This window comes from Lissotriton helveticus, chromosome 3_1 (genome assembly GCF_964261635.1).
Source record: "Lissotriton helveticus chromosome 3_1, aLisHel1.1, whole genome shotgun sequence".
Lineage (NCBI taxonomy): Eukaryota > Metazoa > Chordata > Amphibia > Caudata > Salamandridae > Lissotriton > Lissotriton helveticus.
Window position 1 is genome coordinate 1176268742 of NC_136061.1, and position 576716 is coordinate 1176845457.

At 44.5% G+C, this 576716-nt stretch overlaps 1 protein-coding gene across 1 annotated transcript; it reads right to left on the bottom strand.

Moving 5' to 3' along the window:
* Positions 1–25410: 25410 nt before the first annotated feature.
* B3GAT1 (beta-1,3-glucuronyltransferase 1) lies at positions 25411–365563 on the bottom strand. Its single transcript, XM_078683872.1, has 8 exons — positions 365464–365563; positions 270657–270742; positions 149178–149307; positions 148898–149044; positions 107354–107862; positions 42102–42398; positions 29602–29716; positions 25411–26340 (listed from the first exon to the last, which is right to left on the bottom strand). The coding sequence occupies exons 3-7, from the start codon at positions 149179–149181 to the stop codon at positions 29630–29632; spliced, it is 1044 nt and encodes a 347-aa protein (XP_078539998.1). The 5' UTR covers positions 149182–149307; positions 270657–270742; positions 365464–365563; the 3' UTR covers positions 25411–26340; positions 29602–29629.
* Positions 365564–576716: the final 211153 nt, after the last annotated feature.

The window sequence follows — 576716 nt, forward strand, 5'->3', positions numbered from 1 at the left end:
GGCATCTTGTTCGGGCCATGCTGGATTCTGGTGCCACCGGTTGTTTTATGGACCAAGAGCAGGCATGCTCATTGGGAATTGACCTACAAGAAAAAGAAAGTCTGGAGGCGGTGTTTACCGTAGATGGAAGACATTTGGATTCCGGACCCATCCGTTTCCAAACGGGGGCCTTAGATGTTTTACAGGGAACCGACCATAGGGAGAGCTTGGCTTTTAACATCATCCTTTATAGAAGAACATTGATATGGAGGAATTCATATATTGCTTTTATTTTAGTGTGGGGAACATTTAATTACCCTGACTTTAGTCTTTGAATCCTACAGAAATATATTACCTGAAATAACGTAAGGCACACATACACAATGGGACCAATCTTCAAGCAAACATGACAATCAATTGCACAAAGACATACAATTGTACATAGAAAATATATATACAACACAAACAACGATACAATCAACTCTATGTTGCCTATACCCTAAAATATTTTTCTATAGCTAGTGTCTGCCCATTTATTTTGGGCGGTCCACTCAGAGGTAGTCGAAAGATGTGCACAGAGGCAAAAGTACCCTTTAGATAGCTCTCTTGTGTCACAAAATGTTTTTTATAAATCACTCATTATAAATTTAGTGCAGACTCCTCCAAAGTGAATGTCGTCCAAGCACCCCAATACGGTGAGATACTAGGATTACCTTGGCTGAGACTACCCAACCCCCAGGTTGGATTGGGAGGAAAAAACCCTTCTGTTTACTTCAGAATACTGCCAAAATCATTGTATCCAACCTCGTATCAACCCAGCCATGATCTTGGCATTATATCATCACGTCGCTACCGCAGTAGAACATTATGTAAGCTTACCAGAGGATTACCAGGCATACACGGAGGTGTTCAATGAAATGAAGGCAGAAGTACTACCGCCTCACAGACCCAACGACTGCCAGATAGACTTAGTACCGGGTGCTATCATACCAGCAGGGAGAGTGTACGCTCTCACGGAACCGGAGAACGTTCATCTCTGTGCTTACCTGGATAAGTACTTGGAGTTGGGGTTCATACAAGACTCCAAGTCCCCTACAGATTCTCTGTTGTTTTTTATACCCTAGGTGAATGGGGAGCTTCGCGCGTGTATGGACTTTAGATCATTGAACGCCACCACAGTTAAGAACAGGTGTCCGCTACCACTGATCAACGTATTGTTGGAGCAAGTCAAAAAGGCCATAATATACACCCGTCTAGATCTCAAGGGAGCATACTACTTAGTTTGTATGCCCAGTGGAGATGAGTGGAAAACGGCATTCAAAACACGCTTTGGACTGTATAAATACCTTGTGATGCCATTCAGCTTATGCAGTGCCCCTGCACCATTTCAATTCTTTTTGAACGATGTCCTGCGAGAGTACCTGGACCGGTTTGTTGCGGTGTACATAGATGACATTCTGATCTATTCGTCGAGTGTGGAGAGTCACACACAATACATATGTACCATCTTGCAGACCACCATCTGTACTATAAATTCAGCAAATGTGAGTTCAGTGTGACCTCAGTCGAACTCCCAGAGGTGATGCTGACCCCTTAGGGACAGGAAATGTCCGAAAGGAAAATAGTCGCTTGAAGAATTGACCTAAACCATTGAACGTCCGCGATATCCAATGTTTCCTGGGTTTTGCCAATTTCTCCCACCGGTTCATCGATCACTTCTTGGACTTGGCCGCTCTCCTCACACATTTGTTGAGGAAGACTATCTTCCAGTGGACTGAGGAGGTCCAAAAGCGGGTTGAGGCCTTAAAACATGAGTTTGTATCATGTTAGTGTTAGTGCATGAGGATCTTGATTGACCGTACATCATTGAGGCATATGCCTCAGACTCGGCTGTGGGAGCGGTGCTCTCTAAACGCCATACGACAACTGGGTACCTGCACCCTGTGCCTTATATGTCTTGAAAGCTCAATCCTGCGGAACGTAATTATACAATAGCAGAAAAGGAACTACTGGCTATAAAGGAGGCGTTTTTGGATTGGAGACATTTCCTGATGGGGACCAAGCATGTGGTGACTGTGTTCACCGACCACTGCAACCTCCAATTTATGACAGCAGCAAAACATCTGACGCCAAGGCAATTGCGGCGGATGCTATTCTTCGTGGAATACAACTTCCTGGTGGCTTATAGACCAGGAAGCGAGAACAAGAAAGCAGATGACTTAACCCGACAAACGACTCCTGTGTGCCTTGAGTAAAGCCCAAAAAACGCTATTATCAATCCACAGATTCTGATATGTGCTACCTGTACAGACACCTTCCTTAGGAGCATAGCACACAACATCCTCAATGAGAAGTGGAAGGACTGGTTGGGTAAGAACAAGGACTGGAAGGTGACAAAGGGTCTTCCAGTGCGAGGAAACCAGCTTTTGCTACCTATCTGTTCCCTGCGTAAACAAGCCTTCAAATGGTGTCACACCTTGCCCAGTGCAGGGCACAATGGTCAGGAAAAGACTCTGGAAAGGTTGCTATGTCAGTTCTGGTGGCCCACCATAAAAAAGATATATCCACTTGGGTTAACAAATGCATGACTTGCAGCCAAATGATAACCACGAATGCTCGACAGGCAGGTCTCCTGCAACCGCTTCCCACTCCAGAACAACCCTGGGAAAACATTTTTGTGGACTTTGTGGTAGGGATGCCAGCTGACAAAGGACACAAGGTCCTTCTAGTTGTCGTGGACTACCTAACAAAGATGGCCCATTTCATTGCCTGCAGACAGATTCCCACAGCAAGTACGTTAACCCATTTGTTGTTGACGCACATAGTCCAGTTACACAGGTTACCGAGAAACATAGTTTCCGACCGCAGTCCACAGTTTACGGCTAACTTCTGGAAGGTGTGGTGTTCAGCGTTAGGCATAGCTCCCAACACATCCACCATCTTTCACCCTCAAACTGAAGGCCAGACTGAAAGGGTAAACCAAACCCTAAAACAGTACCATAGGTGCTACGAGGGTGACTCTATTGAAGCCTGGGTTGACAGGTTATGGTTAGCCGAAGTAGCATATAACAGCGTTACCCACAGTTCAACGAAGCTTGCACCCTTTTACTGAACGTATGGGTTTCACCCCCTTTTTGCACCCTTTGCATTCTACACAGGTGCCCGAGGAACACGAGAGAATAACACATATACAGAAGTCTTGAGGGAAGCGCAGAAAAGCCTGGGAGCGGCTAAGATTCAGTACAAAGCCTACGCCGACAAACACAGACGCCCAGGGCCGGTGTATAAAAGAGGGGATTATGTGTGGTTATCTACCAAAAACATCAGGTTTAAAAGATACAGCGTGTTCGATCCCAAGTACATAGGCCCCTACAAAGTTACCAAGCTCATCAATCCTGCAGTAGTAAAACTAGCCTTGCCCTCCACCTTAAGGATACACCCTGCTTTCCATGTGTCCCTTATAAAACCATCCCATACAGGGGTAGGAAGTGCCCCAATGCCAGTTCTAGTGAACAATGAGGTGGAACATGAGGTGAGGGGTATCGTAGACTATAAGATCTACTGCACTAGTCTGTGGTATCTGGTAGCCTGGAAGGGCTATGGGAACGAGGAGAACTCCTGGAAGCCCGCCACAGGGGTTCATACCCCTCGTTACATGCCCTCTTTCATAAATGCTTCCCTAGGAAGCCTTGTCTCTGTCACTGGTCTTCAGGAGAGGGATGTACTGTTGCAGCACATCGCGGTGGCCTTTGTGGAACACTGCAGAGGCAAACCGGCACTGCCTTTGCTAGGCGTAGCTGAAGGAACCGCAAGTCTCATGAGGCATTGGGGAAGTGACACATGTGATGTCACCACGTTCGAGGAAGCCGGGAATATCAAGACTTCCGGGGCACCAGTCAGGTGCCATTGATTCCTGGTTTGAGTAGAGCTGAAGAAGGACGTGAAGAGGACCGGTAGGGGTGCAATCAGCACCACTTTCCCCTTATTCCTTCAATCTGTTCCTTGTGTTGGCTCCACTGTTACTTTAATATGCGAAAGTTGGACTGTTGCTGTTTAGCCCTGTTGTAACGAGCCAAGTAGAGGCTTTTGCGGGGCTGATCGAGTAGCTTTCAGTTAGCCCCCAGAAGAGGGCTGGAACTTAGTTATACAGTACCCTGTCTACCAAACGCCGCATTCTTTTGACTGTGAACTCTGGCAACACGTATTGGTACTCGGTTGCCGACACTGTACCAGGCATTAAAACCCCTTGGTTTTTTCTTTGTATTGGATTCTCAGCAGTGGCCGAGGTAGTACGCTTGGCATAAAAACGCTACGAACAGGATTACTAACCTGCAGGCTAAAAGCCTAAACCTTACTTTGTTCTTCCAAGGAGGCATTACGTTTTTGGTCATATTTCTACATGACATTATGCACCGTGGGAATTGTTTGCTTCACGATGAGGTTCCAAGAAGGATTGGAGTCTTCACAAGCATTTCATGTGTATGGCATTTACAAGGGTTAGCCAAACCCCAGGCGCTATCACTAACCCTACCGTTGTCTTCACTTGTTTGTTATATATCCCACAGCAGGGGCTTGTTGAGCACATCCAGAAGGCAGCTCCGCACCCCCTTTTAAATGCCACTTGTGATACCATTGGTATGTTGCACTTATTTCGTATCCCACTGTAACTGAGGGGCATTACTGAGAATGGATAGTGATTCTATTGTTCTAATCATAGATTACTAGTGGCTTCACTTCATGAGGAACACCAGTCTAATAATCCGAACAGTTATTTTCCTTTACAGGTATTAGTGCCAGAGACAATATGTGGTAAAGAGTTATTCTTGTGCTTCATGGTGTATGTGCTATGACCTCATAGTTGTTTGCTCTTGTTACAGATCACCCTCCCAGCTGACCCCATCCTCTCCTCCCTTGAGTCTGTTGTATTACTCAGACCTTGGGACTATCAGGAGGTGGACCCCCATTGAGTATTGTACGACTCCGAGGATTCAAAGCATTGACAATTTATGCGGTTCACTCTGTCAAGTGTTCCATTAATTAATCGTCCTTTAGATATATATCATCAAAGTAGGACAATGCCTCCTCATCAAAATGTAATTTTAACTCAGTTACCCTGCCTGAGAACAGCCCAGGGCTATTCATATACCCCTGGGGTAATCAACAGAATTGTCACCGTGAGCCTAGTGCTGAAAATGCTGTCAAATATCTGCTTCCAGGCACTATATTTTGGCAGAAAAAGCCATTTGAGATATGTAGTGTTGTTTTGCATTTTTTCCCCACAATGTTGTTCATTAGTGCGCCACTGTGTGCATGTTTTACTGTGAATGCACCAGTAGATGTGTCCACATGTCTGTAATCCAATGCTAGCCAGTATGAATTGTACGGTTTTATTATGGGAACCAAGGGATTATTCATTGATGAGGTGTAAATTTCTATTGCACCTTGGTATTCACGTTGTTCTAGAATTTCCCTAACTTATTTTTTAGCTACATGTTTAATTGGATATTGTCTGTCGGGTTAAGGAATTGATTTCAACAGGATCTTGTGAAGAGGTGACATATCATCCCAACCCACATGATTGTGTTATAACGCTGAAGCTTGTACTAAAGCCCATTCCTTGGCGTAAGAATGTTTCACTGATTCAGGAACGAGGTCGGAAAAGACAGGTAATATTACTGTTTCCCCGTTTGGGTACTCCATTACAAAATCAGGTGCCCAGTCTTTTTCAGCCAAGAGAATATCGTAACCATAAGTCAAGATCTCCCAAAAGAGAGCCTTGATGTTTTTGGGTATGTCCCCCTCCAACTGGAGTGTATTTCATCTAAACGATGGGTCACACTTACCATACTATCCGGTGTTTCCACCATGATAAGCTCGCTCAGCACTGCTGCTGCCAGATAATCCTTCAGGTTCTGGCAAGCTATTGTGACTTCTGCCACGCTTTCCAGAATCGTCACTGCCCACTCACTGTTCAGAAGCAGAGTCCTCAGTATTATGGGAATGCCTGAGTTTAATTCTGGCTACCTTTTACTTTTTGAATTGAGGTTTAGGAGTATTTGATTTTTCTTCTTTATTAATAATGTAATCAGATGAGCATTGTGATTCCCTCTTTGGTTTAACATGCTCTTCCGATCTGCGCTCTGACCGGCAACTTCTCTCTGAATGTGTATTGGATGGTGCACAGACATAATATTGAGTTTTTTATTTCGACCTACACAAATATCGAGTTTTAAATATCGTAGGGACAGAATATCAACATCAAGAATATTGGTGACCAGAATATCTACCTGAAGGTAAGAAATATTGTTTTTGTTAATACTGAAGTTAGTAATATCATTAGCAAAAATATCGATGTTACTAATATCGATGTTTATGGTAGTGTTATGTATTTTAGTATGTATTTTATATGTATGTGTTTCACATGTTTTGTTATGCTTTGTATTTTCTTTTTAAATAAATGTATTAAATGTTTAGAAGTTAGAATTTTTTTTAAAGATAATTTTGAGTTTTAGTACTGTAGTGGGTTGTGGGTTTATAAGGGAATAGGGTGGAAAGTAATTTAATTATAGTAAATTAAATCATCATTTTTAGAAATGATTATTTTGTATTAAATTTAGCTTTTTAGTTTCATAGCGGGTTGTGGATTTACAGGGGACTAGGGTGGGAAGTAATGTAATTGTAATTAAGTAATGATTAATTTTTATTTATTGGGATTAATAATTAATTTATTGTTAATTAATTAATTGGTAATACATTTTTATTTAATTGATTTATTGATAATTATATTGTGTTCATTTTTTATTGCAGCTCGTTGTGGGTTTATAGGGGAATAGGGTAGGAAGTAAATTAATTAAAATAAATAAATTAATACTTTTTTTGGTAGTGCTAAATAATTTATTGTTTATTAATTGTTAATTGGTAAATATGTTTTATTGATTGATTAATTGATAAATATATTAATTATGCTCATTTAGTTTAGGAGTGGGTTGTGATTTTATAGGGGAATAGGGTGGGAAGTAATTTATTATAATTAAGTAATTAATATTTATTGGTATTGATAATTAATGTATTGTTAATTAAATAGTAATTGGTAATTAATGTTTATGAATTTATTAATTGATAATTATGTTAATTGTGTTAATTGTTATGCAAAGCGGGGTGGGGGTTTACTAGGGAATAGGGTGGGAAGTAATTTAATGTTATTAAAGTAATTAGTATTTATATATTATGTATATATTATTAATTCATTATTTAATACAAAAATGAATTAATTTATAAGTATGCTATTTTTAACCTCTACGCTATCCAACACTTTCCCTACTGTTGCACTCACTGGAGTGGGAATAGTAATTTTTACCCCTATGCTATCCAACACTTTCCCTACTATTGCACCCTCTGGAGTTGGAATAGTAATGTTTACCCCTACGCTATCCAACACTTTCCCTACTGTTGCACTCACTGGAGTGGGAATAGTACTTTTTACCCTTTCACTATCCAACACTATCCCTACTGTTGCACTCTCTGGAGTAGGAATAGTAATATTTACCCCCAAGCTATCCAGCACTTTCCCTACTGTTGCACCCTCTGGAGTTGGAATAGTAATGTTAAACCCTACGCTATCCAACACTTTGCCTACTGTTGCACTCACTGGAGTTGGAATAGTACTTTTTACCCCTACGCTATCCAACACTTTCCATACTGTTGCACTCTCTGGAGTTGGAATAGTTATTTTTACCACTACGCTATCGAACACTTTCCCTACTGTTGCATTCTCTGGAGTTGGAATAGTAATTTTGGTACCTCCGCTACTTTCCATACTGTTGCACTCACTGGAGTGGAAATAGTAATTTTAACTCTTTCGCTATCCAACACTTCCCTACTGTTGCACTCTCTGGAGTGGGAATAGTAATGTTTTCCCCTATGCTATGCAACACTTTCCCTACTGTTGCACTCACTGGAGTGGGAATACTAATTTTTACCCCAACTCTTTCCAACACTTTCCCTACTGTTGCACTCTCTGGAGTTGAAATAGTAATGTTTACCCCTACGCTATCCAACATTTTCCCTACTGTTGCACTCTCAAAAGTGGGAATAGTAGGTTTTACCTCTACGCTATTGAACCCTTTCCCTACTGTTGCACTCACTGCAGTGGGAATAGTAATTGTATTCCCTCCGCTACTTTTCATACCGTTGCACCCTCTGGAGTTGGAATAGCAATTTGTACCCCTACGCTATCCAACACTTTCCCTACTGTTGCACTCACTGGAGTGGGAATAGTAATTTTTACCCCAACGCTTTCCAACACTTTCCCTACTGTTGCACTCTCTGGAGTTGAAATAGTAATGTTTACCCCTACGCTATCCAACATTTTCCCTACTGTTGCACTCTCAAAAGTGGGAATAGTAGGTTTTACTTCTACGCTATTGAACCCTTTCCCTACTGTTGCACACACTGCAGTGGGAATAGTAATTGTATTCCCTCCGCTACTTTCCATACCGTTGCACCCTCTGGAGTTGGAATAGCAATTTGTACCCCTACGCTATCCAACACTTTCCCTACTGTTGCACTCACTGGAGTGGGAATAGTAATTTTTACCCCAACGCTTTCCAACACTTTCCCTACTGTTGCACTCTCTGGAGTTGAAATAGTAATGTTTACCCCTACGCTATCCAACGTTTTCCCTACTGTTGCACTCTCAAAAGTGGGAATAGTAGGTTTTACCTCTACGCTATTGAACCCTTTCCCTACTGTTGCATTCACTGCAGTGGGAATAGTAATTGTATTCCCTCCGCTACTTTCCATACCGTTGCACTCACTGGAGTGGGAATAGTAATTTTAACTCTTTCGCTATCCAACACTTCCCTACTGTTGCACTCTCTGGAGTGGGAATAGTCATTTTTACCCCTACGCTATCCAACACTTTCCCTACTGTTGCACTCTCTGGAGTTGGAATAGTTATTTTTACCCCTTAGCTATCAAACACTTTCCCTACTGTTGCATTCTCTGGAGTTGGAATAGTAATTTTATTCCCTCCGCTATCCAATATTTTTCTGTATTATTTTAGTTAATGTTGTGTATAATTTATTTTAAAAAGTTTAAAAATATTGTAGTTTAATTTGTTATATATATTTTTTAAATTTTTATTTACATTATTTTTGTATGTGTATATATGTATTTATAATTTACAAAGTGTTTTAAAAATGTATGGTATTAAAATAATTATTTACGAATATTATTAATTATATTTTATATGTATGCTTAATTTATTTTAACATTATACGTATTAGTTATTATTTTTTAACATTTTTCATTATTTTTAAGTGTTTCTTTTAATTATATGTATTAATTACTTTATTTTACATAATTTGTTTTACATTTAAAAAACCCGATATTTCTAGCAACGATATTTTATAGATCGATATTTTTTCCCGATCTTTTTGTACTTACCATGATGTAGATAGGATGTCGATATTTTTGACTTTGATATTTTTGTTACAATATTTTTGTACCTCGATATTGTGGCACTCAATATTTTGTCCGTGATTCATATCGGATGACTCCTGAAAGAAACAAGAGGAACGTGTATCGGCATCCTGATACCTGTCAGGTTTTTTAATGGTTTCTGAGATTGTCTTTTTTCAGTGGCTTCCTGCTTAGGAGACCCAGTCCTGTCTTTATTTTTTTGTTTATTATCCCTTTCTTCTTTGTTGAAGAACCGGGTGCTTGCCTAGAGTTATCCTTTTCAGCATTACTCTTTACTTGTGGTTTCCTGAGTCTAGCTCGCAAAGTATCTCTACCTAGTGTAGCATAGGTTTCTTCAATCATTTTTGGTAATTACCTCAGGCATTGTCGTATAGCCAATGCAGTTACCTCCCCCTTTATGTTGCCTAACATAATGGTGGACACTGTGGCAAAATTACCTTTTGGTTGCATCCCATACTCATTCTGAAGCTGTTTCGGTATCTATGGTAAAACAGCCAGAGAAAGGGTACCATATGTTCTGGTGTAAACGGCAGCGAAGACTGTACCTCAAGTTGCAAAGTCTTCCACAGGGGAATCCATCCCCATCGGCAAGCAAGCAGTCAGTATTCTGTGGTTTTCCTGCAGGCCCATATGGGTAAACACTGCTTCAAGCTGGCTTGTTTTTTGTGCTATCCAGAACATAATATGTTCCTGACTTGTAAGAATCTCATCCATAAAGGCATTCAGTGTTTTTGGGCTGACACCTGAAGTGTAGCCAATTGTGGTTGTGCAGGGTGAGAAGTCTGTGCAGGATGTTAGTGTTAGCATTATTAACTGTGTGAGATTTCTGTATATTTTTACAAAATCTCTGTATAGTGTACACATTTCTGCTGCAGTTAGATTACTGTTAGGATGCGGTGTATATGCAGCTAAGACCGTGCATCATCCTCAATGTAAGTATGAAATAATTCTGTACAAGCATTTGCAGCTGAGAATTTAGCGCAGTAATGGAACACCTCTGTCTTAAATGCGCCATGTGCCTAAATCACCATGGTTATGTCTCTACCCGTAGCTGGGAGACCAACATTTAATCATTTTAGAGTAACAGCGTGTCTGCAGCTCTCTGACATATTCGGTGCCTGGGGCACTTTGTCTCCAGACATAATAGAACAAACAAATTACAGAGAGGGTTAACACAATGTGGGAAATTATATCCTTCAAGCTTGAACAATGTACAGCCAATACATAGGCTCTACCTACTTAGCAGAGGCAGATTTCCCTACCACCACTGACATCTCCAGTTTGGAGGTGAATAGGAGTCTCTGAGAAGGGATGATTGAACTACTCAAGCGAACCATGAAATAAGAACCCAAACAACATTGGCAGCACCATGTCATGTAGTTCCCAATAATTTGTAAAATCTGCACGTTTATGGCCAACATAATCTTTGTGTGAGGTGCCTAGACTTATTCCATGCACCCTGTAGTATATGTTGGCCTAGAGACCAGCTAGCTCCTAGGGCCACCACAATCCCCCTAACCCACACAGGGAGCAAGTGGTGTTGGCAACTACTGAACATGACAACGCTGATCCCCTCTGGGATCGTGAAAGCAGATCTAGAACCTTTTCGCTCAATCACTTGTGTCTAGTGTGTGTGAATGTATAGTCAAGAATCCACCCAAGGGATAATGAACCCCATTTCCTGGGGGGAGAGAATTTACCCCGTCTTGATCACAAACTGGACACCCCTCATGGAGATGTTAAGTAGCTGCTTGGTGAGGCTTCAGTATGCAGGCACCTCTTGATGTCAGCAGGAGTGTCTCCTATGGCTAACCCCCGGAAATGCTTTTTATTTATAATAAAAAGCACCCTTGCAATATGTATACAGATTAGCATTGTTATGGGTTTGCAGATAGCCCTGTTGCTCCGTGGATGAAGATAGAACGACATTGTGCAGCACTTGCAAAGCCTTGTCCTCTGTGTTCAAGGCATCATGATAATGTTGCCCAAAGCGAAATGTGTAAGACAAGCAGTTTCAGAGAAAGTAATCCAACATTGTCACACATGCAAATATGTGCAAAAGTTTATCGTGAAATGTTATTGTGCAAACCAGGGCAATGTAAGAAAATGTGCAGCATTGCTACATGAGCCTACCTCAGGCATATAACAGGCAGGGGTTACCAATCATCCCTAGGCCTAGAGGTGAGTGGCTGTAGTTGTGCAAAGTCTTCACTAATTTTGTTGCAATATGACATGGATTTGAGCCAGGTAGAGTCTGTGGGGACATGCTTAAAACCCCAGTAAACGGCCAGTTCCCGCTTAGCGAGAAGTAATGCCACGGATGTAAATCTGTACGTAGCTTTGGGAATGCCAATTTTGTACCCTAGTAATGCCATTGCTGGGTCAGGAAGATTTGCGAGAGATAATAGAGGTCCATGACCTATAAATATGCATGACCAGGTTAAACTTGCAAAATCAACATCAGGTGCATGACACTTAGGACACTGATGAACGGGTGGAGTCAAAGCATGAAATATTTGTAGGGGAGATGTACGCATGGTGTAGAAATTTAAAATATATGAGTTGGTTTGTGATTGAGAAATATGAGCTTTGGCAGCAGCAATAGGACTAGACTTTGTTGAAGAGCAGATAACCTAAATGAGCACCCCAGGCCTCACTGACACGGATAGTAGAATCTGATTTCATGGCCAGGCACGTGCTATAAAGCCTGGAGATCAAGCGACTGCCATCGGTGTCAGAGATGACCAATGTTAACAATGGGATGTCATCCGGGGTGAGAAGATATGTGGATATGCAGGAGCATAGGGTATTATGGAGTCATCTTAATATAAAATTATCCATATTGGAGGCATTCTGGAAGCGGACATCATCGGCATGTGTGAGGACATGACTGTCTGGGAACACATCGCCTATGGTATGCAGTGCATGACGCCGTAGGGTACGCTGAACTTACTTCTCATGTGTGAGGGGGAGCCATGGATTGTCTGTCAGCGGGAAAGCAGAAGAGTAAAGAATACCCTCGCCCAGTATGCGACAAAGTTTCTGCCAGGCTCAACAGGTGGTGGACAGGGATTGAATGTTGGAGGGATCCATACGGATGCCTTTCAGCAGTATAGATGAAAGAGGCAGCTGGCCGAGCTGATCTCTCCAGTTTGGGGTAAGGGATGCGAGCGTCCAGATGGTGCCAGCGGTGTGCATACTGGCAGTGCACAGCAAGCTAATAGAGTTGGACGTCAGGGACCTCATAACCCCCATGATCATAAGGGAGTGTCAAGGTGTCTCAGCGGATCCGGGTTTGCGTCCGCCCATATGAGCTGCAGGAGGAGTTTGCAGACCGTGGTAAAGAAGTGTTCCATAAGCGGTATTGGGATGATAAAAAAGAAAAATTTTAAAAGAGGAAGGACCACCATTTTAATTATAGCCACTCAACCAGCCAAGAAAAGTGGAAGCTGTACCCAGCGTTCCACATGTTTCGATAACTTGTCGACAGCAGGTCCATAATTGAGGAAAATAATCTCATCTTTGTCTTAGTATAGATGTATGTTTAGGCATTTGGTGGAATCTGTGGTCCATGACAGAGTATATCTAACATCTACAGTGTGAGTACCCTCGGTTAATGGGAAAAGTTCAGACTTGGTCCAGTCTATAAAGAGGCTCGAAAGATTACCACAACATAATTTTACCAATCAAAGGGGGGAGATTATCAGAGGGATGACAGGCAAACAACATTATGCCATCTGCATATAAGGAGAGCATAAGAGGACAATGGGTGAGTTGAAGGCCACAGTGGATGTGTCACTCCTGAAGATGGCTCACCAAGGGTTCCATAGCAATGATAAACAGGAGACGGGCAGCTTTGTCTGGAACCTCTGGTGACAGAGAACCAGTCGGTAAGGGATCCACTTACCCTAAGGCATGCCATTGGGTTAGTATAAAGAAGCATAACTGAGGAAATAAAGGTACAGGGGAGAGCCTGTTTTGCCTGCATTCCTCAGAGGAATGCCCATCCAAGGGAATCGAATGCCTTCTCGACGTTTAACAGGGCCACTACAGTGGTGGTGGTCCGTAACGTCCTATCTAATACTACAAGTATTGATTTGAGAGTGAGGGAGGTGGACCTGTGGGGGCAAAACTGGACTGAACGGGGTAGATAATGTGTTCCTTTAACAGAGGGAGATGGGTGGCAAGGTCTTTGGCAAAGATTTTATCATCTAAATAGGTAAGAGTAGGGAAAGTGGCCTATAGGATTAGCAGAGGTGTGTGTCCTTGCCAGGTTTGAGGAGTAGCGTAAGTACCGCCTCATGCAGTGTGGAGGTAGTAAGCCAGCATCCAGGGCGTCTGTATACATGGTAAGTAAGTGGGGAACAAGTTGATGCTTATACGCCTTGTAAAAGGCATCAGTAAGCTCATCAAGACCTGAGGCTTTGGAGCTGTCCAGGGTCTCGATTGCCTTTAGGAATTTGTCAGATATTATAGGCTCACTCAGAAAACATTGTTGGCCATCAGTTACCCATACTATGGCAAGCTCGGCAAGATATGTCAAGATCTCGGACTCGGCAGTCGATGAGTGGGAAGTGTACAAGTGTTCATATTTTCAATCAAATTCAGATCGTAAGCTTTCCTTGTCAATAACTCAGGTCCCACCTGTGATATGAAGCTCTGTAATGTACCCACTGAGATGATTAGAGTTAAGCAGGCATGCAAGCGTGCGGCCTAGTTGCTTCCCTTCCCCGTAGCATCTGTCAGTGGCATGGCTACCCATGTACAGTTCTTCCCTGTCCGCGAAATCGTGGAACTCAGTCAGTAGGACCAATAGCGCGTGTAATTGGGGGGTGCAACCTGGGCGGGAGTCAGCCCGATCAATATTGTGCAGATTCAATCCAGGTCAGTTGGGCACAAATGTCTCAGAGAATGCCCTCATGTTTAGACATACAGATGCCTCGGATGTAGGCCTTAAAGACCTCCCAAAATGTGGCCTAAGTCAACACAGTGGCAGCGTTCAGGACAAAATATTTGATAACGACCTCGTGCAATCCCGTGCATACCGCATCCCACTCCCGCCGGGGATGTCCAGTGTCAGACGCACCGGGCAGTGGTCTGAAAGAGTGCATGGCAAATGCCTGACATCAGTAACCCAAAGTGCAACATTTGCAGAAAAAAGTTAATAGTTGAGTTTTGTCCACACACCGTGGGGGGGAAGATAAGAAGATGTAGTCAAGGGAGTTGGAGTGATGTGAACGCCAGAAGTCTCTGAGAACATGTGTGCCAACAATGTGATGAAGGACCACCCTGGCGTTTTGTTACCGCTTGGCTGTGTACTGGCGGAATCAACTATGGGTTTTAGAACTAGATTGAATTCACCCTCTAGTATTACTAAATCCACTTCTGCCCGACCCTTATGGGCAAATATGTCCTGAAAAAAGGTGAGTCAATGTTTGGGGCATAAACATTTGCTGGTAACACACACTTACCTGCCAAAATGCCTGTCAATATAATATAGTGTACTTCTGGGTCTGTGTAGATGATGAGGAGAGAGAAGAGCATGCTCTTATGTATGAGGATGCACACCCAACTGGAATAGGTGCTATTGCTGAAGAAATAACGATGTGCACCCCAAGTGGAGCTTAAAGCCTGGGAGTCTCTAGGTGGAAGTTGTGTCTCCTGTAGGAAAGCTATTTTAATGCCATGGCAAGCGAGGTAGGAGAGGACTTGCTTGCCTTTCCGTGAGTTGTTGATTCCACAAATATTCCTAGTAATGAAAAGGATATCGACAACCCTCTCCCGAGTGCAACAGGCATTTAACACAGTAAAACATAATAGTACATACCATGTCGATAAGTAGACTATCAAATATCCGAAATGCTATGAAAAACAAACATAACTAAAACATTCTTCAAGAACTTGTTCCATGCCCCACACCCACACCAGACAATGACACATCCAGTGACAACCTAAAACAAGAAACAGAAAACTAAACAATCCCACAAGTAAAAAATTGGTATACACCATTGGGGGGAGACAACTCCTCAGATGGCGTGGACCTCATGATAAGGGATAAGTGCAAATGTAAGTTTCGATCACAGGCTGGAAAGCACCGCCAAGAGAAAGCAGAAGTCCAAGGATGGTGAAGAGGCCTCTTGCTGCCAAGGCCAAGCAGGATGTCGGCAGGAGCATGACCATGAATGAGAGAGAAGTCACAGTAAGGATTGAGGCAGAACATTCAAAGTCAAACAGGTGGAGTGTGTGCCAAGGAGAATGTGGGGCTCGTACATGCTGGAGTTGTCCACCGGGAAGTAGACCCATCCGCAGCATGATGTTTGCAGAAGTCCATCACCTCTGCCGGAGTGTTGAAAAAGTGAGCTTTCCATTAACCTCGATGTGCAACGTGCCGGGGAAAGCCTTGCGTATTTGAGGTCCAACTTGCTTAAGGAATGTTTGGCATCGGTGTATTTACGTCTCGCCTCTTGCACAGTGATGGTAAAGTCCAGAAAGAACAAGATGATGGTCCCCTGGTATTGCAAGGGGCCATTTTCATGGGCCAGATGGAGCACAGTGTCTCTATCGTTCAGGAGGTACGCCACCTGTGGACGTGGGGTTGCCCACACCGAAGGGCGTGGACCAAGGAAGCAATGATCACTCTCCACAGCAAACGTGGATAAAGAGCTGGCACTGTTGAAGAGTTTGGCGAGCAACTGCTCCACAAACAAATCAGGCCGCTCCATGTTTGTTGTCTCCGCAATGCCCAGAATGCGGACATTATCCCTAAGTGAGGGTGCCTCCAGGTCCTCGTTCTTGATGGCAAATGTCTTGATGATATGTTCCAGTTTTTCCGAGCGCTTCAGCGTGGATGTAGTACCGTCCTCCAGTCCGGCAATGTGCTCCTCAGCACCGTCAAACCTGGTGCTCTGACGATCCAGGCGTTCGCCCATATACTAAATGCAGCTTATGAGGTCCCCAAAAAGGGCGTCTTTGGAGCAAAACTCAGCCTGGAGCTCTGTCATTATGGCTACGGTGCCTGCTCCCTTATCCAGTGGCTCATTGGTGTGGGATTGAGAGCTTTGTCGGCACGCAGGTTTACATTGTTTAAAAGCAATTTACATTGCTTTATGTCTCTTCTGCCATCATGTGGTGTGGTTATAGCGAGCAACAGGGCGGTCCGAGGTGGTGGGTGGCAACAGGGCTGGTCCCAGGGTTATGAAAATGAGAAGCAGGTACATGGCACTCTCGGCAGGTCACGTGGACCCCAAAGCACCTGGCAGGCACCACCAGAAGGAAAGAGAATGGACGCCCCAGCGAGCTGCGAATGTAATTTGCCCATATGAGCTGAATAGCCAGAGAGCGGCCGACCATGACCGCAAAATGGTTGTCAGACAAGGGGACAGTGGCGTGGTCGATGGGGCCGGGCTTCAGCTGGTACGCTCCAGCTGTAGGACCGCAGGCCCATCCAGATCTCTGCAGGATGGCAAAGAGGACCTGCAACCCTGGCGCATCTTGACAGTCTCAGGCTTGCCTGCTGCCCCTGTCGCTGTGGGGCCTACTAGGCGGTGCTGGACCACACAAGCCCAGGCAGATAAGTCAGGTGGCTGAATTTCAAAACTTGAAACCAGGTAACCTAGAATCAAGACCGGCTTCACTACTTATCCAAAGTGTGTGAACCTAGTCATACATGTTATTTCACAGAACCTTTTTCTTTATTGTTACATATGAGACAACATTTAAATACTTGGGTAGAGGAAGTGCGTTGTACAAGCACCTTTTATGTTTGGTTTAATAGATTACAAATTTGCTTCATCTATTATACAAATTGAGAGAGTTGATTTCCCTACACGTCGAAGCGCATCACCAATGGAGGCTTATGCTAACTAATGTTGTGTTTAAAACATCCTCCATCTTGTATTAACATCCCTAAAATAACGTGGTGGTTAATGTTGTTCTTCGAGTTCCAAAAAAAGAACTGCAAAATTAATAATAATAAACTGAGAGATGATCCCAGAGGCCTTTTCACTCTTTACCTAACCAAGGTCGTTTCAACTGTCCCCGGCTATTTTCAGACCATGAATCAATTTGAATTGCTGAACTAACTGTGACAATATATGCCAATTCATTCCACTATGGATAATCTTTGGATGTATTTTGTAGTAAATTGTTTCTTATTGTTCGTTCAATATTGGTGCATTTCCTGAGAATCATGTACCAAATGTAGAATATATGAATGTCTTTGTCTAAAGTCCTAAAAAAAAGACTTGTAGATTTCTATGTGGGAGAGACGCCTTTTCCCCACATTAGAGGTGAATCTATGACGGATTTCACTTAGAACTGTACCAAGTTCTTTGTATTGACGAGTTGTATGCTTTGACACTTAAGGTTTCCTATGGCATACTCTATGTAATATGCCTGTTAATTCTTGTATAAAGCATCGAAACGACAACCCTTGTCTGTCGCCCTTATGAGAACGTTTATTACCTGCTATTCTAATTGAAATGACTTATTAAAACTGACGACTCCAGTCAGGGTGCTCCAAAATCCGTATCAAGACTAAACCACTCCCAGCCCTAGTCGCATACATGCCCCATTAGTTGTGTTTAACCACTTGGCTGCTATGCGTTTTCCCCCCCCCGGTGCTGGGATCCTCCATTTTCCATTATTCATGACGAGCTGGGCTCGTCATGAGCGTGCGAGGAGGCTACACCATGACGAGCCCAGCTCGTCATGAGCGTGGAAGGGGTTAAGCTAGTATATTCCGGGCTTGAAGAATCTAGGCCACGTTTAGGGCTCATATGACTACTGACTTACCTCTTAATTCATTAATGGCATTGTCATTGTGGGGCGAACCATTAATGTTTCTAAGTTCATGTTTAAAAACTACCAATTTTAATAAATGTCTGTTTCTGCAGTAATATAGTCTGATATAGTCTGATGTACTAAGGTGAAACTTCTGCATATTATAGAAAAACACTTTTGAATGTTGAAGGGAGTGTATCATATTTTTACATGATGTCTGTTGCATGATATACATGGTAAATGTTTTCATGGCTTGGCTTGTGCATTGACTCTCAGAGCCAAGCCAGACCCTTGTCTCTTCTCTGTCCCAGCTAGTCCTAATAATTTGCCGGCATGCCCACCTCTATTTGTAACTAGGGCTTAGTACTTGTGACCTTCTATCAATTGGTAAAATGATTTGTAAAAGGCGAGGACTGGAAACATGGAGTGCTGCCAACAGGCATTGATTTGACGGCTCTACCATCAAGGCTGCTCGTAGAAGAGATAAAGAAGGGTGTGTGTAGTGATTTACATTTAAAATAAGTGATTTGAGGGCAGGGAAACCAAGCTGCGAAGTTGTACGTGACCATTGTCATGAATTCCAAGGAAGAACTTCGATGCCAATAGCAGGGGTGTAGCTTCAGGCAAGTGTTTGGAGTGTAACACTTCCCAAAAGCATTCTTGGCTAGATATTTGTGTCTGGTGGTCCAGAGTGAGGTTTGCTATGTCTGTGGCCGTTCTCATTCTCATTTGTTCTAAGAGCTTTTAACTTGTATATTTTTAGGAGCGAAAACTTACATTTATATAGTGACTGCTTTACAATAAAAATAGTAAATCTGCACCCACAGATATACTCCTTGAACGGGTGCAAATGTACTACCTTTTTAGGAATTCACAAACATTAACAGTAGTGGGCAAGGGAAGCAGTGCTAGTGTCCAGTTTCCAGACATACTAATGGTAATCAAACACCCGCAAGGTGATGGGAACATGCCTGGACTCGGAACCCAAAGCAGCCCTGGCACATTGTGAGTGAGCCCGACCACTACAATGGGGGCTTTCGGGGGTTCTCCCCCAAGAAAATGTAGGACAACATTGTGAATTATACAACAGATTTATCATTATTTATTCAATTGCATTAGCATTTAAAGCATAGTAAATGATGACATTAATGTGCACAAGGATACGAGAATATTTGTTGGGGCTCTTCAATAATTCCCTCACTATCACCCTCCAACAGTGTCTCTCATCTCTCCATAGTCCCTTACTCACATGCCTTTTATTTGTTTTATAGCATCTCTCATACCAGTGTAGAGTGTTGGCGCACTTTACATCACACACACATACAGAAGAAATAACGGATCATACATGTGTAAATCAGTGTATACAAAATGTTACATAAGGCAAAGGGGACTTCCAGTAATAGGATTCACATGCCATTCATACTGGTAGGCACTTTTTAAGAGTGCTAGGTCTGGGGAAGCACAAACTCAGGGTTTAGAACATACCACAGTGGTTAAGGTATCTTTAATAATAAGAATGTATTTCTACCCATACAAATCTTTTTTTAGCAACATCAGCGTCACCCAGTGCCTCTCTAGGCAGTGGTCCATCTCATGCAAACCAGTACTTATCCTGAGTCCATCCTGATGCTTGGTCATCTCACCCCTCCACTCTGCAGCCTACTGCTTTTTCAGTTGGGAAATGTGAGATTCGACCCCCTGAATTTTACTGACTAAGCTACACCCATGTTCAAAGAGAACCTTATTGTGAGTCAGGAGAGTTCCCAATATGGGCTTAGACCCAGCATGGTTACTCTGTCCCAGTGAACACTAATGATCCAATCAACAGTTGACTAAGGCTATTGGGCCACTGGGGTGATTTCAAGGTAGAAAATCCCATTGAAGGATCCCGAAGGAAGTCAATTGTCATATGAATGGGTTTATTCAAATCAAACCAAGACACATGATTTTCTATTAGGTAAAAACCGACTCTAGGAGAACTTCTGGCCAATGATAAGGTGAGCCACCTGATTTTATACTCTGCAGTATGTCCGTCGTCTAGTCTATGAGGTTTGCATACATTCAGGGACTAGGTTTATTTTTTTTTATCATAATTTTTTATTAGTTTACAAACAACATAATACACGTGACTTTGTCAACCTTTTTCTTATCATAATGTTTGGACGGCTATGCTCTGGCATAGTAAAGTAGTTATTCGGTAATCATGTTATGTATTTAACCCGTTCCATGCTAGTGACGGAACCACTCCGTCATGAGCCATGGGCGCGCTGTGCTCATGACGGAGTGGTTCCGTCATGCCGGGGCCGCCCCGCCCACGCTGCATCAATTGCGCGCCTGCGCAGCTGAATTAATGAGCGGAACTACTCCATCATGAGCACAGCGCGCCCGTGGCTCGTGATGGAGTGGTTCCGTCACAAGCATGGCGGCCCCGCGCAACCCCACCTCCCCCCCAGCACCGCGGCAGAATTACCGCCACGGCCAAGGGGTTAACAAGCAATTTTTAAATTTGTCTGGTCCAGGCCTGGTTTAGAGTTTGCCCCACGGATTAGTCTGTCAGAAATGTGACAGAACTCCTGTCTGCCCTAGGATATAATCGAATTGTAATACGACGGACAGGATATCATTCACGTTTGTGAAGTAGTAACCCCGTCCGCTAAAGTCTAAATCAGGGCCTGAGGTAGTACTCTATAGAGAACAAAGAAAGTATGTCTTCTTTGGGATATTGTTACTCCTGCCGGGTCAGAGACTCGTTTGAGTGAAGGATGACTCTCATGTTGTTCACGTCAGAAGCAGTGCTCAGTAGCAGAATCTGTTCTGTGAAAGGTGTCTTAGCCAAACAGGGAAAAACAACAATCATGGTGGTTCCAGTACTCTTAGTCCTAGCTCTCGTGCCTTTAGAACCCCTTCCTGACAACCCACACTCACATTTGTTGTGGGCATACGGTACGGTAGCATACATTTTGTGGTAGGTTGGATCATCTTGCTTGACAATGCTCAAGGGAATGGTGCCGTCTCAAGGGCAGTGGTGCATATGTGGGTAATCGCTTTTAAAACCTATAAAGCAACAACATCCTGTTAAGAGGACTTCATGGCACCTGCCTACTGCTGCAAAATCTCTTACAAATTGTGAAAAGAATCTACATAACAGCTCACATGTGAGATGTAGGGTTTGGGGCTTATTGTGTATATTTCTTCTCAAAACGAAGGGCAGTTCAGTCTGCTATTTTTCCCGCCGTAATACAAGTACTGCAGTACCTTTCAGTCTTTGCGTAAACTTGGAAGCAGTTGCTTGAACCGAGATCAACTTAATTATAATTTTGCAAGAAGGGCCACATCAAGAAACTAGTTACTTGGCGATCAAAATATATATTCTTTTAGGTGGCTAAAAAACATAAGTTATCGAACTCTCTTTTTAAGTTACACATGATATTCTGTTTATCCTTATTTAATAGCGTTCAAGCTTAAAAAAAAAAATTAAACAGCACCCAAGTGGTGATGAAGAAACTCAAACTTGCAGGTATTAACATCTCCTACTCCATGTTGGTGTTGCACATAATACCTTTGACCTCATTTACAAGGTATTTGCTCTAGGCACCGCCGCAAGGAATCTTGCTGCACTGCCCAGCATCAAAAGAAAAGGGCAGGAATGCGCTGTATCTATGAGGTATGTCGCATTCTTGTCCTTTTCCCCTGTGATGGCGCACAATGGCTGCCATGTGCCAACGCCGGCACCATGGTGCAAGGGTGCCTGCGTTACAGGGATGATTGTTTTCTTGCAGGAAGGGACACTTACCTGCACAAACACAATCACAAGAGGTGTTTTCCTTTTTCTATGTGTGCTGCAGAATGCAGCACACATAGAAAAAGGAAAAACAAGGAGAAAGAAAGGTATTTCTCCTCTTCGAGCCCCCCTGATGCCTCCCTTATGGAGGTTTAGGCTTTTGACGCATTCCCAGGTTTACAAAATCACGTAAATCTGCGGATGTATCAAGTGCTATGGGTGTTACATTGGAACATCCACCGTAACACCCATGACACGCCTCCCTATCACAGGGTGGGGCAATGCAGTGACTTGTGCTGGGTTGCCTTAGTCCATATCTACAAGGCCATGGAAAGCCACAAAGTGGCTTTACGTGGCCTTGTCGATATGGCCCTGCCGTGTGCACTGTCAGTTAGTCACTAAAAATGATGCTCCGGCAGCGCATAGGGGCTTGTAAATAAACCACCTTGTGTGCACATCGCCGGTTGCCCCGTTCACTTTCGGTGCTACACTGAATACCACGATTCGTATATCAACCTGTCGCTTACCATGCTTGATAAATGATCAACAGCCTATTCTGCATCTTGCAAGTGCAGGTAACTCGACTTTGCTCTGCAAGCCATTGGCTTCTGTGCTTTAAACCTTCACTGATTGAGTCTGTTACACCTTCATTGAGTACTACTATTACACTCTCAGAGACCTCAAAGGATTCTGCTTCCCATTTGTCCACATGCACGTCACTCTACACCCGGGCCTCATTTACTATATTTTGACGCACTTCAGTGCAGCAAGCCTTCCTGCTGCGCTGCCATGTACCAAAATAACAGGGCAAGAATGCGTACATTCCTGTCCTTCTCCCCTGTACCGGCGCACAAACAGCAGATGTGCACCAATGCAGACACCCTTGTGCCATGGTGGAAGGATGCCTGCGTCGCAGGGATGATTGTTGTACAGGAAGGGACACCTTCCAGCACAAAAAAAATCTTTAATGCTGCAGAAGCCAGCACACATAGCAAAGAACGGGTACAAATAAAAGTATTTCTCAGTAGCGCCACTCCTACGCCACCCCAGGGGAGGCGTAGGATTCTGAAGCATTCCCATCTTTACGACACTTTGTAAATCTCGGAATGTGTCAGGTTCCATAGATGTTGCATAGGAACACCCACAGCAACACCTATGGAATGCCCCTTTCATGCAGAGTAATGCGTGAAATAGGCCCATATTTATAAAGCAATAATAATAATATGTAGTTTATAGAGCGCACGGCTACCCCCAACGGGGGTGTCCCGGCGCTGAACGGAGATAGAGAAGGAGGTCAGTACCATGGAGCCCTCTAGAATCTACTATTGACTGAAGAGCCATGTCTTTAATAACTTGCGGAAACTGGGTTCCGAGGGGGCCTTTTTGATTTGCAGGGGTAGGGCATTCAAGAGAACCGATGACGTTACTGCGAATGAGCGTCCGCCCAATCTCGTTTTGGCAAAACGTGGAGTGACAAGAAGTTCAAGGTGATTGGACCTTAAATTTATAGTATGGTGTGATTTATAAATTCTTTTTTGTAGGTAGTAGGGGCCTTTACCATTTATTGCTCTGAACGCCAGGGTAAGTGCTTTGAATTCAATCCGTTTTCTCACCGGCAGCCAATGTAAGCTCTTTAGGTGAGGTGAGATATGATGTCTTAAAGGGACATTTCTTATGAGCCTTGCAGCTGCATTCTGTATTCTCTGCAGCTTTTTGATCAGATAAGCTGGGAGGTAAAGACTGTTGGCATAGTCCACTTGTGATGTCACCAAGGCATGAACAATGGTTTTCCTACACTCCATAGGTAGAAGATGGAGACATTTCCTTAATGCTTTTAATTTCCAGAAACAAATGGAGGAAACATGTCCTATCTGGGCTTTGTGTGATAGCATGTTGTCGAACTTAAATCCCAGATTTCTAGCTGACACGACCGAGCTTGGGGGGGGGTTGAGCACAGGGGGCCACCAGCCTTCAGGTCGAGGAGGTGAGGGTTGATTAAAAAACAGAACTTCCATTTTATCGGCATTAAGTCGTAGGCAGTTAGCGGTCATCCAAGTAGAGATATCAATCAGGCATTGTTTATATGTAATAAAAGCTACATCTGAATGATCTTTGAAAGAAAAAATCAGCTGTGTCATATCAGCATATGAGATGACACTGACCTCATGTTGCTCTATAAGGGGGACAAGATAAATATTAAAAAGGGTGGGGCTGAGGGCCGAACTCTGTTGGGTTCGGCCCTGAAAAGTCACACAGAGTGACTTTATGTGGCCTTGTAAATATGGGCAGGCACACTTTCTGCTGGCACTGGCGGCGGATGTATGACGGTACAACGCAGGCTATTACAACGCTTGCCTTTACAACGCGGTTTTTACATCGCAAACCTTTACAACGCATAGCGCTTAGAGGTGCTGGATAGTGGTAAGTCTAATTTTCTATTCCAACTCCAGTCCCCGTGGACACTAGGGAAGGTGTTGGATAGAAAATTAAACTTATACCCTATCCTAGAGCGCCCCCCAGCGCAATGCGTTGTAACGGTTTGCGTTGTAATGACCGCGTTGTAATGGTAGTGCGTTGTAAAAGTTTCGTTGTAAAGGTTGTTCACCACTGACGGCACAATGGGCTTGTAAATATATAACCCATATTTAAGATGTCGCTGGACTTTCCTTTTATTATTTATTCATGTACCTTACTTATTTTGTATCTTCATTGCAATGCTTTCAGTTTCAATCCTGTGTATGTTTAGCACACTTGTCGACCCTGTGTGTTAAAATCTAGGAGACGTTGTGGGTATCTACTTCCCCAGCCACCATCTGTGCTTTTTTGTTAATAATTCTCATTTTATTATACTTTTGCTAGAATCTACTTAAATGTTAATGCTGCATTAGGTGACCTTGGATCATGCTTTTATGACATTTTATCTGTATGTTCTACTTGTCTCGCATTCGCAGTCATCAAACTATTCCCCCTCTTCTAAAAAGATATAAATCACTCTCCTGTTTGGGTATGTTACCTACCTACTGGCCGCCGTCAGATGGGATTTTACTATTGAATATCGACGCCGACAATTATGTGGAATATTGCTATCTAGGGACAAAATATCGAAAGGTAAGTGCACATAGAGAAGTGTAAATTTACTATTCCTTACTTCACATCTATGTACCTTGAAGATGTATCTACCACATAGGTACATATATATAGAGTTAGGTACAGAATATCTAGACCAACCTGCTGATATTCTATATTCTATATTCAGTCATTGATTTTCTGTTCCATCAATATTGTTGATTCGGTATTCAGGGGGCAAACCGAAAGATGTTTTTTCTTTATATTGCCATTATTCACTCCTTTTACCCCTAGTATCGAAAAAGAATGAGACATTTTGATTTTTTAATAAGTGCTTCTTTATTTCTTTCAAAATAAGGTTTTCTTCTGCAAACCACATAACAGAAGGGGGAGACGAAATGCTTGCCTGGTTCTTCCCATAGTCAAGGTTGCCTGGCAGGCCTTCACATTGTCTCTCCCAGCCAGATAGCTTGTAAACACGAATCGTATATAGTCTATGGGAACAGGACGAGGTCCTGAATCGGTCTTGCGCTGTGTTTTCTCTTGGACATCGTTAAAAACTATCCGGAGAAGGCGAGGCCCATATTTTCATTGTCTTGCGCTCCTTTCTTGTGTATTGTAATAAATATTGAATACCAGGTGCTGTCCCTGAAGTCACTTCAACACACCAAAGGAGAGCTGAACGTGTTTGGCAATGTTTCCTGCTCTCACTGTGGCTGGTAGAGGGCCATTATCTTATTGTAATCTCTGCTGCAAGCCCTGCTCCTCATACTCAGATGAGGGGGTCTTTGTCAGTGCTTTAAATTGACAGATATTATCTACTTTATCAAAGGACAAACCCGGCACTTCCCAGCAGTTCTGATATTATTTTATTGGGACAGTACCTGCACTTCTTAGAATAAAAGCTGGTACTGTGTGACAGGGTACCTGCATGTCATTCCATTGTTTTCACTGGTTTTTGTAGAAGGTTTCTCCACATCTTCCGGGATCATCCTCTCCCGGGCTTCATGCCATGCACACGCTCCTCTGAGCCAGAACCGCCTCCGGGCCCCTCCGCGCTCGTGCTGCAGTGAAGCCTGGGCCATGCCTGCATTGTATGTGCTTTAAGAGTGTTCGCAAACAGTCCGGTCCAATCTGCAGGGGACAGTACGCGAGGTGTTGCCCTCATTTCGTTGGCTCAGACAATGCATCGTCTCCTGCTGGTGCGTGGAGTTGCCTGCAGACTGGACTTGTTCTGCAAGAGGCATATGCTGCTGAGAAGAAAAAAGATAAGATCATGTTATGTGGCATCCAACTTCATGTTCTTAGTGGGATCCTTATAAGAATTAGAACCTAACCTAGGCACACTTTAAAGTAAATCAACAGCATGTATAATCACTACAAAGTTCACAATTTTTCAGAAAAAATACGTAAATATATAAGTTAGATGTTGCGTCGTCTTTAATTCGGGTTTCATTAAGCCAAAACTGAAACCTGCTGACACGTGTTTAGTCGCATGTGGTCCTTATTCGGTACACAACGATCAGCCGTGAGGCATTCTGAGCACACACGCTACGTAGTTTGGCCTCACAGCGCCCATCAACCCTACGTGAACCTATACCCTGGTTTCCCGTATCCTTCGAGTCCTTCACTACAGGACCTTTCTGGAGCCGGAACGCCTCGGTTACCGGCAGCGCGGTTACACTTGTCCTTCGTTTCCTTTACTACATGACCTGTTAGGAGCTGGAACAATTTAAAGTACCGGCAGCGCGATTTTCATTAAAGTTCATTACTTCTGAACCACATGGAGGCTAGTCGGAATACTACCTATACCGGCTACGTGACGTTAGAAGTAACTTGGTGTTGTAATCTGTCCCCATTGATAAGCCCAGCCGGGTTGGAATTATCACCGGCAGCACGATTATGAAGATCATTTTGTTCTGCATTCAGCCCTGAAGAAGTCGCGGAACTATTTCCACATGCGACGAAACACGTGTCGGCTGGTTTCAGTTTTGGCTTAATGAAACACAAATTAAAGGCGACACAACATCTAACCTATATGTTTATGCATTTTTTCTGAAAAATTGTGAACTTTGTAGGGATTATACATACTATTGATTTACTTTGAAGTGTGCCTAGGTTAGGTTCCAATTTAGTAAGTGTGAGGGCCTGTCGCCACACAACATTGAGGGGTTATAGGGCTCATCCCCTCCCCTGGCAGCACCTTCTGAAATTGAGGTACACTCGTATAGACGTCACACAGCAGTGCGCCTAGCATCCCCTTTACTAAAAACCCTTCTATAGAGAGACATCCTTATAAGATTGTTTTGCTTAGTGGATCCTGGAAATCTGCAACTCTCTATAGGCTATAAGAGGTGACTTGCAGGTGTTTCCAGAATAATTGAAGCACTCAATTCTCCCTGAAAGAGTCAGGAAGATGTGAAAACATTCCCTACTCATTACGGGTCCCTGAATCTCTGGTGGAAGTTCAATATCTGAGTAAGCATTTCTAAAACAAAATGGGAAAACAATGGCTTCAAATGCAAAGGCAAGCGGAGAGAGGAAATGGAATTCAGGAAGAGATACGAGGGCCAATCAGGCAAATAGAAAGGAGCTGAGAGGGATCTGATAGTTTATCCATGTCTGGCCTATACACAGCTACTGCCTCTGAATGGACAGTATGTTGTGGGTGTTATACTCACATGTTAATTGTTTCTGCCCTAAGACTTACTCTGCCTCAGTGTTTTATAGCACAATAACTCATTTTTAACATGCTATTGTTACTCTGAATTACTCAGGCGAGGTCTTGTGTATATATTACATTTCACATGGTTGAATACCAGTGAGATAGCTCGCTGGGTTGCAGATGTTTGGCTACTTTTTGCTGAGGGGATGCTTCTGTACCTTACAGGATTAATGTTCCAATCATGGTAACAAATCTAGTTGGAATCATACTTCCTCTATGAATTCTCTATATGACTTGCAAAGTCTGGCGAGATGAGCAACCTCATTTGTAAATGTCACTATTCAGGATTACGAGGTTGGCACCGGGATATGTAGTGTACAGTAAGCTATACATTTGTGATTTACTTTGCAAATATATCAAGAGAAAATACAAATAGCTAGCCTGGTCCACACCTTCTATGTCTGATACATGCTCACTGATGTCACTGCAATAGTCACTTCAAAAAATTGTTCACTGTAGTTGCCGTGGACCATCATCTACAGGTAGAAGCCTTTGTGTCTAAAGGTTCATTACAAGACAGAAGCACCCATAGGAAACAATAAACAGCCCATTTCTTGATAGTGGTATTTATAGGAACTGACAGGAAATTACCAATACAAGAAGGTGTTACCCATATACTGGCTCACTGCACACTTAGGATTTTTCAGCATTTCCTTCTAAAGAAGCCCTCTTGGGAAGATAGGTAGAATTTTGCAATCCTTCTGACTTTTGTGAAAGATTGTTCTGTGCCTACCACTTAGAAAAATTCTGTTTTTGGATACCAGTGATTAAAAAAACTTGATTTCCTAGGCTTAATCTTTGTGGATTACAACTGGTTATTTCTTCTTCTGCTGCTGACCCTTTAGTAATTCTACTTGGGATGGGTATTCTTCACAATGCTTAACCATACGTCACAGGTCACAAGATAGGTTTCTTCAGAGAATGTAGTAAACACAATAGTCAAAATTTGACATTTCCCTCTGTTTATAAAATTTCAGCTCTTTATTCTTCTATGGTACCTCTGTTACACCAAGGGGGTATACTTTTTAGGTCTAGGTTTTGACAGCACAACTGTTAGACATAGTTCTAATAATTTAGGTACATTGGGCTTTGGGTCTACCAATTTCAACCATTGGTTTTCTTTTACCAGCCTCTTTCAGCTATTGACTTATGGATTTGCCAATCATGTCTAGGCTCTGCCCAGTTGAGTATTGCTTTGCTATTTTGGCGTATCCTTCTGCCTCCACTAAAGTGATTTCATTGAACTGGAAGAAGGCTCTGCAGAACAATAGCCCTCTCTACCCGCTTTTCCTCACTCCCTACCAAGTGCTCTAATGTGCTAATACTGTATGTGTTAGTAAATTAAATCCTGACCTATTAGCTTTGCCAATACTATTGTTCTGAATCGCCCTACACATGGCTGCTCTCATTCCTCCCTATCCCCTAGATTCAAAGCTGGGTGGGGCTAGACTGGGTCTGAGCGGGCATGGTTGAACTCGGTCATTTGTTACTGTCCCTTGCATCAAACTCACTTTTACTTTCTCTGGTAGGGTAAATCATAAACGCAATAACCTCTGCTACACTGAGAACTAGCCGTATGTGTTGTCATAACCAATAGTCAATCTATTACTGTCAATGGATGACCTTGTACACCACATGATTCGCTCGTAGTGAGTAAATGACCACAAACCACTGTGCTACCCAAGAGAAAAGATATTCAGAAATTTTAAGGCTGGGCAAATTTACAACAATTTTTGTCAGAGGCTATAAACCTTACTGCTTTGTTTTTGTGGGGTTTAGTGCTCACCTGTTCATTTCCGTACAATGCCTTGGAATCAGATTTCCACGTTGGGATCTGTGAATCCTTTCTTCCCCTCATTTACAAGTACAGGTTTCTCAGTCCTGGTGTGCCATACCAGAATCTGAAATTCCAAAAACAGCAGATCCCATCAGTGACAAGCTTCTTTCTACATTGATTCCAGCAACAAAGGTTTTCTATTACGCTTGTCAGACAACAGAGAGTAGAATGATGTCTTTGGAAGGTATTTAGTCAAGTATCCACATAATCTTTTCAAGTGATTAAGCAACATCCTGGCCTGGAAGTACTAAGAGAAAGGTCTCAAATAGTGGTTCAAATTGCTCACCACCCTTTTGTGACGTGCCTCTGATTTTGAGATGTGACCAATGTATAGGCTGTCTTGTTCTCAGTGTATATTTCTTGTGGATTTCAGTGATATTTCCTCGGTGTTTTCCAAATATTTCGAAATCAGTGCTTAGCAGTGCTTATTCGGCTGCCCAACCCCCACAAAAGACAAAAACTGTTTTTCCAGTGTTTACAAAACATATTGTTTTTGCAGTGATTTTCATAAAGTACATATAACTTAAAGGAGAAGTAATGCAGGGTTTATAGTATCATTGGCAGTGTGCCCCATGAGCATATGTTAAACTGTTGTAAGGCGACAGTCTTTATATTGCATTCTCACTTACAGTTACATCACATTACTCTCCGTCACATCTCATTACCTCTCACTCTGTTAGGACTTTGTCTGGTTACCAGGATTGTAATAGAATAAAAAATGAAGAATGTAATTTTTACATATTTTATTAAACACATTTCTGGACATAGTTGGGGTTATTAACCTACTCCTTACTGAATATTAGGACATTGGAGGGGTTGTCAACTGTGCCAATATAATAGCACCTTGTAAAACCTTTAAAATAGTGAATTACACTAGATTAATTTGTATCTCTACTTTCTAAATCACCCTAAACCTGATGCTTTAAGCATGCTCGTTCGGTTGTTTAGGCATTCATACCAGCCAAGCGTCCACATGGCAAATGCCTCATTTTGAGTCAGTCCTTGCCCTTTAACAGAAATCACATTGTACTCAGGGGCTTTGAATTTTGCTCCTAACATTGTAACTGTGGCCTCAAAAACCAAAGCAATAAAGTGCAATAGGGTAAAAAGGCAGGTTTAGCTGAAGGCACACATAACAATGGGAAACCGTGCAGATATGAATTTTGTTGTTATGTGGAAAGACTACTTACTATCATGTTTTAACCATTATCCCGTGAGCACTCTTTTCACAGGTACTCGTCACTACACCTTGCACTGAATGTTCAAATGCTGGGGTATTTGACAGCTGACCTGCTTTTAAATACTGACTTATTAGAGAAGGGTTCTGATGTATCACAATTATTTACCCACTCTATTGTTCAAGATTTGTATGAGCCAGCCACTTCATTAATCAGTCAAATAATTAAATACTTCCAAAAAGATCAAATATGATCCTATTATTCAAAGATTTTCTAAAGTTAATTAAATAATTAAAACAGACTTAAAACATGCTTCTAAAACCTACACTTTTAATACAGAAGCACAAAATGAGAGGCAAGAAAAGGAAGAGGAAACAATAATTTAGTGACATCCCTAAACAACAAAACTCAAGTGAAATAATCTTAGACCAGTCTTTTTTGCTGTTTATTTGTGTAACAACGTTACATTGTATGGCCCTTTAAGGAGAGTTGGCTCATTCTCTTTTACTTTCCTTTATTTGAATGGCGTTTAAGTTTCTAGTTGTGCCGATGTTTATCATTGTTTATATGTTTACACAGACGCTGGCTGTTTCTGTTTTGGTGGGGTTTTATCTGTTATTATAGGTTTAAACCTAAAGCAGGATATATTACCTATGCATTAATAGGAAATGCCACAAAATATCCAGTCACAGGGGATCACAGAACAAGTTGCCCACTGAACAGTAATTAGGCAGGTCACTATTTGCAAAGAACCGTAATTGGCTACAAAGTCAGAGATGGCGGTCTGCAAGAAACATTAATTTTATGTTTTAAATCAGACTGTGAGCCTTAAAGCAACAGGTGCTGCTTTATCAAATTGTTTATTGTTTTTGTGAATTAGGTGCCACCTCCTTTGAAGTGTGGGTAACTGATCAATGGTTTGTGACCACATTTGCAGTTGCAAACTATTGATGCATGCCATTGCCCTTAATAGATAAGTTGGGTGTCCCTTTTCAGGAACCCTCCTACCTGTGATTTTGAATGGATTGCAAACTCAATTTGTGAGTTAGAAAGGCATTTATGGATACCAAGTGGGTTAGTACAATGTACATAACATGTTTGCATTCACACATTGTGGCTTGGAATATCAAATCCTGATTATGGATGTGACAGAATATCCTTACAACAATATCAAGAGACAAAATATTGAAAGGTAAGCGCACAGAGAGAGATAAGGATTTACTATTCTTAACTCCACAGCTACGTACCTTAAAGACCTATGTATATCACCAAGATACGTATACGTGGAATTAGGTATAGATTATGCATAAAACTTTTCAGTTGATATTTTGTCCCCCAATATTGTCGTAACAATATTCTGTACTGTCGATATTTAGGATTTAATATTCCCAGCCTACACCGCCTTGACAAACCCTGTGATTTTATGAAACCCTGGGTTGGGAATGCAAAAGTGTTAAATACATCGGGTCATATGTTATCTAACACAACCTACAGGCCTTCCACCAAAAGACACATTGGCACATGTAGTTTACATCGAGAAAGAAGACTAGCATTCCTTATAGGTAAAATTTCGGTTCCCCCCGCAATTATACACTAAATTAAAACGTTTTAGTTTTAACCCTGTTATTCCTCTTCACAACCCTGTTTTTTCTCTTTTACTAATTAATTGTTTGTTTATGTTTTATATTTTATGGTTTTTTTTCTAGGCCCTCTGCATGACATTATGTAGGTATAAAACCTGCTTTGAGAGACTATCGTCGTTATTTCTGTTCTCTTGCTATTTCCACCTACTACAACTTACGTGAATGACGTGATTCCCTGCTCGGCAAATTCAGCTGGTTCTCTACAGTGGGTGACAGTAACACCTTGTCGTGTCCAGGACAAGGGCACTAGGACCCTGGGACAATACAGAGGTAAGGGGACACCGGACACCACATCCGGTCAAGGGGCGGGGAGAGGGGACATTCTGCTGCTGGACCTCGAGGTAAGAGATCATGATCTGTGTATGCTGGAACCAACAAGAATAAAGACATACCTATAAGCCATCATCGTGTCCTGTGTGGTTTCCTGGGTTCGAAGACACGACAACTGGCGACGAAGGTTTGACGAACTGGACGCTGTGCCCATCGGAAGATCATCGCGATTTAAACCAGGAGCCCACCCTGGATCGCATTGTGCGGAAAAGAACGGAAGAAGTGCCCCCAGACGAAGAGCAACGAAGCGGGAGTCCACCCCGATCGCTGGAAAAAGAAGACTGCGAGCTCCGGTAAGCGCCGTGTAATGAGCGCAAACTTAAAAGAAAGTTAAAAGAAACGGGCGCGAGCTCTCGCGAGAGTCTCGGCGGCCATTTTAGGATCAGGCGCGAGAACCAATCACAGAGCAGGAAAAGCAGGCGGCCATTTTTCAGTCAGGCAGCACCCGGATTGGACAAGAAGTCTCGCGAGAATCTCGGCAGCCATTTTGAGGTCAGGCGAAATGAACCAATAGGAGCGGAGAACAGCGCAGTGGTCATTTTGGAGTCAGGCAAAGGGCGAAAAACATCAGAAAGTGCCGATCGGAGAGAAAAAGGCACAAATAAGAATGAATAACAGCAAATAAGTGGGGCATAAGAAGAACACTAAAAGAAAAAGGGGCAAATAAAAGGAAAAAGAAAGGAGAAAGAAAAGACACCAGGAAATTAAGAAGAAGGCATAAACAAGCAGAAGTAAAGGCAAAAGGGGCAAAAGTAAGAAAATAAGGATTGAACAAGCAGAAATAGAGAAAAGACAAGAAAAAAAGGTGACAGCACAATGAATAAGTGCAACTAAAGGAATAAAAGACTAAAAGAGAACTTAAAGAAGATACAAAAGAACAAAGCACAGACAAAGAGCAGCAAACAAGAGAAAAGGCAAGAAATAAAAGGAAGGAAAGGCGCTAATAAAGCACAAGCAATAAAGAACAAAAGACAAAGGACAGACAACAGAAGAAATAACAAAAGAGGGTCGAGGAGAACGCAGGAAGATAAAGATGACAGACCCTAAGCCAGAAAGACAAAGTGCACAATACAGAAGACCACTACCATTCAACTTGTCGGAGCCACAAGTGGGAATTAGGTGGGAGAAGTGGATCAGACTTCTAGAAAGATACATGGACGCAACCGATGTGACAGAAGCAAAGAAATTGGGTTTATTGCTAAATTTTGCAGGCGATGACATTGAAGACCTTCTAGTGACGCTACCAACTGAGGAAACAACCAACTATGAGAAACTAAAGAAATGTTTAACGACCAAATTTGACCCGCAAAGAAATGTTGATTTCGAACGATACACTTTCGCAATTGCGTCTCAACGAATAGATGAAACATTAGATGACTTTGCAACCAGACTGAGAAAACTTGTGACGCATTGTGAATTTGACAAATTTGACAATGAACAAGCAATAAGATTGCGGATAATAGAAGGCTGCCGTGACACAGGGTTCCGCGCAAGAATCTTAAAAGAACCGACGTCACTAGAGAACATCCTGGCAATAGCAAGAGCGGAGGCGAGAGCAACAACACACGCAAAGGAAATGGAATGAGGAAAAGACGTAGGAGTGGAACAAGCACATCACATGACAAACAATTATCGCACAGGTGTCTGGAAAAAAGACAGGAATGAACAGACAGTGAGGAAACAACCTGAAGGAACTTGCTGCAGGTGTGGAATGGAATTTCCACATCGAGGACCATGTCCAGCGTTTGGGCAAACATGCAGAAGATGCAACGGGAGGAATCACTACGCCAGCGTATGCCAAGGAACACAATTTAGGAACGACAGGGGAAGAACAGGGAGACCACAAGTATCGACAACAAGGCATGTCAGACATATCGAAACAGAAAGGAGAAGCTCATCAATAGAATCAGGTGAAGAGGAAGAAGAAGAAAAAACAGAACGACTATATCACATGTCGGACGTCCACATAGAATCATCTGAACGCGTCCACACAGAACTAACTGAAGAAAATAAAAATGAAAAGGAAACATGCCTGGCAGACAGAAGCAAAATGAAAAAGACAGATTCCGTGACCATAGGAGTTGGATCACACAAAACAAAATTCGTCCTGGACAGCGGCACAACACGCAACATTATGTGCATATTGGAATACGGAAAGATGAAGACAAAGCCGGCACTGAGGCCGTCCCGATTAGAAGTGTTCACTTGGGGGTCAAAGAAACCAGTGATTAACATGGGAAAATTCACAGAAGAGATAGCATATAAGGACAAAAAGATCAAAGAAGACATTCATGTGCTGCAGGGTGACGTCCCAGCGCCGTGCCTGCTGAGCAACATCACAACGAAAATGATGGGTCTCATGACCATGACATACAACATGTCAGAGGAAGGGAACACATTGAAGACAGATCACAGCGTAACTAAAGAACTGGAAAAAGATGATGCTGCCACAGACAACCCGCTGAGGGAGTTGACAAACAAAGGTAAACAATTCACATGGACCGAAGAAGACTACAAAGCATCAAAGGAGATAAGACTTGCTAGGACGGCCGAAGACGACCCAGCACATGCTGACCAAAGGCCGCACAGAGGACTAAATGAAGATGGAAACGAAGTGGAACTGAAAGCGATTGTGACACAACACCAACAAGGAAAAGATCACCGAAGACAAGTGGTGACACAAGAAAGCGAAAATGGAACGGTGATGAGGGAATCAAGAAGAATGAGACTACCACACACAAAAAGGATAGAGAGAATAGAACAAGGAGACATTGCTGCAAGAGATCAAATAGCGAACGCAACAACAAAGGCTCATGAAAATAAAGGAAGACATGCGACAAAACAGAAAAGAAACAAAGGAGGCACCGAGCTGGTCAAGCAAGGACAAGTGAAGAAAAAAGGCAATGAGTTCCCCGGGAGCAAGTTGACGATGACAAAAGCAAAAGAACGGATGGCAAAAGCGGCAGTCTGGCCAGTGTCACGTCACCGAGCACCTTTCGCATTTCAGAAAGGCAGAAGCAAGAAAAACGGAAAGGTCAAAGCAAGAACTGCAGGAAGATACAGAAAAGGAAAGGCTCAAGCGGATATCAAAAAACAGCGATCAAAAAAGAAAAACATGGAAAAAAGAGACTAATTGAGGAGGTGTAAAAAGAAGTGGCCTATGGCCCATCGTGTATCATCAGTCTCTCTTTCTTTCTTTCTTTCTTTCTTTCTCTCTCTCTCTCTCTCTCTCTCTCTCTCTCTCTCTCTCTCTCTCTCTTTTCTCTCTCTCTGTTCAAAAAGAAAAATGTTTGTTTGTGACAAGGGGGGAGATGTTGTGTCCAGGACAAGAGCACTAGGACCCTGGGACAATACAGAGGTGAGGGGACACCGGACACCACATCGGGTCAAGGGGCGGGGAGAGGGGATATTCTGCTGCTGGACCTCGAGGTAAGAGATCATGATCTGTGTATGCTGGAACCAACAAGAATAAAGACATACCTATAAGCCATCATCGTGTCCTGTGTGGTTTCCTGGGTTCGAAGACACAACACACCTGTCATTTGCAGCGCTTAGAAATGGAAGAACAGTAACATCAAGCACGATGTAAGGCCATTTATTATTGCTTTCGTAAATGCTGCTGTTACTATTAATGTTTTGTTGTTGGCATTATTGTTTTGCCTCTATATTTTGCCATCATTGCAGGAAATTGTTACAATAAAATCTGTTTAGATTACAAAGTAAGATGCCATACTTTGGTATGGTTAGGACAAAGAAGGGGCTTATACACCCAAGTGAATGCCAGAAAACGTATTTTTGCCATTGAACACTCCTCCACCTTTATCATTTATTTGCAGGCTGGACCACCCTTTGGTGTTGCACAAAGGTCCAAGACGGCTGCATAATATTTTTTTATGAAGTGCTAGAGAAGGACAGGGGTGACAAAGAATGATCTTGAAAGAATGACAGAGAGCAAGTGTTATTTGAGGTAAATTAGAAAGGACCCTTCAATGAACAGAATGCAGACGGCAACAAGTACTGTAGAAATCAGTGACATGACATCACGTACATGCCAAAATCAGCCTCGCATTTAGTGGTTTAGCAGAATCCCTCTGTGACCTTTCAAAGCCTGATTAGGTACAATAGGGCACTTTATTTCATACGTAGGCTATTGAACTGCAGATTGGGCCCAGTTAGAAGCTCTTGCAATCACTCAAGATTTGAGAGCAAATTGTTGCAGCGCTGCGATGTCCAATTTTGGTTTAGATCTGAGTACCTTATTCAGTGAAATTCAGTGTCTGTCCTCCTCTCTCCCTTTGTCGTTTACATTTTCCTCTTCTCTGTTAAACACTACTCTAGTAGAGGTGGTGTTTCTCTAAGGTACACTATCCATTGGTATATTATTTTACTTCCCATGTGAATCCATGCACTTCTCAGGCATTTTAATAGGCTGTTGCAGAGGCCCTTTCTAAGAAGTGCTTTTAGTGTGTAAATGAAGTCAAATAGTAATATATTCATAAAGATTTTGTTGTTGATAGATGTGGCTTATTCCTTCATGACTTTCACCTGCATTCCCCGATCACGGAATCCTCAGAAAGAAACCTTAGCGAATCACTAATTTTAAGAGGTAAGGGGCAGATGTATCATCCGTTTTTTTTGTCGCAAACGCTGCGATTCGCAAAAATGCAGCGTTTGCGACAAAAAAATCGGCAAATGCGATGTATGAAGAAAATCGCATCGCAAAATTAAGTAATCGCAAAATTTGCGATTCTTTAATTTTGCGCAAGCATTTAAGGAATCGCAAAATGCGATTCCTTAAATGCTATGTAAGAAGCAATCAAGTTTTGCGATTTCACATTAAGAAATCGCAAATTACCACCAACTTGTTGTTGGTGGTAATTTGCGATTCCTTTTACAAATGCACTTTTTTGGCATTTGTAAAGGTGCCATGTGGCGCTCATACATGCCCTTGGGGCATTTATGTGCGCCATATGTGCACACATGTAAATTTCAGGGGTGCAGCAGGGTGTCCTTAAGACACCCTTGCACCCTTGAAATTATTCTCAATTCGCGATCAGCAAATTGCGAATCACAAATTGAGAATAACTTCCCATTCCTTCCTATGGGCCTCCTGGCCCATAGAAATGAATGGAAAAATATTCCTAAATTGCGATTCGCAATTTGCTAATCGCAATTAAGGAATTTTAAGAAATCGCAAAAAAATGTGAATTTCTACATACATCCCTATTTGCTAATCTCAAATAGCGATATCTAAAAAATCGCTATTTGGGATTCGCAAATCAGGATGTTGATACATCTGCCCCTAAATGTTAATTTACCTCCTCTTATTTCTGTTTGTACCTCAGGTCCAGGGGTTTGCTTGTGCATTTTGGTGATTTAATTTTGTTGTACAAAGTTTTCAGTTGCACTACATGGAAGCTTAGTTATGCGGTCTTTTTAAGCTGTATGACGTGCAAGCTAGTAAAGTGATGCGTGAGCTTGTTTTGAGAATGGATAGACAGCAGCAGTGGCATGGGCAAGTGGGTGTGCCAAACAAATGAGATTTGCAAGAGTGGCTGGAGTGTTGGATGAGAAGGGAGGTGGCAATAATGGTTTGATGTGATATGTTTATGTGGTTTGAAAGCAGTGCATATGCAATTTGTATGTACATGTGCTTTTGGTGGGGGAGGGGGAGTGGGCGTTTAAGTGGCGTCCCCTTCACCTGTGTGATTTAGTGGTATTTGTGTTTGGAGTTTTTAGCTGCATAGCTTGCTGAGTGCCCCACGTCATGTTTGAAACCTTTAATCAAAACACTAAGAATACTGGGACTTATGCCTGAAATGGAAAAGTCGAGTGTCCTACTCCCAACGTGCAAATTGCTGATGGTTAATATTAGACATTGGGCCATTTGTATCAAAAAGTAATTTTGCGATTCTCAACTAGCGATTTTTTATGAATCGCTATTTGAGAACCGCAAAATGCTATGTATGTAGAAAATGCAATAAATTTTGCGAATCCTACATATTCCTTAATTTTGAATCTCAAATTGCGATTCGCTATTAAGGAATACCTCTCCATTCATTCCTATGGGTCTAGAGGCCCATAGGAATGAATGGGAAGACATTCCAATTTGCGATTAGCAATTAGCGAATCGCAAATTGAAAATGCAATTTCAAGGGTGCAAGGGTGTCAAAAGGACACCCTGTTGCACCCCTGAAATAAGCATGGGTGCACATGTGGCACACAAACATGCCCTAAGGGCATGTATGTACGTCACATGGCACTTTGAAAAATGCAAAAAAGTGCATTTTTCAAAGAAATCGCAAATTACCACCAACTGGTAATTTGCAATTCCTTAAGGCGAAATTGCACTTTTTTGGTGCTTCTTACATTGCATTTAAGGAATCGCAAAATTTGTGATTCCTTAAATGCAATTGCAAAATAAGGAATCGCAAATTTTGCGATTCCTTATTTTGCATGCAGATTTGCTTCATACATACCATTTAGCAAAAATGCGATCGTAAACGCCGAAATTCTGCGAATTATGACGTTTGTGAACGCATTTGTGCTTGATACATATGGCCCATTACTTCTGAGGTGCTATGGTGCGTCTTGCTGTCCATGCAGCAGGCGGGTTAGTGTTGTATGTTCCGTAAGCGCTGAGGTGATATGCTAATATGTATGAATGTGGAGCCGCTGAATTTCAATCACGGAACACATGTGGTAATGTGATAAGTCATGTGCATAAACGGGATCTAAGAGCAGGTTGATGTGTTTCTATGTTTGGCTCAAGCCACAGTGCTTTTATAACTGGTCCTGAGTCAAAGTCTCCAAAAGTTTTCAGTCCTGAGCTGTTTGCGTGTTTAATGGAGGGGGTTATTGAAGCGTGTTGGGGAACTTTGGATAAAAGCAGGAGCAGAAAGATGCACATGACTATGTGGGAGGGGAAGTGTTCTGGGTTGCTTAATGACTCCAACGAGCTGGTTATAGAAGCAACAATAGAATCATAATCACTAATGATGCATTTGAAGTCCAGGAAATATGTGCTTTTGCTTTACATTAAATGTGGAAAATTACACATTTTCTTTTTTTTTTGGGTGAGTGACTGGTTTGAGCAGAAAATGTTTTGCAGGAGATATTTTGTACTCGAACAAGTGCCTTTGTCTTTTATCTCATGTCACTTTTGAATGCAAGGTTTGCATTAGTGCTCAATTGTCACGTCAAATACTGCTAAGTGAATTTCACGGAATGCTGTGCAATTTTGTATAGTTAATATTCATTATATTTGTGAAATTTTGCTAAATTTTGAAATAGAATTTCACAATTTTCACAGGCCTACGGAACACCTCTGCATGTTTTATCCCTTTAGGAGAGGAGTTGTACACTGTGAGGTGGTAGTTGTTGCGTGTTCTGTTAGTGTGGGGAGTAAACATCATGAGGAGATGTACTCATTTGTGAGATCGCTGCTTCTATTACTACGTTGCGGAATCCACTATGCACTATTTTATCATTTTTTACTCTTTGCCTTGAACAGGAATGGAAAAGATACAGTCTTACATCTTTTCCTTAGTGCTTACTTTTATAATTTGGGATTTCTGATAACTTGTAATACCACATGATAACAGCTTAGTTAATCTAAGGCCCAGATTAACTAACCCTCACATTGCTGTTGCATCACGCAAGGCAACATAAGGGTTTAAGTGATATTTACTAAGCGATGCAAAGCCACCTTGAGTGACTCTGCTTGGCTTACTAAATCCAGAGTAATGCAAGGCAGCGCGAATCACCTACTTGCATTACTCTGCAGTGGGAAAGCATTCCGAGGATGGGGTGTGGTCGTTCCCACACATCCACCCATGGATTTTGGCTCATTCCCTGATTTACTAAGGGTAGTAAACCTGGGAATTTGTCAAAATGCTAGCCATCCCAACAGAGGCGTAACAAGGAGAACTATGTTGATTTGTCCTTGTTATTTCCTCCTTCTTCAAGCTGCAGCACACATAGAAAGAGGAAAATGCCTGAAAGGATTGTTTTTGTGCAGGAAGGTGTCCTTTCTGCAACGCGGCCACCTTTACACCATAGTGCAGCACCATGGCGCAAGGATGCCCGTGTTGGTGATAGGCTGCACACAGTGCACCAGCACAAAGAGAGAGCAGTAATCTGTTATATATTAGTAAATATGGCACATTCATTACACTCTCCATTTGATGCAGCGCTGCAAGTTGTCTTACTGCGTAGTGTTGAGTGTTCGTACATCTGGCCCGATGTCATTGGTTCATTTTTTACTTTAGATTGCTATACTACGGTGTAAGTAGAATTTCTCATCAAGGCTTGCTAATGTAAGAAAACACAGTTGATTTACTACTTGGAGCATCTAGAAGGAATCAACAGCAATGGGAACAAGGGATGAGATTTGCAATAGAACAGGAATGACTGAGAGAGATCTGGCACAAACGTTTTTAGTGCAGAAAGTCTCATTATAGGAGGGTTTTCAGCAGCCAGATTTCTATGTTCTCTTGGTTACCTCACCTCCAGAGGTAACATGCAAGTCAGAAGCTGGTGTTTGGACTGGGATAACATATCTCACTTTGCAACCTCATGCTTTTGATGCCACAGACTCATTATTGGCTTTTTAACATTGGATGTAATATGTCCCGACTAGTTCAAATGACACCTGATATAACACAGAATGGAGCAAGCAGATTCCGTCATTGATGCCAGCACGTTCTCAGTTCTTTGTGAGCAGCATTCAACCAGTCCACATGCCCAATAGTAGATTCATCATAATTGCCAATCAACCAATCCCTCTTTACAATATTTGACCAATCATTCTGACCAGTAGATATTTGTTGGTACTAGTCAATTCATCCTCAATTGCTTCCCTCCTAGCACCAATTATTAGAAGTTTCTTCTGTCCATATCTTTTTCAGATGTTTTAATTCCCTTTAAGGATATCCTAGAGCAATTGCATACAGTCTCTCAAGGCAATCGGTTGATTACTAAATATGCAGTAATTTACCTTTATATCTCAAATTTTTTCTGCCACTTTTTTATTTCACATGTTTTTGTATACTGCTGCCATGCCTAGGTTACTAACTTAATACGAATCAATTTTCTCAATCATTATACAGTATCTGGGTTAGAGGCAATCATTTCTCACCTGCTACTTTGGGCAATTTGAGATCAAATTGATCCTGCCTACGTTTATTGTTAATTGCATGTTTGCACCCGTTGCATCGCCTAACATTGAAATTCTGGCAGCAAAAAGTACTTTGGCGATCTCGGAATTGATGGCACAGGACACTGCCCAATAAATTACCTTTGTGCAATTGGCAGCTTTGGGCTCCAGGTCATTCAGCGTCACCAGCTCTCGGAGGAGGCTACTCTCCTGGTAACCTCCCTTCACCCCACGCAGTTTGAAATACGCTTGAGGCCTCTGAAGGATCAGCCGGAGATTCACTGCAAAGCCGGCCATGTCTATCGCAAATGGGCGGTGAGGGTCGAACACAGTCTTCCATCCGAATACCTTGCCTGCTGCGTTCACTTTGGGAGACTCGTAGCGTAAACCTCCAACAAATGCCACAGGCCACACCGATACTTTTCTTGTTGTGCGTATCTGGGTACAACAATAAACAACATATTAAAGACATGAATACATGAGTTGCGTTTAAGATGAGAGCAATGCTTCAGTGCCACCAAGATTATTGACTAGCCTTATTGAGCAACCCTTATTGAGCACGACCATGCTTACTTTTTACTTTATTTATTTGCCTCTTTCGGCTGAAATATACAGCAGAAGCAACGAAATAGGGAATCAATCCTATTACCAAAAGAAGCACAATCGCAATGAGTTCTGGGTCGTTCTGTCGAAGCAAAGGGGAAGATTATTGCCTATTTTGTAGCCAGAAAGAAAAAGAGCGTTTCAGTCTCGTTCTCTTATAATGTGATGTTAGCATAATCAGCATCACTTTTCTGAATACAAAGAACGACGGGCCTCATATACAAGGTTTTGGCACACGGCAGCACCACAAGGAAACTTGCTGCACTGCCCTGCATCAATAGAAAATGGCCGGAATGAACCGTATCTATGAGATATGGCACAATCCTGTCCTTTTCTCCTGCGCTGGTGCACAATGGGCTGAAAAGCGCCAACACAGGCACCCATTGCGCCATGGTGCAAAGGTGTCTGTGTTGTAGGGGTGATTGTTTTTGTGCAGGAAGGGACAACTTTCAGCACAAAAACAACCATGAGAGGTGTTTTCCTCTTTCTATTTGTGCCACATTTTGCAACACACATAGTAAGAGGAAACAAGCATTAGAAATGCAATCGGGCTCGGATTTATTTGAGTTTGAGCTAATGGCATTGTAAATGCCAATGTCTTTTTGCCATGTGTTATGGAGTGTGTGCATGTGGTGTGTAGTGGAAGTATGTTGGTTGAATTGTAATTTTACCAATGGTGGCATGCTGTGCTTTATATGAATATGTTTAAAAGTAAAGTGTACCATACTGCGATTGCTTGGTGGAAAAGTGCACTGCCGGCTGGAGGTGTGTGTGCCTGGTGGAAGGGTGCACTGACGGCTGGTGGGTGTGTGCTTGGTAAAAGCGTGCACAGATGGATGATGGTTGTTGGTGTTTGTGCATGGTGAAAGCATTCATTGACGGCTGGGGGTGTGTTGTTGTGTGTGTTGTTTTCTGTCTGCTGGTGAGTGTGTGGTGGTGAGTCTGTGGGGGTGAGCCTGGGGAGCGAGTGTGGTGGTGAGTGTGTTGTGTTGAGTGGTGACAAGTGTGTGGTGTTGAGAGACTGAGGTGTGTGGTTTGTGTGTGCGTTATGTGTGTGTGGTGTATGTGTGTGTGGTGTTTTCTGCACACTCACACACTGCCCCTACACATTCACACACTGCTCACCCGCACACTCCCAATGTCACCCTGCATAGTCACACACTGTTTACCCTGCACACTCATTCTGCACACTCACACAATGTGCACCCTGACACACTGTCTCTGCAGTCACTCTGCACTCACTGTCACTCTGCACTCACTGTCACTCTGCACTCACTGTCACTCTGCACTCACTGTCACTCTGCTGTCACTCTGCACTCACTGTCACTCTGCACTCACTGTCACTCTGCTGTCACTCTGCACTCACTGTCACTCTGCACTTACTGTCACTCTGCACTCACTGTCACTCTGCACTCACTGTCACTCTGCACTCACTGTCACTCTGCACTCACTCTGCACTCACTCTACAGTCACTCTGCACTCACTGTCACTCTGCACTCACTGTCACTCTGCACTCTACAGTCACTCTGCACTCACTGTCACTCTGCACTCACTGTCACTCTGCACTCACTGTCACTCTGCACTCACTGTCACTCTGCACTCACTCTGCACTCACTGTCACTCTGCACTCACTCTGCACTCACTCTACAGTCACTCTGCACTCACTGTCACTCTGCACTCACTGTCACTCTGCACTCACTGTCACTCTGCACTCACTGTCACTCTGCTGTCACTCTGCGCTCACTGTCACTCTGCACTCACTGTCACTCTGCACTCACTGTCACTCTGCTGTCACTCTGCACTCACTGTCACTCTGCACTCACTGTCACTCTGCTGTCACTCTGCACTCACTGTCACTCTGCAATCACTGTCACTCTGCACTCACTGTCACTCTGCACTCACTGTCACTCTGCACTCACTGTCACTCTGAACTCACTGTCACTCTGCACTCAGTCTGCACTCACTGTCACTCCGCACTCAGTCTGCACTCACTGTCACTCTGCACTCACTGTTACTCTGCACTCACTGTCACTCTGCACTCACTCTGCACTCACTCTACAGTCACTCTGCACTCACTGTCACTCTGCACTCACTCTACAGTCACTCTGCACTCACTGTCACTCACTGTCACTCTGCACTCACTCTGCACTCACTCTACAGTCACTCTGCACTCACTGTCACTCTGCACTCTACAGTCACTCTGCACTCTACAGTCACTCTGCACTCACTGTCACTCTGCACTCACTGTCACTCTGCACTCACTGTCACTCTGCTGTCACTCTGCACTCACTGTCACTCTACACTCACTCTGCACTCACTCCACAGTCACTCTGCACTCACTGTCACTCTGCACTCACTGTCACTCTGCACTCACTGTCACTCTGCACTCACTCTGCACTCACTGTCACTCTGCACTCACTGTCACTCTGCACTCACTGTCACTCTGCACTCACTGTCACTCTGCACTCAGTCTGCACTCACTGTCAGTCTGCACTCACTGTCACTCTGCACACAGTCTGCACTAACTGCCACTCTGCACTCTCAAACTGCACTCTCAATCTGCACTCTCAATCTGCACTCTCCACTCTCAATCTGCACTCTGCACTCTCAATCTGCACTCTCAAACTGCACTCTCAAACTGCAATCTGCACTCTGCACTCTGATTCTGCACTCTCAATCTGCACTCTCAACTCTCATACTGCACTCTCAAACTGCACTCTCAAACTGCACTCTCAATCTGCACTCTCAATCTGCACTCTCCACTCTCAATCTGCACTCTGCACTCTCAATCTGCACTCTCAAACTGCACTCTCAAACTGCAATCTGCACTCTGCACTCTGATTCTGCACTCTCAATCTGCACTCTCAATCTGCACTCTCAATCTGCACTCTCAACTCTCATACTGCACTCTCAAACTGCACAACTGATCAACTGGATGGGGTAAATGAATTCTAAAACTATGCTCCGCAAACACAATGGTTCCCTTGGATTACCGAGGTTACCCATTTTGTTATTTTCTTTGTGGTGTTGTTTTTGCACTTTAGTTCTTTGCCCCCCCCCCATCAAGTGTGAGAATGTGGGTTCTGTGTTCCACGAGCAAGAGTATGAAACCTGCCTCGGCACCATGTCAACACCCCAACACCCCTGCCATCTCCTCCCTCCCCAACCCCATAATAACCTCTTCCCTTTCTAGCCTTCCAATCACACCTCGCGCGCGCGAATCTGTAAAGAGGAGCCGCGTGGGTCATGTCTGTGTGCTGCGTGTGAATGCTGATGTGCGAATGGTATGCAAATACATGCGTGATTGGGGCTCTTCGGGAAATCACTGACGGATACTGACGGAATCACTTCGAGACCTTTTTAAAAAGAACACCGAGCACATTTTTAGCAAATCAGTCGCGCGATTTCCCCTGTAAATAATGCATTTTATTAAACGTGCAGCCCGGAGTGTTTTCTCGCCCCTCCATGTGTGTCTAGACTCCACCAAGTGCCGGGGCAGGACGTTCCGAGCTTCGCCGATACAGATGAGGGAGGCGCGATTTCCCCTGTAAATAATGCATTTTATTAAACGTGCAGCCCGGAGTGTTTTCTCGCCCCTCCATGTGTGTCTAGACTCCACCAAGTGCCGGGGCAGGACGTTCCGAGCTTCGCCGATACAGATGAGGGAGGGGGCCGTGGGCCCCCGTGTCTTGCTGTCTCAGCGCCGGATGAGTGAGGCTAATGAAGCCCTTTCCCGGCCTGGCATGCAGCAGCTGCGCGCTGAGCGCTGCTGAATGGTGAACGCGCCCGGCCATCTGGATTCACTTACGGAGGCACCCTGACAGCTCCTAATTATAATTAATGTACTTCTTTGCGCGCACACGCACAAAAAATGCCAAACATGGCGGACGAAAACTACATTTAGCCTATCACTTCAAGGCTATTAAAAAGACACCACAGCGAAGACGAATCACTGGCCAGATGACATAACACACTAAGGAATGTGTCTGGCAAAAGCCCTAGACATACTTTTTTTTCTCTTTAACATTAGGAGCTCGAAACTCCACCCACTTCGTGGGCGTAGGCCGAGCCCTAAAAACTAGAAGAAATAAGGCTATTTGTCCTCTTTAGGTCTCCCTAACGCCACTCCTGGGAAGGCATTAGAATCTGACGCCTTCCCAGGTTTATGATTCCTCGTAAATCTGGGAATGCTTCAGATTCCATGGAGCTGCGCGGGAACAACCAAAGCAACACCCATGTGTCCTGGGTAAAAGGGCCACATATTTACAAAGCCATGAAAAGCCATGCAAAGTGTCTTTGCGTGGCCTTGTAAATATGCTGTGGCACATTGCGCCACTGGAGCGTCAAAAAAGTAACGCAACAGCGGCTCAAAAGCCCCGTTAAGAGCCTCGTAAATGAAGCCCGACGAGTTTAATATGGCTGCAGCAACTTTGCTAGCTCTGATTTCGTGTGTGTATAGTAGCATTTCTGAGTCACAAACTTCTAATTATATGAGTTTTATGTTTGGAGGTGCGTTGATTTCTCTGGTGCAAGTATCAGGGTATACTTCCAGTGTACCAGGCACAGGAGCAGGTACAGAGACTTTGATAGCCCTGAGTCTTATACAACAGGAGGCAAGTTCTTGGAGCTCACTTTGGTTGCAAGGCAGAGTCCAGCTCTCCATTAGCAGGGTCAGAGAGTAGCAGGCAGCAAGGAAGGACAGCAGAAAAGCAGGACTTACAGATCATAAATCCAGCAGAGTGTCAGTCCTTGATGCAGCACAGCAATTCTTCTGACAGAGCTCAGTTATAGTTCTAGAAGTGAATGATTCAGTGAGGTCAGAGCCCCAGTACTTACACCCAGTTGGTCCTTTAAAATGGGGTGTTTTTCAAGAAGGGTCTTTGAAGTGCGCAAAAGCCATTTCTTACCGGCCCTGGCTCCAGACTATCAGTAAGGGGTAATCAGCCCTTAGTGTGGGGACAGGGCACTGCATATTGAGGTGTAAGTGTTAGCTCCTCCTGACCAGGAAGTGCCATCAGAAGGCAGATGAGTACTCAGACACACCTAACCTTCCGGTGTTTGTGGCTGTCTAGAGGGAATGCACGAAGTGTAGCTGTCACCCACCTAAGACGTGTATTGGAGACAGGCTGCAGGCACATAGAGCTCTAAGAGCAGAGAAATGTTCACTTTCTAAAAGTGGCATTTTTAAAACAGTAATGTTAAATCCAACTTTACCAGTAAAGAGGATTTATCAATACCATTCCAAAGAGATAAAACATGACATACTTGCTTCTTTCTAATCAGGATTTACAGCCCAAAAGTGTATTAATGAATTCCAATGTTAAACTATGAGAGGAGCAGCCTCACAGTAGTGAAAAATAAATGTAGGGTTTTTTCACTACCAGGACATACAAAACTTAAAAGCACATGTCCTACCTTTTACTTACACAGGACTCTGCCCTATGGGCTACTTAGGGGCCTAACTTTGGTGTGACGTATGTGTATTAAATGGGGAGGTTAAGGCTTGGTAAAGGGTTTTAGATGCCAAAAAGAAGTGGCAGAAAAACTGCATTCGCAGGCTTTGCAGTGGCAGGCCTGAGACAGGCTTAAAGGTTGCTTGTGTGGGAGGCACAATCAGTGCGGCAGGCCCACTAGAAGAATTTAATTTACAGGCCCTCGGTATATGGTATACTATTTACAATGGACTTACAAGTAAACTAAATATGACAATTGTGTATACATCAATGTTGCCATGTTTAGGGGAGCAGCACATGCACATCTGAAAGAGATCATTAGTTATAGATTCCATGCCTCAGAATTACCCCTAGGCGACAGACTGGATCTGAAGAATATTTCTGTAGCATTACCCCTGCGCGTCGGTAGGTGGTGACAGTCGACTGCGCGTCTGTCGTTGTGGTCGCCGGGATGATGTCGCAGTGTCTACTTAGACGCCGCCCCTGCACGCTGACGTCAGTTTTTCTTTTTCCGCGCCAGCCAGGGCAGATCCCAAGAGAAGCTTGTCCCTTAGTTATTTTTTTACTAAACCTTTTTTTACTTACTAAACTTTTTTTGAACTTTTTTCGATGTCTTTTATGGGTCATTCAACTCCTGGTAGTACAAGAGATATCCCATCGTTGGACCGGCTTCAAGCCTTGTGATTTCTGTCATGGAGCTGCACCTCGTGTGTCTCTGGAGCACGACCCGAAGCCGTGCTCCAACTGCCGGGCCATGAATACTGAAAGCTTTTTTAGGCAAGGCAGTTCGCTCCGCGTTGTTTGAGGTCCAGCTCGAGAGGAAGGTCTCAGGACCCTCCGCGAAGCCACCACCACTCGGCATTGAAGGTTTTGCACTCCTCGGTTAAGTCGAAGCACAAGAAGAAGGCGAAGAAGCATCGTCTCTCTCCGCCTTCTCCCCGTCCGTCAGCCGACGCGACGCGGACCCAGAGCGTCGTCACACTCCTACTCCACCTTCGGAGCCCGCTTCTGGGACGGCTCCACGCTTACCTCCCTTTCACGGAGCTGGAGCGTCCTCTGCCCAGCTTTGAGCTTTTTACAAGGTGCTCCATAGCATTTTTGGGCAGCCCGCCTCCGCCGGCACACCTTCAGACCCCACGGACTCAGCTGGTGGCCCTGGGCCTACAATGCCGGCAGCTCTAGCGCCAGTAAGCTCCTGAGGATCCAGACCTGGATCCAGATCAGGCCGGTCGACCTCACGGTACCTTCCCCAGTGCCGATTCCAGTGAGGACGCTCGGTGCCGGTTGTGCCCCTAATAGGAGTCGACCCCAGCCTCACCCCCAACTTGGACATGGTGTCAGAGCCAGAGGGAACTTTTGTACCGCTGTTCATTCCTGGCGTTCCCTGTCGCCCTGAGTGGCAGCCAGAGGAGGGTGAGGAGGACTAGGAGGGGTCTGTAGACCCTTTTGCTGAGCAGGTTGACGATCCGGAATGGGGAGAGGAACTGGATGATGCCAGTGGTTTGGACACCTCCCCAGACCTTGGCATGCTTTCCCCCCCTCCTGTGGCTACGGAGGAGGGTGCTTTGTATGCCACACCACGCAGCCCCTCTGGACAGACCACCACTGCGTACACTTCACCTTCAATACCGCCACCGCACAAAAACTTACCTCCACGCCCGCCACGAAGGAACTGGAGCAAGACCACAGAGGAACACCTCAACACCACCACACCAACACCACCACTTTCATGACCCCCCTCTGTCACTATCGACGCCAACTCCACACCCAAAGAACTACACCGCTGGATTGCCCGCTGCGCTGACAAGCTTGCACCCCTCCGCCACCCTGTCAAAACAACGCCGACTGGTTCATTACCGACCTCCAAGAAGACAGGCGCTCCTGCTGGCGCCTCGAGAAACTCTGGGGGAACAGGAAAACCACTGAAGGCCAGAACAACTACAGTAACGCCATGAATGAATACCACCAGCGCATAAGAGCCACCAAATGGACCTTTATCAAGAACTAAATCCACACCAACGCAAAAGAACGTCATACAGCGGTTCACCAAACCCCCCAGTGAAGCCACGGACATCACACCTTCTCGGGACTTCAGCAACAAGCTCAGCTCCTACTTCCACCTGAAAATCAAGGCCCTCTATGGCAACTTCAGCGGACAGACTCCGGGCACCACGCCGCTCTCCACCACAGACAACAGACAACCAGCCGACTTTCACCACCTGGAAACCTGCCACCACTAAAGACACCACCACGACCATGAAGAACACCCACTCAGAAGCCCCCATGGACCCCTGCTCACCGCACATCTACCACAGAGCCGCCGAAGCCATAGCACCATAGCACCTGAACTAGGACGGACCATCAACACCTCTCTCAAATCCGGCATCTTCTCTGGCAACTGCAAATGGGCATAGGTCAAGCCCCTCCTCAAGAAACCTTCGGCTGACTCGACGGACCTGAAAAACTACCGCCCCATCTCTTTCTTTCCCTCCGGAGCCAAAGTCACAGAGAGGTTCATCAACGCCCAAATGACCACATTCATCGAAGAGAACGCCATCCTCGACCCCTCCACGTCTGGATTTCGGAGCAACCACAGCACCGTGACCGCCCTCCTCGCCGCCACCGATGTCATCCGCATGCTACTCCACCAGAGCCACACTGTGGCCCTCATCCTACTAGACCTCTCCGCAGCCTTCGACACCGTCTACCATTGAACTCTTGCGGCCAGACTCCACAACGGCAGTATATGGGGAACCGCCCTCAACTGGATCAGCTCCTATCTCTCCAGCAGAACCCAAAGGATACGACTCCCTCCCTTCCTCTCCAAACCTACTAAGATCAACTGCTGAGTACCCCAAGGATGCTCGCTCGGCCCCTCGCTCTTCAACATCTACTTGGCCGCCCTTGCCGTCATCGTCAGACAGCATGGGCTCAGCATAGTATCTTACTCCAACGGCACCCAGCTCATCCTCTCTCTCACGACGAACCCCGAAGACACCAGACTCAGCTTCCAAGAAGGAATGAAAGACGTCGCAGCCTGGATGAGCAACAGCTGCCTAAAACTGAACTGGAAGAAGACAGAGGTCCTTGTCCTTGGACCCACCCCCTCTGCGTGGGACAGCTCCTGGTGGGCCCCTGCCCTCGGAAACCCACCCACCCCGTTGGACTACGCCTGGAACCTTGGCATTATTCTAGACTCCTCCCTCACCTTGACCCGCCAGATCAATGCCGTCGCCTCCACCTGCTTCAACTCCCTTCGCATACTCCACAAGACCTTCAAGTGGATCTCCCTGAATGCAGAAAGACCGTCACCCACGTTTTCATAACCAGCAGATTGGACTATAGCAATGCCCTCTACACCGGAATCAGCAAAACCCTGCTACACAAGCTCTAGACCATCGAGAACATCGTCCTCGGAACCTCAAGACACAAGCACATGACCCAGCACCTACGAGACCTCCACTAGCCCCCCATCAGGAAGAGAGTAACCTTCAAGCTACTCACCCACACCTACAAATCCATCTTCTACGTCTGACCCAAATACCTCAACAAAAGAGTCTCCTTCCACGTACCCAATAGGAACCTCCACTCCGCCAACCCCACTCATCCGCAGAACCAGAACAGGTGGACGAGCCCTCTCCTACGTCACAGCAAAGAACTGGAACAAGCTTCCAGTCAGCATCAGATGCTCCCCCACACTGCACACCTTCTCAAGACCTGGCTCTTTGACTGATCCGGAGTGACAACCCCCCCTAGCGCCTTGAGACCCTCACGGGTGAGTAGCGTGCTTTATAAACCCCTGATTGATTGTACGCAGTGATGTTGTGTAGGGCGGCGGAGGCCTTGGGCCTGGAACTTTCTATGGCGGAGGTACTTCAACAGGCAGCGGCCTCTACGGAGCCCCTGCGGCCTTTTAATGAACCCCTCACTGACGTCCTTCTGGGCACTTGGTCCAAGCCCAGCACAGGGGCTTCTGTGGACAGGATGATTGCCTGACAAAATCGGCCACCCCTCATTTCATCTCCCAACACCCTATCCCTGAGAAATTGGTGGTCCAAGCCTCGTCTTCTAAAGGTGCATTCCCTACTGCTCCCCCAGATAGGAAATCCAAGAAGCTGGACCACCTTGCGAAAAAGATGTTTTTTCCCGCCAGCTTAGCACTGCGGTTGGTAAACACTGCATGCCTCTTGAGCCGTTATACCCATACAGTGTGGGATACGGTTGCGCAAGTGCTGCCACAGTGCCCGGAGGAGGCCCGGGTCATTCTCACCCACGCAGTGGCAGAGGGTCAAGACACAGCTAAGTTCACCATTCAGCGTGGGCTTGACACCGCCGACTCTCTGGGCAGAATGGTTTCCATGTCAGTAACCCTGCGGCACAAGGCCTGGTTGAGGATGTCTGGTTTCTCTGGGGATGTCCAATCCACCCTTCTAGACATGCCCATGATGGCCATCACCTGTTCAGTGACAAGGCGGACTCAGTGCTGGAGCGCTTCAAGGATTCTAGGACTATGGCCAAATCCCTGGGCCTCGTGGACACCTCTCGCCCCATGCAGTCTGCTTTTCGCCCCTTTCGTAGCTACGGAAGGGGTGCCCCACCACGGTCCACCTAATCTAACCACAGGGCCGCGCTAACTACCCAGCCTCTGTTGGCCATGGATATGGGACCCAGGAACGTAGGTCTGGTGGCAAACGGGCGGGCCAGTCCACCCATGCCCCTCTGCAGGAGCCTCCAAACCCTCCTTGTCTGACCTTTCAGGGCCACCGAAGGCCAGTGGGAGGCAGGATTCGCCATCACCTCCCCCACTGGCAAAACATCTTGTCGGGCAAGTGATTTTTGCAGATAGTCCGAAGGGGCTACTCCCTCCCCTTTGAGACTACCTCTCCCTCCATGCCACCAACACTCCATTGCATGTCGAAGGATCACTTAGCACTTCTCTGCCAGGAAGTTGCAGCTCTCTTGGCCAGGGGAGCTATCAAAAGGGTCCCTGTGCCAGAGGTAGGTCGTGGTTGTAACTCCCACTACTTTCTGGTACCCAAGAAGGAAAAAGGCCTGCATCCTATCTTAGACCACAGGCATTTTTTCTTCTGTCAAAGGAGGTGTAGTGCAGGTGTTCACAGACAAAATCACTGCCATGTGGTATTGCAACAAACAGGGCGGGGTGGGGTCATGGACCCTATGTCAAGAGGCTCATCGCCTTTGGACTTGGCTGGAACATCAGGGCATATACCTGGTGGTTCAACACCTGGCAGGTTCTCTGAACGCCAGGGCAGACAAACTTAGTCTCCGTTGCATGATGGATCACGAATGGCTTCTTCACTCGGAAGTGGTGCAAGGTCTCTTTCGGCAGTGGGGAGATCCTTGGTTAGATCTGTTCACCACAGAAGAGAACGCGCAATGTCAGCAGTTCTGCATGTTGGAGTTTCCAAGGCGGCACTCGCTCGGCGACGCTTTTCGCTGCAAGTTGAATTGTGGCCTCCTATACGCCTTTCCGCCTGTACCACTTCTGCCCAGAGTGCTGAAGAAGATCAAGTGTGACCGGGCCAAAGTCATTCTTGTAGCTTCAGACTGGGCACAAAGAATCTGGTACCCCGAGCTCTTGGGCATGGCCATCTATCCTCCAATCGGATTGCTTCTTCTGGAGCATCTTCTGTAACAGCAGCAAGGGACGGTCCTCCACCTGAACCTTTCCAGCCTCTACCTCCTTGTGTGGAGATTGAACGGCGACATTTGACAGCTTTCGACATTCCTTCCGAAGTCTGTAATGTTATCTTGGCAGCCAGGCGTCCCTCCACTAAAAAGGTATATGCCTGTAGATGGAACAAATTTGTGGCATGGTGCACAGCAAAGGTAGTGGATCCCCTTTCAGAGGTTCTCCTCTTCATTCTATCTTTGGCCCAGCAGGGCTCTGCTCTGGGCACTCTTAAAGGCTACCTTTCGGCCATCTCTACCTTTCTGCGCCTTCCTGATCAGCCTTCTCTTTTCAAGTTCCCAATTGTAAATAGGTTTCTAAAGGGCATTACTCATCTCTCCTTTCGTAATGCCCCAGTGGGACTTGAATCTTGTTCTTACTTTTCTTATGTGTGCTCCCTTACAGCTGCTACATTTTTGTCCTCTTCGTCTTCTTACCTTGAAGACCACTTTCCTGCTGCCAGAGCAGTACTCCGAATATTAATATCAGCCGCCTGGAAAGATATAGAGGCTCCAACATTTCAAATGTGGCTATGTAGGTTTCTCGGTATCCATAACATTGAGGGTGCCCTATATGAACTCAAGGGCTTAAAAACAAGAGAGATGGGGCTACGGCTTTGGGCACCAGTGGCTAGTTGGAGAGCGACAAGAATGAGGGGTCAGCTGAGCGGGAACTCAAGTGTTCTGTCTTAGGCCTCTTCTTTGTATAGTCTGTTCTATTCTAGAATGTAGATTGTGGAGATATGAAAATGCAAGAATGGCTAAGATTTAATGTAATTTAACTAGGAAGAATCCTTCCTTTTTTCGTTCCCCGTTTTCCCTCTATATTCATACGTGACCATTATTTGTTTATGTATGTCGGCTTGGTTCATTGCATTCTTGCATCTGGAATGAATTGTATTTTGTTATGTGATATGTGTACACGAACTCTCAAAAAAAAAAAAAAAAGGACTACTTTCCTGCTTGCCATCACATCTGCTCGCAGGGTGAGTGAGCATCAGGCTCTTTCCTCTAAGCCTACTTTTCTTGCAGTTCATCCGGACAAAGTGGTCCTTCGCACTAGGCCCTCTTTTCTGCCAAAAGTGGTTACCTCTTTTCACATACATTACATTGCCCACCTTCTTCCAGCCTCCATACCCTTTCAAAGAGGAGGGGAGACTCCACCAACTAGAGCCAAAATGTGTGCTGTCCTTCTACCATGACCGCACTAAAGATTTCCAGGAGCACAATCAACTCTTCGTGGGTTGTGTAGGTGCCAAGATAGGCCGGGCCTAGCACAAACGTACCATCTCTCGATGCTATTCATTTGTGAAAAAGGAACCTCTAGTAGGACTGCGCACCAACTCTACCAGGACGACGGCAGCCTCTACTGATTTGGGACGTGGAGTTCAGTTGATTGACACCTAGATAGCCAAGTCCGGCGAGACTGAGTTTTGGGCCATTTTGTTCTCCAGGTCTTTCTGGTGTGAACTTAGTTCGCAGACCAACCTCCAGGGTTGGAATTGTTGGGGTATCTAGTGTATGGTAAGGAATCTGTAACTAATGATCTATCTCTTTCAGCTGAACAAGTTACTTACCTTCAGTAATGATATAGCTGTAAGAGACATACATTAGTTTTAGATTCCTTACTGCCCCACCCATCCTCCCCGTTCTGCACACTGATTTCTAGGGATAGGGACTCCCTTCCAGGGCCCTAGTTTTGTGCACCAGTGGTCAGTCTCTTGCATGGCTCTGCGCTTCTGGCATGGAAAATTGTTTCAGAACTGATGTCAGCACGCAGGGGCAGCGTAAGTAGACAACGCAACGTTATCCTGGCGACCATGACGCCGATGGAGGAGTCGAACGATGCTAGGGGTACTGCTACAGAAAAATTCTCCAGATCCAGTCTGACGCCCAGGGATAATTACAAGGTAAGGAATCGATAACTAATGTGAATACACAGATATGAGTATCTGGGACTATTGCTCGATAGTAAACTATTGTGGCTGCCTCACATTGAGAAGAGAAAGGCAATGATCCAGCACCATGCCTCAGTGATCTACAGGAGGTTCCAGGGGACAGCCTTGAGAGCTGTCTTCTTTGCTGTAGAGCTATATAAGCTAAAGGCCCAATCTGTTGCTCTATATGGAGCTAAAATATGGGGAACGCAAAGTCAGTACCTCTTACTATAAACAGAAAAAGGTTTGTTCACTCGCTTCTCCACCTCCCCACTAGTACTCCCTTAATTCCCATGTTCTTAGATATTGCTCTAAAAAGAGTGGGGGTTCTAGCTAGACTTAGGCCCCTACTATATTTGGTACAGCTCTGGACTGCTGAGGAGCTGTGGCCGTATTGGAGGGTCGTAGAGGATTGCTAGCCTTCGATACAGGCCTCACCTTTCCGTGGTTCAAACATGTCTGCTATTGGTTTGATAGACTGTACCTTGGTTATTTCTGAACGGAATCTGGCTCGTTGGTGGCCAAGTCCAAACAGTAATTGAAGGTCCCTTACTGCGAGTTTACTCAGCCCAATTTTCTTTGTTCCTCTACTCATGGTAAGTTGACAGCGCAATTTTCTTCCATTTAGGACACAGCCTGCTATGAAAATGTCCTCGATCTACTACTTAAGCAACTGGCAAAATCGCTCTATATATATGGCACACTAGAACTAGAATGGCTTAGGGCATCATGGGACAATAGCGGGTGTGCCAGTCACTTGTCTACATGTACTGTGTGCTCCCAGGCAGTGATAGAAACAGTTCATCACACAATGTTCTTTTGCCACGCATATAAAAAGCCTAGAGGGAAGTGGATATGTGCAGTGTGTAACTATATGATAGAGACTTCTAGCTGCAGATTTCTTACCTTTGAATTTCCCAGGCATCAGGCTAGATCCAGAAACTTTTGCTGATCAATACCCCTTGCGCGTGCCATTGGGTGGCTCCATTCAGCTCCGCCTGACTTAGTCTATGTCGTTAGCATCAGTTATGACGTAGGTAGACCTATATAGGCGCTACCCAGGTGCGCAGAGGTCTGTTCTTTTCTTTCCACACCAGTTAAGCGCCGATCCGGGAAGAGCGACCCCGCTGTTTCTTTTTGACAAGCTTTTTGTCAACTTCCAGATTTGTTTCCATTGTGTGCAAGGATGTTTGCAAGTAAGACCGGATTTAAGCTGTGCAAGTCCTGTCCCTGCACGATGTCGGTCACCAATCCCCACCTCGTCTGTCTCTGGTGTCTCGAGTGCGACCATAATCCTAAGTCGTGCTTGGACTGTTAGGCCATGGCTCCTAAGACCTTACGGGAGCGGGCTTTGAAGCTTCTTGCGGCCCAACAGCTGACACCGTCAAACAAGTCTCCGCCCAGGTCCCGATCGAGAAAGGGGAGGTTGCACAACCACTTTCAGAGCCCAAAGTCCTCTTCATCCAACTCAAGGTCATCGAGACACTCGGGGAAGAGTCACAAGACAACAGGACTTCATCTTCACCTCGACTGTCATCCGTCGACGAAGCAGGTAAGGAGCACTGAAGCTCTAGGCACTGTTCTACGGAGCCAAAGCCAGGGCCAACTACACGCCTCCCTCCTTTTCCAGGAGCCGGAGCAACTCCCACTCAGATCAAAGAGTTCTATGAGGCCATGTGCCGCATATTTGAGTGGGCCGACCCCTCTGGTGAGCCTTTGGGCCTCGCGGATCGGAGGGGCCCCCGTCAGATTCTACGCTGTCAGCTCCAGCCACGGTACCAGTGGGGCCTCAGAGATCAGATTTCAGATCTGGGTCGACACCAGTCTTGCCACCACAACCTCCCCCAGCATCGGACCTGAAGTCGGTGCCTGAGGCCCTGTTGGTGCCCATCGGTGCCAGCCCCATCCTTATCCCCGACGACACGGAGTCGAGATAATATTGCCTAACGCCAATTTCAACATTGAACCCAGGGGTTCAGAAGTGTGGCTCACTGGTTAGAAGCGGCAGACCCTGAAGCAGAGGTCAGGCCCGGGACCAGGGTTCAATTCCCGACGCGGCAGGGTCTTGGGCTCAATGTCCGCGGACTCGATAATTCTCGCCTCAGTGCCTACTTTAATCATGGGTCCCACTCTGCAACCCTGGGCAATAGCTTTCTTAATCTCCACAACCGCCCCAACAGCGCTAGGATGCCTGGCTTCACCTTGGGGGTGCCCTGGAGGGGGCATCTCACGGGGAAAGCCAGGATGGGTTCCATAGCGGTATACAGCGCCAGGATGCCCCGAGATGGGGCGGCAGTGCGCTTTACAAGTATACACACATTTACATTTACATTTATGTTGTCGCATGAACACTTTGTGGACATGTAAGGCTTGGGAGAGGAGTGGGAAGGGTCTATGGACCCTCTGGAACACCAGGATAACACTGCAGAGCACTTGGACTGGTATGGGGAACTTGGGGAAGCCAGTGGACTGGATACTGCTCCAGATATTGACATGCTCTCTCTACCAACTGTGGCTATGGAGGAGGAGGCATCTTATGCCATGGTGATTAAGAGGGCAGCTGATGTCCTTGGACTGGAGCTGCCCTCAGTGGAGGTCAGAACTAATCTCCTGACTGAAGTGCTTCAGCCTGGGGCTTCCACCTCCGCATCCCTTTTGCCCTTTAATGAAGCACTTACTGATGCAAGTGATCCAAGCCTAGCACAGGGGCTCCTGTGAATTGGACAATCACAATCCGCCATCGCCCAGATCTAGGCAAACCAAAGTTCCTCAGCCAACACCCCACCCCAGTAAGTTTGGTGGTGCAGGCCTCTGCGTCACAGGGCGCATTCCCTTCTGCTTCTCTGGATAGGGAATCCAAGAGGTTGGATTCATTTGGGAAGAAGATGTTTTCTTCCTCCGGCCTGGCATTGCGGTCAGTAAATACTGCATGCTTATTGGGCCGTTTCTCCCACACCCTTTGGGAGATGGTTGGCAAGTGCTGCCACAAGTACCGGTGGAGGCCCAGGCTGTGCTCTCTCAGGCAGTTAAGGATGGGAGCGATGTAGCAAAATTCACCATAAGGTGTGGCCTTGATACTACGGATTCGCTGGGCCGATCGATTTCCACAATGGTGGCTTTGAGACACCACACCTGGCTTCTCGGGTGATGTCCAAGCAAATCTGATGGACATGCCCTTTGATGGAACCCGCCTTTTTGGGGAAAAGACAGATTCCACCCTATTAAGATTCAAGGACTCTTGAGCTATGGCCAGATCCATGGGCATCTCATCTACTCCTCGTGGCCAGTCTGCCTTTGCCCCTTCCGTGGCAAAGGAAGGGGTTTCCAGCTGCGTCAGCCCCTATCCCAAAAACCATCCGGCGAAGGCTTTCCAAGCCAGGCGGGACGTGGACACGGCTCATTCCAGGCTAGGAATGGAAGCCAAATGTCGTCGGCTATCCTGCCCTCGGCAGCCACAGCCTTAAAGCACTCTTGAGTTGGAATCCTGGCAAGGCCATTTCAGTCTTCCAACCTTAAAAGCTCCATAAATTGAGTACCACTAAATTAGCTTATCGGAGATACTGTTATTAACTCTGCTTGGAATTGGCAGAGAGTAGTATAAAGCACTATGTAAAAAAAAACATTATTAATGAGCACACTTTCCGTATCCTGGGTTCTTAACTGTAATTCATAATATTTGAAACAATGCTCACAAAACAAGTTGATCTGCATACTAAATTAGAATAGGAATTGGGAAAGTGAATAGGTCTCGCCTGTGACACCAGGTGCACTGCGATTACATTTACCAGTGCTGGTCTGCTTTTGACATTGTGTATTGCAAATAACAACCCAACACATAGCTGTCTGTGCCTATGTGCGCATGAGTGCCAACGCAGTAGCAGCCATCTTTGTGGGCTTTTTGTTATGAGGTATAACAAAAATCACTTCAAGATGGCTGTCTTGCCATTTTGGAATGATTTTTATGATAAGCACAACAAAAACCACTGAAAGATGGCCATAGTGTGTGTGTGTGTGTGTGTGTGTGTGCCTGTGCCTGTGTGCGTGTGCGCGTATGCTGCCATCTTGAATTGTTAATACTCTGCTCTGTCACCATTTAAAGAAGGCTTACCGCCTTACTACTAGAAGACAGCAGGCAGAGTACTGAGGAAGAGCATGCATAGGGATCACATAAATGAAGAGCGGTATGCAAGAAGGTGGGAGGCAGTCAGAACATCAGTGACAAGGAGAATGGAAAAAAGGGAGATAAAATAGTTCCTTATGCTATGCGATACACTCCTTGGTAGTTGGGAGGACATAGAAACAGCCACTCAAAAGACATGAGAGAGAATATTTCCTGTGGGCTGATCTAAGATATGACTGACCTGTTGTAGGCCAATGGCTGAAAGAGGAAGAACACAAAAGCCAATGGCTGACCCAAAGTATATGTTAAGGTTTTACATAAAATGAATAGCTAAAGCTGCTTCTAGGCAAGAACAACCTAAAAATTAATGGTGGAAAAAGAAGTTGAAGCAAATACAAAGAGCAGAAAAGGAAAGCAAGAGAATGTAGGATGGAAAAAACCAAGAAATATGTTGCGAAAGACAAAGAAGAACAGATGAATCAAGGGTAAAAGAGGGATGAAAAAATGGGAAAGAAGGAAGGGCAACAAGGAAGGAACATTTTTGAAAGGAAACAATAGCATGAAAAAAGCTACAAGGAAATTAGGTATGGTAAATGCCTAGAAGAGTGAAGGTCAGATGGAAGAACGAAATGGTCGATTCATAGAGGGTAGGAAGAAGGATTGGTGAAATATTATTGGGAAGAGGGTGGGAGGAAGGATTGGTCAAAGATTAATGGAATGAAAAGTGAACGGTTGGGTGAAAGAACGCTTTATAGATGAGTGAAAGAATGGATGAAGGGTGAATGGATGAGTGTGTGAAAAAATGTATGAATGCAAGGGTGAAACAGACAAGTTAAAAGATGGATGGATGGACGGATGGATTTCATTACAAGAACGGAGGCTACATTATGCAATGACTTTTATTTGCAGATCCAAGCCAGCCGCATCACAATACAAAGGTTCCAATAAGAACACTGAGATAAAGTAATACACAAAACATAGCAACCATCAGCCTCTTTTAAATGCGGCTCCAAGCAGATAAGTAGCTCATGTTTTCTCTCTCTCTTTTTAATACTATTGGTATTTAATATTGTTATAGATCTTATATCCTGGGGAGGTTTAATTTAAGGATGAGTAAAATCTCACATTACAGCGCTGGTGAATTCCCTTTTATCTATCTTATGTAGGTTTACCCTCCTACCCTCTCTCCTACCCTCCCACCTCCCCGGATCTGCAATTTACGGAGATCCTACCTTCCCCCTTCACTGTTTAGGCTTTAAATGTCGTCTTATATCCCCTTCGACGAGTCACTCCACGTCGTGAGCATACATTCACGTTTCCACAGGATCGGCTGTTTAAGCACGTTTTGGCTCAGGGTTTAGTTTCTTTGTTCGAACTGTGGGCACGTATAAGGTCTGCTTCCTTTCTAACTTCATCTATTCGTTTATTTGTCCTCACTACCCGCAGTTAGCCGCGCGTCGGCTCAATCACACGCGCAGCCGGGGGAAGTGCGGAGACAACCCCCACTCCGCAACAGAAGCGAACGCGTAATGCGAGCTTCAGCGAACGCTGCCCTTAAGCAGCGACCGCATTTTATAAACGATGCACTAGCTTTTCAGTAAACGCTTACCGTCATTTCTTCAAGCTTCACTCTCCGGCCGGACCCGTGTTTCAGGCAACGCGCGATACGTGTACTAGAGGAAAGTACCCTGGCGAGCCTCACGTTTCGTGAGTGTCTCGCCCAGGAACTTTCCTCAGCCCCATGACAGTTGAAAACTCAGCTGTTCAAGACGTCAAAGCTTCGTGTTTTGATCGCAGTGCTAGTGTTTAGAGCTAGGAAAGCTCATAAAAAAAAAAGAAGTTTAAAGAGGTCTAGGCATTCGAATACTTGTGCCTATATATACTTGACACCTTTTCCAATCTTTTCTGCTTCACCCATATTATTAGTGAAAACACAAATAGTAGTAAGGGTGAATAGTTGCATAAAAAAAAAAAAAGAAGAAAGACAATATGGAAAACCTTTCTGATTCAGATTCAGAAGGAAACAGTGCTACAATCCCTAACTTTAATAGGGAGGATTTCCGGAGTATTATCCAGAAGGAAATGAAATCCTGTTTTAAGAAGACCTTCGCACAATTCGCACCTTATAATAGACCAATACCTTTACGAGAGGATATCTCTGATGCCTTTAATGGTGAGAAAGTGGGTGCAAAACGCGCCAAAAAAAGTAACACCACCACTACCGAGACCCATGTGAGCACAGGAGGTCCTAGCACCTCAGATATTGTTGGTGGTCCTGGCACCACAAAAATTTCGGATGGTCTTTGCACCTCAAACATTAGAGATGTCTTTTATGACACAAATCAATCGGGTGCCCCTTACGGCCCAAATACCTTGGATGCCCTTAGCGGCTCATTATCAGTAACTGCTCAAGACTTCCTAGAGGGCTCGTATAATGATGGTGACTTAGATCCAGACGAATATGTTCTGGACTTGGATGATGAGGATGCTGGAATTTTTGATGAGAAGGATGAGGCCCCCTCTACTTCCAAGGATAGTATTCTAAATCCTTTGGGAGAGGAAATGATTTCCCCCCTAAATCTAAAGCACCCACGTTCCACAGGTTGGAGTCAAAGAGCCCTCATTCTCTTAGGTAATGCTAATACTAGCATTAACGCTGAAAGGCGTAGACTCATCCTTTTTAAACTAGACCCTAAACTGACAGACATGGCTGAGAAGGAACCTTCCTCAAATCCAAAAGGCCTGCTCTTTGGTGAGGAGCTCATTAGATCCTTGGGAAAGTACGTCTCAACTTTTACTGCTCTTGATAAGGCCCAAAAGAATATGAAGAGAGTGTTCACCAATAATGTTTTTGGAAGGGCCGGAAGAAGGGGCCTTCCTTCCGGCCGGTATAACCAAAGGCCCAACCAGAGATCACGCCCCTTCGGAAGAGGCTCATACCAAAATAATTACTACAACACCTCCAACCGTGGAAGATGAAATCGAACAAGAGGTGGAAGATCTCGATCATCTTTCTCATCAAATCCTCCAAGTAAGTTCCCTTCATCTTCTTTCTCCTTCTACCCCTCCGAAAGTGGGAGGCAGATTGAAACTGTTTTAAAAAAAAAATGGGAGAAAATAACTCAAGATCCGTGGGTACTGTCCACAGTAACAGACTTTATGATAGATTTTGTTCAAACTCCGTTTCAAACCTCATTCCCGAGGGATATTCCCATCTCAATAGAGAAAGAAAAAATAGTAGAGGAAGAGATATCCTCTATGCTCCAAAAAGGAGCAATATTAGAAGTGTCTATGGACTCCCTAACCTTTGTAAGCTCTTTGTTTCTTGTCGAGAAAAAAGGAAAAGGTTGGAGACCGGTTATAAATTTGAAGAGCCTGAACAAATTTCTCGTTTACAGGCATTTCAAAATGGAAGGAATACATCTTCTAAGAGATCTTCTTCAAAAAGAAGACTGGTTAGTCAAACTAGATTTGAAGGACGCCTACTTCTCTATCCTGATGGCGGAAATACATCAACCTTACCTACAATTTCTTTGGAAAAATCGTCTCTATCAGTTCAAGGCTCTCCCTTTCGGACTTTCGTCCGCCCCTTGGTGTTTTACCAAGGTAATGAGAGCAGTAGCTTCCTTCCTAAGAGAACGGGGTGTTCGTCTTATTGTTTACCTCGACGACATCTTAATAATCTCCCAGGACCTGCCTCAGATTCACATCGACCTGAAAACGGTTATGAATCTCCTGGAAAGTCTAGGTTTTATTGTCAACAAAGAGAAGTCTATTCTAACTACCTCCAAATCTCTGGAGTTTCTGGGTTTCACTCTAGACACTACCAAGTGCCTTCTTCTTTTACCTCCTTCAAAAATCTCGAAGATCAAGAAAGAGATTTGTCATGTTCTAAGACAGGTAGACATCCCTTTAAGGGAACTGGCAAGACTTTTAGGTCTCTTATCTTCTTCCATTCAGGCGATCTTCCCAGGTCCTCTGAATTACCGGGCCTTGCAAAGGATAAAAGGAAGAGCGTTGAGGTCCGGTCTTTGGTACGAAGACCGAATCACCCTAGATTTGGAGGCCAAAGCAGAACTGAACTGGTGGTTAAAAAACCTAGAAGCTTGGAATGGAAAAGCAATCTTCGGGTCAGAACCGGATTTTGTGCTGGAATCAGACGCTTCCCTTCATGGTTGGGGTGCTTGTTTCCTAGACCAGAATACGGGTGGTGTCTGGTCTCAGGAGGAGTCATCTCACCACATCAATTTTCTAGAACTTACTGCTGGTCTTTACGCCCTTATGAGTTTCAAGCACTCAATTCAAGGGAGATCGGTAGTTCTGAAGATGGACAATGTTTCGGCAGTGGCCTACATCAATCGGTTGAGAGGTACGAAGTCTGCCGACCTTTCGAACCTAGCAAGGAAACTCTGGATGTTCTGTTTAGAACACAAAATTGCCCTGAGAGCGGAATACTACCCAGGGAAGTCGAACGTTTTGGCCGTTTGGAATTCCAGATTCCTGTCGGACTACAGCGATTGGAAACTAAATGTCGCTGTCTTCGACTCATTAAATTTTTATTGGGGTCCATTAGAGATAGATCTATTTGCGAGCTGTCTATCCTTTCAACTAGAGTGTTATTTCAGCTGGATGCCGGTTCCCGGCGCACTGGAGGTGAACGCATTTCTCCAATCCTGGTCAGGGATCAATGCTTATGCATTTCCCCCATTCGCAATGATACAGAGAGTCCTGCAGAAAGTGAGGCAGGAACGATGCTCTCTAGTCTTAATAACTCCCTTCTGGCCATCACAGGCGTGGTTCCCCACTGTCCTGGAACTGACCTTCGAAATTCCATTTCTGATACCTTCCCTGAAAGATCTCCTTACGGACGTAAACGGAGATCCTCACCTAATGACCCTATCAGGGAGTTTGAACCTTCTTGCCTGGAGAGTGTCAGGCGATCTAATGAAGTCTCAGGACTTTCGTCATCAGCTTCTACTCTCCTAAGAGAGTCATGGGCACCGGGAACTCACTACAGATACAACAATATCTGGAAATGCTGGCTTCGTTGGTGCATGGAGAGGGATTTGGATCCCACTCATGCACCTATTGTTGATATAGTGAATTTCCTCGCTGAACTCTTTGACAAGGGATTGAGTTATAGATCAATCAACTGTTATAGATCGGCGATTTCTGCTAGTCATATCCTCCTTAATGGCAAGTCAATCGGTAAAAACGTGATTGTTTGCAGGGTAATGAAGAGCATTCGCCTAAAAAGACCCCCGAAACCGAAATATAATACACTCTAGGATGTGAATTTGATTCTAGATCTCTTCACTTCCTGGCCAGATAATTCCTTTTTGAGCAGAAAGTTTCTTTCTTTTAAACTCGCAACTCTTCTTTGCCTTATCTCATGTCGTAGAGTTTCTGATGTTAAAGCTCTGGAAATCTCTAATAGGTCCTATAATTTGTTTGGAGTAAAATTTGAGGTCTATAGTAGAACCAAAACAATGTCCAACTCAATCTTCTATCCTCGTTTCGACCCTTGTCCGAAACTTTGTGTAGTTGAATGTATGAGAGCTTATGATCTGACAATGTCTAACCTTCGTCCGCTTTAAGAGAATCAGCTTCTCATTTCCTTTGTTAAACCTCATAAGGCTATTTCCTCCACCTCGATTGCCAGATGGGTTAAATCTGCTATGTCTCTAGCTGGCATTGATATATCCAAATTTCAAGCACATTCTGTTAGAGGTGCAATGGCAAGTAAGCCTCTTTGGTCCGGAGGTAAGTTGGATGATATCCTTAAGGCTGCTGACTGGTCTAATGCTAATACCATTGCAAGACATTATTGTAAACCTATTGAACACATGTCTGATGTAGTTTTACAGGGCTACCAACATGCATAATGTAGCCTCCGTTCTTGTAATGAAATTGCGATTCTCCTATTAACATGCCTAGAGAATCTAGATTTCATTAAAGACACGGAGGCTCACATTATCCCGCCCATCCCGTTCCCTGTTTGTTTTGGGATATAATATTTATATTCTGAGTGTCACTTGAATATAATGTATTTTATATTTATTTGGAAATGTTATTTATGGTTATTCAATTCTTTTTCAGGATGTGTTTGTTGATGATTACCCTTTTATTTAGGATGCAATTTTCATTGTCTCCTTTCTTTCAGGTAATCCTTCTACTTAAGCAACTTTGGATGTTCTTCGCGAGAAGCCGTCTGGTGGTCTTCTTCATTCTCGTTTATCTTTTACTTCGAATCTTCTGGAATCTACTACATCTACCCTTTTCGCCTGATTTAAAAGAGGCTGATGGTTGCTATGTTTTGAGTATTACTTTATCTCAGTGTTCTTATTGGAACCTTTGTATTGTGATGCGGCTGGCTTGGATCTGCAATTAAAAGTCATTGCATAATGTGAGCCTCCGTGTCTTTAATGAAATCTAGATTCTCTAGGCATGTTAATAGGAGAATCGCAATTGATGGATGGAGAGAAGGACAGTTAGGTGAAAGAATGGTTAGCTATTGGAACGGTGAATAAAAGGATGGTAAATGAAAGGGTGATTGGATAGAAGGGTTAAAGAAACTTTTTCAGACAGCCTTGGTCTTCGCTACGCACATCCTCAGAACTATGGGTCAAATGTGGGTCTCTTTTAAATTTCTGGCTACTCTCTTGCTCCTGGTCAACTCAGTGCTAACGATTTTCATTTACCTTTTTAAGGTCTCACGCCTAGCATTGCACTGCGCAGCAGTGTCACGCAGCGTGAGACATTTAGTGGGTGAAAAACGGGGTTCGGGAGAGTGACCTAGGAAAAGCACACGCTTGTGCGTGTGCTTTTCCTGTTGTGTCCCGCTATTGGCCTTTGCATGCGTGTTTGTCAGTAATACGGCACGCAATAGGCCAAAGGCGGGCGTGTTGCTCCGCCCACGGTCTATTGGTGTCTATTACGCCCTTGGTGAGCGTAATAGACACCAATAGGCCATGTGGTTTCAATTATCATGCCCAGACACGGGTGCGATAATTGAAACCGAAAGGAGGGTTCACTGTGGCGCGCACACACCACCATGTTCATTTCCCTTCAATGCAGAAGTTTGAGTGAGTTGTCTTGCTGGAAAGAAACCATATTTAAAGAGGAAAGGCTAGCTTCAATCACCCCTTCAGACACTTCTCTGGAATCGCTCTCTCTGCATGCCAGAGATTACTTAGCGCGCTTTGCCCAAAGTCATATCGCGTGGGCGGTCTCCATCCGAAATCAGTCTGTTCAAATATGTGACCATTTAGGAAGACTCCATTCAAGCGGGTGCAAAAATATTCCAGTAAGCCCTAAAAACACACGAGCAACGCCTTCCCTTCTGCACATTTGTGTGAAATCTGTGACAGCTCTAGGGTTAACACTCACTGCCTTCGTTTTCTCAGAGAATAGCAGAGACAGATGTAAGTGTGTTGTGTTGCCATAGGGATTTGAGCTAGGCTGAGGTAGTTCTGAAGTTGGAGGCAGAGTGAATGGTGAAAACGCCATGCGTCCCCCTTGCCTGCCTCGTGTGCAGAAATGCTGGCTCACGCGCGGTTTCTGGCGAGCTCATTGGCTCGCATCCGCGTCCTCTCGCTCACTCCATCTCGCTTACACTCTGTCCCTACAGAATGGCAACACCGCCTTAGCGATCGCTTGGCACCTGGGCTACATCTCCGCGGTCGACAACCTGAAGGTCGTGACGGAGGAGGTGACCAGCACCACCACCACGGTAAGTGCTGCTGCTGCGAGTGCCTCACCTTTTGTGAACCCATGCCGTGCCTCGGCAGAGATGTGTGTGACAGTTTGTATGCTTCCCCTGTCACCTTCCCCTTCTAATGCGAATTCCTGCACTCTGATTTTACACAAAGCAGTGGGTGCGTCTGTGAGATGCTGTCAGGTGTCATGAAAGGCTCTCTTTGTCCGCCTGTCTCTGTGCGCACGTGATTTGATAAAACCACGTGACCAGCTGAAGCTACAAGTTTGCTGAAAACAGAGGGGGAGCATCGTACATAACATATTGTGCTCATCTACACCGTAGTAATGGTGCCAGTACAACGCCAATCTGAACTGCCGAAAATGTGTTGGCATTTGTTGGAAAGTATGTTGTGTAACAGTTTTCCGTTTGGAAACCATGTGTTCTCTGGCACTGTGTTGGATTAAGCGAGATGGATTATCTGCAAGAGCAGGATGTCACAATATCGCATGCCAGTTCCTATGAGTTAACACTCTACGCCAGCTTAAGTTCACGTATCAACAAAATGTTGCGGAATAGTTTTTCAAAATGTTGCTGAATCGTTTTTGGCTAATAACTGTGTTTTATTTTGTGAAAAGTGGCCCTGTTTGCAGTTTCTATCTGTGGAAGCGTGACCATGTCAGGCAGAATTTTTAATTATTCCTGTAATTTGTTGGTGATCGATATATTAAAAAGTGTCTGTATTTTTTATCGGTTGTGAGTGCACACAAGAGTTATTGGTAAATCTGTGTTTTTCTATGCGTTCCTCCCTCAGTTGGTCTCTTTCACAGCTTACAGGTTGGGCGACATTCTGCTTCAGTTATTTTAGCAGTTCCGCTGTGCTTGTCTGAATTTGCATTGCATTTGCATGTTGCTCTGAATCTCTTCCTGTGCAGAGTTTACCTCTTCCTGTGCTCAGTTGCTTGCAGTGAGCATTTCTTTATCGGAGGAACAACCTCTTACTTTTCCCATTCCTGGTCGCCAGCTTTGATGGACATCTGTGCTACAAATTGGTGTTTGGCCACAGATACGCAGCTCACAATACAGTGGCACCGGGGCCCAGAGACCTGAAAGGCCTACTTGACTCTGATTATTGCTGTATTTTACTAGCTAAGTAGAAGTAAGGACCCATGACACGCTTGCTCCACCACTTGGTGGCTGTTTAGAGGGTATAGGGCATCACAACTGACTAGGTTAATTTCTGCTTCTTCATAATCTGACAAGGCAATACTATATTTTTTATCAGATTACTTGTGTCTCTTCAGCTGTAGTTGAAGGTCTGCACATTTCTGCTGCTCTGTGCTTCGTCTACTGTGTTATTAATTCATACAAATAAATAATGACGCTGTTGCAGAAGGTCCTCAGACATTTCCTGGAACTCTTGGCAGTTCATCTTCAGTTTCTATGCCTTAAATGTTTCATTAAGTACAGAATTGTGTGTTTCCACATGAAGCAGTAGGAACGTTTGGCTGAATGGCTGGTCTCCCCAAAGAGGCCATTGGCACTCGTTCAAAGATTGAAGAAAACGTCAGCTCCCAATGCTGAGAGGAACAAAACATGCACCTCAGGTGCCCCAACAAACCCTCCAGAAGAGAGGAAGACATATTGTGTTACTGTGGTTTGGAAGAAAAGAGAGTGGTAGAGCCTAATGCACCTAGCCAGGAGATAGTAATATAGAGGAGCATGATTTATTCATGAACTCTGAGGAGGATTCTTAGTCAAGCTTTTAGAAATTCATAATGAAGGTTGAACAAACCTGGCCTGGTTAGGAAAATGACTTTGAATATAAATTTAGTTTTTTCGATTTAGTATCCAACATTTTCTCAGTATTCCAGATTTTGAATGCTTCCTGGTGGATTAACTTGGCACTTCTCACCTACGCAGAGACCATATGGTGCTACACCCCACAAGGAACATTGGAGAAATGCGGCTCAGCATGGAATATTATACTGATGCCTGTTGAGTATGTCCACGTCTACAGGGACCCGTGGAAATAGTGCTCTCCATTCATACACTTGTAGATAAGGAATGTAACACAGACTACGGAGACCCCTCTTCCCAGCCAGAAGTCTTTGTGGTTTGCATGCTAGGTGGGCTTTCCTCTCATCAAAGTGAAGCCGTTTCTCATTTTAGAAGCCAGAGGTTAAACCTAGAGCCTACCAAGAAGCCCAGAACAGCTCTTACTTCTACCTAAGATCGCCTTGAAATTGTAGGGTATGAGGGCAGGAGTTGTAGTGAGAGCCACAGTCTCGAAGCAGGTGGAGGATATTAATCAGTGGCTCATGAGGAAAAATACCTTTGTCTATCATCGAATAAAGACTGCTTCACCTCTAGAACCGCATCAGCAACAAATTTACAAAGCAAGTGTTCAGACAATTGCCCGGTAGTTATTTGTTTAGGCACCTTAGACTGTGCCTAAGGATCTTCTGTCCACAGTCAATAGGTGCTTCGAGTGGCTCCTCCTTTGACCAACACCGGTTTAGTAATTTGCTTCCATAAGCAGACTCAGGGCCACTCAATCACTATGTATCTGGTTTCTTGTTTCATGATTCATCAATATTCCCTGTTGTGAATTCAATAATGTTTTCCCTCCAACTTAGATTTCAAAACCAATTCTTCCATTTGCTTGAAATAATTCTGTAACTTCCACCACCTCACTCTATTGCTCTGTTTTACTCATTGTGTTTGTATTGTAGTTTCTTTTATGTTTTGCTTCATATCTCTGACGAGGCGTTTGCTGGCGTGTAGCATATTGCACCAGGGGCATGTGTATATGCAAGAGCTTGTGTCACTGATTTGGCCTATATGGATAATATTTCAGGGGCTGATTCACAGAGGGCCTCTGTACTCATGACGGAGGTCCCGCAGTGGTGGCGGGCGAGCCCGCACTTGTGGTGGGACTTACGCAATGGGTAACTGCAGTACGGAGGTCCTGCCACGACTGTGGACCTCCGCCACGAGTGCGGAGGACCTTTGTGAATCGGGCCCTCAGTGTCCTACAAAGGACCAGAGTTTGCTCTGGTTTTGGTGTGTAGTGAAATGATAGGAGTGTAAATCCTCTGCTTTCCACGTGCAATGTGCTGGGATGGATGGCTAGAAATTGTGTGAATGTTGTAGCCAGTGTGGAAAGTGCTTAGGTGTGATGTGTGGACTCTAGCAGTGCACGTTTTGCGTTCATAGGGATATGGAACGCAGCCTGTAAAGGGTTAAGGTGTCACCCTGCGTCTTCAGGATGCGCGTGGCCTTAATAAGAGCTGTCGCGTGTGGCTGCAGCTCATGCGCAGCTCTCTCTTCCACTTCTCTCTCTTCCACTTCTGCTGTCTCTACCCCCTCTGCACTATCTTCCACTACAGCCCACCTTCCTTCTGCTTGCTCGTCAGCGCCAGACTATCTTTGACAGTCGAATCTGGCTGAGGCACATATTTAGCAATAGGCACGTCCCCAAAAACAAATGGGTTTCATTGCATTATTTAATATTTGCATTAAATCCCTGCTTCAAAGAAGCCAGGAGAGTCTGCTGTGTACTATATTTTTCTCCCGAGCTCTTCTCTAATTGCTTTGCCTCTGCCCACTGTTGACTGGCCCCTCTAAAAGAGGAAATCCCCTGGCACAGGCTGGAAGTGCTCTGAAAAACAAAAAACATAATTTTCTCATTTAGAGGAAATCAGGTTTCGTGCTGTATAAAAAAGTGAATATTGGCAAACACTAAATTTGTGCCAAACGACATGCCGATGTGTGTTATTTCAAACTAAATCCATAATATGTTTATTGTTTTCTAATTTGCCTTTTCCCTTCCTTTCGGTGCTGGAAGTGATTTAAAATTGGTTTAATTAGCAGTACCTTTTGTTCTGTGACCCGGGTCACTCTCTTCTATCATGACCTCACCTGGCTTTGGCTAGCTTTATCTACCTTGAGGAAAACAAGCAGGTCACAGTTGGACTAGATAAATGCTTGAAGTATTCCCAGCCACTGGTAATTACTCAGGCCACATCACATTTGTGTGCCTACTGTGGTACTCCAAAGACCAACCACATATAATTCGGCATTGTTCCTTCTTCAATAGGAACAGCCCATCCCAAATTGTCAGGCAATATCCTCTTAAATGGGAACACAAACAACCCCACACACATTTCTGTCTCATCAGCAAAAAGTAGCTTGATTCATATGGCACAGCAAGCATGGGACCCAACGCCTGATATACCCATCTGTAATAAAGAATTGCACTGAGGAAAACAAAAAGGTGATATGTGGAATACCTGAATTAATCTCAGCTGCTGCTAATTACACACAGGTGCATTCTAGTCCATCTTTTTTGCCATCTTTGACACGGTAGGCAGAGACCCAGCCAAATGCAAACCAGCCTTCATCTTCTTCCAGTAGTAAGGGTCCAGCCCTATGTTTGAGATCAGGCTGCCTCCAGATGGGAACACAAGCAACCCCAGACTGGTTTTGGCCTATTTTGGCCTCATCAATGAAGTACAACTTGATTACGATTATTGTGAGCATGGGACCCAGCACACCAGCTGCACTTAGGACAGTGGGAACTTTACCCCCAGGATCCCCACCCAGGTGGGTGGGGAGGGGGGTAAAGTTCACTAGATGCCATGCAACATGTATATATATATATTTTTTAATTATTTGTAGGGGGCTGGCCTGTCCGCTGGGCTTCAGACAATTTGTTACCTGTGATGCCAAAACAGGCCAATTCCTCCCCATTCCTTTTTTGGACATTAATCCCTGGTGTCTCATGGATTTTCTGACCCCTAGGGGAAGATTGGTGAGTCACCCACAATCTAACCAGCCAAGGATGACTGAAAGCCTACTGAACACCCTGGATTGGAGACCATAAATAACAAGCATTTGCAATGCAATAGGTCTCGCATTTTTAAAGTTTGAGCTATTGGCATTGCTACAGAATGCAACACCAATAGCTCAAACTTTAATAATGCGAGAACTATTGCATTGCAAATGCTTGTTGTGACTTAGGCAGCCGCCTTCTTAGTTACACAAGCTTCTTCATTGAGACTAAAGATTGGCTCCTGGCTAAAAGGCCTCGCAAGCAGCTTCTAGAGCACGGGGAAGCGTGATTCTGTTGCGCTTCTCTTCTCTTGCTAGTGTCTCGAAATTATTCAAACTAAGCTCTGACACGAGACACAAGAGTTATGCAGTGTCACTCCTGGGCTGACTGCCGAACACGACCGAAAAACACTGTTTCAGCCACACTGAGCTTGCTATAAATATTAACGGTGCAAGAGAGTAAACATCCATTAATTGTGCTCCAAGTTGAGCAGCTCAGAATGCAAACACTAGCTGCTGTCTCAGCCTGTGATGTTCAGCATCTGATACGATCCAATAAAATATTATTGCCTTTTGTAAAATAAAGTCCCTTGATCCTAAAAGTTATGACTGAGTATAAAATGTTGTTATTCCGTTACTGACATTTGTATCTGTGCTAAAGAACAGAATATGTCCGTCAGTCAGTCACATATCTTTATTCGGCTGACTTGCAGCTGTAAAAGAATACAGCATAAAAATATTTAAAACACACATTAAAAATGTGATACAGACAATGTATGGTTCACTTCAAGACACTTCCAGACAGTGGTAATTCATAAGTGTAATAGAGGTAATTAATTAAGTTAATATTTCTACGAAATAGCAGAATGATCTAGAAACAGTGTATAATGAACTTTGTGATAAACCCCTGTCCCAAGGACCATAAAATCCAAAAGTAACTAATTAAAAACCAAGCAAAATAAATCATTTCCCAACAATATTACATAAACGGACAGCTGTAGAGATATATCTGTCGACCATTAAACAAGTGAATTCATCATTTAAAAGCTGGAGATGATATCAAGCTGGCCGACACTTCCTGATATTTAAAAATGTTTAATAGGGGAATAATAAAATTGCGCTTTGGCTTGATATAAAGTTGACAGAAGAATAGGAAGTGAAGAATGCTCTGGGTGGATTTGGAGTCACAAGGGCAAAGATCTAGTTTAGCATCACAAGAGGCTTTACTGGAATAAGAAACCAACAGGTGCGTGCAGGATGCCAAACCTGAATCTAATAAGATAAAACTATTTAGTTTGATAGAAATAAAAAGAGAGATAAAGCTCAAAACCTGGGGAACGTACTAGAAGCAAGTGTTCCGAGACTCTCTTCTTTACCATCTCTAGGCGCTCACTCGACAACTTTAGTCGTGTCAAGAACTCCTTTTTCAATTTGGTTTTTGGGATCTTAACAATAGTAAACGATAGTCGCTGGATTATAAAACAATCCGCCAGCCCCATTGACTCCAACAGTTTTTTTATGTAGTTAAACCAGGGTAGCTTCAACATGCAATCAAGTTTAAAACAGTTTAAGATAATTGTGCTATTAAGGGCTGGCTCCTCCTTTACCCAAATTGAGTGCCACAGTAAAATTGGCGCAGTTTGTATATGAAAGGACAAAGGGGTCAAACCAAGTTCACTATGACAGATGGTAGCGGGAAATCTACTGGAGACTGTCAACTAAAGTCTCATAAAGTTGTTCTCAGCTGCTTGGAGACAAGCCGGATTACAGAAGCCCCATACTTCAGCCCCATACAAGGTGACAGAACACGAGCAGGCCTTATAAATATTGATTAATGAATTGAGTGGTCTTGAGCCTAGCTTCTTCTTGAACATGAATAATGCCTCCAGGTTTTGAATAAACTACTGACCCTTGTGTCAACTAGTTGGTGCCAAGTGCTTTTCTGATCAAACGGGATTCCCAAGTACAAAAAAGTTGGGACATAGGACATCCTTTCATAGTCAATAAAATATGATTTTAAAATAGGGGGAGATTTACCTGCCACCATAGTGTAGGACTTTGCTGTGTTAGTCCTTAAGCCCAATTCGGTCATAAAATTGTTAAACCTAGTCACAAGCTTCTGTAGGTCCACACTGGTTCTGGACATTAAAACACAGTCATCGGCATAAAGTAATGCTGGAGATTTCTGGTACCTATTTTAGGGACATCCACATTCCCTTGATCAATGTAACTTTCTAGGTCATTAATATACAAGCAAAATAAAAAAGGGGCAAGGACACAGCCTTGCCGAACCTCATGCTTCATTACGATGGTAGCTGTAAGTTTCCCAGCCGCTCCGTACCTGACCCTCCCAGTCACATCCTGATGCATCTGGGCAAAAAAATGGACTAAAGATGGATCAATGCCCAAATCCTGCATTTTTTCCCATAATCAGCACCCAGTCTAAAGCTGATGTAAGATCCATGAACCCAAGATAAAGGGACCCGGTCTTGGCTACTGTGTACTTGCTTATGACCAGGTGCAGATTAACCCTTTCCGTGCTCAAGACGAGTACAGCTCGTCATGCTGCACAGTGGTCGTGTTCTCGTGACGAGCTGGACTCGTCATGCTGCCGCGGCGCCTCCCATGCACGTCGAATTCCCCGCCTGTGCGGGTGTTCTAAAGGAGTGGGCGGAGTCATGACGAGCTGGACTCGTCATGAGTACCGCGGTGCCGCGCGTGACCCCTACCCCCCCGCACCGCGGAGGAATTAGCCCCACGTGGAAGGGTTAAGATACTGTTCGACAGTTTCCAGGCCCCTCCTGTTGTTATTCCGTTACTAACATTTGTATCTGTGCCAAAGAACAGAATATAGATTTTAAACAAATAGCACTCCGCACTCATGAGTATTTAAGGCTACAAAATGATCCGAGGAGTGCAGCACCATCAGTGGGACTCAAATCTATGAACTGCCAGTGCAGTCAGTGCTTAATTTGAGCCGGTGCCTGTCGGTGCGGGCCACCGGCACTCGTGGATGGGGAACGCACTTGTTTTTCCTCATCAGATACTGAACAGAAGGAAGAGAGGAAAAAACACACAAAGTGAATAGATGGAGGAAGAGAAAGGCGGGGAAAAACGTCATGATGGTTGATGGCCACGACCCAGGGAAGGGTGACACTAGAGGGGACAGCCCCTTAGTGTTTCCTCACTGCCCATGGGGTAGTATTTTTTCTGTGGCCACCTGGCCGGGAAGTTGGCCACGGCGAGATCTCTCCTCCCAGGTAGGACGTCACTTCCGGTAGGTCAGTGGGGGTATTTAGGGGGGCACCACACCTACATATTCCTCTTACGGTGGCCAGTGGTGGAGGAACTTGCCACCCACCCAACAGGAACCGGTGAGCTAAGAACAGAATATCGCTGTACAGCATCGCAAGCGGAGATACAGGGTGATCTTAATGCAAAAAGCGATGACTACCCCATCGGGTGAAGATGGGGCCGCTAAAGCCTGGGGCAGACTCCACAGTCCTAAGGAATTACGGCCCTATCTCCCTCCATCCTTACTTGGCTAAGGTCCTTGAGCGGCACATCACCAAAATCTTGAGTGCCTTCGTTGAGACTAGTAAGTTCTTAGCCCCTTCTCAAGCTGGCTTCCGTTATGGACACACTTAGAGAGGGACTGGACTCCAATCTCCCACAGGCGCTGATTCTCCTTGATCTTTCTGCCGCCTTCGACACGGTTGATCATACCATCCTTCTTTCCCGTGTCCAGGCGGCAGGCGTTGGGGGTTCCGCCCTGTCTTGGGTCAGATCGTTCCTCAACGACCGTACCCAGGCCGTTCACTTGGCGGATTTCTCTTCCACAGCTCACACGGTACAATGTGGTGTCCCTCAGGGCTCTTCTCTTTCCCCTCTTCTTTTTAATCTTTATATCTTTCCTCTTATTTTTGCGTTACAGCAGTTGGAGGTCACAGTGTTTAATTACGCTGATGACCTCCAGCTCATTTTTAATTTATCTGATTCCTCCCTTTCTATTCTTAACTTCCAGTCAGTGATGGTATTCATCAGGGATTGGATGAATACCAATCATCTAAAACTTAACCCTGATAAGACCGAGCTTGTCCTGACTGGTGGTAAACTCAACCCTTGGTCTTCTGCTTTTTGGCCTTCTTTGCTTGGTTCCCCCCCTCTCCCTTCTTTTTCTGTTAAAACTTTGGGGATTACTCTGAATCAACACCTCACTCTCCATTCACACGTGAGCACGGTGGTTTCGGCCTTTTTTTTGTTTTACGCACCATTCGTAAAATCTCACGTTTCTTTTCATTATCAGCCCTCAAACTTATCCTTATGGCGATGGTCCTTTCACGCTTAGATTACGGCAATGCACTATACAATGGCATCCCCAATTATGCTCTGCGCCGACTCCAGCTGGTGCAAAACCAAGCGGCCCGCTTGGTTTTTAGTTTACCCAGATCTCAGCACATCACCCCCGTTCTTCGCTCTCTCCACTGGCTCCCAATCAAAGAGAGAGCTCTGTTTAAACTTGGCTGCCTCGCCTTTCAGGCTCTGGCTGGGACAGCCCCGGCCTTTATGATGGATCACTGAAAGAATATCGACTGAAAGAATATCGACTACCCAAAATATCGTTGAGAAAATATCGAGTACAAAATATCGAGTTTCTATCTACAAACAGGTAAGTACAAAAATATTGAGTACAAAATATCGTTTACAAAAATATCGTTGTTAAAAATATCGACTTTACTAAAAACAATGTTTAATTACATTAATATAAAAAATTAATTACTAAAATATAATTAACAATACTTAAAATAACTTTTAATAATTAAATAATTAATGAAAGTAAAAAAATATTTTTTTTCATCATATTTCTTAAAACATATATATATAGTAACAAAATTTAATTAAATAATAGGCAATATTGTATATGTACCCCAAAAACCCCAAACTGACCCTGAACCCTAAAAATACTCCTTTACCCAAAAACTGAAAACTGACCCTGAACCCTAAAAATACCCCTTTACCCAAAAACTGAAAACTGACCCTGAACCCTAAAAATACCCCTTTGCCCAAAAACTGAAAACTGACCCTGAACCCTAAAAATACCCCTTTGCCCAAAAACTGAAAACTGACCCTGAACCCTAAAAATACCCCTTTACCCAAAAACTGAAAACTGACCCTGAACCCTAAAAATACCCCTTTACCCAAAAACTGAAAACTGACCCTGAACCCTAAAAATACCCCTTTACCCAAAAACTGAAAACTGACCCTGAACCCTAAAAATACCCCTTTGCCCAAAAACTGAAAACTGACCCTGAACTCTAAAAATACCCCTTTACCCGAAAACTGAAAACTGACCCTGAACCCTAAAAATACCCCTTTGCCCAAAAACTGAAAACTGACCCTGAACCCTAAAAATACCCCTTTACCCAAAAACTGAAAACTGACCCTGAACCCTAAAAATACCCCTTTGCCCAAAAACTGAAAACTGACCCTGAACCCTAAAAATACCCCTTTGCCCAAAAACTGAAAACTGACCCTGAACCCTAAAAATACCCCTTTACCCAAAAACCGAAAACTGACCCTGAACCCTAAAAATACCCCTTTGCCCAAAAACTGAAAACTGACCCTGAACCCTAAAAATACCCCTTTAATTTAACATAATTAGCAATTAATCAATTAAATTAAATTAATTACCAATTAAATTGTAAATAATTAACATATATTATTTAATTACCAATTAATTAATTATTACTACCAATTAATAAATTTACATATTTAATTTATTATAATTAAATTACTTCCCACCCTATTCCCCTATAAACCCACAACCCGCTACAGAAAATACATTATTGTAATTTACATAATTAGCAATTAATCAATTAAATTAAATTAATTACCAATTAAATTGTAAATAATTAACATATATTATTTAATTACCAATTAATTAATTATTACTACCAATTAATAAATTTACATATTTAATTTATTATAATTAAATTACTTCCCACCCTATTCCCCTATAAACCCACAACCCGCTACAGAATAAAATTACACAATAATTAAAAAAATTATTAATTAAAAATAATTATTTAAAAAAATGACACTTTTCACATATTTTATAACATAAAAACACTATAAATAATTAAATATTATTGAAAAAACTATATTTTTTACTATCTAGATTATATACTTGGATATTTTCACTGTCTATATTATTTACAGTCGATATTACTTCACTTACCTTAAAAACGATATTTTGACTGTCGATATTCTGTCTAGTCGATATTTTCTCCAAACGATATTTAAAACTCGATATTCTTTCCAGTCGATATTTTGGAGTCGATATTATGTCTGTGCACCCTTTATGATATCTCATATTCACCCTTACATTCCCAGCAGACAATTGCGATCCTCCGCCCTCTCTCTTCTGGTGGTTCCTCGTTTTAGGAGGAAGAGGTCGGGAGGATACAAGTTTGCTGTCCTCGCCCCGTCCTTTTGGAACTCCCTACCCCTTCCTATTCGCACTTCAGTATCCTACATGGAGTTCCGAGGGAGACTGAAAACCTTGCTTTTCTCACGGGCATTTTCAACCTGAGCTAGCCCGGAGTCTGTAATTTTAATTGAGCTTCCCCACAGCCCCATGAAACCGCTCGGTATACGTGCGCTATATAAATACCTTTGAATTCAAAATTCAATTCAATTAAAATATGAGATCCTTAGGCCATAGGGGGCCATGAGAAGAACGCAACGTCGACCCCTTCATCCAGTAAGGGACAGTTGGTTCCTGAGAGCTGGGGGTTGGCCTTACCTCGCTCCGTTGTGGCACGGATGAAGCAACCACCTAGAAACATTGGGCCGCAGCCCCAATGCGAAATATACAGCACCGAATAAATAATGAGATGAGAACGTAATGCCTGTTGGCTGGAGATTGTTTCAGGATGGATGTCAGCGGTTAGTCCTAAACGGCGCTGCACTCGTATGATCACCCATAAATTAACCTTACCTGTGTACTGCGTAACAGAATATGAATACACTTGCGACAGTTTTACCACAAAAAGCATGTGGTCTGTTTTGTTCATGATGCAACTGTATTTTCTCACAAAGATATGTGCATAGACATGTAAGATAATGGAAAGGCTAAGGGTGGAAATGCTAGGGAGAAAGCAGGGACGAACAAGAGTGAGAGTGATGGGCAGAGAGTGTCTGGGAGTGGATTAACGATGCCTAGGCAAATTCAAGACGGCGCAGTCATGGTATTAGTCTGCTTCTTTTTAATAGCACCGCTGGAGCAGATATTTGGGCACCAGCACTCATTCTTTTGCAAATTGAGCACTGTAAGTGCCGAGCCAGTCAGCAGCATTACAAGATTAAACTTTGTGCTGTTGGTATGAAGGTACGGTCATGTAATGGAAGAGTATGCTTGGTTCTTTATAGGTAATGGAAGTTGTTAGAATTGGGGGTCTCTGGTTGGCGCAAGTATTCACTTGTGACAAGCAGGGACCCTCTCCTCTAAGTCAGGGCGAAGGATGACCCCTTAGAATTACCCTTGCTCACCCTCTAGGTGCGTGGCGTGAGCAGCCAAGGCTATTCTTCAGGCGTTATTCAGTTAAGCATTTATAATCACACACACAGTAAAATATACCAATCCCCCCACAAATGGACACCAGGCTGTGAATATATACAAAATACGCTTCTTTATGTAAAAATATATATATATATGCAGTTCAGACTTTTTACAAGACCAATAACGTTTTTGTGGGGCCACAGGTTGTAAATAGGCAAGCTTCTTAGGTTACAGTTCAAATGTATCTTCTGTCTTGTTCAACTCACTTGTAAACAGTTCTCTCAGTTCCAGTTATGCAATAATGAGGGCCTCTTGCCCTGTTCCTGGAAGGTATGGCGCTCCCAAGCGCCTCTGTGGCCTTCGCAGCGCTCCTCTGTGCTCCACACAGAAGAAAACCCCGGGCACTACCAATGCTCACGCATCTCGCGGTATGCTTGGAATGGAGACCAGAGAGGGCCTCGGGGAAACCCTGGGCCTTTTCCAGAGGTGGGGGCTGAGCTGCGGAGCAGAGCAGCAAGCAGGCGATGTGAGGAACCCCGGGCCTTTTCCACAGGTGGGGGCTCTCAGCTGCAGTGAGGAGCAGGGAGGGATGAGAGGAGCCTCTGGGGCCAAGGCACAGGGAAGGCTGATGCCGTCTTCAGGAATGCTTCTTTCTTTCAGGAATTATCAGTGCAGAGGGGTCCCTTCTCAAAGCGGAGGATCTCCGGGAGGCAAGGCACAGCACAGGAGCCCTCGGTACTGACGGTACAGTGGGGGGGGTCCCTTCACAGTGCGGTGCGGCCTCTCCTGGGGGGGGCAGAGCAAGGCAGGCTACAGGCTGCTCGAGTCCCCGGGATTCCGGCGGGAGGGGCTGAAGTCTCACTCAAGGGCTCCGTGAAGCAGGCAGAGGTAGAGGAGCGGCCGGCCTTAGCCCTGGGGCAGAGAGCGACTCCGAGTGGATCGAGGCTCTCAAGGGCAAGAGGGCAGGCTGGCTCCTGGGTACCACGGCCCTAGGAGGGGGCGAGAGGGGGCAGACTTCACCTCCGGCGGGAGGAAATACTCGGCCTCAGGCAGGGGACGAGCCAAAGCACAGGAGAACTCACTGGTCCTGGGGTTCAGTTCAGGGGGCAAGCTCAACTCAAGCCCTTGGAGAAAAGTTTCAAGCACAAGTCAGCAAAGTCTTTTCAAAAGTCTTCTCCTCTCCTTCCTCAGCAAGGCAAGCAGCAGGCCAGTCCTTCCAGCGTCTTCTTCTCCTTCTATTCGGGCAGAGGTTCTTTGTGGTAAAACAGGATTCTAATTTACAAGGAGCAGGGCTCCTACTTTTATACAGAGTTTCTTTTGTTCTTACAGGCCAAGGGGGCCTTTGCATAACTGCTCTCAGCCTCTGAGCACTTGTTGGGGGTACTTCTGGCTTCTGCTTTCAGTGTGAGGGCAGGCACATCAGCCGCTCCCCAGGGGGGCGGAGCCAGCATTGTGTGGACAGGGGCAGCCAGGAGTACTTTGTTGACAGGCTTCGCCCTTCCTGAGCCAGGTGCAGGCTGAGTCATCAGTCGCTCCCCAGGGGGGCGGAGCCAGCATTGTGGTGGCAGAGCACAGCCTGATGCATAGTCCAGGGAAACTCCCACCTCCCACTAAGGTGTAATCCTGGCATTCACCACCTGTCATCCCCCAGCCCTGTCACTCACACAACCCAGACAGTCAGATACACATCCAAGCAGAGGCGGGCTGAAATGGTTAGGCAAGCAAAGGCTAACTTTCTAAAAGTAGCATTTGCAAACACAGGATATTAAAATAAACTTTACTAAAAGAAGTATTTTATTATTCTGAGTTCAGGCATACTAAACATTAATTTCTACCATGTTCCCTGAGCCTGCTGGGATTATAGAGTGTAATAATTCCAGCAGCCCATCTGGTCTAAAGGGAACAGGTAGCCTTACAATAGTGAAAAACGAATTTGGCAGTAATTCATTATTAGGACATGCCACACACATCAGGGCATGTCCTACCTTACACTTACAATGCACCCTGCCCTTGGGCCTACCATAGGGGTGACTAATATGAAGTTAAGGGAAGGTTTAGGGGCTGGCAAGTGTGTGCACTTGCCCAGCCAGCATAACAGTACCAGACTGCACGCAGGTTCTGCAATGGCAGACCCTAGACACATTTTAAGGGTGCTTCTGTGGGTGGCGCAACCAGCGCTGCAGGCCCACTAGCAGTATTGGCATTTACAAGCCCTGGCACTCCTGGTGCACTTTACTGGGGACTGACAGTAAATCCAATGAACCAATCATGGACATCAATCACAGTTACACTTTATACAGGGAGAGCATATGCACTTTAGCACTGGTCAGCAGTGGTAAAGTGCCCAGAGTCATTAAACCAACAAAAACAGGTCAGAGAGAGTATTGGAGGAAGGCAAAAAGTTTAGGGATGACCCTGCCAAGAGGGCCAGGTCCAACAGAAGTGAATGCTCGGTTCTTTTGGACTACGGAGAGTGACCTATTACAGCCTGCTTGGAATGTCTGTGCGTAGCTGTTTGGCGTGACTTTTTACTTCAACTAAGCCTAAGCTGGAACAGACATTAATGGGCCGGGGCCACGCTGAAAATTGGTCCTCGCCCCCAGTCCGTAAACAATTATCAGTAACAAACTGGGAAATTTGGGAATCTGAAGAGCCGTTACAGTTTTATTTTCCTTTTGTTTGCAACAACACAGTTAACATTTTCCTCAGGGCCAGAGGTTGTGCCACATCTGGGCAAACACAAAAATGGTCAGTTGAGTGCGCACTAGAACTGCAATGTCCACTTCATGCTTTGCATCCACTTTGGTATGTGCTGAAATATTGGCCAACCACACTTGGTGCATGTTTTTTTTTTTTTACATTTTTGCCTTTTTATTATTACTTGCTATTGCACTATCCTGGAAGGAACACGTAAATTCCTTCCTTGGCACAAGAACATACTGCAATGTTGTGGGCGATTTGTTCGGAGTGCACGTTAACAATTTAGCAGCCTCGTTTTCAAATGTAATTTTTGAATTATAACATGACAAGGAAAATGTTGCTTCACACGTAGCTAATTTAGTTATATTAAAATGAAAGGATGCCTGTTTTTGGTCCAGGGAAGAAATTGGTTGGCAATTCGGGCTGGACTGTTCCCATGAGGGACAGAGTCAAGACTGATTTGCATATAGCTGTGTCTGAACTGGGGTGGTGAAGTGAGCTAAACTATGATAATGGATTCAACCCAGATCTGTGACTGGGGGTGAGTGTCTGAAGCGTTTCAGCGCTCCGTCCATCATCTCCTTGTGTTTGCTTTGTTCGCTCTAAGTTGGCAGGGTATGCCCAGATGTGGGTCCCTTGCTCACTTTGCCACTGGATTCAAGCTAGCCTGGCTGATGAAGGGTGTTACCCAGAAACCGGTCCCAGGATGCTTGTTTCGGGTTCAGGGCGGACCTAGTAATGCGTGACTATGCATTTTAATGCAGTGATGCGGACCACCACATTAAAATGCGTTAGTCTAATGCCTGATGTGTAATATTTGGCAGGGCTAATAACATATTTACTCATTTTATAGCTCTGGGCGACTCTAAACACTCTACCCCCCAATCACTCTCATACAAGTAATCCAACTACATGCATATCAGTCATACTAAATACAGACTTCCTCCAAAACACACTCCACTTCTAAAAACAAACACAATAATGATTCAAAGCAAAAATAGGACCAGAGTTGAAACGCTTCCACTCTAATTATTCAAAATAATTTTCGAACAATAATTAGGTTAAACATAAAAAAGTTTGTATTCCACTTAAGGTAATATTAGACAAATATCTGGGCCTCGCGTTTCAGGTCTGGATATGCACCAACGCGCGTTTCAGTGAAGACCACAATCTTGGTCGCACCTTTCTCCGGGCATTACAATATTTAAAAACAAACTGTTCAAAATAGGAGCACACCCAGAGCTGTATTCAATTCCGAAAAAAGTAAAAAAAAACCAGAAAAATAAAGAACACGAACATCAAGATTAATAGGGTTCTGCAGCCCAGGGAACACTCTCCTTTACAGTTATCCACTGTGTCCTAATGGAGACATCAGGCTTCCGATGTTAGAGAATCACAGACACCAGCTCAGATTCCAAATTTTAAGTAGATGATGAAATATCACCGCAGATGACTTGAAAGTGGTCTGTATAGAGCCCACAAGCAGTCTAAAAACTGCACCAATGAGTTAGATGAAAATCGTCAGGTGGCACAAAGCTCTCGCTCCGCATTGTCAAGGCATCCTGTCCTCTCTCCTCGGGGAAGGAAACATTTGTTGACTCATAAACCATGAAATCACCATTCCAATCCGGCAAATATTATGGAAATGTTTAATTTCAAATACTTTTTATTGAAGATTTTATAAGAGTAGAAACACAGACATAGTACAGAGCGGAGAGGAACACATTGTATAATGGGGTCTGTGGGTTGACATGGAAACACCATAAAATATTCGGAAATTGTAAACATCTTGCTAGGGGTGTGATGTGATCAGGGCCGGACTGGGAACCAAAACGGGCCCTGGCAAAGTGCTCGCCGGCCCCCCTTCCCCAGGGTGGGGGGGGGAGGGGCTGGGGGCATTGTGGGTGCCGCCGAGCTCTTTGCCCGGGTCGGTTTTCGGCCGATTTTGGTACAGGGATGATTTTGCAGCTATGATGCTAAAACGGCCCTGTAACAAAAACGGCCCCCAGGGACCCCAAACTGGCCACCCACCTGTGCGGCGCACCGGGGGATTGCCGGGTGCCCGCTACGGCCAGTCCGGCCCTGGATGTGATATGTGATATGATGCAGCAGAAGAGAACATTAGTTTTAATGTAAGTAGAGTGTCAGCTATGTTGGAGAGGAGAAAGAGATTATATGAAGGTAGATTATATCGCTGGTCTTTTTAATGCCCCAGAGTAGTATCAGGGTGTAGATTGGAGACGAATAAGTGAAGAGAAGAATAAGTGGGGAAAGAGAGAGAACAGTGAGAGGAAAGGGCACGGTAGATGAAACAAGCATTTGCAATCGGTCTCGCCTTTGGGACCTTATTTGTATTTAGCTTGGGTGCTGAAACATCTACTGTTCTTTAACATGGAGGTAAAATAGGTACCAAACTGCAAGACACACCAGGTATGGGAACACATGGAGAGGAATATTTCCTCTCAGCGGGAAATGATATAGTCCAAAGCTCTGTTTTTAATATAAAATCAGGGCCTTCAGTGGTCATATCACTGAAAATACAAGATTTGAAAAAAATATTATTGTTTATGGGTGATCATGGAGGACAATTTCTATGGACTAGAATCTAGAGAATACTAAAGTTATTCTGGTATTTTACTGACTTATGCTGATCGTTTTAAAGCAAAAAAGTTAAATAGAGGCAGTTGCCAGAAAAATTAAAAAAAGAAAGTCCCTAAGCAGTAAGAAATTCTGGTATTTTACTGACCTCTGCTGGTTCTTTTCTATCAAGACAGTTAAATAGAGGCAATTGAATAGAAAAAAAGTCCCTAAGCGGTAGCAGACAAGTCCTAGGGCTGATCTCCAGAGCCCACAAAGTACATACACAGTGTTGGACTTGGCCCTTTTTCCCCAAATGTTTCGCTTTTCACCCCCCTATTTTAGGATGTCTCCCCCATGGTAGAAAAATGTATAGGTCATGTGTGGTGTGAGATGCCATGTTAAATGTAATGCAATGGTGTGCGCACTTGTAATTCCCCCATTGCAAGAATGCACCCTGGTGAAATGTCGCTTTTAAAATGGATGCCATGGATGTGTGTGGTGCCACCTGACTGTGGTAGGTTAGCAGTCTAGATGTTCAGTTCCCAGCCATTCCAGCTTTTGGAGGGAAAGCCTGGCACCCAGGGTGATCTACTCCTCCCCCTGAGCCAGTTAGAACCAGTTCCCCAGACGCTTCTAGAAGCTTCTGGCCCTGTCTGGTAGGGTGAGGGGCATGTAAGTAGGGGGCTGTGCCACCATGTGCTCAGACAGAGCAGGGACATGAACGTGAGGGGACCTGCTGCCAGGGTGTACCGCCACTTGGGCCTGTGTGCTAGACCCTGCACCCAACTGAAACTCCTCTGCTGTCCACAAGGCTAGTGAAAGCCCCCCCACAGGAGTAAAGGCTGCTGTACAGGAGAAGTGCCACGCTACAGAGGAGGATGGTTTCTAAACAGTGGCGGCTGGAGACATTTGAAGGTGGTAGGGCGTAAAAGTTTTGTATGAGTGCCCCGGAGGCGAGAGCGTGTAGCAAGTGAGTCCAGCCACCATTTGGTGGGGTTCGAGGAGATTCTCCTCAAACCCCTTCCCTCACCCCCGAAAAAAGAGCAGGCAAATGGTGCATTTAAGTAAATTTGAGGAAGCAAGAGAGTTGATAAAGCAATTGTGAAAGTGTAGTTATGGCATAAATAAAGAGACCCTGAGCCATAATCCCTATTAACAAGCCCTAATCCTTAGCCATAAACACCAACCATGAGCCCTAAACCATAAAATGAAGCCTTAAACCCCATCGCCCAGCCTTAAGTCCTAATACCTAGCCATAAACCCCAACTCTAAGCCACAAAAACTAGCCCAAAACCCTTATGCCTAGACCTAAACCCGAGCCCAGCTCTAAAGCCTATCCTCCAACCATAAACCCCATTCCTCACACCTAAAACCCTCTCCTGTGGCTCTCGTATTCAACATACCTCCCGACCCGCCAAACCGTGTTAGAACTAGCTGGAACACCCCCAAATTCGACACCCAAATCACGTAAAAACGCATAACCGCGACTAGGCCTCAAAATCGCGTCCAACTCACAATCACAAAATAAGCACTTCCACTGCTTCAATCTTCATCACACTTGCAGGGAACATAGTTCCAGCGATTCCCAACAACCTCACAAAGCCACAACTTCCTCGATCTACCGGAACGGGTACGACTTTTCTCCCGAACTTACCCCACCCCCCACATTCAAAAACATCAAAAATTCAACCAAACTTGCCTCAAACCTTGCCAACTCCATATTACTCAGCAAAAAGGCACCCGGCGTCCTTACCTGAGTTTCTGGGCTTCCTGTTCTTCATGACCGATATGATGACCAGGAGGCTACCACTCCCGTGCCACTGCAGCCAGCTTGACTCCCGCCGGGCGCCGTTTTCAAATTCATTTCTTGCAGGCAGGACTGCACGCACACAGGACTACAGTAGCCAATCCTGACGCTGCCCTCTTTAGAGGAGAGCGTCAGGATTGGACTGAGCACAAAAAAAACGCCGCCCTTTTTTCCAAGCACTGGGGTATGTGGCATAGGCATACCCTGTACTCTGCAGTGCTCGCTTTCTAAAAATCCATTTAGTTTGCTTGCTGCATAAAGGCAGTCGGGCAAACACCACATGCGCAGTGCACACTGTGCCGGCACTCCAGCGCCACCCAGTGTCAGACAGTGCATACTGTGACACATAAGTGAAGCGCTTGACACCGCGGCCACAGCAGGGCAATAATTATCGGGTAATTTATTCGAGCGGCGCGTTAATTTATAAAACTTTTATTAACGCGCCGCTCGAATAAATTGCCTGATAATTATTAGTGGGGCAATGCCCCACCGCCCAAATGGAAAAACCGCCACTGTTTCTAAAGCCTACCGCCCTGTCCTGATGAGTGCCCACTGACTGCTGAACTTGCCCAGTAGTGCCTGCTGCTCGGCTACCTGGCCCCTGAAGAAGGATGGCGCGCTACATTCAAAAGTGCCAGGAGAAGAGGAGTGTCTGTCCTCTGCAGCGCTGGGCTGAGAAAGCGCTATACCCCCATGGACTGCGCCCAGAAGGTGAGGAGCGCTACCGTGGGTCCCTGAGGCTGCTGGTGGGAGCTTACACCTCGAGAGCGCTATGTGTGGAGTGGCAGGGGAAGTGAAGCGCTAGGGTTGAATTGCCTGTGCCCTCCCCGCCTGCTGACTAGCGCTTGGCGAGCACTGTATTGCAACCCTCTCCCAAAAAAAGTGGTAGGAGCCAGTGACTGCAGCGCCACATTGTGAGTTTGCTCAGCCTGTGGCGCTCCCTAGAGCCTAATTTTAACCAACACCAGAAGAGGGAGTGGGGATTCACCAGCGCCGGGTGACCAGGAAGAACTGTTTGCTTAAAAGCTACGCGGGAGCCTACCCCGTGTTTTGGCGCGCTTTTCACTAATTAACTCAGGCGGGTGCCTACCCCGTGTTATTGCCGCCATTGCGGGTGCCCACCCCGCGTGTGTGCTGCCTCTCAACATTACCATCGCGGGTGCCTACCCCGCATCTTAGTGCTCCTTTCGCGGGTGCCTCCCACGCTTAATGAATAATTATTAAGCGGGTGCCCACCCTGCATAATTGCCGCCATGGAATAAATCACTGCTGCGACCCGAGGTCTTGTAATGGCCACCGTGCTACCTACGGCGGCCCGAAAAAGGAAGGAGTGACCCGGAGGCCTTGCCTGGAGGTTGACGGGGCTTCGCCGTCATCCGGAGCCGGAAGCAAGAGGTGGCGTGCGGGGCTCCCATGGTGACGAGCGAGCCCCGTGTTGGAAGAGGAGCCAGGCGGGAGCATACCCCGCGCTGGCCCAGCTGCACCAGAAGACTCCTGCAGCCTCGCGGTGGCTGCATCCAAGTCTCGGATCCCAGGAGGGGACCCGGGGGAAGAAGCGCGAGGAAGGTGGACCGGAGGGCGGGAGCCTACCCCGCCTCCACCAGTGAAGGAGTGCTGAGGAGAGTCTGCAGGGCTCCCTTGAGGAGGGGAGAACCCCGCAGAGCCTGCGGCTGCCTGGAGGGTTCGAAGGGGGGCCTAGAGGCACATTGTCAGTGCCTGCCCCCCTCCGCTGTGAAGCACTGAAGAACCCAAGGAGTGGGGACTACAAGAGGAGCCCGGTGAGTGGGCTCAGCTTTTACCTGGTAGAGGGGGTCAGGAGTCGAGGCACATTGCCAGTGCCAGCATCCCGCTGTGAGCTGCTGCCCCGTGCCTGCATAATCCCTCGAGGGCAGGGAATTGGTTTGGGCTTTGGTTCCTGGCCCCTGAGCCCCAGAGTAGGGAGGGGCTCCCACGGGCCAGTGTGGTTTAGGGGGCCCAGCGGACCCAGGACTGACTCTACTGCATTCAACTTCCCCGCAGGACAGTGAGCAGTGGTCACGTGGGGGGCACTGTTCATCTGAGGAACCCAGGGGAGGGACCCCCTAGGCACTGTTGCCCCGGGAACTGACCTAGACTGACAGGGGTGATTGTGTGATCATTCCCATGGGGGCACGGCTGAAGTTGGATGGGTGGCCGTGTTGTTAGTATCCTTACAGCCTATTTGAGTGCCTAATGCTAATGTTATGCTTTATATCCTGTGCCCACTGTTCCTAGGCCTAATGTTTACCTTCCAGGATTATGGCCCTGAGGATTTACGCCTATATGGAGGCTGCATTTATACTGATGGTTTTGTGCAGGATAGGCCTCTCGTAGAGATGTCATGATGTCGGTAGAATGTCTCGAGGCATAATTTTTCCCCACCTGGATATGGTTGTGCCTACAGTGAATGTCATGCCTAATGTGATTTATGCCTATTGGGATGAGGCCCTACACTAATGTACCTAATGTTTTTTCCATAAGGTTGATGCCCCATGACATGCCCTAGGTGTTGCTCAGGCTTTATGCACCGGTGATTCATGCTACCTGATGTCTGTGCTAATGTGGTTATGCTAACGCCTCCCCCTCATACTGATACTGATTGCTAATGTTATGCCCATTGTTAATGGAGTTTCTGCTTAATGTTGATGCCTATTTGAATTCAAGCGTAAGGGACTTCCGCCGGATCTAAGGTGACCTAAACCTACTCTTATGCATTTGATGCCATTGGCCCCCTGATTACACATCTTGTATTTCTAGGCCCACTGTGCATGCCGAAGATCCTGGTATACGTTTGCAGGTGTTCCGACCTGAAGTCCTATGTTGATGATAAGGTGTTTTTTTCCCTAGGTCTAAAGCTGATGGACTTACCTTTTCTTTCATTTATCCCTTGTCCCTTCGCAATGGTTCTGGCAGCGGCCGATTGGCTCGGCCATGTAAATAATCCTCTTGTATATATTGCCCTGGCGCCAGTTGGCGCAGTCTAGAGACTACTGTGGTTACTATTGCATGTTTGACCCAATACTAGAGTTATTCTTTTCACCTAATCTGGCGTGGTCTCTTTTTGGGGGGTGCCTTGTGTGTCGCCTGTGTGTACTGCGTGGATGATTTGCACATGTCCTCTGGAGTTTGGCCGCCCACTCTGCACCATGCTACCCCATTTCTAACACACAGATATATACTAAAGTATATACAAGAGGTTTCGAATGCTCAACTTAAAAAGGGGAAGAAATAGCCTAAGGGATGTGGCAAGTGGTGATGTGTTGTGGGGGAGGCGTCTGAATGGGGAGAAATAATATGGGAATTTGATGTCAAATTCAAACATGTTGGTACTGCACATCTAATAACCAAGGAATTTAGAGCAGTTCTAATGAGGGAGAAGGGCAGATGTATGGAGGAATAATTTCCTGGTGAAGGTGGAAATCTGGAAGAACCTTTTTAAAAAAATATGGGCAGGTTTGCAACACAAGGCTTTCAGGAAAAAAAGCGAAGGAATTGATCCGTAGCACGAAAAGCGCAAAATTGATTTCTACTAGGAACACATTCTTAGACGACAGAGGGGCTTGTTTACAAGCTCCTTGTGCCGCCGGTACGTCACCTTTTCCCAGATTAAAAGTGATGCACCATAAATAAGCCCCAAAATCTTTAAGGATATCTCTTCCAAGCCTTCAAGAGGAGATGATTGATATCCTTAAGCAAAAGAAGTAGGTGAGAAAAAGGAACACTTGAATATCCCCTAGGGCTAATCTGCTCAAAAACTGTGCAAGAGGCGAGCAGAAGGACCAAGCAGGGTCTCTGGGATACCTTGTGGACAATGAAAAGCAGGCAGTTAGCAGACATCATAGAGAAGTATTGCAAATACCACTTTGAACCGTTCTTGTAATAAGTCAGGGAAGAACAATGGGTCACCAGAAACTAGAACTACATTTTTTAAAGAATACCATATGACAAAGAAACACTAATGTTGGTTATGCAAGGTAGACAGCCGGCAACACTGTTCTATTGCTAAAGCAACCTCAGGAGAAACTCCCAGACAACATAGGCAAAGCCTTTCAGAAGCCAAACGGTTGGGTGTAGAAGCAAGAAGTGGTGAGAGAGATAGGGCCAGTGAAGAGAGAACAAGAAGAGGTTGTGGCCATGCCTTGCAAATTGCCATGTTCCTGAATAAGGAGGGCCAGGAGCCGAAGCCCACCGTTGTAAGTGCAATGTATCCTGCTTGCATATGGTTTACTGTAATGACGAGTCGCGTGTCATCACAAGACTCATGAAGGTTATGTTTTCCTTTGCTTGTTCTCCACATTCTCGATCATTGCTACTCCATTGCAGAGAATCCTAGCAACGCCACAGTTGGTGTTGCATCCTCTGCAGCTGGACGACTCCGGTCATGGGTGTACAAATCTCCTTGAATAGATCTTGGAAAGTACCTCACGCTTCCTGATTCTCATTACTTAACAAATTTGCGACGAGCGGGAACCTTCTCCACACCCACCGCCAACATCCAGCCTCTGGCTTCTACAATCCTGGACCTCAGGTGTTGGATTCCTATGCCTTCACTTCATTTCAACAGGAGCAGCTTGCAGCTGATCAGATACTAAATCTTCACCAGTTTTCGGCGACTTTCTACTCCTTTGAATTACGGTTGTACGAATTTTATTACTTTTGTGCTTACCTTGTTTATGCGTGACAGTTGGTCATCTTCGAATGCTTGCTCCCCACTGAGCGTCTCTTATATTTTCACGCATGTGCCTTCTGATTAGAATGCGCTGACGATTCAAGTATCCAGCTAAACAAGCCCATCATCCATAGAAAATTACGCACAACCATCTCCATGACAACAGAATAATGCCATCATCTTGAAAATTCACGATATTCAAGTATTTTACTCGTCTATTGCTTTCACAACAGCGATAGACACGCTTTCTAAAAAATAATAATACTTATTTTCGCATCGATAGGCACGCTTTGCCTGTCATCTACACATGATTGCTTATTTTCACAGCGATCTGCATGCTTTACTGTTTCTTTTCACAGCAAAAGGTACGCTTTCCTTGTCATTGATCCATCTTTGTCTATCAGAAATTGTAAGAATTAATTGTTACTCATCTCAGTGGTTGACTGTGATCCTATTTCTGCATATTTTATAATTAATATATAATTTCTCTAATCCTATAAAATATTATTGTTAAGTGCCATAACTTGTTTTAGTATTCAAGCTCAGGCAACATAACTACTTTCCATGGCATCAGCTCAGCAATTCCAGACACCAGCTCCTTTTCTACAAACTCCAGGTAAACCAGTACTTAAATGACGACACTGGTTGAAAGGATTTGAGAACTATCTTGTAGGGATTGATGCTGTGAAGTATTCACCACCTCGCAAAGTTGCTATTTTATATGGTTGTCTTGGTCTTAACAAGTTCTTGAAAACCTTCCCATATTCCCTGCACCCACTGGTAGTTCTGGTGACAATTGGGACACATTTCAGGAGGCTCTTGCACGCCTTAATAAACAATATTCTGATGAACCCATCATTGTATTAGAATGCCATAACTTCTTCAAAAGAAAACAGAATTACGAAGAGAGTGTAGAAGATTACATCACACAACTTAGAATTTTTGCATTTACATGCAAATATGGTTCAAGCACAGATACTTGCATTAGAGATCAATTCATTTTTCATGCTCTTCAATAGAAATTCTAGAAAGACTATTAAGTTGTAAATCCCATCCATAGCAGAAACTATAGATATTGCCATGGGCATCGAAAGAGCAACTATTTCTTCGAAAATGTTACAAGACACTTCTCACAATTCAACGTTCATTCAGTGGATGAGCCTTCCACGTCTTGTTCTGTTCATCCCATCAACAAATCTACTAGACAAACTTTTTTTAAAAACACTATTTGTTATAGATGTGGGTCAAAGGATCAAATTAGCAACTCTCCTAACTGTCCCGCTTCTGGCAAAAGATGCTCTTCCTGCAAAAAGTTAGGACATTTTCAAGCTGTATGCAGAAATGGCAGAAAATTCACTAGAGTCAACAACATTGAATTCAAAGAAAGTATTGGATCCTGCTCTAATCCTCTTAATGATGTCTTATTATCTATTGAATGTGATTCAACTGATGTTTCTAAAGTTAAGGGACCGTGATGTGAATTACTAGTTGTCACAGTTCCTCTTATAGTCAAAGCCGATTCAGGTTCCCCAATCACCATTCCCTCAGATACGGAGTTTCACGCACACTGGCATGGACACATTTCTCTTATCAAATCAGACATCTATCCCAAGGAGTATGGAAAAAAAGATATTGAGATGTCAGGATACTTTAATTCCAGAATTAAATGCTTGACTAGACGCACTTACACAAAAGTTTACGTGGCTATCAAGGTGAGAAATATTGTGGGTTGGTTAGATTTAGCCAAAATGGGCTTACTTCACAAACCTGGTTCTGATCAACTAGTCACTTTAGGAGACATTATTCATGATTATTACAGCTACCAGGAACACAAGCACATTGGTGTTGACCATCTTTCTGTCTCTAATTATAATATTGACAACTTCCTTGGTTTCCCAGTGTTTTTTAGAACAAGGTTGGCAACTTTTTAGGTTTTAAACATGAAATACGTCTCAAATCAAATGCCCAAACCATTGTTCACAAGGTACGATCTTTACCCTTGAGTGCAAGAGATGAGTTAAAGAAGGTTCTTAAAAACCAATGTGATGAGGGAAGTATTAGACCTTGCAACGCCTCTGAATGGCTTTCTCCCATAGTTTTGATACGCAAAAAAAGTGGTGAGGTTAGGCTATGTGCAGACTTGCGCTCCCTTAATAACAACATCATTGTAGATTGTCATCCCTTACCTAAAATTCATTATCTCTTAGCCAACATAGGTGGAACAAAGTATTTCTCCTTGTTACACCTTAAATCTGCTTATCACTAGATTCCCCTCTCTCTCAAATCCCAAGCGTTAACCACTTTTGTAACACAGTTTGATGCTTACAAATATTTGAGACTGCCAATTGGACTACCCTCTGCGGCTAGCGTTTTTCAGAAACTCATGGATACCCTGCTCAAAGATATTCCTGGCGTACAAGCTTACCAGGTCGACATTCTAGTGTTTGCAAGCAATGTTACAAAACATGATGACGTTCTTTTCAAAGTGTTAGGAGTACTAGAAAAGGCTGGCATGGCCCTCAGACACGATAAGTGTAAATTTGCAGTACAAGAATTAGATTACTTAGGACACACATTATTACTTGATGGCATAAAACCAAAATGTTCCCTCATTAAAGCCATTAGGGATGCCACACCCCCCAAAGACAGAGATTCCTTACGTTCATTTCTAGGGTTGGCAGAATATTATGCCAGGTCTGTAAAAGGATATGCATAAATTGTGGAACCCTTGCGGGCTCTTTTAAGAAAGGGTACAAAATGGACTTGGTCAGATAATCGTCAGACAAAGTCAAAAAAACTAATCGAAAACTCACCTGCCTTACACCCATAGTGGGATAGTATCAAGTGCTTCATTAGTGTTGACGCCAGTCTTTCTGGCTTAGGTGCCGTTTTTAGTCAATGGGTAGCAGGTAAAGAACACACCGTTGCTTTTGCAGCAAGAGCACTTCAGCCTGCTGACACTAAATACAGTACCATTGAACGCGAAGCCTTATCTTGCGTCTGGGCCATTCACAAGTTCAAAATCTACATTTGGGGTCGAGAATTTGAGATATATACAGATCACAAGCCACTCATGCACATGCTTTCTAAAAGCACTTCAAATAAAGCATCCGCCAGATTAGTCCGTTTATTGTCAAAACTCAATGAGTTTCATTCTGTTATAAAGCACATTCACGGTGACAAAAACTTCAGGGCGGACTGTTTATCAAGGATGTCGTTAAATGAAACACCGGAAATGGATGATGATGTTGAGTGTGTTGTTGCTGTTGTTGATGCCATTGCTGAATGTTCTCTCATTTCTGAACATGAATGGAGTACAGCTTATCTTAATGATGCAGCTCTTTCAAAGGTTAAGAATTTTATTGTAAACAAATGGCCAGAACGTAGAGTTTTATCTCAAGATTTAAGAGCTTTTGCCAATGTTTCTGATGAACTTTCCTTAGTCAATGACATGATTTTACAAAATAATTTGTTTGTTCCACCTGAGTCTTTACTCAATTCAATTATTCATTCAGTACAAGTGTGGCTTACTGGTTAGAAGCGGCAGACCCTGAAGCAGAGGTCAGCCCGGGACCAGGGTTCAATTCCCGTTGTGGCAGGGTCTTGGGTTAATGTCCGCGGACTCGATAATTCTCGCCTAGGTGCCTAAGCTAACCATGGGTCCCACTCTGCAACTCTGGGCAATAGCTTGCTTAATCTCCACAATGGCCCCATCAGCGCCGGGGATGCCTGGCTTCACCTTGGGGGTGCCCAAGAGGGACCATCTCACAGGGAAAGCCAGGACGGGTTCCCCAGCGGTATACAGCGCCAGGACACTCCGAGATGGAGTAACAGTGCGCTTTACAAGTATACATTTACATTTACAAGACCTGCCAGCACATCAAACAATTTTATTGGTGGCCATCTTTAGACTTACAAGTCAGAAAAATGATTGAAAATTGTACAGAATGTCTATTATCTGACAAACACTGGAAAACTCTTTCCTCTCCTCTACATCCTGTTCCTCTTCCAGAGAACCCATGGGATAAAGTGGGAGTAGATTTTTTTAGGCCCCCACGATGTCTTGCCAAGTGAAAATAGGTATTTGATCTTACTAGTTGACTACTGACTCCTACACTCTTAAAAACTACAGACCAATTTCCCAGCTCCCCTTCCTGGTGAAAGTCTTAGAGCAGCACACCCTAAAAACACTTGCGGTCTTCCTGGAGGACCACCAGCTACTCCAAGGGTGGCAGGCGGGAATCAGGCCCCACCACAGCACAGAGCTGGTAATGCTATTGGTACTTGACAAGCTCAGAGTCATGGCTGACAATAAGAAACCGTGTGCCCTGGTGCTGTTAGACCTGTCAGCAGCATTCGACACAATCATGCGCAGCTTCTAACCCGCATTTCTGAGCTGGGCATCTGCGGGGTGGCCTACCAGTGGCTTTAATCCTTTCTTTCCAGGCGGTCGCAGAGGTTCCAGCTTGGGGAGCAGGTGTCTGACAGGGGCGCCCTCAGGTGTAGCGTCCCCCAGGGCTCAGCACTGTCCCCGCTCCTCTTCAACATTTACCTCCAGCCGCTAATAGCTGCCTTGGCCCGCATGGACTGCCATGTCTTTAACTATGCGGACAAAGCGCAGCTCATTCTCCAGATCGACAACTCCCAGCAGGCCCCCTCATTGGTTCAAAATATTCTTAGATACTTTATGAACTGGATGACGAGCAACTCCCTGAAGATCAACCCAGACAAAAGTGAGGTCCTAGTCATCCCTGGGAAGACAAAACCCTGGCATGACCGTTTCTGGCCCCAAGAGCTGGGCACAACCCCTCCGCCGGTCCATGCACTGGCCTGCTGAGACAGATGCGGAGACTTGCCACCCTCCTTTCGATGGCAGCCCTACAGATGATAGTATCAGCCACCATCCTGTCCAGATTAAATTACGGGAACGCCCTATATATTGGCCTACCGGAAAAACTAACCAACAAATTACAGGTGACCATGAATGATGCAGCTAGACTGATCTTCAGGCTCCCCAGAAGGGCACATGCGACCCCTCTCTTGCGCAAGCTTCACTGGCTCCCTATCAGGCAGAGGGCCAAGTTCAAGGGCCTTTGTATTGCGCACAAAGCAATCTACGGCCAGGCCCCGACCTACATTTTTCTTTTTTTTTGCAGAGTTTTATATAGCGCGAACTAGACCCGAACCGAATCAGGTATCAGAGCGCTTTACATATTTTTCCAGTTACGTTACATTTTACGTTTCCAGTTACTTTAATTTTTTAGGCACGGGGAGATTAAGTGATTTGCCCAGAATCACAGGAGGTTTTTGGCGTCGTTACCGAGACTCGAACCCAGATCCCCAGGTCCGAGGTCGAGCGCCCTAGCCGTTAGGCCAACTCCTCTCCCCAATTAAAGAGCGTCTTTAAAACTATGTGCCAGGCTTTAAACTCCGATCCGCCGAGAGCTGCCTGGTGGCAGTTCCCCGGTTTAATACAATATCCAAGGGAGGCAGAGCCCTCTCTGTCCTGCTCCTGCAACTCTGGCATAAACTACACGATGGCCTCCGTAAGGAATGCGCTCTCCTCCCTTTCAGAAAACGCCTCAAAACGCTCCTGTTCAGGAAGGCGTTAGACTCCATCTACTCATCTGTTATGCATGCCCCTGGGGACTGCAGTGGGTATTGGGTATTGGACCCCTCTCTCAAAGTGCTAAGAGACCTGATGGTGATTATGCCCTATAGAAGCAGCAGATAACATAACATACTACACTAAGTGGCTTTGCTATGGGTTCTGTAACGGAGCAACAACAGACAATGCCATGAATTTTTTTGAAAAGCATATTTGATATTGAAGGTTTTCCCAAAGTTATTGTGACAGATAACAGAACGCATTTTGTTTCACAGAGAATGTGCTCCTTCCTTAAAATAAATGACATTTCCCATAATAAGGTTGCATTGTATTCACCTTCCTCCAATGGTTTGGTGGAGAGGAGCAATCAAATCATTAAGGAGGGAATACAAGCCACAATCTCCCCCAGACAAGATCCTTTGCCTTTTGTACATGACAAGGTATGAGCATACAATACTACCCCACACTCAACCACCGGCATTGTACCTTTTACTCTTCTCAGAAATAGAAGAGCTCACTCACATTTCAGTCCAACCTGGTTACTTGAGAAGAACAAGCTAAAATCTGATTACACACCTGATTCCAAGTTACTACAAGAACAGGTTAAGGCCAAACAATTGTCTATGAAAACACGATTTGATACTGGGAAACATTCCATTGATCAACCTTTGCAAAAAGGAGACTGGGTTCTCATTAAGAACCCAGAAAAGTTGCCAAAGGAATGTCAATGTTTTCTGCACCAACTTGGGTAATACAAGTGAGCAAGTGTTCTGCTCTCCTGGACAACAAAGGATGGTGTAACAGGAGAGCTCTCGTAAAGTATCTTCTCCTCAGGCTGTTGTTTTGTCTAAACAGATTGATATGGAAAATGATCATTGTGATTGGTTTGACTTACCTCATGTAAAATAATCTAGCTGCAACTTTATTCCAACACCAATTACAACACAATCAAATTATTTACAAGCTGTGGACAACAGTGTCTTATCTGAAGCATGCACACGTCTTAAACAAATTTCTTGTAGGTTACGAGGCTTTGCTTTAATGTAATAACTTCATTGTATTTTCCAATTTATTCTTGCAATTCATTGTAACTTTATTTTATTTCTTCCTAAGGGGAAAGATTTTGTAAGTGCAATGCATCCTCCTTGAATATAGTTTACTGTAATCACGAGTCAGGTGTCATTACAAGACTCGTGAAGGTTATGTTTTCCTTTGTTTGTTCTCCACATTCTCGATCGCGGCTGCTCCGTTGCACAAAATCCTAGCAACGCCACAGTTGGTGTTGCATCCTCTGCAGCTGGACGGCTCCAGTCGTGAGTGTACAAATCTCCTTGAATAAATCTTGGCAATCACCTCACGCTTTCTGATTCTCATTATTTAACACCCACCAAAGCCATCTTTAAAAGGAGACAAACAAGAGGACTTCATTTTCCATGATCCATCTGCTTAGGAAATGACAACACTAGATTGCCCATCATCCATCTGCACAGGAAATGACACCACTTCCTACCTCTTCCTACTTCAGTCAACTCTTCAGGGCGTACCATCGCCCGGGTGTCCCCAGTTAAGTGTGGACGCAGACAAGAGTATTGCCTATTTGGGCCTTTTAGGTCCAGATTGGGCCTTGGGGCAGAACTCCTGTTCCGCCGAAACGTACATGGTAAGATATATCCTGTGCATCACCCAGCACCTCATACTGCCAATCCCCCCATTCACACCCACATATAGATGACCCAGGCATTCACACAATACATTAACTACCACAGACCCCCAAACTACAGAACACTCATTCCAACCCATTCTCAATGCTCACTCTTCAGTACTCCATGCATCAAACATCAACTTTCATTACCAATCACAAGCGTGATGCACTCTTCATCACAGAAACTTGGTTAAGGCCCACATCTTCTCAGATCCTAGATGTCCTTCTACCCACATTTCACAGTATCCATTGTGTGGACTGCGCACAAAAGAAGGGAGGAATCTGCTGATACCCATAAGACCTATTGGTTCTACACCCTATGCAAGCAAGTAAGACTCAAATACTTGGAGCTTCTGACATGCCATTTCCCATAATCTGAAACTCTGACAGCCACCTTCAATCTCATTTACAAGCCTGCCAGACAGAACAATGTCTTCCTTGATGAATTCTCAGACCTCCTGATCACATCCTCCATCCCACATGTCCACACCACCCTCTTTACTGACTTCAATGTCCCAGAAAATATAAACTTGAAAAAACACAAGAGACGCCTTCTTCAACCTTATTGATACACTCAACGTGGCACAGCACGTCACACAACCACCACACTTCAAAGGCCACATCCTCTAATCTTGTCTTCTTACCATCATCAACAATCCAATGCAAACCACCCATAACCCTGGATTGGACTACCACTTTGCCACCCCTATCTACATCCTAAGCATCCTACCAACAAACAAAGGTCAACACAGAAGGCTAAACCATTAGATTCTTCAAAGATGTCTGCATTGACAGCCTAATGCTTGAACTCATCTCTCACCCTATAAACTCCACGTCCGACGTCAACACCCTTATAAACAGCTTCAACAATTTTTGGGAAAATTATGTGAACATCCACACCCTAATTACAACACTCAAGTAGAAATTAAAGCCTTCAGCACCCTGGCCTAATTATCTATATCGCCCCCTCCCAACTTTTCCAAGGGACTGCAACCATCATCATCTATAATAATGGAACAATCCTCATGCAATCCACGGATCGTAATCTAAACCTCCTAGATAACATCTTCCAAATTATCAAAGAGCAAGTGTCTAACCCCCAAACGGCCACTCAGGCAATTCCCTCCGCTAATACTCAACATATCCCACGGTTTACCCCTGCCAACAACAACAACACCCCATTCCGACCATTACCAGCATATGACCCATATGCTACTCCCCCCGGATTCCCCCCTGCACTAACACACTTCAAACCACCTCACCAAACCCACCCGACAACCCTGTTTCTCCATTACACAGACCAATAGTCACAATTGAGACACATTCCACCACCACGACGCCCGACATCCACATAACTCACCTATCCAACATAGCTGCAGCTACCTATGCAACCTCAGTAAATATTGAACACCCCTTTACTACAATAACAGATGCCCCCTTGGTTAACACCCTCCCTTCCATTACTAACACTCACGCCACCTCAACCTTGCTGAACACCGACACTCATAGTAAGCACTCCCCCCACACTAGACCATCATCCGTACTTCAGATTTTAAGACATAATAATACACCCCACTACCACATAGAAGATATGCAGCTCTCCGATAACACCTTGGCCCCAAGTACACTTCCTAAACCCATATCCCAGCCATCCACCCCCACAGCCCACCTTCTCACATCCACAACTCTTCCCACACACATATCCCAGCCATCCACCCCCACAGCCCACTCAACTCACACATTCACACCCGCAGCACCCCTCCCAACCCCACCTGCCACAAACCTCACACCAGGCCAGACCTCACTGCATGCATCTACATCTACACCCATAACACAGCCACATACCCCACTCGTACCTGCACAAAGCACCAGATTTGATGAGTTCATGATCTCATTAAATGAAATTAAAGAAGAACTCCAAGCACTCAATGATCGTTTCTTGAGACAATCATGGGGAGCTAGAGCTACAAGGCACCTCAAATCTAGCTGGCCTAGGAACCAACTAACAATCAACTCGAATCTCCATCATCCCACCTGGTCCTCAATCCCCTCTTATAATAACTGATCCCGACCAATCAGGAGCTCCAATCCGCTCTCGGAGTGTGATTTACTCTCTCTGGTGCGTTCATATGATCCCACCCCCATAAAACCACTCACTCCCGCCTCATCGCTGATCCCTACTATCCCCCCAACCCGCATAGGACCTCTAAAGCAAACACTAGAGGAGTAATAGACAACATTAGAAGAGTCCCAATCACTCAGGAACCTTCCTCAACCATCATTTCGCCCAAACTTGAATGTACACTCCTAAACTGCAGATCGGCCTCTAGACATGCAGTGGACATAGCCGACCTCATCCTCACACAAGAACCAGACCTGATAATGCTAACTAAAACCTGGCTAAAGGAATCCTCCACACCAATCATTGACATTTTAGTACCACCCAACTACAACATCATCAGACTAGACAGAACTGATAAGTCGGGGGAGCTATCGCCTGCATACACCGTAGTAATATTTCATTAAACAGAGCCATTTCCCCAACATTCCCGTCTTGTGAATACATATGCCTTGACATCACCAGTAATGGCAAAACTATCTGCTCTCTGCACATCATCTATCACCCACCAGGCAAGAACTTCGCCTTCACTGAACACTTCATGAACATGGTATCTTCGAACACGGGGTGAAAAAATACCCAAATATTCCTTGGAGACTTCAATCTCCACTGGTATTCCTTGGAGACTTCAATCTCCACAGGGATGACCACAATGATACAGTGGTGAACAGTCTCAAGAACTTCCTAGTTGACCTAGATCTAACCCAATTCTGCAACATCCCCACAAATGATAAAGGTTCGATCCTGGACTTAATAATCTCTATAAGAGACTCCATTCAGCTTGAGTCGATCCAACCTTGCGATTGGTCAGACCATCACATTATTACCTTCGTCATTAAGGAAACTGTGAAACTGAACTCAGCTCAATCCACAAGACCAAAAGTGTGCAAAAGAGACCTGAAAAAATCAACCCCAACACTTTGCCATCCTCCTGTTACAACCTACTGTTGCCCCCTGCCGGGTCTTCCGAAGTACATGATCTAACCAATCATTACCTTTCTGCCGTTACCTCGATAATAAATGAGGTTGCACCTCTTCAACTAAAAAGACACTCTATAAAAGATTCTAAACCTTGGTACAACGGAATACTCAATGAGGACAGACGTTCGCTCAGAACTTCTGAACGTGCTTGGAGATCGATGCCATCCGCCAATCACCTCAAGATTCTCATGACAAAGAAAAATAAATATTTCCGAAAGATCAAGCGCACCAAAGCCGATTTTTTCAGCCTACAACTTGACCAGGCAAGAAATCGTCCCCAAAAACGTTTTGAACTAATCAATACCCAGTCCTAAGGAGGCACCTCATTGTCCACAAGACATAGCGTGCCCGCAGCCAAACTACGAAGAATTCTCCACCATCTTCACTCTGAAGACCGACACCATCAAGAACGACCTCCTAAATGATCTAATCTTACATGCGAGACCACATACTCAAACTGCCCCAGCACTCCCAACTGCACCATGCCAACTCACATCAAAGCCCAACCTAAAAAACGATGCAGCCTGGTCTTCATTTACCACCTCCTCCGAAGAAAACATTGGCAAAATACTCAGTGCCCTGAACCCTGCCAATCACTTCACTGACTCGCATCCTGCAAATGCAGTCAAAGACCTAAGTCCTCTGCTTCTACCACTCGGGTCCAAGATCATAAACAGTTCACTTCAACAAGGTTGCATCCCAGATACCCTCAAAGTAGGTCAGGTATCACCCATACTAAAGAAGCCCTCGGCTGACCCTACGGACCTAAACAACTATCGCCCTATTTCCAATATTCCTACCTTGGCCAAGTTTCTGGAAAAATATGTACATCTACAACTAACAAAGCATATTGATCACTTTGACCTCCTTAACAAACACCAATCAGGCTTCCGTGCAGTCCATAGCACTGAATCAGCCATGCCACACATAACTGACGAGGCGCTGCAAGTCCTTGATCAAAATGGATCCTGTTTACTCATCCTGCTAGACCTCTTTTCAGCCTTTGATACAGTCAAACATGAGAACCTGTTAAACCTTCTGGAACACAGATTGGGTCTATCAGGAGCAGTACTACGTTGGTTTACTTAATTTATCCAAAATCAGACACAACAATTCAAAGTCAATAACTCCCTGTCCAAGCCCGTCCCAGTAACTTTGGGAGTCCCGCAAGGGTCCTCACTATCCCCTACTTTGTTTAATCTTTTCATGGAACCAATCACCGAAATTCTACAAGCTTCTAACATGCAATATCACATGTATGCAGACGACACACAACTATACCTTAAGATCCACACCCTCGACGATATCAAATTGCTTAATACAACGCTTAGAAATACCCAAACCTGGCTGGCAGAAAATCATCTCAAACTGAATGCCCTAAAGACTGAATTCCTTCTAATAGTTCCACCTGCACAAATCCCCAAAATGCAAGATTGGATCAAACAGATTACGGCACTCATCGTTCAACCTACCATTGTGGACTCAGCGAAGTCACTAGGAATAACTTGGGATAGCAACCTTAACATGCAAAAACATATCAGCAGTGCTACAAAGGGAGCAAACTTCCAGATAAACAGACTGCGGAAACTGAAACCCTTCCTACCACACAATGACTTCAAACAAGCAGTACAAGCTCTAGTTATACCTAGAGTAGAATACGGATGTGTCTCTCTATGCGGCCTAACCAAAGCATCAACGGCTCCATTAAGAGCCTCAATCAATGCAGCAGTAAGACTCATAACTGGTTCTAAAAGAAGTTCCCACATCTCCCCGGACCTACAATTATTGAACTGGCTACCTCTGGAAGCCAGAATTCATCTGAAAATAGCATGCATGACTCACAAAGCCAGGCATCACAATGCACCCAGCTACCTAGCACAGAAACTGACGATTTTGGGTGGGATTAGACCTTCAAGAAATGCAGAAAAACTACTACTGAAACCACAAAAATTCAATAAGAAAAAAACATATAACCAAACCTTCTCTGGGATGACACCTAGAATTTGGAATGCCTTTCCCCCAGAACCCAGACTTAACCCTTCCACTGCTTCATTTAAAAAGGAAGTAAAATCCATCCTTATGGCCAAATTCACATGAGTATGGTCTATAGAAATCTTTAGACGAAATACACACATGCTCCTAACTTGACTGGGATAAAGACCCTTTTAAGCAACCTTTTCATTAGATCGTCCTTCGGTCTCACGCTACGAGACAGACTATATGTTGCATCTTACTATGTTGCTTTTTACAATACGTTTTTGTACAAATGTTTTGATTCGCTCTTATTTTGCTGTATAAGTAACATTTACTGATTGTATAGCTCTCTGATATCTGCCAGGATCTTGTTCGCGCTCTATAAAACTTTCAAAGTAAATAAATAAATAAATAAACCCATCAGCAGACAGGATAGAAAATAGAAGAAAATCTAAATTCAAAAAGATCTCTTGATACGAAGTCCCCCTACTCAACTCGCTGACAGCCTATCACATCAACTAAAGCAAAGTACAATCCAAACACTATTAAAGAAGCCACCAATAAAAGTAGAATGCTGTTCAAGACAATCTAGCAATGCATAAAGCCCCTGCTACACCCACCTATTCCTTAATCCACTGAAAAGTGCAATTCCATAAAGCACTTCTTCAGTGAAAAAATGCAGATCTGACCGCACATTGATGACACCAAGCCTCAATCAATTATTACACCCACCCGTTCTGTAGACTCTTGCAATGGTCAGCCTACAAAGCCCTATTTCTCCCAGACCTCACTGACATACTCAACTCCCTAAACGTCACTTCTTATGACCATGTACAGCTCTCCACTGCCTCTTGGCTAGATTTGCACTATAAAAATGGTATACATACATATAGATACAAAGATCTTGCTGACTGTGCATAGCATAATTATTTAAGATATACTCTCTGGTACGGGGACTAAAATCAGCCTTAGTTATATTGGGCATTATCTATTGTAGCACTACAGAAAACAATTACAATGAAGTTCCTGCCATTTATGAAATTCGATTAAGTTGGAGCACTTTTAGGGGAAGCTCAGGTGAATGTAGACTGGCTTAAAATGTGTATTGGTTGTGTCTACAACCATTTTTGACTCACGAGAGAAGGCTATTTTACACTCCATATTTTTATTCAACTCCTTTAGAATTTCCAATGAAGTAGTTTCCCTCTGCTTGAATTTAGAATCAACTTTTGTAATGTGAAGCAGTATTTATTCTCTAGACTATTTTACTGATTTGTAAGTTTTGTTATCTAATAAATATTTGTATAAATCAATAATAATATAGGGGCATATTAGCAAGGTCCTGCGATAATTACCGCTCAGCGCTTTTAGGGCGAGGATAATTATCGCGGGCTAACGCTGGATTACATCGCGGAGATAGCATGCTATCAGCAAGGCTTATCTCCCAAGATATAGGAATCCATGCGTTAGCTGGAAAACACTGTGATTATCGCTGGAAATCCAGCGATAATCACATTGCAGCAAGCGAAACCTTGCTGATAGGGCAGGGTGATCTTAGCCATATTATCCACCTCCCATTGGATTACAAGGCTAAGTCTGAAAATTAGCAGACGTAAAAAAGCAGCGTTAACCGTGGTTAGCGCTGCTTTTTTTTTGTCTCTAACAGGGTTAGCGTGAAGCTTGATAATAGGAGAAATGTCGCTTAGCGACATTTCTCTGATTATTTTGCTCTGGAACGCCCACTTTGCATCTCATTAGAGATGCAAAGGGAAGCGTAGTGGAAAAGGGTGCTAACATGCGATTTTGCATGTTAGCACCCTGTTGTTGATAGGGCGATATTTTTATCTCCGCTTCTTTGGCTTTTAAAGCCAAAAAAGCAGAGATAAAGCCCTTGATAATATGCCGCAATATAGTGTCGCTGGTTCATGCATCCGTTGCAGAGGTCTATGCAGTCGGTCACTGGCTTGATTTCCATATTTTGACTGAGACAGTCTTGCTATTCTACTTTAAGAAACTATCTTTGTGGCAACTGTGCTACACCTTAAGGCAGTGGTTCCCAAACTGTGCACCGTGGCTCCCTGGGGAGCCGTCAAACTTAGCCAGGGGAGCCACGCACCAAGCACTTTCAGTTAAACTAATTAGACTTAAACACATGATGTCGATGATTTGGAAGTGACATGCCTAAAGCTGTAAAGGTAGTGCTTAATTGATGGCATGTTGAGGGAGATTACCTCCATATTTCACTGCATCTCCACGTTCCAATACTCTAAAATTAAGTGGAAGATGCCTGATTTATTTTGTTAGTTTAGTTTTTTTCAAATGCATTTTAAATCAATGCAAGTTATCAGGAAAGTACAGTTGTCCTGTCTATTAAACACACTAAGTATTATTAAGTATTGCCATTTGTACTTGAATCATAGGTACTTCCAGTACACATTTCTTTCAGTACACACACATAAACAAAAATAAAATCTGAGGAATTTATTTTTCTTGCATTGATTTGGAGGCAATTTTAGGGAGTAAACAGCAAAAAAAATGTATTTGGTTAAAAAAAATTGTGAGTCACCCTACTGGGACAGGTGTGTTGGCACGTATGACATGGGTAGAAATGGAAGTGCATGCAAATATTGTTCAAGCACAGAAACACTTTGGCAATGGGGCCTACATGCATAGGGGTGCTATCTAGCACTGTTAGGGGGATAAAAAAAGTTTGAGGGCGTACTCTAAAAAATGGCATGGGCAAAGAAGTGTAACTAGGAATATTTTATTAGAGGCGCCGCCTTAGTAATATGAAACACCCTGCGTATGATTATAATGCCTTCATCTGCTTCATCCCAATTATTTTCAGTGGAAAAAAATGCAAGTACTCCCGAAGCTGGGCTTACATCCACCCCATCCTCCCAAAAAAAACAGTGGGGAGCCATGGGCAATGGCCAATGGGTCAAAGGAGACACGGTTCGAAAAAGTTTGGGAACCACTGCCTTAAGGAATGAAACAGTAAACATAATTTAAACATATAGACTATCAAAGTGCAATATTCTAAACTCTCTCGTCAACAGCAAGCTCTGAACATTCACAGCCAAACAGCCTCTTTCATCAAAAACTCTGAGAATATCGACTCCTAAACTCCGCATATAAAAAAAGTCAAGCTCTACCCGAGCGAACCCACCCGGTCTCCAAGGGCCCACACTGGACACCTTCAATCCAATCGCTGATACAGTTCACCTCTGTCAAGTCTATTTTTGTTTCTTTTACATTTTTACATGATTGAATGAATGATTGAGTTTTGGACACACAATGAGCACTTTAGAACACCCAACCCTTGTTGCCCTGCTCACCTCTTCAAACAGCTCCAGGCTGTAAGTGTTGTCGTCGTCTGCAAAGTAAACTATGCCAGGCTGGCTATTGTTCTTGTTAAAGGTCTCTCTAAGCCAGCGGAGAGCCAGATTCCTCTGCATGGTGCCACGGGGAATTCGGGGGTCCCTCATGTCCCCCCGCAATTTGTAGTTGCGTGGGGTCTCCACATTGAGGTGCGTGTAGTTCAGACCCGACTCGTGCAGCATCCTTGTCACGAGCGGGGTCCGTCGTTGAGAATCTTCCACGAGGATCCAGTGCAGGTTGGGCACGTGCAGCATCGTATTGGAAAGGCGCGTGAGCTCCGCCTTTTGCACTGGTCGGCTGTACGTAGGCGTGATGACGTGAATGGTGGGCAAGTTGTCCGTCCAAGGAGGTGGGCGCGTGTAAACGTACTCTGTCCTGACAACCTCCACGATGTCTCTATCAGACTGGCAGTATTCCTTCGAGTCCAGGCCCTGGCCAAGATCCCTTCTGGTTTCGCTTCCGTCATCTGCCCAAAGTGAAAAAGAAGTGGTTAGTCTACCAGTATACGTGTTCCTTCATGCCCACCCTTCTGCCAGGCCCTCCAAACGTATCTCACTTAATAAAACAACGATATGTTTCAAGGATGAATTGCCTACAGTTGCTCTGAACTCGGAGGATGATGAATGCCTCTGTCTTGTACACAGAAAAACACACAAGCACATCACACCTGACGCCTGCACAAACTCCTAGGAACAAGTTAATGACAGTTCGAACTTGACAGCAGTGACAGATTCATTATAAGCAGCAGGGTTACTTATGCAGACAAATATACCCCAGTGTGGAATTACTAATTTCCATTATTCACACAATAGATTCAGTACTGGCAGGAGCACTACAAGCTTCTCTTACACACACATACACAGCACAAGTACAGCCCAGGGTACAGGGCATGCATCTTTAGTGCAAGCTACACACATACACCTACACGCACGCACGCTCACACACACACACACCCCACCCACCCCACCCCCAGGTGAAAATTGTGTTACGCCTGTGTAATTTGTTTCATTTCAGTAATTTCACATCACTTTTGTTACTCAAAATTCCCGCAATTACACTTTTACGCCACATGGCAGAGTTACACACCATTCACTGTAAAAAATGCACTGTAAATGCAACATGAAGGTCAATCCACAAAGGCGCAATCTAATCTAATTCTACCCATCATGAACATAAAGGTAAAGGCTGCTAAAAGCGAAGGGGCCTATTTAGTCACCTTGCTGTGCTGCACTGCATGACAGGGAAAGGCCCGGAATGCCTTGTACTTAAGGGAATACAGTGTATTCCTGCCTTTTCCACTGCGTTGGCACCCTTTTGGCGGCCTAGCACCAATGCAGGCACCTTTAGCACCATGGTGCACTAAGGTGACTTGCTGCGCGACATTCTTGTGAAAAGGCCCCTAGGTATATAGAAGGCTAGGATTTGAGCAACAATTCATACCCTTTTGGCTTTTGTAGACCCCCCCACTGAACCATTACTGGAGACTAGGAACCCTGCAGAAGCACATTTTTTGATTTGAACCTCAAAATAATACATTAAAGTACAAAAATTCAAAAACAAGTCAACATCAAACATTACAAAATATTATATTTAATTTACAAACAAAAAGGTTGGAATTTTAATGGGAAGGTGGGAGCTTTTCAAAATGTAGTTTAATTTCTAAACGATGGTGCGATTGACTAGACTCTAGCATATCAGTTTGTCTTTTTTTGCCCCTAACCCATGCAATCTTTTTGTCAGCGCCTAGCAGTGCTGCTTCAATTGAGGCCACCAATTGTCCATACTAAATTCCATTGGCTGCACTTGCATTGCACCCATGAAACACGGTAACAACTTAGATTTAAGTTTTCAATTTCAAATTTCTAAACATTTACTTAGTGTTTCAAAACTTTGTTTTCCATTTGATTTTTATGCATATGTACTTTATTATTCTGCTAATATTATTTATTTTTCTAAAACGGCCGCCGACCCCCCCCCCCGTGTAGGCATGTCAATATTAAGAACCACTGAGTTAGAGAATACATTCTGTTTGTCTTGTTGAACATACAAAACCAGACAACATAAGTTTGAGGCTGCAAAAGTGAAAACGCCACCAGTTACATATACGTCCATCGCCTGTCTAGCTTCCATATCTACAATATGCTGGAGAAATACAAGGGGGGGCCAATAGGCCCCCACGCAAGCATGGCGGGGCCCGGTCCCTCCCACACCCCGTCCCTTTCGGGGCCGCTTGCCCCGCCCCCTCGCCCCGGAAGTACTGGTGTGCTTCCGGGGCGAGGGGGCGGGGTCGCGGCGGCGAAAGGGTTAAAAGCCTGGGGAGCGCGGGAAGCGGCCTCTTTGTGCCCGCGCTCCCAGGCTCGCTCCTCGCCCCACCGTGGGGCCGTTTAATTTTCTCTGTTTTATCTTTTCAGGTGTCGTCGTGAGTGCAGCCGGAAGCGACACAAGTCCAGAGGAGCGGTTGGCGGGGGTTGCGGAGAACAAAGGAAACACGCCGTACTAGGAGCAAGCCGAGCGGAAGCCTCTGCGTGGTCGGGTGGTCCGTGGAAGCGGCGGTGGCCAGGTTGCACGGAGAGGATATCGGAAGGGCAGAGGTAGCGGTGGAACGTCGAGTCGCCCATCGGAGTGCGAGAGCCAGCCAGCGGGACACGAGGTATTGTGCGGGGCGGGCGAAGGGCTCTGCGGCGGCTCAGGATCGGCCGCATGAAGCGGGGACTGCTGCGGTTTACCGGCAGGGTGCTCATTTAAAGATAAGCTGTCCGGTTTGGGGCATTTAACGTCGTGCAAGTAAAAAAGAGGTTACAATTCGTGTTACTCGGTTAGGAACTTGCAAATAGTTACGCGGGCGCTTCAGTGCGTTGTATTTTGGTTGTTCGACAACAAAAGCGAAGCAGGGGCAGCTAGGGCAGAAGCCGGATGGGAGACCAAACTCCCTTATTAATGGAAAAGAGCGCAGCGAAGTGCTAAAGTGGACTATTTTATGTGAATTAATACGCTAAAGGGGCCCTGCACGTTTTTATGTTGGGTTTTCTTGCTGCATATTGCTGTTTTGTAAATTAACTAGGTTTACACGCAAAAGGGTACCCTGCTGGTTTATGTGGTGAATTATTATAACTGAATTGGCACGCTGAAGGTGCCCTACCTGTTTAGGTTAAACTTTTATTGCCACTGACTACTGCCTTTTAATTTTATCTGAAGTGGCATGCTAAAGGTGTTCTGCCTGTTTGCTAGGTTGTGATTTCTCGCCTCATATCACGCCTGTTGTTCATGAAAAGTATTACTGCAAAGCGTTATAGTGGATTGTTTTACAAATTAATTGATTTGACACTATAGGGGGGGGGCTGCCTGTTCTTGGTTGTGATTTCTCGCCTCATATCACTGCTGTGTCAGGAAAAGTATTGCTACGTGCTCAGATAACTGATAGGGCTGAATTATCACAGTAAAGGGGCATTTCGTATGTATTTGCTGTTTACTTTTCCCTGATCGGACTGCTTGTATTGCTTGCTGGACCAGGAGATAACATACTTTCTAATTTCAGGGAAGCAAGCCTTGGACCTAGGTCCGCGTGATCCGGTTCGGGCAACTTCAACTGGGTCAGGTACGGAGCACGGTGTGCTCATCAATATGTCTCAAAGAAGGGGCCGTGGAAATGCGAATGTGGGGTTAATGTTCCAGAAAATGATGCGCAGAATGTCTGCAATGGATAAGCGATGGGGGAAGTTTGATAAATTGAATAAGACTGTAGCAGAGTTGGGGGCTAAGGTGGATGCCCAGGCCGGCCCATCTGGAAGGCCCAAGCGGACGATAGTACCGCCCAAGCCAAGGGGCGTTTTTGTGTCACCGCCCAGGCGGGCAAGAAATAAGAGGGTGGGGGGCCAGCCACATAGTAATAGTATTACCCCCAGTTTACCTCCTGCTGCACCAATTCCGCCGCCCCAGGTACCCCCTGCGGCTCCAATCCCGCCGCCCCAGGTCCCGGTGCCCGTCTCAGTCCCGGTGCCCCAGTTGCCAGTGGCAGTGCCAACTGTGCCAGTAATACCAGTGGCGGCGCCGGTGCCACTCGTCGCGCCACCTACTCCCATCCCCGCGTCAGGCACAATGCCGATAGATATGGCAGCTCAGGTGGCGGCTATTCTCCCTTGGTTAGGGGGGGTGCGTTGCCGGTCAATACTGCCCTTACAACGGAGCAACAAACATTAGTGACTCAGATATTGTTGGCTAGTGGTAGGGGCGCAACGCCGCCTGCACCGGTTTCTCCCCAAACAGGTCCAGCGAATGATGGAGGCAGTGCCAAGACCGCGGAGGCAACGATACCCAACGACAATGGTAATGGTAAGGAGATCGCCCTGCCTTTGCTGGGCGAAGGAACATTGCCCTCTAGGGGTGAGTGCTTAGCACAGCACGTGTCACAGAGTGTAAAGGAAATGATATGGGCTGACAAGTATGTGAACATGTTTTCATTGCTGATAGATAACAGGGAATGGGAATATGCAAAATCACAGAAGGAGATGTTGTTGCCCAGTGAATGGAGAGCGAAGTTGTACAAGTTTAGGGTAGAAGAAAACCTCATCAACTGGCTGAGGGCTTTTGCAGTGTTCGGCGCAGTAATGGGCGAACGTTTTAAGGGAATGCAACCAGCCATGAACTGCTATCAAAGTAGGATAACAATGTTCCATGAGAATCATGCAGGGGATGTATGGAAGGAATATGATGTCGCTTTCAGAAAGTCCAAAGAATTTGATAAAACTTTGTCATGGGACAAGGTGGATTCTATCTCATGGCACAATCAATTCGAGAAGGGTCAGGGGGCAAGCACTAGCACAAATGCGAGTAGAGGTTATTCCCCCAGGCCGCAGCAGCCGTTCCAACAGCCCTTTCGATCAGCACCGGGAGGGGAGACGGCCCAAAAGCAGAGAGCAAATGGAGGGGCGAAGGGGGTATGTTGGGACTTCAATAGGCGGACATGCTACAGGGCACCAGGTACCTGTAAGTTCAGGCACGCATGCAGCGTATGTGGGCACCCTTCCCACCCTGAAACAACATGCCGAAATAAACATAGTGGTGCAGGAAACAGGGGTAGGAGGAAACCTGAATAGTAAGATCCACCCTCTAATAGCACATTCACCCATTCAGTTGTCAGCTTTGATCCCCTGGTTGAACAGGTACCCTAATCACACGTCTGCTAGGTTATTGCAAGAGGGTTTCACACATGGTTTTCGAATTCCTGCTGGGGGGTATGTCGGGAGACCACAGTGTAGAAATCAGCTATCAGTCCTTGCCAATCCAACCGTGGTGTCAACAAAAATAGCTAAAGAAGTGCGTTTGGGTAGGGTAGCGGGACCATTTCACGTCATTCCCACGCAGAATTTTGTGTGCTCTCCTCTGGGGGTGGTGCCTAAGAAAGAACAAGGGGAATTTAGGCTCATCCACAACTTGTCCGCACCGAGGGGGACATCATTGAATGATGCTATTGATGATACAATTTGCTCTGTGAAGTATGCGTCCTTCGATCAGGCAGCGGACATGCTGAGGAGTTTGGGCGCGGGAACACTGATGGCTAAGTCAGACATTGAGTCAGCCTTTAGACTACTCCCGGTTCACCCAGAGGACCAGCACCTGCTGGGTTTCTCCTTTAAGGGGAAGTACTACATGGATAAGTGTATGCCCATGGGTTGTTCAATTTCATGTGCTTATTTTGAACAGTTTAGCTCCTTTTTGGAATGGGCATTAAGACAACGTACGGGTCACCAGTGGGTTATGCACTACCTGGATGACTTTCTTTTTCTGGGCCCGGCGGGTTCACGGGAGTGTGCGTCAGCATTGCAGGAATTTTGCGTGCTCATGCGCTCTTTCGGGGTCCCGTTGGCACAGGGGAAGACAGTTGGACCAGTAACATGCCTGGAATTTTTAGGCATTGAACTGGATTCTGTTGAGGGTTGTTTTAGATTACCAGCAGAAAAGATCCAAAAATTCAAACAGACTCTAGGTCTGTGCTTACAAGCGAAGAAGGTGAATTTAGGACTGTTGCAGCAGACAGTGGGGCAGTTGAATTTTGCGTTGAGAGTAATTCCTATGGCTCGCCCATTTTCACGCTCAATTGCACAGGCCATGAGGGGTCTTCGTGAAAAACATCACCGGACACGGCTGTCTGCTGAAGTGCGCCAGGACATGCGGATATGGATGGCATTCCTGGCGGATTTCAATGGAAGAGTGCTGTGGGGTGCACCCACGGTGTCTTCGGAGGACATTGGTTTATGGACCGATGCGGCGGGCAGTGTTGGGTTTGGTGCCATCCTTGGCAAGAAATGGGTGGCGCAGAAGTGGCCCGCCTGGTGGGAGGAGAGCGGGCTGACGGTGAACATTGGTTTCCTCGAGCTCTTCCCAATCTGGGTGGCACTGAAAGTCTGGCCCAAGGAGTTGGCCAACAGATCGGTAATATTCTGGTCAGACAATATGTCAGTGGTTGAATGCATCAACCAACAAGCTGCAAGGTGTCCACTCATTTTACGCTTGATCAAAGAGATTGTGCTGTGTTGCATGACGAGGAATGAACTTTTCAGAGCAAAACATGTCCCAGGGGTGTTAAACAATGCAGCTGATGCCCTTTCTCGCTTTAAGATGCAGGTGTTCAGGGATCACTTGCCGGAGGCAGAGACAACGCCAGCTCAATTCCCGGCGATTCTTTGGCAAATTGGTGCCCCCAACTACATGACCTCGTGGCAGCCAGCCTAGCACCCAAGACAAGGACGGCATACGAAGGGGCGTTCAGGTCTTACTGTCACTTTCTGGGACAGGGCTGGGAGAGTAGTTGGACTATGGAGGCTAGCTTCAATGGGTATTTAGGCAGCCTACACAGGGAAGGGCGCACGGTGGCGACAGCCAACAGGCACAAGGCCGCTATCTCCTTTTTCGCACGGGCACGAGGGGGCAGGGACCCTACGCACGGCTTCCAGGCCCAGAGGGCATTAAAGGGATGGCGGCGCATGCAGCCCCCCTCCATAGATTCTAGGAAACCCATAGGTTTTGAACGTCTATCAGCTGTTCTCCTCGCGCTACCGAACACATGTAGCTCTACATCTGAGGTGGGCCTCTTTAAAGCTGCTTTCTCTTTAGCCTTCTATGGGGCATTCAGGGTAGGTGAACTCGTGGCGGCCAACAAAGGTGATAGGATGGGCGGCCTTCAGCTGCGGGATATCAGCATAAGGGGCGACACTATGTGGATCAGCATCAGGAAATCTAAAACTGATCAAGACGCTAGGGGCCAAAGTTTGGCGTTACATCGGGCAAGGAACAATCCCTGCTGCCCGGTGACACATGTGGAGGAACTGATAAGACAGCGGGCACAGGAGTGTGTGGGGTCACTGCTAATGCATGGGGATGGGACTCCTCTTACCAGATTTCAGTTCCAGAGGGTACTAGCCATGAGCATGGCGAAAGCTGGTTATAACCACAAAGAGTTTGGGACACACTCCTTCCGGATAGGGGCAGCCACAGAAGCAACAGCCAGGGGTTTGACCACAACTAGTGTGCAAAGAATTGGGAGATGGTCCTCAAGCGCTTATAAACGCTACGTGCGGTTGCACATGTTGTGAGAGCTGCCGCCATGTTGAGTATTGCTAATACCTGCTGTTTTTTCTGGTTATTTACAGTTTCACGGGCCTGTGACGCAGGACGGAAACTACCCATGGATCATCAAGGCAACTTTACTACAGCATGGAGGAACCAGGAGGACAGACAGAAGACAGTAGTCATTTGGGTAGTGGGGCATTCATATGTCAAACGTGCTAACGAAATTTTTCTTGCAGGTTCAGACAAACAAAGGGTGGAAAGTAGGGGGTGCAGGGTCTCCTTCCATGGCAGGGGGGGGCTCCGCCTCAATCAGTTCAGGGACTATATGTCGGACTTACTAGCGCGACATACTACACCACCCTCGGCGGTAATACTTCATTTAGGGGGGAATGATCTGGCAGGTCTGGGCAGAAGGGTCCTCCTTGAAGAAATTATATCTGCAGCGGGTTGGCTAGCAAAGCGGTTACCAGGTAGTGTTGTAGTATGGTCACAACTGATACCAAGGATGCAATGGAGGGGGGGAAACTCAGTCAGCGCGTTGAATAGCTCGTTAAAGAGGGTCAACAACAAGCTGGACAGGTTATTTAGGACTCCGGTCTTACAGACCATCCCTCATGGTTGCATTTGGGGGGAACATTTCTACCTGCGGGACGGGGTTCACTTAACAGAGGAGGGGAATGCCCTTTTTATAAGAAACATCCTGGCATGGGTGGAAGTTTTTGCAGGAAGAGTATGACCTTTCTAGAAGGGGGGTGTTCTGGGGGGGGGCCAGATAGTCGGTTAACTACCTGGCCTGTGGCGGTAAGGTCATTAATCGGTGAGCAGCATTTTAAGGTCCTTACGGGGGGGCGGACCCATTCACGAAAGGGGCCGCCCGCGGGAGGGGCCATTGGTCTCTCTCAGAACTTCAGGGGCAGGATATGATCTCCAGTAATTTAAAGGGTGCGGGGGAGGGAGTCTACGCTTTCCTCAGGCTGGTAGCCACCCCTCACAACACTATGACGTCACTAAGGTGCGCGAGTGTCTGGGCCCTCCTGTTATGGTTAAATGGAGTTCGGGGAGCGCACGTGGGTGTAACGTGCCCTGGGTTGCGCATGCGCATCTTCAACGTGAGAGCGCAGCTGTAAAAGGATCTGACACCGGTTGGCGACCTTGCCGTAGGACTTTATTAAAAATATTAGAATGCAGTTTAATTTTCAGGATGATTAGATTACGTTAGGAAACACGCTGTACTAGCTATTTGTTAAGGTTAGCCCATCATACCATGTCGAAACGGATGTCAATCTAATATTCTGAAAAGTGTGCATTTTAATAATTGTCAGAAATGTTTATTTGATTAAAATTTTTGATTTGTTTTTATATTTTAATAAATACGGCCAGGGGGGGGGCCCCGTACCCCCCCTTGACTTCCAAAGACCCCCATGTGTTGACTGGTTGAATTGGGTAATTCAGTCGGTGTTCAAGGGGGGAGGTGGCCGGCAGTCCAAGACCATGATACAAGGGGGGGCCAATAGGCCCCCACGCAAGCATGGCGGGGCCCGGTCCCTCCCACACCCCGTCCCTTTCGGGGCCGCTTGCCCCGCCCCCTCGCCCCGGAAGTACTGGTGTGCTTCCGGGGCGAGGGGGCGGGGTCGCGGCGGCGAAAGGGTTAAAAGCCTGGGGAGCCCGGGAAGCGGACTCTTTGTGCCCGCGCTCCCAGGCTCGCTCCTCGCCCCACCGTGGGGCCGTTTAATTTTCCCCACCCTCCATCCCTTATTAGCAGACCTTGGGGCTTGGCAAATGGTAAGTATCAGGTTTGTCAATGTGCCGGAACATAGGTGTAAGGGGGGCTTATTCCAGTAGGCCTTGAATTTCCTGTTTACTGGAAGGTAGAACAGAATTTAAACTTTTGGTGCAGTGCCGTGATATTTAACTAATTCTTTCCTTAGGCCCTTTTTTCCCGCTTACAGGAGTAACTGTATATGTAGATGTTTGTGCTTTGCTGTGTGTTAACAATTTTATCCTTAGGCCTTTTTTCCCTTTAGAATAGCAATGTCGTATTTATTATGTGTGTCTGGCGGTAAGGTCATTAATCGGTGAGCAGCATTTTAAGGTCCTTACGGGGGGGCGGACCCATTCACGAAAGGGGCCGCCCGCGGGAGGGGCCATTGGTCTCTCTCAGAACTTCAGGGGCAGGATATGATCTCCAGTAATTTAAAGGGTGCGGGGGAGGGAGTCTACGCTTTCCTCAGGCTGGTAGCCACCCCTCACAACACTATGACGTCACTAAGGTGCGCAAGTGTCTGGGCCCTCCTGTTATGGTTAAATGGAGTTCGGGGAGCGCACGTGGGTGTAACGTGCCCTGGGTTGCGCATGCGCATCTTCAACGTGAGAGCGCAGCTGTAAAAGGATCTGACACCGGTTGGCGACCTTGCCGTAGGACTTTATTAAAAATATTAGAATGCAGTTTAATTTTCAGGATGATTAGATTACGTTAGGAAACACGCTGTACTAGCTATTTGTTAAGGTTAGCCCATCATACCATGTCGAAACGGATGTCAATCTAATATTCTGAAAAGTGTGCATTTTAATAATTGTCAGAAATGTTTATTTGATTAAAATTTTTGATTTGTTTTTATATTTTAATAAATACGGCCAGGGGGGGGGGCCCGTACCCCCCCTTGACTTCCAAAGACCCCCATGTGTTGACTGGTTGAATTGGGTAATTCAGTCGGTGTTCAAGGGGGGAGGTGGCCGGCAGTCCAAGACCATGCTGGAGACTGCTCAATAGCCTAGACTGGTACCATGTCATGTCAGTTTGCCGTAGGGAACCTTCGTTCTCAGTTAAGAGCAGGGCACAAGTCCTAAAAAAATAAGTGGGGGGACGCTTCAAGTTAGGTGGTGTCCCCGGAAGTGACGTCACAACAGGAAGTGACGTCACGAAATATGCCGGTCTCCGTCTGAAATGCGTGAATACATACAATAAACAAGTAGAGGTATAATACTGCAATAAGTGGCAGTCACTCAAAACACAAGAACACACCCATTCTTCGGATTACAGGGTTCTTTACAGACTCGGGCGTAGGCACTACGGGCATATGTCGGTGTCCGTGAAAGTGACATGCTCGGCGTGTTGACAGCGCAGCTCTTGAAGCCTTGGCGCCACTGCGCCTCGGCTGTGCTCTGAGAAAGGCTGGCAAGGGGAGGGCGCGAGGTGGAAGGGGAGATTAGTCTGAGGCTCGGGTGCATTTGAAAGGCTATAATTCACGCGCAGGTGCAGTCTCGGGTACCGCTCCATCATTTGGGCAGGGGGGACGGCATCCACCCGGTAAAAGCCCCGTAAAATAAGTGGGGGGACGCCGTCCACCCGCGTAGTACCCCGACTCGAGCCCTGGTTAAGAGCAAACCTGCTACTGAATTGTTTGAACACAGCCCTTCAGAAGAACACTCGTGACAGTGTAACATGATCTTGTGCAGTGTAAGGCTGGCCTATCGAGCAATCAGGTATTGCTTGATGGGCTGGTCTGTAAGGTCAGTATGTGGGCCAGTTTTTTGTCTTATTGTGGGTCTGTTCTATTGTCTGTTGGGCCTGTTTTTACCGTTGGTTTCCCTGATAATAAATCAAACATTGGCTGCAGCAAGCTCAAATCCATGCAGTCTTCCATAGCTTGTGAAACACTTACACGGCGTGTCTGTACAAGTTCAAACCTGCCCATTTAGCAAACAAAGGCTACTTTTGTGAGCTATTTGATTCACTAATGTGGGCCACTTTTATTCTGTCTTGTTTTCTGTCCCAGTCCAACCTTGATCTTGTGATATAATCTTATATTTGATATGGCAACACATCAGTGGTCGCAGCTCCCGGCTGAAGACCTGTTTGCTTTTCACACAACTCTGCTTGCAAATTGTACATTTTTCAGATAAGTCTAAGAGATGGGACAGCCTTCGGACTGAAAATAACAGAATACAATGACAAAGGCAACTTTAAAGAAACACCAACGAAGTGGGGTCAGTGATAGCGTGGGTCCTTGAAGCACACTGCATGCTATATTCGCTGGTTGAGATGTATATGGACCCAGTATTATTATTTGTGATCTGCCGTTCAGGAAGGTGTTGAATCTGTTTAGCACCGTGTCTCTGAAACCCATTGTCCCTGCTAGGATCTTTAATAGTAAATCAAGGTTCGCCATATCAAAGGCAGCAACAAATGTAAATGTAAATGTCCAGTATTTGTAAAGCGCAAACAATTACCCGAAGGTGTCAAGGCACTGGGGGCCGTTGGGAAGATTAAGTGAGCGATTGCCCAGAGTCACATGGTGCTGGGCAGACCCCTGCTGCTGGAGCCGGGGATCAAACCGTGATCCCCAGCATCAGTCGCCCTGGCCGCTGCGCCACACCTCTTCCACAACAGGTCTAGTAATAGTAGAAGGCATGCTTCTCTATCATCCAGGATGTGGTTAATGTCTTCTGTTACTCTTAGTGTTGCCATTGTTATGCCATTCTGATGCTATGATCTTCTCTGAAGCCTGATTGAGAAGTCGGTAGTAGAGCCTTCAAACAAATATAGTTGTTCAGTTGGATGCATACGTATTTCTCGGTAGTTTTTCCCTGCCAAGGGAGGTTGGTTGGAAATTCTCCATTACCTTAGGATCAGCATTGGGTTATTTCAGAATGGGAGATATTTGGCCTACTTTCAGCTTGAGGGAGAGGGACCCTTGTGATAATAAGAGATTTATTAAAACAAGCTAATACAGAGCAAATAGCTGGAAGTTTCCTTTGATTATTGTTGAAAGGATGGTGTCTCGGAAACATTAACTACATTAAATATGAAATAACTAGGATTTGGCTGATTATCTTTTGGTGGTCATAGGGCCTAATGTCCTGGGCGGTGCCCTAGGTTTTTGAGGTTACCAAAGATGGCCTTACATTGTAGAACATACACCTAGACAATTAGGCTGATAAAATAATTGAGAAACCTATAAATCTCAGGTTATGATTGCCTCTTCCAGATTCAAAAGCTCAAGAACTTTCAAAGAAGTACATTTACAAAGTAGGGCGATCATTGCTGCAACTCTTCATTGATTGATGCATATGTGCCAAGCGTTGTCGCTGATATCTGTAGCAGGAAGAATCAGACTGACGTTCCACAAGAAGGGCCATCCATTTAATAGGAAGTGCATCCAGAGCGGAACATTAAAAAGTGTTTTGTATGACCTGCATGGGCCCATCATTGGTCATGTGTAGGTCATGTTATTAAATTGAATCTATTTAAATGACCAAACAATGTTTTAATGTGTTAGTTTAATACCATTAAACTAGTTTAGTTTCTACTCTATTACACACATTGATTTTAAGAACATCATTGTTTTCATTTAATTTATAAAAATATCCAGCAATTTATGACTCAAATTTGCTTTGTTCAGCTGTTGTATACTCTGTACTATTTATCGCTAGAGATCAGAGTCAGCTGACGTTTGGAGGATCTTCCAGAGATACCCTGGCTGTGGGTACCATGCTTTCCTTTCCCACGCTTTCTGTGAGGTGGCGAAGAACTGCACTCCGTTGGGTGTGAACACTCTGAGTCGGGTAGGAAAAAGCATTGCATATGTCACTCCCATCTTACTAATTCTCTAAGATGGTTTTTTACTGCTAGGAAGTTGGCTCTCTGAACATCTCCAGGGAAGTCCAGAAATATCATTATCTTGCTATTGTCAACTGACAATTCAGGTGTTTTTCCGAGCTTGTGCTAGTATACAGTCTTGGTCTCTGTACTAGAGCATTTTCGCCCCTGCAGGATATCGTGGAGCACCTGGACGAGGTGAGCAGGTCGGTATCCTGTGTGCTTGCTCAAAGGCATAGAAAGGCGACAGATTCTCCGGAGCTGAAACTTCTGTAATCTAGTTCTCGAGAAAGGCCACTGTATCCCTGCCTTCAATTCGTTTCAGTAGACCAATCACTCATATGTTATACCTCCTAGGTCGATTTTCTGAGTCTTTTGCTCCTAGGTCAAGTATGTCGGCTTTCCCTTCCATGACTGTCAATTTCTCATGCAAATTTGCCATGCAGGGGAGATGTCTGATATAGTTCTTTCAGTCGTGGTGACTCATTCAGTGAGCTGCCTGTGATCGTCTTTCAGTATTCCAAATTCAGCACCCAATGCATCCATTTTCATTTCTGGAGTTTCTCTTGAAGAGTTTCTTCCTGGAGTATATCCTGCAGTGTAGGACTGTCTGAGTCTCCTCAGCTGTCATCACAGTCTTCGGGTTGTGCCTCCGAATATGCAGGCTTGGGCAGCGTGGAGGGCCCTACATCCAGATCCTTTCTTCAGGTTATTTTACCCTTGGTAGTAGTGTCTATAGTCACCTATAACGCTCTGTGCCAAATTGCAGACCTCAGCGATAACTCTGAAGTAGGGTCCCTCTAGGAACCCAGATGTCTCCCAAGGTGGGAGTAGATGTAGGCTCACTGTTATCCAGGGGGCTCTCGTCGGTAGGCAAGTACAGTTTTGCTAGCTCGCACCTCTGCTCACTGCACCAGCAGAAGGGCTGGTGCTTAGTTCCTCTCCGGGCAATAGAGACAACGACTTCTCTCAGGGGATTCTTGTGCGTGTGGATATTCAGTTGCTGGTGTTGGGGTCCTCACTTATGCCACACCTCCCCAGAGCTGCTCGACAGTCAGGTCCCCTATTGTTGTGCCTGGAGCGCGTCAGGGGGAGCATCAAGAGCACCTAAAATAGAGCCCTTTGTAGACCAACGCTCCCTCATCCAATGGTCGGCCTTGTTGTGGCAGTGTTTTCTGTCTTGAAGTTACAATGGATCTAGGTGAGAACCATGAGGAGACCCGCAGTGGTGCTAAGTCGTTCGTGGAGCAAGTGTCTTTCATGGGCCTGTGGTAGCACAAGTGGGTCTGAGATAACGACAGAAGGGCCTTGTGCTTACGCTTCACTTCACCATGCAATCGTAGGCAATTCAGGAGGGAGTCATTGAGGGTATGCAAGCCCCAGCAAGCTCTTATAAGCTATGGTGTAGCCGGCTACTGGAGAGACACCGGGGGCTGTTGACAATGTCCAAGACTCATCAAAGATGCGGCGACCGCGACCTTTCAGTTGTGCCTGTAGTGAGCCACTTAGTGTTGGTTATGATGCAGGTTATGCGCTTGTTGCCAGCAACAAGCGGGCAAGTCGATCAGATTGGTTTCACCCAATGAAGGAAACAGTGAGGAGGGGGTGCACTGATCTCATGCCTCACTCCTACCTCTCTGTGGCCCTCTGCATGTGTCCACATCGGCAAGCCTCCAGGAGGGTCCTAGTGTTTGCCGAGAGGGGCACGGTCAATGCCCAGTAGGCCCGATTCTCCAGAGGCCTTCCTCAGTGGTACATCTTGTTACGGACGCACCGTTTCCTGCCCCGCCACTGCCAGTCTGCAGCACCGAAGGCAGTCCGGTTCTCTCGCTCATGGGGGATCGCCGTCCCAGCACATGGGCAAGCCCGGGTGGAGTCCCCCTCGACACCCAGGGCCTTGGGGAACCCTGCTGCCGCCGTCAGTCCTGCTCACCTCTGGGTATGCCTAGGAGGGTTGACGGCTGGGCTGGTAATGCTGAGATAGGCCCAAAGCAGGATCTCCACCGTCGGAACACCGTCGGTACAGTGCTGAAACTCCACTCCTTCTCTGCTCCAGCGAAGCCCATGGGGCAGAATTAGTCTCCCTCGCTGGGCCCCATGGTCATCTTACAGTGCGCTATCTTCTCGACCAGAGCTTGTAAGGCCACTTCAAATAGCCGAATTTCACGCCAGTCCAAGACATATGAGGCCAGATCACACTGGGAGGAACTCAGTAAAGATATTGGGGCTTCGTAGTCAGAGGATGCACAGGATTTGCAGCCGGATTCCAGTGGACCGTGGCAGAGCGCAGAATTACACAACTCCTCATGCTACCATCTTGGCCAAGCCACTCTCAGGTGGAGCACCAGCACAAAACCTAAGTCAATCTGGGCCAAAGTTTGCTTCCTGACTTGCAAAAATTGTTTCCCTGCTGACAGACCATGCATAATTTCTGAGCTTCACCCATCAAACAGACTTCTCATTAAAGCAACACATTGCAAGTAAGACCACAACAGCTTTATTCCAACTCACTCTCTTGAAGAAAGTGAAGATGTTTTTCCTGGAAGATGACTTCAGAACAACTCTACAAGTCTTAGTCCTCTTCCATCTGGACAGAGTTAACATCCTGTTCAGCGGTCTCCCAAATACCATACTAGCACCCTGAAAGGTGTTCTACAATGCAGTGTCACCGTTTATCAAGGGCTTGAAGAAATTTGAACACATCACCCCCACATGCAAATACCTACACCAGCCCCCCCTTCCAGGCTGAATCATCTGCAAGTCTTTTAAAGCCCTCAAAAACAAAACCACAGCTATCCTGTCAAACAAACTAGGGAGGTCTGAGGGACAACATCAAACCAGGAGCTGGGATATCGCCAGACTGGTGACAAAATATTACAGGAAGGAAAAATCAGAAGGCAAGCCTTCTCCGTTTATGCTTTCATGGTACGAAACAGCATCTGTGTCGACATCACATTAGCATTACCTCTCTTTTGCAGTTCAGAATAAAAGCTGAAGACACACATCTTCAAGGAACTCTCCCTCTGACCTGACAGTCTGCTCTTGGCCGTCCCCAATAATTGTATCTTCGTGGGAGCAAAGCCTTTGTTCAGTGCTCTGTTTTTCTCAAGATAGGTTCCTGTTCTACATATATCAGCACATACATACGCACATATGTAGACCTGAAAATATCATCAGACCCAGTACGGCACGTATTCCTTGAATCAAACAGATCAGCTCATGCCCAAAATGTTTCCGTCACACTGAGACAAGAGTAAATTTTGCCCTGCCCAAAGGATTTTCTAAAGACATTGTTAGGTTTAAGTTGAAAATACATTTTCCTTGTTCAACACAAAAGCCTTGCTGGGATACAGTGTTTTGTGGTAACCTTAGGAAATAGAAGCCTGTTTTTTCTATGACCCATCCACCATGAAACACCTTGCTTGACTGTTTCATATAATTTAATTCCATCTGGTCACTGTGTCACTGTGTCATGCCTGCCAAAACCCCTCCATTGAAAAATGTGTTTCTTGTGCCAACTAAACACAATTACGGGTGCCAGGCTGTTAACTTGCCATCTGCTTCCCCCAGTGCATATCTCAATTTGCCTAACATTAAAATATCTGCAATATCCTCCCTGTTGTTTTTGCTGATTAGTTTTTGCCAAGTTACCGGATTTGTTGACTTTTTTGGAGGTCATGATGAGAATGTCTTAAAGCTGATCGGATCATTCGGATCACTTAATCACAGAAACGTAACACGGGTTAAGTGTGATTTTGTCTTGTTGCAAAGTTGTTGCCCTTTTAACAAGGAGACCCAGTCAGTAATCCCAGTATTCCCAGTGTTGGCACTTAACAATTGTGTTACTGCAGGGAAATCATTTTATCTCTATGTTGTTCAAATTGAACATCTCAACACCTAAACAGTAGCGAATGATCTCAAAATCCATGCCCACTTCTGGTTTCTGTAATCCAATTTTAAACAAGCCCCATATACCAGGTTGTCCCGATTGTCCTTCCCATCACTTACACTGTGGCCTCTTGCTAGCTTGACTGGGCCATCATCCTTCTGTGGAGTGCTTTGTGAGAGAAAGATGTCCCCAGTTAAATTTCTCCCCTGGCGCCTGCAAGGGGATCTGAACACATGGCTTTATATTGTATAAATTGCAACTGCTTCAGAATGTTATTTTATCATGGGTTGCTTGAAAATTTGTTTAAAAATTTGCTGTAAAAACCATGGATTTTAAAGTAGTAAGGCTATTTTTAAACTTGTTGGCAAAGCAATTGTACCACTGAGTTTAGATTATTTATACTTGCCCCTTTTGTTGTTCCTGCTTTGACTATGAGTGTGTTTTATGTTTCTCTTCAGTGCTGCCCAACCCATTCCCACCTCTGACATCCCTGGGCTGACCCTACTTAGCTTGGTGATCATATGGCTAAGACTTACCAACTGTCCTTCCCACTTCTTTCCAGTGACCGACCCCCACTATCTTATAAACCTCTCATCACAGGAGTCCAACTAAGATGTCCAAGTAAAGAGCAGACAGGGAAAGAGGGTCTTCCTTTGGGCTCTTCCCTTCTTGTTCCTATTAGGGCCGCAAAGGACGTTGGGCTTTGATTCCTGCTCATGATCTCCCTTCCAACCTGATCCTCGCCCACACTTTTTTCCTTCTATTCATATACACCAACACTATTATTCAGGGGATCCAGATAACTGCTATATGAATTCTACGGGGTCACTCCTGGTTGGTCTCTCTAAAGCATGCTTACCCCGGCTTTCTATAACATGTGCATGCCTGTGGGTGATTCACCGGTCGTTTATGGGCGGCTTGATATAGCATGTTTAGTCAGGGTGCCTGCAACAGTGCAAGTATGTACGTCACTTCCTGTTTATGCCCGTGTAGTCTCTTAATAACATTTCCTATGGTGGCATTTCTTCTCTACATGCCTGTTGATTGCCACCCTATTAATCTGGATTAATTCTTTTTGCCTGTCTGTATCCTGCTCGTGCCTCTGGTTCACCCACCTGTCACTCATGGGTAGACCCTGTAGAACATTTTACTCCCAGCCTGTAACCATGCATTTCCGAGGGTTGCTTCCCTTTTGCAACTGGGTAAACTTTATATAATTTCCAGGACTGCACATTTCCTGTGCATGTTTATGGATTAATCACTTGTACCTCCTGCGGGGGACATTATAGATCATCTTCCAGGGATCAACCTCTTTACAGGGATTGGACGTTACAGTGGAACACATGGCAAAGCAGATGGGCTTTCATTATGGTTTTCCTTATTGGATAAGTGGGCTTCTCTAATGCTGTAGTAAGTGTTGGGGCATTAATGTCTGGGGCTTCTTTTTGAACAGGGAGTGATCCCCTGAAGAGCATGCGCTCCTGCTTCGAAATCATGGAGCAATTTTTTTACCCCTTACTTCAACATACACAACATTCACATGTGTGCACCCGAGGCACTTTTTTTTACTTGACTTGAGACACTGAGCAGGGTTTTGTGGTTCCGTGGGGCACACCAGGTGCATCCTCTTTTCTAAGCATTGTACTGTCAGCTCACTGAGCTGTATAGGACTGCCAGTGGTGGCGGTAATACCATTTCTAGGGGTAAAGCAAGCCACCTGTTCATGTATGGGAAAAGCCACCTACTGGCATTTCCTATATAATTCATGAGGAGCACAGATGTCTGTAGTATTCCTGCGCTATGATTCTTTCTCTATGTTACCATGTCCTAGCTGCTCAGCCTGTGAGTCGGTGTTCTGTATGGAATGTTGGTGAATGGGCCATGAGTGGAATGCCTGTGGGACTGGATGAGTGATGACAGTTGGTGGATGGGGCTGAACAGCTAGCAGGCTTCTCCTGGTGAGGCTGTTGATGAGGACTTACTGAGGATTTAAACTACCTGTTTATCTACCTAAATAAACCTACTTGGATTACATTCTACCAGCGTGTCATCACTTACTACATTAATTTTGGCTACGAGTTGAAGATGTCCCCATTTGTTGTGCAGGGTTTGGACCTTGTTTGCCTCTTTGTATGGAGAGCATTACTTAACAATGTTGTCCCTTGTAAAAGGGGGGCAGGACATTGGGTCTTTAGTCCCTTTAGTCCCCACTACATGTCTCCTTACATGGAGAACATATATGTAACATTGTTGTCCCTTGTTTAAGTTGGGGGCAGGATATTGAGTTTCAGTCCCTTTAGTCCGCACTACACGTCTCCTTACATGGAGAACATATATGTAACATTGTTGTCCCTTGTTTCAGTTGGGGGCAGGATATTGCATGGAGAACTTACATCTTGATGTTTATTTTTCCTTATTAGAGGAGGGGATAGGTATTCTGTATCCTTCTTTCCTTCTTGTCTTTAGTTCCTTACCCTCTCTTGATGCAGTATTCCCGTCATCCCTGGATCTGGGCTTTTGACTCTTATTTTAATGGTTCATTTTCTCTTTATGATGCGGGCAGTGTTTCCTTCATCTTTGGGTTGTGGACTGTTAACGTTTGTTGTACTTTCTTGTTTCTAGTTTTCCTTTCATGCTCATGTTTTAATGTTTTGTTTTTATTATTCTTTTGTTTATTAGGGAAGAGATATGTAGTATTCCTGCGCTATGATTCTTTCTCTATGTTACCATGTCCTAGCTGCTCAGCCTGTGTGTCTGTGTTCTGTATGGAATGTTGGTGAATGGGCCATGAGTGGAATGCCTGTGTGACTGGATGAGTGATGACAGTTGGTGGATGGGGCTGAGCAGCTAGCAGGCTGCTCCTGGTGGAGCTGTTGATGAGGACTTACTGAGGATTTATACTACTTGTTTATCTACCTAAATAAACCTACTTGGATTACATTCTACCAGTGTGTCATCATTTACTACAATGTCATGTTTGCATGTGTTACCCATGGGTAGCATGTAGACCAAGTGTCACCACATGTTGCTATAACAACACTGTAGTGCAATTCGTGTTAGGAAAAATTTAGAGATACCTATGATAGAGGGCTGGAGGCAAATTCAGGCAGTACATGTGTATTGCAGGGCTTACCCCAGAAATTCCAGGACTCCTTTGTAGTGGGTCAGACTGAAGAGTGTTAAGGAGAGGACAAAGAGTGTCTCTATGAAGCAAGGGGGTTTCCCCCCGCTGTACTCTGGCCTGATGACCCTCGAAAAAGAGCTATCACTTGAACGTTATGTGAATTTTGGCCTGTGTTAATTACGCCAACAGTCATTCTGCCTCCTGCACTGCAGCACTTAATTAAACAGCAGTGCATTTGTAGGTGGCAAAATGCCTGTCAGCAGGCAGAGTGGGGAGGGGGGCAGTGGCACGTAAAAAACAGCAATCACTGCGGGGCAAACACCGCCTCCCAGAATGTATCACTCGAACGTTATGTGAATTTTGGCCTGTGTTAATTACGCCAACAGTCATTTGCCTCCTGCACTTCAGCACTTAATTAAACAGCAGTGCATTTGTAGGTGGCAAAATGCCTGTCAGCCGAGTGGGGAGGGTGGCAGTGGCACGTAAAAAACAGCAATCACGGCGGGGCAAACACCGCCTCCCAGAATGTGTCCTGTGGCAAAATACCTGCCAATCCCCTCCAGCATCCAGTTAACAGGTAGTTAAGTAGGAAAGCCTCCCTTGTTTTTGTTTTGGGTTTCCCCTAACTGAAGACTCTCAGTTCCACCCTAACTTTCTGCTCACACTCTCTGACAAAGACCTTGGCTGAGTCAGCCTGGGTGGAATAAGCAAAAGCACAGGACATCAGGGAGCCAGTGTCAGAACTGCCTTTTGGAATCCACTACCACTCACTGCAACTGCTTTATAAATATGGGGTAACAACTTATAGAGAGTGTGACGATCCATTTCTTAAATCCAGGGCTCTCCACAACAGTAGTGATCACAAATTAACATTTGAGCTCCAGGGTTTGAGTAATTCCTGCCAACTCCCATTACTAGATTTGAGACCTGTAACCTGGGGATATTCAGCCTTCCCTGGGGGGCTATCTGAACCCTTCTATGAGGGACAGAGCTGACTGGTGGCTCAGGTGGGGCATTGGGGGTAACACTGCACGAAGAAGATGCTACTCTGAAGGATAAGGGGCTGTGAAGGAGGCTAGGCAAGATGAATCAATACAACCATTGTGACAGAAGCCTTGTGCCAAGAGTGTGGTCTGTGGGCCCCTAGGTGTCCCCACAGTATCAGCAGTCATATCAACACTTGAGCCTGAAGGTTTTATAAAATACAACAGGGTGTGAGTACCTCTGTGGACATTGGTGCCCAAAAAGGATTTAAGCTCTAAAGAAGTTTTGAATGCATTCAGTGTTTGTGCAACAAAGCAAACTGCTGTTGAGAGCGAAAATGACTATGAGAAATTGGGTTACTGGTTGAGGGTGGTGAAACCCTACTCAAGCAGGAACTACAGTCCTTGCCAGGGGGAGGCACAACAAACCCCACATTAACCTGTACTCAACCCTCTGGTAGCTTGGCACAGAGCAGTCAGGTATTTATGTAGTACTTCAAACAGTATTAAAGTGAAAACATAACCCAACAAAAACCCCACACCAATTTAGACAAATACAGTCAAATGTAATAAATAAATCAAGGCCAAAATAACAAAAATCCAATCAGCAGAAGTGAAAAATAGCACCAAAAAGCCTGAAGCACCACGCATGGCTCATCGATCGTGGGTAACCAGGAGAAAGTCACAAGTTCAGCCCAACTGCGATGGAGTGCTGATCGGATTTACAGACCAGTTTAATCCTGCTGAAAAGTTACCTTCTCAGTCCATTGCAAAGCAGCCAGTTCTCTGTGGAGAGGGCCACGAAGAGCAGGAAAGTGTTGTGGATGGTTGGTGATGTAGAGCAGACCAAGCATCGTAGATGTCGCCACTGTGGCACGAAGATCCTGGTGTCGTCGCAAATGGAGTTTTGCGGTGATGCTCCCAGCGAGTGGTTGAGGCTACAGTGAGAAGGGCAGTGCCAGCGACAAGGTTTTGGCACCATCAGGATCATTTGTGGTTGCAAAGAACCCAAAAACTTTAATTCAGCTCCAGTGAGGACACACAAAGGGTCCAGACCTGAGGGGCACTATTGGGTGCCAGGGTCTTGCTCCAGCTGAATCTGGGTGCTGGTGCAGGTGGTTGGGAGCCTGTTATGTCCATTTGTCTCCCTAACAGGAGGTCATCAGACTAGCCCTTGGAGTCACTCTGGGATTCCTGGATTCAGGTGCAGGTCTAATCCCTCTGTCTTAGGCAGGAGGTCAATCTGGCATCTGGGCAGAAGTCCAGCAGAGAGGCAATCCTTTCAGCAGCCCAGCAGTCTTTTTTTCCTGACAGAGTCTCAACAGGTCCAGAAGTGTACTGAAGAATTGGTATCTGAGGTCCAACATTTATACCAGGTACTTCCTTTGAAGTGGGAGAAGCTTCTCCAGGTTTCCCTTTGAAATGCACAGCGTTCTTGCCTCCACTGCTCTGGCTCCCGACTAACTACAGAGGGAATGCAGCTCTTTGTGTGGAGGCAAGTGTAACTAGGGCCATGCCCAGCTCCCATCCTGCAAGTGACGACCCTTCCAGGCACACCTAAGCTTTCTATTGTGTGTGGCTGTCTAGGTACAATACACAAAGCCCAACTGTCAGCTATAGCTAGTCATGTGACCCAGAGACAGGCTGCAAGCACTAAATGGCTAAGTCAGACAAATGACCACTTACCAAAAGTGGCATTTTCAAAATTGTAATTTAAAATCTGACTTTACCATATGAGAGTATTTTTCATTGAGAAACCAAAGACACCAAACACAAACTGGTCGCCTGTTCCCATTTGGAAGTTACAACTTATTAAATGTTATACGGTAACTCTAATGTTATCCTACGGGAGGGGTAAGCCTTGCATTAGTGGAAAAAAGAATTGAAGAGTTTTTCACTACCAGGACATGTAAAACTTAAAAGTGAATGTCCAATTTTTCAGATACACTGCACCTGGCACTCTGGGTAGTCCAGGGCCTGCAGAAGGCATGACTTATGTGTATTAAAAAGGTAGGTTTGAGGAGACTGGGTGCTTCTTGCTGCCAGGACTCCAGACAGGAAGAGGACAGAGGAGAGGACCAAGGACAAGCGGCAGCTGACTGTACCCACATAAGTGTTTTTTTGCCTTTTCATTCCCTCCATTCCCACCCGGTTTCCAAAGCAGAGGCAGTGAAGGCTGTACTGCTGAAACCTAGTAGTTTCCAACCTTAAAAGGAGACGAGGGAACTAGTGGTTCCCAACCTTGAAAGGAGACGAGAGAACCATATGTTTAGTGGAGCAGGACACTCACTCATTTATAGCAGATGTCCTGCATCTGCCAAACACTAAATGACCCAGATGTACTTAAGCTGGTTTGGTCAGCCATACTCAGATTCTAATGACATGATTGGCATGTGATTTTCTGAATTAAGATGTGGTCAAATCTTTATTTTACATCTTAAAATATCCATTATAGCTATGAAATGTGACCACTAAATACACTTTTTGTGTCCACCTTTTTCAACAAAAACTCAGCGATCTTCAAGAGGTGTTTTGTCTGCCATGTCCGTTATGCAAATGATCAACAATGATAACCCTCCACCAGAAATAATGTGTTAATAGTTACACTTGCAAAGTGGAGAAAGACCTCAAAAAGCTCAAATAAGTTTCTTCATGCAGACAAGGCGATTTCTATGATTAGAGTTAAAAAGAGATAGAAATCTGCAAGATTGAAAAGATGGAATGACAAATATTAAAGGGTGGGTAGGTGGCCTGAAACTCATGGTAATGTGATCGAGTATCATAACCAGATGCAAATGTTGGTGTCTGTAGTGGGAAACAGCCTTTACAATGAGGTTTTTACCACGTTGTACCTTTACCACGCATGTATTTACCACATATATGCCTTTACAATGCATGCCTTTACCACGCATTTAAGGTAAGTTGAAAGGTGTGGGGGTTTCGCCCCACAAATACACTTTTTTAATATATATAAATATATATTACAATGAGTGGTAATGGCATTCGTTGTAAACGCATATGCGTTCTAAAAAATGCAGGGTAAAAGATGTGTTGTAAAGGCATGCAATGTATTTCCCTGCTTTGTTTCATCATACAACCTGCTGTACTGTATGATGGTTTAATTGTTATGATTGCCTGCATGTTGGGTGAATGGACTGAGAGCTTATTGTGGTTGAGGTAATGAAGGACTGGTTTGGGACGAAGTATAAGTCAATACTCTGCATTTTGGAAGTCTGACTAATCCTTATCACGTAACTATGACACAACTTGTTGAAAAAAAGTGGCAGGATAGTTATATTTTGGTGTGGATTAATCCAGAATTTCTGCATCTGTGCAGTTTGTAATCCATACATGGAGGACTAATGATGTTTACGGTCAAACCTTGACAGTAGTAATAAGAAATGTCCATTCTTCCCTGTGGTGTTGTTGAAGGGGATGGACTAAGCTGGGTTAATGGAATGCTTACCTTTTAATGGTGTTGTAATGAATGGTCATTTAATTAAATGTCTTTGATGGTCGTTGATGGACAATGGTGGAGGCTGTATTTGGTTGCAATTTGGTGGAGTACTTTTTAGTGACTCTTGGTGGGAAATGGTTGTGCTCTGGGCTGGTCATTCAATAGGAAGTTTATGATTTCTGTTCATGGGAAATGCTAGTGGTTGTACAGGATGATGGATCATAATTTAATGGAGAAGTAATTGATGGAAAATTCATGTGGTTTACTGAGTGGTAATTCAGTGTTTTATTCCTAATGGCTGTTGATGGTACACAGTGGTGACTATTTAGGATGATCATGTACTGGAGTATTTTTATTGCTCTAGATGGGAAATTATGATGGCTGTATGGGAGGATCATTTAGTGAAGTATTTCATGTGGTTGCCGATGTAAAATGTTTGTGGTCACCTTTTATGGGCTATTTGTGATAGCTGATTTTGTTTGTTACACTTGATGGCCTTGATGTGGAACATTCATGCTTACTATAATAATAGATGATAATTTGACTTACTGATTTAGCATTTTGTTGGTTGATTGAGAATAGGAGCTGGGAGAATAATAATCATGGAGAATGTCGGCTGTCGTACAGATTGACAGGCAGTCAGGACATGCTTTAGCGCTGGTGGTGCCTGGTGCAACATTATTTTTTGGCGACCCCCCCATCACCTTAACCTTAGAATCCCTCACTACCAAACAGCAAAGGCGCCCCTCATCTCTCCATGGCCCCTCTCTAACATACATTTCATTTTTTTAAAGCTCTGGTAAAAGCTGGCTGTATTAATCCACTCAGCTATCCACATAAAACACAGATCTGTTCTTTGTAGCTGACATTAACCCTTTGTGCTACTTTATGGCGAGTCAAAACTGCCACTAGACAAAACTCTGATCTCTCCTTCCAGCAGGAACATTAATCACAAGAGTTATCTTGACAAAAAGTAATTGCTGCCTGAAAGCTGAAACTACAAAGAACTCTGTAGCAGGTGCTTTTAAATCGTAATTTATTGCTAAACATTGCGGCCTCCCCTGAGGGCAGTACCCCCCCCCCTTCCAGGTCAACGCGTAGTGTGGCTGCACCAGTTGCATGCACTGCCCTGAAGCTTGCGCTGCAGTCAGTGGTAGGCCATAGTAGCAAAAAATAATTAATTGCTGGGTGTTAACTAGACCTGAAACATTGACAGAAGGTTTGGATCCGGGAGCACCGTCTTTGGTTAGATTTTACATTTGTGCTAGTGTTTTTACGGTAATAAAATAGGCTAGCCTCAGTTAAACACATTTGTAGCCTATATTTGAGCGGTGACTGAGACGTGAGGATGGATGTGATGGATGTAAAAGTGTTATATATTTTAAGCTAATTTGAGTGAGCGGCGACAGTGGCAAGAGATGAGCAACTACTAGTTGTTTTGATCCCAAAACACAATAAACAAAGAAGGAGTGCTCCAAATTCCAAAAAGATTTTTCAGTCCAATGCTGTAGTCCCAAAGTTCTTTATTTCCTGATTAATCCATTTTTTTCTGTTTTTTTCTTTTTGATCAACAGAACAAAATATCCAATTCTTGAGATGACAATCATATACGATAACAGCCTACGCGTTTCGTCCTAGATGGACATCATCAAGGCTCCAATTTCATCGAGATCCTGTCATCCAAGTTCTGCACATCAGTTTTCTATCACATCTATTGTTCTCTCTCTTCTCTATTGTCTTTATTGTTCAATCACTTTGGCCATTCATTGGCTATATTCAAATCTCAGCGAAGTATATCCAGTTCCAGGTACTTCTGGATGACAGTTGGGTTCCCAACTGACCCAAATTCGCTATCCTCTCTTTCCAGTCTTGTTTCCCAGTTCTCAGTAATTCTCTATTTATTCCAAACCGCAACGAGATCAGGTGCTTTCAGGGTGGTATGGACTGTAAAGAGAGAATAGCGAATTTGGGTAAGTTGGGTCACTTTTGCCAGAAGCTGTTGTGGTTTTTGCCTCGGCTTTTGAGGCACATTTTTATGCATGAAAATGTATTTTTTATTTAGAGGTCGCTTATTTCGAGGTCGTGCTTTACAAGCTACCATAGTATGTTTTCCCCAGGGATGCCAGGAGCGATTATTTTGTTTTTATAACTGTTAAGATTTGCTAGGTCATTTAACCTGTGAGCAGAGCATGGTGCTATCTTTATAGCATGCCAACAATGATCCCTGGCCCATTTGCTGCTTGTCCAGTGGCCTGAACAGACAATAACATATATATATTGTCCAATTCTTTTTCTGTTTCTACTTCTGTCGGCTTTTAAAGCTCTTAATGCTGGCTAGAAAATGTGTTCCTCTAACACGAAAGAAAGCACCTCAGCACACGTTCTTATTTCTTTGGGAAATCTACCGATATTTCGCAGTGCTTTAACAGTTTAATTTAGTTTTCCATTGGGATGCCTTTCTGTTGGATGCTGGCGTACTTTGGACCAATCAGTCCTTTGCTCTATTGGAACATGCTTTGCACTATGAACAACACTTTAACCTAAATGGGAGAACTCAGTTACTTTAATTTATTTTTTGACAATTGCCTATGATCCGTGTTGCCCTTCTGCATTTAATACAATAATTGTATAAATGCATAATGTTTTGTTTTCTTCATAATGCTAGTTTCTTTCCCAATGCACACAGTTTCACGTGTGCTATTTTGTAAGAAAAACAGAAGCAATATTTTTCCTAGTTAGCTTTGGACCTTACTGTTTTTTCGAACGGCCATGTTCTTCTTAATGAACCCATAATTATTGGATTATTATGAACCCTATATAAAATTGTATGTTATAACCCGCTGAGGATGGAGCCTGTAGTAAACAGCGGCTCAAAGGTCACATTTGTCTCTTGTCCCTATGCATGCTTATACATTGACTTTTGCTGTCATTTTTCTGGAAACCGATTTGCACCCCTAAACATATTATGTAGACATAGTCACAGCAGACTACAAGCTAAAAATAATATTTTTGAGGGATTTATGTGGCCAATAAATGCATACTCTTGTAATATCCTTGGTTAAAAAACAGGAGGACTTTATTTCATAATTGTTATATTGCTTATACCAGCACTGAAGCAAGTGCTTTATTGGTATATATATATATTTCATCTTAATTAATTTCTTCTTAATTGTTTCGTAAATTGAACTATATATATATTTTTATGTATATACATAAAGTAAATGTTATATATAAATTATAATGTGTGTGTGTGCCTGAAACCTGTTTGAGAATGTTTCGAAATATATTGATTACTTCCAGCATCCTTTAGTAATGACGCTGCCATCTTACGTGAAAAGACACATCAGAGTTTTTGAAAAGGGTATTATGATCTCAAATCAAAATTATCTTTATTCGACTGTCAACAAGTGCAGTCATAAAAGCACATAAAATACGTTTATAAACAATTCATTAATAAAAATTAATACAAATTGCAACAGACATGTAGAAAAGGGCAATCACAAAAAGATTAAAAGATGCTGTAGTCCAATGTGAGTATACTTATTTAGGACATAGTTGCTTGTATAATACAGTTCATCTTGGGATCAACCTTCCATGCTTAGTCTGAACTTCAGGGCTGTTTTTAAAAACTTACAAGTAAAAAAAGTGCTATCGCCGTGCAACATTTGGAGATATAAAAGTGCTGGCTTAATTTGCACAAAGTTCAACTTTTTAAGCAAAGGTTTTAAAAACATACTTCGTGGTCTCGAATAAAAAGTGCACAGGAATAAAAAGTGAGCCAAATCTTGCGGAGACTTATTGTCGCAGCCGCAAGGTGGCAACACTTGACCTCTATGGGCTCCACTCGGTACAGCTAACAACAGATGATAAATACCAAAGCGGAATCTGCTCAGCAGGAAGCGCTCATGTCTAGATATATTCCAGGATAAATATGGTTCAGAGCGCACACAAGTCTTAGTTAAAATATGGCTCCTTACGCTGGCCTTCTTCAACTCAGTTACTTCCCTATCAAGATGTCGGTTTAGTAGAAAGATATCCTTTACAGAGTTAACATCTTTCTTAGTAATATGCTGAGGTGTTAGGTAAAGGTCCAACCTGCCCAGATCTTTACAACAGTTTCTAATGTATTTCAGCCAGGGTATCTTGAGTTGCCCTTCCCAAGTAAGGGCTTCGGCGAGAATATTATGGGTCAGTGGTATTGAGACATTGAGCCAACAGTTCAACCAACAGAGCAGAGGACGTACAGCAATTTTATCTCCTAGGTACGATGTGCCTAATTCCTCATGAACGGAAAAATTAGAGGTGCTTTTTGGTAGACTCAGGACCTGTTTCAGGAAGTTATTTTCAAGAGTTACAAGGGCGTCTGCTGGTAAAAAGCCCCATAGTTCACTTCCGTAACAGGCAACCGCAACGCTTTTTGCTTGGTAAAGCTTCAATACGGCGGACACTGGAGTGTTACCCATTTTGCGTGCCAAATCCATTATTCCAGTGTTGGTCCTTAGGATTTCACCTTTCTTTTTAATTATGGCAGGGCCCCAAGTAAGTTTGTGATCAAACAGAACTCCTAGGTAAGAGAAGGTTTTTGTTGATGGTATGTTCTCCCCGTTAACTGAGAAGGGGTAGCGTTTTTTTGGAGCTGAGCCTACCGTCATAACAAAAGATTTGGAGTTGTTGATATTCAGGTCACGTGAAGTCATAAATTGAAGAAAGGAATCCAATAGCTTTTGCAGTCCGAGTGCAGTTCTGGATATAGGAACGGCATCGTCCGCATATAGCAGAACCGGCACGCCCTTTTTCCCAATACGAGGATAATCCGTGTCAGTTTTTAAAAGGTGTTCTTCGAGTCCATTTATATATAAGTTAAAAAGAAAAGGTGCTAAAATACAGCCCTGCCTAACCCCCCGGTTGATTTTAAAGTCTCTCGTTACTTTCAGATCTTTTGTGTAACGGACATTGGCACGAGTGTCGTTATGGAGGTCAGCCAAAAAGTTGATCAAATTATTTTCAACACCCATGTTTTGCAATACTTCCCAGAGTTTACTCCTATCGACACAATCAAAGGCCGAGGAAAGGTCCATGAAGGCCATGTATAATGTTCCTTCTCTGGCTTGAGTGTATTTGCCACTGATTAAATATAAATTCAGACATTGAGTAGTTGTAGCATGTCCTGGTCTGAATCCATACTGGACGGGGGTCATTATATTGTTATGTTTGGCCCACGCGTTCAACCGGTTTAAAAGGATCCCCCCCACTACCTTTGCAACTGAATTTATCAGAGAAATTGGTCTATAACAGGCCGCTTTTGTTCTGTCACCCTTTTTATATACAGGGATGATAGTAGATGCTCCCCAGGACTTAGGAGCACCCACTACGGCCCCAGCGTTAATGACAGCTGTGAGAATTGGGGCCCAAAAAATGTTGTTATATTTGAATAAGTCCGGTGGAAGACCGTCTGGGCCCGGAGCTTTATTGCTAGAAAGACCATGAATCCCTAATTCAACTTCTTGGGTGGTAAATTGTAGTGGAGTACTTTCGGGAAGATGAAGTGATTGCAAAGTCTGTGGAGCGTCACTCTTAAAAATGGAGCTGAAATGGGAAATCCAGTCATTCTCGGGTATGACTGTTCCAAGGCACTCTGCATTCGGGTCATCAAAGAGTGGTTTATTGATTATACTCCAGAACTTCGAGCTATTGCCCAAGGTTGAAGGATCAAGCAGAGACTCCCAAGTTTTAGATTTTATAGACTTTTTACAAGATGCAAGGGCGTTTTTGTATTCTGCACGGAGGGCCTTGATGAGTGCAGAGTCTCTTGGCTTGTTCTTGAGGGCAGCTTTTAGTTTTCGATTAGCTAAGGAACAGGCATGATCAAACCATCGAGGGTATTGGACAGTTGTTCCCTTAACAGGTACTGTCAGCAATTGATCAATCCTTTTCGACACCACTGCAAAGGCAGATAAGATGGATTCTGGGGGAGCGGAATTTGAGGCACAAAGCTTGAGTTCGGTTTCACAGTGCTTAACAACAGTCTCATACAATTTGTCACTGTTTATCAGATTCCATTTCAGGCGGCGGTTATTGTTGACCGGCTTAAGTACCCCTGGATCCTTGATGTTTTTTCGGAGTACAAAGGGGCCGCGTTGTAACTCAAGATATAAAGGGTTGTGGTCACTGTGAATACTTTCAAGGATGTCAAAATTTAGAACCTGTTGGGCCACACCAGCTGAAAGAAGGATGTGATCTATGAAAGAACCTGACTCAGATCCTTTATAGGTAGGATTTTTGAAGGTAAAAGAGTCGTCTTTCAAGGATAGTGCCATGGTCAGATTCATGGTGTCCATTAAGGTATTCAGTTTTGTTCCGCGATGGCAGTGAGTAAAGTGAGGACCTATTTCAAGTCCACAGCCCAAGGAACCCAGAGATGTTTTAAAAGGGCTTCCGCAAATGTGCGTGTTAAAGTCACCAAGGAGTATTTTATCCTGGGGCAATTTTTTCCGATTATCACTTAGGTGATTTAGAAGAGAGTCGATGTTACATTCACTCGGAATAGAAACAGAATTGTAGAAGTTGACCAAGGTTATTCCTTTCTTCCCCTTTCTGAGGACCAGGATCTGGATGTTCCTGCTATCCAGCTGCACACAGTTAATCTCTGCTATAAGAGACAGACTAATAAATATTGCTAAGCCCCCCTTTGCCCTACCACTAGGCGATGGTGATGCATGAACAAAGAAGCTATGAAATCCCTCGATAAAGATATTACTGTCTACTAGCCAGGTTTCCTGAAAACATAGGATGGTGTACTTCTTGACAAAGGATACCCACATCGGGTCATTAATTTTAGAGGCCAGTCCTGCAATGTTCCATGACAGTATTTTGATTAGGTTGGAATCATTATGACCTGAAGTTAATGCAGGGATTACGTTAGTAGAATGATGCGATTGTGAGTTAACATTTGTTACTGAGTTCATCCTATGATATGTGAAGGTAGATGAGTATTGAGGGGCTGTAGAGATAGAGAGACTACATACTTCAGATAACGGAGGGGCAGGATTATGAACTACTGGGGGGCTAGCTAAATAACTAGATCTCGTCATATTAGGAATATTAGCTAAGCTGACCTCAGGGGTATTATGATCTATTAATGATGTGTTTAGATGTAACTTCACTTTACAACAGCATTTACCACAAAGATGGTATAAACGCAGTGACGCTTTTTTTAACCCCTTCTACGCTCATGACGAGTTCCGCTCGTCATGGGCGTAACCTGCGCTACGCGGATGACGAGCTGACCTTGTCACGTAATGCGGGATTTTTAAAATCTTAGCGCGCAGCGGGAAAACCGCTAGCGCGCATGCGGTTAAGATCTAGACTAAAAAGAGTTTATTTACATAACAAAATGTTGGTGAAAATGATTGATTGGTGCCTGACATGTAATATATTTCTATTCAACAACTAATTATTCCAACAGCTGTGCAGCACTGCAATAGGCACTTGCTTCGACCCCAGCTATGCTATTTGCATTTGGGCTGGTAGGAGGAACAGCTGATCAATGGTAATAAAGTGCAAACATGGACTTCCAACATTACATTGTGAGTGAAATATACAGATGACCTGTTCATCCTATTAAAAGGTGATACAAACTCTGCCAGCAAATTTTGTAAAAGAAATCAGTGCCAACAATCTCAACCTAACTTTCATGAGTCGCATCAGTAAAACAACCATAGACTTTTCAATTAAAATTGGAGGTGATAAACTCTAAAACAGGGGTCTCCAACCTTTTGTGTAGTCAGAGCTACTTCTGGCCAGTGAAAATCGCCGTGAGCTACTGAACCCAAAGCAACTCGCGCATTTTTCAGAGAGACTCCCCATGCCTAGTTTCATTGACTTAAAGCCTAATTTCATCAGAGCCCATACTGTGGTTTGAACAAAATACCCAAGACAGGCCTGACTTAAGAGTTCCCTAGAACACCAAAAGGAATGACTTTGGATTTGTGACACTTCAAGACATTTCAATTAATAGGTCCAAAATGAAGGGCCAACATTTCAGAGACACTGCTAACGAGTAAAAATTACAAAACGATAAAGTAGTACTATCACAAAATTTGCTGCAATACACCATATAATTTGTCTTTTTTTGCTGCATGATTTTGTCAAACTTGCTGCATAATTTGGTCCCCCAGTGCCACATAAAACCAGTGGCCCTGAACCATGACTTAACAGTCATGCCCCCTCAATCCAATGCCCCCCATACCCCTCTACTCCCCCCCTGCCTCATCATGAGCTTGGCCTTGACTACTGGACACAGATAACTGCAGAGTTGTAAGAGGCAGTGGTACCCAAGGGCTTGTGGAAAGTGAGCAATCAGACAGCAGCACGAAAATCCTACTGCTGATCCTGGCTGTATCTATTTCTACCTGCCTGCCATGTAAAGGTAACCTATACACGTGCCTTTCAACGTTTTATTGCTTTTATTGTATTGCCTGTATTATCATTGTTGTGTCTGTGACTACTGTTGTCTGTCTTCCCCCGCTGCCTGTACTTGGTCCGTGCCCCTTTTTCTTCCCTCTGTTCCCCTTGCTGTCCCCGTGCTCTCTCTGCCCGGTCTTTCCTTCTGTACCCCTCGCTGCCCCGAGTCTCTGCCGGGTTTTCCCTTCTGTTCCCCTCGCTGCCCCCGTGCCTCTCTGTCCGTTCTGGCTTCTGTTCTTAGCTGCCCCTATATTTTTGTATTCTGTATTTTGCCTCTGTGCCTTTCGTTTTTTGTGCCCGTCTGCCCTCTGTGCCACTCGTTTTCCCTGTTTTTTGTGCCCTTCTGCCCTCTGTTCCACTCGTTTTCCCCTTGTTTTTTCTGCCCTTCTGCCCTCTGTTCCACTCGTTTTTTGTGCCTTTCTGCCCTCTGTTCCACTCGTTTTTTGCGCCTTTCTGCCCTCTGTTCCACTCGTTTTCCCCTTGTTTTTTGTGCCCGTCTGCCCTCTGTTCCCTTCGTTTTTTCTGCCTTTCTGCCCTCTGTTCCACTCGTTTTTTGTGCTTGTCTGCCCTCTGTTCCACTAGTTTTTCTTTCGTTTTTTGTGCCCTTCTGCCCTCTGTTCCACTCATTTTTCCTTCGTTTTTTGTGCCCTTCTGCCCTCTGTTCCACTCGTTTATTGTGCCTTTCTGCCCTCTGTTCCACTCGTTTTTGCTTCATTTTTTGTGCCCTTCTGCCCTCTTTTCCACTCGTTTTCCCCTTGTTTTTTGTGCCTTTCTGCCCTCCATTCCTCTCGTTTTTTGTGCCTTTCTGCCCTCTGTTCCACTCGTTTTTTGTGCCTTTCTGCCCTCTGTTCCTCTCGTTTTCCCCTTGTTTTTTGTGCCCTTCTGCCCTCTGTTCCACTCGTTTTTTTGTGCCCGTCTGCCCTCTGTTCGACTCGTTTTTTGTGCCTTTCTGCCCTCTGTTCCACTCGTTTTTCCTTCGTTTTTTGTGCCCTTCTGCCCTCTGTTCCACTCGTTTTTTGTGCCTTTCTGCCCTCTGTTCCACTCGTTTTTGCTTCGTTTTTTGTGCCCTTCTGCCCTCTGTTCCACTTGTTTTCCCCTTGTTTTTTGTGCCCCTTCTGCCCTCTGTTCCACTCGTTTTTCCTTCCTAACCGGCGCTCTCTGACGCCTTGTCAGCCATCCCTCCCACGGGAACCCTAATTCCACCATTGAGCTTACCTGCGGTGGAAGGCACGTCTCCTACTGCTCCGCGCTGGCACCCGACGATGATGCCACAAGAGTCAGACTCTCACGAGAGGAGTCTGCAGCTCCACAAGAGGAGCGTCATCCTCTTCGCCCGCCCCCACCCCAGCTTAGCTCCAATCCGAGCAGGTGGTTTGGGTGAGGGCGGGCAAATGGAGCCGGAAAGGCTGAAGGGCTACACGAGCTACTCCCGGGGTCTCCGCGAGCTACCGGTAGCTCGCGATTGACCGGTTGGAGACCCCGGCTCTAAAAGTACCACTACAGTTTATAGGAAAAGTACAGCAAGGAACACTACACTCCATGCTAGCAGCTCACATCCAACCCCTTTAAAACAGAGTATACCATATGGGGAATTGATGAGAGCAAAGCCAATCTGTAGTAGAGAGGAATCTTTTAACAACACACAGGCTGAGAGGATAAAAAGGTTGAGAACAAGGGGACATTTAGAAAACACTTTGATGACAGCCAAGAGAAAGATATCTAAGTGCAAAAGGGATGAAGTATTGTTCAAACAAAAGACCCCTAAGATAGGGGAGAGGAAACGCAGATGCATCACAACGTACAACATCAAACATGCACAAATTTGGAAGGCACCGTATAAAAATTGGCACTACATCAGGGATGACCCGGTCATAGGACTGTTAGTGGATAAGAAACCAGCAGTAACAGGAAAGCACAATCTATTAAAGATAAGTTAGTCTGTAACAATGTAACTAATGACAAACAGCATTGGTTGCAAACAAAAAGAGGATTCACAAAACGCAGTCAGTGCAAGGCCTGTGTACAGGGAAAGAACATCACAGACCTTATTACTCGTTTGAATGAGAAAATACAAATTAGCCATGCACTCAATTGAAAGACTGAGTACACTGTATAAATTTTGCAGTGCCCATGTCCTAAAATGTACATAGCCAGCACCATGTTACAGGTGCATAATTGCATATTACAACATCTGAGAGCCATAAAAAAAGTGTAATGCAAATTACTCCGTGGCAAGACATTTCATGAATGTCCCTATTGGTGACTCTAAAGGGCTGACTTACAGTGTTATAGATTGTGTTCCCAAAACCCTGAGGGGATAAGGAGAAGGTTCTGACACGGTTAGAGTCAAAATGCATTCTCAGAATGGTTACCATGGAACAGAATGGGTTTAACATCGATGAGGAAATGTACACTCTTTTGTGACTGCAGTAAATATGGAACTTTGCAATGTTTTAAATGTATTTGTAGGCTAGGTCACTCTTATAAACACTCTGCTTAAATTTTCTTATGTGTTATACCATGGGTACACAGTTGATAGGCAGGAGGCAGCTAAAAAAATGGAAATGATGTAATACTACATTGAGAAATGGTAATTTGAAAGAGATACACAGTGAAGTTAATGAGAGTCTATCAAAGCTAAGATTTGTTTTTCTTTTAAAACCCATTGGGGGCATCGTGATGATTCTATAACTGGTATGCAGGAAGAAATAAGTGGTTTTTTTCAGTATGACATGATAAGGAAAATTGCAGTTTTTTAAAAATTTAGTTTAAGTGTACATGCTTGTTGTTCGTTCGGCCATTTGGGCTGCAATGTTTGAAAAATCTTGATTTTGACATAACCCCAATACTTGATTTACATTCCACTAAAAGCCCACTTGGGGTAAACCCGACAACTGGGGAGCTGTATTTCACTTACATCATTTCTTTCAGAAGATGAGTGACGTGAGACACCTGTTTAATACGGCTGACATGTAACGCCTGTTTTCAATGTTTGTCCCAAGAACTAGAAACAAGTGTAGTTATTTGCTATTAATAGCACCACATCAAGTTGTAACATGTAAGGTTTGCTGTCTAATAGGTTAAGTATTCCTGCACTTGTAACCTTGTTAAAACATGCAATTTTCTTTCTGACAACGTTTGCTAACATTTCACTGGCAGTTCGAAATTGGGCCTGTCTATACAGATAACAATGCAGCCTTTCTTTATGTCAATAATGGGTGTGGGGTGTTTAAAAATATGGAGTGTTCACTTAGTTTGTGTCGTGACAAAGGCAGCGAGTGCATAAACGCGTCTGATGGCTTTTATCACTTCCATTCAGAAATAAAGTTTATTGAACAAATTCTGCTGCTTGGAGTGCTGTTTGGGGGGAAACCCTATGTCTGGATTTTTGTTTGATCTATCTATCAACCTAGCTACCTATCTATCTATCTATATTCACTGAAAGAAACAAAGGTTACAGGGACATCGCGATTTTACTTGTACACAACCAGTGAAATTCAGCTGTTATAGTTACCCGAGCTAACTGTAACTTACGCCCCTGCAATGCCTTGCTTATGACCTCACATATTATATTACTCATGACATGGTCAGTGACATCACTGATGACATCTCAAATGACATCACTGATTGAATTTAAAATAAATTGAAAGGGGACATGCGGCCCCACTCCTGGGCCAATTTCTGCCCAGGGACCCCATCCACAGGGGCCTGGCAGCAATTCCAAAAGGAAGCCCCCCACTCCTGGAGCCATTAATGGCCCAGGGGACCCCATCACCCAGGGCTGGCTCCAGCTATGTCCTGGGGTGCCCACTCCTGAAGCAGAGTGATCTCTCTGCCTGTACTGGCTTCAAAAAGGAAACTTGTATTTGCTGTCACTTGGCGGGAGCAATTTCAAATCTGCCACTAAGTGAGAGCAAACATGAAGTCCGCTCCCTGCTGGTGGAAGCTTTAAAAATGCTCTTGCCAGCTGAAAGTGGACCTCAGATTTGTTTCCTTGCATGTAGTGATGTGGGCAGGGAAACAAATCTGAATATTGCCCCCACCTGCAGGGAGCAGCATTTGTAGCTGTTCCGTGCTTGAGGGAGAAATGCATGTACAAAGACTCAACTTTCGTTAGCTGCAGCTTCCTTCTAAATAACTTACATTTGCCTTGGGCTTTATTGTTTATTTTAATGCATGATCTAGGAATACCAAAGGAATTATGTGTAAGCGAACACGCACAATGAATTGTTGCATGTGTCGTCGCTCTTTGACAATAAGTCATAGTAGTTTAATGTTGGAGGTTTTCCTCTTTCAGCAAAAAAAATAAATTATTATTTTCAATATGTGGGAATTTCTGGGGAATAGCATGACCGTCATGTATATATATTCACTGATTTACTGGAAAAAAAACAAAGGTTAAAGTAAAGTTATAGTTGTGTGAAATGTTCAATAACAACAAGTTTTAAACTCTGAAAACCACAGCAATTCACCAGTTATAGTTATCCCAAGTAACTGTAACTCATGCCCTAAGGTAACTATAACTCCCTCAGGGAGGGGGTTGCTTGTTCATTCCCTTTATTTCTGCCCCAGGGGATGGGGTCCCCTGGGCCTCTGAGAAGCTCAGAGAGGAGGAAGGCTGAGAAAAAGGAAGAGTCCAAAATGCTTTTTCCCCATTACTTTTACCATAGGAACTTTAGACACAACTGATCACAAACGCCTGAAAGGATTTAAACCAAATTTGGTGGAAAACTAGATCTAGGTCCAAAAAGAGCTCTTTTTGGGATTTGGTGTAAATAATTTCAGACGTTTTTGAGCAATTAAGGCTCACAAAAAGTGTATATGTCATGCCGTGGAGGATCTGTGGAGCTGACAGATCTCATGCTAAGATCTGACTGGCTGCCGCCACATCAGCAAGGATGTAGTGGCAGCCATCTTACAACTTAGGACTCAGTTCTGAGGCCTACAAAAAAGGTTAAAAAAGACATAAGGTGGCAAGGTATAGATACCATGACCCACTAAGCTGGGGCCATAAACTTTTTATTTTTAATTTGTCACAAATTCTTTGAGAAACCGCACTACTATGAAACCCCCACCAGGGATGTGCATGGCCTGGGGAGCAAAGCAAACATTATTTAAGGGAGGAAGGCTCATGGACATGGAGACCCCATCCCCTGGGCTGATGTAACATTAAAGGGGAGGAGGTGCATTGCCTCCCTTCCAGCGTCTCTAATGGCCACAGGGACCCCATTCCCTTGGCCGAATTCCAAAAGGAGAGAAGGCATGTTGCCCTTCTCCACGAGCCTCAAAAGGCCTAGGGGACCCCTTCCCCAAGGCCAATCTTAAATTGAAGGAGGGGGGAGCACATAACCCTTCCGGTGCCTGCAAAGCCTCCCCCATCCCAGGGGCCAGCTCAATAAATGTATACCAGGAAGCCCACCAATATCACATAGTAGTTTCCCGGCCCACAAGAGCGCTGGCACGAATACTTATGTATGCTGCCACTTGGCAAGAGCATTTTTAAAGCTACTGTGGGAGCAGGTATGCCTTCCCTGCTTGCAGTAATGCAGGCATGGAAGGCGTATCTGCTCCCTCTCAGCTGAAGATTAAAAAAATATTCTTGCTGGATGGGAGTAGACCTGTTTATGCTCTTGTGGCTAGGGAAACTGACTTTTGCTTCTGCTCGGTGGGGGCAAACAAAGACAGCTGCTTCCTCCAGGTGGGAGCAATGCCAGCTCCTGCAGCATCCAGGATGAACACATGCAGGGAGTCGGCTGGGGAAGTGGGGGCCTGTGGCTCCCCCACATCCCCCAATGTACTGTTTCGCACGTGGCCTGGGTGGGCACCGCAACACCCACTCAGAAGCACCTACAGCCCCTGGCGGTGGGGTACCCAAAGCCCCTATAGGCTCAGGGAGGTGGGCCATGTGCCCCCATCTCATTTATAAAAAAGAAGGTCCCAGGGGTTGGGGTCCCCAGGCCCAGTATTTGCTCTGGGAAGGGACCACACTACCCCTCCCCTTAAAGCCTGCAGGGGATGGGATCCCCAGTACCCTTGTGGTAATGCGGCCCCTCTCCCATTTTCAAATATGTTTTGGCTCTGGGGGAGTGGTTCCCAGGGCCATTATTTAGGCCTCAGCAATGGGGTCCCTGAGATCCCTAGTGGCTCGGGCAGTGGACCACGCACCCCCTTCCCTTAATTAAAAATTAAATGCCCCAGGGGATGGGTTCTGCAGGGCCCAAAGTTCTCCAAGTGCCCTTCTCCACTTAAAAAAAAAGGAGCGGCTCGAAGTGTCTCAGGAGAAGGGCTAAGCCAATGGGTTGGACAGAGGACCTGAAGTTAACTATAACTCATGCCCTCCCTATGCACTGCTAATTACCACACATATTATATCACTCATGACGTCTTCCATGAAATCATTGATAATATCACTAAAACATTTGCGATGATATTATTGATGAGAAAACGATGCACAGTGGGGGAGTTATAGTTTCCTTAGGGCACGAGTTACAGTTACTTGAGATAACTATAATGTTGAATTTTAGCCCATAGAGGCAATTCCTTTAGCAGTGATCTTCTATGTGTTTGTCTAATGCATCTGGTTTTATATGCTTTTATCCGCACTTTTCATGAGTGCTGTTGTGTATGGAAGTGGACGAATAAAATGGATAGAGATCCTATCTTAAAGTGCAAATCTGCTAAATTCTTAGACATCCTTTATTTATTTGTGACCTATTGTATACTGCCAGATGGAGACAAAATAGAAAAATATTGGGATAATCTACTAATGAAAAATAAACTGGATGTGGTGGTGTGAGTTTGGCCAGTAGGGCTGCAATAGCTTCATTCCTGTAGACATTAAGATAGTACAATATTGTAATCTTCCAGAACCACAGTGAGTGACTGTTTTATGCTGGTCAACACTAAAATTAACTTGACTAGAGATGTCTTTTAGTTTCTACTTTTACATGACCTAAGCTTCTAATTTTTGCCCTTTTTGATCTCAAAGATCTGCTCTTTCTGTACATTTTCTTGCCCACCTAAAATGGGTATTTGTTTTGCTCGGGCCTTTTAGAAAGCACATGTCTAGTTGCAAAAGACTTACTGTGGCTTAGTAAGAACATAAAGGGGCTTGCAGCCCATCCATTGTTTACCATTAGCTAACTTTCATTTGCCTGTTTATTATTAGATTTGTTTTCGTCAGTCTTGCATTTGTTCCTTCCGTGGAGCATAGCCTCTTTAATCATCTCTTTTATTGGCTGGCTTCTGTGCTTCCTCTGCTTATTTTTAGGGAACTACTTTTTTCTTTTTGTTTGAGCACTCCATGAGGGTGCGTGTTTTCCACCTGTCTCCCTCGTGTGCTTTTACCCCCTCTTTGCTCTCTATGCTCATGTGCTTCTCCTACTATGTGCACTTGTGTTGCTCTCTCACCCTTGTGTTTCTACCCACGCAGTCCATGTTGCTTTCATTGACAGTGTACTCCTGCACCCCACACTCCAAGTTGCTCTTCTTTGACCATGTTCTCTCCCAGTTGTTGTTTCTCCCCACCTGCTGTGTTGCTTTACCCCTACATTCGCTCATCCATTTAAAAAAAATTATTGCTTCAAGCTACATTTTAAAAGAGCACTTTCATGCTACTTTTTAAACATTTACTGAGCCATCTCAGATCGGTAAATGAAAAAAACATATCAGTGCCCTTTGTGAGTGTCTGCATGTGTGTTGAATGAATGTGTGTGGCTACAAAGTGATCTGCCAGTCGTGTTCTTAGGTCTTTATTCCTGGTACACAGCAGCCACGATGGTGTCCAATGTGGCTAAAAACATTAACAAGGCCAATAGGTTATAGGTGAGACCTATTAGCTTTACCAATACTTGTTTTGAGTGGTGATATGTCACTGTAGGTAGACAGGAGTAGAACCATTTGACTTCTCCTGACAGTGGGAGATGCAGACTGATGTGTCTGAGGCCTGCTCTCACAACATTATGGCTGTAATTTGGGTGCGCATCTGGAATCAGAAGGCCATGTGTGAAATAGGTGCTTTTAATTCTCGCTTTTATTTGTATTTGTATTTGTATTTTGTATTTGTGGTATATTTGTAGAGCGCAGACCTGTCACCCCAAGGGCATCCTGGCGCTTCGAACCATGAACCAACAAATTTGCAGCAACTTAGCCTGTCCTGGGGAAGAGGTAGGTTTTTAACGCCTTTATTTGTACACGTGTTTCTGAGGCATGGCCTTCACTGAGAGGAGGTGGATCAATCTACAACTAACGTCACATAACAATAAAGGACATTCACCAGAATGTGGCTGCCTTTTTGTCCCTGTTGTTGGGCGGGAGCTTATGAATGAGGAGATGGCTGAAATGGAGGATGCCTGGTTTGGATTATTGATGGTCGTTGAATGGGTTGAAGATGGATGCCTTGGGGCTGGTCGGTTTCTCACCCTTGTGCATTGCGAGTAGAGGGGCAATCGTGCTCTGGTGCCAGACTGTGATGAGCAGTGTCCAGGGAAGCACGATCAGCACGATAGCGAGGATGTCTCTTCTCTTCGGCATCTCCAGGGCAGGCTGGACCCAGCGCTCCTCATTACCTGACCAGCAAACCCCAACATAGAATAGCAAAGCACACGGAGAAGAGAGATCAGTGAGCAGAAAGGCACCAGGCAAGAGAGAGAAGCACAACAGGACGCACACACGTACATCTTACCAGCGGCTACAACCCACCCATTGTAGAAGCAGGTTTATGAGTGCACCCACTGCACAAGGATACTCAGGATTTGGGGGACGTCCCTGGCAGTCACAAGCAGGCCCAACTCCTGGAAAAGCACTTCATGGCACCATGTGGTTGAGAACTCTGAAAGAAAAAGAACAAAACAAATGGAGAGCACTGCCAGCTAGAAGGGGGATCTTTGTCAACAGAGTGCAGAACAAAATGGGGGGGGGAGGAGTCACTCATACGCTTGGCTTGAAGGAGGTCATGTTTGCAACGTGGAGAAATATACCGGGTCTGTCATTTCAATAAACATGGTGACCAGCAGCACTTAAGACAATGTGGGACTTATTTATGAGAAAGTAACTCAGCGTGGTGCCGCAAGCCATTTTGCTGTGCCGCACTGAGTCCCTTTCAAAGCACAGAGATGCGTAATTTCTACAACGATATAACGGATCCCTGTGCTGCTGCACAATTGGTTGCCATACGCCGACGCAGGCACCCTTGGATGATGGTGCAAGGGTGCCTACATAGCGGGGATGATTGTTTTTGTGCAGGAAGGGACACCTTCTTGCACAAAAACAATCACAAGAGTCGTTTTCCTCATTCTACATTGAAACAAATTGAAAGAGGAAATAACGGAGAGAAATGAAAACATTTCTCCTCGTTGCGCCTCCCTATGCCTCCCCTGGGGAGGCGTAGCATTCTGACACACTGCCAAGTTTACGATTTCTCGTAAATCTGGGAATGTGGCAGAATCCATGAGTGTTGCGTGGGAACACCCACAGCAACACCCATGGAATGCACCTTTCATGCAAAGTGCTGCATGAAAAGGGGCCGTATTTACAAGGACGCGAAAAGTCACACAGGGTGGCTTTAATTGTCCTTGTAAATATGGGCCAACAAAATGCGCCGCAGGTGCGTCCCAAAAAGTGATGTGTTTGAGAAGAAGAAAGACCCTCATGTCCGGGACTAGTACAGACATATGCCCCTGTACAAGCAGGGCCCAAGATGCATCGATAACAACCCCTCTACTCCCCTCCCATCCTCTCTACTCCCCTCCCCTCCTCTCCTTTGCCTCTATTTACACCATTACTCCCTCCTCATAGTGTCCCATACTTTATTGCTTTTTTCATTGCACCAATTGACGAGGCCACTATTCGCTGTTCTCCTATTAACAACCTGCACTCTCCTCTTATTGCATCCTAATGACTTCACCCCACCCCCACATAGCGCCTACTCTCCCCCGGCGTCCTAAAGATCTCTTTGGTGGTTATTACACCGGTCCAAACCCTTTTAAAACAAACAGATAAGCTTTTAAAACAAACAGATGAATAACTGACAATTTTGCTTATTACATATGGCTAAATATTACATTCACAAAATATTATTACACAGAGGACTTAGAAGGTGATCATTAATTCCCCCATAGACATCTGTTACCTAACACTGACCAATAGAATGAAAACATGTACAGAGGCCTAAATGGGATGCTCACTTTAATACAGAGGTTACAGAAAAACTATCTCCTTAACACCGAGGGCTAGAGGCGAACCCTCACCATGAATGGTAGCCACGCTCTAAGGCTAGTAAAGAGCGAGGCAGTGGAAGTGGCCCTCAACGCGAAGAAATGTGATCCTCAAAGCAGCCGTCAAAGAATTCCACTGGACCCCAGCAGAATCCAGGATTTAAATTCACAATCCTGATCACCATACATATGGCATTCTAGTGAAAGGGTAATGGTTACTGGTAGAATGTGCCTCTCTTTTCCCGATATACCGCTTCGAAGCACCTCAGGTCAATCAGAACATTCTAACTAAAAGGAGGTAGGGAAGAGCCCAAAGTACAGAGTCCCCGAATCTGGAAACCCCTTAGTTCAGCTATTTGAACATAGATAATTTATCAAGATTTCAGGAAACTTCTGAAAATTAAACTTTTCAAACAGGCAGATGGCCAAGACCACATACGTAGCACTGAGGAATCGTGAATGGCTGAACTCCAAGCACTCACTGTCAGCACTGTACTTGTCCAACTTCTACCTGGAACATTGCCCACACAAGTCTTTGACCTACACTTGAAAGATACTATCATCATTTTCTACAATAGCCATTTCAGTGCCAGATTACGAGTTTACCTCACTAAAAACTATAACACCGCCAGATTGTATATTTCAACACCTATTTGTATCACAAAGCACTCAGTATGCAAAGTGTGTAAGCAAAATAGAACACAACAAAATCATGTATTTCATTCTTTTGGTATTTAATTGTCTTCTTTCGGTTTTTGTACATTGAACAGCTGACAATTGTTTTGTATTTGAGGATTTTCAAGTTTGTAGTTAACACATAGATTTCAATATCATCAATTTTCCAATTTATCTAGCCATATGTATATTACTTCAAACACACATTCTTTGATGTGCAAGATTTTCCCTCGAATTATCAGAACCAGAAAAGAGTCTGTGATGTTAGCTTTTAGTGCCCTTCAATAACCAAATTTAGATGAGTGATTCAATCTATCGTTTATCAGCAAAGTACTCTATTTTTTTATCTTATGTAAAAGAGAAGTGTGGAAACAGGAACAGAGGAAGGGAAAAAGGTTTCAGTAGTGAGTCCCAGGCTGAGTTTATCATGCAGAATTGAAATCAAGTCTGCAATACAGGGAGTGGTTGCACCTTTTGGTGAGAAAATTGTTTGCACGGTCCGTTTGTACTTGGTCTGTACAGAGAAGAAATTAATTGTAAAAGCTTCTATATGGGTTTTAACCCCATCCACTTTCTTAAACTATTTTAAAAGCTTTTATTCAATGCAATTACATCACAACAGTGAAAAAATGAAACTTTTTTCAACTGACGTGACGTAACCACGGCCTCTGTCTATTCACAGCCATTGTATTCATATATTACTATGAAATTGGTATTAGACCCAAATAGAACATACATGGATATGGGCCTGATTCACAAAGGTAACCTGCACGTTTGAGTAAGTTTATACTTTGGAGTAAGTTTACTGCTTTTGGTACTCACGAACAGAGGGCCTGATTCACAAAGTTAACAAGCTTTTGAGTAATTTTACACTTTGATTCTTTGGGTATTCACAAACTCCAAAGTTAAACTTACTACAAAAGTGTACATTTCATGTCGCCACACCCAGAGTTATGCAGTTGGCTTACTGATGTGTGGGTGAGAGATATCCCTCTCTAAACGCCTCCTTAAACTCCTCCTGTTCCTCCCTAATTCCATCTCCCTTTGTAGTAAGTCTGTCCCTTTCCCCATCCAGTCCCACCAGTGTCACCCACATTTACTACTAAAACATATACTTACGTGTGGGGAGATTCCACAGTCAGGGTGGAGGAGAACCCCACACACATAAGTATAGGTAATGCAGAGGTGTAAAACTCAGCATTTAATTTGTGAATTGCAATTCGAGGTACGTTTTGTAGTACTGCAAAACATACTGCAAAGTGCAGTTTGTAACTCAGGTCCTATATGTGTAACTGTGAATATAAGGAATGTTTTTCACCTCAGGGTTCTCAATGACACCGACAACTTGATCTTTGGATGTGTTTATTGGCACAGCTTAGAACATTCTGTGAAAAACACCTCCTCGTTATTCACATAACCTTCTATAGTTCGATATATTTCTGAGAGAAAGGGGACTTGTAAGTGATGGGCCATTACGATTAATACTAACTATTTAGTAGTTAGATTATGAACTTAGGGTGGGAATAGTGAACCATCTAGGTAATAAGACAGTAACTTTAAGAGTAACCCACGGGCGTGGCCAAGCTTGCCAAGATGGCGGACGTGCTTCCCTAGAGCTCCACACAGCAGCCGGACTATAGACACAAATCAACACCGGTGGGGCCTCAAATACCACCGGAGAACAACCGGATAAGCAGCGAATAAGGACAGTTCGGCCAAAACAGCCGAGATTACCATGCATGGACTCCGCAAGGCATCACAGCATCCCGGACTGGAACTCAACCGCATCCAACATGGTGGCACCCTGAGAGCGACGGCGGCCCCAGCGCTGGAGAGGCGAGCGGCGAGGACCCGCCGCATGGACATGCTGCAAACTGCAGAAGGGAGACCATTGTTATAGCTGAGCGGCAACAGGGGGAAACTGACCAGAGTTAGTAGGCGACGCCGCAAACTGGAGAAGGTGAAGATGCGTAGCCGGGCACTGACGCAGCGGCATGGAGTAGGGCGGATGAGGGACACGCCAAAAGATGGTGAGAGCTGCGAAACAAAGCAGGCGCCCCTCCCATTGGCCTGAGGCACAGCGAGAACTCCCCAGATACGCCCCAGATTGCCCCCAAGATTAAGGCCCAACCCGCCACGCAAGAATAACAGAAAACAAGATATCCAAGGCCTACAGGCCCGCTCACCAGGAGTCGCCCAAAACTGAGCCCATACCGCGAAGAGCATACCTAAACTGCAGGGAAGGTCCGCAAGCAGTAGGAGACAAACACAGAGGAGAGACAAAACAAGAGACTAGAAGACGCCGCTCGGCCCCAGGCCTCGAGGTGCTGGGGCAAAGCAGTTGGAGAAATTATGAAAAACAGCCGTAGTGACCCGCACAGAGCCCAAGTGGACCCCCAACCTTAGGACTATAAAAGACAAACATCTCCCACCCCAGGGGAGCAACATACAATTCCACGCCAGAAACAGACCCACCAACCCCCAGCTTCAAGAACTAAGTCACGAAGGGTACACAACCCCCCACTCCCAGCCCCCCCCCCCACCAGAGCACGAAGAATAATCGTGTCTCGGCAACGACGCTCAACATCCTGTGATTCTGGGAAAATCACTTATTCTCCCCGTTCTTAACAAAAATGAATGTGTCTTTGTGTAACGAAACTGGTGCTATGTAAAGCACTCTGATACCCGATATCTTTGGGTCTAGTTTGCATTATATAAAACTCTAAAATATATATATATATATATATATATATATATATATATATATATATATATATATATATATATATATATATATATATATATATACGGGGGAAACATCCTTTATGACGAAACTTTTACAACGCGGTACCGTTATCACGCAGGTTTCACAACGCAAGTCGTAACAACGACTTGCGCTGGAGGGCGCTGTAGGATAGGTAATAGTTTAATTTACTATCCAACACCTTCCCTATTATCCACGGGGACTGGAGTTGGAATAGTAAATTAAACTATTCACTATCCAGCGCCCCCAATGCAAGTCGTTGTAACGACTTGCGTCGTAAAACCTGCGTGTTAACGGTATGCGTTGTAAAAGCACGCGTTGTACCGTCATACATCCTATATACGGATAAGACACAAGCAACCCACACAAGACAACTGTAAAGGAGAGCAGGTGGAAGACCCGCTATTTCCTCAGTATAATATAGGACGGCTGTGCTCAAACGCGGGGCCACTGACGTTGCCTGTAAAACGAAATCCCTCCCTGTCCAGCAGATACCAACATATAGATGAGGGGTCGCCATCCACTGTCTCAATGTCGGACAAACTAGATATTGAGCACTACCGGATCACCATGGAGGACAAATTTGGGGCCCTAGCCACAGATCTAAATCTGCTGCAGTGCGACCACCGTAAGCTAGCAGACAAGGTTGCAGATGGGGAGCAAACTCTCACCGCCCTGCAACCATTAGCCAAGGCGCAACAGGAGATCCTTAGAGAGCTTCAAAGGTGGGTCTCGCTCCTATGTGGAGACGTGGCTCAAGTCGTTCACCCCAGTTGCATAGCTAACCAACTTCTTTTTGGAGGAAAGAGCGCATTTAGTGCCGGCGCGGCGAACACCCATGGGATCACCCCCACAGCTGTTGTTGCCAATGACTCGCCACTTTTGTGACAGGGATGCAGTGCTACGGGCCGCTAGACAGGGCGGGCCCCTCCAAGTGAAAGATAAACACGTAATGCTCTTCCCAGTTTATTATTATACTAGAGTAGTGCAACGGCAAAGAACATCCTTCCTTGAAGTAAAACATCTCTTTACCCCAAGAAGGAATACAGTACTCCCTGCTCTTTCCAGCACAACTCAAGATAATCTATGAAGGCGTCACCACATTCTTCACGGACCCAAAAGATGCATATGACTGGCTGGAACTTCAAAAGCTAAGAGAAACACCAAGGGAAGCCACACAAAATGAACAGGGACAACGGAACAGATGACTACGTGGGCAGAAAGCCTGCCAACACTCCAAATCGCAATCATGGAGAGTGGCCACAAGTCTCTCCAATCTAGAACAAATTATGGTGGAATGCAAGAAGGCCTTGCAGGTGGCCGCAGACCTCTGTCCCACATCAGAAGTCTCAGACAGCGAGAGAGGTCCTCACATCTTCACCACAGAAGATGAATCCAGCGACACTGGTGCATCCAGGGCGTAATCAGCACCCCATCGCAAGTAACCCCCCAGACGGCAGATACACTCATCTAAAGGACACCAGCAAGATTGTTTCTATCTATACAATGTAACACTCGCCAGTTCTCTACTAGATACATAAGCAAAAGTCTGAGCACCCCAAAACTCTACACAACCTAATACCTAGGTTATAAGAGGCCTCACTGGGCACATAGATTCTCTAAAGGGCCAACACATATTGCGATCTCCTCGAGTATGATAGCATAACCCCCCAAAATACACTAATGCGATTGCACCATGTCCACTTTGGATGTACCACCGGTTGTGGTAGGTCCACAGCATTGGGATTATCGCCCACCACAGTTACTACCCTTCCCTAAGTTCCCACCCCACTCCAAGACCAGATACCCCCAATGGGCAGACACAACCATACTTAATGATCGACAAAGAGCTGGGCAAGGGCACCAACTACAAGATGGCCCCATCAGGTTTTCCCCACTACTAATCCTAAGCACCCCACAATGATGCCGATAACATACATTAGTCTCATCAACCTGAATATTCAAGGGATGCATATAGCACGTAAACGTGATGCCGTCTACTCCTACACCAAATGGAAACAAGCACAGATCGCCCTACTGCAAGAAACACACCTCACACGGGCATAACTAAAGCGGCTACACAGACGATGGCGAGGCACATTCTGTGCTACTACATAATTCGCTTATGCGTGAGGGGCGATGGTATGACTCTGACCAGGGGTTACATTTCAGGAAATTAGCAGGGTGGAAGATGCAGAGGGATGATATGCACTCATAGAGGGGTTCTTAGATGGCCAACCGGTACTTATAGGCAGCATCTATGCACCAAACACTGAGCAGGGAAAATTCTGGGACTCCCTGTCAGGAGTCCTGGCACAGTTCTCAACAACACCCTGGATCTTAGGGGGAGTCTATAACTGCACTTTAGACATATCCCTAGAGAGGTTCCATCCACCCACCCCGTACACACTGGCGCACGCACAGGCAAGACGGTTCAAGACCTGAGTGAAGCACTGGTCCCTTTGAGACACGTGGAGGAATTGTCATCCATTGACTAAATTATACTCCTTCCACTCAATCCCACACAATTTACACATGCGCCTTGACCGCTTCCTATACTCTCCGGCAATCATCCCTATGACACAGCATAAGGATTAAAAAAAGGCAGGGTCGTATCTGAGCAAGACGCGCATCTATTAACGCTTAGATGGCGACCCCCACCCTGCCTCCAGTTTCCACATGAAGGCTGCCAAACGATTGTCTCAAGGACCAGGTGTTCTGCCACAAACATGAAGACAGCCTCCAAGGCTATTTCTCAACAAATGCCCGCACAGCATCATCCAGGACGCTAGAGTGGAACACCTTCAAGGTGGTTATTAGGGGGGCATGTATCAGACAGACAGTAGGGGTCCCTCGGATGCTGGATCGCCAACTACACAAGACGGAAGGCAGATTGGTAACCCTAACCAAAGACATGGGCGCTGGGAGGGCATCTCCTACCCAATTCGCAGAAGCAAATACGTCATATACCAAAGCATTGGCAGATCTTCGTAGATATAACTTTAAGGCATACGTGGAAGAATGCACCGCGAAGGGAATCGGGCGGAAGCACTACTGGCCTGGTTGGTCCAACAGGACAGAGACATCCGGCCCATCCAAGATTACACAGCCCAACAGGGGGTGTGGCCCACTCGCTGGAGGGCATTCTGCAGTTCTTTCATGACTAATATACTAAGATATCTGGAAGCCCAGAGCAGGACTGCTAGGAGTAGGTAGACAGTTTTCTATCCCCCTTCACCAACCCCAAAATCCAAGCAGTGGAAATGTTATCTCTAGATACGGTAATCACAATAGCGAATGTGAAACATGCAATTCAAATTATGGCACGTAACAAGGCCCCAGGCCTAGTCTGCCTGCCCCTAGAATATTACGGCACATTCTCTGCACAACTAGCACCTCGGTTGGAAGAAATGTACAAAGCTGCGCTAGAAGGGAGGAACTTCCAGGCTCGCTGTGAGAATCCCTCTTGGTGTAATTCCTGAAGCCTGACAGGGACCCGACACTACTAGCCTCATATCGGCCCTTTACACTGCTATCAGCAGACTGTAAGATTCTAGGCAATATCCTTGCTGGTAGCTTCGCTCAAGTCCTCCCAATGCTAGTACTTCCAAACCAGTGTGCCTCGTACCGGGCAGGAATACCTTCCAAAATATCTACAGGCTGTTCCATGTTCAGGATCAGGTAGGGGTCGCTATCCCCGTGCGGTGTCCCTGGTCCTGGACCTGGAAAACCCCTTTGACACCCTGATGTGGCCATATCTCTTCTAAGTCCTGCTGCGCGTGGGAGTGGGCCCCAGACTATTAGCGTACACAAGACTACTATTGACCAACCTTACGTCCTGAATACGCCTAGGCCGCTACATCTCAGACCCCTTCCAAGTGAAGCGTGGCACAAGGCAGGGGTGCCCACTCTCACCCCTCCTCTTTGCTTTAGCAATGGAGCCCCTGGCAATCCACCTATAACAGGGGAGAGAGAACTGGGAAATCCCACAAGGAGGTATCACTCACAGTGTGTCCCTCTACGCAGACGACCTGCTATTATAAATGTGGGATGTGACGATGGACCTAGACTCCCATTAAGCTCACCTGGATTGCCAAGCTCCACGCTACTTGGGTGTTCAACTCTATCACACCCCAGTTGACCTATATGAAGGCAACCATCGAAAGTAATGACAGGCATACAGGGCTCAATAGGATTTTGGAAGACCCTACCCTTGGCCCCAATTGGTAGAATAGCCATAGCAAAGATGTTAATAGTGCCTTGACTACTATACCACTTTGCCAACACACCAGTCATCCCTCCCAGATCTTTGTTCCGGGAACTGGACTGGACTTGCTTAGCTCCCTCATATGGGGTAACGGCCGACTTAGAGTAGCCCTTAGAAAGATGCAACTACCCATAGACCAAGGATGATTAGAGCTCCATCCTTCGAGGCATATTTTCTGGCACCGCAACTCCAGTGGCTATCTCAGTGGATGGTGGGACGTCACCTGGAGGAAATCAGCTCGGAAACCGCCCCCTGTCGGTACCGGCGATATGTCGCTTACTACTACCAGGGATCTGACCCAGCTCAACGTATCCCATACAAGTAGAAATAGTCCGTAGGTGTATGATAATGATCCACCAAATATCCTGAGAGACTCCACTCTACACCCCCCTGTTATCCCCTAGCCGGTCTACCCAGAGGTTAAGAATACTACACAACCCAAACCTTACAGACATGGACGTACCACTCGCTCCTCGAGGTGTAGGCCCGGTTTGCAGACGGGCAACTCCTCCCATCCGATCGTTTGGCAGAGGAAAGCCGCCTCCCAAGAGAACAGTTCCTTCTCCACAGACAGCTCATTTAAGACTGCCGCAAGCTATGGGATTTTTCCAAGGGAGAACCGATGACATACCCAGTACTCCACACGATACTGCACATAGGCCCAGGGCGACACTTAATTACTTGGCTATATAAGACCATATGCTAACTTACAGCTACATCACTAAATACACCGAGGCATAAATCGGCAGAGGAATTGGAATGCCCACTACATGACAAAGAATGAGAGCAGGCCCTAGAGTACCCAAAGAGAGTCTCTCGTAAATAACAGTTAAAAAACATCCAATTTTTTATTCTACACAGAGCCTACCAAACGCCGACACACCTGCAAAGATTCTATCCCACCACGCAATTTTCATGCCGGTGCTGTAACATACCCAGCGCAACTTTCCAGCACATGTTCTGCAGCTGCCCCACCCTAGCATCATACTGGAACACAGTACACAATAGGATACGAGAGGTCACGGAGCTCACAACCATCAATACACGGAAGACCTGCACACTGGAGGTGTTCTGCTGCTGAAAACAACTTAAAACTCAAACGAGATTTGCGTTGCAGGCTGTATTACTAGCAAAGCAAGGCCTATCTATCCATTGGCGGGCCCCTGCAGGACCCCCAATAGCATCCTGGATAGGAGCGGTCAGTAAATGGGGTTCGCAGAGGAAGATGCCATCGGACAGGAGGAGGTGTTGGGGATACGCAAGCGCCACATCTCCACAGAATGGGCCGCACTCTTTCAACGCTTCTGACACAATGGGACAGACACTCCTCCGCGCCGAGGCTCGCCAACACCCACAGAGTAACCAAGCCAGGCCCCACCCATCGCGGCCCCCATGGAATCCCAAACACAACAGAAGCACCTAGCACACAACAAACAAACAGAACCCCGCCCAACAGCCCTAACAAGGACAGAACCATTACAAATGGAAATGAACCCCTTAAAGCCCTAAGTCAAAGATATCAGAGACAAAAGTCGGTCACCCAAACACACCCTCCCATTCCAACCACTTCTACCCAGTTTGAACCCAACGTTAGTAACCAATAGAATTTCCTGGTAGTTCCACACACCAGACAGGAAGAACGATCCCGCATGGGGGACGAAAATGCTCATCACTACACTAATTACCATTTCCCAATAAACAAACAGCACCCAGACAAGCACAACTATCAAACATAAAAGTGTAATCTATGTTGAAAGATGATATGTGATGACATTGTAACAAATAACATGAATCAGAACAATCTAATAAAATTATTTAATTAAAAAAAATAATTTAACAGTTACCCACGAGTACCACATGTTGGTAGTCACTGTTCAAGAGGAGTTAATAGGGGATGCTCCAGCAATTCTCTGTATTACCCACAGTATATCATATGTATCCCTAGACATAGTAACATACCTAAACACGATTATCCCTACAACAAGGTACTCTTAAATAGCTACCGTGGGTAATGTCACTCTATACGAGGCAGCTAAAATAAATGTAAATGTAAAAAAAATAAACACAACGGGCTTAATTATAGGCATGTTTCTTTTCTGCCCTTATATTGTGGAGTCAATGAAGCACTAATTCCTTGTACTTGGAACTAACTAGGCAGACATTTTTATTTTTCCTGGATGTTTAATATAAAGACACATTTTGTACCACGGAGCAGAAGAAGATGATGTAACTATTAAATTATCAGATAGCTGGAAAAATGTCCCTTTAAAACAGAAAGCACGGCATAGTGGCATGCCTCTTGTAGACTGTACTGTGAAGAAAACCCTTTCTGATCTTTTTCGCTATACGGGATAACCTCCACAACATGAGAAGAATGCACAAACTGACTTATAGAGTAGGCTGTTCATTAATTGCTCCAGGGAACACTACTGCCTAAGGACTCTGATTTTAATTGAAGTGATTATAGTGGTTACAGAAAAGTCCTTCCAATAATTAGATGCAAACATAATAAAGGTACGAACCACCTTGTACACAAACTGGCAGGCTTAGCTAAATTAATAGATAATTTCCAGATTAGTGTGGCCAGCTGTCCCCCATTTTGAGATATGGCAACCCTGTTTGTTGCAGAGAACCAGACAATAATGATTGTGTGGAAAACAGGATGCACTACTTATGAATTTATCACGTCTTTTTTAATTCCCAGTTATACAAAACAGGCATTTGCAATCTTAATCAAGATAGTTTGTACATTTTATTATCGATTTCAACAATTTTGTAGAAATATTTTGTCAAACAAATTGCGAATTGACATAAATGATGTCTCCATTTACAAAATGATATCACAATCCAAAGCAATTTTCTTTATATGATACACGCCCAATGCATTTCGGTTTCTGACGATGCCTTCTTCAGGGCCAACTAAAAACAAAGTAAGGAGACAGTGGAAACACATTAAAATATTTTGCGCATTCTTTGCAAAAAACAATATAATTAAAAGATGGCAATGAGATGGCAAAACAAAAATACAGAACGTGAGAACCCAAAGCAGGACCCATCAACCAAATAAGTGTTCAGTTGTGAGAGCTAACTCTGAAAGAAACGTGCACCCGTCAATAAGACATGTGTAGAACCTTTAATAATATTGGTGAACTTCAGATGCGAAAACTCTAGAACCAACGTGTCATGCGGAATGCTATAAAGAATAGTGTGATGATATAATCTGCCTATGTACTGTGAACCGAATGCTTAATGTGAATAGTAACACTCCCATCAAAAAAGTAACTGTATTTCCAAACGGAAGGATATAGTTATAGGCGATGTTTTGATTGAATAAATAATATTCTTCATTTGCTATCATTGCTATCCTACAAAATGAATAAACAAAAATGTTTATCATTATATAGATGGTTGAAATGTATTTAGTTAGTATACTATGCATAAGTCATACCTTAAGATTATCGGGGAAACAGCATTTCAAAATCTGCTCTAGCTAACACGTCGCTTATTGCCTCGATCCTGCAACGTTATAAGTGTGCGTTCAGAATTGATAGAAAGTTTGGCTGTAACATGCTATTTCTAAAGCAATAGTAATTAATCAAAAGTGGAGGGATAAGGGATTGAGACGTCTGTTTCACTCCCCGGGGTGAGCTTATGGTTTATCAAAAGAGAAACAGACACTTGTTACACCTTTTGACCGTTGGGAAAAAGGGGGTGGATCTATTAGAGTATCCTCAAAAAACCCAATGCTTTTGTGTTCGTGCGGTATATCTGTTTCATCCGCCCCACATTGATGTTTTAGGCAGTTATCATTGGGTACTCCAAAGTAGTGGTTTGCCAGCCTCAACCCGAGGCACCTCTGGTCCTGGGTGCAGTGTCCAGAGAAGTTAAGTGAGTAAGTGTGAAAAAATAAATTTTCAAAAGAAGGAAAAAATATTAAAAACTGGTAAATCACCCTTGGGAAACTTTAATGTTGGCGTGATTTCCAATAGTTGTCTAAAAACAAAGGGTACTACTAAATAGATCGAGTTACTTGATCTGGCAGTATTTTGTATAAAGCGTCGACATGTTTCAGCTCTCTGGGCCCAAAGGGTCTATAGAGCTTTCGTCAGGACTCACAAACAAAGAGTTTTATACTTACACCATTTGTGTAGTATTATTTTGGTTATTTTTTGATAATGTATCTGGAAAATCAAATCCTCCGTATTCTGTACTGGAGGTTCCCTTTCTTTCCTCGGGGTCCTGCTACTAGTAAGCTCAGAGCTTGAGTTTAATGCCTCGGAATTGCTGCTTCTCTTTCCTCGAAGGCCTTGCCTTGGCTTTTATTCCACTGATCTTCAAGTCCACTGCTCCCTCGTGTCCCAGCAAACCTTCAACAAGTCCCTGAATGCTTAACCCTTCCCTCACCTTATTCTCCGTGTAAGTATGCTCAGTCGAAAATTCCAACAGCAGGACCTGATAAATCTGCTGTGTAAAGCAATCAAGTTTCTTACTAAATGTTTTGAAAATCCTGACCATAATCGTATTACGTATAAACAGCTATCAATCTGCCGGCAAAAAAAACACACCTGGATTTCTCCTTTTCACGCTATACATAACGCTGACACATGACTAGAGACTCAGGATGCTTATCACAAAAACAGGACTACGCGAGAATGAGGAACTGCTGTTATGCTCAATAGATTCCAGCATTTTTAAAGGTGCCAAAGTAAATTAAAAGGATAATAAAGACCAAATTAAGTTGGATAGTATATCCAACATCGGGCTAAGAGAAGCTGAAGCCCTTATTAATTATCTATGTTTCTGTGTGTGACATAAAAGGGAGAAACTTATCCATAAATATAAATGTACAGAAAATCGAAGTAAAGACCAAAAGATGTAGAAAAAAGGAATGCAAGAAAAAAGCGAAGTCTGAAAAAGAAATTAAATAAAGAATATGTTAACCTAACTTTTGTATTCACAATAAAACCATGTAATATATCAATGTTCACTATCTCAATTTTGCCAACATAACAGACTATGACATGGAAAGATACTATTTGTATGACCATGTGGTGTGACATTGTTGGCAGTCTCCCTTATAGCATGATAACAGACTATATTGTTTATATAGAAAAAAACTGTTTATGTAGGTTTTAAGTGGTAAACATCCTATGTGTTTTATTGCTATTGTTTATGGATGGTTGTATAGAGCAACTACTTTTAGTGAACCCCTTTTGTGTTGTCATGTTGGTGAGAGTTATATATCCTGTTAAGTGTACAAATGATCATAAGAAACAACTGAATTCTATTTTGTCATTCAGACCTTTAGGTGTGAGAGTATTGAACCGTTTTATCCAATATGTATCTCACTGATTTATCTCAGGAGTGCATCGTACACTTATCTTTTAGGTTAACAACCCTCTTTGTTGCCAGAAATGTTTGCACTAAAGCACGTGTCTCTGGAATTTAAAGCACTTTGAAAATTGTTGTTAGAACTCTCACAAACTTTAATCTCAAACAGGAAATCTCCACTGACTCCGATTATGGCGCCTATAATTCACTAAGATACTCCAACCACAAGCTCAAACAGGAAAGTCATCTCCAAGTCACAATTCTGCTGCCATATTAGAGGGTGATTTTTTAGCTTCTCTAGATACTCGGGGCCCTTTCACCCATTCTTTAATTATGTTAGTCTAATGATTAATGCAACAAAGGATTAATACAACATATTTTTCTACATACTCAAATACTCACAGTACCTTTCACTCCTTCCTATTGCTACTCTAAATGATTAATGAACATATTTTCCTAAATCTGTACATTCTCTCTGAGTATTACAATAGCCGTCCAGTTTGTCCTCTGTCTTATTTTAATATTGGACAAATCCAAATCATCTTCTAATCTACAAAAAAATATTTTTATCTATGCTATGAATTTTTATCTCTGCTTTGCACCCCCTCATAGCTCAACTGAGGGATCACTTGATAAAACCTCACATCTGCTCTGAAGACTGTTAAAATAATTTAAATCAAACCAAAGCTCTATGAATTCTCCTTTAGACCCACACTCACAAATAAACATACTATCTTCTCAAAGCTACCCTCAAAATTAAAACCAAAGATGCTTCGCTGTTAATTAGCAGATTCCTCACCTGTATCTCAATACGCCAAGATGTGCATCTCCAAGCTCCATCAAGGCACATTCTGATACCAAAACATAATTCTAAACATACACATAGGCAAAGGAAATTCCTGGCCTAGAGTTCACACTAAAAACGTAATATGAACTAACCCTAACCAGACTTCCACTCAGCAACTCACCACTCTGGCATACCTGAAATGTATCATCATCAAAGACAGATCAGCACCAGCACAAGACTATGAAATCTCTGACCTCTTCGCAAACTGCCACCGAGATTTGCTCTTCATCACGAGACCTGGTTTACACCAACATCACAGATCTCTTTTGAAAGTCAAGTTCCAAATGACTAATACATTATGAAAAAGGGCATACTCGATAACAATGGTGGAGGTACTGCAGTCATCTAAAATAATATCTGGCATGCCACCCCGATTGAATCTTCCCATTTTTCTTCCTTCAAATCCTTTCGGTCGCACTGTTTTCATGGCCTAAATTAACCACCTGCCCACTATAAACTAGTCTCTGAATACATAGAATTATTCAGCACATTAAGCTCAGTAGTCCAACATATTCGGTTTAGGAAACATTAACGTTCCATCTAACAATACCAAAAACCAACTTATTTTGAAATTAAGGGAAAGCTACACTCAACATAAACTAACACAATTCATCTACTAACCCACACACAAGAAAGGAAAAAACGCTTGACCTAATAATCTCTCACCAGAATACCATATTACCTAATCACCCATTTGAACTAGACTGGACTAGCCACCTTTCTCTTACTTTTCATTCCACAAGTTGAAACGTAAAGGAAGGAGCAGAGAAAACCTAGAATAATATGGTTAAGACCACTTAAGCCCTTTCCAATTAAATCGCTTTTAGAACAATTCAGGAATATCTTCTACTTGAATAGTATCCCCAACTCTGCTGACTCAGTCACCATTTTCTTTATGAACTCAGCTCAAAGTACTACACCAACCGAACATCCCAAAGAACACTTGTAGCTCCAAAGCCACTGTCAATAAAATAGCCAACTTCTTCTCACAGAAAGCATTTTCTGTTTATGAAGAACTTTATGAAATCTAAAATAAAAGCCTCCTAAACTACGATATAGCTCCAAAAGACACAACCAAATAGTCACTTCTAAAAAAAGATTTTTAAGGAAATCATTTCTTTAAATACCCTACTATAAAAGCTTCTTGCAAGACTTTCACTGTCTTGTGCTCAAACATGTTAGTACCTCACTCAAAGAAGGAATTTTCCCCTGTTCACTTCACTTATGAAGACGTCGAACCTTGATCCCAACAACCTTCAGAACTTTGGACTAATATCTAAAGTTCCATTCTTAGGCAAAATTATACAGCGCAGCTGACTCACTGCTAACTTGCCAAATCTCCATCAACAACCTTCTTAATAGCTTCTAGATTGAATTCAGTTCCAGAAAAAGCACTGAGACCCCACAATATGAGTACTGGATGGTGCCCTAAAAATCCTGGACGAAGTGATTCAAGTGCCTTAGTCCTACTGGATCTCTCTTCACTAGTCAACCTCCTAGACAAGTAGAACCTTCTATACTCATCCCGTAGAATGGGAAACTATGGAATGGTTCTGAACTGGCTTTAATAGCTTTTCTCCTCATAAATAAGGCCCTTAATATGGCCATCCAGGGAGGATATTAATTAACATTAATATGTGTATTTGTTGATTTTACGTGGAAGCTCTCTTCCTTTCTAAGTTTTCCTTGCTTGGCATGTGTGGCTGCTAGATCTGTGAAAGTAAGGAAGCTTGTCTGCTGTTATATGCCCTTCCTGGGTGCCATATTATGGATGGTTTTACAGCACCTAAGATGCAACTATGTACAAGTACTATTGAAACAATAACTTCTAATGCATGTGTGTTCCTATAGATTCTTTATGTGAACCGTTCCATGCAACACAGCTTATCTGAAAACAAACTTTACTGCCTATGCAGATTGCTGGATTAAGGTGCACTAGATGGTGTCACAGAGATAGTCACACTGACCCCGCATGTGACATCGACACATCATATGAAGGTTCTCTGTGGAGGTGCCTCCAGTTCCTATATTTCTGCCCCTTCATCGACGCAACATCATGGTGACTGCAATCTTAGGGCCTGATTCACAAAGAGCCTACGCACGCGACAATTCTCATTGCCGAGATTCCGCCCCGAGTGTGGTGACTCCCCCACTACAGCAGGGCCTTCGCCGCGAGTAGGCGGTCCTTTGTGAATCAGGCCTTCTGTTTTTTTACTTGTTTACTTGATACTTTCTCTTTGGGAAACTGTTTTCAAGAGCATTTGTCTGTCCCAACTGTTGGGTTGCAAGCCCTGCTCTTCTGCCATAAAGGGGATGGAGGTCAATGACCGGCAAACTGATGGCCACATGAAAAGTGAGTTATGTTACCTACCTTTTTCCTAGGGATTAGGTGGTGAGCTGGTCATTGTGGTAGCGGTCCTTTATACTCTCTTGGTCAGCGCCGGGACACCCCCTTGCTGGGGTAGCTGTAGCGCTATATAAATTGTTTAACATAACATAACATAACATGCACTCAAAGTCCAGAAAGGAAAGAGAAGATAAGCTCCAAGGGTCTTCCTACAAAGAAACCTCAAAGGTGAAGTCACCTTCCAGGTCCCAGGGACATGAACGCTCACACAACCGACCCAGTAGCTGCTCTCCTATGCACTATAAGAAGCAAGGGAGAAGCCAGAAGAATAAAATACACCTCACTTTGACCCATTTAGTAGTGAGTGAATGAAATCGAGCATTTTAAGATGGCCTGTATAAATTGTTCTCGTGAACGAATTTTATTCTTTCCGAATTCCATTCTTTCTTTTGATTTCTCCTTTCCAGCCTTCCAGTTTTCCTTTCTCGCATTCCTCTTTCCTTCCTTCAAGCCTTCTTTCCATCCTTCTTCCTTCCCATTAGTCTTTCCTTTGTTCTTTCGGACTCTTCATTGTCTTTGTCTCTCAATTTTCTTTCTTTGCACTGTTTATCCTTTCTATTTATCTCACCACGTTTGGTTCCACTGCCACTCTTGCTCCCACATCCATTCCATGGTATCCTCTTTCTTGCATGGTAATTTATTCACTGCTACTTCTGTCCTGCGGACTGCGCGTCTCGGGTCAAAGTTATAAAAACTCATTAAGAACTACTTAATTTGTTCTGCCGTGCCCCCGCTGAAGCTGGTACTGGGGGGGCACCCCATATCATGCCTCTTGATATGTACTATAAGAAAGGCCACTCTTCCTCATAAAAGTACTTGCACAAGAAGCTTAAGAGGTCGAAGCAGCCTTTTGTTATGTTATGTTATGTTATATTGTGTCTTTTATAGCGCTCGGCTACTCAAAAGAGTGTCCCGGCGCTTTATTGACAACCTAGGAAGACAAACACAACACAACAGATTAAAAAAAGGCAGTGTCAGCAAAACATGGAAAAGACTAGGGAGCAAAAAGCCAGGTTTTCAGGCCCTTCTTGAAAGCCAGCAGATTTGAGGTACTGCGTAAGGTCAGGGGCAGAGTGTTCCAAAGCTGAGGGGCCCGGAGCATGAATGAGCGACCTCCCATGCGGGCCCTCCTCACACGTGGAACAATGGCAAGAAATTTCGACTCTGACCTCAAAGAACGAGCAGGACGATAAGAGGCAAGCCTCTTCTGAAGATATTTAGCCCCCGTAGCGTAAAAGGCCTTGTGGGCAAGGGTTAGGGCTTTAAAAGCTATCCGCTGTCGGATAGGCAGCCAATGAAGCGACTGCAATAGGCCGGAAACTTTAACTCGCCTATGCAGGCCAAAAATGGCCCGTGCTGCAGCGTTCTGGACCACCTGCATCCGTTGCAGGAGATATTTGGGCAGGCCAAGATATAGGACATTGGAATAATCCAATCTTGACCCTATCAGGGCCTGTACCGTAATCCTCCTATGATCCTCGGAGAGCAACGGAAAAAACTTACGGAGCATGCGGAGAAGCCCAAAGCAGGTGCCAGTGAGGGTAAGGATCTGAGATCTAAGAGTCAGACCATTGTCGATTTTAACCCCCAAATTCTTAGCTACCTGCGACGAACGCCCCGGGGGAGACATGTCGGCAGGTCACCATACCCGCCAGTCCGGATCGGATTGACAGCCGAAGAAGAGCACCTCCGATTTATCTGAGTTGCACTTGAGGCTGTTCAGTTGGAGCCATTTGAACACAGCCCCAAGGCACTCACGGACACTCTCTCCGTCAAAATCCTCTCCTTTCCGGCAGGTAAAGAGCAGCTGGGTGTCATCAGCATAGGATACGATCTGGGCCCCGAGAGACTCGGCCAGAGTCGCCAAAGGGGTCATAAAGATATTATAGAGAGTCGGGCTCAGTGCCGAGCCCTGTGGGACTCCGACTCCCAATGGCGGCATCGCGGCAGAGCTAAAGGAGGCCCAGACCGTCTGTCGGCGGTCAGCCAGAAAAGATGTAAACCAGCTGAGCACCGTCCCCCTCAGACCGATGTCCTGGAGTCTGACGAGGAGATCCTCGTGGGGGACGGTGTCGAAGGCCGCCGACAGGTCTAGCATGATCAGCATGGCTCTACCACCCAGGTCTAACGTCTCCTTGATGGCCTCCGACACCTCCAGCAGCACGGTCTCCGTGCTAAGATTAGGACGAAAGCCCGATTGGGTGGGATGAAGCAGGTCGTGAGTTTCCAGGAAATTAGAAAGCACGTTATGCACGTGCTTCTCCACGATCTTGGCCAGAGCGGGGAGAAGGGAAATAGGCCTATAATTGGCCAGAACCTCGGGGGCCAAACCGGGCTTCTTAATAAGGGGGATAACAATCGCTTGCTTCCAAGCCAAAGGAACCACACCCTGGCTCAGAGAAAGATTCAAAAGAGGATTGACCAGCGGGTTTACGACTGCCGCCAACTTCGCCAGAACTTTGGCCGGACAAGGGTCGTGTGGCGATCCAGATTTAAGGTTGGCCAGAAGAGTCAAAGACGAAGCCATTGCAATAGGCGGGAAGTTAGATAAGACTGGCCCTAAAGGAACCGATGGTGTTAAACCAGCCTTAAGACAAGGAAAGGCACCAGTCGGCCTCGGTGGAAAGGAGTCTTGTATCAGCCTGATCTTTGTCGTGAAAAAGCAAGCAAGATCCGATGCCCACGACTCTGTAGGAACGGTCTGAGCCGCATTCGACCGTGGGGCTGTAAATTCCCTAACGATCCTGAAGATCTCTTTGCACGAGTTTGAGGCATCCTCAATTCTCCTGGCAAAGTAGCTCTTTTTCTCCAGGAAAATATCTCGATGGTATGCTTTAACCATATTTCGGTATTCGAGTCTAGCGGCTGAACTATACTGCGCTCGCCAGGCCTTTTCTGCCACCTTGCACTGCCTGCGAGACGCAAGCAGCGCGCCCGTAAACCACGGAGCAGAAACCCGCTTGGGCAATGGATGGGCTGTCCTCAGAGGGGCCAGGTCATTCAGCCTGTCCACAAACCAGGTCTGCAAAGACTCCAGGTCCCTTTCCAAAACCCCTGTAAGAAGGCAAGGATGATCACAGAGTGCCTGTGACAATATTTCAGGAGTCACCCGGTGAAATGCCCTAGATGCGGATCCTAGCTGTCTAGTAGCACTGCTCGGGGATTTCTTCCTGGCTGGTATATGAAAGCAAACCAGATGATGGTCAGTTCATAGAACCGGCAGAAGTGCCGTCACCTCTATAGGGGAGGAAGAAAAGACCTGGTCTAAAGTATGGCCTTTGTCATGCGTCGATCCAAAGAGGAAAGGGACTAAGCCCAGAGGAGCCGTGATATCAGATAGTTTAATCACGTCTGGATCCAGAGCATCGTCCATGTGAAAGTTAAAGTCACCAGCCACGATGCAGTGGTCGGCTCTCAGGGCCAACGCTGCCATAGCAGACTGGAGCTCTTCGAAGAAGGTGCCTGCTGGCCCGGGGGGTCTGTATACTAGTGATGAAGCAAAGCTTCGCATATTTTGCGGCTTGCCGAAATCAAGAACCTCATTTATGTGTAATAAGGTAACCCGTGTATGTTTTACTAACGTTTATATTAAGTTTGAGTAAAGTTTGAGACGCTTGCCTATGTGTATTTCTAATGAAATTAATCCATGTCCTCTAAAAATGGCCGCCGCTTGCATTTTAGTTACTGCGCATGCGTCAGCCACACTCACGTGTCCTGACGCGTCTGCAGAAGTGGAGGGAAAGTTATGCGCATGCGTAATTCATAGCTGTGCTTATCATGTGGTACTGCTCGTGCCACTGCTCTTGTATTTCGTCTAAATGTAGCTAACATTTAAATTGCATAAGTTTATTTCTTGATGATGAGTTAAAAGTACAAACCCTGCGATGTGTTTTCATAATGACATTATTATGTATTAATTTGTTTTCGCTTACTTTTCATGTACCGCGGGCAATGGGGGTCTGAGTGAGAGGAGAGCCATATTGGAGGTCCCTTCTGCGCCTGTGCGACATTCGGCAGCACGAGGGACCTTGGCTGATGGAACATAGCCAGCTGGCAGTGATGGGCGAGATGCTCCTGAGAAAGTCACCTCTGCCCTGCGAGAACAGCGAATGTGGCTTCTTATATGTTACAATGTATTGATGTGCTACTGTTAGCTCATGGGAACCCAAACATGCTAGGCGGTCCCAAAATATGTAAATGAAGGCTTCAAATCGTATATTGTGATTGGTGTGTTACCCAAATCCTACCTTAGGACCAATCGAAATTGAGGGATTCTGACACTTTGCAACATTGGGGGGTGGTACACTGTCCCAAAACTGTATATCTACCCTGGGTTCACCTAGTGAACCGTCCGACTTGTCTGGTTTAGCTGACCTGTCACTGACCCAACGCACTCAATAGGTGACTGAAAATACAGAGAGCTGCGGAGCACTCTGTCCGAATTTGACCATAGACTAAGGTTTTACTGAACCTTAAAGTGCTGGCAAGGCACTTAGCTGGGAGTTCGCTGACCCAATCGGGGTCTTGATCGATATCTGCAGAGCGGGTGGAGCGCAGGCGTTGCTTCCTAACTGTGGGTTCCGGTCCTGTCCTGAAGAGGGTCCTGTCCTGAGGGTTTGCTGTCCTGTCCTGAGGTCCTGTCCTGACTCTTATTCCGAGGGTATCCTGTCCTGTCCTGGGTGTCCATTCTGCACCTGCTGTCCTTTGAGGGGTATCCTTCCTTGAGGGTTTCCTGACTTTAACTGACCCGTGGCCAGGGTTTGGTTTCCACACCTTTCTAGGTAAATACTGCTCCGAAATCTCTTGAAATTCTTGCACCTTCTGAATTTCTAACTTTTGCTTCAATAAAGTTCAACATTGCACATGTGATATTTTCCATGCCTTTCCGCAACTATTGAAAGTCATTTAAAATTTTGCAAAGTTATTTCTATGTCTTCTCATTTGTTAGAAATTATATTTTACATAGCAGTGTGTCATTTCCTGATATGGTCTAGAACTTCGTTGCCTAGGTTGTTCAAAGGCCCTTTCACCTTAAGTGAAGCGTGTTATTCATTATAAGTTCTTCTATAATCACACACACTTAGTCTATCACTGGTTTAGATAACACTGACTTGCATAAGTATCTTTTCTCGTTACATTTTATTAGTACTTTGATGATTACTCTGCCATTATTTCTTTATGCATATGTGATTTACATTATCTTGGTTATTGATTGCCTTATTTTACTGTATCTCATGCAAGAAAATACTGAACTTTAGATAAACATTTTAAAACTTCCAGTTGTCCGTGGTCATTTACACAGTATTTGAATATTATTGGTTGGGTTTGTATTTTGTTGCCTTTCCTTTACAGCTAGCTCCCTGATTCATTGTGGTCATTAGGCACCTGCATCGGTGGATGGTAAGTCGGGTGCACTGAGAATTGGTAGCAGGGAACACACACACCACACAATTGGTAGAGCTCGTGAAGTCACCTGATCGATGTATATGGTGATTTGAAAAGTATATGGGCCCTGAAGCCGGAAACGGCGAAAACTATTGGTCGGGTGGCCTCGCGCGCTCTATCAGTTTTTCTGGTAGATCAGAGGATGGTTAGGGACTAGTTGAGAGTAAGGCAGGGACTAGTTAGGCTAGTTAAGTCGGAAGCTGCTATTATATTAATGCTGCTATAAGAGCGGCTGTTCTGAGGGAACTGATCACTCTCTTGTGAATACGCTGCTGAAATTCATGAATTGTTATATTGTCATTATTCTTGTTCTTATATTGTTATATGTACTAATCAATGCATTTGTAAATCGACTCGTTAAGTGTTGTCCGAACTCCCCGGGGAATTGAAAGGGCAAGTGGTGAATAGAATCCATTGTCCTGAGGTCACAGGTTCGAGGAAAGTTAGGTGCAGGTTAGGATAACCGGGAAGCACTAACTAGGGTTTTCTGAATACATGTGTGAATAAATGACAGTAACGGGGTTCATTGGCAAAATTCCCATAGTGGCGTAACCTAGTAAGGGTCACATCGGAAGAGTAGCAGGTTCCTCGGAGCTAGCGTGAAAGCAGAGGGGTCCGCTGAGAAACCTTAAACTCGGAACATATCCCGGAAAGAAGTGGATGAGTTTAGGGGAATAACAGGTTCACCGATGCTAGAGTGAAGGGTAGGCGGAAGAGATCTGCCCGCAGCAAGTGAAAAGTAAATGGAAGTAGTTTACTTGCAGTAATAGAATTCTATCTCTGTCTAGACACTTGAGCACTGTGGCGAATGTGTATTTGTTGTAAAATAACCAAGCACTGAGCACTTTAAAAGTAAGAAAGTTTCCGTTACCTTGTGAAGGGAGGGAGTCAGTCGAGAAGCGCCTCTGACGTCACTCTGTGCCGCGCTGGGATTGGTAGAAACAGCGGGCGGGTAGCGGAGCTGAAATTGTAAAGGAGGGGTGAGCGCCGGAGCGTGGGAACTGTCTCACGAAGGGGCCGCGCACCCATTGGCAGAGCTTATTTTGTGTCGCGCACCCATTGGTTGCACGAATTTTCTGAAGCGCATTCTGATTGGAGGTAGTTTGTAAACAAAGTTAGCGCAGAAGTCGTATGTGGCACTCGCGGACTACAGAGACGCGACCTGATCCAAGGCATCTAGGGTTTGAAAGGGATCAGTGGAAGGCTAACAGATACGATATTATGTACGGAACCAAGAGAAAAATGTCCCTTGTAAATAAGGTGAAAAATTATTTTAAAACGGACAAACCCATTAAATCTAGGGAAGGTGTTCTTGTCCCAGCACCCAATACTCCTGCCTCATTCATGATGTTTGACCGAGGGTACAATACCTGTGTGTGGCTGGAGAATTGGGTGAAGTACACAAAAGATGACGGAGTATTGGCTTTTCCGTTAGATGGTACTTTCAATGGTAGGATCTTATTTAATTTAAGAACCCGAATGAATGAACTGCATCCCAGACCGAGACTAACGCAGTATGAAGCATTAGAGGAATGGGAGATTGAGGCTTTTGAAAGAGAAAGACCCCGAATGGACAAGGGTTTGACCAAGTGGTACCCCAGGCTGAAACAGGAGTCCAGGGATAAAAGGATGAAACAGTGGAGGCAGAGCATGATTGTTGAGGGTCTGTTTCCCATGATGCCGGCATGTCATAACATTGGAGCGGGTGAGAAAAGTACTGAAAAATGTAAGCATTGGGGGGCCCTAGGGGATTCAGATGATGAACTAATAGATGACATCTGTACCAGAAGTCCGCCACCTTACAATGAGGGAACCCGACCTTCCAGTGTAGGAGATGTTCCCCGACGCCCCTTCCAAAAGGAAGAAGACAGGTCCCTGGGACTGGGAGGGGGTGGTCAAGTATTACCCTATCCTGAGAAACCCGAACTGGCGGAAACAAGGGATATATATCCCAAAGTGCCCGCAAGTCAGGAAGAAAAATATTCACGTACAAAAACTTTTTTCCCCAGACCCTTGTATGAAAGCGAAGAGAAACCATCGAATTCAGGACTGCCTTTTGTTCAACCTCCATATGGGGAAGAGCGCAGGTCCTTTAATACTGGAACTTTATTCCCGAAACCAAATTATGGTGGAGGACCAAGTGAAACGCATCCTACTGCCCCGAGTTTTACTCCTCCGCCTACTGCCCCGAGTTTTACTCCTCCATTGACCCCACAGATATTACATGACACAACTCTAAGAAGGGTACTAGTGGAAAAGGAGCAAGAGGCTCTAGCTAGACAAAGAACAGAAATAATTCAGAAAATTTCTCAGATAAATACCAGTCCTGAGGCATTGACTATTCCAGTAACTATTGGACCGGTGGTCCCGTTATACGGAAATGGTCAGGGAAATCCGATTACTCCAGTCATGACCCCAGTCATAGCAACCCCGAGACAGGAACCAATCATCATAGATGATCAGTCCAGTGAGTGCGAGTCTGAAGTTGCATTCTTGGAATTGCCAAACAAACAGACTGCAAAGGGAACACAGCTGAGGTATAACCCTTTTAATGCAAAGGAAATTAAATTAGAGACAGCAACAGGTACTAGGAATGTCTCTCTGGTAACTCCGGATGAAATTGAGAGTTGGAGTCGTGAATTAGAAAAGCAGACTCCGCAAACAAAGCCTTTAGACCTCTACAAGCTGAGGGTTGAAATAGAAGAATTAATGGCAGGAAATGTGGGGTTGAATCGATTGAATACCTACTCTGAGGAAGAATTGTCGTTCATATGTAAAAGCTTTACAAGGAACACCAGAGTGCTCCATGAAAAACTGACCGAAACAGCAATTAGTATGGGGGTAGATATCTCAAAATCCAAGCCCTTACAGAAACCGTACAGAGCAGACTTCTCAGACAAGGATATAGAACACCTGAATGTGGCAGGAAAGAAGCTACAGATTAAAGAATTAATGGGGGTACTGCAGAAATGGGGAGATGTGGAAAAATGGAGAAGTAGGTGGGCGAAAAAGAGGGAAGAGGTTCGCTCCCGACAAGTGACTCCCGAGTTTGCTTTAAGAGAGGTAGAAAAACCTGAGCAGTTATGCCCCATGCGCGAAGTTCCAGGAGGGAAATATGTGCATGTCCCCTGGTCTAGACAGGATATTGTGTCCTTCACGAACGATTTTCCAAAATTAAGAGAGAAACCAGTTGACTGGTACCGGCAGGTGGAGAGGTTCGTGAAGGTACAGAAATGTCTGTGGAAAGACCTGGATGGGTTTTTCGACATTGTGGTTCCAGTAGATTTATGGACCCAGTGTAAAATAAACATAAATTGGCCCAGTGAAGAGTATCCCAGAGACAAGGACACAGGGGAGCCATCAAAGGAAGTCATGCGAAAATATGAGCAGGTAATTCAGCACTTGAAAGAAAAGGTGCCCGCCAAGGAAACTGATTGGACAAAAATAGATAGAACAACACAGGAAAGGGACGAGACAGTGCATTCCTTCTATGAAAGGTTATTGCAGGTATTTAAAACATACAGTGGTATTGACAACATCGACCTGAAGGATATGACACACTTTATTTACAGGTTTGTAAATGGTTTAAGACCTGAAATTTGTCAGTGGATAAAAGACAATAAAATCTGTTGGCATACTAAGAAAATGGATGAGGTCCTGCGGTACGCTAAGTACTGCGAGGACGAGATGGCAGAAAAGAAAAAGGCCCTTAAGGAGAAGGTTATGTGGGCTCAGGTGAAGCTCGCAGAACAGCAGGAAAAACAATTGAGTAACATGGTTAAAAATGCTGAGAACAAAAGTCCTGGGGGAGGGGGTGGAGGAAAGCCCCGGCCCAAATTTAGCAGGGAAGAGGCTATGAAAAAATTTCCCTGCCATCAGTGCGGCGAAATTGGACACTGGCGAAACGAGTGTCCCCAATTAGTCGATGTTAATGAGACAACTCCTGATTTAATTCCACAGACGCAGAAAGAAAGACCAAGAAAGACTCAAACCCAGGTAAAAACAGTTCAGGTGCCTCGAGCACCCAAACAGGTATACAGGGGAAAACAGGCAGAAAATGAGGAGATAGAGGTTTGGGAAAGCGGGGAGAACAGAAATACAGCAACTTCGCAGTATCTGCTAAATGATACCTTCCTTTGTAATGATCAGGACTGACGGGGCCTGAGAGGGGAGGACGAGGAGTGCGTACTTGGCGCTTCCTTGCCGGTAGACCAGTCTGGACCATATATTGAAGGAAAGGTTGACGGAAATGATGTCACCTTTCTGTTGGACACTGGCGCTACCCGTTCTACTGTAAGAACAGTGGACGTTCCAAACCTACCCCTCTCGGGAGAAAACATCCAAGTAGTAGGTGTATCTAATCAATTGATTAGTACTCCTGTTACCGAACCAATGGAGATTTCAATTGGAAATTTTAAACAAATGCATAGATTTGTAGTCTGTGACACCAGTCCAGTAAATTTACTGGGACGTGATTTGCTGTGCAAAATGAACTGTACCATCTTTTGCACACCAAAGGGTGTCGAAATACAGACCCCAGATGAAGACGGCATTTATAAATTATTGTTGCTTAGACCTGACTCAGAACTTAAAAGATTGACCCTGCAGGACTTGCCCCAAGAACTACAGGAAGCCGTAAAGCCAGAAGTGTGGGATTTCACTGGAAAAGATGTGGGTTTGATGAAAGATGTGGACCCCATACAAATAGCCATCAAAGACAATGCAGTATATCCTAACACTAGGCCCTACCGAATGAATGCTGAAGTGAAAGCAGGTGTCACTCTGGAGATACAAAAATTATTGGAAGGAAACATCATACAAGAAGTGATGAGCAGCCCATGCAACTCACCGATTATGGGCATCAAAAAGCCTAGTGGCAAGTATAGGGTAGTGCAGGACCTGAGAAAGGTTAACAAGATTGTAGTTCCTTGCTGCCCTATTGTCCCAAACCCTGCAGTAATTCTGTACCAGATTCCTTGGGATGCTGAGTGGTTCACTGTGATTGATTTGTGTCATGCATTCTTTTCGATACCCCTGCACCCCGACAGCAAATTTCTTTTCTCATTTGCCTTCGAGGGTCACGTGTATTGTTGGAACCGGGTCCCTCAAGGGTATACAGAGAGCCCCTCTATCTTTAATCAGATCTTGAAGAAATGTCTAGAGACTTTGACATTACCTGGAAACTCTGTATTAGTGCAGTACATAGACGACCTTCTATTGGCGTCTAAAAGTCACAGGGACTGTGTAGTTGACACCATTGCCCTCCTAAATCACCTGTGTGAGAAAGGGCATAAAGTGTCCCCTGACAAACTACAGTTCTGTGCGAAATCAGTGAAATATCTGGGACACCAGATAGAAAAGGGTGTCAGAAAAGTCACTTCAGAAAGAGTGAGAATAATTCAAAAGATGCAGTTGCCCCGTACTCAAAAGGAAGTCATAATGTTCCTGGGTGTATTAGGGTACTGCAGGCAGTGGATTCTGGGATTTGCAGCCTTAGCCAGGCCCTTGATAAAAATGACCACGAGAGGAATGCCAGATGTTGTGCAGTGGGACGACGAAAGTCTAATGGCTTTCACAAGACTGAAAAACTGTCTGTGTACAGCCCCTGCGTTGGGAATGCCAGATTATTCCAAAGAGTTTGCCCTATTCTGTGACACTCGCGATAATTGCGCATTGTCAGTCCTGACTCAAGAACATGGCACAACCAGGAGGCCTGTGGCCTATTTCTCTGCCACACTGGACCCAGTAGCTGCTGGGTTACCAGGTTGTCTAAAAGCAGTAGCTGCTACCTGTGCAAGTTTAGAACAGAGTGAGTCCATTGTCATGGGACATCCTGTGACTGTTTATGTTTCACATGGAGTGGTAATTCTATTGACCAGAACTAAAACACAGTATCTCACCCCTAGTCGGCTGACTAAATACGAGAGGATTCTTGTGGGTGCAGCAAATGTGAGCATTGTTAGGTGCGGTATTCTGAACCCTGCCACCTTACTTCCTGACCCCTCAGAAATGGAAGGTAGGGATGATGATGAACATGATTGTATTGATCTGACAGAGTTCAGTACCAAGCCACGCCCAGACATAAAAGAAGTGCCATTGCCGGAGCATGATAAAGAACTATTTGTGGATGGTTCCTGTCTAAGACATGAATTAGGAGGCTTGAGTGCTGCTTATGCAGTAGTGTCTTTCGAAAAGATTGAACAAGCAGGTTATCTATATAACATCAAGTCTGCACAAGTAGCCGAATTGATAGCCATGATAATGGCTTGCAAAATTGGGAAGGACTTACGCATAACAGTGTATACTGACAGTCAGTACTGTTATGGCGTTGTGCATGACTTTGGCCAATTATGGATGCAGAGGGAATTCATGACTTCCTCAGGTACTCCCATTCGGAATGCAAAGGTTGTTCATGACCTTTTAGAGGCCATCCAGTTGCCCAAAGAACTGGCAGTGGTAAAATGTGCTGCTCATCAAAGGAGCATGGACAGAGTATCACTGGGAAACGATTATGCTGATCGAGTGGCTCAATGGTGTGCCAAAGATCGATATATTATAAATCCAAAACGAGGGGGGCCAGGAACCAGCTGCCAGCTTCAGGTGTTTGAGGAAGTGCCTACATGGGATGAGGTGAGAGAGTGGCAGGAGTCGGCTCCTTGGCAAGAAAGAGAGAAATGGAAAGAGGATGGATGTAGACCGAGACGTGTGGATGGTGTCATCATAGGTCCAACTGGTATGCCTGTGTTACCCCGACACTTGCTTGGCACAATGGCAAGATTAATACATGAAGGATCACACATTGGTAGGGATGCCATGATTCTGGTATTTCAACAGACTTGGTACAGCAAGAAATTCAGGAAGGTAGCAGAGTCCCTCTGCCAGAGGTGCCTGTCATGTCAACAGATGAACCCAGGCAAGAGGACCATGGTTGAACTGAGCAAGATTGGGAGGTCAGGGGGTCCCTTTATAAAAATACAGGTTGATTTCATCACCATGCCCCGTTGTGAAGGGAAACGATATGTCCTTGTCATTGTTTGTGTATTTTCAAAATGGGTAGAAGCTTACCCTACTCCCAAGAGTGACGCACTGACAGTAGCAAAGTGTTTACTAAAAGAGCTGATACCTAGGTTCGGAATACCATACATTATTGAATCAGACCAAGGTGGACATTTCCACAATGAAATAATGGCTGAACTGTGTAAGGCCTTTGGGATAAGGCAGAAACTTCATTGTGCATACCATCCAGAGGCTTCTGGAATAGTGGAACAAGTAAATGGAACTATCAAAAACAGACTAGCAAAGCTGACAGATGCTACTGGCATGAACTGGGTGAAGGCCCTGCCCCTGGTCCTGATGGGACTAAGAAGTGTTCCAGACCGCAAGACAGGCCTAAGTCCCCATGAAATCATTATGGGAAGAGTGATGAGACAAGCATGGGTGCCAGGAAGCAAACTGTTGAGTATTACTGATGATTTGGTGCTTGAATACTGCAGAAGATTGGGTGACCAAGTGCGTTCTATCTCTCGCCAGATTGGAGACGACGGCATCCTTAATCCAACGACTCCTCTCCACAACTTGGTTCCAGGGGACTGGGTCAAAATAAAGAAGCACACTCGATCAAGCTGTCTGGCACCCAGGTGGGGAAAGAAGCGCCAAGTAATCCTGGTGACAACCACTGCAGTGAAAGTCGCAGGTGTTCCCCAGTGGATCCACGCCGGACACACCCAGAAGGTATTGCCAGACAAAGGATTTGAAGAACCAGGGCAACCAGCAGAGGACCCTGAAGAAGCCAGACCAGTAGCAACTGACAACGAGCAGCCCAGCACCAGTCAGGTTGCAGGAACAGCAGACGTTGGCCCAGGAGTAGTTGACTGCGAACTGCCAAGAAACCAGCCTGCTGAAGAAGTCCAGGAAACTGAGCCAGGAGTAGCTGAAGACGAGCTGCCAAGCATATGGCCAGAAGAATGGATACCGATGATTGATCTGACCGAAGATCCTATCAGAACAAGAGAACGACTTAGTGAAGGTAGAGAGTGGACTAGTCAGGAAAAGCAAGGCACAGGCGAAGAACCTCAGCCACTTGAGATCCAAATCAAAACTGAGGAAGGAGAAGGTCAGACAGGGACAGAGCACGTGATTGATACAGATCCAGTGAATAAGACTGAACAAGTACCCGATACTGAACAGGTACCTGAGACTGAACAAGTACCTGATATTGAACAAGTGCAGGATACAGAGCAAGTGTTCGATACTCCTCCATTAACTCCTGATGTGGATAAGGGACAGACGAGACATAGAGTAATAGTTCGAGCAGAAGAAAATCAAGAGATCGAAGTGCTTGAACAGGATCAGATAGAGTTAGAGAAACGGGTTCAGGAAACAGAAACAGAAACAGAGACAATTGAAAGCCAAAAACAAAATATTCCTGAACAAGGCCAGATTAGCAACCAGGCAGAAGAATTTGATGCTAGCCCTGGAACTAGTCAGATAAGGGAAGTAGGAGAAGAAAGTGGAGAAGAATTACCACAAGATAAAGAGAACAAGAGAAGAAGAAAAGAAAGTGAAGTCCAAGTACCAACTAAGAGACTAAAGAAAAGAAACAACCTTGAGCCTAGGTTTGTAAAAAGACTAAGACTAAGAATAAAGACAGTGGAAGAAAAACGTGCAGAAGCAAGAAGAAGTGCTCGAATAGCAGAGCAGGAAGAAGACTCTTCCAAAAGAAGGAGTGAGCGAATAAAAAGACAAAACAAAAAGTACAAGTCTCCTGAATGGACACTGGTTTTGGAGGAGCTTGAAGATCTTGATATAACTGACGTGAGTGACGGAGAGCCTGTCCCAGAGTACTCAGCTGAAGAGGAAGACGAGCCACCGTGAATTTGCACAAAGTAAGCTAATTGTGTAAAGCAACAAAGAGGGGTTCAAGAGACTCCTTCTGAGCTAAAATGTCTGATTCAACAGTGAATGGTAGACCTAGTTGCAGCCGTTTTAAGACGTGTTGCAAGGTGTGTATATGTAGTATAGTAGTACTGATAGTTATCTGGATAGGATTAACAATTTTCATTCCCTTTGCTGTAAGTAAAGATACTAACATTGTCCCTACTGAAGTTGTAAATACTGACAGTGAGGAGCTGACAACACAGAGTGTAGAAAGACATGAGAGAGCATTGAGACAAACTAAACGAGACTTAGAAGCATCAGATGAGAAAGGACTACATTATCATGGCATGAAGAACAGGACACATTTAAATGTTTTCGCAAACTTGTTAATACACTATGTAGAGACTATGGAAATTGAGGATTGCTATGTCTGCATGAAGCTACCTACTTCGGTGGCTGAAGGCGTGACATACCATCATCTGCCATTAACTTATGGAATTTCCTGTAGCATTTTAGCTAGTTTATTTTACAAAAGGGGACCGTTACAGTATTATTACTCTAACAATGACGTGATCTTTTCTGAACTACCTATACGTGGGAACTTGAATCCTGTACATACCAAAACTGACACCATAAGATATATGGGAGACTACTTTCTGACTATAGGGAACATTGACATAGCAGACGCACACAGAGATAACTTGACTTGTTCTTTGCGTGAGCAGGAAAAGATGTTCCTGAACATGGCAGAGAAAAGAAGAATTAAAATTCAGAAGAAGGCTAATGACGAAAGTCAGAAAAAGCCAAAATGGGCAGAAAACATGGAAGGCACCTCATCTGGTGGAGCGGGTCCTGCTCTGTTGCTGGATTTTGAAAAGAAAGGCAAGCTATGTCTTCACCGCGAGAAGACTAGCTATTATAATAATGTTTTCATTGGTTCCAGTGAATGCGAACATAATTACAAGGTAATTGGAGGTTGGGGTTTCAAAAATGGGTCAGAGCCTGTGTTTCCTGGAATTTATTATATTTGTGGGGACAAGGCTTATTTCAAATTGCCGGATCACTGGTATGGAAGCTGCTACTTTGGCATTGTCTTCCCGAAAATATACCATGTGAATGGGAAAGCTGGAAGCAATGAAGATACTAATGGCTTAGTGCGTAGTAAAAGAGAAAGTATAGGTGAAATTATGGGTAGTATTTTCAGTGCACTGATACCTGGAGTGGGAGTGGTTCTGAACACTCATAGAATTTGCAAATTGTCTACTATAGTAGATGTGCTGTCTACTGAAACAGCTCATGGATTTCTGCTGGTCAATACTGAAATGGTTGCGATCAGATCAATGGTTTTACAAAATCGACTTGCTCTTGACACCTTATTAGCGAAAGAGGGCGGAGTCTGCCGGATGTTGAAGGCGCAACATTGTTGCACTTATATTCCGGACAAAAGTGTACAGATCAAAAGATATGTGAGAAACATTACTAATTTGGCAAAGGAACTCAAACCACTCGAGGTTGATAGTGCCTGGAAGAGACTGGTAGATGGTCTCTCAAATGTAGGTCATTGGCTTGCTGGCATAGGTAAAAGCTTATTATTCAAAATTCTGATGCCAATTGGTATCATAGGTCTTATTATACTTTCCATTTTCTTATGCTGTAAATACCGCAAGCGCACCAGAAAGCACGAGGTTAATGCAAGAGGGGTGAAACGAAGTGTGGATGAGATTGAATTAGAGGAAGTGAATGATCAGATATACAAAAAGGTGAAGACTTCTCACCCTGCTAAAACTGAAAGAGAAAAGCTAGAACGGTTGCTGGAAGAAATAGAACTTTATAAAGTGTGAAAGAAAGTTGGCATCTGGTTCCATTATAATTTGTGATGATAGTAGATATCATCAAAGAGGGGATTGATGAAGCAAAGCTTCGCATATTTTGCGGCTTGCCGAAATCAAGAACCTCATTTATGTGTAATAAGGTAACCCGTGTATGTTTTACTAACGTTTATATTAAGTTTGAGTAAAGTTTGAGACGCTTGCCTATGTGTATTTCTAATGAAATTAATCCATGTCCTCTAAAAATGGCCGCCGCTTGCATTTTAGTTACTGCGCATGCGTCAGCCACACTCACGTGTCCTGACGCGTCTGCAGAAGTGGAGGGAAAGTTATGCGCATGCGTAATTCATAGCTGTGCTTATCATGTGGTACTGCTCGTGCCACTGCTCTTGTATTTCGTCTAAATGTAGCTAACATTTAAATTGCATAAGTTTATTTCTTGATGATGAGTTAAAAGTACAAACCCTGCGATGTGTTTTCATAATGACATTATTATGTATTAATTTGTTTTCGCTTACTTTTCATGTACCGCGGGCAATGGGGGTCTGAGTGAGAGGAGAGCCATATTGGAGGTCCCTTCTGCGCCTGTGCGACATTCGGCAGCACGAGGGACCTTGGCTGATGGAACATAGCCAGCTGGCAGTGATGGGCGAGATGCTCCTGAGAAAGTCACCTCTGCCCTGCGAGAACAGCGAATGTGGCTTCTTATATGTTACAATGTATTGATGTGCTACTGTTAGCTCATGGGAACCCAAACATGCTAGGCGGTCCCAAAATATGTAAATGAAGGCTTCAAATCGTATATTGTGATTGGTGTGTTACCCAAATCCTACCTTAGGACCAATCGAAATTGAGGGATTCTGACACTTTGCAACATTGGGGGGTGGTACACTGTCCCAAAACTGTATATCTACCCTGGGTTCACCTAGTGAACCGTCCGACTTGTCTGGTTTAGCTGACCTGTCACTGACCCAACGCACTCAATAGGTGACTGAAAATACAGAGAGCTGCGGAGCACTCTGTCCGAATTTGACCATAGACTAAGGTTTTACTGAACCTTAAAGTGCTGGCAAGGCACTTAGCTGGGAGTTCGCTGACCCAATCGGGGTCTTGATCGATATCTGCAGAGCGGGTGGAGCGCAGGCGTTGCTTCCTAACTGTGGGTTCCGGTCCTGTCCTGAAGAGGGTCCTGTCCTGAGGGTTTGCTGTCCTGTCCTGAGGTCCTGTCCTGACTCTTATTCCGAGGGTATCCTGTCCTGTCCTGGGTGTCCATTCTGCACCTGCTGTCCTTTGAGGGGTATCCTTCCTTGAGGGTTTCCTGACTTTAACTGACCCGTGGCCAGGGTTTGGTTTCCACACCTTTCTAGGTAAATACTGCTCCGAAATCTCTTGAAATTCTTGCACCTTCTGAATTTCTAACTTTTGCTTCAATAAAGTTCAACATTGCACATGTGATATTTTCCATGCCTTTCCGCAACTATTGAAAGTCATTTAAAATTTTGCAAAGTTATTTCTATGTCTTCTCATTTGTTAGAAATTATATTTTACATAGCAGTGTGTCATTTCCTGATATGGTCTAGAACTTCGTTGCCTAGGTTGTTCAAAGGCCCTTTCACCTTAAGTGAAGCGTGTTATTCATTATAAGTTCTTCTATAATCACACACACTTAGTCTATCACTGGTTTAGATAACACTGACTTGCATAAGTATCTTTTCTCGTTACATTTTATTAGTACTTTGATGATTACTCTGCCATTATTTCTTTATGCATATGTGATTTACATTATCTTGGTTATTGATTGCCTTATTTTACTGTATCTCATGCAAGAAAATACTGAACTTTAGATAAACATTTTAAAACTTCCAGTTGTCCGTGGTCATTTACACAGTATTTGAATATTATTGGTTGGGTTTGTATTTTGTTGCCTTTCCTTTACAGCTAGCTCCCTGATTCATTGTGGTCATTAGGCACCTGCATCGGTGGATGGTAAGTCGGGTGCACTGAGAATTGGTAGCAGGGAACACACACACCACACAATTGGTAGAGCTCGTGAAGTCACCTGATCGATGTATATGGTGATTTGAAAAGTATATGGGCCCTGAAGCCGGAAACGGCGAAAACTATTGGTCGGGTGGCCTCGCGCGCTCTATCACTAGCAGTCCTTTTACTGACTGATAAGGCGACAACGATAGAGAGAAGGCAAGGGATTCGGACCCATTGATAGCCTCAGTAGGAATGATAGAACACCCAACGGAGTTCCTCACCACGAGTGCTACACCGCCGCCCCTTCCTTCCAGTCTGTCCTGCCTAAAAATGCTATATTCTGGCAGGATCGCAGAGGCGATATCCGGGTTGGAAGAAGCTCCAAGCCAGGTCTCAGTGAGCATCAGGCATACTGGTTTATCCTTGGTCAAGAGGTCAAAGAGCTCCTGCGCGTGGCTACGCACTGACCTAGTGTTAAGAAGCATACAAAGATGCTTCACCGCCGTCACCTCCCGATGGGGAGGGGTCCGAGGAAAGATGCCTGGCGCCCAGCCACAGCCCGGGCATCTACTCTTACCTCTATAGCGACCTGGGAAAACCTTAAAGCAACTACACGATACCTTTTGCAGGGACCGTAGTTGCAAGGATGTATAGTGGGCCATAGTGGCTCCCGAGGATATTGATCAGCCGGTGCAAGGCCCCCCGCAGCTCCGTCCGCCTCCGGGACGCTGACGGGCGCAGACGGGCAGGACTCAGGCACGACTCCGGCACAGCGAAGGCACGCCCGCTGCGCTGGTCCGCTGCGCGGGATAGAGAGCTTTAAATAGGAGTCCCTGTGGACATCCAAAGCACTACACTGCTCACTAATGCAGTTGCTGACATTCACCCCACTCCAAGATGGCGCCCGTTCCTAGCCCACCACCCAGAACCGGGAACCGGACCCGCGAGATGCGGTGATAAACAATTATCGTGCAGGTAAGGGCCCTAGAAGCTGTCCGCTAAAAACAGGGTAGAAGAAAACCTAAAATAAATAAAATAGGCAAACGGGAGCGTTTAAAAAGAGGAGCGCGATCAAAAAGCGCCCAGCGTTATTGCAGTCTTCCGATGTCTTTAGTATGGTATCAAGGGCTTTTCTCTCTCTTCTTGAGAACCAATACTGTAAGAAATACCAGATTTAAGTTTCCCACCTAAAGGGGCATCTGGACAACATATCAGACTTTCAGAAGGCAATGATTCCAATCTTCATGCTTTTCCACCCTCACACGGATTGATGCACATACGTGGGAAGCGTACAAGTTTATAGCTTCTCCTCATCAAGCAGCTAGAGAAGTTCTGTGTCCAGTAGGCCTCATGGTGTCATGCATCTTTCTAGTGACTGTTTTGTACTGTGTATCTGGGAAGATAGTGGAATCAACAGTAGGCAGGTTGTGTGATGTCATAATGATTTCCTCCATCCTGTAGCAAGGACCTCTTATGCCACATGACCTCCTTCAGCGTGTCCAGCATAGAGGACCTCATCTCCTTCTGTAGGAAAACTTTAAAGGAATCATTAGTATGGTTAGGGGAGCTAGCAACAGCGTCATCTGACTCCATGTCAGACATGACGGGTAGGTATGTTAAGATAATTTTATCAATTAAAAATAACTTACTTATCTATATATATAAACTTATATATATATTTTTATTTTATTTATTTATATATATATATATATATATATATATATATATATATATATATATATATATATATATATATATATATATATATTATAAATTGGGTATAAAATAATCTACCCCCTTTCTTTCTTTTTTTCTTTTTTCTGGTAATTGGATATTAAAAAGGATAAGAATATTGCGGGTGCGGGTTATATCAGACAGAGTGGAGTTCAGGGCAAGAAAATACAAGTGAGGAGGTAGGAGAGCCTTAAAACTGATCGCTAGGACAAAAAACAGATGATAGGCAGGCAGGAGCTGAACGGGAGCGTCTGAAGAGCGCAACCGACGCTCTCGAGATAGCCGTTCCTGGAGGGCTAGAGGAATGGATCCTAGGAGGCATGGGGCGTAATGCCGTCGCTGCCAAGGTCCATTCCTCTAGACCCGAAGAGAGGGAGAAGCACCCGTAATAAATAACAAAAAAATGCAGACAAGTGGCGTTGGGAAGCAATTGAAGCAGCGCACCAGACGGCATGCCGCTAGACACCCGCAGGCTCATCCGGGATCCTAATGATGCGAAAAATCACCCCGAGGGCCAAGGGCACGAAGACAGAAAAGCCCACGCATCGGTGAGGAAGTGGGGGGTGCGGACGACCATAAATTGGAAGTCGAGGGAGGGAAAAGGGTTACAGGGAAGGTAACCAAGCCAAGGAAGGGGGTTGAGAAAGTAACGATGAACAGCTAATAATTATAGAACAGTTGATAAGCACAGTGGCAGAAAGTAAAACACTAGCAATACAGTGGTAGAAAGTAAAACACTAGCAATTAAGAGATAATAACAATCTTAATAATATCTTGTGCCTAAACAATGTTAAAGGGAGAAGAGAAAGGAAGGTAACCTCATCTGTCTGCCAGCCGCTTTTAAAAGAGGCAGCTCTGCTCTTGCACATGCCTTATATTGTTGCTATGTTGTCATCACATTCTTATTCTTTCCTTTGTGATGTAAGCGGCTGTTTGTGAGTTGCATTAAAGGATTAATGCATAATGTAGCCTCCGTGTCTTTAATGAAATACAGATTCTCTGGTCATGTTAATAGGAGAATCGCAATTGTTGTACAGCTAACAGCCTCACACATGGCCACAGCACTTAGTTGTTTGAAGATTCGTAGCAATAGCTGTGAAAGGAGGCTGTAGCCAGCCCCTGGTTCTCCCTGGGCTCAGCTAAACTGCTTTTTATTGATCAGCCGGGCCAGGGAGACTCAGACGCTGAGCAGCGCCCCTCTCCCTCCTTCCGAGGATCAAGTGACTCTGAGCTACAGGAGGAGAAAGGAGGAAGGCTCCAGTGTGCCCTGCAGCACAGCCTCTGCCTGTCTGAGAAAGACCTAGGCTGTGCATTAAAACATTGAAATGTTGAGAGTAGCGAGTTAATACCAGTTCATATAGGCTGCTGCTGCTCCATTGTCTTCAATGAACTCTCAACATTCAATGTTCTAAATGCCCTTACATTGGAAAAGTAAAGGGTTATTAGCAGCATTTTCTGCTGGCAGTTTTTCACTTGATCAGTGGTCTGTTTAGAATGTGTGTTCTTGCTAGATTTTTAAAGGATTGTAAATTACGTTTTTTTCCACACCCTTTATTGATCCGGCAAGGGTTCTGATTCTGTTTATCACTTCCACTCCATTTGAGCCTCTTCATTCCTGTCAGCTTAAGTTAATATCTTGAAATATGGTGTTTTATTGGCTGTAACTTTGGTTAGGGGACTGCGTTGCAGGCCGTATCTCCTTCTACGCCTTTCACGGTTTTCACAAAGAATAGTGCTGCCTTAAGGGTTAACCCTTCATTTCTTACTAAGGTTGAATCAGAATGTCAAGCCATTCAGATTATAACTCTTTGTTCCATTTCTTCACCACCTCATATTTGAAAAGAAGATAAAGGTGTGCACAGATTGGACCCATGATTAGTCACTAAATTAATAGAACCAGCTTATTTTATACTAGCTGTACCCGGCCACGCGTTGCTGTGGCTCAGTCTGGTTAAATGGAAGAGAAAGAAAAGAGTAAGCGCATGTTTCTAATATGTTTAATTTCACGATGCTTGTGGGTACACAATATGTTTTTGTGACTATTGTCTCTATGCGTCCTTTCTTAATGTCACAAAGTGAACCAACTCCTCCCCCCTCCCTCCACCCACTTCCCGGTCTGCCATCCTGACACCAACTGTCCATCCTAATATATATAGACTATTGTCTCTATGCGTCCCTTGTAGTTGTTGCACAGCAACCAAATCGATAGGGTCTGTTTGGCCTTTTGATTAAAAACACGAATCCAACGTATAAACAGGCGCTTAATCAAATCCAACGTTGTGTCAAAATTTCAAATTACTCGGTGAAGAACTTTTGGAGATTTAAGATTTTGAACAAACGAACATTGACATTTTTATGTGTCTGTTCAGGCTTTCAATTAAAAACACACGCATATTGGAATCCGACGTTGTGTATATAAAAACACGCGTGTATTCGAATCCAACATTGTGTCAACATTTCAAAGCAATCGGTGAAGAACGTTCGGAGATTTGCAATTTTTAACAAACAAACATTTTAATTTTTATTTATATAGATTGATGATAAACTTTACATTGGCTGTGAAGGCGCTAATTTGGGAAACGTTTGTATTAAATAGGATAATTCTAGGTGGATACCTTTGACCGATTGTACTACTGAATATCAACACCAAAAATATCATGGTAAAATATTGAGGACAGAATATCGAAAGCTAAGTTCATATTGGAAAGTATAGATTTAGAGGCATATTTATAAAGAAGTGACCGAGAGCGGTGTTAACCTTCTTGGCTTAACCCTGTGGTCCGCCACTTCTGAAAATGCAGGGCTGCATCGTATTAACAGCAATATGATGCAGCCCTGCATTTCCCCCTGCTCAGGCGCTAATTTCATCTGCCTAGCGCCAATGCAGGCACACTTGCACCGTAGGGCAAGGGTGCCTGCGTTCGGGGGATTGATTGTGCATGTGCAGGAAGGTGCCCCTTCCTGCACATAAACAATCTTAAATGGCGATTTGTAACTTTTATGTCTGCTGTTTTGTGCAGCACACTTAGAAGATGAAAATTGTCCTTTTTATAATGATTGTTTTTGTGTAGGAAGGGACACCTTCCTGTACATAAACAATCATGCATAGCGTGTTCCCGTTTCTATGTGTATTGCATTGTGCAGCACACATAGAAACAGCAACACACCATGCATGATTGTTTATGTAGAAACAACAAAAACAAGGAGAAATAAAGCATTTCTCCTTGTTTCACCATGTTAAGGCCAGATTTTTTTTGGTCTTAATTTTGGCGCTGCCTTCTATTTACGCCACCCTTGTAAATAGGGGGCAGTCTCAAAATCAATGAGTGTTAATGCGGAATGCAAAATGCAACAACCATTGCCCACCACTTCCACGCTAAGTTTAGCGTGAAAGGGTGCCTTATTTACAAGACAGCTTTAAGCCACAGGAACATCTTTAAAAGTGAAGTTCCTGAGGTGATAGGGGCTTGTAAATAAGCCCCTTAGCATTCCTAACTCCACATCTATGTACCTTGAAGATACATGCACTGCACACGAACATATATGTGACATTAGTTATAGAAAATCTAGACTTACTTAACTGTTGATATTTTATTTTTAATATTCTGTCTTTGGTTTTGTGTACCCTTGATATTGTGGTCTTGATATTTGGGGGGCACGCTCTATTATGATGAATGCTGTGTCCCAGGGCAGCTGCGAAATTGCGCTGCCCCAGGGCGGCCGCGAACTCACGCTGCCCTGGAGCAGTGCATTCATGTGAAAACACTGAGCGGCTTCTTGCAGCTTCTCCGTATTTTCACAGTGCAGGCAGCAACTCGTCTGCACTTTTGAAGGGGATTAGAGATCCCCTTGCAGGTGGGCGCAGCCAGTTACTGCACCAACTGCAACTCGCAGTACCTCTGTAGGACCAGGAGACTAGGGTGGGGAGGGTTTGCACCTACTTATCCTGCATTTTAGTACACTGCAGTTTTAGCGAGCAGCAGGTCCTATTGCAGACCGGGCTCGTACTTTGTAACTGACTTGAAAATGGCCGACCCAGCATCCTATTCTAGAATGTTCTTCTGGTCTTACTGAGACCTCGCTGACAGAACTAGCCTGATGGATTCTTAGTTGAGAGAGACATCAGCAGAAACGGGGATATGCCATCACGGGAAAGACAGGCCTCCATTAAACATGTAAATGAAAATGTCAATATTGCTTTAATTTACTGTCAACCACTACAGCTGGCTGAAGAACGGAATCGACCAGCCAAGAAAGAAATCAGGAAGGAATTAATTTAACATTAGCACCGGCTCATGCATGCCAGGCGAGCAACACCCATTGGGCTCAAAGGGCTTCAACCCCCCCGCCCACCCCCTTTGTGTGTGTCAGCCCGGCTGAGACAGCTTCCCGGGCACACACACAGACGCACCTGAGCACTTCACAGGTCTTTAAAAGACCATTTAACTGCTAACGAGGCTTTCTTGTGTTTTCACCCCTTCTTAGAGCCCCTGCATCTCCACTCTGCATATTGCTGGAAGAATCAGCTCCCCACCCCCGAAATTTTTTGTAGCTCCCCCCCGAAACTTGGCTCTGGTTGCGCCTCTCGTGTATGCCTTATATTGCCTTTTTGAGTAAAGAAGGATGCGCAGGCCTGGGTCTATGTGCCTGTTTCAGCAAGATGTAGTCCCTGCATGCGTAGAATTACTGGCTCCAGTGGTGTGCGTGAGAAGCACTGTCTTACCCCCCGTATGGGGCTATACCTCCCCGCATATACGTCTGCACTGTGAGAGGTTCAACAGGGTTTCTACGGCGCTCTTAAAGATTCCATTTGTTTTCAGAGACCTGTTTCCATCCCCATATCCTGCTACATGAGAAAGTAGTTTTTCAAGCGTCTGGTTTCTGGGGCTGAATTTACGCGCTGCCCAAGCCAGACGGTCCCAGTGCAGGCCAGTTTGTGGCCACAGGCTCAAAATGAGTCAAGAAATCTAATTTTACACCTAATTGGCTTCTAGCTTGAATTTCTAGGGTAATTCCACAACTCATTGGAACATGGATTTCTCATTAACCTTCAGAAATCAAATAGAAAGTGGAACCTTTGGCAAAGTACATGGTGAATTTAATGACCTCTTCCGGACCTGCTGAACGTTTTGTGCTAGAGCCCCTGAGAATGCATTCTGCTCTCTCCGTCGAGACCGTATTACAGTAAGGGCCCGGGGGCACAACGGGCATTTGCATCCACTTTGCATGCTCCAGGCACTTTGGTATTACAAAAGGGGGGCGCAGAGGCTTGTGCATCCCCTTCAGTAATAAAGATAGCGTTGGTGCACTTAAAGCACCATCGCTACCTTCAGGGGGTGTTCCCTCGTTTGCATATGGGTGTGCCCTATACAAATGAGGGAATTCATTTGCCTCTGCGCCCGCCCCATATTACAGACGCGGGCGCAAAGGCAAAGAAGCTCTCAGGAGGCCGTATTATATAAAGTGCCCCCCTCAGGCGCAACAGGCATTTGCGCCCACTTTGCGTGTCTCTGGGACACTTTAGTATTACATAAGGGGGCGCAGACGCTTGTGCAGCCCCTTCTGTAATACTAATAGCGCTGATGCACGTAAAGCGCCAGCGCAATATTCAATGGGCGTTCCCTCATTTACATGGGGTTGTGCCCCATACAAATGAGGGAATCCCTTTGCCTCTGTGCCCAGACCGTATTACCGACATGGACACTGAGGCAAAGAGAGTGCGCCATCTAAAAGGTGCGCACTGTCAGTGCGCCCCTTGATGGCAGCCCTCTGGAGGTGGGGAAAGTGGGTCCCATAGACCCCCAGACATCCCCTTGCAGGCGGGTGCAGTCACTGACTGCACCCGCTTGCAAGGGGATCCCTAATCCCCTTCAAAAGTGCCGGCAGGCTGCTTCCTGCCATGTGAAAACAGGGAGCGGCTGTGTTTCACAGGAATATGCTGCCCCAAGGCCATAACAGGGGTGCGGCTGCCCGGGGGGCAGCACATTCATGGTAATAGGGGGCATTTTCACTGTTTGTGCCCTACACACCTTTTTATAAATGCGCCCGGCGCAAACAATGAAAATGTGCAATTAACATAACACGGCGCACCTACTAGGTGAGTGAGCCCCCTGAGAGCAGCCCTCTAGAGGAGGAAAAGGGGGTCCTATGGACACCCAGACAGGGGAGCTGCTCCGTGTTTTCACATCAATGTGCTACCCAGAAGTCAGCGCGAGTTTGTGGCTGCCCTGGGGAAGCGCATTCTCCGTAATAGGGCACATTTTCATTGTTTGCGCCCGGTGCACCTTTTAAAAGGTGCCCCTGGTGCAAACATTGAAAATGCGTAGTACGGCGTCAGGTATTGAAAATGTATCTTGAATTTTGTTTCTTGGAAGAAGTGTCTAGTTCCCCACAAAAGTCACAAGTGTAAACGTGTGTGTGATCTTAGCCATGACACTGATGTGCTTATCACATAAGTGTATCTTATCACAAGGGCAAAGTTCACTGATTTTGTGTTATCAGTGATTCCCAGACTACAGCAGGAGCTGTAGGAGCGATCCGGTTGTGCACGCTATGCTGGAAAGTGTGTGAAAAACTAGAAGAAACTCAATTTTAGAGCACTGAGCTTCAGATGGTGTTTTTTTTTTAATTCAAAGTATTTTTATTGAAAATATAATTTGCATATACAATATAATGTAGTTTGACCCATTTACTTGGCTTTAGTGACAGTGGAGACAAAAGAAAGAAAGAAGAAGAGAGGGGGAAGAGGGGGGAAAGAGGGGGAGAAGATGGTGGTTTGACATTCATTCTTGAACAGTCTGTAGGTGCGGGAGAGAGATGAAAAGTAGACGAGATCTTGAGATGCAGCTGTGTATCATCATCATCGGCATACAAGGGGTATGGAATCCCTGGCCTCTTTGCAGTGACTCGGTGAGTGATAGGTCATGATTAAAGAGGGCTGGAGCAAGAATAAAACCTTGTGATCACATTGGGGCATCTTAACAGAACTGAAAAGGGGGTGCTGATTTCGATCTGGTGAGACTGATTAAGTAGGGAAGGAACCAATTATAAACTAACCCATCAATGCCCATACAACATTTGACGATATTGATGAGGATGGAATGGTTAACCTTGTCAATGGCTATTGACATATTAAAGAGGCAAGTGGACGTGCATTTCCCGTGTCAAGAAGATCAACTGAGTCAATAACCTGGAGTAAGGCTTTCTGTGTACTACAACCAGGGCCACTCGAATTATGTCATTCTGTGGCGTTTTCTGCACAATTATAGATTGCTGCATTTGCCTCATATTTAATCTGCTGCATAATCTTCGGATTTTAACAAAAAAACTTTTTTCTAGCTTAAACTGGTCAAAAGTTATTAAAAACAAAATGATGTGATCCTTTACAGGGGAAGACCTTTCACAAAGCTGACTGGTCATCTTTCAATTGCTTATTGCTCGATTTGGTTGTTAAAGTGAAACTGATGAGGTGAAACCTTTACCCGGACAATGTTATGATGAGTAAAAATGCCAAAATAATGAAATTATACTATCACAAAATGCGCTGCATTTCGCTTCATAATTTGTCTTTTTTATGTATAATTTAGTCAAACCCACCGGATTTGGTCCTCCTGGCTGCGTAGTTCCAGTCGCCTTGACTACATCCCAGTACTAAGTCAAATTCATATATGTTTAGAAGTTCATTATCACACATATGTTATTTAAGTTGTGAGGCAAGACAGCTTCCAGTAACCTTACAGAGCAATGGAAGTTCTTAGACAGGCCAGGAGGTATTGAGTTCCCCCACGCAACAGAGTATTTCCTCTGATAGGCCCATATGGGATTTTATTATATCCTTGCTTTTTCAAGTAGTTTTCACATGTGGAAGACGGGTTTCAGTCATCAATGCCTTGTGGGAAGTGCCAAACTACCTGTGGTGGCCAGTAACTCGAGCAGCTCCTGCGCACACATATACATGCACACGCACACACACACACACGAACACACACACACACCCATCTGCATTCCCACTCACTCACAGGGGCGTAGCTTCGGGGGTGAAATAATTGGATACTGATGCTTTCAGTCAGTTGTGGTGAGGTGTCTTAGATTTCACAAGGAATTTTTAGACACACAGACTAAAAGCGCACACACATTCTCCCACTCTGTTTGAAAAGAGAATTAAAAAAATGTTGGTTATGTCACAAAATAGTGTTTTTTCTCTCACTTAGTAACCCTACCAATCTGCATTACTCTCCCTTTCCACTGCCCCTTAATCCCTTCTCTTGTCACCTTCTTGTTGTATGATGTATTTTAACATTATGGGGTATATTTGCTAAGATTGTGTGCCATGTTTGTGTCACAGAATTGATGCAAATTGACGCATAATCATTTTTTCCCCAATTTACTTATTTACAAAACAAGTTTTGCCCTGGAAATCCACTTGAAAATAATGCAATAAAAAGCATAGTGCTGCTTTGCGTTACTTAGCGCTAAAGGGGCGTTCCAAAGGTGGTGCATGGGCATTCCCATGCAACCACCCATATTATTGACACAAAACCCAATTTACAAAAAAAAAAGTAGACATAATTTTGTGTCAAAATATAATGCCCATTTCAAATTGGCATGATCAAGGAGAAATGCTTTTGTTTCCACTTTCGTTTTCGACTTTGCATGTGAGCTGCACTGCACTGTATAGCATACATTCAAAGTGTGAAAAGTTTTAAAGTTGGTCTGAGCATTGTATTTTGTACTGGAAGGAAACCTTCCAGTACAATACCTATGCTAGACTCACGCATCCACCCTTGCGCTTGGTACAAAGGTGTGTGTTGGCACACTTCTACCTGATTGTGCACCGGAGCTATGGAGATAGGAGAAGAGTGCCACATGTCTGTAAATATGGTGCTCTCCTGCTTTCTCCTTCTCACGCAGCGCAGCATAGCACAGCATTATTGGATGCTGCACTGTGTGAGAATTTGGCAAATAAACCACTATGTGTCAGTGTGATTGTTGGGAAATCTGAAGCTCACCCTACCAACTAGCCAAGCTGCACCTCTGCTCACTCACACCCACTGACCCTTCAAAGGCACATGCACACACCCATTCAAACATACTACAAACATATATGCATGCACAAAACATTAACACAAAAACATACCGGGCTGCACCTGTGATCTTGGGTGAAATGAGGGAAGTCTTGTGGATCTTGGAGGTTTGGGACTGCTACCTCTCATTGGCTTACCTTGCTATGAGTCAGTCAATGAGAGGAGGTGGCAGACCCTCACTAGTCACATGGTGTGATAGGGTCAGTGAGACTGCTGACCCAACTCCACTCTGTGACGAGTGTCACTGATGGACACTCGGCCTCTGGCACTTCAGGGCTTAAAACTGAAGTTCCCAGGTCTGAGCCTATCGGTGACACGTAGCCTTGACATGAGGAGGAGGACCACCAAGTGATTTGCTGGGCAGAAGAGGTCACGTTCACAGTGCTATGAAATCTTCAAACCAAGAAAGAGGGACCCAACAACCAAAGGGGTAGGGTCTGTGAAATCTTCAGCCCGGCAAAGTTCAGCTCAGGCAGCCAAGGGCCTGACCTGAATATGAAGAATATCTATCAGGCTGACCTTTGCTCAGCCTGACAGATGCTCTTCATGTTTGCAAAAAGGTGGAATGGGTGGTGTCCTTTTCCCTTTAAAGAAGGGTCGCTACTGCAAACTGAATGTGCATAGGGCAGTATGAGCAACGTAAGTCGTGTTATGTTCGAAACTGTAAGGAAAATACTTTGATAAGGTATCCTGCGTGTCTCTGGTAGCAAGTCTATATCATGAATAGTTTTCGTACAGGTACCTGTTCTTGTATATTTCATGTAATATGCAGAATTTTTGTGAAAATTACACGTTTCATGAGGGCAACAAAAACCCACTTTTGCTCAAGATCATCTCCATTAAGGGAGACGTGGAGCCAAACTTGAGGCAGTCTGGGCAAACACCTGAAGAAGAGATGAATTCACTAGATTGATCTAATAGCGCGAGGCACGACTTTAGGCGATATTAGCCTGACCTGGATCTGAGAAATGTTCGATGATTTCACCTTGTCTTCAGATCTGGGGGAGTCACACCCTCAACTACATGTGAAGGGCTAACATGCTGTTAAAAAGATCCTTGCCATGTGTGACTTGAGTCCCGGCTATTCAGCACTTTAAATTTTGGTGTCTTAGAATCTATACAAATATAGATACAATTGAAACTATAATAGCAAAGTTCTGCTGCTAAACAACAAGACTGGAGGATGGTGGAACACATAACAGGCTGGCATGATGCCATGCTAAAGGGCATCTTTCTTAGCCACATCAGGAGTTGGGGTAGATGTTACATACTGTGGCAGTTTCGAAAAATATGCTGTTTGAAATACTAAGGAAATACGAGGTCTATCTAGCCTGTTTAAGATTAATAATGTTCTTCGACCCGTTCCCAGCAAAAGCGGGATGAAAACATGCAGTATTGTCGGCAGCCACAAGAGGGTAGTGTTTCCTAAGGTTTTAAATGTTAGGCGCCGAGGGAAGATGATAAGAATGGGCGGTCGATACAGGCTGAGCGTAATTTTTTCTGCACGTTCTCTAACCTGTCTGTCACAACTACGTCTCCCTCGGATTTATTCAGTCCTCGGGGAAACAAAACTGCTGGCACTAGAAGATGGTCGTGGGAGGAAAAATGCTATGATAATCTTGCACTTTCCTAAAGAAAAACATAACGCTTCTTTTGCACATTTTTCTGACACACGAATATATAGGTGACAATGGCACGCAGGTCACCGATAACACAACACAAAAGACATATAAAGATGCAGCTAACATAAATAGCAGGCATCTCAACGAAATACAAAACATATGAGACTCAAAAAGCGGGAACTGACGCACAGAAACACCGTGGCGCATAGACATGTTTGGCACTGAGACGTCAGACTATCAGAGACACAGATATGTATATGACACCCCCATTAGGGACTGATAATTCCAACGAAACAAACACATGTACCACTGCACTGGACTCAAAGGGCCTCATTTATGAAAAGTGTTGCATCGCTGCGTGAAGAAAGCGATGCAACAGTTTTTCTGCGCCCTCCTTACGACACCTTGGATGTGCCGTATTTACTGAGCGACGCTCCATGTCGCAAGGATTTACAGACACGTCAGTATTTCTGACGTATCGGTAGGCGCATTAATGACGCATTGCCGTAGTGTGTCGCAAAAGTGACGCTACTCCAGCAATGGGTTATTACACATGGGCTAGTCCCATGTTAAAGGTGCCTGCGCCAGTCTTATGCCTACTGTGAGGCAGGTGTAAGATTTTGACGTAATGTCGTCCTAGAATTGGTGAAGTTAAATTTCATAGATTTCAATGCACCACTTTAACAACCCTTTTTACAGGGGAATGCCCACCCTGCATACATTATACCTGATGAAGGTATAATGTAGCGCAGTGCTTTACAAAGTGATGCATCTGCTTAGCTGCGCCACTTTGTAAATATGGTGCAACATGGCACATTTTTTACGCCGCCGCACCGTCACAAAAAGTGATGCAACGGCGGCGCAAAGGGCTCATAATTAAGCTCCAGGGTGTATACTTAGAAACCATCTCTACCGGCTCGGCCAGTAAGGGAGTAAGAACAAGGTATCAGGCTGCAACTAATGAGGTGATATATAACTGTCTGACATTTGTTGTCCTGTTTACTCCAATGACCCATCAGATCTAGTGAAAGTAGTGTTCGGTCCTGAGTCAAGATAATTGGGTCCATTCCAAATTTTACGGATAACTTCTGGCCCTGTAAATGATTTGATTTACATTTGCTGCTTGTATCTCATTTGGCTAGCCTAAAGATCTGGCATGGATTTGTCCTTCAGGGGCTAATGTTGGATTCTTCAGATCTTCCGCAAAGGCCTCAAAGGATACAAACTTAGGGGCATATTACCAACAACTAGAGATAATTATCGCTATGTTGGTTTAGCGGCGATATTTCTATCGCCGAGCTGCGGCGATTTTTATCGCTTAGGAACCTTGCTATTATCAAGGTATATCTCCTAAGCGATAAAAATCGGCCGAAATGCATGAATATCGCTGAAAAGTCAGCGATATTCATGCATTACCGAGCTAATGCTCTTAGCCATGTTATCCACCTACCATTGGATAACATGGCTAAGAACTGCTCAGGGGCAGGTGTTAGCTTTTGGAGATATTCGCGCTTAGCGTGAATATCTCCAAAAGTTGGTAAAAGGAGATAGCAATGTTAGCGACTGTTTCCAGTCGCTAACATCTTGGCACGCCCACTTTGCATGTCATTAGTGATAAATATCACTGACATGCAAAGCGGGGCCCAAGATGGTCGCTATCTCCTACTAGCTGTCGCTAACTGGTGTTAGCGACAGCTAGGTAATAGGGAGATAATTTTATCTCCGCTTTCTTGGCTTTTAAAGCCAAAAAAGCGGAGATAAACCCCCTTGATAATATGCCCCTAAGAGCCTGGTTTATATCTTGGTGACATTGGTATATATGTCCATATCTCCAAGACTGTGGTCCGTCTGCTCTATTTAAATGAGGGCAGAGATGGAATAGTCTCCGTTGTGATTAACCCTATCCATGCTGATGACGGAACCGCTCCGTCATCAGCCGCGGTGGCGCTGTGCTGATGACGGAGTGGTTCCATCATGGCCCGGCCACCGCGCCTGCGCGGCGCTGAGTTCACGCCTGCGCGGCGCTGAGTTCGCGCCTGCGCGGCACGCTCTAATAAGCACGCGGGGCCATGACGGAACCGCTCCATCATGAGCACAGCTCAACCGCGGCTGGTGACGGAGCGGTTCCGTCACCAGCATGCGCCAACCACACGGCCCCCCGCCCCCTTAGCGCTGCGGCGGAATAGCTGCCGCAGCGATGTGGTTAAACTGCTCTGACAGCCTGTAGGGAGAAACAAAGGGCCCTCAGAGGTTGACCTGTAATTCAGACCACCTAATATAGATGTCCTGAATTTGGGGTCAGTTTTCATTGCCTGTCACCACAAGGAATACTCTGGACAATGAAAACTACCAAATCCTCCCCTCGCCATGGGTCATGCTTGATGGAGACGTGCCTCAAACTGCAACAAGCATTGACGGCAACCGCCCTGACAGCAGTTTCTGGCAATGATTTGAGGAACAACTGCCAGCTTGGTGGTAATTTCCCAATTTGGCGGGTGAAGGCGCAGTCGAAAAGATGGAGTACATATCTCCGTCCCCCTGACTGCCAAACCTCCCTCTGCCAAATTGTAATTCGGCCCCTTAATCTGCTAGCATTGTGTATGGTGTGGCTGGTGCATCAGTCATCAGCAGCTCTGTGTCTCATGCCTTTTCAGCTGTTAGCATCAGCTGTTTGTACTAAACACACCAGCCACTCATTGACATTGTGTTCTCAAAGCCTGATGTGTTTCTTTCAGACACCCGTGTGTCTTGTGACACCCGTGTGTCGTGTGGATACTGTGGTGTCAGTGCCACATATTTATATGTCCCACTTATATTGTGTCATCAGTGCCACGTGCTGCAGTGTCACAGATATATTTGCATCTCGCTCGTATTGTGTTGCCACTGCTTGTTGTTTCAGTGTCACACACATCTCATCTGTGCGTCTCGCTCACATTGTGTTGTCAGTGTCACCAGGAATGACTGAAGCTCGTGTTCCAGGCGAGGACACACCAAGGGAAAGAAAGTGGACTAAACCTAGCAATAAACTCTCTTACAATGAAACAACAGTTTGAGACCCCTATTCTAGTTCTGAAAAATATGTTGTGTTTATTATTCAATGTGGGTATCCAATGTATTGTTGCTATTACATACCTAGCATATGTTACAATTTTAGCAAACTTGTGCCTTTAGTTGTCAAACCCTGACAAGGTACCTACTTTTCCACTCTCAGATTTGATCTGGTGGAAATGCGTAAGGCAAAATCTAGACAAATGAGATATTAGAGGTCACTCCAGGCTTAGCAGTCACTCTAATGCTTCTAAGAGTGTTCTTAGCTACTTGATTGAGTCACATAAGATATTAGAGGTCACTCCAGGCTTAGCAGTCACTCTAATGCTTCTAAGAGTGGTCTTAGCTACTTGATTGAGTCACATAAGATATTAGAGGACACTCCAGGCTTAGCAGTCACTCTAATGCTTCTAAGAGTGGTCTTAGCTACTTGATTGAGTCACATGAGATATTAGAGGACACTCCAGGCTTAGCAGTCACTCTAATGCTTCTAAGAGTGGTCTTAGCTACTTGATTGAGTCACATGAGATATAAGAGGTCACTCCAGGCTTAGCAGTCACTCTAATGCTTCTAAGAGTGGTCTTAGCTACTTGATTGAGTCACATAAGATATTAGAGGTCACTCCAGGCTTGTCACTCTAATGCTTCTAAGAGTGTTCTTAGCTACTTGATTGAGTCACATAAGATATTAGAGGACACTCCAGGCTTAGCAGTCACTCTAATGCTTCTAAGAGTGGTCTTAGCTACTTGATTGAGTCACATAAGATATTAGAGGTCACTCCAGGCTTGTCACTCTAATGCTTCTAAGAGTGTTCTTAGCTACTTGATTGAGTCACATAAGATATTAGAGGACACTCCAGGCTTAGCAGTCACTCTAATGCTTCTAAGAGTGGTCTTAGCTACTTGATTGAGTCACATAAGATATTAGAGGTCACTCCAGGCTTGTCACTCTAATGCTTCTAAGAGTGTTCTTAGCTACTTGATTGAGTCACATAAGATATTAGAGGACACTCCAGGCTTAGCAGTCACTCTAATGCTTCTAAGAGTGGTCTTAGCTACTTGATTAAGCCACATGAGATATTAGAGGTCACTCCAGGCTTAGCAGTCACTCTAATGCTTCTAAGAGTGTTCTTAGCTACTTGATTGAGTCACATAAGATATTAGAGGTCACTCCAGGCTTGTCACTCTAATGCTTCTAAGAGTGTTCTTAGCTACTTGATTGAGTCACATAAGATATTAGAGGACACTCCAGGCTTAGCAGTCACTCTAATGCTTCTAAGAGTGGTCTTAGCTACTTGATTAAGCCACATGAGATATTAGAGGTCACTCCAGGCTTAGCAGTCACTCTAATGCTTCTAAGAGTGGTCTTAGCTACTTGATTGAGCCACATGAGATATTAGAGGTCACTCCAGGCTTAGCAGCAGTCACCCTAATGCTCCTACGAGTGGTCTTAGCTACTTGATTGAGTCACATAAGATATTAGAGGTCACTCCAGGCTTAGCAGTCACTCTAATGCTTCTAAGAGTGGCCTTAGCTACTTGATTGAGCCACATGAGATATTAGAGGTCACTCCAGGCTTAGCAGTCACTCTAATGCTTCTAAGAGTGGTCTTAGCTACTTGATTGAGCCACATGAGATATTAGAGGTCACTCCAGGCTTAGCAGCAGTCACCCTAATGCTCCTACGAGTGGTCTTAGCTACTTGATTGAGTCACATAAGATATTAGAGGTCACTCCAGGCTTAGCAGTCACTCTAATGCTTCTAAGAGTGGTCTTAGCTACTTGATTGAGCCACATGAGATATTAGAGGACACTCCAGGCTTAGCAGTCACTCGAATGCATCTAAGAGTGGTCTTAGCTACTTGATTGAGCCACATGAGATATTAGAGGACACTCCAGGCTTAGCGTCACTCTAATGCTTCTAAGAGTGGTCTTAGCTACTTGATTAAGCCACATGAGATATTAGAGGTCACTCCAGGCTTAGCAGTCACTCTAATGCTTCTAAGAGTGGTCATAGCTACTTGATTGAGCCACATGAGATATTAGAGGTCACTCCAGGCTTAGCAGTGACTCTAATGCATCTAAGAGAAGTCTCAGCTACTTGATTGGGCTGCCGGGGATATTAGAGGTCCCTCTAGGGGCCACCAGACATATAAGAAGTCCCTCCAGGGGCCACTGGGGATATTAGAGGTCCCTTCAGGTGCCACCAGGGACATTAGAGGTCCCTCAGGGGCCACCGGGGATATTAGAGGCTCCTCCAGGGGCCACCGGGGATATTAGCGGCCCCTCCAGGGGCCACCAGGGATATTAGAGGTCCCTCCAGGGGCCACCAGGGATATTAGCGATCCCACAGGGGATATTAGAGTTCCCTCAGGGGCCACCAGGGATATTAGAGGTCCCTCCAGGGGCTACCTGAGATATTAGTGGTCCCTCCAGGGGCCACCGGGGATATGAGCAGTCCCTTCAGGAGCCACCAGGGATATTAGAGGTCCCTCAGGGGCCAATAGGGATATTAACGGTCCCTCCAGGGGCCATCAGGGATATTAGAGGTCCCTCAGGGGCCACCAGGGATATTAGAGGTCCCTCATGGGCCACATGGGATATTAGAGGTCCCTCAGTGGCCACCAAAGGTCACTCCAGGCTTAGCAGTCACTCTAATGCTTCTAAGGGTGGTAATTTATGGCTAATGGTCGTGTGGGATTAAACTGCGCATGCGCAGCCGTCTCTCTTTGCCACAGATTTAATTAGCCGATCTCTGCGAAGGTCTGGAAGATGAGAGCTCAGGAAAGGCTAGGGTTATCAGACGTCTCCATGTCACTAAGGATGGAGTGCGTTAGACCTCGGGTTTTATTTTATAAAGGATTATTTTCAGGAGTGTTAGTACAATTTGATCCACTGAATTGAAACAGGACTACAGCCCCCAGGATGCATTAAATTGTTAAATGAATACACAGGATTAGACCATTTATTGTCTTAACCAGAAGGAAACCTACTATAGTTTTGTATGGCTTCCCTGAGACTTCCACTTCCGGTGCAGGGAGTTGGGACGTTAGAGACTGCATCAGCCGCGGCCCGTGGAGGGAGTTCGGTGGGGCAGTGAGGCGGTGCGGGGGAGGGGCAAGGTGGACAGTGGTAAACACCGGAATATGGACAATTGCAGGTAAGTAAGCTATTTAAAAAAGAAAACGAATTTCGTAGCGCGCGCGCTGCATCGCATTTTGCGATGCATGGTGCGCTACGAAATTCGTATGATAGAATTATGATTGTGCTGATAAACCCTTGCGTTTGTGATATTCGCTGCTAATGATGAAAGTGCTGATTTCTAAAGGTCTGGCAGAGCAAAGGCTTGATTTGGAACTGGACCCTTCTGTTAACAGGAGAGCGACCATGCCAGCAGTATTCTATCATTTCGCCCATTGGAAGCTCCCTTTCTTGGTACTTGCTTTGTATAATGTCAGAAAACAGTGAGCGATCTTCTAGAATGCAGGCTTTAATAATAAGTATTGGCAAAAGCAGGTGGGTGCTGCAGCAGCCCAAAATAACCATGCTGGAGTTCCAAAGGTGAATGAGCAATAAACATTTTGTGTTTATCTTGTCACATTTGCTATGGGTTCAAAGATAAGAGGTCAAATGTCAGGCTATGCCTTCTGCCATATTGCTGCTTATACCATGGATATTGGTATTTACTTTTCTTTCAATGACTGAAAATTGAGAGGATTTCATAAAGTTAACTATGTGACAATCTTGCTGGAATACAGGGAGTATGAAACAAAATTGTGTATAATGTTTTTTTTTATTAACACACAACAAATTTGAAATACCTGTAAATGGCCTGTACAAACGTATTTCAAAATATATCATACCGTTCTAAAAGCACATTTTTTGTACTTCTGAAGTGTGATGAAAACAAAGATTTTAAAGCAATAGGGACACTTGGAGATGCGAAAATTATAAATATTCGCTGAAACCTCACACATTGTTTGTGCGCTATATAGTTTTGTCAGTGAATTTGCGAGTCTGTGCAAAATGAGTGGCAATTTCAATTGAAAATGTGCTGTTTGTAGAGGGCGATGATTTAGAAATATATTGGTGGCAGGTTTTCCAACAAGCACCACCGGCTACATATCATACCCTTGCCAGTCTCCTGCTGAATTGGTGAGGCTCATTTGAGGCACTTGTTCTTTGTGTGACACTTGGATTTATTTACGATCCCAATGACTTCAGTGATGTGACATTGATGGCAGCACCCCCACTCTGAACATTGTTTCAGCACCACTGACTCGGGAGGGTTAAAGAGAGAGAAGGAGGGTGGAAATACAGCAATCGGAGAGGGACGATAGAGCAAGGAGAGAGATTGAACGAGGAGACGAAGAGAGCAAGGCTGTTTGAGCATTTTTCGAAGGGCTATGTTTGGTTGCCCAGTCCAGCAGGAGCACTCCCTAGGAGGTGGAATGACAAATCAAGCAGCCAGTAGAATGAGGAGAGACAGAATTATCTGGATTGCCATAAAATGTGATTGGCAGTGCCTCAAGCGATAAGCTGCAATAGGCTGATGACTGAAGGAAACTGACCCAGAGCCTTCGCTATGTGTACTGTAAGCATTCCAGGGTGGTAGGGAAGGCTGTTTGCAGCATCACTATCAATTGGCACATATTATAAGAGCTAGAATCACCCAAGCAGTGATACCTAAAACAATTATACCAAACTCAGAACCCCACAATTGCAGTGCCTAAAAACATGTTAAAAATGTTTGGAATAGCCTTTTGACTATATGACCCAGAACTACGTATATAATAAAAACATATGCAACAGCATAATGCCAAAATGATGATTCGCTGTAAGCCCTGAAGTCTAATGCTACCCTTAAATCTGGGCCTATGTCCACTGCTAATCCTATGCCATGACAGTAATTCTAACCCTAAAACTAACTAATACCCTGTGGGTTAAAGTGAGATGTAATAGGGGGCAAGGCACGGGTGTCTTCTTGCACCTATTATTCAGTTTTTACATTCTCAATTCGAATGAAGCTTTAGCTCAAGGACTTTTATTTGCTCAAACATTTGGCTCAACTCTGATGAGCGGCATATCCTATGCCAGGTCCTCTTTGATAGGACACTCACAGGTCTGCAGCGCACCCCTAACTCAGATCTAGTCAATGTTCAACTCGCTTCTTGTCAACCAATCCATAACTGATCATGATCTTCGGTAAAGTTCCCAGACAGTGTGAATAGTACCTTGATAGACCCACCTAAGCAAGTCTGACGCTATTAATACCTGGGAGTGAAGCTGAGCCGGCGCATAGAATATCTGGTGAAGAAATAAGTACGTCTGTAGCTAGTGCCATGTGTGGATTTAATAAGCCCAATTTGGTTTCTCTACTGATGAAAGCTAAGAGCATACAAGGTGAATCTTGGCCCAGTTGTTATGTATGGTGAAGTGGTTTACCTCTTGTACAAGTTATAAATGTATGCCTTTAGACCAGTACTTAATTTGAGCCGGTGGTTTCCGTTGCTCACCACGGGTACTTAATTGTCAACACGGCACTTACGACAGTCTGCCACATGGTGGAGCTGTATATCTAATTTATAGATGATCACATTAACAGTTGTTTATTAATGCAACATACACTAAAAATGACTAATACTTGCTGCCCAAGCCATTCTTATAACTTGAGGGGCTGGGAATAGTCTGAATTGTTCCCCTGGTAGGAGTGTGATGGCAAGAAGTTGCGTCATTCGCAGCACTGCCAGCTGCAGTGGCCTCCTGCCGAGGACCCTGGCACTTTTTTTTCTCACAAATTCAGCACTGCTTGGGATAGCTAGTTTCACGCTAGCTTCAGCTCCCTTATTGTACTCCAGCAGAGGTGAAATGGTTAGAAACGATTTAACCTGAGTGTGGTTCCTCTCCTTGTTCTACGTATTGGTGCTTTTTTTTTTATAGCATACCCCGCACCCCCACCCCTCCCCCCAGCTCCCCGCAAGTACATGGTCAAGGGAATAGTTGTAGACATGATTCCAAATACGTTACCTACGACTTACGCGTAGGTTTCTTTTTTGTGCAAGGTGAAGATTTACCGTATCTGAATCGTACACGAATCACCCTTTACAAATGGTGTGCTGTGTTTTTAGAGCCTAGAAAACTTTCTTGTATTTACTTTTTGCTGGATTGTATAAATCAGAATACAGAACAATGGCGTGTGTGTGTGTGCACACGGCTACAATGCTTGGTTTGGTGCGTTTGAGTGTCAATAACTCTTTCTGACCTTTCTGTTGTGGTTGGAACGTTCAAAACTGTATTAAAAATGATTAGCTCCTTGCAGGAGCTGCTGCTTATGATTATCAGGAAAAGCTGTCCTATGATATATTTGCCGCTTATTGAGTTTATTGATAAATTCCCAGAGGTGACTGCTGGACATTCTGCTCAGCTGAGTCACCCGAGAGTAGTACTACCCACTTATTAAGATATTGTAGATTATGCTCCTAAAACTCAGTTTGTACATCAATTTATATTTATGAGAATATGTATATTTTAATGGTGTTTGCTCATCAACAGTATCTCAATGTTTTTTCAACTATTAGATTCAGTTGATCAATTATTCATATATCTGTAATTAAGGCTATTTGCAGATTTGGTGAAAGCTTTGATCAAGCTATTGTATGCAAGTGTAGTGCAAGCAAAAGGGATACAAACCCACATAACATGACTCTACAAAGCCGCTGAATAGCCCCCCTACCATGCTTGACAATTTCAGCTAACCTTTGATTGTTTTTGAGAAAAAAATCTCTTGCACTGTAAACACAAAGCCAGCCCTTTTGGCTTTGTTTTGTTAATGCTTAGTTTAGTATCCTCAAGGTCCCTAATGAGACAGTTTCCAAACCTTTGATAAGAAGAAAGTTGATTTTTAGTAAATACTAAAGCTAGGATCTGTCGAACAATTTTTAGTGCAGCGGGAAATACATTTTTTGTTTTCAGATACATTACTCATGGTGTTTATTACATGCCTACTGGACACATATCATGTGTGACGCTCAGTGAATCATGCCTTTTTAGTCACCCCTGTTTGAATACTGGGACTTGTAAGCCCATTGATACATCGAGGCAATGGAAGCTACAAGTTCCTGAATATCAAGGGATGTTCCATTAGAAGCCATTACTGGATGCCAGTGTTTGGGAATGTGTCAAGTTCCATGGATGGACACCCAAAGCAACACCCATGGAACGCCCCTTTCACGCAGAGTAATGGGTGAAAGGGGCTCATATTTACAACACCTGAAAAATCACACAGGGTAACTATATGTGGCCTTGTAAATATGGGCAAGCCCACTGCGCCGCCGGTGTGTCAAAAAAAGTAACGTCTTGCGACACAAGGGGCTTGTAAATAAGCCCCTTCATTCCTGTTTATAAATTTGCAGAAAAGGCCTACTATGGGCTCGAAACTATCAAACTCCAGAGGGACACCACTGTGCTATTCATGTAGGTTAATCAGTATTACATATGTTTGATGTATGTGGAAATCCTTTGTGGCCCTGAAGAAGCAGCTGTACTAAAACCGTGAAACATCTGCTGGCGGTTTCATGAGTATCTGGCCACCTCATCAAAGTCTACACTTAACAGGGATAAGGAAACAGCCTTGCTTTGCAGGGAACATTTTACAAGCACTGATGAGATACCTACTGTGGACTAAGAAATACATTTATAAACCCTGTTCTATTATTTCTACTCTTGATGGATTATGTTTTTATGTCATTGTTGGTTTCTATGTTTACATCACTATTATTGAATGTATGTGTTTAGCTAGATTGTTCCTGTTATGGAAAGCATACCATTATGCTTTGTGACTTCTCTTTTGATGAATAAAATAACTTATGCAAATTTAATTTTTATTTCGTGAGGTCATCGTGATTTTTACTGTGTAGCACCCCCACCCCAAACTACTATGATAGAACTTAATAGCTGTGCCTGCTTTTCAGCATTCAGGCATATTATTAGAGCTCACGTGGGGCTGCTGCCTGTTCCCTCCAGGAACAGACTGAGCATTAGGCCTGGGTGGTAAATTCCGTTCCGCTCGCGGAATTTGGGTAATTTTCGCGTTCCACGGAAAACGCAAAATTGCCCAAAATGCTGCATTCCGTGACTTCGCGAAATTTTTTCCTTGTTCGCGTTCTCAAATGCGTGTTCGCGAGATATTTCCCCCTGAGCACGCAAACAGCGATTGCGAACAGTAAAAAAGCATCGCGAACAAGCAATTCCGCGTGTTCGCGGAGATTTTTTACCGTTTCGCGGAGATTTGCGTATCGCAATTACGCAAATTCCGCCCACCCCTAGCATGTGGTGTCCATAGTGAGAAGATTGTCTTCATTGCGGACGATGTGAAATGGTTTGTGTAATCTCTCCAATGGTGGTTAGAGGCCAGGCAAGGCCAGGCGTAGTTGCCAAGTGGTCTTTGTGTGACACCTTCAGCTAAATCCTAACATTTTTTAGCCAACAATAGACTGCAGGTCGGGATTTTTGAGCTCGTATTTACAGTGTCAAAAGCAAAACAAGATCTCCCAGAATGCAGCAGCCTATTCAGTAAAAGAACAATAAGGGCTGAAGTTATCGCCTATGACATGGAGTCATTGCCTGAGACGCTTCTGTCGCTCTAAGAAAAGTAATAGCAATAGATATTTTTATATAGTGCTTGCTGTTGCAGGCCTACAAATAACAAGTGCCAATATTACCTTAATTAATGGTAGAATGTTTGTGAACCTCAGACAGATAGCCCTTAAATGGTCCAACGTCCCATTAGTATATTCGCCCAGTCCTTTTTGTCCCGCCTGCTGCATGAACCGTACAGAGCTCTGTAGGCTCAGATGTATACCTGGGTTGTGACACTACAAGCCTCAATATACTGAGCTCAATTGACTAAAAACACTACTGGCTGAAAGTTCTCTTGACGTGGGATCAATTGGCAGCTACTTGATGAAAGGCGGAGCCAGCTCGGGGCTACTCAAACTTGTGACTTTCATGAGGGTTAGGGTTGTCAGTAAACTTTGCATCCAGTGCTGGGCTTTCCATGAACACCCCAGTCATTCTGTGAATTGAAGTCTGTTCACTGGCAATAAACGAACTGGGTTTAATTTAACAATAGTTTGTTAAAAGGCATGTCCAAGAGCGGGAACACCGGGGCCTGAATGAATGAATGAATGAATGAATGATACTGCGGGCAGAAGCATAGCTTTCAATGTGCCCTATGCCAGCCGATAGATGTTCAATAGATACTAGCATTTCAGCCTGCACTGCTGCTCATTCTGGTACTTCTAGTTAAGTCTGTATAATGTAACAGGCCGAGTCCCCCTCATCCCACCCGAGTCTCCAGCACCCAGAGTCCACCTTTCTCTATAGAATATGGCACATCATATATTTATATAGGTATTTAACACCGGGGGCGTAGCTTGGCCAGTAAGATTGGGTGGGTTGCGAGCTTCAGATTTCCCAACAAACATCATGTTGGCACATAATGTTAAAATATATTACACAACAAGCATGGCGCATGACAAGGGCTTAAGGGGCAGCGGAAAGGGAGAGGCATGTGAATTGGTAGGGGTCCTAAGTGAGAGAAAGCACATTATTTTGTGAAATACCCAACATTTTTTAAGTCTTTCCAAACAGGTCGAGGAAGAATGTGTGTATGTGTGTTTTTGTCTGTGTGTGTACAATTCCTGGTGAAATCCAACAGACACCTCCCCATACTGGACTGAAAGCACCTGTTCCCAACTATTTATCACAAAATACATTTATAGGGGGGTGGAACACCTCAAACACCCTCCCTGAAGCTACGCTTCTGTTTAACACCACAAAAACGTACTAATTCCAGAAAGTCTGATACTGAGGAGTAGCAGACATGTATTCACTTCCTCTTCATGAGGACAAAAGAACCTTGGTTTATAAAATACATAACTTGATGAAAGAGAAACATCATGCAAGCGTGACAACAATTTTTCGCATGATGGTGAATCCAGGGCATCAAATAATATGGACAGCCACCGAAAATCGACCGACCTCAATGCTCCCAGCACTGGGATAGAGATGGAGGTGATGGCTGCTGACAGGCCCACCTTCACCTCACGCCAGCCCTGAACCCACATCAAGATCAATTTACCAACATTTTAAGTCCACAGAAGACATGTTTTTGCCCATCACATTTTATTTTATTTTATTTTTGTATCTTTCTTGTGGGATTACTAGCGAACATTTAATCTCCTGAGGGGGTGACAGCTGACGCGCAGCGGTGAAGAGGAAACAGAGATGTAGGTGAGGGTTGTCTCTGCTGATGAAACCTCAGCCCTGCCTACAACTCTGCCCTCATTCCTGGCGCAGTCCTGGGGAGAGAGATCTTGCTCCTTGAGCCACATCCACAAAAGGAGCCTCTGTGGGATGGAATTGGATGAAGGAACAGGATCAGTGAGCAGAGTCTATTTTCTGGGGCCAAGTGCCCTTCTCCAACCAGCTTTTGCTTAGGGGCTGTGGTCCTTAAGTCGTTACGCAGATTGAAGACTGATCCACGTTTTTCTATGTGATGCACAGGGCACAAGTCCTATAAAAAGAAGTTGGGGGACTGACAATATGCATATGACCTCATGACGTCGCGTGCTGAACGTGTTCCAGTATCTGAAAATTACACGGGGACACGTTCAGCATATTTCTGTGGGGCCTAAGGGCCCGATTCACAGAACTAACTTAAGAAAAAATCCTGAACTTACTACTTTTGGTATTCACAGAAGGCATTCAGTAGTAAGTTTAGGATTTTGTCTTAAGTTAGTTCTGTGAATCGGGCCCCAGCTTCTTGACAAGGGGGACGGCGTTCACCCTGTGAAAAGAGTGGGAGGACGCCGTGTACCTGCGTGTACCCCCGACTCGAGCCCTGGTGATGCAGTTGCATTTTCATATGTTAGGAGCCATTTTCCTTGTGCACTTTGTGGTCATTTTTTTTTTTTGATTGAAGATGTGCTTTATTTAACCTCCACTCATCACGGAGTCCGGCCTTGTAATAATAACAGCTCCCTTAACCACCTTACTCCTAAACATTCCACCTATTCAAAACACAACAAGATCCCCAACGTTCCCATGATACACGAGCTGGTCACGAGCTAAGAACAACAAGCATGCTCGTGACAGCTCGCATAACATTACATGAATAATACCCAACAGTCATCAGATGCTTTAATCCATTAGGTTTATGTATGCCAAGACTATAGCGCCCAGAATGCGCTGATTGGTTGAATGATAGTCCAGGACACCCAGAATGTTATCCCTGTGACTTGGATTCATCTGTTCACCAAAAGCCCTTCGGCATAACTGCCCCCCTCTTTTTAAACTACACGCTCTAATAATATTCCCTCCCGCAGGCCCCTCCGGGACAGGGGCGCGCGCTGCCGCGACTCCATCATTTTATTTCCCCGCAGGGTTGCCGCTGCGTTCTCAATTATGGATTTTAAGATTACATTCTTTCCCTCCTACACGCAGAAAGCTCTACCTTTCTGTCCGCCTCGGAGAACAATTACCGCCGCCCGTACTCGACTTCAGCCAGACTCAGCAAAAGCGAGCCCCCTCGCTCCCCCACCCCGAAGGGTTCTGACACCTCCACTCCCGAGCTGTCAGCACGATCCCTCTAAAATATTCATGTATGTTAAGGAAACCGCGTCAGATTGTGCACCGTGGGGGTTGCGGCAGCACGGCTGCTTCTCACTCCCAAGAGCAGAGGGGTTGTGTTCTGCTTCCTTCTCACACTCCTTCCCAACAGGGGAAGCAGCTGCTAGCCCTTGCATGCCCTTGGGAGCCCTTGCCGCCTCTGGTCTCAGGGGACAGTGGGCACTGTGACAAGTGACTGACCAATATTGTCCATATAGAGATCACTTTTTGACAAAGTGGACAATTCTCCCATCTTCAAGTTATAAAACTTCACCAGTTATCCCCCCCCACTGTAACCAGTAAGTAAGTAACCATCTTATAGAGCACCCGTATGCCAGAGCGTCTTAGCGCTAATGCTTCCGAAATTGACAGTCTTTACTTAGTATGACTAAAAAACAGCCAGGTCTTAAGCTGCTTTCTGAAAGAAGATAGATTAGATTGTGAGCGAAGTTCCTATGGCATAGAATTCCAAGCTTGCCAGCTAGGAAGGAGAAACTCCCCCCACCCCCCACCCCCCACCCCATTACTCGTTTTCCTGATCATTTTCACTGTAACTAGTCTTGCCACATTAGACTTCAATTTCCTTCCAGGGACATACCATTCGAAGTTCTTCTTAAAGTAGTCTGGGCCACTACTGTGCACGCCTTTATGAACAATGCACAAGACCATACATTTAATTCTGGCATTTACCGGCATCTCCAAAAGAATTAGGGAACTGCATAGGGCCTATGCAGTTCCCTAATTCTTTTGGAGATGGAAGCAAATTTGGGGATACCCAAAGGCAGACGCGCTGCTGCATTCTGAAAAGATTGAACCTTCGAAGGCGCATTTTTCTGGGTGCCTAAGTATAGCACATTACAATCACCTATGCACGATAATACTAACACTACCATAACCCTCTTCTACAGTTCAGTAGGAATAAAATGAAGTACTTTCCGGAGTGCCCTTCGAAGAAAAAAATAGGACGAGGTACTCTGGTTAACCTGATTCAAAAACAACAATTGTTTATCAAATAAAACTTCAAGGTTTTTCGCTTACTGCCAGGGCAAGGAAGCTGCCCGAGTTGGTAGGCCACCAGGACCTGTTCCATAAAGAGATATTAGCATCAAAGATGATCACCTCTGTCTTATCTGAATTCAATTTCAAACAATTTTCCTGCATCCAGATAGCGATGTTTGCGAGACAATTTTTGAACTTTTTTGGTTTCCTCTACTTTCGATGACACAGCCACCACTATTTGTATGTTATCGGCGTAAGATACAGCTGCAAATCCAAAAGAATGAATGAGTTTTATCAAAGGGGTGACATAGATATGAAACCAGGTTGAACTTTGTGGCACCCCACATGGAGGCGAGAACGGCTCAGAAGAAAAGTCACCAAAAGAGACTGTTAGATCTCTCCCTAAAAGGAATGACCTAAGGATGGTAAGGACTGCGCCCCTTATTTCAATACTATCCAACCTACTGACGAGTAAGATATGATTCACTGTATCGAAAGTGGCTAAGAGATCGATTAAAGTTAGCGCGGCTCTACACTTCCCTGATCTACATAATTGTGAATCTTGTGACAGAATAATATATATATATATATTCCCAAATATTGGATGGCTGCCTCCACTGATCGGTGTTGCATCTCTCCAAGCTCACTGAGGTGTTCACGTTTTGCAGCATCAGGGTCTCTGCAATGCAAGTGTATGTTAGCAGGGTCCTTTCATACAGTGATTGAAAGCTGTTTAACCCGTTTGCCGCGGCCACGATTTTGCGGCAGTGCGGCACTTCCGCAAAATGGGCAGGGCCACGTCGGCCGTTGGACGTGCGCAGCACTACGAAGGTAGTGCTCACGACGTCCAACGGCAGCACTTAAAGGGTTAATACTTAGTCCTAATACTTACATCTTCCCCAGCAGAGAGCACTGCCAATGATCTTGCACCACAACGAGTAACTGATGTGTGTGTATACATTTATGTGTGTATATACATTTAAATATCTCACCAAGAAAGCCCCCGAGCTTCTGAGATGCACTCCACAAGCAACAGTGTGCAAAACCTTTAATTAACTGGAAGTGGCTGTTCAAACCCAATCAATTCCTGTCCCTGATGTGTTTCGGTGCCACCTGCACCTTAATCATAGGGCCGGCAAGTTCGGACTGCCACATATTTTATCCATCAGACTTGCACTCTCCGGTGAACAGCATGCCGGGAGCGGTAGTTCCAATTATTCCCCCTCAGTGGAGTCCATTCTCCAACACTTGTTTATCTGCCAGTTTCTAAGTTAATGCTTTTTCACAGCCCTCCAGTGGACCTCCAGTCTGTACAGCCACTTCCTGATATTCATTTCCTCGTGCTGGAAAGGCTGCACCTCATAATTTGAGGACCTGCTAAATGCCAACAGCACTGCTGGTTGCCCATCATACCACTGTACGCCAGTAATTTTAACAATAATATCTGCAGACATGCCAATCAGAAATATTATCAATAACTCCGTAAACATAGGACTTATCCCAGAGGACAAGAAGAAAGCTTATATATGCCCATCACCTAAGAATAACAGCTTGAACAGGAATAACAGCTTGAACAACAAGAGGGGAACAATCTCCAATAGACCTCTCGTGACAAGCATATGGAAAGAGAAGAATTTGTTAAGATCTCAAAATTCATAGACGCAAACCATCTTCTCTTAGACTGACAACCTTGAATTCCAACGAGGAAGAGAGACCAAATATGCTGTTATCACAATTTGGGATTATCTAAAAAAACAACACGGGAACACGGGAGACAAAAGTTGTGCACTTGCATTACTACTTCTAGATCGTCCTGCAACGTTTGACACAGTACCTTAATTCTAAAACTCAAAGAAGTTGGTATAGACTTCATTATTCTTAATTGGATTTCTTAGCTGCAAAATAGGTCCTACCTATTTAATATACACCATTTTTCATCAAATATTTACTGCATAAAATCAGGAGTTCCAGAGGGATCTATCCCCTCACCTACTTTTCAACATCTACATAAAACCATTACCAGACCGTATTGACAGTTTTGAATGCGCTTGCTACAACTAGATGGACCACATGCAGATAAGTCTCAAATCGGAAAACCCTAAGGACATAGGAAAATCAAAAACCAACAGCTGTCTTGTAGCCCACAGATCAATGGATGACATTAAATCATCTCAAATTAAGTGCCTACGAAATGGAAATACTGATTTGCGGTGAACTGTAAAGTTATGACCCTCTGTATTTCTGGTTGGATGAACTGGGATATATCAGAAGAATCACTAAAGAAATCGAAAATCTTAGAATTGTTTTCGAGACAGTATTTTCCAGCTGTCTAAACTAACTTTCTGCACTATGAAAACACCCTGCATCTTTTTGCGTCTTTGATTTCCTCAAAAGGTACAAGCAACACATGTCACTTATCCTCTCTAAATTGGAAAAAGGGAACGGACTATACCATGGCATTCCACTCCCATCCTAGGTAAGGCTGCACAGAATTCAGAATTCAGCTGCTAGACTTCTTTTGAATATGTATATACACAATCTTTCATATTTCCTGTCTTAAAGGCTCTCTACTAAAGCCCAATTACAAGCAGATCTTCTGTCAAGCTATTATGCATCACACACAGAGCAATAAATAAAAGGTTTCAACATTCCTTCATTCAAAAAATGCTAAAAATGTCCATCCTAGCAATTCACATGCCATACTGGCGCCATCTCTAATAATTAAAACTTACAGGAAGAAAACTGTTGGTGTCACTACTTTCTTCATTCAAGTCGCCAAATTATGGAGTTCTCTGCCTGGAAAGCTAAGAGCCACCAGAATCATTTGGAGTTCAGAAGAATAATTAAGAATTGGTTATTCCCCTCATAATAAATCAGAGAATCGTTGTTTTTTATTCACAACGATGAGTAGAAATACAAATTCTGGCATCATTGTCTATTATCCGAACTTCTCCACAAACAGATGCCCTACACTACTCACCAATGATCAAAGGAGAACCATATCTGCCCAGTTCCCTTGCAAACATCATCTTTCTAAAATCAATGGTGAACCAGATCATTAATAGCTTTGTGCATGTATCCTTTTAACTTTTCCGTGCAGGGTAGGTATTTGTTTACCCAATTTTGCAATGCTTGTTGTAGTGTGCTCTGTGTGTGTGGATAGGTTTGAGTGTCCCTCATAGAGACAGTACATGTACACAAATAGTACAGCGGAATATGCTACGCCACAAGCAAATAATGTTGTTTCTTTCTTAAGTGTTAACTGTGCAGATTGTATTCTATCTCAAAAAGTCTCATCCACATTCCTACGTTGACCTTGGCTTAAAACTAGCGACTGTTCTCCTTCCTTTCTATTGAATGCTCCTCTCTTTACCCTCCACCCTCTGTATGCCAATCACCCTTCTGAGGGTAGCCTACTCTAATCCAAATGCAGGCATGCCTTCTCTGTTGAACTTTTTTGCAACTTACCCACGCATCACCTCATAAATTTCAACCTCCTCCTTTGAAACCATATTGTTGCAACCTAACAATACCTAATTTCCCCTTGCCAATCCGTTCATTTCACCAACCACATTATGAATTCACATGAATTCACAACTCCCTCCTCCCCAATGATCACATCTAACTATTCTATTGAAATAATGTACTACAACGAAACTGGGGTAAATGCATGGAATGGTTTCCCGGAGAGCCCAAAACTAATCACAATAACAAACAATGACTAAAAAATAATCAACCAATAATCAATATCACGGAATTAACCACTGACCTTGGGTTCCAGAGTAACATGCAACCCACAAAAGTGTTTCAACACCTCAGGCAGGGGCACTAAGGGGCATATTATCAAGTAAGGGCGTTACATTATCGCCGCTTTTATCAGCAGGAAACTGCCGATAAAGCGGCGATAATGTGCTTGATAATATGCTCTATGAATTCCAATCGAAGCCCATGTTAGATGTAAAGACATCTAACATGGGCTTCGATTGAAATTCATAGAGCATATTATCGAGTAAGGGCGTTACATTATCACCGCTTTTATCAGCAGGAAACTGCCGATAAAGCGGCGATAATGGGCTTGATAATATGCTCCATGAATTCCAATCGAAGCCCATGTTAGATGTAAAGACATCTAACATGGGCTTCGATTGAAATTCATAGAGCATATTATCAAGCCCATTATCGCCGCTTTTTTCGGCAGTTTCCTCCCGATAAAAGCGGCGATAATGTAACGCCCTTACTTGATAATATGCCCCTAAGTGCTATTAAATGAAATTACAATACAGAATACACGTGTCTCTAGAGCCCTGTTTCTTTCTTTATTTTCCAGAACGTGCTATTGTCCGAAATCTTCAGCAGCAACTAGATGAGTGTTGAGAGTCCAGGGATCATAGCTGCCAACACTGTAGAAAAGGAAAGCAGGATATTAAAAAAAAATTCTCGGGAGAATGTATTTTTCCCATTGACCTCTATTGAGTGCGAGGCCTTAATCGGGTCTATTGTCATGTATGGGACTTGCTAGTGTGCTGCTATGAAAGCAACAATTTATATTTTCCTTCCTTGCCAGGAGCACGGGGAAAGCACTATAGCAGCCCGAGAGAGTGTGACACAAATGTTGTACACTAACCTGCAGGTGACTCTAGTTTGTGTTAAATTGAGTTGGATAGGAAGATCTTTGTGGTGCAGGGGCGTAACAGACAAACCGCATCCCCGCCGTAAGGGGGGCATCAGTGGCGTCACTAGGGGGGTGCGGACCGCACCGGGTGTCACCCCATCTGGGGTGACACCAATCTGGTCAGTTATGCTGGGGCTTAGTGCATGCAAGCCTCAAGCGCATGCCACCCAAAAAAATCAATTACTGCTACTGTACTACTGCAGTCAGTGCAGGGAGTTTGGTAACTCACTGGCTGCTGCAGCAGCACCTCGCCACGAACGCACGCACCAGATGCATGTGATGATGCCGGTCTCTGGTGCGATGCGGATGCGCCGCGTGGCCAGTTCCTGCACCCTTCAACGAGGGTCACATGCCAATGAATATTAGCGAGATAAGGGGGTGTCTCGGGGGCCCCCTCTCCCCATTCTGCTGAGGGGCCCCATCATTTTGCCTTCTACCACCACCACTGCATGCATAAGAGAAGATGCCAGTGAAGGGGTTTCTCGCAAGAGGAATGAAAAAATACTTTGAAAAAAAAAAAAATGTCTGCTTCTGCAAAGCCTGAGAAAAGTAACTCGCTATTTTGTTGGAGGTGTCTGTCAACGTTACGTCTGTGGAAAACATGAAGGTGCTTGTATAAGGCTTTTGAGAAACTGTGTAGTATTTCATTCATCAACTTAGCAGACTTTTTTTTTGTTTTGCCTCTCATGGGAACGGGAGCCTGTGTGAAATCTTTACTGCGGTATAAAGTTTGTGTCCCAATGTTTACCCTCTCGATACTTTGACTCAATTGTTCCATGGTGGCGGTATGCCCGTGTGCACAGATGGCGCATGCGTTTATTGGCAGATTTAATGTGCCATTCTTGTACAAATGTTTCCAGATTGATGTCTTCGTGATTTTCATTAGGGATCCTATGTGCCATTAAAACATTTGTAAATCAATTTGGTTGGATCAAAAATGTGACTCAGCCTGCTGCGTGCTTAAAATTGACCCTGCATGGGGTGGTGGTGACCTGTTGGCATGCTACCTAGCCAAAAAGCATTATACCTGTTTTTTCTTGGACAAAATGCAACACCCTGACTTAAAGAGAGTGGTATGGGCCTTACATTTCCAGCTTCTTTGTGCCTTTAGTTATCTACCACTTTGGATATGTCTCAGGACTGACGTGTGTGGCAGTGGGACCGTTTCATGCCACCTCATGGCGAAGCAAACTTACTACTGTTCCAGGACACACACGTCTGTTTGTGTTCTCTCAATGAAAAAAATAGTTAGGAACCTTAATTAAGGTTCTTCCCCAATAGAGCAAAATCAGTGAAATATGCCATAACTCAACTCGTTCACCAGGTTTTGCGCTTGTTAGTCACCTTTTCTTTATGGTCTTATTTTAAATGCTTGTTTTACTTTGGGTGGTGTGAATTATGGGAGGCATTGCAAACCAAAACTGCAAGGTTTAGTGGTTTTGCGTCTTTGAGACCGAAGTATAAATCAGTTTATAACTGTGTTTTTTTCAGTGAATATCCTACTTTTTTAATGACATATTGAATTACGCACAGCCAGGACTAGGCCCTGAATACAACCCTATGGATGTACGTTGTTACAACGCATGCTTTTACCATGCATGCTGTAACAACGCAAGTTTTAAAACGCATTCCATTACAACGCATTACACTTGGGGTGCTGGATAGTGAATAGTTAAATTTACTATTCCAACACCAGTCCCCGTGGACACTAGGGAAGGTGTTGGATAGTAAATTAAAACTATTCCCTATCCTAGAGCGCCCCCCAGTGTAATGCGTTGTAATGGTTTTCGTTTTAAAGTCTGCATTGTAATAGCACTGCGTGCTAAAAGTTGCGTTATAAAGGTTGTTCACCAACCCTATGCATGCAGGTAAACCTAGTTGTGCATTGATGCTGGGCCCTGCCCCAGCATGGCTCATGAGTTCAGTGAACCCTCCTTGAGTATCGCAAACCCACAGCAAGTTTCTGTGACCCATACCGCACCATGTGAGGTTCTGTGGTCCTAACCTATGATGGCAAACCCCCAATGGTGAGTTATGGGTTGAAGTTCACCATGGGTTTGCGGTACTCTGGCGTAAAGCTTGCCTGGTTGATGGATCTTTTTCAGGATTCGCATTACATTGAAACCAGATATAGTGTCTGCAGTAAATGGTACTCAGTCAAAGACTGAGCACAACAGATGCCAATTTAGATGTCAAGATTCCATGAATCCTGAAAGGATCCTCTGAAACGGCAACTCATTTTTTTTTTATTTTTTATTTAAACCAGCCGATTTCCTTTGAGGGTCTCCCAATTAAGGTCTATAGGCCAGGTTGTACTCGCCTTACCCACTTAAGTGGCCTTGAAAACTTGAAATTGTTTCTCAGGACACCGGGGTTGTGCCCTGTATCCTGAAATATCAGCTGCAACAGAAATGTATCTTGCAGCCATTAACTCATTGCACTCTTATCTACTGTTCCAGCCAGGTTGCAATGACTTTACACTGCTATCCTGATAGTGAGTTGGCCTCTTCAGATGGATTTGACTTTACTACACAAATTTAACACTTGCCTACTGACTTTAGTTAAATGGTTTGTTTGTTTGATCTGTTTTTTTGTTTATGTTGAGGATTCATTTATGATGTAGCAATGCACTACATGGATGAAATTCTCAATATAAAAATGCAGGAAATATAGGAACTAAATTTACAAACGTTACTAAGGATTCTGTATGGTCCCGTATTTGCCATCTGTGTCCACTAGCAGACTCGGAGCGGAGAAGGTCCATGCGGTAGGTCGTGAGGGGGTGACACCATGAGTTACCCGCACCGGGTGACACCAACCCTAGTGACGCCACTGGGGGGCATTCTTCTCTACATGAAGTGGGCCCCCTCAGCATGTTTGTGCAACATGTCTCGCTAAAGCAGCTGCAGTGTGCAGCCTGCTCTGAGGTGACACTGCGCTGGCCCAGGATTGAAAAGAAACAAAATGGCGTATTCGATTTTTTTTCCAGTCCGACCTTGCCAGGCACTTTTCAGGAGAGGGCGGGGCCCCTGAGACCGAGCATCCTTCACAAAGCACTGCTATTTTAGAGGAAAGAGGCAGCACAGAATTTATTGGAGTAGAGGTAGGGGTGCCGCCTTACCTAGAGAAAAATGCCAGTGTCGCTTGCCAATTTCAGATTCTGTAAATGCCTGCAGACCTTTCTTAATCAAAACTTTATATCACATAATCTATATGTATTTGAACATGGCCTTTCTGTCTGTGTTTACTGAAGATATAAGTCAGGGGTCATTAGGACTGCTGTTGAACACATGTTAAAGTGTTTTCTTTTTATAATAACTGTTTGAAGTATGTACTGATATGGGGAAACATATCTGCCAACACATTAAGTGCTAGTCATTGCAAGCGATTTCACAATGTTTCCATTAAAGGATGTGGATGGAACCCCAGAGTAACTTTTCCTCTGGCATGCTTTGAATAACTGGACAGGCCAAACTTAAAAAGCGATATGCAATAGGTATAGTTTAAAGATAATTGACAGATATATATCAATAAAACCACAGCACTGAAAAACTAAAGTGACCAGCTTTACTGAATATTTGCAAGTGCTGCATATATTTTTTGTTTTACCAAAGTAAAGTCAACAAAACAGATTGCCTCTGTGTTAAATAAAAAGATTCGGTGAATTCCATATTTAAATAACCACATTAAATTGCAGGATTCCAAGGCAGAGATTTCAACCTCTCTCTTGTCATGTACTTTTATTTTTTTACTTGGTTCCTGTTAGTTTGCTTTTCCCATTATAGACAGGACTACAAGTACCAGATTGCAATGTATGAACTACTCACAGCTAAAATGGTAAAATGCGAGGTCACTGTGTGAGGTCTCATGAATGATTTCTTGTACCCATAGGGGCATGGAAACCTTTTCCTTTATTATTTTCATAAAATACGTTTGTGTTTTCATACTGGTAGCTCCCATTACAAGAATGTACAGCAGCATTGGCAATTTTAGTTTTCTTAGGTTTCCCCCAAAAAATCTTTCCCTCATGTATAAGAAGGCAGTCAGTGATATCAAAACAGTGTCTACGGGTCAGCGGAGAAAAGGACCAAGCAAATTATTTTATTGGGCAGGTGATGATAGTGACAGGAGGCCATAAAGGTATTATTGCTGATGGGGGAGTCATGATATCGTGAGAGGTTCGAATGTAGTCCATTTGTATTGCTAGGTAGAATCCTGACACAGTTAGGGTAAGCTCCTGCAGAAGGTCCTTGCCTGTGCTACGTTTGCATAAAAATTATCTGCTTGGATCAAAGACAAGGTTTTTCCCAAGGTGTCACTCAGTGAGGCCTGAAAATGCCATACATTAACTGCTACAAACAATTTAATGTCACCCATAAGTAGACTTACAACTTGGTAGCCCTGCTTAACATAGTTAGATGTGGGCATGGTGTATCCTGTATATGCAATTAACTAAGGGGAGGAGTTTTGTAAGGGCAAGTGATTTATTTTAACCCATGGTGCATTGAAAAGGTAATAGAATGTGAACCTCTCAACAAGTAATTTCAATTTGTTACAAGGGCCATTGAATTTATGAAGCATGAATAGATCAAATTATGTGGCACGGTTGACTAATTGACGCAGGAAGAAAAGGCAAATTACGTGACTTAACGTCCCACATTTTGTGATAGTAGTACTTCATAACTGTAATTTTTTAACATGTTAACACTACCTGGGCAAATGGTACTATTTGTAGGAGTTTAATGTAAAACGCCACAGAAAGGTAACTGGTCAACCTTTGCATAATGCCTTCCACTGCAAGGCAATCAATACATGTCACTGAGATTTTAGTGACATTCGATCTGTGTGAGTTAGAAACTATTTTTTTTGCTAAAATCTATAGCCTATGCAGCAGATGAGTTGTTACAAATGTGCAAATCCATAATAGTGTATAAAACAGTGCAGCCACAGAATCGCATAATTCCAGTGGCCCTAACTTTCACCCAACCCAGCGATTGCCCATATCACCCATGCCCGCGTGGGCCATCACATGCATCTATATTATTTTCTCTGTGTGTTTTTATTATATGTGATGTTTAAAATGCCACTAGCTAGATTTTCATTAGTGCCCCTAGAAGTGAACTTTAAGGCAGCACACATTAAGTCACAGATAAACTGGTGCTACATCTGAGCAGTGAGAAAAATGGGTTAAATGGGAACTGGAACTGCCAGTCTCATAGAATGGGAGCTCAGTAAATTTATGGTAAATTAGCTTGCTCTGCCAAAATATAAATAACCCGCTCAATCGTCACCTTTTGGTGGCTAGATTTAATTTGCATCTGCACATCCCTTACACACCTACTCTCCTATTTAAGCATCAGTGAGGGGAACCTTCAATCAACCCCTAAAGTTACATTTTGTTAATAAAAATAAAAGTATTATAATAAAAAAGTGAACATGATTTTTAGTGTGCATGTGTCTAGAGCATGCTCATCCGAAAAGGATAACTTTTCTCTCATTGACGCTAAACGTATCATGGAAACACTTGCTGTTGTCATGAGGATGCAGGAGGCAAAGGTGAAGTACTTCTACAGGGTGGTTGGTGACTGTGCGGGAATGGGCATTGTGGAGGGACCCCTCACCATTCCTTGCAGTGGGGGCCGCAAAGGTTTTGTTACACCACTGTTGTGGTGTTGGATCTGTGAGGTGCTTTAGGTTTCTTTTAGATTCTGTTGATCAGCGGTATGTTACTTCACCCGAGATTAGTGCTTTTTGTGCATACATCACAGCCCAGGTCGGTGGCCTGTTATGTGATGTTAGTGATGTTTTGTGCTAGCTTTATTTGTATGGTTATGGAGTGTATTTTGGTGTGGTGCATGACTGTGCCATTGGTTTGGCAGTGTTTTGCTAATCACAGTTTTTTGAGTTGGGCTGTGTACATGTTAGTAAGCGTGTTCTGCCTAGCATATGATGTCTGAGCATGAACATTTGTAGGTGATAATGGAAATGATCATGTGTGGATCTATTATTGATGCGTATGGAATGCTTTTAGAAGTCCAATGGAAACTCAGAATTGGTTATTGGAGGTATGTTGGTGTCATGGAAGGGCTTTCTATCATGTAATGATTGTGAGGTAGTCTGAATGCAAGGATTTTCAGAGCCCCAGGCAGAATTACAGTTTGCTGTTCGGATGCTCCCCCCTCTAACAGAAACTAGGCAAATGTTGCGGCTCATTGCTGCAATCCGGCTACCTCTTCTGTAGTGCCCTGTGGCAGTTGCCTATAATGAAGACAGGCTGTAATTTTTATATTTATATATTTAGTATATTTAGTACAATTAATATATCCATTAACTTCCTATAACAGGGATTTCCTCATTAAAGGGTTAAGTCTCTTTTTGGTTTGTGGGTGTGTGCCTTGCCAAGTGCCATCTTAAGGACTTTAGCTGCCAAGACCTTTTTTGCTGTTCCTCTTTCATAACAGCTTTGGATTTATTACCCATATTCATGTAATTCAAGCACTGTGGTGCACTGTAACAATGAACTAGGGGCCAGATGTATGTACAACGGGTCGCAAATACTGGTCACAATTTGAGATCAGAATATTTGCAACCAGTGTGGTAATTTCTGAACCGACCTATGTGCTATTAGGTCAGTTCACAAGTTACTGATTCGTAGTGGATTGCAATTTGACCTACCTCATGAATATTAATGAGGTAGGTGATAAATTGCGACATAATACGAATCGCAGATTCCACATGGATGGTGGCCTAATGGGGCCAGCAGATCCCCCATGTCTGTGAATACTTTTTAATACAGCAATTGTTATTTTTTTTTTTTTAATGCAGCCCAGTTCCCTTAACCCCTTCCAGGCTGATGACGAGCTCAGCTGGGAAACCAGCCGGAGGGGGGGTTGGTGTAAGGATTCCAGCGTCATGCATCTATAGAGACACGTCACTGTTTTAAAAGTGTCTGCTGCCAACACATCATATTGGAAGCCCATGGAAGTTGGTGGTTCTGCAAGTCACCCACCCCAGTGCTTTCTAATGGCCTCAGTGAGGGCCGTGTACTGCAGGAAATCACCCCCTGGTAAGTCATAGCAGGTTTGCAGATCATTAAACTGGATCGTGGCTCCCTTCTCATTAAGGTCCCCCATTGTAGTCAACCCCCACTGCTCCCAAGTCTCCAATCTCTGCCAATTGCCACTGTGAGGGAGGACCCTGCACATTGTTAGTGGTATTTCCGGCGTGTATGGGCACTTAATAGAGGGTCTCTGCAAATATCTGTTCCAGCATTTTGTGCTGTGGTAAGTTCCAGGGTGAGGGTTGTGGCTTTGACCGGGAGTCGCAGCATGATGCGGGACAACAACAACCGAGGCCCCAAGTCCTCCCTGGGCTCCTATTCTCCCCTAGTGGCCTTTGCCACCAATTGAGTGAGCCATTGAAATTAGGCTGCTAAGTAATAAGTCTTGTAGTCTGGCACCGCTAGACCGCCCTCTGCTCTTGGTCGCATGAGTGTGCCAAGCGCCACCCTGCGCCTGCCCTTACCCCGTAGGAATGCTGTGATCATGGAACGGAGCTGCTTGAAGTACGTTGCTGGAATCCAGATCGGTAAGGTCCCGAAGTAATATCGGAGCCTCTGGAGGGTTACCATTTTTAGTAGGGCCCCACGCCCGCTACGAACAAAGGCAAAGAACTCCAGAATTCGAAGTTAGCTTTTTCCCCCCTGATCGCTTTTCCAATATTACCCTCAAGAACGTCTTCCTGCTTGTGATAGATATGTGTGCCCAGGTAGGGTAGACATCTGTCTTCCCAGTGTGCTGCGGACCTATTCTATCTCTACACGCCGGGAATAGACAAGATTTCGACCAGTTCACCTTTAATCCCACTACCCTGCTGAGGGGTTATATTCTTATGCTATCTTATCATATTAACATTGATGCTTAGAGCATGACAAGGCCCAATAAAGAAAGTTAGCTTCATTCAATTTTCATTAATGGCAGTGTGTATGTAGTGGAATCCAGTACTGCTTGACAATTTACTGAAGAGTGTCAAGGCTTTATTCTAGACGGAAGGATCTGTGGCCTAAAGGCCAGAGCGACTGATTTTAGAACTGGGGAACCAGGTTGGAGTCCCGGTTTTGGGTCAACATCCTATCATTCTGGGCAGATAACTTGATCTCCCACTGCCTAAAAAAAATAAAAATCTGACATTGTGTAATGTAATCTAATGTTCATGTAAAGCACTCTAATGCCCTTGAGGGGATCAGGAGAGATGTGAACAATTGATCGGAAAAAAGGGAGGAAGCAGTGAGAGATGATGCTTGAGAATGAAGTGATCTTCATCAGGACGCTTGAGCACAGCAGTGTGGTCCATAACTGTCCACATGGTTTCTCTGTGGTCCTAGGCGTTGCAGTGGAAACTGCTACCCCGTGCTATCCAAGGCACTGGCCTTGATATCGCTGCGCTAAGGGTCAAAAGCAGGTACACAAAGCGTCCTTGGCGTATTAAAGCTGAAACTGCACATGCTCTGTAAAGGGTTCTCTTGGTCTGTGAAGTATATTGGGACAACCCGAGTCTCCTTCCTCATCTTGGGTCGCTTTTTAAAGCTGTCAAGGCCTAGATGAAAGGAGGTGGTGCAAAGGGAAAAGAAAGTATTCTGGTCTAGTCAGACTAAGATGTCGAATTTGTAATTTAGGGCCTTGGCATCGGGACAATCGTGTGATTCTTTGCAAATGATGTATTCACAGAGTGCCTAAAATAGTAAAGTATTAGGGTTAGGACTTTCTGGACCTGGTGTCCTACTAAATAGCCTATGTCTGATTTACTCAAAAGCATGGCTATAGTATGTATGTTTTCACAGCTCCTTGTGTTTGGAGCCATATTCCATATAACAGCAGTGATAAACACAGTTTGAATGCAAAATACCTAGGACCAGTGGCTTAGATTAATTCAAGAATTCCATACATTACTTTTTTGTATACTTCAGTGTAATGACCTGAGGGGGGTGGGTGTGCCCAGACGTGAACCCTGCCCGGCCACACTAAGCCACTGGAAAACCAGTCCTGGGTGGCTTGTGTTCCAGTTCATGGAGGCCTGGCTTGGTAGTTCAGTCTGGACTGTTTCAATTGGAGCAGGGTCAAGACTGATGTCCATATAGCTGGGTCCAAGCTAAGGTGCAAAGTGTGCAAAATAGCGATGGACTGGGATACAGCAGGAGTAAATTACATGTGGCTGAGATTATTCGAAGTATTGAACCCATCGCTTTGTTATATACTTCTGGGTTTTACCAAGGAGGTAATTATATTATAAAACTATGATAAAGGAAAATATGATTTTTACTGACACCAAAAATATACTATCGGTGTTGAATTACTGTTACCTGAAGACAGTTTAAACACACAAAGATAACTAGAGAAATAAAAAAGGATAAAGAATCGAAAGTAAAAAGTATTGGCTAAGTAAAGTATTGGCCTAGTAGCCCTGGCACTGAATGCCCTTTATTTTTAGGCTGAAGTGCACATGTGATCAGGAAAAAATGCCTTTCACCCCGCCCCCACTTCCCTGGACTACCGTACTGCACCAACCACTTGTGATGGAAGCCATAGTTGGGGATCCACATGCTCACAATAGCACACACTCCCATTCTGAAATGCCCACCAAGAGAACATAGTAAAGAGAACTCCTCGAACCAAACCAGCTGAGCCTACATGGGCCAGTACATATTGTCACTATAACACCCCATCTAACTCCAAAGAAGTGCCTCCATGATGTTATACTGAGACATGGGCATGCCAGATAACTCAGGGAGCACGTAAACACAAGCAAAACTTTCCGCCACATTCATTACACTCCATAATCCATCAGTATATTCATTACTAAAACATACCTTTTGTGAGCAACAACACAATCACAAATGCACTAGTGATGTTGCAGTCAGGAAAACAAACCTGGTCCAGTCTATGACAGAATCATTAAAATCTGGGCAAGAAATTACCAGACTACACAAGAGCTGCAAGGACATTCTAATGACGAAAATTGTGTTAAATAAATACATCTTGCATAATATAGCCTAACATCACATTCAAAGTGCAAGCTGTACATGCTTCTTCAAAGAGTGGTTAAGGGTTTTAACCTCAGGTACTGTACGACACAAGTGATTACACAATAAACTGGACTTCCAGGCGGACCCATTGCTTTAAAAAAACATAATGCGACTCCTTGGTAAACCTAGCAAAGTAGGTAAAAATGTACACAACGTTGGCAAAGCCAATAGGTCTGTCTTTGGCTAGTTGATGGAATATTTACTCTTTTTACATTGTATTGAAAGCAGGTGCTCCAAAACTAAACAAGCATTGGCAGTGTCAGTAGGACTGGTTTATAAATGAAAGTCCCTCTTGTGCCACTAACGAATGTATTTTTTGGAAAAAGAGGGGTGTGGGCCCTATGGGAAAGAGGGTAGGCTGGGCCTCTGAAATTGCAAAAAGGGGGGATTTTACCTATGCCTCTAGGCTTATTTTTGCCATTTATTATGAAGGAAAAAACTAAGAATTAATTAGTTATCCTGACATGTTTATGTCTTTTTATTTAGATATTTTTAGTACTTTTTTTGATTATTTAAGTTGGTCAGAGAAAGAACAATATCAACTGTACGTGTTGCCAAACAGTTAAACACAAATTGTGAACAATACAATGAATTACAAACAAACATACTTAATATTTACAATATATGTACAAACAGCAATCAATCGAAATTTAGACCAGTTACCAGGAAAAAATAAACAAAACAGCATATGTTGACAAGTTCATACCATTCGCTATTAATCATTTAAAGGGCATAGCAATGCTTTTTGATCATATATCACAGACCCTTGTGCTCTGAAAGGTATCACAATGAATTCAAAAGAGAAAGAAAAACAGAGCATCAAATGCCGAATAAATCAAAGCGTAAGTGCCGACGCGTTTCGAATCCCGTGTATTGAATCACAAGATTCTCATCAGGGCTGGGTGAGTCGATTCCATAGGGAACTGTTCTGACAAAAAAAACGAGGAAAAGAGCTTTTAGAGAAAGTAGTTCCTCAAACCATTCACCTTCATTTCGCTCCAAAGTTTAAAAGCATCAAACGATGCAGCATACCTTGTATCATTCCATTTCAAGGTTTCTGTAGTCTTTTTTTAAATGTAAAAAGTCGTGTGCGCGGTGGGTGTCACTCTGCAAAAAACAGCAAATCAAATATTTGATGTTTTTTTTCAATATAAATAAAGAGTTAAAAGGAATTGAAAACCAAGCACCAGAAGAGGAAAATTTCTGACCTGTGCGTGTTTAGCAGCGGTTGGTCATATTATCGTCGCGTGCTCAAATAGCTTTTGAGTTGTTCGTTTCTTGAGGGAAATAATTCTGTAACAATGAATAAAGGGTGTAAGTGTCTGTTTGTCATGTGCGCCGGCTGTCTGCTGTGACCGAAAAAGCTTTTTAATAAAAGGGACTTACTTCAACCGGTGGGTTGAGAGGAGCAACGTTGTATCCAACCGTTTCTATCCGCTCCTTCTTACGGCCGCCGTGGTCTCTGGACCTGAAATCGGCGAGATATAATTACTAGCTCGCACTCGCGCTTTTTAGATAAACAGAGCCCAAACAAGTGTAGCTCTATGCGGTTCTCACCTTGATTATTTGCGTAGTTCGCAGCAAGGAAGGGGTCCCATGTCATACGCGCAGTTGTTTGAACCAAACCAGTTCGGATGGGCGAGGTGGTTTGCTCGGCCAAATGTAAGTCACATGATCTAAGTTCAACCAATCAGGTGTTCCTAGTATGTTCTAGTGTATTCTGGGATTCGTGGTCTGACCACTTTCCTAGTCACATTACAATCGGTTAGAACAAAAGTTTCTTTTGAAACAGAATATGCTATTCAAGTCTATTAATCTCGCTCATGGAGTTTAATCCTTTATTCACGCTATCAAATTTCATTATCAGGTAGGCTTCTTTGCGTAATAACGCGCTCTCTACACATGGAGAGTGGTGCTTGGGATCAACCCATGTCAGTACGGTCCATTTAAAGTCGTTTTCACTGTGATTTTTACTTAGAAAGTGCTCAACCATAGGTGCATTCAAGACCTTTTTCTTTATTCAGGACCGATGTTGGGTAATTCTTACATTAACAGGTTGGCAAGTCTTTCCAATGTAAATTTTGTCGCATGGAACGAATGTAGGCACTCAATAGGTCATCATACAGCTACTCTGTCACTCATATGTGCACTCGCGTATCCATTTATCCATCCATCCCGTGACTCATTCTTGCATTCACACTCTGACACAATCACAATTAAACACACAAATTCAACAACATACGCACAATAAATTGAAAGAAGAAAAGTAGAAAGAAGAAAATCTACTGTTGTATACACACGGCGGCTCGGTAATTGGTCTTACAGAGCTATTGTAAATAGTCTATAATTGTTTTAAAGTTTCAGTATGGCTGCCACATTTAGAATCAACATGGGTGGGTACTAAACCCTAGAAGAATGAGGACTCAGGTCACGACTTCTAAGACGCCTGGCGAGATTCCAAGAAAATGACACGCTCGTCAAATGGTGAGCAGATGTCTTTTTACATTTAACAACATCGATGCGACCCAGTACTGTGTGAATTCAGGGTCCGGGAGTAAGCATGATAAAAGCAACTGCAAGGCTGATGGAATATGGACAATTGAATTTTAAACTACTAGAGCGAAATATGCACTGAGCATTAAATATTCAAATTGAACTAACAACACTACATTTCCCACCATGCCATGCTCAAGTATTTAAAGCTGGGAACTGCAACCACTAATGATCACCACTTGAAAAAGACAAGACTGTTGAAACGCGTCGTGGTGTGCTCTGCTGGTCCAGTGCTAATGAAATGAAATAAATGCAATTTACAAACCTCCGGGAGTGCAGCGCCCTTTGTTGAACATATATATTACCTACTGGCGGTCGCCAGTAGGTATATATAGTTAGGATTTTTTCTCTATGGGATTTTTGAAAATTCTATGTCTAATAACTTTGGCGTTTGTGGACGGAATTGGCTGAAATTTTCAGGAAAATGGAACATTTCGTTTCTGAGCAGCCCCTGAAAATTTGGGGGGGTTTCGTCAAGGGGGGCCGAGAAAAAAGGGGGGTCCCAAAACATGTTTTTAACATTGAGTTTTCCATAGGGCGGTTGGCCTCACTTTTAGCCCGAACGGCTGAATGGATTTGCACGAAACCTGGCAAAATTGTAGGGACTGGTAGCCCGATGTGCCTTTTGTAGGTCTCAATATATGTGCTACAGTGGATTTTGAGAAATTAACGTTTAAAAAAAGATATATATCTGTAACAGCGGACCGGGCAGCGCTCCAGTACGCGTACTTTTCGCGCAACGGAGCTTTGTGAAGCGAAGCTGATTGGTTCTCCGGCGTCTGTAAACATTCCAAACAGTCCGTAGCGGCCGCCATCTTGTCTCTCGGTAGGATCGAGAGACAAGAGGAGGCCAAAGCGAAGGGGCAAATGACCATAAGGGGGCATAGTAGATCCTCGCTGACCCCCTAGGTTTGATGTGGAGGTTTTAAAAGGGCCCCGCGGGGCAAAAAAAATATTATAATAATAATAATCGAACGGCTGAATGGATTTGCACGAAACTTGGTAAAATATTAGGGACTGGTAGCCCGATGTGCCTTTGCTAGGTCTCAATATATGTGCTCCAGTGGATTTTGAGAAATTAACGTTCAAAAAAAGATATATATCTGTAACAGCGCTCCGCTTCGCGTAACGGAGGTTTGCGAAGCTGATTGGTCATTCTGTCACTGGGCTATAGTTGGGCTACATCTGGCTGATATTTGGGCTACATTTGTTTTTTTTGTCTCTGGCGGCCATCTTTGGGCTACATTGGGCTACATTGGGCTTCATTGGGCTTCATTGGGCTACATTGGGCTACATTTGGGCTCCAACATATATATAGGCCAATGTAGCCCAATATATATTTTTCAAAGTTAATTTTCGTAAAAACCACTGGAGCATATATCTTGAGACATAGCAAAGGCACATCGGGCTACCAGTCCCTACAATTTTGCCAAGTTTCGTGGAAATCCATTCAGCCGTTCGAGCTAAAAGTGAGTCCAACCGCCCTATGGAAATGAAGGAAATGAATGGGTAATTTGTAATTAGCAAATAGCTCATCGCAAACTAGGAATGGTAAAGAATCGCTATTTATTCCTTAAAGTTCGCTATTTAGGAAATGCAAAAAACTTTGATGATACATATGGCGGTTCATCTCTAACAAGATAAGAAGCATAGGGATAGATTTATGATGACTGGCGCATCACCAGGGATGTGTTAGTCATTCTGTGCCGCTGTTCCGTCACCTATGGTGTGCTGCATTTACAATGCGGCGCATCATGGGGCAAAAACAGCACAGATGCGTGATGTATCTGTGCCGTAAAGGTGGCGCATTGCTGGAGTTGTATCGCAAGTGTGATGAAGCTCCAGCAAGGGTCGGGGGTGCCCCTGTCGCAGGGTTTCTGTTCTCACACAGAACTGTGGACAGAGGATTGGAACCTCGGCGAATTAGGGTGCCACAAAACTCACCTTAGTAATCAAAAACCCCTTAGCAAGCTAGGTACAGTGTCACATTGGATATAACAAACTCTCAATGTTTAGACAATCCAGAATATGAACTTATAGTACCTCAGGATACGTGGAACTCATGAACAGTCGGTCGTTATATATTTCTTAGAAACCAGAACATGGAGTTAAGAAGAACACATGTGTATTTGAAATGTTTATTTACTAATGCCGTCTTCTCAGGCGTAGTATCTTAGATAATACAAGTACACATATTATCAGTAGCAAAATTACCAGCATAGTTACTAGTACATAAAAAGCGAATGGTGACAGTATGTTAACATGCTGTAAATGAATAAGAGTTAGCAACACTTATAAGCAGCCATGGGCCGTGGAGGGAGTTATGGTGGGGCAGGGAGGCGGGGAGGGGGAGGGGCAGGGTGGAGAGGGCTCCACCCTGCCCCTCCCCGCCTCCCTGCCCCACCGTAACTCCCTCCACGGCCCGCGGCTGCTTATATCTCACCCTCCCTAATACACATATTATATTATTTGCTAAGAAGGTCTGTTTGTGTTGGTTTAGGGCGTGCCCATACTTTAGTGTCTTAGATTTGAAGGAATCACATCAGCATACACCAGCTCTCTCTTCATGTGAACCGCATCAACTGTTGTGTATGTGTGTTCGGCAAAGCAATATAAAACCCGCCTCATGCCCAGAATTGGCAGAAGCTGCACTTATGTTATGAGTATGAAGTCGTGGAGATCAGACCTCATAACAATTCTGTATCGTGTTGTTCTTGAAACTTCAGCACTCGCTGTACAGATATAGTTTAACAAGCAAAGCAGATAGTAGAGCAATAACATATTATTCTCATGTAAACCACGATGAACTACTAGGTTGAAAGCTAAAGCAACAACTCAGTGTCGTGTGCAGAAGTTGCAAAAAAGGAAAAATGGCGTTTAAACCGGTAATGAGCCCATGCTAACTTAACACGGTGTAAAGATATCCAGGACCTAGATGACACCTCCCCATGATCCGGAAACGAACTGAATAAGATAATAGAAGTGCCATCTCATGAGAGCAGATTGCAACTTTATATGTGGACGGTCCGCAAGGTAAAACATTAAAAACTAGGAAAATTTAATGCTAAAGAAAAATAAAACAGCCAAGTACTTTATCGAGTCTTAAGCCAACAGGCAAGCTAAATAATAAAAACTTGACAAATAAGTCAATGAATTGTCAATGAAATGCTAGTACTCAGCATATCAAACATGAAAAAGGTCTATGACATAACTGTGTATGCAAAATAAGCTGCAACAGCCTCCAATAGGAAGTCACCGTCTTCATCCGAAAAGAGTTCAGCCATCCAATTTAAAAGCGGAAAAGAACATACGTGCTCTCCCAGCACCGGATCCTCTATCACCATCAGAGGACAGCTCGGTGGGTTTTCAAGAAAGCTCTGTTCCAAGAAAGACTGTGTTGCCGCCAGTAAATTCCAGGGACCAATTAGTCCATGCATCAATGCCACAGCCATAATCCTTTCGCCAGGACAAACCAACTCGTGAGTAATGATAGGAGTCATCAGCTGATTAAAGTCGACGTCAGGAGAAACCGGTCCGCAGAGACACAAATCAATGGCCCAATCGAAATCACAGGTCAGGCAGTGAAATACAGGCTGGACACAGGTGAAGTAGGAGAATCGAAAAGATAATCCATATGCCGTGCTTAATATCGCCAACGGCATTGTGCCATAATATTCTAGCATGCGATTGCGGAACAGTGTCAGCAGCTGCAGGGCGGGAGCTTGCACAGGAGGGACATCCATATTTAAAAATGTAAAAAAGCACAAGAGCGTCCGCTGGTAATGCAAGTAAAAATGGGAATCCACGAAGCCCAGTGGAAAAAATAGAATGAAAGAAAGCAGGGATGACTCCAAAGATTTTCTCAAATGAAGTCACGAGACCACTGGTAACAACTTTAAAAAAGTGCGCCAGGGCCTTTGTGGAGGACGCGTTAAAGATAGTCCGAACCATGTCGCTGAAATGCAAAGGCGAATCAGTATTGAAAAGGGTCTGCACCTCTGTACGGGTGTTCGCTATGTGAAGCACGAAAGTTTCACGGGCCGAACTCAAGGCCACCTCTCTCTGAGACAAAAGAGCTCTTATTCTTGCCATGCCGTTGAAATCTGCTCCCAAGGTTGGTATTTGTGGCCAGATTGAAAACTCCCTATGTTCATGTGTGGGAGGAAATAGAACATTTCTGCAGCAAATAACCCGTTCACTTACTGTTACGATAAAAGGAATACTTTTAATTAACCCAGAACAATCTTCATTATTGAGCATCAAATAACTACCATTTTCCAACAACTTGAACGTGGGGATGATAGCAGGAACTGGCGTGCCTTGCAACACGCAAGCCATATTTGGTCGGTGTTTGTTGCATGAACCGTGTAACTGTATGTGCCTACACATTAGTGAATGATCTGGCGTCTCAGTGCATTCCTCTCCATTCAGATAAACTTCTTGATCATCTTTGAAACATCTGTATGTGTATGGAAGCGACCAGACCTCATGAAGAAAAGCACTACCTAAAGGTTCATAACGACCTATTGGTATATATTTCATACAATTTGAAAACTTATATAAAGCAAAAGGCAGCGTTATTAAACCGTGGATAAGGCACGTTGCCAAAAAACCCGCAATCCTCTGCTGATGATGTCACTGAGCATGTCATGAATGATGTAATATGTGACATCATCAGCAGTGGATTACGGGTAATAGTATCTCTAGTTTACTCCCCTATAGCTGTCTTTCTTTTAACATAAGTGTCTGTTTCCTTCCATTATACTTACTGTTCTTTTTAAAAAAAAAAAATTTGGGTTCACTTCCGGTTCGCGTACCGGCGAGCGAACTGGGAAGCGAACTACGAGAAATAGAGGTTGGCACAGTTCCAAATATTGTACCAATTTTTTAATAACGGGGAGGTAGTTCTGAAAAGAACTTTTTTTTTTATTGTTTTTGTTGTTTTATATTTTTTTAATTATTTTTCTGAACATTTTTTTACTTTTTTTGAATTTTTCTGAACAGTTTTATATTTTTTTGGGTTTTTCTTGGAGGGGGCAATGAAAACGATTCATTGTAAAGGGCTCAACAGGAGCAACAAAAAAAAAAAAGAATTTATTGTTTGGGGCGTTTCGGACAAACATGAGCATGATTGTCAATAGCTCTGTTGATCAGAGTGATGCTTCTTTCTCCGTAGCAAATGAATCCACTGCAATGTACGCAGACTTGTTTTACTTCACGAAATCTCGTTTGTATATTTGGCACCATCTCCCTGCCCTCTGGTCCCGTTACTTCCGGTACAACAGATCTTCTGGCCATAATAGGGAGATTATCTAGGTCGTTACGAAACTGTGCAGCACTGTAGTTGTTAGGATGCCACCTAGTCATATGGCGATGCATTGTGTAGTTTCCGAAACTGTATTTTTTGTCGGTCCCTCTGGACAGTCTATCTTGACATATAAGGCAAGTTACGTATCTTGCATTTACTTTTTTCTGACCTTTGGGAATTTTAAAAAATTGCCAAATGAAGTTTTCTTTCCGGTGAGACGTCCTGGGCTCCTCAGGCAAAAAGTGCCTCTCTTCGTGCTCGTCGTCCTGTTCCTCTTCTTCCTCTTCTTGCTGTATTATAACTTCAGCAGGTGGTCCACTCTTCCTTGGATGTGGTGGAGGTGGTGGGGAAGCACCAGCTGAAGCTACTAAAGAAGCCATTGCTCACTGGTAACAAAGGGTCTTTCTCTCACAATGATGAAAGTCAGAGTGAGGAAAGAAGGAGGGATTTTCATCATTTGGGAAAAACAATAGTTCTCAACCAATGAAAAGTGTTCATTTTAGATTATATGACCTAGTCTTACATCATTAGGAAACCAAAAGTGAAATGAACCAATGAAAAGTGTTATTACCAAGTCACATGACCTGCTGTGTTTACGTTAAGCGCTTTGCAGGGCCTCCCGGTTTGCTTCCAGAAACCTGTGCTTTGCGACTCGGTAAGCGTACCAGTTCGCTAACGTAGCACGTCATATGACGTATCACGCGACAACGCGAAACGTCATGCGGACGGGAGGCGTCACGATGTTGTTTTCTAACGCGGCAGTTGCGGTAAAGAAACGTTTACCGGCTCGCGGTCTATTTCGCGGCATCAAGGTCAGCTAACGGGAAGCTTCCCGATTCGCGAAGCGGGAACGAAGAAAAAAAAATATTTAAAAAAACAAATTATTAATAAACATATAAAATATATTTTTGGATTTAAAGAAGAATACATTTTACAGCTACAGATATTAGCTGTTAAAAAACCAATGAAATTCACTGAAAAAACCATAGGTTATAGACCATATATAGTTAGGAATTAGCATTTACAAAACCTTGAAAATTCACTGAAAAAACCATAGGTTATAGACCATATATAGTTAGGAATTAGCATTTAGAAAACCTTATTTTACTCACACAAAACCATTGAAATTCCATATATAGTTAGTTGCACTAACTATATATCGCGCACCCGCAATCCACTGCTGATGATGTCACATATTACATCATTCATGACATGGTCAGTGACATCACTGATGACATCACTGATGACATCTCAAATGACATCACTGATGACATCACTGATGACATCTCAAAAGACATCACTGATGACATCATGACACACCAATACCAGTTACTACATACGCACTCACTGATTCCTACGTCTACACACACATTCACTCATTCACCCATACAATCACTCATACATACAGTCACTCATTATTACAACACTATCATATGCAGTCATACACCTATGCAGACAGTCACACACTGCCACTCATCCATGGAGTTACTCACACACCAAGTCAGTCCTGTAAAGAATCAATCACACTTCCATTTCTTCATCTATACAGTTAAACACAGAACACCATACTTCAGTGACATCACTGATGACATCACTAATGACATCTGAAATGACATCACTGATGACATCTCAAATGACATCACTGATGACATCATGACACACCAATACCAGTTACTACATACGCACTCACTGATTCGTACGTCTACACACACATTCACTCATTCACCCATACAATTACTCATACATACAGTCAGTTATTATTAGAACACTATCATATGCACTCATACACCTAGTCAGTCCTGTGAAGAATCAATCACACTTCGATTTCCTCATCTATAGTTAAACACAGAACACCATACTTTTCACACATATACTAACACATACTTACTCTCTTATACAATCACTGATACAAGTACACATTGATATGCACAGCGTCACACACCTCCCAGCCAGCCACACACACACTCAGTCTTCCATCCATCCAGTCATTCTTCAATATGTAAAACGTATTTAAACTTTACAAAAACAGACAGACACTAGATGATGTCATCAGTGATGTCATCAGTGATGTCACTGACCATGTCATGAATGATGTAATATGTGACATCATCAGCAGTGGATTGCGGGTGCGCGATATATAGTTAGTGCAACTAACTATATATGGAATTTCAATGGTTTTGTGTGAGTAAAATAAGGTTTTCTAAATGCTAATTCCTAACTATATATGGTCTATAACCTATGGTTTTTTCAGTGAATTTTCAAGGTTTTGTAAATGCTAATTCCTAACTATATATGGTCTATAACCTATGGTTTTTTCAGTGAATATATATATAAATATGTGTGAGTAGTTACACCAATGTGATCTCAATAACATCATATCGCTCACATTGGTGTCACCTCTCATACATATCATGTAAGTGCTCCTCTCCAACTTTGGAAGAGTTACACCCCACACCACTACCATATTTCTTCTTTCTCTCAAAGAGTCCTGTACGCTATAAGCACGACTAATTAGTTGGTTGCTTTTGATTAGACCCCCTACGTCCAATTTTTATTGCATTGTCACATGGGGTAACCAACACCAAAACCATTGTCACCTATAATAATCAGAGAAAGTTTGTATAACAAAATACATGTCCATTGTCTTTAATATAGAGTAGTGACAATCAACACTCAAATGCTTATTGACATATGATTTTCACAATTAATATGTGAGACCCCGTGCCTTGTTCATAACATTTAATACACAGATCATGCTTATAGCTTTGAGCCTTGTTCATAACATTTAATAAACAGATCATGCTTATATCCATGATCATTGGCTTGCTACTAAGACCAACCCAGTCATGTATCTGTACAAGCTTTATCACAAGCCAAAAAGTGCAATACAAGCAGTCTTCTTAGTGAAAGCACACAAAATCAACCCAATCAAATAATGTACTCAGGGTAACCAACATGTCATTGGAGTCTCAGCCCCTCTCTAGTGATGCTCACTTAATTGTCTATCTACAGCTGCACTGTCAGGTCAGATCTAAAAATCCATGTGGATTAGTATAGCCCTAGGTATCCCACACTGCTCTCAAACACAAATCTGTTCTCTGAAGTTTAGGGATAATAATAGAAAGGGAGGGTGCTGACACTGCAACATTCCTTATGGCAGCCCCTTCCATTTGTGCTTCTGCCACAGAAAGACAAACACGATAAATTATCCAGTTAGCTAAGGCAAATTTGCTGCATTACAGTATCATGTGTGTGCCTCCGAACGCTGAAGCTCCGGCAGCTGGATAAATAAACAAAATGATCACAGCTACATAGAAGGCCAGCACTTTTGTGGAAGCACACAACTGCTGCCCAATTTAAAACCTGTATTTCTGGCTCCCTACCTGTGGGCAGAACCAAAGACCCTCTCTTGTGATGCTCATTTAGTTGTCTGGAGTGTCAAGCCGGACCTTAGTCATTTTCAGTCACACATGCACCACATGTACACTTACAACACACTCCTGCACATACGCCATCACAGCCTCTTATTTTTAAATATCTGCTGCAAAGAGCCCACTCTAGGGGTCTGTTGGGCATTGCGGCCCTGGCCCAACGAGGAGCTGCCTGGCGATGAAGCATGAGACCCACCTGGGTGTGTGAGGGCTATTGCTCCTGATCAATCGGATCCCTCCGATCCAGTTGATCAGCCCTTTCTGACTGACAGCCTCCTCCCTTCCGTCACTTCACTGTTGAGAACAGCATACTCCTGTGGATTCTAATGTATTGTGCTGGCCCTTCCTACACGCTCCTTGTCCCTCCTTACTCTCCATGACTTATGTAATAAAGGACTGTTGCCTTTCTGCCAAACAGCAACTACGTGTGATTTGTGAACACTAAAAGGGGAGTGGGTGGTTGCTTTGAGAGAATGTGAGGAGAGACTGAGTGGCAAGAATGGCTGGGTTATGCTTGTTGGTAATCCCAAATTATGCGGCTAAGGATAACTTTGTACAGTGACAAACATCTGGTTGCTTCAGCTGAGTTTGAAATTGAAGTATTCTTTTTATTTATTCCATTGCCCTATGAGTTGTTAGCCATGGTTTCATCCATCAACCATTCATACCTTCTTTCTAATAGATGTGCATGTGTTTCCACAGCATGACCTTTTGATAGCATGTTTGCCTGAACGGTTCTGTGACTGTTAGGGCCTGGTTGCTTTTGGCACACCTAATGTTGAAGTAAATTAATTTGGCTCAGTTCAGTTACTTTGTGTAAATACCACAAAGCCTAATTTAGTGACTAGGTTGAGATCCAACCTATCAGCTCCTATAATATCTCCCGTTTGCCAGCTGTCGTTCCTGTTGTGAAGCATATCTGAGTCTCAGTTTTAGGCTTCATGTGTGAGCAGCTGTCCTCGGCACAGGTCCATGGCGAAAAAACACCTCACTCCTCTGTGACTGGCGAAGCTGCACCTTGATTTGAGAGCGGCCAGATGCCGGAGTGACCTTTCCTGCTGGCATTATTCCAGTAAACAAGAGACTTCACTGAAGCAGCATATGTTGCACATGTCTGTGCCGTTTGCTGTCTAAGTGCCTGACCACGGAGGAAGCAAGTGCTCTCCAGAGTCATAGAATAAACACCATTGCAACATTTTTATTTTAGAACTGTGTTTTGCCATTAGGGGACGAGTGCTGAGTTTCTAACTATTTTCATAAAAGCTATAAAAAACTAACCATTTTGTTTAACCTTTTATTGAAGAACTGTCACACGGGTGCATGAATGTAGTTTCTTACCTGTAGGTGTAGTTTTGCAGCTTGAAGAATTTTTGGGATTCACATTCACATTCTGTATATTATTAAGCCATCTAGTCGTTGTGTCCAGGACACTCCACTTTTTAGTAGTCCTTCTTCTAGTTTTGTTGGTTATTGTTATTGGGCATCGATGGACACCCCATTTGGTGCTTCCTGTGACATTGTATGCCCTCCCCCAGAAGCTCTCACCTCTGGTCGTCCTCTTCAGATTCTTTTTGTTTCTTGTCTGTTCTCTCCTACCGTCCTTTTGGTGGAGGTTGGTAAGTCGCTTGAGAACAGAGAAAATTCTTCAAGCTGCAAAACTACAGGTAAGAAACTACATTTTTCAGCATGAATCTTGTATGGATTCACATGCATTGCATAGACTTTGGAACGGTTTTGTTACTTTTGCTGTGGTTGGGTTGAAGATGAGCTTTGATTTGTAAACAGACGCTGTAAAACCCATTGTTGTGCTTAAGTTTGCTTTTTTTTTGGGTGGAGTTTTATATAGCGCAAACTAGACCCGAAGGTATCAGAGCACCAGTTACGTTACAGATGGACACATTCCTTTTTGTTCGGCATGGGGAGATTAAATGATTTGCCCAGAATCACAGACTGTTGAGTGTTCCTGCCGAGACTCGAACCTGGTTCCCCAGCTCCGAGGTCGACCGCCCTAGCCGTTAGGCCACATTCTCTTGTTCATTTGAATGTAGATGCAGTAATGTTTTGTGAACGTATCTGTTCTTCCTCGCTGAACGTGTTCTTGGTTTTGAAGTACATTTTTTTCACCTAAACTTAAGTAGCACAGCTGAATAGTCTGTGAGATCCATCTAGCAATTTTGCCCGTTGTTCCTGGTTTCCTCATATATTGTCTACAGAAGAGACAAATGATGGCATGTCTTGCGCCCAGCGTGTGTAATGCTCTCTCAACGTTTGTCTTTGGTTTTTGGAAAAAACTTGGAATTTGTATTGTTTGGAAGTGTGACCCTACCTTGGATAAGAATTGTGGATCTGTCCTCATGATGATCCTATCCAAAGTATAGTTCTTGAAGTGTGAGTGCTTGTATCTCACTTACCCTGTGCAAAGATGTGATGGCCACCAAAAGTGCTGTCTTAAGAGAAAGCATTTTTAATGTAGCCTTGTGCAATGGTTCAAACTGTGTGTTCATTAATTGTGTGAGTACCTCATTTAGATTCAATGTGGGTGCAAGTACTTTTCTTGGTGGTGTAATTCTTTTTGCCCCTTACAAAAGTCTCTTAATTACTGGAGCTGTGAAGAAGCATTCTTTCTATGTGACCTCTCGTGTAAGGCACTATTGCCACTAACTGTACTTTCAAAGAGGCATTTGTTAAATTGCAGTCTATCATGTGTGTGATGCATCTTAACACTGTTGTGTCTATTGCGTTCTTCCCTAATAGTCCTTTTTGAGGCACCATAGAGAGTATCTCTTCCATTTAACCATGTACCACTTCCTTGTTGACTTCTTTGCTTTTATAGAACCATTGTGTTTTCTGGTAGCTTTAGATGACTGTATTCAAATATTCGGGAGTAAGGCTGCCAGCCTCAAATATTCAAATTCTGAATGTAGTGCCCTTCCTTCTTGAATTGACAGTTAGTCTTGTTGTATTAGTAATTTCAGAAGGTTTGCTTAAGTTTTTTCTATGAGCTCTGAAAACCATGTTGCCTCGCACATTTTGGGGCAATTAGTATTAGTGTAATTTTACTTCTCTTGCATTTGCTGATCACTCTGTGCAACAGTGGTATTGGGAAAAAGCATATGCAAATATTCCTGACCAGTCTATCGACCATGCATTCCCAAGGGATTGGTGGTATGGAAGTCTGAAGGTAAAGCTTTGGAATTTTGCATTTATTGGTGTTGCGAATAGATCTATTGCTGGTGTTCCCCAACTCCAAAAGATCTTCTTGAGTACTTTTTGGTTGAGTTCCCATTCTCGGGAGCATAAGACTTGTCTGCTCAGTCGTTCTGCTTCTATATTGTCCTTTCCTGGAAGATGAACTGCTGTTATTTCCATACTTCTCTATATCCTCTATATTGCTCACTTCCAGGGTTCTTGGGCTAGTCTTGATAATGCAGGGTATTGTGTTCCCTCTTGCTTGTTGATGTAAAACATTGTCGTTGTGCTGTCTGTTTGGAACAATATTGTCTTTCCGAATAGCTCTTTTGCAAAGGCGTTTAAGGCTAGGTACACTGTCTTTAGTTTCAATATATTGATGTGTTGTACTTCATCTTGTTCCTTCCAGACTCCTCTCACCTTGAGCAGGACTGTTTGAGCCCCCCAACCCATACGTGAGGCATCTGTTGTAATTGTCACTATTGGGAAGGGTTGTGCAAGTTCCTCCATTGCAATATATGTGATTTGTTCCACCACGGCATCTCCTCATGTATTTTTTGCCTGACAGCCACTAGACCTTGCCAACTGCCTATTGCTTTTCACCATTTGTTTTGAAGCCATTCTTGAATTGGTCTCATATGTAGTTGCCTATGGAGTCAAAGGGATGCATGATGGCATTTCCCCCTCCAATTTGCCCACTGTCCTCACTGTCAGAGCGTGCCCCTTCTGATAAAGGTGATTTTCCATAAATGACTGTATTCTTTTTTTGCTGGGGTATACCTTCCCTTAGAAACATTTTTTCTTGCTCTGGTGTTGGTGATGACTTCTCTATGTTTGTTGAGAGTACCAACTTGAGTTCTCATCACCTGCTGTATATGATCTTTGCATTTGCTGTAGGAGTTACTCTTACTAACCAGTCATCCAGGTAAGGATAGCCATGTATGCTTTGTCTTCTTAAGTGAGCTGCCACTGCTGCTAGACACTTTGTAAAGACTCTTGGCACTGACTGTATCCTGAAAGCCAGTACTGTGAAGTGGTAGTGAGTTGTGTTTACGATAAACCGGAGGTATTATCTTGTGTATTGCATACATTAGGATGTTCAAGTAGGCTTCGTTTAGGTTTATAGTTGCCATGTAATCCCCTTTTTGCAATTGTGGGATTACTTCCTGTAAGGTTGTCATATTGAATCTTTGTGTTCTTCTAAATCCGTTTACGATTCTGAGGTCTAAAACTAGGCAAAAAGATCAGTCTACCTACGTATCAGGAAATATGTTGAGTAATTTCCTTTGTTGATTTCTGCTCTTGAATTCCTTCTATTGCTCTCTTTTCAGGCAAATTCCTGTACCTCCTTGAGTAGATGAGATGTTTCTTCTTCTGAATGGACCTTCTTTTTTGGTCCCCTTGTTGGAGGCATCTTGTCCAATTCTATGTAATATCCATACTGAATTACGTTCAGGATCAATTTGTCTGATGTTATCTTCGTCCTCTCCTGAGGACAGTTCTTTATTCGGCCTGCCACTGGTGTGGTATGCAAGAGGCTGTAATTTTTTGGAAGTCACTTGTTGTGCCTCCCTTGTGAGGCTGCCTCCTTCTCTGTGTTCTTCTTCGAAAGGACTATCGTCCTTGCTGCTGTTACTGCCAGTGCTGCTAGGGTGCCGATGTTTGACTGCTTCCCTGGAATTATCCTGATTGGAAGCTGCCTCTCCCTGCAAGGCTGTATAATGGCACTGCCCCTCTTCGTATACTTCCCCTAAACGTCAATGCTCCCATGGACTTTGTGGTTTCTTTGTATTTCTTAAGCTGGTTGAAGGTGTCATCGACCGTGCTTCCAAACAACGTTTCCCCATAGAGTGGGATATTTAGTATGTTAGCCTGTACCTCCAGCATGAATCCCGATATTTGCAGTTATGAGTGACGACTTAGGGTGATCCCATCATCATCTGATGGCTTGAGGTGTCTGCCATGTCCAATGCTGATTTCAGGCATGTGTTAGCAGTGTTCTTTCCCTCTTCTGCCAGGTGTACAGCTCTCTTCTTGTACTAGTCTGGCAGGTGCATCATACGTTCAGCCATTTCCTCCCAGTGCTGGTAGGCATGTCTGTTCAGGAGGACATTCCAATTTGCTATGTGCCACTGGTTTGCTGCACTGCACTCAAATGTTCTACCCATATGTTCTATCCTTTTGATCTTTTGAGTCAACCGGCACTGTACCCTTGATGTATGCTGAGTCCTTGGATGAATACTTATATTTCTTCTCCACCCTTGGAGTCACGGATCTACAGGTGGCGGGTTCTGTGAAAGCCTCCCTTCCATGATCTAGGATGATTTGAAACAATGGCAGAAAATGGTTCCTGGTTTGTGATGGCAAGAGGGTCTCCAGCAGGAAACAAGACTCCTGTCTTTCCTCCTCCAGCTGGACTCCATACTTGTCTGCAGCCTGGTTATACATGCCAATGCCATCCGGAGGCAAAGGCCTCAATGGATAGTGTCTACCCCTTCCTCCTGTTGGCCTGGACCTGGTGTTTCAAGGAAGCAAATAAAATGATACAGGATCTGATAGAAAGGAGCACCAAATGCACCAATGTGCACGAAAGACTGTTGTGCTACCGAGATCCCACATTAGACAACTTGATTCCAACAATAAAGAGCATCTCAAGACCAACAAAAAGTATAAGGCATAAAAATGCCAGATATACAGCAAGCAGAAGTGAATATAATTTGAAAGGATGGAGAAACTAGGTAAAACTGCCCATGTACAATTACTGAGAGAAAGGAAACCTCACAATAAAAATATCTACTCGCGTATATGGATTAACAATTCATATTGTAACACCCAGGAATTGTGCTGCCATTGAATGATTTGCAAGGACTGTGTAAAAAGAGGGCATTTTGACAACATTTGCTAAACACCATGTGTGGGGTAAAAAGAGCATATGCCATGGAGAAGGAAGAAGCTCTGATGGAAACTGCAGAACATTTAGATGATTTAATGCTAATGGGGGTCATCACTGGAAAATATTGCATTAGAAACCAACCAAAATGCAACATAAATCTCAATGATACCTCACAAGGTATTGGTATCTTTTGCTCTTCGTCATCTTCCGGACTTGGCGCCATTGGACAGAATTTAACATGGGGATCGCCCATAAGAATGACCTTCGCCCTCTATGGTAGGCCCACCTTTACCCTCTATGGTAGGCCCCCCTCCACTCAATATGTCTGGAATTTAACCCTCGAGGGTATGTTGGTGGGGAGCTTCTCTCTTTAGTGCCCCTATACTATATTGGGTTTAAGTAGTTAGATCTATGTCGCCATTTTTGTCCTCCCTAGAAAATTTCATGAAGCTCCCCATTTGAGGACCTCTGCATTACTGGACCCCCTGCGAGATCTGTTTGTGACTACATTTTAGGTTGGTATGAACCGTTTTGAGATCCTTGGTCTCCTACTTGCATGACCAAATCACATTGGGCGATGGTCTTACCCATTCACCTTTTCCTTTTCATCCTCACTATGATCCTGGGCACTTTATATGTTTTGTTCTAATGTTTAACCTTGTTTTTTACTTTATCTGCGCTACCTTTGGATATCTGCATTTTCTCTCCTGTATCCCTAATTTATATATAATGTGAATTGGCACTCTATGCGTTACATATTCACTTTAGTTGTCGGTTTGTATAAGACTGCAGTATGTCCGAAGCCCTTTATTTCTCTTAATTTTTGAATATCTCTGCTCCTTATTTAACCACCCAAACAGGAATGTTAAAATTAATTGATCATTCATTATTGATTATCCCTGAGATGTAAATATTTTTTGTCTACAGATTGTTTGTCCCACTGTGAACTGTACATCATCGCCCTTAAGAAGATGTAGGCCCGTCCGGGGCTTTACACCGAAACGCGCGTCAGCGTTTTTTGTCATCTGGGGTTTATTTGACTGATGCCTTGTCCATCCCCCTGATGACTGTGTTCCATCTATTACTATTAGATCAGCTCATGGCTATTATGTACCTGTGTATTGGATGCCTGGTTGTGGTATGAGAGTTTTTGATATGTTGGTATGTATGAAGGTATGAGAGTTTTTGTATGATATTGATATGTGGGACTATATTTGTTAAATTATGTGTTTTTTAGAAAAACGTTTATGTGGTTGTTACTAATATATTGAAAAAAATGCCTTTCTATGGAATAAAATTTGTATTTACTTTTCATTATGTGCTGAATTGATCCATTTTAGTTTGGGTGGTTCCTAATTTATCAAAGGACCTCCTTGTGAGGCCTATATTTAATCTGCCTGGCAGGTATCTTTTCTTTTGTTACATCTTGTTAGAGAATGGACAGTGGCTGAAAAGGTCATGTGTTATCTTGATCAAACCTTGAAGGGTATTGAACAGATGCATAGCTTGGGCATTATTCAGTTGCTTTTAGCAAACAAGCTAGAAACCACTAAGGGTGGAACTTCTTTAGTGTTTTAAGTTGTCTTTGAGGGTGACTCCTCCTACTTCAAACAGGTGCTAGTCAGCTGAGGGGTTATGAGAGTGAGAGTCAAAGAGATGATCATCCATTAAAGTAGTGGGGTTACCTAGCAGGTTTAAAGATTGTGTAGTGGAATAAACTCTTTGGGTAAGAGGTGGAAGAAATAGTATTGTTGGTTATTGCATTATCCTGTGTGTTGTGATCCACTGTTTAATCCCTCACCCATTCCTTCCCTCTTTCAAGAAGGCGAGCGGGTGCAACTCTAGCACACACTGTTGACAAAATGTGACTGAATGACTCTGTGACCATTTGAACAGGTGGCTCTTTGCACTGGGGTGTTAATAAAAATACATTTTGGGTGCTCATGCAGTTGCTTTGTGTTAAATATAACTGTGATGTCACACACTCTGCAGTTGAGCCAAGAGTTATTTTATCCTATCTAGTCTTAAACCCAATAGACTGGTTGGTTTCACATCTATCAGGTGGGTTGTTGTAAGGCCTATCAAAATGTCTATTCAAAGAATGATTTCTTGAACTGTTCTAAGCACCAAAAGACAGGGTGTTATAAGAATTGTCACTTAGGATATTCTTAGAACAAGAGGTGGGCTGTTCTGAAAACCTTGAAAAGTTATTTTAGTTTTTTTAGAAAAATATGGCTGTTGTAAAAATTAAGAGAGATGGTTGGTCTAAAAATCTAGAGACAAAGGTTGCTATATGAATCATTAGACAGGCTGCTCCTCAAATCATACAAGAGTAGACTCTTCTAAAAAGTATGAGAAGGGTTATTCAAAAGCCATGAACAGTGGCAAAAGCTATAAATGATGAATAATGACCATTCCAAATAGAATATGGGATGATATAGCTGAAAATAATGACTACAGTAAATTCAACAATTGCAAGCAATGGGAATTCCGAAGACGGTGAAAACTGTTCTAAACAAGCATTTGCAATGCAATAGGTCTCGCATTATTAAAGATTGATATATTGCCATTGCTAATAATAATGCAACACCAATAGCAATAGCTATTGCATTGCATTTTTGCATGCGCGCTGCTAAAGGCTCGACCTAAAAATTAGCTGAAACACTGGCGAGGAGAGAGGGAGAAGAGAGAATAGAAGGCATTAGTGATGATGCAGAGGGGATACAGAAAAAAAGCATTGTGCAAGGACGAGAGAGAGCGAATGGCAGTTGAGAGGAGGCTTGAAAACGAAATTGTAGTGAGACAGCTGCAGTAAAAAGAGTAGAGCGAGATAGAGAAGGAAGGATAGAAATGAGGCAAGGCAAAAAATATGTGTAAGGAAACATCCATCGGGAATTTGGGGGGAGAGGAGTAAGAAATACAGAAATAAGTGAAGGGAGCAACAGCGGAAAGAGTGGTGTGATGGTCAAACCAAGAAATATCAACACCACTAATACACATTTGCAAAGGAACAAGAGAAACCAGGCAACTCCAGAAAGAACGAGATTTTGAGCTGTTGGCATTGTTTTGAATTTGTTAAGACACTCTGTATACGTGTTTTGAAGGATATGGTAGTCTGCATACCCTGCAAAACACTTATACAGTGTGTCTTTAGGCTGTAGGCAATGTGTGTGGTAATATTAGGAGGACAGATGATGACAACTTGGGACTGTCCTAGCCATTCTTGGACGTCCAGACGCCCTATCTGGGAAGCCTTGGTAATTAATCGGCCCAGGCTGCCTGCAGCACCACTAGCGGGCTCCTGAAATATACTTTGGGCCCCCGCACTCAATTTGTAATACATTAGTCCCAGACCAAGTCAGATAGAGCGGAAGTGTTTTACTAGACTGCACTCCGTAGACTAGGCCAGAGAGGAGAGAAAGTTCTTCATGCCAGCTCCCCGTCCACTCGAGAGGCGCTGGAAGGCGCTCACAGTGAGAAGTGCAGAGTCAGCACTTTGGCGGGGCTGGTAACAAGCTCTTGTAAAAGGAGCTCATTCCATGCGAGTGTGCGGTTACATCCCCCCGCCAACAATGTTTGTAGAGGCCTCCAGGGGTCACTGGCAGAGCTCGGAGTGGGTTACTCTGGATATGGCTATACGGAGTGCGTGTCAGAAATCTTTAACAAGGAAACACTCTGCTTTTAGCCGTGATTACCAAGGGTTGTAATGAGAGAGGGTTGTTTCAGGTGCGGAATGCGCGAGCACTGTAAAATATTCGCTGTGGTTTTGAATTCGGAAAGCAGGTCTGCCCCTTTAATTCATCAGATGAATACAAACCAGGGAAGCCAGTGTCCACTAGCACTAAAGAAAGGTCGGCAGAGTTCAAGTTCAATGCCACGAAAAAGGCGCGCTCTCTGCCAGCAGTGACACCCACACATGAAAAACTGGAGGCAGAATCACATGAACTATGTAACCTATTTTTTTGAGCAAATACAAGAAAATTAACCCTGCGTGCTATTGGAATTTAAAACCACATATTAACAATTCCGCTGTGGAAGGTGACGGGAACCACAACAAAGTAAACATGCTCTCCAAAGCATTCGGCCATAATGATATTATTAGTATGCATGTTGCCACGCCCAGATGTAGCCTTTAATGGCGCAGTGCCTTCCAACACACTTTGTTATAATGGCCGCCGACTCTTTTCAAAGTGGGACACCCGGAGACCAGAACTAACGAAGGACAGACCACGAGAGATAATTAATGCTGGCAAATGGAACATGACTGCTGTGTCTGTCTTCACCACGTCCCATTGTCTGCAGCGATAATATATTATATCTGCTGGAAGACAACAAAGTACCTGTGAGGAATTGTGGGATAAGTTTTGCGGGTTATCACAGTCAGACTGAGTTTACGGGGCCTTGCCTTTTGTGCTCGATGGGGGAGCCCTTGTTTGGCAGCCTTGCTCCCCAGGCTCGAGTTCTTCTGGGTGACCTCCACCATGGACAGTGAAACACATTTTCTCTTTTTAGGCATTGTCGCGTGATTGAATATGTAAATGCCTTTCAGGAGTGCTCGCGAGCCGAGAGAAGCTCGTGCTGCAGTGCAATCGTCTATGCATATCAATTGAAATGTCCAGTTTGTCTGAGAGGCCTTCGCTTATCCTTATAATACAATCCTGCAGCTGTCCGCCTGAGAGTGCACAGTGAGCACTGATGCTGACAAAGCCAGGTGAAAATGGATTCAAGCTCCGACAAGCCTTGCGGCAGAGGTCTACTTGAGTTTTTATGAAGTGATAGTAATTTATTTCAATAACATATAATGCAATCTCCTACCACAAGTTAAATCAAACTCATCCACTGAAATGTGCAGAGGGAGAACACAGTATAACACAGAGGGGCGGGATTCGCAACCAGTGGTGCACGCGCACCACAGAGGAGCGGGAGCTAGGGAGCGCTGCAACGACACGAACAGGCGCTGCTGCGCGTGCTAGCCCCTTAGTAGCACCCCTACCCTCCTCTAAACGAACACATCGGCTACAAAGTTCTTTTAAAAAAAAATTGAATAAATTGAACCCAGTGGTGCGCGCGCACCACAGAGGAGTGGGGGCAAGGGAGCTTTTAGAACCCCGTACAAGAGGTCTTGTGCTACGCGAGCATTGCTACGCAATGCAACGCTAGGCGCGAGACCTAAAAACGTAAGCAGTAGCTCTTTCAAAAAACCTGTAAGAAAGGGTCAATTTTTTAACTTGATGAAATGGGCAATTGTTTATATCTTAAGACATTGGAAATTGTAAAAACTGATAGAAAGGTGTATAAAAAAATATATAGATATATATGTATGTATGCATGTATGTATGTACAAAGAACTGTAAAACCCAAGAGAACAGAGCAATTGAAAAAACCAAGAGAAGCAGACATTTCTAAAACCCTTGATAAGGGCAATTCTAAAAACCATAACAAGTGAACCGTGATAAAAGCAACAAGAGATGGCCATTTCTAAAAACCTTGAGAAATGTGCAATCCTAAAAACCATAATAAAGGGGTAATTGCATAAATACTATGATATATATATATAGGTGAATTTGAATATTATGGGAGAAGTCTAGATAGTAAAAAAGTGATAGCTTATTTTTTTGTTTGTTTTATTTAGCACAAGCTCAACCCAAAGGTATTGGAGCACTTTGCATGAGCACCAGTTACATTACACAAGGTCACATTCATATTTTACTTTGGGCATTGGGAGATTAAGTGATTTATCCAGAATCCCAGGATGTTGAGCCCATACCGAGACTCAAATCTGATATCCCAGTTCCAAAGTTGGCAACTCTGGCCGTAACGCCACATCCTGTCCACCAGGGGCCATTTTGCCCCAGGGGTGCAATGGGAACGTGCGCCCCCAGTGCACAATGGTATTACAGAGGGGTCTGCAAATGATTGTGCGTCCTCTTCTGTTATACTGATAGTGCTGGCGCACATGTGCCAATGCGATCATAAGAGGGCATTACCTCATTTACATGGGTCCATGGCCCCATGCAAATGAGGAAATCAGTTTGCCTCTGTGCCTACGCCGTATTCTGGATGCAGGACCAGAGGCACACATGTCTTTAGGAGGTGTAGTGAAAGTGTGCCACAAAAAGTTGGCGCACTTTCAGTGCGTCTCCGAAAAGCAGCTCTCTGGAGGTGAAAAAGGGGTCCCATGGACCTCACTCGGCCCCCCCTGACATCCCACTGCAGGCAGGTGCAGTTACTCACTGTACCTTCCTGCAAGGGGATCTTTTTCCCCCGTGAAAGTGCAGGCGGGTTGCTGCCTGCATTGTGAAACACGAACAGCTTTTTAAACAGCTGCTCAGTTTTTTTTTCAACTTGAATGCGCTGCCCCAGGGCTACAGGATTTTGCAGCAGTTGTGGGGGCAGCACATTCTTTGAAATACCCAGGACCGTACTGGGAACCACAACCGGCCCTGGCAAAGTGCTCGGCCGCCCCCCCCCAACACTCGGGGGGTTGGAGAGGCCGCCGAGCTCTTTGCCGGGGCCGGTTTTCGGCCGATTTTGGTACAGGGCCGATTTTGTAGCAAAAACGGCCCTGTAGCAAAAACGGCCCCAAGGGGCCCAAAACCGGCCACCACCCGTGCCCGGTGCCCACTATGGCCAGTCCGGCCCTGAGTGCAGTGTCCCTGGTTGCGCCCGGCGCACTACCCGCAAACTGGGGAAGTGGACTGTATTCACAATACGGCCCCAGATGTATTTTTTCTAATAAAGTATGAAAGAGACAGTAGAAAAAAACACGAGAAGTATGCCTCTCTAAGGAGAGTTACTAACGAAATGCAAATAGGATGCAAGAAAAGCAGTTTTTAAGGATGAGAAACTAAACGGCTGAAAAAGATTGATAGATGTGTAATCCCAAAACTAACAGGAGGGGGATAATCCAAGGAATGATGGCCATTTTTTCAGCATTATTAGCAGCTCACCCACACCCTAGGGCGACTCATTAACAAAACTCTTTCTCCCAATGGTCTAGATGTAGAAGGAGCCGACGCTCGACCAGCATATGTTCTTTTGCTAAGAATATGCTCCTCTGCAAAGTCGTCAATTAATCATGGCCGTCAGGTACCAAGGGGTCTGATTATTTCAGCTTTCTAAACCCAAAGACAAACCTTGAAGGTGGTTCTTACGGGCAAACGGTCTTATTCCCTGGACACTTTGGTACTGGAGAGGACATGTGTTCTTTTCTTTATTGTTTTAACTGGATATCACCAGCTGATATGTTCTGCAAGCTCTGCACCTTAAAATATTGCTTACTCTCTGTCACCTAGCAATTCACTAATGCAGTTTACTTGAATATATTGAATTACATTCTGCGGTCCACCTCATCTGAAAACTTATTTTTAAAACATTTTACCAAATAATTCAAAAACAAGAAAACCTATTGAGGCCAAACTGTTTACCTGTGTTTTCATGGAGATGTTGACTCATGGCTCTACATTATGAATTCACTTTGTTGGTGACTTTTTTGAATGGATTTGGGTACATGCAGTATTTGTTGTCTGCTTCTAGATAACACCGAGGGCCATATTTACTAGAAAATGTCAGAATGCAGAGCTGCAACAAATTTGTACTGTTTTCATAATTCAGGGATCCGCCATATTTGCTACAATACGGCACACCCCTGTCTTTTACCTAGCACTAAAATTAGCTGCCTAGCGCCAATGCAGGCACCCTTGCACATTAGTGCAAGGGTGCCTGCATTGCAGGGAATGATTGATTGTGCAGTAAGGTATCCCTTCCTGCACATAAACAATCCATAATGGCTATTTGTTACTTCTATGTGTGCTGCATTTTGCAGCACACATAGAAGCTGTGACGGCTCTTCCCCTAAGGCGGAGGAGAGTCGCCCCACTGCTCCTTGAGCAGGGTAAAAGAAAAATAAACTGTTGATGATATCAAGTTATCATTTTCTTTTTCTTTTCTCCAGCGAGGTTCGGTGGGGCGGTCTGGCTCACCGCAGAGCGAGCAGGAGTGGTTTGCACTCCCTCCCTACGTGCGCATGACGACTTGACCGGCCCTCTAGGGCCTGCCAGACCATGATACACACTTGCCATTTTCTCCATTGGGCTGTATTGCCCAGCCCTATGGAGAACATGCCCAGCCTTCCCAGGCACGCCCTGAGCAGGCAAACAGGCCCGCTTAGACCAATCACGATGCTGCTCAGGCAGCATTGTGATTGACTGGGAAAGTCCGGAAGCCTGGGTATTTTCGGTGCTGCCAGCAGATGGAGGAGAGGAGTGCAGCAGCGGCGGCGAAGGTAAGCTTATTTCTTTTATTTTTTTCACCGGTCACCCACACCGCCCTGCCCTACCACCCCAGTTCAGAGGCAGCCGCCACTGCATAGAAGTAGAAAATCAACATTGCTTAAAGATTGTTTATGTGCAGGAACGCACACCTTCCTGCACATAAACAATCATTAATGGCTTTTTGCTCTTTCTTTGTGTGCAGCACACATAGAAAAAGCAAAAACGAAGAGAAATAAAAGCATTTCTCCTCGTGTGCCATTCTAATGCCTGCTCTTTCAAAGTGTTCTTTTTAGGCGCTGCCACAGATTTACACCACCTTGTAAATGTGGGGCAGCATCAAAAAGGAATGGGTGTTGTGGTGGAACGCCCACAGCAACACCCACTGCACGGCCCTTTCACGCAGATACCTGCATGAAAGGGTAGCATATTTACAAAGTGTTGTTAAGCCACAAAAAGTGGCTTAAAGCCACTTTGTAAATGTGGTGCAGGGCTTACCGCCACCGGAGCGTCGAAACATATTGACACACTGGTGGCGCTAGGGGCTTGTAAATATGCCTCTGAGTTGTGCAGTAGAACTGCCAAGGAGCAGGAACGGTGCAAGCTTTTTCAGTGCTGCATTCAGGACAACACATGATCCCTTCTACTGCTTCCTTTACACAAAAATGCAACCGTTTTTTAAAAAACTTTTTCCACTAATGTGCATTGCGGGCCATGGACTTGTGATACGGGTTTGTTGCAAGTAGAGCACAGGAGCTTATACTTTACATCCAGCCCCCTACCATTGAACTCTTTGAGGCTGTAGTGTTTTTTGGCACTACCGCTCTAATAGCTACAAACTTTTATCACAAGGCTATGTCCCACAATGCACCTGGGTAATCAAATAGCCCTGTATATTTTATATTTTCCTGCACAACGATTCATCAATTTATTATAGGACAATACATGTTTTTGTTTTGTTTCTGTTTCCCTTTGCTGGTGTTAACATATCACACCGGATAGTGAATGTGCTGTCTTTGTTTTTCATTTGTCATCTCTGGTCTTTACAAACCCACTGCGTTGATGGTCGCTTGGTCTATCTGTATTTTTGCGAGGGTTAGGTGTGTGTTCGGCTCCTGCAGGTACCCTGTGCAGACCAGAGGTCTTGTAGATTACCTAATCTGCCTCTGTCCATTTTGTTGGACAGGTAGAGTGCTCTCACCTACTGTCCTATTCCATGGTGTAGATCACTCTCCTCCCCCGCCCCTTTTTTGCAGGCACTAAAATCCAATTCATTTTTTCTAAAAAGACTGAATTGGGCCACTTGCTGGGCTTATTTCTTCCGAAGGCTGCGGAAATGAGAACTATGGGTCACAGTCTCAATTAGGAGGCGCCTACGCAGACTACAGTATTAAAAGTGATTGAATAAACAAATATAGGATATATTAGGATTATCGATGTGGATGTTAACAGCCTTTCTGATAGGGAGCCATTTGGTCCTAACCAAGATATTGTTTGTTACACAGAGAAGGGCTCTCAATGCAAACACTGAAGCAGCTCTGACATCACAAGCTATACCACACAGTTGACATTTTTCTTAAGAGGCTGGAAGAGGTCTTCTTAGTAGTGGCTCTCCGGGACTGGGCAGCTCCTAGAGGCCTGCTGCTGTACACAAAGTGCCAACGCAACCCACGTATTGCAGCTAGAGACAAAGCTGGAGATTCAAACCTCCTGTCAAACTGGTTTATGACGAAATTCCACATTGGATGTCACAGCTAAAGAAGTATTCTATAAAATACCACAAAGTGGTTCTGAAACTTGACAATTCTTCCTGAGTTTTGTTTATTGTAGATTCACCAGTGACTGATGGGCGTACCTTGTACTGTATTTGACCAATAACTGTCAAGTGTGTGAGAAATATTGTTTTTAGTGAACTATGATAATTACTGTAAAAAAACGATGTTAATACTGTGAACCTCATGTGCACTTTAGTCCCACCACTTACTACCCTGATGTAAACAAGAGGACTGCTTGAGAAAAGTTAAGTGACAGAGGGCCAGATGTATCAAGATACCCTTTTGCGATTCTCAAATAGCGATTTTTTGAGAATCGCTATTTGAGAATTGCAAAATGGTATGTATGTAGAAATTCGCAATTTTATATCGATTTCTTAAAATTCCTTAATTGCGATTAGCAAATTGCTAATCGCAATTAAGGAATAATTTCCCATTCATTTCTATGGGCCAGAAGGCCCCCATAGGAATGAATGTGAAATTATTCCCAATTTGCGATTCGCAATTTGCTAATCGCAAATTGAGAATAATTTCAAGGGTGCAAGGGTGTCTTAAGGACACCCTGCTGCACCCCCTGAAATTGACATGTGTGTGCATATGGCGCACATACATGCCCTAAGGGCATGTATGAGCGTCACATGGCACCTTTACAAATTGCAAAAAGTGCATTTGTAAAAGAATTTGCACATTACCACCAACTACAAGTTGGTGGTAATTTGCGATTTCTTAGCCTAAGTTTGCAAAACTTAAATGCTTCATACATAGCATTTAAGGAATCGCAATTTGCGATTCCTTAAATGCTTACGCAATATTAAGGAATCACAAAATTTGCGATTCCTTAATATTGCGAGGCTTTTTTCTTGATAAATTCCATTTTCCTATTTTTTTGTCGCAAACGCTGCTTTTTAGCGATTCGCAGCGTTTGCGACAAAAAAATTGTTTGATACATCTGCCCCAGAATTCCTAGCCGGATAAAATGGCGCTGAATCTCAGATTGTGTTGGGGAGAGCTAGCAGCAGGGAATTGGCTTGACGGACAAGAGAGAATGTTCAAAATGTGGTTTAGTGAATACACAAACGTTTGAGTAATGCGGACTTTGCAAACTGATAAACATCTGTTTACTTCCAGTTTGGGCCAGTGACGAAACTGTAGTTCAGGGAGATCAAGTGAATTTCTTCAGATCCCACAATATGGTCACCAATTAGGGAAGCCCAGTTAAATCTCAGGTCCCGAGGATTCCCAGTACACTGCTTAACAACTGACCCAGCTCTCCAGCAATCCAAATTTGGTAAGATCGTTTCACAGTCACTTGTAGAGTTCGATGTACCAAAAACGGGTCATAAAAAACTGGTTTCAATTTGTCACCAATAATTTTGCGACCAGTATAGAATTTTTTCAACCGACCTATGAAGTAATGAGTCTGTTTGCATGGTTCTAAATCAAATTGAGTTGCTTAAGTAATATTCACAAGGTTATTCATCCCAAGGATGGTTTCCTGCAAGGGTAGCAGGCCACTTGTGTAATTGTGTTTAAAATTCTAGTCGCAAACCATTGATCTATAGGATACCAATTCCCAATTTGGAAGGTACGCCTACAACATGCCTCTTTCAAATTGCAAGCCTTTCTCCATTCAAAATCGCATTTGTATATATATATATTCACTGAAAAAACCATAGGTTATAGACCATATATAGTTAGGAATTAGCATTTACAAAACCTTGAAAATTCACTGAAAAAACCATAGGTTATAGACCATATATAGTTAGGAATTAGCATTTACAAAACCTTATTTTACTCACACAAAACCATTGAAATTCCATATATAGTTAGTTGCACTAACTATATATCGCGCACCCGCAATCCACTGCTGATGATGTCACATATTACATCATTCATGACATGGTCAGTGACATCACTGATGACATCACTGATGACATCACTGATGACAACATCCAGTGACTGTATGTTTCTGTAAAGTTAAAATATGTCTTACATATTGAAGAATGAGTGGAAGTATAAGTGTCTGGACGAAGGATTTAGTAGGTGCATGACTGAATGTATGAGTGAGTGATTAAATGTGTCTCACTGAGTGCATGGGTTAGTGACTAAACTGTCTTAATTTGTGCATCATTATGTCTGTTGTTCTGTAAACTGCTGCATGTGTTGATCAGTAGCTATATGAGTAACTATATGGGTTATTGATTGATTGTCCAAGTATTTGTATGGGAGACTGAGTGTGTGTGTGGCTGGCTGGAAGGTGTGTGACTCTGTGCAGATCAATGTGTACTTGTATCAATGATTGTATAAGAGAGTAAGTATGTGTTAGTATATGTTTGAAAATGTAAGGTGCTCTATGTTTAACTGTATAGATTAGAAAATGGAAGTGTGATTGATTCTTTACAGGACTGACTAGGTGTGTGAGTAACTCCATGGATGAGTGGCAGAGTGTGAGTGTCTGTATAGGTGTATGAGTGCATATGATAGTGTTGTAAAGATGAGTGATTGTATGTATGAATGATTGTATGGGTGAATGAGTGAATGTGTGTGTAGACATAGGAATCAGTGAGTGTGTATGTAGTAACTAGTATTGGTGTGTCAATGGTTTCAAAAATTATACTCTGTATTTAACACTGGGTGTAACAGAGGTTATATTAAAATGTGAGGAGATGCATTGTATTGTCACATGAATGATATCATCAGTGATGTGGTCATTGATGTCAAATGAGATGTCATCAGTATTGTCATCAGTGATGTCATTTGAGATGTCATCAGTGATGTCACTGACCATGTCATGAATGATGTAATATGTGACATCATCAGCAGTGGATTGCGGGTGCGCGATATATAGTTAGTGCAACTAACTATATATGGAATTTCAATGGTTTTGTGTGAGTAAAATAAGGTTTTGTAAATGCTAATTCCTAACTATATATGGTCTATAACCTATGGTTTTTTCAGTGAATTTTCAAGGTTTTGTAAATGCTAATTCCTAACTATATATGGTCTATAACCTATGGTTTTTTCAGTGAATTTCATTGGTTTTTTAAAAGCTAATATCTATACCTGTAAAATGTATTCTTCTTTAAATCCAAAAATATATTTTATATGTTTATTAATAACTTTTTTTTTTAATATTTTTTTTTTCTTCGTTCCCGCTTCGCGAATCGGGAAGCTTCCCGTTAGCTGACCCTGATGCCGCGAAATAGACCGCGAGCATATAAACGTTTCTTTACCGCAACTGCCGCGTTAGAAAACAACATCATCACGCCTCCCGTCCGCATGACGTTTCGCGTTGTCGTGTGATACGTCATATGACGTGCTACGTTAGCGAACTGGTACGCTTACCGAGTCGCAAAGCACAGGTTTCTGGAAGCAAACCGGGAGGCCCTGCAAAGCGCGTAACGTAAACACAGCAGGTCATGTGACTTGGTAATAACACTTTTCATTGGTTCATTTCACTTTTGGTTTCCTAATGATGTAAGAAGCTTCCCGTTAGCTCAATTTGATGCCGCGACCCGGTCCGCGAACCGGTAAACGTTCCGTTAGCGCAACTGCCACGTTAGAAATCATTATCGTGACGCGTCGCGGAAGCGTGACGTATCACGTTGTCGTGTAATGCGTCTTATGACGCGCCGCGTTAGCGCACCCGAAAGTGCTCCTGGGCGCGGACCGATGCGCGAAACGCAGCTCCCCGGAAGCGATCCACGGCGCGTCGCGTAAGCGCGACGTATCGCGTTACCGCGTAATGCGTCTTATGACGTACCGCGTTAGCGCACCCGGAAGTGCTCCGGGGCGCGGACCAAGGCGCGAAGCGCAGCGACCCGGAAGCTATCCGGGGCGTGTTCCGCAGCGCGTAACATAAGCGTGAGAGGTCATGTGACTTGTTAATAACACTTTTCATTGGTTCATTTCACTTTTGGTTTCATAATGTTGTTAGGCTTGGTCATGTGACCTAAAAATAACACTTTTCATTGGTTTAGAACTATTTTTTTTTCTCAAATGATGAAAACCCCTCCTTCTTTTTACCTCATTCTTACTTTCTATTTCCAGAGAGCAAGACCTATTTTTCACAATGGCTTCTGTAATAGCTGCAGCTGGTGCTTCTCAGCAACCACCACCACCACCACCACCAAAAGGACCACCACCAACACTGGACTTTGGTAGAGAGGAAGATAATGAGGACGAAGAGGAGGAGGAGGAGGAAGAGCAAGTAAGGCAGTTCCTGCCAGAAACACCAAGGCAGAGCCATATTAAAGACCACTACATATGGCAATTCTTTAAAATTCCACCTGGACAAAAGAAGGTCAATGCACCCCAGGTGTCTTGTTTGATTTGCAAAAATATACTTTCTCGTGGCAACCCCAACAAGAAATACAGCTTTGGCAATCATACAATGATTCGCCACATGGAGCGATGGCATCCCAATAATCTTTCCCAAGCACAAGTAAGGGATCTTGCTGCCAACCCCCCAGATGTCATCCCCAGCACCAACAGGGGTCAAAGCTCATTCGCCGGACCAGAAGGCCGAGAAATAATCCCCAATATTCAAGCTCCTTTTGCACACTACAAAATAGTTTGTATATATTGTGGAGGAACTATTGCTTATGGAGAGAAGAGTATTACTTTGATTAACCGAGCTGGAGAAAATCATAAATGCTACAAGATGAGAAAACAATGAATCCGTTTTTATTTTTTTTTGCTCCTGTTGAGACATGTTCTAACCCTGCTTTTTTGTTATTTCCCCCTTACAAAACACAAAAAAAACACAAAATAGTTTTCAAAAATCCAAAAAAAAATCAAAAAATTGTTCAGAAAATTCATAAAAAAAATAAAAAAAAAGAAAAAGAATAAAAAAACAGTTCTTTTCAGAACTACCTTCCATTTATAACAAAATTGCCAAAATGTTTATACCCTGTCTTTCTTTTCTCCTCATAGTACGCTCCTCCGACCGCTTCCCGGTACGCGTACCGGGCGCTACCCACGCAAAAAAAACAAAAAATATTTTTGTTTTTTTGCCCCGCGGGGCCCTTTTAAAGCCTCCACATTGACGCCGCCTCACGTACCAACGTATTTTCTCCGCATTTTACACCCTATGCCGCATAACAGGTCATGTGACTTGTTTATAAAACTTTTCATTGGTTCATTTTACTTTTGGTTTCCTAATGATGGAAGGCATGATCATGTGACCTAAAAACAACACTTTTCATCGGATGAAAACTTTTTTTTTTCCCCAAACGATGAAAGCCCCACCTTGTTTCTGGATGTTTCAGACTGAAGCTGGCGTCAGCATGAAAGCACCACCATCTCGTAGCTCAGTCGTGGTCATTCCGCGAGCAATCATGGCAGCCGCTCCCCACCAGAAGCCTGCAGGAGTCGGAGCCCCCAAAACTTTTGATGAATTCTCAAGGCGGAGGGGACGCTTTCGAGAATGGGGTCCAAGACCTAGCAGACAAGCGTCCGATTTCCAAGGTGTCCCAGGGCCATTTCAGTGGACCAGGCCCAAAAAGGAAACAGCCTGCCGCCATTTTGAGAGTCCTGTGACAGCCGCCTATCGCTGCACCGCAAGAGTGGGCGCAACTCAGCTGAATTGCGGCTTTTGACACAGTGGACCAAAAACGGACGGAATGGCAACTGAAACGGTAAAGGGGCGCCCCACTACAACAGATGACACTCCACCTGGAGAGGCCCGTTCACGCCGCCTCCCCCGGGGCGCTCCACGCCGTTATTCGGAGCAGCATTGTAGGATACCAAAACCAGTGCGGCAACTTACTGGACATCACCTTGGTGCCATCGTTCTGCTGCCTTGGAACTATTCGCACAACAGTTTGCTACTGATGACCCACCCCCCGCGACGCCCCATGCCGTTATTTGCTGGGTGGCAACTTACTAGACATCACTTTAGTGTCATCTAGATTTCAGCGCGTTCTGCTGCCTTGGAACTATTCGCACAACAGTTTGCTACTGATGACCCACCCCCCGCGACGCCCCACGCCGGAAATCTGGACGTTGTGCTGCGTTGGGACTATTCGCACAGCCGACCGCTACTTCGTTGTTTTTCCCTAAAAATGTTTATATGTTATTACTATTTTTGTTTTCTTGTATATATTTATAAATTATTAAAGTTTTATAATCTTACTACTTTGTCGGAGTGCTATATATTTTTAATGTGACACATAATTGTAAAAACTTTGATGTACAAAGAGTCATCCCTGGAATCTTCCGCTTCAGGCTCGGTCCCCTCCCCAATCACAATACAGGATGGTTTTCAGATAATAGCAACGCTTCTGCTGTGACGGATCTCATCGAGTGTGGGCCTTGATCTACTATAACTCCTTTGAAGAGGGGTGATTCTTTACAGCTGTGGCCATAAACTACATCTGCAGGGCTAGCTGATACCCTAGGACCAGCCTGGACAATCGGACACAGAGGAAAAGGAGTATCAGAGGGTGCGGTAGTGAATAGGGCGAAAGGGAGGTGTCGGGCGGGCACAGGGTGTGATTCTCAGGGAAGAGCAGCGCAGATGGGGGAGGTTTATTACCCATGCATAAGACAGAGAGCGGGGGTGACCACTGCCTGGGGGAGATGCTTGCGAGGGTGGGGAGCCATGCTAAGGATCGACAGCGTGCACAGAGTGGGTCTGGTCAAGGCATCTAAAATGGCTGCCGTGCACGACAAAAGTGTGGCATTTGAAAAAAGACAAGATGGCGCAGACAATGTTTTTCAACACTTCCTGATTTCCTTCGAATCGAACGTTAACAGACGTTGGGGCATATTACCAAAGTTAAGCGATATTTATCCCTAACGATGCTTAGCAACGATTTTTTTACCGTCAGAAATTATCGCAGATAAACCTTGCTATTATCAAGGTTTATCGGAAATACGATAAAAAACGACCGCAATGCATTAATATCGCTGAAAACTCAGCGATATTCATGCATTACCGAGCTAATGCTCTTAGCCATGTTATCCACCTCCCATTGGATAACATGGCTAAGAACTGCTCAGGGCAGGTGGTAGCTTTTGGAGATATTCGCGCTTATCTCGAATATTTCCAAAAGTTGATAATAGGAGATAGCGATGTTAGCGACTGTTTCCAGTCGCTACCATCTTGGCATGCCCACTTTGCATGTCATTAGTGATAAATATCACTCACATGCAAAGTGGGGCCCAAAATGGTCGCTATCTTCTACTAGCCGTCGCTAACTGGTGTTAGCAACAGCTAGGTAATACACATATAATTTTATCTTGTTTCTGAACGTTAATTTCTCAAAATGCACTGAAGCACATATATTGAGACCTAGCAAAGGCACATCGGGCTACCAGTCCCTACAATTTTGCCAAGTTTCGTGCAAATCCATTCAGCTGTTCGATCCTACCGAGAGACAAGATGGCGGCCGCTACTGACTGTTTGGAATGTTTACAGACACCGGAGAGCCAATCAGCTTCGCTTCGCAAAGCTCCGTAACGCGAAAAGTACGCGGTGCGCTGTTACAGATATATATCTTTTTTTGAACGTTAATTTCTCAAAATCCACTGGAGCACATATATTGAGATCTAGCAAAGGCACATCGGGCTACCAGTCCCTACAATTTTGCCAAGTTTCGTGCAAATCCATTCAGCTGTTCGATTATTATTATTTTTATTTTTTTTTGCCCCGCGGGGCCCTTTTAAAACCTCCACATCAAACCTAGGGGGTGAGCGACAATGTACTATGCCCCCTTATGGTCATTTGCCCCTTCGCTTTGGCCTCCTCTTGTCTCTCGATCCTACCGAGAGACAAGATGGCGGCCGCTACGGACTGTTTGGAATGTTGACAGACGCCGGAGAACCAATCAGCTTCGCTTCACAAAGCTCCGTTGCGCGAAAAGTACGCGTACTGGAGCGCTGCCCGGTCCGCTGTTACAGATATATATCTTTTTTTAAACGTTAATTTCTCAAAATCCACTGCAGCACATATATTGAGACCTACAAAAGGCACATCGGGCTACCAGTCCCTACAATTTTGCCAAGTTTCGTGCAAATCCATTCAGCCGTTCGGGCTAAAAGTGAGGCCAACCGCCCTATGGAAAACTCAATGTTAAAAACACGTTTTGGGACCCCCCTTTTTTCTCGGCCCCCCCTTGACGACCCCCCCCCAAATTTTCAAGGGATGCCCAGAAACAAAATGTGCCATTTTCCTGAAAATTTCAGCCAATTCCGTCCACAAACGCCAAAGTTATTAGACATAGAATTTTCAAAAAACCCATAGAGAAAAAATCCTAACTATATATACCTACTGGCGACCGCCAGTAGGTAATATATATATATATATATATATATATATATATATTTTTTTTTAAAGCTAATCTAATTAATAATCTTTATATTTTAGATTAGCAACAATTCTTCCTGAAACATTTCCACAAACCCTCCACAATCCATCACAGCTTTTTCATTGAGCAATTAACAGCTTACACACATGTTCTTGTAGTGTATTGGAAAATTCCTAGAGTAGGGGGCACTCATTGAGCTATAGCCGTACCATTGTGGTGTTTATGGATTAAGGAGCGCAGGCTTTTCTTTAACTGTTTATGTGCCATCTAGACTGACAGACCTGCCCATTGCCCTGCGGATGGAGATGTGCTTGTGGTGTTTGTTGTTGGCAAGTTACTTGGGTACCAGGATTGCACACTATAGCCCTGGCTATGTGTCCGGTGGTGTGGTATCGCTGGTGGTATATCAGGCCACCCGATCACAACAGGCCCAGTATTACTACAAACAATATTCTAAATGGGGAACAGGAGGCCTGGTTTCACTGGCTGGAAATTGTGACTGGTGGAATCGTGTGCATGTCAAACAAGTACTGTGCATGCGAGCAGACCCCGACCCTTGCCTGACCCTCTTCTATAGCACGAGGATCAGGGAATCCTACCCATGCCAACCCAAAGCCAGCCTTGCACCCCAACGACGTTCCCAACCCCCATCTCTCACACAATGCCCATGCTTGCATTTGGCACTTTCATAGAGAAGGAGGGTAAATGGAAGTGAAATTATCTCCAGAATGAGGACTGAGCATGCGAAGAAGGAACTGGTGGTTCTGGATCAACCTGTTGTTCTCGACTCTTTGAGTGTGCAAGTGTTCGGTCTAATATATTCGGCTGAGGTGGCCCATGAGAGTAATTTAGACTGTACAGCATAGTAAGTTACTTCGCTGAGGTGGTGTAACTTAGGTTGCAATGAGCATAGTTTGAAAACAATAAACTGCTGCAACAACTGTCTGGATGACTTCTGACCGTTGTGGTGAATGGCGCATGTACACTGATGATGTACTGTTTTGTTTGTTGCCCAGTAGAATGATTTGATGTCTCCTGTGCTGTAACGATCATTGTTATATGGCTTCAGGTGTTTAGTTTGTCGAGGCTTCGGACGCCTCCGCTTAGCACAGACCTAGCCTTGTCTGCTAAGACCAAACCTCACCCAAACCATAGGCATAGCATTACTGTAGTCTAGGAATCCCTGATCGATGAAGCTTCAAATGTCAAAAACAAAGATTTTAGGATCCCTGGGCATCAAGGCCACAAACTCTGGGATGACTTGAATCTGAACTGTGAGCTGAGCCTGAACATCTACTTGTCAAAAAACTTTAGAGCAGTGAACTTCCAGCCTCGATTAGTACATCGATGAACTAATACTGAAGAGGGGTGTATTCAGTTGGACTTGATACTGATGTGGACTCATTTCCTTCTGTTCAGTGCTCTGTAGTGGCTTTATGGTGACATATAGCTGCCAAGTTTCCCAGGTCCATGTGTGATGTGTTGCTCCAAATAAATGCTTCATTAGCGCAAGTGGTTTCCTGTGCGCGACAGCAGAACTTAATTGTCAACACCAGCGCTTGTGAAAAGGTGGCACTGTCTGGCTAATTTAGAGATGACCACAACAAGAGTTAATTATTTATTCAAAATACATAAACAATTACAATAGCTTAAGCCCTGCTTTGAGTGCCTGGAATAGTCTGAATTGTCACACTTGTGTGTGATGTGTAGTAGTTGAGTTGTTACTATGATTGGCAGCACGACAGGGGCAATGTATGGTGCAAGCTTCAGTGGCGTCCTGATGAGAGCGCTGGCACTTATTATTTTTTTACAATTTAAGTACAGAATTATTTGTTAGTGTACAGCTACCACTGCTGTGGTCATGCATCACTGGTGCTTTGCTTATGTTAAAAACGCATTACTTGTTTAGATGGATCAAACTTGCAGCCATCTTAATAGCCGAGTCCCTCATAAGCATTCACACAAGGGGTGCCCAAGTCCCAAAAATATGGATTTTGGATGGACATAATGAGCAAGGCAGCATCTGCAAGTGGGTGCTTGTGTTTAGAAGTCAAGCAGGGCCGGACTGGCCGTGGCGGGAGGCTGGAAGGGTGGGGGCCGGCTTTGAAGTGGTGGTTGTTGGTTTTAGAGCAGTGGGGGGTGGGGTTTTGTTACTGTGGGCTGGTTTTGCAGTGGGGCAGCAATATTGGCTCCCAGTAACAAAAGCAGTAGTGCTAGGGGCCAGTTTTGTCAAGCAGCAGTGCTTCACACTTGCACCCCCTCTCCTAGGGTAAGGGCCGGTTCGATACAATTGACAGGGCTGCTTTGGGTTCCCAGTCCGGCCCTGAATTCAAGGCCCTGACTGAGGTGTCCTTTCCAGCTCACAAGGTACCAACGACACCCAGCAGAATAATCCCCGTTGATGAGAATTCTTCATTGCCTCAAATTCAGATTTCTCTGTATGAGAAGCCGGTGGCGCACACTCTCCCCCACCCTTGTCTCGCCCTCTGGCTGATTCCGCCCTCCCCTTGGCGCCATCCTGCTCTCTTTCGGCTCCTCTATGTCATCTCTGAACGCGCGCGCTCCAGTCTAATCTCTCAGCAGAGACGGACTGCTCCAGGAGGGAGGGGTCAGGGCATAAAGAAATTACCACTGACAGTATTATGGCCCAATGTATCACCTGTCACTCTCAGAGCGTTTAAATCCCAGGGAGACGGGCTGCATTCTGCAATAGCTCTGCACCCCTGGGATGGAGGGAGATTGATGCACAACAGCTCCTCGGGCCTCACACAGTCCAGGCTCAGGCTCAGGCTCAGGCTCAGGCTCAGGCTACCTCCCGCCGCTCACACACACTGCAGCTCAACACAGCTTTCCCTGAAACCCTCACATGCTATGGACACTGTAACACCCACCCACACTAACTCACACACCAACTCACACACGCTCAGACACACACACACAGACCCACACACTCACTCAAACACACACACACACTCTCACACACACTTACACTCTTACACTTTTACACTCTTACACTTTCTCACACACTCCCACTCACTCACACACTCACACTCACTCACACACACTCACACACTCACACACTCACACTCACTCTCCAGAGAGACACTGAAGCTCACAGGCGTCTTCATTGCACGGACAAGCCTATGCCGGACTCCGGGGTCGTGCTGCAGCTAAACAGAAAACTCCAATCCACACACTCACTGTAGAGTTGCACAACATCTCGAAGGCACATGTGGGCATCCAGGGTCCGACTGGGACAAAAAAAGGCCCCGGCACCAAAATAAAAGCGCCCCCATTAGTGAAGCCGATTGCTAACAATGTGGTAATATCAGGGAAATCAACGGTACAAACCGTCCCACCTAGCCTTAAAACCGTCCCACAACTACAAAAACAAGCACTTGCAATGCAATCGGTCTCGCCTTTGGGGCCTTATATGTATTTAGCCATACAGCACATTAGCCTGGGTGCTGAAACATCTACTGTTCTTTAACATGGAGGGAAAGTAAGCACCCAACTGCGTGACACACCAGGTATGGGAACACATGGAGAGAAATATTGCCTTTCAGCTGGAAGTGGTGTAGACCAAAGCTCTGTTTTTAATATGAAATCAGGGCCTTCGGTGGCCCTGATTTCACTATTTTCACTGAAGATAGAAGATTTGAAGAAAAAAAAATATTTCTACGGGTGCTCATGGAAGACAATTTCTATGGACTGGAATCTAGAGAATGCTAAAGTGATTCTGGTGTTTTACTGACGTCTGCTGGTCGTTTTCTATCAAGAAAGTTAAATAAAGGCAGTTGCCAGAAAAATAAAAAAAAATAAAGTCTCTCAGCAGAAAGTAATTCTGGTATTTTACTGACCTCTGCTGGTCGTTTTCTATTAAGACAGATAAATAGAGGCAGTTGAACAGAAATAAAGTCCCTATGCGTAAGCAGACAAGTCCTAGGGCTGATCCCCAGAGCCCACAAAGTACATTCACATATAAGTATATAATAAATATATACTAAAGTATATACAAGAGGTCTCAAATGCTCAACCTAAAAATGGCTCACACACTGATCTGTCATACCAGCCCATCGGGCACTGCCTGATTGCCCTATAGGCAGTGCAGTCTTAAGCGTGGGCACGCTAGACAGTTGCCCGGGGGCCCCCACGATCATAGTGGCCCCATGTAGACCAGAATTTAACACAAATTTTCAGTTAAACATTTTTATTCCTGTGAGTGGTTCTGTAGGCAGGGCCCAGTGCACTGCTTTAACCTGGGGCCATAATGCTGTTATGATGGTCCTGCCTATAGGCCAGGGCGGCTCTGTAGGCATCCCAGGCAACAAACAGCCATGTATCTCATCAGCAACATTACAGGACACAGAGGTGCGGATACGCATGACAGGACCACAGGACAGCTCACAGAGACCTTCACAAACTCCAGGGCCACGAGGCAGCGAACCAACACCCTCGCAGACTATAGTGGCCCACTGACTCATTGAGGCAACTAGTAGGGCACACAGGGGCCTTCTGATGCTCTTGTGTCTCAGCCATTTGTAGGTCAATGGCGCACTCACACTCATTAACAACAGGATCATACGGTGCCGGTCTAGACTGCATCTACTACCACCCGCCTACACGGCATTTAAACACATCAACCCTCGGGTACACTAACTCCATGGGCACAATACAGCTGATAGACAGGCTCAATATGTTCTGTTTGTCATTGGTGTGAAACGTGCCGTGGCACCAGTTCATGGCCCAAAGAGGGGCCCCAAGCTTGGTGTCTCTCACTAGCTGGACAGGGCCTGAGAGGCCTGTCTCCTTGCCTGCATTAGGGCCCAGGGCACCCTTGCTATGCGACTGCACCCTTAAAAAACATTTTAACATGAAATTCTCTGACTCACTGTTATGTTACTCCAATTTACGTAGTTTGCATACTAGCATGAATGAGGCCCCAAACATCCAACAGCCACAAAGCATTTCCTTAAAGCCCTCACAGTAGACGCATAAGGTAAAATGATGCCCCTCGCCCAGCAAAATGTAAAGAGGGCCCCTTTGATAGGCCCGTCGCACATATATTCATTAGCCTTAGGCTAGATGGCCCTCCCTGAAGGGTCGGGGGGGGGGTTCTGAAAGGTTGGGTCCCTTCTGCATCGCTGGGGCTTGCATTATGCCCCTGCCTCATATTTTCCTTATCGCATACTGGTATTGCGTATTTTGTAACAGTATGTAGTTATTAGCACAGTGAGCACAGCTGAGGATTGGAGGTCACGCCCGCAGCATTTCAACCGCAGATAAAGGGGGCGACAAATGGGCTTGCAGGAAGCGCGCGTGACATGTGATGCCTGGCGCTCCGGGACGGGGCTCTATGACAGCTCAGGTGTGCACTCGTTCTTTCATTGCACAGTCTTCTACAAAAGCACAGTCTTCTGTAACCAGTGCAGGAAATGAGGGGAGATCAGTCGCAGGGCGAGCTAAAGGATTTTTAGGGGCCCCGGGCAAGACAACATTTGCAGCCCCCTGTTCACACAGAAAACAAGGGCATAGATGCACTGAGAAGTAAAAAGAGGTAGAGAGAAGGAAAATTTATTTATTTATTTAATGCGATTTTCTATAGCGTGAACATTACCGGAAGGTGTCAGAGCGCTTTACAAAAGAACAAGTTGCGATACATAAGGATTAAGGATTACATGAGATACATAAAAGATACAAACAGGAATTTTTTTGGCAAATGTACAAGTTGTAAAGTCACACATGGAAGAGATACAAATAGAAAAAATTGCAAATGTACAAGTTGTAAAGTCACTCAAGGAAGAGATACAAATGGATAAACTCTAAGAATCACATAGGAATGGTAGTGAGTACAAAGGTCTACTACATATACTAGTGGTTAGAGTTATCTCTATATACATATATATATATATATACAAATAGTAGATTTCTCAGGACTCCATTTCACCAGCGATTCGGCTCGGACAAGTATATATCACATATTTGCAGAGTGAAAAGAGAAACAAAAAAACAAAAAAATGTAAATAAAAAGGGGTAGAGAGTGGTATGGGGGGGGGGAAGAGTTGAAGGCTGAGATTGGTGAGTGGGCATCGATGGAAACCGTCTCAACATGGCAAGATGCACCCAGGGCAAGAGCGACAACAGGAGAGTGTCCCAAAATGGCGGGGTGTAGACGAGTTCCAGTCCAAAAGTTACGAGGGCCAAGGAAGAGATGAAGTGAGAGGACCTATGGAGAGAGCTCTGAGGTAGATAGGTGAGGCACAAAAAGAGATACAGAGGGTGACATAGAGGTAGTAAGGGAGAGCAGGGATGATAGAGAAGTCAAATTGAGAGAAGGGAGTTGATTTAGTGATTGGTGAGGTTAGTGGCGTAGCACAGGTCCCCGCACTGGAACCTAGGTTCCTAATAGAAGCCATGAAAATTAGTGAAATGTGTTGTTGGAAAAGAGAGGAAAGGGTCTGAAGCCACACCAATGTCACTAGGGCAGCATTTAGGATATGTGCTGTCTTTTCAAAGCAATGGTATCCCCCTGAAGCTTCACGGAGTTTGTCTTTGCTGCCCAGCATGGTCCGGCCAGTTAGTGCCACCCCCACAGTTGCATGGCCCATTCCAAACCAAACAGCAGTATCTCAGTCTGCCACCAGGCGGCAGCGTGCACCAGGTCTTCCTAATGAGTTAGGAAATGCCAGGCGTTTACCCAGACCACAGCAGGGCCCAGTCATCACACCCGCAAACCGCAGCAGAGAAGCAAGAACATACCATTTTGGACCTTACGTCTGACGTTCACTGAATTGCCCAGAAAGAATACTGCAGATTTAAGCCCGAATACTTCAATATTAAGGGTGCAGCAGATTTATTATCAAATATATATATCAGAATCCCAGACTATACTGGCTTGGCCTTACCTCTTAGGAGACTGATTCAATCACGGATCTTGAGAAAGCCCCAGGCCTGCACACCACAAGAGGTCGAACACGTGTTGTCTGTTGATCTGTGAACAAAGAATAAAGGAAAACAATAAGCAATCTTGTTGCAACAATTTATTGAATGTCTAATTCTGTCTCATATGATTAAATATGTTCTTTCACTATATGCATTTAAGACATTGCAGTGTAAAGTACAAGGTGCCAGCATCTCCAGGCTAAACCCGGTAAAGTACTTTCATTAGGCCAGTCTAATATACAGGCGCCTTTGAAGATATTCTTTCAATATGGGTCCGTTTTGCTTGTTAATTTTTCTAATGATAATTCCAATTTTACAGATTGCTCTAACTTGTATACATTGACTGAAGTTTTTAATGATTGTCATATTTAGACCGATTTTCTAGGAGTGGTGTTTATATAATTTTAGCTGGTGATTTTAATACAAGGATAGGTCAGCTAAACAGTCATTTTGATCATAGGAGTTCAAACTGTTGTATGAGTGTTTCCCTTCAACTATAGCAAATCAAGGGGAGGCCCTATGAGATATTCTGGCCACCCATAATTTGTGCAGTGTTTTGAATTCGTTTAATAAAGATTCAGGAGTTGTCCCGCCGTTTGAGGGATAAACGCCCTGCGTGGACTATTGGCAACTGTTTTGTCACCCGCCTCGCATCCTGCTCTATTTTTCAAAGCCATTTTAGTGACTGTAATATCTTCATAGTAGGGTTTTAGATGTTATCCCTTTTCATTATACCTGCTGCATTTCAAATTTTGTGAGTATTACTAAGCATAACAGTTTGATAATTAAACATTATTTGAGAATTTCATAATTGACCTTTTTAAGAGCAGTTTTTTAATGTCAGACTTTGCTTAGCTGAGGGCAATGACAATAATAATGTATTCGCAGCCTTTCATAAGGTTTGTGTTTCTGTTAGACAGCTCCCGGTTAAGGAAAGGAGCAGCCTTAAATCAGGTAAAAAGCACAAATGGTTACACGGAGCATTCTCTAAAGCCTGCTCCGATTCACATTTGGGCCTTCAAGGCTTTTCGCATAATAACAAGCATTTGTAATGCAATTAGTCTCGCATTTGTTAAAGTTAGTTATTCGTGTTGTAAATTATATTGTGTTTTACTTATGTTTTTTGTTTATAGTGGAGTGGATGTATGTTGTTTGTAGTGGAATTATGTGGTTTGCAGCGGAATTGTTTGTTGTGAAATTGTGTGGTGGAAATGATGCGGTGTAGGGTATTTGTGTATTGGAAATGTGTGGCATGGTGAATTGATAGGGGTGAGAGCTGTATAAATATATCGAAAGTAAGATTGAGAGGGATAGGTAGTTTGTATATGAAGTGCTGAATGAACTCTAACACAGTTACTCAGTAGAAGCAGTGGAGCAATCAATACAATATTGCACAGTCGCACCCCAAGATTGTGTTTCATAGTAGTCCCCCCTATATTTCCGCCTCTGCCTCAGTAGATCACCTCCTCCGCCCACTGGCACCAAACTAAGTCCTTTTCCCATTCCTGAATGGATAGCGAGTGGAGGACCCCCCCAGCGCCTCTCAATGTTACGTTTAGCCACCCCGCGGCCAGTGCCGGCCACAATTTGTTATGTCTGGGCCAGTCCAGACCTTCTCCCCCTGAATCAACAGCATCAGCCACTTCGCATCCATCGGTACATTGACCGATGGGGCTCTCTACATCCCTGCTGTCACTCCCCCTTTATAATCGGACAGCCCCACAAAATATGATAAAAGGAACCAATTTGTCCACAGCCTCTTACACATTATGTTGTATATACTGCCCCATTGTGAACAACCGGGTTCCCAGACAATATGCTCTGTGTGAGACCCTAAGCTGCACTAGCTGAAATCCCACACAGATTGCAACGACTCGGGGGCCCTGAGTGCCTCAACCCAATCCTCTTCCTCAAGTTTCTCCAAATTGGCACTCCAGGCCATTTGGATGGGGCCCATAATGTCTGGGGAGTTGTTCTGCAATTTTTTGATATATCACTGACACTCCTTTCTGAGGAATAGGGTCCGCCAGTAAGCGATCCTCCAATTGTGAGATGATTTTTGGTATTTCTTATTAAGCTCAGAAATGTGTTATGTAAAGATAAGGATTTTTAATAATTTTAGATAAAGAATTGAGATTTTATTTTTTATTTATTTTAGCACATTTACATACTATTTGTCTTTTCAAATAGTATGCATTTTTTTTCATCTTATAAATCTGATTGTTGATTGATTCCGAAAGGTCAGTGGCGCAGAAAGGGGGGGGGTGGCCGTTCTTACATGCGTGTGTCGCGGGGCGGCAAACGCAGGAATCGCCAGCACTCCCCCCCTCCCCAATGCTATGCGCAAGTGTCTAGCTCCGCCACTGCGAAAGGTTGGCCCATTCACCTCCACACAAACACCCCCATACTACCAAATGTTGGCAGAGAACCTCATGGTGGAAAGAGCTGTTTGTTTGAAGTCTGGTCCACTGAGGAGTTTCTCAGAATCTTTTCACTTGTTCTGATCTAGTTTCTGACCACGGTGGTAGGTGGTACCACCGAATGTGCTGTATCTGCAGTGCTTCATTTGTTGGAACAAAGTAAATAAATACATGTATGTGGCCAAAGTTTTTTTACTGTCGGAACTGTCGAATGCTAGGGTTGCCATATACCACATCTTGACTCTTTATCTCTCACGTTTGTATGCTCTTTTTCACCCCTGCCTTCTTCTTTTGACAGTATTTCCTAACCTCTGCTTCCGTCTTTCTAATTGTTGGGGTTTCTCTCTCTTGCTCTGGTTTAGTGTGACGATGGAAAATAAGTTTTGGTCCGAAACGTGTGCTTTTGTCCTCCATTTTCTCCCACTGGCACAAATGAACAACTGTGGAGTGCTCCCATTTTTCAGTAGCTATGACAATACATAAAGACAATATCTCAAGTCTGGTTGTCTAGGAATATAACACGATATAAATGGTAACCAGCAACCTAGTGAGTACTTAGTAACAATATATTAACAATCTAATATCTTGTATCACCTCCGTGCTAATGATATTAAGTTATATCTAAAGGTTTCCTCTCCAGAAAACGTACTCCTGCAAAGACTGACACTGGAAAACACTGCATCCCTGGTTGGGGTTTCACCACGAGTAACAATGCACTTTCAAGTCTGAATTCCTTCTCATCTCTGCCACAAAATGTAATCCCTGCCCAGTCATGGTAAGACACATCAGAGAAAAGAGATTGCAACCCTCATGTCACCGAATAGGCAAAATCAGTGGGATTCACTCTAGCCCTCTAGATAAAAATGTGAACCTAGACACACGCACACAATCACCATAGGAAAGAAGGTTCAGTACCAACTCGCACTACTTAGAGAAGTGAACCCGTTAATTCCAGACCCATGCTTTAACTTGGTGGTACAATCACTTGCCTTATGCAGAAAGGCGTAAGGGAATGCCTTAGGCGCAGTTATTCCTGAATTACACCTACCTCCTCTGAAGTCTCCCCTACATGCTACTCTCAGATGGCTCTCAGTAGAAGCATGAAGTGTTTTTAAACTGACCTGCATCACACACAAACCATTTCACTGTGGCTACCGGAAATACCTGTCGTCTAGTAGAATGGTCACAATGACTGGGGACAGTTGAACATCCTCAGCTAGTGGTGCATGTAAACACAAGAGTAAAACAAGCATTGGTAAACGTATTAGGTTTCACCTATGTGATTAATAATAAGCTGTTTTTTAGTTGTAAGTTGTAGCTTGCAGAGTGGTTGTACAATATAACTTACAGAAAGTCTGTTAAAGTGTTATGTCTTGTTTATGTAGAAAAAGGCAATATACTGTGCTGTTACTAGTGTTATAGTGCGGGTAAGTAATTGTAACAATTTTAAATATACAATTAAAGAGGGAAACAATAGAAGGAATTGATGTAAAAGCAATATTATGTGTTAAGAGGAATTCTGACAATGTTTGGGCCTAGTGCCACTGCACCTGCTGCACTATTCAAATCATGACACTATTGCCTGTAAGTTAACTGCACTTGTGACTGCCAATTTAGTAGTAAAATATTGCAATATTTGGTATTTAGAGGTGTTCCCAGATCTTTTGGCCCCGGTGTCACTACACCTGCCGCACCATTGCAATCATGGTCCTGGTACTACTGCACCCGCTGCACCATTCAAATTATGACCCTGTTGCCTGCGTCAGTACATTTCTTTGCTACTCGAACTAGGAATACAAGACTTTTGTCCTCCTCTTACTCATCACATACCAGATATCTTTCCATTTACCGGTATTGCATCACTTTACAGACACAAACCTACTCTTTGGCCGGTACTGAACCTTCTGTTTGCGAAATAAATTAGAGATATCAAGTGCAATTATTCTTGATTATGGATAACTTTTCAATACAGCTCCTAATCATGTGTCTTCGGTTACCATACCCTTATTACACTACAGATCATTATATTAGCCTTGAGAAAGTCCTCTTGGACGAAACATGTCTGGCTCTTCCGATACTGATACTGTTGTGGTTGATGGAATCTCTATCAGTAATATAAAAACTACTATTATTCAATTTGCGGTTACTCGGATCCCTTCCTTTTGGAGTACCAACTTCCCTTAACCACCACTGGTGTGCTTCCACTGTTGTGTTTATATTACCTGAAACACCTGCCACAAAACTTACCAGAGTCAGAAGGGACTTGCTCTCTATGTATTACTGAATCCATGCTCCTGGAGCTGTTTCTGTGTAAGAAACACGCCCATGAGAGGTAGATCCTGTGAGGATATCAGCATGGGACAGAAATACTTGCAAATCATTCATATGCCTGGATGATACCATCTATCCTAAAAATTATGCTCAACTCCAGCCCTCTTCGGCCGACATTGAACACTTTTCTGTTAAAGGCGAATAAACTGGACGTTAGCAATCATCAGTGGCGTAGCTACACCTTTTGCTGCCCAAGGTGGTCCCTAAGTTTGCTGCCCCCCCGATGGCCGGTGGTAAGGGGGGAATCGATGCCCCCAAAACCTGTGCTGCCCAGGGCGGACCGCCCCACCCCTTGCTACACCACTGGCAGTGGTTGAATAGCCACCCTTTAATTGGAATTTAAAAGCACTGATTTTTACTGCAAATGAATACAGTGACTGCCAAGTGCTTCCTAGGCCTCTGATACCCCATGCTCCAAATTTCACGGGGGCAGCCACCGACCTCAGCACCCCTTGCCGAGTGCTGGCCTCGGCGCATGTTAAATGCTCACCTCCAGCACTTCTCCTGTTAACCGCGAATCATATCGAAGTGAATCACTTATAAACTCAACAGAATGAGAAAATCTATTTAACCATGAGAAACACATCCTCTGGGACCTACAGATTGGCTTTGGAACATTCAGGAGGAAACAGCTCTGGGCGAAACGTTCAAGAAATTAGACTTTAAACAAAAACGATTTCATTTAAGAAAAGGCAGAGCATCAATCGAGCGTTTTACATAATTTTAAATGGATATACTCTTTCTATAGCAAGGCCAGGGACCACAACATCAACGATTCAGTCATATTTGTGACAGCAATGGGTAATAATGAGACTTTCTCTTAAGTAGTCAAATAACTTAAAATTGGCTTGATGGGAAAAGCCTGCCACTTGCATGAGAGAAGTCTGTAACCTACTGCATATCGACTGAAGCAGTCATATACGATATGGCCTACATCTTGAATACATTCAGATCTAGCTTCCTCAAAGCCACTTATTAAAATATCACACTTAAAATCTCCATCCACTACCTTCCAAACCTTCTGACTTAAAATCCTGTTTTACTAGAGCAGTGCATGGAAAAGTGACACTGATGGATCCCAGCAGGGACAACTCTCCCTCAGAGTGTCCTTCCAAAAAGGCAGAGAAGACACTAGTCTCCCTCATATAGCCTTCCGAACAGGCAGAGATGACACTATTCTCCCTCAGATATCCTTCCGGACAGGCAGAGATGACACTACTCTCCCTCAGATAGCCCTCCGAACAGGCAGAGATGACACTACTTTACCTCAGATTTCCTTCCGAACAGGCAGAGTTGACAGGACTGTCATTCAGAGACTCTTAAAGAATAGGCAGAGACAACTGTGGAATTTGTGGACTCATGAAGTATAGTGCTTAATTTGAGCCGGTGTGGGGCACCAGCACTTATTTGTGGGAACAGGAACTTATTTCCTGCATCTGATATTTAATGAGTGCAATAGCGGAAAACACACCGATGAGAAAGATGGAGGAAGAGAAAGAGGGCAAACCAGTCACAAAGGTAGAAAGCAGGAACAGACAAGAGTGAGAACAAGCATGTGCAATGCAATAGGTCTCACATTTGCCAGAGTTAGAGCTATTGGCGTTGTAAATGGAAACGTCTTTTACTAATATTTTTTGGAGTGGAGTGAATGTATGTTGTTTGTAGTGGAATTGTGTGGTATGTTGTGCATTGGAATTATGTGGATAGAAAGTATGTAGGTATTTAGTGTATAGGAATTATGTGGAGTGGGATTATGTGTTATGGAGAGTAATTATGTGGTAGGATAGTCTGTGTTGTTGAGTGGTAACCTCAGATTTAGTCTTCCTCATTTCCATAGAGGCTAAACTATAAACTCAATGAGACGCAAAGAAAGAATCAACCACAGAGGAGCACTTCTGGACCTAGTCATAGGTATGAGCTGGGCCACTGTAATTATGCAACTGTTCGGCAGTGCCAATTTTTGCATGATTATACATTTTCCACATTTGCTACATAATCCATCATCTCCCACATAATCTGCAGATTTGAGCAAAAAAACTTTGTTTCTAGCTCAAACAGCTCAAACATTACCCGAAATGCAGCGACACGTATGCTAAATCTGGATGTTAAATTGGTACTAATGGGGTGCAACCATTTGCGATGCAGGCAGGTCTCGCATTAGTTAAATGTTAAGCTATTACTTTGCAAATGTAAAAGAAATGTGGCGTCGCGTCACTTTGTTTTTCTATTTATTGACTTTTGTAGCAATGGCAGCACAACACGCTCTAGCTTTAGATGTTTAAAGCTAAAGCGTGGCATGCCGTCATGGCCACAAAAGTCAATGCAGTGTCATATAGAGGGGTGGGGCATGCTGTAGGAAGGATGGCAGCAATGACGGGAGGGAGGGGTGCGAGCAGAGGAGGCAACGCATGGCCAACCAAAAAACACAGTTGGTGATGTCTGCTGGGAGGACACCAATCACACAAAGGTGGGACAGATGGACAGTGTTGACCAACCAGAGTAAAGGAATTTAGAAAGGCAGGCCAACAAACCAACAAGAAACACTGATCATGTTGAAAGCCTATATCCTCAATACCATGTGTCGAAGAGACAGCACAAGCGCTGCTTCTGCTGGACCTAAAAAGGGCCAGGTGTCACCTGTACTCTGGTAACCGGCACACAAGAAAACTGTGGGGCACCTATGGACTGCTGTCCTATAAGGCTAGGTGTACCCAGGGTCTGGGATCACACACATTAGAAACAGGTTCTACCTGTGAGATGCTTCCCAGATGTACACAGTAATCCAAGCTTTGGCAAGGATTATATATTTAGAAATGCCAATAAAGCATTAACTCACATGAATAGATGTCACCAACACTAAGGATGCGTAGAAAATATGAACAGGAGTCCAAGTTACATCGAAGGCAGCGTTACAATGAACTGAAATGGAAAAGAAGAACAAAAGAAGAATCCCTGATCTATTTAAAATAACCTGCTGGCACTCTATGGAGCTAAAAGCAAGATACAATTTAACTGATTCCAGAGGTAGTGCACAAACTCCCCGAAAACATAATGAGACTCTACAACATTAATAAATAATAAAAAAGTGCAGTGTGTGAGACAGAAATGAGCATACCAAAAGTTCCCAAATACAGATAATGAAAAGTGTAAGTACAGGGTGACCGCCACAGGATGGAATGGCAGTGGCGCAGAAAGAAGCAAGTGAGGCACATAAAGAAGCAAAAGAGGTGCAGAAAGAAGCAAGTGAGGTGCAGAAGAGGATGAAAGTTGCAGAAAGAGGCAAAAGAAGTGCAGAAAGAATCAAGAGAGGTGCAAAAAGAGGCACGAGAGGTGCGTCAAGAAACAGAAAGGTGTAGAAAGAGGAAGAGCAGTGCAGAAAGAAGCAAGAAAGATGCAGAAAGAAGCAAGAGAGGTGCAGAAAGAGGAAGAGGGGTGCAGAAAGAAATAAGAGAAGTGCAGAAAGAGGAAGAAAGATACAGAAAAAAGCAAGAGAAGTGCAGAAAGAAGGAAGACCAGTGCAGAAGGAGGCAAGGGAAGTGCAGACATAGAAAGAAAGGTGCAGAAAGAAGCAAGAGAAGTGCTGAAAAAAGCAAGAGGCATGCAGAACGAAGCAAGAAACGTGCAGAAAGAGGAAAAAAGATACCAAAAGAGGAAGAAAGGTGCAGAAAGAGTCCAGTGAGGTGCAAAAAGAAGAAGAGAGGTGCAGAACGAAGCAAGAGAAGTGCAGAGAGAATAAGAAAGATGCAGAAAGAGGAAGAAAGGTGCAGAAAGAAGCAAGGGAATGATTGAAACAAGCAAGATGCATGCACAAATAAGCAAGAGACAGCAAGAAAGAGGGGAAAAAGGTGCAGAAAAAGCAAGAGAAGTGCAGAAAGAAGCAAGAGGCATGCACAAAGAAGCAAGAGATGTGCAGAAAGAGGAAGAAAGGTGCAGAAAGAGGAAGAAAGTTGCGGAAAGAAGCAAGAGAGGTACAGAAAGAGGCAATAGAGGTACAGAAAGAGGCAATAGATGCGCAGAAAGAGGCAAGTGAGGTGCATATAAAAGCAAGTGAGGCACAGAAAGATACAAGAGAGATTCAGGAAGAAGCAGGACAGGTGTAGAAAAAAGCAAGAGAGATGCAGAAAGAGGAAGAGAGGTGCAGAAAGAGGAAAATAGGTATAGAAAGAAGCAAGAGAAGTACAAAAAGAGACAAGAAAAGAAGTGCAGAAAGAGGAAGAAACGTGCAGAAAAAGGAAGAAAGGTCCAGAAAGAGGCAGAAGAAGTATAGAAAGAGCCAGAAAGGCACAGAAGAAAGAATGAGAGGTACTGAAAGAAGGAAGAGCGATTCAGAAAGAGACAAGAGAAGTGCAGAAAGAGTCAAGAGAAGTGCGGAAAGAGGCAAGAGAAGTGCAGAAAGAAGTACGAGAAGTGCAGAAAGACGCAAAAGAAGTGCAGAAAGAAGCAAGAGAGGTGCAGAAAGAAGCAAAAGAGGTGCAGAAAGAAGCAAAAGAAGTGCAGAAAGAAGCAAGCAGGGTGCAGAAAAAAGCAAGAGGTGCAGAAAGAAGTGAGAGGTGCAAAAAGAAGAGCGGTGTAGAAAGAGGAAGAGAGGTGCAGAAAGAATCAAGAGAGGTGTAGAAAGAAGCAATAGAGGAAGAAAGGTACTGAAAGAGGAAGAAAGGTGTAGAAAGAATCAAGAGGTGCAGAAATGGGGAAGAGAGGTACAAAAAGGGGCAGGGGAGGCACAGAAAGAAGTAAGAGAAGTGCCAAAAGAAGAAGAAAGGTGCAGAAAGAAGCTAGTGAGGTGCAGAAAGAAGCAAGAGAAGTGCAGAAAGAAGCAAGAGAATTACAGAAAGAAGCAAAAGAAGTACAGAAAGAGGAAGAAAGGCACAGAAAGAGGAAAGAAGGCACAGAAAGAAGCAAAAAGGGAGCAGAAGGAGCGAGAAAGTAGAGAAAAAAAGAAAGGTGCAGAAAGAGGAAGAAAGGTACAGAAAGAAGCAAGGGAGGTACAGAAAGAAAAAGGAAGAAAGGTGCAGAAAGAAGTAAGTGAGGTGCATAAAGAAGCAAGAGAAGTGCAGAAAGAGGAATAAAGGTACAGAAAGAGGCAAGTAAAGTACAGAAAGAGGAGGAAAGGTACAGAAAGAAGGAAGTGAGGTGCAGAAAGAATAGGAGATGTGCAGAAAGAGACAATAAAAGTGCAGAAAGAGACAAGAGAGGTACAGAAAGAAGCAAGAGAGGTACAGAAGGAAGCAAGAGAGGTGCAAAAAGAGCAAGTGCAGAACGAGGCAAGAGAATTGCATAAAGAGGAATAAAGGTGAAGAAAGAAGCAAGAGAGGTGCAGAAAGAAGCGAGAGGTACAGAAAGAGGAATAAAGGTGAAGAAAGAAGCAAGAGAGGTGCAGAAAGAAGCGAGAGGTACAGAAAGAGGCAAGAGAAGTACAGAAAGAAGCGAGGTGCAGAAAGAGGCAAGTGAGGTGCCAAAAAGTATGAGGTGTAGGAAGATGAAGAGAGGTGCAGACATAATCAAGAGAGGTGCAGAAAGAAGCAATAGACATGCAGAAAGTGGAAGAAAGGTGCAGAAAGAATCAAAAGGCGCAGAAAGGGGCAAGAGAGGCTTAGAGAGAAGAGACGTGCCGAAAGATGAAGAAAAATGTGCAGAAAGAAGCTAGTGAGGTGCAGAGAGATGCAAGAGAAATGCAGATAGAAGCAAAGGAAGTACAGAAAGAGGAAAAAAGGCACAGAAAGAGGAAGAATGACACAAAGAAGCAATAGAGGTGCAGAAGGAGGGAGAAAGGTGCAGAAAGAGGAAGAAAGGTGCAGAAAGAAGCAAGAAAGATGCAGAAAGAGGAAGAAAGGTGTAGAAAGAAGTGAGGTACAGAAAGAAGCAAGAGAAGTGCAGAAAGAGGCAAGAAATGTACATAAAGAGGACGAAAAGTGCAGAAAGAAGGAAGAGAGGTGCAGAAAAAAGCAGGAGATGTGCAGAAAGAAGAAAGAAAAATGCAGAAAGAGGCAAGCGAGGTGCAAAAAGAAGCAAGAGAGGTTCAGAAGGAAGCAAGAGAGGTGCAGAAAGAGCAAGTGCAGAAAGAGGCATGAGAAGTGCCGAAAGGAATAAAGTTGCAGAAAGAAGCAAGAGAGGTACAGAAAGAGGCAAGTGAGACGCATAAAGAGGCAAGGGAGGTGCAGAAAGAGGCAAGTGAGGTGCAGAAAGAGGCAAGTGAGGTGCAGAAACTGGCAAGTGAGGTTCAGAAAGAGGCAAGTTTGGTTCAGAAACTGGCAAGTGAGGCATAGAAACTGGCAAGTGAGGCACAGAAACAGGCAAGTGCGGTGCAGAACCAGGTAAGTGAGGCACAGAAAGAGGAAAAAAAGAAAGAAGCAAGAGGCATAGAAAGAGAAAAGAAGCAGAGAAAGAGGCAAGGGCACAAAAAGAGGGCTGAGGATGAGAAGCATATGACTAATGATCTAGTGGAAGGTGAGAGAACTTAAGATAAGGTTTGACTGACATTTTGAGGGAGGGAGTAGACACAAGAAAAGAATGAACTAACAAGAGGTGAAAGACCACAGGAGAGAAATGAAGAGACATCAGCAGATTCGGGCACCTTAGGCCAAAGAAGAACCAGCAAAGGTTGAAACAATAGACAAAAATAGAGTAAGGCAGACCAAGAGGCAAACAATGAATCTTATCAAAATCTAAAGTCACCCATTGCACCAAATGCAAACAGTGCTTCTTCACTGTACAATAAAAATTCAAAAAAGATTACTGAGTAATTGACAAAAGATGCACAACATTGTAAGAACTGAGACGGCTAATACACTGTCACATAAATCAACAGGAGAAGGTGCAAGATGCACTTAAGTAAAGTGGCCATGTCATGTGCAGCAGGTGAGAGTCAAGGACAAACAAAGTCCTGGGATGTAGGTGACAGTCCAAGGCATCAAAACCTGAAGATAAAGCTGCAGATGCCACAGTAGAATTCACTCAGAGACAAAGCTACAGGACACCGGCAATGAGTTACAGTAAAACAGCACTGTAAAAGGAGAAATAAAAAGATGCAGAATAACTGGTAGTGGGGACAATGTAAGACACATACGGCCTAAAGACAAAGCTACATACATAATAAGACTGGCAACGAGCGACAGGAAAACAAAACAAATGATCCATCTAATAGAGGCGTGAGTAAAGAGAGTAAACCACGTTTATGGTGTTATATGCCACATTTGGGTTTCACAGCGTTTGTTTCTATGGATCCTCAAAAAAAAGACTGTGAACCCCACACTGAGGCAGGAAATAAAGAAGAAAAGCTGCCAAGAGATATAAACTCAGAGTTCACACCTAGGTGTAAGCATGCAATAGCGGATGGTGAAGCCCATGGACACCCAAGCTCGCAGCGCTACGGCAAGGGAACTGGGCTTGAAACTATGATGGGACCGACATAAAGCAGCTGAGATGCTGCCAAGGTCATTCCACGCCAAGATTAATCCATCATGTGCCTCAAGGCCAACAGAGACACCACAAAGCTCGTTAAACAGCGCTCAGTGCAAAGTGAAACTGAGCTGTCAACAGCAAGCACCCTGGGCGGCCACGGCACTGACCAGTGCTAAAGACCCCGGAGGTGGGCACCAAGGGAGGCTGGCATTGAGTTACTGTAGGCATATGCAATACATCGTAGCATTGAATGCAGTGCACATGTTCCTGCTGGCACTGAGGCAGTGCAGGACTGGCAACCACAGCGCAGCAGGGCTCTTCCGTGAACTGGCACCCAAGGCAATGCAGGGCATGCAGACTGGCACCAGAGGCAATGCAGGGCACGCGCTTGTTCTGGCACCTGAGTCAATGCAGTGCACGCATACAGATTGGCACCGTGGCAATGCAGGGTTAGCTCTCGTGCTGGCACCCCAGGCAATGCAGGGCAAGCTGCCATGAGATATAAACTCCCACACAATAGCAGCTGGTGTAGCTCATGGCTTGCAGTGCTACGGTCCGGCAAGAGACCTGGGGCCTTATTTATGAAGGCCTTGCGCCGCCGGTGCGCCACTTTTAAAATGGGAAAAAGTGACGCACCGGCGGCGCAAGGCCTTCATAAATAAGGCCCCTGGGTTTGAAACTGATGGGGCCAACATAAAGCAGCTGAGAGGTGAATGCCACCCACATTAGCTACAGAAAAGCGAACGAGGCACAAACAAGATGAACTCTGCATGCTATAAGAGCACATGAAAGGCAGCGAAGAGTATGCCAGAGTGCAGCCGCGCCGTCCCGGGGGCCGCCCCTGGGTGCTTTACTGCTGTCACTCGCTTTGTAGCACTTCAACTAACAGTCTGCATTTGTACCATACCACACTCCAATAGCTAGCGACTTTTTAAGTTTTGTAATGTTTTATTTAAATATACTTGGGACTCTTGCGCTTTGTTAGTTCTGACGAAATGGTCCTTACAATTAATCCTTGAGCAAAAACATGTGTAGTCCAAAAATCCTCAAGGAAAGCCATTCCAATACTCAGACATTTCTATCGGGGTGCAGTGTGGCAAAACGAGGTCCTGTCTCAGTCTGTATAAGTCTCCCCTGCTGCACAGTGGCTAGGAGAAGACTCGAACTTCCGGGTGAGATTAGCTGTGCAACGGGTGGGCAGCATTTGTTTACGTGGAGTGGGAGGGTACAGGGAAGAGCGGCCGTGTATGGGGTGCGTGTCATGAAGTTTTAGAAACACATTTGTCTTAAATGATGCAATCAATGACATATAAAAATCTGCATAAAGTGATCCTAACCCTGGAGAGCACACTGCTAGACTGGGTTCCTATGTCCTCCATGTTTACAACCATTGTTAGCACCGGGCTGTCCAAAACAAGAAGCGCAGCATCGGAGAAGCATTGCCATACTGATAAATGAAGTGAGGGAAAACAAACAAAGAGGGCGCAGGAAGGAACAGATGTTAAACAAGGGTAAGCACATTGTACTTTACCGGTGCTCCTCAGCCTTGAAAGGAAGTGAGGTATCGGCACCATGACGAGACAGGAGGCAGCAAAGAAGAGTGACGCTGGAGTGCACCAATGGTAAGTAGGAGGTGGGATTACAGTCATTTTATTCATTACAGCAGGTCTTACAGCAGCGCTTGCGCGCTGACAGGCTCGACCTAAAAAGGGCAAGGAGTAACTTGTATTGGATTAAAGACTACCAGCCTTGGTATTTGATGTTCAAATGTTTAATTGCACCAGATGTGGGCAGTCTTTCTTTTACAAATGAAGCAAATGAAGGGGGAGTTTATTGAACCTATGTTTTGTTTCACCTTGTTTTTTACTTTTTACTAATGCCACTTAATCAATTCAATTCAAGTTGTTTTTATATAGCGCATATCCTTCTAGCCCTTATTGCAGTAAAGAAAATCTACATGAGCTATATAGCAGGAGCCCCTGCTTCAGAAATGGTGGGTTTTAAAAGATTTCTGAAGCAGACTTTTGACGGGAGTGGGAGGGAGTTCCAGAGCTTGGGAAGAAAATGTGCAAAGGAACTGCCACCACTTCTCGCTCTTTTGAACATGGGCACTGATATGAGCCCTTGACTGCTTGACCAAAGGGACCTACCTGGAACGTAGATGGTATGTAAGTTCCAGGTGATAATTGGGCCTTTTCCATGGAAGGCCCGATGTGCGATGCACAGGGACTTAAAAAGAATTATCTTCTCTTATCATGATAAGAATTTTCTATCTTTTACAAGTAAGCTCCTTACACCGGTCTTTATGATGTATTACCGCCTCGAACATTCTCTGACATCCCTTTCGTTATAAGCTTATTGTCTTTTTTGACTATTTATGTCTCCAAGCCTATCCCTCAAACACTGTGTCCTAACTGAGACTCTATTGTCACTCGCACTTAGTCACTATACACTTACACAGCATCACAACGCCCAAGCCATGAATGGTATGGTCCACACAGGAATCAAGAACCCCATAATACATAGCTATGACACCCACTAAACATATCATAAAAATAGTATTTCTGAATTTTAAAGGTATCAATCACCCAGTTAAAAAGAGAAAAATCATTGATTACTCATATCAACTATGGGGTGATATTTTCTTGCTTCAGGAAACCAGAGTTGATTACACATATATCACATCACTGAAAAATCAACAATTTAATTATGCGGTTTGTTCACCAGCTGTTGGGAAGCAAAACTGAGTCTAATATTTATCAAGGAGATCAGGTATAGAACTGGTACCAAACTTACCTGATAACCAAGGGAGATGGCTCATATCAAAACTTAATAAAAAACAATGCTGAATTTTTCTTGGTTAATGTCTGTGCACTCATAGCAGACAACCCCCACCTTCTGGAGAGATCTATCTAATCAACCTTCTTTAATTTTAGATAACGCATTGATTATATTTGCAGGTGACTTTAACCTCCTGCTAGATCCTGTACTTGAAAGAAGTACAGATTGTGCCTACCAACCACTAAAGGCTCATAAAGCATTAAACAATCTTTGTTCCAGATTCAATTTTATTGATACGTAGAGAACACAGAACTCGGATGCAAGAGACTACACCTTCTATTCGACCCCACACAATTCATACTCCAGCATTGATTATTTGCTCATATAAGGACACTCAGGATCTTATTTACAAGCCCAGTGCACCTCTGGACTGTCACTTTTTTTGATGTTCCGGTGGCGCACAGGGCAGACCCATATCTATGAGTCCACGGAAAGCCACCCTACATGGCTTTTCATGGCATCGTAGATATAGTGTAGCAATGCAGTGCAAGTTGCTGAATTACCTCACACTGCCTCAGATAGGCATGCCATGGGCATTGCAGTGGGTGTTCCCATTCAACCCCCATGGTTTTTGACACATTCCCAGATCTGCGACATAGCGTGAATCTGGGAATGTGTTTTTGTGAAGGAAGCTTTCTCTTCCTGCACAAACATAACTTGGTTTCCATGCAGGTGCCATGGTGCAAGGGTGCTTGCATTGGCTCTAGGCAGCCACTTGTGCATTACCAATGTGTAAGAGGATAGGGATGTGCCGTATTCCACAGATGATGCACATTACAGCCCTTTTCTCTTGATGCAGGGGAGCGCTGCAAAGTGACATGCAGTGTTGCCCTGCATCAAATTGTTGTAAATGAGGCCCTCAATTAGTAATGTGGACCAAACATCCATGAAACCAAGAAATATCTCCGATCATTTGCATCACTTTGTCAATATCAGGTACTTGGCAGGACACAAAACAAACAGTCTGGCGATTAAATGATAAGATACTCAATCACTAAAATAATATTAAATCAATCGAGGAAGCTATACATAACTTCTTACTAGAAAATTACAAAAACGAATCCTCCGACTTAATTGGATAGGAAGCACTAAAAACTACTATAAGAGATGTACTTCTCAAACGTAGGTCTAGAATGAACAAAGAAACAAACTGTAAAGGGTTAGAACTGGAAAATCAAATCATAAACTTAGAAAAACAACACATTGTCACCAAATCCAAATGCACCCTAAATGAGATTGTCAACAGAAAATACAACAAAATATTAAGTACTAGAGCAAGCATTTGGGTCAATAAACAAAAATTAGTATGTATCATGTATTACACGCTAAAAATACCTCAGTAAATAAAAGTGTGTGTGACACGTATCTTCACAATGCTAGTTTTACTAAACTAACAGATGAAGAGATAAAAATCAATCAACGGTCCCATCTCAAAATCCTCAGAAATACTAAACACAATCATAAAGCTTAAATTGGGTAAAGCCCCGGACCTCAGTGGGCATATGGCACAATTTTTTGTAACATTTTCCACTAGTATTATCTCACCATTATTAAAACTATTCACTCAATTCACTAGTTCTGGACAGGTCTCAGGCACACTAGCAGAGGCCATCATAACTGTCATCCCCAAGGAAGGGAAAGGTATAATGCTACCAAAAAGAAACAGGTCAATCTCATTACTAACCCTAGACTGTAAAATAGACGCAATTATACTTTCCAACAGACTACAATAACACGTATCTAAACTCATACTCCCATAACAAGTTGGATTCTTAAAAAATAGACTATCCAATGGTTAAACATGTATATTTTAACACTACTCTACTCCCCTTCTCCATCTTGCCAGATAGATACCTATTAGAGAACCTAAACTTCTACAAGCTCCTACAACTAAAGGTGCAAATAACAGACATCCAAACTTAAAGAAGGACCCATCTCTTCCTACCCTGATTACTAACTTATGTAAATCTGACCATATAGTTTCCAAGGTATACAAAATCAATTAAAATACACTTACAAAATGAGTGTAAATGGGAAACAAAATTATGCAAAAGTAATATAGATTTTGAAAGGAAAACCATCTACAAATCTCCTTTCTCGAATAAAATATCACCCATATTCTCCCAGACTAAATTCATGCTCATCCACAGAACCTTCTGGACACCATAAAAACTACACAAACTCAAACTACGACAAGACCCTAACTGCTGCAACTGCAGTGAACAAAAGGGAGACGTTGCACACAAGCACTTCTACTGTCCCATACTTCAACAGTACTGGAAAAGTATCTTTGATTTTATTGGAAATATCCTGGGCATCACCCCCTCACTTGAATTTCCTTATATAATATTCGGTCAACTTGATTCACAATTATACAAGGAAACAGATCAGAATCTCCTAGACTAAATGTTAACACTAGCCTGTAAATTGATGTTCTCCAATTGGAAGAATTCTAGTGTTGTGTCCTTCCACATGTGGAGGGATTGACTTTCGTTTCTTAGAGAAGCAGACACTATCTCCTAACAACTCACTCCCTGGCGGTCTCCCAGTAGCCCCGGATCAGACTCGCTTAACTAAGCTACTCTAACATTTAAACCACCCTAGAATCAGAGCTCTCTCAATTTGGCTCGACCCAACAATATTCAGTGATGCTCATTCCACCTGAACCACATCTTCACTCTCCAAATGATGCATCTCATAGGGAATAAATAATTAGCTTACCCATACTTTTTCATTTGAATAATTGACTACTCACTGTTATTTTCAACTGTGCGCTGTAAGAAACTCTCCAACAACCATGCCAGCAAGAGAGCCACCTGGTTCACCGACGAGCTGCAGACCTCCAAACACACATGCCAGAAGCTGAAGAAGATATGGCTCCATGAATGCACTCTGGACAACCACGCAGCCCACAAGGACGTCACCCGCAGACATCACCACCTCATCAGATTAGCCAAGAGATCCTCCTTCACAGACCGCCTGGATAACAACGCACACGACAGCAAAGAGCTTTTCATCATCATAAAGGAACTCTCCAACCCCAGCGCAAACGCCAACGACATACCGCCCTCGCAAGAACTGTGCAACTCACCGGCCATCTTCTTCCACCGCAAGATCCCTGACATCCATGACAGCTTCAACATGATGACCGCCCCGACTACGCCAGACCCCACCTCCCCTGTGAACACCACCAGCGCCAACCTCCTGACCTCCTGGTCCAACGTAAATGACGACGAGACACGCAAGGTCATGAACTCCATCCACTCGGGATCTCCGTCAGACCCGTGCCCACACCACGTATTCAACAAAGCAGATGCTGCCATCGCACCCTAACTACGGAAGGTCATCAACATCTCCTTCGAAACAGCGACATTCCCGGAAAGCTGGAAACACGCCGAAATCAACGCTCTCCTCAAGAAGCCCAAGACGGACCCCAAGGGCCTCAAGAACTTCCGGGCCATCTCCCTGCTGCAGTTCCCGGCGAAGGTCATCGAGAAAATCGTCAACATGCAACTGGCCCGCCACCTGGAAGACAACAAAATCTTGGACCCGTCCAGTCCGGGTTCAGACGAAACCACAGCACCGAGACAGCCCTCATCGCCGCCACAGACGACATCAGGCGCCAACTAGACAACGGCGAAACATCAGCCCTCATCCTCCTGGACCTGTCAGACGCCTTCGACACAGTCTGCCATCACACTCTAAAGACACACCTCCTAGAAGCCGGATTCCAAGAGAAGGCCCTTGACTGGACCACGTCCTTCCTCTCCGGCAGAACCCAGAGCGTCCACCTCCCGCCCTTCCGATTCGAGGCCACCGGCATCATCTGCCGCGTCCCCCAGGGCTTATCCCTCAGCTCGACGCTGTTCAACGTCTACATGGCCCCCCTCGCACAAGTGGCCAGCCAACACAACCTCAATATCATCTCCTACGCTGACAACACCCAGCTTATCCTCTCCCTCACCAAGGACCCACACACCGTCAAAACCAACCTCCATGAGGGAATGAAGGCCGTCGCCGACTGGATGAGGAACAGCCGTCTGAACTCGGACAAGACGGAGATACTCATCCACGGACCCACCCCCTCAGCCTGGGACGACTCCTGGTGGCCGACCACACTGGGAACAGCACCAACACCCACCGACCATGCACGCAACCTAGGATTCATCCTCGACTCCTCCCTCTCCATGTCTAAACAGGTCAACGCCGTCTCCTCCTCCTGCTACAACACCCTCCGCATGCTCCTCAGGATCTACAAGTGGATCCCGACCAAAACAAGAACAGTGACACAGGCCCTCGTCAGCAGCAGACTGGACTACGGCATTGCACTCTATGCAGGAATCCCAGCTAAACACCTACGACGACTACAAAGCATCCAAAATGTCTCTGCCTGACTGATCGTCAAGGTACCCCGCCACAGCCACATCACCACCCACCTGAGAGACCTACACTGGCTTCCCGTCGACAAGAGGATCACCTTCAAGTTCTTCACCCACACATACAAACCACTCCACAACGCCGGACCAGCCTACCTGAACAGCAGACTCAGCTTCTACACCGCCACCCGCCAGCTCCGCTCCGCCAGCCTCGCCCTCGCCGCTTTCCCCCGCATCCAACGAACAACCTCCGGCGGCAGATCCTTCTCCTACCTCGCCGCCAAGACCTGGAACACCTTCCCTACCCACCTACGACAGACCCAAGACCTACTCGCCTTCAGCAGACTCCTCAAGACCTGGCTCTTTGAACAGTAGCGGCACCCACCTCCCCTCAGCGCCTTGAGACCCTCACGGGTAAGTAGCACACTTTACAAGTACTCTGATTGATTGATTGATTGATTCATGCTGTGCCTGTAGCACAGTATTTTCTTTATCTTCTTCTTACTTTAACATTTTTACTGCCTACCTTCTCCTCCCTGTCTCTTCTGTACCTATTCCTTTTCCAATCATGCTTAGTTAATATACTACAATATTGTTAGAGTGCTGTTTTATGGTCAAGCACAAACTGTTCCTTTGTTCATCACATTGTCTATTGTATTGATTATGCAAATAACTAATAAAAAGCATTTGAACAAAAAAAGTGCAATTACAATCGTAACAAACTGACTGACACAAAATTGGTGAAAGTGAATCTTATCTTACAGGTGGGCAGAGAGCATTGTAGGCCAAGAATACCCTGACAAGTCTGTGTATATTCACAAACTTTCCAATGCCTATTGCTGGGGGTCTCCAACCTTTTATACACTGAGAGCTACTTATACTCAAGGAAATTCCCTTCCGAGCTAATAGCAAACGTAATCACTGTAAAATAGTGGCCACGTCTGTTAATATTACACTAGTGACCACCCAAGCATTTCAGGCTACCAACAGCTTTCAATGTGTTTTGGAAATGCAAAGTTTTGCCATAATCAGACTATCAGTTTCTGAATATGCACATTTTTTCTATTAAATATCATTTTCTATTTAAGGTAAATAACATGTTACTGATGAAAACTTTTTCTAAGAAAGTATAACGTTTTCTTTCAAAATATCAGGTTCATTTTCAGGAAGTAAACAGTCCTCAAACATCGGCTTGTCATCTTCATCAAGTACTCGCATGGACTAATGCCTGACGTGGATAGATACTGCTTCCAATACTCAGTCATCATCATTGTAGGTCATGGATGCTCACCAGAACCCCAAGGGTGTCAGTAGTATGTCAATATTTCTCACCATTATACCATCGGCACCTCTGTGCCAAGACTGGACAACTTCATGGCCAGTTGCCAACAATATGTCAGTCATGGCTATTAAGGGAGGGGATGCCACCATAATGTCAGGAATGCCTACAATTAGGCCCATCATGCTCCTAATATATCAGTTATGGCTGCCATTATGCCGCAACTAGACCAAGAGTATACATAATATAACAAGGATGAACATTTTTTATGCCGTTACCACTAGTACTCTGTGAATGGGTACAATTGTAGTATATTCCTTTGGTGACCCTCAACAACAGTCATAGTTCCCAGTGATCAATTCTGGCTGTTTGCAGGGACACAATAGCAGACACAGCTGCACATAAATGTCCACACTTGCATACAGGCACACACAAACCCATGCACTTGAGGCTCTTAATTGTCTCTACTCTAGACAAGGACTGGGCTCTCTTCAGCTCAGGGGCTGATCATGTATCCAACTGCCACATGTTCGCTCAGGCTCATGCAGTCCCCCAGCAGTAGCCACCAGGGTACAGCTGGAGCTACTGCGATCATTGGTCATTCCGTGCCCATTGTTCACATGCATTGTCTGACTGATAGAACAAGACCTCCTATATGGCCAATATCTGAGTGACTTTGCTAGAGAGAAGGCAAATGGCATGTGGTAGACCCTGTAGGCTGACACAGTGTGCGTCTGAATATTATCATGAGATCCTGCCATTGGTTGGCTGACTGTCACTATAAAGGCCTGGAGATTAGCAGAAGTGCCCTTGTTTAATAAGCTCATATCCCCTGAGAGATACTTCTAGGGTGCTACCAGTAGCTCCAAGCTACTTGTTGGAGACCCCTGGCCTGGTGACGCACTCTTTACTCCTGTCAAGGACAGTGACCAATCTGAGTCCAGGGTGGAAATGGCAAGGAAGCAACCCCAGCATTTTTGAGAGTGTAGGAAATGGGCTTCACGTAGAGTAAAAATGTTGTTCCCTGGGAAAAAATAGACGCAAACGTTGAACATGCTATTTTCCTGCTGCATGGTGTTTATGCTTGTATGAGCATACACCTTTTACGTTTGCCTACATTAAAATAATTCTGCATGATCATAAATTGGAGTCGCACAGGATTCCTGGCTTAGCCATGGAAATCTCCGACTGTCAGCTTCCCTGGCATACTCCTGAACTTTTTGTGGATTCTGAGAAACCCGCATATTTACTCCAAATGCAGCAGGAAAATTTACCAGAATAAATTTCTGACGTTTTCTGTACATTGGGACCTCTGTGTCATCCTGCGATATTTCAAATGTGAAAATTGAAAGTCAGAGCTTAATTGGTTTTTCTATGGATAAAAAGCAGCTGATTGGCAGGTTCTAAAGTCTTTTTCTGTGAATGCTCCAGACAGTAGAAGAAGGCACCATCTTGTTAGCTCCATTACCCGTGGGCATTGTATGTGGCTGTTCTGCCTGCGAATGGCGCTCATTAAGTGAAGGCTTTTTGACTGTACCTACTTTCAAAGATACCAACTCTTGCACTGGCTGCACAGCCAACCACAAACACATTTTAATAATCTCTTTCAGTCAGTGGCGTAAAGAAACTGGAGGGGGGGTGCAAAGTACATGGAGGGGGCCCCTCAAGCTCTGGACCCCAGTCAGGAGCTCTCAGGCCCGCCTGTGCACAGTGCCTGAGGGGGCCCTCTGGACCTTGGGACCTCTGCACCACGGGGGCTGTGGGGGCCATTGTTACGCCACTGCTTTCAATATAGAGTTCAGGAGAAGTCAGCAGCCTCTGTACTTCAGCAGCTAATTAAGCGCCATTTGCACTAGGTAGAGATGAGGAAATAACTCAAGGGCGCATCTATTTTGGTGCAAGAGGTGCCGTGGCACCAAAGCCCAGGGGGGTGATGGGTCCACTGCAGCCCAAATATGACCGTTTTTTTATTGGCAAAACAAAGGATGGAGGCGCCATTTTCTTTTGTAGTGCTATGGCCTGTGGCACCATTAAAATAACACTTGTTGATACAGGAGTAAATATACTTGAGTTAGCAGTTGATGGGTCTATCATAACGCTTCAATACTTCTTAGCGTCGTTTGATTACTGACTGTGCACAGATCCTAATATAAACGTCGGAGGAAGTTCTCGGAGTATATAATGCATTCCAGATTGGTTAACCTCATTTTGGGACAAGAATGTTCAATTTATCATGTCATCATATTTGACAAAAAGCATTGGCGTAGTGTATACATCTCCAAGGTGTGACATATTGGCTCTGCCAATGCTTGTTTATGTGACAGATAAGCCAGCTTTGAGAGGTAATTACTTCTTACAAGGCACACCTGTTGGTTGTATAAAATTGCCTAGTCTCCTGGAATCGATATCTGAAAGTCCATATAATGTCAAAGTTTTCAGAGAACGTTTGGAAGTGTACTTTTTGGGGAGGGTTGCAAGGGTGATGTTAGTGTAGTCTTTCATTTGTGCGTATGCTAACTGCTCAATGTCAGTTCTATTTTGTTGGCTTCTCCTCTTTAATGCACTGTCCTGGCCCTCGATTAATGATCACACCCAACTCCTATTCATTTCAGCATCCACAAGGAAATTGGAGTAAATGCCTGAAATGATTTTCTTGAGAGCAGAATATTACTCCCATTAACCAAAAATCAAGAAATGCCTTGCCAGGTATACTAGGAGCTCTATAAATGCAGAAACAAAACAATATGGAACTATGATGGCAACATCGACCAAAATGTCTCAGAGATCCAAAAACCACAAGACTTAGGATAGCCAGCTTCCCAGCCAATATTTCAGGGCTCGTGTCTGAAGGAAAATAAGAGCGGACTGTCTTCGATCTCCTGTTATCAGAGACTTCTGAATCGCTGCCCTCGATATGTGGTTTCTCCAGTCTGTTACTGCTGCACCACCAACACCATTCAGATGTATGTCAATACAACACATTTCTTTGCCATGCATACCTTTTCCACGCAACCTTCACCGCGCAGGTGGCGTGACCATGCATGGTCAGCCGTGGCCCGTGCAGGTAAGAGTGGTGGGGCCGGCCTGGTTCGGTGGGGGGACTTTCCACAGACGACGAGGGAAAATTAAATACATAATTAATTATCCCTCATCATCGTCTATCGAAATCCCCCCCCCACCCCGTCCCCACCGCTCTTACCTGCACGGGCTGCTGCTGCATGGTAAGTATTATAAGGTAAAAGACTGGAGCTCAGTCAAGAGCTCAAAAATATCTCAGTCACTGCATGGTCTTAGCCACTGCAGAAGTCCGTTAGTTTGACATGCAAAGCAGAGGTGAACAGAAGAGTATATCCTATGGGACCGCGCGGTGCCATTTCCCCACATAGTCACAGGCCACTCTGCGCGGACCTCTGCTGTGTACGGTGAAGGTTAGCTGCAGGGCCTCACCTTAGATCCTGCTTTGCACCAAACATAACTTAAGAATGATCCAAAAAATGAGTCAAAATCAGCAAGGTCCAAATATATGCCTAATGGGTTCCATGAAGTGTTAAAAAGCGGAAATGCTAACCAACTGAGCTATTGTTTCAGGATTGTAGCTTGTGCCTTGAAAGTACCATAAGGATTTCTAAGGCAAAAGCCTTAGCCCACTCACCTGTCTTTCATGAGCTACTAATTTGAGACCTACACTTAGATGACTTGCTCTGTAGCAGGCACATTAACCTTCTGACCTATTTATTGCATGATGAATCAAACCTGTGCCAGAGAGTGCCCCAAAGGTCTATTTACGAGCAGTTATTTCACTAGTAATATACCACTTGCTTGCTGGAACATAGATAGATCTTTAAAACCCGGGCCTTCGCTGCCAACGAGAGCTTAAAATGAAGTCTATTTGTGACCAAATAAACAAGCAAAACCAGAATCACTATCTAATATCTTTGCAGGCAAGCGCTGCGCTCCATGATTCTGTATCTCATGGCCCCGCCTCCTGTTCTGGAAGATACGTCATAAGATTTTGAAAGTAGGGTGTAGGCGCTGTTAACATCCCCATTGGACAACTGCAAACATGTGCTTCAGTTTCTCGAATATAAAAAAAATGCTATATCCTATTTAATTGTGAAGGGCAGAATATTCGGTTGTCCAATATTCACTTTTCAGAAAGAGCACCTACCATCTAGTAGTAGGTTCCTGCTTTACTAATAGAAAATAAGAAAAATGAAAATCTTGCCCTTCTCATCACATTCTGCATATATATATATATATATATATATATATATATATATATATATATATATATATATATATATATGACACCATATATATATATATATATATGACACCATATATATGACACCATATATATATATATATATACATATATATATATATATATATATATATATATATATATATATATATATATATATATATATATATATATATATATATATATATATATATATATATATATATATATATATATGGTGTCATGTGATCAAGGCTCGTCAAGAGCCAAAACGTAATGGTGGCACAAGCAATAAAGAAATAAGAAGACTGGAATCTGGGTCCGTGTTTTGAAGCGCAAACTTAAACATGCGGAGTGTATATATATATATATATATATATATATATATATATATATATATATATATATATATATATATTTATTTCACTCTATTTAAAATAGTTTCATAAGATTACATTGAAATAATACAATAATTTGTTGTACACTGTAATGCGATCGACCTTTATAATGTTTATGCTAATGACTGAAGTTTCCTGTAGAGGCAATGCCTCTAATTATTCACTGAATTGTTGATTCCGAAAAGCATAAAAGGCCTGGGAACTTGCAGAACTATCCTCATATTCCTTTCACTTAACATCCCTTGAGAAGGTGCTCCCCATTGTTCTGCCCAGGTCTGAAACGAACTCTCCCAGGCTCACGCAGAACACCACAGCCCTACACTAACAGATGACACCTGAACCAACAGCCTTTTCCCATCCAGCTCTACAAAAGTAGTAACTCTTACCTCAGCCAATGGGAAAGCGCTTTGGGGGCTCACTATACCAAACTGTTGAGCATATTTGTTTAATTATAGGGATTTATCTTTCCCCTAAACCATTTGATTAAGGGTGTCCGTTTAAAAGCAACTTGACTTCTTCACCACAAAAAGGTTATCTGTTATACTTTATTTGTCCTTAGATTTCATTTTCATTTGAATCATGTACTGCTATTTATCTCTTTGGATATAAAAGGTTTAATACTATTCACATAAAGGAAGAAGTTTTAACAAAATGTTTGCATAGATACCTTTCAGCTTTATATACACACCTATTAAAATAAGAAAATATCTTTCAATTATTTTGCGCACATCCCTAAACTTTGCCAGACCTTTGAAGTATCAGACATAAATACACACTAGCAAAGACATTGCAACCCACCTTAATTCGGTAGTTAGCGGTTTGATTTTTCCTGGATGGCAGGGCTCAGCATAATTCCAATGTGGTAGAGGGCACTTGCAGGACGCGGTACACTTGAATCTCCTAATGCCTATAACGGCAGATTAAGGTTCATATCTCTGCTATATAAAGGGTCAACAGGATAGTACCAAGCATACAGGAATCAGTAAGGCTTGCCTGAGACATCGTGACCTACCCTAATGGTTTAGGGTTAGTTAGATGTATTTCCTGGGTAGGGGGACTCAGCCTACTGTCATCTTCTAATGCAGATAAAGGCAGATTGAGGGTCATGCCTTGACAATGGGAAGGGTTTACTGGATAGGACCAATTTCATAGGATTCATCAAGGGTATCCCAAGACATTGCGTCCAGCCTTAATGTGGAAGGTAGCAGTTTGAGTTTTCTTGATTGGAAGGTCTCAGCATGCTTTTATCTTCTAATATTGATAAAGGCAGATTGGGGGTCATATGAAAATTGAAGAGTCAGCAGAATGTTGTCAGGTGCCCAGCAATCAGTGAGGCTGATGGAGCGGGTTTCTCGCAAAAAGAAACCTGCTCGGATTAACAGCCTTGCAATACATACTAACAGTGTGCAGTGTAAACTAACATACAAAAACACAATGAAACACATGGGAAGCTGCTTTGCGTACGCGTGCACTAATGTAAAATAATGAATGGAAGAACTAAGCCGTATTTGCATTGCGCTTTGAAAAGTGCATTTCTGTGTAATTAATAAATGCTTGTATTTTATTCATCATAGTGAGATGAACGGGCCTGAAAATGCTTAAAGCTGACACGATAGTTGAGCTGGAGAGAAAACCAGAAATAATAAAGAAAATAGACAGCAAAGGCTGAGCACAGCAGAAGAGGCACAAAGGTCTAAGTTCCATATGCTGAGAAAGATATTGTTTGCCTGCCAAGAAACAAGACTAGCCGCGGGATCCAATACTTCTTCCGCAGACGTAGGTGAGAGACATATGAGAAAATGAATAAAAACGTTACATGTATTAAATGTACGAATGAGTCAAAGTTTAGGTTAAGAGAAAGGAAGTAGAACAATGGACTATAGTAATTTAGAATGAAATCATGATGGTGTGACAGACCACCTCCGGGCTCATCTAATAGGAAGCTCAATTTCATAAATCGTTCCAAATGATGTGGGATGGACATGTAGGTTTTAGGGTATAACTGGGGTGCCTTTAGGGGTGTGGTTAAGTCATCGTAATCGGGGAGAGAAGCGAGCGTGAGGAGAGAGGGATGATGCGTTGCTGTCTGTCGGTTTGCAGAGAGGCCTAGCTGTTCCTGTCCCTGTCCTATTCCTGGGTTCTGAAGTCTTTGTTCCCTGACTCTATTTCAGGGGACCCCCACTACCTCCTTGGCCAGGGGGATGGTATTTCACTGATCTTTGGGTTAATATATCCTTCTGACTCGTACTTTGGATAATCATTTACAAATGTATTTTTATCTCTGAAATTTGTCTCTTCATCTATCTCCTCCTATATTGTTTCACATTATTTTGCTGAAACTGATGTCTCTTAATCTATCCGCTCCTTCATGTTCATATCGTACATTGATGATGAGTATGACACTTTGCATTTGCTGATGTTTTCTCTCCCTCTTGTGAATTTCATTGTTTGCATTTGTAACCATATGCAATGAGCATTTATTATTCACATTTTTATTTGAGATAAGCTTTATTAACCTTACCGAGATTCTGTGATTATTTAGCAATCTAAATAGTTAGACAGATAGTACTATTATTAACATCAACTACTCAACCAATTGGTCCATCGACCAGAGGAAAGAGAGTTGATATATAGGTTTAGTTCTGTCTCTAGAAAAATTAAACATGAATCTGTGAAGAAAACAAATCCTAACATCATTAAAACTTGACCCCAGCGCATCAGGGATTTGGGTGAATGTGTATGGGCCATTTGTATGTGATATTATCGAGTATTGATCGCTGATTAGCTAGTAGCGCTGGATCAAGGCTAACCCGAGACGTAGTGGCCAGCCTAAAAGTAGTAAAGGATAGTGTAATTATTCCAGCGATGGGCCCGTAGGGCCCAAGACCAGAGTCGAGGCAGCCAAAGGCTTTGCTTTCCCAGAGCAGGCAAAGCTGCAGTTTCCAGTAGACTCAACCAACCCACTGATGGCTGTAGCCAGCATTCTGAGAGTTGTGCAGGACAAGAAATGACAATTACGTCTATTGGCTACTATTGTTTTTTGTTGAAAGGCCTCAGGCTAGAAGTGAGAGTAGAGTTAATGGGAGGGGGTGGAAATGGGCCAGACAAAAGGAAATTAATTTGTGGACTTAAAAATAAAAGTGGTTTTCACAATACAAAGAGGTCAGAGAAGCTTTGGACTAACTTTGAACAAATTGAGAACTACCAAATTGTGCCAGGCTGCTGTCCTAGCTGAAATAATAAAAGCAGGGTAAGTCTCATTTCTCCAGATTGTCAGTCTTGTACCCTGAAATGTCATTCACTCTACTAATAAAGAAAGTGGAAGTTGTTTTGGGAGGTATTCTTGAAGGTCAGGTGGAAGGCTCATTATGTAAACTAGAAAAGGACATAGTTCTCTGTGATCTACAAAAAGTACGAAGTTGCATGGAGGAGAGCGGACAGCAAGGTAACTCAAATGCAAAAAGAAGAATTGATGGACAGAATGCAGAACAATGTCATACATTCACCTCAGTACAGATATCTGACCTAAATCAATCGGTTTTTTGCTCACTATGCCATTCCAGTTTGGACCCAGCCATATACAAATCAGTCTTGACCCTGCGCCCAATGATGGGAACAGTCAACAGACCAGCCCGAACTGCCATGCCATGTCCTCCCAGGACTGGAAACAAGCATCCTAGGACCGGTTTTGAGCTTTCAGCCCTCATCAGCCAGGATAGATTGCCTCCAGTGGCATGGAGAGCACGGGACCCACGTCTGAGGATACCCATCCCACTCGGGTGACTAATGCAAAAAGAACAATTGATGGACAGAATACTGAACAATGTCATACATTCACCTCAGTACATAGATCTAGGCCTAAATCCATTGTTTTTTTGCTCACCATGACATTCCAATTTGGACCCAGCCATATACAAATCAGTCTTGAATCTGCCCCCAATGTGAACACTCCAAACCAAACTGCCAGGCCAGGTCCTCCCAGGACTGGAAACAAGCATCCTAGGACCGGTTTTGAGCTTTCAGCCCTCATCAGCCAGGATAGATTAACTCCAGTGGCATGGAGAGCACGGGACCCACGCCTGAGGATACCCGTCCCACCCGGGTGACAAATGCAAAAAGAACAATTGATGGACAGAATACTGAACAATGTCATACATTCACCCAAGTACATAGATCTAGGCCTAAATCCATTGTTTTTTTGCTCACCATGACATTCCAGTTTGGACCCAGCTATATACAAATCAGTCTTGAATCTGCCCCAATGGGAACAGCCCAGACCAAACTGCCCAACCAGTCCTCCCTGGACTGGAAACAAGCATCCTAGGACTGGTTTTGGGCTTTCAGCCCTCATCAGCCAGGATAGTTTGACTCCAGTGGCATGAAGAGCACGGGACCCACGCCTGGACATAACCGTCCCACTCGGGGTGACAAATGCAAAAAGAACATTTGATGGACAGAATCCAGAACAATATCATACATTCACCCCAGTACAGAGATCTGCACCTAAATCCATAGTTTTTTGCTCACCATTCCATTCCAGTTTGGACCCAGCCATATGCAGGGGTTGTTAGCTAGAGAAAGAGTGGGTGAATAGAGGGGGCATCCACCCAGTACCCTACAGAGTTTTTGCCAGGCCCAACATATTGTGGAGACGGTATGAACATTTGTTGAGTCTATTGGAAGGCCCTTTGGTAGAACTGATGAGGAAGGTCCCCCAGCTGGTCCCTCTTGGGTTTTAGGTACCAGAGTCTGGCATCTGGGTGGTACCAACAATGTATGCAATGGCATTGAGCTACAAGATAGTAGAGAGAAAGTCTGGAACCCCAAGGCCCCCACAGTCATAAGAGAGGGTAAGTTTATCCCACAGATTATGGGAGCGTTGCCCTGCACAGATAAGGTGCGTTAAGAGACTACGTAGGGTATTGAAAAGGTTCTGTGTGAGTGGAATAGGGATATTCAAGGAAAGATACAGAAAGCTTGGAAGAAACACTATTTTATTATTGGTATTCGTCGCGCCATGGATAGAGGGAGTTTAATCCAATGCTCCACTTGTGTTGTAAGAGCATTAATAGTGGGACCATAGTTGAACCAGATTATTTGGTCTCTATCTCTATGGAGATTGATACCAATGTAGTTGGTGCTATCCTTGGCCCAAGTTAGAGGGTAATCCTCAGGAATGGGGTGGGAGACATCTGTAAGGGGGAAAAGTTCAGATTTAGTACAGTTAATCTGGAGCCCAGTGAGATTAATGAAACGCGTTATTTCCTGAATGAGAGGAGGAAGGTTATTTGATGGATGACAAATGAACAGAAGAATGTTGTCGGCATACAGGGAAGGGAGGAGGGGACAATGGGTGAGCTGGAGGCTGCGATGCCTATAGCGTTCCTTAAGGTGATGGACTAGGCAATCCATTGTGATGAAAAAGAGGAGGGGAGATAGAGGACAGTCCCGCCTGGTCTCACACTCGTGAGGGTGCCTTTGACTTACAGGCGTGCCACAAAACTAGAATACATGAGCATGACCAGGGAATTGAACACACTGGGGAGTAGCAGTTTGATCAAAGCTGCTTTCAAGAAGGGCCTGTCCAAGGAGTTAAGCCCCTTTTTGACGTCCAATAGGGCAACTATAGCATTTGTTGTGGGGGAGATGCTGTTGAGCACCGCGAAGATGGTATGTGTGTTAAAGAAAGTGGATATGTGAAGCCAGACTGAACAGAGGATATAATTTGCTCCCTTAGCAGGGACAGCGTGGTAGCAAGAACCTTGGCCAATATCTTATTGTCTAGATTGAGGAGGGAATAGGGGCAGTAGGAAGTGCATAAATGGGGGTCCTTGCCAGGCTTCACGAGGAGCTTGAGAACTGCTTCGCGCAGTGTGGGTGGCAATATGCCATCCTCCAAAGATTCAGTATACATAGCTAAGAAATGTGGAGCAAGTTGGTGTCTGAAGGCTTTATAGAAAGCTCCAGTCAGGCCATCAAGGCCCGGGGACTTGGACCCCTCTAAGACGTTGAACACTTGGGTGATCTCTCTGCAAGAGATTGGCTCGCTAAGAAAATGTCGTTGGCCGTCAGTGAGCCACATCATTGCAATTTCCACCTGGTACAATGGAATTTTAGCGGATCTTCAGGCATGCAAGGTGCATAAAGGAGTGTCTGGTGAAAAATCAAAGAGTTCCCAGAAAGTGAGCATGCATGGAAGAATACATGGAGCCAGTCAGAGAGGTGGTAAACAGGCTATCCTCCATAGGAAGGACAAAGACCTCCTGGACAGCCAAAAACAAACTAAGCCAGCAAATAGAAAGCAAGCAAATGCGAGTTACAAAACACCAAACCAGTGGTAAGCACTGGGCAGAATACATTCCTAAGGAAGCTTTCAGCATGTCCCCATACTGTCTTTTCAACCAGACAGCTATGCCGCCGGACAGGCTTCGACCTAAAAAGGATCTCTTTCACTAAAACAGCTGAACACTATCACCCTTTTGCACCAAATGATAATTTTCACCCAACACCCATAGATCAAAGTTGCAGTGTCTTTTATGGCTCCTCTCTGCCCCGCAGGTCGCTTATTAATATCACAACAGGTACGTGAGTAATAATTATGTAGGTGATGGAAAGGAAAAGTTCACTCTAGCTAAAGTCAACTATGATGCTAAGCATGCTCGTATCCTGTCAACGGATATGCACTCTATTCAACCGTAAAGAAAACCGATATGCCGTGTGTGCATGTCATGCAAAATAAAGCAGTGAGATTCATCATAGGAAACTAAAATGGGAACATAAAAGCACCACTGTATGCCAACTCCACTGGATATTTGCAGCCGCTGCCCGTGCAGGTAAGAGCGCTGTGGCCTGGTTGGGGTGATTTCGACGGACGATGACGAAGGAAAATTAAATAAATAATTAATTTTCCCCACCGCTCTTACCTGCACGGGCCTTGGCTGGATATTTGTTAATATATTATTTGCACATGGCGTACACGCAGGCAAAGGTATAAGGTGCATCTGTCCTACCTTCTACTTTGGGTCCACTCCCTTGAGCGAGTGATTCTCCTGGGCAGCAACATTACATCGCTTTATCGAATTCCCCAATTGCCCCCCCCCCTCCCCACGCACGTCTACTTTAAACCTACATCCCAGCTCTGCGCGAGCTCACCCATGCCCCTGCTTTATGACTAAACAGAACGAAAACGTGTGAACTTCCTCCGCCCTGCCAGAGCCATTGTGTGAGATTTCAAAACCACAATAGCTCTGTTCCAACTTTGTAAAGTGCCCTGCCGCCCACTCAAACGCACCCCACTGTAGAGGATAAAAATGGTATAAAGGTGGAATCTAAGGAAAATGTTTCTAAATCCGTGAACAAAGAAGCCTGAACAGTTTCAGGTAAGGGGCGGAAATGAGAAATGCAGGAAGGGGGTTCTGCGGTGGAAGGGGAAATATTAAGCAGATCAAGAAACTGTGGAATCTACTAGCTAATATTTTTGCTCAGAATTCTAAATGAAAATGGAAACAACGAGGGGCCACAGATAAGATACAGAAGAACGACTGCGGGGCGATAAGAGCAAACGCAAGCCAGTTCATAGAAGAAATTAGCTTATTGGAGCTTGCCAGGCTTACGGTGGCTCAGACGGCGGGGCCAGATGGGACACGCGCTAAAGTATTAACGTGTCTTAGGGAGGTGGGAGTGACACCGCCCCTTTAAATTGAGCTCCAGAGACAGGAAAGGTTAGGAATGATGGAAAAAGAACACATGTAGCCCAATTGTATACATTAGAAGTCTGTATAGGCCAATGATGCTATAATGAGAGTGAGGACATGAATGGAGTCGATGATGGAATTGCCCCATACTTGAAAAGAGAGGCTCATGGGATCTGTGCGAGCACGATTCAGCAATAGCAAGATGGCGCAGATGAATCAAACGGAGTCAAAGTGAGCAGGGAGCTAGAATAGGGAACAGCAATGGATGGAGTTTTTTTTTTCTACTGGTCAATAAAATGTCTGAGGAATAAGTAATGACATATGGTGCCGCAAAAATCAGCAGTCAGAAAACTGATGTGCAAAACCTTCATAAGGAGAGGAAGGAGAAGATGGCTGCTAATGGAAGCCTGTATTCAAATATTCTATCTCATTATACCAATTAACACAAAACTACTAATAGTAAAATATACAGGCAATAACAAAAAATGAACTGATTCTATCGGTGCTAATATATTTAGATATATTTTAATAATGTGAATATATTTGGGGCTCTGAAATAAATATGCGAACGCGCACACTAATATGATAACATGAAATTATGCATTTATTTTCAATTAGTTTATAATATGATTAGGTATGTTTTGGTTGGTCAAATTAATTCCAGAGAATGGCTCACGTTTTCATTTCTTATGGGATTTTTTCGCATAAATAGTTCTCCTCGTCAGAGATATTTGAGTTTCAAATCGCTTACGTACATTTCATGTTTAGGGAGATTTTTGGTTATAGTTGACATTGAGGCTGTTGACAGACATCTTCCAGTCTAGGAAGAATTCGCCTCTCTGCCATAAAGTGTAATTGGCAGCGTAGATGATGCTGTTGTAGAGGCAACTTTTGGATGAGTTGTTGGTTTCTCTAGGCAGTAGCAGCGCCCTGAGGCCTCGGCGCTACTGTCGTCACTTCATACTGAGTGCGGATATTCAGGAAGTGACTTCACCCTGAAAGTACATGTCAAGGCAGTGTGATCTCTGAAGACTGACACAAGAGTTGTCTTGAGATCATAAGGGGACGTTACATAGCGCATGCAACAATCAGTGATACAAAGACATACAATGCCATCAGAAAGAGAACTAAAACGTGATTTTCTACAGCGCTGGCTGGCATTGTTTAATGGGTTCATAGCGTTATAAATAACACATTGATAACCATGGAGGTAATGGTATCCATTATGGAGTCTCATCTTAATGTAGACTGAGACAATCATCATTTGAGAAATTATAACCACTTTGTGATGCTAAAGAACCCTGAAGAGCTTGGACACGGAGAATGCAGACGTCCACTTTATGAGTATACGCCACATTTAGTCGACATAGATTCAAATTCAGGGAACATAAACTTCCAGATTTTGTGGGGCTACAGAACCTCTCACAGAATAATAGGGCTGTCGCACTGTTCGGTGTTGACTGCCATTCATGTGTCCAGTCCTCCGGTTTATTGACAATATAATGTGATGTGGTATTAGTAGACGTGATTTGCTTCCCTTGTTTTGTAGCATTTACATTGTGCTTACTACCCATATATGGGGCACTAAAGTGCTTACCCAACAGGAGTAACACAGCAGCATGCAGGGTGAGCGGCTTGGAGTGCATTGTCTTTAGCGTGAGCTTATATGAGAAGCATTTCTGCGTTGCTTGTGAGTGACCAGAGAGGTGCTGTTACCTTGTCTTTGGGATGCTGTGCTTACGTTGTGATGGATGAGAGGTCAACAAAGATATGCACAGTTTATGGTCTGTCGTGTGCTTGCTATGATTAGCTCTGAAGGTCCTACTTTTATGTTCAGGATTTCTTTATATTTTAGGTCCAAATTTACGTATTGACAGAAATAGATGATTGCACGCTCTGGGATCTGATCTGGGAAAGTAGTTGCAGAAAGAGGGAGGCAAGCGATTGAGATCTGGCAAGATGGACATGGATAACGGCATTCCTTGGATGATTGTTATTCTAGGTTCTCAATTATAAAGTGTCATGTAATGGTCAGAATACATAGCTACTCTGGACCATCAATTGTGGACTATGTTCGAGCCCTCACCTGGCCTGCAAACTGTAGTAGATCTTTTTCAACATTACATACTTGCCCAATTGGGAGCGAGTTGTTAGTTATAGTGAACTGGTAGATTAGATCCCGCTCATATCTGTGATAACATGTTTGCATAGTTGGAGGTGGCGCATTGTTATAGGAACTTGAAAATAGATGGGGTACAGGTGCATCTGATAGCCTACATAGAAGTAGGTTACCACATACAGGTAACCTACCTACAGTTTACCCATAGGTAGGTTGCCCTTAGTTGGCTGTGAGTGTTTTTATAGACATGCATATACTGGCAGTAAGGTGTAGTTGCAGGCTGTTTACCAGGGCTAGTAGTTTTGGAATTATCTCAGAAACAGCGAGGCTGCCATCTCTTGCTTGAATTTTATGTGCTGCTGTATACTTTGGGCTGATTTAGAGTTTGGTGGACCGGCGCTCTGAGTCTCCATCACCAACGTGACAGACATCCCTTCCACATTATTACAAATGCATTGGCACTTATAATAGGGAAGACGGGATGTCCCTCACGTTTGTGGTAGACTGCCCGCCTTTCATAACTCTGAATCTAGTCCTTTGTATTGTGTTTGATGAGGAGTTCTGGAGGTTCGCCGCTGGGACCTCCTATGGATCTTTTTTCATGAGGAATAGGACAATCCAAAGTTCTATTTCGAAAATTGATTCCTGTTTTATGAGTACTGTTTGCACTTAAGCTGCAAATATAATGTCCCTTTCCATGGGAGAGTCTGAAAACTATGCAGAGTGCCTTGAACCTAGCTATCAGTAGCCACAGAAGGGCTTGTAAGACTGATGTCATATGTATCTCTAAATCTGGAACATCTTTGCCAATTGTAGGGCGGATTAATAGCCCCAGTAAGTAACTGTCTGCATTAAATAGGTTTTGTCTATTTGAGACCTGTGTGAAAAAATTTGTGACTATGAGCCAATAACCAGCAGCATCTGGGAAGTTCCATAGTATGTGCCAGAACCCAGCCTGTTCTTATCTACAGTGCAGGCGTTTTGATGTGGTAACTCCATATATTTTATCAAGTCTTGAGTGATGGGCTTGGCCTATGCATAATATTAACTGAATATATTTCAATCTCACTTTTCTAGGAACATAATGGCCATGCTAGTATTTTATCACTTTCTTGGTCATTTAGATATCTATTCTAATCCTCTTCTTGTGCTCTTCTTCGTTTGGGCAATGGGGATTGGACGGCCTCTAGCAGGGTCTTATATATCCGCGTTATCAAATGCCTGCTATTACCTGTGAACTGTATATAATCTTGTGTTTGTGGTTCAAATTCACTTGTTTTCTAACATTACCCACTTGCTTTCTGTAAGTGAAATTTTTTTAATTTTGTGGAAATCCACATTTCTTCTAAGCATGTCAAATCTTTAGCCATGAAATACCTTGGTGTCCTGGGAGATCCTTCGATGGTATTGTCGGTGCATATTGAGCACCTTGTTGGGTTTTATGCAGGGCCATATACCATGCAATGCTTTGCTACTCTGACGAGCTGGTCTGATTTGTCATTTTGCAGTTATCATATTATACAGTTTGTCCTCTTGTTTGCTGCTTAACTAAAGCCCTGTTTCAAGTACTTATTGCAACTGTGCATCTAAATAAAATAACCCCATCTCTGGAGCAGTCAGCTCTCAATTGTCTATTGGTAGCTTCAACTTGGTTAGCTCCACACTTCTCATCTCTTGTCCCCATATCAGTTGCCCCAGTAACTAGCCTGAGTCCCTAAGAATCCATGAAGGCACCATTACAGACAAATTAGCAGTGATAGAGTCTAGATGACATCCATCACCATTTTTGCCACCACCACACGGCCAATCAGCAAGTGGAAGTTTTTTTCCCAGAAGGCTACCTTTAGGGGCAACAATGCGATTTTGACACCAACATTATTCTCTAGTAACTCACTGTCTTTGTCATATATTTTTATATCCAAATAATGAAATGTAAGCAGTTCTCAACTAAGCCTAAAATAATTCTTACTACAGCATTCTGGTTTTGTAGTTTCTGTTTAAGCAAGCACAGGATGCCAAAGTATAGTCTGTTGGCGTAGTCCACCTTAGAGATCATGAGGGTGAAGTTAACGTGGAGCTTCTGTTGGCATCCAAGTTACGGTAAGCTGCATCTCAGTATTTTCAGTGTGTAAAATATGTTCCCATTGAACTTGTTGGCATGCAGGATCAGGGAAAGTTCTGATCCTATGGTTACTCAGTTTCCTCATTTATGATGTGTGTTGTGCGATGGTCTTCAGTATCTCTGCTTTTGTGCCCCGGGACCCCATCCCCCGGGGCCAGACAACATATTTTAGGGAGAGACTTTCTGGCCTGTAGTAGTATCTCAAATTCCTAAGGGGAATTGCATGGCAAAAACATATTTTGTAACCCTGCTTTTTTTCAACCCCTGCTTGACGAATCACCCTGAAACTTTCCAAACGGCAGCTGAAGTGACTGCCAAACTAGTTTTGTAAATTTTGTGAAGATTCGTCAAATGGCAACAAAGTTATTAGCAAAACAAAAAAAACGTATGGAAACTAGCTCCTAACTATAACTACCTACTGGCAGCACACCCACCATGAACATCTAGGAGTTCTGAGGCTTCAGATATCATTTTCACCACTGCCCTGCCTGGCAGAAGAATGATAAAAGCTCCTAGTCTGTTGTCTACCAAGCAATGCATGGTATGCCTCTGTTTAGCTTCCTGCACTCAAACCTATTAATTTTTTAACGTTTGAGGGAGAAATACTCCAGCCCCAGTGATGTTAGCAGAAGGATGTTGTATATGAAACAAAGGGACACATTAGGATAACACCAGCAGCAAGGGGCCCTTCCACAGTGAAACCAGGTCTTCTGAAAAAAGCTGGAGTGGGACTGAGTTTACAGAAGAACATGCTGCCAACGCAGTGCGATTTTAACATTGAGTGCAATGTAGTGGTGTAAAGTAGTGAATTTTTTTTGTTGTTTAGCTACATCTGACAAACAATAATTGATTGACTACCAAACTAGTTTTTTAAATTTTGGTAAGATTCATAAAACGGCACCAAAGTTATTAGCAAAACAAAAAAAGGACCAGCGCCCCCCACCAGAGGTAGAAAAAAATCTGAGACCAGCTGGATGGATGCCCTTAATACCTCCAACCCTGTTACCGCCACCAACCTCAAATAGGGAGCAAAGAACTTCAATGTCTGGATCAATAAATTGTGACAACAACATCATCCACATCAATAGCAACATCCAGACTCCAAAAAGGCAAGCTTTTACACCCAGGAACTGGGAACAGCGAAATTATACAGCAAATAGCTGGAGAGGAGATGGCGGGGCAGTCTTCAAGACCTCCCTTAACCTCTACTACCATCTGATGAGGGCAACAGAGAAGACAGCCCTTGCCACATGCATCAAAACCAGCACCAACAACACCAAGGAACTTTTCAACTTTGTTGAAGAATTCTCCAACCCGGCTTCCAGTGACAACATCACACCCTCACTCGAGCTGTGCGACAACCTTGCCAATTTCATCCACTACAAGATCGCAACCATACACCGAAACTACAAACCTTAACCCACACCTATGGACTTCCTCGACAGATACGCCACCACCACAACCAACACGAATCAGAGACTTACCACCTGGAACCTCCTTCCACCCAGGACACCACCTCCACCATGAAATCCATCATTCCGTAGCTCCCACAGACCCATGCCCACACCACATCTTCAACCTCTGGAACCAAAGGATCTTTCAAGAACTCACCACTCTGATCAACACCTCTATCACCACCCCAACATTTCCTGAATAGTCCAAAAGCCCTCCGCCGACCCCAGCGAACTAAAAAACGACAGGCCAATCCATATGCTTCCATTCCCAGCAAAAGTACTGGAAAAGATCATCAAAAAGCAACTCATGACACAGCTGGAGCAGAACCAGCTACTATGCACCTCCCACTCCGGCATCCACAGCAATCAGAACATAGAAACTGCCCTGATCGCAGCCACTGATGACATCCGAACCATTATCGACAAGGAGAAACAGCAACTCTGATCATCCTCGGCCTCTCAGCAGCCTTCTACACCGTATCCCATATCCCACCACATGCTGATCGAAAGACTCCATTACATCGGCATCTGAGGGTATGCACTCAAGTGGATCCCCTCCTTTCTCACCAGAAGAAGCCAGAGGATCCACCATTTACCCCTGAACCCAAGGAAATCACCTGCGGTGTCCCCCAGGGCTCATCCCTCAGCCATTGTTCTTCAATGCATAAAGGACCCTGCTGGCCAGCATCATCAGATCCCACGGTCTCAACGTAATTTCCGAAGCAGACGACACCCAACTCATCCTCCCACTAACCACCACCAGACCCAACTTACACAGATGCATGAAAAGCGTCGCTGACTGGATGAGGAACAACTACCTGCAGCTGAACACAGACAAAACAGAAGTACTGATCTTCGGCAACAGCAGAAAAACATGGAACGACTTCTCGTGGCCCTCAGACCTAGGACCCATACCCACTCTCTCTGACCACATCACAAACCTCGGAATCATCGTCAACAAGCCGTCCATTAAATCACAGATCAACGTCATCTTCCCGCCTGCTTCGTCACTCTGTGCATGCTGCGTAAGATATTCAAGTGGCTACCCATTCACACGAAACGCATCGTGACCCAGGCCCTCATCACCAGCCGACTAGGCCTGGGCAGTGAACTCCACTTCGTTTGCGGAATTTGCAGAGTTTTCTGCACTCTGTGCTCTGTGGAATTCAGGGAGTGCACAAAACTTGCGGTGCGCGGAGTTTTTTTCCCCACTCGCGAATGGTAAGTTCGCGAGCACGAGATGCAGCTTGGGTAGAATTTCTTCCTGTGCAGCAGGAAGAGCAGTGCAAACTGCAGTTCGCACTGCACTCCGCCACTTGTGGAACTCTGTGGCGTTTTTGTTGACAGTTCGCAGAGTTCTGCGTAGCAAAACTCCACAAACTACGCCCAGGTCTGCAACCGACTGGGCTACTGCAACACCCTCTATGTAGTAATAGGCACACACCTCCTACAGAGACTTCAAACCATGCAGAATGCCGCAGCCAGACTCATGCCCGACCTTCCCGGATGAACCCACATGACACCCCACCTCAGGCAACTCCACTGGCTCCCCGTATAGAAGAGATGCCAATTTGAGCTTCTAGCACACGCACACAAGGTTCAATACAACCAAGGACCCACCTACATTAACCACCACTTGACCTTTCACCAACCGTCGAGAAGAGTAAGCTCTGCCTTCCTAACACTTTCCCATACTCCCCGCATCTACCACAGCAGAAGTGGAGAATGCTCCTTCTCCATCATTCCAGCAAAGACCTGGAACAGTCTCCCCACGCAACTCCAGACTATCATCTCACTTCCAGAATTCCGAATGGCCCTTAAGACTTTCCTGCTCAAATAAGGTCCAGGACCAGCAAATGCCTGGATACCCTATCAGGTGATTTGCCACGCATTATAAATCCTGATTGATTGATTGAATAATTTGTAACTTATTTTTATATAGTTCTTATTTCCAGGCATGCAGTTTCTTTGTACAGTAGAAAACAGTTATTATTGCCTGACATTTTAGCACATTTGTTTGCAACTGAGGACTCTTTTCTATCGCAGAGAGAGGATATTGAATCAACCCACTTGAATGCTAATCTGGAACCTGGTACTAGAGATTGCTACAGCACACTCAATTGTCCACCGAACTTTATTTTGACCATGCAGGAAATTTCATACACTGGAGATTTCTATCAGTTTTTTAAATTTATCCACGAGGACCTACATGCGTTCGCCTCTAATGTAACCAACACAGTTTGTGTAATTGATATATGTCAGTGGTAATGTTACATGCTTGCGTTTTTTAAGTCTGACTATAGCTGTCTCTTACAGGTCTTGCCACTTGAACTCCCACATAGATACAATAAATTGGCTGTGGGCCAGCTATTGCTTACTTAAGCAATTTACATCAGCCCACTGGAGTATTGTGCAGATAAATATTTTGTAGTGGTGATTGTAGAAGTAGTTAGTGTTGAATATCATAATTATGGTACGTTGTGAAACTAGATCACAATGAATCAGCTTTATATTTAAAGCTGTGATATCAACCTGTTTTAAACCAAAGGTGGCATTAAGAGTAAAAGCCACACTGTCCATATTTCTAGCACTGTCCATTCGTATCCTTGAAATATTTAATGTGTGAAGATAAAGTTACAATTGAAATGAAGGGAATAATACTAGTGTGTGATCTCACCCCAGAGCATTGTGGGTATGCAAAGTACCCTTTGCATGGTAATTTATTTTGTCTTGAGATATGTTTCTTTCGGTTCCTCTGTAACTTAGAGCAAAATATAACCAAAGCATAAAAACAGAAAAGCAATATATTAGTCATGTTTTAGTCTTTTTAGGTTGAGCATTCGAGACCTCTTGTATATACTGTATATACTTTAATATATACTTTAATATATACTTATATGTGTATGTACTTTGTGGGCTCTGGAGATCACCCCTAGGACTTGTCTGCTACCGCTTGGGGACTTTTGTGTCTGTTCAACTGCCTCTATTTAACTGTCTTGGTAGCAAACGACCAGCAGAGGTCAGTAAAATACTAGAATCACGTTAGCATTCTCTAGATTCCAATCCTTAGAAATTGTCTTCCATGAGCACCCATAGACAATAATATTTTTTTCAAATCCTGTATTTTCAGTGATATGACCACCAAAGGCCCTGATTTCATATTAAAAACAGAGCTTGGACTATACCATTTCCCGCAGAAAGGCAATATTTCTCTCCAAGTGTTCCCATACTTGGCGTTTCACGCATTTTGGTGCTTACTTTCCCTCCATGTTAAAGAACAGTAGATGCTTCAGCACCCAGGCTAATGTGCTGCATAGCTAAATACATATAAGGTCCCAAAGGCGAGACTGATTGCATTGCAAATGCTTGTCTTCTGTAGGCAAAGCTCCTTGTTTCTTCTTCACCTAATTCTGATACCCCACTCCTGCTGGCCTAAATTCGTTTTTTGCACCTAAAATGTTTCCATGCTATTACGCATGTTGCACCAATGGTGATTATGAATCTAAATTTGATTTTGCTCCAAAGGTTGTTTTATACATGAATGTGTTCTTGCACCTAGATATGATTTTTCCTCCTAAATGTGTTCTACACTCTTGCTGCTTGGGTGCTAAGAGTGACTTTGCTCCTACAGGTGTCTGTTCCCAAGTCTGATCTGTCTCCCTAAACATGCTTCTACATTTCTGCTGATATTGCACCAAGGATAATTTAGCATCCTTATATGGTTTTTCACCTAGACTACTAAATGTTATATCACAATCCTAGTTAATTTGCACCATGGATGATTTTGCAGCTAGAAGTTACCTTGCACATACATGTGATTTTTTTTTCTTCTAAATGTTCTGCACAGTCTTTCTAACACTGCACCAAGAGTCGTTCCACACCTCAATGTGCTTTTAACAAAATGTGATTTTATTCACCTTTGTTACTTAATGTGAATCCTTACTACCACCCTTTTCTCTCTATATGGAATGATACTCCACGGCTGCATATTGTGGTAGTCCCATTCTGAACCCGAGTTTTAAGATTAATAGTGTGCACATTTTTTGCATGCTCTTATTATGACTGCTAAACCTAAAACAAGAAGTACGTATCCAACCAGGCTTCACAGTGCACTTAATGATACTTCAGGGATCCTATTCACTCATGGCTTATGCAAAACTGCCTTCAGATACCACAAGCACCAAACCCTATCAGAAAAAATCATAACAATTGTCTCAAAATGGACCTCATTAAAATTGGCTTACTCTTTTTACGAAGGTCTTACTTTTCTGGACTGATACACTATGTGTTATCTTCTTAGACTCATAAAACACGTACATCTGTTATAGGGAAAAACATACATCGCAGGTTACGTAACCAGACACATAAGCGCACGTCACCTAGTATGATAACGGGAGGTCCATGAGCCAATCATTGCTTTGCAACAGCTGCATCTTCACCACGTCGATGCCACGGAGGATCTAAATGTTTCGACCATAGCTAGGGACCTTAACGCACATACCAAAATTACCATCTCTGACTTTTTCTTTGCCTCTAATGCATTGCGCATAACTAAACAGTCCTTAATCTTGTAGGCAACAAAATATTCTATTTCCACAGTACTTAGAGGGATAAGCCTGAAGATTAATCTGTCCAAGCAGTTTAAGGAGAATGACCTGCTCTCACCCCAGTGACCTCCTCAACGGTCTCTGATGCCCCTTCCACATCTGCCTTCCCCCAAGACAGTGAACCTGGTTATGCTCATCCTCCAGAGCCCCGTTTGATTTTACTCTAACACTAAGTTACAACACCCCCCTCGACTGAGCCAATAAATCTGGTGGGGTGGTTGTCCTTATCCAAAAGGAGTACCATAGGGACAAACTCATAAACCCCTTCTAATTCCGATGCCTTGCTGTTAAGATTATAAATATGACACAAGTGCACTGAGGCTGAACATTTTGCATCACTCTTTGGCAACAAAAATAATGTTATTGATGTCTTTATTGATTATAACATCTTCACTTGTGATCAGGTTTTTCTGGGAGATTTTTGCCTCAATAAAGACATCAACTCTGAATTCCTCAAGTACTTTTATGAGGCTATAATGTACAGCATTTTATATTTCCTACATAAAATAAAAACTCTCCCAGAACCTAATTTTCATTAATTAAACACCATCTACAAATCTCTATCTTAAAATGTGTTGGTCAGATTTCTTCATTCTATTCAAGTCCTGACCCATGATAAACTCTACATGGAAATGGTACCATAGAGAAACCTCGAACAACCTGAGAAAAAGTCTCTGGACAGCTAACCTTTGTACAAATGCCCACAGAGCCAAACACAGTGAGCCGTCCAAGCTTGTAGAGTATTATAATGATATCTCTAGCATTACGGCCCCCACTGCCTTTTTGAAAATATCAACAAAAAGCTCAAATTGGTAACTATGGTGACCAGAGCGAGATCAAAAATCCTATCAACCTCTGCGAAGCATTGTATAACTCCCACATGATCACCCACCTCCTAAAAAAGATGCCTGAACTGCATACAAGGAAACAATAGACCACAAAAAATATACCTTCCAAAAATTGAAATTTTGGTGACCAAACCTACCAGAAGAAGTTTTTCAGATCATAAAAAACAGTCCAGAGATTCTGCACACTTCCTTTCACAGCAACCAATTTTCTACACAAAGAACACTCGAATTTCTTCTCCTGGCTCTGGTTGGCAGCCAGGGCTGCTTCCTATGGTTCCAAAAGATAGGCCATTTTCCGTCCTCGTCTCAAGAGCTATAATAATAAAAGAGAAGTGCTAGACATTTTCTGGCTCATTGCCGGCTTGCTCTTCCTCTCCATGAATCTGGCAAGTTGTGTCACCAACCAAGTAGAATAGAACTCTAGAAACAATCTGTTGTAACCTGGGGTTGTTATAATGCATCCTCTTGATAGTTTCTCAGTTCCCTGCCGCTCAGCCATTGTGAGTGTGATGTAATGGAATGTTGATAAGTGCCTGTAAGAGTGTCAGTTGTAGAGAATTTGCTGAACAGTATGGATACTGCTCCTGGTAGGGCATTTATACATAACCTGTAACCTAAGAGACATCCTCTTCGATAGATCTACATTTTGTAGCCTACTTAAAGAGGTTATCTTAATTACAATACAATGTTCTCCTCGAGAACTTCTTTTTGGATTCTGTTGTCTGCATAGTACTCATCATTAAAAATGTTTACACTTGTGTTGTTGCCTTTAATTACATACACATTACACAGCTTAAGCCTCGGTTATAGATGAAAACATTCAAACAACGATCATACGATAAAAGTGCATTATACCAAATCAATGATCAATATTCCTTCCTCAACATCAATGAGCATCTCATCAAATTAATCATGGGCGTAACAGGTCTCGGGGCTCTCAAGTCGTTGCATCGGTTTTGCCTATGTAATGAATAAAGTGCCGTTTTCATTAATCATTGCCGGGAGAAGGAAACAGCTGCCTGAGAGATAACACTGGAGTGGAAAGGATGTGGTACAGTGGCTAGAGGTGCTGACTCCAGCGCTGGGGATTCTGGTTCATGTCTTGGCAGCCCACAACATCCTGCGATTCTATGCAAATCATTAATCTCTCTGGGTGATAAATTGTTATATAAATATGCTGGAATCCTTAAAGGAAAAACTTTATGAAAATATAGTTTCACCAAAGTTGATGTTAACAGTATTTCGGCAGCGGGAAACTGATAAGAGAAGCAGAGGAGGAACAAGCATTGGTAAATGCAGGAAAATATGCTACAGCCAATAAAAATGGAGGAAAGGTAAGTGGCACGCACAGGAACCAATAAGAAGCCAGGAAAGAGAGAAGGAGGGACGTAAGTCCCTTTTTAAGTTTATATTAAAAACAATAGATTTCTCAAGCACAGCTCAAGCGCTGTGCAGGCAAAACCTACAAAGCATGTTTGTACCATCTGATATTTGCACTTCATAACACTAAAATGAGAAAATGGTTCTAATAAGTAGTATAAACGATACATGGGAAGATTTGTACACCAATAACCTTAGGTGGAAAATGCCAGTAAACAATGAAAAAGATCAAAACATAGCCTTGTAAGCAAAAATCTATTCCATACATTTGAAATAAAGGATAAATAGGCATCAGGAGCCGGACTTACAATTACAGTCAGCGGAGACTGGCCAGAGTGTCTGGCATACATTTCCTCTCTGCACACATTATGATGCCAATTTAAAAACAACCTTATAACAGGTGTAAGGAATAACACAGAGTATTCACTGGATATGTGTACATTTCAGGGGCTCCCAAATCCTTAGAGATTTTCTACATATATGACAGCCAGGGAATATCATGTACATGGTCCATGTCAAGACAATCAGATAATATCTTCTTTTTCTTTTTCTAATATGTTGAAAAATCCCAAGGCCTTTATGTTCTCTCTTTAAGAAATTCAAAACTGGATGCAAATATGAAACTAAAGGGCATATTGATGAATGTTTCGCGTTGCCAGGGAAGCGCAAGGGCGATGCAAAACCTAAATGGATTTACCAAGACACACAAGGCCTCCTTGCGTGGCCCTGCATGGCTTGATAAATCTAGAGTCACGCAACACAGCGCAAAGCGCTGTGCTATGTTACTCTGGCCCAGGGAGGTGTTCCATGGGTGGGGTGTCGTTGTTTCCACTCACCCACCAATGGATCTTGGCACATTCCAAGATTTATCAACACTCGTAAACCTGGGAATGAAACAAAATGCTATGTCTCCTTCAAGAGAGGCATAACGAGGAGAAATATGTTTATTTCTCCTCGTTCTTTCCTCATTTATCTGTGCTGCATTCTGCAGTACACATAGAAGGAGGAACAAGGCTCGGAGGATTGTTTATGTACAGGAAGTTGTCCCTTCCTTCCCAAAAACAATCCTCCACAGCGCAGGGGTGCCTTCGTTGGTGCTAGACAGCCAAAAGGGTACCACGGCAAGGAAAGGACAGGAGTGCATCGTATTATGTTAAAAACGGAGCATTCCTGCCCTTTCACGCATCAAAGCAAGCCACCTTGCTGCACTGCGTGAAAGCTACATAAATATGCCCCCCAATCTAAATCTACAGAAGACATAATTTCTCCAGCGCCCACTTCACAAATGCCAACAATTGGCCACAGATTGAACAAAGGAAGAAAAAAGGCAAGGGCATTTCACCAGTTATAATCATCTCTGGTAAATCCCTCTGCATCAAAAGTGACTCACTACTTCACCTTGGTCTTTAAGTCAAAGCAATGGCCAGAAATGCTAGCTATATAAGCTAAAGCCTCTCCTTTTGCTCAAGTCCTGTCTTGAGAGCTAAGAGGCTTCTGGAGTTAGACTTCAGTGGTGACGACAGAAAAGACAGATTCTTGTGTGTCTAGGTTCTTTTTTTGTTTTTTTACTGCCCATAAGAAGTACCTGAAGTTGTGTGTTGTGTGTATCGGAGCCATCAGTCCATAGGTAATAAGACTTTGAATGCAGTACAGGAAAGCTGATATACCGTTGCAAAAAAAACATATATCTGTCAATCCCAATGTCAGGGCAAATTTAGATTCCTTGTTCACAAAATAAATATTATTTACTAGATCACCGGCATTGTAAATTAAATAATCACTTTATACAATGACATCCATTCATCCTTTTACCCTGACCTATACACCCTTCTGTCCTGCTACAGTCCTCTCTGTAGCCGCCTTTCTGCTTCCATTAATCTGCTCTTACAATACTCTATTTATCCTTATATCTTCAAACATTCACCCACCTCTCCAAATACATTTACACACACCTTGGCAGGCACAGGCGCATCCTCATGCATGTATCATGTGGAGAAGCGTGGCTCACAGGGCCGGACTGGGAACCGAAACCGGCCCTGGCAAAACTGATAATTATATTAGAATGAATTGTCCGATCCTCTGGAGTTGAGCAGATGTAGGGCTGACTCTACGCGGGTTTCGACAGATCCACTGTCTTCATCAGGAGTTACATCTATACATGTTGTGCTCTAGAGAGAATGATAATATTTAAGAAAGTTTCTTCGGTCCCTCTTACTTTTGATAAGGATCATTTATTGTAATATATAAACTGTGACAACTTTTTGTATATTTTGTGTGACTTCAGTATGTATGGTTTTGTATGATAGAGGTAAGATTGTTGTGCGACTGCGAGAGATGTGCCACTATTTTATGCTTTGATAGGAACTCTTCTTTCTTATATGTGTTTGTCTAAGAAATACTAAACAATGAAACAATATCATTATATAAATAAATAAATGTTGTATCTTTCTAAATCAAGTATGTTCTGGTGTGTCACCATAGCTTTTTCTCTTTAATCATGACCTAAGTAGCGGTCTCTTTGCTTTTTTGAAGTAGCCCTAGCATTCTTTACATAATTGTATTTTCCCTGTCTAGGTGTACTTCGTACCATTTTTAGGGGTCCCCTTTCTTAGCATTGAAACTCCGTAATCCATACATTACTACCCCCCACCCTGCCCCTCCCCCTGCCCACGTCACCGCCCTGCAGTAACTCCTCCTGCCGACCGCTACTGTAATACTGGTACTGCAATCTATAGGTCTGAAGTGGAAAATGTCACTGAAAGATTTAACAGTTTGGCACTAATGGTCTGTGGCAATACATCAGTGCAGGGGCAGTGAAATTCACTCCACATCTGAGAAATCCGGGGGTGCACTATGCTGCTAATATTAAATGCCATGCCTGAGATTGCCCAACTCTTCCTTTTTCAGCCAATTGGTACATAACATCGATGTTAAATGACAGTTGCTCTTAGACTGGGATTTACACGTACTTCCAGACTGTTATGTTTCTTAATTGTCGGTCCGCACTACAGTGCCGTTGACCCAACAGGTAAATAGGGCACTTTTTCTGGTATAATGTTCTGAACCCTTATATTTAAATAAGTGGCTGTCTGCATCACAGAAGGACAGTTTCACCCTTGAATTACCCCTCACTTCGATTTATAAATTTTAAAGGCACTTTTTTGCTTTATACTATGGCCCTTTCAGACTTTAGGAATATTTTGGATTAACTTTATCAAAGCAATCGCATGAAAATGTTGCAGCATACAGCATGTTTGCAGTAAATAATAATTCATGTAATATAGGAAATAGAGTTAAACAATGAACTGGCAGAATTTTACACAGAGTTGCCTAAAGTCAAGCAGCTTTGTTGCATCCTCATTTGCATAGGTTTGCATCCGATCCCTTACCAGGCACATGCAGACACAACAACTTTAGACGGTGTAGGTCAGAGAAGTCGAAATTCCCACCCACCCACTGCACTAACCCATAGCTAAGCATTCAGCCCAAACTGACCACATAGAATCATATACTAATCCATATAATGTAACATAATATGTCCAATGGCTTGGATCACCATACCTAAACAGCAATAACAATATTCTGTTTGTAATTCACCCAAATGTTTATTCAGCATCTCTTGCAGAACTACCCTTGCATCTGTTCTGTATAAAAGATAAATACCATCTAGTAACACAGAATCTTACTGAAGAACTAGATTTTCAACACCTGGGACCATGTCGGAACCACTTTCAGAGGGCCACGGGGCTAGCAGGAGCTACTGGGCCGAACTGTGGTGACTTATGACTATTACTCCTGACATTCTGGGGCCTGTCCTACTATGGATCCTGAGCAACTGGGCCAAATACCCCTTCAGCAGTCGACTCTCAATAGTAGTGCGAGTCGAGCCGTCAAGTCTTCTCAAGGGGGGCTGTGAGGAGGAATTAGATACGGGGGTGGACACAGGCTCACAACTCAACATGCATTAAATAGCAACAGTAAATGATTGTCCAGTTAAATGGAACACAGAATCTTCCATGTATTGTACCATTAGCAAGCCCAAATACACCCAGCATATGCATACTACACACACACACTGCACAGCGCTACCTACCAACTTGATGTAGGCCAAGGGTGAGTTAAGCCTAATGCAGTGGAACTTTACATAAGTGAGTCTATAGGCCCCACTCCAGTAACAGAGATAAAAAGGGGATGTTCAGTTCTAATGATCACCACACAGTATGCTGCCACTACCGCGCTTGTGCTACTTGACTCCTGGCAAAGGCAGTAGCTTTCCACTACTATGTGGGTAGTGATTTGGGCACCACTCCTGGTTCAACAAGACCACAATCCGTGAGTCAGGCCTATGTTATAGTGCACATGCATGATCCATGTTTGCCCGTGACAACAAAAATCAGCCCCAGGAATCCAGACATCATTGCAGCAGGGGCGCTCAGGGCAGGGGTGCATGTCTGTCACCATGCAAGGGACTTTTTGGTCCCAACAGACCACCATCTCACCATTGGACCATAAAGATTCGAAATCGCACTAATTATGGGAACCCGCTGTTGGAGTATACATGGCGTTTCCATTCCAGGATACTAAACTTCCCATCATTACGGTTATGTTTTCCGGAAGCACACAATTCCACTGCAAGTTATGGGTGAGTGAAAGAGAATGCACAATTCAATAGAGCCACCATGTAGTGAATCGCGTCTTGGAACTGTCCAAACTCCTGAAAAAACTCTTGTTTAGTGGAACAAAGTGGTCTCAGCTAGTACACAGGCAGCCCTTTGATTTGTTACTCAGAAAGGAGCTAGAGGAAATTTCAAACAGTGATAACAAGCTTTAGAATTTGACCCTGTAGCGAATCACAGCATCTTGTAGGGAACTTATTCTGGTTGTCTGGAGATTAACTCGGTCAGCGCTACTTGTAATCCATATTTACGCTGTCACGTAATCCGCAATCCTGTAAATTACCACTGTCACATGCTGCACAATCTCACACAATATCACTAAGCTACTTGGAACAAATCCACAGACATATAAAACATTGTTGCTTATTAAACGAAATCATAATTTGGTTTCTCTGCTTTAATGTAAGTATTTCAATTTGTGAAATTGTGTAAAAAAAATCTCAGTAGTATTTTAGCATGTAACAGATGATTGGGATTGCACCCAGCTTTAGGGAATGGGGCAATGAAGAGCCCATTATAAAAACAAAACAATGCAGACATTACAAACAGACCAGCATAGCGCGTGTCCATGAGGTAAGAGTTTGTTGTATGCTGTTCTCCTCAAGAGTTTATCAGCCGTGGAAGACATGTACAGCACAGCTAAACGATACTATAGAACGAGTACAAATCACAAATCGTGCCATCTGACTTTGGGGTCATTATAAACACATCAAATGAAGACACTCTGCCACATCCACTCTCACCACGCCTACACACACCAGCAATCCACACAAAATAGGAAAGAGTAGTAAAGACTTGCACACTTCGAGCCTGAAAAGAGCTTATGCTTGTGGAATAGATCGCACACGTGACATGGTGGTAGGGTGGGGGGGGGGGGGGGGGGGGCTCAAGACCGCACACCAAAGCGAAACACCATGCAGGCACAAACTCGAGACCCTCCAACTCACAAATGAGGTTCTATGGCAAGTCATAAGACGCCTCTCTCCCGCCCACCCCCTGCACACAACCACAGGAGAACCCATACATCCAACCTAACATGACACTCACCATACTGGGCAGGGCATACCCTCTGTGGGCCAATCGACAACAGCAGCATTTGTGTCTGCATCTAGTTGCACTAAGGAGCCATGCCATTGGTCTATGTCCACTATACAAAACAGAGTTACATAACATAAGGGGAAGTGGGCTTTAAGGGATGTTTTGCTGGCAGGTTGAGAGGTAAAATGTAATTGGTGAAAGTGGAACGAGTTCCAGTTATAGCCCTGCTGGTGGCAAACGGCAGCGGTCATAAAGCGGCACAGTGTATTTTGTCCGTTATTGATCTGCCTAAGGACGGGATGTTTGGCTGGTAAAGAGTCTTCTTAAATTTGGGTGTGGGTCACTGCTGAGATCTAGGCAACACATCTGAATGGGTCCATGTCTTCTGTTGGGAACCAGAGTGAATGGTGTGGGAATGAGCAGGTGGGGGAAGATCCGGAGCAGTTCAACAGCGTCCTTGAGAGGACGGTAATACTTTATATGTGGATGATTTGAAGAAATAGTGTATGGAGCTTTCAGGACGAGGAGGGGGCTACATTAGTTGATATTGATGAAGTCCATTGTGGTAAGCACGGTTTTGGCAGACAGCTGTGTGTGGCAAGATCAGATATTTCAGGTTTTGAGGATCTGGAAACAGCAGCTTCTCTAGCCATAAAGGTTAGGAAAGCAGGTGGACACATATGACTATTAGAGTGGAAATAGAGGTTTCTGTCTGAGGGGTTAAGGCACACTTTATTTGGGGTGATAGTCTGCGAGAGTGGTGGGAATGAGTATAGTAGCTGAGAAAGCAGTGAAATAAAGTATCTTTTGGCCGAGGTGATGAGGGATTAGGCAATAGGTAACTTGCTGTTGGAGGTGTGAGGATAACATTGAAGTTGGTTAAAAGGTGGTTGAAAATGCTCAAGGAGCAAGTGAGGTCATAAAAAACAGTGGCATAGAGAAGACGTGGATGTAGAAGGCATAGAGGTCCTTAAAAGATTGGAATGGCCTAATGTCCGTATAGGATGAAACTGCACAGTATTTTCAAGGGATTCAGAATCGTAGTGAATGAGATATATAACAAAACGCTAGGTTAACCCCTTCGATGCTCATGACGGAACGGTTCCGTCATGAGCGTCGGTTGAGCTGTGCTCATGACGGAACCGTTCCGTCATGAGCGGGTAGGCTCATTAGAACCTTCAGCACAGCACAGGAATCTGCGCCGCGCTGAAGGTGTTAAAAAGCCATGAACCTCAGGCACTGGGCCAGTTAGCAGCTTTTGCACCTGTGTTTGGTGGCACCTCCGCTGCATAAATGGTGTGCATACTGCGAGTGCATGAAGAAGATGGAAACTCTACGATCTCATGATGTCTTTAAATCAATGCCCCAATGTGTGCTGCAAACCAGAGTGATTTGCATATGGCCATGTCTGAACTGGGGTGGCTTGGTGAGCAAAATACTGATGGATTAAACCCGGATCTGTGACTGGGGGTGAATGTTTTTGCCATTGTGCAACATTCCGTCCATAATCTTGTGTGTTTTGCTGCAAACCAGGAGGGAGCCGCTGCCTTTAGATGCAAAGGTCTATCACGAAGAATCCTCGTCTGTCTGTATTGTGTATAAAAAAGACAGAAATAGAAAGCTGCTCTTTCAATGCTACTGGGGTGCGTGCTGCTGAACTCGCATTTCTTTCCCGCTGAACTCGGCCAGTCTGCTGCTATGTGGCTCTTGGGCCTCATTTCCGCCATCCGTCCTCAGTAATGAGGCAGTAGAGGACTCCTCGGTCAGTGCAGGTCCGATCTGCCTCGAGAAGGGCCTCTCTGCGTCAGACCCTGACATTTCCTGAGCCTCAGATCTACTGAAGCCGCTGCTGCTACACGGCCCTCCGAAGGGGGCTCTGACCTTCAGCTTCTGGGAGGGCTGAATGCTACAGCGACTGCCGGATGTCTGTGGGGGTCTTGGATAACCTGACAGGAGTCAGCCCCACTGTCCTCTGCTGACCATTTAGAGCAGCGAGAGTCCGATGCAGGCCGCCGGAAGGGAGGGTACGGGGGTACAGAGCGAGGGAGCGACACAGCCCCCCCACCACCCTGGGCTGATCTGACAAAGAGGGAGGATAAAAACCCGAACCAGTGTGAGAGGAAATACAAGGGGGGCCAATAGGCCCCCACGCAAGCATGGCGGGGCCCGGCCCCTCCCACACCCCGTCCCTTTCGGGGCCGCTTGCCCCGCCCCCTCGCCCCGGAGGTACTGGTGTGCTTCCGGGGCGAGGGGGCGGGGTCGCGGCGGCGAAAGGGTTAAAAGCCTGCGGAGCGCGGGAAGCGGCCTCTTTGTGCCCGCGCTCCCAGGCTCGCTCCTCGCCCCACCGTGGGGCCGTGTAATTTTCTCTTTGTTGTATTTCAGGTGTACGACGCGCTGTGAACCCCTAGCTGCGGAGAACAGTTTGCGGTGCAGGACTGCGTTTTGCTGCCCCCGACGCGCTGTGGATCCCTAGCTGCGGAGGAAGGATCGGTAGAGGACTGCTCTCGGCGAGCTCGGGGATCCTCAGGACGACGCATAACGGAGCCGGCACAGGGAGTGCAGTAACAGGGAGAGCGGCACAGGGAGAGCGGACACGAGGGAGCATCAGACCGTCGATCGTCAGGTGCAGCGCTCGAGTGACACCGGAGCACAAGGTATTTGTCGGGGCGGGCGGGCGGCCAGTCACCTACGATCGGTGCTAGAAAGTTAGGTGGGCCCTCACCGGTAAGCCAGCAAGGAGGGCGCATCAGGTAGCGGGACGTGAGCACGTGTAGTGTATGCCGGCCAAATTGTGTTGAAAGCGCTGTGTAAACGGAGGCTAAACGCGCTCTAATTTTAACCTGACTGTCTGCCGTCTACATTGTTTCATAAGCGCTGTGCAAACTGAGGGTAAACGCGCTCGATTTTGGTAAACGCGCTCGATTTTTATAACTTGCTTGGTGCCTTTTGAGAGCATTATTGAAGCGCCGTGTGATTGTGTGGACTCGCATGACCTGCCTTGGGTGAAGCTTACGCTGGGGTTTAACGCGAGGCAAAGCAGGGACAGCTGGGGCACAAGGTGGATGGGAGACCAGAGAGCGTCTGGCTAGAGGGAGACGTTTTTTACGGTTTAATAACGTGCTGTTTAAGATAAAAACATTGAATGTGATTCACTCTGTCAATAGGCGAAATTGAGTGGGGTTTTTTAACTAACAGATATTGAAAGTTTATTAGAGGGCTATTCAACTGTTTAGTTGCATGCTAATGAATTACAGGGGAAAGGAGGAGATATCCTTTCAGTGTGGCGGGAAACGTCTCAATATTAACAAATATTACAAGGAGCAAGATTTAAATTATTTGGGTGTTATTTAACTGTGGTAGTGGCATTTTACTGAGTTACATGTGAAAGTAGTATACACCTCTTGGAACTGTTGGGGGTTAAACAGGTAATTGCAAGTTTATTGTGTGTGATCAAAAGAGGCACTTCTGAAGTATTTTGGGTTAACATTTCTCAATACAAAGTGCCCTTAAGCGAAGCAGTTAAGATTGGTTGGGATGCTGACAAGGGTGCTCTGATTGCTTGTATTGCTTGCTTTACTGGGTGATAACGTACTTTCTAATTTCAGGGAAGCAAGCCTAGGACCTAGGTCCGCGTGATCCAGCCCGGGCACCTTCAACTGGGTCAGGTACGGAGCACGGTGTGCTCATCAATATGTCTCAAAAAAGGGGCCATGCGAATGTGGGGCTAATGTTCCAAAAAATGATGCGCAGAATGTCTGCAATGGATAAACGGTGGGGGAAGTTTGATAAATTGAATAAGACTGTGGCGGAGTTGGGGGCTAAGGTGGATGCCCAGGCCGGCCCGTCTGGTAGACCAAGGCGGACGATAGTACCGCCCAAGCCAAGGGGCGTCTTTGTGACACCACCCAGGCGGGCAAGAAATAAGAGGGTGGGGGGTCAGCCACAGGGTACTACCCCCAGTTTACCTCCTGTTGCACCAATCCCGCCACCCCAGGTACTCCTTGTTGTCCCAATCCCGCCACCCCAGGTCCCGTTGGCCGTCCCAGGCCCGGTGCCACAGATACCAGTGGCAATACCGAGTGTGCCAGTAATTCCGGTGGCAGCACCAGCGCCACCCGCCGTGCCACCTCATGCTCCGATGCCCCTAGGTGCGGCCCCTACTCCCATCCCCGCGGCGGGGCCAATGCCAATAGACCTGGCAGCTCAGGTGGCGGCTATTCTCCCATGGTTAGGGGGGGTGCGTTGCCGGTCAATACAGCCCTTACACCGGAGCAACAAACATTGGTGACTCAGATATTGTTGGCTAGTGGTAGGGGCGCCACGCCGCCTGCACCAGTTTCTCCCCAAACAGGTACAGCGAATGATGGAGGCGGTGCCAAGGCCGCGGAAGCAACGTTACCCGATAACAATGGTAAGGAGATTGCACAGCCACTGCTGGGCAAGGGAACATTGCCCTCTAGGGGAGAGTGCTTAGCACAGCATGTGTCACAAAGTGTGAAGGAAATGATATGGGCTGACAAGTATGTCAATATTTTTTCACTGCTGGTTGATAACAGGGAATGGGAATATGCTAAATCACAGAAGGATATGTTGTTGCCCAGTGAATGGAGAGCGAAGTTGTACAAATTCAGGGTGGAGGAAAACATCATCAACTGGGTGAGGGCTTTTGCAGTGTACGGCGCGGTAATGGGCGAACGCTTTAAGGGAATGCAACCTGCCATGAACTGCTATCAGAGTAGAATAACAATGTACCATGAGAATCATGCAGGGGATGTATGGAAGGAATATGATATCGCTTTCAGAAAATCCAAGGAATTTAATAAAACTTTGTCTTGGGACACGGTGGATTCTATCTCATGGCACAACCAATTCGAGAAGGGTCAAGGGGCAAGCACTAGCGCTGCTGCGAATAAAAGTTATTCTCCCAGGCCGCAGCAGCCATTCCAACAGCCCTTTCGATCAGCACCAGGTGGGGAAACGGCCCAAAAACAGAGAACAAATGGAGGGGCGAAGGGGGTATGTTGGGATTTCAACAGGCGGACATGTCACAGGGCACCAGGTACCTGTAAGTTCAGGCACGCGTGCAGCATATGTGGGCACCATTCCCACCCAGAAACAACATGCCGCAATAAGAACAGTGGTTCAGGAAACAGGGGTAGGAAGAAACCTGAATAGTAAGATTCACCCCTTAATAGCGCATTCACCCATTCAGTTGTCAGCTTTGATCCCCTGGCTGAACAGGTACCCCAATCACACTTCTGCCAGGCTATTGCAAGAGGGTTTCACACATGGTTTTAGAATTCCTGCTGGGGGGTATGTCGGGAGACCACAGTGTAGAAATCAGCTATCAGTCCTTGCCAATCCAACACTGGTGTCAACAAAAATAGGTAAAGAAGTGCGTTTGGGTAGGGTAGCGGGACCATTTCACGTCATTCCCACGCAGAATTTTGTGTGCTCTCCTCTAGGGGTGGTGCCTAAGAAGGAACAAGGGGAATTTAGGCTCATCCACAACTTGTCCGCACCAAGGGGGACATCATTGAATGATGCTATTGATGATTCAATTTGCTCTGTGAAGTATGCGTCCTTCGATCAGGCAGCGGACATGCTGAGGAGTTTGGGCGCAGGAACACTGATGGCTAAGTCAGACATTGAGTCAGCCTTTAGACTACTCCCGGTTCACCCAGAGGACCAGCACCTGCTAGGTTTCTCCTTCAAGGGGAAGTACTACATGGATAAGTGTATGCCCATGGGTTGTTCAATTTCATGTGCATATTTTGAACAGTTCAGCTCATTTTTGGAATGGGCTTTAAGACAGCGTACGGGTCACCAGTGGGTTATGCACTACCTGGATGACTTTCTTTTTCTGGGTCCGGCGGGTTCACGGGAGTGTGCGTCAGCATTGCAGGAATTTTGCGTGCTCATGCGCTCTTTCGGGGTCCCGTTGGCGCAGGGGAAGACGGTTGGACCTGTAACATGCCTCGAATTTTTAGGCATTGAGCTGGATTCTGTTGAGGGTTGTTTTAGATTACCAGTAGATAAGATCCTGAAATTCAAACAGACTCTAGGTCTGTGCTTGCAAGCGAAGAAAGTGAACTTGGGACTGTTGCAGCAGACAGTGGGGCAGCAGAATTTTGCGTTGAGAGTAATTCCTATGGCTCGCCCCTTTTCACGCTCAATTGCACAGGCCATGAGGGGTCTTCGTGAAAAACATCACCGGACACGGCTATCTGCTGAGGTGCGCCAGGACATGCGGATAGGGATTGCATTCCTGGCGGATTTCAATGGCAGAGTGCTGTGGGGTGCACCCACGGTGTCCTCGCAGGACATTGGTTTATGGACCGATGCGGCAGGCAGTGTTGGGTTTGGTGCCATCCTTGGCAAGAAATGGGTGGCACAGAAGTGGCCCGCCTGGTGGGAGGAGAGCGGGCTGACGGTGAACATTGGTTTCCTCGAGCTCTTCCCAATCTGGGTGGCACTGAAAGTCTGGCCCAAGGAGTTGGCCAACAGATCGGTAATATTCTGGTCAGACAATATGTCAGTGGTTGAATGCATCAACCAGCAAGCTGCAAGGTGTCCATTCATTTTACGCTTGATCAAAGAGATTGTGCTGTGTTGCATGACAGGGAATGTACTTTTCAGAGCGAAACATGTCCCAGGGGTGTTAAACAATGCAGCTGATGCCCTTTCTCGCTTTAAGATGCAGGTGTTCAGGGATCACTTGCCGGAGGCGGAGGCAACGCCGGCTCACTTCCCGGCGATTCTTTGGCAAATTGGTGCCCCCAACTACATGACCTCGTGGCAGCCAGCCTAGCACCCAAGACCAGGACGGCATACGAAGGGGCGTTCAGGTCTTACTGTCACTTTCTGGGACAGGGCTGGGAGAGTAGGTGGACTATGGAGGCTAGCTTCAATGGGTACTTAGGTAACTTACACAGGGAAGGGCGCACGGTGGCGACAGCCAACAGGCACAAGGCCGCTATCTCCTTTTTCGCACGGGCTAAAGGGGGCAGGGACCCTACGAACAGCTTCCAGGCCCAGAAGGCATTAAAAGGATGGCGGCGCATGCAGCCCCCCTCCACAGATGCTAGGAAACCTATAGGTTTTTAACGTCTATCAGCTGTTCTCCTCGCACTACCGGACACATGTAGCTCTACGTCTGAGGTGGGCCTCTTTAAAGCTGCTTTCTCTTTAGCCTTCTATGGGGCATTCAGGGTAGGTGAACTCGTGGCGGCCAACAAAGGGGATAGGATAGGCGGCCTTCAGCTGCGGGATATCAGCATAAAGGGCGACACTATGTGGATCAGCATCAGGAAATCTAAAACTGATCAGGATGCTAGGGGCCAAAGCCTGGCGTTGCATCGGGCAAGGAACAATCCCTGCTGCCCAGTGACACATGTGGAGGAACTGTTAAGACAGCGGGCACAGGAGTGTGTGGGGTCACTGCTAATGCATGGGGATGGGACTCCTTTGACCAGATTTCAGTTCCAGAGGGTACTAGCCATGAGCATGGCAAAAGCTGGTTATAACCACAAAGAGTTTGGGACACACTCCTTCCGGATAGGGGCAGCCACGGAAGCAACAGCCAGGGGTTTGACCACAACTAGTGTGCAAAGAATTGGGAGATGGTCCTCAAGCGCGTATAAACGCTACGTGCGGTTGCACATGTTGTGAGAGCTGCCGCCATGTTGAATATTGCTAATACCTGCTGTTTTTCTGGTTATTTACAGTTTCACGGGCCTGTGACGCAGGACGGAAACTATCCATGGATCATCAAGGCAACTTAACTACATCATGGAGGAACCAGGAGGACAGACAGAAGACAGTGGTCATCTGGGTAGTGGGGCATTCATATGTCAAGCGTGCTAACCAAATTTTTCTTGCAGGTTCAGGCAAACAGAGGGTGGAAAGTAGGGGGTGCAAGGTCTCCTTCCATGGCAGGGGGGGGCTCCGCCTCAATCAGTTCAGGGACTATATGTCGGACTTACTAGCACGACATACTACACCTCCCTCGGCGGTAATACTTCATTTAGGGGGGAATGATCTGGCAGGTCTGGGCAGAAGGGTCCTCCTTGAAGAAATTATATCTGCAGCGGGTTGGCTAGCAAAGCGGTTACCAGGTAGTGTTGTAGTATGGTCACAACTGATACCAAGAATGCAATGGAGGGGGGGAAACTCAGTCAGCGCGTTGAATAGCTCGTTAAAGAGGGTCAACAACAAGCTGGACAAGTTATTTAGGACTCCGGTCTTACAGACCATCCCTCATGGTTGCATTTGGGGGGAGCACTTCTACCTGCGGGACGGGGTTCACTTAACAGAGGAGGGGAATGCCCTTTTTATAAGAAACATCCTGGCATGGGTGGAAGTTTTTGCAGGGAGAGTATGACCTTTCTAGAAGGGGGGTGTTCTGGGGGGGGGGGGCCAGATAGTCGGTTAACTACCTGGCCTGTGGCGGTAAGGTCATTAATCGGTGAGCAGCATTTTAAGGTCCTTACGGGGGGGCGGACCCATTCACGAAAGGGGCCGCCCGCGGGAGGGGCCATTGGTCTCTCTCAGAACTTCAGGGGCAGGATATGATCTCCAGTAATTTAAAGGGTGCGGGGGAGGGAGTCTACGCTTTCCTCAGGCTGGTAGCCACCCCTCACAACACTATGACGTCACTAAGGTGCGCGAGTGTCTGGGCCCTCCTGTTATGGTTAAATGGAGTTCAGGGAGCGCACGTGGGTGTAACGTGCCCTGGGTTGCGCATGCGCATCTTCAACGTGAGAGCGCAGCTGTAAAAGGATCTGACACCGGTTGGCGACCTTGCCGTAGGACTTTATTAAAATATTAGAATGCAGTTTAATTTTCAGGATGATTAGATTACGTTAGGAAACACGCTGTACTAGCTATTTGTTAAGGTTAGCCCATCATACCATGTCGAAACGGATGTCAATCTAATCTTCTGAAAAGTGTGCATTTTAATAATTGTCAGAAATATTTATTTGATTAAAATTTTTGATTTGTTTTTATATTTTAATAAATACGGCCAGGGGGGGGGCCCCGTACCCCCCCTTGACTTCCAAAGACCCCCATGTGTTGACTGGTTGAATTGGGTAATTCAGTCGGTATTCAAGGGGGGAGGTGGCCGGCAGTCCAAGACCATGATACAAGGGGGGGCCAATAGGCCCCCACGCAAGCATGGCGGGGCCCGGACCCTCCCACACCCCGTCCCTTTCGGGGCCGCTTGCCCCGCCCCCTCGCCCCGGAGGTACTGGTGTGCTTCCGGGGCGAGGGGGCGGGGTCGCGGCGGCGAAAGGGTTAAAAGCCTGGGGAGCGCGGGAAGCGGCCTCTTTGTGCCCGCGCTCCCAGGCTCGTTCCTCGCCCCACCGTGGGGCCGTGTAATTTTCCCCACCCTCCATCCCTTATTAGCAGACCTTGGGGCTTGGCAAATGGTAAGTATCAGGTTTGTCAATGTGCCGGAATATAGGTGTAAGGGGGGGCTTGATCCAGTAGGCCTTGAATTTCCTGTTTACTGGAAGGTAGAACAGATTTAAACTTTTGGTGCAGTGCCGTGATATTTAACTAATTCTTTCCTTAGGCCCTTTTTCCCGCTTACAGGAGCAACTGTATATGTAGATGTTTTGTGCTTTGCTGTGTATTGACAATTTTATCCTTAGGCCTTTTTTCCTTTTAGAATAGCAATGTCGTATTTATTATGTGTGTCTGGCGGTAAGGTCATTAATCGGTGAGCAGCATTTTAAGGTCCTTACGGGGGGGCGGACCCATTCACGAAAGGGGCCGCCCGCGGGAGGGGCCATTGGTCTCTCTCAGAACTTCAGGGGCAGGATATGATCTCCAGTAATTTAAAGGGTGCGGGGGAGGGAGTCTACGCTTTCCTCAGGCTGGTAGCCACCCCTCACAACACTATGACGTCACTAAGGTGCGCGAGTGTCTGGGCCCTCCTGTTATGGTTAAATGGAGTTCAGGGAGCGCACGTGGGTGTAACGTGCCCTGGGTTGCGCATGCGCATCTTCAACGTGAGAGCGCAGCTGTAAAAGGATCTGACACCGGTTGGCGACCTTGCCGTAGGACTTTATTAAAATATTAGAATGCAGTTTAATTTTCAGGATGATTAGATTACGTTAGGAAACACGCTGTACTAGCTATTTGTTAAGGTTAGCCCATCATACCATGTCGAAACGGATGTCAATCTAATCTTCTGAAAAGTGTGCATTTTAATAATTGTCAGAAATGTTTATTTGATTAAAATTTTTGATTTGTTTTTATATTTTAATAAATACGGCCAGGGGGGGGGGCCCGTACCCCCCCTTGACTTCCAAAGACCCCCATGTGTTGACTGGTTGAATTGGGTAATTCAGTCGGTATTCAAGGGGGGAGGTGGCCGGCAGTCCAAGACCATGATGCAGGGGTAAGGGGGAGTTGGAAAGATAGGGACAGTTGGAAATAAAGGGAGGACTAAAAAGAGCAAAGGTTAGGATAGAAATGAAAGGTGTTCGAAGGAAAAGAAAGGGCAACATAATTGTGTAGGGAAAGTTAGTCACAGTATGGATAGAACTTAATTGGAGCACAAAAACAAAGTGACAGAGTTCCCAAACAATGGAAACCGTCTTCCTGCAAGACAGTTATGTGCATATCTGGAAAATGGCAAATTATAAAAGCGTTGACTTTGAAATTAGTTCTAACATTCCTTTGTTCACATATAACCTGAAGGCACACGGACCAGTTGCTGACACCCCTCACTTGTGACTGGCACAGGGGCGTAGCTTCAGGGGGGTGTTACGGGTGTTACACCCCCCCTAATAAATGAATTTCCTAACGATAAGTTGGGTACAGGGACTTTCAGTCAGGTATAGTGGGGTGTCTGTCGGATTTTACCTGGGATTTTTGCATGCACACACTGACAAAAACGTGCCACACACTTATCTCTGACTCCTTAAAACCGTGATTATTTTACAAAATATTAGGTTTCTCTCACTTAGTACTCCTACCAATTTGCATTCGTCTCTCTTTCCACTGCGCATTTACCCCCTCCCATGTGCTCTGCTTGTTGCATAATGTATTTTAACAATATACGCCAGCCTGATTGTTGGAAAATCTGAATCTCACTCCCCCCTCCCCAATCTTACTTGCAAAGCCACGCCCCTACGTCATTGGAGACTTCAGGCAGTGCACCCTCCCAACAGTATACAGACTACGTTACTTGACTGACACTGCCCATGCTTTACCGGCGGCACAGGCCCCCCCCCTGCCATGAAAACCCTAATTTCCCTTAGGCCTCTGGTATCTGAATAGAGAGCTAAATCACTGGACACCATGTCCATCTTTCTGCAAAAGGTAACAAAAACACAGCAAAACATACCAATTGTAACAATGTGTTTTTTAGGAGTGGAAATGTAGAGGGCACCTGGTGATTCTTTTGCTACCTGCTGGCTATTAAATATCCATTTTAGAAAGTGGATCTAAAACGTCATCAGTGGGAAGACGCCTTTTTAATTTTGCAATATTTCTTATGACTTTTATCGGAGTACATTTCGTCTACCTAGATAGATGCGTCATAAAGTACTTTTGGAATCTAGCTTAAATAGCGTTTGCTACAGACTATGCACATACAGTGAATGAAATTAGGCATTGGGAGAGTAGTACGTTTGAACAAAATCAAGTTACTGGCATTATTTAGTAAAGGAAATGCAGACACCACTATTTTTCAGCGCTATTTGTTCAACAAAGGTGATTTGTATTTTGTTGAAAGCGAAGTATCCATTTTCCTTCCCCCACCCACAGGAGGGTGGGCTTATGTCCCCTTCTTTACCTAATTAATCTTCTTTGTGGCCTTCTTATCGTCTCATGTCTAGCACGTCTGGAAAACAAGACAATCCACTCGGCAGTGTCATAAAATAACCAAGCCAGATATCAATCAGACGGCCTCTGTGTGAGTTTAATAGGCACGTGTGGACAGGAAATATGTACGTGTTATTTCTGGCCATAAAACCACATGCAGCATGCTTTTTGAGGAAAAAGAAAGGGGAGATGCCTGGGAATTAACTTGAGCTTCGGGGATATCACCTTTCTATGTAGATCTTCGTATACTCCTGTGCAGATGACACAGCATCATTTGTTTTCCTTCTTGTAGGAAATCGGTTTTTCTGAGGGGTCAGGCCTTATTTTACACCTTTTGCTGTACCGTATATTATTCACTGGTGTTAGACCTCTGTGCACTTTTAACGCTGCTAGCCAGTGGTAAAGTGCCCTTCCTCCCCCTTTAAACATGGATGAGTTAGCATATTCTCAATTGGCAGATTTAATTTGCATGTACATTCTTAGTATATACAGTGACAATGTTAAACATGGCTTCAGGCCTGCCATTATAGCTGGACTGTAGCAGTGTAAAAACTGCAGTTAAACCTGGCAGAAAAAAACATTTTTGGTAGGTCAAACCCTCACTTTTAAATATTAATAAGTCACCTCCATGTAGACCTGGTAGTCCACAAAGCAAGGTGCATGGTATTTAGAAGTAGGAAATACAGACATTTAATCTTAACAGTGACTAGCACCCTAAACCTAATTTCACTGTGGTGGGCCTAGCTGTCCTATTTAGAAACCCAAAGTACAGATTAAAATCCTACTACTCTATCGCTGGATTAGGATTAGCTAGAAAAATAATTAAACAGCTATTTTTAATACCTATCAAAAATCCAATTCAATTGTGAAGTTGGGTTTTTAATACAAATTAAGGAAAAATTACTTTTAGAAAATTACCTTTTGCCTGAGTAATGTTCGTGTGGGCTAAAAGTGCATTTGCTTCCGCTTCTGCCAGCCAAAAATTATCATTTGAAAGGGTGTCAAGTACCTCCCAGGAGTAAACCATAGATTGACCTGAATGGGCAGAGATAACTTTTCTTGAACTACCAGAATCAGCAGGACTGGGGCTGTGAGCATACTTTTTGACATTACATTGCCAAATCCTGCTTGAAAGGCCTGCTGGGGTTTTACATAAAACACTGGTCTCCAGTGCTGGTTGCAAGAATCTGGATTTTTGAGCCTGAGGGGGAAAATTAGACCCCGAGTGAGACCAAACCAGAGGACAGACTAAATCAGTTGACTTAGTACAGGATTCTAGATGATGTCTATGGGGCCCACGAGGAGCTCCTCAAGGACGTGTCCTGTCAGCCATCTTGTGTGGCCACGCCCCCCCCACCTTTTGACTAGTTATCTTTTCTCTCCCTGAAGTTCCCGGAGGCTAAATTAGCATTTGCTCTCCCATTTCTGCCAGCCAGTAATTAGCATTCAAATAGGTATGAAAAATCAGCAAAGTGCCTTGCAAGAGCAAACAGACTGACCTGACTGGGCAGAGATGACTCATGTGCATCCCAGAATCTGCAGAGTGGTAGGTGTGGGGATCATTTGTGACATTACAGTGTCAAATCCCACTTGAATAGCAAATCCTGCTTGACAGGTCTTCTGGGTTTTACATATAACGTTGGGGGTGTACATTCACTGTCTGGTTGCTGGAAAGTACTACTTTTGTTCTACCATACTTCTGTCCCTGAATTTATTGTGGGTACAGAGACTGTCCCAAACTGTATGTTAGTGTTAGATGTGAGAAGACCATAGTACACTCCCACCGCAAGTACCGAGCCCTCAGATGTCATGTCTATTGTGGCCAAGGACTTTTACCATCTTAAAAGTGGCTAGGGTTGGTTCTGAGATCTTTTACCTCATTGGCTAGGGAATGCCCAGTAAACATCCCCACTCACTAGTTCAAGCCAGGCATACATGTGACACCACCAGGCACATACTTCAGATGTCATGTCTATTGTGGCCAAGGACTTTTACCATCTTAAAAGTGGCTAGGGTTGGTTCCGAGATCTTTTACCTCATTGGCTAGGGAATGCCCAGTAAACATCCCCACTCACTAGTTCAAGCCAGGCATACATGTGACACCACCAGGCATATACTTCAGAATGCTCCGGGGTGAGAGAAAGATCAGAATTGGACAAGACCTACTGTCTACAACCTGAGAAGAGCCCTGAAGATCTGGACCCTTTCGCTGTTGTACCCAGGACAAAACAGTAGACTCCAAGGTTCATAAGGCTGACCTCCTGTTAAAGTTACTTGGACACAATAAGCTTTTCCCTGGAACTATCTAACTGACCAGTGGCAACCAAAACCTACACTTTGCATCTGCCAGACATCCTGTGAGTCTCTAAGTGCATCCCCTGAGGTCACAATAAGCTTTTCCCTACAACTATCTAACTGACCAGTGGCAACCGGAACCTACACTTTGCGTATGCCAGACATCCTGTGAGTCCCTAAATGCATCCACAGAGGTCCTTTGTGGGCTTTGGAAGGGTACTTCTGTGGTGGATTGGGAGTTAAAGGACTAAGTCAGAAGAAAAAATCTTTGACCAGGAGGAACCCAGTTGGTGTATCTCTCCATTGTGGTCAGTGTCTAACTTTCGATCTACTGTGACCATTGACTATCTTTTCTACTTTATGCTTCATGGTGGTATTCTAACATAAAACTTAAAACATTCTTAGCTCCAGTTCCCCATATAGGATTTTTGTCATTTTGTTTAGTACATTTTACTCTTATTTTCTATTTTGTTTGGGGATGTTTATTGCTTTGTGTTTCAACTTTATGGCTGGCGTTGGTACTGGTATACTGTCTTTTAGTTAAGCCTGTTCGCTTTGCGCCATAGCTACCAGGGAGTTGAGCTCTGGTTTATCTAGTGGCTATAGTGGTTCACCCTGTCAAGGATTATAATTATTACTTGAGGTGGGAACTTGCAACCCCCCAAATAATAATCCTATTTCTTACACTTATTTTCTCACTTCACCACCAGTCTGTTGTCTCTTACTGCCATTCAACCAGTGGCATAGCTGTTACATGCGTTTGCCGCAGGGTTGGAAAACGCAGATTTCATTGCCAGCACCCCCCCGCTCTTCGGTGTGCCTGCGGTGGCAAAGACAGGGACCGCCACCGGTGGCAGAGTGCCTAGCTACACCACTGTATTCAACACTGTATGACTCAACAGTCTCTCATGTTAGATTCCTCTTAAACTGAGTTCTCTACTATTCTTCCAAATCAGCAACCATCTCTCAAACGGACTCATCCCACTTCCCTCCTTGACACTCTAAAATTCACCTCATACGCCAGTAAATTTGAAGTTATCTTTTTCCACTTATGAAACTAGGTTCATTCCACTACTTAATTTGAGACGGCGGTTTCTAGTGCCTTGCACCAGCACTTTTTCATCAACATCGGTTCTAATGATATCTTGCCACATGATGGTGCTGTTTGTGTAATTTTGTGAGGCACACAGCAGCAGCATATCAAATCAATATACCGAAATATGACTGATACCTTAAGCCCAAAGCACTAAGAATAGATTGGGAGGCAGGTATTAATCATGTCAATGTATATTTAAAGTCTGAATTGTTGCACTTTTAGGTGTAAAATGGTTAGTGGTGTTGATACGGTCACTTGCAGCATTGGCAGCGGCAGTGTGTGGTGTAAGCACCAGTGAGCTCCTGACAAGGGCCCTGGAACTTATGTTTCTTTTAGAAATTAAGCACTGGACCATTCATAACAACTGAATAACCCCAGGACGTACCATATACAGAACATAGACAAGATCCGCTCTCACATCACATTCAATACTCTCATCAGCTCACTAGTAGTCAACAAGCTTCATTACTGTACAAGATTATTAGTGGGCCCCCAGCACTACTCAAAGTGATGCCCTACTTACAAAGGTAATAACCATCACCACTAGAACTTTGTAAACTCTTTCTGGGTGTAGATCCTGCCCACATCCTTAATTTTATCACTTCGTAACCAAGTTGGCTGCCTGTTCGCCAAAAATTCCTTATAATAAATGTTCACACCTTCACCTTTCCCACAAACCACTTTGTGGTAGCTCTTTCATACGAAAGAGATACCACGAAAGAAATACCACGTTTACAAACATGAAGAATAAAAGTAGAATCTCTATTGCAAAAGTAAACACATCAAAAAAGCTCTTAGATATTTGTTGCAGTTAGATATTAGAATCAGCTTTCCTTAAAAAGGTACAGTTGCTCAGAATGTGTAGAAAAATCGAGAACGATTCTAAGTTTTCTATAATAACTCAAGGAGTACGGAAAATAAACATGTTGCCATAAATATCTATTTATTGCTTGTCACTTTACAGCTAAAAAACACAGAGCAGAAGAAAGAAAAGCATTGTTTTGTTTTCGCTCTGACCTGAGCTGCCTTTCCCCTGTGATACTGGCTCTGGCAGCAGGCATTGCAATGTCAGAACTCTAATGTAATTAATTAGTGTAGTTGTGTTCAGTCGCCATTTCTTTATGATAGGCGACTGGATGTGTCAGATTTTGCCTATTATTTGGAAATTAGTTACAAGTTTTACAAGAGGAATGCAGAATCCCATGTATTATAATGGCATTACAAACAACTAGCTAAAGGACTGAGGGCCAGCTGTACGACCCGTTTTTGTGGCCGCCATTAGGAAGGGGTGTTCCTTCCTAATAGTGAGTCAACATGATATGTACTAAAGTTTTGCGGCCGCATTTGCGGCCACAAAACACTCGCAGTTTACCACTTACTTCAAGAAGGTGGTAAACCACCCGCAAAGGGGAAGGGGTCCCCAGGGGACCCCCTCCCTTTTGTGAGTATGTGGGAAAATATTTTTTATGAGCAGGCAGTGGTCCCAGAGACCACTGCCTGCCCTTAAAAAAATTAAACTGAAAAGTTAAATTTTTCTTTTTTAAATGCATCCCGTTTTGCTTAAAGGAGAATGGGCTGCATTTATGCATTTAAAAAACTGCTTTATTAAACAAGCAGTCACAGTCATGGTGGTCTGCTGACCCCAGCAGACCACCATCGCTGTGAATGCTAGCCATTCCTAAAGGAGTCGCAAAGTGCGCCTGTCTCATTAATATTAATGAGGCATTCAATTTGCGACCCCATTAGGAATCGCAAACAGTGTCTGAGACACTGTTGTGCATTCCAATTAGCAAGTTGCAAATTGCAAGTTGCAAATGCGATGCAATTTGCGACTCGCTAATTGGCTGGGCGTACATCTGGCCCTGGATGTGGAAGACAGCATTTCTTACCCTTGCTTAGTCAAAGGAGTGCTTTTTCATTTCAGTAAAATTTTATTGAAGATTATATTGACATGGTGCGTAGCGTATAAGTCAAAGGAGTGCTTTGATTGGTCTGTATGAATGTGAACCTTTCATTGGAAATAATGCCTGCATGTTGTGTCTTTTCCCCATCTCCCCCAAAGAAGTCATTCATAGTCTGATCACCACTAGGGCAGGCTCCCCTTTGTCCCATACCCTCAGTTACAGCTTCAAGAAGTGGCTGTTGAGGTTGCTCCTATTACCAGCAATTGTCCCTCCCAGCACTAAGGAGGCTACTGAAGTTCCTTTGCTAAAACAAAAGCCTCCAGGTGACCCAAAGGTCCTTGCCAACAGCACCCTTCACCCTCTCCTTGCAAAAAGTTTCGAAAATATTGTCAATTTTCTTGGAAATCTCAAAGGCATTATATCACGTACAAGATGGATCTCACCTGGCTCATGGTACTGAAGCGCTGTGGTCTGCAGGACTGTAGGAATACACTCCAGCCTTTCATCTGTTTAGATTGGTGTGGCAGCAAGCGAAATGGCTTCATGTATGGAAAACTGGAATGCTGTTCTTGCTCTAACTTGTTGCCCTAGAGTCGTGCAATGGCGGACCCTGTTTCCCCACCTGTCTCCTTTTCAGCACCCCCATATTTCTTGATTTCTTGTACTCAACCAAACTCTCCAGTGGCTTTGCCCTGTTTGACAACCCCCTTTGAGCCTGTAGTTGTGTCCTGATGCAGTGCAATCACCAAATAACGGATAAGTAAGTACGAAGCTTCCTTTTTATGACTGGCACTAGCCAAGACATTTAGATATTTTCTTTTATACTAAAAGTATATGTATAATATGCTTACAGTGGTTTTCAGCCAGCCCTCTTTATCAATTGGTCTGTTCTTGTGCCATTCATGATTTTCTTCTGCGCATTACATCATATAGCATGAGGCAGTTGAATTTCCCCATTCAACTATTGGTTTACTTCAGTGTGAGTAAAAGCATTCTGCCCTTTCATAAGGAGCACATCCACACAAAAAGTAGTTCTCTTCAGTGGCAGGGACTACTTTGAAAGTGTGTGCTTTCTGTGCATAACATATTTTTGCTATTTAGCTCCATCTCTATTCTATTGAGGATGGCCGGGTAGCTTCACCAAGAATAAAGTTTTGCAAAAAGCATGACAAAAACAAAACAAGAGTTTAGGAGTGCTTGTCTCCCCCCTGGTTGGCTCCACAACTCACTACTGTCTTGCAGGGTTCAGTTGCCTAACCCTACACCTCCGGTCCATTCTACCTTCTGCCAGCTTCCCATTTTGATCCCTCTGCAGCAAGCCTTTGACCAGTTTTGCACCTCAGCCCTGATACAGTAGCGAGGAGCAAAGAGGGCTGGTAGATTGCAGTTTAAAAGGGTGCAGAGGAAGCTGCCATGCACTCCTGCTTGCTCATTAGCTCAGGGGCGTCGCCTACGGAGGGGTGTTTGGGTGTGTTAGAAATGGGGGTATCTACTTGGCAGTGGCTTCCACCCTGTCAAAGTAAGGACCCTTATTCTAGTCAGGGTACAGAGTTACCCGGATAAGATAACCCCTGCTTACCCCCTTTGTAGTTTTGCACAATAAGTAGGCTTATCTCAAAGGCAATGTGTAAAGCATTTGTACATAAACACACAGTAACACCGTGAAAACACTAGAAATGGACAACACACTAGTTTAGAAAAATACCCATTTTTTATCTGAATAAAACAGTGAAGTGTTCTAAAAATGTTGAGTCACAGGTCCAGTACTTATTCCCCTTTCTGCCTTTGAAGTAGGCATACTTCAAAGGAATGTCTCTGTAGTGCAGTGCAGAGGATCCTGCCATTCCCTGACCTGGCTCCAGAGACACTACGAGAGGGGGTGGGGGGGGCGGTATACAGCTTTTTGTGAGTACAGGCATAGCCCTTTTCAGGTGTCAGTGGCAACTCCTCCCACCACTCTAGCCAGTAAGACCAATTAGCCTGGTTTTGGGACATCAGGATATGCAGGGCACACCTCAACTCCCTTAGTGTAACTTTCTAGACTATTTAATGCACAAACAGCCCAACTGTCAGTCTAAACTAAAAATGGATTCCACAGGCAGGTAGAATGACAATATTGTAAAATTGTAAAAGCAAGAAAATGCCCACTTTCTAAAAGTGGCATTTTCAAACACGTTATATAAAACCACCTTCGCTGAAAGATGTGTTTTTAAATTGTGAGTTCAGGGAACCCAAACTCCTAATCTCTTTCTAATTGGAGGTTACAAGGCAGCTCCAATGATAACCTACTGTGGAGATAGTACTTGCAATAGTGAAAAACTAAATTAGCAGTATTTAACTATCATGACATGTAAAATACGCCAGTACATGTCCTACCTTTCACATTACTGCAGCCTGCCCATGGGGCTACCTTGGGCCTACCTTAGGGGTGCCTTGCATGTAGAAAAAGGGAAGGTTTGGGCCTGGCAAGTGGGGGCCCCTACCAGGTCAACATTGCAGTTTAAAACTGCACACACAGACACTGAAGTGTCAGGCCTGAGACATGGTTGCAGGGCAACTCATGTGAGTGACACAATCAGTGCTGCAAGTCCACTAGTAGCATTTGATTTACAGTCCCAGGACACAAACAGTGAACTTGACTAGGGTCTTACCAGTAAACCAAATATGCCAATTATGGATAACCAATCCGAATTACAGTTTACACAGGGAGCACTTGCACTTTAGCACTGATCAACAGTGGTTAAGTGCCCACAGTTATAAAACGAGCAAAGACTAAATGCAGAACACAGTCAAAAACAGGAGATCAGAAGCGAAAAGACAGGGGGAAAACGCACCAAAAATGCCAGGTCTAACAGGGTGTTACACCCCCTAATGAATTTATTTTGTGGTAAATAGGTGGGTACAGATGATTTAAGTCGGGAATGGAGAAGTGTCTGTTGGATTTCACCTGGAATTTTTACATTAACACAGACAAAAACACACATAAACACTCACTGTATGCTTTGCAAGTCTTTAAAAATGTTGATTACAAAATATTGTATCTTCTCTCATTAAATACCTCTCTCAATGTGCATTCCTCTCCCGTTCCACTGCCCCTTTAGCCCCTCTCAAGTGCCCTGCTTGTTTTATAATAGTTTTTAACATTATATGCCGGGGTGATTGTTGGAAAATCTGAAGCTCACCCCCCAAAGATACTGACCAAGCTACGCCCCTGCATGAACTGTGTTCCCCACGTTGCTGCTTTCACAGAGGGGCATCCTACCTCTAATGTGATTTGCATCACTATTCCCCAGGCCAATGGTGTGTCTGGCTGCACAGTGCCTGTTGCCAACTGGTGCATGCTGAAACTTGTGCGCCATCTCTGCAGACTCTGCCCTGCTGTGTTAGACTTGAGTGGCTCAGTTAGGCGGCTAAAACAAAGCAATGGGAGGCTTCATCCTGATGAAATGTGCATCACAAAATAGTGGGTAAGTACAGAGCTGTGTTAAGGAACACACAGGCACCTACATAGCTAAATTAACACAACACTGACCAGCACACCACCCAGTAGCTGGCACACCCATCCACTCACAAGCACACAGCCCACACATAAAGTCAGTTACCTGTTCACAAGCACATACACGTACACACGTGCGCTCACCTGTTCTCAACACACATACACAAATACACAAACTCAGCACACATGCACATGCATTCGTCCATTAAAATGGGTGCCCAAACATTCATGCGCCACCTACTGGCCAGCTAAGCCACTGGAAACACACCCTCACAGGATCACAACCCATCGCACACACTCACCGATGGACACATCCCCAGCACACGATACGTGATCATTCACACAACACACACACTTGCACATCACCACATTGTAACAGGTGGTACTGTTGCACAGAATCAAACCCTAATGTAACCACAGACTCACACAGACAACCACACTGTCTCTCTGATGGAACGTTGCATTGCTGCACTGCCTGCTGAGCCTATTCAGTTTGTCTCAGAAAGTTGCACTTGTGATGCCTGTGCTGCAACTTTTCTGTGTATAGAAGTGAGGAAAGCTTCAGTGCTAGTAATGGACTGGCCTTCGGGCACTCTGTCACCGCCAGGTGAACCGGCTTGAGTGAGTCAGTGGAGGCTGGAAGGGAACAGTGGCGGGGACTCGCCTGACCAATCATAACGCTGCCCTAAGCAGCGTTGTGATTGGTCTGACTCTGAGGGCTGTGGTTTGCGCTCAGACGGGGTCATGGAGGCTGGGCATGTTCTCACTAAGGCTTTGTAATACATCCTGTGGAGAAGCTGCCCCTGGTCAGTGTATGAGTGGTTTTGTGGTCCTGTGGGTCGTGACAGAATTAAAAAACTGTCTCGCACACTGGCCCTTTTAAGCCAGCTTACCTGACAGAGCCAGAATACCCAACAGCCGGCAACAGGCTAGTGCCACACTGTGCAGTGATATCGCACATGCTCTTCGTGTTGTGTGTCTGAGACAGCATGATTTGCTTCTGCCTGTGACCATGGTCTTATTTGAACATCGCCACTGCACATGTTGCAAATGTTCCCTGTGTGCAGGAAAGACGGCACTCAAGCTACCTGGCTGGTACCTGTTCTGTTCTTATGAGGGAACCTTGCATTCCTGTCCGCTGTCCTGTACCTCTTATTTGCATAGGGACATTTGCTCTGCATGTGTTGGCGAAGTGTGTTAAAACACTTTTCAATGTACAAAAACCACATTTAAATGTTATATAAATGCTTGTTTTTCTGTAGTATCACAGCTAACAACAAAGAACTGGAAATCGTGGATCATATGTAGCTATTTCGACAGCTTCAGCAGTGTCTACCCTCCGGCTTTAAGGAAATGGACAATTGTATCATTGCACAACAATACAATATTAAACAGACATGTTCTAAAGGTTTAACATTCAATCTAAGTACATCACCTTGACAATTGCTTTAATAAAAACAACTGTGACTTTCACAAGTCAAGAATGAACACTAGTCACTCCCCTTGTGCAATTTTCTCTTCAAGCCATTACCATCAAAATGATTATTGTGTATGGCGGAAACCAGATCTTCAGCCAAGCTTAAGAAATGTACTGCAACAGAGGTGGACGAAAGCTGGGGTCATCAAAATAATAGCAAAGGGTCAAGTGTCAGGAAGAAATAAGTCCAACATTTGACGCAGTGCCATGAGATGCCACCACACAAACTTTGGCCCTGCTAACATATTCTGATACCTTAAGTGTATAAGTATTAACTGTTAAGATGCACAATCAACCCTCTTGGTTGCATCAAGTCCATGATGACTGTGGGCAGAAATGAAAGAGTAGCTATTGCTAACCGTCGCTACTTCAGAATGACGTCCTAAGAGAGAAAAAAAAGAAAGTGGAAAGAAAGATATGGGAGGCCAAGAGACATTGAGGGGGCGGAGAAGTGGCATCTTTCATAGACAACATGCTGCAATTACTAATGACTCATGGAGACTAGCAAGTGGAAGGTGGACGAATTCAGGTTTCTCAGGGTCTTGCCACCAGGCTCCAGAGATTGTCACCTCAGGTCACGTGGACATCTCTGATCCTGACCAGCACTGAACTCAAATATTTAACATCTGTTGGTTTATTCTGTGGCCAGTTTGTGAAATGTGGTTCTCAGTCCAGCCTCCAGTGAGCAGATGTCCATCTTCGTCCAAAACATCCGACTGGAAATATTACTACTATGGTCCCTGATCTTGGCGCCAAGGACTGAATGAGATGGGAGCGTGATCTGTGCTCTCAAGTGCTTGAGCAGGGTACATGTCCACAGATAGTCATTTAGATTAATCTCTGATTACTATTGACTTCAGCTGCCAGTGCTCTCAGTCATTACCCATGAGCATGTGCTGGGTGCCCAGCCTGGGCTCAGATAGGGTTTCAGCGCATGCTCCACAATAAAAAAGTTATAACGCTTTACTAGAGGAGGCATGATGGCATATCCTCCCTATTGCATAAGAAATCCACTGGAATCAACTACAACCTTCTCCAAGGCACTAAATTAAGTTCCAAAATTTTACTTGTCATCCACTTCAAAGATTAGAAACCCTTTGTAACTGGTGAACTTGAATCTGGCTACCCATACCGCTAGGCGCTATGAAACAGAGCTTCTAACATTACAGAGCTTAAGATGCTGGATTCCACTCTACAGAGGGCAGATCTTTGGACTACTGGACCCTTTATCCTACTGTTCCCTGCCCTAGAGCTCCCCCGCCATAGGGATTCTCGTCCAGCCATTGCAGCAGGGCTCAAGCTGTACAGTTCTACACTACTAATCCCTTGAATGTTGCATTGCTTTGTAGAGATTCTTGCTTCAGAGTCTCAAACTGCTCATGTGTAATGTTAAAGATGGTTCACCCTCGACAACAAAGACTCCGATATTGGTTGAATAACAAAATATCCACGACAAAGCTACCACATGACAAAATATTGTGTCTAAAATATTGATTACGGTCTATGGAGAAGGTAAGTATAGACTAACTATTTGCATCTACATACCTTGAACATACGTCATTAGGGGACATATACATGGCGTTAAGTATAGTATATCTATACTCTCCTTCGTTTACTAACCTTCATGATCTTATGGTAGTTGATTTTTTTTGCCCACAATGTTTTGTCAAGTTTATATAAAAAGCTCGAATTTTTTAGAGAAAACCCATTAGACCTAGCCAATCAAAAACTGCGATGAGCATTTACAAAATACGTATCACAATGTTCAATAAGGTGTGCAGTTTATTACAAATAAAAACATTTCCCCATAAAACAATATATCAGTACAATATTCGTTGCTAATATTAGAAATATACACTCGACGCACGCCTACAAATACATGCTTTTTTTCTTATTCTCCCTGTATTCTATCCCCCACATACAGCTCCTAATAACGTGAATGAGATGTTATGCTCTCAACGGATTCCATCTTTAAAAATAAGTGTATAGTCTAACAAGTTCATTCCCAGGCAAAATGACCTGCTGCCATGTGTTTAATTGCACATTTACAGAAACGTTTTTAGTAATGTATGTGCAGAGTAATTCTCCTTTCATCCCTACTAGAATCTATACCATCCTATGGTACACGTAATTCAAAGGGACTGATGAGCCCAGAACACCATTAATGTTCAGCATCTGCATCTGTTCGCCGATATATAACATCTGCAGAGTCTAGTTTTTCTTCGTGCTGCTTCTAAAAAGACTCAAAAAACTTCTAAAAAAGAAGATGCATATGACCGCCTTTCTGAGATGGCATTGATAGTAATTAACTCACTCACAGACTCAATAGTATGTTACCATTCCATTTTTTCCTCCTAATCCTCCAATCTGGTCCCTATACATTCAACAACATGTACACTAACTCCTCCAGAGCTCCTTATAGTGGTCACCAGCTACCAGCTACCTGACCCTTCTTATCCAGCCTGTACTTTTTGGCCTTACTTCAAGATCTCAATGACGGATCCCTTTCTATTGGATTGGTGCTGGTGGTGACCAAGAGCCTGGCGTTGCTGCAGTCACAAATACAATAAAAAGACTATGAATGTTAAAGTTGTAATAGAAGAAAGACTAGAGCAGCTACGTGACGAGCAGAAAATATAAATGCTGTTATAGCGCCTATCCTGCAGCAATGTGTTTTCCTTCCTTGCTAACCCTATGGGCTACCCACTCACTCACACTACTCTTAACTTCTTTTTCAGCCATACGGCTGACCATGGTAGTTAACGCTCAAGATCACCTATATGAGAAAGGGAAAGAATACTAAAAGGGATGGATGAAACAAGGGTATGGAAAGAGGAGCATTATACTCTAACTCTGGTTCAGAAGACTCACTGTTGAAGGTCCTCTACTCGTGGGGTGTATGCGCAGAACTCAAGAAGGTCTCTGACCATCTTCCCATCTGGTTTATCCCTTTCAACACCAAGTATGATGTACCCCATAAACCATCAGGAGGTCCTTTGAAGAAGTAACATACTTTTCTTTTTTTTAATGTCATTTTGCTCTATTTGATGTGGAGACCACTACTGCCAATGCAGTGAGCACAAATTTACCGAAACACTGCTAAATCAATTCTAAAAAAAGTAAATGTGCTATAATAATGATAGCAACGACAAGAGATTGATACAATATGTTCCTCTAAGAGTATCAAATGGGTGAAGGGACGGCGTGGGTAAAGAATTGTATGTGGAAGACAATTCTATGGGAGGGACGAAATGAAAAGAATCAAAAACAAGATTTAAGATTTGAGGGAATGAGAGGAATTTGTGCCATAGACTGTATATGACGTCCAGGGACAGTGACAGAAGTCATCAAAGATAGATGGGGAGAAGAACGTTTGTGAATACATTAGAATATGATGCAAGGAAAGCAAATACGAATGGGAGATGAAAAAAGAGTCAGGGAGAAAAAGGGAAAAAGATGATATATGGACAGTAAAAGTGGCACGAAACAAGGGAAGTTCTGATGGTAAAATATATTTAAGCAGCGTTTAGAATTAGGCTAGGTGGTCAAGAAGAGAGAAGCCCTGGTAAAGATGAGAAAAAACATAAGAGTTATGATACTTTATTTAAGAAGTGTGGGAATTCAGAAAGTGAAGTACATGCTTCAGTGTGAAACGGAAGTTACATGAGTAGAAAAGGATGGGGAAGTTCAAAAGAGCACCCATTTTAAAAGGCAGACGAGTGGAGTGGGTGAGCAGAGGGGCTTCAGATAGCACAAGAGAAATATAGTCAGGGATACTTTATTTTTAGGTCTGGGCTTTGAGGCTATTGTTTTTTATACATGCCGTGGGGGATTTGGCCATCTGGCTTCATCCACTGGCCAATTAAATTGTCATTCAAATTTTACTTCCGCTCACCACAGTTTGGGGCCAATCAGTTAGCCCACTGTTCCCATTGGCTGCCTTTACTGTGAGGGACTGCACAAAGCATCTATACATTGTTCATATCCACCTAAAAACATCTTTTCTCTTTAGTGATTAAGGTGTTTCAAATTACATCTTTTTTATTGTATGCATTTTTTATATCTAAACACCAGCAACTAATTTTGCCTGTAGGTTATGGTGCCCAAATAAAGGGACATTTATTTTCTGTCTCCTTTTTAAGTTGTTGGTATATAGTCCTTCAGTGACATTGCACCATTGTAGCTGACTGCAATCTCAGTGGTTGTTGACATGTCAATTTATTATTGTCTTCTTCCAAAATACCAATAAAATTAAAGGAGCAACTAAAAGTCTTATTCTTTAAAAAATATAACAAGTAAAGCAGCCACATATGTAAAATTGGTTTTGAAAGAATATGGTGGTCACATTTGGGCGGTGGCATGTTTTCTTTTCAATGCACATCCTCGCCATAAAACATATTGAGAAATGTAGCCATAGCGCCAGCCTGCTGAGGCCACACCTATTGGCTTTGCCAGTGCTTGTTTTACTTTTTTTGGAGTGACATGAATGGAAAAGTACCAATGTTTAGACAGTGAAGAGATGATAGAAAACTGATTAAGGATGGAGATATCAGAGGAAAAGGAAGACAATATCTTTGAATTTACTTTGTTATTCCCATGACTTCTGGTCAGCAATTTGGCCAGGAGCACAGTAGTGCAGAGAGGTAGCGGCACCCATTTGTTTATCTTCAAGGTGCATTAGCTGTAAGCCTCTTTCTCTTTGGCCCTCTGAGGGCTCGCAGGAAACAACAGTAGAAGACATGTAAAGAAGGAACCCAGGTTCGTAACCTGCATAGCAGACTCTGCTGTGGCCATCAATTTTCCCTTATTTTAGGTGATAACCAAGTCATTCCCTGGTCTGCAAAGTCCTTTAGGCGTTCCAGTTTGCTTTCATCTGGGAATAAATCTGATTCCAGCATGTCTTGTTTGTTCCTCTTGCAGGTACAAAGAGAGTCATGGATAGGACCGGGGTAGGACTGGGAACCCAAAGTAGCCCTGACAAATTAGACCAGCCCACTTTCATTGAGTAGCGAGAGAGAAAAGAGAGTGAACCTGATCACTACAAGGAGGGTTTGCAGTGTGCTCTTTTCACCCCACCGCAAAGAAAATTTGGGGGAAAATGGCAAAAAATGGTACATTCTACAACATATTTTTCTTTATATATTCAATTGAGTTAGCTTTTACAGCATAGTAAATTATGACCTTACAGTGCACCAGGATACGACAAGCTTTGTTGGGGCCCCTCAATGATTCCTTCACTATCACCCTCCAACAGTGCCCCTCATCTCTCCATAGCCCCTCTCTCACATGCATTTCATTTGTTTTATAGCGCCTCTCATACCAGTGTAGGGTGTCAGAGCACTTTACATCACACACAGAAAGAGACAATGAATAATACATGTGTAATCAGTGTATAGAAAATGTTGCATAAGACAAAGGGGACTAAGAGGTGTAGGCATTTTTTAGAGTGCTTGCTCTGGAGAAGCACTAACTCTGGCTTCAAAACATAACACAGTGGTGAGGGGTGGCTGTACTTATAAGCATGTATTTATACCCAAACAAACCCATATTAGCAACATTAGGATAATGAAAGACTTTGGGGGAAAAAGATACAGTTCTAACCAGTACCATGCAGTTTGCATTCAGCTCTTTGATGGCAGTTCATAGCTCACTGTGCTAGATTACGATTGTAATTGATGAACTACACAGTAACAAAAGGATCTCTGTGACAAAAGCAATAACCCACTGAGCTACTCGCATCAAATACAGTTCTGTGATCTGTGTGGTACATGTTCTTTGCAGCAGGAATAATTATTCTTTGTGCTGCCTCAGATAAGGCAAAACTGCCACTAGACAAAACTTTGAGCCCTCTCCAGTAGGAAGATTAATCACCAGAGATATCTTGACACTTTTATTGTTGCTGAAAACAGCTGGCTGTACAAGGAACTCTGCAGGGGGTACTTTTAAAAACTTAGCATATTTCAAAACACAAGGGGGGCTGGAAAAGAAAGTGAGTGCTGAGTGGATTATGTTGGCCTGCTGATTTTGCTACTGTGGGTCGATAATGCAGTACTGCAGCAAACGCCCCCCCCCACCCTCCCCCCACCCCACTCCCACGTCCATTCATTACAAAACCAGTCCACCACCCTTCCAGCATCCTGGGGAAACGCCTGAGGCCCGGTATGGCCAGTTCGGCCTTGGATATGATACAAAGTTCCTCTCTCTGCCCCCCAGTCGTAATAAGCTCATTGTGTTTAGAGCCCCTTCTTCAGACGGCAATGCCCTCTCTCTGATCGGTTCATGCAGGGCTCCCTGCAGGACCAGTGCCTCGCACCCACGACAAGGGCTCTGGTAGACCTGGGAAGATGGGATAATCTTGTCCTTACTGTGAAAGGGTCACAGTAGATACTGTTTCTGCCTGTGGTGAGACATGCAGCCCTAGAGTATTTCCGACCCTCCCCTTTATTATGTTTCTCCTGCAGATTAATACAGGAAGTCTGGCTGCCTCTCATTTTTATCTTGGGAAAATCTGCCTGTTCCCCATGATCTTGGGTATTTGCAATGCCTCTGGCTCCAGGGAACCACCTCTGCATTCAAGGTTTGAATCCCAAAACTCACAGATTTTTTGGATTTCATACAAGGGTCTTATTGTTAATGTCATATATAATAATGGCTTATTTCTTGTGAGTCATGCTAAAGCCCTCATTAAACTGTGGGAATATAAGGCCTGGTAATGCTGCCGACGGTGTTACTGATGCTAGGGATTTTGGAGCTATCGATGACACTAGGGTCGCAGACTTACCGGGTTATTGCTGCTTGATCACCAGATGCACAGTATCCAATGGGGAATAACATACAGGAATGGGTGTTTCTGAACCAACTCCCATTTGTCATTAGGGGCTTTTTATTGGGGGCGAGTCCTCCCGGCATAGCCAGGAGGATGTGTTTCCAGATAAACTATTCAGAATAACCACAAGTCAGAACAACAAGTATGGTACTTCTGCAGGGCGTGTCATTTCCAATGGAACCAGCACATGGGCGACTAATAGGCCCCTTACAACATTCTGCAGAGGGGCCCATCAGTGTGTGTTATGCCACAAATACTCGCTGATCAATATGCGCCAGCGGTTGCAGGAGGTGGACACCGGTACTCAATTTTGGGGACTCGGACATATTTTTCAGCATCAGACTTAGACCCAAAATAACAAAAAGAAAGGCGGAAAAGGGAGAATGGAGAAGGAAGAGAAAGATGCAAAAGGGGGACAAAAGAGAATGGTGGTAGAAAGGGAGTGCAGCTTTATAGCCTGAGGGTGAGGCAGTGGCCAGGTCATTTGTCCAAGACTACGTGATAACAATAATTCTTAATTATTATTTAAGAATAGAGTCTGCAATTTCAACTTTGGGCTTGGGTAATGAGCAAGTATTCAGAATAGCGTGTTGTAAAGCAGGTTTGGGTGGGACCGAGAGGCAACAGAAATAAATTTATTTGTTTTTGTCGGCTTTATTGGAACAGAATAAATTAAGGGCTTTTCAAGTACTGAATAAGCTATTTTTGCACTATTTTCCCGGTTGGCTGAATTAGAATTAAAATGGATGTTTTTGTTGCCTTTATATGAGGAGAGTTAGTTAAAACATTAAAATGGGCTTGCCTTTGGTGCACCTTCAGCACACCACTGGTGCGGCTGCGCCAACCAGTAATTAAATAGTGTGTGAGAACCCAATACAAAAAAGTATCAGAAATGTCTGATTAAAAGCACAAATTCAAGTGTAAAAAAATGCAACAACTTAAAAATCAAGACTAAATTTAATGACCTAAAGTACAATGGTATCAGTGCTATAGATAGAAAGACTGGCGTTAAAAACAAAGATGGAAAAGGGTATCAATGCTTCTGTTTCTTTGCCATGATTTCCTAGAGTAGTGGATTCATGAAGTTACCCCATATGCTTTGTGTACTTGTAAAGCATGCATCTCACCCTGGAGGGTATCCTGGCGCCGATGATAAGGGGTGTGAGGGAGGTGGGGTGCTGTCCATATTTGAAGAGCTACATTTTTAGTTTCTACCGAAATTGTAGGACTGAGCTGGTGGATCTAATGTGGAGGGGAAGTTCATTCCCGGCCTTAGGAGCAAGGGACGAGAAAGTGTGGTCATCGGCTCTGGCTCTTTGGATGCAGGGAACGACTGCGAGTAGGAGGTTGGTTGACCGCAGTGTCTGATGGGTGTGTAGAAGCTGATGAGGCTATTCAGGTACGTGACCTAAGTTGTGCAGTGCTTTGTGTGTGTGTCTGATTAGATTTAACAGGGCATGTCAGGGATATCTTAAGGATTTTCGGAGCCCTGGTCCATCCGTATATTGGGGGCCCCTGTTCAGAACAACTTTGAATTTATGATCCAGTTTCAGCTCTTTCATGCCCTCTTTAGGCAGGTCACTGACAGTGCCCAGGTACAATGCTGCAAATTCTAAATGTGTTTACATCTAGTATTAAGGAATAGTGGTGCGTTCTTTCAATATTGTACCACAGCAACAGCTCACTAATGTTACTGTAAATCATCTCTGTGACAACCTCCCATTTCTTATATGTGAGGTCCTGTTTTGATATAAAATAAACTTTTTTTATGGATCTTGCATGAAACATAAAAAGCTTTTTCTGCAAAATGGCTGTAATATATTCTCACACATTACAACATTAAAAATCAATTTAAGCAAAACGGTATTTAAAACAATTTGTTTAAAAATTGTACATGGTTATCAGGGCAAGACTCTCTGCAGAACAGAGCTTGGTCTATCAGGGGACCCTCTGAAAGGCTAGGGCCCTGGGCCAGAGCCTACTTTGCCCACGCCTTAAAACGTCTCTCGGGTATGCTCATAGTTTGGGGAGCAAGTGGAGGTCTTTGAGGTGAGTGGTAATATAGGTGCGATGTTGATTGTGAGTCTAGTTGCTATGTTCTTTTTTTTTTAAGTTTTATATAGCCAAACTAGACCTGAGACATCGGGTATCAGAGTGCTTTACATGAGCACCAGTTTAATTACAAATGGACACATTCATTTATGATAGGCACTGGGCGATTAAGTGATTTGCCCAGAATCATTGGATGTTGAGCGTCGTTGCCGAGACTCAAACAGGGTTCCCCTGCTTCAGGGTCGACTGCTCTAGCTGTAAGGCTATATCCTCTTCCCGAAAGAGCTAGAGCCAGTTGGTGAGTGTGGTGGAGATTCTGACAGAGAATGCATTTTCATAGTCTAGCTTACTCATGATAAGTGCCTGGGTGATTGGTGAGTGTTGAGAGGCAGCCACATTAAGATGTTTCTGAAGATCTAGAGGGTGTGGAAGCAGCAAGAGGAAATCACGTTTACTTGGCTGGATATCGATAGTTGGTTGTCAACCATGATGCTCAGGTTCCAGGCTTGGTTGGTCGGTGGGAGTGGGTCCCTGTTCAAATGGCCACCAGGCCGAGGGCCAGAGTGTTGTGCCCTGCCTGAAAAAAAACACCTCTGTCTTTTCTGACTTGAGCTTTTGGCCATTGGATTTCATCCAGAGGGTGACTTCTGACATACCCTCAATAAACTTCACTTGTGTGCTGGTGGCCTCCTTGTCCTTGAGGGAGAGGATGAGTTGTGTGTTGTCAGTGTATGTAATGCATTTGAGCTCATAAGTTTGGATGATGTTGTCCAGGGAGGCCATGTAGACATTAAAGACCATGGGACTGAGTTATGATCTCTGAGGGAATCCGTGGATCAGCTCAGTTGGTTTGGAGGCGTAAGGGGCTAGGCTGACTTTCTGTCTTTGTCCTGTGAGAAAGGAGCTCATCCGTTGAAGTACTGTTCCTCTAATTCCTGTCTTGGTTAGGCACTGGATGACGATCAGGTGGCAGACGGTATCAAAAGCTGTGGAAGTGTCGAGGAGGATAAGGTTTATGGTGTTTCCTTGGTCTATTATGGTCTGGATGTCTTCTGTGGCAGCGATGAGGAATGGTTTTGGTGCTGTGGTTTGCTAGTCTTTTGTTGATGAGTTTCTCTAGAACCTTCACAGGCTAGGGTATCAAGGAGATGGGTCTGAAATTAGCTGGTGTGGTCAAGTCTGATGTAAGTTTCTTCAGTTGTGGCAGGAGGTTTGCATGTTTCAAGAGTCTGGGAAGGTATCTGTGGTTGGGAAGCCTTTGAGAATTGGAATTGGTGGTGCAGGTGGGCTCTAGTACTCTGGAAAAGCCAACGTGCAGACAAGTATCTGATAGGGCTCCTGAGTGAATGGAGAGCATGACAGTGGTGGTTTCCTTCTGGGTGACAGTGGGCAAGCAGATATGGGTGATTCCTGGAGAGCTCTCATTGTCTTGAATGAGGGCTACCAAAGTGGAAGGGTTCAATGTTGTCACAGATTGTGCTTCTCTTGTTACAGTAGTAGAGACTGAAATGGGAGCAGAGCTCCTGACAGGGGATGAAGCTGGTGGACATAGTGGCAGGTGAGGTTTATTCATTCACTGTCTAAACGATCCTATTAGAGCTGTTGGTGCTGTTGTCTATCTGTTCAGTTAGTGATAAGCACTTGGTGGCTTTCAGCCATTGGTGGTATTGTTAGAGGGCTGATTCGTAGGGTTGCTTATCGCAGTGGATGACTCTTCCGCAGCGAATTAGCTATTTGCAGAGTCCATAAAGGAGCGGTCTGTGGAATTACCATATAAATACAGTAACTGAAGTTCCAGTGAGTAACCATGTGCAATACCGTAGAGGGGAGGGACAGCTCAGATACCACTTACAGTCTTTAAACAGGTGACTACTGGAGTTACTACATAAAATATTGTGAAGGGCGGTGTCCAAATAGTTACAATATACGAGACATGAAGCAAGTAGCATGAAGGGTTCATTTAGTTAACAACTTCAATATTGCAGAGGAATGGGTCAATAGCATTACCATACATTACCGTAGAGAGCAGTACTCATGGATTTACCCCATACACTACTGTAGAGGGGAGGGACAATCAATGAATCTACCATCCACAATACTATAGAGAAAAGAGGACCCAATGAGGTACCACATACTATGCTATAGCACGGAGGGCTCATTTCGTTAACGCCCATAATACTGTAACGGGCTGTGCCTTTTAACGAACAACATACACTACTGTAGAGGAGAGCACCCATGAAGTTACAATATACAGTACTGTGAAGGGTTGATGTAGTTTCCACATACGGTCCAAATGAGTTATTATGGGCAATAGTGTAGCATAGAGAGGTCTGGGCACTTGAGTCTATTCTACTGTAGCATGGAGGGTCTTAGAGTATATTAGAGTATACCTACACTACTGCAGAGGGGAGGGCCCATGGAATTACCATGTGTAATTAGTGAAGTGTAGAGGGATCCTGCTGTTACCATCTATACTACTGTAACCTGGAGATCATGGAGTTAACGCCTGCAGTACTGTAAAGGAGAGAACCCATGGAGTTACCATGTGCAATCCTGTGGGGTCCAAAAATCAGTGCTTTAAATCATACAGTGTAGTAAGTGGGGTGGTTCATCAAGTTACCACGTACAGTTCTGAAGATGGGAGTATTGATTGACTTATCACTTACAATATGATAGCAGGAAGGGTTCATAGAGTTGTCATGGAGGTTCATTGCGTTACTGCATGAAGTACGGAAGAGGGAAGTGGTTGAGGATGTCCCACATACAGTACTGTAGTGTGGAGGGTTGCTAAAGTTACAATATACAGATTTGTAGGTGGGAGTATCCATTGACCCACAGCTTGAAATATAGTAGAAGGAAGGGTTCATAGAATTATCCCCTATGGTGCGGTAGATGGTTCATGGAGGTACTGCATACATTACTTTAGAGGGGTGGGTTTTAGGAGTTGTCACTCATGGGACTGAAGAAAGGGACATCCAGGCCTTTCTACCTCACTTCAATGGAAGCAGGTACTGGAATCCGCTCCTAGGCGTATTTTTGGGGACCAGCACTTACTTTCCTCAATAGACTTTGATCCAGAGCAGGGTGAGAAAACACAAATGAGGGAATGCAGGAGGAAGAAAAAGACAGTAAAATTGTGTCAAAAGGAGAAAGCAGAGATGAATAAGCACTACTAAGAGTGACATAAAGAGCAGTGGCAGCTCCTCCGCTATGGCGGAGGAGCGTCGGCTCACTGCTTTTAAGCTGTGCGTACATAGTAGAAACATAAAATAATAATAACTTTGTGTTATTATCATTTAATGCTTTGAGCTGGTTTGTGGGCAGGCAGAGCTGCTCTGCTCTCGGAGCAGGGGAGGAGTGGTATGCCCACTCTTAAGTGAGCAATGACTGTTTGGTCGGCCCTCTCGGACCGCCCAAACCAGTCTTGCCCATTCCTCAAAACCAATAACAATGCTGCATTGTAGCGTTGTGATTGTTCAGGGGCGCTTGGGTGCTTACCAATCAAATCGCTGCATTACAGTGTTGTGATTGGTCAGTGGGGGCTGCTGTGCTTCCTGTTCCACGAGGAGAGCAGGAGCAGAGACACGGGACCCAGCAGCAAGGTATGTTTTTTTATTTTAATTTTATATTGGACACTCCCGCAAAACACTCCCTCCCCCGTAACCCACCCCCTCAAGCTCTGCTGGCCATCAATGATAAAGAGGCAGGGATGTTTGGTGGTGGATTATAGAGCCATCGTAGCCATTGTGTTTGGCACAGCAAAATTAAATATTGCCTGTCTCTCAAGCATCTGATCAAAACTTTGGGCCCTTGCACTCATCCTTTTACAAATTAAGTACTTATGGTGACCATCTCAAAGACACTGCCCTTCCACTGCTGCTGCCATGGTCGTTTGCCAGGCTTGCACTGGAAATAAATCACTAGTCTGCAAAGTCCTCTGCTCAATCAAAGCCATTGCCATCTTGCAAAATAGCAATTTGCATCATAGGTACCTGCTAGATAACGCATATTCCTTTACTCAATCCCTCCCGCCCCCTCCAATATATAACACTATGGGAGAAGTTATGCCCCTCTGTTTTAAAAGGATGAACGCTCATGGATCTTATGTGGGTGGACAGGGAGGGTGGTGGGGGAGACATTATAGTGGTGGGTATCCTATGATGAAAATTGGTGCATGGGAGCACAGTCTGGGTGGACACGGGGACAGTTGATGGGATGTGTAACTGTGTGTGTCTGGTCCTGGGTGATGATTCCTTAGACATCTTCTGTTGGATACAGGAAAGTATATAAGACACTGTGACTTTGAGCCTGAGAGGAGCTGTGCATCTGCCTGCAAAGCAAGGAGACACATCTGGCCTTTTCCTGGGACGCTAGAAGGGTGGGGGCTGGATTTGTTACTTGGGCGATTTTGTAACAGTGCTGCATTATCGTCCCACAGTAAAAAAATATCGGCAGGCCAGCATAATCCACTCAGCACTCACTTTCGTTTACAGACCCCCTGTGTTTTGAAATATGTTATGGTTTAAAAGTACCTGCTGCAAAGTTCCTTGCACACCCAGCTGTTTTCAGCAATAATAAAAGTGTCAAGATATCTCTGGTGATTAATCTTCCTACTGGAGAGCCTCAGAGTTTTGCCTAGTGGAAGTTTTGCCTCCTCTGAGGTAGCACTGAGGATAGATATTCGTGCTGCAAAGAACAAGTACCACCCAGATCACAGAACTGCATTAGATGTGCATAGCTCAGTGGGTTACTGCTTTTGTCACAGAGACCCTTTTGTTACTGTGCAGTTCACAAGTTACAATTGTAATCTAGCACAGTGAGCTATGAACTGCCATCGAAAAGATGCATGCAAACAACATGGTATTAGTTAGAAAGATATGTGTTTCCCTCAGTCTTTCATTGTCCTAATATTGCTAAAAATAGGTTTGTTTGACTATGAATAAAAAACAATCTTATAAATACAGCCAACCCTAACCACTTTATCTTTTGCAACCAGAATTTGTGCTTCTCCAGACCAAGCACTGTTAACCAAATGCCTACATGTTGTAGTCCCCTTTGTTTTATGCAACATTTTCTATACCCTGATCACACGTGTATTATTCCATTGTCTGTGGTTGTGTGTTATGTACAGTGCTCTGATACCCTACACTGGTGTGAGAGGCACTGTAAAACAAATGAAATACATGTAAGAGAGGATCTACGGAGACATGAGGGGCACTGTTTGAGAATGATAGTGGGGGGATCATTGAGGGGCCCCAATAAAGATTGTTGTATCCATGTGCGCTATAAGGTCATCATTTGCAATGCGATAAAAGTGAATTATATTGAATAATATAATTAAAATCGTGTTGTATCATGCTCCATTTTTGCCATTTTTCCCCACATTTTCTTGGGGGGGAGAGCCCCCACAAACCCCTTTGTAGTGGTCTGGCTCACTCGCTGCACTCGCTCACTATACAATATACGGGAAGACATAGCTTGGCAGTTCGGGCTGGACTGTTCCCATGAGGCACAGGGTCAAGACTGATTTGCATATGGCCATGTCTGAACTGGGGTGGCTTGGTGAGCAAAATAACGATGGATTAAACCCAGATCTGTGACTGGGGGTGAATGTTTTGCCATTGTGCAACATTCCGTCCATCATCTTGTGTGTTTTGCTATACAATATACGGGGGCTGGTCTAACAAAGTTTGCCATGACTGCTTTGGGTTCCTCGTCTGGCCCTGTTGAATAGCTTCAGAGGCGCTCAGTGTTGGAGGGCACATTTTCTTCATGGATACCTAACTGAACCACACGTCGTGCTCCTGGGGGACATGATGAACCTACAAGCTGTTGGCTGGAGAGCAAAGTGGGGCAAGTAGTTGTTGAATGGCTAGCTCTAAGCATCAGTGCACAGAAACCAACTACTGGTGGCGACCAGGATCTGAAAGGTGAGGAAGATGCAACTCCTGGCTTCAGACCCAGCTTGTCCTCTGTTGACTGCAAGGATCCACAAATCATTTCTGATTGAGGATGCTGATGTATGCAGATCTTAGATGGGGGACTCTGCCTTCCTCACTGGGAGCCGCAATAATGACTTTTAGGGACACCCTCTTTCTATCTGCTGCTTTACAGGGTTTTTTCTGATCTGTGAACAAAAATATTTGTCGTGCCTTTATGAATCGGACACACATGTTAAAATAAGCCAAGAGGAGTGTGCGTAAAATGCGGAAAACTACCACAAACTAAAGGAACTGACTGATTCCCAATCTCACCAAGGGGATGTCCCTGTTTCGTGTCCGGGTTTAGCTCAAATCCACTTTCCAAACCTGTGTGTGGGGGGGGGGGGAGGGTGAATGAATGATTGACTGAATTAAACTCAGACCGGTGTGTTGACTGGTGGTGAGGGTGGCTTGGGAGATGAACAAGCAGAAAGAGATTGTTAATGTTATCTAGAGAAGATAGGAAACAGGAGTGTGCAGAGGGGAAAATGTTGTAGACAGCTGTGTAGACCGAGAGCAAATGTTTGTGGCATAAGTTTCAGGGCCCTACCCAAAGATGGCAGGTCTCAGAGGGCATCAGGTGGCAGTGTTGGGGTTTGTGGGTGAAGTCCGGAGGGCAGACGTGCTAGAAAAACAGGGGTCCTGGTGGCAAGGGTCACAAATGGGTAGACAGGCGATGGGGAATGCAGTGGAAGGAGGGCTAGAGCTTCGAGCTTTCACAAGCTTCATGCACAGACGCTGGACTGTAGTGCCTTTTCCCACATGCCATATATAACTAATTTGGCTTTCACTAGCCCTTCAGTGAATGACACCTGAAGCGAAGACAAATGAAAACATTTAAGATCCACTGATTTTCAGTGGGAATTCTGCAGCTCTGTTGCCCTCTGTCCTTCCATTAATACACCTTCTCATCTGCTAGATTACTAGTGGTGGTGCACAAAATGAAGCAAAACCAAAGGGGATGATGGACGAAGTGTTGAACATTGCAAGCACTGACCCCCAGTCCACTGATCTGGGTTTAATCCATCATCATTCTTTAGCTCACTCCGCCACCCCAGTTCAGACATGGCCATATGCAAATCAGTCTGACCCAGTGCCTCATGGGAATAGTCCAGCCCGAAATGCCAAGCCATGTCTTCCCCTGGACCGGAAACAAGCATCCCACCCCCCAAGTAGAAGGTAATGAGGGACTCCCTCGCACTCCAGACTCTTGTATCTCTCAGACATACAGTGCCTTTGGGCTGAACTGGTCCCTTTGCCCCACAGGGGCTGCATGGACCTCCGTTAAGTCCCCGTAACCACCCTGCAAGCTCTCTGGATGGTCTCATGCCCCTCAGTTTTGGCCCTCAAAGCCTTCTTAGCTCCATTAGCATCTGTTGGCCTTGCATATATCCCGTCCTTCACCTGCCAGCTTAACTTGGTGCCACCACCCCCGGATCTTCCCGTCCTGTGTGGCTTCCAGCCGCTCCCTTTCGGGCCTTTACATGGATGGCGTTCTCAGTCTGCCTCACACACTCGCAGGAGCCAAAAACCCTCACCTTAGTTCAAATGGGTCCCACGGCTCATCAACCTCACTAAAAGCGATGGGTGTAATGCTGGCGAAGACTAGAGGCGGGTGAGCCTGAAAGTGAATAGGGAGAGCCGCGCCTATGGTCTGGGTTAGCTCTAAGAGCCTGTGCACGAGCCGAGCCATAAAAATGTTTGCCACATAAATCATGCAACATACATCAGGTAAACCTTGGATAAGACTTGTGGGAGTGTGTCACTTTATTACGTGGATTATAGCAGTGCTTTGAGTGACAATTATTAGAAGTGGGTTTTAAAGATTAAGGGGTTTATTTACAAGTCCCTTGCGCAGCCACTGCATCATTTCTTTTTTGATGCAGCATTGACGCAATCCGTGCGCCACACTGCGCCATATCTACAAACGGATGCGTTGGGTCCAATGTATAATGTATGCAGGGGAGACGTTTCTACGCAAAAAAAAGCCACTTGGAAGTGGCTCAGTGAAATTTACATTTCACTGCACCACTCTTTGACTTAACTATGTCAAAGTATTACGCCTGCTCAGACCTGGCGTATGGATTTACGCAGGGCTTTTACAATGGGACTTGCCAACATGTTTTGACGCATTGCTGGATTTGCGTCAGTTTTACGACCAACTCCAGCAATGTGCCGCTTTTTGCACCAAAAGATGTCCGAATTTTTGAAGCATCTGTTAAATCCTTTCGCCATGGAGCTCTGTATTGTAAATACCGCACAGCCATGGTGTTGCAAGGACATTTAGCACTGGTGCAAGGAAACTGAAGTATCGAAGTTGACTCGTCAGTTTCTTGTACCTGAGGCCCTAACATAGGAACACCCCCTTCTGCCCTGACAAGGATGCCATTAGTAATTAGTGAACCATGAGAGGCAAGTAAGGTGTCGTGCATTCTATATTTTGCCTGGGTTATTATAAATGGTGCAACATCGTAGTCTATTAAACCATGTATAAGTGAATGTTTTGTATATAGCGCGCACACAGCTGATATGTTGCAGGTAAATAGCTGGGATCACAAAGTTCATGGGGCCTCATTTATGAGAAGTGACGTATCGCTGCGTGAAAGCAGCGATGCGTCACTTCTCAGTGCGCACTCCTTGCGTCATGATTGATGCGTCATATTTATAATATGACGCATCATGTCGCAAGTAGTTACAGATACGTCAGTATTTCTGACGTATCTGTAGGCGCAAAAGTGACGCATTGCTGGAGTGTGTCACAAAAGTGACGCAACTCCAGCAATGTATCCTTTCACATGGGGCAAGCCCCATTTGAAAGTGCCTGCATCAGCCTTACGCCTGCTGTGAGGCAGGCGTTAGAAATTGACGCATTTGTGTCCTAGAAGTGGCGCAGTGAAATCTCATAGATTTCACTGCGTCACTTCCATGACCCTTTCTTGCGTCAATATGCCCCCCTCGCATACATTATACCTGGCGCAGGTATTATGTGGCGCAGGGGTTTACAAAGTGACGCATCTACCTAGATGCGTCACTTTGTAAATATGGTGCAACAAGGCGTATTTGTTTCGCCACCGGTGCGTCACAAAGGCGTAAAAGTGACGCACAGCCCCATAAATGAGGCCCATGAAGCGTAGGAGCTGGGACTGATCACCTTTTCCCTGGTTCTGCATTGTGCAATTCAGCCACTAGATGGGTATCCCTTTCCCAGTTTGCTTCAAAGATTAGAGGTTCGTGTTTGATTCTTTGAGAATCTAAACAAGTACTATCTTTAAATAAATGTTTTGTATTACATATTAAATCAAGTTAGCAAAAGTAGCCTTTGTGGAAAAAAATGTAGTTAAGGGAAGGCTGGTTTGCTATAATGATGTCACCAGCTTCAAAGAGCCCAGTTTAGGAGCAGGTCAACACTTCAGCAGAGGCAGTCACAATTTCACGAGTGGGAGGTCCAACAGCAGACACATCCGCCCATCTCTAAAAGTGCAGGCTGTGGCAGAACTCTCTGTGAAATCTTTTTGCATTTTGTATTTATTTACCCCCTGGGGGAAGGGGCTGTGTGCAGACGGGCTCTACTGCGCTTCGCTGTCTCCTCTGTGTGTGATGGCTGGCGCTTCTGCCGCAGAAGGGCAGGGGAGAGAAGCAAATGAGACAAGTAAGGGCAGCGGGAGGCAGAAGCCACATGAAATCTCGGCTCGCTTTGGGCTCGAGGCCCCAAGAGGACCTTGAGCTGAGCCAGAGCCAGGCCTCGGGCGCGACCCTTCAGTGGCTTGTCCCCTCCAGCAAATAGTCTAGCCACTTGCAATCCCTCCAGGTAGCATTCCAATCCATCGTTTTTTGCCCAACGTGCACCACAGTCATATGCAAATCAGCCCTGGTCCTGCTCTAATGGGAGCCCCTGGGCCTCAGTCAGATGCCTCAGGCCCTAGGGCTGGTCTAACCTGACAGCGGCCCCCACTGGCCGCGAGCTCCCACTTGTTTCCTCGCTGGGCCCGAGAGGGACAGCAGAGGCCAGGGAGCAGCGGTGTTTTAATACATTGCATTAAATGGAAATATTCGATCATAACTACGCAGCACGTCCGCTTGTCTTCAGGGTACGAGTCGAGGCGTTGCATTCATACCACTACATGTCCAGCCCTAATATGATTATCACCACCCATGCAAACACCCCCACCAACCCAACAAAAAATAATAATAATCCGCCCCTTACTGTCCCCAACTAGACAAAAACAGACGTAAATCACTCCCAGTCGTAAAGGCGCCAATAGTCACGGTGCATCAGCAAGGCGCGGGGGTAGGTGAGGAGACACGAAACGGCGGGCGGGGGGTATGAGGGGAGGACGAGGTGCACCAATGAAGGGCGAGGGTGAAGTGGAATGATCTGTGGAGGAAGGGGGTGGCAGGGAATATTCAGAGTGCGCGAAAGAAGGAAGAAGCGAGGCGAGGGGATAAAGAGAAAAGAGAGGAAGGGAAACAAGAAAAAGTGAAAAGGGATCGTTAAGAGGGGAGAGGGTGGAAGGAGACACGGGTAGAAAGAGGGAATATGGAGCTACACGTGAATGAGAGAATGAAAGACGTGGGGACTGGTTGAAAGAGAGAAAGACGTGGCAGACACGTCGAATGAGGGGTGCGGGAGAGGCAGGTGAGTACGTGTGGGGGGGGAGAGAAAATGAAGAGGTGTTTATGGAAAGAGGGAAAGGGCGCAGCGTGAGGTGCTGCGAGAATGAGGGACAGAAGAAAATAAGAGGCTGGAAGAGAGATTAAAAGGGAGACACGAGAAAGGGAACACAAATAACGCAGTGGCAAGTATCAGGAAGGGAGTTTAAGAAAGGAAGAGACGGGCCAACGTGATAAAATGGACGACATATTGTAGAAAGGATCTAGTAGAGGGAGAACGATGGTCCTGGGAGAGAGAAAGGAAGGAGAGATTACCAGGAGCCGGCCAGATTAGAGCAATAAAACGGACAGTGGGAATATTTAGACTAATAAAGGGTCGAATGGATGGGTCGAAGAGACAACAGCGACTTCAAGAGGAGGAAAAAGTGGAAAAAGAAAGAGAGGGCTGAGGCAGGAAGAGGCGAGCAGAGTGCTAGCTTTCAGTGCACAGCTGATGCAGTGACACTCGGATTACAGCTATTATTACTACGTCACTTGGGGCTGGGGGGGGGGCAAATAACCCACGACTACATTAAGGCCCATAGCACTCTGGATACGAAACAGCAGGGAAGGTGGCGATAGGGGGGGGGGGGGGGGGAAGACATGGGAACCAAGAAGGGTGGGCGAATGGGATAAGAAATGGCGTGAAGGAGGGAACGAAAGAAGCGTGCACCAGGTGGAAAGTGAGAGAGAGAGAGAGAAAGATAATTTAAGATTAGGGAAGCAGAGACACTGTGGGGGGAAAGAAACGAGGCCTTAAGAAGGGGCTGCTGAGTCAAGTGCTGGAATAAAAGAGGAAACGCACCGGGCTGAGGGGTGCGAAGGAGAGACTAGCAAAGACAGAGAGAGGGGTAGGAAGGAAGAGCGAGGGACCCTGACATTTATAGGACTAGAAGCTCGGGGATAGAGGGGTCCACTGAGGCTACAAAGAGCAGAGGCATGCCGACAAGAATGACATACACTGGCCGGCAGAGTGACTAACGAGAGCACAAGCAGTGACCGGTGAAGTGAAGGGTGTGGGGCGTCGGAAAACCTCGAGGAGAAGTTATCCAGAGAGGCGGGGGTAGAGACCTGCGTCAGACATCCACAGATAGGGGGCATGCAGACAGTAGTGAGAGGTCAGACTTCCACGACAATAGGGCACGCAGGCCGTGGTGAGGGGTCAGACACCCACGGGAGAGGGCATGCACAGAGAGGTGCGAGGTCAGACACCCACGGGGAGAGGGCTTGCACAGTGATGAGGGGTCAGACACCCACGGGGAGAGGGCATGCACAGAGAGGTGAGGGGTCAGACACCCACGGGGAGAGAGCATGCACAGAGTGGTGAGGGGTCAGACACCCACGGGGAGAGGGCATCCACTGGGTGGTGCGGGGTCGGACACCCACGGAGAGAGAGGGCACAGACAGTGTTGAGAGGAGTCATACCCCACTGGGGTGTGCAGGCAGTGGAAAGTGGAAAGAATAACAGGGTGAGATATAACAGCGACCCACCAATACAGACCTCGGTGCCCAGAGACCCTTGGGAGGCGGGTATGCCACGCAGTAATCAGCTGTGAGAGAAGGGCACATGGATGAGACATGGGAGGAGAGAGCATTCATACAGCGTGACATGGTCAGACATCCACGAGAAGAGGGGATGCAGGCAAGCGAGATGGGAGCGGACGGCATGGGAAGGGGCATGCCGGCAGTGGCGAGGGTGGCAGAGCTGTAGGCAAGAGGGGCCGGGTGTACCCATCATGAGTAGTGGTGGCATCAGAGAGGGCTCTGCGAGGAGGGTATGCAGAAAATAGTGGGGGTTAAAGGGCACACACATAGGAGTGAGGACGAGGAGGTCGACGTGTACATACACACACACACACACAGTGGTAGCTGGGGAGGAGCCTCCAGACAAAGAGGGTCACGCAGGAGGGACGGGGTGAGGGGTCGGTTACCTTCTCCCCGGAGCCCTGCTGCTCTTGCGGTCGCACCTGACGCCGAGCCGCTCTACCCATCGAGGCGGCTCCTCCTGGAGCCCGGGCGCGGGTCACTCCCTCCTTGGCCCCGGCTCCTCGCCAGCTCCGGTGCCTGCGATCCTCAGCCCCAGACTCCCCGCTCCTCAGCGCCCGTCCATCAGACTTCAGCCCAAATCTCCTCTGCCAGCTCCTGCCGCCTTCAGACCCCGGTGCCCCCAGTCCCGGCTCCGCAGCACCGGTGCACGACGGAGATCCTCGGCACGCCGCTCCCCTCCTCGGATCCTCTCCTCTGGCACAGTCCGAGGCCGGGTGCACCTGTCGCGGCCCCCTCGCCCCTCCGCGCAGGGCCGCGCTCCAGGACCTGGGAGAGCGGCTCCGCCGTTCACACCCCCGGGCGGTCCAGGGCGGGCGTCTGCAGGCAGTGGAAGCCCCAGAGCCGGGCAGCGATGCACGGAGCAGGAGCCCCCTCGGAGGAGCAGACGGGCCTACAGCCACCCCCGCCGACGAGGATGAATCCAGCCGACCCCCTCTCAGTGGTGGAGGGGAGAGGGAGCGGGTCGAGAGCTAGGGAAGAGAGGGATGGCAGGATGAGAGAGACGAGTCCAGAGAGAGAAAAGCGAGCGCTGGAGGGTGGTGGGAGGGGGTCAGAGATGAGCGAGTTAGAGTGAGTGTGGGAGAAAGTGAGAGATGCAAGGAGGTAAGATTGGAGTGCAGGAACTTGAGGCAAGTGACGAGAAAGAGAGGGATAAAGTGGCGATGGAACGGAAACAAAGAGGCGTGAGAATTATTGAGAGGCGGAGAGAGCAAGACGGAGGGCAAATAAAGAGGGAAGGACCGCATTCAAAATGGAGAGAGAGAGGCAGAGGCAGATCACCCCATCTGATGGCACAACCTCAGAGACAGGTGCTCACCCCTTCGAGAGCAGAGCGAGCGCCGGGAGCACCAAAGCCCACCCACCCTCGGCGTGCACAGGCAGAGCCTCGGAAGCACCCGCCGCCCCCACCGAGGGAACAGAGACCGCGAGGCAGCACAGGCGCCCTCACTGCGAATGGACGCTACCAATCGGCTAGAGGGGGGCTGTCTCCCCCACAATACCGTCTGGAGGACTCCCACGCTCGGCGGCTTCCCCTGCTGCGCCAGTTGGTATGGTCTTGATAGCCTGATCTCCAGAACGGGAGCGAGGGGGCTAGTGGTGCATTGAGCTAAGGGGGTTCACTAACATTTTGTGGTAGGTGCTGGAGTGATGTAAATAAAGCGTACATGGGTGTATGTGCAATCCTAGGCTCAAGCGCCAATGGAGGGGGCATGATGGAATCTCCCCTCAGTGGGCACGAAGGGCTTTTTCGAGGACTTTCACCCTCGCCACTGTAGGGAGCACTGACGAGGACTGTCTCCCCACCAGGAACGTGCCCAGAAGACCTGTAGATATGAGAGGATGGCCTTTCACGGGCTGAGGTCATTCTTATGAATGGGTAGCCAACAGGTGAAACTTAGTCACTGATCTCTAAAAAGACTGCTGTGTTCCGGGGGACAGAAAGAACCCCACAAATCTCCAAATCTAAGTCATAAGTTGGTAGTTTTATTCAAAGTTGTTTGAGCAAGGGGCCTCAATATGTCTTGCCCGGGGCACCCGAAAATGCTTAAGATGACACTGTATGACTCTGGTGATAACAAGGTAGCTCAGAATCAGTATCCTGATCCCAATGGCAAGCATGTCAAACAGAAGGAACTTCCGCCCCTTCGGTGGATTAACCAACCAAGCTCCATGATCAGTATATCATTGCATAATAGCGACTGCCTGACCAACCATTGTTTGTTGCACACACTTAGTAGGGAAGCAGCCCTCAAGGCGCACTATGGAGGAGTTGGTGTCCAGTATTTCAGCTCCCTGTCAATCCACATGTATTTTGGCTCAACCCGTACACCCCAAACACACAGTCCTGTGATTGAAACCCTTATTATTGGGTTCTAATCCTTACATCTTGCCTGGCAGAAAGCTCTGCCGAAATACCTGCACTCCGACGAGTAACTGATGTCAAGTATATGTATATTGTCGAAACAAACAAACACCAGAATTTTGAGAACTGGCAAAATGCAAGCTTTGTCTTAAAGGGACAGGTTTGCTCAGCTCTGCTTCCAGGAGACATGCTTCTGCCTGTGATGCTGCATCAAGAACGGGGTGTTCACGGGTGGCACCATCCGAGGCAGCGGCGCCCACCCTGCAGGTGCCCAGCAACGAGTGAAACATCCCCTTAGCTTCCCAGGTCTTCTCCTGGAGACTTCAACTTCACACCCTATAATTTGAGAGGAGGAGGATCCAGTGGTTAGTTAGGCCTATCTCAGAATTTGGCATTAGCAGTTCAAGCCTCTAGGCACCTCGCCAGTTTCAATTTCCATATTTATCATTAGGTGTCGTTTGCTGGGCTGGACTAGGAACCCAAAGCAGCCGTGGCACATTTTGTCTGAACAGCCCCAGTATGTTGCATAGTGAGTGAGTGAGCCTGACCACTACAAGGGGATTAGGAGGCTTTCCCCCAAAGAAAATTTGCCAAAAAAAGGTGCATTTTACAACCTATTTTTCATTATATATTCTATTTTATCCGTTTTTACATCATAGCAAATTATGACCTTAGAGTGCACCAGTATACATGAATCTTTATTGGGGCTCTTCAATGTTTCCCTCACTATCACCCTCCAACAGTGCCACTCATCTTGCCATAGCCCCTCTCACATGTTTTTCATTTATTTCATAGCACCTGTAATACCAGTGTAGGGCACCAGAGCATTTTACATTGCACACACATACAGAAACATTGAATCATACATGTGTAAATCAGTGTACAGAAAATGTTACATAAGACAAAGGGCACTACAACGTGTAGGATTCACGTGAAATCCATAGTGGTAGGTATTTTTAAAGAGTCCTTGGTCTGGGGCAGCACAAACTCAAGAATGAAAGTGTAACACAGTGATTCAGGTTGACGTTTTGAATACAAATTTATTTCTTACCAACCAAACCCTTTTTAGCAATATTAGGTCAATACAAGAGTGGGGAAAAACTTTCTAACCTAGATTACGATTGTAAATTATGAACTGCAAAATAACAAAATGATCTCTGTGACAAAAGCACAAAGCTTTGCACTTAAAATACTGCTCTGTGATCTGCATCGTTTAAGCTCTTTGCAGCAGGCATATTAACCCTCTGTGCTAACTTAGATGAGTCAAAACTGCCATTGGAAAAATCTCAAATCGCTCTCCAGCAGGTACGATCATCACCAGAGTTATCTTTGCACTTTTATTGTTGCCTGAAAACTGTTTAATATACAAGGAACACTGCAGTTCTTTTAAAACTGCTGCCCTGCTACAAAAGCATCCCCCAGTAACAAAAGCGGTCCCCACCCTACCAGCCTCCCGGGGAAACGCGTGATGCCCGGTACAGCCAGTCCTGCCTTGGTCTTTCAATTCTTGGTGTAAGCCTTCGTGACGCCACCAGTTCAGAATTTTCAGTTCTCCCGGAGGGCTTCTCTTTGGATCTTATTATCTGCTCTCTTCTGGTTCAGTGGGCAGGCATCCAGGCTTTCAGTGTGCCTTGGCGTTAGCTTCAACAGGTTGGAAAGCAGAGTGATACCGACCAATTTTCCTGTTGAATTCGGACTATTAGATCTTTGTCTGCATTTTGGTGGGGAGGCTGGCTAATCTGGCTCCCCAATTTATCCATGTTGATCAAAAAGGTTTTATCCCTGGGAGGCAAATTCATGAACTGACCCAGCAATTAATTGGTAGCATAGATCTGGCTACTTCAAGGTCGGTACCCTTGGTGGTAGTTACATTGGATGCCACCAAGGCTTTATGCTGTATTTGTTGGATCTTCTTATGGGAAGTATTAGAGGCTATGAGGTTAGGTCCACGCTTTATAACAACACTAAAAGCTTTATATGATCGTACAACAGCTAGGATTCTTCTTAATGGTTCTCTCACTAAAAGTTTCTCAATTTTTAGGGGAACGCGGCAGGGTTCCCCATTTCACCATTATTGATCGATATTTATATCAAACCATTCACCCAGATGTTGTGTCGGGATAATCAGGTAATTGCTTTAAGTTCAGGTACATATAAAAAATGTTTGCATTATATGCAGATTGTAATCTTTACGGCAGATCCGGTTCTAACTATTCCCAGGGTAGAAGTCTTAGTGAAAGAGTTTGGGGCACTATCCGGTTGTTCGGTAAACAACGCGAAAACCGGGATATTGTGTTGGAATGTCTCAGACTGGAGGGGAGATGTTCAGAGTGAGACTAGATATCTTGGAATCAGTATCATCAACTCATTAGAAGGAATTCCCCAGCTTAATTTAGAGAGGATAGCAAAAGAAATGGACAAATCACTCGCCAGGTGGAAGAATCTCCCCCTGTCATTGTACGGGAGAGTAAAAATTTAATTAAAATGGTGTCATTACCTAAAATCACATATCTTTTCAACTGCATCCCTCTGGCGTTTCCCAAAGATATGATTGATAAGCTACATAGGAAATTAGTTAGTTTTGTTTTGGGCATCTAAGGGATCTAGGCTCGCCACGAAGAAACTGAGGCGCAAGTTGGAGAAACGCGGGTTGGCTCGCCCTGATTTAAGACTATATTGTATGGCCTTCCAGTTCAAAAACTGTAGAATCCTTGTAGGCAAACCAGTGCCCTTGGTATGGGGTGGTTTGTTGGAGGAAATGGTAAAGGAGTGAGGCTCTAAAGGGTTTCTTTACAAGTTTTGAGCAAGGAAATTCTTTAAAAAAGTTAGATTGAAGACGTTGAAGGCAGCACTTACTCTTTGGTTAGTGGTAAGAAAGACACTTGGAATAGGCTATTTTTCTGATTTTTCACCAATCTGGGATTCACCAGGTATGCCAGAGTGCCTTCAAGATCAGTTAAGTATCCCATTAAGGAGGGTGGGAATTGAAATGTGGTGGGATCTCCTAATGATGCAGTGTGTGGCGTCATGGAAAATCCTGGTGGCAAAAACAGGTGATTCGCTCTCAAGATTCAAATACCTGCAGTTACTATCTTGGGTGGAGGCTAATGTACGGGAGATTGGTGGAGCGTGGGAATTTGAATCAAAACTACAGAATGAGGCCCCTAGAAAAAAAGGAAGTCGACGATTGGTATTGGACTCTGTTGCTCTCAGAAGATAAGAAGCTAAAACCCCCATATTAGATCTGGGAAGGAGCAATTCAGATTTCAGAACCTCAGAGAACTTGGCAACTTTCAATAAAACTAGTTTATAAGGTGGTTAAATCAGCTAACCTGAAAATAAACCACTTCTTCACAATTAACAGGCTTTACTGGACCCCTCAGAAACTCGCAAAATTTGTATTAGCTCCAACTCCAAGATGTTATAGATGCAGTATGCTAAGCGCCGACGATCTACATATGTTTTTTGAATGCCCCAAATTACAGGAGCATTGGCATACGGTTGAGAAAGTAATCAATGATATTTTGCAGGCCAATATAAAAATGAGTTTAACATTGATACTGATAGGGCTGGAAGACCAGCCTACTCAGCCCCTCTCAGCAAATAGGCGGGATCTACTTTTCTATATGAGCCTCCTTGCCAGGAGAGAGATCTGTAAGAGACAGACAGACCTCAGGGTTTTGACTGGCTCCAAGCGATTAAAACTATTTGCAAAATGGACACAGGTATTGAGGGTGGCCCACGCAGTAGGATCTGGGACCAATATTTGATCTTGTGCGGAATAGTAAGAACTTAATGGTGTTGTCCTGTGATTACACCTGCGTGAAACCAGTAACCAGGTAACTGGATGGGCTGGATCGTCGCAGGGCTGGATGTTTAATTGCAAATTGCCTGAGGCGGAACAGGTCGGGTACCAGGCTTGACTTTGCAAACACTGGTGACATGAGGACAAAAAAAGCTTCAACAGGTTGCACTTTCAGTGACTACGATATTAAAGGTATTCTCCTTGTCTCTTTCTCGCTTGAAATCTTGTGCTAAAGTTTGAGATCTACCTTGGACACTTTCTGTTCCGCTGGCCTGCTTTGAATCGATGGATCTGGTGGTATGATAGAGGCACGCATGGCTAAACCACGCATGCGTCTACCAAGCAGCCCAAACTACGACCGTGTCTTAACCATGCAATTTCGTGGTTAAGGCATGAATGGTACTACGGCGATTAATGCTTGCACTCATATAAAAGTATTGCAATCTGACTAAGATGAGCCCTAACTTGAACGTGTCAGCATGCACGTATGTAAATATGGCAGCATGGTGGAGAATTAATAAGGCTGATATTAGAAACATATTGAAACTTGCCTGATAAGTATCTGTGGATACTCTGGTACCAAAGTATTTTAGGTTGCAAGCTATCTCCTAAATGCCAGTATTTTAGTGCTCCCTCCCTGTTGAAAAGTGTCAGTGCTGTCTGCTAAGCGCTTCGAAGCCTGGCCAAGAAGAGCAGACGTTTGCCTGTTAAACCCCGAACAAATATTGCAGCTGTTGCTCTGACGGTGGCCGCCTTTCCTCTAAAAGCAATGCTTGTTTTATAATGAAGTCTGCTGGCCCAATCCATTAGTATTGGAGATATTCATTCTAAGTAGTTCACTGATCTCTTCAAAATCCCTTGGTTATAATGGAGGGATGGTTGCAGGCCGGTTTAACAAGTTTCACATTTTTGATCCAACTGTGCTGTATAGTGCTGCTGTAGTACTGTGTGACATGAAGGCGCTTTTATTATCTTTGCTATCTCAGTTTTGTGTAGTGTGAACTTGGGCCAAGGACAATACTGTGAATTGCATGATGCATTACAATTTTCCAGGCACTGGAAGGTTAAGTGATTTCCCAATAATCACAGGGTATTCTTGCCGCTAAGCCACAACTTCTCTTACATAGGGAGCAAAGCACTCCAGCATTTTGAAGGTTTCCCCTTCTAAAACTATTCAGACGGCTGCTGGCTACAGACAAGGTCGCAGGTTTGAATCTCAACAAATCCACATCAATCTTTCATCTTTGCGTAGCTTATAGCTACACCTTTTATTAGGATGGGTCTGTTCACTGCATTGTTTATTTCTACAAATATTTTGGTGGTGTTTAAATGCTTTGCACGTGTTCCTTTGTGTAAGCCTTGCTTCTCACAGCCATAGCTACCCAGGTTTAAGCTAGAAGGTTTAACTAATGAAACTTACTGTTCCTAAAGGGGCTGGTAAGTGTATTACATGGTGAGGTCTCACATCCACAGCATATAAAACACCCAATTTCCTTACATTGGCCGTTAGAATTACATCTATCAATGATTCCTGAAGCACTTGAAACAAATAGTATGTTTGATAAAATTACTGTCAAAATATCAACACGTCAAACGACGCATGCTTGCAAAATAAAGCTATCGGATAATTCTGAATCAAATATTAAACAATATATTCATGTAAGTTGAATTATTAACCTGTAATAAAACAATTAAACCCCTCATTCCCCTTCCCTGCCCTGTCCCTCCTCTCCCCAGCCTTCTCCTCTCCTCGATCCTCCACAAAGAACTACAGAAGACATTCTGGCATAATGCTGTGTTAACCAGTTCTCCTTTATTCACGCCCCAAAGTTGTCTTCATGCACAGCTAGCGTCCCAAGAACGATACCATCATCCTGTATCAGAATCATAAATGGTTTCTTGGACAATGAGCCTTCACCAAATCTGGAATTAGTTGGCAGTATGAATGAAAGACATACTTCTGAATGAGTGGAGCATTTGGAAAATCACAGTGTTGCCCCTTTCCTCCCACAAACTGCACTGTGTCGAGGAGATACTTTCAATTCAATTAGTAGTTTAGTAGAAATAGCTACCCAGAAAAGTCATGGTCTCGAGCACACAGAAAGGTGTGGTGATATGACTCCCTTAGAAGTCCCAGCCACTTTATCTGGAATGGCGTGAATGGGAATGTTGCGGCCAAGATTTTCTTCAAGGACATTTCCTGGAATGATACATTCATCAAATTTTCACTGTTTACTATAACACCAAATCTGCAGCACACATTATGTACCATAAGCAAGATGAATACTTGCAGAGATGCAGGAAAGTTGCTCAGGTTGAACATAACAATGCTAAGACTATGTATGATCTGGTTGACTTGTAGCTGTTGGCCAGTTTCACTCTTGAGTTGAAGTTAACTACAAAATATACCTTTAAGCTTCCCAGAATAAAGCAAGCTCTTACTCTTTTCTTCCACATGGAAGCTGCAACAAGAGCTAATCCAGTTGGCTCTTCATTCCACACAGCACCACCTTCAACAGGAAACATTTTAAAGGTTTGCAAAGCCAAAGCCTGTCTCTAACAAATTTGTTTTGTGGTGGTCACACAAGAAACATTTGCTATTTAGAATGCGCGTCTTGACATTTCTAAACGAAATACCTTTCTTACGGAAAAAGGTGGTACATAATATGGTAGGCAGATATTTTGGATAACATAAACCATAGTTGTGAGTGAGGCTTTGAGTAAAGATGCAGTTTGTGATGAACTGATGAAAGACCTGATAGAACAAAGAAGGTCCTCATTACAAGTTGGACGGGAGTGTGTGCCGTATTTTCGACACGTGGGAAATACCTTGAATCCGGTGTGAGGTGTCTACATTGCGTGATGAATTCCCTCTTTTCTAGTTTTTGACACACAGAGTTTCACATATCTTACCTTTTTTTCAGGCCTTTCTTCCGAATACATTTCATTAGTTTTGTCCTGCCGGAATTTATCTTGGGAAAACTCGTAGTTTATCATATAACTCAGAATTATTATCCCCATGGAAACTTTTGTTAGGACAGGGAATTAAATGTAGCTCTTAACTTGTAATGAGCGATATAGACAAGTATTAGGATGTAGTTACACGATTGTCCTGTTTACGTTTTTAGTTGTGAGTGCGTTATTGGTAGTTCTTCCATTCTGAAGAAGTAGAATGGGAGGTGGGTGGAGAGGAGTAAGGAACGTTGAGAACCTCAGTTTTGGAACATTTCCGGATAAGAAACCTGAGGGCCATCCATGACGAATAGCATTGAAGCAGTCAGAGAGGCTTGATTGGAGGTAAGGTGTGAGTAAAAAAGACAAGTAGATTTGTGTGTTATTGGTGTAATGGTGGCAGGAGAAGCTCTGCTCAGGATCCAAGCAAACAATAGCCGAAGGTAAGCTGCTAAAGCAAGCGCCTTCCTGCTGCTAGGCATCTGTCTTCTCCCTTCTGTCAGACATAAAGTAGTTTACTTTCCCCCTGCACTGGTGGCCATTTGTTGTGTTCTGCTGGCCTCCTTGTGGTCCCTCCTAGTGGTTCTGGTGTGTGCCACAGTCCCTCAGGGACACACATTCAGGTATTTACATTTTCTCCCGATCAAAGAGCCTTCTGTGGTCAGCCACTGTCCCTGTGTGGTCCGCTTGCTCTTTCTCCTGTCATACTTTCTCGTGAGGGACCACAGATAGCCCTCGTTTTCCTGCTTTTCTTCCTGAAATATAGCTGCTTGAGCCTTAGGGCAGGAGCAAGAAGCCTCTTGACTGAGGGCTGCTATAGTCGGGGCCACCTCTGCCCGACCCATGGCATCATGACCCTCACGCTCCTCTTTCCTGAGATGAGGTGTTAAAGCAGAGACATGATCATCGGTCCTTCGTAGGTCTCACAAGACAAAGGATAATACTCAAGAAATTGCCGGCAGCAGTTATTGTTCTCTTGGTTCCACTTTGGAGGTATGTCTACACCCAAAGTAATCGTTCTATATCCTCCAGTAGAATGCCTTTAAAACTTTATCAGTAAGTTGTCGTGCTTCAGTTATTGAATATAGACATGTTTTGGCCTTTAAATACTGGCCTCATGAAGACTATAACAAGGTCAAGAGTCCATAAATGTTGTATAGTACAAATGGGAGGTAAATCCCATTCATCAGAAAAGGAGCGTCATTATCGGTCTGCTGGGTTGTCGGGGCCACAGGCAGGACACCTCCCTGCTCCTAGATTAGATCACAGGGGAGCACCAGCTGATCACTGCAAAACATTTTTTGTGTCTCCGTAGTTCCATCCTACGTAACAACCCCACCACCTGTCCAACAGAAGGACCTCACTCAGGACATGCGCAAGTCTTTTAGTTCCTATCAGTGGTTGTGTGTGGTACATGACTTGCTCCACAGCTTGATTAAAGTAGATTTGAGCTTATTATGTTGCAATGCTGGAAGACGTGTATATATGTACCTTTAGTGAATTGCAATTGACTTACCCTGAATTCTTGTTCCTATTTGCATGTCCTCTCTATGTACTTCCTTAGTTTTCCATTTGCGCCTCTAGCTTTGTAGTATATAGTTACAATTTACCAGCCTGTACCACTTTCCACTTCCAAATTTACACCCAAAGCATAACAATTGGTTTGCATTGTTCTAAGCACTATTGGCAGAATACTCATAACATAGTAGATAGGACTGGCATAGCAGTAAATCCACTCCCTTATCTTTAGAAATTGCATTTATGGGTACATAAAGTAGTGCTACATGAGTACTGCAACACACATTCATACGTGCCTTTTTGGATTGCCCATGAGGTAGCGGCAGAGCAGAAAAGGATTGAGATGAAATGAGAGAGCTTGGGCAGGGCTGATGATTTCAAAGGGATCACAGAAACCGACAAGGAGGGATGAGTGATCTTTATAAAGCTAATGAGGAGGAGAAGCTGAACAAAGAAAATAGTGAGTGAGAATTTGTAAGACATTGTAATAGTATTTGGGGACTAGGTGACTACACACCAAGGAATAATCAAAACCCTCGAAGTCACTTACTCAACTTGAGCTCACACCTTGGCAGCCATAGCACAGAGCAGACAGGCTTATATTAGGGAAATGTGTAAATATATTTATGTAGTACCAAAACAATAATAAAGTTAAAATGCAAAACAGTAAAAATCCCAACTTTAATTATACAAATACAGTAAAATGTAATAATCAAAATACCACCAAAATGACAAAAATTCAATAAACCGGGGAAATTGATTTTTAAAGTTTTATGTAGGAATAGTGGCAAGCATCACAAAGTGCCATTGATAGTCAATGGTTGTGGTAGAGCGGCACTTAGGTACAATTTGAGGCGAATTGCGATGGCGCACAGGTCAGACACACCAACCAGGTTCGTCCTGGCCAAAGATTTTGCCTTCTGACTAAATCATTTAAGTACAAATCTACCAATGGAGCACACTTCTAAATCCGGGAGGACATCTTGGGAGGCACTTAGAGACTCACAGAGTGACAAGCAGAGGCCAACAGCAGAGTCCAGTCCAGGTCCAGTTGCCACCGCCAGCAGGGCAGTTGCAGAAAAAGGCCTCTTGTAGCTTCTTGTTGGATCCCTGTAACTTTAACAGGAGGTCGGCCTTATGACTCTTGGAGTCTATTTTTTTGTCTTGGGAGAGAAGATAGAGAAGGTCTTCTGTTATTCTTCAGGTCCTGGAGTGTTCTAAAAAGGGCCCTGGATATGTTACATTTTTGCCTGACATTTGCTAGTGGGTGAATATGACACCTGTGCATGCCTGAACCAATGGTGTAAAGGTTCCCAGGGTCAACCCTACCCACTATGGACTTTTTAAAAATGGCAAAAGTCTTCACCACACTAAACATGGACTCTTAGGGTTGGGGATATGGGTGTGGACTGTATTATGGCAATCCTAGCGTCCTCCCACATTTAACACTAAAATAAAGTTTGGAGCAGCCAGTGTATTAACAATTCTGGTGAGATAAAAGTAGGGGTTTCCATCAACCAAAAAGTGGATACACAAGTATTGTTTTGCCGTCATATTGCTCTTCCTTTCAAGTGTCCCCTAAAAAGTTGTATGTAAACCCAGCAGATTTGTCAAGGAGGATTTGACATTCCAACAGGATGTGACACTGTAATGTCAAAAAGGATGCCCACAGCTGCCACCCTGCATATTCTAGGAGGTTCAGCAGAGTTGTCTCTGATCATTCAGGTCAGCCTGTTGGTTGCTCCTGGGAGGCACTTGACACTCTTTTCACACCTATTTGAATGCTAATTACTGGCTGGCTGAAGTGGTAGAGCAAATGCAAATTTAGCCTTCAGGAACTTCAAGCAGGGAAAAGTTTTTCTACATAAGACAGTCAGCCCTGCTATGGTGAAACATAGCTTTTGAGTGGTAGTCACTATAAGGACATGCTATTAACATTAACTTTCTTTATGTCCTACTATTAAATACCATACACTGTGCCTTGGGTGCTTCAAAGCCTACAAGGAAGTGGCATATTCATATTTAAAAGGGAGGTATGCATAAGGAATGAAGCAGCCAAGGAAACATTTAGGTTGTTCTTCTCTGTGTGTTAGTACGTTTCCTTTTGGCTGGAGCAAAATCTAGCAAAGCTATTCCATGGTCCCAGCTCCCTTGGGGCACACATGAGCACTAGACTATCTAAGATGGAGGGAGCTGCACTGTTTGGAAGAGTTTATGCACCACATAAAAACCTCCCCTGCCTATTCAGGCTCCTGTGCCACCCAGGCATACTCTGAGCTAGCACTTTCTATTAGATATTCCCTGGGCCCAGTGAAAAAAACCATAGCCTAAATTAATGACAAGTCCACCCTAGCACACAAAAAAGTGATCCTTGAGAGAAAGAAGACACTTAAGTGCAGGAGTCTTCGATAGGGGGCTATATCTGTCCCCTGGTACCCATGCACAAGGATCTCGGGCCTGTCACGTGAAACAGGTCCAAAATATAACGCGACAATAGTTAAAAAACTGCCATAAAAAAGGTTGAATTGTTGTAAAGCCGACAAAGGTCCGAACTTTTAACTGCTTGATTGGGGTTAATTTTTTCTGTTGCCACACAAATCTAGACAGAAGCATCTAAAAACCTGCTGAACACGGTCTGTTTTTCCAGTGCCTGGGCCATCCACAGAACCATTGGGGAGGGGGGGGGGGGGGGGTTGGCCTGCTTATACGTCAAGCATCATAAGGTAGGCTTTTCTGGTTGTTCTGCTCCAGCAGCCTTTTAGATTGCTTAAAGGAAGGGGCTGTAGATCTCACTCAAGGGTCTGTCGGAGGCTTACAGAGGTTCACACTTGGGGCGGGGGATGGAAGCTCACCGCAAGGATCCTGTAGGTCTAGTCTTCCCCTAGGACATGTGAAGTCTCCTCTTCTAGATGACATACTCCTGCAGGGGTAACTTTTAGGACCCCTCTGCAAAGCAAGTTAGCTTTTTACCTCATGATCGATGCATCAACTCCTGCAGGCCTATGACCCAAGTAGCATGCGCAGCTCCTGGTCACCAAGCAGCGGGGATGATGACTCCATAAGCAGGCTCGCTTCTTTTTTTTGGGGGGGGAGGCAGGTGCAATCCAGTAATCACCTTGGTCCAGTATGAAGTCCTCCTTCTTCCAGGACTCTTGCACTCTTCTCTTGTTCCTAAAATTTGCCGCAGGTGTATTCCTACCTGTAAAGGCGCCCATCATTCTATGTAAGAGACCAGCCCTAGCTCACAGCGGCCTTCTCCCCCACAGTGCTGCGTGGTACCTGGCTCTTCTTAATTAGAATCCTTGGTATTCAAAGGAGAACAACTGGCCATTATTTATTCTTGAAATGAACAGTTTTCTCCTATGTTTATATCATTGGAGACTGCTCAATCCATATCCACCATGCTCCCTGCATGATCAGTACGTGATCAGAATATGTCAGTGGTGTCTTCCACAGAACTCTCCCCAAACTAGTTCCAGGCAGTGTGTGCACTTTTGCATACTTGCTCCAAAATTATATAGCCACATTATTTGTCACTCAGCTGCATCAGGATCAGGGAGTGGAGCTGACTGTAACCCAATGGGGGAAAGAAGACTATACAACAAAAGGTAGGAAAATACATTCCAGGGGAAGGGGTGAAGACCTACCAGTGCTCACTTCAAAGTGAGTCAAAAGAAAGTTTTTTCCTATCCTTCCCACCAAATATCGTAGCCCAGCAGCAGACATGACAACTTAGAAAATTATTTTAACTGTATAAGAGGTGATTGGGCTTAGAAAACACGGGTGGATTGACATTTTGGGCAAACTGGCAGTGCCAGAAAGGCTGGTCTGAAAGGACAGTGTCTGGACTGGATTTTGTCACTGTTTTTGGCCCTATTTTATGGTCTGATGGGCCATTTGTAACCAATGATTTCTCTGCTATAACCACAAAAATTGTCTTCAGCAAGCAAAAATGAATTCAGTCTCCCTTACCTTGCAAAATACCTATGCAGCTTGTCAGTACAAGTTAAAAAGTGCCCGATTTGAAAATGTAGGGCACATTTTTAGCTATTTGATTCACTAATGGGGGCCACTTTTATCTTGGTGCCTAGACCTATTTTCTATCCCTGTTCGACCCTGCTTGAAAGGGTGGATTATGGAGAGGAAGAATGGCTTTGACCCCATCCCCACTTGTTCAACCATAATTGTGGCATCTTCAGCCACCCACTTCACAACACTTTCTAGACCTGCGTAACTTTAGAAGAGGACTGGACCTGCTGTCTTTGACCTGAGAGGAGCCCTGAAGGACTGGACCTGCACCCCGTTGTACCCATGACAAACAAGTGGACTCAAACGGTCAGTTGACTGCCCCCTGTGTGGCAATAGGGAGACAACAAGCTGCAAGATGCCTTTTTCTGTAAGTAACCAGCGGACCAGAGGCAACTCGACCTAGACTCAGCCCTGCTGTTGGCCTCTGCCTGACACCTTGTGAGTCTCTAAGTACCTCCTCTGAGGTCCTGGGGGGGGGGGGGGGGGGGGCTTTAGAAGTTTACTCCTGTGGTGGATTGTGACTTAAAACACCAAGTCAAAAGATAAAATATTTGACCAGAAGGAACCTGGTTGATGCATCTGTCCTGTGCTCCATTGCGGTCAGCCTCAAATTGCACTTGAGTCCCGGTCTACCTCAACTGTTGACTATCATAGGCACTTTGTGTATTTTTTGGTGCTATTTTTACTCAGAACTTTAAAATATATTATTTTTGAATCCCCTCACTAGATTTTCGTCATTTTGGTGCCATTTTGTTTATTAAACTATATTTTTCTAATTTGGTTTGAGATTTTTATTTTGCAGTTCCCTTTATTACAGTTTTAGTATTGTACAAATATTTTATACATTGCCTAAGTTAAGCCTGCCTGTTCTGTGCCATAGCTACCAGGAGTTGTGATCGTTCATTGAGGTGAGTAGTTACCAACACCAAATACAAATCCAATTTCTTAAAGTGATTGCCCATATCAAGGAGTGAGGAGGAAAGGGTAAGCACAGAAAATTATTAGAGCGGGTGAATGCTAGTGGTAAAGGGTACAGGGGAGAGAGGGTGTGCAAAGAAAGGAGTGAGAATAATTGACCCCATTTTTAAAGAGACAGAGCACATCATCAGTACAGAGACTGAAAGTCACCCCATGTAATGTAATTCTCTACTCTCAAAGTAAAAGAAGAGACCAATGTTCGGAGGTGTTCAGATGACAATACAGGGTCACATGTTTCAAATAAGCATTTTGCGATTAGTAAATATTTACCGAATCACTTTTTGGTTATCGCAAAATGCTATGTATGTAAGGATTCTCCAAAGACTTTGCGATTTCTCAATAATACCAAATAGCGATTCGATAAATAGCAAATCACTGTGAATGGTTTTGCATTAGCTAATTTGCCATTACCTAATTGGTAATCTCAAATTGGGTAATGCAAAGACCTTATTCCCCCCACTCCCTGTCACACCCCAAAAAAATAAATGTGCAGATGTAAAGCGCACACATAGGCCATGTGTGCACTACATGACACTTTAAAAAATGCAGTTTTGTGCTTTTTCATGGTTGCCATCGACTTGAAGTCGCTGTTAATTGCATTTTCCTAAATGGACAGTTTGCATTTGGAAAATGCTTCATACACGTGCTAAGGGAATCACAATTTGCGATTCCCTATTTGTAGTAGCAATTTTAGTTAATCTCAATTTTTATGATTGCCTAAAATCGCGACTATAAAACCTTTCATACATCATGCAAGGCTATTTTGCATTCGCAAACGGACGATTTTACCGAATCGCACCATTTGCGAATGCAACATTTTAATACCTCTGTCCCCTAGTGTTTTCTAGCGCCTTGTGAGAGTACCTCTTGGGTCCAATTCAGTAGCAGCAAGAGACCCTTTTCAGGAATGAAATTTGCATTTTTAAAATACTTTATAGGAAAGGTGGTACATGACTTGAAGCCAATTGATACATATTTGCTACAGAAAAAACTCTCCTTTGCCGCCTTCACAAACTTGGGATTCGTGAGCTGGCAGGAATGCTGGGAGTCTGTGGAGCCTGCTTTTGGAAAGGAGGTACTGCCTGCCAGTGCCTGCCAAAAATCTGTGTACGATTCTAGTTGCCTGCAACTGCGTGTTTCCCCTCTGGCAGCCACGAAGCAGTGCATTGTGCTTCCTATACCCAGGCCACAGCGGGGAGGTGGTGTGCGCACCACAGATGTGGTGTTTAGATGTGACAAATGCTGCTTTATGTGAGGAAGAGCGGGGCTCTTTCCAGCCAACCCTCATCAGAAAAGGCAGACCAGACATGGAGGAAAGTGAAGAAAACACAATGCAAACAATGTCACATATCTGTTGCAAAAGTAAGTAACATTTATGGATGCAACTGTGAAAAATCATGTTTCAAAACTAAAGCCATAAATGACGAGAAAGGTCTCCATGAGTTGGCCTTTCACTGCACCAATGGTCTTTGTAGGGTTGCTTTGCTGGTGCTGTCTGTGCTGTCTGTGTGCGAGTATGCAGATCAGGAGCAATGGACCATTAACCGAGGTATGGAAAACAGTGGTTCACTGTGGACTTCTTTTGGAGAAGCTGTAGTACATAGGTCGATGTCTGATTCATATCATATGTACTAATTGTCACATATGAAAACAAGCATGGCCAACAGTTGCACAATCAATACCTTCACTATAATAGTTTAGAAAACTGATTCATCGACAACAATAAGTGATCAGGAAAAGGTAATCGAACAATGCCTCTAAGGTGATACAGGGGAAACAACCTTTACAACGCAGTCATTAAATCTCACTACATTTACAACGCAGTCATTACATCGCAACATCCTTTACAACGCATGTCACTACAACATAGCCATTACATTGCATGTCACTACAACGCATGACACTAAAACGCATGTCACTACAACGTAGGCATTACATTGCATGTAATTACAACACTTACCCTACTGTTTAACACCCTGGAGTTCGAAGAGCCATTTTTGCTCCTACACTATCCAACACTTACCCTACTGTTGCACCCCCTAGAGCTAGAATAGTAATTTTTACCCCTACACTATCCAACACTTACCTTAAATGCAAAGTAATGGTATGAGTTGTAATGGTATGTGTTGTAAAGGTATAAGGCGATGTAATGGAATGCGTTGTAAATGTAGTTTTTAAAAATTCGTTGTAATGGCATGCAATGGAAATGTATGCATTGTAAAGGATGCTGCGATGTAAAAACTGCGTTGTAAAGGCATGCGTTGTAAATGTATGTGTTGTAACTTCATACCTTTGTGATACAGTGATGTCCGAATGCAAATAAAACAAAAAACTCTAGATTCAAGAAAATTCGTGGGCAGATATGGTCGCCTAATTGTATTACAGTCAACGGCTTTATGATCATTGTATGAGTTTGGAGGTCACCATCAGGATAGTGATACAATTTGAGTGGGCCAAAAGTTCTGAGTGAGGGTTATTTATGAGTGCCAGTACTCATTGAGTTGGACAAAAGTAGAACACAAGTCCAACCGGAGAGTGCGGTGAATGAAAGCACTGGTCACACACAGCAGATAGTGAAGTAGATGAATAAGCTTTAATAAGGACACATCCTGGCGTCAGTCCTCCCCGAAGTCCCAGCATCAAATGTCACCAAAGGAACTCACTTTGCCTTACATTCTAATAAGAAGTCATAGTAACAGAACACATGCAAATAAAGGAATGTAGTTGAATCCTAACATATCATCTTCCCTTGAAATAAAAAAAACAACATAAAAGACCATAGTTACAGGAGCTCATCCTTACTGAGGGTGAGCTCCTGAAATGTTGGTCTTTATTTTAGTTTTTTTATGTTGTTTTTGTTAATGTTGTTTTTTAATGTTGTTTTTCCTAGCATCAACTGGCACCAAAGGAACTCACTTTGCATTATATTCTAATAAAACGTCATAGTAACAGAACACATGCAAATAAAGGAATGAAGTTGAATCACAACAGAGGGCTAGCAAGAGAGCATTTAGAGTGGCTTTAAAAGCAGGTTGTGTAGTCCGAGGTTTGCGAAATTTGAAAACCTGTATAGGATGTGTACCTTGTTCAAAGCGAGATGATGTACTTTTCACTGACAGAATCCAGGAGGGACTTGCAATTAGATCCAACTAGGAAAAAAGTGCATTTAATGCAAACAAGTAGAGGTGGAGTCGGGAGAAACTATTTGTCCCCACAGAGTTCTGATTCAGTCTACTGCCACCAGATTCTGCCAGAACACAAGGAACAATTTAATTCCTTTGAATGTATATTTACACCCACTGCTTCTCATGGCTGACAGCCTCTGTGGTGCTGCTGAGGAGTATGAAGCTCCCACAGGCCACAGGAATCTCAAGATTGCTGGTGATTAACAGGCGGGAGAGAGTGACTTGGCTTACCTTTCCAGAGTTCTCGAGGTGTTTATGCACATGTTCCTCTTCGTTCGCCTTTTCACACTGGCCATCTGGTCTCCCTCATGGCATCACGTGCTGAAGCAATGACTTCTTTTGACATGTAGTGGGCAGGGGCAAATCTTTTCTGCAATGTCAGAGTCCAGCACCCAGAAAACTACAGTCAACTGTCTAAAGTCTTCTGGAAGCCTTTTTCTTGGTTTGTTTTACGTCATCCAATCATAGTTTTCCTTTTTATATCCAATTTCAGAATGGTGGAATTTGTTTTCTTTAAGTAGTTTTTCCCAATCCAGCATGAAATCGGTTTTGTAACTTCCTCATTCTGCCTCTCCCTATAAAAGGACCTCAATTTTGTCTTGAAATGCATTGCAACGCAGCTATAGTTTTCATCCTCAGTTCCTCACTGTCTACAGCTAAACTGTTTCTTGTCTTTGATGTATTCTCATTTTCTCAGGAGTTCTTGTCTTCAAGGATTCTCAATTCCTCTTTGCCTCGCTGTTAGACCTGTCATTCTTAGGATGGTCTTCCCCCAAACTTACCACCTATTTTTTCTGAATCTTTTTGTTGGCCTTAGGACTCTCAGCACTTTACCACTGCTGAACTGCGCTAAAGTGCAGGTGCTTCTCCCCTAAAAATGGTGACATTGGTATATACCCTATTGGCATATTTAGTTTACTTAAAAGTCCTTTGTGAAGTGATATACCACATAAGCACGGCCTGTAATCTAAATTCTACTAGTGGGTTTGCAGCACAAGTTGTACCTCCCACACAAGTAGCCCACCCACACAAGTAGCCTTTCAAACCTGTCTCAGGCATGCCATTCCAAACCCTGGGTTTGCAGTTTACTGGCAATTCAACTTGGCATTTAAAACTACTTGCCAAGCCTTAACCACCTCTTTTATTACACATATGTCACCCCAGGTATGCCCTAGGTAGCTTTAAGGGCAGGTGAATAAAAGGTAGGACATGTACATTTCAGTTTTTTATGTCCTGGTAATGACAAACAGCTAAATTCGTTTTCCACTACTGTGAGGCCTACTTCTCTCATAGGTTAGCATTGGAAATTCTTTAATACAATTTTAGGCTGGAATTCCCGATCAGAAAGAAGTAGCTGCATCAGGTTTTGTATCTTTGAAATAGTAATGATAAATTCTCTTTTACTGTACAGTTGGTTTTAAATCAGATACAATGTGGATGGTGTGGAGTCTAAGTTGTAATATAAATACACATAACACCATGAGTATATATTGCATTTGATTTCTTTATATGCAGTTTTTTAGAACAGAAATATTGTTGGAATAAAATCAGTTCAACATAAGGTTATCAACTCGATTACACAGGCTATAGCATTTAGATTGCCAACAAAGTATGTTACATCTGATTTCTTTACATGCAGTTTTTTAGGAACACACCTATTGTTGTGTTACAATCAATCGAACATTAGATTATTAACTCAATTGCACAAGCTGTGGCATTTAGATAGGCAACAAGGTTACACAAATTAAAGCATTAAAGTACCCTGTAGTTCATAGATAGCCTACAGGTAATTAATCAATTAAAGCAATGAAGTTGCCACCACAAGTTTCTTGGACTGCTTGCTCCGCTTCTTCAGGGCCACAGAAAGAGAGCACGATATAAACATGGAGAAAAATAAAATCATAGACATACAAGAAACTATATGATGACAGTGTTGGAGGGAATACATTAAAAATCACAAAACCTATTTAAAACAAAGAACACTGAGTAAGACAAATTTGCCTCGTGTACAGACATTTTCAAGCATATAGCATGTATTTTATTTTTCTATGCATCGTTAAGGGGTTCCATGACGATGTCTTCAACGCCTTCGGGGATCAGAACAAACGTATTAAGTCTTCAATGTCGACGCTTCCTCCATCCAAGGTACTTTTTCAGAGAGACCTAAGTGAGTCCTGTAGCTAGCCTGCCTTCCATTACCGTCAGCCTGAACTTTGTATTTACTCTGGTCCAGCTTGACCTTAAGTAACCCCCAAGTGCTATTTGCTTCCAAGCCCTACATTTGGATTTAATCTTTAAAAATTCATAACTCCAGCTTTACTTATGGGATTTTTGTCGTTTGTTTTTGTCGACTCGTAAAAATATAATCTCTTTTTCCAACCCTATGTGGAGAATTTTTGTGGTGTTTTTATTGTGTTACTGTGTGTGTGTTGAACAAATACGTTACATATTGCTTCTTTAGATAAGCCTGACTGCTCTGTGCTGAGCTACCAGAGGGTGAGCACAGGTTATCTTTTAGTGTGTATCTAGCCTACCCTGACTAGCGTGGCGCTTACTGCTTGGACAGGGTGCATACCTATGCCAACCAGAAACCCCATTTCTAACACTCTCTGTGAGCCTTTTCATATATCTAAGGCTGCTACTTCATGGAGGCTTTTTATGCCACTGGGTTTTTCCTCCTGAGACTATGGCCCTTATTAAAGACACCTGCACTTCCCTCCAGAGATCTGAAGTGTGACAGCATTGTGGTTTCATGAAGGAGTCACCCTTACCTCAAGCGAACCGGATGAAGAGGACATCTCAGTATTCAGCCTTGGAAATAAATAGATTTCAGCCTCGAATGTCAGACATAAATCGGCTCAGTCCCTGGCCCAAGACATTCTACGATTTACAGTGAATTGGATGTCGTCCAATTTGCTGAAAATCAATCCAGACAAGACGGAAGTGCTTGTAGTTTCCACCTCTACTTCCCCCTGGAATGATTTGTTTTGGCCACCAGAGTTAGGACCTACCCCAAAGCCCTGCTCCAGTGTTAAGAGCCTTGGCATGAAAATTGACCAGGAACTCTCGATGGTCAACCAAGTATCCACCGTAGTTGGCTCCTGTACCAACCTGATCAGACAACTACGTAAACTCGCCCCCTTGCTCTCGAGAAATATGCTGCGAACCATTGTATCAGCCACCATAGTGTCTAGAATAGACTATGGCAATGCTTTGTACCTCGGCCTCCCAAAGACCTCCATCAACCGTCTTCAGGTTATCCTGAATGATGCAGCACGCTTGATCTTCGGATTGCCGAGGAGGTCTCACGCCTCCCCTCTGCTCTATAGGCTACACTGGCTGCCTATAGCGCAGAGAGTTGAATTTAAGAGTATGTGTATCTGTCACAAAGCTGTCCACGGACACGCGCCAGCCTATGTAAAAGAAAGGCTCAAGTTATACGAACCAAAGCGCGCCCTGCGATCGTCCGGATCTTTTCTGTTATCTTGTCCACGCTTCAAGTTAACAACTAAAGGAGGCAGATCCTTTTCAGTTCAGGCACCAACCATCTGGAATAAGTTACCGGAGGCGCTTCGCAGAGAACCTAACCTCCTTCACTTTAGGAAATCCCTGAAAACTTTACTCTTCAGGGATGTTTCTCCATCCCAATAATCGGCTATTAGATCAGACACCCCCGTACTTTTATTCCATCTTGTTGCTGTACTTGGTCAGTAGCGCTTTGAGACCTGTCGGTGAGTTGGCGCGATACAAAACACAGTTACAATTACAATTACAATTACATAAATAGAAATTTGCAGTAATTTCCAAAATTTCACAAATCTACAAAACAAATTTGAATTGCCAGAATCGGCGGGCATATAAGAAATCTGCATTTTCTCCAGAAAAATCTTTGCTGCATATTTGAACTGTCCCTACTCACCAGTGGCATGGTCAATTTCAGACTTTTAACCAATAGGATTTCAAATCCTAAGAATCTTATGTTTTGGAAAAAGTGGCAAGACCTAGACCACCGCGTGCTGTTGGCCACAAAATGTAGGACTGAATAAAGTGGTCACAGTAGACTTGGCGACTTCTGGCAGATACACAGTTCTAATATTTGGAGTGTTGCATTGCTTGATGAAAGCGTGGTACTCAACAGTGGCACTTTTAAAATATAAAATCATCTGCTTACTGCTCGTCTGGGATGGGGAACCTCTTACAACCCTTGATAATTCCCAGGTAGACGTGTGAACGGGCGCAATATTGGCTTTGAGTAAGGAGGAAAACAAAGGTCATGAGTGGAATACCTGGAAACACCTCAGCCACTTGCAATTAATCAAGGGTGCAGGCTGGTCAGTTGTTCGTCCACTATGCCATTTTACACAGTGAGCAGTCATGTGCAAATCGGCTCTTCCTCAAATTCATCAGTGTAAGCTCTGTAGAATAACCTCCCCCCTAACATAAGTTGTAGGTTTAAGCCACACAATACCTGTGGTGAAAGGCAATGATTGTTACAGTCTGAGCCCACTAAACCCTGATAATAGGAGATCCTTGAAAACAGGTCCTGAAGTAAATGTCTTGCTTGAACTGCCCAGCCAGGTCCCCTTTAAATGGAATTAAGGTCACGATGGGACACAATGGGTAGATGTATTCTAGTTAATCCAGAGTGAAGTTTCATTTACACCAAAGTAATCTGAGTAATTTCACATTATTCTTTTGTTGCAAAATTACTGAAAATTATGCAATTACACCAGCTTGCATTACTATTAGTAACTTGGCACAAAAATCCTACCACATGAGCACAGGAACAAGTCATTTAGCAAGCACAAGTGGCTGCTGCTGTTAGTGTTCTGATACATTTAGCAATATTTTCTCAGCAAAAAATGCATCTTTGGGTGCATTCTGTACTATGAAAATAGTGCTAAATGCTGGGTTTAGGTCCTTGAATAGTTTGTGTAATCTTGTGTGATTTTGCTGTAATTTTGCATTATTACGTTACCGCAAATTAGGTGAGTTACGTCCATCCCTAATTTGTAGTAGTGTGCAAAGTTGTGAAGTCTGATGACCCAAAATCCGCTCTTTTTATCTGGGTGTGTCAGACAGGAGTGATCATCTTCCACAGGAAGTCACCTTTAAAGTTTAAGCTACACCTCTGTGCCTTTCTACTGAAAAAATTAACTCAGCGTTTTCCACAAATAACAGGTGGGTCAAGTGCATTCCCTCTTTAGTGGATAAACTCGTGGAAATCGGCCAAAAGCTTACTCCTCCTTGGGAGTCAAGATGGCGTCTGAGCAGCGTATCTCTCAAAGCGCTCCTCCGGTCAGACCCCTAAACACCCTGAGGCTGCGCAAAAAATGCCACAGTTGTTCTACCTGGGGGCAGACATCCTTGTGGCAGACCGACACTATCCTCGTTTGCAAGGATTTTTCGAGACAAGAAATGTGAGACAGCTCAGGGCATCCGTGCAGATCACTCAGGCTTCTACAACGTCTCTCTGGCTGCGGCGCCACCCTGTCATGGATCAGCTGCTTCCACCAATGCTCTCTGTGCTCCCGATAGACCTGCGGCGTGAGTACGTGTCAAACCAAGACTTGCTGAATATATTTGTCCTTATTTTACCAGAGGTCCAGTACCACAGATGAAAGGAATTTTCTTTGGGATTTGTAACATTCACATGGCAGCATACCTTAAAGCTAGGTATGTTAGGACGCGGTGCCAAAACTACTAAAACTAGGAGTACTCAACCCAGCAAGGCCATAACAGTGACTGCCAGCCTGCCCATCACACGAAGAGAGCCTCCTCTGGAAAATCGTGCTGGAGGTAAAAAAGAGCGATTTACTCAGCGGGAAAAAGCAGACAAACTAGAAACCATCAAGAAGGCTCAACAGAAAAACACTCGGGATGTAGAGGACTGCCAACAATTAATCACATCTTTTTTGGGCCAACAGGGGCACGTCACCAAGGGTCGGCGGAACAGGGGAAAAGAAGCGAGGAACAAGCTGGTGCTGGTGTCACAATAACCCTTGCGGCAGAACCTATACCCAACCTCCAGCCAAACCATGGCTCAGAACAAGAGGCAGGCTACCCCACCCTTACAGGCCTCATCTAAGTTCTCGAGAATGACGATAAAACAGATAAAACAGCTAAAGCTAGCAACCTTGGGGGTCTGGACATCAGAAAGAAAGTAGGAATCACCTCACCACCGCAGGCTAGATCTCCTGATATCCACATTCTTTAACCGACGAATCAGAGATCTCGGATGTAAGCATATCAGCCGCAAGTGAAGGAGAGGGGGACAACTGGAATAGTAGTACAGGGCCGGAATACCCCGCAAAGGCACAAGGTCTAAGGAAGAAGGAAAAAACTGCGTGAGTCGTCCGACTGTGGCAGTATCAGGGATTTGAAATGGGACTACTCGGCCTCACAACTAACCATTCTAGCGGAACAAACGCCTTGTACTGAGGGGAATCTCACAATGACAATGACAAATAATGGAGAGATCCCAGGGATTGGGAAGCAGAACGACCCTTCCCTAGCATGGGTATTGCTATCCAACAATGGCTTCCAGGAGGAGGTAAAGATGGACAGCCGTAGAGCTCGTCTTGCTGCCTAAAAACTACAGGGGGCAGTGCGGAAAGTGGGCAGAACCTGTGCAGAGAAAGCAGATAGAATGGCCTCCTGTAGAAGCACGGACCAAAAATCTGGAGAAGGATGTTGTCACCATAAAGACACAGTGTGATGCACACAAGGAGATTGTTAAAAATCTGACTTGGAAAATGGAGGAGCAAGAAAACCGACAATGCCATAACAATCTCTGCTTTTTAGGAATCCCAGAAAGGATCGAAGGAAATGACCCCAGGAAATACATGGTCTCTCTGCTAAGCAGTACCTTTCCCGAACTGAGTATGTGGGACTGGGACAAGGAAATCCAGAAAGGCCATAGGTTTCCTTTGATGTCCCCAACACGCCTGAACGATCATGGGGGATGCTGTTATATTTTGGGAACTTTTTGTTACGTCAGACTCTCTATGATTTAGCGCGGCCAACGGCTAAGAAGGAATATGAGGGAGTGAGTTTTTTTACAACGCCGTATTTTGCTCATCCCACAGTGGAGCAGAGGTGGAGACTGAGGCAGCTTCCCTCCCCCTTTCAGCAGTTAGGGGCAGAAGTCTATCTGCAGAACCCAGCTCAACTGAAAATCATTTTCAGGGGGTCTACATGCAGCTTTGCCTCAGAAATTCAGGATCAATCATATTCAAAGGAGATTTCTGGGAGACCTGAGAATGGCATCTAATAAATAATAGACTACATAGTCTAATACTAAAACACTTGGGACTTTTGTTATGGTGGCTTTTTAATTTCAACTTCAATTTGTGAAATCTCAATATTTTGGCTTCCTTAGGAATGAAGTTAATATGTGATGAATTGCTTGTGGGAGGCCGGGGAGGTGGCACTTTTTTATATTTTCCGGGTGGCTGGGGAAACGACGGGAGGAGTGACGAGGTTGCGATTACTCAGATTACATCATCCTAGCTCGGTCCAAGCCAGGACACCTCAGTTACAGGTGGCTGGAGGTGGGGGTGTGGGGGTAAGGGGCGGGTTTAGGGCATGGGGGCTGGCAGAAGGGTAAGGTGTACAGTATGAATGGTCTTATAGATGCCCCATATCTTTTGTAAGTGTACAATGAGGCGTTGGAAAGGCAGATGCTATCTCCCACTCTGCTAGAGGCGGTGAACGTATTACTCCTAAAACCAGGTAAGGACCCGCTGTTTTGCAGCTCCTATCGGCCTCTGTCATTGTTAACCCTAGATTATAAGATACTGGCCAAGATAATAGCACTGCGATTGGCACTATTACTTGATCGGATAATCTCGCCTGTACAGTCGGGTTTTGTGCCACACTGGTCCACAGCTTTGAACCTCCGAACATTGTTTGCTACTATAAATAGGATAGATCCCAAGACCCGGGTGGCAGCCGTGCTATTAGACACGGAAAAGGCCTTTGATTCCCTCAAATGGCCCTTTTCTTGGCAGTTATGTGGAAGATGCCTATATTAAAGGGCTTTATTGAGCTTACTGCATTACTTTCTATATCGCCCACAGCTAGGCTTAGACTGAACGGTACGCTCTCGCCCCAGTTTCAGTTGATGCGTGGCACCAGGCAAGACTGCCCGCTATCACCACTACTTTTTATCATAGCACTAGACCCCTTAGTTAGGCACCTACAAGAGAGACATATACACCGCAGACTACAATTTAAAACTGGGCCTATATTGATATTCCTTTATGCGGATGACGTAGTTTTGTACTTTCGTCAGCCACAAAAACATTTTGATCCTCTAATTAGAGAGGTTAGTCGATTCAGCGTTTTTTCCGGACCGGCCATAAACTGGAGTAAATTGGAAATATTTCCGTTGACGCCCGGTACAATTAGATGGGATTGTGATTTCCCACTTCCATGGTGCAGTGGAACCACTAAATACTTGTGGATAAACTTACGTACAGAGGCAGAACAGATAGTACAATTAAATTATGGTCCGGCGATACACACCTAAGAACAGCAGGTAGAGCGCTGGATTAAGCTCCCTCTCTTGCTGGCCAGGAGGGTGCCACTTATTAAAATGATTGTGCTCCCTAGATTTTTGGACCTGTTCCAAAATATACCAATTCCACTTTGACCTTACCATACAAAAGGAGAGGTCTGGAGGTTCCTAACTTTCAAATCTATTATTTAGTGGCACAGTGCAGTTTTGTGCATACCTGGTACCATCCAGATGTGCGCATACCCTCTTCCAAGCTTGAGGCTGACCTGGTGAGCCTGACCCCTCTTAACTCTGTTCTACCCAAGGGATTTCCCAGAGACCCTTGTGATATACAAACTGTTTCTACAACTAGCTGGGCCTGGCGGAAGTTGTCGCTGGTGACTGGGGGGGAGGGGGGGCACATTATTTTTCTTGCCAATCCCAATCGCCAGTAACCCATGGGTACCAATCACTGAAGAAAAGATAGTCCAGAAGACACTCACTACATACTCTCTGAATACCTTTGATGATCTTTTTTCCGGGTGGACACATATTTCACAGTGCAGAAGGTGAGAGGCTTAGGGAAGCATCCTTCATGGACAGATTCATTCTTAACAGACTAGGTTATGCGCTGAGAGCGCAAATCACTGAAGTTCCCCTACAGCCAGAGTCATTTTTACCATTGACTACTCTGATTACTAGTGCTGGGGGGGACCATCTAGATTCTAAACTGTACAAAACCTCTATGACACTAATTCTGGCTAAAGATGCCAAAATCCGGGTGGTCTGAGAGCGAGATCTGGGACAGCCTATTGAGGACTCTCAGTGGTCCTTCTGCTGTTCACAGATTAAATAGGTCTCTCTGAACAGTCAACATAAGTTGCTTCATTTCAAGTTTCTGTGGAGGGCATATATTTCACGGGCGAAACTTCACTCCATAGACCCCACGAGACCGCATGTGTGTCCCAAATGCAGGGCGCAATAATAGGACTTTGCGCATATGACGTGGAATTGTGTGAAGATAACAGACTAATGGAGAGAGTTATATTTTATCTTAGGCCTTATGACAGGGCTGGACCTACATCCCACCACAGGTAGCCCTCCTGGGATACTTTCGGAACATCCCTAAGCAGTTGCGCTGATACACATCTATTGTGCTGCTATTAGCCAAAAGGGAAATAGCTGTCTCTTGGGGGAACAAGTGTATTCCTACCACCAAGGCCTGGTTAAATAGTCTTATTTATTGTAACACAAATAGTTACCTGTTTGCTACCACATTGCCAGTGTAATCCAGACCCAAAGATATATGGGGCCCCTTGAAAACGTATTAGCTAGAGACTGCGCCGACATCCTCATCACAGCCACCACCTGGGATAGTCCCTACCGGCGTGGGTTGAGATTTTCCCCTTTTTCTTTTTTCTTTTTTCTGTTTCTTCCTCTTTTTCACAGCTGGTTAATAACACACTGTGTGACCCTAAGAAAAGACGCAATACTGCAGCAGGGTTACGATTATTGACGGCAGACGTAATTTGCATACAGGAGACCCACATTGACGTGGTCAACTGTACCTGTTGAAATCGCTAGGTTATAGGCTGGTTGGGGGGAACGACACAAAATACCCGGACCCGAGGGGTGGCGATTCTGTCATCTAACACTACGTTACAATTTACCCGAACATTAGCTGATCAGCTGGGAAGATAGCTAATAACGGAATGCCGTAAAAGTACCGGGGAATCATTTATCATCTGCTCAATTTATGGTAGCATTCTGGAAGACCCAGGATTATTCAAGCAGGTAAATAGCGAGCTTGCTGTTGGGCCACTCCAGGTTGTTCTTTGTGGGACTTTAATATAAACATACCCGCAAACAAGGCACTGGGTCCAAAAGCTATTTGGTCATATAGTGGTAGGAAACCCAAAGTGTTTCGGTCACTGAGGGCGTTATGTAAGGATCACAGGCTGAACGATGTTTGAAATGGCCAAAATCCAACAGATCCTGAGTTCATGTATTTTTTAATTCCACATAAAGTTCATGCCTAACTTGATTTCATCCTCGTGTCCCACTCCCTGCTTCATGAGTGTGTGATAGAGAAAGCTCCATGCATACTGTCATATCACAATCCTTTAGTGATTGAGATTAAGGGAGACAACCCTAAACTTAGGGAGAAAACATGGAGCTTTGAGCGAGCATTCCTGAATGAAGAAGGATACTGTAGCCATATGAGGAACTGGTTTCCGCTGTTGCTGAAGGAAAATATAGGTAGTGCAGGAATAGACGTTGTGTGGGATACACTGAAAGCCGGCATACGAGAGGAAACTCTTAGATAATCTTTGAATCGTAATAAAAACGACAGCACATACATGATTTACAAAATCGGCTAGCCCAAGCAGAGTGGTACTTAGTGAAGACAATACAACAGGGGGGACATGGAGGATTCACAGGCAAAGGTGGCAGTTGCTAAATCCTCCATTTTGGAAACAATAGCTGCAGATGCTGCAGATAAACTTATGATATGAGGCAGTGAGCACACAGGGCATCATTTGGTGTTAAGAGCAAGACAAAAAACTATGCAAAACTTAATACAAGAGATCCTGGAGCCAACATTGGGAATAGTAAAAGACCCAGATAGCATTAAAAACACATTTTATATGTACTATCAGACCTTCTATCAAGATGATGTACAAGGGGATCTTGGAGAAGTTAATGAATATCTGGACTCAATTCCCGGAGAAGAATTCTCTGTTGAAGACCAACAACTGTTGGATGATCTCTCACAGTGGATTAAGATATTATTATGTATTAATAGACTACCTAACGGTAAGGCGACAGGATTGAATAGTATCCCCATCGAATTCTATAAAAGATGCTCGCAGCAACTCAAGGAATGTATGACCCACTTGTTTGTCCATTTTTTCAAGGGGGGAAGACCACCAAATTCTTGGTCTTCCGCTAAAATAGTAAGTTTCCTTAAAATGAATAAACCAGCAAGCGTGCCCAGTTCATATCGTCGTCCAATAACATTGATTAACAGTGATAGTAAGATATATTCGAAAGTTTTAGCAACTCGACTGACACCAATCATTCATAAGGTGATTTCAATTCGCCCGCATGGATTCATTCCAGGGCGTGGGACGATTGACCATATAAGGAGGGTTATCACACTTCTTGATGCCACAACAATATCCAAGGACCCCATGGCTTTAATCCTATTGGATGCTAAAAAGCCTTTGACAGGGTCTTGTGGCACGTTTTATGGGAGGCACTGTCAAGGGTTGGAATTAAGTGCGGGCTATTACAGGCCATTAAAATGCTCTTTTATCAACCAACAGCCAGGGTTTGTTTTAATGGCGTGCTTTCTGACCCATTTGTAATAACTAGGGGGACCCGTCAAGGCTGACCGGGCTCACCCTTGCTGTTTTCGGTTCATATTGACCCCTTCATACGTCAATTGGACAATAATAGGGCCATCAGACCTATCGTGACACATGGCTGGGATACAAAAGTGTTGGCATATGCTGACAACATTGCCCTTGTGTCCCCTGACCCTACTATCACTCTACAGGAAATAGAAGAGGAAGCTCAAAGGTTTGGGAAACTCACCGGGTATACACTCAATTGCGGTAAAAAACAAATAGTGGTTAATGGGAATATATCGATAAATGACGGCAGAGTGGCTAATAATGCTACGTATTTAGGGGTCAATATCCCTGCAAACATGGAGGATATTGTTAAAGACAATGTAACCTCTCTTAGTCAAAAACAAACAGGATTTATTTAGGTTAAACAATTTACATCTATCCATCATTGGTAAATGCAATATAGTCAAAATGCTATTTTTTCCTAAGATGCTATACACTGCCCCGGAAAAGAAGGGGTTGGGCTTTGCATAATCTCAGACTTTACTATTAGTCCACTACACTTCTGCATAACCTAGTACTGCTACAAGAAAAACCGGCTGAAAGACATGCTGAGGAAGTCCCAACCCCCCAACGGGGAAAGAGGCCTGGGGATGGCTGTGGCACTATTTAAATGATTATCACTACAAAAAGGTTTGCTTTAAAACATTAGTGGGGGGGTTTAAAGTCTGGAAAGCAGTTTGAAGAGTAATTGGTATCAACAGGCTTAATTACTATACACCACTAATAGACAACCCAAGCCTTCCAGGGGAGGTTTTTAAGGACTATACAATTAAACAATGGGGGGATGCTGGTCTGACTAAACTGGGGTCCTTTTTTTCTTTAGATGGTTTTGTTTCTTTTGAAGATCTTAAAGAGGTGTTTGAAATAGACCTGAGAGACTTCTTTAAATATCTTCAAATAAAGGACTTTTTGTTTAAGAAGGGTGGCAAACCAATTGTTTTTTTCCAGAAATGCCATAGTTGAGAAATTGCTAAAGAATAAGGACCTTTCCATTCGAGTTATCTATAATCTTTTCAACTCCCTGATGACAGATGAGATGGAATTATGGTCATTGAAATGCAAGGAGAGAATTGGCATATCAGAGTACACCTTCCACCAGTCATTTAAAATGGCAAAGAATTGTCCCGGCTCGGCTACATGCACAATATTATAAGACCTGCTTCTCATTATATTACACCCCACATAAGATAGCCAAATGGGGGAGTGAGAAAGGGACATATTGCCCTCGGTGCAGAATATTTCAGGCAGATCTTGTTCATATTTTTGCTTCCTGTAGGATGCTCTCAAAGGTCAAACAAGATATCATCAAATTGTTTACGGAAGCTTTGGGAATAGAATGTTCCTTTTCACCAAGCCTATTCGTGCTTGGGGTAGCGGAAAAAGAACTGGGCAATGATGGCCAAGAGTTGGTGTTTATTTGGATGGCGGTATTTCGATTATGTATTGCTTCTGCTTGGTTGGATCCCTATCCCCTGGGATTCCAGCAGTGGCTCTCCCGCTTTCGGGCTACTTACAATTTAAAAAAAGCTGTTTATACAAGAAGAGGGATATGAATGCCAATGAAAGGTTTAAAAATCTGGGCGCCATGTTGAAAATTAGTACGTTTCGGTGAACATTATCTGCGCCATCTTGCCTCTCCCCCTGATGCCACACTTTTGTCGTGCGCGCCCGCCATTTTGTTAGATGCCCCGATCAGAACGAACCCTTTTGCATGCCGCTGGCCCCTGACATAGCCTTTCGCCTTCACTAAGCCTGCACGCTGACCACCCCCTGCTTGCACCTGCCTTGAGTCATAAACCCCTCTTCGGCGCTGCTCTGCCCCAGGCCCTCATCCTGTTCCCAGCGCGACACCTCCCTGCTTCCCTTTCATGATCTCCGGCCCTTAGATGCAAACCCCTTTTTCCCTGTGTGCCCGTTTTGTCTTCCCCGTTCCCAGGCCGACACCCAGCTCTGCCGATACCATCCCTTGCCCCTCCCCGTACAATAGAAAGCTTCCCCCATCAAAGGATCCCCGGGTTGATCAAAGCCCCCACTCCATGAGATCCGATCAAACCCCCACATTCCGTGAATCGGCGGAATATCCAGCTGCGTGATACTCATCACCTGTTGTGACTAGGGTGGGGACTTCGACTGTAAATGTGTGTGGGAACGGGCTCAAAGGGAGTTCCGGGAATGTCTTTTTCATACATCAAAGCTTTAACATGAATGTGTAATGTACAATAAAATCATAAACTTGTGTATAAGAGGCCAGGCCTCAGGGATGCAGTTAGAGCACCTCAGAACGATACCTTCTGTCCGTTTCGTTGTGTTCTCCTCCGGAGAGAATAAAAACCTTGTTTCCTGCTTTCCAGTCTCCAGCGCCTGCCTCTTCATTGATTAAATAACTAGAGGGTCACAGAGGCAATACCGCCGGGCAAATATCGATTGCCCCCGACCCGCCTCAGGTTTTTACAATTGGCGTCCCAAGCGTGGGGCCCATCAGCGACTCGTGGATCCAGTGGGAGAGGTCCCGACGACAGAGTGAACGACTGCAACGATCGGGAGAGCTCTTGCCCAATAGACCCTCGTCTGGCAGCCGATCATCCGAACTTCACTAGTTCCGAACAGACCTCTCTCGAGTGATCTACGGTCCTGACTGGGGACCATCAGGAGTGCCGTGAGAAATACGAGAAAAAGAGGACGATCGGGCGCTGGATTCGGAAGACAAGAAACTGTCCACATGGTCCGGGTAAGGTCGTGTAATCACGACAAGTTGCGAAATAATTGCTTGATTGCTTGATTGTTTAAAAATACTAGTATTGCTCTTTTTATTTATTTGGAGATTCACTGTCTACAAACGGAGAAACAACGGGCTCTCTCTTTGCAAGCAGTGGAGGATAGGTAGGGCAGCAGCCGTGCTTATTTTTTCTCCCCCACTCAATAATTACTTGAAACTGAACTGTTGTTCACAAAACTATTGTTTCCTGGAGATTCCCTGTCTGCAAACAGGGAAGAGACCACCCTTTTTGCAGATAGTGAAAAGGGTAGGTAACGCAGATCTTTGCGGACCTACTCATTCTCCCCATTGTTATTTATTGGTCTTTTTATTATTTTTGATCCATGAGGTATTCACTGCCTGCAAACAACGTTGAATAGAAATATTCTGTCCGGTCTTTGCACCTAGTGATAAGATAGGCAGTGCTGACTTTTTAGTCCCTCGTTACGAGCCGTCATGTCTGTCTTCTCCCCACTGATTAATAGCCTGTTTAGCCCGGACCGTGTATTAGAGGTGGACCATATAGCTCCACTAGAAGGCACCCCTAATAAGGACATGTTCATAAACTATGGATTAGTCACCATAGCCTATAATAAATTGTGGCACAGGTATACCGAAGATAGTCAAGACAAACAGTGGCCACTGGCAGGATCCTTTGACCTTGATAAAATAGAAACGTTAGAAATAGCCCTTCGAAATAATAAAACAACGCCGATTATGCTCGACAGTCTCGGTATGTGGCGCAGAGAGGCTATGCAACGACAGAGAAAAGACGAGGACAAACCAAGTAGAGAAATATACCGACAGGACAACCCCAGGACACCGCTACCCACAACTTATCCCCCGACACTATGCAAAAGACGACCAGACTTAGGGCAAAACCAATGCGCTTTTTGTAGGTATGTCGGACACTGGAAAGCCCAATGCCCGACTCTACTGAGCGTGAGTAAAGGCAAAGGGCCGACAAGAACGACAGACCGGCAGTACGAGAAAAAGCGCGAGACAAAGAAGAACCCGACTTACATAGACAGACCAGACAGAACCACCACGTTTGATTATGCCCGATGGCACAGATTTCGCCAGGACAATTTCAGCGGCATGCTCAAGTTCTCCTAGGTCGGGCAACGTCAAGACGGGAACCCAGCCTCGTTTCAAATTCACAGACGGAAAGAGATAATTATGACCAATAACTGTTTTATATTCGTCTTGGGTCTTTGTATGTCGTACTTGTACTGTCCCCCGTCTGAGTTTATGTGTATGTAATGTACAAATCTGCGTCACCCCTCTACACGTGTTTCCGTGTTACTCAACCTCTGTTAGCAGAAACTTAGCATAAAAACAACCTGAAAAGAAAGAAATGGTAAAACAAAATCCGTAGACCATTAATGAACTTGAACTTTTAATTTAACACAACAAACAAGGAATAATAACGGTAAACTGTAGAAAATGAAAGTCAAACAGAACATTCGCCCCCCCCCCCCCTCATTCTGGAACCTTCCAAAGTAGGGCAGGGTTACGGCTACGCCCAACCAACGGCAACCCATATAAGGCGGGCCCGGCCGCCAACTCTTGGTCAGGAAATCTTAACGTATGGGGGAGCCGGAGGAGAGGCAGGAGCCAGCAGCCTGGGCAGTTGTAGGTAGTTCCGCCACATGTCTCCTCGGCCAACCGCAACGGGCCTGGATAGACTTGGGCAGTCCCGCCACATGTCCGGAGAGGAACGAGGCACCTCTTCCTTTTCTCTTCCGTCACAGCCGCAGCAGCCCTGGACGGCGGGATGTCCTGCACGTACCTCCACAACAATTTGTCCAAGTTGGGCTGGGAGGGAGAGGCGACGCGGACGAGCCTCTCCCACCTCCACCGATAGGAGGTTTCCCAGCCCCCGGCCCGACGCCGAACACCCCCAGTCAGGCGATGGTGCCAATACTTCCACAGCACCGAACACACCATGGTGGCACCCCAGTACTTGCGCAGCACCGAACGTGCAATGGTGGCCATACTCCCACAGCACCGAGCACAGGTCTTGGGGAACACCGGATGTGGAGAAACCTTCATGCGGGGCGATGAAAAGGAGCGGCCTGGAGTGCACCGGGAGAAGGAGACGATGCGAACCAGTCTCCCTCGCCCCCCCAGGTGGGGGCATCACAGCTGCACCCCAGCCGAACGTCCCGCTTTCACAAAACAGAGACCTCTTCCTTCCACTCCGAAGGATCTCTCCCACTCTTGCAAACTCGACGAGAGTGGCCCCTGTAGGGCCTCAAAATGGCGTCTGGGTCCGCTGGAAGGCGGGCCCCGGCCACTAGAGTAACTTTGACCAGCAACATAACTCGAACATTTGCCCCCTGGAGCACGAGCCCCCATCTCCGACAGCATCTCCACAGCCTTGAAGATCCTACAAAGGTCCCCGGCGGAACCTTCGGCCTTTGCAGGCTTCCGGTAAGGGACGGCTGCCTTGATCGCCAACGAAACAAACATGACATTGCCACTCCTTCTGTTAGCATGAATTCTAGAACTGCCGAAAAGGACTCTGGTCCAAACTGCCAGTAATGGGAAACATTTCCCCCCTGATGCTGCTTCCGGACTGAGCCGGCCCCGCCCAAAATGGCGCTGGTATCAATCGGAACTTACGAACACCTCGTGGTGTTCCTTCGCACTAATATAAACTTGATGTTCTAAGATTTTATATGATCCTTTGTACACTTGGCTAGAAAAGACAAGGAGAACTCACTCGACGAACAGTACGAAAGGATCCCCGTTACAAATGTTGATTACAAATGTACAATGTATTATATTTTTATAACTGATGTAAACCTCATTTACGACGCTCACGTACGGTGTGCATATAGGAAATCTGATTACCACTATTATGATTATGCTTCTAAATTATGAAAATAAATGCCCCCGAACCCCCAGCCAATTAATAGACGTTTTAGTCTCTTACAAATGAATGAGTAAAACTTTCCGATGTTTTTATTGCTGCAAACGACACCCCCCCCACTGTACGCACTTTAGCCATTGCCACGACCGGCCAAATACGACCGCACCCTCATAATCCTCATGCTGAAATGATTTTGCAAAATAAAGTTTTTGAAACTATGGACGGGTATTGCATGCTTTATTTTAAAAATATGGGGTCGGTGGGAAAGTTCTTTTCTGTGCACCCTACTCTGCTCTCTCTTTAAGGTTAAAAGAAGATGGTTGCCCAGCCCTGGAGGACGGATCGGATCGACAACACGACACTCCGCCTTCAAAGTACGCGACTGACCCATGAACTCTCGCGTAGGGGAAGACCTTGACTTCCAAGGATGGGTAAAACGAACGGTGTAAATGAAGGAATGTAAAGGGAGGGTGAAATGAAATAATGTAAATGTTATAAAGTACAACGTTCCAAAGTACCAGGGAACGGAGCTGACCCAAGAACCGAAGAACCTTAGAACGCCACAGCGTTGAAAGAGGTTTAAGGATCCCGATAGTGAGATACATCCTTTGACTAGATACCTCGCACTAGGCACCTCTGGTTTCCCTTTTTACGTTTCCCCGCCCACGACCTATATGGACACACTACCCCCCCCGACTCCAGAAACCATATCCCCGGGGACCCTGCCCCGAGGAGGAAAGACGAGTAAGAGGTAAGTAAAGGACTTATGAATCCATGTATTTGAATGTGCGCGAACGCTGTCTCCCCCACCCCCTTTTTTCCTCCCTCTGCAGGTTACATCAGAAATTACAGCCGAGGTGTGGCGAAGATCCGAAGCCTTGCCATGTCTAATACACGAAGCGGACTAGCGCCGCAAGGTGGTGTCTAAGCACGCCTGCAAACTACTCACGTATCGAACAAACCCGAAAAATTAGCACAACCTGATAAAAAGTGATCACCCTTAAACCAGACTGGACGAATGAACCCATGTCACGTATGATGCGAAACTATGAGGGAATGTGTGTGTGTGACTGAGGCGTCGACCCAACTGGTCGAAGGACCGAGAATGCGAGAAGTGCGACAACATGGTACCTCCTTTCTTCTTTCCTTTTTCTCAAAGCACGTCCCCTCTACCCTGTCTAATGCTCAAACTGCATGATTACAAGATCCTAACGCAGACCCGTGAATGCCCTTTACTGCGTAATGCACTAAATAGCCTTTCTTGAATACACTGCCACCCTCTCTGTTGCACGTGTACTATTTAGCCTGCCGTTACGCTCTCTCTCTCTCTCTCTCTCTCTCTCTCTCTCTCTCTCTCTCTCTCTCCCTCTATTTTTTTACTCCCACTCTTCCGAGTGATTAGCCCCGAAATTGGCAGACTGCCACCCCTAGCACACCACCTAATTGGCTTCAAATACCGTCAGTATTTGCACAAAAACTTGTCTTTAATACAATCACCCTGAGACCGCGTCATTACCTCTCCTTTTCCGCTAGAAGCCAATGAACCGAGGTTGGGCCGTAAGGGAAAGGACAGGTAAGGCGACAGAGGTTCCCTAATCTGGCCCGAAATAAGGGAACTACAGGTCAACGGCTCCTATGGTATAAAACAAGGACCTCAGAATACGCGACCCTCCCCTCCCCGAAATGTCGCAATACCCAAAACCGGAAAAATGATCACCCCTGTTACCTCCCCTGTATCAGCCGCCCAAAAACTGGAATTATGAAACTACCCCTCATTTCCGGTTGTGAGAGATGGGTCGATTTATGCCCTTACCACAAGTTTCCTATGTCCCTGGTTGTTTCCCATAAAACCCCTGTCCTTCCTAATTAAGTAATCGGGCTGTAAAAGGTTACGTAGGATCCAGAATGATGTTTTACAAGGTTAACAGACTAGTCCAAGGTAAAGAAATCATCAAAATGAACCCCGTAGAAGTTGAAAAGCAGGATGCATCAATAGAAAGGAAATGTTTAGCCATGTTCGTCTCCCGGCAAAATACCTGCGTAGTAAATAATTGTAAAGGAAAGTCATAGTAAATCCAACAAGCCCGTCTCCGGTCATTCATATGCCAGTTGTGAACACCAATATAACGGGCATTTTCATTCTTTGCCTGGAGCTGGGAGAGAAATAGACTTTTTGATTATCTTCATCTGCAAATTCTCTAAAGACTGTCTTTTCAAACTTGTTTAAGGGTACTGCTGTTGGAGGAGAGAAGGACCGGATGTGGGAGCACGAGGCCTGACTGCAGACTAAGGAACACCTGCGACATTAGCCAAGGCGAGACCACGACAGACAAGAGCTGCAGGACGAGGCACTGTTTTCGACAACATGAGAAGAAAGGGTCGACCTGATGCCCCTGCTCGATGTCCAGTGTCTGTCGACAAGTCCCCGCTCTCTGAATTCGGTCACACGCTCGCCTATTGGAAGTCTCTCGTTCCCCTAGTTTGTTCCTAATTTGGCCTTGCTCCATCCCCCTTTTCCTCTGACCTACCCTATGGACTGTTTTGAACGCTCTTCTTCCATCTGAACTTTCTGACAATCACCTCAAAGGACACAGGGCGAAAGGGACCTTTCCGACCAGGAACGCGAGGAAAGGGTCGTGCCCTGCAACGCAGAACTTAGAACCGAGCTGGACTCGTAGCTCCACCGCCGGTGCTCAACAGCGCCAACGAAAGGCAGCAAAGAACATTTGACATCCCCAATCGCCGTTTCTGCTAGACCTCATTTCTCTCCCAGCCGCCCTTGTATTGATCATGCTCCAATCCGAACCTGATATATATGTAATAACCTGCCAGTATGAAATATGCTTGCTGCTCTCGCTACAAAATCGTTTTTGTATTGCATTCCTATGACTTTCCTGCTAAACAAATTGATCAAAGTTTATCAAATAGGCCCACCTCCTAAAAACTAGAAATGTTAAAATGTATTGTTTACAACTCTTTTCCTCTAGGGTTCCTACCGTTTTCTTTCTTATGCCCACCACAATAGAACCGAGTAGAAAATGAACCAGCAAGATGTCTTAAATATGTTAAAGGGAGGACTGTTGAAAATTAGTACGTTTCGGTGAACATTATCTGCGCCATCTTGCCTCTCCCCCTGATGCCACACTTTTGTCGTGCGCGCCCGCCATTTTGTTAGATGCCCCGATCAGAACGAACCCTTTTGCATGCCGCTGGCCCCTGACATAGCCTTTCGCCTTCACTAAGCCTGCACGCTGACCACCCCCTGCTTGCACCTGCCTTGAGTCATAAACCCCTCTTCGGCGCTGCTCTGCCCCAGGCCCTCATCCTGTTCCCAGCGCGACACCTCCCTGCTTCCCTTTCATGATCTCCGGCCCTTAGATGCAAACCCCTTTTTCCCTGTGTGCCCGTTTTGTCTTCCCCGTTCCCAGGCCGACACCCAGCTCTGCCGATACCATCCCTTGCCCCTCCCCGTACAATAGAAAGCTTCCCCCATCAAAGGATCCCCGGGTTGATCAAAGCCCCCACTCCATGAGATCCGATCAAACCCCCACATTCCGTGAATCGGCCGAATATCCAGCTGCGTGATACTCATCACCTGTTGTGACTAGGGTGGGGACTTCGACTGTAAATGTGTGTGGGAACGGGCTCAAAGGGAGTTCCGGGAATGTCTTTTTCATACATCAAAGCTTTAACATGAATGTGTAATGTACAATAAAATCATAAACTTGTGTATAAGAGGCCAGGCCTCAGGGATGCAGTTAGAGCACCTCAGAACGATACCTTCTGTCCGTTTCGTTGTGTTCTCCTCCGGAGAGAATAAAAACCTTGTTTCCTGCTTTCCAGTCTCCAGCGCCTGCCTCTTCATTGATTAAATAACTAGAGGGTCACAGAGGCAATACCGCCGGGCAAATATCGATTGCCCCCGACCCGCCTCAGGTTTTTACAGCCACTGTCGGAATGGATAGAGGAAAATCTGTAGATTAGGTGTGATGGCACACTACACTTTATTTGGGTTGCAATGAAGAAATATATATGAAGTATTCAATTAATATGAATTTTGGTTCCGGCTGTGTAAATCATATTGAATCTGTGGCTCTTACCAGACCCTGGGGGTGGGGTGGGTGGAAAATGCACAATTATCTCAAGGATGAATTCATAAATGTATGTATATATTTATAGCATTGTGCAATAAAAATATATTTAAAAAAACAAAAACAAAGGCTTACTTCTCTGGAAGCAAATTACCCCTGGGAACCCTTTAGCCTCAAGGGAGATCATCACCAATAACTCCAGTGATACATTTGCCACCCTCATAGCCATTAGAAGGGCGCCCCATGCCGGGAGTCACCGGCAAACGCCAACGCCAACGCTTTGCAACTTGCCCAAACTAAAAAGCTCAAGCAATCTATAAACACAACTCTAAAAATACTTCGCACGAGTCTGGAAGATTTTACACTACAGTGCGAATTTTGACTTCATAAAGCTGCTTTAAAAATCTACATTGGACCATAAAATGACAGGAAAATGAGTGACTGTGGTCAAAGCTGCTTCATTATCTAAAGAGCAGTGACAGTGCGCAGTTCTGGTGAACAAGGAACGTCCGATCCATTTAGGAATAAACTCTCACCTACTTGAGGAATCCTGGGCCACGATTTTGTTCAGGCACTTCAATTACCCTAGCAATGGGAGGCATTTACAACAATCTGCATCCATCCAACAGAAGAAACACTCCAAAATCCAATAAACGACACCGTCAATAACAGCGCCAGCCTAGCATCCCGAATCCACGAGTTTGTACAAATCACTCTGGTGGACACCCTCAACATAACAGCGCAACAAATCAAGAAACAGATAGCCAAAGGGAGGCGGGAAGGGGCCCCAGGCCACAATGGGATCCCACTTGCATTGTTCAAGCAAGACCCTTCATACTGGTTCGAAATCATGGAACCGGATTCCAACAGATTCTGATGGAAGAATCAATCTTTTCCTCCTGGAAAAGATTCATAATGTCCCCTCTCTACAAGCAGGGGGACAAGAGCAATGGAAAAAAAGTACCACCTGGTCGCCTTGATCAAAAATGATGCCAAATACTATGCAGGAACGATTCTGGAGGAACAACGGTCTTTTGCAAGCACATGGGAACCACCACCAACATCATGGCCCTATCTTTGCTGATTGATGCTGCTAAAGAAGCCAAGCAATCACTGTGCTTATGCTTTATTGACTGCCCCTCTGATTTTGACCATGTTGACTGAGCTAAATTATGGCAGAAGTTGAGCAATTGAAATATTCCTCCAGCTCTTCTAAAGCAGCTAGTCCTGCTGCACATGAAATAAAAGTCAAACTGTGACCAGGACGCACCTCTCAAGGAGAATTCCAACCACCAAAGAGTTAAACAGGGGTGTGTTCTTGCCCCAACTCTGTTCAACCTCCTTATGGCCGACCTGACCACGAGGCTGGACAACTGCACGTTGCATGATCCGAAACTGGGAAACCTATTCCTTTCAAGCCTTCCTAATGCGGACCATCTAGTATTAATAAGCCGCACATCCGTTCGATTGCAGCACTTACTTGATGCCACCCAAGAGTCCTCGCTGGAAAATGCCCTACAAATCAACTTGGAAAAAACAAAAAATCATGGTAATAAACTAAGCAAAATGGAGAAAACAACACTGGCATTTGAGCATTCACCGCTTGGAGCCTGTGACAGAATATAAATACTTAGGAGTCATCAAAGACAATAACCTATCTTTCAAGCCTCAGAAATAAGCTCTGCAATGAAAATGTACCACCGTAGCATTAGCGATGAGATCTTTGAAGAAGAAAGTAGCTGGTCCCCCCTTAACTCCTCTATTGCAGGTACTCCAAGCAAAACTCCTGCCAATAATATCATATGAAAGGAGCCATTGCGAGGGAGAAACCAACCACCCTAGGCAGCATTATTATCGGGGCATACAGAATGATCATTGGTTAAGCAAAATACACCTCGCCCGCACAAATAATATTAGAATGTAGCCTTCAGAGACAAACCACGGCCAGAAGAGGGACGTATATTAAATGCTGGCACAAAATTAGGGACGCCAGTCGGAATACACTAAACTCTCATCTCTGGGCAGAACTGACATCTCGTGAAAGATCCAAAGCCAGCGTTTATCTTCATGACTCCTTAACACAGCTAGGCTTACAGGCCCTTTGGGAGGGTGCAGCCTAAAGGCTAGGGCAGTTGACCTCAAATCTGGGGAACCAGGTTTGAGTCTCGGCAATGACGCTCAACATCCTGTGATTCTGGGCAAATCACTTAATCTCCCTGTGCCTAACAAAAATTAATGTAACGCAACTGGTGCTCATGTAAAGTGCTGTGATCCCTGATGCCTTCAGGTTAAGTTTGTGCTGTATAAAACTTCGGGGTGAAAAAAACACAACAGCTTAAAAAAAAAACTAGTCACCACAGCCATCAAAAAGACCTCGCTAATAGAGGACAAGTCATTGCTGGTGGACAGGGCATACAGCTGGTTTGTACTGAACAACTACCCTCGCTCCTAAACCTACCGCACAGGAAGCGAAATACAACAATGACCTCCTGACGCCTGATGCGGAATTGGGTGTGAAGACCTTTTGCACTTAATATGTATCTGCACAAAACTATTGGAGGAGTGACGAGCAATGCTCCACCGCCTCTTCAATCAAAGAGAAATTCAACCCTGCAGACAGGCAGGAGTGGGCGGTTTTGAACCGACTGCTACACAACTAAACTGCTGCTTTATGAGCTTCCACAACATAGTACAGAGACTGGTGAGCAAAATACCAATGGATTAAACCCATATCTGTGACTGGGGGTGAATGTTTTGCCATTGTGCAACATTCCGTCAATCATCTTGTGTGTTTTGCTGTTCCCCTATGTGGAAAGGGTATGCTCAGACGTGAGTCCCGTGCTCTCCACGCCACTGGGGTGAAGCTATCCCGGCTGAAGACGGCTGATAGCCAGAAACCGGTCCTAGGGTGCTTGATTCCGGTCCAGGGAAGACATGGCTTGGCAGTTCGGGCTGGACTGTTCCCCTGAGGCACAGAGTCAAGGCTAATTTGCATATGGCCATGTCTGAACTGGGGTGGCGAGCAAAAAAACGATGGATTTAGGCCCAAACCTCTGTGCTGGGGTGAATGTATGAAATTGTTCTGCATTCTGTCCATCAACTGTTGTTTTTGCATTTGTCACTCCGAGTGGGACGGGTATGGTCAGACGTGAGTCCCGTGCTCTCCAAGCCATTGGAGTCAAGCTATCCTGGCTGAAGACGGCTGATAGCCAGAAACCGGTCCTAAGATGCTTGATTCGGGTCCAGGGAAGACATGGCTTGGCAGTTCGGGCTGGACCGTTCCCGTGAGGCACATGGTCAAGGCTGATTTGCATATGGCCATGTCTGAGCTGTGGTGGTATGGTGAGCAAAACAACCATGGATTTAGGCCGAGATCTCTGTACTGGGGTGAATGTATGACATTGTTCTGCATTCTGTCCATCAACTGTTGTTTTTGCATTTGTTACCCCGAGTGGGACGGGTATGCTCAGACGTGAGTCCCGTGCTCTCCACGCCACTGGAGTCAAGCTATCCTGGCTGAAGACGGCTGATCACCAGAAACTGGTCCTAGGATGCTTGATTCCGGTCCAGGGAAGACATGGCTTTGCAGTTCGGGCTGGACTGTTCCCATAAGGCATAGGGTCAAGGCTGATTTGCATACGGCCATGTCTGAACTGGGGTGGTGTGGTGAGCAAAAAAATTGATGGATTTAGGCCCAGATCTCTTTACTGGGGTGAATGTATGACATTGTTCTGCATTCTGTCCATCAACTGTTGTTTTTGCATTTGTCACCCCGAGTGGTACGGGTATGCTCAGACGTGAGTCCCGTGCTCTCCACGCCACTGGAGTCAAGCAAACCTGGCTGAAGAGGGCTGATAGCCAGAAACTGGTCCTAAGATGCTTGATTCGGGTCCAGGGAAGACATGGCTTGGCAGTTCGGGCTGGACCGTTCCCGTGAGGCACATGGTCAAGGCTGATTTGCATATGGCCATGTCTGAGCTGTGGTGGTATGGTGAGCAAAACAACAATGGATTTAGGCCGAGATCTCTGTACTGGGGTGAATGTATGACATTGTTCTGCATTCTGTCCATCAACTGTTGTTTTTGCATTTGTTACCCCGAGTGGGACGGGTATGCTCAGACGTGAGTCCCGTGCTCTCCACGCCACTGGAGTCAAGCTATCCTGGCTGAAGACGGCTGATCACCAGAAACTAGTTCACACCCCCACACCCCCTCACACCCCCACCCTCACACCTCCTCACCCTCACACCCCCCTCACCTTCACACACCCTCACACACCGTCACCCACCCTCACTCACCCTCACCCCCTCACACACCCTCACTCACCCTCACATCCTCACCCACCCTCACACACCCTCACTCACCCTCTCACAACCCTCTCACCCTCACTCACCCTCACCCCCACACACCCTCAACCTCACACCCCCTCACCCTCACGCCCCCTCACCCTCACACTCCTCCTTATCCTCATACCCTCACATCCCCTCACCCTCACCCTCACACCCCCTCACCCTCACACACCCTCACCCTCACACCACCTCACCCTCACAACCCCACACCCTCCCCCTCACACACCCTCACACCCTCACCCCCCACACCCTTGCACCCCTCACACACCCTCACCCTCACTCCACCTCACCCTCACACCCCCTCACTCCCTCACCCTCACACCCCCTCACCCTCACCCCCCACACCCCCTCACCCCCACACACCCTCACACCCACACACCCTCACACCCTACCACCCCCACACCACCTCACACCCCCACACACCCTCCACCCCCACACCCCCTCACACCCCCTCACACCCCCTCAAACCCCTCACCCTCACACCCCGCACCCTCACACCCCCTCATCCTCACACTGTCACACACCCTCACCCTCACACCCCCTCACACCCCCTCACCCTCACCCTCACAGACCCTCACTCACACACCCTCTCCCTCGCACCCTCTCCCTCGCACCCTCTCACCCTCACACACCTTCACCCTCACTCACCAGCATAGCATAACAAAACATAGCATAGCATAACAAAACACAGCATAGCACAGCATAACAAAAAAAGCATAGGATAGCAAAACATAACATAGCATAGCATAACAAAATAAAGCATAGGATAGAAAAACAAAACATAGCTTAACAAAACAAAACATAGCATAGCAAAACACAACAAAGCTTAGCATAACAAAACACAACAAAACATAGCATAGCATAGCATAACAAAACATAACATAACATAACATAACAAAACAAAGCATAGCATAACATAACAAAGCATAGCAAAACAAAACATAGCATAGTATAACAAAACATAGCATAACAAAACACAACAAAACATAGCAGAACAAAACATAGCATAACATAACAAAACATAGCATAACATAAAACAAAGCATAGCATAACAGAACATAGCATAACAAAACATAGCAAAACACCACAAAACATAGCATAGCATAACAAAACACAACAAAACATAGCATACATAACAAAACATAGCATTGCAAAGCATAGCAAAACATAGCAGAGCATAACAAAGCACAACATACCATAGCATAACAAAACAAAGCTTAGCATAGCATAACAAAACATAGCATAACAAAGCATAGCATTGCATAACAAAACATAGCATAACAAAACATAGCATAGCAAAACACAGCATAGCATAATAAAACACAACAAAACATAGCATAGCATAACAAAACATAGCGTAGCATAACATAGCATAATATAGCATACCATAACAAAGCATAGAATAGCAAAACACAACAAAACATAGCATAGCATAACATAACACAACAAAACATAGCATAGCATAACAAAACAAAGCATAGGATAGCAAAACTAACCATAGCATAGCATAACAAAACAAAGCATAGGATAGCAAAACAAAACAGCATAGCAAAACAAAACATAGCATAACATAACATAACAAAACATAGCATAACAAAACACAAAACATGGCATAACAAAACATAGCAAAACACAACAAAGCATAGCTTAACAAAACACAACAAAACATAGCATAGCAAAACAAAACATAATAGCATAGCAAAACATAGCATACCAAACACAACAAAACATAGCATAGCATAACAAAACATAGCATAGCAAAACAAAGCATAGCATAACAAAACATAGCATAGCATAACAAAACATAGCATAGCATAACAAAGCATAGCATAGCAAAACAGCATAGCATAACAAAACATAGCATAGCATAACAAAGCATAACAAATGAAAGCATAGGATAGCAAAACATAGTATAGCATAACAAAACAAAACATAGCATAGCAAAACAAAACATAGCATAGCATACAGCATCACTCCACACCACCACAGCATCACTCAGGGGCACCACAACATCACTATGCGCTACCACAGCATCACTGAAGGCCACAGCATCACTCGTTCGCCATCACATCACTCAGCGCCACCACAGCATCAATCTGGCAACCATTCAAGAACACCAGGTTCACATATGTTCTCTCAATGTTTCAAGCTTTATTACAAACGTCACAAAAATATGTTAATATTTCACTTCTGTTCTTGGATTTTCGTCACAATAAAATACACTGAACATAATCTTCACAAAAGTTATTTACAAAACTTTAAGCTAGTGCCAATATAAATGACAATAACTTTCATTTAAGTATTAATTATTGCAAAAAATTTAAAAGCCATTGTTATTTGTAATATCAATACATGCAAGTCACGTAAATACAACACATTTTGCATTACAAATGCTATAGGTGTCACATTTGCGAAAGTTATAACTATTGGCATTGTAAATGACAAAGCTATTAATTTCGCTATTTTCAAAAAACAAAACATAAATACAAAATTGTCGTTTTGGGGTCGGGCTGGACTGTTCCCATGAGGCACAGGGTCAAGGCTGATTTGCATATGGCCATGTCTGAACTGGGGTGGTGTGGTGAGCAAAAAAACGATGGATTTAGGCCCAGATCTCTTTACTGGCGTGAATATATGACATTGTTTTGCATTCTGTCCATCAACTGTTGTTTTTACAGAAAGGAAGGAACAGGGCGAGGTGGAAGGAGGAAGCACAGAATGGATTGAGAAAAAGAAAGAGTGCATACTAGGATGATAAGGAGTGAGGGGAAACAAAAGGGTGAGGAGGAGAGAGTGAGGACGGATAAGAATAAAGAGGAGGAAAGAATGAGTACAGGGGGAGGAGAGAGTGAGCACCAAAAAGTATGAGGGAGAGAGTGCTCATAGAAATATGTGTGGAAGAGAGTGTGAATGCATTACAGAATGAGGGGGGACTGAGAACAGAAAAGAAATGTGAGCACAGAAAAAGGTTAGGAGGAGAGGGAGTGCGGACAGTGGCGTGGAGGAGAGAGTGAGCTAAGAAACAGTGAAAAGCAAAGCGTAAGGATTGGAAGGGTTGAAGAAGAGAGGGTGAGCACAACAAAGAATGAGGGGAGAGAGTGTGCATAGAAAAGAGCGAGAAGGATGAAGAGACAGTGGGCACAGGACTGGATGAGACGGAAAGAGCACCGAAAGGGATATGGAGGCGATTGTTAGCATAGAAAACACCGAGGAGGAGAAAGAGAGCAGTGACACGAATAGATGAAGCTTAGACAGAGATGAAGATGAGAGGGTGAATGCAGACAGGATGAGGAGGTCTGAAACTGCTTTCCGCTTTTCCACTTTTCCCCAGTGTTTTCCCATGTGAGGTGTAGTCCCAAGTTATGGGTAGAATGATCTCCTTCCCCAGATCAGGGCTCGAGTCGGGGTATCACGCGGGTGGACGGCGTCCCCACACTTATTTTACCGGGTGGACGCCTTCCCCCCTGCCAAACAGCTGGACGTCACTCTTTGGCCTCTCTGGGACGAGAAGCTCGGAGCTCACAGCACGCTGCTCACGTGCTGACTTCTCAGATGCAATCTTATCTAAGGGGTGAGCGAGGGGAGGCAATGAGCCTGATGGTGCAAGCCACCTTCTGTGATGTCACTTCCTGTTGTGACGTCACTTCCGGTGACAGCGTCCACCCCACTTCTTTTTTTAGGACTTGTTCCCTACCCCAGATGGTGTGCTCCCCCCCTTCAGTGACCTGCTCCTGCAGCTCCACAAATGGTCCTGAAATGCCTCAGCTGCCACGTGGAACTGTTCTTGTACCCACAGAGCATAGGCTGTGAACTTGAACTCTAGATGGGCTGCTTAAAGGGAGTAGTTTTATAGGTTCCTTCGGACCTTGATCCAAACTAAAGGCCTCGTTAAGATTTGGAAGGACATTGAAACTCCTCCAGTTTCCCTAGGGAACTCAAAGTAAGGAGCAGAATCCAGCAGCTAAATTTAGACCGTCATAATTAAAATATGGTTGTAAAATTCAGCAGGGGATTCCACTTCATATTTAGTGTTTCCTCCAGAAATTGGAGGATTTTCAGTTCCTGTCAAACTCCAAATGAAACCCTATGTTCTTTTTTCTCTGTTTTTATTTAGTATTTTCTCTTTATAGAGCTAATTTGTGCGATGGGGATTAAAAAAACAGAAGTGGGGTGGACGCTGTCACCGGAAAAAACAGATAACTGCGAGTTCATTGCAGTATGAAACCATAATAAATGGTTTACGCTAGAGGTGGGTGAGCTACTAGAAACTTGAGGCAGACTCAAGCCATATACCTTGCTCTGGTTGAGCTCAATGCCCACTTGGACGCACGCACCCAAACGTAGTGAAGTGGCTTTTACCCTTCAATCAATCAATCAATCAATCACAGAACTTGTAAAGCGCACTACTTACCCGTGAGGGTCTCAAGGCGCTGCAGGGGGGGGGGAGGTGGCTGCTGCTACTGATCGAAGAGCCAGGTCTTGAGAAGCTTCCTGAAGGTGAGCAGGTCCTGGGTCTGCCGTAGGTGGGTGGAGAGGGTGTTCCAGGTCTTCGCAGCGAGGAAGGAGAAGGATCTGCCTCTGGAGGTGGTACGCTGGATTCGTGGGACGTCGGTGAGGGCGAGGCTGGCGGAGCGGAGCTGGCGGGCGGGGGTGTAGAAGTTGAGTCTGTTGTTTAGGTAGGCTGGTCCGGAGTTGTGGAGTGCTTTGTGAGCGTAGGGGAGGAGCTTGAAGGTGATCCTCTTGTTGAGGTGAGCCAGTGAAGGTCTCTGAGGTGGGGGGTGATGTGGCTGTGTCAGGGTAGGTTGAGGATCAGACGGGCCGAGGCGTTCTGGATGCGTTGTTGTCGATGTAGGTGTTTGGTCGGGATAACCGCGTCGAGTGCGTTGCCGTAGTCCAGCCGGCTGCTGACGAGGGCTTGGGTCATCGTTCTTCTGGTTTCGATCGGAATCCACTTGTAGATACTGCGAAGCATGCGGAGGGTGTTGTAGCAGGAGGAGGAGACGGCGCTGACCTGCTTGGACATGGAGAGGGAGGAGTCGAGGATGACTCCCAAGTTGCGTGCGTGGTCCGTGGGCGTCGGTGCTGTTCCTAGCCTTGTCGGCCACCAGGAGTCATCCCAGGCAGACGGGGTGGGACTGAGGATGAGGAATTCTGCCTTGTCTGAGTTCAGCTTCAGACGGCTGCTCCTCATCCACTCCAAGACGGCCTTCATTCCTTCGTGGAGGTTGGTTTTGGTGGTGTGTGGGTCCTTGGTGAGGGAGAGGATGAGCTGGGTGTCGTTGGCGTAGGAGATGATGTTCAGGTCGTGTTGGCGGGCCACTTGAGCGAGGGGGGCCATGTAGATGTTGAACAGCGTCGGGCTGAGGGATGATCCCTGGGGTACGCCACAGATGAGGTTGGTAGCTTTGGAACGGTGGGGTGGGAGGCGGACCCTCTGGGTTCTGTTGGAGAGGAAGGAGGTGGTCCAGTCCAGAGCTTTTTCCCGAATTCCGGCTTCTTGGAGGCATGTTCTTAGTGTGTGGTGGCAGACCGTGTCGAAGGCAGCTGACAGGTCCAGGAGGATGAGGGCTGAGGTTTCGCCGTTGTCTAGTTGGCTTCGGATGTCATCTGTGGCCGCAATGAGGGCTGTCTCGGTGCTGTGGTTCCATCTGAATCCGGATTGCGACGGGTCTAGGATGTTGTTGTCCTCGAGGTGGCGGGTCAGCTGTATGTTGGCGATTTTCTCAATGACCTTCGCCAGGAAGGGTAGCAGGGAGATGGGGCGGAAGTTCTTGAGGTCCTTGGGGTCCACCTTGGGCTTCTTGAGGAGGGCGTTGATTTCGGGGTGCTTCCAGCTTTCCGGGAATGTCGCGGAGTCGAAGGAGATATTGATGACCTTTCGTAGTTGGGGTGCGATGGTGGCGTCTGCTTTGTTGAACACGTGGGGTCTGCTGGTGATCCCGAGTGGATGGAGTTCATGATCTTTCGTGTCTCGTCATCGTTGACGTGGGCCCAGGATGTCAGCTGGTTGGTGCAGGTGGTGTTCGGGAGGGGGTCAGTCGTGGTTGGGGCTGGCGGTGCGTTGAAGCTGTCATGGATGTCTATGATCTTGCGGTGGAAGAAAGTGGTCAGTGAGTCGCACAGTTCTTGAGAGGGCGGGATGTCGTTGGTGTTGGCGCTGGGGTTGGAGAGTTCCTTGACGATGCTGAAGAGCTCTTTGCAATCGTGTGCGTTATGGTCCAGGCGGGCTTTGAAGGAGGATCTCTTGGTTGTTCTGATGAGTTGGTGTTGTCTGCGAATGGCGTCCTTGTGGGCAGCGTGGTTGTCTGACGTGCGGTCTTGGAGCCACTTTTTTTCTAGCATCCGGCATGAGTGTTTGGAGGTCTGGAGTTCTTTGGTGAACCAGGCGGCTTTCTTGATGGAGTGGTTGATGGAGAGCTTCTTTAGCGGGGCTAGTGTGTTGGCGCAGTCTTTGATCCACTGTCTGAGGCTTCGGGCGGCAGTGTCAGGATCGGTGGGGTCGGTTGGAGGGTCCAGGGCGAGGGCGGAGGTCAGTTGGTTCTCGGTGATTTTGCCACAGCAGCGGCGAGGTAGCTGTTGAGTGTTGTGGTGGGTGGTTGCCTTTTCGAATGTGAAGTGGATGAAGTGGTGGTCGGTCCAGTGGAGTTCGGTGGTGTGGTTGAAGGCGACGTGGGTGCTTGTGGAGAAGATGGGGTCAAGCGAGTGGCCGGCGGCGTGGGTGGGTTCGGTGATGAATTGTCGGAGGCCGAGGTTGGCGAGGTTGGCGATCAGGGTGGCGGAGTTGGTGTCGTTGTTGTTTTCGAAGTGGTAGTTCAGGTCCCCGAGGAGGATGTAGTCCGTGGAGGTGAGTGCGTGGGTGCTGGCGAGGTCAGCGATGGAGTCGCTGAACAGGGCCCGGGGTCCGGGAGGTCTGTAGACGAGTGTTCCTCTGAGGGTGGTGTTGGGGTCGATGTGGATCCGGAAGTGAAGGTGTTCGGCAGAGTTGAGAGAGTCGTCTGCGAGAGTGTGGACCTGGAGTGTGACCTTGTGGACGATGGCTATTCCTCCTCCGATTCCGTTTGTGCGATCCCTGCGGGTGATCTTGTAGCCGTCCGGGATGGCTATGGCGATGTTCGGTGCTGAGGATTCGTTACACCAGGTCTCGGTCAGGAATGCCACGTCTGGGGCTGTTGTGTCGAGTAGGTCCCAGAGCTCGACGGCATGCTTGCATGCAGAGGGGGTGTTGAGGAGTATGCAGTGGAGGTGGTTGGGTCCGGTCCTTGGAGGCTTGGTGGTTCTGTCACAGGAAAAGTTGCAGGTGTGGCAGGAGAAGGGGCCGTGGGTGCGTTTTGGGGCAGCCTGGAAGCAGCGGCTGTCCTGGCCGGTGTTGAGGGCGAGGAGGGCGTTGGCGTCGTATCGGAGTCTGGTGTTGGGGTGGGCGTGGGGTCCAGGGGTTCTGGCGCTGGGCGCGGTCCAGACGCGGATGGGCGCAGACGGGCTTGCCTTTGGCACACCTTCGGCACGCCAGTGGCATGCCCGCTGCACTTCCGCGCGGCGTCCGCCATAAGAGGTGAAGTGGGAGGGAGGAGCAGCTGGGAGGCGGGAGCGGGACGGCCAATGGGCGTGGGGGACGGGGACGGGACACAGAAAGCAAAGGAGGCGGGGCTGCAGGGGTGCAGTGGCGGGAAGCGAGGAGCGGAGGGGTACAGAGGGCAAGGGGCGCTAAGGGCACCTACACTACCAAAACAAACGATACCAAAAACGAAATGACAATGACAATAGATTTGAAGTAAAATAACAGTAAGAGGCACAAGCAGTCACCCGATCGCAGCCACAGGAGAACACCAGCGGCGAGCTCTCGGCAGCGGCAGCGGGGGCAGGAGTCATGGGCGCACAGGGGGAGCTGTGCGGCGTGGGGAGCGACCCGACCTGCGAGCAGGGTCAAGGGTCACACTCACTGCCGCGCGGCGTCCTCCATAAGAGGCCAAGTGGTAGGGAGGAGCAGCTGGGAGGCGGGAGCGGGGCGGCCAATGGGCGTGGGGGACGGGACGGGACACAGAAGGCAAAGGGAGCGGGGCCGCAGGGGTGCAGCTGCGCAAAGCGGGGAGTGGGGGGGTACAGAGGGCAAGGGGCGCTAAGGGCGCCTACACTACCAAAACAAACGATACCAAAAACTAATTGACAATGACAATAGATTTGAAGTAAAATAACAATAAGAGGCACAACCCTTTACCTCAATTCTTCCGCACCAAGAGTTAAAGACAAAGTCAGGGCTGTAAGTGGGATGATAAAACTCGGGGGTCTCTCAAAGGGGCGTGGCCATCTTAATTAAGGGCATGGCTCAAAAACAGGTAAGCTAAAAATCTGTGCTTATCATAGTGTGCCGCCCAACTTGTATTTTGCTGTTTCTGTCATTGCATCCAGATATAGGATACAACAAGTAACATCATACCTAAAACAAATCCGGACTATTGGCTTTGTCAATGGTTGTTAGTTATATAAGATAAATAAGCAGCAACTATGGCTTGTATATAATATTGAAAAAGCTTCCAATTAAAGCACTGGTGACACCAGACAATGTTACTGCTACTGAGTTTCAAATAGAGAAGGGAAATCCAGAGAGAGAATGACTCACTTTAAAGGATGTCCCTTCCCTTATAACGCTCACCTGGCCTGACGTCATGCTGTAACTTCTCCACTAGTAAGCAGCGCACATCGATATGTGTGCTGTCGTTGCAGCCCAGAAAAAAACGGACCACCTGTGCCAGGGCACAAAACAGAACCCGATAGAGACCCGTTTCGAGGCCCCCTTTAAAAAACTGCTGGAGCCCAGCACCGGTGAGACCCGGCCCACTTAAAGACTTGGCAAAGTACTTACCTTTGATGTGTAAAGGAGAGAGAAATTGCTACTTCTCTAGTGACTGGACTGTACATTGTGAAACCAGAAAACCTAGTACCAATCCTGGATTTCCAGCTTGAGCAAATTGTGTGATCCTCGACAAATACTTTCTTCTATTTCTTCAATATCATACATAGGAGCACCTTCAAATACTTGCCTTCAGGATGTGGGTTGTAAAAAAACCTCTTCTCCTGTGTTTGATGTAATATACTATTATGTTGTTCCATTTACAGTAAGATTCTAGGCCACATATATGGTACACATGACAACTCACCTTTAGTCAAGGCCACTGGAATTATGCCAAACTGTGTCAATAAAAGGCACACATGTAGCTGGGTTTTTAGTGACTTTTGATCCACTTGAGCTAGAAACAATTTTTTTGTTAAGATCTGCAAATATTATGGATTAGCTGGCAAATGTGGCACATCCATAATTATGTGGAAAACGCTGAGGCTGCAAAATTGCACAATTCCCGGGGCCCTGCTCTTAGTTCACTAATGGCATTGTCGTCAGGAGGAAAGGAGGGTTCGAGTTAAAAAACGAACACATCATATCTACCATTCAAAGCAGTGATGTCATCAGATGCATTAGGATGAACTGCTTCCACATGCTAAAAATATACACTTATTGTGAAATTTTAAAAGATGGTGCCAGATTTGAACAGGATGCTTGGTGCATGATTTACTGACAAATGGTTACAAGGCTTGGCTGGTGCACAGGCTCTTGGAGCCAATCTAAACTCTTGCCTCTGCTCTGACTCCGCATATCCTGTTGATGGTTGCCTCGCCCACCTCGGCTTTGCAGCCCAAAGTCGAGACACACGCAGAAAAAGCACGAATGCACAATCCCCACTGTTTGTCCTGTAGGGAAACTTACTTCCCAGGCCCCCGCCCAGCACCCCCTAACCCCCGAACGTCCTCCTGGTCCCCCTTGACCTGCAAGCCAGAAAGTACATCTTTGCCCATAACGAGACCTCGGGGACAGGGCCTCTGCATCGGGCTGGTTTGGCAATTTGTACTAATCCGTGGGTTAATGAGGTTTCGCTGCCACTCGCCTGTAACGACTCAATACAAATTCATAAACTCCAATTAAAATACACGGAGAGGGCCCTGAATCCCCACAACAGAGCGCAATTCAGGGGCGAGCAGGTGGTGCCCAGCTGCTTAGAAGCAGACGCTCGTTGGTGCTGAAAACACTGGTAGAGAGAGCCTCGGCGGGAAAACGGGGGATTTGTGTGCCTGACCAGTGCTTAATTTGTAAAATAATAAGTGTCAGGGCCCTGTCCAGGAGGCCGCTGCAGCCTGCACCACCCATTGCCCCGTCATCGCTGCCAATGACGGCTCCAAAACAACTACTAACCATCTACTTCGGCTGCAAGTGCGAGAGTTCAGATTATTTCAGGCCCCCAAAGCAAAAGGAATGGCTGGGGAGGCAGGTATTAGTAATTTTATTATGGATTCATAACCAACCGTTGTTCTGCTCGTCTGTAAATAAGATATGCATCGCTGCAGACTGTCATAAGTGTGGTGTTGACAATTAAGTGCCTGTGCGGAAATCAATTAAGTGTAGTTGATGAGCACCGGAAACCACCGGCTCAAATTAAGCACTGCGTGGTGACTGTGGGTAGATAGGTTACTTTCCATACAGGCTAGTCAGCTATAGGGAACGAGTGGGCATCACCAGAGGGTGTGAATGACAGGTTTGGGGAGAGCGACTGACATAGTTACCTAAATGCATCTCTAAAGGATAATAAATAGTGAAAAATGGGAGGGCGTCATTGCTCTGTAAAAGATGGTGGGAATTAAGAGTGGAATCAAACGAGGATGGCAGGGGAAAGATTAGGGAGCTCGTTCAGAGTTTTAAGGTGAAATGTCCATTTGTCTGCTTGGGGAATCAAGGTCACCCGTCACACTTTTGATTGAATATCTACTTCAGCTTTCATTTTCGGCCATGACAGTTTAGAGTTTTCCATCAAATATGAGCATTTTAAATGTACCAGTAAAATGGGCGTACATCTTAAGTGCCCACCATGGGCGTAGGAAGTGTTGGGGTTGCAGGGGATATACCCCCCCCCCCAGATTTTGTACTGGGGGACACATGGGGGGCAGGGGGTGGGGGGACGAGGGGACAACAGAGTTTCCCCTCTCTCTCTTCTGTCAGTCGCAGGGCCATTGGCACATCAACGCACTTGGCCTGTGACCTTCCCTTTTGTTGTGCTGCAAAGCTCCAGGAATCTTTTCATACCTCGCTTCCACTGCTGCCTGCAGTCTGCACTTCCAGGACAAAGGAAGACAGTTAGTTTGTTGATTGCTCTCTGCATCCTGCCCTTCCTCAGCTCCGATCCTAATTTATTTGACTGTTTCACACTGCACAATTCAGCCACTCAAAGGCTAATGTTTTGTTGAAATGTTTATTTTGAGCAGTTGAACCTCATCCTGGAATATAAGAACAATTAAAATCAGACATAGTCTTGCATTACCTTGTGTCAGATGTGTTGGTCTGTCCTAATTATTTACACTAATAATTTAAATACAGCTATTTTGTCTTATTTCTTTTATAGCGCTACTCAACCCAATCCAGGGTTTCGGATGCGCTTTACATCACTCATACACATTATATATTGACAACAAGGTTACAAGGTGTAGGAGCTGCATGTCCTTCATACCTCACTGTGCTATATTAGAAGGATTACAATTTATTAACTGCATGTAACTAAAGGATCTTTGTGTTAAAGCAATAACCCACTTACCCATCTACATGAAATAACAAGCATTTACAATGCAATAGGTCTCGGGTTAATTAAGTTTGAGCTATTGGCATTGCTTAATATTGCAACACCAATTGCACCAAAAGTCTATAAATTGTAGGCCAAAAAAATGTGTATTTATTTTTGTAGCAGTGGTGGCATGCTGCGCTTTAGATGAATATGTTTGAAAGTAAAGTGCACCATACTGCGATTGCTACAATAGTTATTTGTGGATGCGTTAACAATTGATGTGTGCACTGATGGCTGGTGGTGTGTGGGCCTGTAGAAATTGTGCACTGATGGCTGGTGGTGTGTGTGCCTGGTGGAAGCATGTACTGATGGTTGGTGGTGTGTGTACCTGGTTAAAGTGTGCACTGACGGCTGGTGGTGTGTGTCTGATGAAAGCGTGCACTGACAGCTGGTGGTGTATGGGCCCGGTAAAACCGTGCACTGACGGCTGGTGGTGTTTGTGCCCAGTGAAAGCGTGCACTGATGACTGATTGTGCCTGTGCCTGGTGAAAGTGTGCACTGACAGTGTGGTTGTGTGTGTGGTTGTGTGTGTGTATGTGTGTGGTGGTGTGCGTGTGTGTTGATGTCTGTGTGTGTGGTTGTGTGTGTGTGGTTGTGTGTGTGGCTGTGTGTGTGTGTGGCTGTGTGTGTGGCTGTGTGTATGTGGCTGTGTGTATGTGGCTGTGTGTATGTGTGTGTGTGGTTGTGGCTGTGTGTGTGGTTGTGTGTGTGTGGCTGTGTGTGTGTGTGGCTGTGTGTGTGTGGCTGTGTGTGTGTGTGGCTGTGTGTGTGTGGCTGTGTGTGTGTGTGTGGCTGTGTGTGTGTGTGGCTGTGTGTGTGGCAGCTGTGTGTGTGGCGGCTGTGTGTGTGGCGGCTGTGTGTGTGGCTGTGTGTGTGTTTGGCTGTGTGACTGCACTCAACCTGGTACAGCAGCATGGGCTGCCTCAGGTAAAATGTTGGTTCTCCAGCAGTACAGTGTGCTCTGTGCACACTTCTGGGGTGCACTTCGGCACCTGCCACATTTCTGGGTAATAGTAGCTACGCTAAGCATTTATTAAAAAAGCACCAGCATACTGATAAGAAGAAAAATATTAAAATGCTGCGGGAAGAGTCTGGAAACCATTTCACCCCGAAAAAGACATTAAAACAGGAAACACAAGTAATTCCGAGTCCCAAACTAAAGCCATACTCATTAAAAACAAGATTAAGAACAACGATATTTGTTTGTCTTCTTTAATTCATATTAACTGGAATTTGGCTGAAATATACTAATCAAGCGCCCTGCCTTGGAGGTTAGAGGGCCAGGTCTTCATTTGTTTAAAACACAATAAAACAGTTTACAAAATAATAAACGCTGCTGGCCACAAGTAAATATTTTCTACCATGTCCCTGCTTACTAGCCTACCTAGATCAACTAAACTATCCAACACTAAGGAGCCATTTACCTTTAGAAAAGCAGAGAGCTCACATTGTTGCCGGAGTATGTGTATATAGGCATTATGACACTAGCAGCACAAGGCAGGATTAAACGTAAACAGTAAGGTACATGGAGAGAAGTAGTCATTAAAACAATGGTTGTAGGGGGCAGAGACAGTGACTGCGCAATATTGGTCTATTTACCAGCTTGACATAGCTAAAGCGGTCTTTACGTCAGGATAAACGTTGCAGCGGTGGTTTGCACCTGCACAGCTCAGCCATGTCCTTGGTACTTACACTCATGAGGTTTAAAAACCTCTTCTAAAAAGGTAATGAAATCAGTACCATCAACCACATCATTGGACACAAACTGAAGGGCACAGTGCTTGGATTACACCAGAAATAGTCCTCGAACTGTTAACATATATGTGTAGTGTATGCATCACAATGAGACCACAGGCTAACCTTCCGTAGGCAGGACAGACACAGTGAACGTTTATTTGGCACACTGCAGTGCTTTAAATGGGCCGGTACGGAGTATCGGCACTTTTATTTTGAGAGGGAGAGTACCGGCACTATTCAAAACTGACGTAATATATTTAAGTGGAGTGTACTGGTACTTCTGAGAAACACGCAAGTACTCCGGTTTACAGTGCCTGCACTTCTATTTTTCCCATTTCAAGCCCTTCCGCATAGTAGGCAAACCACGGGACACCGATATTCCCTTTACCCCTTAAGAAATTCAAGCGTTTCTTGGGAAGCAACAATTCAAGCGTTAGCCTAAAACAGGAGAGTTGGAACCCAACAGCAGACAGCAGATATAAAGGAAGCGAAAGCAAAGTGTAAAATGACCCCTGTCTTTCAATGCAAGAGACCGCATCACAACAGTCGGACCGTGTACCAGGAAAGCACACTCAGCTCTGGTTAACATATATGTGTAGTGTATGCATCACAATGAGACCACAGGCTAACCTTCCGTAGGCAGGACAGACACAGTGAACGTTTCTTTGGCACACTGCAGTGCTTTAAATGGGCTGGTATGGAGTATCAGCACTTTTATTTTGAGAGGGAGAATACCGGCACTATTCAAAACTGACGTAATATATTTAAGTGGAGTGTACTGGTACTTCTGAGAAACACGCAAGTACTCCGGTTTACAGTGCCTGCACTTCTATTTTTCCCATTTCAAGCCCTTCCGCATAGTAGGCAAACCACGGGACACCGATATTCCCTTTACCCCTTAAGAAATTCAAGCGTTTCTTGGGAAGCAACACTTCAAGCGTTAGCCTTAAACAGGAGAGTTGGAACCCAACAGCAGACAGCAGATATAAAGGAAGCGAAAGCAAAGTGAAAATGACCCCGGTCTTTCAATGCAAGAGAAAGCATCACAACAGTCGGACCGTGTACCAGGTAAGCACACTCAGCTCTGGCTTTTTATTTATCTTTACCGGATCGAGTTAGGATAGCTATCAATTGCATCAGCGAGGAAATCGACTACCCAAGTCTCAGCATAAGAGCTGGTGGACAATCTATCTGAGCAGCCGAAAAACAACTCCTAATGTTCAAATAAACTTACTCCTGTTAAATACTTATACTTTTAATACACTGAAAGCGCATTATCTTCCCACATCCATTAAACAGACCGAACATTGCAGAACTCCCAAGTGCTCGCTAAACTGCCCAACAGAGACTCGAATGCAGGGAGGGGGGGAGAGGAGGCAGCCGCAGCCCGGGGACGGCAAACAGACTTCCCCTGCATTCCACGAGGCACGCGTCGCGATCCGCCTCTGTCTGCCATGCAAAAGCGCACGCGCCCAACGTTATCCTATGGGACAACGCTGCGCGCGCGGCCAGGTCTTGTCTCCACATTCCAGCTCGTTGTGGGCTGAGACGACAACTTTAGTTCTCTGGCGAGAACGCGCTTCGCGCGTTACTAGCCGAGACCTAAAATTCAGTCATCTGTGTGTCACATGATGTGCTTTGCAGGAGACCCATTAACCCTTCATGCCACTTTGATCCAAAACTGAGACTAGACAAAACACCTGTCTCTCGAGCAAGAGCAATAGCCTCCAGAGTTATCTTACCATTATTATTATTTCTTGAGATATACTGGGTACATAAAGGTCTATGCAGCAGGTGCCTTTACCCCACAAGATATTTTAAAATGCAGACTTTGCAACCAAGTAAGCCAAATATATATACCGCCACATTTCTCCTTGTTGCCAATTTCTTTCTGGCAAAGTGTTAATAAATAAATGTATAAGCGGAGGCTTAGATCTTGTGCCGACATTGCATCACTAATTTGTCACAACTCCGATGCAAAATCTAACTTGTTAAATATTGTAATGCTCCTAAATGTACTCATGCTAGGCCTGCTTAACATATGTGAAATCTGATGTCATTTTTTGTGATATCATTTTCTGTGAGAAACAATTGTATATATAACCACTTAGTGATCTAATGAAAATATGGGCAAACAAATATAAAAACAGAAACCCAGATCAAAATCTATATTGAAAAGATTTATTATTATCAAAAAACCTGAAATGCAAATGCATAATCAATATACATTAAATTGTAGTGTGTTTATCTAGGTACCTATATTGATACTCCTATTTCTGACCCTTGTCCGGTTATTAATTCACTAATGTCCATACAATGGCACAGAAACCCGTTTTCAGATTAGGTCATAGCGCATGCTGTCACATTAAGCAAGCACTATCCCTCCAGCCCCCTAGAAAGCACACCGAGTTCTCAAAACAAATCAAACCTCCAGCAGACCTGGGAAATCCCCCGCAGCTATTGTTTTGATTTCGCTCGAGAACTCCTGAAAAGAATGTAAGAATGACCAGTCCTTATGACATTCTTACTGACGTCTTATGTCCATCCTTACGTCAAACTCTGCATCTTTCAGGTATAAATATACCAACGCTGCCCTAAGCAAACACACGGTGGTGACGAGCTTGAAGCAGCGCTACTTGCCGGAGAGCCCAGCTGATGCAGGAAGCCCACGGACGCTGCCCCCCCCTTTTGACGCGCTGAGAGAGACGCTGCCTTTTCTCCTGCTGAGAAATCCAGCCTCCGGCGTTTCCAGCCGCCCTCGCGGGTAACTGGGATATCGAGTCCTGAGACAGAGATACCAACCCTCCAGCCTTCTAAATCCCAGGTACTGAACTGACAAAACCCTTGTAAAGAATTCTTGAGTCAGATTCTTGGCAAAACAAACTTAACTTAAACTGCTACTTATTTACTCCCGCCCACGTATTAGGCTTAGGTCAGGTACACCGGGGTAGGCGTAGTTAGAAGCACCAGTTGAGTACGATTAGTCAAATGTATATATGTATGTATATCTTTTATCCATTTTAAGTATCATATGGCTAAGAAACCATATCAATGCTTTTACAGTATTATTTTATACTCCTGTTTTTACTGTATGCACTTTACTTAACTATAAGTATTGCAATAATAGCGATTCATTTCTCTTGTATGAGAAAAGAGACTGATCAATAAATAACATCTTTTATTGAAACATGCCCATCTCTTATTTCTCTACAAACTGGTGAAACTAAGAATGCACGTACTGACTGAGTGAAATAGTTGTCTTTTGTTTTCACATGACTCTAGAGATATACTCTTGATTAGGGGAGAGCAAAGTTGTCATGTTCTATGGTTGTCAGAAACTAAATCCCTTCTTGTCTATCCAGGGAGGTTAAACTCCTCCTTGCCTATTCGAGAAAGTTTCTAGTGAACTCTGAGCTAGCTGGCACACATAACTTTAAGTCTAATATCGTCAGTAGAAGACCTAGTTAACCACAGTCCTACGTCTATACTATTGAAGATATTATTCCAATGCGCAGAGCCTATTGGGAATATAGGAACTACACTACATGGCGCCCAACGGTTTGGATAGGCGATAAATCTAACGCAAGACATTAGAGTAACTCAGTCGTGCTTTTTCACACAGACCCCTTTTTCCCATAAACCTCCAAAGACGTCTGGAGTGGGTGAAAGGTCAAATCCACCAAACTTAGTAGGAGGAGACTCCTATGTATAGTTTTTGGTTTATTCAACGTTGAAGGATACAGTGTTCCAAAATATTGTGCACCTAATCTTTGTTTCCGTAGAAACCTGATCTGCAACAAAAAGAAAAAACCTTGCTGTCAGTAAAATGTCAGACAGCGAGGGAGAAAGGGAGGCGGCTAGAATAGCAGCTCAACTCCTAAAGGATGACACAAGTCTCCTGCAGACTGACCCGGACGCAATACTCATCGCGGTCAGCATAAGAAAAACTATAACACTTAAACTTATAGAAAATGGACTGACATCAAGAGGTGGTACAGTCATATTCGTAATTGAGGCACATGAATATCGGCAGACAGAGGTATTCTATTCATGGATAAACTTTCCAGCAGCAAACGCTGTAACAAAGGAATTCCACTATTACAAGATAGAGGAACCTCCGGATGAGTACACCCCTTTCGAGGAGGTGGAAATACCACTAAAATACCAAGAGCACCTGCTCTGGTTTAATGGCGCCCTAAAACATAATGATCACATCACCAGGCTCGGTCCACTAGGTAGACCAGGAGCAACGTGGCCGGTTCTAGCCAGCTACACACCACATCCAGACATTGAAAAAATGTCAAAACCAGAACTTTTAACACAGTTAAAACAACTGATTAAAATACACAGACAATTAGTCCAATATGTAATGCGGACTTCAACAGTCCAACCAGCTATTAAAATTCCACAGCTGACCCCTCATCAGGGGAACACAAATAAAATCACACCACAGAACATACAGTCCTGTCTAGGTAAAGTACCCATTAAAAGGGAACAAATTCCATTCTGGTTAGCACAAAAAATCACTCAAATAGAGGCGGTATTTCCGGATACCACCCCAGTTGAGAAACACAGAATTCTGACTATCTTCTTCCAATGGGGATCGCACCACATGTGGAGGACTGTGACACTTGGGGCAGAGTCTTTGCTTCCATTTACACAAAAACACATGGTGTTCCGTCCATGTCGGTAATACCAGAGGTGCTAAAACACATTCAAAATGAATACGGTCCAGAACCTGCTTTAACTCTGGGTATGAAATTACTGAAAGACTTCAAACAGGTCTCGGCAATATTACTAGCAAACATAAAGGGGGAAGCAGCAAATGTGGCAATCCGCCAAAGGTTGAAAGAGACAGATATAGCAGACCAACCATTTGAACTTGCCAGAATCATAGAAAAATCCTATGAAGAACTAGGAAGAGATAGTTTGGGTGGGAAACCAGTGAAACCCCAACTAATTGAAAATCCTGAAAAAGTATTTATTAAAAATAATCTAAACACTCCAAAAAAGAACTGGGATGGAAATAAACAATCCACTCCCAAAGAAAAAAGATTCCAAACCAGAGGAAGGTCTCCTCGGCGGAGAGAAAGATCTCCGGATCAAGGACACAAGTCTCCCCAGAGGGAGCCCTCTGAGAAAAAATACAACCTTAGATATAGGGATAATCTGAAGAAACCTGATAGATATCAAGATATTGATACACGTCCATCTCGATCTTTTCAGACTTCCTCGCAGAAATCGGAAAGAAGAGGACGGTCAGAACACAGGGAAGAGCACGTCAAGTCCAAAGACAAGGAACCTGCTCACCAAAATAACAAGTTACAATTTCCAAAGAAGAAGGTAGCCAGCATCAAAGTAATCAAACATGCCGAGGATCCTGAGGACTCAGCTGAAAAACGGAGAGTGGGCTCAGACAATGCTAGACAGCGCAGCAGAAGTGAGCATAGCTCGCAAGATCCTGATGAATCATCTGGAGACAGTGGACACGAATGAATACATTCAGGTGGAAACTGCAGATACCAGAGTTAGCAAACCTCATAAAATATATGAAATAACTTTACGTATAGAGGGAGATAAGACTAGGAAAATAAGGGGTCTATTTTGGGATAATCTCTCCAAGGGTTATGACATCCTTCTAGCTGAAAAAGACTGGCCACCAGAGTTTGTCAGGGAGTGCCCTCATGGCGAAGAAATGATTATGCCTGCCTTCTCAAAACACATTCCAATACATAAAAAATATACACTTGCAAGAAAGTGGGCAGGAGCCCAAGCTCCTGCATTATATAAAAACCACGTAGGATGGGATGAGGACTCAACTCCTCACAAAATCCAGTTAAAATCTCAACCAACTGCACAAAGGCAGTACCCAATTAAGCAAGAAGCTAAAAAACAGGTCAGGGAGATCTTAGATCAACTTGAATACCAGGGGGTGATTGAAACATGCACCTCACAAATGAACAATCCTTTGTTTCCTGTCTCCAAACCAGATGAATCATATCGTCTAGTTCTGGACTACAGACACCTTAACTCATGCTGCAAAACCTTTGCAGTACAAAACTCACACAGTGCCGCACTAATGAATAGCATAGTGCGCAAAAAATACAAAACAACATTACACATTTCTAATGGATTCTTTTGTCAAAATATAGCACCTGAAAGCAGATATTTGACCGCTTTCTCAATAAACGGCTCGCAGAAAATTTCTGTCGTTTGCCACAGGGGTTCAAGAACAGCCTAGGATTATTCTCAGCGAGAGTAACAGAGTTACTACAAATGTATGATGATGAGGCATTATCTTATGTCGATGACATCTATCTAACAGATGATGACTTGGATACTCACTTGAAAAGAGTGAACACCATAATACTTGGGTTCGCAGCAGAGGGTTACAAATTCAACTTCAAAAAGTCAAGAATTGCCCATCCAACTGTCCTATTTTTAGGATATGAACTATCAAGTGAAGGCAAAAGCCTGGCAGACAATTTCCTAGAGAAATGTGCTGTAATCCAAGCACCAAGAACGCTGAAAACCTTACAATCAATTCTAGGTTTCCTGAATTTCGGAAGAACTTACATTATAAATTATGCGGAGAAGGTTAAACCACTCTATGATCTAATAAAACCAGATTTTAAACGAATCAATTGGACTCAAAAACACACGGAAATTTTGAGATCTTTACAAACAGACATGTTAGTTAAAACAAGACTGCAAACACGCGATGACACACGCAACCTTGTGATTCGAGTCATCCCAGGAAGATGCGGATTCACATACCTAACCTCTAATGAGGGAGAAACGGTACCGATAGCATATAAATCTCATTTGTACACAGAAACTGAAAAAACATTCAGCATTAAGGAAAACATTGTTCATGCGGTTCAAACAGCTGTAGCAAGAGAAAAAGACCAAGCTGACGGCAGACGGATTACTGTTGTAACAGCAGAATCAGCTTTTGAGGCATTAACAAGCCCATGTAATTTACCTAATATGGCATTAAATCCAAAATGGTTACAATGGGAAAATTCCCTTGATACAGACAAAGTAAATTACTACTTTGGACCGAACATGAAAAAATTAAAAAATCTAGAATATGAAAGAGAATACCCTCTGCCAATCGACATTCTGCCCATACGACAGTACGCCTGTGTAATATATACAGACGGACATGCTCAGCCCTCAGTGTGGGGAGAGCAAGCTTACAACGCCACATCCGAGATTGTAAAAAACATGTGGCGCGGAGGTAAATTGAGACCTCTGGTAACAAAATCACACTCGGTAGAAAATAATTCAGAACAACAGACTGAAATAATAGCGTTAAGAATGGCGTTAGATAATGCCGATCGCGAATTCCCGACACTAATAGTGTGCGATTCGTATTACTGCGTCAAATCATACAATAACGAATTACAGAAATGGATTCAAAAACAATTACAAAGATGACACAGGTGCCACAATAAAGCAAAAATCGCTTTGGGAACAAGTAGTTCTTTTACAGAAAGAAATACCAAAGACTCACGTGATACACTCACTGAGTCATCAGCGTGATGGCGTTCACGCTGCAGGGAATTCATTGGCTGAAACAGCCACAGCGGAAGCAACTAAATCGGCTCCCGTAGCTACAAAGAAGCGTTCAGGAAAATACATTGACGGGGAAACAATGCTGGCGGTGAAAACGTCATCAAAAGGCGACTGCTCAGCGCTACCCATCAACTATCCACTCAATTATACATACATAATCGATGCGAACTCCGTTCCTTTTGCTCAAATCCCTGGAGTGGGGGATAGAGTAATTCCAAACACGAACAGGAGAGGCTTGTTAATAGCAGACGCACATATGGGTGAGGGTCTTAGACACCTCAAACTAAAAGATTCTCTGGAAGAATTGCAATCCACATACTGGTGGCCAGGAATGAGCCTGCAACACCACATATTTGCAAAAAACTGTCCAAACTGCAACAGAGATCGCAGTGGCGACCGAGACGGTGTTTTACCATGGCGGTTCGCTCAAGACGGGATTGAACAATAAATATATAAAACCCAGTATGATTAATGCGTCAAATTAACATATAGAGACTATCAACACTTAAAATGTAGACCCCAGCTCTCGGCTGACGTCTGAACTGTTATATAAAGATTTGCGAGTCTAAAATGGCATATACGCATGGAGCATGCTACATTCTGACCAATGTCCTGCTTTTAGCTCTCGAGCTTATGGGGGGCATGGCCAGCATGGGCATTGCATTGCGGGACTCTTGTCACTTCCTTCCTGAGGGAAATGGGATGGTGTAAAGAAAAAACCAAGGCATAAAGCAATCTATAACGGCAAAGGTATTAGGTTCGGGAGCTGGGTGGGTCAAACATTTAATAAGTGTCCAACGTAGTCTTAATAATCTGCCAAGAAATTCTCTGAGAGGTCTCAGTCCGTACGAACTATTGTTTGGGACTAGAATGTTAATCCAGGACCTCGATAGTCAAACTTCAGTGGTTAAAGAAAAATGCTTTGATATCAAAGATCGTTTGGCTATTTTACAGGACTTAAACGAAACAAGAAAAGACCTGAGCAACATAAAGTTGAAACTACAGCCAATAACCACTGAGGAGAAACCACCTGTCCCAGCAAGGCCTGTCTGGATTCCAAAAATCGGGGATCTGGTCAGAGAGAAAATCGCGGTGAAGAAGGAATTTGGGCCTTCTTACAGAAAAGCAGTTCCTATGTTGTCTGTCAACGGGACAAGATCAGTAGTGCTACCGCCCCTTGCTGGTAAAAAGGAGAACCGATTTGTATCCATCGACCTGGTTAAACCACAATCATGTGGCCGATAACAAGTAGTAGGCCCAGTGGACTCCCAAGAAGTAGCAGAACACCAAAGTTTGCTGCAAATACAGAGGTTCAAACTGAAAGACTAATCACAATCGATAAACCTACAGTAAAAGAACAAGGACTATGCAACAAAGCCATGGAACTTAAACCTCTTGAAACCCAAATCAAAATCTTACATCAAGAAACACCAATTTACAATGATGTAACCACAGACTATGCTAATGAAACAAAGAAAATTCCAAAAACAAAAAGGAATCCAGAAGCAATTGAAACAATTGACAGAACAGCATCAGGCTACTTCATCAACTTCAATGAGTTTTCTGAGGATCTGAGTGAACCTGAGGAACAGCCAACAACAAAAACTTTTAAAGACAAAGCAAAAGAACTCTTTCATCAACTAAAAGAAACCTATCTGATTTCTCCATGGATTGAACTTTGGGTGGCACTAGGAGTATTCATCCTCATACTTTGGCTCATCATGGTACTATGCTTGGGACATTTCATTGAGGGGAAATATGTTACAATGGACACAGCAAGTCAGAATATCAACTTGGTCCTGAAACCACACAAATCTTCACACATCGAGAAAAGAGAACTTTCTTCAGTGAACTTCACAGCCAATCCTATACCCGGTGGGGTAGCATGGGACAAAACTGATTACGAAATCTATGGTCCGGTTGAGCTCCTGAAGTATCCTCATCAATTCAAGATTTCATTGAGTGACTTTGTAAAACCAAGCACATTCGCTGATGATTGGGACTTTGAAAGTATTAATGATATGATGTCTGATCTAATGATGTCAGCTAAATTTACAGAACATGATTATTTACAGGGTTCATCTAATTATGACCAAATGTTTTGTTACAACCATTATGGTAATCATTTTCTGCATAAATCTTCTCAACCTAGAAATGTTTTAAATTTTAACCAATGGGAACATTGTGCAACTCCACCAAAAGGCAGTTCAAGGACATTTTTTGATAAATATTCATACTTTTCAGGGTTTAACACAAGTAATGCAGAATCATTTTATTTTAAATTATCAAATAAGACAGGAATGAAAACAATGCTTACAAATACAAAATTAATCTATTCAGAGACATTTTTTGAAAATATGAAAACATTCGGTTTTGATTTCTGGAACAAAAATATTGAAACAAAGACAATCTGGGGTACAAGAGATTGGCAGGTGCAAGGTATAGAATCATTATTTAGAGCCTGCACGATCCCAGAACAAATTATATTCTTGAATGATACAATTCAACAGACAACCTGTCTTGGCCTAGCCAAAATTAAAGACTTGAACAAACCGTCTATTCCAAAACCAACACCTGACAGTAATAGCACTACAGATGTTGAGATAGACGTATCCCATATTTTAAACCAAAACAGAACACGTCCTGATTGGAAACAATGGTTGATCTGGCCCACAGACACAAATAACTGTCAAGACAGATTCCTGAACAAAATACAGGGGTTCACATTGACCAGGCCAGACCCTAGATACTCCCAAAGACAACATCCAGGGATAGTAACTACTTACAGTGTTGGGAAACTCTGCCTCGAATGGCTACAAACATCCACACTGTCAGAAATTAAGCAACACTTAACTTTACTTAAAGAAGGTGCTGACTTGCGTGATTTCATTATGGGACCACGCAAACAGCGTCAAAAACGTTTCATAGCGGCCTCTATATATGCAGCTTACAATGAAGCTTGGAAAGTAACTCAAATTGAAACAGCAGAAAAAATACGGGAAATTGACCGTGTTAATTTGGAAAAATCACTTTCTGTAGTGGACAATGGGTTAATGACGCTGTCTTCCAGAATATATTCACTGGACAGTATTGTATCTTCTGCAATCGATATAATAGAGCAAGACTTACTGATGTTGCAACACGGTCAGTCCCAATTACGTTCTATTGTACAGCTTGGCTGGATGTTACAAAATCTGCGTTCAAGCTACGTGCCTTGGCGTTTAATCAACACAACGTCATTATTCAGTATCTTTAAACCTTACTGATACACAAATCAGATTGGCTCAAAAGGGTGCAGAGTATACAATTCTGAGCATTGAAAAACTTGAGAGATTACCATTGACAATGTCAGAACAACCTGTCATTGAATGGATAATACACGGAATCATAACTATTCCAATAACGACTTTCCAGTTTCAATACTGCCAAAAATATATACAGGCAGGCCAGTATGAAAGTTTGGGTAAAGGATACATTAAGTCAACATGGAACTTACCCTATACACACACATGTGTCAGTAATAAAGGACAGAGTGTATTTCTTAGTGGTAATAGTTGCGAAAAATCACTAAGTGGTATACTTCTGTGTAAAGGTATAAGTTTGCATGGGGCCTGTGAAGGTACTTCAAATAACCTTTCATGTCACCAGCTCGGCACACCTGCAACACAAATAGAACCATTCTTTGAAAGACTTTCTAACGGGAGTTACAATTTAATTGTAGATCACAGATGTTGTGGCTTGCTGCCAGGAAAACCTTATCTTGTAAGCGTGACTTCCAGGGTCATGTGCTGTGAAAGAGTATTGTTCCCGAATGATGCTCCAGACAGGGAGGGAAGGTTATGGCCCAGTTTGAAAATCTCTTCTATTCGAATAGATACTTTAAGCAGAATGAAGACTGTGCTCCTACAGACGCCAACCCATTTGACGTCATCAAAAGAAACGTATGATCTCCAAGTTGCAAGGACAACGGCAGAGATTCATTCAATGTTATCAACAAATTGCCCCCTACACTTCGCAGAAATGCTGAACGAAATCTTAAACATTTCTGATACAAGTGGTATCGCGAGTGTATTTAAGACAGTTTTTTCGGGACTGTTAACCCCATTCAAAGCAGTCCTGGGTATTTTTCCTAATTTCGTCCATTCCATCTTTGGCGGACTTCCACTCCTGTTGGGACTCGTAGCAGGCATTTTATTTTTTGCTACTCTTGCTTCGTTATGGCAAGCCATGTCACAGACAAGACTCCAGCAACAATGGAAGAAACGATCCTAGCTATCCGCTACCGGGACCGCATAACTAAAGTCCTTGGCTTAGCCCGGCTACGAGATCTAAATATGACCTGGTTTCTTTCATTCAGACCCATCTGGCAGAATTGTGTGATGCCTGTGTTAAGATGCATGCTATGCGGCGAAGAATGCGTGTTGGACACCTGTCTTACACTACAATCGGACCTACCATTGGATGCAGATACTTTGTTGGGTCCAGTAAAGGCTCATGTATTGTGCTGTCCCCAGCGGCTACCAATCCTGATGACGGCCTTCGTGGAGACTTCACCACTACGATTGAAGGGTAGTGAAGTACATGATGAAAGCAGCATCGACCAGGTACGACCTTCTGTAAGCAGTTCTGATCAAACCATCCTTGAAAGCGACCATGCACATGACTGCATGATAGCGACATTTTCCAACCTAGCCGAACTTTCAGCAGAAGCTGTAGACTGTTTTTTCGAGAGTCTGTCTAAAATGATGTTTTCACCGGAACAGAGAGAATAACTTTAAACAAACTTGCACACGGCGTTCCCTGAACTCTGAATTTGGCCTTCAGCTTTGTGAAAACAAAGCGAATGTGAACTATTTTTTTTCTCTTCTCCCCGGAAAAGCGAAAACTTTTTCCAAATCCAAAATATTTACCTTTTTGGCACTTATCTTCTGCTTAGAGTAAAACTATTTCTAGAGAACAGAACTTCTATTCTTAGGAACTCTAGAGACATTACATTACCTCAAACTCTAGCTTATATGCAAGTAATTGTATTTATATGTGATGAGATGGTCTCGCAATTTCTTTTCTGTATTAAGAGCCATTTCATGTGTAATTTCGCAAATCATTCATGCTGATATAAAATGTGCATCTCCTTTTTGAATGATTACACTGCTTGAATGCATACAGTACCTATACTCATTTCGTGTATCTCGCATACGCCATTTTTAGAAATACAAAAATGTATTTGGGGGTGGTTCGGTATACACATGCACTGTTAGTTATGTTTACTATTGCTTAGGTTAGTAAATATGTACATAAAATCGTGGAGTGGGTGTAGTGTGTTTATCTAGGTACCTATATTGATACTCCTATTTCTGACCCTTGTCCGGTTATTAATTCACTAATGTCCATACAACGGCACAGAAACCCGTTTTCAGATTAGGTCATAGCGCAAACTGTCACATTAAGCAAGCACTATCCCTCCAGCCCCCTAGAAAGCACACCGAGTTCTCAAAACAAATCAAACCTCCAGCAGACCTGGGAAATCCCCCGCAGCTATTGTTTTGATTTCGCTCGAGAACTCCTGAAAAGAATGTAAGAACGACCAGTCCTTATGACATTCTTACTGACGTCTTATGTCCATCCTTACGTCAAACTCGGCACCTTTCAGGTATAAATATACCAACGCTGCCCTAAGCAAACACACGGTGGTGACGAGCTTGGAGCAGCGCTACTTGCCGGAGAGCCCAGCTGATGCAGGAAGCCCACGGACGCTGCCCCTCCCTTTTGACGCGCTGAGAGAGACGCTGCCTTTTCTCCTGCCGAGAAATCCAGCCTCCGGAGTTTCCAGCCGCCCTCGCGGGTAACTGGGATATCGAGTCCTGAGACAGAGATACCAACCCTCCAGCCTTCTAAATCCCAGGTACTGAACTGACTAAACCCTTGTAGAGAATTCTTGAGTCAGATTTTTGGCAAAACAAACTTAACTTAAACTGCTACTTATTTACTCCCGCCCATGTATTAGGCTTAGGTCAGGTACACCGGGGTAGGCATAGTTAGAAGCACCAGTTGAGTACAATTAGTCAAATGTATATATGTATGTATATCTTTTATCCATTTTAAGTATCATATGGCTAAGAAACCATATCAATGCTTTTACAGTATTATTTTATACTCCTGTTTTTACTGTATGCACTTTACTTAACTATAAGTATTGCAATAATAGCGATTCATTTCTCTTGTATGAGAAAAGAGACTGATCAATAAATAACATCTTTTATTGAAACACGCCCATCTCTTATTTCTCTACAAACTGGTGAAACTAAGAATGCACGTACTGACTGAGTGAAATAGTTGTCTTTTGTTTTCACATGACTCTAGAGATATACTCTTGATTAGGGGAGAGCAAAGTTGTCATGTTCTATGGTTGTCAGAAACTAAATCCCTTCTTGTCTATCCAGGGAGGTTAAACTCCTCCTTGCATATTCGAGAAAGTTTCTAGTGAACTCTGAGCTAGCTGGCACACATAACTTTAAGTCTAATATCGTCAGTAGAAGACCTAGTTAACCACAGTCCTACGTCTATACTATTGAAGATATTATTCTAATGCGCCGAGCCTATTGGGAATATAGGAACTACACTACAAAATAAATAGATGATCCAAAAAGATGTCTTCATTATTTTACTTTTTTTTTTAAACAATGTATTATTCCATCTGAAATATAATGGAACACGCCAATATATTCAGTCACACCTCAACACTCATCCTTCTATTATGAATGCATATTTATTCAATGGTTTGTATGGAAAAACAAGCCTAATGAATATGCATATTCATATAAGTTCTTTTATTTCTATATAGACAATTATGAATACAGATTTCAATTACGATGAAATATATTTTTAAAGCTTACATGGAATCACATTTATTTCATCATGAATCACAATTTCTTTAAAGGCTGAACATTCTAATTCCTTGTAGCTTGCAACAATGAAGTGAGATGGATGAAGACCGAATTTTCATGTACAACTCGGCTTGTTGGGTTGAAACATGTGCAAGTACAACATGGCTTATAGATTGTGACCTACACGTGTTTCGGCTATACAGCCTTCGTCAGGAAGCCATGATAAATGAAAACCTGAAAGACCTATGTAGAAAATGATCTGGATTAGAATGTCAGTGCCCTATCTAATAGGGCACTGACAAATGATCCCCCATCAGTTTCCAGCTGCCATTCCTGCCATGGGTAGACCCTTTGCCCTACTATCTCATATGTTCGCATATGCTCATGCTGATTCCAATTGTCTTCTTGATCAGATAAAACCTGGCCTGCATTACTTTTTATTCCCTTACCCAGATGGCAGACCCGATTTTGTTGGTTATCCTATAGCCCACTTTCTATGTCTGTTGCAGAGTACACTCCTGATTCCCATGCGACTGACACACACAGGTTTTCCTTGTTCTAGTTAAACTCAGCACTCCAGCACACTTGTGCGCTGTTCGGCACGCTGGTGAGTCCTCCACCCTTGGCACAACAACCCTGCGCATGTGGGATACCTACCACATTGTCGGCTCCTGAAGCGTCCCAGAACTTCCCAGTACCATGGAGCTCACACTGGGAAGCTCTGTGGATTCATCCAACATGACTAGGATCATATCGAAATACTGTCTTCACCCCGGGATCGTCATACAAGCATCTGGAACTTTATCTGTCCAGACCAGACAAAGGAACCCCGTTGTACGAAGAGAACGACTAATAGACAGGTAAGCACCATCCATACTGCATGTACTCCAGGGACCTAGACTCTATCCATGTTAGTTTTTAACATAGGCGTTCCTCTTTATTCTTCTTTAGGGCTTTTTATATCGAATAGCACACCCAGAGTTGAGCACTTTCTGCCCACCAGGTCTACAGGTAAGTAGATATCTGGGTAGCATGTGCACTGCCTTTCAGGAGTCTTGAACCATCCAGCCGGTTCATATATATTGATCTAACAGATTAGTTATCAGTTTCTCCCAGAACATCCACCAGAGGGAGGTGGTCATGTTATTCCCTGCCCATCTCCATTCTGAAAACCATGCATAAACAAGGTAACACTTGCTATGAGCCCCTGCCACAACAGGAGTTTTTTCAGCTGCCTTAGCATACTAAGTTAACTTAGGAGCTGCTTCTGTTTTTAACTTTTGAGCACATCTCTCCTTTTTGCTTTTCTTTCACTTTCAACATTTGAATTGTGTTCTCCACTGGTCCTTGCCCGGTTTTTCTTCCTCTTTTTGGTGAGGTTGCTTGTGATCCCAGAGGCCGCCCCTTGTTTTATCCTTAACTCTTTTAATTTAAACTTTTCACTCACCGGGCTGTCTTGACAATTTACCTCATTGGGCCTATTATGTCTGGGTGCTATCCTAATCTACACTTCCCAGCACAAGTGTTACCCATCTAAAGGACTGATCCTTTTCTTATTTTCACACAGCTAGTTAGGTTTCTTCTTGTGACACTCTTATTAATATGTCAATTTAATTTTGTTACATAGGGCTCTGACATTCTAACCCAGATCATTTTCTATATATGTCTTTTAGGTTTTCGTTCATCATGGCTTCCTGACGAAGGCTGTATAGCCGAAACGCGCGTAGGTCACAATCTATAAGCCATGTTGTACTTGCACATGTTCCAAGCCAACAAGCCGAGTTGTACATGAAAATTCAGTCTTCCTCCAATTCACCTCATTGTTGCAAGCCACAAGGAATTAGAATGTTCAGCCTTTAAAGAAATTGTGATTCATGATTAAATAAATGTGATTCCATGTAGGCTACAAAAATATAATTCATCATAATCGAAATCTGTTCAAATAGGAGGGGGGTGGGCGCACACTGCCTCACACTCCAGCACTCAGTTTGCCCCGATGCATCATAATAAATGCAAGGCATGATAACACTTTCTTTGGTGTCAGGCTTTAGTTCTTCACCCTTGTTGGTGCAGCCAGTGCTGTGTTTCTCTAGACATGTGTTTCAGGATAATTGACCTTCTTCAGTAGAGAGCAACACTTTTTTTGGGGGTGCTGCCCAAAGTCTTCTCAGGCTTTAGTTTTTCACCCTTGTTGGTGCCGTGTGCACCCACCCCCTTCCTATTTGAAAAGGCTCCCTTGAGCTAACGAGCTGATGAGCTCTGGTTGATGCACCTGCGCCCAGCGAGTGGTACTGGTTGATGCACCTTCGCCCAGCGAGTGGTACTGAGGCCTGCGAAGACTTTGGGCAGCATCTCCAGCAACCCCCAAAAAAGTGTTGCTCTCTACTGAAGAAGGACAATTATCCTGAAACACGTCTAGAGATACACAGCACTGGCTGCACCAAAAAGGGTGAAAAACTAAAGCCTGACACCAAAGAAAGTGTTATCATGCACTGCATTTATTATGATGCATGGTGGCAAACTGAGTGCTGGAGTGTGAGGCAGTGTGCCCACCCCTCTCATAATTGAAATCTGTATTCATAATTGTCTATATAGACATAGAGGAACTTATATGAATATGCATATTCAATAGGCTTGTTTTTCCATACAAACCATTGTATAAATATGCATTCATAACAGAAGGATGAGTGTTGAGGTGTGACTGAACATATAGGCGTGTTCCATTACATTTCAGATGGAAGAATTAATTGTTTTTGAAAATATTTAAAAGAATGAACATATCTTTTTGAATCATGTATTTATTTAATGTATATTGATTATGCATTTGCATTTCCAGTTTTTTTTATATTAATACATCATTTTCAATATAGATTTTGATCTGGGTTTCTGTATTTATATTTGTTTGCCCATATTTTCATTAGTTGCCTAAGTGGTTATATATTAAATTGTTGTTCATGCCCTGACTTAGGAATGCATCCATTGACAGGGGAACCCCTCTTTTGTACAAATAATTTCCTGTGAGGTCATGAGTTGTGATGTCACGTGTGATGTCACACACTGTGATGTCACTTACATACTGTCTAACTTGGTTAGAGCCCCACTTTCTTTTTTTTTTAGGACTTGTGCCCTGGTGGGAGAATTATAATAGAGAACTGGTGTTGGTTGTTGTAGGAGGCTGGCTAAGTATATGATGCACACTCTCAGGAGTGATACACCTTACACTAATCCAGGCAAGCCTTATGGTGATTTTAGTGGTCTTGGATAACCATAGAAAGCTCTCAAAGTGGTAGCTGTGGAGAGCAGCCTTCAGGCTTATCTTGAAGGAGTGCAAAGCACATTGATTTACTATATTTAATCAAGAGTGTAGATTTGATTAAAAAGAACCACACAGTGTTTTATAAAAATACGTCTGTTTATTACACGACACAATCACAAACACATTGGTATTTCTCCTACCCGGAGATATCAACAATACACACAAGAATACTTCAAAATAATCAGGTAAGTAAGACAAATATACACTGGTTTCAGGGGGAGACCAAACCATATGCTAAGAAAGTGGAATTCAAACAGCAAAGGAGAATAGGATTTGCACCAGAAGACTCAGAGGAGCTGGCGGCACAAGGAACCACCCAAGGTAAGTACCCAGGAACCCCACAGAGGCTGTGTGCAGAGTGGAAACACAGCCGCGGGCCCAATGGAAGTGAATGGAGAAGTTGTGGTTGCAGTTTTAAAGAAGAAGGACCCTTCATGGGCGGCTTCTCCATGTGGGAGAAGGAGCGCCCCACCACTGCTTTCTCGCAGTGTGAGAAGCAGAAACATAAATGGTATAAATACCATTTTATGTTTCTACTTCTCGCAATGCGAGAAAGCAGAAGAAGGGTTTGGTTGGGGCTGGGCTGGTGGACGGGTCGGGAGGTGTGGCTAGCCCAATGTTGTGGGCGCTGACTATTTGGTTGGCACCAGGGCTGACCAAACCAGTCATGCACACACTCCCGTTTTGTCCATGTAGGCTGCATGCAGCCTGCATGAAGAAAACGGCCTCCCCATAGACGCCCGTGCGGTCGGCATCACAGCCAATCACAACGCTGCCATTGCAGCGTTGTGATTAACTTTGGGGAGGAGAGGGAGGCTGCCTGCTTCCTGTGAGCAGAGAGAGGAGATGCGACATGGGACTGGAGGAGAAGGTAAGTTTTCATTTTTTAAAAACATTTATGAAATTAACCCCCCCATCCCTGCACAACTGCACGCCCCTACACCATCGTATCATGCCAGCCGCGACTGTGACCCTTCCCAAAAGACCCCGAAGAAACCCTATGGAAGACAGGAGGGTGAAAAGTCACCCCACCCGTGGATGCCCCAGGAACCATTTTACCCGTACCAGGGAAGCCGGGTGCATAGGAGTGAAGAGACGTCGGAACCTGCCATAGACGACAAGGGAAGACTTCGAAGGAGATGCCTTTGGAGAAGCCTGTGAAAGAGTCTTGTGGAATCCAAGAGTATATTATTGAAGAGGAGAACCTGCAAGCAGAGGTGACAGAGTCTATGCCACTCGGAAGTGATCAGGAGGCACGGTAGAACAATGCCCACCGAATGTTGGAAGGTTCTGGAGTGAAGACAGTGACCTTGTCTCTGCAGCTGTGAGGACCAGGCAACTCTGGAGAAGACCAGGAGCCATGTGTAAGCTGTCCCACATCAGGTGTCTGTTTCAAGGTGTCCGGTGAGAGCACCAACAAGCCTTGGTGCTGCAACTGGCACGGAAAGCGAAACATTGGGACAGGAAGGTCCAAGGGACTTACCAAGTGCAGATGCATCAGAGCAGACCAGAGCAAGCAGGGATCCCACTAAAGCAAAGGAAGACCCTTGAGTGGACCAACATGCCGAATGCACAGGAGTCGCAAGAGGACCAAGGCAGCTCACCAAAGATAGAGGTCCATGGTGCAGAGGATGCAGTGCAGACGCTGATCTTTGAGGGATGTGGTGCTGGAGGCTGGAGCTTTTTGAAACCTGAAGATATCTGGAGTGGAAAGCCAACAAGCCTTGGCAACAGCAGGTCGATGTAGTGCACAGGGATTTGGTACCAGCGGCTCTGACGAGGGATGCTGTCCTCAAAATTGCAGAGAAGACAAGTCCGGCCTCTAGGTAGCTACAGAACCACCACCTGTGTTTCTGGGCCTCGGGAAGTCTGTTGGATGACAGGAGCAGCAAACCGGTCCGCTTCATTGTGTGCCGGCAGATGCAGGAGAGTGACTCCTTCACTCCAAAGGCGATTATCACAGATGCCCTTGATGACCACAGGCCTTCTGGAGAACTTGGATGAAGCACAGACACAGACAGCACAGAAGACTTGAAGAACAGTGAGACCAGGAGCAGCAAGAGTCTTCCTTGATGCATTTTCTGTTCCAGTCGAAGTCCGATGAAGTCCAAGTGTCCAGACTTTCAAAGAATGTCTTTGTTTCAGATGTGAGTCTTGCTCCACAATGAATCTGAGGACCCACCCACAGGGAAGCTATTAAGTACCCTAGGGAAAGGGTTGGAATGACTCAGGGGTCCTTCCCAGAGTAGGGGCTGGACAGAAGGGAGGATACTCCCCTGTTCTTTGTACTGTTTCACGCCAGAGCCGAAACCAAGGGTTCCTGAACTGGCTCAAACCAGAGAATGCAAGGAGGTCAACAAATGTGCCCTTCAAAGCATTCTGATGGTACTGGAAAGAGCCCCCACCCCAGCCCAATACACTAAGACCTGTCTGGGAGGTGGTCACACCCCCTTGTGACATGAAACCTATTGTTCTACCTTCCCCTTCTTGAGCTTAGCTCAGTAGCAAGAGGGCAGAATCATAGCTGTGGGCGCAAGCAGCGCTACTTGCAGGTAGACCCTGAAAGGGTGTTAATGGGAGTACAGGTGCATCCCCTAAGGAGCCCCCAGTACATGGGATCATACTTCCAGCACTGGAATCGGTGTTGAGGTATGATTACAACATGTTTGGTACCAAACATAACCAGGTTTGGTGCAGCCATTATATATTTAGACATCTAGTAATGACTGATATCCAATATATACATTAAAACGGCTGACCGCACTTCAAAATCCTGGAGAATCAACTCTGGGGTTTGGAGGGTTTTCCTGCCCATGCAGGGGTACCCTCACACTTGTAATCAAGCACCCTGCCCTTAGGACTGAAGGCCTACCATAAGGGTGACTCATAGGTTTAAAGTGCAGTGACCTCCGATATAAGGAAACATTTCGGTCTTGAGAGATGCAAGCACCATCTCACATATGCTGCAATGGCAGGCCTGTAGTCACAGTTTAAGTAGACTCCCATGAGTGGCACAATACATGCTGCAGTCCATGGGAGACCCCTGGTGTACCTATGCCCTGGTTACCTAAGTACTATATACTAGGGACTTCTAAGGGTACACCAGTAGCCAATTGTGGATGTATCAAAGTACATACCAAAGCCAATTTAGGGGAGAGAGCACAGTTGCTGGGGTCCGGGTTAGCAGGATCCCAACAGACTACAGTCAAAACACACACACCAGGTGGTAAAAAGTGGGGGTAACCATGAAAGAAAATCCTACTTTCCTCCACTGGTTTAGTAGGCTACGCATCAAATTTAAATGTTTTCCTTGCAATATTAAGAGGTCAGTGTAACTCGATGGGAATTAATGTAATGTGATCAAATTTCAGAGACAAAGACATATCTAGTTTGGCATGTAGGCCAGTTTTCAGTGGCAAGAGGCAGGATTGTGAGACGCCCACAAGGTCGGAGTGGCCGAAGTCCAGTAATGGCAGTATTTTTGTAGAAAAGTGACAGGAATGGATTATTCTTTCTGGTGTTCATCACTAATACTTCACATCTGAGCTTTGCCCACACACATCATTCTGTATATCTCACTATACCTATCTTCTGTGAGCATCTCATATGTCTCTCTCACAGCAGGTTTTGTTATATTGGTAAGCATCTCTCTACCACACAAACACTGTACATCTCATTTTTGTGAGCACCACACACAAGGCTAATTCATATTGAAAATGTATTTCATAGGGCTTCTTATATTTTCATGCAAGATCATGCAGGTTGAGTGCACTCTACACTCATATGATCCATCTGCAATAATCCTTCCCATAGCTTAGACAACAAAAGTTTCTGTAATGTATTGTATACTTTGTGATACATTAAGGGTTTCTCCAGCCACAGGAATGCATGTGATAAACTTCCAGTGTTTGCGAAACTATTCTTGCTCTCCATTTTGTAGCCTGTTAAACCAGGGATTTCCAAAAGGAATCAGACTGACTTCAATACTCAAACAGACACACAGAATCCTATACCATACTATTAGACCTGCCAGCCTTAGGGTGGTCTTCCCCCAAGCATTTTGCATGCTCACCTCCTCTTTTTGCTGATTCTTTTTGTTAACCGTAGGAATCTGAGCACTTTACCACTGCTGACCAGTGCTAAAGTACATCTGCTTCTCCTCTAAAAACATGGTAATATTGATGTATACACAACTGGCCTATTTAACCTCCCACGCTGGTGACGGAACCGCTCCGTCACGCCCCTTGGGTGGGCTGTGCTGGTGATGGAGCGGTTCCGTCACGGCCCGCTCGCCGCGCCTGCGCGGCGCTGATTTCGTTATTCAATAGAACACGCCGCGCAGGCACGAAATAAATGCCGCGCAGGCGTGGCGAGCGGGCTGTGACGGCGCTCCGACGCTGGTGACGGAACCGCTCCGTCACAAGCACAGCCCACCCGAGGGGCGTGACGGAGCGGTTCCGTCACCAGCGTCGGAGCGCCGCAAGGCCCCCCACCCCTTAGCGCTGCGGCGGAATTGCTGCCGCAGCGAAATGGTTAATTTACTTGTAAGTACCTTGTACAGTGGTATACCATATACCCAGGGCCTGTAAATTAAATGCTACTAGTGGGTTTGCAGCACTGATTGTGCCACCCACACAAGTAGCCCTTTAAACATGTGTCATTCCTTCCACAGCAGAGCCTGTGTGTGCAGTTTTACTATCATGTCGGCTTGGTATTAAAACACCCTTGCCTAGCCTTAAACTCCCCTTTTATTACACATAAGGCACCCCTAAGGTAGGTCCTAGGTAGCCCATTGGGCAGGGTGCTATGTTACTACAAGGTAGGACATGTACTTTTAAGTTTTGCAGGTCCTTCTAGTGAAAAACATCTACATTCGTTTTTCACTACTCCAAGGACAACTCCTCTCATATATTAACATTGACAATTCCTTAATACAGTCTTTTAAGCTGAAATTTCTGGTTAGAAAGGAGTAGATGTATCCATGTTTTATAGCTTTAGATTGGTAATGATAAATCCACTTTACTGGTAAGGTTGGATTTCACATTACTATTTTAGATATGTCACTTTTAGAAAGTGGACCTTTCTCTGCTCTTCCAGCTCTGTGTGCCTGCTGCCTGGCTCCAATATACTCCAATATTGGTCCAATTGCAATTTGAGGTTTAGGAATGTCACGAAGAGCATTCACTTTAGTCCTCCTTTTTTCATCCCAACTTTGTTTGCTTGGTGCATGAAGATGTAAGATTCGAAAACATGTTTTTTCACATTTGGTCTAATTACTTTGTGAATGGTGCTGGAGGCTTCAGGCATCAGAGGATAGGAGGCAGCTATTTTGCAGTGAAAGCAGCGGTTGCATGGAATGCTCTTCCTCTGGTCCTGCACACTATCCAGGACCCAGTTGTATTCAAGAAAAAATTTAAAACTCTTCTATTCATCTGATGCCCACTGCTCCATTCCCCTTCGGTCTCGTGCCGGGACACTCATGAGTAGCTGTGCGCGTAATACATTTATATAACATAACATAACATAACATAACAATGTAATTAACAATTAAAGCATACTTGCAAATGGGGGCAATAAGCTCTCAGTCAATGGGCGATTTGTATAGGGTCACTGGAAAATCCAAAAGGATGTTCATGTCCCCCCCCTCCCAGAAATGTAGTGTCTCCTATGCCCCTGGTGCCCACACATCTCATCTTCCTTACATGCTCTTTGTGTTTTCCAGCATGGTAGGGGCACTAAATTCACCTTTTCTAATGAATGTCTGCCACCTTTTCCATTGGGGTTTTTCACAATGCCGACTCTTGTATAGATGATAGCGGGTGTGCTGAACCGCGACCATCTTTGCTGGAGTTAACTCCACAGCTTGGTGGCCCTGTGCCGAAACTGTAGGTATGTTCACCATCGGAACATCTGCCATGGAGGCGCCTTCATAATGGGCTGCTAGGCTTCTGGGGCCAGAGTCGAAGAATTTGCTATTTTTCGTGGATCTTCCATTACCGGGTACCTCCAAATCAGGGCCTCAAAGAGATGTTGACTGGAACATTTGTTATCTTACTACCTATTAGTACCAGTCATTTCACCCATGTCTTTGTTCTCTTTGCTTGTTCTTGAGCCAGAGTGTTCTTGATAATTATGGGGTTCTCAATGTGTCCTGTGTTGTGCTTGTAATGATTATGTACAGCAAGAGGTGTGTTGCTTCTCATGTTCGTCATCTATGCAAGAAAGTGACCTCTACACAGGGACATATGGAAGCATTGTTTTATTATTTTCCAGTGTAGTAGATCTGTTAAGGCATACATTGAAATTGTATTTATAATCCACTTTCTACCCCTCATGAGGCGCCAAAGTGGTTTTCAGCAAGTAGCACGCCACTCGTGTACCCAGAGAGGATTAGTGGTGGGTTAGTATAGGGAATGCCGCAGCAGAAACTAGGCAGTACCTTTACAAGGTGACTTGGCGTCATTAGTGTGGTACATTTTTGAGTTTTTTGGGCACAATTTTAACTATTGTAAACTGGGAACTAGGAGTGTGGGAACCACTGGCCAGTCCTGGAGGGTGGAGAGGTCCTTGCACCGCTAGGAAAGGAGAGGGGGGATATGTCCTCCCAAACTGACTGTAAAATACTCGCAGGTATCCCACCTAGTGTCACAACACGTGACATGATGAGGGAGTGCTTGCCCCAAGTAGACTTCACGTCACTATGCGCAGTGAAGGAATACACTTTTTTTCTTTAAATAACACTCACTCGTTCACCAGGATTCAATGGTCCTGTGACCTTTCCTAAACCAACATGTTTCAGTCCTTCTCTCACAGGTCTGAATAGGTCCAGGGCTTTCATCAGGGTGATTCTTAAATATGTATCACCTCCCCAGTTAAGAAGCAATATGCGCTGGTCAATTTGTTTAAGGTATGCAATCAAGCGCATGCATTGGCAATAAAAATACTTGCAACTTCTGGTTCGACCTGTAAAATCCAAAAATAAGTTTTTTTGAAAGTTCAGGTCGTGAATCTCTTATTATCTATGTCACCTCAAGTGTCACTACAATGTCATATGCCATTGTGTGGCTGCTCAAATTGTGACACACACTATTCCCATGCATGTAGCTATGTTTGTGCAGTAAACATGCCATATACACATTATGCAGCTCGTGAAAAACACTCAATTGCGGGCCTCAGCAATGTGTGCTCAACCGATGCATGCATCAGCTCACCCCACTGTAAAATCGTACGTAACAGCATATTATGCAATGTCACCTTTTGTGTTTATTTGTGCCCTGGGCCGATTCAGGCCTATGAGAGTAGATCTGAAACATGTTGGTTAACGAAGAGTCACTGGAACATTGACTCCTATATACCCCAAATTGTTATTTAGTTTTACTGTCCCCAAGCATGCAGTGAATAAAGGGATACCTTGGAGCGGTTGAGGGATTTTTAATCTTTAGTTACACCCCTAGCTCCTTTCTTTTAGGAGCTCCCTGGAACATGATGACGGCTGATTAGCCAGAAACTGGTCCCAGGATGCTTGTTTCCGGTCCAGGGAAGACATGGCTTGGCAGTTCGAGCTGGACTGTTTCCATGAGGCACAGGGTCAGACTGATTTGCATATGGCCATGTCTGAACTGGGGTGGCGGAGTGAGCTAAAGAATGATGATGGATTAAACCCAGATCTATGACTGGGGGTGAGTGCTTGCAATGTTCAACACTCAGTCCATCATCCCCTTTGGTTTTGACATAGTCGAGCCTACCCTGACCTTTAGGAGTCAGGGTGAACCCTATAATAAAGCATGACACTACTAGCGTGTGTGAGGGTTAGTTAAAGAAAAGGAGTTTCTTCCTTCCTCGCTCCTAGTGACGCGGAGTCTAGTTGGGGCAAGCACTCCCTCATTACATTACGTGTCGTGACACTAGGTGGGATACCTTCAAGTATTGTACACATTTAACTATGACTCTGGTCATGAGTGATGTCCCAGCAGGGAACGACATAGGTGACTACATCTGTGACCTAAACAAAGTCAAGTCCTTGGAGCTGGAAAGCTCCTTCTTAACTTTCTCCTCTCAACTCACTTCAGGTGCCATTGCATACAGATATTTCTTCTTCTTTTACTCTCTTTCTCTCCTATAACACTATCTCTCATTCTTTTTCTCTGACTCATCTGTCGTTCATGGACTCTGGATCTCTCATTCTGTTACTTTGTCACTGATGGCCACATCACATAGTAGTTAAACAAAAAATGGTTCTGTCGGGTAAAACAGATTATTTGAAGGATGCTCATAGATGCAAATGAAAGAACAAAATCAGCTCTCTGATACATGTACGTCCGTTTTTAGAGAAATAAATGCTCAAAAAACCAAAGCAAAGTCATAAGGTCAAAGCGTTGTATTGTATAAATTATAACAGAGTTGCTTCCATATACATCCAAATTACTTCATTCAAGGATAGATATTCAATACATGGTAAGACCGTCATACAAGTGTGCAAATTTGTGACTTTTTCGTGAAAGAAGTTCTAAATGAATGTGATGATATATACAGTGTGAGGAAAGTAATCTATATACATATATACAAAATCGGTTTGGATGGCCAGATGTTGATTTCAACCAAGGATTCCTAAGGTTTCTGTGAGGATCCTGGTGATTCTGAACCTATTGATGCGTCGACGTTTTGACCCTCATGCGCCCCTGTGGGTGGTCGCGGCGGGTCTTTCTCAAGACTAGAAGGGGAGGACAGTCTGGAAGGTGAAGAGAGACTGCGTATTAGAGAGACTGACGGTGCCTGATTACTAAGCACACATGTGAGCTGAGAGAGTGGGTTTGTAATACTCACGGGATCCACATCTGATTTCAGCATGCTGAAATCAGATGCGGATCCCGAGAGGAACTCAGTACCTCTGATCACGCCGGTGTCTACCACCACTAGAGATACGACGGGCCATCGAGCCACAAAGATTCAGACTGAGGATCCCCTGTCGGTTGAGTGAGTATTTCTACAAGCAAAGAATGAGCTACTCTTCTAATTATTTAAAGTTATCTCACTATTTGAAGAAAATTAAAAAATGAACGCATATTTCAAAAATAACACCAGGTTAATCAATCAGAGAACTTGTAAAGCACGCTACTTAACCGTGAGGGTCTCAAGGCGCTGTGGGGGGGGGGGTGGGTGGGGGGGGGTGCTGTTACAGCTCGAAGTACCAGGTCTTGAAGAGCTTTCTGAAGGTGAGCAGGTCTTGGGTCTGTCGTAGATGGGTGGGGAGGGTGTTCCAGGTCTTGGCGGCGAGGAAGGAGAAGTATCTGCCGCCAGAGGTTGTTCGTTGTATGTGCGAGACGGCGGCGAGGCTGGCGGAGCGGAGCTTGTGGGCGGGGATGTAGAAGTTGAGTCTGTCGTTCAGGTAGGCTGGTCCGGCGTTGTGGAGTGCTTTGTGTGCGTGGGTGAGGAGTTTGAAGGTGATCCTCTTGTTGACGGGGAGCCAGTGCAGGTCTCTTAGGTGGGAGGTGATGTGGCTGCGGCAGTGGACGTTGAGGATTAGTCGGGCTGAGGCGTTCTGGATGCTTTGTAGTCGTCACAGGTGTTTGGCCGGGATTCCTGCGTAGAGTGCGTGCCCGTAGTCCAGTCTGCTGCTGACGAGGGCCTGGGTCCCCGTTCTTCTTGTTTCAGTTGGGATCCACTTGTAGATCCTGCAGGGCATGCGGAGGGTGTTGAAGCAGAAGGTGGAGATTGGAGATGGCGTTGATCTGTTTTGACATAGAGAGGGAGGGGTCGAGGATGAATCCTAGGTTGCGTGCCTGGTCCGTGGGTGTTAGAGCTGCTCCCAGTGCGATCAGCCACCAGGAGTCATCCCATGTGGAGAGGGTGAGGCCTAGGATGATCCACTCGGCGACGGCCTTCATTCCCTCATGGAGGTTGATTTTGGTGGTGTGTGGGTCCTTGGTGAGGGAGAGGATGAGCTGGGTGTTGTCGGCGTAGGAAATTATGTTCAGGTCGTGCTGTCAGGCTACTTGTGCGAGGGGGGCCATATAGACGTTGAACAGCGTCGGGATGATTCCTGGGGTACGCCGCAGATGATATCGGTGGCTTCGGAGCGGAAGGGCGGGAGGCGGACTCTCTGGGTTCTGCCAGAGAGGAAGGACGTGGTCCAGTCCAAGGCCTTTTTCTAGATACCGGCTTCTTGGAGGCGTGTTCTTAGTGTGCGGTGGCATACCGTGTCGAAGGCGGCAGATAGGTCCAGGAGGATGAGGGCTGATGTTTCGCCATTGTCTAGCTGGCACCTGATGTCGTCTGTGGTGGCGATGAAGGCAGTCTCGGTGCTGTGGTTGCGTCTGAATCCGGACTGGGAAGGGTGTAGGATGTTGTTGTCCTCGAGGTGTTGGGTCTTTTTTTTTTTTTTTTCATGTTGCCGATTGTTTTCGATGACCTACGCCGGGAAGGGGAGCAGGGGGATGGGCCGGAAGTTCTTGAGGTCTTTGGGGTCCGCCTTGGGCTTCTTGAGGAGGGCGTTGATTTCGGCGTGCTTCCAGCTTTCTGGGAATGTCGCTGTTTCAAAGGAGATGTTAATGATCTTCCGCAATTGGGGTGCGATGGTTGCGTCAGCTTTGTTAAACATGTGGTGTGGGCAGGGGTCTGCCGGAGATCCTGAGTGGATGAAGTTCATGACCTTGCGTATCTCTTCGTTGTTGACGTGGGACCAGGAGGTCAGCTGGTTGGTGCAGGTGGCGATCGGCGTGTGGTTTGTTGTGGTCGGGCAGATGAGGAGTTGAAGCTGTCGTGTATGTCGGCAATCTTGTGGTGGAAGAAGGTGGCCAGTGAGTCGCAGAGATCTTGCGAGGGTGGGATGTCGTTGGTGTTGGCGTTGGGGTTGGAAAGTTCCTTCACTATGTTGAAAAGTTCTTTGCTGTCATGTGCGTTGTTGTCCAGTCTGGCTGTGAAGGAGGCTCTCTTGGCTGTTCTGATGAAGTGGTGATGTCTGCAAATGGTGTCTTTGTGGGCTGCGTGGCTGTCTGGCGCGCGGTCGTGGAGCCATATCTTCTCCAGCTTCCGGCATGCTGGTTTGGAGATCTGGAGTTCTTCGGTGAACCAGGCGGCTTTCTTGCTGGGGTGGTTGATGAAGGGTTTCTTGATCTGGGTGAGGGTACTGGCGCAGTCGTCGATCCACTGTCTGAAGTTTCGGGCGGCGGCGTCTGTGTCAGTGGGGTCGGTGGGTGGGTTCTGGGTGAGGGTTGAGGTCAGTTGGTCCTCTGTAACTTTGCTCCAGCAGCGGCGGGGCAGCTGTTGGGTGCGGTGGTGCGTGGTTGGTTTTTGAAGGTGAAGTGGATGCATCGGTGGTCAGTCCAGTGGAGCTCGGTGGTGTGGTTGAAGGCGACGTGGGTGCTTGTGGTGAAGACGGGGTTGAGCGTGTGGCCGGCGGCGTGGGTGGGTTCGGTGATGAGTTGTCGGCGGCCGAGGTTGGCGAGGTTGGCGATCAGGGCGGTGGAGTTGGCGTCATCGTTCTCGAGGTGCAAGTTCAGGTCCCCGAGGATGATGTAGTCCGTGGAGGTGAGTGCGTGGGTGCTGGCGAGGTCGGCGAAGGAGTCGTTGAAGGAGGCCCGGGGTCCCGGGGGGGTCTGTAGATGAGTGTTCCTCTGAGGGTGGTGTTGGGATCGGTGTGGATCCGGAAGTGGAGGTGTTCGGCAGAGTTGAGGGAGTCGTCTGTGACGCTGTGTACCTGGAGGGTGGGCTTGTGGACCATGGTTATTCCTCCTCCCATCCCGTTGGTGCGGTCTCTGCGGGAGATCTTGTAGCCGTCCGGGATGGCTAGGCAATGTCGGGCGCCGAGGAGTCGTTTCACCAGGTCTCTGTTAGGAAGGCAATGTCCCAGAGCTTGATGGCGTGTTTGCGTGCGGAGCGGGTGTTGAGGAGGATGCAGCAGAGGTGGTTGGGCCCGGTACTTGGTGGTTTGGTGGTTCTGTTTCAGGTGAAGTTGCAGGTGTGGCAGGAGAAGGGTCCATGGGTGTGTTTTGGGGTGGCCTGGAAGCAGCGGCGGTCTCGGCCGCTGTTGAGTGCGTGGAGGGTGTTGGAGTCGTATCGGAGTCCGGCGGTGTGGAGTACGCGGGGTCCAGGGGTTCTGGCGCTGGGCGGGGGCCAGGCACGGATGGGCGCAGCCGGGCTTGCCTTTGAAGCGCCTTCGGCGCGCAATCAGCATGCCCGCTGCGCGTCCGGGCAGCGGATGCCATTTAATGCGAGGAGGGGGGATGATCAGCTGGGAGGTGGGAGCAGGGCAGCGAGGGGGCATGGCCACGGGGGAAGCGGCGGGAAATGCAGCGGGTCACAGGATGGGAGGGGCGGCGGGGGGGAGCAGGGGGCTAGAGCGGGGAAGCAAGGGCGTACTAATTGCCAAAGTGAACGAACAGTCAAGGGGCAAAACAGTAGACACAGTTCCAGACCAAGTAGTCAGCGGTGATTCTGGGCACAGGAGGATCGAACCGGCCCTGGGAGCGGCAGCAGCAGGGAGAGAGCGCACAGGAGGTGCTGATGTCGGCAGGGGAGCGATCCGGCCCTGGAGCAGGGTCAGAGGTCGCCCCTAGCATTGGTCCGCGATCGCTTATGAGGTGAGGAGGGTGGGATGATCAGCTGGGAGGCGAGAGCGGGGCGGCGAGGGGGCGTGGCCACGGGGGAAGCGGCGGGAAATGCAGCGGGTCACAGAAATGGGAGGGGCGGCAGGGGGAGAAGGGGCTACAGCGCGGAAGCAAGGGCGTACTAATTACCAAAGTAAACGTACAGTCAAGGGGCAAAACAGTAGACACAGTTATAGACCAAGTAGTCAGCGGTGATCCTGGGCACAGGAGGATTGAACCGGCCCTGGGAGCGGCAGCAGCAGGGAGAGAGCGCACCGGAGGCGCTGATGTCGGCAGGGGAGCGATCCGGCCCTGGAGCAAGGTCAGAGGTCGCCGCTCTGAGGGCTTGTAGTAGTTAAGACAACTTTAAAATTGCACGTTTAGTTAACATAAGGATACCACAAGCTAATGATTATACTTCAGTTACATAAATTGTGTTTTTTTTAATACATATATAGCCACACACAAACACATAGATTAACACATTTATAATACAACTATGGAGTATAACATTTGCACTTCTCAAAGGAAAAATCTTAGTGAGATTCGGGGGTGTGAATCTCAAATTTCCAAACTAAACAAATGGTGGGCAGCAAGGTGAAGGGGTGAAATGACAAATTTTGGGGCTGGACTGTTACCAGCCGCTGCCTATCCTAATGGGCCATGCCCCCTCACCTTTTGGCCATTTAAAGAATGTCTAAAAGGTTGGGCAAGAATCAGTCAGGCAGCCAGGAGCTAGACGTGCACTAAATATGCAGACTCCTTGCTGCTTGAGTTGAACATTGCTGTACTGTAGAAGTCACAGCTCCTGTAAGCATGTCATGTACAGCCTGGCAAAGAACCTCAGCGCCCTCCTGAAGAAACCATCAGCAGACCCCACTGACCTCAAGAACTACCGCCCCATCTCGCTCCTCCCTTTTCCTGCCAAAGTCATCGAGAAGACCGTCAACAGACGGCTTGCCGCCTTCCTCGAGACGAACGGATCCCTCGACCACTCGCAGTCCGGCTTCCGAGCCAACCATAGCACCGAGACCGCCATCATCGCAGCCACTGACAACATCAGAGCCCTGCTCGACAACGGGGAAACGGCGGCCCTCATCCTCCTGGACCTCTCCGCAGCGTTCGATACTGTCTGCCACCGCACCCTAGTGCAGCGCCTCAGCAACATCGGAATCCAAGAGAAGGCACTGGAGTGGATCATCTCGTTCCTCGCCGGTAGAACCCAGAGAGTCCGCCTCCCCCCGTTCAGATCCGAGGCCACCGAAGTCATCTGCGGCATACCACAAGGATCATCACTCAGCCCCACCCTCTTCAATGTCTACATGAGCCCCCTCGCAGCCATCGCACGCCAACACAACCTCAACATCATCTCCTACGCTGACGACACCCAGCTGATCCTCTTCCTCACCAATGACCCAGCCACCGCCAGAACCAACCTACACGAAGTGATGAAAGAAGTAGCCGAGTGGATGATGAACAGCCGCCTGAAACTGAACTCAGACAAGACGGAAGTCCTCATCCTTGGATCATCACCCTCTGCCTGGGACGACTCCTGGTGGCCCCATGCCCTGGGCAGCGCACCCAAACCAACGGACCACGCACGCAACCTGGCTTCATCCTGGACTCCTCCCTCTCGATGACCAGACAAGTCAACGCCGTCTCATCATCATGTTTCAACATCCTACGCATGCTCCGAAAGATCTTCCGATGGATCCCCACCGAAACCAGGAAGACGGTCACCCAGGCACTCGTCACCAGCCGACTGGACTACGGAAAAATCCTCTACACCGGAACCACAGCCAAACTACAGAAAAGACTCCAACGCATCCAGAACGCCTCCGCACGACTCATCCTGGACATCCCCCGACACAGCCACATCTCCGGACACCTGAGAGACCTGCACTGGCTCCCCGTCAGCAAGAGAATCACGTTCCAACTCCTCACCCACGAACACAAGGCCCTCCACGACCTGGGCCCCAGGTACCTCAACAACCACCTGACCTTCTACACTCCCACCCGCCAGCTATGATCGACCAACCACGCCCTCGCCGTCGTTCCACGCATTCGAAGAGCCACCGCGGGAGGAAGATCCTTCTCCTACCTGGCAGCCAAGACTTGGAACTCCCTCCCCATCCACCTACGTCTGACCCAAGACCACCTCTCCTTCAGGAAGCAGCTCAAGACCTGGCTGTTCGAGCAGTAGCGGACCCCCCCCCCCCTAAGCGCCTTGAGACCCTCCGGGTGAGTAGCGCGCTATACAAATATCTTGATTGATTGATTGATTGATTGAACCCCTAGGCCCTCCCCCTTGGGGATCATCACTGATTACCTCGAACTGGGTGCTTCAGTTCTAAGCCCTGAAGTGCCCAGAGCTGAGGGTCAAAAACTGACACCTCATCACCGAGTGAGGTGGAATCAGCAGTATCAATGACCCCATCCCACTCAATAATGAGTGAGGGACTGCTGCCTTCCCTCATTAGCTGATCCAAGGTCAGCCAATGAGGGAAGGCAGCAGTCCCAATCCTCCTGGGACCTAAGGCCAGCCAATGAGGGAAGGCAGCAGTCCCAGCCCTCGTGGGTTCTCTGAGGCAGAGCTGCGCAGGTAAGTATGATTTTATTTTTAATGTTTGGTGCACGCATGCATGAATGCATGGGAGTGCGTGCTGTGAATAGATGTGTGTATGTGGGTGCATTTGTGAATGCATGAGTGTGAGTGTTTGTGTGCATTTGCGCCCCGACCTCCCACCTCCCTCCTAATAGTACAGGCCACCATTGACTGTTACCGTGAGGAACAGGGTTAATACTGATTTGCATTAGGTAGTCCTCTGTCTAGAGTCACAAGCTCAGCGAAAGACAATGGGTTGCAACGCTATCCTGTGCAGTTGCCACTGATTAGACTATTTTCAAGCATTCATCTCATCATCTTTGGTTATTTGATTGCCAGTAGTATACCTGGAGACCCAAGACTGATGCAACTAACAAGACTGCTACTGCCAATGTTTTTGAATTCCAAAAAGTAGTACATTTGCACCCATTCAAGGAGTACTTCTATAGGTGTACATTTACAACTTTTTTGGTAAACCTTAAGTTTCTGATCAGAAATAAACACGTTAAAACCTCTTAGTGAAATGAAGACTATGATAAAAGACATAGCAGATGCAACTCAGGGACCAGAGACCCAACTACTAACTCAAGAATGCATTGACTTGGGTGGTATGTCTTTCCAAATATGCCCACTGAAGCAATGCCATGGGGTGTCCTGTTGGGAATGTCATGTATTCCTATCGGTTCTGAATCGATCCCCCTATTCCTGACCCTATTCTAGTTAAACAAACCAACAAGTTAACTAGCAGTCAGCCCATGAGGCAGAAATTCCCCATGATGCAGATACCGTTATCTGATGCAGTCACACTACGGCACAGGAACGTGTTATCTGATTAGGTCATAACGCTTGCGATCTAATTAGACAAGCGATATTCCTCCAGCCCCTGATAAGGCATACGGAGTTCTCATAACAAATCAAACCTATGACAACCTGGGCAAAACCCTGCGGCCATTGTTTTGATTTCACCGAGAACTTTAGTAAAAGAATGTGCTAACGAGCAAATCGTATGACATCTTTATTGACGTATCTATGTCCATCCTTACGTCAATCTCGGCACCTTAAAGGTATAAATATTACCGATCTTGCCCTATGCAAACACACGCGTGGTGACGAGACGGAGCAGCCATACTTGCCGAAGCCGAGAGCAGAGCAGACCCCGCTGGCAGCAGCCCCGCCTTCCTGACACGCTGAGAGAAGCTGCTTTCTCCTGCCGAGAATCCAGCACCGGCGTTTCCGGGTAGCCCTCGCAGGCAGCCTGGAATATCGAGACCAGAGAGAGAGATACCATTCCTCAATCATCCTAACTTCCAGGTACAGAACTGAATAACCCCTCACAGAGAATTCTTTAGTTATTCACTTGGCAAAAACAAACTTAACTTAAACTGTAACTTTCTATTCCCGCCCACGTATTAGGCTTAGGTCAGGTACACGGGGTAGGCGTATTTAGAAACACCAGTTGAGTACGTTTAGTCAAATGTATATGTGTATGTAAATATATTTTATTCATTTTAAACATCATATGGCTTAGAAACCATATCAATGTTTTTACAGTATTATTTTATACTATTGCTTTTAATGTATGCACTTTACTTAACTATAAGTATTGCAATAATATCGATCCATTTCTCTTGTATGAGAAAAGAGACTGATCAATAAATAACACCTTTTTATTGAACACGCCCGTCTCTTCCTTTTCTCTACATTCTGATGAGACTAAGAAATGCACGTACTGACTGAGTAAAATAATTTGCCTTTTGTTCACACGACTCTCGAGATTGACTCTTGATTAGGGGAGAGCAAAGTTGTCATGTTCTATGGTTGTCAGAAACTAAATCCCTTCTTGTCTAATCAGGGAAGTTAATTCCTCCTTGAACATTCGAGAAAGTTTCTAGCGAACTCTGAGCTACGCTGGCAAACCCAAAACTTAAGTCTAGTATCGACAGTAGTAGACCTAGTTAACGTCTGGCCTAGGCCTTTACTGCTGTAGGTATTATTCCAATGCACAGAGCCTATTGGGAAGATAGGAACTACACTACATGGCGCCCAACGCGTTTGGAAAGGGCGATAAAACTAACGTAAGACATTTAGAGTAACTCAGTCGTGCTTTCTCACTCAGACCCCTTTTCCCATAATACTCCAAAGACGTCTGGAGTGGGTGAAAGGTAATATCCTCCAAAACCTCGCAGGAGGGAACTCCTATGTATGGTTCTTGGTATAGTCAACGTTGAAGGATAAACAGTTCCAAAATATTGTGCATCTAATCTCTGTTTCCATAAGAAACCTGATCTGCAAACAAACAAAATAACCTTCAGGACAGTAAAATGTCAGAAAATGAAGAAGAAAGAGAGGCAGTTAGATTAGCAACTGAACTTGCAGATGCTGATGCTACCATGCAAGCAGCAGACGCGGATATAATACTCATTCCGGTCATCAAAAGGAGATCTATAACTCTAAAACTTATAGAAAATGGACTGACACCTAGAGGTGGCACAGTCATATTCGTAATTGAGGCACACGAATATCGGCAGACAGAGGTATATTATTCATGGATACATTTTCCAGCAGCTAATGCTGTAACAAAGTACTTCCACTATTACAAAATAGAGGAACCTCCTAATGAGTACACTCCTTTTGAGGAGGTGGAAGTACCACTCAAATTCCAAGAGCATTTGCTCTTATTTGATGGCGCCCTAAAACATAATAATCACATCACCAGGCTCGGTCCTTTAGGTAGACCAGGAGCAACGTGGCCGGTCCTAGCCGGATACACACCACATCCAGACTTCGAAAGAATGCCTGCAGCAGATCTTTTAGTACAACTAAAACAATTAATAAAAATTCATAGACAATTAGTACAGTATGTGATGCGGACTTCAACAATTCAGCCAGCGATTAAACTTCCACAGCTGACCCCTCACCAGGGGAACACAAATAAAATTACACCACAGAACATCCAGTCTTGCCTAGGTAAAGTACCGGCTAAACGGGAACAAATACCATTCTGGTTGGCACAGAAAATTACCCAAATAGAGGCGGTGTTTCCTGACACCACCCCATTAGAAAAACACAGGATTCTGACTATTTGTCTCCCAATGGGAATCGCACCACACATTGAGGACTGTGACACTTGGGGTACAGTCTTTGCTTCCATCTACACAAAAACGCACGGTGTTCCATCCATTTCGGTGATACCAGATGTGCTAAAACAAATTCAAGACGAATATGGTCCAGAACCTGCTTTAACTCTTGGTATGAAATTACTAAAAGACTTCAAGCAGGTCTCGGCTATACTATTAGCCAACATAAAAGGTGAAGCAGCGAACGTGGCGATCCGCCAGAGGTTAAAAGAGACAGATATAGCAGACCAACCAGCTGAAATTGCCAGAATCATAGAAAAATCCTATGAGGAACTAGGTAGAGATAGTTTAGGTGGAATACCAGTAAAACCGCAACTGACTGAAAGTCCAGAAAAAATATTTTTTAATAATAATTCACCAAAAAAGAACTGAGATGGAAACAAACAATCCAATCCAAAAGAAAAGAAATTCCAGTCCCGAGGAAGGTCTCCTAGGCGAAGAGAGAAATCTCCGAACCAAAGACACAGGTCACCCCAGAGTGACCCCTCTGGGAAAAGATATAACCTTAGAAATAGGGATAATATAAAAAAGCCTGATAGATATCAAGACATTGATACGCGTCCCTCTCAATCTTTTCAGAATTCCTCGCAGAAATCGGAAAGAAGAGGACGATCAGAACAAAGAGAAGAGCACACCAAGTCCAAAGACAAGGAACCTGCTCAGCTAAAAAAGAAATTACAATTTCCAAAAAAGAAGGTAGCCAGTATCAAGGTAGTTAACAATGCCGAGAATACTGAGGACACAACTGAAAAACGGAGAATGGGCTCAGACAATGCTAGACAGCGCAGCAGAAGTGAGCATAGCTCGCAAAGTCCTTATGAATCATCTGGAGACAGTGGACACGAATGAATATCTTCAAGTGGAAACTGCAGACACCAGGGTTAGCAAACCTCACAAGATATACGAGATAACATTACGTATAGAGGGAGATAAGACTAGGAAAATAAGGGGACTATTTTGGGATAACCTCTCCAAGTGTTATGACATCCTTCTAGCTGAAAAAGACTGGCCACCAGAGTTTGTCAGGGAGTGCCCTCATGGCGAAGAAGTAATTATGCCGGCCTTCTCGAATCATATCCCAATTCATAAAAAATACACACTTGCTAGAAAGTGGGCAGTGGCTCTAGCACCTGCTTTATATAAAAATCATGTAGGATGGGATGAGGATTCTCCTCCTCACAAAATCCAGTTAAAATCACAACCTACTGCACAAAGGCAGTACCCAATTAAGCAAGAAGCTAAAAAACAGGTAAATGAAATACTAGATCAGCTAGAATACCAGGGGGTGATTGAAACTTGCACCTCACAAATGAACAACCCTTTGTTTCCGGTCTCCAAACCAGACAATTCATATCGTCTAGTTTTGGATTACCGACACCTTAACACATGTTGCAAAACTTTTGCAGTGCAAAACTCACACAGTGCTGCACTAATGAATAACATAGTGCGCAAAAAATACAAAACAACCTTGGACACCTCCAATGGATTCTTTTGTCAAAACATAGCACCAGATAGCAGATATTTAACTGCATTCTCAGTAAATGGCACTCAAAAACAATTCTGTCGGTTAGCCCAGGGGTACAAGAATAGCCCGGGGGTATTCTCAGCGAGAGTAACAGAATTACTACAACTATATGATGATGAAGCATTATCTTATGTCGATGACATTTACTTAACAGATGATGACTTGGAGACTCACTTGAAAAGAGTGAACACCATAATACTTGGGTTCGCAGCAGAGGGTTACAAATTCAACTTTAAAAAGTCCAGAATTGCCCATCTGACAGTCCTGTTCTTAGGATATGAGTTATCAAGTGAAGGCAAAAGCCTGGCTGACAATTTCCTAGAGAAATGTTCCGTACTCCAAGCACCTAGAACACTAAAAAACCTACAGTCAATTCTAGGCTTCCTAAATTTCGGAAGAACATACATTGCAAATTACGCAGAAAGGGTTAAACCCCTTTATGATCTAATTAAACCAGATTTTAAAAAATCCAATTGGACTCAAATACACACAGAAATTCTGAGATCCTTACAAACAGACATGCTAATTAAAACAAAATTAGAAACACGTGATAACACACGCAATCTTGTGATTCGAGTCATCCCAGGGAGATGCGGATTCACATACCTAACCTCTAATGAGGGGGAAAAGGTACCAATTGCATTCAAATCACACTTGTACACAGAAGCTGAACAGAAATTCAGCAAAAAAGAAAAAATTGTTCATGCAGTTCAAACCGCAATAGCTAGAGAAAAAGACATAGCTGACGGTAGACATATCACAGTCAGAACAGCAAAATCAGCCTTTGAAGCATTAACAACACCGTGGAATTTACCAACAACAGCATTGAATCCGGAATGGATACAATGGGTGAATTCTATCACAACGGACAAAGTGTACTACTACTTTGATCCAGAACTAGAAGAATTAAAAAATCTAGAATATGAAGAAACATATCCTCTGCCAATCGACATTCTGCCTCTACGACATTACGCCTGTGTAATCTATACAGACGGACATGCTCAACCGTCCGTTTGGGGAGAACAAGCATACAACCCCACATGTGAGATTACAAAAGAAGTGTGGCGCGGAGGTAAACTAAAACCTCTATTAACAAAGACACACTCAGTAGAAAGTAATTCAGAACAACAAACTGAAATAATAGCATTGAAAATGGCGCTAGATAATGCGGATCGCGAATTCCCGACACTTATAGTGTCAGATTCATATTACTGCGTCAAATCATATAACAGCGATTTGCAGACATGGATTCAAAACGGTTACAAAGATGACACAGATGCACCAATAAAGCAGAAACTGCTCTGGGAACAAATAGCTCTTTTACAGAAAGAGCTACCAAAGACTCACGTGACTCACTCACTGAGTCATCAACGTGATGGCGTTCACGTTGTAGGGAATTCATTGGCTGAAACAGCCGCAGCGGCAGCCACTAAATCGGCTCCCGTAGTTCGAAAAAAGCGTACATTAAAATACATTGACGGTGAAACAGTGCTGGCGGTGAAAACGTCATCAAAAGGCAACTGCTCAGCGTTACCGATCAACTATCCACTCAATTATACATACATAATCGATGCAAACTCCGTCCCTTTTGCTCGAATCCCTGGAGTGGGGGATAGAGTGATTCCAAACATGGACAGGAGAAACTTGTTAATCGCAGACGCACACATGGGCGAGGGTCTCAGACACCTTAAATTAAAAAATTCACTGGAAGAATTACAATCACGGTACTGGTGGCCAGGCATGAGCCTGCGTCACACCATGTTTGTAAAACGCTGCCCAAACTGCAATAGAGATCGCAGTGGGGAGAGAAACAGTTTGATACCTCGTCGTATTACGGCAGATAATATTACCAGTAAAAAGAATGGCTTGCGATTAACATATACAGGCTAGTTTCCACTTATAATGTAGATCACCAGCACTCGGCTGACGTCCGGACTGTTATACAAAGATTTGCGAGTCTAAATGGCATATACGCTAAGAGCATGCTACGTTCGACCATTGTTTTCACTCAGGCCCACCAGCCTGGGGGGAAACATGGCCGAATGAGCACAGTCCAGCGGGAATCTTCTCACTTCCTTCCTGAGGGTACGGGATGGTGTAAAGAAAAAACCAAGACATAAAGCAATCTATAGCGGAAAGGATATTAGGTTCGGGAGCTGGGTGGGTCAAACATTTAATAAGTGTCCAACGTAGTCTCAATAACTTGCCAAGAAATTCTCTGAAGGGATTCAGTGCGTACGAATTATTATTTGGAACTAGGATGATGATCTCTGACATTGATAGTCAGACTTCAGTGGTGAAAGAAAAAAGCTTTGATATCAAAGACCGTTTGGCTATTTTGCAGGACTTAAACAAAACAAGAAAAGACCTGAGCAACATAAAGTTGAAACAACAGCCAACAACCACTGAAGAACCACCACCTGTCCCAGCAAGACCTGTCTGGATTCCAAAAGTCGGGGATCTAGTCAGGGAAAAGATCGCGGTAAAGAAGGAATTTGGGCCTTCTTACAGAAAAGCAGTTCCTGTCTTGTCTGTCAATGGGACAAGATCAGTTGTACTACCGCCACTTGCTGGTAAAAAGGAGAACCGAGTTGTATCCATCGACCTGGTAAAACCACAACATGTGGCCGATAACAAACGGTAGGCCAAGTGGACTCCCAATAAGTAGCAGAACACCAAGGTTTGCTACCAGTACAGAGGTCCTAATGAAGAGGCTCATCACATTCGAAACGCCTACAGAAGAACAACAAGGACTATGCAATAATGCAATAGAACTAAGACCTCTGAAAACCCAAATAAAAACATTTAGCAGAGACACACCACTCTATAATGAAGTACCAAGTGACAATGCAAGAAACAAAAATCCTGAACCAATTGGAACAATTGACAGAACTGCATCCGGCTACTTCATAAACTTCGATGATTCCTCTGAAGGCTTCAGTGAATCAAAGACACAGCCATCATCAAAATCCTTTAAAGACAAAGCTAAGGAACTTTTGAAACAACTGAAAGAAACATATCTGATTTCTCCATGGATTGAATTTTGGGTGGGTTTTGGTGCATTTATCCTCATACTTTGGCTCATCATGGTACTTACTTTGGGACGCTTCATTGAGGGAAAATATGCTAAAATGGACACAGCAAGTCAGAAAATCAACTTGATCCTCAAACCACACACATCTTCACACGTCGAGAAAAGAGAACTTTCTTCAGCCAACTTCACAGCCAATCCAATACCTGGTGGGGTAGCCTGGGACAACACTGACTATGAAATTTATGGTCCGGTCGAGATCCTGAAATATCCACACCAAATTAAGATCTCATTGAGTGACTTTGCAAAACCAAACTCATTTGCTGATGATTGGGACTTCGAAAGCATTAATAACATGATGTCTGACTTAGTAATGTCTGCTAAATTTACCAAACATGATTATTTGCAGGGTTCTACAAATTATGACAGTATGTATTGCTATAACCACTATGGTAACCACTTTTTACATAGATCTGCACAACCTAGAAATGTTTTAAATTATAATCAATGGGAACATTGTGCAACACCTCCAAAAGGGAGCTCAAGAACCGTTTACGACAAATATTCATATTTTTCAGGTTTTAACACAAGTAATGCTGAAGCATTTTATTTTAAATTGTCAAACAAGACAGGAACCAAAACCATGATAACCAACACAAAATTGTTATATTCAGACTCATTTTTTGAACAAATGAATACTTTTGGATTTGATTATTGGGACAAAAATGTTGAATTGAAAAGTGTTTGGGGTACAAAAGATTGGCAAGGACAGGGTATAGAAGCTTTGTTTAGAGCCTGCATGATCCCAGAACAAATGATATTTTTAAATGACACTGTTCAACAGACCACCTGTCTTGGCTTAGCCAAAATCAAAGATTTAAATAAACCGTCTATTCCAAAGCCAACAATGTTTAGCAATAACTCTGATACAGATGAAGAGATAGACGTAAACCATATATTAAACCAAAACAGAACACATCCAAATTGGAAACAGTGGTTGATCTGGCCCACAGATACTAATAACTGTCAAGACAGATTCCTGAACAAAACACAGGGTCTCAAAATGAACAGGCCAGACCCTAGATATCCCCAAAGACATCACCCAGGGATAATTACCACCTACAGTGTGGGCAAATTATGCCTTCAATGGCTACAAACTTCCACACTGGCTGAAATTAAGCAACACCTAACTTTACTTACTGATGGTGCTGACTTGCGTGATTTCACTTTGGGACCACGCAAACAGCGTCAAAAACGTTTCATAGCAGCCTCTGTATATGCAGCATACAATGAGGCCTGGAAGGTTACTCAAATTGAAACAGCAGAGAGAATACGGGAAATTGACCGTATTCATTTGGAAAAATCACTTTCTGTAGTGGACAATGGGTTAATGACTCTGTCCTCCAGAATTTTTTCATTGGACAGCATTGTGTCGTCAGCAATCGATATATTATCGCAAGACTTACTGTTATTACAACATGGTCAGTCACAATTGCGTTCTATTGTACAGCTTGGCTGGACGTTACAAAATCTGCGTTCAGGCTATGTGCCTTGGCGTTTAATCAATACAACGTCACTATTCCAAATCTTTAACCTTACTGATAGACAAATCGGTATGGCGCAAAAGGGTGCTGATTATACAATCTTGAGCATTGAAAAACTAGAAAGATTACCAATGACAATGTCAGAACGACCTGTCAGTGAATGGATAATACACGGAATCATAAATATTCCAATCTCAACCTTCAGGTTTCAATACTGCCAAAAATATATACAGGCTGGCATGTACGAGTAATTGGGAAAGGGGTACCTTAAAACAACTTGGAACCTGCCCTATTCACATGCATGTGTCAGTAATAAAGGACAGAACGTGTTTCTTAGTGGCAACAATTGTGAGATGTCACTAAGCGGCACGCTTCTGTGTAACGGAATTAGTTTGCATGGAGCCTGTGAAGGGAATTCATACAACCTTTCATGTCACCAGCAAGGCGCACCTGCAACAGAAATAGAACCATTCTTTCAAAGACTCTATAATGGGAGTTACATTCTTATTGTAGACCGCAGATGTTGTAGTCTTATGCCCGGGACTCCTTATCTAGTAACTACTACTGCGAAGGTCAAGTGCTGTGGACGCACTTTGTTCCCCAGCTCCTTCCCAGACAGGGAGGCAAGGGCATGGCCCGATTTGAAAATTACTTCTATTCGAATAGATACTTTAAGCAGAATGAAAACAGTCCTTCTTCAGACGCCTACCAGGCTCTCGTCATCAAAAGAAACGTATGATCTACAAGTCGCAAGGACGACTGCAGAGATACATACATTATTATCAACTAATTCCCCCGTACATTTCGCGGAAATCCTGAATGAAATCTTAAATATTTCTGATACCAATGGGGTCTCAAAGGTATTTAAGACAGTATTTTCGATGGCATTAACACCATTCAAAGCCATACTGGGTATTTTTCCAGATTTCGTCCATTCGATTTTTGGCGGACTTCCCCTGATCCTGGGACTAATTGCAGGAATCCTATTCTTAGTCCTTATTTTTCGTTATGGCAACCCATGTCACAGACAAAACTCTGGCGACAAGGGAAGAAACAATCCTAGCCATTGGATACCGGGACCGGATATCAAAAATCCTGGGACTCTCCCGGCTTAGAGACCTGAACATGACTTGGTTTCTATCATTTCGACCAATGTGGCAAAGATGTGTTTTACCTGTATTGAGGTGTCTGCTATGCGGAGAAGAATGCGTGTTAGACACCTGTCTGACGCTACAATCGGATGCTCCGATGGATGCAGAAACATTGTTGAGCCCGATTAAGGTTCATGCTTTGTGCTGCCCTCAAAGGCTACCAATCCTGATGACGGCATTCGTGGAAGCTTCACCACTACGATTGATGGGTAGTGAAGTTCAAGATGAAAGCAGCATCGAACAGGTACGACCTTCTGTCAGTAATGCAAATCAGAATGTCAATGGAGACAATCATGCGCAAGAATGCATGATTACACCTATTTCCGAGTTAGTGGAACTTTCCCAGGAAGCTGTTGACAGTTTTTTCGAAAGCCTAAATGATATGATGTTCTCACCCGAACAGAAATAGAAACTTTTGAGCAAGCTCGCACACGGCGTTCCCTGAATTCGGCCTTCAACTTTAAAAATAAAGTCACATGAACATTTTCGCTCCAGTTCACGGACAGCAGTTTTTCCAGCAGCCCCAAAATATTTTTGCATATTTTTCGGGACACTATCTTCTGCTTAAAGTAAGAACTATTCTTAAAGAACTAAGGTTTCTAATACCCCAAAAATTTTTTTAGATAGCTTATAGACATTAGCTGCCCGCTGGCATGTTCATAAAGATATTTTATTCTGTGATGGAATGGTCTCAAAACTTTTTTCTGTAAGAAATCATTTCATGTGTAATTCTCATATACCAAATAAGCAATAATGTATACAAATGCGATTACTTTGGCATTTTTCTACAGCTTGAGTGCATACCATATATATATGTCTGCAATTTTTTTCAGTATATTTGAAAATTTCAAAATGCATTTATGTATTTTGGGGTGGTAAGGTATACACACTACTCTATAGTATGTTGTACTATGTTATACTATGCCTAGATTAGTAAATATGTCCATAGTTAGCGTGGAGTGGGTGTCATATATTCCTATCGGTTCTGAATCGATCCCCCTATTCCTGACCCTATTCTAGTTAAACAAACCAACAAGTTAACTAGCAGTCAGCCCATGAGGCAGAAATTCCCCATGATGCAGATACCGTTATCTGACGCAGTCACACTACGGCACAGGAACGTGTTATCTGATTAGGTCATAACGCTTGCGATCTAATTAGACAAGCGATATTCCTCCAGCCCCTGATAAGGCATACGGAGTTCTCATAACAAATCAAACCTATGACAACCTGGGCAAAACCCTGCGGCCATTGTTTTGATTTCACCGAGAACTTTAGTAAAAGAATGTGCTAACGAGCAAATCGTATGACATCTTTATTGACGTATCTATGTCCATCCTTACGTCAATCTCGGCACCTTAAAGGTATAAATATTACCGATCTTGCCCTATGCAAACACACGCGTGGTGACGAGACGGAGCAGCCATACTTGCCGAAGCCGAGAGCAGAGCAGACCCCGCTGGCAGCAGCCCCGCCTTCCTGACGCGCTGAGAGAAGCTGCTTTCTCCTGCCGAGAATCCAGCACCGGCGTTTCCGGGTAGCCCTCGCAGGCAGCCTGGAATATCGAGACCAGAGAGAGAGATACCATTCCTCAATCATCCTAACTTCCAGGTACAGAACTGAATAACCCCTCACAGAGAATTCTTTAGTTATTCACTTGGCAAAAACAAACTTAACTTAAACTGTAACTTTCTATTCCCGCCCACGTATTAGGCTTAGGTCAGGTACACGGGGTAGGCGTATTTAGAAACACCAGTTGAGTACGTTTAGTCAAATGTATATGTGTATGTAAATATATTTTATTCATTTTAAACATCATATGGCTTAGAAACCATATCAATGTTTTTACAGTATTATTTTATACTATTGCTTTTAATGTATGCACTTTACTTAACTATAAGTATTGCAATAATATCGATCCATTTCTCTTGTATGAGAAAAGAGACTGATCAATAAATAACACCTTTTTATTGAACACGCCCGTCTCTTCCTTTTCTCTACATTCTGATGAGACTAAGAAATGCACGTACTGACTGAGTAAAATAATTTGCCTTTTGTTCACACGACTCTCGAGATTGACTCTTGATTAGGGGAGAGCAAAGTTGTCATGTTCTATGGTTGTCAGAAACTAAATCCCTTCTTGTCTAATCAGGGAAGTTAATTCCTCCTTGAACATTCGAGAAAGTTTCTAGCGAACTCTGAGCTACGCTGGCAAACCCAAAACTTAAGTCTAGTATCGACAGTAGTAGACCTAGTTAACGTCTGGCCTAGGCCTTTACTGCTGTAGGTATTATTCCAATGCGCAGAGCCTATTGGGAAGATAGGAACTACACTACAGGAAGGCAGAGGCTACTCTAATGATAAAGCTGCAAATGGGTACCTGCTTTTATACAAAAAGTAGAGTAAAAGAGAGTGAGCGATTGCTATACATATGGTTTCACCTACCACCCTTATTGTAATTTGTTCCAGTTGCATGGCAGTAACATGCGTGCCAATATAAATCTGAAATATATGCTTTCAACCCAGCAGCAAGCAGTGTAAGTTCAAACACATTAAATCTGCCACAGCTCTGCTCTCAGTTAACATGTTACACATTGTGACTTCACTACAAAGTGGCACCCAAAAGCACACTAGTTTCATAAGTAGATGCATGATTATCAGTCCTATTTTTTTTTCTTTGTATTATGTTACTTCTCTATTTCTAAATTTATAACAGCAAACTGCACTATGAGTCCCAGAGGGAGCCAACATAGAACAGGAGGAGCTACTCAGGCAGGAATTTGAAAAAAGTTGAGAGTTCAGATTGGTGTCACCGGCCCCACGTGATGAGTGTGCCTTTCAGACTATCTTAGCATTTCAGCTAAAAGCTCCAAGGATGCTGGGAGATTAAAGCACAAAGTCACAAGAGAACCAATTAACCTCAAATCATAGCAAGCCTTATGTGTTTGATTGAAAAACCAGTACTGGTTCAAAGTTGAATGTTTTTACAGATCCTGGGAGTGAATGTTTGATGGCAGATGTTTATTCTTTGGTCCACGTTATTAGTTGGGTGGAATAGTGTAAGCCGACAACAATAAGGAGCAAAGAGGGTTTTATGGGACCTAGGTTGCCCTCCACTCATCAAGTCTCAACAACAATTGTAACCTAGACCACCGGCACCTTTTTTCTCATCTATTTTTTATGGATATTAACCATATTGTAATCAATTACAACAACCTCCCCTCTTTTAATAGTGTAATAACTTGGAGTATTAGTTGAGGGGTTGAGAATTCACCTCCAACCCCAGCTCCACCACCAACGACATCCCACCATTGCACGACATGTGCAACTCCTTTGCCTCCTTCTTCCAACGCAAGATCACAGACATCCACGACAGCTTCGACAACCAGACAACCATGGCACCCAACGACACCACAGACCCCACAGTCACCACCCTGAACCAATATCAACGACACCATCACAATAATGAGCACCATCCACTCCGGCTCCCCGTCAGACCCGTGCCCCCACCACATCATCAGCAAGGCCAGCACCACCATCGCACCCCATCTCCGTCCGCAAGGCCATCAACATCTCCTTCAAGCCTGCGACCTTCCCGGAGAGCTGGAAACACGCTGAGATCAACGCCTTGCTCAAGAAACCCAAGGCAGACCCAAAGGACCTCAAGAACTTCGGGACCATCTCCCTGCTTCTGCTTTGCTGTGGTCTGGAAGGAATTCCCATCGCACTCTAGGGAAACCACCTGGGCTCAGGTGACAGATGGACACTGGCAGGAAGCCTTTTTGCTTTAGGCAGAAAAATGGCAATGTTCTAAAAGTGTAATTTATGAAAGGGTAATATAAAATCCTTTTTAACCCTCAAGTTAGATTTTAAATTGCTATTAAAATGAGCACTTGAACCATTTCTCTAGCTACTCACAAACACGATTTAACACTATTTAAATGGAATAGTGTAAACCAATGTTACCTTTGGGAGAGCAAGCCTTGCCACAGTGAAAACAGAAACAGAAAAACACAGGGTTAGGGATTTGTGACCCAGCGCATTCAGCTTCAAGTCCTGCCCTACTGGTCACAGTCAAGTTAAAGTCCTACCTCATGAGGTATATGATAATCTTTAAATTTCAATTATTATTATTCCATTTGGTGTTCCGTTACCTAAAATGAATCCATATTACTGCTTCTGTGTGATTTTAATACACAATCCACCTTTATTTGAAGTTAATAGGATAAAGCCCCCTCCTTCAGGGCTGATAATTAATATGAATAATTGAATACAAACATTTTTTGAGGCGCAAACATTTTCTTAAAAATTAAAATATTGATTTCCCCATTTTGGTGTCAGCCATGAAGCCGTGCAAGCGAGCGCTAATCAGTTTTTCAATTTGTGTGTCATCACACACAATTTGAAACATTGAGGAGAGTTCTCTGCTACTGAGGAAATACGAAGTTTCTACACTTCCAAAGAGTCATTGTGCCACTTCACCTAGGCGGCCACATTCCCTGCAGCTAGCTGTTCGGCTCGGAACATCAGGTTATAGGAACTTGGAATTGCCCTCTGTCAGTGAGTAGCAAAGGGAAAACCAATAGCCACTGCTCTGCAGCGCATCGGCTCATTTGCCTGATGCCAGAAGACACACAGTGGGACTTCCAGAACTGTGGGTAGGAGAGCTCTATGTACCACTGGAGTTGGAAAACCATGGTGAGTGGCCGCCAAATGATGTGCTTAAGGCCCTACATTTGAGTGGGTACTCGCCCAGGGCAGCACAGACTTCAATTTGAAAAACTATCCCAATGAGCTGAAAATATAACAACAGCCTATCTATCCTTGTAATGTCACTGATGATTTACACTAGCAACATCTTTCTATGATCAACCTCTCTGAGAACGTGCATGAGATATTCACTTAGATAGCAACTGTACAGAAATACATATCTATGTTAGTGAGACAATTTTCTTTTTGTGGATGTTCAATGATCAATTTGCCTATTCACTGTGATTTAAAACATGATGTACCCACTTCAGTGAGATAAAATATGTCGATTTTAGTGAGAGATTTAGGTGATTTAATTGATTCTGCATCTTTTATTGGATTTCACTTCTTTGATGAAATCAAAGGTCATGGGTTAAATGATGGCCAGGCTCAGACTGGCACAACAAAATGTATCTCGTCCTATGGTGGAAAAAAACATCACACCGCTCAATCTTTCTCTCTCTCTTCCCGGCTCTCTTTCTTTTCCTCTCTTTTTCTCAATCGCTGTCGTCCTCCTCTTGCTGTTTACCCCTCTCTCCACCCTCACTCACTATTACTATACCTTTCTTTTTTTAACTGTGTCTTTTATTTACCTGGCGACACTTTGTGTCAGTTTTTTGCCAGGTGATTCAATAATGTAATGGTGTAATGTTTGCAAGCTTCTTGTGTCTATGAAGCGATCAATACGTCTACAATGTATTGTACAAACTCAGAGTCACAGGGCATTTGCAAAGAGTATAGATTTTTCTTTAGGATCTGATTAAAAATAGAAGGGCTCTCAGTATACCCCTTAGGGACACAACACCACATGATTGTCCTCTGTTGGAACACAAATGAAAATAAAAACTGACCATCTTCATGTAGGGGTACTGAGAAGACAGCATGACACAAATCAATGACTGTAATCCAATCTGCAGTGCATAAGGACTCTCTAAGATTGCTCAGACCTTTTATATACATCCACTTACAAATGTTGCCATCGTGAATCCTACAGGCTCGGTAGAGGTCAATGAACCATTTCCACCATTTGGAAAATTAGTGCTTCCTCAAAGAGAGTCATTAAAACATCATGAACATTTGAAATTTGCAATGAGTCAATGACGAGAGATGAGGATCGTTTTGATATCCTTAATAATGAAGAGGTTAGAAAACATCATTAAAAAGGTGTTCCATAAAGAAACCCAATAAACTAGCTATAGGGCCTATCCTAAATAGGAACCCATGAAGAGCTCTATTGAAAAAGAGCGGATAATAAGGAATTAACTTCTCATAAAGAGTAGTTCTGGAAAACTCAGCCGATTTTTCTACAATTGCAATAGCAACCGTACTTTGAATAGCGATCTGTGCAGTAGCATCGATCACAAGTTAATAAAAGCGAATCACCTCAAGAATAGCTAAAAATAATCAACTCTCCATAAAGAATAGTCTCTGACAAAGAAGAGCTCCAGCAGCAGGACCACCGGATGGGTAAAGGGAATGTAGAGCTGTGTCTAATAAGCTAGGAATGTTCATTATTATAGTTTTCTCACACAAGTATTCATTTCTGAAGGTGTCTTAGTTCAATGTCCAATCAGAACAGTTCACATGGTGGTGTTGTCAGTCATATGATGCATCTTCTTCCACATCCCACAGTCTGCACTCTTGTCATCCAGATTGATACAGTTTTCTAGGGTAATTGTTACACAAGGAAAAGTTCCCGTGAGAAGCCTCTTACCTAAGCTGAAAGATGCATTATAAGCTTATTGCCTAGACAAAGACTTGTTAGTTACCTGAAAGCATACATCAAGTTATTCAAAAGCAACATTTATAAAATCTATCTCGCTGTTTATTCTTTACAGTTTCAATAAGTCTGTAATATTCTAGTGAAATGATCTGACATGGGGTGAGGGACTAAATAACGTAATATTAGAATCAGCACATTTAGAAAAGATTACATCAATGCTAGGCAGTTGTAGAGAATGCTTTACTATGAGCAAAGGTCGAAAAGAAAGCTTTGGGTTTAGTTACTGCACAAGCCAAAGTATAGTTACATGGTGCAAAAGTTTGAAAAAACGCTCATTCATAAAGACATCTTTCACGTCCATCTTAGTTATAATGCAATATATTTTGTTTACTTATTAATATTCTAGCAAAGTGCATTTTCTTTTTTATTTGTGCGTTATTTTCTAAAGCGGGCATTTCAATAGTATTTAAACATGTTCAAAAATGAAATTTTAACATAGTAAGTCGATTTTCTAAATGTATGGTCATTTTTTCCAAACTCCCTTCCTTTTGATGATGTATATCATTATAAGTATTTGGTTGCACTTTCAAAGCTGAATCTAAAATGCAGTTTTGTCTTCCAGTGTATCTCGTCTCTTCCTTTTTATCCCTATTGAATGTTGTAATGTCTTCATGTAGTCATCGTTCATTATTCCCACGAAACCCATGTCTTTTTTAAAAACATTTCTGTTGATAAGCATCATGTCATTTGAATAGAAAATATCTACTGGTCAAAGACATATAGGAATATTAGGCATAATCCAATAATTAGTTTAGGCATTAGAATAGCTTTTATTATTCCCTTCCCAGCTGTTGAAAACCAGCTGCCAATTGTATTTAAACCCTTCCCGAAATTTTCACACAAACTTGGTGTTTCTAATTCTTGTAATACAGGTCTCAAATTTGATATTTTTCAAGCAAATTCCTCTATTTTCCCACTCATTTCTGAAATATATGAGCAACAGTGAGTTATCTTTAGCATGTGACAGACCTCCCCATTTTCAGCCCGAAGGATGTCTAGTGCAAGACAGTCTTGCAAAATTAGCTCTGTCTTAATTAATAATAAAGCTCATGATGTACTAGTTGCCATTTTATCCACCACTGCGGCTAGTTTGCTGATCTTCTCATCATTTAACATTATTCCCACTGGTGGTACCACTGCTCCAAATATATCTTCAGTTAAGGAAGCTCCGCCTCCTGCATTTCGCTTATGTCTGTGTTGTGGTGTCCGAGTTAATGCTTCTATGCTGTTAACATGATACATCTTTGGAATTAGTGTACCTAGATAACAAGTTCCTTTCCAGTCAGCAGGTAACAAAAAGTAAGCATTTTGTCCATAAATATAATATACCCTAGAAATGACATTCTCAATTCCCTGTAAAATTTGCCAAGTTCCCCCTAATAATTCAAAAGTGTGATCACAACTACTAATTCCTACGTGTCTGGTTAATTTTTTGTGTTAGACTTTTTTGAAAGCAAACCTTCCCTCTAACTCGACTGTCCAATATAGGTTTTGGATATATCAATTTCTTCCTAAATTAATTTTCCTCTTTTTTCCGCACATTGTCTAACACATCTCCCCCTTATGATCAGCAGTGTTTGTTATGTTCATGTACCTTCTTCTAGGGTCATAATGTAGGCCTTCTCTTCAGGATGCATTAGACATGCCAAATATCTCTTGTAAGCTTCTACAGTCCTTATAGGCAAAGGTGTGTGTAAATTCCTATTTTTCATAAGAGGCACTTGTGATAGCACTAAATTGTAATTGGAGAAAAATATTCAAAACGTTCTCACCTCTGCACTAATGAAAGCAAAATGCTACATACCCAACCCACTTAGGGCGAAAAGTGCAGCATGGATGGATCGAGGGAGTTAACCCAGATCTCTTGACTGGAGTTGAACTCCACTAAGTGGGATGGGTATGCCCAGACTTGGGCCCTTTGCTCGCGGTGTCACTGGATTCAAGCTAGCCTGGCTGATGAGGGGTGTTACCCTGAAAACGGTCCCAGGATGCTTGTTTCCAGTCTAGGGAGGACCCAGCTTGGCAATTCGGCCTGGACTGTTCCCATGAGGAACAAGGACAAGACTGATTTGCATATGGCTGGGTCCAAACTGGGATGGCGCAGTGGGCAAAAGAATGATGGATTTAATCCAGATCTCTTGACTGGGGGTGAATGTTGGATTCATTCAGCATTCCGTCCATCATTTGTTGCTGCAGCACTTTTCACCCTAAGCTCAATAGGTATGCCCAGACGTGGGTCCCTTGCTTCCTGTGCCATTGGATTCAAGCTAGCCTGGCTGATGAGGGGTGTTACCCCAAAACTTGTCCCAGGATGTTTGATTCCGGTCCAGGGAGGACCCGGCTTGGTAGTTCGGCCTGAACTGTTCCCATGGGGAACAGGGTCAAGATTGATTTGCTTATGGCTGGGTCTGAATTGGGGTGGGGAACTGAGCTGAAGAACAATGATAGATTCAACCCAGATCTGTGACTGGGGTTGAGTATCTGAAAAGTTTCAGTGCTCCGTCCATCATCTCCTTGTGTTTGCTTTATTTGCCCTAGGTTGGCAAGGTATGCCCAGACGTGGGTCTCTTTCTCACTTTGCTACTGGATTCAAGCTAGCCTGGCTGATGATGGGTGTTACCCTGTAACCGGTCCCAGGATGCTTGTTTCTGGTCCATGGAGGACCCGACTTGGAAGTTCGGGCCGGACTGTTCCAATGAGGAGCAGGGTCAAGACTTTTTTGCATATGGCTGGATCCAAAATTGGGAGGCGTAGTGAGCAAAGAACAATTGATTTAACCCAGATCTCTTGACTGGGGGTGAATGTTTGATTCATTCAGCATTCCATCCCTCAATTGTTGTTGCAGCACATTCATCACTGCGTAGGCATGAACCATCATCAAATAGGACATAGTCGGGCTCAATCAGGGGTTCATCCTTAAAGTCTGGTAGTGGTTTTGTGCATAGATCAGTGACACTTAAGCAATTATGATCAAAATCATCATCCTTGTCTTCTTGTCCATTCACAGGCAAAAGAGTAGAAACATTTAACACATTACAAGGCCTGATTGTGACATTATCTGGTGCAAGCAAACTCTGCTAATATTTTCTAAGTATAATATGCATCAACTATTGTGTTTTTGTTCTGGTAAGCAATAGCTCAACAAAATGAGGTACCATCATGATTAAAGGATGTCCCAACAATATATTTTTACTCTTTTCCAGACTTGCAGCCACTGCCTTCAAGCAGCTGGGGGAGTTCAATCAATCAATCAATCAATCAAAGCATTTATATAGCGCACTACTCATCCGGAGGGTCTCAAGGCGCTGGGGGGAGGGGGTCCGCTACTGCTCGAACAGCCAGGTCTTGAGCTGCTTCCTGAAGGCGAGGTGGTCCGGGGTCAGGTGGAGGTGGGTCAGAAGGGAGTTCCAGGTCTTGGCGGCCAGGTAGGAGAAGGACCTTCCTCCTGTGGTGGCTCTTCGGATGCGGGGGACGGCGGCGAGGGCGTGGCTGGTCGATCGAAGCTGGCGTTTGGGAGCGTAGAAGTTGAGGCGGCTGTTGAGGTATCCTGGGCCTTGGTTGTGTAGGGCTTTGTGTGCGTGGGTGAGGAGCCGGAAGGTGATTCTCTTGTTGACCGGGAGCCAGTGTAGGTCTCTCAGGTGTCCGGAGATGTGGCTGCGGCGGGGGATGTCCAGGATGAGTCGCGCTGAGGTGTTCTGGATCAGTTGGAGTCTCTTCTGGAGTTTGGCGGTGGTTCCGGCGTAGAGGGAGTTGCCGTAGTCCAGACAACTGGTGACGAGGGCCTGGGTGACCGTCTTCCTGGTCTCGGTGGGGATCCATCGGAAGATCTTACGTAGCATGCGCAGGATGTTGAAGCACGACGAGGAGACGGCGTTGACTTGTCTGGTCATGGAGAGGGAGGAGTCCAGGATGAAGCCCAGGTTGCGTGCGTGGTCTGTGGGTTTGGGTGCGCTGCCCAGGGCGGGGGGCCACCAGGAGTCGTCCCAGGCGGAGGGTGATGATCCCAGGATGAGGACTTCCGTCTTGTCCGAGTTCAGTTTCAGGCGGCTGTTCGACATCCATTTGGCTACTTCTGTCATCCCTTCGTGCAGGTTGGCTCTGGCGGTGGCGGGGTCGTTGGTGAGGGAGAGGATCAGCTGGGTGTCGTCGGCGTAGGAGATGATGTTGAGGTTGTGCTGGCGTGCGATGGCTGCGAGGGGGCTCATGTAGACGTTGAAGAGTGTTGGGCTGAGCGAGGAGCCTTGGGGGACGCCGCAGATGACTTCGGTGGCCTCTGATCTGAATGGGGGGAGGAGGACTCTCTGTGTCCTTCCGGCGAGGAAGGAGATGATCCACTCCAGTGCCTTCTCCTGGATTCCGATGTTGCTGAGGCGCTGTACTAGGGTACGGTGGCAGACAGTGTCGAAGGCCGCGGAGAGGTCCAGGAGGATGAGGGCCGCTGTTTCTCCGTTGTCGAGCATGGCTCGGATGTCATCGGTAGCTGCGATCAGGGCGGTCTCGGTGCTGTGGTTGGCCCGGAAGCCAGACTGCGAGAGGTCGAGGGAGCCGTTCGTCTCGAGGAAGGCGGCCAGTTGCTTGTTGACGGTCTTCTCAATGACTTTTGCCGGAAACGGGAGCAGCGAGATGGGGCGGTAGTTCTTGAGGTTGGTGGGGTCGACTGATGGTTTCTTGAGTAGAGCGCTGAGTTCGGCGTGCTTCCAGCTCTACGGGAAAGTGGCGGTGTCGAAGGAGGTGTTGATGGTGTCCCGCAGGTGGGGTGCGATGACCGCGTCGGCTTTGTTGAAGACGTGGTGGGGGCAGGGGTCGGTCGGAGATTCGGAGTGGATGGAGTTCATCGTGCAGATGGTGTCTTCGATGCTGATCTGGGTCCAGGCGCGGAGGGTGGTGGTGGGGGGCGGTGGGTCGGTCGTGGCGTGCGTCGGTTGAGTGCTGAAGCTGTTGTGTATGTCCGCGATCTTGTTGTGGAAGTAGGAGGCGAGGGAGTTGCAGAGGTCTTGCGATGGGGTGATGTCGTTGTTTCCGGCGTTGGGGTTGGAGAGCTCTTTCACGATGTTGAAGAGTTCCTTGCTGTTGTGTGCGTTGTTGTCCAGTCGTTCCTTGAATGCGGTTTTCTTGGTGGCGTGGATCAGTTGGTGGTGTTTTCGGGTGGCGAACTTGAGGGCAGTCATGTTGTCCGGTGTTGGGTCTCTGCGCCAGGTTTTCTCGAGTGCTCTGCAGTTCTTCTTGGAGCTCTTGAGTTCGTCGTTAAACCATGGGGCTTTCTTGCTGCCGGGTCTGCTCGGCGGGGTCTTCAGAGGGGCGAGGTTGTCTGCGCAGTCGCTGATCCATTTCGTGAGGTTGGTGGCCGCTTGGCTGGGGTTCGTTGTGCTGGTGGGAGGGTTTTTGCTCAGGGAAGTAGCGAGCTGGTCTGCAGTGATCTTGTTCCAGCTTCTGCGGGGGACCTGTTGCTGGTGATGGTGGCGCGTGGTCCTTCTGAAGCTGAAGTGGACGCAGCTGTGGTCCGTCCAGTGGAGTCCCGTGGCGTGGCTGAAGGCGATGTCCTTGCTGGAAGAGAAGACCGGGTCGAGTGTGTGTCCGGCGTAGTGGGTGGGGGTGGTCACCAGTTGCTTGAGTCCGAGGTTGGCGAGGTTGTCCAGCAGGGTGGCGGTGTTGCGGTCGTTGTTGTTCTCCAGGTGGAAGTTGAGGTCCCCGAGGAGGATGTAGTCGGCGGAGAGGAGGGCGTGCGGGCTGATGAAGTCGGCGATGTCTTCGCTGAATTGTGTGCGTGGTCCCGGGGGTCTGTAGATGAGGGTTGCTCTGAGGGTGGTCTTGGGGTTGACGTGGATCTGTAAGTGCAGGTGTTCGGCGGGTGCGAGGGTGTCGTCGGTGTTGGTCGTGATGCGGATGGTGTTCCTGTGGATGATGGCGATGCCTCCTCCTGTCTGGTTGATGCGGTCCCTCCGGATGATCTTGTAGCCGTCCGGGATGGCGATGGCGATGTCGGGCGCTGAGGAGGCGTTCATCCAGGTTTCCGTGAGGAAGGCGACGTCTGGGGCTGTGTTGTCGAGCAGGTTCCAGAGCTCGACGGCGTGTCTGTGGACGGAGCGGGTGTTGAGCAGGATGCACTTCAGGTGGGTGCGGCTGGAGTTCGGCTTGGTGGGTGCTGGTGTGGCGTGGGTCCGGTTGCAGGTGAACTTGCAGGAGTGGCAGCTGAAGGGTCCGTGGGTGCGTTTCGGTGTGGCTCGGTAGCAGCCCGGGGTTCGGCCGGTGTTGAGTGCGTTGAGTTCAGTGGCGTCGTAGGTCCGTCGGGTCGGCTTCCGTCGGTGGGGGCCGGGTCGGAGTTCTGACGCTACATGGTCAAGGTTACTTGAAAAGTAAGCCACAGGTCTTCGGGCTCCTCCATGAATCTGTTTTAACACTGATAGTGCACACCCATCTCTTTCACAGTAAAAAAAGTAAATTCCTTTGTATAGTCTGGCATTCCTAGAGCTGGGGTGGCACACAGTTTATCTTTCAGCTCTAGGAAGTCTATGGTGTACTCCTTATCCTAAGGAATTGGATCAGACAAATCTCAAAGTGTCAGCATCAGGAGAACCTTTGCAGTCAGAGAAAAATTTGGTATCTATTGTCAACAGTAGTCAACCATTCCCAAAAGCAATCTGAGCTCTCTGTGTTTGTGGTAGATTAATTTGCAAGATGGATTCCACTCTCCCTGGTGATACCTTTCTGACTCCTTTCATATAATCTGTCCCAGATAGTGAACTTCTTTTTGACAGTACTGCAGGTGACCTGGAGACACTTTGTGTCTGTTTTCTGCCAGGGGATTCAATAATGCAATGGTGTCATTCTTGCAAGCTTCTCGTGACTCTGAAGCTATCAATAAATCATCAATGGTATTTTACAAGCACAGAGTCACAGGGCATTTGCAAAGACTCATATTTTTTTAGGATCTGATCAAAAATAGAATGGCTGTCAGTATACCCTTGAAGGACACAACAACAAGTTATGGTCCTCTGTTGGAACACAAATGAAAATAAAAATCAACTAACTTCGTGCAGGAGTACTGAGAAAAAAAACTGACTGTAAACCATTCCGTAGTACATGAAATTTGGAAAAGCACAGTAGCAGGATTCGGCACAACAGAGCAACAAGGTACGACCATCTCATTAATTTTGCGCAAATCCTGTACAATTAAATATTTTGAGTTTGGTTTTAGAATTCCCCTTATTGGAATGAAACCGAAGGAGTAGGCTGCTTTTCTGTCTACAGTGCCTTCTATGCGCTCTACGTGCTGAGCAAGCTTTTAAATCATGTGGTAACCCATGGTTTAAATATTGTTTTAACAATTTGCCTGACTTTTAGTTTTTTGTTTGTGGGGTGGCAGCGAGTACCTCCTACCTTTCTTGAGGCTCCCTTGGCTCTTTGGTCCACCGCCAGGACCTTTCCTTTTGAGTAGGGAGCCAAGGGGGAGGTTCCACAAATCAGTGCTGACTCATTTCTGGGCCGGGCAGCACCTCTAGTCTTCTGACTCCCAGCCAATAAATGGCTGGAAGGGATCGGGAGCACAGTGGAATGAAACCGAAGGAGTAGGATGTTTTTCTGTCTGCAGTGCCTTCTACGCGCTCTAAGTGCTCAACAAGATTTTAAATATTTGTGGTAATGCTTGGTTTTAATATTGTTTTAACAATTTGCCTGACTTTTAGTTTTTTGTTTGTGTTGCAGCCAGTGCCTCCTACCTTGCTTGGGGCTCCTTGGCTCTCCGGTCTACTGCTGGAACTTTCCGTTTGAGTGGAGAGAGCCATGGGGGAGGTTCCACACATCAGGGCAGACTCACTTCCGGTCTGATCGCCATCTTTGCAGGGCAGTGCTCTAGTTTTTTGACTCCCAGCCAATAAATGGCAGGAAGGGACCGGGCACGCAGCGGAAGCGCCGCTGGCGTGGTGAACCTCGCACCTAAGGCAAGCCCGTCTGTGCCTGGACGGCACCAGGTGCCGGAACCCCTGTTCCTGTAACTAGGTTTTCTAGTAGTGAGCCCATAAAGCTAGGCCAAAATGGAGTGAAGAGCTATTGCCACCCCCAGGACTGGGGCCTCAGCACAGACAGGTATGAATGCCAATTATATAAGTCATTTTTTCAGATAACCACTAGTGACCAACAGAGGTTTGGACACTGAATGTATTTGAACCTTTGCAGAAATAATTTTGCATAGAACATAACATGTAGGGAAAATGGATATTCAGACAAAAAATTGAATCATGGGTAAAAGGTGGGAAGTAATTTATTTTTTATTAATTATTAATGAATTGCTAATTCATAATAATTAGTTAATTATGGTAATTTTGTAATTTTGTTAGGTGGTGGTTATGGGGTTTATAGGGGTAACGTTTTTTTAGTTAATTATTAATTAGTTGTTGATTAATATTAATTAATAGATAATTGTGTTTTATTACATTTTTAGGGGCTGTGGGTTTGGGATAAAGGGGTAAAAGGTGGGAAGTAAGTTTTTTTATTAACTAATAATTAGTTGTTAATTGATAATCATACATGGTAATGGTGTAATTTATTTTAGGTGCTGGTTGTGGGCTTAACAGGGGTAAAGGATGGGAAGTAACTTATTTTTAATTAATTAATAATTAGTTGATAATAATTACTTATGTCAATTGTATAATTACATTTTTTGGGTGTGGGTTTTGGGTGTATAGGGGTTAAAGGTGAGAAAGTAGTTTATTTCAATTAATAAACAGTTATACATTTTTATTAATTAATTGATAATTATGTTATTTGTTTCATTACCTTTTAGTGAGTGTGGGGTTTGGATTTATAGGGGTAAAGGATAAGGAGTAAATATATTTTTATTACTTTATAATTGGTTAAATACTATTAGTTATTTAATTGAACATTATTTTTAATTGTATCATTTTTTAAAGTTTAATTTTAGGTGAGGGTTGTGGGGACTATAGGAGGGTGGGCTTGGAAAAGAATTAATTTTAATGAGTTTTAATTTTTTATTAATTAGTAATATTTGTTTAATTGACAATTAATTATGTTAATTGTGCAAATAATTTTCTTTTTTCAGATGTGGGTTGTGAGTTTTGTGGTGTTTTAGGGTAGGAAGTAAATAAACTACATTTATGTAATAAATGTTTTTGTTAATTTCTAAATAACAATATGTATTTTTTATGATTTTGTTTATTTAGTATAATATTTTTAGGTATTTGTGATATGTATTTAACATTATAATATGTTTTTATTTTTTTAATGTTTAATATTAAATATATTTTTATTTTCAACATATATGTATTTTTATATACTTTGTTTTTAACCTCTTCGGTGCGCATGATGGCCCACGGCCGTCTTGCGTCACGGTGGGCGAGTGCAGAGGACGGCCCGGCCGTCCGAATCCCGCCCACTATGTAAATCGCCCACACAGGGCGAAAATGTGCGCAGCATCGAAGGGGTTAAAATATTTTTCTTTTGTTGATGATATTTTGGACTGGAGAGTAAATAGTAAATTGTACTCCTTCGCAAGCCAACACTTTCCCTACTGCTATACTGACTGGAGTGGGAATAGTAAATGTTATCCCTCCGCTATCCAACAGTTTCCCTACTGTTGCACTCTGGAGTGGGAATAGTAATTTTTGCCCTTCCGCTTGCCAACACTTCCCCTACTGTTGCACTCACTGGAGTGGGAATAGTAATTGTTACCCCTCTGCAATCCAACACTTTCTCTACTGTTGTACTGACTGGAGTGGGAATAGTACATTTTACCCCTCAGCTATCCAACACTTTCCCTACTGTTGCACTCACTGGAGTGGGAATAGTGGGAGAACACTTTCTCTACTCTTACACTCAGTGGAGTGCAAATAGTAAATTTTACCCCTTTGCTCTTTAACAGTTTCCCTGGTGTTGTATCTGCAGGAATGGGTGCAGTAAATATTACCTATGTGCAACCTATCACTTTTACTACTGTTGCATTTATTGGAGGTAGATTTCTGCCTTTTATTTTTATCCAGTCTTAATATTTATGTGTTGCGCTAAGAGGGAGTAGTACATTTTTTATATATTTACTTTAATAATTTGCATTGTTTTGTTGGAATTGTAGTGGGAATAGTATGTGTATTAAATGTTATCATTTATTTATTAATATTTGTAATTATTAATATTTGCAATTTGATACATAATGTTTACTACATTTAAAGATTTTTAAATAGTTTAATGTTTTAATGTAATTAGAATGTTTTTTAAAAATAGTTTTTATGTTATTGGTACATGTGTGTATATATATATATATATATATATGTATATATGCACCACAGCCGCGCTTCCAAACCTTGTGACAAAAGCACGGCAATCACGGACACAAATCGAGTTATAGTGCAGCAGTCGTGGATTTATTAATCAAAAAGATGGTCTCCGGCAAAAGAAACACTCGACGCGTTTCGGGATTTCTCCCTTGGTCACGAGTGTTTCTCTTGCTGGAGACCATCTTTTTGATTAATAAATCCACGACTGCGGCACTATAACTCGATTTGTGTCCGTGATTGGCGTGCTTTTGTCACAAGGTTTGGAAGCGCGGCTGTGGTGCATTTTCGTAGAGGCTGCCTGCCTCGTGACGGACCGCCTTCATTGAGAGGCTGGGAGAGGCGCTGCAAGCACTCGTGCTTGCGATTGGGATATATGTATATATATATATATATACATATATATATATATATATATATATATATATATATATGTATATATATATATATATGCATTTACTTGTTATATTTTTATATAATTTTTGAAATTATAAGATGCATTGAAATTATTAGTTTAATAACTGATTTTAAAGTAAATATATGTAAATATATATATATATATTAATTATTATAAATGTGTTGATTGTTATATTTGTTAAGATGTATATTCAATCTAATTTTGTTTTTAAATTACTGTTACTATTTAATATATTTATTTTATTTTATATATATATCCAAAACATGGTATTTTGTATAACTATATTAATGACATCGATATTTTTTCCGATATTTTTTACTTTTGTAAATATAAGATGTCGATATTTTTGACATCGATATTTATGACACGATATTTTGGTAAGGGGATATTTTAGGTGTTCGATATTCTGTCAGTGAACCGGGAAAATGTGCCTGCTTTAAACATGTAAGAATCTCTTTAGAATGCATTTAAACCCTGCTAAAAGAATTCTGAAGTAAATCACACGTAGGGAAAATGTGCTTGCTTTAATCGTGTAGGAAAAATAATGTGAAGGAAAAAAAATGTACAAGGCTATCATTTCTAAATGTGCTTCTGTAACTAGGCCTAAACCATTTTTATTTCGACTCTTGCACACAGCTAAATAGACTTTTATTTAGAATATTTTACCTAGCACCATCATTCTACTAAAGAATGTGCTGACTTCAAGATTAGGTTCTTTTGCTTCATCACACCATATTAGATCACCCTGCTTTAACAATGAGCTTTGCTGTGGATTCATGATGAATAGACTATTGGAATGAAGAATAATTTAGATATATTTTATGTATGCTTAACCAGGACATTGTCGATAGAATTTTTCATTGCATTTGTTTAGACCTTTGTATTCACAATAGGGCATTGAACGCAGCTAATAGCTTAGATAAGAAGGTGCTCTTGAGAACTTTCCTCCATGTTTCCATATTTGCAACATTGAATTTACTATGCACCAGCGTGAATGTTTACCGTGGAAATTGGGAGGAGAAGCAGCGAATGTCGACAACACCATCGGATGAGCGGTTTCCATTGGCTGAAAGCATCATACACCTACTAATTTTCATTAAATTATTATGCATTTTTGTACAATAATTGAGTGTTCCTAGTTAGGGAGTTAAGATATTATTATAGAGACCCCTTTTGACCGTACTTTGAGAGAGTCCATTCTTTAACCATCCTAAACCCCATTCCTTACTCCTTGTTTCTGAAAGCTACTTCTGACAGTGACTTTACCCTCCTTCAATCTGACTCTTCTGATCAATGCTACTGAAACAATCATTCCTCTACCACTGATTTATTTTAACTGTTGCTACTGCAGCTGTGGGGAACTTGGCTGAGTTTTCAGAACAACCCATTATGTGAAGTTCAAGACTTTTTCTATGCTCCGAAAATCTTGCTCTTTTCTAGAAGCAACCCTTCATGGGTTCTCCATTAGGGTAGGTTAGGCTCCTTTAGCTAGTTAGTGACAAAATTCCTTTATGGAACACCCTGTTTGATTTATGCTGTCTCTAGTCAACCTTTTTCTCTGTATTTCTGTTATTTGGACTAACTGGAATAAAGATGATAAAACCATACTAATTCTTTAAAAGATAAATAAAGGTTTTGGTAACCTCTTCAACTTATTGTCATTGACTGAAAATATAGAACCTGACTGTTGATGAGATTTATAACCTTTGCTTTTAATCGTTGCTCCATTTGCAACACGGTGGCAAAGGTCAGTCTGACCTGTCTAGCGCCACCAGAATTTTGAGGGTCTAAGCTGTAAATTGGAGTGTTTGGTTTAAAACCAGATTTTTGCCAATCGGTGGGTGCTAACCGCTCTGTGTTACAGTGCAGGAAAATATTGCTTCTTTCAGCCTTACCAGCAGATTTTGGCTGGCTTTTCGAAAGTGATCCTCTATAGGGCCTTCAACTTCTTCAACAGCCGTGTCTGGGCTGGAGTGGGCTTTGACTCCACATACGCCAACTTCAGACTGCTTTGCATTGACTTGGGGCACACGTGGTGCGCACAAGCCGTTTGCTGTACCGTTGCAAACTATCAGGGAGAGCAGTCTTGTTTCTTCAGGGCACGTATCCCCTACTCCTTGCAAACCGGGAGAATGCAAATAAACATGACACACACAGAGCCATGTAAGAGACCTCTTTATTCTTTCTCATACGGTCATACTCTGCACATATAATGGAGACCATTAGGATGGTGGGCGGATCGCCCCAGCCAGGCTGGCGGTAGTCACCGCCGGCCTGGCGGGGGCGATCCCCTGCCATCACCCCCGCCATATTAGTATGGCGGGGGTGACCGTGGCAGATGGAAAGACCGTCAGCCGCTTTTCCGCCCCGGTCGGCCTTGCGGCCGGTGCGGAAAAGGTTTAATATGGTGGCGGTGTCTATCAGACACCGCCAGCCATATTAGCATGGGCATTTTCAAATGCCTTTCCGTGGCGGCAATGCCGCCACGGAAAGGCATGCAGAGACACCCTGCGGGGGGCCTGTTGCGGGCCCCCAGGGACTCCGGGGGGTTGGGGGGTGCACATGGGGGGTACCTATGGTACCCCCCAGCATTGCAAAGTACAACGTGGCAGGCACCGCGCGGTACATGTCACGTTGTGCTTTGTAATGCACAACATGTATCTTTAGCATTGCGGCGGGCGGTGCATTCAGCACCGCCTGCTGCAATGCTAAAGATATAGGATGCGCCCGCCTCTGTGGCGGGTGCATCCTAATGCCCCCAACGGGACCCCCCCCCCCTTATGGCGGGCGGTGACTCCACGTGACAGGATGACGGGCGGACAAAGTCCGCCCGTCATCCTAATGGGCCCTATAATGTCATGATTCTAATAGCCACACCTTAACACTTCCCAATTAGATCACTTAACTTCCTTTTCAGAGTCCACCTAGAACCCCGAGAGTGTTAGAGCTCCTAACATCACAGACACTACACATGTCTATGTGCGACTTTTAGGAATAGGGACCAGCCATGCTTCTAAATTCCAGTTTTGCAATCAGGGGAGAAAATCATCTTCTATGTCATCTGTCAATAGATAATCCAGTTTATCCACAATACTTTATTTCCCCCTGCCCCAAGTGCCTAATTTGTAAAACAATGATTGCCGGTGTCCAAGCGCTGCTGACTGGAATACCAAGCCTGCATAGTCCTGAATCATCCTCAAGCCTCTTCAATCCACTACCAGACACTATCTGCCCCTTTATCCCATTCTTACAGTTTCCTGCTTTCTAACTTTTTGGCAATTGTTCAATTTTTCTCGTCTTCCGTCTTTCCCCTTTGTGTGTTTTCCCTTCTCTTGCTCACTGGAAATGTCAGATGAGTTAATATAAATGCCGTTCACAATAATGAGTGCCGGTGGCCCCCATTGGTGATCACCAGCTCAAATTAAGTACTGCCTGTCCCCCAAAACCCATCACTGCAGCCTCAAATAACACGTGCCCTGTTGTTAAGAACAGGACAGCAGTAACCACACTTTTTAAAGTCAGAAAGCTTCGGATCCAGGCCATTGCAGAGTCTTGGTGGTCTGACGACTGTTGCTGCAAGATATACTCCAACCAGTTTAAAACTCCTAAAACAAGACAGAGTAGATGAAAGAGGTGGGGTGCTACGGTGATTGTTCAGGGTAAGCTGCCAATAACAATCTAAGCACAGTTAATTTTAGTAACTTTTTTGTTGCAGCTTACTAAATATTTTGCATTGGGTCTTCACTACTACCTGTGTGTATTTGGAATGATGGGTATCTGTGTATTGAGCGAATTGTGTGGGATGAGTGTGGGTCTACTGTGCATGTTTGGCTGGTTCAATAGGTAATCTGGTTTGGCTTCCCTGTGTGTGGACTGCAGCACAAGATGGAGAACAGCTCTGTTGCCCCAGAATCCTGTACATTTACTTTCCTTCCCTTCCCCTGTGACTTACTGTTGAGGATTTAGTGTCTAAGATAAGAATGGTCCTGCTGTCTGCCCCTAATACGCATCTCCACCTGAACTGGCTGGATCACTCTCATAGCGGGCCACTGCTGTTCATGGCCTCCCGACGTGCTGATCATGCAGTACAATGCAAAACAGACAACTCATATCCTTACAACACTTGGAGGACTTAAAGGGGATAATCCAGGGCACAAGTCGTAAAAAAAGAAGTGGGGGGACGCTGTCACCGGAAGTGACGTCACGAAAAGTGCCGAGCTCCTCGTCCCAGAGAGGCTAAAGAATGAAGTCCAGCTATTTGGCAGGGGGGTACGGCATCCCCCCGGTAAAATAAGTGGGGGGACGCCGTCCACCCGCGTGGTACCCCGACACGAGCCCTGGGATAATCTATTGCCCCACACTTACAATGCCAGCTGCTGCCAATCGAACCTGGTAGGGTGGCGCAGGGGGAGGCATGCTGGGGGGTAGGGGTTGGGAAATAAAAAAAAGAAAAATCACATACCTGCCGTTCTGCTCCGTTCCCGCTGTGGCCTTGTTGCTCCTGCCACTCTCCTCCTCCAGGAGTGAATGCAGATGCTGCTCTCATAGTATAAGAGCAGCTCCAGGATTGGTCTGAGCAGCCTTGTTTGCTGTTCAGACAGTGCATTGGAGCCTGTAGCATTTCTCCAACACAACACAGCTGGGTTGGAGAAACATAAGTGTGCATGTCTGTTCAGCTGGCCTAGGACGGCCGGCCAGACATGCGCACCTGTATGTGCCCACCACTCCTGCCTGTCATGGCCCCCCCCACTCTGGCGTAAGCAGCGCAGAGATAAATAAAACGATAATAACAATGTTTTGTTATCGTTTTCTTTATCATCTGCTGGCAGTGGATTAACTCTCATTACGTCATTACGGAGCAGTCGCCACTGCACAATTGTACATTGAACAATTTTGTATTTGCTGCTAGAGGCTAAGGGAAGGAAAGGACCTCCAGGCATTAAACATGGCTCCCACAGCCCTACTTCCAGTCTGTTCCTGCTGCTGCTTTAATAACCCCTGAGACCAGTGGTAACAAGTTTTGGACCACGGGCGACAAGGGGCAAACTAGGCTTAACAGATGCCCCTGACTCTACTGCCTCAGTCATCTCACTAAAAGCAGTAACAGGACCCCAGACTGGCACATTCCATAAAACCTCTGAAGTGTACAATTAGTGTGGCTTCCCTCTCCAGAAGATCTTCTATTTTTTTAAAGGGAGGGTGGCCAAGGGGAGATAGGTGTTTCAAGGTACCTAAATAAAAATGTACAACAACCCTATCTGTATTTCTGTTACTATTGGGAAAATATTTAATGTTCCCAGAGCCCACCATACCTTGAACCATATTTTAAACCTCTCCAGCTGCATGTCAGAGGCCCAGTTACAAGCGGACATGGGGGTGGGGAGCAGTCGGAGAAGGGGTAATTATCTCTCACAGTAAATACTAGTATCCGGTTTAGTGAATACCTATATTCCAAGTTTTTCACTTGAAAATAAGGCATGACGTGCAAAATCGGTGCTTAAGGCATCACATTTTCGCACCCTGTGTCCCATATTCGTTTTGGCAGACTTGTGAAAATCTGTCACGGGAAAACAGCAGGGTGCGATAATTGTAGCACGGCTCGGAATTTCGATCTGATTCGAATTTAACCCTCCGCATGTAATCAGGGGCATAACGATCTGAATTTCAGGCCATCAGTATACTTCTAAAATCCTGTCTACCAAGAATTGGGATTTATGTTCCTATTGCTGGAGAGAGGAGTGGATAAATAGGGAGCAGGTTTCATGCTTGCACACACCTGACTCATAAATCATGGAACAAAACTCCATCATAGAGCCACGTGCAACCAGACTTGTCCTTTCCCCAATAAGATCTGTCCAGTCCAACCACTTCGAAAATGAAGGACTAGAATACCACCTGAATAATCCTCAGTGACTATTATTAATTCAAGCATTTCATCCATTATTTTTTTGTTGTTATAATTGGGGGGGGGGGGGGGGTTATATAGCGCAAACTTGACTTGAAGGCATCGGAGCGCTTTACATGAGCACCAGTTGCTGTTAAAGACGGATACATTCATTTTGTTAGGCACGGGGAGATTAAGTGATTTACCAGAATCACAGGATGTTGATAACCCCATTCCCCAGCTCTGAGGTCGCCCGCTCTAGCCGTTTAGCCAGATCCTTTGCCCTGCGGGTTCTTAGTGCTCCCACGTTTCACATGATCCTTGTCCTATTGGATTTAAGCTCATGGAACTCAAACAGGCTAAAACCACCCTGGAGTTTATATTTTTCCCTTCTGAAGGTACCTGGTCTGATGCTTGGTACTGGACTGCTCTTACTGGAGCAGGAGCACGTTTGATTTGCATATGGTTTGTCTCTCATCTCCAGTTATAGAGTGAGAAAAAAGAAGCGACTAGCATATGGACGCTAAAGTAACTCAGATTATTTAATGTGAGAAAGTGCAGCTTTATACGTTATAATTTAGGCTAACCGTAAGCTAACCCGTGTGATAATGTAAGGCTATATAGGTATAAAGAAGCTACACTTTATGTAACTGAAGTATAATCATTAGCTTATAGTATACTCCCCTTTATCCCAATGTGCTTTCTTATAGTTGGTTTTGATTTGAATAGGCCTCAAATGCTCAAGCCTTTCACTGTTAAACTTAATGTTGATTAAGAAATGTGTTTTAACGTTTTCCGTACTCATTCAGGAGCAAGAAAATCAGCTTACTTAGAAGAGAAGCTCATTGTTTGCTTTTAGAGAAAGTTAGAGGAGGTGGCAGTAGTTGACAGATGTGATTTACACTGTGTGTGGGGATTAGAAGGTGCCTCCTGTACCATGCCTTCTGGACTGAGGATACGTCCAAGGTCGGACAGCTGTGTGCAATTTTGTTTCATGATGGGAACAAGGAAGTCTACCTTTTCCAAGAAGATTGCGCAACTCATTGCTCCCTTCCCTGTGGATTTTGTGGGAAGAATTGCTTGATGAGATGAAATGTATTGAATTGTGTGTCTTAGAATAGTTGTTAGGAGATCATCTGCTGATGACTTTACTGAGGTAAAACCTTTCCCCAACTATGGGGTCGATTAGGATCGCGGATTTCCCGCAATCTCCGGTCGGCGGAAGCCACCACCGGCCCGGAGGATGCGGGAAATCCATTGCGGACCCACCAAAGACCCACCCCCAAATTAGGATGGCTGGTGGGTCTTGGTTTTAGTCCGCCGCTTTTCCGCCGCGGTCGGATTACAACTGCGGCGGAAAAGCTCTAACATGTCTGGCGGTGTCTATCAGACACCGCCAGGCATATTAGGATGTCTGGAGTACTATGCCTTTACACTGCGGCATTTCCGCCGTGCAAAGGCACACAGACTTTTCTTTGGGGGCCCGTTGCGGGCCCCCAGGGGTGAAGGGGGTGCACATGGGGGGTACCTATGGTACCCCCCTGCCTTTGCGTGCACGAAGCGGCAGCCATGCGGTGCCTGCAGCTTCGTGCACGCAAAGGAAAACATGTTTTTTTAACATTGCGGCGTGTGCTGCTTCAAGCAGCACCCGCCGCAATGTTGAAAATACAGGATGTGACCGCCAGGGTGGCGGTCACATCCTAATTGGCACGGAGGGACCGCCGCTGCCCCTGCGGACGGTCCCTCCTCCTCTGGGGTGGCAGACGGACGAGGGTCCGTCCGCCATCCTAATGTGCCCCTATGTTTTTTTGATAATCAAATTTTATTGAAATTTTTAAAACACAAAAATTCATTGGCAGCATATTACATAATAACGTTAAAAAACCTTTCCCCCCCTTTGGCGGCAACACTGGCACAGTAAGACCCCCTTGAGTGGGTACATTAACAACTAAAAAACATATAGCATATTGAGGCAGAGTCTCTCAAGAGGGCAGCAGGCCGAACCATTTGCCCCACACCTTGGTAAACATTTCGGGACAACCCCGGGCTTCAAAAACGGATTCTTCCTGGACTTCCCCAACTATGTTACCTTTATTCTTAGTTCTTGAGTTCGACTCTCGAACGCCTATGCCTTTCTTTGCCCTGAACCTTGATTTAGTTCACTTTAGACTGACACCTTCTACCTAAGATTTTTCCCTGCCGTCCTAAAATGCTTTATTTAGTTTAGGGAAGTTCTTAATGGAACTGATACTTTCGCTGCTTTGCATCTTGTGCTCCTTAAATAATTCATGCTACAAATTTCCTGATCATATGCAGTTGGACTGATTAACTTTATTGAATTGTAAAGTTATTCTGACATATAATTTAGTGGATGAATAAAGTCTGGAACTTTGACTAATCTATTAATAAACCTTCATGGTATGGTACGCACCTGTCTGTGATTTTTGTTGAACCAGATGAGTTTTATTGTAATTTGACTTTGTTGTACCAATGTTAGCCCCCATAATACACATTTAGCTGATATTAAAAAGTCCATAGGACCAGGGCCTAAATCTGTTTGAGGATTACACTAGAGGCCATAGATATAGAGTATTGCGCGGTATCAATACATTGCACCCATTAATTGTTTTGTTTTTCTAATTAAAGTTATAGTTACAATTTCCATATTCAAATGTGCTATTTTTCTGACCTTAGAAGAGGGAAAGATTAAGTTAAACAAAAGGGATTAATACCTGTGACCTGTAAATCTCACATAGATTGCTGCAATAACCTAAACACATGTGGTAGTGATGCACTGCAAATTTCTATACCTCCTAGCTCTGGTGTAGCTGTCAAACAGATTGCGCCACTGGCCGTATGGATCATTGGTTATTAGCTGAAAGTGTATTCTGAGAGTTAACACCAAAACATACATTTCAAATTACAGTGAAACCAATTTGACACCACAAGAACGACAGAGGATAGTTTCTCACCATAAACGTTTATTAGCGAATTAGTCAAAGTTACAGATTTTAGTCATTTAGTTAATCAGTGAATCAAGCAGGCATATAATTCAGAATTGTTAATCGGTCCTTATTGATACATCAGGTAAAGGAGAACGCAATTAATAATAACATGTAAAATGCAAAATATGGTATATTTTGGTTACATGAAGGGGCTCCCCTAGTCTAAATTATACAAAAGTAGCAAAAAGGAGAAACCCTAAGCAACAGCTATTATCTTGAAATTAACCAAGATAAGATTCAGGGTAAAGGTAGAAATATTCAGGAGTCTAACTCAGAATTTAGAAAGATGGGGTCTCCAATAGCAGAGTTAGGGAAAGTAATTTCTTCAGCACAGTCAGGATAGGATCTGCTCTCACTAAATAAAGATCATGTGCTCAGCTCATTGCAATATCACCCCTTCATTGTAAACTGTTTGAAAATAACACATGGTAGAAAATGCTTGGATGAATTTTAATGTTTCCCCCCCACTTTCTCAGCAGGTATTTAAATGAGTGCTTGCAGGAGGAAGAAATATACATCTTTCTATAGCAAATTATCATTGTATTTCATAGAAGCAATCCTTAGAAGGAAGGTGTTATTGTTACTACACTGAATGATACTAACTGGGAAACATCCTTTACAACGAAACTTTTACAACGCAGTGCTTTTACAACGCAGGTTTTACAACGAAAACCATTACAACGCATTGCGCTGGGGGACGCTCTAGGATAGGGAATAGATTTAATTTACTATCCAACACCTTCCCTAGTGTCCACCGGGACTGGAGTTGGAATAGTAAATTAAACTATTCACTATCCAGCACCCCAAAGCGCTATGCGTTGTAAAGGTTTGCGTTGTAACAGCATGCGTGGTAAAAGCATGCGTTGTAACGTCATACATCCATACTAACTAAATCGACCTCAAAATGATGAAAAACTTAGTTGTTCCTTCATTCAGCTTCTCCGGAAATGCCTCTAGTAAGGGATACCTATGAACAATTTTCAGTTGGTAAAGAAAACATAGCAGGGCTTGCTAGATTCTTCGGTAGAAACATCTTTGCTCTCTTCCAAGACTCAGGATTTTGGATCGCGGAGGAGTTTGGTTGCCTAATTTCACAATTATAACTTGTGCTGTGTGTCAAGAGTCATGAGAATGGGGTGGCGGCCGGGACAGATCCGGGGTGGTGAGGGTGTGGGACAGGAACCAGGAAGCACACCCAGGCTTCCATGACCAATCACTATGCTGCATTGGTAAGCACCCAGGCTCCCCTGACCAATCACAATGCTGCAAGGGGACTGGGGCCCTGGTATTCTCCATGTTGGCTGAAATGCAGCCTACCTGGAGAACATGCAAAGTGGGCATGAATGTTTGGCTGCCCCAGAGGGCCGGCCGAACATTCATGCGCACTTGGAGCACTTCGAGTGGGCAACCATACCTCCCCCTGCCCCTCTGTCATTGAAGCAGCCCCACCCCGCCCCCAAACTAACGGTAGTAGGAAAACATAAATTGACAATAACCGTGAGTTATTATCATTTTTTGTTATCTTTCTTCAACTGCTTCAAAGCATTGGGGCACGCTCCTCCGCCTTAGCGGAGGAGCCGCATTTTATTAAGAACGACCAGTAAGTGGAATTGTGTTTGTCTCGGTAGTAGCACAAGAAGGACCTAGTGTTAAGATTTCAGTGTGTCAACTAAGGCCCGATAGCTTGATGGTATGTATTATTCGCGTAATATTCCTCTGATCATTGTTACCTGCGTATTTTTGAGGAAGTAAAGACATTAATAAAAGTAGTGCAACTTTGACATGTAGAGTATTGGCTGCATTATGGGACGGAGGTAATTAATGGTCATTTCACATCTGATTCATAGTTCACTTGTGGTATATTCAGCTTTAGATATGCCCCAGTTGTTCGGCTCTAGAAGTGCTTTCCAGGGTTGCTCACTGCTGAAAGATGCATTAACTTTACCTCTCCCTTTAAAGAGTCTGGTGATGTAGTGGGAAAACTAATGCGGTGTAGGCGTGCAGTGGTTTAAGGTTCTGTAAATTCTGTCTTGTCCTGTGAGGTTATGGTTCCGTCACGATTTTGGTGATGTTGTACCGTATCTACTAAGTACGGCTAATATGGAATGAATTCGTCATGTTAACTAGCGAGTTCATTACGTATTCAGAGACTTTGTCCCGAATATGGGTTCCATTTTGTCCGTGCCTCCATTTTGTGTTGCCATCACGTAGGCCTTTGGAGGTAACCAAACAAACAAAGTTGCATGGGCTTCGTTGTTCATGCACTCATTAACTAAGCCTTTTCTTGACTCTAAGGTGCATTGTAAGGAACTGACCCCTTTATCTGAAACTGGCCTCGCTAAGCCAATTTCCTTGGTTGATTGTTATCTGAGATTGCCAGTCAAAGTTCAGGACATCGTTAACTTTTAGCTTCTCTACACATGCCTTATCTTGCTCGTTATCTGTCATTGTTTCCTTTCTATGTTTCTTCATTACATGCATTGTGCTTTCAATTATGGGTTTGTCCGGCTTGTGGAGATTGGATTTGGGACATTCTTAATAATTTACTTTGGGTTGGGTTATTGCAAACTGAGGTTTCTGTCATGTGATACTTTGTTTGAAAATGTTTTTCTATTGGCTAATATTTGGCAGATCTTGCATGTCCATGTTAGGCATTTTGCATGTTTGCAAAAGCTAGGACTGCCCCTTACTTTTATGCTGAGTTTGTAACCCTAAGCATATATAAGGCCTCTGTTTTCTGTACTCCTCAGACTGCCTCCTTCAGTTGCTAAGGCTTCTGTGTGACGTAGTCTCACTCATTTGAGTTTAATAAAAATGTTCTCTTTATATTCCAGCTTCTGTGTCAGATTCTTCTTTTGTATTAGTGAGACCCCTGAGAATGAAGATTTGAGTTTCCTCAAATTGCGCGGCCAACGCGGGCTTCATCAGAGAAGTGACTTTCTAAGGGAGTGATCTTGTCAGGAGACTGAAATCTACTGAGGAGGACAGGACGGGACTCTACTACTCTGTGCACGGAGATTCTGGGGATTCTTTGTCTTTGCAGCCCAGTATATTTCTGATCTTCCTGATTTTGATCCTCCATATGATGTCACTCCTGACTGAGAACCTTTTTTTGGCGTGAGTATTCTAAAAGAAAAAAGACCATTAGGTCATGTAGAATTTGACAGTTAGAATTTGGACAACCTTTTGTTGGTAAGAGTAAGGTAGTTTAGTAACGCTTACTACAGCTTGGGAATTTTGGAATTTGTGTTGGCCAACTTTGGATTTGTATAGGTTTGGATATGCAAATTGCAATTTGTGTAGGCAGGTAATGAGGAGATTTTTCTCTATCTGATTTTGTTGAACGGTGCACGTACGAAGAGTACCTTAAGCACTACTTTGATTATAATATTTGCATAATTCTGCAAATATTTTTGGCATGCCTGTTTTCAAGCTTGCATCGAAGAACGTGTTGCTTTTTTGAAAGGTACCATAGTGTGATGTGAAGTAAATTTGCCGGCTCCCCTAGAGGGAATATCTAAATAGGTTTAGATTTAAAAACATATTTCTTCCTTGGTGATTTTGTATCCCCAGGGAATTAAAATATGACATAATACAAAGCAAGGATCCTTTGTTCTGCGCAATTTTATAAATGAAGATATGCAGAGTGATTTTTTTGGTGTTCTGCCAGCCAAAGCTAGTGAATTGAGTGTGTTTTGGCTTCTTGGATATGTAGCAGTCTGTTTTTGCAGTCTTTTGGAACATTATTGAGAAGCGTTTCTTGTAAATAGGACTTACAACTAGTATTTACAAATGGTTTGGTTTAAGTACAGTCTGTGGGCTGTCCTTTGTTTCAGTCCTAAGTGTTGATCTGTGGGTTAAATGTGTGTTTAAATGTCTATCTGGTTTTCCCATTAGTGCAACTTCTGTAAGTACATAGCGATGGCGCTATTTATGAAATGAATGGCTAAAGCGCGCTGTATTGTGTGTCCTGAGTGTTTGACCCCTTTCTGTTTATGTCCTAGTGCTCAAGGCAGAAACAATATTGTCAAGAAATCTGCGGCATCACAAGTTGCACCAAAATTACAACATACCTCCCCTCTTGCAATGAATTTGGGGTAGGGGATGCCTCAGTCTGCTGCCACTATTAAAATAGCCCAACTCTGATAGACTTAACAAACATTTACAAAGCCCACATTCACCTAGTGTAACATAGAAAAAAGGTGAGAAAGCGAGATGGCACCTCACGGGCGCAACACCAATGGGACCCCTGGCTGGTACTCACCAGGATGGCCCTGTTATCATCATTGGTACCATCAAGCTATAACGGAAACGTGTCCTAAACCCAAAGAAAAGATCGTGCGTGATGCAGTGAACAAAAATTATATGTGACTCAACGTACAACATTTAACACATAACACATATTCTATTCTGCAACTAGGACTAGTTCCTTTAATTTTGTTCCTATTTGTTGCATACAAAACATATATAGAATTAAAAAAGGAGGTTGTGAATACTACCAATCGATTCACAACCTACTCACAGCCGACATGTTTCATTGCCTTGGTTTGTATCAGACAATTTCCTCAGGGCATATACCTTTCAATGCCACTGCAAAGGACACTGGGCTTTGCGCACTGTAGCAAGACATAAACAATAAACAGAGTCGAGGTTATCCCACTTTGATGCCTTAGTCAAGTCAAAAGTGCTTATATGCGTCGCATACACCATCATGCTGCAAAGTGTTAATATTTACCCTTCAATAATCCTAGCCTCTCATACCAGCCGAGAGGAATTTGAACAGGATCACAGCTCCCAATGGTAAGCTTTGTTAAGTCTCCCTCCGTTCTTCTTACTGCATTAACAATCAACCAGGAAATATTAAAAACATTGTCTTATGTTTTTATGTACCTGTGATTTTCGTCATTTATGCTCGTAGGCTCCTTCCTATCCCATTTAGAAAGTTACCGGTAGTGAGGAGAAGTCCGGCGCTCAATCAGCCCTGGAACACCGAGGGTCTTCCCTGCCGGTACCTATAGCGTGTGACCCGCCGTTTTGCACAGCATCTGATTGGCTGCGTACGTCTCGCGTACATGGCCGCCATCTTGGATTGGTCTTAAACACATTGTAAACAGAGATTCGTATGTGTAGAGCGACAAATCCTTGCGGGATCTCGCTATCATAACATATTGAATGACATGATAAGATGACAGCAGAATAGCTGATTTATAGGTTAGGGTGTTACACAATTAATGATGTCTCACGGAGGTGTGGACATCAATACAATAAACAAGGTCGCAATTGATATGCACTTTTTAGATACAAGTGTTGGGCTGAGATTGTCATTTACAATAAAGTTATGATAGCGAGATCCCGCGAGGATTTGTCGCTCTACACATACGAATCTCTGTTTACAATGTGTTTAAGATCAATCCAAGATGGCGGTCATGTACGCGAGACGTACGCAGCCAATCAGATGCTGTGCAAAACGGCGCGTCACACGCTATAGGTACCGGCAGGGAAGAGCCTAGGTGTTCCAGGGCTGATTGAGCGCCGGACTTCTCCTCACGACCGGTAACTTTCTAAATGGGATAGGAAGGAGCCTACGAGCATAAATGACGAAATCCACAGGTATAAGACGATGTTTTTAATATTTCCTGGTTGATTGTTAATGCAGTAACAAGAACGGAGGGAGACTTAACAAAGCTTACCATTGAGAGCTGTGATCCTGTTCAAATCCCTCTCGGCTGGTATGAGAGGCTAGGATTATTGAAGGGTAAATAATAACACTTTGCAGCATGATGGTGTATGCGACGCATATAAGCACTTTTGACTTGACTAAGGCATCAAAGTGGGATAACCTCGACTCTGTTTATTGTTTATGTCTTGCTACAGTGCGCAAAGCCCAGTGTCCTTTGCAGTGGCATTGAAAGGTATATGCCCTGAGGAAATTGCCTGATACAAACCAAGGCAATGAAACATGTCGGCAGTGAGTAGGTTGTGAATCGATTGGTAGTATTCACAACCTCCTTTTTTAATTCTATATATGTTTTGTATGCAACAAATAGGAACAAAATAAAGGAACTAGTCCTAGTTGCAGAATAGAATATGTATTATGTGTTAAATGTTGTACGTTGAGTCACATATAATTTTTGTTCACTGCATCACGCACGATCTTTTCTTTGGGTTTAGGACACGTTTCCGTTATAGCTTGATGGTACCAATGATGATAACAGGGCCATGCTGGTGAGTACCAGCCAGGGGTCCCATTGGTGTTGCGCCCGTGAGGTGCCATCTCGCTTTCTCACCTTTTTTCTATGTCACACTAGGTGAATGTGGGCTTTGTAAATGTTTGTTAAGTCTATCAGAGTTGGGCTATTTTAATAGTGGCAGCAGACTGAGGCATCCCCTACCCCCCCAAATTCATTGCAAGAGGGGAGGTATGTTGTAATTTTGGTGCAACTTGTGATGCCGCAGATTTCTTGACAATATTGTTTCTGCCTTGAGCACTAGGATATCATTATTGTGGTGACTTAATGAGTGGAGGGCGTCCTAGTTCTTGTGTTTCCCTCTGTGCTCCTTCTTTTAGCCCTTTCTGTTTATGTCTGAAATGAGCTCAAATGTGTGTTTGTGTTTCTTTTTGATGTTTTCAGTCTATTAAGCAAAATGTCTAAATGCTTAAAAAAAAATAAGATTAAAATTCACATTCACTAGGAATAAAAAGGCTCCCAAAAACGAATGGTATGTTTTGTAGAAAAACAAACTTATAGCATTTTTACTTACATACATTGTATTAGAAATTACTAGGCAAACACTTCAGCTGAAGTAAGTTTTTGCTGAACTCAAACGCATACTATAGAACACGCATTGATATGTCTTCGTTTGAAAAAGACTGTCATCTGCTCATGTTACAACTCTGGGAGACAAGCTAAATAAACAGGAGTATTTACTCAGCCAGGACTTTGCCCTCAGTTAAACACGGGTGAATCTTTGCATTTCAGGATAGTGTTTTATAAAAGGTTACAAACTAAGGTTCATTATTTTGTATTACAGAAAGACATTTCAATTAAGGGTTTCCTCTCTTTAAGCATTTTTTTAAGCATATTCTTGGTTCTGTTGATAATTAAATAAAAATTGTCCTTTTTAGAAAAAAAAAATGTGGCGCAAAAATGTTTTTGTCATGTTATAAGTTAGGCTTCTGTGCTTAGGCTTATGAATAAATGCGTCTAAAATGATAGGCAAGGGATGCAGCTTGTTTTTATATGTGGTATTATCAAACATGATTGGGTTTATTAAAAATAAATATTAATTATGAAAAATAATTATTAAAAATACGTGCTACCAAATTCGTTTTTTACTATTTATAAAGCTTAATGCTCATACTGTGACCTCCTAGCATTATAATTTAATTTGAGTTGTGTTGCAATGCATAATGAGGACGTTAGCATATGGAATTTCACTTAGCGCAGGCGTAAAAACCTCATTTTTCTAAAGATTTACATGAGATATGTCTAATGTCCAATCTCTGTAATCTGTAAAGAACATTCTGAGGATGATTAATATGTAACACAATTATAGGATATTTATTTTTAAGTGCCCCAAATATCAAAGTCGAATTTGGGTAAAATGGACTATTCAAACAGCATTCTTGCCATTTAAAATAGCTTTAACGTGCCTTAGACTTCAGTAAATGCATACATTTAGGTATAATACAAATTTGCAGGTTGTTCCTATTTGGGGTTTGCTTTTAATGGCTCCGTGAGCCAATGTGCCTGGTGCAGAGGTTTGAGTTTAAGATCAGGGTTGAAGGTTTTAACTCTAGCTCTGGACCTACTGAGACGTTCATACATTTAAGGTTGCTGAAATGAGTACCATTGCTTAGGGTAGTAGCAAACATTTGTTCTAAAGCTGGTATGTTATTTTATTATGTTCTGCGAATTCTTCACAGTAACTGTTTTAATAATCTAAGAATGAATGAATTGTAGCCCCTAAAAGGAGTAATATATATATCATGTGTTTTTAAATAGGGTTGATTATTGCAGGTTAGAAAGAGTTGGGAAGGGTTTTTGTCTTTGTCAGCCTCAGAGTAAGGAAGAGGGAGAGGGTTGAGGAGCCCGCAAGGCAGATTTTGACCTTAAGGTCAGTAAGGTGGGAGTTAGGAGTAAGTGTAAACAGATGGAGAAAGCATTGCTTGGAAAAGCAGGGCCTCAAAGGTGGTTGGCGCACGGGACACGCAGAGTGTCTGTGAAAGACTTTTATTTTTAAAGTCAAAATTAAGGTGGTTTAGCATGTTTTCAAAAGATGGTTGTTTACAGTAGATATTTTGTGTGTTATGTGCAGTGTCAGCAGTATGTTGAAAACAGATGTGTTTTTTTTTATTATGACTTCTTTGAAAAGAAATGTTTGTGCGTTTTACATATTTTTGCATTTTATCCTTTTATGAATTGTTCCTGCTGGTCCTGTGTGTCAGAAGAGACACAGTAAGTTGTATTTGACAGCTAAATCTCCACTAACTGGTGATCTGCTGTCAAAAGGAGGGTGAGTATTTTAAACCTGACAAATTAAGCAGGCCCGAATATTGGGTTTTGGGCTGCAGGTTCACAGTGCATAAAGTACATGACATTGTGTTGTGCGTCACCGCTCATTTATATATGCTATTGTTTTGTTTATGCTTTTTGTGCTTGATATACCGCAATTATATCTGATGGCTTGACATGTGCGTTTTTTAATTTTTTTATTTTTGGCATGTTTTTGTTTTATGTTGCTGCTTTTGATACTATTACAAGTTTACCTGTGTTGTGAAGGGATGTACATGACGATGCATATCGCTGCACAACAGTTGGGTAAATTTGCTCTGATACTAAATTTCACAGATATGCTATTTGCATGTTGTGAACAAGATAGACAACACTTCACAAGTGTATGTCAAATTTGGCTATAATGGTATTTGAAGAAAATAAAAGAGATATACAGGATCAAAGTGCGTCACCTGCTGTTAGTCAGGTTACTGCCCCCTTCCCTTAAGGAACAGGCAGTCCTAGATTTATGTATCCTGATTGGACGTAAGGATAAATTATAGATCTGTGACTCTTGTACATGGTGATCTAATTTCTATATTACATTAGTCAGTTTTGTTCTGCTTCCTAAGTAGTGTATGGCTTTGTACCATAAAGGAAACAAGGTTTCATTTTTCCCTGAAGAAGGAACTGGAACATTAGCTGAGGTTACCGTATATGGTGTAGCGGCCAGCGGTAGAGTTAAATTTGTGTACTATTTTAACTTTTTGTGTATCACCCATACTCTTGGTATTGTATCACATGCTTGACTATCACCCAAGTAATTTCTTGTTCTTCCTATAGATTTTTCTTTGTCTCCCCTGACCGATGTCGCATTGTGTCTAGTTATTGAGGATTTTAGCTGTGTCCTAGTCCCATTTCCCTTTTTCCATATTCCTTTCACCAGTCAGCCCTTTTATTATTACTGGTGTATTGTTCAGGTTCACACTTCCAGACTGCAGTAATGTACCAGAGACCCCCATATTATGCATAATTCCCTTTGGTATGACCAGACTGTTTTTTAAGAATTTTCTTTAGGCCTACTTCGATGTTTTCCAGTCTGACTGTCAGGGTAGTGATGGACTGGTTAACTGACTCAATACTATAGTAAGACAAGCTTTCCACCTCAATAGGAGATACCTTACAATTTATTTTTTTGAACACGACAAATTTTCAATGACTATTTTTAATTTGAATTTTTACCCTTTTATTCCTGCTTCTTTAATTTTCGGTGGGATCAGATGTGTTCCCAAATCATGGAAATACCAGGACTCTCTAGTTCTTGTCTTTTGTTTCCACATTTGATCATTAGCTTGTGTGTTGCATAGTGCACCTGATGCACAGTTATTAAAAGGGAGGTATCTACATGTACCTGATAATCTGTATTATGCGATTTTTCTTTTGAGATGTTCTAGATAAGGAATTTAGGAATACCTAGAATTCCCATGTCGCTATCTACCCTTAGATGGTAGAGGATATGCTCTCACACGGAAACCCAATTGAAGAGCCTAGAGGCACTGTTTTTCCTACTGCCTTTGTCTTTATATTGCCTTTGAGAATGACAGTGTATTCTAGACCAGAATTGTCCCATGGCGTATGGCCACTCCTTTGAAGATTGCAGGTCACCTGCTTGCAGTCACCTTGTTAAATACTAGGAATTGTTTTTCTTTACTTGGAAGGAAACTAACAACTGTGTCACATTTCCTACATCACTAGTCTCAGCACCCAGAAAGTAGCAAGGCTGGAAATTGATCGCCAGTGCGCCATCAATGGTATCTTCAAAGTATTGTGCTTGCTTCATCAGAAGACGTTGAACATCAGAGAAGAAGGAGGATCTGGTTTTGCCACAGAACCAGAATTTCAGTGCAAAAGAGCGAAAGAGTTGAGGCTTGAGTTTTCTACCTGTCATGTGCTGGTAACCTCTGACAGTGTGCAGTCCCTTGAGCCCCTTGGCCTGAGTTTTGGCCACACAACCTCTTTTCCTTTGCTCCAACGGAAGTGCAGTGCACCGGAGGATCCAAGATTGGCAAAAGGCCCTACATTATGGTGCCCATGAAAGAGCAGCCTGAGCGTTCTCTGACGCTGAGTAATGAGTGTTGGAGCCTGAGAATGTAGACCCGGAACTGCATAAGATGATCTGTGCCCTTGATCAATGAAGAGCACACTATCTGTAGTGCCTGCCGCAGAGGAGAGATATTGGTGCACTGCCTTGAGACATTGAGACTTTCGAATGAGCTGTGAGTGTTTGCCAGGAGGGCACTCCAACGGATACTGAGAAACACTATTTTTCATGGGAGGCCTGAATCAAGAGGCCCATGCAACAATGGGAGCAGATTTGATGGACAATAGAAGCCTGACAGAGAGGCTTGAACGGACTCTGGGCATAGTTGGTTGCACAAGTGGTTTCCGTGCGATTGCATAAAATGGGTGTTAGGAGACTGATTCTTATTGTTTTGCTGCCATTGTTTTAAAGTAGTATTCTGTTTAGTAAAAGCAGAATAAAGTCCATTCTCTGTGGAAGAGTATCCCTTTTCACCTGAGAGCATTGATAACGATCGCCACTGTTTCACCTGAATATATAATAAGTTACTGAAATACATAGGAGCCCTAAAATGTTACTAGATAATTTTAGGATTTGCTTTTTGCTTAGGGTTGTAAAAAATGATAATTTTTGTTTGTAGAAGTGGTCATTACTTTATGTTAATTATGAACAATTGCCCTGTTCTCTTTGTATTCCTGCTCATACCTTTAATGAAATATTTAGAATGGAAAATGCTCGCCGAGCAATTAATTAGGATTTGCCTACGTAATGGCAAAAGGAGGGGCTGAGGTTCTGTAAATTCTGTCTTGTCCTGTGAGGTTATGGTTCCGTCACAATTTTGGTGATGTTGTACCATATCTAGTAAGTACGGGTAATATGGAATGAATTCGTCATGTTAACTAGTGAGTTCAATACGTATTCAGAGACTTTGTCCCGAATATGGGTTCCATTTTGTATGTGCCTCCATTTTGTGTTGCCATCACGTAGGCCTTTGGAGGTAACCAAACGAACAAAGTTGCATGGGCTTCGTTGTTCATGCACTTATTAACTAAGCCTTTTCTTGACTCTAAGGTGCATAGTACGGAACTGACCCCTTTATCTGAAACTGACCTCGCTAAGCCAATTTCCTTGGTTGATTGTTATCTGAGATTGCCAGTCAAAGTTCAGGACATCGTTAACTTTTAGCTTCTCTACACATGCCTTATCTTGCTCGTTATCTGTCATTGTTTCCTTTCTATGTTTCTTCATTACATGCATTGTGCTTTCAATTATGGGTTTGTCCGGCTTGTGGAGATTGGATTTGGGACATTCTTAATAATTTACTTTGGGTTGGGTTATTGCAAACTGAGGTTTCTGTCATGTGATACTTTGTTTGAAAATGTTTTTCTATTGGCTAATATTTGGCAGATCTTGCATGTCCATGTTAGGCATTTTGCATGTTTGCAAAAGCTAGGACTGCCCCTTACTTTTATGCTGAGTTTGTAACCCTAAGCATATATAAGGCCTCTGTTTTCTGTACTCCTCAGACTGCCTCCTTCAGTTGCTAAGGCTTCTGTGTGACGTAGTCTCACTCATTTGAGTTTAATAAAAATGTTCTCTTTATATTCCAGCTTCTGTGTCAGATTCTCTTCTTTTGTATTAGTGAGACCCCTGAGAATGAAGATTTGAGTTTCCTCAGGTTGTAGGTCAATATCGATGTCAAGGATATCGACCTGCACATATATCATTTCTACAGTATTGACTAAAAACATAGTGTTGAAGTTTTCATAATTAGGGAAATGTAGATTTACTCTTCTTAAGTTCACATCTTGTTATCCTCACAACGTGATGAGAGTGGATATTGTGGAGTTGATCTAGATGGTCAACATTTAAACTTCAATATAATGGCAGACGACTGTGAGTAGCTATGTCTATTATTGAATGGATATTCTTCTTGGGCGAAGGATTAGATGGAATAACTGGCTTTAACATGTTAAATATCGATGTAAGTGTCCACAAATCCATATTTGCAATTGTTGACACATTTAATTCATGGAGTGAAATACAGCCTCCGGGTCATTTTGTTTTCCAATAAGAGCGGTATTAGATCGAACCATAATGTTGATGTGAAGTAATGGCTTTTGAAGGTCTGTAATAATTGACCATTGGTTGGGAGTTTGGATGATTTGCTGTATTGAGGGAGATGGTTGTGGCCCTTACAACCAAAACTAGCCTAATTGATGAGTCTGGACACTTGCGCGGTAGGCCTTGGAATAGAAACCCAATGACAGACTGCGCCATGGGCCTAGGAATCTGAATGCATTGACCAAGCGAATAGGCAGCAAGCTCAGTAGGGTTGAATACAGAACATCAAGAGCACCTTTGAAGTGCTCTTTTGGTGATCTGTCCATGAATCTCTAATGAAAGTGAACACGAGAAAGTTTTGGTTCAGTGGCTTGGCCAACAGGAAAGGAAGGACCTAAGAAACCAATGATTTTGGGAAGCAGGAGCGTGTGTTGTATTTAAAAAACATATTTTCCTGAAGCTAATACAATACTAGAAGACTAAATTGGATTGGGTCATTTATGTAGTGGCCATTTATAGCATCATAAATTCAGGGCCTGGATGGGATCCATATTATTGCATATCAAATCACAACAGGGATTTGGGGGGAAAGTATTTACAGTATTATTTAAAACATGTTTAGTTGTCTTACAAATTCTCTTGTTGTGGCATGGAGTCTAATCCTGCTTGTATTTAAGAGAGAGACAAAACTTGATGCTGCAAATCTCTACCCTATGGACTTATTAGATGCCACTGGTAACATTTTTGCAAAAGTAAGACTGAAACATTTTGAGGAGTAGTTCATGAAAGCAAATCTGATTCCATGTACAGCAATGGTGTTAAGAGCCAAGAACAGTACAAACTCATGGCTTTCAAATTAATAAGAGAGAAGAATAATCTCTTAAAGAAGTAGAGGGTGCATATATAGATTTATGCCGTTTTTTTTATTAAAGTATCCAGGTTAAAAGAGATAAGATATTCTTTATTGAAGCAGCACAGTACAAACGGTCTGGATGCTTACCGATCCACTGGCTACTGAGTCTCAGAACAAAATTCCAGAATTTACAAGGCAGCGCAAGCACAGAACTACTCTCAAGCATAAACAAAAACCTATGCATTTAAATAAAGCTATCTTGCACCCACTAATATATAACAGTAGGACTTTAGATAGTGTAGATCTTTAAATCCTTTGGTCTATATTGAACATGTGGTGAATTCTGCTTGATCTCTCAAGAAACATTGTCAAGCTTCACACTAATAATTGGATCATAAAGTGACTAACCAGGAATATGTGTTGGCACCCCTACAGTTTTCAACCAACTCGAGGCATATTTTTCAGCTTATTTAACCAAAGTCGGTTTTCTACATTCCAGTTTAAGTGCTAATCCTTTATTAGGTTTCACATACACAGCGCTTGCGAAATATCTTGTATTTTTTTAAAGAAAATCTTACCATTGGCTGACTCCCACGTGGGTCTAACGTCCCTCTTGTTTCCTGGCTTTCTGTTGTTCAATGCCTTCATCCTGGGCTTCAAGTCTTCATCTTGCTGTGGGGCCTGGACCAAGTACTGGTTCTGGCGGCCAGTGTCCTTCCACAGCAGGCTCCTGCAGATACTCTTTTTTAAAAAACTTTTTGACATGCATCCATCCGTGTGTTTGTCCGTGCATGCTTGAGTCTGTTATTGTGTCTGTCTGTGTGCACTCCTGGGTACATGCGTCTTTTGCTGTGTATCTTTGAGTGTACACCTTTGTTTGTGCGACTGTTTGTGATCATAAAGGGTTGGTTATGTTTTGTTAGTTTTTAAATATGTTGAATTTTAGAATGTATAGGAACTGGTAGGATGGAGTTTCAAGTAATGTGAAAGTATCCAACATGCTCCCCCAGATATCTGAAAAACTAGCATAAGTACAGAATTATGTTATGGAGATCATTTTCTTCTTGAACCAGAATTTAACATTTACCATGCTCATGGTCTGGTATGAAGCTTGTTCATTGTTCCAGCGGAATTTGTGGCTGAAGTATATTGTATGGGGGAAAAGTTAGGAGTACGATTGAGTATGAAAAGGTTGACTCGTGTCAGTCAATCCACAGTGGCCAGTAAAATGGAGTTTACCTATCTGCTAAATTAGGTGGCAAGTTCTAAGGCATCCATACACATTTTAAAATGGATGAGCTTTCAACTGCACGTAATGTATGGACATGATCCACCACTGACTTTAGATATGAGCACTATGCTTGCTTCACATGTCGATTACAAGATAATATTCATGTTGTATTCAGAATTTTTGCACTTGTTGTGATTCGGAAGTCAATTTTAGGACAGTTGGTTGTTTCATTACTCTTAATTGCAAACACTGATTCAGTTAACCTATTGTACAGTCGAGGAAACAGATAATATCTGGTTTGGGTTCTACACATTTTCCAAGGTATTTTTAACCATATAAGATAAAGAATTTGGTCATGTAGAATATTGAAATCTATTTTATCATGATTGTTTCATGTAACTTTATTAATACAACTTCAAATGTTTGAATAGTGATCCGTGAGACTGAGCATGTGACTTTAATATGTGCTTTACCTGCAGGAACTATCTCACAAGATAAAGGGGCTCAGTTTAATTTCACACTCGAATGTATTCTGCCATGTGTATTTTTAAGAGGAGCACTGTCAGTATGAGGGTCTCTAGTGAGATCTCAGCACACACCACAAGGTGCAATATAGGTGCTTTCTGAGATCTTTTTAGATCTGTCACGACTGAGATATAACAGTACATGAGAAGTTCAGAGAAAGGAGCACTGTCATACAGCAATTGATGCCTCAGTGCTGTGAAGCTGCTTTATCAGATGCATACTATAGGCAAGGGTAGAGATGCTTTGTGAGAACTCAAACTGTCTCAGTACTTTGAGGCTAGTACATCATACGTGTATATAACACTGGGAGCTGTGTAGATGTCTCAGAACTGGTGCATGCAGAGGAAGGACCATTCTGCTATTTGTATTCGGTAGGTACCAGTATGCAAACAAAACACAAGGTGTGGATGAATTACTCGTCACATCAGTGATGGGAAAACTTGGCAGTGCCTGGGGCCTCTGCTCTATAGAGAAGGAGGCAGCAGACCGGCAAATGGGGAATTCTCTATCAGTTGCTGACTATAAGGGGTGCTATGCATTGCTGTGAGTTAACCAACTAGGGCAGAATTACATTTTTTGTTCTGGGGATAGCCAAGACTTTTAAAAATTCTGATATAAATGCATTTTGGTGGGTATCCAGGGGGCGTGGCTTGGCGCGGATCGAAGATGGCCGCGTAGTTTGTGAGCTCCGGTGCCTAAATACCCCCGCAACTATCCTGAATGTCTATCTGACAGTCCATTCTGCAGCCCCTACCGTCTAGGAGCTAGCGGAACCCCTCCGCTCTGTCCCGAAGTGTGTGGCGTGCCTCTTGGCGGAGATCTGGCCATCGGAGGCTGCGGGCCTGCAATGGGTCTTGGAGTCGGGGCCCACAGTGACGGGCTGACCCACGCTACGAGGCTTCCTGGCTGGTTTCGGTGCTGCGCCATCAGAAAATACAAGAGAGTAACCCTTCAGCCAAAGGGAACTGGGTCAATCACAAATGTAAAACAAAAAGCGTTCCCTTGGAATTTTTCTGCAGTTTCTATTGTATCAGACTCAACTCTTTTCACAAACTGAACCCTTAAGGAGAAAAAAGACGATGCTCATACTGACTAAGTATACTAGTGTATAATATTTTTAATAATCTGAATGTAAAACGAACATTGGTTGTTGTATAGTTGAACATCTCTTTTATATTTTGTGGTTCTACTTATACCCTTGTTCGGTGCTGCGCCATGCCATGACTCCTAAAGCACCCGACTCGCCGCTGTCCCGGAGGCCCGGATTGGGACTGCGGAGGGCGGCGGTAGTGAAAACATCTGCTGTGAGAAGTCCGGTAGGCATTTAATATGGGCGGAGGCATTTCAGCCGCGAGTGTACGCTCGCTGTGTACGGGCCTGGGGCCGGCCGCGCGGTGAGAAGCGGAGCTTGTTTCTCTCTCCCCCCTCTACATAAGCGGCGGACACTTGGAGCATTGAGTGACCTAGTGTATGAGCCTGGCTAAGGTGGGAGATCCGGAGGATAGAACCGGCGCAACCCCGAGGTGAGGAGGAGTGTCCGGGCCCTCCTGCGGTGGTGCTTCGGCAAGGTTGACGCGGAGCAGTCTGTGCTGTGGGCTGCACATGAAAATCAGTAGCTGCAGGGCTGAGGATTGGAGGTGCCCCCCCCCCTCTACTCTCGGGTCTCACCTTCTGCATGCCTGCAGCCAGTAAACCGTGCAGACAGGGGCCATCCTATAGCTGAGCAGTGTGGCCTGTGTGCCTGGTGGCCGGAGCTTGGCGGCACTCCCCAGAACGGCCTGTATTTCTACAAAGGGGGACAGCCAGGATCAGTTGTCCCTGAACTGGTACAGCATGACCCTGTTGGCGACGCCATCTGTCGATGACGTGGCCTGTAGCGAGACGGAGAAAGCAATGAATGCCGCTCGGTGAATGGCCCGGCCTTTGTAGGCACCACTGGCCACTTGGGTGCTGCAGACCGAGGGGGACCGAAACCAACGACCTGCTGTGGATGCACCCTGCTGGGCGTGCGCCCGGGGCTGCCGGCTCTTCTGCAGTGGGGCATCGAAGACACCCTGGTATCGCCACATTCCATATTGACCGCAGTCGTCCAGGGAGAGGCGTGACGAGGGTGACAACCATGCACCGGAGGAGACAGACGACAAGAAGGGAAGGCGCCCCCGAACTGTGGCAAGGTAAGGGGGGCTGAAGGCATGACGTCTCGTGCGGTAATCACCCCTACTGCCGATCCGTAGTACTTCCCCACCCCCGCAGTGAGGTGCACCGGACAGTGGGTTCTGCTGGGACTTCGACCCTAGACCGGAATCTGTGAAATAGGTGGGAGTACCCTGTGGCGCCTCTGAACTCCTTGAACCAGACTGAGATCTGCCTTGGCTCAGGCTATGACGATGGATTGTGCCAAAGGAGCGGGCACCAGGGGGTCAAAGCCGGCCCAGACCAACAAGTTGGACCGCTATATGATTGCTAAGGAGACGCAGCGGAGCAGGCTGTCCAAGGAGGTGGCAAGGGGGGACCCCGGTGAGGAGGAGCAGGAACTTTCTCTGAAGGATGTGAAGGAAGCCATCACTGGGGTGAAAACCTCACTGGGACATAAAATGGACTCCATGGCCATAGACATTAACCTTATTCGGACCGACATGGAAAAGCTAAATGAGAAGGTGAAGCAGGTAGAGATACCGGCCACTAGCCTGGTGGAGGATGTTACGCAACTACAAACAGAGGTTTGTGACCTTCGGGACTCCAGTCACTCGGCTGACCTCAAACTCGATGACTATGAAGGTCTCCTCCGCCGCAACAACCTACGTATCCTGGGAGTGCCCGAGAGATCAGAGGGGCAGGCTCTTGACCTGTTTGTTGATGATCTCATTCTTAAGCACCTGCAGCCCAAGGGCCTCAGTAACTTCTTTGTAATAGAAAGGGCACACAGGGTCCCGGGCGGCCGTCCCAAGCCGGGCGCTCCCCCGCGGCCCATGTTGGCCCTAGTCCTGAACTATCGAGACAGAGACGTGATCTTTCAAAACTCAAGAGCCAACGACCCGCTTAAATATGAGAATGCTACTATCTCCTTTGTCCCGGACTTCACACAGAGAGTACAAAAGCAGAGGAGATCTTCCTATCGGTTAAACGCGACCTGAGGGAAAAGGGCTTGAAATACTCAATGTTATTCCCGGCCCGCCTCCGCGTTGAGGCGGAGGGACGAACTTGGTTTTTTGATCAGGCGGAGACAGCGGCGGAATGGATCAAATATCGAGGGAATCGTGACCAAGGGGATCATGGTGCTGGTACGAGTATGGACAGTCAACCACCCTAAAGCAGAGCCCTGGGGGTCAACCGGTTTGCACATGTGGAAGTGATTTTGTCAGGGGTAGTTTTTTTTGGGGGGGTGGCACGTTTGCCGTACATGACTAGTGGGCTGTGAGTGGTCTTACAGTTTGACATTTCTAAGGCTATTAGGACGGGATATTGATTATGTTTGGGTTGCGGGCATGGAGCTCACGGCCGGTTCCCCCTAAGTTTACTCTTTCTTTGAACTTGTCTAGGGCGACAGGCACTCTGCAATTTTCGATGGGCAGTTTGGAGCCCAGAGGGCAGGGTAGTGGGGTGGGGGGATGTTGGGTGGGGGTGTTTTGTTCACCGATTTGGTGGTTTGTTATTTCAATCAGCATAGTACACAGGCCGGACAGAGATAACATGGGGGATTATCAATCTTACCAGGTAGACGATGGGGGTAGGGAAGTTAGGGTTTTGAGTTGGAACGTCAACGGGTTGGGGGATAAGATCAAGCGGAGTGTGGTTCATCAGTATATTTAAAGACATACTCCAGACGTGGTCCTGCTTCAGGAGACGCATCTAGTTGGCAACACATGTAAAGCAATGCACAGAGGGGGATATAGAATGGTCGCACACTCGGGGTTTACATCTGGGTCCAGAGGGGTGGGCATTTTGATTCGAAACGCATTTCCATTAGCTGTGACCTCCACTTGGGAGGACGAGAGAGGCACATACTCCGGTGTCACGGGCACGTGGGAAGGCCGACACATAATGTTTCTATCGATCTATGTTCCTCCAGGCCTGCAGGGCACGACCTTTGCTGAACTGGGGCGGTTCTGCTCACTATCCCAGAGGGGATTTTAATTCGGGGAGGCGACTTTAATGCAGTCGTCTCTGGTATATTGGACAGACATCTCCCATGAGAGACGGGAGGGGTGGCGCGATGGCTACCAGACTTCATAGATGCAATGGGACTAGTCGACAGTTGGAGGCTTCACGGCCCGGAACAAACGCAGTACACATTTCACTTTGGGGCTCACCACAGTCTCTCAAGACTAGATTACTGCCTAGTCCCGGCCGCACAAGCAACACACATAGCTGAAGACAGACACTTGGCCATAGGCATCTCAGATCACTCTCCGCTGTGGGTCCGCTTTGTCATAAGTCAGGGAACTGTGGGAAGGGTGGCCCCAATAAATCAGGGGTATCTTCGAAACCCCAAGATCCGCAAAGACCTCATTAAAACACTGGACAAATACTTCATTAATAATATATGGTCGGTGTCCTCTTCTCAGACCGTGTCCGAGGCGTTTAAAACTGTCATAAGGGGTATGGCACTGTCCTTGATAGCGGGCTCCAGGAGGGAGAAGCAGAGGGAGGTGGTGGAGCTGGAGGCTGAAGTGTGCAGATTGGAGGGTGAGTTGGAGCTGGGGGTATCCCAGGCCAAACTACATTTGTTGCGCCTGAAGCAACACGACTATAAAACACTAGTCTTGGATAGAGCCAGAGCTCTTGGCAGGGAACAGCAGGGCCGGCTATATGACTTGGGGGATAAAGCCGGAAGGCTCTTTGCATGGCTAGACCGGAGAGAATGGTGACGTCGTCTAGTCCCGGAGATCAAAGTGGAGGGAGGAACTTTGCTTACTGAACTACAGGGAATAGTAGACAGGTTTGCAGACCACTATCAGATGGTTTACAGATCGGTCTCCCCTCGCTCGGAAGCGGACTCCCAGGAATTGCTCCGTGACATCAAGCTCCCCTGTCTCTCCCCTGGGGATCGTGACTATATGGATAGTCCGCTCACTACGGACGAAATTGCCCAGGCAATCCGATCATTAAACTCTGGAAAGGCACTGGGCCCCAATGGGCTTCCTATAGAGCTCTACAAACTTAGACCTGACGTACCCGCACCTCATCTGAAAGCGACGTTTGTAGAATCCAGAGACACAGGAATACTGCCAAAGGAACAGAGAATAGCTGAAGTGGTTGCGATCCACAAGGAAGGAAAGGCTAGAACGGAATGTGCCTCATATCGACCCATCTCTCTCTTAAACGCGGAGCCAGAGATTTTAGCCAAGCTCCTGGCGAACCGTCTGGTGAAGGTGATCAGCGACCTAATACACCCCGATCAGTCTGGTTTTATACCACATAGAAACACTGCTCTAAACTTGCACAGACCACACGGGGTAATCAATAGAGTCCACACCTTGCAGGAACCAGCCATAATCGCGTCGTTAGATGCAACAATGGCATTTGATACAATTGAATGGCCCTATCTATGGGCGGTTCTTGCCAAGTTCGGATTCTGTCCCGAATTCACCAGATGGTTGCGTTTGCTATATTCGGAACCGCTCGCCCAGGTAGTAGTAAATAACAAAGTCTATGCCCCGTTTCCACTCGGTCGGGGCACCCGTCAAGATTGCCCGCTGTCCCCCCTTCTTTTCTCGCTGACCTTGGAAGCCCTAGCTGCCTGGATACGTTGGAAGCCTTCGATCAGATGAGTGCGATGGTCTCCTGGATGGGAGGATCGAATATCACTGTACACAGATGATATACTGCTCTACCTGACTTCCCCCCGCAAGTCCCTTATGGTTGTTTTGGATGTCCTGACCTCCTTTGGGAAAAATGCGGGACTCTCGATTAACTGGGAGAAGTCTTTGTTGTTTGTTCTGAGAGGTGATCCCCCAGTACCCCCGTACAACTGCCCCATACAAGTTATCACTGAGGGGTTCAAGTATTTGGGAGTCTTTATCTCACTGGAACCCTCGGTTAGGTATGAGCGGAATCTTCTTCCTCCACTGCAGAGACTTAGGAGTGACATTGCTAGCTGGAGGAAATTTCCTATTTCGCTGCTAGGTAGAGCGGCCCTCTTCAAAATGATGGCTCTACCTCGATTTCTCTACACCTTGCAAAATACCTTGGATGTGGTGCCAGCCAGATATTTCCGTGAGATTGAGAGCCTACAGAGAAGTCTGTTGTGGGATGGCACTAAATAAACTAACACTCAGTTGGTATGATGCGGGCATTAGTCTCCCGGATATTAAGAATTATTATTGGGCCTCCCAGCTAGCCGCAATCAATCATGGGACGTATGGTCGGGTGGATGATCCGGGCTACGCCATGGATAGGTGGCTCCTCCCAGGGGGTAAATATAGTAGGGCTCTGTATTGCCGTCCGAAGAAAATGGCGCTAACAGGACCAACAAAGCACGCAGTCCAAATCTGGCATGATGCCACGGGTTCTCTGGGATGGCGGCTGAAACGAACATTGGCCACCCCACTGTGGGACTCTGAAAGACTTGGCAACCTTTGGAAGACAAAGGGGTTTGACAAGTGGGACCTGATTGGAATCTCCACTATTGGGGATCTGTGGAAGACAGGAAGGGTTAAGACCTTCGAGGAGTTGCAGAAGGAATATGAACTAACGGATACAGAGTATTTCAACTATGTACAGGTTCAGCACTCACTTCTCTCCACTCTGACCGGGGACGCCGAGCCCCCAGAGGCCTCTCTGTTAGAGGATAGAATACTAGATGGTCACCTTGCTGAAAAGACAATCTCATTAATTTATAGGAAGCTAATTAACCATATGGTAGATCCCCTTCAGGCGTTGAGGGACAAGTGGGTGCAGGATGGGAGAGAACTTGGCGACGAAGATTGGCAGAAGGCGGTGTCCTTCCCCAGGGAAGTCACAATCCCAGCTCGCCTGAGACTAGTCCAGCTTAAGATTCTACACCGGATTTATATCACGGGACCCTTACTGATACGCATGGGATTATCAGACACAGGGCTATGCAGACAACAATGTGGCCTCACAGGTACTTTTAAACACACCATCTGGGAATGTGTGCACATTGCCGCTTACTGGCACAAGGTACACGTCACAATTAGCAAGGTACTGGGAGTATCCCTGTCCCCAGAGGCAAGGAGATGCCTCTTAAACATATGGGAACCCTCCGACTTAAACACTTCTCAGACACAATGGGCCACACTAGGTTTTATGTTGGCTAAAAGAAACATCGTTCAACTGTGGGGGGCGGTACAACCACCCACACTAGACACGTGGGAGAGTAATCTGGATTGGTGCATGTTTCGGGGGAAAATGGTCTATCTTGCTAGCGGTTGCCCCAGGAAGTGGTCGCTGGTCTGGGGCCCCTGGAACCGCCACAGAGGGGAAATTTGTACACCACCCAGAAATGCTGTGCTAGATGACACCCCCCCTCCCCGTGAAGTTCCTTTTCAGGTTTAAATCTTGACTAATTTTGTAACCCCCTGATGTATAATATGCATCCTTGAATGATCCTCTGTACCGAGTTTCCTGATTCTTGCTGATGTTTTATTTCAATAAAAAGAATTATTTTTAAAAAAATGCATTTCGGCATACATACAGAGAGGGGCTTCAGTTAGCTTTCTTCATTCGTTGGTCTGTTGTAGTTTTATCAACATTCTGCTTCTGTCACTCAGTATCAAGCACGGGGCAATGTGTACGCCCACGTCATCCATTGACTACCTTTAGTGAGTCACCATTTTTCCAGATCACATATGCATATTAATTTAAAATGAATTTCACTTCAGTGCCAAAGCTGGTAGGCCAGTGCAGCGTCATCATTAAAATGTTTTTGAGGGGGCACAAACAGCGCTTCATATAAAGCTGGTGACCCAAATAATTAGCAGATTTGAAAAGTGTGCATAAATGAGCCTGCAATCCGCTTACCTATTAGGTAGGAGGATGGTGCAACGCCTCACCTGGCTGCGGCTCAGGTAGATAGAGCACCGCTCTGATAGAAGGAAGCAAAGAAGGATACGTCAGGGGTAGGTGATGTGTGTCACTGACTCCTTTTGATCAATATAAAAAAGTGCATCTGGTATTGTTGAAAAGTCAAGGTCTTCACTAAAATGGTAGAAGGAAGCAAAGAAGGATACGTGAGGGGTGAGGGTGTCGGGCAATAGAACACCTCGTGAATATTGTGTGTTCATATTAAAGAGCAGACCTTTCAGAGGCTGCAGCCATGACACCTATCTCGTGTATTTTTTAGTATGCCTAACAAACATAGCGCTAAGCTAGTTCAAGAACATTTTAGTGAAGACCTTGACTTTTCAACAATACCAGAGGCACTTTTTTATATTGATCAAAAGGAGTCAGTGAGTCACACTTTATTATTTACTATTATTGTTGGTAGTGAGTTTTTTTGTCAGACACAGAATAGCAAGTTGATTGCTTAGACCCACAGTTACTTTTTGTTTTCGTGATTGTCTTCTTTGGGGGCCGTATCTGTGCTTGGTCTTTAAACATACCCTTGGACCCTCCTTCTATCGGTTTTGTTCTTTATTTGTGCATACTCTGCTGCACAGTCTTTTAGATTGCAGCAGTGTTCCTGCAACTGTTAACACTGTATTGCATTACATCATACTTTGAACTTGTGTATTCATGATATATGTATAACTACGTAGCTAAATATATATTAGTCAGACTGGAGTCACCAGGCTTACTCCGAAGAACACTTCACCTGCACTCCACCCCCAACTACGACAGACGCCAACACAGCGGGAAACAACTTCCACCAATGGATCACCAACTGCGCCAGCACACATGCCCCCCTCCAGAAGACTACAAGACGACACAACAAGAAAGCAAACTGGTTCACCGCAGAACTCCAAGAATCCAAGTGCTCATGCCGACGACTGGAAAAGATGTGGAGAAACAGTAAAAATCCGGAAACACACACCGCCCACAAAACAGCCACCACAGCACACCACCAACTCATCAAATCCACAAAGAAGAACTTCCCCTAAGAGAGAATCCTCTCCAACGCCCACAACTCCAAGGAACTCTTCCCCATCATACAGGAATTTGCCAAACCCAATAGCGAAACTACAGACGTCCCTACCTTCCAAGACCTCTGCAACAGACTCCGCTCCTTCTTTCACCTCAAGACGCACGACGACCACTTCGACGACCAAGACCTCTGCACTGTCTCAACCCCCAGCGACACCCCCAACATGCCCTACCTTCTTGGACCCCACTCACGACAGAAGACACCCTAAAGACCATGAAGAGCATCCACTCCGGAGCACCTTCAGACCCCTGCCTGCCACACATCTTCCACAGGGACGTCACAGTAATCGCACCCTAGCTACATCAAACCATCAACTGCTCTCACGAGACCGCCACATTCCCTGACAACTGAAAGCACACCGAAGTCAACCCATTCCTAAAGAAACCCTCCGCAGACCCAACAGACCTCAAGAACTTCAGGCCCATCTCGCTGCTAAGTCAACAACATACTAGACACCTCCCAATCTGGATTCCGTACCAACCACAGCACCGAGGCCGCCCTCCTCGCGGCCACCAATGACATCCGTGCCCTCCTCGACCAAGGCCAAATGGCAGCCCTCATCCTCCTAGACCTAGCAGCAGCCTTTGACACCGTCTCCCACTGCACACTAGCCACCAGACTCCACAACGAGGGTATCCAAGGACACGGAAAAACCAAAGGAAATGATGGACGGAGCGTTGACAATACAAGCACTCACCCCCAGTCAACTGATCTGGGTTTAATCCATCACCGTTCTTTAGCCTACTCTGTAACCCCAGTTCAGACATGGCCATATGCAAATCAGTCTGACCCTGTGCCTCATGGGAACAGTCCAGCCCGAACTGCCAAGCCATGCCTTCCCTGGACTGGAAACAAGCTACCGAGGACCGGTTTCTGGCATTTCAGCCTTCAGCCCGGCTTGCATGAATCCAGTAGCAAAGTGAGCAAGGGACTCACGTCTGATCATACCCTGCCAACTTATGGCGAACAAAGAAAAACCAAAGGACACGCCCTAGACTGGATACACTCATTCCTCATGGGCAGAACACAGAAAATCAGACTCCCCCCTTCCTCTCAGAACAACAGAGACTAGATGCAGAGTACCCCAAGGACCCTCCCTCGGCCACACTTTCTTCAACGTCTCCATGACCCCCCTCACAACCATCATCAGAAACCATGGGGTCAACATCGTCTCCTACACCGATGACACCCAGCTCATCCTCCCCCTCATCAAGGAACCCGACATCACCAGGCACAGTTTCCAAGAAGGAATGAAAGCCGTCTCAACCTGGATGAAGAACAGCTGCCTGAAACTCAACTCATAGTAAACAGAAGTCCTCATCCTCAGCTCCACCCCCTCCGCATGGGACAACAAGTGGTGGCCCCTGCCCTCGGAAACCCTCCCACCCCGACAGACCATGCACGTAACCTCAGCATCATACTGGACTCATCGCTCACTTTGAATCGCCAGATGAACGTCATCTCCTCCGCATGCATGCCTCAACACCCTTTGCATAACAACATAAAACATTCAAATGGATACCCTCCCACTCGGGGAAAACGCTCAGTCATGCCCTGATCACCAGCAGACTAGACTATGGTAACTTCCTCTGTCCCAGAATCAACAAAAAACGTATCCGCAAGCTCCAGATTGTCCAGAACGCCTCAACCAGACTAATCCTCGATACCCCACAGCACAACCACATCACCCAAGACCTCTGCAACCTCCACTGGCTCCCCGTCGAAAGAAGGATAACTTTCAAGGTGCTCACACACGATGAGGCTTGACAGATCCAACTACATTCCCCTCTCCCTGTCTACTTCTACCTCATAGACCCTGCTCAAGGCCTAAATTATATGTTGGCAGACAGGCAACTCCGTTGCAAAGGCGATGGAGTTCCCTCCGTGCCAACACAGTGGTCCGTCTGCCGGCAGCAAATGCGGCCGAACCTTAACTTTGGCCATGGCAGTGATTACTCTGTCATGGGAACAGTTCAGCCCAAACTACCAGGCCAGATCCCCCCTGGACCGGAAAACAAGCTTCCTGGGATTGGTTTTGGGTATCACACCTCATCAGTGAGGCTAGCTTAAATCCAGGGGCATCGTAACCATGAGCCCCATATCTGGGTATGTTATGTTATGTTATTGGGTGTCTTATAAAGCGCGCGGCTACTCGGGCAGAGTGTCCCGGCGCTACGTAGATCTGTAGAGGAGACCGGAAAACACAGACAGACTAAAGACCGAAAAGCCAGGTCTTCAAACCCTTCCTAAAGGACAGCAGATTGTCTAATTTCCTAAGACAGAGGGGAAGCTTATTCCAAAGCTGAGGTGCCAGTAGTCTGTAGGAGCGGCCCCCAATCCGGGCACGCTTAGTAGCTGGAACGATGGCCAGAGCTTGAGTGGCAGAGCGTAGAGATCTGGATGGGAAATTGAATTGGACACGTTTCCTTAAATAGATAGCACCAATACCATGCAAGGATTTAAAGGCCATGGTTAGAGTCTTGAAGAGTATACGCTTCCTCACTGGGAGCCAGTGGAGCGAGTCAAGAAGGGCTGAGGTGTGAGTCCTACGACTCAGGCCAAAAATGGCCCTGGCAGCAGAATTCTGGACAGTTTGCAGGCGGGCTAGAATGTACTCTGGGAGCCCAAGATAGAGTACATTGGCATAGTCGAGCCTAGAGCCGATCAGTGCCTGGACTGTGATTCTCCTGTGAAAAAGGGAGAGAAAAGGGAGAAATTTCCTGAGCGTACGCAGCAGGGCAAAACATTGGCCAACTAGACTGAGAATCTGGGGCTTAAAAGTTAATCCATTGTCAATTTTGACACCCAGATTCTTAGCAACCAGGGTGGGTGAAGACGGGGGATGCATATCCACAGGCCACCAGGATTTTCAATGAGTGTCAGGGGCACAGCCGAAAAAAATAATTTCAGATTTATCTGAATTACATTTAGGCTGGTTACGAAACCAGGAGAAAACGGACTCGAGACAACTCTTGATGGAATCACCGGCAAAATCAGTGTTCTTGTCACAGGTGAAGAGAAGCTGCGTGTCGTCAGCGTAGGACACAATCCGGGCACCATAAGACTCCACCAGTTCAGCCAGGGGGGATAGAAAAATATTAAAAAGGGTGGGACTTAGTACCGACCCCTGTGGCACACCTAGTGCCAGTGGAGGGACAGCCGCTGAAAAAGGAGGGACCCAGATCAATTGTTGGCGCTCGGACAGGAAGGACTCGAACCAGTTGAATACCGTCCCTCTAAGTCCAATCTCCTGGAGTCTTGAAAGAAGGCGGTTGTGAGGGACAGTATCAAAGGCGCTGAAAGATCCAATAATACCAGCATCGCCTTCCCTCCACGATCTGTCACCTCCTTGATAGACTCGGTTACCTCCAGCAATGCTGTCTCTGTGCTCAGATTAGAGCGGAACCCTGACTGAGTATGATGCAGAATGTTGTGTGTTTCTAAATAATCAGAAAGAGTGGAGTGCACATGTTTTTCCGCAAGTTTGGCCAGGGCAGGAAGCAGTGAGATCGGTCTGTAGTTTGAGTGCACCAAAGGGTCCAAGTTAGGTTTTTTTTATCAATGGGACAATGTGCGCCTTTTTCCACGCCCTAGGGACAACACCCGATTCAAGAGAGGCATTAAGAAGAGTATTGACCAGTGGATTGAGAACATGGGCCATTTTTGCCAAGATTTTAGCAGGGCAAGGGTCGGATGGAGAACCGGATTTCAGCTTGAGTAGTAGATCCAGTGACATCTGAGGAGACAGTGATGGAAAGACTGCAAGAGTATGACTATCAGAGGAGGTACACAACCCGGGCGCTAGAGTGCCAGGATCGTTAGCAGGGATATCAGGCGGAAAGAACGCCTGAATGTTAAGGATTTTATTTGAAAAAAAACTTGCCAGTTGCTTGACCCAAGATTCAGAAGGGGAGGATTTGGGGATAAGAGCAGTGGGAGCCGTAAATTCCTTAACGATTTTAAAAATGTCCTTACTAATATTGCTAGCCGAGTCGATTCTTTTAGCGAAGTAAGATTTCTTTTCCGCCACAATGGCCTTATGATAAGTTTTGGTGAGATCTTTATACATCGGCTTAGAAGGGGCTTCGTAATTTTTGCGCCAAATTCTTTCAGCCTTCTTACAGCTTCTTCTGATCTCGTGGAGTTCAGCAGTGAACCAAGGGGCTGAAGTACGTTGACCAGATTTAGGCTTAGCAGGGGTAGGGGCTAACTCGTCGAAGCGCTGTATAAGCCATGACTGGAAGATGGAAAGGTCATGCTCTAGCTTGCCCGTTAATTGGCATGGATGGGATGCCAAGGACTGCTCCAGCATGTCGCTAGTAACTCGATGAAAGGGGCGGAAAGCCATAGACTCAGAGTCTGTCCCACTGCCGGTAGATTTAGAGAGACCCAGAATGTCAAAATTTAGCAGACGGTGGTCCGACCAGATCAAGGGTATCGGCGGGGAGGACAAAATGGGAATGGAGGAATACACTTGATCTAGCAGATGACCCTTATTGTGTGTTGCCGAGAGAATATAAGGAGAGAGGCCAAAAGTGCTGGTAAGATCGTGGAGTTTCATGGAGTCCGCTGCCTCAGCGTCGTCCATGTGAATGTTAAAGTCCCCAAGAAGTTAACAATGCTTATATTTCAAAATAAGCGGGGACAGGGCCAGATGGAGCTCTTCAAAGAAGGAACTAGGGTAGCCTGGTGGCCTATACACCAATAGGCCAGCGCACAAATGGTGCGAGGAAAAAGACAGGCAAAACCCGATTGATTCAACCCCTGTAATGGTCTCAGTCTCAACCACTGCACAGGTGAATTGCCTATCAACCACAATGGCAACTCCTCCTCCCCTGCCCCTGCCCACCTCCCGATCCTTCCTCACAATGTAGTAGTTAGGGGGAAGGGCAGCCGAGATGTCAGGGTTAGAGGTGTCGGATAGCCAGGTCTCAGTGAGGAAAAGACATGCCGGTTTCTGCTCCACAAGGAGATTAAAAAGGTGCAGGGCATGTTTGCCTAAAGATCGAGTGTTTAATAACATGCAGGAGTAGGGCTGGGCCTTAGCCCGAGCGGGGTCCGAGGGAATTCCCAGGCCTTCCATATCTTGCCTGAGGGGGGAGGTAATGGTCGTCCATCCGCATTCCACACAATTCAGGATGGCAGTTGCGGGATCACTTGCAGACTCAGAGCACTCACAACCGGCATTTCCCTTAAGACCATAGAGAGTAGCGAAATCATAACTGTACTCAGGGATAGGGCTTAAGTGAACCGTGTCTGCTGCGGGCAAGGGCTCCTGCGGGACGCGGACGGGCGCAGACGGGCTTAACATAGGCGCAACTTCGGCGCGCCCAAGGGGCGCCCGCTGCACTCGTCCGCTGCATGTCCTTGGGGCCATACTAGTGAAATAGGGAGGGAGGTGAGTCACCCTTTTCACTTAGTGCGACTATAGCAACACAAAAAGATGATGGAAGGATTGCTGAACATTGTCAAAGATTCACCCCCAGTCACAGATCTGAGTTAAATCCGTATTTTATTTTACTCACCATGCCACTCCAGTTATATCCAGCCATATACAAATCAGTCTTGACCCTCCACCCCATGGGAACAATCCAGCCCGAATTGCCAGGCCAGGTCTTTACTGGATCTGAAACTAGCATCCTGGGACCGGTTTCGGGGTATCAACCCTCATCAGTCAGGCTAGCTTAAATCCAGTGGCAGAGTGACCATAAGCCCCCCATCTGGGGAAACCCTTCCCACATGACTATAGCAGCACAAAAAGATTATGGTCGGAATGCCATACATTGTCAAACATTCATCCCCAGTCAAAGATCTAAGTGAAATCCATAGTTTATTTTGGTCACAATACCATCCCAGTTTGAACCCAAACTGGGGTGACATGGTGAGCAAAAAACGATGGATTTAACCCAGACCTGTGACTGGTGGTCAAGGTTTTACAATGTTTAGCTTTCCGGCCATAATTTTTTTATGTTGATATACATGTCTGTCCACCCAATTAGGATCAGCGGACACAAATACATTTTTTTGCTGTCTATCAGTGCCAGGCAAATCTGAACACTGAGGGATGGTAAAAAAAAATATATATATATATCCCCTCACTATGGCCGATGACTTTCATGGTGAGAGGGACATTACCTTTTTATTTTAAACAAGAAAATCCTGCTTCCAGATGTTCTCTTTTTGACAGTAAAAGAATAAATAAAAACAGTTTGGTGCAAGGCTCTATCATATTGATGGAGCCGTGCACCAAACACTGAACTGCAGTCACGTCGGTTCCTCCCAATGCTTTATAAGTGACTGCCAGCTTGGTGCTGATTTTTAAATCTGGCGGGTGGCACTTCCGTTGGGGTAACGGACTAATTTACTCCCACAGGATATAAATGAGGCCCTTAGTCTTCACCTCTTTCTTTACTCCTTGCACTTTAAAGATGCAGTGTGTAATGCGTCTATATGGCTCCCAAGAAAATAACAATACATTATCTGATGAACAGCGACCCCCTAAGAAAGCAGGGCTTTGTGGAAACAGTTTTTGCAACTGATGCTGAGGTCAGGGGTTTAAACAGGGTGGCCTCCCCGCCATCTTTGAACATAACACATTAAACCATTGGCGGCTAGTGAAATTTAAAAGCAGTGTAATGCAAACGCATGCCCAACTCTAGTAATTAGGGGCTCACGGATTTTCCTCCCCATCAAAAATGAAAAATACAGGACAAAAAGGTGCATCATACATCTAAGTTTAAAAGGAAATACGAATAGGGAAACTCCTAAAACATTCAAATACTGTACTGTGTGCTCCCCGTGTTTTTGTAGTCAACATAAACATTGTAATCGTACCCAAATATCACTTTCCAAAAATATAAAACTCCAATGGCATAAGTCATGTCGACGATTGGATACTACGTAAGAGGCTAAAGTCTTAATACTGTGCTAGGAATGTGAGATGAACTAGATAACAGCCATGACTTTCTTTGAAAGATGAGAGTGACACTGAGCCAGCAGGCGTTTTGCAAAGGACTTCGCCTGCATGATCACAGTGGTTTTACTTTTCTATTTTCACCTCACATTTTTGCAGCAGCCCCCAGACGACAGAGCAGACTGGCCACTGCTGATTCCACAAGGAAGGCAATCCGCAGAATGAAGATATATATTGCCTGCGTCAGGCACTCTGTCACTTTACGACTGTCTACATGGTTCGTGACTGGCTACCCGCCCCTCCCAGCTTCCCACACCACACCTTGAAGAATTGACATAAGCAAATTGTCTTTGGAAGGCGGGGGGTCAGGGACCCCCCGGCCGTATTTATTATACAAAACAATAAAAGTATGAATATCAACATGACATCAATATGTTAGAATAACAAAATTCCAGACGTTAGATTTACAGTATTGAAGACAAGTATTGAAGGCTAACCTTAACAAAAAGTCTAATACAGCGTGTTTCCTATCCGAATCTAACATCCTACCTGAATTTTGCATTCTAACATTTCAGGCCCTGACGGCAAGGTCGCTAACCGGTGTCAAGTCCTACAAACCACGCCCTTACCTACAGGTGCGCATGCGCGACAGGGGACCGCCTACCCCGTCGGCATCCTGAACTCCATTTAACCAACAACGAGGGCCCTTACACTCTCCGTCATATGCTGACGTCATGGTGTATGTGCGGGGTGGCTAGTGGCCTAAGGAAAGCGTGACTCCCTCCCCCGCATTTTTAGCAGCTAGCGGATATACCTGCCCCTGAAGTTCTAGGAGGGACCAGTGGCCCCTCCCCCTGGGCCGTCCCCTCCATGGATGGTGACGCCCCCCCTTAGGACCTTAAATTGCTGCTCACCGATCATGACCTTACCGCATGACCCACCCTAATAAATACGACGATGAACCTAGAAAAGACAACCTCACTAAAGGACAACTACACTCAACTAAAACAGAAATAGTACCTGTGCATGCTGTACTAATGGGGAAAAGGCCTAAGCATACGCAATATCATATCTTATTGACAAAATGGTCACAGCTAGAAAACGGGAAAAAAGGCCTAAGTATACAAAACCATAAATGAACACAAGCAAAATTAAACAGAAGCATTCACAGCTATACACGGGAAAAAAGGCCTAAGTACACAAAACCATAATTGAACGCAAGCCATCACAGCTATAGCGGGAAAAAGGCATAAGTACTTCAATCACGTCCAACCGCCTGCACATGAAATGGGAAAAAGGCCTAAGTTACAAATCGTATATTGCCTACAACTAGTATTGTCTAGTAGCTTGCTTTTTTGGGGATGGTGGGTGGGTAAAATTAGGGGCCCCAAGCGTGGGGCGACGAGGTCTGCGGGGAGTGAGTCAGGGGCAAAGAGGGCGCTCCGCTCGCTCCCTGGCCCTCTTAAACTGCTGTCCTGCCAGGGGGTCGCCGGCCCCGCCGACCCGCCCCCCAGTCGTCCCGCTCCCATGCCCCGGAAGCTATCCAGCTGCTTCCGGGTCAAAGGGGAGGCTTCAACCTATCGGTGGTGGGGCGCGCCGCACGCGTCATCGCCAGGCGACACGCCCCACCATCGACAGGCCGGGGGAGGGGGGGCGCCGCACCGCCATGTGGGCGCGAGGGCCGAGCGGCCCCACCTTTTCAACAGAGAGAGAGTATTTCCTCACTCTCCTTGCCTATCTCGTGAAACGGCCCACACGTGGGGCATCTCAAACCCAATGATTCTATTTGTAGAATCATTTAAATGAGATGCATACCTATGGATGGATGGAAGGGCTTCTTTCATAATGGCCGGCTGCCTGTCCCTTGGTGGCACTGACAGCCATGGGGATGGGTCACAAAAGTGGACAGAAGAAATACAGCTGTGCAATGGGCTCAATCTTGCAACTCCCCGCCATCAAGTGAACGAGCCCGTCAGAAAATTGACAAGTATTTTGCATGTACCTCCGTCTACTTTTCTGTTCATATTTTCTATTTTGTCCAGCTATTTTAGTATTCCGTTCGACTAACTATATAGGGTGGCACAGCAGAGACATACTGACTCAGTGTGTAGTATAGCATGCCCATTGTCTTATCATGCAAGATGAAGTAGGCAGAGCGCTACCAACTAGGAAAACATAACATTACTACCAACTGCTTTAAGGCTACTGTCAATGTCTCAGCTTAGCCTTCCTGATTCCTGATACATGGTCCCTTCCTGCTGACTCATAGATTTGTAAAGATTGTACACTGGCTTTATCAGCTTTGGGGTGAACATACTCTGTACACTGGCTACTACCAAAACAAACCTACCTCTTACTACTCATTATTCTGGAACACCCTCCACTATTTTGTATGTTTCTCATAAAGTATGACACTGACTCATTCAGGCATGCCACACATAGAAACCCACTGATTATTATCCTTAATACAGTATTAACATGATGTATTTGTCATGCCCCATAAAAAATTAGAGGTTGGTTGACCCAATTGTCACCTGACATCAAAGGTCGACACCGGCTTCAAAGCTAATTCTCTCCTCCATACCTTGGAGCTCCTTTGCTGTTCAATGTTCAGCCCTCTAGATACAGAAGTGTCTGGACCAGGAGTCTATGATGAAGCATGCTACTAGTAGGCATAATGGGTGGAATTCCTTGAGAAATCCCTTTAGGGTTGCCCCTTCAGGTCAGGGGAAGAGAGTCTCATTGGATTCACTCTCTGTTGATTATTTCCGGCCAAGTTCTACATGTCATTCAAACATTCCTATCACAGAGGCACAGAGGATCAGCGTCTGCCACCACACAGTGAAGGTGAGGAGGAGAGGGGAGGACAGGATGGGGAATTGAGGGTAAAAATAATATTTTTATTAAAGTACCTCTCGCTGCCCGACGCCAACAGCCACCTTGAGGCTTCAGCCCCGGCAGTCTCTGGGAAAGCACAGGCTCCCCACCCAATCCGACGCAGCTCTTGTGTTATGAGAGCAGCACCAGGATTGGTCTGAGCGGCCTAGTCTGCCACTCAGACAGGGCGTTGAAGCCTGTGACTTTCCTCCAAACCAGCTGTGCAACACAGCTGGGTTGCAGAAATAGAAGTGCGCATATGCCCAAGATGACTGGCCAAACCGACATGTGCACTTCTAAGTGCCCACCACTCCTCCCTTTCATGTTCCAGCCTCCACCTGCAGGCACGCCTCAGTCAGAGCCCGTCACAGAAAAATAAAATATTACTGTTTCAAAATCCTTTTATTTTTCTGTGAGTGACTCGGACCAGTAGGGCGACGCTCCTCCGTCATTATGGAGGAGCCGCCCATGAAGAAGATCATTCATCCAGTCCAAACCTCAAGATTCGGAGGAAGGCGGGAATTAACCAGCTATGGGTGGAGCTAGGATTAGAGAGTACAGTTTTCCCTAATAAAATAGGAGACCAAGACCTGTAATTAGCTTCATCGCTGATTAATTAGCAGAACTATGCCCATATCCTTCTTGAAGATTGGATGTGTAAGGTAATTTCTGTGCAGTATAATTTCATGAACTAAATTCAGATCTGTCAGTCAAGACTGCAGAGCAAGTTCAGAGAACATATCACCAACGTTTTGGGATTTAATGTTTTGAGAACAAGCTGACTTGAATTAAGAAGGCTCAGGTTTCTCACACCCACCAACCTCTTCCGCTGCAGTAGACTAGGAATAGACGGAAAATGTTCTGTGCAGAGACTGATGGCGGCTAGTGAGAGATTGGATCCTTGTTGTTTAGATTTGCAGGGCCCCACCTGGGGAAAGTGATACTGATTGGTGACGAATGAGGATAACCAGTATAAACTAGAGGTGGCGAATTCCATGTGAATTGCCAGGTTTTGGTAGGGTTTGGTGGTTGTTGGTGTCTGGTTGGCTTTCTTTGCAACCATGGTTTATGTTTGCATCTCTTTGTTTGCTTGCATGGGACTCTAGGTGCATATGTGAAGTGTATGTGTTCATTTTCTGCCATGTGTAACCAGTCCCTGTGATTATCAATCAGTCAGGGGTTGGTAAAGTGCAAATACTCACCCATGAGGGTCTCAAGGCACTGGGGAGGAGGGGGGTGTCTCTGTAGTGTGCTGAGGTCATCCGAAGAGCCATGTCTTGAGGTCCTTCCTGAACTGGGGCAATGTGGGAGATTGCCGGAGGTGGATGGTAGGTGGATCCAGGCTTTGGCTGTGAGGTAGGCAAAGGACTTTCCTCCCGTTCTAGTCTTTTTGATACGAGGGACGGTGGTTAAAGAGAACTGGGGTGATCGCAGGAGTCTTTTGGGTACGTGAAAGAAGTGACTGTTCAGATATGTGGGTCCAGTGTTGTAAAGGGCCTTGTATGCGCATGCATTATGGCATGTTTTATGTCAATCTACACATTATCTATCGTGATTTCATTTTATGTGTTTCTGTGTGTGTCTTTTTGTGTGTTTGTACTGTACTGGAAGAATGTCTGTGAGGTGCCACCGTGCCTGTGACTGCTTTTTTACGTGGTATTGGTCAGAGCTCCCAGCATAGAGTGATGTGAGCTTAATTCACAGCACATCTTAGGAGCTAAGCTGCTTTCGCATCTCCTGTGCCAGCCCTCATCTCGAGTAACAAAATTCATATTCAGTGCTGTAAATGCCATCTTTTAAATATTAATGTAATGCTGCCAGCTAGGTTTACATCAGGTTTACTGCCAAGGACTTGGATGCATGGGAATGCTAAGGGAGCGCTGCTCTCTTGTGTAATCTTCTGTCTCGGAGGGGCAGCGAGGTCACATTTACATCCTTTCTAAAAGCCCCAGAGTGGTCCTCTGGCTGTGGTGTGCTCATCCCAGGACACAGGGCAATAGGATATTAATAACATAAAACAGAGTGGAAAAGCTGCGCGCAATGGCCCTGGGTAAGAGAAAAGTCGCTTCTGGCTCAGTTTTTAAATGAGAAAAAAAAGGAAACATGGGTCCATCTTCTAAGTGTTGGAAGTCTTGGCACACTCAGATAAAATGAAGAATGCGCTGCATATAGTCATATATCATAAGCATCATATTGGGTTAAGCATGCACAATCAGTGACTTACCATAAAATGATGCCCCCCCCCAAAGTGATGAGGAACCCATGAATGTCCCATATCTCCCCGAATGGATCCCGCTTGAAGGGGTGGGCCTCCCTGGGCTGCAGGAACTTGTGCTACGCCCCTGACGCGTATATCATTGAATGTTATATAATGTTCAAGTGCCACATAATGGACAAGCAACTAAAATGGATTCCACAATGCATCCAGGACAATATACATTTTCAAGTAATGTTAATGTGGACCTGGTTAGGTTGCACTATGGTTAAGTTGGCATCTGGAGTAGGTAATCACTGTGCCTTTTTAGGTCTCAGCTTGGGCAGCATGCATGAGCTGTCGCTTGCCACAATCTTTTGTTTCTGAAAAAACTCTAAAAAAGGGATTTTCACCAGCCCCTTACTTATTATCATTGGTCGGCTTCATTGTCAATCTTATTTTCTCGCCCTTATTACTGGCGAGCGTGCCAGGCTTTGCCTTTCCTCGATGTTTCTTTTCTTCTCTAGATCATGGACTAAGTACTGGTTGATTTCTTGATTAGTGGTCTTCCACTCTTCTTGCCTCTGGTTGTGGCAGTTTTTTCAGTTTGTTTTTTTATTTGCTTTTACTTGCAAAACAACTTGAAAACATCAGACTTGAAGCTTGCGCTTCCCGTTATTTACAAGAGCTGTTTCCATGCAACTTTCAATAATGAAACTTTGTGGTATGTTACCAATGTCTAAAACATACTTAGGCCTTCTGTTACTGTACTTCTGCCTACACCTGAACCCTCAATGCGCCCTTACCTCCCTTTACCTTTTATCACCCTTGAACCCTCAGGTCACCTTCACCTCGCTTTACTTCAGTCTACCATTGAACCCTAAAGTCAACCTCACTTCCCATTACCTCTACCAACCCCTGAATCCTCAAGTTACACACACCTCCCTTTACCTCTTCCCACCCTATAACCCTCAAGTCTTCCTCACCTTCCTCATCTTCCTTTACCTCCAACCACCGAGGCCTCGTCTCCCTTAACCTTTACCTTCCCCAAGCCTTCCAGTCACCCTCACTGCCCTTAACCTCTATCCACCCCTGAAATCCTCCACTTTCAGATGTACTTTGTTTCCCTGTTATTTTTACCCCTTCCTTCAGCATTGTTGCTTGCCCTGCATCCCCATGTTGCTTGTCCCGTCTGCCCCTCCCCTGTTGTTACGTGCTCTTTCCACCCACCCTTTAGTTGCTTGCCCCCTCCTGTCGCGCCAGACAAAAAGAGCCCACAGGACACGCCAAAACTTTCAAGATGGTACTGGATGCAAACTTTGCTGTGCTGTGCTTCCTGCTCTGCATAGCCTTTTTTGACCCTGTATTCATGTTTGGCCAACATGGCCAACTTCAGCTCGGACATAAGATAAATAAAAAATGTTTTGTAGTGAAGACAGAGGATAATCCCATACTAAGAGAACGGATAACTGCCCCTCACGGTCAGCATTGGAGGCCTAATAGCCCTTTCTTTTAAAGTTCTAGCCGTGTTGCACAGCAGTCGGACTGCTGTAAAACATGGCGAAAAGAACTTGTCAAAGCCAAGAGCTCTCACCTATAAGCAAGACCTATTGGCTTTGCCCACGCTTGTTTTGGTTGGCCAGTATTGAGGGACATGGTGGCAGTATAAGAGGCCAGGACTAAATAGAGGTGGGTATGTCAACAAATTAACAGGGCACGTTACGTTGTGCCAGAGCCGAGCCTTGGTCTGGTTTGGCTTTAAGAGCGTGTGCAAGAGCAGAGTCATGGAATATTTGGTATGTAAATTGTGCAACAAATATTGTGTACAAATATGATGAAGTTGTGTAAAAATATGAAACAGGAATGAGTTGTGTTTCTACCCCCCAGCAAGGAGCCATACGATAATCAAATTGTGGGAGACTCTGGTGTGAAACACATTGGATATTCCGAAAAGCTATAGATTGCTGAAAAGTAGACAAAAGTCTGCATTCAGCAAGGGCATATTTTACAGTTCGATCAAGGATTTCTCAAAGAAATTAATCAAAAAATACTGAATAGAAATTTGTGAAAGAGAAATATGTAACATGGTTTCCACCTGTGTCTTTTCACACAGACATCAGGTGCTGAAACATAGTAAACTGTTATGTCAGTCTATCTCTTACGTTGCAGAGATGTAAAGTGTATGTAGTTTGTCGGAAGATCTACAATACTCAAACCCAATAATCAAGATATGATTTACATTTTTCCACTGCATAATGAGTATAGCTCACTCTATCAAGAAAAATCTAATGAATTGAAAAGGGTTGGTAAATGAAATGCAATTTCCAAATAAGCCCAATAATCTGAGATTAGGCAAATATCAATTTAACCACTCTGAATTCTAGATGACTTGTAATGCTGGTGTCGGAGGATTTTTTTTTTAATGTGTTTTTGTGGACACTGACTTACAATAGGAAATCAAAACTATAGAGGTATTCAATAGATAATAGCAAATATCCTACCATTCTGCATTCCCACACATTTCCTGATTAAAATCCTACTCTTGAAGTCTGGGTAGGCCTAATGACTGGAACAGAACGTGACCGTGTAAAGTGCAAGAAATAAGCTTGCAATTGGTTCGGTTTTTAGAAACATGTAGCTGCATACTTTTACAGCCTACAACAAGAGAACCCTACCACCCCAACATATTTCTGAAAACAAGGCACCTGGGACACCTGAGGGAGTCCTGGGAGGTGTAACTTGCATGGATGTCACCACTATTTCTTACCAGGTATGCCCTGAGAACATCACACTTTGGTTCAGAAAACACATTACTGTGACAGAAATCTACAGAATTTGCGGGGCGCAGCAAAAGTCACACCACCCAGCACTCCCCCATGTCTACTGATACAACCAGTACATAAAATGTGTGGCTGGGCCTTTCATAATGGAGAGAGACATGTGAAATCTTTGACAGCCCACCAACAAGTAGGATACCAATTTTATTGAAAGTAAGGAAGCTTATCATTGCTAGACGTTCTGGGGTTTTCTGTCACAGAAAAGTGAAGAAATCTTGATTGTATTTACCTATACTTTGCTATTTACACAACCATATAGGTAATAAAATGTGCTGGGATTAATGCCATATCACACTGGAATCCTCTGGGTCTCTAGTTTTCAGAGTTGTCTACGATTGTACCTGGGTGCCGGACGACCCTTGGCCCAAATACTGGCGTCATTCCCATGCAAGCTCTCCTAAGAGAAACATTCCTTGGTTACTAGTGTGTGAATTGATGTAATGAACCCCAATGATCTCAGATGTTACCGAACTCAGGAAAAACACTGGGGAACACAAATGTAAGTCATCCCTTGGTAGTGACATATTTCTGCAGGAAGAAAACAGGAAATAATGGAAAAAATCTTTACAAATCTGACAAACGTCATGTTCAGCACATGTTCCTGGTGAGCCAAAACAGGGCGAGGAAGGTGTGGCACCTAGTTGTAGAAACCTTACAATGTGTTGATGTTGAAAATATTTGTTTGCTGTATATTTCCACATGGCCCAGGGATGGTAGTTGTGACATAGGGAGTAGTACCCTTGAAAGGTATTTCACTTGCTCTACAAATTTCACAAATGCAGTGCAGCGAGTTTATCTCCCCTGAGCACCCTGAGTCTGTAGAAAACTGTCAGGTTTGTATAAGATGTTAATTAATGAGATTGGTATGTTCTGCCATCCTCCCCTAGTGCAATGTTAAAGTACAGTTTATTATTCTACATTGATTCTAGATACTTAAAGAGTTTTGATTCTTGAGATTAAGATTCTCCTGTTGACAGCTGTCACTGGGAGGAGAGCAAGCAGTAGTGCTGTAATGCTTCTTCTGTATATCAAATAAATCACAATTACTTCAACGTCTTGAGAGAATAGACATCTTTTCAGTAGTGACAAGGGTTTCAGACAGGCTGCTGCTGGTCGAAACTCACCCCATTTCCCTTCCTTTCCGGATGAGTGTGCTGCGCTTGTGAATGACTGAAGAATACATACCTGTCTTCATTTGATGCATGATTTTATTTAAAGCATTTAGCCAGTGCTTGCAAAAGAATAAAGCCATAAAAGAAAATAGCATCTCACTCAGGTTCCTGGGTGTCTGCAGTTTTTAACGCTCTAGTCAAGCACAGACGCCCAAACAGGCATCAGACATTGCAATGCTCCACTAGAAAAGGTAGTACTGCATATTAGGACAACAGGACATCAGAATACAGGGACTGGGTCCATCTACACCATCGGAGACTGTTGACCCAATTCCTAGCTAGCTCACAGTGCCTCACCTAAACCCAAAACGTTCCTGGGGTGGCAGGTGATTTTGGCAACCTCGAACATGACACTCTGATCCCCAAGGGAATTGTGAAACCAGATCTTTCCCCTTTTCATTGTCTATTCATGCATGGCCTGGGTAAACATAAGAAAGATATGAAGTAAGTTTTCAATACAATAATTGAAACAATCATAATCTTGCATAGAGTTCTATATATATATATATATCACACTACCTCTACTCTGAGAACATAGTGGGTGTACACTCTGCCTGATCTCTCAGGTTAGCTTCAGACCCCCATACCTGGACGACTTGGTATGAAGTAGAATTGGAGATCCTTTTCTGATGGAAGATCAGTGTTAGCAGAGCTGCATGTCGAGCATAGCTTTTGTTCTAGGACCATCATGGTTGGAGCGCCCCCCTGATCATTGGGATCTCTTGCTCTGTTCCTAGCCTCAAACAAAATATACAGATTGCCTCACAGGAAAGGTTTTCTAAAAACAAGCAGCAAATACAGCATCTTCTCAGAAATAAAACATGTAAAAATAATATAGATAAAATGAAGTCTGCTAAAACGCATAACATGTAAAACTAAAATGGAGAACTAAAGTGAGTCCAAGAGGAACTCACTACAACATCAAGACAAATGTGTTACCACACCACATCTGTGTGTCTGCATGCTATATTATGCATCAATAGGCGTCTTTCTAAACCCAGTTTCCAGAGCAGAGCACCAGGGATATCAAGAGACTCAACTGAGTCTGGAGCACACTGGTTAAAACATTTTCAGAAATTTTAACGAACAGGTCAGTTGAGACAATAAACCATTCAACACGTGACTCCCGCTTGGGTATACTAAGATAACTGAGTCTAGGTGTCAATATTAACCTTACTAAGTGCTCGGTCTCATTGTGTTTGCTAGAACTGCATTAACATAAACAGCACATTAGGCTTGATATAACATAACTTAATACATAATTTTTGACCAGGCAACAATTTACCCATGTAGTGGATTGCATTGTGCAATTAAATGAAAAAGGTTATATCTTGTGCACCTTTCCTAATAGTACCAGCAACAACACCTTTAAATTGGCAGGAGTGGATGGATGCATTTGGAGCATATTTGGAGGTAATCAATAGTGATACATCTGTTAAAAAAAGCTCTTTTAAAAACATTACCAAAAGATGAAGTCAAGGCTTATGCAGGAGAAGAAGGTGATGCTGCCATCATTGTGTTGGATGAATATTTCACTATTTTAAAAACCTTAGACAAAAGATTTAATCCAAAGAGAAAGTGGTTTTGGAGAAAAATACGTTTTTGCGGCAAGCTTTCCTAAGAACATTGTCTGCCTCTTGTAATTATACATATGAGATCATTAGGAATACTGTTAGAAATTGGATTTCTGGTTGGCAGAGCTAGGCATCCAGTCTAAGCAGAAGCCACAATCTTAGTCAGGGTAAGCTAGATACATACTAAAAGATAACCCTCGCTCACCCTCTGGTAGCTTGACACAGAGCAGTGAGGCTTATCTAAAGAAGCAATGTGTAAAGTATTTGTGCAACAAACTCACACAGCAACACAATGAATACACCACAAAAAGACTCCCCACAGGTTTATAGAAATAGATTATATTTAGGGCTGCCGGTTTTATGGTATTTATTTTTTTAGCATTTCCGCCTGTATTTATCCATATTTATTTTTTGCCCACTTTATCTGTATATATCCATATTTATTTTGTGGTTTGCGGATAAATGAAGTTGTAAAACTATATTTCCATATTTATTTAACTGATTGACACGCACTCATGCTTTGATCTCTGTCTGTTTTAGATATTTCAGCTGCAAAATATTATATAACAAAGCATCCACTGGTAGATATTAGCATCATACCACAAATGTATTATTTAATGAAATTGCATACTGTTTTTTTAATTTCCCATGCTGTCCATCTGCTCAGCTGTTGGCCTATAATTCATGGAAGACAGCAGAGAGTCCCTTAAAAGAAGCCCAATTTTCTGTATTTACCCACTTTTAAAAATAAATGCAGACAGAAAACACATTATTTTCTGTCTGTATTTATCTGTAAAAATCAGTAAAAACGGAAAACCGGGAGCCTTAATTATAGTATACTGAAAGGAAGGGGTCCCAGTGTGTCAAGGGAACTAATTAAACAATTGAAACACAATTACTCGAAAGACAAATGTTTAGATCCACACGGTTTAATTCACAGTGGGATAGAGTATAATATACACATTGAAGAATGCAATAAACTGTATTGACGTCATACAGTGCCCCAAGGTGGGAGAAGGAACGTGATAGTGAGGATAGCGTGAAGTGAAGGGATTACGTGACAGTAAAATCAGTTGTTTAGGCATATATACGTGACACCAATGCGGTGGCAACAACTTGTATATCACATAGTAAATTGTTCAAACACAGGCATACGACACCAGGTACAGCATATATACAATGTTGGTGTGTAGTTGCCACAATAAAAACAAACAGTCGACGTTTCGACCCTCTTGAGGTTGCAGGATCGTTTTAACCTTGCTGTGGGGTCTTCATCAGGACCATAGAAGGGGAGTGGGGGCAAAGGACCTAATGGGGGTACAATAGTTCCAGGTTAGAGGGTGGAAATCAACCTCTAAATTTACACATAGGTAGAGACAAAATTATGCTTAGGTCGGGACAAAGAAATGACCTAGTAATGTCATTGGTTGAGAAGTAATGATTACACATGCAGTTAAAACGGATTCATAAATGGGCCTGGAGAAAGGGGACCAGTGCGCGCCGCTACATAAGCATTTACAGACAGCGGTACCCTAAATGTGAATGAGCTGGTTAGTGACAATTGGTTTATAACACTCTAACATGTCATAAGGACATGTATGTATATACCCATGCAGTTAAACGGATTCATTAATTAGCCTTGGGAACAGGAACCAATGTGCGCCACTACAAAAGCATTTGCAGACAGCGGTACCACAAATATAAATGCGGGAGAGTAGGTTTAGAACAATTGGGATGAGACAATCAGACATGTCATAAGGACATGTATGTAAGGCCGTCGGTCGGGAAAGGGCTGTAGTGTAAATCACTAACGCTTGGAATCATGCTCAGGGAATGCGGCAAGGGGCTACGCGCATGAAGGAGGCCTGTCCGTATGTCACAATGTGGATGCCACGGGTATTGGAGCTGCCGGGTTATTATAAAACAATGGCTGAAACTAATAATCAAGGTCTTTATTTAAACGGAAAAGAATAATAGCTAATGGCTAAACACAGCCATCTATGAAACGCTTACCGCAAGTCAGCGTGCTGCTTATCTCACAGGCGGCGGATCAGATGAGTTAAAAACAAGTAGGCAGATACCGCATCTGAAAAAAGGAGCGAGCAATCTGGTAATCATAAATTAAATAAGGTCCGAAAGCGGCTGTCTGAGAGGGCCGGCAAAGCCACTTAGCAAATAGAACCAACTAGTGAATGGTTACATTGAAGGTGGATAGACCGGGCAGCTTACCGATTTGTGGCGGCACTCGAGTTGTCAGTGATCGGTAATATCCAAAGTCGTCAATTTCAGACTTAATGGTCTACGGGATGGGTCTGTGGGATGTAAAAAATGTATTAAATAGGGCCGAAAGCGGCTTTCAGAGAGGAGCGGCGAGGCCACTTAGCGAATTCGTCCAACACGTAAATTGTAGATTAAACCGGGCAGCTTACCGATTTAGGCGGCACCTGAATTTGACAGAGATCGGTAATGTCCAAAGTCGTCGATTTCAGACTAATTAGTATGCGAGATGAGTCTGTGGGATGTAAAAGGAGGGATAATCAATCTTGATGGTCTCTATGGGGAGCGAGAGCGGGCTCTCAGTTAGAATGTGACTTACTCGGTGGATTGCTTTCAGTGGCTCCGTGCGCGAGATGAGGGTCGAAACGTCGACTGTTTGTTTTTATTGTGGCAACTACACACCAACATTGTATATATGCTGTACCTGGTGTCGTATGCCTGTGTTTGAACAATTTACTATGTGATATACAAGTTGTTGCCACCGCATTGGTGTCACGTATATATGCCTAAACAACTGATTTTACTGTCACGTAATCCCTTCACTTCACGCTATCCTCACTATCACGTTCCTTCTCCCACCTTGGGGCACTGTATGACGTCAATACAGTTTATTGCATTCTACAATGTGTATATTATACTCTATCCCACTGTGAATTAAACCGTTTGGATCTAAACATTTGTCTTTCGAGTAATTGTGTTTCAATTGTTTAATTAGTTCCCTTGACACACTGGGACCCCTTCCTTTCAGCATACATACAACCCAGGTCCCAGTGACTATACATGGGTATACCCCCTTGTTCATACTCTACTTCGAGCAGACGCTGGTCTGCGAGGTTTCCCTTCCCCACTCCATTGTTCTTGATTCTTAACTCTAGCATCACAATATGGTAGAAAGAGAGCTCCTGTCCTACTCTGAGGACTACATTGACAAATTGCTTGAAAACCCTGACAATATCTTCTTTCAATCTGATGTTCCAACAATTGACTTTTCATTAAAAGACAAAATCTCACGTCTTGAACGCCTGGAGAAAAAACTGGTGCGTACCCGCTGGCACGGTCATTTGCTCACTAAGTACCTTAAAGAGAACATAATTCCAGTTGGACTGCAAATCAAGATAGAACCGGCCATTTTCATTGAAGTTCCGAAATTCAGAGAAGGCTTCAGCCACATATCCAATAATTGCTCTCGCCACTGGATGGTGTTGGGCGTTGAAACTGCCAAAGACCAGGTAGTACAACTCACCGCCGAAATCGCTGCATTGAAAGCGGAAATATCTGCTGACTCCAATTTTGCAAACGCAAAGGACACCTTAACCAACCAACAAGCTACACTCAAGGACTTTGATCTAACCACCCAAAACCGTAAACTTGAAAAATTGGCACGAGATATTCGTCTCTACGATAAAAAAAAGACATACCCATACCTGCAAGACGACTATTACCGACAGGACACACAAGGCCGGTTCACTACCAGAGGTCGGGGTAATTTCAGAGGCAGACGGAATTACCCGACCTTTTCGGATTCATCATATAGCTCTGAGGGAGAGCCGGACTCTGCAGGCCCAAGTCACCAATACCCGTACTTTGACTACAATTATCCTCCTCAGTTATTCCCTCCTTTTTTAGGACAAGGCCGTGGATCTTGGCGACCCCCACGAGGAAGAGGCAATTCATGGCCCCGAGGTCAGAATCAACGTGGCTCCCAGCAGCAACAAACCAACTGGAGTGGAGGCCAAGGACAACCGTCCAAACAAGTTCAATTCCAACCAGAACCGCACGGCGAGAGGGTGACTCGCAACAAGACTTACCGTTGGTAGACCCATTGGAGCCTGATGGAATACTGAATCCCATTGTCAATATCTCAAAGCAACAACTCAGTGACACAGAAGTTCAAGTACTCAGCAAGGGACTATCCTATGTCCCTACATACAACCCTGACGACTTCCTGGTAAGAACAGAACTCATCAAATTCTTTCGGAAAATCCGATTAAAGTACTTTTTCCGCAACTCCGACACACAGTCGAAAACATCTGTAACAGGCTTACGACCGCCATCCACATTTGTCCCTTATGCCAGCACGATGTCCAATCAAATTCTAGCCTATGAAACGGTGGTCTGGCGTGATATACAACGGGCCCTACAAGACAAAACCTTTGTTCGATATAACATCAGCAGATCCCAGAAAACTGCACTACAGACACTGGCCAAGAACACCCAAGTCGTGATCAAGCCGGCCGATAAGGGCGGGGCGATTGTGATCCAGGATCAATCTGCGTATAAATCTGAGATTCTACGCCAATTACAGGACACCAGTTGTTATCAAATATTGAGATCAGACCCCACCAGATCCATTGCTACTGAGATCTTAGAGATTACACAAGAGGGATTGGATCTAGGCTTCCTGTCTGAGAATGAATTCCATTTTCTCAACAATAAACACCCACGCCTGGCAACCATCTACACCCTACCTAAACTTCACAAAAGCATGACTAATCCACCCGGTCGGCCCATTGTGTCAGGTTGTGGGTCCATTTTGGAACCATTGGGAAAGTACATTGACTTTTTCATTAAACCACTAGCAGAGGCTACTCCGTCTTACCTCAGAGATACGATGCACACCATCAATATAACTGAAAGTATACTATATGATCCATCCCAGCAAATACTAGCCACCTGTGACGTCGTCTCCCTCTACACCTGCATCCCTCAAGAGGAAGCCTTGACGGTCATTGCCCGCTGCCTCCAGACACGTCCAGCACCTGTTCAAGTACCATCTGAGTTCATTGTAGCCCTACTCAAAATCGCAATGACCCGGAATTTTTTTCTGTTTGATACCAACTTCTACCTCCAAACCTCTGGAGTGGCGATGGGCGCTCCATTTGCACCCGACGTAGCTATATTATATATGGCAGCATTCGAAGAGGACACGGTTCTTAGCCAACTCAACCCATTCAGAGACCAAGTCGGCCTTTGGGTAAGGTAGATCGACGACATCCTCTTGATCTGGAATGGTAGCCATGACCAATTGAACAATTTCTTTACTTGGCTCAATGAGCAATCCCAGCACGTCAAATTCACAATCTCATCAGATAGCAACTCCATTGACTTTTTGGATGTCACAATCTACCATGAATCTGGAAGACTCTGCACCAAACTATTCCGCAAACAAGCTGAGAGGAATTCCCTATTGGCTTACACGAGCCATCATCCACGTGCCCTCAGGGATAACCTGCCCTTCGGGCAATTCCTTAGGATACGCCGCAACTGTTCCACCAAAGATGATTATTTCTCTGAGTCTCAGGATCTATCCAACCGATTGCTAAGCCGTGGCTATCCCAGACGTTTGATCAAAAAGGCCCGCAAACGCGCTTGGTTCTACCCCCGAGAGGAACTACTTGTGCCCAAAAACAGAACGGAACAGCAGGAAAGCCGTATTGTCTGTGTCACGACGTTCAGCACCAAGAGCAACAGCATCAAAAAAATCATCAACAAACACTGGCATTTGGTTTCCGATGACATTAAACAACCTCTTACACCACTTCATGCATTCAAGAAAGCTAAATGCATCAGGGATCATGTCGTGAATTCATTCCTATCCCCTGAAAGTCAGCCCACGATCAACACTCTGTGGAACTTACCACCTGTAATTGGCCACTCTAAATGTGGCCATTGCAAGGCCTGTGACTTGACGATACAGACCAAAGACTTTACTTATCTTCATCTAACTGTGAAATTGAAATGCTTCAGTAACTGCAACTCTAGCAATGTCATTTATGCTATTCTATGTCCATGCCAGAAGATCTACATTGGGCAGACCCAACAGAAAATCAAGGCACGCATACTGCAACACATGAGCCGCATTCGTTGTGAGGTTGAAGGTGCACCACTTGCGGAACATTTCAAATTGAACAACCACCCACCAGAAAGCTTACGATGGTTGGTCATTGAAAAAGTTACACTGGGACCACGTGGAGGCAACATTTCTGACATTCTCAACATACGAGAAATAAAATGGATGTACTTTTTCAATTCCATCGAAACTGGCCTCAATGAATCTGATAGTTCATTCTCCCAATTGGCCACATTACCCTAATTAATCTGATTCCCTCTCACAAGCTATCTGTTTTGCTCTACCTTTCATTTTTGGTCCACGCTGTAGCCAATTTATTTACATACATTGCTGATCATGTGTAACATCTGTTCACGTATACACAGAGCCTTTACCCTCATGTTTGAGAGGTACGCTCCGTTAACCACAGTAATTGTTATGAGGTTAAGTCACATAAGACGGTGAAGATATTTGCATGCTGTCCTCCCCACATAGCGTTCAATGTTGAGCTTTCATCTATATGTGTCTATGTATACTCTGTAATTTAATAACTATAATTGGTCTCCTCCATCTCACTTTGTATTCCATTATAATGTTTACCATTCGATGAACATCTGCCTTTTAGCACTTCACTGCGCTCCCCTGTGTCACCATGAACGTGCCTGACCAGTCAGTCTTTTTACTAGCTCTACTCTCCCCAGCTGCCACCACATGACCTGTTTCCATGACTCCCATATCTAACCAGGAAACGCGGCATTCGCACCGCATCTCGCGCACGGAGCCACTGAAAGCAATCCACCGAGTAAGTCACATTCTAACTGAGAGCCCGCTCTCGCTCCCCATAGAGACCATCAAGATTGATTATCCCTCCTTTTACATCCCACAGACTCATCTCGCATACTAATTAGTCTGAAATCGACGACTTTGGACATTACCGATCTCTGTCAAATTCAGGTGCCGCCTAAATCGGTAAGCTGCCCGGTTTAATCTACAATTTACGTGTTGGACAAATTCGCTAAGTGGCCTCGCCGCTCCTCTCTGAAAGCCGCTTTCGGCCCTATTTAATACATTTTTTACATCCCACAGACCCATCCCGTAGACCATTAAGTCTGAAATTGACGACTTTGGATATTACCGATCACTGACAACTCGAGTGCCGCCACAAATCGGTAAGCTGCCCGGTCTATCCACCTTCAATGTAACCATTCACTAGTTGGTTCTATTTGCTAAGTGGCTTTGCCGGCCCTCTCAGACAGCCGCTTTCGGACCTTATTTAATTTATGATTACCAGATTGCTCGCTCCTTTTTTCAGATGCGGTATCTGCCTACTTGTTTTTAACTCATCTGATCCGCCGCCTGTGAGATAAGCAGCACGCTGACTTGCGGTAAGCGTTTCATAGATGGCTGTGTTTAGCCATTAGCTATTATTCTTTTCCGTTTAAATAAAGACCTTGATTATTAGTTTCAGCCATTGTTTTATAATAACCCGGCAGCTCCAATACCCGTGGCATCCACATTGTGACATACGGACAGGCCTCCTTCATGCGCGTAGCCCCTTGCCGCATTCCCTGAGCATGATTCCAAGCGTTAGTGATTTACACTACAGCCCTTTCCCGACCGACGGCCTTACATACATGTCCTTATGACATGTCTGATTGTCTCATCCCAATTGTTCTAAACCTACTCTCCCGCATTTATATTTGTGGTACCGCTGTCTGCAAATGCTTTTGTAGTGGCGCACATTGGTTCCTGTTCCCAAGGCTAATTAATGAATCCGTTTAACTGCATGGGTATATACATACATGTCCTTATGACATGTTAGAGTGTTATAAACCAATTGTCACTAACCAGCTCATTCACATTTAGGGTACCGCTGTCTGTAAATGCTTATGTAGCGCCGCGCACTGGTCCCCTTTCTCCAGGCCCATTTATGAATCCGTTTTAACTGCATGTGTAATCATTACTTCTCAACCAATGACATTACTAGGTCATTTCTTTGTCCCGACCTAAGCATAATTTTGTCTCTACCTATGTGTAAATTTAGAGGTTGATTTCCACCCTCTAACCTGGAACTATTGTACCCCCATTAGGTCCTTTGCCCCCACTCCCCTTCTATGGTCCTGATGAAGACCCCACAGCAAGGTTAAAACGATCCTGCAACCTCAAGAGGGTCGAAACGTCGACTGTTTGTTTTTATTGTGGCAACTACACACCAACATTGTATATATGCTGTACCTGGTGTCGTATGCCTGTGTTTGAACAATTTACTATGTGATATACAAGTTGTTGCCACCGCATTGGTGTCACGTATATATGCCTAAACAACTGATTTTACTGTCACGTAATCCCTTCACTTCACGCTATCCTCACTATCACGTTCCTTCTCCCACCTTGGGGCACCGTATGACGTCAATACAGTTTATTGCATTCTACAATGTGTATATTATACTCTATCCCACTGTGAATTAAACCGTGTGGATCTAAACATTTGTCTTTCGAGTAATTGTGTTTCAATTGTTTAATTAGTTCCCTTGACACACTGGGACCCCTTCCTTTCAGCATACATACAACCCAGGTCCCAGTGACTATACATGGGTATACCCCCTTGTTCATACTTTAATTATAGTATAAGCATAACAAGACCAGGTTACATTAAATCATGCGGGACCAAGGCAAAGTCAATGTTCTGGCTGGCCACAATGGAGCTCTGGCCAGCTACAGGACACACACAAGCCCAAGTGAACAAAGTACCTTTCCTGGTCGTAAACAACGAGATGTGTTCTCCTTTTCCATGCAGTGAAGGTGATGCATCAGTTCCGAAGAAGGGTTCCGGAGGCAAGAGGTGGTGAGCGATGGGCCGGTATCTGTCACGCAGTCGAGGGGATGCATCAATTTCACCCAGCGATGCACTGTCCGCTGTATCAATCTCTGGAGGTAAAGCAATGATTCCGATGCAATGCGTTGGTTTTACTCCCGCAACCGGTTCGATGCTGCCACACACATACAGGAGAGGGATACAAATCTATAGTGCAAGTTTCTGGGCCACTTCCAGTGAGCTAAGCACAGGAGCAGGGGTGCAGACTTTGATTTCTATGAGTCTCAAGCAACAGGAGGCAAGCCAACAAGCCCTTGGAGATCGCTTGGTGAAAAGGCAGAGTCCAGCTCTCCTTCGGCAGATTCAGAGAGCAGTTAGCAGCAGGGCAATACAAGAGAAAAGCAAGCCTTCCAAGTCTGCAGTCCAAAAATGAGTCCTTTAAACAGCACAGCAGTCCTTCTGACAGAGGTTCAGTTCAATATCCAGAAGTGTCTAATTTTTGGGAGTGAGAGACCCAGTACTTATACCCAAAAGTGCCTTTGATATAGGGGGTGACTTCAAAGCATCTTTCTGAAGTGCACAAGGACCCCTTTCAATCCAGTCCTGTCTGCCAGGCTACCGGCGTGTGTGGGTGTGGGTGGGTGGGGGGGTAAATCAGTGATTTGTGTGTAGACAGGACACTACCTTTTTAAGTATGTTAGCCCCTCCCATTCCTCCCTGCCCAGGAAGACTCATCAGAATGCAGATGAGTTCTCAGAATACAGATTAGCCTCACCTCCCTGTGCTTGTGGCTGTCTAGAGGAAATGCACAAAGTGTAGCTGCCACCCACCTCAGACGTGTGTTGGAGACAGGCCGTCAGGCACACAGAGCAGGAAGTGCAAAGTAATGCCCACTTTCTAAAAGGTTACAAATAAAGGGTAAACCTGGGTACAAGACAGTATATATTAGGGTGGTCCCAGTATTAAAACATCGATTGTGTCAAAAGGGAAAGGATACAATGATATTCAAATAAAAGAATCAAAGCAGGAATAAATCAATGTTGCAGTGTTATTTAATCACACTGAAACTAGTTAACATTTTGCAGAAAGGCATTGAAGGACATACATTTTTGTAAAAATATCATTGTTGCTGTGCCCAATGGAGAACGTGGAAAAGGGAGGACGGTGATTCTAGTGAGGTAAACAGAGTATAAGTGGTGATAAAATATCACAAACAAATATTCAGGCATATATTTTTCATTTGCTAGGAAACCAAAAACAATTAGATATTCGTCACAGTACATAGCATCTGTACAGATTTTGCAGTGTAACGCACAATTCCACAGTAAAGTAAGTACTGTTGAAGAGACTGGCATTTATGAAATGTCGACGTTTCGACTCCTGTGTGTTTGTAGGTTCTTCCAACCCTTACTCGCAGGTCTTGCTCAGGGGCCTTTCACAAATCAATGGTGGAGGGTTAATGGGCTCCGTGGCTCCCAAACACATGGAGGAGGGAGGGAGAAAACACTAATAAAACTGCTGTAGATATGGTCCAGATAATTCATAGGTCCATAAACTTTGAGGTACAAATTCCGTATCATAGGAGTGTCAGAAATCCAGATTGAATCAAGGGAGTATGGAGATCTTGGTGCAATAGTTGGGGCAGCAGCTGGCCATGACATTGCTGTGTCAGGTGCTTGCTGCAGTGCTTGGGGCTTCCCAGTGTGTCTCCAGGATCTGATCGAGGGACATGATGCGGGAGCCGCACCCACCTGCCCTGACCATTCTTTGAAGAAAAGTTGGCACCGCCCCCCCTCTTTACAGGGAACTGGTGGTGCAAACCGGGCCCTAGATGAGGCAGGTTAGTGGATCCGCAGGGGCCTGACTGAAAAGGGGCAGTCAGAAGAGAGGAGTGCCAACCTGCTGCCTTCGACCCATTGGCCTCCCAGTGGTGGAGCTTGTGACCCGAACGTGTGTAGGATCAGCTGCTGCTTTGGGCTAGAGTTGCACCATGTGAACTATAGGCGATGTCACCATTGAGCACCCAACTCCGCCCAGGACAACTCTGTATGGTGGTAAATCGTTATTACACCTGGATCACTACATTTGGGGTCTGCACATGCCCCCACCTCCCAGAGGAGACCACTGGACCTGTGCTCCCGCAGCGGAGAGGGCTTAAGTGGCCTTCCATTACATACTGATGGCTTAGAGCCTATGGGATCGCTTGGACTGCACACTGGGCCTTGGTAATAGCCCCCCCTTTACATTGCATCACTGTGTGGGCCTGCATAGGTTCTCTGACACAGAAGTGGGGAGGAACCCCGTTAAGCTTGCATGCCCACATTATGGGGCCATCAGTGGATCACGTTGTGGCTTCCCTTCACACACTCCTGGTCTGGAACTCACAGGCTTATTTGTATTGCTCACTGAACCTTGGGTAGTGCCCCCCGGGACAACATCTCTGCCTGCACATGTCCCTCTGTGTCAATATGGTGTGGCCGGGCTGCTATTAAACACTTTTGCTGCAGACTTGCATGCCTACTTGAGGGCTGCTGATCCCTGGACACCACAGGCACACATACATCCTCTTTACGGTGGGGAAGGCGGACAAGCAAACCCCTAAACTGACCTTCGACATGGTGGACCTCTAGGCCACATGAGGATGGATAAGGAGAGGGATGTGCACCTGCTAATGTGGGTGAGGTGCCCCAAGAGATGACATCAACTTCCAAAACGATTGATTCCAAAATAGATGCTCTCACCAGTCTTCTGGACTGAATGAGCAATCACCTGGACAAGAAGATGACTGCCTAGCACCATTGGAGCAGCAAGTCTCGGACTCTGAACAATAACCAACAAAGAGTGTCTTCTTCAGGTGGATAAAGTCCTTGCAATCATCAAGGCAAAAATGTAGGTCCAAAAGGCATGGTCCAGAAGAAATAACATCAGAGACCTGGGACTTCCTGAGACCATTGCAATGACTAAGGTTAAGAACTATACTGAAACATTTCTCTGCAACCTGTTCAGCAACCAGCTGACTGCACTCTTTTATGTGGAGATAGCTCACCAATCCTTCAGGTCCAACTCCCCGCCAAGGGTGCACCAGTGTGGCCCATTATGATCCACCTGCTTCACTACAGGAACTGCAACAAGATCCTACGCTTCGCACGAGTAAAGGAGTAACTCCCCTACCAGGGTACCAAACTGTCTTTACCCAGACTGTACAAGCTGCTTGCAGGGAGTTCCTTCCTGTTAAGCATCTCCTTACAAAAACCGGCTTAACATACACCCTCTTTTACCTGGCCAAACTTTGCATCCCGCTACATGGAAAGGCACACAACTTCAATGACCCCAAGATTACCATGAAGTTTATCAGCAAACCTGTCATGGGTTGAGCACCCCAGGCTCAGAGATGGAATCCGAGCTTGGAAGTCATCTCAGTGATCACAACTGATTTTGATCCTACTCAACCACTACTAAGCCCGTGCCAGACCCTCCATCCCCTCCGTTGACTGGATAGATGCCTGTCTTCCTATGCTGATCCCAGAATTGTTTCTACCTTGTTTTTTTGGGCTGTTATATTGGTGGGGGGAGGTTCTTCAATGATTTGGAAATTCAGAAGAGGGTTGGTTTTTTTTGTTTGTTTAATCGGTTGTTTCACAGTACATTCAACAGTCCAGAGCACTATACAGCTCCTAATCACAGTCCCTATGCACAATACACTGCTTTTGCAAGACACATTAAAACAGCATTAGGCACCTCCATGCTCAGACCTCCCACAACACCTGCCCCCATGCAGTGATAGGTAGCATCACCCTTATGCCCTGGAATTTCAGGGACACAAATGACTCTAGAAAGGTGAGGCAGACTGTAGAATAATGTGGGAAGTAAGCTGGTCATGTTCCAAAGACTTCACACATGATCTGATGGCAATAAGAAGTTTCTTTATTCCAAAAGATAAGACCCAAAACAAAAGGACCATCCAGACAAGTCCAGGAACCACAGGCAACTGACTCTACCTGATAATTCCAAAACTCACCAGGTATTCCCAAAAAACATCACACACACACAGATTATCTCATGGACAGATTATAGTGAATAAACCCCAATACTACACAGAGAATGGCATACCTTTGCAGACACACCATAGACATAGCCCTGATACAGGAAATGCATTCACCAGAAAACACTAACAGATGACTGTGGGTGATTTGGATAGGGGAAGCTCATCTTCCCACTTACTACCCTACCCACAAGAAGTGACTGTTCTTATCAGAAAGGGACCTCAATGGCACACCTTGAAATCCTTCTACGATGTGGATGGCATCCAATGCAGACTCCCTGGAATTGTTTGCTATGGTCTGGAATAGAATAGTAGCACTTGGCCACTCTACAGTGTTTTGGGGTGGTGATTTTAATGCGGTCTAGACACCCGTATGGGCAAATCTCCTTCTAACTGGCGACCACACTCATGAGCACCACCTAACTGCATTCGCTCCCAGCCAATCAAGAGCTAATCAATCTGTGCAGTGGCAGGCACCCCAGGGGAAGGTGGCAAGGAGAGAACATGTAACACATCCTCAGAGGGCACGTAGTTGTGTTTAGATTACTGGCTGGTCTCCAAACATACCTGCTTGCATACATGGGCTGCCAGGCACTGTGCCTGCACACTGTCGGACCATGCATCAGTGGATCTAACGTTTGTGGGCAGATGGGGCGCTGAATTGTGCCTTCGTGTGGGGACAAAATATGAAGCGTGACTGTTATTACGAGCAGAACTCAGGCTCCTTGTCCTCTCCTGCATTCTTCTAGGAGTCATTGAAGGCCTATATATGAGATATTTGCATTTTCAAACAGGCTAGGGCACTCTGTGATTTATACAAGTGCCTGCGACTGCTGGAGGTCCTTGCCCCACATCTTCTAGCAATGTACAAGGAGGCTAGAGAGACTGGCCAGCTGCCCCCTTCGGTCTGTGAGGCTCTCATAGTCACCATTCTGAAAACTGGGCAATGAGCTGAACTCTGTGACTCATACCGGCCACTCTCCATGATTATTGTGGCTAACAAAATTAAAGCTCACATGCTCGCGACCAAGATACTTTCCCTCCTCCCCACATTGGTAACCTGACCAATCGGGCTTCATCCTGGTGAGCTTTTCTTGGCACAACCTGCAGACCCTCTTGGCTTTCTTCCACACTCTACAACTGCAGTTTCCAGCAGTGGCTGTTTTCCTTGATGCCACAAAGGCATTTGGCTCCCTCGAATGCCTGTTCCTATTTGGTCTGTTGCAGCGCATTGGCCTTTGCCCCTTATTCCTACGTTGGTCCGCTTCCTCTATACTTCCCCAATGGACAGCTTCCAAAGCAGTAGTACCATCTCTGACCCCGTACAAATCCACAAAGGTACCCAACAGGGGTGTCCACTTTCTCCCATACTTTATGCAATTGCAATGGAACTATTAGCGGTTTGTCTGAAGCAGCATCATCCAGATAGAGGCCTCAACTACATGACCTGCAGGCTTGTGGTGTCTATGTATGCAAATGACATCACTGTGTATGTGGGAGACCCTACTACAAATATAGCCCCAATATTATGAACATTTACACTTTTTGGTGAACACACTGGCGTAATGAAAAATGTGTCCATATCCGTGATTTTCCTCTTAAGACTACAGACAGATTTGTCATGGACTACCCGCTGGAGTGGGTGGCAGACACGATTAAATACCTGGGAGTAATGATCCGCTGAGACATGTTCCATCGCTGGCTTGAGAATTACGGCAGGGAAATTGCATGGCAGGAGGAGCGGGTCCCTGTGTGGCTGGACTTGCCACTCTCTCTTGCTGGCAGATTAGCCATCGCTCAGATGGTAGTTCTGCCAAAGTTTTTATGTGTTTTAATCAATCTGCCTATCCCACTCATTCTGGCATTTTTTGGACGGCTCCGATCTCTAATGGTACCCTTAACATGGACTGGCCGACAGTCACGACTGGCATGAGAGACTCCAACCCTGCCCTTTGGTCAGGGTAGTTTAAATGCTCCTGATATGGAACTATGCTATTATTGCACACAAGTCCAGTACTTTTTCCATTAGTTACACCCACAACATATTTACCTCACCCAGCTTTTGAGGTGGATAATGCCCACCCATGTCAGTTGCTGACAGTGATTTGTCAGAAGGCCACCTGCCCTAGAGAGTCTGTTGACACAAGTCATTGTATGGTCTCAGCCGCATAGCTAGGGGGGGAGGGGGGCGGTCCGCCCCAGGCGGCATGATTTCGGGGGAGACAGCCTTTATAATTTATTTGGGGAAACTCAGAGTCAGTGTCCACAAATAAATTATAAAGGCCGCCGCCACTGGGACCCGCGCGCGGCCCCCGTGTGAAGGAGCAAGCACGCTTGATTGTAACTCATGCATGCGCGACATATTCTGTTTATTTATGGTTCTCGTCCCAGGGCGTCAATCTTGTAGCGCGCGAAAGCGCTACCAATGACGGCCCTGGGCATAATGTTTAGTCAGCCCTTGCGTTGCGCTGAAAAGTAGCGCGGCATTGACGCATCACGCATCAGGCGCTCGCCTCTTTTCCGGCCCAGGCAGTGCAAGGATTTTGCTGCAGGGTGATTTTCTGCTCACGGCGGTTCGTGTCGGGTCCATCAGCTGGAGGAGAGAAGGTGTTATCAGGTGAGCCGCCCGTGACTTTCATGCCACGGTCTCCCTCTGATTTCCATTCAGAGCCTCTGAAGTAAAAGAATTCTACTTTTAAATACTAATCAAGAGCTAAGACACAAGCCACCAATCACTAGCAGCTTAAAGGCAGCACCACACCATATTCCAGACAACTCTTGCTATGTCATTTAGCAAGTAAACATTTAGACCCAGGCCCGCCGGCACAGGTAACAGCGGTAGGGTGGGGTGGTGGGGAAGTGGATAGACCGTGGAATAGGGAAATTTAAATAAAATAATAAATAAAACCACGTGCCCTGCGCTTGCCGCATCGCCAAGTCGGCGAAGCAGCAAGAGTAAGGTACGTGTTTTTTTTTGTATCTTACTGTCTGTCCCCTTCCCCTCTCACAGCCCTGTGGTGTGCGAGGACTGGGCCTCGCACGTGGTTGGAGCAGCGACAATAAGACACAGGTACAGACAGTTATAGTGTGCCGGAAAGACCCCGAGCGGTCTTCCGCTACTTTATTATATACCCCGGCGCGAGCCCGCCCTGGGGATGTGGGGATGCGTGTGTGGAACTGGCTACAATGTATTGAGAGGCCCGGATGGCTCTCTACATCCCTCCTTCAATTTAGTCTGTCCTTCTGGCCGGGGACTCATCAGGGTGAAGTCCATGCAAAGTCTCTTAGTCTCTGGCTCGGACCCGGATTGGGTCTCAGGTTGTACTGACGACTTCGGCCCACCGGGGTTGTCTCCTCACTCACGACTGGAGAGGCAGGGCACGACGAGATGGTGTTATGTGTGGTGTTTTGACTGGCCTCTCCGACCGGGCTCCCTCCACCATGCTGGGGGGAGAGTGGGCCAAACCCTGGTCTTTCCGAATCTTGAGTGTAGTCTTCTTCTTCCGACTCCTGACCGGAGACGCTCGCGGGGGGACCAGCCGGCCCTCCTGCCTTCTTGAAGCACGACACGTTTTGGGTTACTATCTGATGCCCTCGCCGGACAGTGACCATAGTTCCTTGAATCTTCTCTACAGTCCATATCTCTGGCTCGTAGGGTGTTTGGAATTTCCAGCCAGGGAGACGATCTCGGACTACCACGGTGTCTCCTTCTTGTATGCCCGGTTGTTGGGCATGTCGGGCCTCACTTGCCTTCTGATTGGTGGCTCGTCTTCGAGCTTGGATGGCTTCGTCATCTCTTGCTGCCGGGGCCCAGGTGTGGGCAGCCGGGATGTGTTCTCGCGGTGCCTTCTTGAACAGCACGTGCGCGGGGGCACACTTTGTGGTGCTATGTGGAGTCTGCCGGTAGGCACCCAAGAACTGGTCTAGAGCTGTTTCTGGGTCGTCTCCGTTGTCTACAGCAATTCTGAGGGCCATGTTGAGGGTCCTCATTAGTCTCTCTACCTCCCCGTTCGCTTGGGGCCACAGCGGTGTGATCTTTCGGTGCCTGATCCGAAGATTCTCTAGATAGTTCTGAAATTCTTGTCCTTGGAAGGGAGGACCGTTGTCAGACTTTATTTCTTCTGGGAGCCCCATTGTGGTGAAGACGTGGTCGAGGGCTTTCTTGACTTGGGGAAAAGCGATGGATGGAATGACTTCCACTACTGGAAATTTGGAGAAGGAATCCACCAGTACGAGTGTGTGTCTTCCATCTGGGAAGCTTCCAAAATCAACGCTGAGGTGGGTCCACTGTGTGTGAGGGGCATCTTCTGTCATGATCGGCGCTGGCGCCGGGTCCCCGCCTGTGATGGTGCAGGCACGGCAAGATCGTACCATCTCGTCCACCAGGTTGTCCATGGCTGGGAACCAGACCTTGCTTCTCAGCCGCGCCTTAGTTTTGGCCATCCCCTGATGAGCTGTGTGTGCAATTGCCAGCATCTGGCGCTGAAGACTCTCTGGCATGACAATCAGATGCCCTCAGAGTATGACTCCTTCGTCCCCCACGCTCAGCTCACTCCTGACTCGCCAGAGTTGCTGCCGGGCATGGCTGACTTACGGTCAAAGGATTTGGGCCCCATCCAGGAAGTGCGCCCAGTGATTCTCCTCGAGAGCACGCTTGACTCGGGATAGCGTTTCATCATTGGCTGTGGCTTCGCCTATCTCCTGTAGCGTCATCGTATCTGGGCACGCGGCTCGTGAGATCATGTGGACGAATTCCTCCACACCTGGTCCATCGGCGAGGGGATGAGCCTGCTTTGTCACATCCGGATGCCGGGAGAGGTAGTCGGCAGGGTTGTGTGCTCCCAGTCGGAACAAAAGCTTGAAGTTGTATCCTTGCAGCTGAATGGCCCAACGCTCTATCCGTGGGGGCGCAAGTCTGGATGATCCCGTAAACAGACTCAACAGAGGTTTGTGGTCCGTCACCACGTTGAATTCTTGTCCACACAAGTACAAATGAAAATGTTGGCACGCCCACTTTATTGCCAGGGCCTCACGTTCAATCTGTGCATACCGAGTTTCTGTGTCTGTCAGGGCCTTGCTCGCGTATGCAACTGGTTTCCATTCATCCACGCCATATTCCTGTAATAGCACGGCTCCTAGGCCCACCGGGCTGGCATCTATAATCAGTTCTGTTTTCCGGCGTGGCTGGAAGTATTCCATTGTTGTCTTGTCGAGAAGGCTTGCTTTAATTTCTTGGAATGCCTTGTTTGCCATACTGGTCCACTCCCACTCGTGGTCCTGCCGGGTAAGCGCCCTCAGGGGTTCTGCCAACACCGCCAAATTTGGGATGAAACGGCCGCAATAGGTTGCCATGCCGAGGAAGCTCCGCACTTCGGTGGGGTTCCGCGGAGTGCTCGCGGTCCGGATTGCTTCCGCCTTCTTTCAGTCCCTCTCGTGTGTATCTAAAGAAAACGATGGATTCTTGGTAGAATGAACACTTGGACCGATGCAAGGTCAGTCCATGATCCACCAGTCGTTGCAGTGTGGCTCTCAAGTGGGCGTGATGTTCCTCAAGGGTGTTCGAATAGATGAGTATGTACTCACTGAGGTTGATTACCCCGCTCAGCCCTGACAACACCTCCCGTATTGCGTTCTGGAACACCTCCGCTGCTGAGGATACACCGAAGCTCAGCCGCCGGTATCGCCGCAGTCCTACGTGGGTCGAGAAAGTGGTTATATATCGACTCTCAGGTTCCAGTTCGAGTTGGTGGTACCCCGAGTTTAGATCTAACTTCGAAAACCACTTCGCCCCGTTCAGGTCCGCGACAATATCATCCATGGTTGGGGTAATGTGACGTTCTCTCTTCACGGCGGCGTTGGGGAGCCTCATATCGACGCATAGCCTGATTGCGCCTGGTTGTTTGGGTTTGGGCGCCACGACCAGTGGCGATACCCAGGGGGTCGGGCCTGACACCTTTTCTATGACCCCGAGATCCTCTAGCCTTTTGAGTTCAGCCTCTACTTGCGGTCGGAGGTTGAATGGCACTCGCCGGTGCCTGAGAGCGACCGGGCGCACAGAGGTGTCTATGTGTAGATGAAACTTCTTTCCTTTGAGCTTCCCCAGGCCGCTGAACAGCACGGGAAATTCTTGCAGCATATTGTCCGCATGCGACTGATGTACCTGATTGGCAAAGAACACGAGTCCCAAGTCCTCCGCTGTGTGACAGCTCAGAAGAGTGCCTTTCTTTCCTTCGGTGATGTGGAATCGAGCTTCCGTCGAGTATTCACCATTCACTATGGTGGTGCTGATCACTCCGCGCAGCGGCAGCGGGTCCGTGCCTCCATACGTATAAATGCGTGCGCTCGAGGGTGCAAGCGTGGGCTTGGGTGACATTTGCTCATATTGCTCCGAGTCCATGACGTTTACCGACGCCCCGGTGTCTATGAGTGCTCTCATCTCGGTGCCTTCAACGGAGACGGTGCACATGGGCGGTGGTCTCCTTTTCGTGGATACCCTGCTGACATACGAGATGACGTCATTCTCGTCATCCTCATACCGTGGTCTTCTTTCTTGAGCTTGGTTGTCAGGGGGCGGGTGTTCAGATTCTACTGACAATTGCCGGACTCGTTGTGTCAGTTGTCTGGGTCCATATCCTGCGCGGGGTCTTGGTGCGTTCGGCCTGTATCTCCCGCCTTGCAATACTGCAGCAAAGTAGTTCAGGCGGCCACATTTTAGGCATGTTTTTCCTTTTGCACTGCATGTCGCGATGGTTGGGTGGTCTTCGCCACAGTATGCGCACTGTGCTCCCCGGAAGGGCGTCTGTCGCGGGCAATTGGGCTGAGGCCTCCTCTGTATCGCGTCTACTCTCTCTTCTTTGATCGGCGCCATTTTGGACACAGCGGGAAGCGCCATTGGTGAGCGTAGGGCAACCTCCATTTCTTCGGCCCGTGCATCCGACAGCTCGTGCGAGCGGGCGAGAATTAGTATTTCATCGAGCGATATACCAGGCTGTCGGAGCATGACTTTCCTTAGCAGCTTTGAGTGACATCCCACGATGATTTGGTCTCTGATTTCTTCTCTTGGATTGGTAAATGGGCAGCTGCTGGCCAGCCGACGCAGCCTTGCATAATACATGTCGACTGATTCTGACTCGGTTTGCCACGCCCTCTTGAACTTAAACTTCTCGAAGTCGTTGTTTAGTTGGGGGTCAAAATGGGTGTTGAGCGCGTTAACCGTAGTCGTCCTCTTGTCCGGTGTTAGGGAGCGTTTCGAAAAGGTCATATATTTCTGTGCCTCCGTATAGAATGAGTAGGGATCTCTTGACCGTCCCATCTGTTTCGTGGGTGCCCTTGAAGTATAAGTTGAGCCTACCGAGCCACGCTTTCCACCTCGGCGCCGCTGTTGCAGGGTCAGCCGACTCGCTGAATAGGGGAAGGGGCGCAATGCCCGTGTGAGCATGGCCGGATACCTGAGGTCCTGGTGCCGCAGCTTGGTTTTGGGCAGCTCCTGTAGGGCCTGGCGGTGTCGGTGCGGTCGCTCCACCTGCGTTCTGGCCAGTGGCAGGTTGGCCCGACCCTGTCGCAGGATCTGTCATTGTATTCTCCTCCCCAAGATTTGAAGCTGCCCTCTGAGCTTATTTCCTTGCCTCCTTCGTGATGTGTTCTAAGGCAGCTCCGGCCACTCTGCCGCCCTGCGTCTCTGTGGGTGTGTGTAGGATGCAGCCGAGGATCGCAGGAGGGGTGAGCTGAGGTGCGTGACGTGCCTTTGCTACTTGCCTTAGAAGTGCAGTTTTCAGTGTCTCCTGGGTCAATCTTTGTTTGATACCCCTTGCAGTGCTACTTGCATTAGCCAATGCTTTATTGACGGCGTAGGTGGCCGGGGCTGAGGTGTAGCGTCTCACGCTGAGAGACGGGGTGCTGGCAGGACAGGCAGAGAGCCAACGTGCAACGTCGCTCAGGTTCACCCCTCCCCCTTGAGGCCGCGTGTGAATGAGCCTCGCACGCCCGGATGGGGGGGGGAAGGGCCGTGCACCACGAGATGAGCACGCGGGGCCAAGGCCGTGTAGGCCGCGGATCTTCGGCGCGGGCGGGGCTGCTGGGGAAAGCCACTCACCCGTGTGACGCGCTCGGCGAGTCCCGCCTGCCGAAGGCGCTCTCTGAAGGGAGACGCGTGGGCGGGCCTCGAGCCGTAGCGCAATCAGCTTCGTGGACCGGGACGGCGTCTTGGACAGAGCGGGTGGGCTCCACGGCGTCCCTCTTCCGGCGCTGGCAGCGCGCCGATATGCAGGCGCAGACGGCGTGCTGATGCTCCAGGCAGGAGGCAGAGTGGGCACGCGCGAGGTCCAAACAGGCCTCGTCGCCAATGTGGTGTGCGGTGACTGGGCCTCGCACGTGGCTGGAGCAGCGACAATAAGACACAGGTACAGACAGTTATAGTGTGCCGGAAAGACCCCGAGCGGTTTTCCGCTACTTTAATATATACCCCGGCGCGAGCCCGCCCCGGGGATGTGGGGATGCGTGTGTGGAACTGGCTACAATGTATTGAGAGGCCCGGATGGCTCTCTACAAGCCCCACCCCACATCTGTTACCTGTGCCAGCAGTGCCTGTTTAGACCGCAATGCTTGTGTTTTTGGCATGCTTTGGCAGCAACTGCCCGTGTAGCAGCACCATTCTGCATGAAGCCGCCAGTTTCTGCTGAATGAGCTGCACCGCTGCATCATCTTAAGAGCAGAAGGAGTTTCACTTATAGAGTGAGTGGTAATTTGCGAGTGCCCTCTTTAATATTTTAGAAAGTGATACTGATCCAGCGGCCTATAGGAAATATGTCATAAGCAACGCTACCTAACTCTACAACTTACTTCACAAAACACCACTCAAACTCATGGACCCATTAATCAAATATGACATATTTTGACCTACTGAATCAGGTGGCCAAATTAAACTTGTATACAACTTATTTACAAATTATATACAACCGCGGTAAAAGATGACATCATTTGAACAAATCCTAACTATTTAAATGACCACCATGGCGATGGCATCTAGCTAATAGTAACCTGCACTTCTGAATAACCAAGACCAGCTTGTTTTCAAAAGTAAGATTTTATTAACTAATTTTAGATTGTTGAGAATATAATTTTATAAATGCAATTTTATTAGAATCATAGTAAGCATGTTTGAAAACATCATAGAAAATTACAGTTTTAAGCAAGAAATTATAAGTTTAGCATTTCTAAATCCTAAATCTCTAGCTAAGCTAAATAAATGGAAATAAAGTAAAGTCTTTAAGGGTTCTTACGTGCTCCAAGCAAAGTCCGTCAGCACGACACCCTCATCCGAAAGTTGAAAAGCAGCAGCGAGACCCATCCATAGGGCATAGGTTTTTTATACCTTTCTACGCTAGCTAATCTAAGTAAAGGAAAATTTTCTGCAAAAGTCGATGTCCCATTGGTCCGAAAGTGACAAGTGACATGTCACCCCATATTTCAAAACTTCCATTTCGTCATATTCTTTGAGACCATTGTCTTTATTGTACGTGTTCCAAAGCTTCCTTAGTTTGCAACAAATTTGAACAAGAGTTCTCACTGGTTTCATTTCACTTCCTCGGATGCCAAGTTATCAAATGTTCTCTCTGCCGGTTCCTGACCTTGGCCACGTCCGACAAAATAATGACAGCGCTTCTTCATTGTTAAGTGAATGTAACTTTCATGGAAAACTTTAGAATGGACATCTCGTGCTTCTTGCAGAAATTAAATTCATCTTTTAGCAAACTCGAGCAAACTAGGCCCAAAAGCAGGCAACTTATTTTTCTAGTATAAAACAAACACAAGGAAAGTATTAATGAAAGAAATATTATTTTATTCTGTTTCCACCCTTCGTTTACTAATTGATTAACCCACCCTATTAGTCTAGTGTTACCTAGCAAGAAGCAAACAAATAAAGCAGCATTTTATATCTACCAGTCTTCAAGAATCCATGAAATCTTATATGCACCTATAATAGTGGAAATGACATCACATAGACAAGGAAAGCAAAATAAGCACATGCCACTTTTAAATCAGCTGCAGTTAGTAATGACAAAAATGAAAACGACAAAATTAATTTATTATTTTTGTACGAACAAAAGATGCAACAATAATGCACGTTTATGAGCACACATGTTAATGTCCCCGTGTGTAAAGTTTAATCTAAGTTGAGTTAGCATAACACATCACAAATCATTAATATTATTAATTTATATTATGGAAGTGTGACTTCACGAGTTTAAACAAAATTTTATTTTCTATCTCGCTTCATCAACTCCCTCATCTGGTGATTAACAAATCACCACACCACAACCCAAAATTTGGAAAATTTAGACTTCTTGGAAAATGATTCAAATTCATTTGAGTTAGTATTTCTAGAAATTTGTTTCTGCAAAATCCTTGCAATTGTCATATTGTGCTCTGTGTAATTCTTGTAACTCAATCTCCCTTTCTTCTTCTTTTTTGATTTTATAAATTCTTCTCTTTTCCTTCATTTGTTTCTTTCTCTTATGCAACAAACAACCAATTTTTGTCAGAACAAATATGAATATTATCACAATCAAAGGTGCCAAAATCTTGCCAAGAACTGAACTTCCAATATCATGAAACCAATTTTTAATTGTTTGGAATCTTTTTGAAAGTTTTTCTGAAAAATCTTCTTCTTCTAATGGAATTATCTCTGAATGCATTTCTGTAATGTTCTTAATGTACATCTCAATGTTCTTACTTTCATCGGGAATATAGGTGCAACAATGTTGCACATGTAAAATGCCGCAGACTCCTCCCTCTTTTGCTAGGAGTATGTCTAAAGCAAGGCGATCTTGAATCACCATGGATCTGATTGCAAAGACCTCAACATTCAGTAATTGGAAACCATCAGCTGTATCTGTTGACAATCTGTCAACAATTGTCGATAATTTTCTGATTCTTCCTGCATTCAGGGTTATACCTACTAAAGGTATCACTGCTTCAAAAATATCTCCCAAAATCTCTGTGAAAGTTTCTCTTTTAGCCCTATTTACATAATTATTAATTTTGAACAATCCTTCTGTATTTCTGTCAACATGAAAGATTTTAGGAAAAACAATCCCAACATAACAAGTCCCATACCAATGGTCAGGAAGGTTGTAGTAAGCTTTGTCACCACAAACAAAATAAATCCCAGGGAAAATTGGATCTTTTCCACCTTTGAATCCCCAACCTCCCATGATCTGATATGTATCTTCACAATTGCTTGCACCCACAAAATAATTATCAAAAAGTGTATTGTCTCTTCTAATGCAAAGCTTACCACTAATTGGTTTGTCTATGTGAATTGCAACATTATCAAGTGTTTTGCCATTTAACTTCTCATCCTCTTTTTGCCAGAACCTAGACTTAGTCTGCTTGACTAATTCATTTCTCTTGTAAATTGCTCTCCTCTCCTCAACTAGGTTCAAAAATTTCTTTCCTTCAGCACTTAATTTGCAGGTTAGATTGTTCTTGTAAGCATACTCGTAAGTAAGTTCATTAGTGACAAGGAAAAATTCCCTCATCTGTTTAGCTTTTTTATGCTTATTCAAAGCACCCTCAATTTTTAAATTTGCAAAAATTTCATAAAAATTTGAATAATAATATTCTAAGCGTCCAGTTTGATAGAACAGGCTAGCTAGCACACTGCATGTCACACCATATATAAGAGGAAGCATATTGTATGTCACTCCCTCAGAAACAAAGCAGGTAATTTAACGCAAACGTAGCAATCTTTAGCATCCATTACCTTAACATATTCGCTCAAAAGCCTTGTAAATGTATTGCTTGAAAAATCACTAATAGATTTATCCTGGTGAATGTCGGGTCGATGATCAATAACTTTGCCTGTTGCACTATGTTTGTTTTGACTAACTGAAGCTTTGCTTGTCAAGTTGGCTCTGTGAAAATCTTTGTTAATTTCAAATGGAATAATAACAGCTAAAACTAACCAGAGCAGAATCAAAATGAGCACACACACCAGAGTCATCTTACAGCATCTCTTGAAAATGGAACACCTTGAAGTACTCCGTTCCTTGACGTAAGGCATCTTTTGTTAGCTTTGCCTCAAAAGAAAACAAAAATTATTTTAAAAATGATTTAATTAATTAATTAATTATTTACACCCCCCTTTTAAAAGAATTTTTTTTTTTTTTTCAAAACCCTAACAGTGTTTCTTCGACCTTATGTCACAAATAATTTTTCTCAGCTAAACAAATTTTCTTCGACCTTGTGTCACCTAACAAGATTTCTTCAGCCTTTTGCCAAAATTAAAAACCAAAAAAAAATCCCAATTAAAATTTCTGTACTTCAATCATTGTCACTAATCTCTTCACTTTCTTCTTCCTCTTGACTGCTACCGTAAATATCAATAACAGGTGGAATTACTAGATAAGTCCACTCAGGAGATTTATATTTTTGATTTGGCTTTATAATTCTCTTTGTTTTTCTAGTCACTACTTCAATTTTCCTTCCAATTTCAGCTTTCTTTTCAGAATTCTTTTGACTACTGATTTCTTCCACCTGCTCCTTTGGCTTTTTAATTAACCTGACTCTCAATCTTCCACCTGGCCAAAAATCTGTTTTTCTCAAGAATTTTCTCTTTGGTTCAGAAACATTCGTTTCTGACATCCAGGATCTTTTCTTCGCACTTACACTTTCACCATCCACGTCACTTTCTTCAGAATCGCAATCTGAAACTTCAATGATTGACTCAGGAATTTTTCTATTCGGCAGTTTGACTCCGTCAGGAACTATACTTTGTCTTCCATCACTGGTACTCGGTAATTCGTCTTCTTCCTCTTCTTCAATTACCTCCAACTTCCCAGTTTCGGGTTTTCTGTTCCTTATTTCAGAGCTTATTTTCTGCTTTTCGATACTCTCCTGATCAGAAATTTCAATTGGTTCAGCTTCTCTGTCTTCAAAATTTTCAATAGAATTTACTCCACTTTTCTTCTTAACTGAATCTTCAGTTGTTTTTCTTTCTAACAGATTCTCTTCATCTCCAGAATCTATTTCAATAATTTCCAAATATTTTCTTGTCAACTCTCCATTCACAGGCACAGGTTCCAGATGTCGACTTCTCTGTCGATCTTCAGAATCTGGATTCCTCTCACTTTCTACTTCAGAATCAGAATCTTCTGTAGAATCACTCTCCTCATCAGAATTTTCAGGAGTAGGCACTGGAATAGTATGACTAGGATGGATCCACCTTTTCAATCCTCTGCATTTCACTGCATTTGTAGTGACCAGAATTATTTGTCTAGGTTTCTGCCACCTAGGAACCAGACAATTTCTTCTTCGATGTACTTTTGTTCTGACCCAATCACCAGGTCTCAAATCATGTGTCTGAACTTTCTCATCTGATTGTGCTTCAGTTCCCACCTGATTAGACACAGAAGTTACTATATCAGATAACCTCTTACAGTAATCCAAAATAGCACTGTCATTTATGCTGAACAATTTGCCTACAGGTACAAAAGCTTGCCTCATGACTCTGCCCATAAGAATTTCATGTGGGCTCAAACCTGTCTTTTTATCAGGTGTACTTCTCAATGACATTAAGACAAGTGGAAGAGCATCAGTCCACTTTACACCTGTTTCTAGACACATTTTTCCAATCCTGTTTTTTATTGTCCCATTAATCTGTTCAACCACCCCAGATGCCTCTGGTCTGTATGCACAGTGTATCTTCTGCTCAATGTTTAGTGCCTCACATATCAGTTTCATAAGTTTGTTATCAAAATGGCTTCCTCCATCACTCTCAATAGTGACTGGAAAACCGTACCTTGGGATAATTTCTCTGAGCAGCAGTTTTGCTACTGTAACTGAATCACAATGTCTTGTAGGAAATGCTTCCACCCATCTTGAAAACAAACAAACAATCACAAGAACATATTTCAAACAATTGTGTAGAGGCATTTCAATGAAATCCATCTGCAACCTGGTAAAGGGGCCACCCTCTCGACCAATTACCCCTGTACCTACAACTGATTTTCTGTTGGGGTTCATTTGTTGGCATGACAAACACCTTTGACAAAGAGACTCTGCAATCGTTCTGAATTTCGTATTAAACCAAGTCTCTCGGAAAAGTCTGATCATGGAATCTCTTCCAAGATGAGCTGGGCCATGATACAATCTGGCCATATCAGCAATCAAACAATTTGGTAAGACTATTCTGCCATCTTTGTAAGTCCACACTCCATCCTCATCACGTGGCCTACAATCTGCTCTTAACCACAAATCTTTCTCCTCATCATCTGCTTCGTTTTGTAAGTCCCTGATTTCCTGCCATGTCTCTATTGCTGTAGTTAGCATCAATGAATTTGAATCACATTCTTTACTCTTTTCCCGATTATATGCACGACAATTTTTCGCACAGTATTTTGCTGTTTCATCTGCATAGGCATTGCCTTTTGAAATATAATCCACTCCTTTTGTATGTGCTGCACATTTCACAATTGCAATCTCTCTTGGCAATTGTATAGCATCAATTAGTCTTTTGATAAAAACTGCATTTTTAATTGGTGACCCTGCTGAAGTTAAATAGCCTCTCTGAGACCAGAGCTGTCCATAATCATGCACAACTCCGTATCCATACTGACTATCAGTAATGATGGTAACTCTTTTATCTTTTGATATTTCACAAGCACGAATTAAAGCAATCAATTCAGCCACTTGTGCTGAACGAATTCCTTCAAGACATGATGCTTCTTCAACATCTGCAACTGTACAGACTGAGTACGCTGCTTTCAAAACACCTCCCTCTGTTCTCAGACAGGAGCCATCCACAAAGTAGACAGAATCTGATTCAGGCAAAGGTTCATCTTTAATGTCTTGCCTGGGTTTGGTGCAAAATTCCATGACATCCAAACATTCATGTTCCACTTCCTTTTCATCAACAATTTCCAAATCAGGTAATAATGTGGAAGGATTCAAATTCAAGCATCTTGAAATGGAAACATTGTCTGCTCCTAGTATGATTTTCTCATACTTCGTCAACCTGCTGCTGGTTAAATGTTGAGTTTTACCTCTCGTCAGTAGTATTTCAACTGAATGAGGCACAACAACTTTAACAGGAAATCCCATTATGATTCCTTCGCTTTGCTCAAGACTTACACTTGTAGCTGCAACCGCTTTTAAACAACCTGGTAAGGCTTTTGCAACAGGATCAAGAACTGCAGAGAAGTATGCAATGGGTTTCTTCAGATTCCCATGTCTCTGAATTAACACAGACAATGCACATCCTTCTCTTTCACTGCAATACAGTTCAAAACCTTTCTCATAATTTGGCATGCCTAAAGCAGGAGCTTCACATAAGCTCTTTTTCAGATTTTCAAAAGATTCCAACTCAGCTTCGTTAAGAACAATTGGATCTTTTACATCAGATTTTGTCAATCTCTGTAGTGGTTTTGCAATTACTGAAAATCCACTTATCCATTGTCGACAGTAGCCAACCATTCCCAGAAACATCCTGACCTGTCTCTGTGTTCTTGGTGGTTGCATTGCTTGAATCATTTTTATTCTCTCAACTGTCACCTGTCTTTTTCCTTTAGCAATTCTGTGACCAAGATATTTCACTTCTTGTTTACAAAACTGTAATTTTGCTGGAGACACTTTATGTCCCTCATCTGCAAGATGGTTCAAAAGTATTATTGTGTCTGTCACACAATTTTCTCTTGTTTTAGCAGCAATCAACAAGTCGTCGATATACTGCACCAACGTTGACCTGCCAGGTAAATCTAAATTTTCCAAAGATCTTTTTAACAGCTCATTAAAGATTGAAGGACTCTCTGTATACCCCTCAGGAATTCTACACCATGCGAGGGTCCTACTCTGGAATCTGAAAGCGAAAATTTCCTGACTCTCTGGATGCAAAGGAACAGTAAAGAATGCATTACAAAGATCAATGACAGTGTACCATTCTGCGTCATGTGGAATCTGATACAAAATGACTGCTGGGTTTGGAACCACAGGACAACATGGAACAACAATCTGATTGACTTTTCTCAAATCTTGAACGATCCTGTACGTTCCATTTGATTTCTTAATTCCCATGATCGGTGAATTACAAGGGCTACTCTCAATTTCTTTTAAAACACCTTGTTTAATGAATTTTTCAATCACAGGTATTACTCCCTCGATTGTTTCTGCTTTCATCTTGTACTGAGGAATATTTGGAAATTCTATTCCCTGTTTCAGTGTAATTTTGACTGGATCGACATGTTTCATCAGACCCATCTCATTTCCAGTCAAATCCCAAATTTCAGATTTCACTGTTTCCTTAAGCTCTTCTGGCAGATTTTCTTTTTCAAATGCAGGAAACAATTTTGTTTCCTCTGATTCCATCAGCATCATTGTCATCCTGTACAACCCATCTTCTTCCATTGTTTGCAATTCAACTCCTTCAGGAGAACAATATATTCTGCAATTCATTTTGCACAATATATCTCTGCCCAATAGATTTACTGGACTACTGTTACAAACCACAAACCTGTGCTTGTCTTTAAAATTTCCAATTTCGACTGGTACTGGGTCAGTTAAATCAGTTCTGATCTGTTGATTACTTACTCCGACAACTTGGATGGTTTCCCCAGAGAGAGGTAGGTTTTCAATTTCCACTGATCAGTAGAACGGGTAGCACCAGTGTCCACTAGAAAAGTGATGTCTACATCATTAACTTTCCCATTTACAAATGGACCAGACTGGTCAACCTCAAGAGTGGCTCCAATAACACACTCTTCCCCCTCTCTCGGGCACCGTCAGAAGTAATCATCAGAGTCACTCCCCTGTTCTTCTGTTAACAAAAACTGTTGTGAAGCATTTTGCACAATTTGCCTTTGGGATTTTATTACCTGTTCATCTCCTTGAAATCCCACACCAGAATTATATTTTTGAGTTCCCCCACAATTAGGAAAAGGAGGCTGTGGCAATTGATTCTGATGGTGATTCACCTGTTGCTGCAGCTGTCGCTGAAGACTTAATTCATTTAAATTCTGTTGCAACTGTAGCTGTCGCTGCAGATCAACATCACTCTGCATCTGTGGATTTAACAATGGATTTTTTAAATTTCTGGGTGGTTTCTTACATTCGTCTCTCCAGTGTCCAATCTCGCCACAATTAAAACAAGGTAATTTCTGTTTTAACTCTTCAATTTTAGGATTAAATTTTCTGATAATATTATTACCTTTAAATTTTCCTTGACCTTGATTTGAATTTGTAGTCTGAACAAAATTCGTGTTTTTATTTCCAAGATTAGCAATCTGTTGCTCAGCCACTTTTACTTGAGCCCACATTGCTTTTTCCTTGAGCTTCTTCTGTCTCACTTCTAACTCATCACTGCAGTATTTTGCTTTTCTCAAAATGTCATCAACCGAAAGTGCTTGTCATCCGACAATGCTATTCCTGATCATATCTGCAATTTCTGGCTTCAGACCATAAACAAATCTGTAGACGAAATGACTCATATCTTTTTCGTCTAGTTTTTCATAGCCACTGTATTGTTTAAAAATCAACAGTAACCTTTCGTAAAATGAATGAACTGATTCTTTTGTTTCTTGGTTTGTTCTTTCTATTTTAACCCAATCAACCTCTTTTGGTGGAATTTTGTCTTTCAACCAGTAAATCACCTTTTCATAAAAATCCATTACAATTGGATTAGGAGCACCTGTTTCTTTAATTCGCTCAGGTTCTACCTTTGGCCAACTTATGGCTATTTTGCATTCTGTCCAAAGATCTGATGGGACAACAATGTCAAAAAATCCATCCAGATCAATCCACAGAACTTTTGAGACTTTGATGAACCTGTCTACCTGTCTGTACCACTCAACAGGCTTCTCTCTCAGTCCTGGAAAATCATTTGTAAACAGTAATATGTCCTGTCTTGACCAAGGGACATGAACATATCCTCCACCTGCAATCTCTCTCATTGGAAATTGTTTTGACAATTTTTCCAATTTCTCATCTTCCTTCTTTCTTGTCCATTTCACTCTCCACTTACTCAACTCTCCCAGTTTTTTGATGTAAACTATCAAATCTTTTATGTGCATTATTCTTCCCATTGAGTTCAAGTTTTCAATGTCATCTTCTGAAAAGTCTAGTCTGTAATGTTTTGCAAAATTCTTTTGCCTGCTCAAATCAATTTCAAGTTCTGCTGCCAGTTCATCCAACTGATCATATTTGTTTTTTGTTTTCCACTGAATACTCTTGCAAATGAACAGAAGTTCATCATCTCGATAAAATTTTAAACTGTCAGAACCAATCGTACCAATTATTAATTCCTCCAAATTTGCTTTTAATTTTGCAACATCAAGTTTAGGTTTTGACACTCTGACTTCAGAAAACTCAGCATCAGATTCTGCACCCATCGGTGAATTTTGAAATGAGTCCTCATTACAAGTCAGATCAGGCATTCTCGTTTTTGAAGAATTGATTCCAGATATATCTGAGTATACTTTTTCAGCAACCTTTTGAATTTCTGCATTTAAAGGGATAGTCAAACCTGGCTTATTAACTTCTCTTTGTTCAAAAACAGGCTGAACAGGACCAATCGTTACAGGAACTGTCACAGCTTCCATGCTTTTTGTTATTTGTCGAATTAATTCTTCTTTTGATCGTAAATACTCAGAAGAATTCTCAACTTCCACATTTCTGACTTCTCTTGTATAATTTTTTGGAGCTTCCCTCTCTCTTGGAATTAATGAAAAATGTCTACCTCCAATACAGACATTTGCATTTGACTCAGTTTCCGATTTTCTTGGAGTTTCAAAAGATTCAGAATTATTTGGGTAAATTTTAGAAGTTTCATTAACTGGAGGTGCACTCGGTGTGATTTCTGTAGAAACCATTGGAGTAGACCATGACCTAGGAGGTCTCAAAGGCTCATTCTTTTTATTAGAAGTGTAAATTTCTTCTAAAACTGCATCTTCAGTTTCACTCTCTACAGGGGCATTATTTTTCTTTTCAGTTCCTTTTTCACCTGGAGAACCTAAAACCATTTCTCTAATTAAATAGAGTCCCTCACTCATGCTCCCCTGTCTCCACATTCGCATCCTGTCTTCATGTGTCTCCCTTCTATAACTTGGAATTTTAGGAGGTATTTTAATTCCACTTGCTTCTCTTTGTAATTGAAACATCTCATCCTCCCATTCAACTAAAGCTTCAAATTGAGTAGGTCTCGGTTTTGGAATAAGAGCATTCATTTTCTCCCTCAAATTTCTCAAAACCTTTACATTAAATGAACCATCGTCAGGCCAAGTCAAAACACCATCATCCTTAGTGTAGTGTTTCCAAATATCAAACCACAAAACAGTATGATAACCATATTCACCTTCCATATACGCTGCAGGTGTTTTGTACTTATGAAGTAATTTACCACCTCCCGTCTCGATTTTCTTGTCAGGTTTCTGAAACAACGTTGGCTTTTTCTCAACGTGTTTAAAATGATAACTCATTTTTAAAAGTTAAATTCAATTAACAAATTTGTTCGTAAAATATTTCCGGGATGTTCCGCAAAGCCAGCCAATCCGTGCGCGAAACACACCAACAAGCCAATGAGAGTTGAGCTACGTCACCTTTTTACTCAACCAATAGAAATAGAAATTTTCTGGAGAACCAATCGGCTTACAGTTCATCAGAGATTTGAAAACCAATCAGAACACAGTTTGTGACGTATATCACCTAATCACAGCGCGGCTCTGTGACGTACACAGCAGCTGCGGTTTCTCACTTCTCACTCTTAGCGCTCACCCCTCCTTTACAAAATCTTTTCACAGCGCCATTTTGAAAATGCTTTTTCAGTGAAAATTAATTTTAACAACGACAACAAAGACTCATCTGTCTGTTTCTCTAATAAGTGATAGAATTTCAATCATTCAAGTATTCTCTGCTCGGAATAGACGGCGCTATTCTCATAGAATATACATTTGCCAGTATAGTAATCTTTTTACTCTACCCTTCAAACAAGTAATTATGAACTCATTTCCCTCAGAACGCACAACCAAGTGACTGTTCAAAATTCCACTTGAACATAATTTACAAAACAACCTCGCACTTTCACACGGAAAAAGTCCCTAAATTCAAACACACATGAAATCCGTACAGGACTCTCACCTGTTTATAGAAATCATGCACAGTTAGTAGAATAACGACGTTATCCGTACAGGACTCTCACCTGTTTATAGATATAAAACATGTACCCCTACAGGACTCTCACCTGTTTATAGATAATCATGCACCGACGTTACCCTACCCTTCACTCGAGCTCGAATATATACTAATACTTTTATCACAGTGAGTTTTATAACAGGCTCTCAGTCTCATGCTGTTCAAATTTCTTAGATAATCCTCACTATACAACATTCACACCTAGCCCTAAAATGTGTTGCACGGCCACAACACTTGTGATACACGGCGATATCACTACTCTGAAACAGATCAAATGCCCTGTGTGACTACCTTCTCATCAAACAATCTGTACCGGTACAACTCACATATAGCACGAAAACGAACTCAACATGTGTTAAACATCGATCCTATATCCATACCATAACACATTGGTTACCTTTAGCAACCATCAATCTCTGCTACCAGAAGAATTGATCCAGCGGCCTATAGGCCTATAGGAAATATGTCATAAGCAACGCTACCTAACTCTACAACTTACTTCACAAAACACCACTCTAACTCATGGACCCATTAATCAAATATGACATATTTTGACCTACTGAATCAGGTGGCCAAATTAAACTTATATACAACTTATTTACAAATGATATACAACCGCGGTAAAAGATGACATCATTTGAACAAATCCTAACTATTTAAATGACCACCATGGCGATGGCATCTAGCTAATAGTAACCTGCACTTCTGAATAACCAAGACCAGCTTGTTTTCAAAAGTAAGATTTTATTAACTAATTTTAGATTGTTGAGAATATAATTTTATAAATGCAATTTTATTAGAATCATTGTAAGCATGTTTGAAAACATCATAGAAAATTACAGTTTTAAGCAAGAAATTATAAGTTTAGCATTTCTAAATCCTGAATCTCTAGCTAAGCTAAATAAATGGAAATAAAGTAAAGTCTTTAAGGGTTCTTACGTGCTCCAAGCAAAGTCCGTCAGCACGACACCCTCATCCGAAAGTTGAAAAGCAGCAGCGAGACCCATCCATAGGGCATGGTTTTTTTATACCTTTCTACGCTAGCTAATCTAAGTAAAGGAAAACTTTCTGCAAAAGTCGATGTCCCATTGGTTCGAAAGTGACAAGTGACATGTCACCCCATATTTCAAAACTTCCATTTCGTCATATTCTTTGAGACCATTGTCTTTATTGTACGTGTTCCAAAGCTTCCTTAGTTTGCAACAAATTTGAACAAGAGTTCTCACTGGTTTCATTTCACTTCCTCGGATTCCAAGTTATCAAATGTTCTCTCTGCCGGTTCCTGACCTTGGCCACGTCCGACAAAATAATGACAGCGCTTCTTCATTGTTTTTTTTGTGAAAACTTTTTATTGGTTTTTAAAACAAGAAAACAAAAGAACAATACAAAACAAGGCAGTACATTAAAATGTGTCATCACGTGGTCCGTGGGGGGGGTACATAGAGGAGTCAAGCAGTAGTGCAATCAATAATGTGGGGGGGGGAAGAAGGGGGGGGAAAGGAGACCAAAATATATACAAAACAACTATATTCCTGCGGAGGAAACGTCAGGTTGGGAGGAAGACAAATCAGCATCAAATTCCGACATTGGGGGAGTACATATATCACCACGGTATGCGTTCCATTGGGTCCACACTTTCCCCCACTTGCCTGGTCTGCCACGGGAAACATACACAGTTTTTTCTCGAAACATGCACCAATCCATGTTTTGTGTCCACCCTAGAAGTGTCGGAGGCTTCTGAGCGCCCCACAGTTGGGCAATATCACGCTTGGCTACCATGTTGCCAAAGGTCGCCCAGCGGAGCTGCGCTTGATTGTAGTCATTCGGCTCCCAAACATTCAACAAGCATCTACGCGCTTCAGGCATTAATCGCACTCCCGTGACCTCACTCATTACTTCATGCACGCGGTTCCAATAACGTATCACAGCAGGGCATTCCCAGATAATATGAAGGAACGTAGCCACCAAACCGCATTCGCGCCTGCACAATCCATCCATCGAAAATCCCATTCGAACCAGACGTGGGCCAGTCACATACACCCTATGCAAAATTTTCAGTTGGACGAACCGAAGACGTGCCGGGATAGCCACTTCCTTCGGGGAAGAAATAGCGGACTGCCAGTCCTCATCATCGAGTTCTAGACCATCTCTGGTCCACAACCCTCGAAGACTATCTAGTAGATCAGTCCTGGTATTGATCAACTTTTTATAAATTAGCGAGATCGTGCTATCAGGAACGTGACCATCCAGAATCCGATCCTCGAGCGGGGATGCCTCCGGTACGTCCGAGACTAGTGGAAAAACAGACAAGACCGCGTGCCGGACTTGCGCATATCTGAAGAATTCCTTATCATTCAGCCCATACTCAACTTTCAATTCCTCAAACGTCTTGACCCTGCCCTTGATCCATATGTCATCTACCCTACTGATCCCGATCATGTCCCACCGATCAAGACCCTTCGATTGCCAAAGGGAGCCCAGTTTATCCGAAGCATACAGTGGGGTAGCCCGGGTCGGCCTATCGGCCCATCCCGTGGCCGCCGTAGCTCTACGCCACACCTGCACTGCTGTTTTGGTGGGGCCCGTAAGAGTTTCGCCAGCTGATTTCGCATATAGAGCCCTATTGTAGTCCCCACCGGGTAGCAACCATCTGTCCATCGCAAAGGGCGGGTTTAGTGGGGGAGTGTAGGTGCCATGGTTGATGGCCCCCAATTGAGAGGCCCAGTAATAGCGACGAATGTCCGGGAGAGCGATGCCGCCATCGTACCAAGGGAGTGTAAGCTTCGAGAGGGCGATGCGAGGACGGCCCCCCCATAACAACTGCCGCTGTAGACTCTCAATCTCACGAAAATATTCCGCTGGCACTACATCAAGCCTGTTTTGAAGCGCATAAAGGAATCGGGGGAGCGACATCATCTTAAACAACGCAGCTCGTCCCAAGGGAGAAAGGGGGAGTCTGCTCCAAGTCCCGACATCCGCCCGAAGGCGTCTGAGAGGGGGCAGCAGATTGCGCTCATACCGAAGTGTGGGGTCCAAGGTGACAAAGATTCCCAGATATTTGAAACCATCTAGTACCACCGGAATAGGACAATCACGGGGCAGGAGAGGAGTATCACCGGAGAGTACATAAACGCAAGATTTAGACCAATTTATAACTAAGCCGGAATTTTTACGGAAAGAAGTCAAAACGTCAAAAAGGACGATTAACGACTTTCGGGGCGATGTGAGGTACAAAAGGATATCATCTGCATACAGAGATACACGGTCTTCAAATTCCGGAGACCATCGAATGCCCTTCATGGAAGGTTCCCATCGCAGCCAAGCCGCCAGTGGCTCTAAAGCAAGGGCAAACAAGAGTGGGGACAGAGGACAGCCTTGGCGCGTACCTCTACAGAGAGCAAAGGAGGCCGAGACACGTCCATTCACCACTACCTGAGCTAAGGGATCAGCATAAAGCAATCGAACCCAACGGATAAAGGTGGGCCCAAACCCAAATTTGGAAAGGACCGCCCAAAGATAGGGCCATTCAATCGTGTCAAACGCCATGGTGGCGTCCAAAGACGCCAAGATGGCCGACTCTCTCAGTGTCCCCGCTCGCGCGAGGACTCCATGCAAGCGCCGAAGATTAAGTGCCGTATTGCGATGTGGTATAAATCCGGACTGGTCCGGATGAACCAGATCGCCTATAACAGCCACCAGACGATTAGCAAGAACTTTGGCCAGGATCTTGGGTTCAGCATTTATTAGGGAAATAGGCCTGTACGATTCGCAGCGGTCACGTGGCTTACCCTCTTTATGTATAACCACTATGGAAGCCAATCTCTGGTCAGGAGGAAGAAACCCTTCCGCCAGTGATTCCAAAAACATAGATCGCATATATGGTGCCAGCACATCCGGACGGAGCTTGTAAAGTTCTATAGGGAGTCCATTAGGGCCCGAGGCCTTCCCGGAGCGGATCGAACGGATAGCGGTCGCAACCTCATCCGCCGTAGGCGGAGCTTCCAGTAGGTCCCTCTCAGATTCAGACAAGCATGGTAGCGAGATATTGCGTAAAAGCATGTGGGAGTCCTGCTCCGGTCTATCGGACACAGGGGAGTACACTACCCGAAAATAATCGGCGAACCTCTCAACAATCCCTGCAGGGTCCGCGATACTTTCGCCATTCGCGTCAACTATAACAGGAACCACTCGACTCGCGCATTCTCTCCTATCCAACCAAGCAAGCAACTTCCCAGCCTTATCTCCCACATCATACAGACGTCCCTGCTGTTCACGACTCATCTCCTTCGCTGCATCAGTCACCAGAGCTCTGTACTCATGTTGTTTTAGGTCCAACAAATGAAGCCTCTCAGGGGAGGCTCCAGCATCAAGCTCTCCCTCAAGAACGGTAATTTCAGTCTCAAGACGAACAACCTCCTCTCGTCTACATCTCTTAACATTGCCAATCGACGAGAGGGCCTGCCCACGAATTACAGTTTTGTACGCCTCCCACAAGGAGACAGAAGAGGATACTGACCCCACATTTTCGGCAAAGTATTGATCACTTGTCTTAAGTAGTTCCGCTCTAATCTTAGGATCACGGAGGTACCATGGGTTGATTGGGGCCACTCGACCCTCCGATCCCCCATGTGCGTTCACAACCAACCACAGTGGGGAATGATCCGAAATACCCCTGGCAAGATGTTTCACCTCCCCTATACGGGAAGTCTGGGAGGAGGGCATCAAAACATAATCCAATCTCGAAAGGCTGCCGTGGGCCCCAGAGTGGAAGGTATACTGTTGTTGCCCAGGATGATGTTAGCGCCAACAATCGGTCAGCCCCAGCGCCTCCATGAAGTCCCCAAGCCAGGATTGGAACTTAGCGAGAACTCGGGGAGGGTAACGATCACACATCCCAGAAACTACTGAATTAAAGTCTCCCCCGACTACAAGCAAACCCTCGGGGACTCCCAGAATCACTCTTCCCAGATCTGCATAGGTCGTAGTTTGAAGACCTGGGGGTATGTAAACAGAAAATAATGTAACCACCCTACCCTCCCAACGCCCCACAATGGCGGCGTACCGCCCTCTATCATCAAGTATAATGTCTTCAACAGCGAGGGGGAGGGAGGTCCGGATTAGAATGCCCACCCCTCTGGAGCCAGAAGTGAAACCTGAGTGTGCAATGAGACGATAGCCACGCCTATTCATGGCGTGGCACGTATTACCCAGCAAGTGCGTCTCCTGAAGCAAAACCACATCAGGGGACAAGCGTCTCAGTAACTGCAAGACCACTCCCCGTTTAATTCTGTCTCCCAGACCATTTACGTTCCAACACAGTATCCGTAATCCCCTACCCCCCATCCCAGAGTCCACCCCAAGTCCCCCCCCACACCAGCCGCGACACCATAACACAGAAGATCATCAGCATTATGCCTTGAAAAAAACAAAGAAACACATCCCTGAACTTCCCAACCCCCCAGAACAACATCATACCCCCCACCCGCACCCCTGCGTTAGACTCAAAAGCCACCCCAACTCGCAGCGTGCCTGTCGCCCTAACATACAACTAATCTACGAAAAGAACCCCAGAGGAGGAAGTCTCACCCGCCCCTCACCCACACCCCAGTAAGACAATGGAGTAGCAATCATTATCAGTATAGCATCGAACCACTGCCGAAAGTCAAAACGTTGGTCCGGGAGCCGATGTCGCTCCCTATTCCTGCTCCGTCGGGCCACCCTCCGCTCCACCGGAAAGTTCTGATGTTTCCAATCGCCCTCGTCCCATAGGCAGCGAGTCCAAACAGTCATTAGTCGCTTCAGGATGGTCAAAGAAAAATGTTCTATCGTTGTGGACGATACGCAATTGAGCCGGGAAAAGCATGGCATATTTCATGTCCCTGTCTCTCAGTCTCTTCTTCACTCCTTGAAATCCCAGCCGCTGCTTCTGGACTTGTTGGGTGAAGTCCGGGTAAAAGCTGACCGCAGCGTTCTCATATTCCGTGGGGCCTGACGTGCGGGAAGCCTGCAGTATCACATCCCTGTCGCGAAAGTTGAAAATCCGCGCAATGATGGGGCGCGGAGAGGCACCCAACTTGGGCGGGCCACCCGGGACACGGTGGGCCCGTTCCACTGCAAAAAACTTGCTCAGGCCCTTGGGCGCTAAATGATTTAGGACTAGGTCCTCCACCAGTAGGTCCACAGCTGACGATTCCGTCTTCTCCGGGACACCGACCAGTCGGACGTTGTTCCGTCGTGCTCGGCCCTCAAAATCGTCCAAGCGACGGGAGAGATAGTCACGGGCGGATCTCAGATTACCGACCTCCGTCTGTAGGTCAGAGACGTCGGTGATAAGACTAGTAGTCTTCAGGTCGAGAGACTTGACCTTTTCGTTGGTTTTAGCAAGATCCGCCCTGATTAGATTGACATCTATGGCAACAGTGTCCAGCTTGTGGGTTAGGGCCTCATACTGTTGTCCCATCGCGGCCTTCATCCCAGCAATGGCGCACATGACGTCTCTCAACGACGGGTCATCACCCAGCAGGGATTCGTCCTCAATGCCGGCCGGGGGTTTAGCCATTCCGCTCGGAGAGCTCTTAGTGAGGGTATATCGGTCCATGACGTTGGATTGGACAGAACCTCCTCGAGCTGCCGGTCTGGTCTTGCGCCTCTCTGCTTCAGGCTTGGTGGTCATCGTAGGTCGTGTGCCCCGGAGGGAATTCTGAGACCTAGTGAAAATGGCTACACTCGATGTGTCCGCAGAAGCTCAGAGAATAAAGTGAGGACCAATCACTAGGCAAAGAGCAAGAAAGTCCGGATCTCCAAGCGACGTTGCGAATAGATGAGTGAAGCAAGCAACCAGGGCGACCAAGGCAAGGTCAATGACGCAGGATCGTCAAAATCGAAACCGAAAGTAGAAGACCGGGCAAGGGAGGTTAGCGCAGGCCGTTGTTATTCAATTACTACCCGGCTGGCAGAGTAGGCAAGCCCGGGGCAGTGCCATGGAGCAGGGCGCAAATATTCAAAAAGTCATATCTTCAGTTCCCGGAGACCAAATCGGAAATCGCAAACGGATAAGTGATCAGCAGGTTCTCGACCACAAAAGCCCGTCGTCCAAATCAGGATTAGTTGCAGGATAGTCGATGGAGGTGGCGAAGGTCCGGGAGCTCTGAGCTCACGCGACCATCTTGGGTGCGTGCTAAGCTCCTCCTCAAGTAGGCTTCTTCATTGTTAAGTGAATGTAACTTTCATGGAAAACTTTAGAATGGACATCTCGTGCTTCTTGCAGAAATTAAATTCATCTTTTAGCAAACTCGAGCAAACTAGGCCCAAAAGCAGGCAACTTATTTTTCTAGTATAAAACAAACACAAGGAAAGTATTAATGAAAGAAATATTATTTTATTCTGTTTCCACCCTTCGTTTACTAATTATTAACCCACCCTATTAGTCTAGTGTTACCTAGCAAGAAGCAAACAAATAAAGCAGCATTTTATATCTACCAGTCTTCAAGAATCCATGAAATCTTATATGCACCTATAATAGTGGAAATGACATCACATAGACAAGGAAAGCAAAATAAGCACATGCCACTTTTAAATCAGCTGCAGTTAGTAATGACAAAAATGAAAACGACAAAATTAATTTATTATTTTTGTACGAACAAAAGATGCAACAATAATGCACGTTTATGAGCACACATGTTAATGTCCCCGTGTGTAAAGTTTAATCTAAGTTGAGTTAGCATAACACATCACAAATCATTAATATTATTAATTTATATTATGGAAGTGTGACTTCACGAGTTTAAACAAAATTTTATTTTCTATCTCGCTTCATCAACTCCTATATCTAGGTGTTGTGTCTGAGCGTGCCTAGGGATTAGGGCATCATGTTATGAGAAGGACTTTATCTGCTCGTGTTCCAGTTATTAAAGTTTGTAGAACTGCCTGTGAGCATGCCCTAATGATTAATGTCTCATGCAAATGAAATCGCCTTCTTACAATTTTAGTTTTCATTCATGCTTGACGGTCATTGCCAAAAAAGCTACTTTTCCAAAAGAATTAGTCAAATTTTGTGTTGCGAGATAGATGTACTATTTTTACCTCAGTTTGCAAGGTCAGACGCCTTGGGTAATGTTGTAGGTTATGGCTGACCATGCTTGAATGAATGGAAGTGGTAATTTCTCAATGCACAGAGAGAGACCGAAGCAGCTTACCTTTGGTCTTTTTGGAGCTGTTCGGTTTGACTGCCCTAGCTCCATTGTGATATGAGCCCTGATACTCCTTGTACAAGCAGTGCGTCTCACATGCCGAGTGTACTTAACTTGTGCGTAGCCTCTTTAGAGGAGCCCAAGGATTAAGTTGATGCATGCTGATACTATATATACAAGTCTTCATTCAGGCACACCACTGTGCTGTCCTTTTGTATGGGTGCTTTCTCTGAACATGTCCTGGTGACTAATATCTTATATTTATAAGGAGTCATCTCTAAGCACGTATTAGTGACACATGGATAATGTTATAAAAGGAAACCTTCATGGGGTTGTCTTTCAACATGTACTCATTCATGTTTCATTAGTGTTTTATGTTCTATGAGGGTTTTGCACTATTTTTTTGTCTGAACATGTGGTAGTAATTGCTGTAATATGATTTAAGATGGGGCTTGTATTGTTTTGATTTATGAAAGTGTGCCTTATATTCGTTTTTTAAACCCTGCATCCCCACACCCCGGTGTAATTTCCACATTGCAGCTGAAGTACCTCCCGGCAATTCCATTGGGAGGGAGCCCCTTTCCCGCTAGTTGAATCTCTGTAGGTTTGACCTCCATACAAATATACTGGAGAGCCTTTACTATGTCAAACTTTTATTGCAGTGACAACTCCACTTACTAGCCCAAAACTCACGGCA

What these genes read in the sequence shown, in the direction of transcription:
- B3GAT1 (XM_078683872.1), bottom strand. An exon ending in GCCTGGAGCTGTTTGAAGAG is followed by an intron (nt 42,399 to 107,353) that starts GTGAGCAGGGCA and finishes TGTTGTACCCAG; the next exon opens with ATACGCACAACAAGAAAAGT. An exon ending in AAGCTGCCAATTGCACAAAG is followed by an intron (nt 29,717 to 42,101) that starts GTAATTTATTGG and finishes TTGGAATTTCAG; the next exon opens with ATTCTGGTATGGCACACCAG.